General features: G+C 35.0%; 7 protein-coding genes and 1 long non-coding RNA gene across 13 annotated transcripts; 4 read left to right on the plus strand and 4 right to left on the minus strand.

Annotated features, from left to right (window-relative positions):
* Nucleotides 1–84662: 84662 nt before the first annotated feature.
* LOC149078994 (cell adhesion molecule Dscam1-like) lies at nt 84663–344686 on the minus strand. 2 transcript variants are annotated; one of them, XM_089241240.1, is made up of 25 exons: nt 344049–344686; nt 298679–299002; nt 289342–289506; nt 270769–270915; nt 252418–252714; nt 217665–217940; nt 209237–209653; nt 200719–200880; nt 195891–196169; nt 192731–192850; nt 192428–192601; nt 184162–184309; nt 182069–182217; nt 177586–177720; nt 151799–151966; nt 145109–145179; nt 144735–144990; nt 129207–129305; nt 106916–107110; nt 105176–105475; nt 101554–101742; nt 100283–100467; nt 98276–98357; nt 92350–92439; nt 84663–85342 (listed from the first exon to the last, which is right to left on the minus strand). In XM_089241240.1, exons 1-25 carry the CDS (start codon nt 344188–344190, stop codon nt 85296–85298), a joined length of 4617 nt encoding a protein of 1538 aa, XP_089097366.1. In that variant the 5' UTR covers nt 344191–344686; the 3' UTR covers nt 84663–85295. The 2 variants fall into 2 exon arrangements, with proteins under 2 accessions (XP_089097366.1, XP_089097365.1); XM_089241239.1 differs by having other exon boundaries at nt 84663–85345.
* On the plus strand, nt 124161–199858 carry LOC149078995 (uncharacterized). Of its 2 annotated transcripts, none has more exons than XR_016193872.1 (3): nt 124161–124254; nt 144379–144475; nt 199763–199858. It is a non-coding gene; the product is annotated as an uncharacterized LOC149078995 (long non-coding RNA). The 2 variants fall into 2 exon arrangements; XR_016193873.1 differs by lacking the exon at nt 199763–199858 and adding an exon at nt 192704–192784.
* A 52937-nt stretch (nt 344687–397623) lies between the features above and the next one.
* On the minus strand, nt 397624–422392 carry LOC149078996 (damage-control phosphatase 1-like). Of its 3 annotated transcripts, none has more exons than XM_089241243.1 (7): nt 422298–422392; nt 416640–416718; nt 416395–416560; nt 413610–413715; nt 407481–407716; nt 403627–403795; nt 397624–398509 (listed from the first exon to the last, which is right to left on the minus strand). In XM_089241243.1, exons 3-7 carry the CDS (start codon nt 416442–416444, stop codon nt 397745–397747), a joined length of 1326 nt encoding a protein of 441 aa, XP_089097369.1. In that variant the 5' UTR covers nt 416445–416560; nt 416640–416718; nt 422298–422392; the 3' UTR covers nt 397624–397744. The 3 variants fall into 3 exon arrangements, with proteins under 3 accessions (XP_089097369.1, XP_089097371.1, XP_089097370.1); XM_089241245.1 differs by having other exon boundaries at nt 416395–416509; nt 422298–422383; XM_089241244.1 differs by having other exon boundaries at nt 422315–422351.
* Nucleotides 422393–431323: 8931 nt separating this feature from the next.
* LOC149078997 (eukaryotic translation initiation factor 4E-1A-like) lies at nt 431324–451320 on the minus strand. Its single transcript, XM_089241246.1, has 7 exons — nt 451107–451320; nt 448133–448305; nt 444598–444661; nt 441759–441872; nt 439436–439575; nt 436642–436696; nt 431324–431544 (listed from the first exon to the last, which is right to left on the minus strand). Exons 1-7 carry the CDS (start codon nt 451134–451136, stop codon nt 431485–431487), a joined length of 636 nt encoding a protein of 211 aa, XP_089097372.1. The 5' UTR covers nt 451137–451320; the 3' UTR covers nt 431324–431484.
* Nucleotides 451321–451619: 299 nt separating this feature from the next.
* LOC149078998 (GTP-binding protein 10) lies at nt 451620–471620 on the plus strand. The gene is made up of 10 exons (XM_089241247.1): nt 451620–451663; nt 455191–455390; nt 457194–457285; nt 461575–461719; nt 463075–463148; nt 463264–463316; nt 465225–465410; nt 465709–465832; nt 468664–468818; nt 471434–471620. The coding sequence occupies exons 1-10, from the start codon at nt 451661–451663 to the stop codon at nt 471563–471565; spliced, it is 1164 nt and encodes a 387-aa protein (XP_089097373.1). The 5' UTR covers nt 451620–451660; the 3' UTR covers nt 471566–471620.
* LOC149078999 (2-amino-3-carboxymuconate-6-semialdehyde decarboxylase-like) lies at nt 468876–481984 on the minus strand. Its single transcript, XM_089241248.1, has 9 exons — nt 481788–481984; nt 480992–481148; nt 479308–479357; nt 478528–478764; nt 478054–478147; nt 474982–475124; nt 473529–473654; nt 472117–472215; nt 468876–469306 (listed from the first exon to the last, which is right to left on the minus strand). The coding sequence occupies exons 1-9, from the start codon at nt 481848–481850 to the stop codon at nt 469235–469237; spliced, it is 1041 nt and encodes a 346-aa protein (XP_089097374.1). The 5' UTR covers nt 481851–481984; the 3' UTR covers nt 468876–469234.
* Nucleotides 481985–490804: 8820 nt separating this feature from the next.
* On the plus strand, nt 490805–500265 carry mRpS18C (mitochondrial ribosomal protein S18C). Of its 2 annotated transcripts, none has more exons than XM_089241250.1 (5): nt 490805–490861; nt 494475–494554; nt 495580–495663; nt 497939–498065; nt 500107–500265. In XM_089241250.1, the coding sequence occupies exons 1-5, from the start codon at nt 490828–490830 to the stop codon at nt 500196–500198; spliced, it is 417 nt and encodes a 138-aa protein (XP_089097376.1). In that variant the 5' UTR covers nt 490805–490827; the 3' UTR covers nt 500199–500265. The 2 variants fall into 2 exon arrangements, with proteins under 2 accessions (XP_089097376.1, XP_089097375.1); XM_089241249.1 differs by lacking the exon at nt 490805–490861 and adding an exon at nt 491063–491197.
* Nucleotides 500266–502516: 2251 nt separating this feature from the next.
* LOC149079001 (nudC domain-containing protein 3) lies at nt 502517–511817 on the plus strand. The gene is made up of 8 exons (XM_089241251.1): nt 502517–502760; nt 504938–505022; nt 505125–505203; nt 505675–505801; nt 507341–507446; nt 509488–509661; nt 509750–509938; nt 511548–511817. Exons 1-8 carry the CDS (start codon nt 502657–502659, stop codon nt 511665–511667), a joined length of 984 nt encoding a protein of 327 aa, XP_089097377.1. The 5' UTR covers nt 502517–502656; the 3' UTR covers nt 511668–511817.
* Nucleotides 511818–519144: the final 7327 nt, after the last annotated feature.

The following is a 519144-nucleotide window of genomic DNA, read 5'->3' on the forward strand; positions in this document are numbered from 1 at the left end:
AAAAGAAAACAATTTGCCTTCGTTCATCCTTTCATCCTCTCCTATTTACCTCCTCGGTTAAATGTGTAAACGCCACACGCACACAATCTGGAAGTAAAAGTTGTATCGAGGTAAGGTGATGACGCCGCTCTCTGAGATACCGTTGGCACCAATGTTTACTTTTCTAACATCATCCCTCTCCTCATCCTGATCCCCCTCTTTTGTTTTCCTACATGCTGCTGATAATTTGGTAGCCTTTTATGGGTATACATTTTCAAACGTGCTGTTTTCACAGAACACATTTCCGGGCGGTTGTTAAAATACCGTCTGTTCACTTTATAGCTGTTAGTGGATACGGGACATTCTGTCTGGAAAGTATCTGATCAAAATTATAGATAAAAACGCACGGCTATCTTTATGTGTACAACTGAGACGTTTTACTGTGTCTAGAAAGTGCTATCTGGAAAGTAGCCGATAGAATAATAAATTTAAAAGCATAAGCGTGTGTTAACGTATATAACTAGCTGACATATATCTTTTTTATATTATACACGTAGCTTTGATAAACGCTTTAGTTTTGGCATATCCGTATCCGGACCACAATTTTACTCCTTTACTTTCTATGTTATCTTTAAGGCTGCAACTAATTTTTTTTTCCCACACCATTCAAGTATCAAGAAATGTTATGTAAAATGAAATCAAAAAATATCATGTAATTTTTGCTCCGATGAAATCGGTTCCCCCACAAGACTCATAGATTCAGGTTAAGAGTTGGATTTTGACACACAACTTATACTCTTTGAGCTTCATTCGCACGTTTCCAACACCTATGTACTGTTTTTAATGCTGATGTTGTTGTTTTTTTCGTCTTGGAAAAAAGCATCCTCAAAAATATCTTAAATTCGTGATTTCTTAAAGTCGACAAAATTGTGTCCATATTTTTATCATTTGTTCCTCTGAAAAAAAATAACCCTGGCTGATTTGATTCCGGTGACTGCAGAGATCACACTAAAAAAATTATTTAAAATTATAACACACTCATCCATAATAAAACTTGTAAGAGAGGAAAGGATCCGTGTTGTGAAGCCTGCCGTCGTAATTGTAACATTGTGCATGTGGATAAACGGTGCATTATTTTATTTTATTTTTCTATTGAGGGTGTATCTGCATTACGTGAAAAGTCAGATAATTTTATTATATTCAATTTTGTTAAATCTGCGATCTGATGGGACTTACAAGTGGTTGCTTTCATATATTTTTACCAAGAACAATGCGTGTCGGTGCTCCCTTGCAGAATAATATCCCCTCACTTTAAAATTTAAAACAATGTGAATTCTCAAATCACTTCAATTTATTCATATTTGATTGGGTTAAAAAAGGGACATCGAACCAAATATCATAAGATATTACTTATTATCGAAGTTAGATCTTAGCATTATTCGTTATGATTACCTACCATTAGAAAAGAATTGATTAAAATTGTGCTGTATATCAAGTATAAGATAACCAATCAAGTATATATATATATATCAGTGAATTACAAAGAAAAATAATTGTTGGAAACGCTTATTTATTCAGAAGTCCGGTGTCATATTATTTTTACAGCGAACATAAAGTTAGTTACCAGAATTTGAATAGAAAAGTTTCATTCTTTCAAACAAAAACCGTATACAGCACTTAACAATTATAATTTTTGATAACGGTCACAGTTTTGTGGTCCGGATGACAGACATGTTTTTACATTAGAGCTCTGTCCGAATGAATATGACTAATGTTTGTGAAAATGAATGTTTTTTAGCTTGGTCAATTTATTAAAAAAATTGATTTTTGTTTTATTTCAGATGACACTTCAAAGAACTTTTTAAAATAACTTAAGCCTCGGAGATAGTATAAGAAGTTGAATCTTATAAAAATTTCAGTGATGATATTTTCTTCACACTTGAAGTTTCGGAGATAATTTAGGTGTAAATATTCACAGCACGTTTACGGTTTGAAGTAACTCTAAGAGTAATAGTTTAAGAACTAACGCTACAATGAATTAACTCAACCATTCGTTGTAGAGGTATGATTTCAGTTTAAAAAATGTTCAAAATGTGTTCAGAAATCATTCTGTACTTGTTTCGACAGTGAAAAAAAAATTAGAGTGTCATAAAATTAAAAAATCTAAATTTTTCTACGTTTCCCTTATCCTCTAACTTTCGATTAGAAATTTTTTGCCCTGGCCAACAGAAACTCTATGTCTTTAAGTCCAATATTCACTGAGATATTTGAATTCAAAAATAGGAGAAAAGCTCGGTAAAAACAACCTAAATCAGGGAAAGAAGCGTTGTCCGTTAGTTTTTGATGCCCTTTCCAAACTTTTATATAAGATTTTCCAGGCTTTGCATGTCTTCAATAAGATCCTGCATAAGCAGTAGAATTCAAAATGGATTTCTTTAATGATTTTTTCCGGCTTTCTATACGTGTCATTAACTATGAGAAAAAATTATTAACTAGAAAGGCAAATTCACCCATTTAAAAGTTAAATTAAATAAAACTTCATAACAGAATAATGTTTATAAAAATTTCAAGTATATTATTTAAAAAAAATTCTCAGTTTAATAGTTTATTCCTGCAATAACGTTATCTATAAAATTATGATAAATAACTGAAGAATTTAATTATTTATCATTACCATAACTTAGCCAATGCATTATAAAATCATAACAGAAGTGAAAAGTCTTTTTAAACTTACATGCATGTGCAATGTATTAGTTTTATATTACATCGGACAACACAAAACATCCACCGAAAACACTGACTTTTTCTCCCCTCACTTTAGAGATAAAAAAATTGCCACCTCTCCCAATATTATACATATATTTTCTTTTATTCACATAGAAAGAAAAGTTTGTATTTTCCCCCATAAAATGAGCCATATTTTCCAAAGTCAAAATCGCAAATAAATGACAGGGTATTTTGTGTCTTATCTTTCCTCTTTCCTCTCTTGTGTCCACTCGAAAGAGGTCGAACGACTGAACTGTCACAAAATGCAGAACATTTGAAATCAGAATCACAAGAAGGGGAAAAATCGAAAAACAGAAGAAGGATTTATATATATATATATATATATATATATATATAAAAGAGGCAAATTGTGGAAACGGGGAAAGGGACGTAGACTGTATTCACGCATCGCCAGGTTTTCGGGAACTAAAAGTTTCATATTACATTATACGGAAGATTTTTCTTGATATCTCTCCAGGGGAAAACTGCTGGCGCTTTGTCAAGATTTATTCTTTCTCTCCAAGATAAATTCTTTTACCCTCTCTTGGACTATTTCGTTTACTTTTCATTTTTTCGTTTCTTACCCCGTTGTACGTTTTCTTTCCGAGAATTCCGATTTTACTCTCGCGTAAGTTAAATGTGCTAAGACATTGTTTGCACTTGCGTACAAGCATCCATCCGCAACCGAAACAAATAACACCGTGCATGTTTCGGTAAAAATAGAAAAATACCCTCCGTCAATGCCAAGGTATCATCGCAGTACCGAGGGAAAAAAATTCCCACTTTTTTTTTTTTTTACTTCAACAATTAAGTGCCCATAAAATTTACTGTATAGAAGCTGTTTTGAAAAAATAACATCGTTTTGGAAAGGATATTATAACAATATCTAGGATATCCTATTCCCCCGCATTAGCCGGCATTCCATACATATTGGGGGACACAAGCTCTTTGAACGTAGGAGTCTGGTCCGTTCCCGGCAAAATGGAGGTCAGTGAAGTTCACATGATGCATGCATTCAAAAGACGCATTATTAATCAAAATTGAATACTGAGTAAATAAACGGATGAGAATAAAAAAAAAGTTTTTGCTGTAGCCAACATGTTTTGTTCAGGAATTGATAATGAATACAAAAATCAGGCATTGAGTTATCGCTCTAACCAAATTATTGCCAGTTTTATATGAAATACAGGTTACTGATTTAAACTGATTTCTTTTTTTTGCCCTCTCAAAGAGTGAAGAAATATATTTTTCTCCAAGTATTATAATATCATGTTTGACGTGCAACTTTTTCCTTGTTCTTATTCTAATCTTAAATACGCGACCAAAGAATGTAAAAATACTTCACAGTCTACTAACTTTTATACTTAGCACATGTAATTAACGAGAACATGCGTAGCATCCGACATTTGCAATAAACCAAGATTTATGGTAGTAAAAGCAAATATAAAGTTAGAACTATTTTAACGCAGTTCGTAAAGCTCAAACGATCCTAAAATACAGAGAACAGACAAGCTTCAAATCAGCCAATTCAATGGATTCTTAGAGTCTAGATATTGAAAAATTATCCGAAATTTAAGACTCGAACTTTCCAGCATGACCGAAAATCCTGTATTCCTAGCTCGGTAGGTGAAGAACTTGTTTCTGATGGTCTTGCTCAGATTAGAACCCGACGACCTTGACGATAAAATTCACAGAGGAAGACTAGCATCTTATCACTGCACCATTAGGACTGGTCTAACTCAGTTTTCCGGCAAGCCGGTTAGTACGGTGTATAAAGTTTAGTATTAGATCAAAGATATACTTTCGACGTCAGTTTTAATTGTCATGCGTTATTGCAACTACTCAATTATAATGACGTGCACGATGAATCCCGAATTTTTTTCGTACCCATCACACTTAAGTCTTTTTATTCAGTATAATTTTTACAATTCAATATAATGCACGAAATCAGCTCTGCCTCCTCTCTTTTTTGCAAATAAATGTATGAAATTCGATTTTTTTTAATTGCTAAAATTCTTTGGCCTCGATCCTTGATGTTGGAGAACTCAGTGAAAAAAAGGGGGAGGTTCATGTAATCAATTAATAAAATTTTATTATTTTTTGACTTGTTGCATTTTACTGCAACTTCTTATATTGTAGCGAAATCAATGATGTGATATTTAATTCCGACTCGATGTGAAGACCCTAAAAAAGCTGTTTTTTCCAAACTTTCGATATAACGACATACTAATAAAATATTTTGTTTTCTATAGGAGAGAGTAGTTATAATTAACTAATAGTATAACATCTTTCATAAAGGAGAAGAATGGAAGAAGAAATGGAAATTGAATAAATTTCAAAGGTGAGGGTAAATATCTCCATAGAACTGTATAAAGGCTTTTTTTTCATGCTACCGAATACCAGTAATTCACGAAGCTGAAAATTGTACATATACTGTACAAAGCTGAACACATTTACCTGTATTTTTCATATTACAAAAGTCTAAGAAATTATTTGTGCTTTTCTTTTCGGTCGCTGAACTAGTGAGCATCTCTGAGTGCGCACTTATGTTTTGATATCCATATGTAAAAATTATTTAAATTTTCCTGGTTATGCGAAGCTTAAGAATTTTTCCTGTCGTTTCAATGAATGTGTCGTTTTACATAAATCCATGTCTATATAGATTCACCCTTTCAATTGGTCTCACACTGTCTGCTCTCAAAATATGAATTATATGGAAATATTTACATGAATATTTATTTGACAAAACTGTAAGCGTTATCGATATTAAATCATTAAAGAGGAAATTCTTTTTTTTTCTGCATTATTTTATCTTTGTAATTTTCTTTTATTGACGATGTAGCTCACTCTTTTTCACGACATTTATTAGAAGAAATAAAAAAAAACTACGCAATCCAATATACCGTAATAAAAAGCACACATACGTAAGGTTTGATTATCCCATAAAACTTCTAGTGTTTATCTGGAATTGTTGTTGACGAAAACAAATAACATCAACGGTAGAAAGCAAAAGAACAATCTGAGAAGAACAGCTTCAAACGTCATTTGAAAAGCGGTTTTTCTCTTTGAACAATCGAAATTGACAATAAAAATCGGGATTGGAATTCTTCTTGAAGATTCTTTTTCCTTTTTGTTTTGCTTTATATTTACGTTTCAGCAACTTTGAATCTTGTTAGATCTTCAAGTTATCTCAAAGCTATTCCATTGTATGTTATTTGCATATCACATTCAAGAGTGTGTGATTTCTTAAATCAAAGGTAGAATAACATATCACATGTAATCCCGGAGAAAGGTCGCTTGAAATTTGACTTGTTTCTACTCGGTGTTGTTATTTTCATGATTCGAATCCGAAAATAAATTTAACGAAACGCTATTTACATGTAATGGATGAACTGGAATGACACACTGTGGTCCTTTTTTCGGTGTTAACACGCTCATGAAAAGCTTAATCAAAACAAGTTTTCTGAACACAGTGCACACCGCTTAATGTGATGGCATTGGAACAGATAACATTAAACGATTTATAACTGTATCCGGAAGTTACCCAGAATCCAATATTATGACCTTACGTACTGTTTGGTTGAATGAGACGTACGAAAATGGTACAACAACATTTTTCTTTCCCACATAACTGATTGCAAAATATTCAATCCCGCCATCTTTTTTTTCATATTGCAAAATAAAGAAACGGGACCTTTCTTCTTTTTACGGAGCTGAAATCACACCTTTTTTTCTTTTACTTTACCATTCCAGTGAGTTCGAGTGCAACACTGTGAACACTGCGCCTAGTGTTTCACGAATTATATATAATATGTACTTTTTCTAAATATATGGTGCATTCCATAGATTCTTTTTTTTTTATAAAATGCCCCGTTTTTCCTCGTATTTCAAAGGAAGTTTACTTGAATTTTTGAAATCGAGAATCGGGAATATTCTCATTACTAATAATAATGCCTTTGTGACAATATTTTTGGCTGCAATTGGTAATTTTAGTTTCCTTTGACGATTCTTGGCTGGAGGTTTTATTTGCCATATACAAATTATGTGGCTGTTATTTATAAATTTACTCACCTTAGATGATTTTTAGGTCGATAAGATACTCCCCTAAAGTACCAAAGGATGTTCGTGAGTTCGATACCCTGTTCATCCTTGTCAGAATCTTTCCTGACACAACAGAAAACGAAACCACAGAAAAGGACTGCTACCGCGGGGAATCCAACACTGAGGGGTTAGCGCAACCTCTCGGTGAGTATGAAAAAAGGCAAAATTTCGAGCGCCGCCATTCAGAATCTACAATAAATTGTAGGTTCCGGTTTAGTTAGTCCTTCTGAGCAGAAACTTACCGTACTGATCAAATGATCAGTTTTTTTCTGTCTGTTATTTGTAAATTTACTTCCCTTAGACAACTTTTTGGCTGTAAACGGCAACTTTAGATCATTTTTGTGATCATTTACTGATACTTTACTTATTTTACAGATTTCCCGTATTTTTAATGAAGGAAATGTGGTCAGCCTAGGCTTTTATTGTGTTATGTGTATTGATACTCTTCTACCGGGTCACATTTCATGGGTCGGATGAAAAACCTTGACAGCCTTGGGTTCGAGGTTACGGGCCACTGCTGTAGGAAGTTTTTCGCAAAAGCGGCTCCAGACGTACTACTAGTACAACTACTAAACCACACATGTATCTCGTCCATATTCCTCTGTGGAATTTCTAACGAATTGGTACATGTTGGGATATGCGTGTCCGTGTTGTGAACCTAACTTGAAACTTTTTTCTGTGTAATGCTTGTATAGTGCTGCCATCTGCCACGTTTTTTTGAACTATGAGTGAAATGTAATGTTTGACGATTTTACCGTTGTAGTCCTGTTGCTCTCTGCGGCGAGACTTTTTATTGAGTAGCCGATCTCCTTATTTTTAATAACAATAATAATAATAATAGCCTTTCAACGGGAAAAAATATATAACATAAACCAAAGTCTTGATAAGTAAAACTAACTTTCCCCCGTCGTTATATTGGTTTGTTCCGTTCAAAAGTGATAACAATAAACGGATAATAAAGTTATCCATGATCCCAATAAGCGGCGTCTATGGTATCTCGTTGCGCAATTCATGTAGGTGCTCGAGAGATGTGAATGTTGCTAGAGATCCCATAAGGGCATTCAATTTAAACAGCTTGCGCGAAGAGTACATCACGTAAACGTTCCCCTCGATACATCAACCTATACAGTTTGACACGGTGTGATTACCCGATACTTCAAGTTGTCCTAGTAGATTGGCGTAGTCGATTCTGGCACTCACCTCTCTAATGAACAGTCATTCCAGCTATCCGTCGTTTGAACAGCGTATTTCGTGTGACGAGGGCTCTGCATAGCTATTAATTACGGTTCTATAAATGATAAACACTCGGACTGAAACTGTCATCTCATCATTTATGGAAAAAATAGAGTTGGAATCATTTAGCGAGATAGTCAATACTGATTATTCCAACAGGTAACATAGCATATTAAGTAGGACTCTTTCTATCACATACAACATGATTCGAATGCGAGTGAATACCTAGTCGGGAATATTTCACTTAGATAAGTATGTATAGTAATGTGTCTTTCCAGTTTATCTTCCAAGGTTAAGGAGACAACTGCCGGCCTTCGGATTACTTTTTTATAATAAAAGTTCATTTTGGATAAACCGAATATGGGTTTTGGTTTAGACATGGTATAACATTAATAAAATAAATGCGTTTGTTATTTCACGAGTATTTTGGCAAATAATAATAATATTGAAAATTTTCTATGTAAAATTAGCATATTTCCAGTACTTCTGGGGCCATAAAAATTCCCAGTACAAACTACTGCTTGTATCAACATGTTTCTCACATAGCTTATTGCTATGCTAGAAACTAAAAGTTTTAGAATAGTATGAAAACTTTGAGACACATGATTTTTTTACGTGAAAAATTCACATTTTTGAAAACAAAATACTTTATGATCATGTAAATTGAAAAGTTTCAAACTCATCGCTTGAATTTCAGTTCATTGGACAGCCAGGGCTGTTTAAAATACCTTGGGAAAGTTCAACATAGAGAGATATTAAGTAGTAATCAATAAAATATAATTATTCATTTATTTACAACAAGAACACATTCTCCGAGTTTGTGTCAAATGTCTCACTATGTATGGGCCTTATTAAATAAAATAATAAATATGTTAATAAATGTTCTCAAAAATATTAGTTTTTCAATATTTTTTCTCGAGAATATTTAACGACCACATTCGTTTGCATGGAGCGCAATAGCGAGCAGAAGCGGCTATCAGTATACGACTTCGGACTCAATGTCGCGCGGCTGTTGCCCCCTCGCGTTGCTTGCCGCATATTGTCGCTTCCAGTAGATGGCCCTTAACAGAATTTAAATGCACTTAAAAATGTGCATACAACGAACAAACGCCAGAGAACTCTGTCGCCAGACTTATCTCGTTGCCGAGATCTCTTCCAGCCCGGCCTCGACGCAGAATCTGGAGCAGAAACAAAAATGTATAAACAGTAGAACCTCTCGATAACGGATACCCATGGAAACAAAACTCTCGTCTGCTAACGGGGAGTGTCCGCTATTGGGGAGGTACGATATACAGTGAAACCTCGTTTGTACGACTTTCACATTTATACGACGCTTGGCTTCTGGTGCAATTAGTTCCAATGTATATGTTATTGTGTGTAAAAATTATATACGCCGGTGGTTATGCATAATCATCAATCGTCTCGATAAGGAAAGTTTGGTTAAATTTCACTACATTTATCACTCTTACCAGTGATTATGCATACTTCCGAAACAAAGTGTGATGAATATGGAAAAATTTATAAAAACATTTTTCCTCTTCGTAAAACGCATTAATTATTTTTACTCGCACATGGTACGTGCACTTCACACATTTTGCAATAGAAATTAAATTAAATTAAAGTAAGGTAAAGGAGAAATAAACGTCCATAACAACATTATCAGTTATATAATTATATAATTATATTGGCTTTCTCCACACGTATCAACAACTAAAACCACATTACCATTCGGAATCGGCATCCATAGTTATGTTCAGTTAATCAAGTAATTAATTGACGGAAAAAATATCATAATGTATTTACCACTACCAGCTGGGGATTATATATAATTACCCTGAGTATGATAAATTCTCGATATATGAACAAAAATTCACAAATTAGAGTTTGGAAAAATAATTAGTTAGTCTAATTTTACTGTCCGCTATCGAGAGTGTATGCTAACGGAGAGTGAAACACATTAAATCCCTATTCCACGTGGCCGGGGATCCGAAAAGTGTCCGTTAACATGAGGTATCCGCTAGCAGGGATTGACCGTTAAGGGAGGTTCTCTCTCTCTCCCTCTCTCTGTCTTTCTACTCTACAAAGATTTATTGGGAATTCACGGCCCACAATTCACAGACGGAAAATTCACTAACAAAAAAAATCACCAATGGGTGAAATCACCTGCAGTAGTTTGTCACCAATGTGTGAATGACCGTATGAGTGATAAAATGATTGGGTGAGGGACAATATGGATGATGAAATGATTGAGTGAGTGACCAAGTGCAAAAGCAATTTTTTTAGTGATCGAGCGAGTGGGTGAGTTACCAAATGAGCGAATACTTGGGGAAATAATCGCCCGTATAAGTGACCAAGTGATTGTTTAAGAGATTGATTGAGCAAGCTACTGACGGTGTGAGTGAGCGATTCACCGAGTCAGTGACCATATGAATTACCCTCTCACTCTCTTGCTTACCTGTATACTCACCAACTCCCTGACTCACTTGCTCACTTAATCCATTGCTCACTGACTCACTCACCTCCTCATCCACTCATTCACTCACTATGTCAGTTTGTTAATGATTTATTTTAGCGGTGAATTTTACTTTCGGCCAATTGCGTTGTTGTGAATTATAGTCAGTGAATATCCGGCAGGGTGAAAATCATTGTCGATGAGTTTTCCGCACACGACATACAATAAGTACACAAAAATAATAATTTATTTCATCCCAACCGTTTTTAACGAATCTTTCTTCAAGAAAATTTGAAATTTAAAAAATAAATTATTAAATTTTAAACACGAAAAACGTGGGAAAATAACATTTTTATTAATAGTGGAAAAGAAAGAAGTATGTGTCACAATCCTAATTAGTTTCTCGGATATATTTTCAAGCTTTAGGCAACTTTTACAAAGTCTTCTGTTAAAAACTTTTATTTATTTTGTTTAAAGTAATTAACTTCACAATAGAGGTTGATTTCAAAAAAATAACAATCATTATCCGAGACAATTTTCAATGAAACAGACAGAGAATGTTTACATATCGTAATTGGCTTATCCACGGTATTCAAGCTGTTAGAAAAGTGATTTATTTGTAATATTTTTATGAAATCCATTTAATGGAAGGTTTTCTAATAGTTAAATGCTTAAAAAATGCTTAAACTCTTCAAATAAATAAGTAAATCTCTTAATTATTATGACGATACAAAGAGAAGTTTCTCGTCTTCCTTTACAAAAACAGATTATGTTTTCTTCTTTTTGTTTTTTTTTAAAATCCATTTAAAAGCTTAACGTCGATTCGATTTTTCCCTAATCCTATACCGAGTTCAAGATTAATGTAGACGGATACAGACTATAGTGATTGAAAAACATTATATTGAGGTTATTGCATTACCCTAATCGAATATGAATTTGGTTGGGAAGAATAAATATAGAGGGTTTAAAATCATAGAGCATATGGTAATATTCGTTTTTGAATAGATTTATCTACGACGTCGATGCGAATTCTAATTAATTGGGGCTCAAAATACGTTAGATTTTTAAGTAACGCAGTTACTTCTTGCAACTCAAAAATATTTGTATAGAAAATTCATTGTTGAGAATTAAGTTAAATTAATGGAAATTTGAGCATTCCGTTAAACACACACACACATATTGTAAAACATGTGTTAAATACAGTAGCACACAGTTCGCAATATAGAGTCTGCATCGTAATTGGAAATTCATAATGAGCTGTTCGGAAGAAATCTAATATTCTAGACTGACTTTTTTCAATACATGATCTACAGGTAGATTTGCAAATTGAATTATAATTAAATGAGAATTATTTAGTTATTATATGCCATGAATATTGGTTTCATTCGTATGGGTTAAAATAAAACCGTTAACCTTTTTATGATCACGGGAATATAACGTGATTCTGGAAACCCCCAAGGCTAGCTCAACCACAATATTTGTGTAAAGTGTGAGGTATTATTGCTACAGATGCGTACGATCCAGATCGGGTAAAAAAAAAGTGGAAATTTGAAACCAAATTCAAACAGCTTCTTTGTGTTTTCTTTCCTCTCTCTTCAACATCGGGAAGCTTATAATAACCCTACCCACGGACGTTGCTCTTACTTTCCCTCCTTTTTCCTATACTCTGTTTTTTCCATGCGTATTATGTATCTTACTACTATATACATGCATCGGCAAAGAAAAAAAGTAGGGTACTACTTACCTAGTAGTCTACTAGGTAAGTAGAGTGAAAAGAGTACGTACTCAGAAACTCTCTTTTACCTACCTCATCTACTATACTTCTTATTTTATATTTTTCCTTTCCTTTCCTTGCGGTTTGGTTAGGAGAGTTATCCAGTAAGTAACGACCGCGTGCGTATTCCCGCTGCGCAGGTCACGCATCTTCGTCATTCAAGGTCGTCCAGTCTCCCCAACTATTTTCTTTAGTTTTCTGTGCATGTTGGTTTCAAAAGTTAATTTTTGCGGATTGCCACCCAATTAAAATAAACCGGTGAGTAAAAATGACTCCGTCAGTGAACTGTCAATTGGAACAGCAAAGCTTCTGTAACGAGTAATGGATGTCCGATACTACTGTAGAACCCGGATGTCCGATACTACTGATCTTGCAAATAAGTTCGTCATTTATACAACATTTTACCACCACCTTTTCACATTTCCTTCATCCATTATTGTATCGGTGTACACTTCTTTTAATCGACGATGAATTAACTCAGTGCACTTCACAGTCGGCGTGATTTTTGTTCAGGAAATTCGTTTTGAATTAGCTAAAGTCCGCAAAAATACACTTTTTGCGACAAATACTCCTCCATAAAGAGAATAGTTGGGATATTGTACGGACGACCTGGAATGACACAGTGCGCGCGACCTGCGTGATGGGAATACGCAATCGGTCGTTACTTTCTTGATAACCTATGTAAAAGATACCAATATATGTTTAATAATACATAATAATGGACATTTATTTATTTTACTGCAAAGAAAGCCATGACTTGTTTTACTCATTTGTTAGGGAACATTTTGTAGATGTAGTGTTTTACTGTATCGCATCTGTAGCGATAATACTTACCTCACACTTCACACAAATATAGTGGTTGGGCTAGCCTGGGTTTTCCAGAAACTGTACCTGATGCCAATGCAAAGCTGTGACGTTTCTACGAAAGATAATTTCTCTCCTCTGGTTATTTTTTATTATTTACGGAAAAATACGTAAATATTGTTTTATTTGCAAAAAGTTTAAATATTGAATTATTTATATCATTTATTTTGTCTTGAAATTATGCTGAAATAAACTCGGAAAGAAGAGTTTACGGGTCTCCTCCGGGAATTGAACCTAGGTCCTCTTGCAAAAACTGAACAAGCACGCTATCCGTATACACTACAGGAGAAATGACAATTCCTCTCTTGAAAAAATTCAAAATTATCTCGCTCTCATTACATATATGAATTACATATATATTACATACACATAAATTACATATATATTACATACACATGAATTACATATATATTACATACACATGAATTACATATATATTACATACACATGAATTACATATATATTACATACACATGAATTACATATATATTACATACACATGAATTACATATATATTACATACACATGAATTACATATATATTACATACACATGAATTACATATATATTACATACACATGAATTACATATATATTACATACACATGAATTACATATATTGCATACACTATGAAAATATATTTTGATAACAGTGAATAATGAATGTGTACTAGAGCCCCTTTTGAAGAGAAATTCAATGAAAAAATACAAAAGTACAGAACAGAAATGACCTTATGAATGTGTTATTTGCCATTGCTGACTATATTCTGTGAACATTTTCCATCACCATTATTCATCACGTTAGGTAAATTTTACTTTGTGTAATCTTCAACCTAACCATGAAATATCTTTGGAATACTAGGCGCACAGTACGTGTTTTTCTATTTATATACCCAATTTCACACACGCATGGAAATTTACCCTCTCGGAATATTTGAGACTATTCATTTTTCAAATCACGTTTTTCTACTTTCGGTTCCCTTTCTCGTCCCCTTTTTTTTTTCGTGCGGGCGAATTCTCATCACCCACGACCTCCTTTCGTGACAGCAAGACGAAGAAGAGAGAGAGGAAAACACACCATCTCTGAATGATGAGAAAAAAAAAAACTTAGAATGAATAGAAAAAATTGTGAATAGAAAAGCATCAAGAGAGAGAGCGAGAAAGAATTTCGAGAGTAAGGAATTGAGAACTTTTCTTTCGGAAAAGAGAAGTCGAGCACCAACCACTTACACTGCCTAAGACTTGGAAAGTTCGACCGAGCGGAACGACTTCGTGTCGTAATTGGTCGAGACTCGGACTCCTATCGGAACTTCCTAGAACGTCGTAAACCTCTTATCCTCCTCCCAACCCTTTATTTTCCTCTATAGAAACGCCGGCAGCAGCTGTTGACGGACTAGTAAACAGACATACGCGGCCATTCACCAGTGGTTTTCCTCCTCTTGGAATACAGAGTGAAATCGACCGATGTAGGAGTCACTGGACCAACTAACTAGGGCTCCTTTGCCAAGGAAATAGGTTCTGAGCTCCCCCATTCCGCCTCATTTGTTATCAAGGACAATGCTTCTCACCTTTTAAAGTATGCCAGGGACTTTCCAGCTTTATACGTAATTGATCCTTCCTGAAATTTTCGTATGGGAATTTTCTCTTAACGTGTGCCGGGTTAAGTCAAGCTGAAAGCGAAGTTAGTTGTCAAGAGACAATTTGTTCTGTTAATGAAGGGTTATCTGAAGCGTTTCATAGTAAACGATCAGCACCGGGGTGAAAAATCATCACTCCAATTTTAGTCTGAGTTCTTTCAGGAGAAACTGCTGTACCCTTAAACCTTGAAACTCTCGAAATATTTTTAATAGTATTGCGTTCTAGCCCATGCTTGCAAGAGATTAGAAATGTGTAGCCTCACAGCTGAATGTTGTTTCAGCTAGGTGTCTGTGACCTTGCCAATGATCTTGAAAGTAGGCACGTTTTAATAACAAAATTGTGAGCTTGTTTTCAATGTTTTTCTTCTCAACATTGCAAATCTAGTGAACTATACTCAGTACTATAAGCTATACAATGATGAACCATATCAAGATCTCGATCATACCACTGTGAATAAAGTTATTAATAGTTATTTAGACAAAAACTTTGTCAAATAATCTATAGGTTAGTTTGCTTCTTATTTGAGTGATAGAACAATCGTCGTTAGGCTGCCATCAGGAAATCTTTCTAAACCATATACAAGCACGTGTGGTGTTCCTCAGGTGGTCCGTTACTATTTCTAATTTAACGCGAAAATTGAATCCATTGCTTTACAACTTCACCGTAGATGCAACAGCTACAGAAAGAAAGAGCATGGTATTGGATTTAGGTGTAATTTTTAAGTGATTTGAACTTCAGCGTGCACGCGAGAAGTCTCCTGTCAAAGTTCAACAAGTCACTTGGCTTTACGGTTTAGTCATCTTGTCTATTCACCTCTGTTCCAGTGACGATACGGCTGTATTTCGCATATGTCTTATCCTGACTTGAGTATTTCTCATTAATATGGAGTCATATTCCTACAGCGATAGGCGAACGTATTGAACGAGTACAGAAAACATTTTCATGTCATTATTCCGGAAGGCTTTTGGTGGTACATTCCAGATGTATCTACTTCGGATCTTCACTCTTTTTTCAAGATTATATCTCTCGATAGCAGACATACAATGCGAGAACTATTATTTATACACAAAGTTTTTTTTACGTCAGAATTGATCACTCGTTTTTTACGAGTCTAATGAACATGTCCGTGCCATATCGCAAGTGATGGTCTCTAAGTTCCCGCAATGTTTTTCATTCAACTCGTGCATGCACGAACACTTTGAAAAAATCAGCTACTTTGCGACCATGTAAACATTATAATATATATATACGGGTGGATTTCCAGATATTTTTCATAAAGATTATTATTTCATAAGGAAATAATTAGATTTCCGACTGGAAGATTTTAATAAGGCTGAAAAATCGAAAGGCTTCCGGGTAAATCGAAAGCATTGGAACGTATGTAAGATATGTAAAACTTCACAGAAGGATAGGATTTCGTATACAATCAAGAACGTGTGTAAAAAATTTGAAATAAATGGATGTGTAAATAGTGCTGTTAATAATATTTCTATTAAACACTGTTTTTCACCATGTTAAAGGTATCAACTTCCCTTAAAGACATATAATTTCCCCACAAGAATTTTGTAGAATAATTATACATTTCATCTGCATAAATACGCTTCCACCTTCATTATTGTTAGTTTGTGTATTTCGAGTAAATTTGACCTATTCTGCGAAACAAAAAGGGGTAATAGAAGAGCCCAAGAGGATCATGGGAAACACACCCCCCCCCCGCAACCCTGTCCTATCTCGAACCGTTTTCGTGGTATGGTGGATGATCGGTTATGGAACAAAAACAAAATGTGTGAAGGCTTGAAATAAAGCCGGAGTTGTGAAGTTTCTGAGAAATCTAGACGAAAACTAAGCACATATTTGAAAAAAAACAAAAAAAAAACAGGAAAAGCACTATAAAGTGACATATCAATTTAATAGAAAAAATACCTGAATTTAGTGGTGAGCAGCAAACACCGAAAGATTGGCAAAGTTTAAAATCGTATTGTCGCCAAAATTTCGATTGTAGCAACACCCTTCTAACAACAATCGATGAAATTTACCAAAACCGTGTCCAATTCACAGCAAAAAAGTCCACAATAAACCATGTCGGTGATATGTGATCTAATTGAGGAGAAGTTCAGTCATTTGTTTGCAATATATCACTGGAATCCGTACCTTGGCGGTTACAGATTTTGGTAATGATTTGGTTTTGCAGAAAAAAATTCTATAAGGTGGCATTACCTCTATCTACAGGATATCGGTATTTAATGGCGAGCTTGAAGTGCTAAAGGATTTATTGGTCAAGTGAAAATTTGAATTGTCGTCACAAAACCTACTAAAACTACTTCGACGAACACAGATTTCAGTGATGTGTTGCAGCAAACGATTAAATTTCTCCTGAACTAGATTACCAATTTGGTTGATTCTAGTCTTTTTCAAAAGCTGGTGGAATGACCAAGTTTTTGGCAAATTTGATCGATTGTAGCTAGAAGGGTGTTTGTGAAATTGGCAATTAAACATTTTGGAAGATAATTCAATTTTGAAGTTCGCTAATCTTTGAGCTCCTGTAGCTCATCATTATATCCAGATATTCCAAAAGAAATTAGTGCGGCCTTATAGGACTTTCCCTTGCGCTTAATTTACGTGTAGGTTTCTCAGAAACTTCAAAAACCCGGATTTTTTCAGTCTTTACCCATTTTTTTCCCATAATCCATTATCCACCATAAGTCAAAAACGTTTCAAGATAGGAAAAGGTTGGTGGGGTGTTTCATGATTTACTTATCTATCTTTACTTATCATCTATCACTCCCTCTCATTTTCGTTTGGCAGAATATATTGAATTCACCCTGTACAGTCAAACCTCGTTAATGAGTCACTCTTGGGAGAGCAAAAATATGACTTGGTAGGTGGAGCGACTCGTTAAACGGAGTACGCCATAGCTGTGCCAATTCCTGCCTGAGGACAATTGGGACTTCAAAAAGTGATCCGGTAAGCGGAGTGACGTGTTAACCGGGTGACGCACTAACGAGGTTTGACTGTATATACAGGGTGCATTGCTAATAGCATGCACCGCATTTTACTGACGAAACGTTGATCCTAGAAGCATAATTCTAATTAGAAAGTGTCCAAGTGTCCACGGGTGTACTCAAATGCATTATTCATGTTGCAAGGTGTGGTATAGTTACAAAATAAAAATGAAAAAACCTTTTTATACTGACACCCTGTGATAAAAACCAATTAAAATGTCGTTGCGTTGTTTCCCCTGAAGAGAAAAACAAATTCGTGTTTCTTAGTGCAATATTCGCTAAGATATTTGAATTCAAACAACAGAGAAAAACAGGATACATGCGGCTGAAATACGTTTTACTGTACTACAGTATAAGTACTCTATACTATAGTTTATGGAGTACAATGTATCCTACACGTGTGTAACTTTATTTTTAATATGTGCATATTACTATGTGTGTAGTTTAAGAAATGAGAACATAATATTGATAGAAATGAATATAGCTTCAGTTTATAAAATGCAGCCTACATCCATGTATCAGAGTTAGTTTCAATCAAGAAGAACGTAAATAAGCGAAAATTAGAAAAATTAAAACTAAATTAAAACTTCAAAAACAGTAGAACTTAATTCAATTTTTATCGTGTAAATACTGTATATTTAGTTGAAACAGGCCATTGTTCATTTTTAAGATTATTTCGTCGAATAATACTGAATAAACTTTACCATTTACTTTTTTCGTTTTATTCTGCAATTCAATAAAGAGCTAGAATTTCATTATCTTTATAATGGTCTATTTTGACTTTAAAAAGAAATACTATCTCCAAATTGCAAAATTTATTCAGAAAATATATTAGAATATATACATATATTATCGGATAAATTTTAAAACTTATCTTTCAAAATGAATTTCTAAAATTATTCGTAATACTTCCAATACTAAAATTCCTTGAATTTGAGGAAAAAATCGTGCCAGTTAATTTTCTTCAACAAATTTCCATAAATTCAATAACGATATGCAATAATTGGATATCTCTTGTGCTCAATCTTCGAAAATTCTCGTAATATATTAAAAATATATATTTCTGTGAATGTGTTATTCTGGAATATATATTCTCATCTAATGAGCTTAATTATGTATTTTAAATGCTAATATACTAATGCATACAAAATGAAATGATAAAAATGTATTAGTAAGGGGATTTATACAGGGTGCATAGGTAACAGGGCGTATAGCATTTTACTGGCAAACCGTTGATCCCAGAAGCATACTTCCAATTAGAAAAAGTATCCAAATGGCGTATAAGACTAAGACATGTCATTCATGTTGCAAGCAAGGAGTTGTAGTTATGAAAATAAAGATGTTAACTGTTTATATGTACACCCTGTGCTCAAGAACCCAATCACAAAGCTGTTGCCCTGTCTCTTTTGATGCCAACATAAGAAACAAATTCCACGTTTCTAAGTGCAAAATTTACTGAGATTTTCGAATGCGAAAAACGGAGGAAGGTTGGGACGAAGCGGCGTTAAATGCGGGTGAAATGGTTTACCCGTTTATAAAGCTGTTTTTCATAACTCTGCAAATAGGTTGTGTAGCTATTAAAATAAAATTGTTAACTTTTTATACGACATCCTGTGCTCAAGAATCCAATTACAAAGTTTTTGCTCAGTCTTTCCCGACGCCAACAAAAAATCACGAGTCTAAGTGCAATATTCGCTGAGATATTTGAATTGAAAGTTAGAGAAAAGTTAGGCAGGAACATCATAAACTAACGGGAAAAAAACACTTTTTTTCCCTCATTTACGCTGTTTTTTTATAACTTTTCTTCGTTATTTGAATTTTAATGTCTCGAATATTGTACAGAAACGTGGGTTTCTTTTTCATTGGCATCAAGAGAGACGGGGCAACAACTTCGTAACTGGATTTTTGGGCACACGCGAACGGTATAAAACGTTATTTTCTTTTATTTCAATAACTATACAGTCCCTTGAAACATGCATGACGTACCTGAGGTTTACACGTTATTTAAGTAATTTTTCTAATTGAAGGTATACCTCTAGGATCAATGGTTCACCAGCAAAATGTCATACGCCCTCTTACCTATACACCATGCATAAAAAATAAAATATCACAGAAATTAACGAGTTTTTTTTTTCTTTAATATCTTTTTACAGCAAAGAAACAATTGCCAAAAACTGTGTGCGTGAACATTCTTCGTACTCTCATTTACTACTTCCTCAAATGAAATCTTATTATGTTTTAATAAAATAAAATGAAAACCGATTTCGTATTTGAAAAAAAAACGGATAAGACGACTATTTTCTAACCCAAATTGAATGTACAAGAAGGTGAATGTTCCTCTTTGGAATTCTTGTATCAAACAAAAGAGGGGAAAATTCAAATTTCACTTTGAGTCGAATCAATGTCTAGAAGGAGGGTAAACGTGAAGAAGCAGCCGGTGCTACTTCGCCGGGAATCAATTCCACGAAAAAATAAGAAAGTTTCTTTTACGCTATATTTTCATTCCTTTTTTTTTCCTTTACCTAGATTTTTTTTCCTTTACATTTAGTATAGTGAAAAATAGGAAAAAAAAAAATATCGGAACCGGAAAAAAGAAAAACTTCAAGACCAGCTATTCCCATCATTCGTGGCCAGAAATGAAAAGGAAAAGAGAAGAAAAAGCGACAATTTTTATTTGTCTTCTGGACGAAAACCCCGTCCAGAAATGGCAAAAAAAAGCAAAAATGTTTTTTTTTTCCTTTTCTGAAAGGGAAAAGGAAAGCTGATCGATTTCCAATTGAAACACCACGTCATTTGCATGCAAGTAACATTATGTCTTCCACGTTGAATGATGCGGTCCAGGAAAAAAAAAATATATAGAAAGAGAGCTTGGTTTTGAGGTTTTTTTTACCGGATTTCTTTCGCGTACTTCTCCTGCATTCGTAAGTTGGAACATGAAGCAACACGAGCCAATGCAAATAGCATCTCGGATCTTGGAATCACCAGCTTGCCACGGAGACAGCAGTGAGTGTGTGTGTGTGTGTATGCTGTATAAGATTTCACGGGCCAAGAATAGATGGTAGGCTTGAAGCACATGCATGCGTACAAAGTCTCCGAAATAGAAATTTTGGGGACTACATCTGAGGAACAATCAAGTTTCAAACATGTGATGAATACTGATAGAAATAATTCGTGAAATCTTACTTACCTGGATATTTTATACATGAATAAAGTTTGTATGAATATATTTGAAATATACAGGGTGATTCAGAAAAGATAGGAAAAAATTTCAACAAACGTTAAAATGACATTCCTATTGAAATTTATCGGGAGAAAAATAACACCATGCATGCAAATTTAACCTGGGAAGAAGAAACCGTATGAAAATCTGCATCAATAAAAGACGCAGACACCTGCTCTGCGAAGTTGTTCTAGCGTGCAACCGTTCTAACAGTTGTAAAGTACGCTTTCTGAAAAAGTAATTCTGAAAAAGCAGACATGCATTTCATTTACGGAACTGCAAACGGAAGTACCACAGAGACAGCACGAATGTACGGTGAGCGTTTTCCGCACAGGTGGTTGCCCAATCCGAAAACATGTTTACTCTGTTGAGCCCTTTGGCACGTTTGCATTTCATTTTAGACCATGCATTCCTCGATGACAATTGTTTGTATTGGTGTGTACTATCACCTCTTAATGTTTTTCCCATCTTTTCTGAATAACCCAGTATCATATCTACATTACTTGTTAGGTTGTACGTAAACTCTGTACTTTCAACGGATGATGAAACTCCGTAGAATGTTAGAAACAAATGTTGATCACTTTCGCCGAATGTGAAGCTAATTTCAAAAATGTATGTGCAATACAGATTAGTTTCTTAAATATGTATAAGTAGCAAAAAAACATGTTTATATGCATATCGTATATAGGGTGATCGAACTTAGAGGGTCTAGACTAGAGTTTCTTAAAATTCATAGAACGTGAATACACTTTCATACAAGTATGCAGTTTGCACGCCGCAATCGATGTTGTAAACGTGTGTGTGTTTATTTAGCAGCTCGGTACGGTTAGCCGCCATCATATAATGCAACTGGGCTGTTTTTGAAAACGAGAAAAACCTAACTTCCAGCGAAATATTACCCTGATGATATTCGTGGAAGAAGAGAAAATTCATGGAAAATAAAGGTATATAGTTTACATTCATATTTTTCCAAAGGATATGTCTGTTTTATACGTTATATAACGCATTCGGTCGGCTGAAAATGGTTTTCCGTGCTCTCCAAATTCAAGAGCGAATACGAGCTTATATCCCTGCTCAAAAGTCTCATCACAGAGAGCAACATGCCTACAACTGTATAAATATTCAATAATTGCGCTTCACTCACAATTTGAAATATACATTGCAGAGACTGAAAAATCAGACAAAACACTAGATATGCACTCAGACTGTTAGGAGAAAATACTCACACTCCTGCACCACACACTGTGTAGGAAATTGTCCATAGCGATAGGACCATAATTGTGCTCGGTTTCAAAGAAAGAATGTGTATAAAATGTACGAAAGGGGCGAAACTTCGGGGTGGTTACCTACGCATCGAACGCTAGCAAAACTGATATACGTTCTCAGAAATAATTTTGAACCGGCTCCGTCGGAGATCGTGGAGCGGTTCAAATTCAACTGTCGCTGTATGAAGGCGGGAGAATCTGTGCCAACCTTTATAGCCGAACTTCGAACTCTCGCCAGGTTTTGCAATTATGAGCATACCTTAGCGGAAATATTACGGGATCGGTCTTTTGATCGGGCGTCAGAGATCGCGATATCGATGGAAGCGGCCTCGAAAAACGTCTCTAACCTGCGTGGTGACAACGCGTCTCCACCGGAAGTGCTGTTTGTGAAGCAAAGCCAAACGAAGCAGCCACGGAAGAATTCCAGAGGTCATCCGTGTCCGAGCTGCACCGTATCACCCGCAGTCAAATGGGTTGGCTGAAAGAACGGTGCGCTCTATGAAGGATGCGTTGAGGAAAATTAAGGGCGGTTCTTTCCATGAAAGGCTTGATGGATTTGTGTTTCACTATCGAAGGATACCTGTCTCCGCACCTGGTCAAGTTCCTGGTACGGCGATGTTCCACAGAGTCATTAGAAGCAGGTTGGACCTGCTGAAACCAGGTCAACATCTGATGACGGATCCCGATCTCAAACCCAAGTTTGCACCTGAGGATAAGGTACGGTGCAGGAACTACGCAAGTGATCCAATGTGGATTCCAGGAACGGTGTCCACTTCAAGGGATAGGATCATGTCGGAAGTGCGTACTCCTTCAGGTCACGTGGTTCGGCATCGGGACAAATTGCGTCAACGGCTTTTGGTGTCACCTTCACGTTCAGCTGGTTCCGAGGTATCCCATGAGAGCAATAAATCAGAGGGGCCCGAACAGACTGAGCACGTCAGAAATGACCGACGAAGGCAAGTAATCCTCAAGCTGTTGATTCATCACCTCTTCATCTGAGGCGATCACAACGTCGCAGGCGACCACCTGAAAGACTAGGTGTGTAGTGGGTTGCTTAACTGAACTCGTGCATTTTAGTTTGCATCGACTTTCTTTTAGATGGAAAGGTGTTACATATATGTTATATCTATGCATGACTTGGCAACAGCGGAGAGCGCGAGCTTCAATACGCGCGCGCCGTTCGATTGCTGTGGGGATTCGAGTTCTGGCGGCCATGGTGGTCGGTTGTGTTTCTCCGTAGCTAATGTATTGCTGTTGTAATAAAGCTTGCTAATGTGTAATTTCAAATGCTCCTTCAGTCTGACTCTTATATATGTCTAGTGAGAGGCGTTTCAATTTTCATTTATGAGTTCCGAAAGAATTAAACTTCCATGCAATACGACAATACTTTGGTTTGCATAAACATGCGAGAAAATTGACGGAGTTTTAAAATTCGAAAAAGGTAATACTGTGTTTTGTGTTCTTCAAATGCGTAATTAAAAGAAAGCAAATGAACATTAATTAATCAAGAAAAATTCGAGTAATTCCTTTTTATGACAACTCGTTTGAATATCTGAAATTCGGCGTTTTCTGCTGCATGAATGCATCAATAGGGAGACTGGAATCAGATCGGCCACGAGTCACTCCGCTTACGAGGTCATATTTTTGGTCACTCAAGAGTAACTCATTAACGAAGTCTGACTGTGTACTTCCACCGGTCGGCAATTGCGAAAAGGTTGAAGAACACTGATTTAGAGAGAGAAATATAGACGAATTTACTCCTTGATTTCTATTTAGGAATTACAAATCACATGCAAACACGAAATGATGCCGTATAGAAAACTCATTTAAAAGAAACAAAAAATACCAGTAATAAATAATCACTCTATATTATACACAGACAGATAACATCATTTGATTCATAGGCCAATTCTATGAGTGAAAAAAAAATCCTATCCTTATTTCAGATTCAATAGGAAAGAATAAATCAGCACACGCGCGTACAAGGGAATCAGAACATAATAACATACGGCAAGTTTACGGTATATGTGTGTGCATTATTTTCCTTAAAGTTACGTAAGATAGAGATTTACGTTTAGCAGAATAAGAAAGAGAAGTAATATTCCAAGCATATATCTGTGAAATTTCCAACGTGGACTTTATTAGTTTTTGCAGTTATAACTCCCTTTTCCCGAAATCGCGTGTTTCGGTGTAATTCAACGAGTCTTTTTCTGGAATAAATGGAAGTTGGAGGGCACTAGGATATATATATAGAGGAGAAAAGAAATTAAATTACGGATGTGAATGATATTCTATTTTTCTTTTCTTGCTTCGTGTCTTATCCAGTTGCTAGCATACCGACTTCTTTTCGCAATATGGCGTAATATGATTCTCTGCTGAATCTTTTCATTTTCTGGTTTTTATACATTTTTTTTTCCTGTGTGTGTATATATATATATATAACAACTGAATTTTTCCGTAGTCACCATCTTTATTTTCTCTAGCTTCAGCTTATTTTTTTTTTCTTTCACTTTATTCCCGTTTTTTTCTCCTTACTTTTCCTTCAAGAAAAGTATAAGACGGAAGCTTCCTCCCAAGATATCTTTTTTTCGTCATTTAGATTCTATGAAGGAAGAGTTTAGTTTAGGAATAACGAAAAACAAAAAAAAAAGAAATATATGGGAAGATCCAATTTTGACAGTCCGCCGATCATCCGATAAAAATTCGATCCTTTCCCGATATCGATTTTATTTTCTTTTTCCGTTCAGCTTCACACATGTCAATCGAGCTGATACACTTTGTGAAGCTGTTGATGAAGGAATAGTATAGAATAAATTATGTTATGGGATCCTTTTTATATGTGAGATACGATGAAAAGATAGAATTTGATTGAATATGCAGAATAATCATGCCTTTTAAAATTCTATTTGATGTCTTATTTGTGAATTCTCAATTGTTAATACTCTTTGAAGTTTTATACATTAAAAATGTGAATAAATCATGCAAAACGTGTTTTTTTTTTTGTTTTTTTGTTTTGTATTTTTTCTTATGTGAATCAGTTTAAACTACTTTATGTACATAGTCAAACGCGGTTACAACGACATCGAAGTGTTATGGAGAATTGGAAAAATTAAAAAATTGCGAACATGTGAAGAGTATGTGGGTTGTTGAAAATGTAAAATATTGAAGTATTGGTTCAATATATATAGTGATAGTGATAGGAACCGAGAGACACTCAGGCTCTGTCACACTCAGTGGTATAAGCTCATTGTCAATGGGGACTCGGGTGCCTCCGGGGAAACCTAACCATTTATTGATCTTGAGAAAGATATATTACATACATGGGCATGTGCCATTACGCACCTCGCCAGTAAACAAGTATAAAATTTGTAATCGAAAAATGGTGATTCATGTAAATAAATCACAATTGTAAATCACAGGTTATAAATAACAAAATCATCGTAATAATCGTCATAATTGGGAATAGTTCTTGATAAAATTTGTGTGATCTGCTTCTCTTCTGGGATTTTCATTGGATCAGTAACTGTCACATCAATGAATAGGTACGCGTTGAAGAAAATTATTATTATTATTTATACGATACATTTACATACCACACACTAGATTTTCACATCAAAACATGTGCCCCAACACTAATGAACACTACACGTACCCAAAGTAAATATATTGGTGTGTTTTGTTGCAATACTACTGCAGTGATTATAGTAAATTCTTCCTGATAAATGCCTTTTTACTACGAAGTTCGTTTCATGCTGTATAGTAAACTTGCGGTAAAATTCATTTCCAATATATAACTAAAAAACAAAATTACTTTTTTGGCTCAGCTTCACCGTTATAGATTATTTTTATGAGCGAATATTTCACCGTGGTAGATGAATAAATGTGCTTGAATCGAATAGATATTTCAAGCATAAAAGGCTAAAATATGCTTTGTATGTAAAGATATTTTTTATAGAGAATTTCAGGTGTATCGATACATTTTGGTATTCTCTAGAGTGAACTTTTGGGATTTCGGTGGTCGCATGTGATAGTGACTATAAAATATTCGCGCGCGGATTAAGTGGATTTTTGAAACATGATAAATTTATGTAGAATAAAAACTTGGAAGTTATAGAAAAATTCAAATATACGTCTGAACAACCCGAAACCAAATGAATTATCGAAATTCCAGACTATAGTGATATTCACAAACCTCGCATACTTACATACACCGTGCTTCCAAAAGTTTGTGTCATTTTTAGAAATTAGCCATTTTCTCGAAATTCTAAAAAAATAGTGGGAGAATCGATCTGAAATTTTGGGTCATTGTTACTCACCGTTTCCGGTGAAAATTTTGGTAATGGAAACATTTAGAAGACCGCGAAAAAACTAAATAGGAAAAAAATTATTTTTATCCCTGTTGTATTCGAAAAAGATGCAGATGATTTGCAACTTTGAAAAAAAATATTGGACTAAATTTGCGCAATACTTTTGCGCATTTTCGTGAGGATAGCACGTATATTCATGGAAATATAAATGTTTCCGTGTTCCATTCTATAAAAATTCCAATTTTTATCGCATGATTTTTGCTTATAACATCAACCAATTTTCACGAAATCTAAAGAACACATGAAGTTATACATAGATCATAGTGTATAGAAATTTAAGATGTGACAAATTATTATTCAATGAGATATGGGTATTTTTAGGAAACCCTAGTCTACAAAATTATTCGAACGAAAAAAAATAGCTGTTCTTAGTTAATTTTTGGTTTTTTATTCCATATCTTATTTTAAAAAAATGACCATGACGCCTAGTTTTTTTTGTTATATGGTATTTAATCTGGAATATCTTTCAAAATTTACATATTTAGGCTATACGCGTGAAATGGTACTAGAAATCATATATTTCTATTTGGTGCCATCTAAAACATAGGGCATAGCAGCACTGAACTTATCTCTAACTGTAACCGAATTCTCCGTTTTTCTAATTGAAAGAGGAAACACTGGCTTTTTATGTTTATGCACAACCCTTTAGTCAAAAATGGAGCCAAATCAATGTTACGGATGCATTAATGCTCCGAATAAGTTTTGCTTTATATTTTGCTTCCACCACTTCACATTAAATTGGGGCTGATCAGAGGTGTACGCAGGGGGACATGGAGACTTGTCTCTCCAATTAAAAATATTTTTTTTAATATCTTTGTAAACAATAAAATATCGAAAGATTGCAATGCCTTTATCAGCTGTTTTAATCATTCTGTTAACTTAAATGTTTTTAAAGGTTAATAACTAAAAATTTATCTGAACAAAACACCTTGTGAACCACTCGCCCACCCCACTTTTGTTACCTTCCGGGACCCCTCCTAAGCCGTTCCTGGGTTCAAGTACGTTCCTGGGACTGATGGAAGACATTATGAAGGCTGTGTTCAAATCTGGCCCATGTTCCTCGCACCTAAATGAAATATTTTCCGAAATAAAATGGGACTAAACTAAAAGAAGACGTACTTGCAAGTCGTCAAATAAGAAAACTATCAAGTGATTTTTTTTATCATATAGAACTCGCTGCATGACAATCGTTCACGTCTGCAGTGAAGGGGGTTTTTAGGGAATCAAGGAAGCTGGGACTCTTTAACGATTACTGTTGGTTTTTGCAGAAAAAAGACAACACGATACATAAGAGAAAAATGAATAAACTTTATAAAATACTGGAAAAATAAGTATAAATTTCATTTTGTGTACATTCGTGTGCACTCTACATGTATGGGTATGAGGAGAAAAATTTTTATGGATATTTCATATATACCGATGTATGGATATAATGAAATAACTGTCGTAATAAATATATTATAATTTGTTATTAGGAAAGATCTTAGGAAAGATATGCCAAAGATCTCCATTTTCAGGATGAGTAAGTTTTCTATAGTGTGTGTGTATTTCGAAAAATGACCACATCATTCATGCAGAAAAAACTGTACGTGATGGAAATTTTTTACATCGAAAGAATTTAAATAATTCAATAATCCTTATTTGAACTCATCACCAAAAAAATTGGGCTAGAAAAACTTATTTCACTCATGTTATAAAAAAGTTAAAAATTATTGATCAATTGCACATGCGTAAGAAATATAAATTTCATTTTTCATAGTTTGGTTGCCATATATCGTACAACTCATATGAAAATTACAGTTGAAGTTCCTGAAAGTTCATATACACGATATTGTGAGTTGTAATTTCCAAACTTGCTTGTAAGTTGCAGAGTAACTGAAAAATAAGGAATTTCCTACAAATCGGTGTACGATAGTTGTCTCTTATTTGATTATTTCGAGACTAAGCCCACAGCATTATGTGAATGAGCTAAGACGCGTGTCTGATGCTATGCAAGAGAGGCGTTTTAGCATAGCACGCGTGATAATGTCAAAATAAACGAAATAAAGTCAAAAATGAAATAACAGAAAATGAAATTGATGCATAATAAGGGATTTATACGAAAATCCCTTATTATTCAGTTACTTTCAGCAAGGTCCGAAATTACAGCTCATCATATATATATTGCGTATATCTTTTTCAGTTTTCAATAACATTCAACTGGAATTTTCCTATAGCTGCAATATATATTTATTGGTAATCAAATTATGAAAAGTGAAATTTATATTTCTTGTGCACGCGCAACTAATAATGATTTACTAAAAATACTCATACTTCATTGAATAACCATTTGCCACATCTTAATTTTATGAACACTATGACTCATGTATAACTTCCTGTTTACCATGTTTTCCATAAATTTCGTAAAAATTGGTTGGACACTCGGCAACATGGGATAAAACTTGGAATTTTCATAGAAACCATGTATATTTTCTTGAATATACGTGCCATTCTCACGAAAATGCTCATAGGTATTACACTAAGTTAGTCCAATATTTTTTTTTTCAAATTTGTAAATCATCTGAGGTTTTTTCTGATACAGGATTGATCAAAAAGTTTGTTTCTCTTATTTGAATTTTTGCGGTCCCCTAAATGCACTCATTACTAAAGTTCGACTGGAAAACGAGTAACAATATAGAGTATCATGACCGAAATTTCATATGGTATTGCCCAGTATTTTTCTAGCAAATCGATAAAATGTCTAAACTTCAAAAAAGGACACAGACTTGTGGAAACACAGAGTAATTTCAATATATTATATTGATTTATTTTTATTATCAACTTATACTGTTATCCTACAGAATAGAATTGTTTTCTTATTCGGAAATGGTGACAGTTTGAGGTTATAAAGACAAGACTGAAACAAGCACATATTTCACGGTTGAAATCAACAACTATTCTGAAATATTTGAAACTGTTCGAAATGCAGCGAAAACCCGTGAGGTTTCTATAACGTATAGTGAATTAATTTATTCCACGCAATCTTTTACAGCACCATTATATAATGCTAATTTATGGCAGCCGCGGGTTTATAATTAATGCCGCAAGGGCTACGTTGTTCGTCGATGTAGACGAGATTAAATTTGCAACCAGCGATGAAGAGATGGCTATTCTGAGCAAACTTGAACACGCTTCGGAAATTAATGTCGAAATACGGTTGCTGAAGCTGTAGCTATGGTCTGGCCAATTTAAATTACTATGCGAAATACATAACCGAAAATATGAGCGATCACAACATATTTCTGGAAAGAAAAATTATTACTTCATCTTAGTGAGATTTATGATAAGGAACTACTGATTCTTTTACCGTCTTCTTTTTTTAATCTATTGAAGAGAACCCGGGTATTATAGCTAGTGTAAAATACCTTTTGAAATCAAGCAATGTTACTTTTCACTATTAGATATTACTTAAGATTTCAAAAACACTCCGTACATTTGTCGTGGTTTCGAATAAGGACTCCTATATCATTATATATACAGCCAAATCCCGTTATAACGAACTCCAAGAGACCGGAGAAATCACTTCGTTATAACGATATTTCGTTATAAAAGAATTCCAGGTTTTAGTATTGCTTTTATGTGAACTTATCTGGTGGATTAGAAAAGTGTTCGTTAAAGCGAGATTCGACTGTACGTATTTCATTCAAAAATATTTCCATCTCATTATATCATACTTTTATCGAATATGTCGCCATAAATTATTTTTAGTTGCAGTGATTATAGCATTGGGTTTTCAAGGAAATACCATTGACGAAAACGGAAATATTAATAACCATAGTCAGCTAGAAACCCAGAAACTTTGAGATGGTCTTTCGATGACATGATATCTTGTCGCTCTATGATGATCTTGTTCGATGAGATATCTTGGTTTATGAACCATATTATCACACATTTGTTCACATTCACGTTGGCGCTGTTGCATGCATTCTATCTTCCGGCATTTGTAATCAGCTCCTAGAGGTTACTTAGTGCCTTCAAGAGCTTCCTGTCGGTTGGAATTAATATAGCATCGTCAGCGTATATCCCCAAGATGCCATTCAGAACCACAGGATAATGATCCATGAAAATATTGTAGATCATCGGGCCTAAGTGTAACCTTCGTAATTACTGCGGTTATGCGTCTTTTTTCTGATAATGAGTCGTTTATCTTGACCTGAAATGTCCGAAAAGATAAGTATGAACTCAAAAATTTGATTATGATTCAGGAAAGCCCCTATTTATCATTTTCATTTTTTTTTGAAATAATAAAAAATCCCTATTTATCATTTTCGTAACTGATGATAAAATTTAAAAAATTGATTATTATTTATTATTATTATTATAATTGATTATTATTCTCTAAGTGAATGTTGATTAATCAGTTGTAATTTGTAATTTTTTTAAGGAGGGGGAAAGCGATCTCCTATTTTAAAAAGTCTCTCCGCAGAGAGCAGACAGACCTACAACACGGTACTGACGTAACATGAAAATTCAAGCATTTCCACCTTTACTTCAGTATATGGAAAACAGATGACAGAACGAACACGAAACAAGCGCAAAACTGCGACAATAATTCGTTAGGGCCACACAAACACTCAGAACACACATTTCGGCATGTGCCGATGCGTTAGAAATTCCGTAGATGAATGTGTACGAAGTGCATGTGCGGTTAAGTGGTAGTCATTTTACGGATCTGGGATAGATAATTGGCTAATTCGAACTTTTTTTCCAGCGACGTTGGACCTCGCAATCCAAGTTTGACCGTATTATATACCATATACATATTGTATATACAGAGAACAGGTAAGCTGTAAAAATAGAGTGCTTAGTTTATTAGCAAATTTTACGTAGTTTATGAAAAATAAAAACTCGTTCTCACACACACACATTTTTTTAGTTCTTTTAAAAGACAAGAAAATATGCATCGATTTCTGAAAGAGAAAGATTTCAAAATGACTCATCTAATACTCGTGTGAATATTTTGCAATGTATACAGCTGTGTGTATGTTCTCTTAGCCAATATATTTCATATAATTAAATTGCTCTTCTCAGAATAGAAATTAATTAAAATTCCTTTGAATTACTCATTATTGATTTTTGAGAAGTAATAATTCTCTTTTTTCGACGACGGAAGTTTCGGAAAAGAAATTTCAACAATTATGAGAATTCCTTAATTTTTTTTGCCTTGAAGTGCTTTATCGATGGATAATAATTTCTTTCAAAACATTTCGGTATTTTACTCGTATGAAAAAAGATATCTTATTTTTTTTTATATTCAAATATTCTCTTAGTTTTCGTTACAAGTAGATTTTTCCCCGTCATTCTTAAGTATTCAGTTCCATTCATATTCATTGATGATCTCATTTGATTCAAATTTTGCTTTTATTCATCCATTCATCGGTCAATTTGGATTCTTTTGAATTCCATCATCAGTCATCACGTCATTTTCGCCTATCGTTCTACTACTCACTTCTCATTATTCATTGCCTCTCGCGCTCATCGCATTTTTCCTCCGACTTCTTCTCTTTTGGCTCATTCATCACAAACTCATCTTTGCTTCATCGAATCCCTTTGCCGGAAATTACGCATCTCTTTCCCGAAAATCAGCGGTGCAGCCAGGAATGAAAGCCGGAAAAAAAAAAGCCTGGGCATTAGCTGTCGTTCTATGAGCAGCCGCCCATAACTAACTAGAACGGCTAGACTAGTGATAAGATGCAAAAAAAAGGCGCAGCGTAAGTACTTTTTGTACCATCTCTTTGTGCAAGCAATAAAGTTTTTAAATTTATCGGGCATTTCCGAAATTACTTATAAGAAAAGAATACGGTATTTTATCCGTGAGATTTCGTAATAAATCAGAGTCGATACATGACAAAAACAATAAAACTGCTACTTCGAAGTCATTGATGTGTGTGTGTGTGTCTCTCTCTTGTTTTTAGGGGAAAACGAATGGTTAATGAGAATCGATTATTATTAGACAGGGTCCGATATATTGCAACAGAATTTATTATGCCACCATTATCATTGGAAATATAGAGGTAATTTCTATAGATAGCCACTCATTTATTTCGCTCTACGCTTTATAAATTATAATTGTTTTCGAAAATAGTATCGGTTGCACTGTATCCATAATTACGAGCGAGGTATTTACGAACTATATTGTGTTTGAAATCGAATGAATATCAAATAATAGATAGAACATTAATAACATAAACATAACATTGATAATATGAATACAGTAAAACCTAAGTTAGAGAAGTGTCTAGGATGTAGAGGTACACTATAGTGTTCATTCTGTGTTTTGGATTGTAGTTGCTGCTCCATTCAAAACCATGTACGGAGGTGTCCAAACTGACAAGTTTTACTGCAATTGATATTATAACAAATCGATAGAACACGGCTATTTTTTTACCACAGAACACATGGTTGAATCGGAATATTAATAGCATTATATGACATTAAGAATGGTGTTACCTCAAAAGTCAATTCCATACCCTCCTTGTTGTATTTACTTTAGGATGTTCTACCAACCATTCGAAAACAGCTGCGATTCCAGCATAATAGAGCGTCAGTCATTAGCACCATAAAAGCTGGCCTAATTAGACCTTTATGAAGGGTGGACAAAAAGTCCGGTCAGTAGAAACTTTAAAAATGAATAAAACCCGGAAAAATAACCGAAATAAAAAGCGGATTGCATCACTAGGTCACGAGAATTTTTTTAAGACAGGCAAAAAATAACTCAAAAACAACAGATAGATGGCGCTGACGTACACAAGTCAAAGGAAAGATACGCAAATAACGAACAGAATGCCTCTAAATCGTTTATTGCAGCAGTGTGTGTTCCACATGTTTACCACCACAGGAAATTGTTTCCGGTGGAAACATAACAAATTCTCTTTCCGAAGATCTCCTTGTGTGGCGAGATAACCAGAAAATATCTTTCCTTGACTGACCATTTTTCTGAACAGATTATAAAGGTCTCTTAGAAAAACGTCAAGGTCACGTTATTTATTAACATGAATCCCAAAGAAATTCCTGAATATCTTATAACTGGTGCGATGTGTTGACAGTATCTATGATCTCAGTGTTATGAATTTTTAGTGTCCCAGAAGTGCTGCTATACATCTTTCGCAGTGTGTTCATGTTGATTATTATCTCCATATTCTACTATAAACAATTTCAGTTCTCTGCTTCCTGAAGGAACATTTCCAAGGTCTGTCTAGTTTTCGCTCAGGATCATGAACAAAAGAAATCTATATATATACCAAATATTTTATAACCAACACACACACACAACAACTTATCCACTCTGGCTATTGCCCCTTGGAATGCATTTTTAAACAGAAATTTCACATTATAAGGGAAATTCTTTAGGTTTTTTTTATAAATCACATGATTGTCAACGACTGGTACTCCTTTTCTTTTCCATCAAAATGTGTCTTTGTTTTCAATCAGGTATTATGCTAAGAGTGAAAAAGTATTGCAGATTATATATTATCAATTCTAAAGTTGAAGTTTGTATATGCTTATTGAAGATGACAGTTGTAACTTAAAAACTCATTATTGATGAGATTATAAATAAATTTGATTTTTTGCCCAACAGTGAAAAAAAAAAATTCTATGGATAAAACTTGCGCATCTCTCACAAGATACCGAATAAATTTCGTAAGATTTTCAAGAAAAATTCACTGACGAATCGATTGTCAAAATTTTGAATGCTGGCCTCTTTTTATTTTACTTATTTATTTGTACAATATGGTTGGCGCTAGGCCTAAACAGGACGATGCGGTGAATTGAATGAGACATACAGCGTAGTTCTTTTACGGTAGTCTTTGTAAGGTGGTATAAAAAGTTTAAGGACAACCAAAAAACTCCCGTATCTTAGAAACTTGTGCATGTAGGCGCATGAAAATTTTAAAAAACATTGAACACCGAATGACCGGGTGCACCCCACTTCGCATCTCAGAGTGATTTCAAAGCGTTTCCCAAGGGGATGTGTGTGTGTTCTTAAATTTCATTAAATAACAAAAGCAACATGGCAACAAACATATAAAATAATCAACATAAATGGCAATATTAAAATAAGTTAATTTAGGTGAAATTAATGTCTTGAATCTATATCGTCGATATGGAACAGGATAGAATAAAAATTTTATTTACAGGTTTCTGGTATATCACCCATCTCCGCTGTTTACAGATTAGATCACAGATTTCTTTTTTGTATGATCTGTGAATAATCGTCTCTTTCTGAGGAATGAAAAGAGAAAGAATATTTTCTTTTTCAAGCCATGACTCTCGGGACCTATTTATGAAACTATAAAACCCAACAGTCTTCAATCTTTTAATTCTTCTCACCATTTCTAGGTCAGGCATACCGTTTTCTCTGAGAAAAAGCTCTTCTTCCCTTCAATATCCAATGAATGTATTGTCATAGAAAAAAATATTTATATTACGATAGTTCGAAAATAATTCGTTATGTCTAGAATTCCATTCGTTAAATTGGGATTTGGAGCTTTATATTCGTCAGAATTTCAGAAAAAATCTTTAAATCGAGGGATTAGTTGAATCACATCAGGGCCCCCCACTGTACTTCCATTTGTAGTTTATCACTGTAATATATTCATACATCTATCAGCACAAGTTTTCAAGAAATGGTGGATTTTCGGATGTCCTTAAATTTTTTTCCACCAACTCTTCAGACGTAAAACCCCTGAAATGGCACACAAAATAAGACATATATAATCCTCTTATCGGTCGTGTTACCTTGTTCAAAATGAACAGGAGAAGTTTTATTTCTTTTGGACACTCTTCGTGAAAGAACTTGTATACCATTACAGCTAATCTGCTCCCATGCGAAATTCTCTAACTTAAGCAAGTTTCGTTCCAACTACTGAATTAATAAATTATTGCTCACCATGCATTTTGGAATCATATCACGTATATCTGACGATAACGTGGAGAAAATGAATGAAAGAATAAGTAAACCTTTAAATCGAAGTGACCAATCGATTTCGAAGAGAAATGTCGACGTTAACGTCCATATTACTCGGATAAGGAAAGATATCAGCTGTTATTGCGTGGATGACATAAAGGAGGGAGAGCAATGATTCCACTCGCTAACTTATTCTTCCAAGTCGGTGGTCTTATACTATTGGAGAAACTGTTTCCATTTTTGGCTAGCCCGTGGCAATGAAACGAAACGAAAAGCATTTCGCCGTAATCTCTCTTTCGCGGTGAAGACGAATGAAGATTTTCGAGCTCTCAGGAAATGAGTTCTGGATGCGTCTCTTTGACTGTGACTGCCGCTCATTCTCGAGTAATAAGATGTACACCAGTACACACGGACATTGAAAGAGACGACGAGAAACCCGCAAGGCGAAGACTTAACGCAATCCCGATACTCATTTCCGATTTCCAACGGCAGGCACAATAGAAATTTTCGAGAGTCTTGTATCCAGCGCGAATGATAACTCGCCTGTCTCTCAACCTACTCTTCAAACTCTCAGATATTCATATCCAAGATGATAATGTGTGGTTTCTTACCTGTTATCATATAACAGAAGTACAATGTTAAAGTGGTTCTCTGGATATTCATATCGCCTTTATATTTCTCTAAGTACAGCAGATACAGCTTATTATAATCACGATAATGTTGTCATTCGGATATTGTTATCACTTTCACAAAGTACGAAACGAGTCAATATAATTGCATTGGGAAAAATTCGTTTATAGTTACCAGAACTTCGGTTTATGTTTTCTAATCTTTTTTGGGGAGGCATTTTAAGGCTAAGATGAAAATAGATTCATTTTTCCGAACATAATCATCATCAACCTGCAAGTTTGTGTGGGAAGCCAGAATGTGTATCCTCTCCCTTGTTTACAAATATTTCCGTACTCAGTTCAGAATGTTCAAATCCTTCAGTGCTTGGTCAGGTTCTTTAAATTGGTCACATTTACAGTAAATCAGCCAAAGCACTTTCCTCAAGAGAGAATGTACTGTATATGGAATGTACCGTACATTTAAAAAAAAACTAAGGCCGCTATACAGGGTGCATAGCTACCAGCACGTACCGCATTTTGCATCCTACAACTAGACACATACTTCCAATCATAAAAAATATCCAAATAGCGTGTAGAACTCAGATGGATCATTTATGTTGCAAGAGTTGTATAGTTTTTAAAATTTGAGAAAAAAAATCACACGGACACCGCGTGCTTAAAACCCCCAATTAGAAAGTTGTTGCCCTGTCTTTCCTGAGAGCAACAAAAAATTTTACGTTTCTAATTGCTGTATCCACTGAGATATTTAAATTCAGAAAACGGAGAGAAGTTGGGAAAAAGCAGCATAAAAATGCGGGTAAATACCGTAGTCTACTATTTACTGTATTGGAATCAAATATTTATCGCGTATAAGGTACGTAAAAAATTTATTGTTTCCAAGCTGCATATAATATTTGTTTCCTAGGTGCGTATAATAGTTATTGTTTCCAAAGTATTTGTTTATTACCATTTCAGAGACACATACACATAATAAGACAAACGTACAAAGGAAGTGAACAAATGCAGTACAAATACAGTGAACGACATAATATGAAACAATGCAATATAAACAACACCATCAAGGGAAATAAGGAAAAGTAAAATATGATGTTGAATAATATTTATTGTTCATAAGGCACTCGTATAAAATTTAATTTTTTCCTAAGTGCGTATAATAGGCATTTTTTGTTATTATTTTACAGACATAATAAGAGAAAACTACAAAATACAATAAATGACTTGATATAAAACAATATATACAGCACAATCAAGAGGAAAAATAACACATTATGATATGTGAATTGTTCCCAAGGTACGTAAAATATTAGGTACTTCCAATTTGCGTACAATATTTTTTGTATTCGAAGTAAATTATCTATTATCCACAGTCGAATGTACATTCTATACAGAGTCAAATAATTATGTACGTAGAATCAAACATTATCTTCAGAGGGAAATGTCCATCGTATGTATATGCATCTAATCTAATATTTATTGTGTTTACAGGCTTTTTTGTAATTTCAGTCAATTTTTTGTTGTATTTTGAATGGAATATACTAAATTAAATATTTATTGCATTCCAACCCAATTTTATCATTACTAAATTCATTTGACGAAGATTTAGTGAATGTTCAATTCATTCCAGCCATGATTATAGGTTCCACCAGAGCCTGTAATACATATAAAATACCAAATATCTATTGCTTCAATTTTCCGTAAGCCTGAATAATTTTCCACGTGTCAGTACATTGAAAAATAAAAAAGAGTAGCAATTTGTTTTGACATTAATTTGAACGCATGTCATTTCTTTGAAAATAATTCATTCTGCAATGCAGTGAATAATTAAACTTCTAAATCAGTATCGTTTCGTAAAAATCCCCCCCCCCCTAATAACGTTGTATTCTATCCTCTGGGGATTGCAGCAAACGAAAGAGGAAAAAATACGTCTCTTGATTCTGAGAAGAGAAATAAAAATTTAATCGCACACATTTTTAATTCTCATCAGTGAATTCATGATTTGGTGAAAGCCGCAGAACTATTTCACGGCGTAATACGTCGAATTCCCTGCGATTAAGTACAGAAGCGTTCAGTAGTAAACCCTCTTATTGTAATCACGGATAATGTTATCATTCGGGTATTGTTATCACTTCTGCCAAATATGGAATTGAGACAAATATCATAACACATGGGAGAAAATTCTTTCATAATTTTTAGGACTTCGATTTATGTTATAATTTTTTTTTATCGAAATTTCTTTTTTAAAGCTAAGGGATCCTAAAAAATCATTTTAAAGCTAAGGGTTCAACTATACTCATATTTTTCGCTGGAAGTTATCGTTATCAACCTGCAAGACTGCGTAGTAGGTTTGAAGGTGTACTCCCCCCCCCCTATAGATAAACATTTCCGTACATGAATGAATGAACGTCAGGACTCTGGAACCAGACTCATTCCGTTGCCGAGATGTCTTCCAACCCAGCTTCGTGGGAGAGTCTGGAACAAAGTGCGCATGCGTGTAACTAACAGTCTGAGTGCGAATCTAGTGTTGTATGTGACTTTTCAGTGCCGCCACCTATATATCAAATTGTGAGTGAAGTGTAATGATTGAATGTTTGTACCGTCGCAGGACCGTTGATCTCTGTGGGTGAAACTTTTCAACGAGGCATTCGTGCCTCGAAGCACCACTGCGGCAACATTTCCGATCACTGTTCACAGTCTCCTAATCGAGCCATACTAGCGGCTATTATCCATGTACATGTGGGGCTGCTTTTTTCAATGGCCTTTCTGCAGTAAAGAAAAATAAATGTAAGATCAACATTGCATTGAATTTGGTCAGTGTTGTTGAGATCCATAGTTTCCACTGCAAAGACTTTCAGTGGATCTAAGAAACGTACAATGTGTGTTTGTGCATTAGAAAAAGTATATATCGTAATTCGTGAAACAATAGGCGATTACACTCAAACTAGGTTAAAACAACATTCAAAATTACTTGAGTTTTTGTCGTTATAACCGAGGTGTCGTTACAACTAAGGTTGCCACTTTCGAAATTTTTTTGAAAAATGTAACCACGTGGAATTAAATTCTGTGCAAAAACTGTTATTTGGTTTTTGCAAAGGTGAATATATTTGAACAAGAGGAAACGGTATATTGTAGTCATAAATACGTGATGTGATCGATTCTTTTCAAAAAACATTAACAACGGTCAGAGAAATTGATAAATATGGCTAACGAATAACCTTTGATGATAAGTGCAGTACTAGAAAATATGCAATGATTTAAAATGTATTTCACGTGGGAAAAAATTCAACTTGACAAATAAGTGAAATGAATATTTATAGTCATATTCATTTTTACATAATTTATAAAATATGCAAAATACCTCCATCTCTGATTCCAGTAAACATCAATAATTAAAATAAATTTCACCCAAAGTATCGGAAAAAACTGGGCATTTTTGTAATGAAAGAGGTCGAGGAGGTAGGAATTACGGGAAAATTACAATAATATCCCGTGTACGGAATATGTAAATTAGGATCACGTCAAACGCCAAACTTCAGAAAATCTTTTTTTTTTCATCGTTAGGTATCAAAAACTCCATAAAATATGTAGTGTAATTCTGTATGTTCTAAATGATCACAATAGCCGAATAAATAATGGGGATAAAAATGCAGGTTTTAAATCCCAGCATTTTTTTGCAAAAAGAAGAAAGGCATTCCCCTTTTTAGAACAATATAAAAAAAACAGACAGTATTGAATATTTTGCAACCAGTTATGTGGAAAATAAAAACGAAGTTGTCCCGTTTTTAAACGTCTCGTTCGACTAAACGGCACGTATGGTCATCATATCAGCTGTAGGATTTATTTCGGATATAGTTATCAGTCGGTTATTGGCATCAGAAGTCCAGAGTCCCGATCTGATCCTATCAAGTGGCGTGTTCCATAGCAACGTATGAACTATACTAAAACGTTAATAGCAGTCGCGAAAATGAAAATGACATTAAAAAAAAGATAATAATGGAGAGAGGGACACCGTTCTCTCTTCGCTCAAGTCCCAGGCTCATTTTCTGTTCCACATCACCTGGCTTAATACCCAGAAAAGACCGGAGGTGTTAAAACTAGTGCAATAGAATTGATGGCGTTTTCACTTCGTGAAGCTTCACATACGTGGTATGTCATCACTCGAAGCCCTACCGTCTTTTTTTTTGTTTTGTTTTGTTGCCTTGTATACCCCCCTGTCCTTCAACTGATAAATGACTGCGACAAAGTTTGGCTGCATCCACACAGTAGTGGGTAGTAGAGATCGTATTGCATTAACTGGGCTCGCCAAAGGCACCTTTTATTTATTCCATTGATTATGGGGAGACGTCAACCTTCTATTTTTTTTTCTCTCCACCTATCCATGCCTCCGACTCCCTCCAACACGACCACCTCACATACGCACACACACACGATGCAGCTGTCAAGCCAAGTTATCAGAGACCGGCTGGATGCCATTATATGAAGGTACGTGCATAACATTCTTTGCTCACAGAGAACTCCACTCCCCGCTGCCGACAATCTTCGCGAGATGAGAACGAGACGAGCAAAAAAAAGTAAATAAATAAATAAATAAAACGAGATGAGAGAGAATGGAGTTGATGAATTTTCTGCACACACATCCGAAGAGACTGAAGGGATGATTTATAAATTGCCGCGCTGAAATGATGGACGGTTTATAAATTCTGGTCCGGTGAATGTTGCGTATCGAAACCTTGTCGTGCTTTGATAGCTACTCTTAATTTATTACCCATACATATTATCAAGCTTTTGTTGGTACTTGGAAATAAAACTACAGTAGAACCTCCCATAACGGTCACCTCTGAGCAACGGCCGCATTTTCTTCGAACAGAACGCACTCCATTGGATCAGCATTAAGGTTAACCTCCGAGCGATTTCCGAACAACGGCCATTTTGAAATTAAAATCAAACAAAAGGATGTGTTTTTACATGAATATTTGCTTTAGAAGAGTTTCTCCTTCTTTGAGCCTCTATTTCAAGCATAAAAATAACTACGTATTCTTCCCTACGTCAGTAGTTTCTGAAATGTGGTCCGCGGACTCCGGAGGTTGCTCGTGTAGATTCTAACGGATGCATCTTCAATGCAAAAATATATGTCATGTGCTACAAAAACACAGCTTCTTCTTATTTATCTCATTAGATGTTCTCATTCTACAAGTAATCAAAAATTTAATATATGTTTCAGAAATACTCACCCTCTTAACAACGGTAACCTCGCAATAATGGCCACATTTGCTCGGTCCTTCCAGTGCCGTTGTTGGAAGGTTTCACTGTGTATTGCTGTTGCCACAACGTAAATGCAAAATCTATTACCCTGAATAGTATGGAAATACCCTGGAAATATGTTAATTAATAAAATTAAATTTTGGATGTTTTGTCCCTGTAAAATATTTTATTGCATTGCACTTTATATAGTGCAACGTGGTTTTTTTTTTTTGGTAGGGGCGTAGTCACTTCTTCAATGCTCAAATTACAAAGAAAACACGAGCAGCACCCAGCATTTCACTCCTCCTGAAATTATTTTTAACTGGTAGTTTTGTTAAAAAGAGGAGAACTTTTTTTGTGTTAATAACTTTAATGTAATTAAAGTAAATTAACTAAATGTAATTAACTTTATTAAAAAAATTCACCTACGATTTGAAGGGGTATTCTTACTTCTCAATGAAATTTGGACGAGTAAAATTAAATTGCGATGCGGGAATCACGCATCTAGATGCGTATTGGAAAACACTAATGACGAGGAGGCTATATATTTTGAAAATAATATAAACGACCAAAACTCATAATGGAAGAAAGACAACGATGCACGGGAATTAATGGAATCTAGATGATATAGTTCACACTATTTAGCAGTCTACGTACGACACCGTGAACACGCCAAATATACAGTCCGCGAACTTTTCTAGGCAAACGGTGTAGATGTAGACAAAATTTACTTCTTAGTATTTCAGCTGCTAATGGCATTAAACGATTTTATTTCCCGAAGACATAAATACCATAGACTAACTCAGCCCGTTTTCTTTAAAAACTAAGGCTTTTGCCTCTCTAAACTAAAATATGCATGATAATTCCTCTTGCGTGCATCGTTAAACCTGAAACCTCTCTTCTTTTTCTGTCTTCTTTTTTTTTTTTCATTGGATATTCTTGTGAACGAATAAAAAGCCCACGCGTCTTCAATTAAGTGCTCGACATGCAAAAATGCAAACCTCTTTTTAATTATTGCCCAGAGAAGTGTGTTTCAGACAAGAAAACTTTGAATCTCGAAAACCCGTAAAACTGTTTAGGAAATTCTCCCAATGAAATTTTTATTACCTTCACGCCCTGCGTTCACAGAACAACATTTTGAGATATCGTGGAACCTGTGCGAAAGTTCCACGCAACACCCCTAGCGCCCCGAGGTGTGAAAGTGTGAGCAGCGATAAAAGTGGCCCCAAATAATCGTTAGTCATTATGGGGAACTTCGGAACCGATAAACACCGCCATGAAGATTTAGGACAGAACGTTTAGGGCGGTGGAAGGAGCGTTGAATTCTCCAACGTCACCCGCTGCCCACCTTTTTTACCACCACGTCGTCGTCATCGTAGTCTTTTCACGGCTTTTCAACTACCGTTTCTCACCATCCTCGATCGATGACAACCTTTTCGATGAAGGCCGTTGTTTCCTCGAAAGGTTCACTTCTACCCGCTATCGCCAAACCACCGCTAACTAATAGAACAGGCCGTAGTCGTTTCCATGTGATAAGTTCGTTTTAATTTCCTGAATTCAGCCGTCACATTCACTAAACTACGAATAATACGATTTCTTGCCGGTACTGCACGATGGTATTTCTCATCGAACATTTTTTTGGTCCTGTTGCTCTCATTGCAAATATCTGCCCCATTTTCATCTTTTGCTCCCATCAGTATTTATGCATTCAAACTACAGTAAAACATTTTTTTTTAACAATCATCCCCCCGCAGATGCGGTCACCACTGTTTTACCGCTAAGTATAAATATCCCGGCAAAAAGCCTATTTAAATAATGTATTTCGAACCCCTGCTCAACGGTCGCCCTCATATACGGTCACAGAAGCCATTTTCATCATTCGTTCCATTGGACTAAAACCCCTGTACGGACACCAATAGCAATTTTGATTCAAACTATCGTCACTAGATTGCAGGCCATGTCCTAATATTTAATTTCCCTTTTTGGCTACCTTTCAATGAAATTTTGACTTGATGTTTGTTAATGTTTGTCAATTGTGATGTCAGTTTTCTGGTTGTGTTCTCGTACATATTACGTGACTTTACGCTGTTTAAAATGACCAGGCCTGGTAATCAGCGCTTGAGTGGCATGGTGGTAAGATGCTTTTCTGCCACCGTGAAGGTTGCTGTAACTGGCTCAAACTCCAATAAGATATTTTCCCTAACGAGCTTGAGACGACCACTGATAGATAGCGCTTTCGTTTCCAACCTATATCCTTAATGGCAGTAAATGGCAATATAGCGATATGGTCAGAGTTAGTGTTTGCTGAAGTGGCTCTAGTAATCGTCTCTCTATATCACTGAGAGAAGAGAGTTCTTAAAGAGAAAATTGATGTCATCGGATACAGTGAAAAACGTAAAATGGGAGTTCGTGCTTTTCCAAATGTCGGAAGGGCACGGATATGTTCCATTTTGAAGCGAAAGGAATATTCTCTATAATGTTGGCTGGTAAGCGGATATCAAGCTAGGAAAAATAAATTTCTGAAGACAGAAGAACCTGCCGTGGTTGAGTTTGTATGATTAGTTTATTTCAGCAAGAATTTAACTGTTTCCAACACGATTCTGCGAGAAAAGCTCGAGAAGCTGCAGAAGAACTCGGACTCATCAACTACAAAGCTTCAAATGCCCGGTTTGTGTTTCCGTGTGCGTCACAGGAAATTGTATTTAAAAAAAATCAAGCGGCGAATACGCTGATGTCAATGATGTACTGTGCAAAGAATGAAGAAAAAATCGTCTAAGATCGAGGGACTTTTAGCCAGTGATATATACGAGAAGGAGTAAATACAGCTGGCGTAAGGGCCACATACGGTCAATGTTTGAGAAGGAGGAGAAGTCGTTTGAATACTCGGAAAAATCCACGAAACACAGATTGATAATGTTTTGCTTGAAGATGTGAATTCAGTGTATAAACTTTGCATAACATGCAAGTATTTTATAATTTAAATTGTGCAAAGATCATACATTTTCATTATTTTAAACGCATCTCATATTGTAAGAATTTCCTTCATTTGCAAACAAAGAACCATTTCAGTTATTTTAATGTTGTATTTTATAATTTCAACAACCCTTCCCCTAATGCGGTCACCCATCTTTTACGGAAGTCAAGCGAGTGCCCGCAAAAGAGGATTTCACTGCATTTCCGATCACTCTCATACTACGACTACATTGGGCTATTTCGACTCTTGCAACACAAATGATTCAAGATTACAGACAGCAGTGGGCTAGACTGGAATACTCATGATCAAATAGACTGGCGCATACTTATAGAAGTGTTTCTCAAAGTGTGCGGTGGGCGTCGCGGCTCCTAAGAGTCACCTTTTGTCAGGAACGTTATGGTGAGCTCTCGTTATTTACGTGAGCCTATTCAGTGCTAATGAAGTATAGTTATTTTCTATATTATTTTAGAAAGCCTTTTATAAACAAATGGTGACTGAGGCAGGCCAGCCGAAGTGTGACGAAAGACTGAAAAAAATAGTAATACAGTGTGCTTTTTTAATATACAGCTATTCAATAGAAAAAAATCGCAATTTTTCATGAAAAAGTCGCATTTTATCAAATGGAAACCTTTCGAGTAGAACTAAAACGAATGGAAATGTATATATGATGGCAGGGTACAATTCAACAAGCAATGTTGCTCGCGTTCATTAGAAGTAGCCACCATACCATACAGGTCTGTGTCGAACTTCTTAAAGAGTAAGTGAATAAGAAGGACTGGTAGTTCTCCCATACAACCACACATTAGGTAAAATCTAAGAAGCCATCCAGAATAAAAAGTCCTGCACGCTTTCTTTCATGTGGCGCGATTTTATTAAACAGTGCTTTTTGCCATGCTGTGAACATTGCTCAAGGTGCTCTTGCAAGAAAAGGATGAGAGGTTCTTCATCCTATAACCTCGATGTGTCTCCCGTAAGGTTTCCCATTCGAACCTTTTTACCGTTTAACTGACATTGACGAGATATCTCGCTTCCTTAAATCCTCTTATTTCACCACTAACAAGCCCAGATGTTTTGTAACATATGTTTCTCAATAAAACTCTTCCTTCTTCCCCCTCATTTTGAGCCTGCTGAAAATCGGAAGAAAGCCTACTTCATTAAAAACGATATTGGAAGGACGTTTTGTGATTTTTTCTGTGTCGCTTAAATGGTTATACAAATACAAATACAAATACAAATACAACGCCACAACAGGCAAAATGCCCAACGAGGTGGCTGATAAAAAGATGCCCATAAAAATATGGTTGTCATATGTTTCAAAAATACAGCAACCCAATTAAAAATGCAATTAACACAAATTACAAAGCTATAGATAGAATAGAAATTAATAAGCTATAGAGTGTCATGACTAAGTATCATTATAACTATGTGTCATTTGGGTAATTAGCATGCCATAAATGAAATTCTGCTACACAAACTCCACTGTCTCGGGTATAACACTGGTTATACTCGTTTAAGCTGCTTCTTCAATGTGTCATCATCATAGCACATCCATAACCAACTTCCTTCACGGATCGTATTCACCTCATTCTGATGAAATTGGACGCATATCTGAATTCTTACGGTATCTTATTTCAACGAATAATAGAGTAGTCTGGTTCCCCTATTTCCCCTCCGGATGTATCCATTCTTTCATCCTAATAAATTCACTCTAACAGATATCATTTCGTCAACGTTAATATATATATATATTATATATATATATATATATATAACTATATATATATATATATATATTATAATGGTACAAGGATGATTTCCACTTTAGATGTATGAAGTTCCAGAAAGTCATCATAAAACTCTGTCGATTGAATTTCAACACAGTAAATATTTGGTTATCTACGTTATCGATGGATATAGGTGCTATGTCTCTCGGTACGTAGCATAATTGATATACAGGTATATACACCGAAATGGGCTTCAAGAAAATCAATATCTAGTCAATTTCATTTGCCCGAAAACGTCTATATTTGAAGAGTCCATTCAGTCGTATTTACATCAATTACAGTCCTATATATATAAATTTCATTTTATACATAGAAAGATGAAACTCCACGATAACATTTCTCACCCTGAAGTTAACCCAGAACCATTTCCGTTCTTGCGAAGCTCATTATAAATGAGATTGACTCTCAAACTCTCTCTCTCTGTATACGTTTCCTATCTCTTATTTTTTTCTATTACCGACGTATTTCCAATGGATATGCCATTAATCAAGGGAACTGTTCTTGTCAGACAAGAGGTGTTGTGATTCAGCCAGTAGAGGAAAGAGGAGGGTATATCTATATATTGATGAATGACATTGACTACAGAAAATAGCTACTTTTATTTAGTTATTTATTTTGATCCCCATTCGTAAAGGGAGCCAAAGTGATAGGTTCAAGCTTCCAGGGAAGTGATTACGAAAACGATTCGAGTTCGTGGATTTCTTTCAAGTTTTAGTTTATTCCAAAACAAAACATTTTTCTGTACATTTTTCAAACATTTTTTCTGATAAATATATTTTTCAACACGAACGATTTATGAAAATTACTTTTCAACGCCACATAAAACCTATAAGTCTGTATTATGATCGATTTTAGATTTTTTAGTGATAGATATACTAGTGAACTTGGTTAATTCAAACTTGGTTGATTCAAATTTTTGGATAATTTCAATTATAGGAATTCCCCTTGAGGTTTCAATTCAATTTAAGGGTGAAATTACCTATTTAATTCGATTTTTTTCCTGTTGGTTTGAATAACTCAAAATTTGCTTCCGCTAGGAAATTTGCAAATTTATCTCTGTTCTCAGAATTCCTGGCTAATTTTTATCGTTGTTTTCTTTAATCCATGGTTTACTGTTTTCCCCCTTAGCATAACACTTAACCTACAAAAAACATTTAAAAAAAGGTTACAATCAAAAACAGTTAAACCAGGGATTGGCAACCTTTTAGGGCTGCGGGTCGAAATCAGCCAAAATGTATGTCTTGAAGTCGTTTCGGGTATATAGGCAACGTTATATACCCGAATATATAATTATACTTTATTTTCGGAAACCAAGTGGGTCACTTGAAATGCTCGGTGGCCCACGGCCAACAGGTTGCCGAGGCCTGATCTCAACTCCTTTTTTTTTTTTTTTTTGCTTTCGTTACCAGTTTTACACATTGGATTTGCCTTCCTTCTGCAGCTCACGAGATCTTGGAAGATTTTATTAGCACCTGGCAATGCCTGCAAATGTAAATGCTACTATTCAGGATATATGAAAATTTGCGTGCGTTCATGTTCTAATCAGCCATTCCACAAACGGAATGTTTGAAAACTGGAGTGCTAAATGCTATGTTATTTTTCGTTTATTTTAGAGTATCAAATTCAAATCAGTAACATTTTTACCACGTCCAAACCAGGTCCATACACTTGTTCAACGGGAAAAAATTGTGATCAATTTATTGATGACTTGATGCGGATACTGGTAAAAAAGTATAGAAAGAATGAAGTTGCATTGAATCTTTTCATGAAGAGGATTTAAACGAATTTGAGAAAGCAGTTCTCCATCCCAACACTTACAGAGGCTACTGACGTGTTAGGGGAGAAAATAAGGCTGTTGAGACTCGAAAACCGCATCTTTCATTCATTAAAAATCAACTAAAAGATTTTGTGCAATTCAAGAACATCGGAATTAAAATGAATGGAAATAGCAAATGAAATGCGGAGTTTAATGTGATCGTTGATGTTGTGTAAATACAATGGTTTTCGTGATCGTTGCGTTTTTTACAATCACTAATTGCAGAAGCAAGGAAACTGATACATTAAGTTATGGCATTAAATAAAATTATTTTTAAAAATTATCAAAAATTTTCAATTTTTCGTGAATGTTAGTTCCAATGTTAACACAGTGGATAATTCGAACCCTATCAGTTTTCCCCTTGATCTTCGAATCACCAAGTTCGACTGTATCGTGTAAATTCAACGAGTGGTGATAGTTCTTTGTCAAATGATTGACATAGAAAATGCCTATGTTGATTCTCAGTATTCGATCATAAAGATATTCTAGATAGGTTTTCGTTAATGATACTCGTCTGATATTTTGCTCCGCAGCTTAATTACCGATGCATTCGTTCACGTGAATAACTCGAAACTTCGAGGAACCGTGAATACCTGTCATAGTTTCACCAAACGCATCAAAGATACTGAATGCCGACTTTGCTTTACAGTCATTGCCGTTTTCCTCCATTAGCATTACTCTCACTCTCCTTCTCTGTATCTGCTAATGCATGCGGAATGATTTGTTGTACTTGAAACGCTCTAATGAAGTGTGAAAACTTACTTGCACGGAAATATATGCACAAAGTATTTCCAGCAAACCTTTTAAACTGATGTTATATCTCAAAAGTTTCTAATTCCAATTATTTCTTAAGTTTCTGACACAAATATTCGGTATTCAAGCACAGATGCTTTTCAGATATTGTTAACTCAGAGAAAATTAAGCAGTCGTTCTTTTCAGAAAATTGCAAAATTTGTTAATTTTATTTACAAATTTAAAATAAAATTATTTTATATATGTATTTTTTTGTATTTTATGGTTTTAATATACAAACAAAAGTAAACTGGCATGACATGGGATGAGTTGTGAAATATTATGGGTTATAATTTTATTTTGCTAAAATTGGGAGGGCATCATTAATTTGACAGATCAAATCCATAACGCCAAAAAAATCATGAAACTTACATTAGATTTCAGAGCGAGATTATTTATCTGTTAATCTATTTACTATTTATTATCTATTTACACATGAAAAAATGCATTCTAAACATGTAAAATTTCATTGGCAGAAAAGCAGCCAAAAACAAACAAATTCACTATATATCACGAAAAAGTGGAAAATATTGAATAAATAAGCAAGTACAACAAGTAATAATGTTAATAAAAAAGAAAGAAATATATAAAAACAAGCAAAAAAATACCAAGTTAAATATATCAAAATAGATAAACAAGAAAAAATACTATAATAAATAAACAAGTGAAAATAATGAAACAAAAAAAAAATAAATGAACAAGTGGAAATACTAAAATAAACGCGTGAACAAGTTTAAATTCTAAATTTACTAAGATGAATTAACAAGTAAAGAAATTCAAAGAAAACTCCCACCCCCCCCCCCCCCCCCCGCCATAACGTAGTAAAAAATACAAAGTAGTGTAAGTAGAAAACATCAAAAAATACTTTTTAAAATTAATAGAAAATACATGCATAAAATTAAAAAAATAACAAAAAGATGATCAAATGAATAAAAATAATTTAAAAAGTTAAAAATAATAAAAAATAAAAAGTACTGAAAATTTAGTAAAAATTCGAAAAAAAAGTATGATAAACATATAAACATTAAAGAAGTTGAAGTGCTTCAAAATAAGAAAAACTGCTTGAGAATCTCGCGCGATATAAGTGAAACTTCTAGGTTTGGCATTCAAGAATTTTCGAAAAATTATAATTATTATAACTATGCCAATGACATCAAAGTTATTGAATAAAACTTTATTGAAAATAAAAAATTGCGTTATGTCGGCGCATCCAAGTAGGAGCTGGCACTGTGATGTCACAAAACTTGCGGTCGCGGGCGAAATATATTTTCGTGCGTTCAGGGGCGGAGGTTACGGCGTCATGGGGAGTAGAGGAAGGTAATAAACTGTTTTTGTCCCACACAAACCAACAAAACCACCCCCCTCCCCAACTTTATTTTCTTACACCGCCGAACTTGTTGATATCCCCCCACCAACACCACCACAATTCATAAGGTGCTTCTCGCACCTTAATCAGACAATCAACTCTAGGAAAAAGAAAGTTGGGTTTTGAGTAAAAAGAAAACGTTTTAGTGTTTTTGTGATGATTTTCCTTTCCCTTACAGAAATTCATTCTTAAATCGCAATAGAAGTATCACTTCAAAAACACCAGAAGTTTTATGAAAAATATGAAAAATAGTTGAAATATTCGGTTAATAGAGGAAGCACACACACACTCCACATACTTACGTAACTTCAAATACATTTCTTCCTAAAGTACTGCATAGTCTTAATTTGAATTTTTTTTAACCATTACTATCCTTCAAGACACAACACATTTGCATTTCTATTTATCATGTATACAGATTTTGGAATCAAGAACTGTGCCTAAAATTTTCTATCCATGTAATGCATTTATTTTCCGAAAATAAATACCGTTTCCTTTCGATATTTCCTTTTAGTTAGTTTTCCATTGGAATATGAAACGGATTCTTTATGTTTTCTTGTGTATATGAAGAGATTTTTGTTTTCTTTTGTATCTCTTGTCTCCGGAATATTTTGTGGGAAAATATCCCGTTTTTTTATTTTCTAGCTTCTCAGCATCAGTTTCAGTTTTTTCGTCTACATGCATCATAAATATATTTTTTTCATGTATGCTCTTTGATGCGTTGAGTTTAATGTTATGTAAAACAATTTTTTTCCCATGAATACAGATATTCTTTCTTTTGGTATACTTAGTAAAATTCTTATTCTTCCTCACTTATTCATTTTATATTTTTCTATCTGATAATACATGAATTATCCACATTTCTCTAAGAAATTATTTAATATCAATTGGCATAATTATTGATTCTTGAGATTTTTTCGACTCTAAAATGATTGTTTTTCTACTAATTTTTGGAGCTGATAAATGTTCATTAGAATTGAATTTAAAACGATTGCATAAATCTTGAGAAATATTAATCTCGTCTTTCTTCATCACTAACTCATTTTTTATATAACTATCTCTGCTTTCCATTGTTATCACGCTGAATTTCAGCATAACGATCACGCTTGTATTTTAATTTCCAGAAAATAGGAAAAGAAATATTTTAATTTCGAGAAAGTAGCAAAACCGTATTTTGAACATTCCATCAACTTTTCATGTCTCTGAGTAAAGAGCTTTATATAACACGCTTCTAATTTGCACGACAAAATTTTGATGCCTAGGCTTATAAAAGGGTAACAACATAGATCTGAAGTCTAATCCGGCACAGTGGAATCAAATTTCCCCTAGATCACCTTTCTAATTTACGGAATGCAAATTCTAATTGCAGATGCGGATGGGTGCAGCACTTATACTACCTAAGTCTTTTCCACGTAAAGACATCCCCGTCATTTAACACGGTGAGAATTTCATTTAGACAACGGTTTCAAATTAGCATCACTCAACTAAGCTCTTCCTCATTTGCACGACCGCTAGACATTTTAGGCTCAACAAATTTGCACTTTCTATGTATTTTCGAGCTACGTGTAGCGCAGAATGACATTCTAATGAATGTTTTCCCTTTTCTGGCTCTGATTTGAATAACGGGATCTCAGTTTTACATTATTTTATTTATTTCTGTTCTTCCGCCTAACGGTTTTACAAATGCATTTCTGTCATTTTAAAAGTTCCATTTTACCTTGTGTCATTGGTTGTTAGTTCGTACATTTGATTTATTGCCCGTAAAATAATTTCTGGTAAATCGAATCTAATATTTTTCTGTTCTAACATTAGAATAACCTATATTTCCTCTACTGAAAGCCTCATTTCGAAGAGATACAAACAGAATCACAACATCCCAAATTCTTTGCTTATTGTGTAAGATTTGTTTTTCATTTCAGTAAAATTATAAAAATAAAGGAAATAAAAATTCCATTAATTTTATATTTCAATTTTGCTGTTGAATTTTGTAATGAATCATAAGTACACATTTTGTCTGGAAATTATAACACACATGGTGCTTTTATTTTTGTGTCATAAATTCAGAAAACACAAGTTATGTATCAATAAAGAGAATGAGTATGGTTAATATAATTAACTTTTCTTTTCAAGTAAAGTTCATTGGGAAGCAACAAGTTTATCTGATATTAGGCCACCAAATTCAAAGGTATCCTTCCTTTATTATTGCAATGTCCACCGGAAAAAAAGAATTTGATATTTTGTATTCTATTTTTCTCTATTTTAAATACAAATGCAGTAGAACCCCACTAATATAAACTAATTGGGACCGAGACCTGTTCGGATTACGAACATGACTTTTAAACATGACATTCTTCAAAACTGTAACAATAGTGAGTATCCCGACGGGTGGGGAAAAAGTTGTAGACCGATAATCCGTTTTGCAATGATCAAAACAAGCAAGTGTTTTTTTACTTCAAGTAATGCACTATTGCTTCAGGCAATGAACCAAGGGGCGTTACAAAGCTGCTGGCGATAAAAATTCTCTGAAGAGTGGGCGATGGAACAAAAAGTTTGGGAAACTACGGGTTTAATCAATGTTTCTCCCAATTTACGTCGTTTCTCTTATAAACGGTCAATTTTTTTCAAGGATGTTGCGGTGAGCTGCGAACATTGATAATTGCCTATTCAGTGCTTTGGAATGGTTCGTTCTCAGACTATTCTAAGAATAAACGTTATGTTAGCAAGGGATTCATCGATTGCACAAGTTTGAGAACCACTGGGTTAGAAAATAATGCTCCATCACCAAACCACTCAAGGCTTTAGAAGCTATGGTAAATTCTGAAACTGCAATTCCATACGTTTAACAGAGTGATAATGCAACCCTTGCAGGCATGATTCTGAAACGATGACGATGTGTAAAGCATAACGTGTCACAATGCAGCATTTATGAGTGTCTGTTTTTTTCATGTGTTGATTCTTCAACTTTCTTTCGTTTTTTCTTTTTTTTTTCTCAACAGCCGTTTGGATTAGCAGGTTTCTACATATTTCGTATTTCTATATTAGATTTATAATGATGATTGTTTAGAAGCAAGTAATGACTCGCCAGGTAAAGTCGAACTCCAACAGGATAATGAAATGAAAATTTACTTACGTGATATCATACACATCAGTGACTTTCACTCATGTTGAGTATCATTTTCTTCTATCATTAACAGTTCAAATATATTACCGCTCGATTCCAAAATATTTATATCATGATAAAATTGATTTATTGATAGATCTTATTTTTTACTTTTTAACACTGAAAAAAAAAATTCAAATAAATAATATTGTTCTGAATTTCGGTAGCAGTATTTAATTAAAATTGAAAACGCACACAAGTTCAGATTTTTATATGCATTTACCATGTTTGTTTTTGAATGTAGAGAAAAGAGAAATTTAGATTTTTAATACAACACATTATAAACGACACCCTGAAAAAACGTTCTGAAAAATTTCCCAAGCTTAAGAAAATAGATGACAACACGTAAGATGCACTTTCCATAATATTGTCTAACTCTCTAATATTTCAAGCTTCAAGTTTCATTGATATTTATCTCGTCACGATAATGATTAATATCACAATGTAAGACAACATAAGTCAATGCCATTCATTACTTTCAATAACACTAATCGCTGATATATTAATGATCATTCTCCCACAGAATTTATAATCTCCCTCCTCAATAATATACGGGGTGTCCTGTAAGTTCTAAATCGACCTTTATTTCATCAACCGCACCACGTAGAGGTAAGGTTCGAGTTTAAAAATGCTCGAATTGTGTTCAGAAACCAATCAGTTCTAGTTTTGATAGTGAAAATACAGTGTGCCACAAAATAAAAATAAAATTATACGGTCCCTCTTTCCTCTATTTTATAATGATAATGTTGTTGCAATGTCTAAATCTGAGCCCAAAAAATTCATGCTTCTTGCTGCAATAATCGCTAAGATATTAGAATTCCAAAATCTAAGAAAAGTTAAGACAAAACAGCATAATTTAGGAAAAGAAGTGTTGGTCATCAGTTTATGCTGTTCCTTCCCAACTGTTCTGCGATTTTTGAATTCAAATATCTTTGTGAATATTTCACTTGGAAATGTGGAATTTTATTTTATTTATTTATTTATTTATTTGTGTTGGTTCAGAAGAGACAAAGCAACAACTATCTAAATTGAAAGTAAGAGGGCAGAGAGACAGTATAAAAATTTAGATTTTTTTTTTTATTTTGTGCCGATTTTTACTCAAAACTGATACAGGGTGACTTCTGAACATATATTTTGAGCATTTTTTTAAACTAAAACCATTCTTCTACAATGAACGATTGATGAGATAAAATCTCAATTAAGACTTACAGCAGCGTTTCTTAACTTTGTTTTGCCCGTGGCCCCCCTTTGAAACATATTTTTTTTCTCGTGGCTCCCCTGCCTTACCCAGAGTTCTCGACCCTCATCTAGAAGCAAGATCCTTTATACGTATTGAATTGATTTTTTTCAGTGAATTGATACTGAACGAAAATTTTGCAAATAAGATTGGCCTCCAGCCCACTGGCCTAGAATTTATTGATCTCCCCGCTAGTCCGAGTTCTGTTCAGATACTTAGCTGAAAATAAACAGCCTACATATTTCCTACTTATTTTCAAAATTTATTGTACTATACAAAGGTGGGGTGTGTACTATACACTTATGGACATGAGACCCCCGGGCATGACCTCTCACAAGAGTGGGACAGACAGAACTGCAGCCCAGGGACTGATACGGTTTTTCATCATTTTTTGTTTTTCACACTATAAATTAAATATAGAGGAGGGATCTGTGAAAAATGTAGCCGGGGGCCTGCGAGAAAACCCCATCCCAGGGAACCTGCTGTAAAATGTAGGCGGTGAGGTCCGGGTGGTCTCCATGCTCTAAGACGGCCCTGGGTTTAAGGATGGTTTTGTTGGATTCTGTATAAGTGTATAGTCACTAATATAAAAGCTTTATACATATATTTCTTCATACCTAAATTTATCTTCTCAGCTCTCTGCAGCCCACCAAACCACCTGCCATGGCCCCTTTCTCCATTTTCTTCCGTGGGCCCCTTGAAGTGTCCCAGTACCACTAGGGGGCCATATGGCCACAGGTTGAGAACTACTGACATACAGGCCACCCGATGTAAAACGCAATGCAACCAGAAAGTGTTTTATTCTGAGCCTCCACTTTATCCATAGGCATACGATACAGCTGTTTATAGGAAGAAATATAGACTTTTAAAATTTAGATTTTTTTCCTTCAGAAATTTAAGCTCCAAGTGATTATTCAATCAGATTATTTATAGCAGTTTTTTTTTATTTCCTTCATTATTATTTTTTTTCATAAAAATAAGGAAAAACACTCAATGAAAATGAGCATAATCGCTTTTGTTCTTTCTGAAAGCCAGATAAGGATAAGAAAAGAAATGCAGAAAGAAGATCGATGCTTAGCACAATGAAGAAATGTGTTTATCAAAAAGTGTTCTTTATATTCAACAACGAAAAGAATAATGATGATGATGTTGACGAAAAAAAGAAGACAATGACAAGAGAGAGGGGAAAAAAATGAAACAAAAATTTTATTATAACCCTGATGGTTTATTCATGCGGAATTAATGCATTTCTTCTGTTACGTTTAGACGACATAATTATGCTCTTGGAATTCGATGGGAAGTTGACTTCCGAAAATTTTCACTGATTTTCTAAATAACTTTATTTTTTATCCATCTCTTTTCATGTTTAATTAGTGCACAGTTTTTTGTTTTTTTTTAATTTGCAACTTGTTGTGAAAGGTCTTTTAATTTTATAATTAACTTTATTTTGAATTTACAGTTTAAGAAGAATGAGATTGAAAATATTCAATTAAAATATTTTAAACGCGTTTTTTTTTTTCATTTTCTTAATTAGTATAGTTATTTATAAATAAAATATTATGATAAAAAGTTTATTTATCGTAGAAAGATTTTTACCCGTGTATGCAGTACCGTAACGAGCCATCCCTGTGCCCTGTGCAAGAATTAGCATTTAGGCGCTTTCTGGTCCATTCTGCGTCCCCCTTCGAAGTAGGCCCCGTGCAGTTGCACATGTTTCACCTGATCCGTTACCGCACTGCTTGTATGCGTATTGATAAGTGCATCCGACGCTAGTTATAACGACCGTGCGTTAGAGCAACCCATTATAACGACAGTATACGATAGGTCCCGAATATCTCCCTAATAATGGCATGATATTTTTCATCCAATACAACGACCCACAAAGACCATTAAACCCAACGCAACGTCCCGAGAAAGCTCTACCTCGATATCAGTGATCAGTGGGCATGCAATTAATAACTAAAATTCCATAATTATATTTTCTCACCCGATGCATTTCCATTTCAACTGCTTACATTATCACAAAATTGATAATCTATTCTTTTTTTATTCTATCGAAATATGAAATTTGTCAGAAGAATTTTTTTTAACTTTCAATATTACGACCTCCCAATATTACGTCCATTTTCCGTGAAGCAATGGGGTCGTTATAATGAACGTCGACTGTGTATTATGATGCAAGTTTAATCTACAGATAGGAAATATTTATATCCATGTATGCGTATTTATACTTTTCCGAGAAGTAAGTTTCTGAAAAATGTTTAGCTATGGATGTTCTTTTATGGAGAAAGTTTCACGAAAAGTGTCCGGAGGGGGGAATAATAGTTCTACGGTCCATTTTAAATTCTAGGTAAGGTGGAATTCGCTAGCAACCACCGGCATGCCATAAAACATTAAAGTGCACCAGATTTTTGAATGTTGAGCCGAATTCTCGGTGATTAAAAAATCCTATACCGTATAATTTTTATTTATTTGAGTACGAAATTACCCAAGCCTCTCTTAAAGAAATGCGGTGATTGTCGTAAATTCTCGCAAAAATTAATAACTTTTACCAGCAATATAGGTTATCATGGAAATTTTCTTTAAATACAGTCGAATCCAGTTATAACGAACTCCAAGAGGAAATCACTTCATTATAACGAAATTTCGTTATAAAATAATTTCAAATTTTTACATTCTACCTATGCAAACTTATCTGGGGGGATTAGAAAAGGTTTTTTTTTAAAACGAGATGTTCGCTATAACGGTAGTCGTTGAAATGGGATTGAACTGTATTACGGTGGAAACATGTTTCAATAAGGTAATGAGGAACAAAAATCAATCTTACTTTTTGTCCAATACTGTAGCCTTGTCTGCATAAATTGTGAAACATTTGCTAAAAATTTATTTTAACAGAAACTACATAATAATGCTCTTTTAACGTAGCGTCGCCGTTCGTGTCATGCGTAAAAATTCTCATTTTTTATGGCACTAAAAGCTTATTCACAGGTAGTTCCGTGTTCTGTAAAAAATGTGTTAATACATTTCTACAGCTGCCTATCGATCTTTCTATTGGTCAGAAACATATGACATTTTTACATAACACGGAAACACGTATGAAGAAGAGTAAAAAAATTGAGTTTGACATAAAAATATTCACTGAGACATTCGAATTAAAAAAACTGAGGAAATTTGGGAAAGAAAGGCGTTAAATGCGGGTGAAACAGTTTTGCCGTGTTTTTAGAGCTGTTTTTTACCAACTTACTTCCGATTTTCGAATTCGAATATCTCAGTGAATATTGCACTTGACATGTTTTGTGTTGGCTTCAGAAGAGCCATGACAACAAATTTCTAACTGGGTTTCGGAGCACACGGGGACTGCATAAGTAGTTATTTTTAAAAATATATTAAGACTCGGCCATTATTTTATCGGACACTTTTCGTAAATGATGTAAAAACCCTGAATAATTGTTCCATTGTTCATTCATGTCTTTTTGTCTAGAAGTTATTTCCCAAAACTTCTACGTTTCTTCGAAATCTTCCCCCATCTTTGAGGAACATAGCGGATTAAGATAGGATCGTTGTGGAAATCCATCAGTAAATCAGTTTGTGAAGAAACCCATCTGATTCTCAATGATCCCGAATCTTTGAACAGAATCGAGAAGATATCAAAAAAATACGGTCTATCCTGAGGAGATATTTTGTTTTCTATGTGTGTGTTTGGGTGCAGGATATATATATACCAGAAGCAATATCCGTATGTTGGTGCATCGAAACAGTAAGCTGTTATTATATTTATATACAGTCAACCCTCGGTTTACGAACGGCTCTGTTTGCAAACGATTTGATTCACGAACAACACAAATTTATTCAGTTTACGAACAACGCAAAATTATTCGATTTACGGACAACACAAAAGAAATGTTTTGATTTACAAACTAGTCATGCGCAGTAACTCAGTTTAATAAGATATTCACTTAAAGTACCCAAGGATGGTCAGTGGTGTCGTGAGTTTGATACCCGGTTCGTCCTTGTCAGACACTTGCTATATCACCTTTGTCTTGACACATGGGTGCAACAGAAACAGCGACATGACTCCAAAAAAGATCGACAGGTTAGTGCACCAATCTTTCGGTGTGTATAAAAAAAGCTGCCGTCCGGAATCGGCAATCTAGTTCCTCTCCCGATCTAATCAGCCCTCCTGTGCAGGAAATGACCATGGTACGAAAAAAACGATCAGCGAACTAGTCTTTGTTTATGAACTCACAAGCCAGTAAAAATGAAGCCTTCCAAACATGTAAAGCAGACTAAGTTTCGAAAAAAGTGTATTTTAGACGTCTCGGACCCCATGTAGATTTTTTTTATTTTATTTTATAGAAGAGTTGGTTGAATAATTATTATTACTGTATCATATTATTTTCTAAAGTAAAGCCCCACCCAAAAATACGACTCCTATTCCATCCCATGGATCAGCAAGTCATTTCGAACATTGAAAAGCTCTTCACCAAAGATTTTCAAAGTTGTTTTGCAATTACATGTGATATAGAATTAACTAACGCTCATAAAGAATTCTGAAAGCATTATTTTAATACCCTTACACATTGCATAGTTTTTATTGGCAAATCTTGGGGCAGGAAGGATGTCTTAAAGAACCATGTAGTTGGCTGTCAGAGATTTTGAGGGCTTCGTCACTAAGATTATAGATGAATACGAACATAGGCCTGTCATAATTTTCATTTCTGCCATTTCATACGCATGGTTATTTTTGCAATAAAATTTTAATGATATTTATTGGTTTTAACGTCATGCACAGAAGCTGTTGTAAAAAAAATCACACTAGAAAAGTTTGGGGTCCCAGGAACAGATTAACTCAATTTACATTGATTCCCATCAGAGAATTTGTTTCGGTTCGTGAGGAATTTGCTTTAGCAACATACTTCAGAAATAATTCAGTTCATAACCTGAGGGTTGACTGAATAAAATAGTGCATGAACTCGTTATTTCTTTCTGATTCAGGGTACAGGCAGGTATTGTAATTATTATGAAAATGTCGTATCGTTCTTATTATTTTTTTAAATTTCTGGTACATGTATGTTTACATACATTACTTACAGTTTAATGTAATTTATTTAATTACGACTTATACATCTGTAGATAATAAAAAAATCTATCAACGAAAGAAAATCTTGAATTAAATGAATTACGATTGTTCTACGCCATGGGGGGTATTTTTTACTTTTCTGTAATAGTATGTTGAGCAATTTTGTATAATTCTCTCCCATATTATCCAATAATATTGTATTTACAGCCGGAAACTATAAACACAGGAAATGATGATCAAAAAATCTTTAGCTAAAAAACGAAAAAAAACTGTTGTTAGAATTGTGTTTACTTATTTGAGGAAGAAAAATTCTCGTTCAAGTAATATTTTTTGTAGCTAAAAACATTATATATAAGAAACTTTCAGACAAGATTTAGAAAGAAATGTGTAATTCTTTTTGTTTCCATTAGCTCGTTTGTTTTATTTTCCCCCGAGGTACCAATGTGAGTAAGTGTTAGTCATTCAATTTCTTTTCTCCTTTCTGCTGTTTGTAAAAAGATGGCGTGGAAAAAAAAATAGTATATGGAATTTGACCATTTTCTCCGGAAACATCAAAATTTTGCCAGGTTTCCTCAGAGACTTCTGGAAAAGTAAATTGCTGTCGCAAAAGTCTAATGCACCGTGAATTTCACACGTAAAATCATTACTGCCGTGTCATTTGGTTCCTGCGAGAAGAATTCATTTTGTCGTATTAGAAACAGCCCCCCACGCGCATAAAAATTTCTTTAGGCTCAAGTCTGAATTGACTCCATTTTATTTCGCACCATTCATCACTTAGCAAGAAAATGAGCTTCAACAGCTGCCGCATGCATTGCAACGTTCAATTAGCTTCATAATTTATCTGAACTGCCTTTATATTTATATTTGTTCTTTTAAACTTTTTTTTTCTAATGTTGTTCTCTCAGGAAAAATACGAGAAGAATAACTTTTGTAGAATAATTTTCAATTCCCCTTTCTCATCTTTACTGCTTAGATTTGTTATCATTTGAAGAATAGTATGTTTGCTCCTTCTCAATTCACCTTCGATTGGTAAATCTCTTTTCGGTTATATGGGTATCATTTCCATGCATTTAGATGGGAATGTGTTTCTTGAATACGGTAATTATGATGAATATCAGTAATATATGATAATATCATTATCTATTGGTAATACAGAGGGTGTAAATGAACTGGCACTACTCAGACATATGTAGCGCCCACTCGGATGTAGGCATTTTGAGAAATATTGGCATATAAGATAAGTGGGGAAAAGAAAGATTCAATTAAAAAATAGTTCGATTTTTTTACTAACAGGTGAAAAAAGTGGTGCTTTTTTCCTCCGTAATTATCTTTTTCCCATGGTCTAAATAACATAGCCAAGTTTCCAGTGAAATACGCCCACCACAAAGGTCGAAATAGTGTCAGTATAATTAAGCTGAGTAGTGTCAGTTGAATTATAATGACACTATTCCGAGCTATGTATAGCTACTGCGGTAAAAAAAAAAAACGTCACTTTTTAACTTGGTGGTTAAAAGAAAAATTTGTTATTTAATTTTCCGCCATGGTACATATATCCTATATGCCAAGTTTCGTCAAAATACCCACATCAGAATAGGCGCTAACATACATCTGAGTAGTGTCAGTTTATTTATAACTACCATGTATAACTACAGTATAATAATAATAGTAAATTAACTTATAGTAACTATATATTAGTAAACACAGTAAAACCTGTCTTCAACGGAATCGCGAGGACCAAGATTTTTTCCCGTATAAGACTATTTTTTCACAGGATAGGCAGCAATAAACAACAAACTCCGATCCAAAGGTGCCCCTCGAATGGCGAATAGCACATATAGCAGCAAATCCGTCAGAAAAATATGATATTTGGTTTTGGTGAAATGCTGTTGTGCACACTTTGAAAACACCCTCTACCGCTTTTGCTATTCGATCCGACCGCACATTATATGATCAAAAATGCGTGTTTAGGTGTCTTAGATTACCTCTTATAGTTTGTCCCATGAATTTAGAATCACTATGTATAATAAATTAAAGCGTCTGCCGTAAGTTAGGGTAAACTTTACGACAAGAATTGTATATTTTTGAATATACAATATACGTTATGATATATTTTTCATAAAATTTACAATATACGTTCGAATATACATAGTTTCTAATGGAAAATACAGCTACAACCCTCAGCTTAATATTTTAAATAATTTATAAAATAAATAGAGGATAGACATAATCCCGTTGTCCTAAAGTTACGCCGCTTTCCCCCATTCGTTTTTTCCCTCCCAGTTAAGCTGATTTAATTGTTTTTTAATTTAAAAGAACTAGAAATTTTATTTCCATACAGTTATCAGCAATTAAATCAAAAAGAGTTAATTAACCCGAACAAAACAATAATTATAACAAATGAAAATTCAAGCTTTTTTTCTTAAATATAGGTGATGGAAAATTGTAAAAGGTAGAAAATTATTCACTTGTTTACAATGTTTTATTGGAACAAAAAAAAATAGGTGAAAGTTGTACAAATATTAATTCATTGAGATCAAATTAAACCTATCCTTCCTGTCGACTAGAAATAGATCACCTTTACTTTTTTGGGGTACAGGAATTTCTTTTATCCAATAACTGAATTCTAATTACCAATTCTTTTAGCAGGATACCAAAGTTTGTCCTACTCGTTTGGCCACTTAATTTTCCTGTCATCTGCATACAAGTAACTTAAAGAACTCAAAGGTCAGAACAAATGAAAAAAAAATTATCTAAAGTGCTAAAATGTTTGGACAGCTATGACCTAATGTTACCCCCATCAAATGCAATTTGCTTGGATTGTATTAGTTGAAAAATTACACAATTAACATACAGAAACAATTCAAACATAAATCAATCATTATAATACTCTATGAATTAAATAATGACTTAATTTTTTGTGTTCACTTGACATGCGATTTTAACTAATCAAGGTTTTAAGATGTTTCACAAAGTTATGAGATTTACAAAATAGAAGAAACAGGATGCAAGCAATCACTAAGAATTTATTTAAGTACTTCGCATTCTACGGATTGTTGTGAACAATTCTATGTCAAGAACATGCCGATAGCACGAAAACTCAGCCCACAACATATTTTCAAATATGGAAGTAATGCTTGTGGTAAAGTTACCCCCGGTTAACGGTAATAGAAGTTTTAAAGAAAACAACAGGATATGAACCAATAACTTAAAACCAATTTCTTTGTGACGCGGAACAGACATTACAACTACTTAACCGTAAATGAACCCCGTGAATATTCCTATGGGGAACTTTTAACGAATTAATTACATACAGGAACGTGTTTTAATCGTGTATATGTTCAGTATTTGGCCCCAACGTATTTATGTTGTCAGACTTGTGCGTGTTTGGTTTCTAGTGGTGCTGCCATCTCTCTTCCATATATTTTGAAGTGAAAAATTATATATAGTATGTCTGGATTTCCGTGCTACGAGAGAAACACAGACACGGGCCTTTTTACACTACTCTTGTTTCGCTAATGTGGAGTAAAGTGTGTTAGAATTCTCTTAGGGAAAATTTTTGTCATTTTTGCAGAGTGTAAATAACCAGATCTACGCAAATACATTGAAAACTATGCCGCCAGATAAGCTAAAAGTTGACGCGCCAACGTCTGATTCATGGATCAGTGTTTGGACATGAATGCAGCCGCTTAGCACGTCCGAAGATGACTCCTAATTGTTGGGCTCGATGTAGCCGAATCACGATATTAATATAAAATAAGTAACTGTTATGGTTATATAAGATTAATGAAATAATTCGTATTTATGAATTTTACACACATTCTCTTCAAAATAAAGTTATGTTTTCACCCATATTCCATGGTTTACCGAGATACAAATCATTTGCTAATGCATTCATATATTAGCTTATTTACACATCAGCTCCTTATCTTTTTTGTATATATACTCAGAGAGAAATTAACAAATTTTAAAAATACCACTCAAAACATGCTATTTATTATTGATCAGTTCATTCGGAATGTTGTTCAATACATTTTTGGATTCATGATCGCTATGAATATATTCATAATTTGCCTCGAATATTCAAACGATGTTCCCTTACCCGAACGTATCTGTATACAGAATTAAATAAAATGGTTAATGCGAATGTGTGTGCAGGGGAAACGTTTCTTGTCAGAAAGAAATGATTTCAAGAACGAAGCTTTTCGAAGAGCGTTCTTGTTTTATAAGACTCTTGCTTCCTCATTTAATGTCCCATAGCGACTGACTTCCAGAAAATTCTCGCTCTCACATCACGGACTTTGACAGAGAGATTAAAATTTTTATCTCGCTTTTGTAATCACGATACGTGAATGAACACATCACCGACGTCATGTTCACTGAACCCCTTTTGTTCTCATGTTACGAGCGAAATGTTTTAGAAATCGGGCGAAAAGGTATTATTATTTTATTATCTTTGTTGTTATTTTCGTTTCGGAATGAATGACGTTCATGCCGTGCATAAGTTTTGTTTCTTTAGCTTCGGGCACCCTATATTATTGCTACTTCTTAGAGACACACGTCAGCGAGCAAGATCAGCATTTATTTGAATAGGAAAATCTTTTCTTCTCCTCTTTTCCCGTTTACTTTCAAAATTAGTTATCGAATTTCTATTCGTAGTTTCCATTGCTCTCTTTTTTTTTTATTTTCTACTCTTGTTTCCAAATATTTTTGAACCGGATTCAATGAATAATAAAAGGCATTCATACAGGAATAATGGAAAATAAATTTTCCCTTCTCTTTTCTCTCTCTCTCTCTTCTCTCTATATTAAATTTATTTTTATAAATAAAAAGTAACATGTAACAAAGTAACAAAGTAATAAAATAGACCAGTATTTTCGATATTATAACAAAAACTTCAATTATGTTTCAGTTACATGAAATAAAGAGAAAAAACTAGTGACGATTTTTAAAAGGCTTAAAACGTGTTTTTGTAATTAATTTACATTTATTTAGTGTTTTCGCATACATTCGTCATATGTTTACAATATTTACTCAACAGTCACTAACCAATAGTATTTTCCAAAAAAAAATGCATTTATAAAACCTATGGATGGCATCTAGTTACAATATTTTTAATTTTCATATGCATTCTAGAGAGTGGTTTATTAAATATTTGGACATTTTCAAACAGCTATCAATATTCGTTATATATTTTGTTTTTACTTTTCGCAACATTAATAAGAATAATGGCATTTAGAATTATGAATAAATTATGGCCATGTTAATGAATGTTGATATTTTGATTTATTTTAGTGTACTGGCGATACGAATTGGAGGTATGAAATTAGATAAAAAATATGCATAGCCTTATTGCAAAAAATTTGCTATGCAGTATTTGAAATTTTAGTAGAAAAAAGAGCGAGTTTGGAAAGTCCAAAAAAATTAAGTCTTTTATTCATTAGTAGATAGTTTTGACTAGTTTATGATAAACATTATTTTATTTTTAATGAGACTCATTTATATCTTGTAATTTTCAATTGGTTTTTTTTACACTTTTCGTATTCTTATAATTATTTTTATTCTTCTCACGATTCTGGCCTCGTTTTACGAACTTTTTCTGTAACCTTCGATTTGAATGTTATCAAATGAATAAATCATAAACTATGAAAATTGTGCTATTATATGTGAAGCATATATTATCAAATTACCAAAATTAATTAATTTCTGTAAGTTTTTCGCAAATTATTTAAAACTACTGTCACTCTATTTAATTTTCCATCTAATTTCCCAGTAAATCATGTGAATAATATTTTTCCCTTTTATTTTTAATTAATTCTACATTTACCTTAAAATCAAAATATAATATTGATTATTATACAATAACCAAACAAATGAATATTTATACTATGAACATATGTATGTCTTTAATATTTGAGGCATTTCGCAAAAAAATCCTTTTAGTTTTTACTGATATCAAGTTCATCACTATTTAAATAAAAGAAAATTAAAAGCGGGAATAAACGGTCTTTCATGTAAGTGTGGTTCTAATTTGTTCCGCCCTTTTTTTTTGTTATAAATATTCAATTTCCAGAAGAAAAGTTTATTCTCTTTTTTCCTTCCAAATATGATTCTCAACTTTCCGTTTTAAAATATCATTAATCTTTCCCTTTCACAAAGTAGGCACTGCAAACATATAAAAATAATTTAAATGAATGAATAACGAAAACTAATGTATCAGCTTTCGAAACGAATCATCATTATATTTCCCGATTTTATCTTTTAAAACTGGAATAACATGCAAATCGAGCGTTAACATTTCTGTTACCTGTTTTCATTTGAATGATTCATAATGTTGCCTTCATGGAGTACTTTACAAACATTAATTAATCAAAACATCGGTATTTGGTTTCTATTTCAAAAGGAATTTATGAGTAGTCAGTATTTATTTACTTTCTGTATCGAATGCCTCATTCAATCAATACATACACTAATTAAATATAAATCAATTTTAATGCTTCACTTATTTATAATTGAATTATTATCTAGTCAACATTTTAGCATAAATAATATAAAATATGGATGCTTGACTAATATATAGAATAGTTATTTTCCGTAACGAAAATTTGTTTAAAGGCCTACACATTTAGTGTGTGTGCTGAAACCAGCATATGTTGAAAATCTATTCAGAACAAAATTTTCTCGTCAACTTAGACTAGTGTAGCCCTAACACCATATACAAATAGTAAATTAAGTATCATAAATATGCACGCAATTAAAATGGAAAGTACAATACTTGTAAAATATTGCACTGCCAGGTTAATTCAGACAAATATACTTTACAAGTAACACAGTGTCATTTTTTATGAATATGCACCAAACAGTAGTAGTAATAGTTAGTAGTACTATAATAGTAACAGTTATTACTATTATAGATTATTGTATATTAATACAATAAATAAATTTTTACCAAATTTTCGTTAAATTTAAAAAATTTTAGATCTTAATTAAACTTTCATTCGGTCTCTATGACCAATTACGTGTCCGGAAAATTCACCGCCAGCAATTCACCGCTAGGAAAATTCACCGACCAACAATTCACCGCCATGAAATTCACCGCTAGGCAAATTCATCGACCGACAATTCACCGCCATGCAATTCGCCACTAGGAAAATTCACCGACAATAGTTTTAGTACGAGTCAGTCAGCGAGGGAGTGAGCAATTGAGTTACTGAGTGAGGGAGTGATTGAGCGAGTGACCGAGTGAGTAAGTGATTGAGCGGGTGAGTGAGTGACCCAGTAGTGACTGAGTGACCGAGTGAGTGATTGAGCGAGTGATCGAGTCAGATGCAAGAGTTAAATGAAAACTTGTCCCCAAAATCGTAACCGACTTCCGTAACACAAAAACGTAAGAGATTTCCATCACTCAAAAAACGTCACCGACTCCCGTAATAATAAAATCGTCACTAATTTCCGTTGCATAGGAAGTATATATATACGTATATAGTAAATATAGAGTACATATACTAGATACGCACTAAGGCGGGATTCCTGAAAGTTCATCACGTGAAATCGCGGGTAACAGCTAGTTCATCATTAAAAAAATCCATTGGTTACTGATGTTCAGCGATGTTTTTTACAATATCAAAGTGATAACAGGAGATGATTTTAAGCATTTTTAGGGGGTTGATTTATCGCGTATCCACTTACTTTATTATCTTTTAATTCTGTTATTATCCCTTTTAACATTTCATTAGAAGTTTCTGAGTAAAACAGAGTTAATGGAATTTTGTTGAATATACTATCTTGTATTGGGCAACAGCAATTTGTAATTTATACCAATACAAGGCCACAACAGGCAAAATGCCCAGCGAGGTGGCTGAGAAAAAGATGCCCACAGTAAATATGGATATCATATATTTCAAAAATACAGCAACCCAAATCCGTATCATCTGAATTTCTTCTCATAAAGCCATTATTTGAACTTTCCGCCATATCTTTAGGATATGGCACTTACTCACTCAATAGATCACTCACTCAATAGATCACTCACTCAATAGATCACTCACTCACTAGATCGCTCACTGACTTACGGACTGACTTACTCGCTTATTGAATCAGTAACCCACTCGCACACTGACTCACTGAATCACTTACTCACTGGGTCACTCACTCAGTAACTCAATCGCTCATTCCCTCGCTAACTGACTCGCATAGAACTATCGTTGGTGAATTTTCCGGCGGTGAATTGCATGGTGTTGAATTGTTGGTCGGTGAATGGCATGGCGGTGAATTGTTGGTCGGTGAATTTTCCTAGCGGTGAATTGTATGGTGGTGAATTTTCCTAGCGGTGAATTGTCGGTCGGTGAATTTCATCGCGGTGAATTGTTGGTCAGTGAATTTTCCTAGCGGTGAATTGCATCGCGGTGAATTGTTGGTCGGTGAATTTTCCTAGCGGTGAATTGCATGGCGGTGAATTTTTGTCGATGAATTTTCCGTAAACCAACCAATTATGCATATTACGAAATTTTTTTATAATAATGAGAATATAGTTATCTTTTTTAAACATAACCCATTACTATGGTTTTGCAATTTTCATCTGCATGAAAACAAATTTGGTGAAACACTAGCATATACAGCACATATTTCTCGTAAGTGTTACTTACAGTTTATTCCCAAAATAATTGTTGTTTGATATCTTGCATTACATTTCATTTAAACAAAAAATCTACGAGGAATTCCAGAACATTTTCCATGATATGTGGCTGCTTGCATTATGAATATCCCATTGGACCTTTTACGGAAATCAATATCTAGGATTATTTGGATATTACTGTCCTGCATTTCCTAAGAATAAGTTTAATTAAGTAACTTAATGGGGTGAACATATAAAGGGGATTTTATACTATACAGTATTTTATGACCAATTTTTCGGGTGGACAAATTTAGAAGGTTCTCTCTCGTGTTATTACACAAGCTATTTTTAGTTCCTTGAGAAAAATAGTCAAATAGTCCAACTTTATATCGATTGCGAAAGTCAATAATTCAAGAATAAATTATCTCAAACATTTCCTTTCAAATTTTCTGACAACTACAGTTTACTGGAAACAAACAACCCGCATGCTACTGGCGAACCGTTGATTCTAGAAACATGCATTCAATTATTAAAACAAATAACGTGTAGACCTCAGATACGTCATTAATAGTGTAAGGACTTGTGTAGTTATTGGAATTTAAAAGCAAAACTTTTTATACGGACACCCTATCCTAAAAACCCAACTGGAAAAAACCTCTACGTTTCCAAAGGTAATATTAGCTGAGATATTTGAATTCAAAAATTGGATAATTGAATTATTATAATTAAATTCAAAATATGGGATTAGAGCCGCATAAATGAGCGAAAGAAGCGTTGTCCGTCAATTTTGGTAGTTATATCTTAATTGTTCCCTGATTTTTGAATTCAAATATCGCAGTGAATATTACACTTAGAAACGTGGAGTTTTCTTCGTTGACCTCAGGTGTGACAAGATAATTACTTTTTGATTGGGTATTTGAGGACAAGGTGTCTGTATAAAAAGTTGGTTTCTGTATTTTTATACTTATACAATCCCTTGAAACATGAATTGCGTATCTGACCTCTGCACATTATTTGGAGACTTTTTCTAATTAAAAGTATGCCTCTAGGATCAATGGTTCGCCAGTAAAATGTGGCCTAGTGACTTTTCTTACTATCCTATATAGCGCTGTAAGATGTGAAAAGATGTATTATGCATACTTGAAATAACACTTATATAGCAATTGCAAGAGTAACTACTTAAAGAAATTCTGAATCATATTCCAAAACATTTTGAGTGAATAAGAAAACTCATCGGTACATCCTTTTCAATTACCCGCGACCATTCCACAATGCACAGCATATTCTTGTGATTGTTATGTAAAATCCGAACGAATAGGAAAAAAATGAATCCCATAACTATAAAGAATAACGAAGAGACACATATCAGTTGCATACATACATGCTCAAATACATATAACCCCCCCATCAAATATTGTTTCAATCTCCACGCTGAGATAATAGAAAGAACATGGAAAAGAAACACGATAACCAAGAATGAAAAATAACAAATTCTTGATTCTATGGTTTCTCCTTTGATAGTAAAGAAAGGACTACAAAAAAAAATGGATATTTATTCTTTCACCACGTATGAAAACCATTGTAGCGATAAAAGTAATGAATATGCAAGAATGAATGGATATGAGGGGAAACTATTTTGATCATGAGATGTTTTCCTTTCCCCCCCCCCCTTTTCTTATTCTTATTCCCGGCTGGAAGAGAAACAGGAATCTCACCAATACTCCACCCACCATCCTGTTCAAAGGAAAAAGCTGGCAGAGCGATGAGAACTCGACACTGAAATATCCTTTGTTCTTCCACATCAAGAGCAGAAAAGACGGGAAAAATCCAAGGAGAGCAGCCCAAGATATATGATAGGAAAAAAGTCTCCACACACCACCACCATCAGAGCAAGAAGAGATCTGTTTACGCAGAGCCTGACTCTTTATTCAACAGTAAGAGGAATAAGGATATAAGGAGGGGGAAAAAAAACCGTATGTGGAAATAGGAGGAAGCCATTATACCTGATGGTTTATTCATGCCGAATTAATGCATTTCTTCTGTTAGGCTTCACTCAGCTACATATGAAGCTACAGAATTTAATAATAAGAAAAGAATGAAGGAAAAAAACACAACTTTCGTTAGTTCAAAAGAAGGAAGAATATAAATTCTAATAATGGTTTTTCTTTCATTTCTTCTTTCATGGACGGAATTCTCCCAAGAGAGGTGATTGGTCCATTGTTCAAGTTAAATGAGTTGTTTAAATACCAAGACTCCATTTAGTACACGAGGATCATTTAAATCCGTCTCAATTACTCTTTTTCTATCTCTTTTAAATGTGTTAAAATTTGGTTTTAGGTACATTAACGGAAGCAATTTATTCAGTTATACGAAGAGATTTTCATTCGGCTATTTTAATAAAATCAGATAGGTATGTATTAATATAATTCATGTGTTTTTATTCATAAAAGAATTTCACAAATTATTCTGATCCCTTACGATGATTCCGGCATGATTTTGGGTTGGTATTCGAATGTTATTTTGCGGTAGAAATTTGTTTTAGTTGGGGGGGAGTGAGGGAAGACATTTCCTTTGTTTTACTGGTGCTAGGAACTGTAAAAGTTCATGCTAACACAATACTTCCAATCATGCATGTATCAGTTTTTTTTATAAATTCTTCAGAGGTTTGTTTACGGACTGCATATGCGGTCCAGTAACGGTAGGCATTTAAAAAATACTTTTATTAATATGGATACAATACAAGCCTCAAAGTCGGGGTCCCCATGCAAAAGTTTACAGGTTTCATTTCGGAGGGGCCCTGGATGAATCGCAATGATTTCTGTTGTTTAACATTGTAAAATTTGCAAAAGCGGAAGCCTCACGTAAATACAGTTTGGGGCCCACACTAAAAGTATGCGAAGTGGGTCCCGGTTTGGGGCCCCTGGATTTTATTCGTTGGTAAAATAAATATAAATGAAAATTTTCCTAGGTCGGCCCGCATAGAAAAGTTGACAGGTTTCATTTCGGGGGCTCCCGGATGAATCTCGTTGATTTTTGCTGTTTAACACAGTAAAATTTGCAACATCGGTAGCCGGAGATAAAGACAGTCTGGGCCTCCGCTAAAACTCTGCGAATTGGGTCCCGGGTCCTTCATTGGAAGTCCCTGGATATTATCTGTTGGTAAAATTAATACAATTGAAAATTTTTCGTGGTTCAACAGGGTTCCAGTCTGGGGAACCCCATGGGGAATTTTTTTGGGCGTACTTGATGAATCACATTCGTCTTTTGTTACTTCATTATAGTAAAATGTGAGTACGCTGGTGCTTTCACGTGTCACTTTTCATAGCACTCTGATTAAGTGGGACGAAATAAACAAGATATGTTGTGAAAGAAAGGGGGTGACGCCAAAGGCGGCAGGTGGCTCTACCTCCTCCCCCCTCCCCAATAGGTAATAAAACATTGTATGTGGTGCCCATTGACAGAATCCGAAAAAGTATTCATTAATGGGAGATTTTTACTAACGAGGAGTGTTAGTCCGTTATGTGAGGTTCTACTGTGTCATGAAAAATACCCATTTGTATACTCGTACATACTAGAAATCCATCTGGAATGAAGCATTCCATCATTCCTTGTCTGCCCCCAAAACAGTCAAGGTAAACCCACAGAGAAAAGGGCGCCCATTATTCCTAGACATGTCTTCTTTCATCTTCCTGAACTTTTCATCTTGAAGAAATATTCTAGCCCAACTCAGATGAGACTTATAGTAATCTATATAACCCAACAAACCATGTTTTTTTTAACATCTAACTGAGAAGAATTGCTAACTAAAGAGTGAGCACAACATAACAAAACGCAACACTTGTGAAATATATTAGGCTTGGTTCAAAATTATTGGGAACATTTCGAATAGTTAATAAACACTTCTGAAAGCTTGGCTGAGTAAATTTCTGAAGAAAAGAAAAAAACTACTCTTTTCTTATAGTAGGTGTGATGGTGATGACGACACTGACTTTAGAGCAGTGGTTCTCTCCTAGGGCCATATGCCCCTGTGATCCTAGGATATCTTGCAGGAAGGGGGGGGGGGGGTTACGAAAACAAAATAAATTGAGAAGAGACCAGTGGCAGAAAAAATGCGTGAGAATCTCACGCGATAGAAGTGAAACTTCTAGGTTTTACATGACGTGATTGATTCACGAATTTCCGGAAATTTATAATTATTATAAGTATGTCAATATAATATAAATTATATCAAATAAAGTTTACAAATGCATCGGAAACAGCTGATAAAATAACCCGACATCAATGTAATTGAATAAAAATTTATTCATAATAAAAGAAATTGCGTTATGACAACGCAGCCAATTAGGAGATGGCACTGTGAGGTCACAAAACTCGCGTTCGCGTGCGAAATATACTCTCGTGTTCCAGGGCGGGTGGCATCACGGGGAGCAGGGAAAGGTAATGAACTTTGTCCGACACGAGCCGTCCAAACCAACCTCCCCTTCCCCCAACTTTATTTTCTCACACCGCCGAACCCTTGACTCTGTTGGCATCTCCCCCACCACCACAAACCATCTGCTTTTCGGACATTCATCAATCAGTTCAGGGGGAAAAGAAAGTTTGGTTTTGAAGGAAAAGAAAGTGTTTCAGTTTCGTGATGGATTTTTTCTTTCCTTCATAGAAATTCGCTTTTATGCCGCTGCAGAAGTTTCACTTCAAAAAAACAAAAAAAGGAAGGGAGCTTCAAGTGGGAAAAGAACACGTCACTATTTTCAAAATACAACAGAACTCCCCCATTGAATCAAAACCATCTTAACGTGTAGACCCGATTCGGGCACAATCAGGGTGAAGGGTTTGCTCACGTCCATTAGAAGTCTTCCTTGATGAAATCTATAACTAAGATTTGAAGGATAAGTATGGAAATATGTTCGGTGTAATTTCAAACCAAGTATGGAGCCATGGAACATTACCTTCTCCTCAGGCCCATGCTATTAAAACCGCCCTGCATGAACCCTCTCCCTCCCTCCCCCAAGAGGTAAGCTCACTCAGTCCAGCGGTCTGGAGTTTATTCATTGAATTTTTGTTTTATGGAACCAATAAAATAACTGCAGAGGGTCTCACTCTCGCATGAGTAATCCCCCCGCTCCCCTAGATAAGACGGGGACCACGAGAAGAATATGTTTTCCAAAGGGTGGGGGGGGGGGGGTCACGGACTGAAAAGTGAAACTCTGCTCTTAATAAAAATGTTTACGGGGACATTTTGAGGTCATACCTGAAGGCGTAGATAACATGGTATTCGGCATTACCGGCTATTAAATGATTCCCTTACAGTATATACAGTATACAGTATATCCATACGTATATGATGCCCTAAGTCACAATACGCTTTAATAAATCAATATATACAAATAACTCATTCAAAATTCTTTAAACATCCATCAAAAAGCACATAATGTTGTTATAAACGTTCACCACTAATATTAGATACAAGTTGGTGGCATCTTGTATCATTTCAGTAATATTTTCTAGGTTTCGAGAAATTCGGAAACGTGATACGAACCGATGTGTACCGCAATATTTTTTTTTTTAAGTATGTGAAATGGTAAGAACATTTCTCATCCTAAAATATGGAACATATTTTGCAGGAAACTCTCCAAACAAATACTGCTACGGAAAAAAACAGTCATTATAGCTTTTTTTTCCCACATCGAATGTTTTCCATTCCTTTTTTTTTTTTCTTTTCCTGTGAAATCTGGAATCGGAAAGTAGTCTCCAGGTGATATTATGAATCCATTCCCCATCTATTGCACTTATTTCTTTTTTTTTTACCCACACACCATAACTTCCGCAATGTGTATGTTTAAAAAAAACTGTATATACGTATTCGCCCCGAAGAAAATCGATGCACAGGAAATTCTCGTTTATAGCTTCCTATTTTTTGAATTTTTTTTTAAATAAAATACAACAGATGTGCAGTATTTTTTGGGATGGAGGAGGGATGCAAATAGCTCTCTTCATTGCTGTCAAGGGAAATATTTTCCCCCTTTTTAAACGTCCCAAACTGAGTAATCATCAAAGTGAAACCTAACGATGTATTTACGTACACTTTAAAAGAAATAAATAAAGTATTTAAATTTTTATTTCCAGTTCCATATTTAAAATGTTCGTAAGTCTTGCATGATCAGTATTCAACCCAGAGCAAGAATACTGATATTTATAAGTTTATCTCTGAGTGGTTGATGCATTGACGTTTTTGTACGTGCGTGTTTCATAAATTAAGAAGAATGAGTTTTTTGTTTATTTGTTTGTTTTTGTGCGTGCGTGCGTGCGTTTCTCTCGTACGGGGTGTTTCAGGAAGAGTTTCTAAAACAAAATTTCTTGATTTAATAATTAAACTAAAATATATGAAAAGAATATCAGCAAAAAAGAGGGAAACCTTAACTCTAATAGTAGCAATTCCTCAAAATAATAATCGAGGGGAAATATAATTATCAAAATTATTGTACGGTTTAAAATCAGAAATTAGAAAAAAATAAAAGGCTATTTATTCGGCTTTTTATTGCACTGAAATAATTTTAGAACTTTTATAGTGTAATCCCGGCCTAAGGAAAAAATGGTGTCTTTGATTGTGAATACATGAACTTGTGCTATCCCCGTGGAAAGCGGGGATTTTTAGCGCTTTTTTAGCTAATCGAGTGACATGATGCAACAAATATATCATTATTATTTTTTCCCCTTATCTGTTATTAGTGAATATGTGTTGTGTTATGGGGCCATCAGCCAATCATGAGGAGAATACACCTAAAACCAATATATATATATATATATGAATATCTCTTGAATATCTCTTGTATATATATATATATACACACACAACGATTGTCCCAAACAAGGAAACACAATTTACGGAGCAGTTGAAACGACTGCGCCTGGCCGTTCTAGGTATTAAATGTCGATATCTCCCAAAAAAAAAACCTTCAATCTTAAAATTTTTGTATATCAAGAGATATTCCTATCTATTAGAGATTCTATACCTATATCATAGGTATAGAAATAATCGCAAGTCACATGAAAAACTGAGTGTGTACGTTGAATATCGTCGAGATTATAGAATTTTCAAAAATCCAAAACCGTCAAAATGACTGCTCTGACCATTCTAGTGTTACAGAATTTCACCTTCAAGAAAACAATTTCTAATCATCACAGGGAATGACCGAGCAAGACACTACGCTCATCATCTGTGGATGATAGGGGCCCTCTGAGGGTTAATCATGCATTTCACGTGAAATGGCTTGAAATCTGTCGGAAAAAGAAAGATAGGTTTATATCTACAAAGTGAGATCCCGAGGTGAAAAAGGATTAATCTCACTCGATTGGCATTGGACTCATTTCGATTGACGGGAAAACGTAACTCACGACGCGGCTATATTGTGTTAGCCCAAGCATTCATATCAACGAAAATGTTCGTTAGCTAATAGCCGTATTTTATACTGAGATAACACTAAAAATATGTATTTTCTAAATTACCAAAAAAATTGAAGAAATAAATGGGTATAATAGCTTTTTGTCGACCATTGGTCATGTATATTCAAATACATGAATACCTAGAGGGTTCAAATATCGATTTTTGTCACATTTTTTCTGCTATAAAAAACAGCTTTTTCCCATAATTTTTAAATGTTCGAGAATATGTTAAATATTAAGGTTAAGTAATTCAATCACGTAAATATGTTTGAAATAAACTTGAATTAATGATTCATTAAAAAGTCTAAAAAACATAATTAAGTCTTGTTAAACAAATGAACACAAATTTAGCATGAAATGGAAATATCATAGAAAACTAATACTCGAATGTCTCATGTTAATCTAATCCCCGATTAATCATCAAAAGAAATGAATTAAATATTCTTGTTTTATGTCTCGAAATTGATTCAGGATGGTTTTAAAATCAATAGCAATACATCATAGATTATTTTTCTTTATTCTATTTGTTTACCAAGTCGTTGTCTTGAATTTCAAACTGCAGGTTATTCATTCGAATAATTTGAAATACACGTGAGATCAGTGAGATCAGTTAGTGGGTATATATTCAATCTCTATTTATGAGCAGTGGGATAAAAATAATTGTCTTTTGTCATCAGAAATTGAAGCTTCAAAAAGCAATTCGGTGACATATAATTTCTTCACTAATTTATCTAAAGCTTGGAAGGAATTCGGTAAACTTTAGATTTTGTGTATGTGTGTGCGTGTGTGTGTGTGTGTTTTAAACTACTGAGAAAAAATAAAATTTATTGATAAAACACAAACTTTAAATTATTTACGAATAACGTTTCCTAACGAGAAATGTTTTATATTTGTGTATATATAATGTTTAATATATAATGTAAATATAATGTTTATATTTCTTATAATTTAAGTTTCTCCTGAATGCTAATGTATCATGATACTTTGCTATTACTAATGTGTAAGCAGCAATAATGTTCTTAAAAAAGTTGGATATTTTATTCATGATGCATTTGTACTTTAGAAAGTCACAATCTTCAATATAAACATTTCACTATTTTGAAAAAAAAAACTCCCTTTCCAAATCCAGAAGAAAAATGACAACTTAAAGACATTTTACTTTCATTCGACAAAATTAAGATCGACATTTTAACACGTTTCCGTTGACAGGATAAATACCTTTTGATAAATTTATAAATCATAGTTTCCAATTCGCATAGAACGTATTAAAAAGTAGAAAAATATATATTTAGACGTTATATCTATCATCGAAAATCCTATAAGATGAACAAGAAAATATATTGAGCGTATAAAAGATATAAAAAAAAACAAGTTATAAACGGACGGTAAAGAAAAAAAGAATTACGTTTGTTTTGTTACATTGGTCCTGTGTTTCGTTGTTGGATGGTTGATTCTTGCTTTTTCTTCCTTGTTATACTTTTTGGTTGATTTGCTGATAAATGAGCGAATACGGTCTACCGAACCTTTGACAGAAGTAGGTCAAGCGAGTGAAGAACTGTTCGGGATTTGGGAGAAAAAGAGAGAAATTGCTATTTGACATCCACGCTAAAGTTTGTATCTCGAGAGAGACTTTTCTTTTTTTTTATTACGATTTTTTTCCTACCTTTAAGAGACGGAGAAATACGCTGAACGGCTGTAAATTACTTTCTAGTCTTATCGGTAGAAGTTCCTATAAAAAGAAAAAATCGTTCTCTGAAGAGCGAATATTACCTATAGAAAAACCTTCACTAAAGCGTGAATATGCCTGGCTTACTTTAAAACAACTCTCAATCATTGTCTTCAATATTGCCTTTTAAAGTCCTGTCAAAAACTTATTTTGTACTTTTTTTTTTTGGATTTCTATCTGGTTTTAGTTCAGAAATGCTCTTCATGGTTATTATCTTTTGAGTTTGCATATTGAGGATAAATTTTTCAGAGCACAATAATAAATTTTGGAATCATTCAAATGAACATGGAAATTGTACTGGTAAATTCGAATATTGTCTAACGTCGACTTTAGATGCAAAACAATGTATCGGCTTCGAGTGACCTTTGTGTTTAAAACACGTTTCATTCAGATTCTCATATCTGTATGCTAATGAATAGTATGTATTTTATCCATTTTTAATTGCCTCGGCATGCTTGAAACTGTGGATGTGATACGGACTATTGAAACAGTCAAGGGAAATTATTTTCTCACACTTGCCAAGGGAATACAGCATTTATCTTCCGAGTTATAAGAGGTTCATATCCTCTATAATTATGGCACAAACAATTTCTTTTATTGAAGAGAAACTTCTTTAGGCTTGATAGTAAATTTTCAGATCCACGTTAGATAAAGTGAAATGGAGGAACGGAAATGACGTAAGCTTTAATTTTCCTTAAAAACGGTTGCCTGAACCATTTTGCGGTTTGTACCAAACAAAGACAGTTTTTTAACTTTCTCTACTTCCACCCCGTGACACCACTGGAAACGCAGATCCATTCCAGGGTAAATATAACTATTTTAGCTATTCCTTCGTTGTCTATCTTCGTACCTCTAGAGATTTTCTCTATATGTATATATATTATATTGTTATACAATATGTTTCATGTTCCCATCATTTTTTCCAAAAATATATATATACGGGAAATAAGAAATTTATCAGCAATAAGGATTCAAAGAATGGTTTGCCAATGTAAAGCTTTATTTTTCTTTCAAACCTGGGACAATTCAGGTCTATCGCCATCTATGGGCAATGTACTACCTAGTGAGTTGTGCCGAAAGAGTGTGTCTAAGTACTTAACAGTCTGAGTGCGTATATAGTGTTGTGTCTGATTTCTCAGTACTGCCATCTATATTTCAGAAGGGAAGTGTAATGATTGAATCACGATTGTACCTGTTTGTAGGTCTGTTGTTCTCTGTGGCGAGACTTTTTAGAGGGTCGATCGGCTCGCATTCACGCCTTGAAGTTAGAAACCACAGAAAAAGAACTTCAGCCGACCACCACTGTGGTGACGGTGGGGTTCGAACCCGGGACCTGGCGATGCGAGTCTGTCACTATGCCCACTCGACAATTACAGTGGCGTAAATGTAAAGCTACGCATTAAAGAGTCAAGTGATGAACAATAGAAAGTAATTTTCCAGTCCGAGTAAAACATTAGAAAATAACTTTTCCAGACAATGGCTCAACATCTCAAACGTTTTGTACTTCATGATTATAAGTGCTTCCTAATGACTTAATTATCAATTCACAATAATTAATAAAAGTTTCTGAGTCTAAACTAACCTGAAATATGCCAGCAATAACTAAGTATAATTGCATTGTAAGAATTTTTTGGCAATATTAAGCATCACTTCGGGAAATGATTGTTTTTGAAGTAGGATAAGATATCCTATTTTATATATATGATATCCTAGTGATTTAAATATAGAATCTTATAGGATTTCATTTCTGATTGTAGTTTTTGCATACAAATTTATTTTCTAGGAGGAAAATGTAATTTTCTTTTCTCTAACTCAAGACTGTTAAGCTGATTATCACTGAAACTTACTTCTGAGACTGTGAAACGTGCATCTTTGATTTGAAAACTATTGACACTTGGTAGAGATGGTCCCTATGTAGTATTTTCCTGTGTATTATTCATTGATTATACGTTAAAAAATAGCCTGCAATCTGAGTAAAAAAATTAATCTAGAAAAGAGTCATAGAAAAATGTGACTAAATATATTTGTACTAAAACATTGAGAACAACCAATTTTTATTTCTCAAGATTCCACTATTAATGAATAAAATTTTCGCATGAAAAGATTACGATATTTTCTTCTTTTTTTCCCCACAACAAGAGTGTTATTTGTGCTTCTGCAGATTATACGCAGGTAATTACGGTAAGTTATTCATATGAATGCTGTACGTCTAACTTTGATTTATAAGTACGAGTTTCAGAATAGTGCCAATTCATTATGATCTCAACTAGACCGACCCTTTAAGCGGCATTGATGAGATATCATAAAGCCCAGATATTTTGTAAAGTTTGTTGCTCAATGGAACACATTTCTCTACACCCCCTAGTTACCCCTGACTTTGCACCTGCTGATAATCGGAGTTCCTACTTCATCAAAAAGGATATGGGATTTAGGGGTGGGGGGAGTTAGCGATTTCGGTTGTGCTGCTCAAAGATCGAATCTTAGAGATAGCATAAGATTGGGATTTCGATTGAATGCGGAATTGGGAATGCCGATCACGTTTACAAAAAAATAAATTATCCGATTTTTATTTGTTTCAGTTTGGTTTCCGTTTTGAAGATTTACTGGCAGAGTTTGTCGAACTCTCTTGTATAAGGGAAAAAAGTAAAATGTTCTTTTCCCAAACTGCTGCTAATCAGCTAATTACTATCCCCTTGTAAAAATACTGACTTCGCCTTGAAGAACTCTCTCTCTCTCTCTCTCTCTCTGAATATGCACGCATCGTCACAGTGGCAAAAGCCTTAATGACTTCCGTATACTTACTTTCAAAGTATGACTATTTATAGCCATGGTCGAACAATTAAGCCTCGGGTAAATCTCCACGTTCATTTAACCCAAGTTGTTGCCCTGAGCGCGGCGAGAAAATAAGTGAAGATATCAGAAACTAATGAGTCGTATTAATTTCGACAGATTTCACAGCAAAACTTCGCGGTTCCTATAATCTCTTGTTGGAAACTTTATTGGTAGGAAGGCGATATTTATTGAAAAGTAGATTCCAAGGGAACGTCACACTGAACGTAATTACTTCCATCATCAATAAAAATGGCAATTATCCTACATATACAACTAATCTCTTTGAGGTTTTTCATTCGACAAGGAGAATGCAATCACGTTGATTTTCAAGTAAATTAGTGTAGTTTGGATATGGAAACATGAGAGAGAATTTAGTACTCTCAATAGAGTTTACCTTCAATGAAATATATACTCAAAATCTGATCGCCATTAATACATATAAATAGAATCCCAGAATTTCCCTGAAATAGTAAATCGATACCAATAAAATATAAATGCGATATTCACAAAAACATATTTCATATAGTGATATTCAACAACATATTTTCAAAGAAAACATTTTTTATTATTATTTCCAGTTCTCCATGAAACTCAATATGATTCCATATCTCATTTTGAGAACGCATACATGATAGTTCAGTCTTTTTTTTCTTAATATTCCTCATAATTTTCGTACATGTTTATATTCTTAAAACATTTCAAAATCTTTTTTTTTCCCTTAAAGGCAAATAGGAAGGCTAAAATTTTCAATGATCAGGAAAGGAATATGAGATAGAATAATCTCGAATGAGAGATATACACATTTGAAGTGTATTTAATTTTTTTGGATTTACATTTCGGTACATTTGATTTGTATATAAGAAAAAAGAAACAAAAAAGATCGAATAAATACCGCATCAAGAAGCAACATTTATCTACATTTTGTTGATTTTTTTTTCGTTTTGATAAAATACAATCACTAATATATTGGAAGAAAAAACTTTTTATATTTACAAAAATGGCTAAAAAACAGAGATCGGAATATATTATATATATATTTTTTTTTTTTTTTGTATATATATAATGTGAGTGTATGTGTATACTGTACATCAAAATGAAATGATGGAAGTTCATGTTTTGAAAGACGCATATCACACAAATGACTAGTCCTAACATATCACTTCATTGAAACAATCAATAGGAATTTTTTTTTTTCATATATGTACATAAAGAAACAAACATAACAAATTCAGAATCGATAATTATATCATAAAATGATATCTTTAGTAGAAAATAACTCATCGCAAGTAAATAGTAATAATTTAAAACACTTTTTTTTAGATTTTAATCACAGACGCAATTTTTTTCATATTTCTCTTTATTATGATACATTTTATACACGTAATTGCAAATACTGCGAGTAAATCCGTTTTCCCTTAACGTGGTTTTTTTATATAAATTATTTTTTAAATAATATATATTATGTTGATAATATATTAGATACATTTGATTCGAAATTCTGATCATTTCTTTTTGTTATTATTATTTTTTTCATGTTCGGTTGTTGGAAATTTTACTTTCTCCCCCAATTGATACCTAAGGTATGTTCTAACAGAGAAGTATGAATACACATGTTTGCAGAAGATCACATTTGTGCAGAATTTCTGGTAATAACTTCTGTTATCGGTATACTCTATGAATTACTGCGGTCATGTGTTTGGCAAAACTTATGTATAAACGTTACGTTACTCATATTATTAATGCACCTTCGTTTACTTATCATGAAGACATCATTGTGAATCTTCATTTAAATCAAGTATTCCTTCTTCTGTGGATATTTCCTTTTTTAGGTTCAAAATATATTGTGAAGTCCGATTTTGGGCATTTGCCTATGCTCCCACATGCGTCATTATACCATTAATAATTGTAAACAACAACAGGTAAATTTCCCAACAATGTGAATCCAGTTTTAGTTGTTGTCCAGTTAATCCAGTTGAGTTCTGAACGATGTTTCAGAAGTTTGTAATAGGTCGGTGAGTTCTAATAAATGTTTTGTTCCTTTTTATTGGTTTCTATTGATTAGATTGTGTATATATATATATATACCCTTCATTTCTTTTCCTCATATTTTCATTGCAGTGCATTATACTTAATTGTTATTATATAATATCAATATATCCATTATTTCATTATAGTTATTTATAATTTTATCAGCATTTCATTTTTGTGATTATGATTATCCACATGGAACTATCCAATATCTATGCATGATAAAAAAATACTTAAAATTATACCTCATTCGTGAACATTCCCAAGAATGATATTTAAAATACTTCAAAACATTCAATTGTGTTTCTCAAAAAAGTGTAAATGCTTGTAATTGGCAAAGTTTCATTTTATATATCTTGTATATCATCATTTCCTTTATTTTAGTTTCATGCATAGCAACCCATGAAACAAATTTCAAGGCATGATGAAGCTTTCACTAAATTAACAAATTAACACACAAGGAACTTTATTCGAACAAATACAGTGCACTCGAAATAGACTTTCACACTTTTTAATATCCTTCACACGAGAAAATCTTTAGTATAAGACACTGCTTACGTAAGAGAAAAATCAGTCCCACATTTCATCTAAAAAAACAAGAGAGAGTCACCCTCTATCATCTTCTAATTTTTAAAATTTCTCTCATGATTTCAGATACAACCCTGTAATTCGAAATTATTGTGATTATTATAATTATTTCATAACTGTACTTGCATTATGTATCACCATTGTTCACTAAGCAAATTTTTAAATATACAACTGTTTAATAACAAAAAAAGACAGTATTTCCTTGTTGGCAGTGTTTTACGTTTTCTCGAATAAAGTTATTTAATAAACTTCGGTGTTAAATCTTTTCGAAAAAAGAGTTAAGTCTTATGATAAACACACAATCTGATAATCTTCTCTTCATTATTGCAGGCACGATTTGGAAGGGAAAACATTTTTCCATTGATATTAATATTGATTTCCTTTATACTATTTGTAAATAAGGCATAATTCTCATACGTTAGCATAGTTAATACTTTCTAAGTCTGATTTCAAATTATATGATATGAATTATGATTCATGTGTTTCTGAAATTCTATAATCTCTTAGTTTTTACTCATTCATTTATAATAATGAGAATAGTGATAATAAAAAATGATATAATCAAATTTTTTTTCTAATTTTTTGAAGATTTGGATTACAATTGATTTTCCTTAAAAATAAATCCGAACTATTGAGGATTTAATTTTTCCTACTCATACCCATGCTCACGAGATTTACTTGAACCTACTTTGAGTTTTTCCAAGTTGGTCCCGGTTCCTATAAACTAGGATTATCTCGGGGCTGTTCCAGAAATATTTTAAATTTAATATGTAATCAGTGATATGAATTTCGAGCTCTTTAATTTCAAATTTTTCAATTAGTATAAATCTTCCTTGGAAAATCGAGTTTGATCTAAAATTTTCTGGTACTCTATATTTTTCTTGTTAGTAATACATGAGATATACTGGTTTATTAGCTGGTTCAAAAGCTGCTTAAATTTTCTTCTAGAAGTATGGATAACTTTAACGTATCTCACTAAGCTCTTAAAATACTGATTATAAATAATTGATACAATTTTTCTGTGTGATGCAAATGCATATCATCGAGTAAATCATCGGTTACCTGTTCACATCAGAGCTATCATGTACCTACTAAATAAACATTTCACTATAGCATGGATCACACACGTGATATCGCTTAGTATAAAAGCGGAAGAGAAAACAAATTATACTTCAATTCACTGTTGTAGAACACTGACAGACTTCATTACTGCGATTGATTTCTTTAAGTTTGTTAAATACACATGAGCAATAATAGCAATAAAATGGATTCCGCAATTTTATGCTTAATTATAAACTTATATCAATCACTTTTTTCCAAAATATTCTAAATAATTCTTACAGACAATACCCAAAACATTTTAAGAATTATTAAGTTAATAATTCTTACAATTTCACTTATCCCAATGCAAAGAAGGATAAATTGATCCATCAAAGTAATGCTCCATGTAGGTCAATAGCTGAGCGAATATATGTGTTCTAATCTCACAAATTATTTTCTTTTTTACGAGAAAAGTAGAAATTCATAAAGTATCAAGTTTATGACAGTTATTGAAAAATCAGTGAAGAAAACCTTATTGTTTTCATGAGGTTATGAGAAATTCACTATGATATAAATGTATATGAAGAGTTATTATTAAGGATATATTTTTAGTATACTAAATTCCAATTTCGAAAAAAAAATAAAATTAAGAACAGAAACAGAACAGAGAAACTACAACAGTTTCAGTGAAAAATTATATCTTGAATTCATGTACAGTTCTCTCTTCATAACATATTTTTTGTTGAATCCATGTAGGAATATTCAAATCGGAATTACAGTCGTGAAAATACTTCATGAACAAAATCAATATATCATTTTAGAAGTGAACAGGATATTTATATAAAATACCAAAAAAAAACAACATCTGTCAATAATAGTCTTAGCTACATCGATAACAGTAAATAATACCTGATAATTCTACCATGTCAAGTATTTGATAGCCTCTTTCTTTTCATGATCCAATGGGGGAAAAGTATTTCCCAATTAATGAAGTTGTCAATTTTCTCTTGATTAGAGGTGATGTCCTTTCCAATTTTTCCGATTACTTTCTCGGTATTCACGATCAGTGACGCACATCGTAGCAAAAATGTCCAACTACACAAATCATGTGTATTTACTTTCTTAGAATAAGCTGTCTTCTCTGAAGAAAGCACATTTCCATCTCCGAATAGAAAGTTAAGCTCAACGGAGTGTTCAGAGAATCAATCAGGTTCATGTGCTCAATGTTTTGGCACGTACAAAAAAAAGCAGCTTTAATGCACCATATAGCTCGTTTTATTTTTTCACTCCTCTGACTAGTATGATGGAAATATTTTATAAGTGGGGGGAAGGAATATATTAAAATTATGTATTTCTTGGTTGCCTCGTATCATCTGGCCTCTTGGAGCAATCTACTGGATAAAAAGAAAAACCTTCTTAGCTACCGATACAGAAAATTCGAAATACATCAAGCACAATATCATCAGATAGCAGGATAAGGAAATAAATACTACGTTCTTTTTAAAGAAATTTTATGTATTCATCGTCTTTCCATAGCACTGCCAAAACTTCTGTACATTATACAAATGATTTGCATACCAATAGTTATCTGCAGTCAAACTCCGTTAGCGCGTATCCCAGATAACACGTCACTCCGCGAAATGGGTTACTTTTTAAAATCCCGATCGTCTTTTATGGCATTATCATGTTATTAAACTCCTGATAATGCGTCTGCACACTTTGCTGAACGGGTTACTTTTGTGAAAGTACGTCCTCAAAAAAAAATCGTAAAACTAACGGTTTACCCACATTCGCATTGCGGTTTTTCTCCAACTCTGTTCCGTTTTTCGAATTAGAATGTCGCGGTGAACATTGTACTTAGAAACGTGGAATATTTTTTTTTTTTTTTTTTTTTTTGGCATCAGGAGAGACAAAACAACTTTTATTTGATTTTTGAGCATACGGGAACTGTATGAAAAGTTATTTTTTTTATTTCGATAACTATAAAACCCCTTTGCGACACGAATGTGATATCTGAATACTACACGTTATTTGGATACTTTTTCTAATTAATGCCTCTAGGATCGACGGTTCACCAGTAAAATGGTGTACGCCCTGCTAACCAAACACCCGTATAAAGAAAGCTGATGACCCTTCAGTCAGGGGGCCCGGCTCTAAAATAGAGAGCTGTGTTGCGACAAAGACCTCCAATTTTTATATTCAAGCATCCCCCTACTAAAATATAATTGCCGATCACTGATAATTTATAATACTGTAGACTGTTATTAATGTTTTTTTTCATTTTGTTGTCATTTATCGAGGAATGAGAAAAAAACCCATTGTTCGAGTAATTTAGCGACAATAACTGCGAAGTATCATGGGATGCACTTTAAATTAGTTTAACACGTTCCACTCGGAGGCCAAGCCTAATGATGTAGTAAACCTGGTATTCAATACTATCCAACTATTCCATAATCCCCGCACTGCCTATGTACATGTATATGAATATACTTTTATTTATCAGCATTGACTATATATATTTTTACTATTTCCATTGATAAAACCCAGGATTCACAAATGTTATGGCTTCTAAGAAGCATTAGATAAGAATACATTAGTTTAAAAATATATCAACAACCATTCATATTTATCTGTCATTTTCATGACCATTAATTACTAGGATAATAACTGCGAATTATCATGAATCACACAACAAAAAAATTTATTTGAATACAAAACATTGGCTCATTTTCTTTAAAACAAAGAAATGTCTATTGCGTACAGAACACACTGTATATGTATCTAAGATGACGCAAGGCAACGCGTTATTTAATGATAATTTCTGAAAAACCTTAGCACTTTATAAATATTATTTCTCTATATTCCTAACTAATTAATATTCGGTTAGCATTGCTAAGAGAAAAAATATAAGCTATGATTTTTGGTAGCAACGTCGATGCGAAGAAGATTATGTTAAAAGGGAGATTTTTCCCTCTTGTTTGTAGATGTAAGAGAATGAGTGCAGAATACCGTCGATTTTCTCAGAATGTTGAAATATCCTGAGTAGTTTACATAGAAAGAGAGAGGTGAGCGAGAAAGAGAAGAGTGGTGTTGCGGGGGTATCAAATCCACTGCAGCGGAATGCATGAATATTGATGAGGTAAAATCTTAATTACTTTCGCATCCAACTGCATTTACTTAACTTACTTACTGTTCCTTGAGAAGTTTACATTTAATTTAGGTTAACTTTACTGTATCTGGTGGTCGTAGACGATCGAAATATTGGCTCACCGACGGCTCTATTCATATTATACGTGTGTATATTGAGAATTTTCTTAATCCTTTTATGCGTTTATGAAAAGATGCATATCATTTTGTTTGAATTAATTTAAAGTTTCTCCCTTTACAGTGTCATCGATGTTTTCCTTCGAATAAGTTTGTTCTTTTCGAAATGGAATAAGTTATTTTGATACGGTATTTCATTCATAATATATAAATTTAGTTTAAATATGTTTTAATGGTCCATTTTTATTTTTCTTAAAGAAAGGCATAATAACAAACAGAAAAAGTCGTTGTAAACTATTACAGTAGGGTACAATATTCAAATGACGCTCACTGTCGAATATTGTTCATGTTTATGTAGAATAGGGATTCTTAAATATGCCCATGGAACCCTAGGAGGTCCTTGAAGACATTCCATTCAACTTGAGTGAGAAAACATTTTTTTTCATTATCATATGTTGAATACTGACTATTCTATAGAGTAGTGGTGTCATGGCTTTTATTTTCTTAGCACAAGAGGTCCACGTCCTTCATCTATTATATAACATAACAACACCACTTTAATCGTATCCCTCTGGATTGGACGGTTAACACAAACACGTGGTAATCGTGCGTACAGTCCTTTCATTTGGATCCTTTGGCTCACAATGCAGGCAGATATTGTCTTACCAAGAGACGCTGTAACCATGCAAGTAACAGTCGGTAGAGGCAACACCCCCTATAGATAAGATTATCTGGGGTACGATCTTATCTACTGGGGATGTTGGTGGAAATCGCTCGTTGATTCCTCCTGGTTGGTATATCTATATATCGATTATGAAAACAATTCGAAAGAAATCAAACAGTTGTCTGGAGACCTGTGCCTGATCCAATAAGGGTTACCCCACCTCAGTATATTGCTGTAGTAGCCAAGCGAAATCGACGAGCTACCTCCACAGCTGTTACATACATGTCTGCAGCATCACTGGGTATGACAATATCTGCCATTATTATGCGCCGAAGTCTCTACATGAAGTGAATGTACGCCCGAGTACAACATGTTTGTGTTTCACTAACCGTCCACTCTAGAGGGGCAAGATTCAAGTTATGTAAGCCGTCGCGTACTTAACTTTTGGAAGCCAGAGTATTTTAAGAGAATGTTGGATTTGAGTCGCATCGTATTGATCGAGCACATTGGTTTGCAGTTAGTTTGACGAGTTCATGGATTGTAAGACGTGACCGACAGTTATTTCCCCGCACACCCCGTTTATTAGTAAACCTAACTCACACTCAGTATAAGCTAATTTCAACGGATAACCGGGAAGATATCGTTGACTCCGTTTCCATCACAAATGTGGATGAAACGATTGATAATAAATAATGCCCATAGACGACAACTCTATCGTGCGGAATCTCCTAAGCTGATAATTAGCTCTTAAATGCGTAGCTTTGCATATGGGCAAAGAGTCCTTTAAACGTTCATTGCTGCAGCCAGTTTAATGATTCAGAAACGCCTTTGCACATAAGGTGAGGTCATATTCTTTGCATTTTATATTTTGACTGTTTTGGTAGGTGTCTCGATTTATAACAACTCTTTGTTTCTTGCGGAGCATGTGTGGCTTTTTTTTCCGCTAATAAGTTAGAATGTGGTTTTTTGCATTTCTTTCTTTTTTACCTAGGAGTTTGCAACCCGAATTTCTTTTTTACTATGTTTTGAATTACAAAGAAGGTAGTCATATATTTGGAAAGTAATATAACGTCAATACAATTTATTTTATATGTGATTTTACGTCCTCTTTGAGACTTTGTATAAACAGTAGAATTTGAAATAGATTTTTTTAATATTTTTCCCAAGTCTTTGTATATATTTGTCAGTAACTATGAAAAAATTATAAGCTGGAAAAAAAAATTGTGCATTCAATTTTGAAGTGTTCAATAAATTCAGAGAAAATAAATATTCACAGAAGTAATAAAATAATATTATATTAAACATAAGTATTACTTTATTACTTTTAAAATACTAGAATAAAAAGAATGTAATTTTTCCTTTCTATTGAATGTTCGCAAAATTTCTTGTTCAAACATGGATCTATTGATCTTATGTGTGCACATGCAACGTAGCATCTATCTCATGCTAATGTAGTCTCTAGATCTTACATTGCTATATATAAGCTAAACTCAATCAATTATAGTTCTTAGAGATAAAAGTTTCACAGAAATAGGGACTAACATTGAAAAGGATTTTGAGATAAATCGAAGATCGTTCGTGATCGAAATTAGTTGTCGATGTCCTATACGTATTGGAGTGAGTTATTTGAGTTCAATCGCATCCGTCAGTATTTCTAAATGAAGTACATGTATTCCCGACATATATTTTTGTATGTCTTTGCTTCTAAGAGAAAACTTTCAATTACAAATAGGAAATTCTCGATTCAAACTCTCTGAAAGCATTTTGATTGCGCGTGTTTGCTTAAGAATGTTCCCTCTCGCGCTAGAGAAAAGAGTTCTCAAAACTTCTGCAGTTCATTGTGAATAGCATTCACGAAGAATGAAAACAAGATGGAATACTAGTTCGTGAGTGAAGATCCAGGGTTCGCTGGTTTTACTTTAAATTCGATTTTCATTAAAGTGGGGTTTCTTAAAGGAGTAGAAAATCTGAATTAAATCAACCAAAAATTCCACGGTGCAAATATTCAAGGTGATCTATCAAGATACATATTGAAATACGAATAAACTAGTCAGAAAAATTTGCATAATTTTGATTTAATTCTGCAAACATCAGTAGAATACAAAATCTCTACTTTCAGCTTGTTCGTTAGAATTTGTATGTAAATAATGCATCGATTTTGACGCTTGTATTGGAGCAGTCCAAAAAATTGAATAACTAACTTAACTGAAATTTTTTTTCACAACCATTCCGGAAACACCTTTTCGTATTTTTTAAAGTCATTATAAGACATCGTCTCGTGTACACTAATCAACGGCTATTCTTCAATATCATCATAAACGACGATCATGAATGAAACGCCAGAACTGTGTTACCGGAATTATCTCGTTGCTAAGATCTCTTCCAGCCCAGCGTGATTGCAGTCTTAACAAAGTGTGTACGGTATACCTAACAGTTTGAGTGAGTATCTAGTGTTGTGTCTGATTTTGAAGTTGTTATAGCATTCGACTGCGTAAACGATGATTAGCGAAGTTATAAAGTAATACAGAAGTTTATATTTGGATCGATTTCTCTTAAATTATCGGTTTCATGTATTATTTTGAAATAAAAATATACGTTGCATAATGAAACATTCGTTATTGATCATTACAAAATCTTTATAAAGCTAGTTTTGAGAGGTAGGCCAGGTCTGTAATACCTTCGCTTAATACACCCAATATGCGTTCCGAGTCAAGATGAGTTCTACCCGCAACTAGTGTTGTCAAAATCTTACATAGTCTCGGGTATTACATCGATTTGAAGTTGAAAAATGGGGCTGAGACAAACGTACACATGTCTATAAAAATCTCTAAACCAGCAGGTTTAGCGCATCAGCCTCTCAGTGAAAGAGACGGGGTAAACAGGTAAAACGCAGCCTGGCTCTATCTTCGAATCGATCGTACAGACGTCCATCGCTAACCTTATTAATTGATACTGTGAACGAGGACATCCAACACACACATCGCTGAATGCACACATCAAATCAAAATCGCCACTTGCGACAAATCGCCAATTCCAAGGTATTGCCACGCTAAAAAAAGCAAAATTACAGCTTCTCGGTTTGCTTTATGTGTCATACTACGTTATAAAATTACGATAAAACTGATTTTTTTTTTTTTTTGGCTATAAATTGAAATCGATTTATATCGATATTTTAGAAAATGCAAACATTTCGGATATTTTATGAAAGAGAGGATAAAAACACAGACAGGACCAAAATACAAACTGTCCTCCATACTAAAATATGAATATCTGATAAATGGCATGTAACATCAAGTTTCAATTAGCTTGTCATCAATCAACAACTGTGAAAACGGAACATAAAATATCAACATGTTTATTTGATCGGAACCATTATCGATTTCCATTTACCATTCTTTTTACTTTTACTACGTGTTTTCAAATTCTTTCTCTTGCAGCTGGTGATTGAATTATGCATTTTTTCTCTTAAATCCATGGTCGATAAGTGCTACTAATCTATCCCGAATTTCCATTTTTAATCGTATAATCGGATACATAGGATATTTTTTTATTAATAATAGTTTTTCCATTAATACTTTCAGCAATTTCCTATTCATCGGAGACGAATGGATTTTTTTATCGATTTTTTTTTTATTCTGAATAGTGCATTAGAAAAATAATAATAAATATGTGTATTGAGTTCATTAGCATAATGTAATGACGGGAAAAAGAATGTTTTCATTTTCTCTACTCTGTAATTTAGGGTAGCATAACTTCCGTCCCGCGGGCCAGATGCGGTTCGCCAAGGTGTTCCATCCGACTCGCGAAAATTTTTTCGGTGGAAAAGTATCCATATGTACAACACGGTGAATATCTGGGCTCATTATATCTTCCTCGTAAAAACACGGGATATTGCCAGAAAAAAGTTGTCAAAGTAAAGTTGTAATGTACAGCCGATCAAATTGTGAAAGACAATTAGAGTTGCCATTTACAACCAAAAACATTGCGAAACAAGAGTAAAGTTGTAACTTACAGCTGAAGAAATTCGCCAAGGCAAGTAAAGTTGATATTTACCACCGAAACATTTGTCGAAGGTGAATAAAGTTATAATTTATATCCGAAAAAATTACAAAGGCAAGCAAAGCTGCCTCGATTACAGCCAAAAAATTGTCAAAGACGACTAAAGTTGTCAACTACAGCCACAAAAGTTGTCAAAGGAAAGTAAATTTGATATTTACAGCCAAAACACTTGTCAAAAGCAAGTAAAGCGCTGCAATTTACGTGTGTGTGTGTGGCCTGCAAGTGTCAGAAATACCACCCGTGCTTAAGTTATAATCGATGATATTGACACGTGTCTTAAGGACACCTGATAAATGAACTTTTCCAAATTATTTCATGCAATATGCAAAATATTTTCTGCTTGAACAATCTGTTAATTTTTTTTACAAAAACTCACGGATTTTCTACACCTGATTTATTAGTAATACATACCAGGAGATAGCAGTTCTGATTCTCCATCTTTCATCCTAACTATCATGGCTGACGATTTGGAATTTTGTTTTTGGGAATCAAGCATGAGACCTTCATGGGATAGAGTAAACAAATTAATAAAAAATATTTTGAATTTCAAAATATACAAAGCGTTTGTCCAATCTTAAATTCAATTTTTTTAATTCGTCTAGCATCGCAATGATTGTATAAGTTTAATACTGTATATATATATATATATGTTTGGTAAAAGTGATCCATATCGTTAATTATGCATGATCCTTGAGTGTTATGCATATTTACAACTCGTCTCGTTAAGTTAGATAAATTTCACAAAATTTACCACTTTTACCGGTGATTATGCAGAATTATAAAATGAAGTTGGAAAGTTTTATAATATGGGAGAAATCATTTGGAATCACTTTAAAAATTTATTAGTTTAATTTAACAACGTATATTTAGGTATTTCCATACCTGATACGCGCGCCACACGTACTTTTATTTAAAAGAAAGCAAAAAAACTACAAAATGTTAATAGTTTTGTCATGTTTTCTTTCTTCATATGAAACAACATAAAAAATCAAAGCCAACATTACTAGTTGAATTCTTCATATATAATGATATAAAAGTTCAATTAACAATATTTAATTGCATTTCATGCATTTACATATGAACTGCAAGTTCCATATTTGGAAAATGCAGGTGAGTGACTTTGTCGTGGTTGATCAGTGGTTAACCCGAAGTTTTATTCTAAAGTTAGAGATCGATCAAAATTATTTGTTAACTGAATTTTTATACGAATGACTTCGAGGATATTCCCTTGCAAATACCATACATACACATATGTATTTCTGAACCAATTCATCAAGAATGTTTTTCTTTCTGGTCAACTCCCAACCTCGTTCATCTCAACACAGCGCATTTCACTACCTTTCTTCAAAAAAGCTGTCTACTTTTCACTCTGCCTTGCTTAGAAGTTATCTTGGTGGTTTCTAAAGATTTTGTGAAAACTTCCCACAACTTGTTCATAGACTGAGCGAAAAAATGTCAGACAGAAATAAATTACAGACTTTCTCGACTGGTTTTGAAATCTTGCGCGCTCAAATAGATCACTAGTCACCCTCTTTTCTTTTAAGGTAAATACTGTTTCTACTGATTTTACCGCATTCAACTGAAATCGAATGTTTTCTTGAGTAATGTCGAAAGGGTATTAGTATAAAGTACATACGAAGTTCATACGTACAATTTTCTGTTGATTTCAGAGATATAATAATCAAACGACACTCGAGAATAATACATAAAAACAACTCCAACCACAAAACTTACGCGTCTGTCCATATGTAATGAAGATTCATTGAATGTACAAGCTCGAAAAATCTAGAGGCTAAGTTACTGCCTTCGCGTGAGGTTATTTATTTATTTCTAGGACAGCAAAAGTAATACACCCACGTCGAAAAGCCACTATACAAAAAAACTATTGTTAAAAAAACGTCAAGCACGTTTGATCCCCCATGAAGTTATCAAAATAGGATAAGCATAAATTGGGAAGATATTTTTATATAATCTTATAACCTTTAATTCAAACGTTATAATTACACAAAAGAAAGAATCCTCGCAAGAAAGTTGAGTTAAACAAATAATAAAGTTATTTATTCTTATAAATCATAATTTATTCTTCTATATCATAATTTATTCTTATAAATTCAACAGTAGATATTCTTTTTCATTTGTTTCAGAAATCAATATCAAATAAACTGGTATACACTTCGTGTGTAAAGCATCTATTATTAAATCATTATCATCAGTGATATTTTCTACATGCATATGGAAGAGCAAATGTCCATGAACGTAATTTTAAAATCACTTCCACTCCATGTAGTTTATTTAAGTGTTTAGTTTTATACAAGCTGTCCTAAATTGTTTTCACTAGAGATATCTCTGCAACCGTTGACTTTAGAAACACTTTCAACTACAAATAGTTTGCGAATGACGTGCAGTTACTTGAAACCTGAAAATTTGTTTGAGAGGTCGTGTACATAACAAATCAAGAAATTAACATTTTATATATGCCCCTTGTGCTAAAACTTGCATTTATTGAAATGTAAACTTCACTCTGGAAAGTCATTTGCAAAAAATTCTATTTTTAAATGTAATATTTATCGAGATATCAAATATATGAAACCACAATGTTTTAGCGATTTATCACTGGATCCAGGGCTGAGCAAATCTGTTGACCAACATGCCCGGGGTATATAAAAAGTTGAAGCGACGCAAGCATATAAAAAACAGAATATTTTTAAAACACATTCGTTTCTTAAATTTTAAAATTACTCCTGAACTTACATAAAAAAAACGTTGTCAGAATAATAAATTATGTTGTCTCGAACATTGATGAATGAGTTCGAATTCTATTCGCTTTCCCGTACCGATAAAAATTGTTGTATAGATAAGAGAATATTGCTTGAAATAAACTTTCCGTTATAATACTTGCTGCCAACTATTAAATAAAAATAAAATTATCTGGTATGATTCTGAAAATAAATTGATTGTTGATTTTAAACCAATTAATACTTTGGAAATGAACAGTACGAGGTACGAAACTGGTTTTTTTTTACTATACAAATACAAATACAACGCCACAACAGGCAAATTGTCCAACGAGGTGGCTGACTTAAGAACATCATGGATCCCGAGCCATTTTTTGGAGGCCCTACCTACTACTACTACACCACACATTCACCCCGCCCACACACCCCCCCCCCCCGCGGAACCCCCCAACGAATCGGTACATGCGGGAATATGCGTGTACGTGAAGTGAAACCTGACGTGAAGTTTTGTTGTTTCTCTGTAATGCTTGTTATGTGTAGTGCTGCCATCTGCCACACTTGAGGAAACACTTGTACTCTGCATTACTTGAGGAAATATTTCATAAAAATCCAAAAAATATCCAAACTACTATATTTTTTAGTTTTTCACGAAATCACTGTAAATGCCAAAATATATAGTAACCGGCATTTTTTTTCTTTGATGCATGAAAGTTATGCCGGTGCGCAGCATAAAAATAAAAAATATACTTTTGTACAATATATCGTATATATTGATGCAGCACATCAGTTTTCTATTTCAAGAACTATAACAGCTGGTTTTGTTTTTATTCGGTAGGTGACAGTAGGGGGATTTTAGCTTAATGCAACTTCTCGTATTGATAATAGAAAAGCTTAGATATATGAACTATTATAAGTCAGAAGGTTAGAAAATTTTCCTCCTAATTTTTCTCCCCGACAGTTCTCAAATTATTTCTCCCATTTATGCCGATTCACGAAAACTTTTTCTTAATTTCAGAAATCTGCAATCAGAAAAAAGTTTAAGTCTACTGAGCTGAACTGTACAAGCCGTAGGATTTAGTACCGATAAGTAATTTAATCTGTTCCCTAACAATTCGACAGTATAATGCCCTCTGAAAAAAAGACATTTAAAATGTTTCCCGGTTTTTACAAGTTAATTTGTGTTATGTCCTGTGCTTTATCAAGATTCAGCTCTCGCCAGCCCAAGTCCGGTTCCGTTCCGTAAATCGGCAATCGAGTTGTTACTTGGTAACTTATTTTCCGACTCTGACAGAGCGAAAAATTATAATAAGCGGTTTGATTAACTTTAGATTGTTAATTGGTAACCGCTTCCTTTTGAATTTAATTTTCTTATTTCTTTAAACACTTCGATTTGAAAAAGAAAATTTTTTACCCCCCTTCTCCGATATTTTTATGCAAATAAATCAATTTGTTTTCAATTTTTTAAGTAAGTGCATAACTGTGATAATATGTTTCGGGCATGTAAATTTGTGGAGATTTGTCAAGACTTGGACTGTACCCAGATTCAATGAAAACAATCGTTTTATTTTCTTAATCGCAATAAATAACAATCACATTTAGGCAATTATACAATTTTCACAACTTCGAATTTAATATGTGATCCACAACCTCAATCTTTTACGTTAAATGCTAAAATCTTCAAAGTAAAATATCTCCGATATTATTGCATTTAAAAATATGCAATTTTATAAGAAATGATTTCTTAGACTCGTGCTAACATTTCACGCGTTGCAAGTTTTAGCACATAGGGTCTACATAAAAAAACAATTTATACACTCACTGCCATAAAAATTTGCGCACCCAGAAGAAGTCGTCAAAATGAAACGAAATTTTACACATGTAAGTACTACGTTGATATAAGTAAGTGATTAGAAAATCCAAGAAAAAGGATCATTTATTGCAGAAAAAAGTACAGATGAACAAAAGTTTTAGTACTCTGTTGGACCCCCTCTAGCGCGAATGCACGATGCGATACGAGCGGGCATTGAGGCATACAAGTTCCGTATGATGTCCTGAGACATCTCGTTTCACAGTTGCTGTAAATGCGCCTCTAGTTCGACCAACCTCGTAGGGTGTCCAACTTGCCGTCCCAAATGATCCCAGATATGCTCGATTGGTGACAAATCTGGGGATAGAGCAGGCCAGGGAAGGGTGGTAATGTGGCGGAGGCAGTCTTGTGGCATCCTTGCTGTGTGTGGCCTAGCATTGTCTTGTTGAAACATGGCTCCTGGGAGCCCTGCTATGAGTGGCAACACATGTGGCTGAAGGATGTTATGGACGTACCGCTGGGCTGTCATTGTGCCATGGATCAATATTAGGGGTGGCCGTGTATCGTAAGCAATGGCACCCCATACCATGACACCAGCTGTGGGAGCGGTGTGTCGCTGTAAAGCGAAGGCAGGATTGAAGCGTTCACCACGGGGCCTCCACACACGAACACGATTGTCATCACTGCTCAAGTTGAATCTGGATTCGTCGCTGAAGACGACCTGGCTCCATTCCGTTGCAGTCCAATCCCGTCGTGCTAGACACCACTCCGTCTCTTCTGTCCACTGGTCCCAACACTTCCTCACAGTAAAATCAGAACGGCCTAGTTGACGAGCTGATCATCCAGCTTCCATCATCCCGATGATTCTTCCCCTATCGAACTCTGACAACTGCTCATATGGTCTTCGACGGCGGCGTAACGGCACGTCTACCTCAGCATTTCCTTTGCAAACGATTAAATACACTCCAGCAAGCTCTGCTTACCTGTTTTATACTCCAAGGAGAACGAAGTTCAACGCCCTCTAGTGGCATTACGCAATGCGCAATCACGCTGCATTTGTAATCATTTGCATATCTGCCCGACATGTATCTTCAGGCCAACTTTCGTTTCGATCCCACAATTATTTCTTGGTGCGCAAATTTTTATGGCAATGAGTGTATATATATTTTTTTAATGTTTGCGACTCCTTGAGAAATTTGAGACAATTTGAGCCTCACGTCATTTAAAAACTTTTTTGTAATTGAACGTATGTTTCTAAAGACAACGGTTGGAGAGATAACCTCTGTGCAAACAATTTTTATTTGAATTTAGAGGCTATTTACCCTGATTTATAGCTGGCAGGTAACAGTATCTTTATATAAGAGAATGTAAAATTCTCCATTTTCTGGAGATGAAATGCCCCCACGATATTTCTCTGATATATCTACTGATAAGAAAAGCTTCATTTTTCACGTCCAAGGATCTCGACGTTAAGGTTCAAGATTATTTGAAAGGAAAGCAACTAAATCCTTACTAATTGTGATAAATTGCTTCGTGTTTCTTCTTCTTTTAGTTCATTAATTTCGGAAATTAAAACTAAGCTGAAACGTGTCATTCCTAAATTTTTTTCTTCGTTTTACTCTGCTAGTACTTTGTACCCAAACAAGAAAATATTTCTATTTTCGAAAAAAAAGTAAGCTAGATATATGGATGATTTCTCACGTATAATTCGTTTTGTTTCCCTCGCGAAACCTCGTAAAAGTTGCACTTAGGTTGTACGTGTAAATATCGTATGATAGTGCTAAAATAACTTCACCTGGACAGTGGTAGATATGCCCGTCCGTCCTCGGCGGCCTGGGTGTTCTTTTCACAGTGGCATACAGCGGCTCTTCTTGAAGCTATAATCAAGATAAATATGAATCAATTTGCCTTTTCCCAAAATATAGGAAACTCATTTTATACAAATAAAAGGCCACAGCAGACAAAATGTCCAACGAGGTGGCTGAGAAAAAGGTTCTCATAAAAAATATGGAAGCTATATATTTCAAAAATACAGCAACCCAATTACAAATGCAATGAAAAAAATTAATAATATATGCGTTTTGAGTGTGAATTTGTGTTAAATTTATGAGTTTGATAATGAGGATTTTTGTTTTTGCCTACTTATATTTCTCTGCCAGTTAGTTTTCCCTGGACTACTCTCATGGGTGAGTTTTCACCCCTAGAAATCTTCAAAAGTATACCATTAGACAGCAGTGCAATGCTGGGGGTCATCATTCCAACTAATCTTCCTTAAAGTGGTGTACTCCTAGTTATCAAAAGGATAGGTCATTGGAAACACATGTGGTTTTTATTATTTGTGCACAGAAAATTTGCATAGGGTGAAAATCCCCCCCCCCATATTCACGAATTTCTTTTACTTAGTAGGAGTCTAGTTTGGGTTTTTGGATATTTTGCATTGTTTTCAAAGTCATAAATATTTATATGCAAATTACATGAGTAATAATAAATTAGACATAACAACAATAAACATTTATTGCAACCTCCTAAAGTGTTTTGAAGATATTAGAAGAAGGGTGAGCAAAGGGGGCGTTGGGCAAAGGGGGAAGAGTAATGAACTTTTCGAGGATTCTGTTGTTTACAGGTGACTGGTACAAATGAAAACGTTTAATATCACGAAAGCCTGAAGGCTCAATACAATTGCTTCAACTAATCGAACTAACAAGATTTGAATGCATATGAAGACACGGAAGGTATCTCAAAAAATGGCAAAATCGTGTCAAATTCATAAAGAGGAAAGAATATGTGTGTGTGGTGATCATGAAAAAAAATCATGCTGTTAGCCAATTGTAACTAGAGATGCTGTTGACAGAAAACATTATTTTTAGTTTACACGTTATAATAATTGCGCAATTTTTATTTGAATAAATATATATTTTTGTTCAGTTGTTTGCTAAAATTTGGCAGAGACATTATATGTATGTCCTTTATTTATACTTTTTCCAATGCTTTCTATATACTGGGTGTTTATAAATAAATTGACACTGCTCTGACATATGTATCACCCATTCTTATAGAGGTATTTTGATGACACTTACTATATAGGATATATAGACCATGGAGGAAAAGAAAGATTCAATAAAAATTAGTTCAATGCATGACCACTAGGTGAAAAAGTGGCGTTTCTTATGGCAGTTATATTTTTCTTATGGTTCAAATGACATAGCAAGGTTCAATAAAATACGTCCACTACAACGCGGGTGGGGGAAGGGGGGCTATAAAGGCTATAATAGTGTCAGTATAACTACTCAGCTTAGTTATGTCACGGTTCATACATCGTATATACAGTACCTACTTTCTTCAAAATACCTCTATCAGAATAGTAGATACTTACGTCTGAATAGTGTCAGTTTATTTATAAACACCCTGTGCTCATTTAGGACTTGAAAAAGCCTCTGAATAAATATATAAAATAAGTTAATTTTATTTCAAAATTGAAATTATTGTTAAAAAATTGTAGAGGTGAAAATTCACACACATGCTATATCAACTATACTATATGTGAATTTTTACACGAGGGGCCTACTAAGACATGTCGGGGTTAAAATGAATTTTTCCAAGATATTTTTCTGACCAAATTTTACGTCATCGAGTGCTCCCATAGAACCAACTCCCGAATAATACCGAATGGATGTGTGTCGGCAAGGTATTTTGCGTCTGTGGTAGCACTACTAGACTCTTGTATTTTGAATATGGTGACGTTTCCTCGTAACCGTGCGTTTGAAGGTAAAATTCCGATCATTGATAACGATAATTATCATACCTGATTGTAACCACTGTCTGCCAGGTCTTCCCGCCTTCTACGTCCGGCAGTTGAAGATGACGACAAGTTCGTTGTCGCATAGGGTTGAGGATAGGGGTTAGAGTTTCTTTTGCCATTCATGGACTTTTCAGTTCCTGACAGGTCCATCGTATCACTGCCCTTACGTTCCCCACATGGGCTAGCACCTACAATCAGAAATGAAAGTTTTTTGACGTTAATTATACGAGAAAATTGTCACAAAATTGCAAAGTTGTTCAACACGCATTATATGCGAAACATAAGTATAATTTGTATTATTTAATTATGGCATATATTCAACGTTTGTTACAATGACCTTACGTTACAGTGGCCATTTCATTAACGACCGATATGGTAAGTCCCAAATGTTTCCATATAATGATTATCTTATGTTTTTTCGTTTCGATATAACAACAAGGGTTGTACGCATAGACGGAGGAATAAGGAGCTCGCCTTCCCCCCCCCCTCCCGAAGCCACCAAATGTAGGGTTTTTGGGGATTTCTTTTCAAACATCTTTGTGAAAAAATTAAAATATTGAAAGGAAATACCTTTCAATATGTTTTTTTAATGTTAATTTTAATGCCTTTTGAAGGTTGGCAACTCAAAATTTCTCTATGCCCTCGATAACGACCACTCGATATAACGTTGGTTTCTGGCGGAATGATGTAGGCAGTGCGTCGAGACTTCATTTCCCATGTTATATACAGAGTGTCCTGTAAGTGTAAGTAATAATAAAGTATTTCCCTTTATCTCATCAACCGTCCGTGGTACGATTCCACTTTAAAAAATGCTCAATAGGCGTTCAAAAATTACCCTGTATCAGTTTTGAGAGTGAAAATAGTCTGTAACAAAATAAAAAAATCTTCATTTCCATACGGCCCCCTGTGCTCTAACTTCCAATTGCCTCTCGTCATCTCATGCTAACAAAATAAATTCCATGTTTCTAAGTGCAACATTCACAGGGATATTCGAATTCGACAAACGAAGTACATTTGGGAAAGAACATCGTTAAATGAGGATAAAACGGTTTTTACGCTATTCTTTCCCAAATTTCCTGTATTGCTTTAATTCGAATATCGCTATGAATATTGCACTTAGAAACATGGAATTTATTTTCTTCGCATGCATCTAGAGAGACAGGGCAGCAACTTTCTAACATGAAGTTATAGCACAGGAGGACCTATAAAAGTTTAGATTTTTCATTTCATTATAGCCCTGAGTAGTAGTAGAAAATAATTCAATGTTATATTACCGTAAAGAGAGCTCTCCGACGTATGCTTCTTCCTCACAACAAGACATACAGCAACGAGCACGATGACAATGACCACGAACGAAACGATAACCGGTAAGGCTATGGTCAAATCCAAGTAAGAAAAGATGTCGAAAGTTGATGTCGATTCCCGTGCTCTATTCACAATCGTTTTCGGAGGAACGATGACTTCTATTTAAAAACAAAGGCAATATAATACTTAAAAAATTTGAGTACATAATAAATTTTACCTAATAAGCAGAAAACGAACACAGGGTTATATATCAGGGTTTTTTTACCTTTTTCAGTCATGACCAAAATCAACGATATGATCAACTTCATCGGTCTATCTTTCAGTCAAAAATATTTTATCAAATATTTCTGATTAACAACATGGTCATTTCGCGAAATTTGTGAAACCAACGCATGGTATCTTGGGCCAACGCGTGGACCAACAGGTCGTGAGCCTAAAGCTCCGAATAAAACGATGGACTCCAAATTATGGAAAACTTCCACAAATTATGAAATTATTTCTTTCATAAATTTTCATGAATTTGAATTTTCTATTCATTCTGGAATTATTTCACTCACTAGTTTTAGAATAATTTTTCACTAGTTTTAGAATAATTTTTCACTAGTTTTAGAATAATTTTTCACAAATTTCAGAATAATTTTTCTCTCATAAACTTTAGAATAATTTTTCTCTCATAAACTTTAGAATAATTTTTCTCTCATAAACTTTAGAATAATTTTTCTCTCATAAACTTTAGAATAATTTTTCTCATTAGCTTTAAAATAAATTTTTTCAAGAATTTCAAAATAACTTTCACGCCAATTCCATAACCGATTTTTTTTTTCCTTTCATCAATTTCAAATGCTTGCCCAAAAATGCCTGGTTGCCAGTCCAGGCCGCTGAAACGTGCATCGTTAAAGACGCCCTTGAAACCAGTGGTGCAACAAATGAATTTATGACCTTATTGTACGAGGATTCGCATCGTCCCAAGTTTGGGTCGCAACCCATAGGTTCAGAACCCCTGTGCTAAATCATTGAACCATAGTTTTTTTTGTTGTTTTTTTAAAATTTTTCATGATAAACACTTTATAACAATTTCTTTTTCCGATTGGACGTCAAAATACATTCCTGAAGAACTATTCTTTCGGGTGGGAAACAAGGTATCAGTATTTTTGTCTTTAGGGCAGAAAAAAATACTCGAAGCACAAACAGAGTGAAAGTATGCAGTAAATGTTATTTTTCTCCGGAATATCGTGGAATATAAATCTAGAGGGTTAAAGAAACGCGGTTAGATGGTATTTTTTCGTCCCATGTGATCCTCAAAGGAGACAGAAAGAAAGCGGAATTTTCTTGATCAATGGCGACGTTATCCATTTGTTTGTTGACCCGAAGTGGCATCTCTCTGGACATTGGGAGAAATAAATGCACTCGTTTCCCTCACTATCTCTTAGCCAAATGCCGTCAAAGCTAGTCCCTTTCTTGTCTTAGCGCAACGGGGATTACATTTGACTTCAAAGGCTACTGCCCTTGATTGGGTTAATACTCGTACTTTTCTGCGTTGCATTATATTCCGTCTGTTGTTCCGGTGTACTCGTCGGAAATATTTCCTCTTCTCTTCGAGAATCTCGGTAAAGATCTTTGAATTGAAGTAAATATTTCTAGATAGCAGTCATTTTCTGTTGCTCATGTGAAAAGTTCTCGATCACATCGAATAAATATTTGAACGAGACTAATGTCAATTCTTTCAATAGTTATACATGTAGTAGAATGGAAATCTATCCGCAAGGAGTCTAGCCAGGAAAATCTCAAATATTTTTTTCAGAATCGCAAGATCATGCACCCAGAAGCAAGTCATAGTTTTGCCGCTGACGGATATACAAATTTTGTTTCATTTTTACCTATTCTAGACCGTCAAACCGAAAGATACCCAGGCCACATCGCCATATGACAATATCGGCTCATTGTCCTCACGGACTGGATACCTCTGGCAATTTATTAATAAAAAAGCATACATTAAAAAATATACATTACAATCATAATCTATGTATAAAATCATAATCTATGTATAAAATCATAATCTATGTATAAAATCATAATCTATGTATAAAATCATAATCTATGTATAAAATCATAATCTATGTATAAAATCATAATCTATGTATAAAATCATAATCTAAATGTAAAAACTGGCCTATTTTCTTAACCACCCATTCCTCCAAATTAGCTGCGCCAGTTTATAGTCCTCCAAGTTCCCTTCCCCTCACCGTAAATATTCCTCTCTGTTTATAATTCACTCTTTTGATCATTCACATTCAGAACACTGTTTTCTTCCCTTGCTCAGCGAGACAATCGTTTGGTCACTCACATGCTTGTGTATTGGTTTAATCCTTCACTTGTGGTGGCTCACTGATCTGGTCTTTCTTTTGGTCACTGACACGCTTCCACACTGTTTCGATTACTCACATGCTTGCACAATGTTTTGATTACTCGCTTGCACATTGGTTTGGTCACTCATATGCTTGCACAATCTATATTTGACTCTTTTGGTCGCTCACTGACCTATCTCCTTGCTTCTGCTAGCAGAGACGAATTTATGGTTTGTTTCCCTTCTCTAATTCTGCTTCAATTTTCTTGGTCACTCATTCTTTAAATTTGCCACCCTGGGCTAAAGCCCTCTCAGCTTCCCTGTAAATACGCCTCTGCACTCACGTTTACCACTTCGATTAAAGAGAGCCTAAACCACACAAAGGTGAATCGGTTGGGTTAACCCGCATATGGATGATTCTCAGTAACTACAAAAATAGAATTCATGAAGCAGGATGTAAAAGTTTTCCGCTTTTTGGTCCTAACACTGTTAACTCGGCCACTCAAGGCGAAAGCACTGCTTTGCTCTAGTACAGTGTTTCCCATGGTGGGCGATGGAATGGTCCAAGGGGCGATAGAACCTACTGATTTAACATGGGATCCTATGGGTTTACTTGAGTTGGGGGCGATGAGAGGAAAAAATTTCTAATGAAGGGGGTAATGGAACAAAAAATTTCTAATGAAGGGGGTGATGGAACAAAAAATTGATGGAACAAAAATCTAGTATGTCGAATCTGTATCCAGCTGTGTGGCATGCGGGGTTGTAACCAAAAAATGTCTGTGACATTGACCATGACATCGTTGTAAAATCCAGCGCTCATAACAGCCTCATTAATACTGTCAGGTTTTCTGATATACAGGGTTTTGATTTACAGGGCACCAGTGACTGAATTTCACGTAGCATGGGCCGAACAAAATTCTCATTTGCGACTCTAGGTTCTATCGCCAGAATTGTTCGTCTTTACTTACACTACCACACTCTGACCACTCTTATTTTGAGGGAAGATTGTGGGATTATTCACTTCCAGCGTGGCCCAGGTCTTCGACCACCTGCTAAAATCTCTTCATTGATACAGAGCGGCGGGCCGTGATCTGGTTAGAAGAAGGAGGGATCTCACTCAAACAACAAAACTTGTATGTGTACAATCCGCTCTTGATTATATTGTGACATTTATATAAGGATAAAGTTTATTTATATCAAAATTGTTCTTTTCATAAAATAAAAGAAGCAATAAACATCAGAGATACCTAAAGATGGTGCCAGAGCTGCAAACGTGTATTCGACTTCCGTACTCCCAGCGGCATTCGCCGCTGACATTTGCACTTGATACCAGGCTCCAGTGATGAGGCCATTGATTTCTAGACGACGAACGTCAGGCGGTGGAGGAGGCCCTTCAGTCAAAATTGTCCATTCTGGTTCCTTCTGTTCTTTGAATCGGACCAACATGTGCATCAAAGGGCACCCTCCGTCCTCCCACGAATGAACGTCGATGCTCGCAGCTGTCGCATTCGTGTGTAACAGTGTCTTCTTTCCAGGAGCCACGGGAGCTGCAAATAAACAGGACAGCATTAAATGAACGTGAATATGAGGGTTTGTTTTTATAGTAATGGCAACTACTTATTTGTACTCAACACTATGGGATTTTAATGTAGTCACTAGCATTTCGTAAATCATACTCCCATTGATGTGGAAGTTATCGGATGCTAGTGATACTCCCTATTGCAGAGAGAGCGGTCTGTTGCCTTTAGAATGCCTGTATTTGTTCCGAATTGATTATCCAATGGTATTTTCATCTTATGTCAAGTCTTCGAATTGAATGAGAACAGGAACGGGTAATTTCTTCATAGGTCAAAGTTCCAGGGACTTGAATCAAGGAAATGAAAGAGATGGTAGAGCATTTTCTGAACCTCATTTATTCATAAAGTCCACGACAGTGATCATTCTCGAGCATCCTCCGTTAAAGGATTTTACCAATCTCGCTACTGCTTTTTTTTAGGGTCTTAAGGATTCCCAGCGTATACATCTTGAAGTACCCCCACCTCGTCAGCATAACTTATAGTGTATATTTTGGTTTTCTGGTTCTGTTTTAAACGCAGTCTTACTTCATTACGTTTACTCCAGATGGTCTCTGCCCTCCTCATCATTGCTTAAGCACATGGAGTAGAAATGGACAATTCATAGCATCTGAGACAAACCATAAGACAGGGGGCAATGTAAGCAGCTAGAATTCCACATAAGAGCTATTAATTGGGGGTCCGTTTTATCCACGCCCTAATAGCAAGGATGGTACTGTTAAGAGATGACCTAGTTCCTGTTCATTTATATAAAATTATCCTAGGTTATCTATATCTATAAAATCGATTTTTGTATGTCTTCTTGTGTGTGCGTATGTCTCTATATAAAAATTCAATTTTGGACCGATTTTCGCAACTTTCCATATATTTCAAACAGCACCTGAGTTACAATAGGCTACTTCAAAAGGTCGTCAGGTTTTAAAAGATGCCAAAAATAGGCGAAAAACCAAGAAGACACAATACTTCATTGGCCTCGGTATAGAATTTTGAAATGTTTACTTTGGTTACCGTGGTTCCCAATGAATCTATTTCAACCATGATTATCTTTTTACAATGATTTTCACTTCAGTATATATAGAATACCCAATCAGCATTGCGAATTTTTCGCTATTTTGCTATAAAGTTGTATAAAATTCGTACCACGGAGTATCACAAGCAATGTCAACTGCATCGTTGTTATCAGTATATGTTGGCAATTTTCTGCCATTTTCGTTTAAATTAGGTTTACGTTGGAGCTAACGTAATATAAAAATCGACGGAAAATATATCAAATTTCAATAAATTCGGATTTGGCTATCAACTGGTTTCAAGTACACGCACCAGAAAATTCACCTTACTGTTCAATTTATAACTACGATATTTTTTTTGTAAACATGCCTTTCAACAAGACAGAGCATTTAATGAGGCACTTACTCGTGCCTTTGGTGCTAGCGGTGAGTGTATCGCTGGGCTCGCCATTCCCGGCGCCGTTGTAGGACGTGAGCTGAAATTCATACCGGGATCCACAGCGAAGACCACGTACATCAACCCATCCTTGTGATCCAGATACGTGACTCTCTTCTTCTTCCCAATCTATGCTCCCTTCAGGACGATATCTTAAAATGAAACCTACATTTTTGGAGACAATGAAAAGAAAAAAAAATACATAAATAAATTCCACAGACAATAAGATGTGTCGTACAATATCGATAGCATCTATAAAAGATGAAACATGTCATGTCGAAGGACCTTGCAGTCAACAATTTATTACACAATGTACTCAGACTCAATTTTTCGAAAACAAATAATTTTTTTGATTGTTTGTCTGATCCGTTGGGGTTTAGTCAAATCGTGAGGCGCGTTCCTTTAAAGAAGCAACGCGTTTTTTCCTGGGAGTTGAGAGGGAACTTGAATGTTTCAAAATGCATTCGTTTTTAAGTTGTGTGTGTGCTCAGCTAATTTAAAGTCCGCGCCACAGTGACTCTCCAGAGTTTCCAAAATGTCCCCGTCTCTTACATGCTCCATATCTGTGGAATCAGTTCTTAAAAGAGCTTTATACAAAACATTCTTAAGTTCCCAACCGTGTTCAAGAAAGCGCCCCTTACAGTTTGACAATCCTGTACCTGTTAAATATTCTTTTTCCTCATCTCATTTGAAACTGTAATGGAATTTTAATGTGCTCAAAACTTTTTTTCATTTAACATGATAGAATAATGAATCAAATTTATTTTCTTCAATCTAGTCTTCATAATACTTTCAATGTATTCTTCATGAATTCCGTGGATGTAGCCTACTTAATGTTATTAGTAGTTTAAACAATGTATGATTGTTCAATCATGAACTGACTTCAGAATATCGTTTGAAAATAAAGCCTATTATCTGTGAAAGGAAGTGAGGGGAATCCATCGATATCTTGACTGGAATTTTGTTTATTTTTAGGGCTGGCCCGATTAATCGGTTTGGATAACTGATCATCACAGTCAAAAAGTTTACTTGAGTAAATCCACTCGATCAATCCGATCAAAATTTGATTAAAATTATAAACAATTTATAATATCACTTGATTTGTTTGACTAAACCTATTTCATATCTTAAATTATGTTCTTACACATAACGTTTCAGATAATGGACAATATTTAAAAACACCCGAATCAATATTTTGATGAAATTTTTCCACATGAGGAAACACATTCGATTCAACGAAAACTAACGATTTCTAAAATTGCTGATTAAAAAAAACCAAGATCCAAGTTGAGTAATTCCAGGATATGACAAGCATGTTCAGCATATCGTCCCCCTTATGCCCGTCGCATATGAATGTGAAAATTTTCACTTTTGTGTTTATCAGCTGGTTGGACCACTTATTTTGTTAAGTTTTACTAGAAACGTGCGAATGTGTATCCTTTTATTGAAACACATTTTACAAAACATTTTAGGAGAACAACTTCCATTGAGTGACATGGATAGAGTAAACATTCAAAATCACCTCACGTGATAGATTCGAATCCATTCTCGTAGACGGATTATATTAATTTGAAACTTCTTACAAAATATAGGACTTATTGAAAATAATTAATTCCCAAAAAACGAACAGATAGATACAACTTTTTGCTTAATTACGCTACCCAACATGAATAATTTACTAAATGGTAATGCTTCACCGAAAAATGATTCTCAGCAGGCACTACATAGCTCAACATTGGATAGTTGAATATTTCATTGAAATTGATTTTTTTATACCACTGGATTGAATATTTCCCCATCTTCAACGCGAAGGCAAAAATCGGCATGAATCCGTCAAATAACCCGTTCGGCATATATATCCTGCTGATACTGCAAACATACAGTATATGTGAGAGAGAGAGATAGGGAGAAGGTTTTCCGTCCTCATCCTCCATCTTTCATTCATCAATGCTTACGTATCCATTGAACTGGCTCCGAAAACTTCAACAGAAGTCTCTCTCTCTTTCAATACATACTGTAAATAGAGAAGCTACACCACAAGGGAAGAAAGTCCTTTTTTTTTGTTCGAGTATCCTACATAGCACTGAAGGAAAAATTTCTGATGATGTCAGCTACTCCGTTTCCTCTTTCGCACATCTCGTATATACTCCTTGGCTTGATATAGATATATTTGCCTTTTTTGCCCTCTCTTCCTATATTTCTCGTCTCCTTCTCTGACTTCTCAAGATTTTCTTCAGGGGAAATCTCTTTTCTTTTATACATAACAAGAGGAAAGATTTCACTATATATTCCACTTTTCTTAAAAAGTGTTTTCGAAAATTATTTGTATTAAAACAGAAGGAAATTATATATTTAAACCATGCAAAATTAATTTTATTAAAATCTCCGTCTTTACGTATATGTCGCCATCTGGTGGCATTGGTATCATATGCGATCAATTAAATTATTACTGTTGCTGTCCATCGCAGGGCACCGTTCAGCATATACAGTATACCCTTCAACAGTGTAACTCGTGGGAAAAATTGGCCAAAATTTGTGAAAGTGGGAAATTTCTTATCATTTTTGTGAGAAATTTCGGGAGTTCATAAGACAAAAGAATTTTTTGAAAAAAAAAAATTAATTAATGCAGTGCAATACTTTTTTATTGTAAAATACTTGGTTACGTACTTTCCCCGCTAGATGGCAGCGCATTTTTCGTGGGAAGAATGCGTGGGAAAAATTTAATCCACAGGGAAATTTTTGAGGGAAATTTTACTGGAAGAGGTTACCATCACTGCCCTTGAAGGAGGTAACGTTCCATCTGTCTCTTTATCGTAGTGGAAATCCCACTGTTCTGGAGAAAAAAAATCAGCATCTCTACATATGGCCAGTTCTCTGTACATCTTTTGTCCTTTAGGTTCCATGCCAGGGCCCCAATTTCTTTTTTCTTTTTTTTTTGTTTTATACAGTCTCGTCTCGCACTTTTGTGTATATTAATACTAGTACATGTTACTTTATATCTCGTAAATTAAATGCCTATTGCCAAAGGGTCTTCTAGGTACCCAAAAATAGAGCCCCCCCCCCCCCGAACTGATTGTACTACCTGATTCTCTTTGTTATATGTTTGTCCTCGCACATGCTTTTCGTAATGGTAAGGAATGCACATAGGGGTCCTTTAGGTCCCATGATAGGGACCCCAATTATTTTTATTTTTCCCCCTTTGTAACTGATAATTTTCTCCAGCACGACCATGCCCTTCGTGACAATGAGATTATACCGCGTAAGCGACTGTGGATGCAAGTGTTGTGAAGCTAAAGTGAAGTTCATTTCTGTGTAATGCTGCGATTTGCCGATATATATACACTGGAATATCTTTAATCTATACACTGAAACAAAACGTTACTTATATGTCACTCTTATTCATATTTCTCTTTATATAAATGAACAGTATAAACAATCGTAATGTGTGCAGGAAGTAAAAAGTTCAGAAAAATATATCGATAATAAACTCGAGTTAAAATAATGTACGAAGTTTTTGTTTATTCCGACCGGTTTTAATTCATATAATCAAAGGTTCAAAGACTGTAAGATGTGATACACTGTTGTGCTACTAGGATGGATCGACTGGGGAGTCGTTCCAGGATCATTTATCAAGAACGTTCATGAAAACAAGGATACATTCGCGGAAGCGTGTCTCCATCCATGGTGTATGGTTGGTTACGTATACATGCATACTTACAAGCAATTTCTTCGAATATAAATGGAATGAAGATTATAAATTTTGAAAATGAAAGATTTGTTTCAAGTACACATGGAAGTGCGGTCAGAAAGAAGAAATGGGATGACAATGATTGAAGACTTTTCGTATTCTTTGAAGCGTTAAGATAGAAAAAAATTACATGTAAATAATTTTTAGGGAATTTTTAATGGGCAAAATAGTATATTTCACATTGATATCCACTGTTTAGTTTGATCATTTTAATAAAATGATGAAATGGCTACTTTAATAATATAATTTTAATGGGGGGAAAATCAAATGAAGTGGGCGTTAATTGAATAAAATTCAGAAAAATAAAATAGTGGTGAAACATTTTTCGGTCATTAATCGGTGTCAACGTTTGTGCTGCCATCTGTTGCTATTTACAGAAACATAACCTCCTTAGGCAGATATCGAAATATTCCGTGTTAATTTTTCCGATTGGTAACAGAGAAATATGTATCTCATACCGAAAACATTGATTTAATTTCTATAAACAATTGAAAATTTAATACGAATTATAATCTGATAATACAAAATCGTGTGCAGATAATTTTTTTTTACGTTATTTTAATTCAAGTTTACTTATTTAATTAATTAGTGGTGGCCTAAACATCCAATTGTCTGATTCTGATCAACCGGAATTTTTCCGGTCGCGCATATTTAAATTTTGGACGCTAGTACTTTCCCCAAATCACACACTCCCCAAAGTGATACAAAATATAAACAGTTTTGAGTTTAATATCAGTCTCTCTCTTTGATACTAGCACAATTTTTTCCATGAATGATCAATTATCCGAACACCCCCAGTCCCCAATTGTTTCGGATAATCGATGCTCTTCTGTAATTTCCGGAATGAAGATGTAATCTCAGCCACATTTAAAAATGTTTCGCCATCTTGGAGATGGTGTGAAATGACTCTTAAATTGTTACTATCCTTATTCTCTTATAACAACCATGACTTCAGCACTACAATTGGCAGAGTGATGATGAAAGGGGGAGGGGCGTATAAGCAGTTAAAGCCTGATCTACGACACCCCCGATATACGAGTGAAGGTTCAAGGTATTTAACCAGGCAAGTTAAATAGGCAGTCTGTAAATCGCTAAGCAGCGACGAGAAAAATTATATTCGGTCGGAAGTATTTAAGCAGATATATCCTGATATAACCACAAATTCCAACGGAGCAGTACCCGTAGGAGAGAACTTTTAGTTGAGTTTTTTTTCAGTCAGGCGTTTAATCTTTTAAGCACATTGACAAAATATTTCGTCTGAATATTAAAAAAAACTATTTTTTTTCAACCCTGAGAAGCAAAGATATTTCATATAAAGTTGATTTCTCAATATAAAAAAATTTCCCCTATGCCCGTTAGCTTGCACCTGCTGAAAATCGGAAGAAAGCCTGCTTCATTAATAAGATATGGCATATTGAAGGGAGGGGTTTAGTGATTTCTAATTTCCACTAAAAGGATTAATTTAGAAAAAATTAACTAGAAATATTGAACTTTTACCAAACGCATTCATAAATGTACAAGAGAACATCATCCATCCATTTGCTACACATAAACACCTTGGTGTGGTTTTCGATAAACGTCTTCCGTTCGCCCATCACTGTCCTCAAAATTTGCAGGCGTAATGATGCTTTTTCTATCAACAACAAACTCATTTTTCATAAATTGGTCAAACGATCTACACTACTTTACACAGTCCCTGCCTGGATGTATATGTTGGAAATCCTAATATTATTATTCTAGAACGTTTCCAAAAACGTAACACTCCAAAGTTTTACCAGGTTCCCCCTCCCCCCTGCTCCATTCGAAATGATCATATACGCAGAGATACCAAGATTTAAACAATCATGGATTATGCAAAAAGGCATTCTGGGAACTGATATGATTCTCTTCGCAACTCTGACTATGATTCTCTTCACAACTCTGACTATGATTCTCTTCACAACTCTGACTATGAACATCTTCGTAAAATCTCCAGTTATAATAGCACTGACAGTCTTTTGGACTTGAAATGCCTGAAGATTTTCTCGATATGTTCAGAACCAATGTTCCGGGACTTAGACATGTACTTGTATTTTATGCCTGATTTCTCATTTCTGGTAGTGTCAGAATTGATGCAAGTCAGCGTTTTAGGCTTAATACAAGCTGTTCCTTTCTGTTCCACTCGTTGTTTCTCAATTAATTTACTACTAAGAAGTTGCATAGTATCACGAAATCTTGCGTCAAATAATTTGTTGGGAAGCCACCTCCCAGTTTTCGTTTTTACCTTTGGTTCTGAACCGTTTTTCCATTCAGCACCTATAGGGCAATTCGATTTACTACCTCCACGCAACCTTTTGAACAACGTGTTGTCTATTTTTCAATTACTGGTTTGTGATTAAGTGTATTAATTGTTTTACAAAAATTCTAAACTTTTTAAAGATAATTTTAAAATGACTTTCGTGAGGAAAAATACACACAGGTGTATTAAATGAACGCAAAAAATACAAAATTACACGTTGGTTTTCAATGATTTCGTTTTTCATAATAGAGTTTTGAAATTCAGGGAGGTTTTTTCTTTCAAAAGGCTTATCATGACTTACATTACACAGCGATTATTATTTCTTTTTTTTAACCCCATTTCGCATGATTCTGTTTTTATAGCTCCTGATTTTTGTCAATTTTTTCTTAATTTTTTGTCTTATCCATTCAAACATTAGGGGGAACAAAATTACGAATTTTCTTCTTTTTTTTTACGTATTTATATGACAACAATTGTGTAATAACGAGCTTTGAATGATATTAGTATGTAACATTTTTTATTTATAATACTTCTTTTTCATTCAATTATTTTTTTTTAATAATCCGGGTTGAAATCCTGTAAGTATTTATGTAATACTTGTATGTATTTTTATACAATTATGTTGTGTTCCGTATATGGTGATTTAGATTTAGTTTTTGTGGATAATCCGTTTAGAAACCTTCAAGATTAATGTAATTCAATTACTGTTTGTATGTGTTTATATTAATCAATTTTTTTATATTACCTTTGTTACCAATCTTGAAATTATTTGTGCTGTATGTATTTTGATCGCGATTTAATTTTTGTTCATTTTTTCCAAAAAGCTTCACATGCGTGCGCCTTTAACCCCTTGACAGAGTAATTTATTTCAGACAAAGCACCAAAAATGGGTATATTTTTCTCTTTGTTGTTGTACATTATATCAATTAAAAAAAAATGAACGAACCTAATTCGGGCTTCACGAAAAAGAAAACACAATTTTTTTGTCACAAACGTAATCATCAAATCAAAATTATTAAAAAAATTTCTGTTGCCCGAACTGAACGCGGGTGTTACTTTCAAGGAGTTGAGTACAGGCCTATATGTGTGTGTAATTATGGTGGTTAATATTTCGAATACATATAAAGTAAAGGTGTGTTATAGCAAGTTTGGCTGATAACGACAATCTCGATATAACGAGTTGTTTGAAGAAAAAATATCCGCTTTTATATAGAAAATCCGTTATAACAATTTCTTCCGCGAGTGTGAACTAAGGTTTTAATGGACTTCTACTGTACATTCTCAGCATCTATAAATTTATATGTTTTTTCTATATTTTATTCTTATATTCAGGCTACATACCTTGTATGCATATTTTTTTTATTCATTTATTTACTTTGTTTTTGCTATTTTTCTCGCCCTGTACACCCAGGTTGGTACAAAAGGATGCAAAACAAATCAAGTCAAGAACCCATCTCGCAAAAGTAGGTGTAAGAGAATGATAGAAGTGTTTGCACAGCTGTCTTCGCTAGTTTTGAAAGTGGTTCAACTGAGCACACACCGGAATCGTCTTAAATGCGAATTTTGAAATTCCATTTCATACCTGCTGGTTTATATTTTAATAAGATCGCATCTTTTATTAAATTACCATCATTAATATTAAGACCGAAAAAAATGAATTTATTATCGCTAACAGGAAAAGAAACTCTTGCGAAAGATTTCGGTCTTTCAAATTTCTTCAAACTTGGATGACTTTTGCGTGACTCATTTCTGGGAACAAAAACCCAAAATAAAATGTGGTATCGAGTTTCGCATTTTTTAAAGAATTTAAAAATGTTTGATTTTTAAATCATTTCAATCTTCTGAAATAATTAATCTACGTTTAGTTTTTTGGGGTTTTTCTTTTTGCTATCTCGCATACCCCCGAAGAATACTTGGGCACTTCTAATTAAGGTATACCAGAGGTCCTCCTTTTTGATGTCATTTCCTTTACAGGTTTCTGGAATTGTTTTTCGTTCTTTCTGGGAATTTTTTTTTCCATGTTGAAACATGCATGTCTTTATTGACATGGTTTTTTTTTTAACATATTGGCCAACAGCTGTCGAAATTGCGAATTTTTTTTCCGTTTTTGCTTTTTTTAAGTGGTTAGTTGTGAAAAATTATTCTTGTGGCCGGTTTTATGGATGAAAATCGGGAAAAAAAAGTGTTGTTATTAAAGGTAAGCGCGCATGTGTCTTCCTTTCTCAGTTTTCGAGTCTGCTAGCCCATATATGTATAAGAATCACTCATATTTAACTTTATTTTTGTATTTCAATGGATGTGCTGCCATCTATTATTAGAATAAGTAGTGAGCAATATTTTTCGGCAGAGAATAAGTCAGTTTTGCGTTGCCATAGATACACACACACACGCAATAATCATATTTCGTCAAAAAAATACCGAAAATAGAGATCCCAAATGGCTAAAGAGAGATCCCAAAAATAGGGGAAATAAGTAGTGTGATCATATGGCCCGTATTTCTCAGGGCATTTCCTTATTTTCACGCAATTCTGAACATCCCGACTTTTTTATCATGATTAAAATTAATATCCCAACCCTCAAAATATATTACTAATTATATATACTTGATATTATAACTGTGTATATGAAAGTAAAAATTACAAATATGCGATAATAATAGTTTTTTTCGTAAAATTTTCATTTAGATCTAGTTCGATTTGTACTAGTACATTTCCGACAATTATATTTTGGCAATTTTGTTGAGAAGTGGTAACCTCGTTCATTTTTTACATTACTTTTTGGCAGCATTTGACAACTTCCCGTACTTGGGATCCCAATTTCCCATATTTTTCTCGAATAAATATGGTCAGTCTAGGAATAAGAAATATAGTTCCTTATTCATAAAAAAAGAATAGAAAACATTGCTATTAATGGCTATAAGTGCTACAAAAATTTCGAATAGGCGGGAAATTAAGGATTACCACAAATAGCAGTGAAATTATGCATTTTATGAAGGCAATGTTGAACACTTGACAAATACGTGAAATGTATATTTATAGTCATAACTATATCGTAATAAAATCGATAAATAATAAAAAAATCTCTTCGTCCACAATTTTAGACAAAATTATAAATTCAATTCGGCTTTATTAAAATTCCAGGAAAAACGGGTATTTTATTAAACGGTTACATATTACTTCATACATCAAGACGGGTGTGCCAACCTCCAGTCCTGCAACATGCGTCCTGCCAAACCCGTTCCAGTGGAAAGTATCAATACATACGACACGACAAATATCTAGACTGATCATATTTCTTTCATAAAAATGCGAGATATCGTCGAAGAAATTGTCAAATGCGAGTATAGTTGCACGTTACAGCAAGAAAAAAATGGCTAAGGCAAATAAAGTTGTCATTTGCAGCGGAAAAATGTTGTTAAAGACAAGTGAATTTGCCCCAATTCCATCCAAATAGATTTATCAAAGGTAAGCAAATTTGCCAATTACAAGAAAATCAAAAAAATTGTCAATACTACTACAGCCAAATGACAGTAAAGTTGTCAGATACATTAAAAAAAATTATCAAAAGCAAGTAAAGCTGCCAAATATCGTTAAAATTTCTGAAATATTACCGATCGCAGAAAATGGCGGGTAGAATAAAACATTTTTCCGGAACACTCACACTCGGTTATAAGGACGTTAAAGATTCCATGAAATTTTGTCGTCACATTCCACGTTGAAATTTTTAAGACGTGAATTGACGAAAAATACAATTAGATGCTATCAGATAGTATGGCATTGCTATTTCATCAAGATCAGAGTGACCAACCATATTGGGAGAGAAAAATGCTTGAAATTGGGGAACATAAATACGTGTCACAGATTCTTCATATAAAAATGTTGTCAATCGTCGGCGAAATTGCCAAATATTGCTTGAACTTTTGTCGAGGAATACAGTAATATAGCCAGTCTGTAAAAATGTATTTCACGGGACAAAATGAGCATGGCAAATATGTGAGATCAGTCTTCATTAAAACACAAAATTTACAAAATTATACAAATTACTTCCATCCCCGATTTTTGTAAAGATTCTGCATTAAAGTAAGCTTCGTTGAAAAACTGAGAAGGGGACATGTATATTTGTAAAAAAAAAAAGTAAGGTAGGGTAAGGTATAACGGGTATATACAAGGATGTCCCCTTTACGGGTCATGGCAAAATGATCGCGTCGAAGCATCAAATAAGTAATAAATCAATTTTAAAGCTAGGTATAAACAAAACAACAAAAATCGAATCAATGTGCTGATCTTTCCAATCAAGTCCATCATTTTCTCGGCAAATCGTTATAGAAACGGAAGCAGTACCAATAAAAAAATTATATCCGAGGTCGTTTTGGATTCCCATTAATGTCCATGGAGAATCGGCCCGCTCTACCAATTATTGATGTTACAGACGACTCTCACTGTACGTACTATGGATCACTGATAAGCATTAGCAATCACTCTTTTTTATCATTTATTTCCTTACACACACTTGTGACACACCAGACCAAAATAGAATGTAGAGCCGATTTCCATCCAAGCCAGGACGACTGTCGGCATACGAAATGTCCAGGAAGGAATATGAAGAGGGAAAGAAAAAGAAAGGGAATGAGGTAGGAAAAAAGAAGGAAGAGAGGAAACATGATCGAATTTCATGAGACAGGCTAAACAAAATTATGCCAGGGAATTATTCCCACCAAACCTACACATTCACGCCAGGTCCATGATTCGGGATCATCAGGGCGCACTATCAAAAAACACCACTTAGCCAATTCAGTTCTCAGGTGGAAAAAAGAGGAGAAAAAACACTGCTTGGGTGTCGCAGAGCATAAAACCTCACATACGGAAATGAAATTTATCCAGATATTTAGAAAAAACTTTCAGATCAAAACTGCTCAAAATATTGAGCACACACTGTGTGAAGATGTCACTTTTTTTTTCTTTTTTTGCCACAGAAACACAAATTCAAAGTATAATGTTAATTTCAGTGCTGTTGATCCAAGTTAAAGAACAATTATAAAACCCACGATAATAATATATCAGAAAAAAAAATTAATATAAATAAATGATTTCAATGCCTATCACCATATAAAGATTGAAGGACCTTAGTAGTTTCTTTGTTTGAAAATAGATGGCAGAAAACATTCTGTCTATGGTTTCAATTGCTTGCAGAAGTTTACTTGCGTGTCAAAAGATGGCAGCAGGAGACTCGGTTTTCTATCGTTATTTCGCTTCGCTATGGATATTAATGAAATTAAATATTTTTTGCCTTGAAAATAATTAACGTTTGCATAATTATTATTTTTAATTTTAAACTTGAAATTTGACGAATCAAATTGTAAAGCATAAAATTTAAATTCTGTGGATTCATATTGTGGGATTCATCGGTGTAAATACAGTGAAATACCTCTTAACGGTCATCCCGCAGATACCTTTACGACAAAATAATGATTTTTATTTCAAAGGCTTTTATATATATATATATTTAAAGACCATAAAACCTTTTTTATGGTCACCCCTCTTTTACGGACAAATTTTTTTTCTCCCGCAAGTGTTCGCAAAAGTAGAGTTTTGCTGTATATTTTCGAACCATATTTTCGTATTTTCCCCATAATTTTGGCATCCGAGACTCATAATTTTCCAATTTTATCACAAACCTTACATGAATTCGCAATGGTGACAAAATCAATTCCTCTGCCCCCTATGATATTTATTAATGTAATGTACTACTTCCAATATTATTCAGAATTGTGAAGAGAGCCAATTTTCTTTTAGAGTAACGCAGGGGGACAGTTCCTCAAGAAGGGCCAAAGACATGCTCCCCTGGAAAATTTTGTCATTAATTCAATTCTTCAAAGGGATTTCATACTAACTTAAAACAACTGAATCAATTTTGATCACAAAGGAATTTGATAAAATTACAAAATAAACTTTTTCGGAAACGTTGATTAAAAAAAATGTGTGTCGTGCAAAATACGGGTCACGTGGTCACCACATATTAAGAAAATACGGCACTTCGTGTTGGTCGGCAAACCACGTTGTGGTTCAAACCACGCCTTGATATAACCTTGGTTATCAGAAACATGATATAGTGAACAGGAGAAGGGAATGGATGTTACACAGATTATTATGCTTCGTCTCGTCACGCGAAAAAAAAATTGTCACTATAATACTGTCACCCATCTATACACTTTCTTTGGAATCTATTCCTTCTTTCAAATCAGAATGCGATGGATTTTGAAAATGTAATATACGTATTTATTTGTTATATATCTATGTAAATTAGAAAATATAACACATCTCTTAAGTTGGAAAGTATTGAAAAAGCATGAATTTTCACAGTTTGTAAAAAACGACTATCAATGGCAATTTCTGAACCTAAATGATGATCTTCAACGTTGTTAAGATATCGGTTAGGCTCACCGCACAAATTATTTACACTAATGTTGCGTTGATAGAGAATTATTATCATTGTACTGCATAGATGCTGGGATAATGCGAAAAAATATTAATAAACAAAAACCAGCAGATTACTCGTATTCAGCTGCAGATTTTGACTTCAGTCGGATCTGGGCAAAGCAGAAATTATGTCCCCCCCCTTCCCCGCCACCCTGCAACTTGTTTCAGAGATATTTGAATATATTGTTACGAAAATTATGTAGTCATCATTGATTATGTTTTATCATTTATGTCATTTATCACCCGTTGATAATGGGTAGCGATATTTCTGTTAGCCCCTCGAAATAAACGCCAAGTTAGCACGTTTAGTTTACTTGCGTGTCAAATAATATTAGTTTGAAAAAAATAAATAATAAATCTTATTTCTTAGAGTTATTTTTTAGCCAATGGGTGCCATCGTAACCATTGTGAACAATGTTCTGAACATTCCCCCTCCCACTCATATGTACATGACCTAAATCATGATTTTTTTTTATAATCTAAAGAATCAGCATGCTCATGTCGTGTGATCGCCATTTTCTCCTTTAAAATATTTAAACTTCTGAAATCGCATAGGTAGAATCATCCTCATTTTAGTCATAGGCAAACACACTTCTCTTTGCTTTCCTATTATGTCTTACTTACCACTTTTTCCATGTACATGATTGATATACATTTATTAGCATATACATACATATACACTTATTAGCCCTACCCATTGAAACATAAATTTAGATATCGTGTCGTTTCCATGATTCAATTAACCATTCAATTTACAGCGGTTTTTTTGTAACCGTAGAAGTATCTCCAAGTTACACTCACTTCTTTTGCGGCTTCGCGCGTGTAAGGATTCACGTATAAATAGTTCCCACGAGTGTTCATAATTCTTGAGCAGTGGAGGCCCCCTTCAAATATTAAAAAAGTAATTAAAGGCCATTTTGGCCTGACTCTGGCCGAAAGGGACGATGGTGACGAGCAGTTCCTTCGTAAGTCTTATTTTTGTGCGTGCGTGTGACATTCTAAGTGGATAATAATGTAATCTTTCCGTCCATTTTTGCAAAATATTCAAATATTGATGTTATTTAATATCGGCGCAAATCAACTGAATATTTCTTCAAAATGTTTGTTTATATATTTGACAATTTCATCGAAAGTACATTTGCGGTACAAACGTAATGTTCACATGTTTTTCAACGTGTAATGTACCATTTAATATATTTTAATTAATAAGTCTCGCGATCCGGACTCGCGACATTCAAGAATTATTATTTAATTGACAACGCGATCAGTATGATGATTTATTATGCAATCATTACACCGAAATCAATACACACGCTTATTACTTAATATATAAATTAATATTTTCAGTTGCTCATCAATATTTTAAATTTATTATTTCTAAAAATATGTTTTTAAATTTTTACAGGAATTGAATCAGGGGAAATCCCGGTATTAATGAAAAAAAGTGGCCGTGAAAAGAATGAGCCTGCGAAGGTGTCGCCATCTAGTGTGATTTGTTTAAAATTCAAACATATTTCCCTATATTTAATGTTTACAATTGCCGGATATGTAAGAGAATATGTTAAAATAAAAATTAGTTATGTATATATATAAATAACTTGTAGGACTATATATACACATTTCATGTAATCTATTATCGATGATGATTTTTTATGCTCATGCCAAGAATTTGTACGAGTCCTATTTTAATCTTTTTAGACTGGTCGACCTCCTCCTACGAAGGTTTTTAACTTCTGGCTAATGCGAAGATGAATTTGGAAAATAGAGAAAATTCAACTGCTGTTGAGGGGAATCGAACCCACGTCCTCTCACTAGATACGCCTCATCTTAACTAGATCATTGCCCGACGCTCTGTCTCAACGAAGAGATACTTGCGAACCAGTGAAATTGAATGAACAATTTCTCGCGGACCGGCATAAATCCTCCCCCACTCTCATAAGGGAGTTTTTTTTTTTGTTGGTGTATTTAAAATACCCATAAATTATGTTGCACATGTGCAATAACCACTCTTAGAGTCACCCCTCAGATGCGGACACTCCTATTTTACCGCCAAAAAAAATATCCCACCAAAAAGCCTATTTGAATAACGGATGTCGAACTCCTATTTATAACGGTCACGGACACCATTTCAATCATTCGTTCTATTGGACTAAAACCTTCATATAGACACAACTAATTGCAATTTTGATTCATATTATGCTCACTAGAAAGCAGCACATATCCTAATATTTGATCCACTTTTTGGCTAATTTTCAACGAAATTTTGAAATTTTCACTTGAAGTTTATTAATGTTTGGCAAAATTTTAAGGTGGTTGTGCTCGTATATATAACGTGATTTCACGCTGTTTAAAATTACCAGCTCTGGTAATCATCGCTTTCTATCACTAAGAGAAGAGATTCCGAAGAGTAAAGATTGATGTCATCAGATACGGTGGGAAAACGTAAAATAGGATTTCGTGTGCTTGTAAACGACTTCGATGTCGGGAAGACACAGATATGTTCTATTTCAGAGCAAAGGGAGTATTTTGGCAAGAAGAATGGCTGTAAAACCGAAATCAAGAAATTTTACTGTATTATTTATTTATCAATCTCCAGAACTAAAAGGGAGGGTTTTCCAGGAGCTGTAACAAAAAAAATAGTGCTGATAAATATAAGTAGTATCAGTATATTTATTAGCACTCAACCAATGCTGCTACACTAGGGTTTCTAAACTTTTCTCAGCTGTGACCCAAAATCCGGTGACATGAACAACTTCACGACCCATTTCTCTCGGTCTACTTTTAATTAAGAAATCCTTATTTAATATTTCCGTTTAACAAAATGTCAAGTTTTCGAAGTAAGTGAAATCAGTCCGTACCGTCTTAACAAGAGTACCAACAGGGCTTGAATCCAGAGACAAGAATCCGAAAAAGAATTCCCAAATTTTTGAAATCTGACTCTAATTCTGAAGTTATGTCTTTTATGTATAAATTCTGGAATTTTTTTCTTTCATTAATTTTTAAATAGTTTTATTAATTTTAGAATTATTCTTAATTAAGTTCAGAATTATTCTTAATTAAGTTCAGAATTATTCTTAATTAAGTTCAGAATTATTCTTAATTAAGTTCAGAATTATTCTTAATTAAGTTCAGAATTATTCTTAATTAAGTTGAGAATTATATTTAATCAATTATTTTTCATTTATTTTAGAATTATTTTTTGTTAGTTCTGTAATTATATGTTGTGTTCTCTCATTTCAAGTTCTGTGTCTAAATTTTCATTACTGATTGGTTAATGTGTGTCCCTAATTTACAGACTTTTTTTTCCTTTTAACAGATAATTTTTAGCATTCCTGTACATTCTATACTAATGACATGCTATGCTGGATGCCAAACTCCCCAATAACATACTTTACATAAAATCATGAGTTCAAAAGGGTCCCCAAAATGTCTGGAGTCTGAGCCCAGACCACCGAAATCGCAAAGATGTGTCTGAAACCAGTGGTGCAACAAATAGAGTTATAACCGAATCGTATTCGACCCATCTCAGGAGCCTTTGGGTCACAACCCATAGGTTAGGAACCCTTTTGCTACACAGTTCTTTACCATTATTACTATAATAATACTTGGCGAGTGAGCATCTCATTATCATAACTGTAAATTTAAATATCGGAACATGAGTGAACATTTTTAGAATGACAAATTATCGTGATTTACGCTCGTTATCTTTTGCATAAAACGGTCATTTTATTCCCGAATAAACGAAGATATGCATATGCATGAAAACCTCACTAGAAAGAGGTACAATCAAATGTATTTGTTTTTAGAAGATCTTCTCATTGAATATCATATTTTCTTCTAAACAACCCCCTTAGCGCAAAATATGCTTCCATTGTGTTTTAATGTCTCTAAAATCCATCCATGCCCGAAATGAATATCCGAACTCAGTACTCCATAAAAATCCTCATACCCACGTAATCTGCTCTTGATATGCTTATTATTTTTCTCCCGCTCATCATCAAGAATGAATGACATAAAGACTGTCAACCGCCCTGACAACGAGGGTATCTTTACTTCCCACATTATCTCGAAATGGGAGAATATTATTGAAAGATGCAAATTAAAAAAAAAAAAGGAAGATTCTGCCTTGGGCGTTAATCATTTGTGAGCGGTCGGTAATAGAATAAGCTGTATGTTTGAAGGTACAGGAGCGAGATGAGAACAAGACGTTCCGGCGAGACCACGTGTATAATGAAATTTAGTTCCCATTAGCGTCAATTTGGAACGTTCATGGAAGCAGTCGAAAGAATCTCTGACGGGTTCAGGTAAAAAAAAAAAAGAATATAAATTCATATACTTATCTTTGAGAAATGCACTTATCTTCTTAGCGTATCAGCGAGTTATTAGTAATTCAAAAAAAAGAAGAAAAATTCAAGTTCAGTATTAAAAGAAATAACTAAAGAGACGTCCATTCCTGTCAACTACACGAGAAAAAAAGTTAAGATATTCAATCTAATAACCGATCGTAAATAAGTCAGCTTTCTTTATTATAAAGTGATGCAAATCACTATAATCGAATCTATTTCAATTTGGAAAAAAAAGTTATAAATGTGATTAATGGACTGCAGGGTAAAGATCGATTTCTGATAAGTTACTGGTTAATGCACTTTCTTATCAGTCACGATATGATGCAAGGTATCGCCATATATCTCTCGGTATATGCGCTTCACGAGATGTCGTTCGCAATTTGGAAAAACGTATTTATGTTAATTTTGTAGAAATTTCTTAGATTCTATTACAATATTCATCCAAGTAAGCAAGACACAAAGTAAGTAATCAAGTAAGCTTAGAGTCTATTCATAAACTTTTGCGTAAGATCTAAAATTTGCTTGAATCCAGTTTTTCTGAAAAATATTTTTTTTTTTAGTTTCATGTACAGGATGATTCCATAATTCCCCTTCCCGCATTTCAATGACGAACCGTTGATACTAGAGAGGCATACTTATAATTAGAAAAATTATCCAAATAACATGTAGAACTCAAACATGTCAATCATGTTACAAGGGGTTGTATGGTTATTAAAATACGGAAACTAAATTTTTATGCGGACACCCAGTTCTGAAAAACCCAATTAGAAGGCTCTTCCTGAGATCAACAAAGAAATTCCACGTTTCTAAATGCAATATTAACAGAACATCACAAACGACTGGAAAAAGTGGTATCCGTTAGTATATGCTGTTCTTTTCCAGTTTTTCTTCATTTTTTGAATCCAAATATCTCAATACATATTACACTTACAAACATGGAATGTTTGCTTCAGGCGAGGCAGTGAAACAACTTTCTAATTCGGTTTTGAGGACAGGTTCTCCGAATAAAATTTGATATTTATGTTTTAATAAACATACAGTACCTTACATATATACAGGGTGATTATAACAAAACTATCCCGACATATGGACCCCTAACTATCATACCATTCACAGAAACTGAATGAAATTTTGGCATAAGGTATTTTGATGTATGCGCTCAAGAATGATATGGAAAACAACAGTGTCACTCTAACAGTTACGGTTACAGTGAGAAAATATGAAATGGCAACACCAAGTTTTTTGTATTGGAATGTGATCTCCATTGTGAAAAACCCTAAATAGCGTTCGAACGGCAACTGTAGCATGAAAATCACCGGCGGTAGATAGGCTAAAAGTGAGGACAACCAATAAGGACAGAGAAGCAGCATAAAATAAAGCATTTTATTGTATTTCACAAATTTTCCACATGACCTTGTGGAGGACTAATCAGGCTGGGATCTGAGCCGAAGAAACGGTGTGACGAATGAAACGAACATTAATGCTCTGGTGCACGGCAAAGTCCTTTTTACTTTTTCCTTGCCTAGCTCCGGGGATTTTCGTGCTACAGGTGCCATTCCAACGCTATTTAGTGTTTTTCAGTATGGAGATCGCATTCCAATACAAAAAACTTGGTGTTGCCATTTGATATTTTCGAAATTTTCTCACTGTAACCGTAACTATTAGAGTGACACTGTTGTTTTCCATATCATTCTTGAGCGCATACATCAAAATACCTTATGCCAAAATTTCATTCAGTTTCTGTGAATGGTATGATAGTTAGGGGCTCATATGTCAGGATAGTTTTTTTATAATCACCCCGTATATATATATATATATAACTTTGCTACGTATAATCCTAAGATGCAGATTTCACTGCTTCAAAAAAAATGTCATCGTATAATCCGCATATGCAAATTTCATTTCTTTGGTCACGTTTAGTAAAAAAAATTATCTACTCAAATTCGGACGCCATTCATGAATCTTTAAAAAATTATGTATTTTTAATCATAACGTGGGAAATTTAAAGTGATGTGTTTTTCCGTTGTTCTAAATTCCCTGAAAAATTATTCGACTCACGACATAAACCGATACGATTGAACATCTCTGTAAACTTCCCCGTGCTGCCACAAAAAAAAATATTTTAATGTGATAAAGACAAAACCAGGAGAAAATTATTACTGAGCCCATAAAATATTGCTCAGAACTTTCGGGACCACGTGGTGTGTATTACGCCCTGTCTTTAATATGTTGAAGCACTGCCATCTGCCTCTGGGGTATTCGGAAGAAACAATTCGTCAGTTTATTTTGCTTGTAGCACGTACTAAGCGTGAATTTGAAATGCTGCTGGCCTGATTGTTCTTTTTAGAAAGACATTTTAAAGGAAGATTGCATCTTGGAAAACCACAGAAAGCCGGCAACTGCTTCGAAAAGCGTCTCGACGGTGCCCATACACGGATTTAGCAGAATTTAGGAAAAATTGAACTAAGTTGTGTCCCAAAATGGTAGTCACCTGTATTTTTCGGTTGTCATAAATATACGTTTATCTTGATAAGAGCTGCTATAATAACACCATAACTAGCTTCAATGAATCTTTTTCAGAAAAAGTTTTCTTGAAATTTCGAAGCATCAAAATTTTATCGCATATTCTCTCTTAAAGAGTGATCTAAAATGACAGAGCTACTTGGGTTTATCGCACCGTCATGCAAATTTCGCCGTGTTTGCGCAGTGAGTTTTCGTTGCTAGACCTCGACCTTTGAAGACCGGCTACACCCCGTTTCCCATCTCAGAGAAATATCGAAGCGTCCCCGAAGGATGGGTGTATCCGGAAAGTTTTATTATAAACAACAAAATATCGTCGCCTCAAACGAAGGCAATAAGAAATAAAATATATATAAAACAATTAACAATTTGAAATCATATAACAGATAATTAAAATCTAAACAACATATGCCAATGATCAATCAAAATTATAAAGATTATAAGATGATGACATATAGTCCATCCCATAAAGAATCTAGCAATCGTCGATTAATCGAATGATTGTCGATATTGGAACATAAAATTTCGAATCACAATGAATCAACTAATCACAGTCATCAATGTTTTTATAGTATCCAGTTTCAGTTCGATTGACGCCATCGGGTCTTCAGCAGTCATAGGTCCGCCGTCGTCTAGGCCACAAGTTGTATATCCTCGCCTTTACTGCTGCACTCTCACGAGGGTGGGTATGTGACGTCAGTAACTCCTCTCAGTCTTTGTCGCAAGTCGTACACCCTCACCTGACTGTTGCACTGCCTCGATGGCACATACGTCGGGTCGGTGCTTCCTTTCGATTCGCGTGCTCCTCTGGTTTTGTCGTGCATTTGATGCAAGCTCTGATCCAGAAACCTGACAAGACCTACGAGGCGGCGGAAGTTCGTAGGACTACGAAGGGTCTTTATCTTCCAGGATAAGGTATAAGACTCTGGCATCTTACTGAAGTGGAACTGAGCCGTCATTGGACATCGCGTTGCATAGTGCGAGAGGGATCCAGAAGCTCCACAATTACAAGCAGAGTGAGTTGAGCGCTTAAACCGTTCTAAATAGACCGGAAATGAGCCGTGCTCTGTGACCACTATTATATTTTCTGGGCCAAACATGATGGTGCCACCGGACTCGTTGTTGGATTTTATAGGCATCTTTGGCCGCATTGGAATTCCAACTACATTGCCACGTCTTCAACAGATCCTTGCGCAATAAGCGTTGGCCAAAGCTCCTCGGCCATGGGTGTTTATCTGGAGTTTTGAAGATTGGTGGCTTCCTTAGAAAGTTAGTCAGCTCGTTGCCAGCTACTCCAGATTGCACCTTCAACCAGGCCAGCATATTCTCGAATTTCCACACATTAAATGAAAATTACTTTACGAAAAATCGAAATTGAACTACAAATAGATATAATCGAGTTTATCAAATGCCAAACCCAAATAAAACATTATATGAAAAGAGGTTTTCTTTCATTGCCCCTAAGATATTAAACATTTTTTACACTGAAAATCAATTTAATAATAATGAAAACATAAATAAATATTATTTTTGACTTTGTCAGACGCATAGATTACGAAACCATTTAGATGAAAGTATTGAAAAAGTATTTAAAAACAATATATTGAGCTGAGTAAAAGTAAAGGGTATAATAATAAAAAAGATAAATGATGAAATGATGTACGATAATTATATTATACTGAGCTTCACGATAAGCAACTTAGATATATACATAAATGAAAATACATTTGAATACATGTCTAATAAATATAATAATGCTGTTGCAAAAAGATCCTATAGCTTATTCCTTTAGTCCTGCTGGAAGGACTTTTCATTCCCTTCAGGCTACAAAGTGTTTTTTTGTAATACGTGTGCATGTATTTCTTGTGTATTACATGTTTGTATTCATGTAACACATGTCTGAATCTGTGTATTAAATGTTTGTATTTGTGAAGGAAAATAAATGGTTGCGGCGAATCTCTCTGACATTGTAATATGGTGAGCGTGGATTTTTTATTGCCCACAGACTTGATGCACTGTCTCAAAATATGAGCACTGGATGCTGTTTCATGCCGCTCATTTCTTTTGGATTATTTTACCACGGGTAGCCTGTACAATACAATTGGATTTATGTTCCACGTCATTTCCCCTAGTTCTGGATATAATCGTGTACAACTTTTTTCCAATATGAAATTTCCCTCAAACTGATGGCACATGGTGCAATATCCATAGCTCAATGTACTAGCTGTTTCTAAGATTACGTTATCTTTCAGCGTTGTATCCGAACATGGAAATTCATTGTATTTATTGAGATTTTGTTTTCAGAGAATCACAAATGAATGGTGGATATTACTTATTCAACACGAACAAATACGAGAAAGCTCTTATTCCGACACGTATGCGTATGTAAAACATCTCGAGCGTACGACGATCTGTGTAATTTTCGAAATTAATTTGCTCAGAATTGCTGGTTGTTGACACAAACTGTGTTATGTTATTTGAGGGAAAAAGAGCACACGCGCAAAGCAAATATTTCAGGCACTCACACGAGCGAAACATCGTGACAAGAACAAAAAAATTAGCATGAATATTTGCATGTACAATTTTTCTAGAACAAATGTTATTCGCTTCGTAAAAGTGCTATTGATAACAACTGCAATCATTACCTAATCAAAGAGCATCAATCTAATATCAAATTAATTAAAACGTCGTGATTCAAAGCCTTGATTGTTTACGTAAAAAGGTAAAACAAGGATATTATTCGTCCTTTTGAATATATTCGTAAATAAGGTCTGTGTAATGAGAGATATCGTTTATGAAAGCAAATAAATCACCGTAAACACATTTCAACGAGAGAAATAGAATAAATGTAAATTTGAAACTTCTGATAAAACAGTGAATGTACTATTAGTACCTGTTACTGGGTTCCTATTATCATAGTTGATTTCCCAAGCCAAGCGAATCGAGGATGGTGTTCTGTCAATAACGCTCAAAGGCGGTGTTATAGGAGGGTCTGAAAATAAAAAAAAGAACTATTCACGTAAGCAATGTTTAGCATACTATGAGATGAAAAACACTAAATTGATTCCGGAGAGAGAAAGAAAAACGTTGTTTACACGTTGTTTATGCAGGGTGCATATAGAAAAATGGAGGTATGGCATTTTATTGACGAGCAGTTGATTCTAGAGGCATACTTCCAGTTGGGAAAAGTTTCCAAACAACGCGTAGTACTCAGATATGTTATTCATGTTTCAAGGGGTTGTATAGTTATTAAAATGAGAAAATTAACTTTTTATACAGTCCCCGTGTGTCTGTCTCTCCTGATGCCAACAAAAAAAATTACACGCTTCCAAGTGCAATATTCACTGAGATATTCTCGAATTCGTAAAACGAAGGAAATTTGGGAAAAAACAGCTCTTAATGCAGAAAATTCGTTTTACTCCAATCTAAAAAAAACTGTTTTTCCACAAATTTCTAGTTTTTTCGAATTCGCGCATATCCCAAAGAATATTACACTTAGAAACGTGGAATTTTTTTTATTGGCATCAGTAGATACAGTGCGACAACTTTCCAACTGGGTTTTGGGGCATACGGGGACTGTATAAAAAGTTTTTTTTTTATTTTGATTACTAAACAACCCCTTGGAACATGAATGACATATGTCAGTGCTACACGTTAATTGAAAACTTTTTCCTAATTGGAAGTATACCTCTAGGATCAACTTCTCACCAGTAAAATGCTATACCTCCAGTTTACTTTGCACCCTGAATATAGTCTGTTCCACCATAATTGACCGAAACGAATTTAAATTCTATGGTTCATTTTAAAATTCAACTAAAACATGAAAAATGATCAGCAAAGACAACGCAATCTATTTGTGATAGTTGAACCCCCTCCAAAAAAAATCATTATTGGTGGAAATACAAAAATTAAAATTTGCATACGGCCCCATTCTGAAAAATGTCAATTAGTAGATTTTGTGCCTCCCTCTATGAAACTCAAAGGAATTTACCCGTAAAATTTGGATCAAAATTCATCGAGATAGTGATAGTCTAAACTCGCGATTTTTGGCAGTTTTCAAGGAAAATTTTTATATGGACTTCAAAGAACCAAATGGGGAACGTCAATAAATTATGTTTGTAAAAATGCTGGATTAGAATTCCAATGAAAAATTAATAAAATAATAGTGTTTTTTCGTCTTTTTTCAGCCATAATACAAGATGGAGTTTATGAGGAAAAGTATATTGCAAATGTTTTCATTATTATTCATTTATCTAAATGAAAGCACAAAATTCCGAATGACGAAACACCTTCAAACTTGGTATTATGCCTATTGAAAATTTCCATAAATCATTGAAAATGTTGAAGATGAAATTATTTAATAATTATATAATAATTATCTATCTTATAATTTTCGACATCAAAGAAACAATAATTAAAGTAATTACTCATAATTTATCCTGTCCATTCAGAAAAATTCAGTTTTTCCTTCAGTAATGTTTTCATGTAGGGTTCAGAACACGGACAAGCATATCCCCCAACATGCATCAATTCGTTTGAACTTCCGCGGAGGATTATGGATGAGGTACATGTGTGGTTTAGTAGTAGTAGTAGTCTTCCGTCCGTATCCCCGGATTTATGTTCCAGGAGTAACGGCGAGTACGTGAAAACCACGAATAATTCGAATAATTTTTCTTTAGGCATCTCATTTTTTACAGTATTTCTTTTATGTGGAAGAAGTAGAAGTGGAGGTGGGGAACCAGAGTGATTCAAGGTGATGCTTTCTGGAAAGAACAACGTGGTATCTGTTAGTAATTTCTTTTGAATTCCAGTCAATTTGTTGGAGCAGCAGTTCTCAACCGGAGCCCTTGGGCCTCCCTGTCAACATTCCAGGGTATCCGAGGCCACTCAGGGAAAATAAAATAAATCAGAAAATTTTACAAATACACACAAACTCGATTATAACGACATCGGATATTCCAGAAATTTTGTCGTTATAATCGAAGTATCGTTACAACCAAGGGATCGACGCTTTCAAGAGCTTTTAAGTGTGAAAAATCTTTTCAGATGCAGTCAAGTTGTATGTGAAGTTACTTTTTTATAATCAGAGTGACCATCTTTGATCAGGATAATCACGTAAATATAAAGATCACAATACAGGACATCGCCAATTCGTGCTAAAATGTTGCCAATAGTCACACAAATCGCCACTTCCTTAGAAATGCAGTGTTTGACCGGATCTTATTTTCACGAGGCCCTCAGAGTGTGCCTGGTGAGCTCATGTATTTAGACGGCATTGAACATTTCAAATATCTGAGGTTAATGATTATATTTATAGTCATAATTACCACACACACACACATATCGTATTTTAGGAAGGATTATGAATTAAAGTAAGCGTCGTTGAAAAGAAAGGACATTTTTAATTTAAAAAAACGTAGGGCAAAATTACGAAAAATTCCGTATACGTGTCGTATTATCACCCTAATTATGATAAAACGGAATAACGACAACAAGTGTCGTTATATCCGAAGTCGTTGCGTTTCAATTGACGTTACAAGCAAAGTTCGTTAGCATTATTCTCCATGGGGATTAGTCAGAACCGCCAATTAATGATGCTATAACCGAGTTATCGCTACAACCGAAGTCGTTATAATCGAGTTCAATGGTATATAAAAAAAGATGCCAACGGAGCTTCGCCGCAGAAATCGTGTACTAAAAGGGCTCCGAGTCAAAAAAAAGGTTGAGAACAGTTGCGTTATAAGAAGGCTTCTTTTACCAATTTTTCTACGTGTGAAAAACGTACCACAGATGGATCTATTTCATGGAGACAATCCATTGCCGATTTAATCTTACAAATGCTTTTTTATGTTGCTCATAATAAACTTGCCTTCAGAATTTGCAGATTAAATAATATAAGCGGATAGTGTGCAAGTTACGCAATACATAACTTGCATACCTTTTTGTCGCACCCATGGAAAAACAACTTTCCACGTGAGAGACATGTGGATCCAAGGCTATACAGTAGTATGTGCAGCTACAGCAACGACTGATCGAATTTTACGTTCTTATTTCCTGATATGCACTCATGCCCATAAATTAAGGATAATTCAGAATCACACCGAAATCGAAATCTAAAGTAAAAATTTCACCTGTAGAATTATCACACACATCTGCAAGAATGATATGCAGATTTTAGGAAACCACCAGATGATGCCGATGGTACGTCACAATGACGAGAGTGTAAGAGGGGGGGGGGGTATTTAAGGAATGGTGGCAAAGAAGTAAAATTGTTCACAAGAGTTCTATAAGGCGCTCAGTGCCATAAGCGAATAGTTATGACACAGAGGACGCATGTGGATGATTTTTTACGTGATAGAACTATCGGCCGCCTGGAATGTGGGCGTACTCAGATGGAAGTATCCGAGGAACTTGGAATTGCCCAAAGTGTCATCTCTAGGCTTTGGCAACGATTCCAAGATAACGGAAATGTCAGTAGACGTTACAGTATAGGTCTCCCCCAAGTTACAACTCCGAATGAAGACCGGTATTTGGCAGTAACTACCAGAAGAAGCAGACGGAGCACAGCATCCGACCTGTCTCGTCAGCTATCTGCAACCACGGGTACCACAGTTTCAAGGCAACCCGTGTACAGACGTTTGGGAGATATTGGTCTATATGCTCGCAGGCCTGTCAGATGTGTTCCGCTCACGGCAACTCACTGTCGGCAGCGATTAGCCTGGAGTAGAGAACATGCAATGTGGACATCGTCACAGTGGGCTTGTGTGATGTTTCCCGACGAGTCCAGGTTTAGCTTGCAGTCTGATTCACGTCGGACTTTCATATGGAGAACGCCAGGTACCCGTTACCATCAAGACAACATCATTGAACGACACCGTTACGGTGGTGCAGCATTGCTCGTTTGGGGTGGAATTAAACTGGGATCCAGAACAGATCTGCATGTTCAAACCGGAACCATGAAAGCCCAAATTTATCGGGACATCATTCTGGAACAACATGAACGTTTGTTTAGGGGTGCCATGGGCGCAGAATTTGTGTTTATGGATGACAACGCCCGTCCTCACCGAGCAAACATCGTAAACGAATGCCTTGAATCTGAGGATATAACCCGTATAGAATGACTAGCATTCTCACCTGACTTGAATCCGATAGAGCATGTGTGGGACATGCTTGGCCGACGAGTTGCAGCCCGTCAACCACCTCCTACATGTGTACCGGAACTTCGGAGAGCATTGCTTGCTGAGTGGAGTGATCTTCCCCAAGATCAGATCGATAATTTGATACTCAGCATGCCTAGGCGTTGTACGGACTGTATTTCATCGCATGGGAGACATAAAATGTATTAACCATCATACCAACCATGTAATAGTAAGTTTTTGTAACCATGTAATAGTAAGTTTTTGTAAAGGAGATATTTTTTACAATTGCTCCAGGGAGCAAAAATTGTAGTTTTTATGAATGGTATCATACATACACCATCGTTTTTGTTCTTTATCTTTTGTTTAATAAATGGGCTTTATGAATAAGTAACGTTTGTTTTGTTTCTGAACCTTTATTTGCTGGAGCTGTCATTACCCTTAATTTATGGACATGAGTGTATTTGACTGTATCCGTAATGGGAAACCTCTGCAACGAAGCCAACCTTTGTCAGTATTTCTAATTTTTCTTTGCAAGTTTTGACTTTTAGAAACGTTTAAACAACATTCTCTTATATAAATATTTTCAGAAGCACCAGAAAACCTTCAAGACGAATCGCTTAAACGTTTGCTTAACACGTTACAACTTACATTTTGTTCCGATACAAGAATTATTACCTCGGAAACTGTTTTCCAAAAAATCTGTGGAAAAGCGCCGCGAATACGAAAACCTGTATGTGAATATGAAAACCTCGGTATTCGCGGATATGAAATTCGCAAATATCAAGGGCCGTCTGTATTTTATTTATCTATTTGTTTTTATTTTTTTTTTGCGTGTTTCCCTTTTCATGTACTGGTTGCTCCCTCAAATACCTTTAAAGGAAGAAAATGAAATGTCTCGCAATTTGGATCCAAATTTTACAGGGTAAATATTTTTGAGTTTCATAGAGGAAGGAGCAAAATTTACGAATTAGCATTTTTTAGATTGAGAGAGAGACGGCAATATAAAAATATTTTAATATTTGCGTTTCTCTTCTCTCCCCCCCCCCCCAATATTGATTTTTGTTGGGGTTGAACTATTATAGATAAATTCCATTCTCTTTAGCAATCATTTTTCATAATTTTCTTGAATTCTAAAATGAATCATAGGATTTATATTCCTTTCAGTCGATTATGGTGGAACAGCCTGTATGTACTGCGTTGATTAATTTGAAAAGAAGTGAAAAGCATGGGCCGCAATTTTGGTAAAGGGTTTATTTCGTTACATAATGGCAAGGAAAGACAATTGCAGTACATTGTAAGGCTGAAATTCCAATTCGTAACTATCTACGGTTCGCCCCCTGAAAATGCATTTAAAAAGGTTTTTTTTTTCTTTTTAAAAAACAGATGTAAATATTGGTGCGGTTATTTAATTTTTAATTGAAACACTTCATCAACACAGCAATTTAACTTATATGAGTGGATTTGGATTTTTCTATAAGCTAAACCGGTTAATTAACCCATTACATATCAAAACTCTATTATTTCTTTTTTTTCAATAGAAAATATTACATTATATGATATCATAAATGAATGTTTTTAACTAAACGGAAAAAAATGTTTTAACTAAAATTACTACTCATCAATTTATTATCATTTTTAAACAATTTTTTTTTTGGAGTTTGTAATATTTATAGCAGTCAGTTCAAAATTTAAGTACAACAATCAAAACTAAAAATTACACTGCTTAGTTAGAAATAAAAAGAAACGAACGTCTCAAAAAAGATACGATGGTGAATAATGGGTTGAGGGGTAAAATATGCAGTTCGCCTTGATTATCATGTTATCTGTAAACATATACAATCTTGCTTACAAAAGTTAAAAGCGTTTTACCTAGAATTTCACTTTCGATCTCCTCAATTTGGTGAGATTTTATAAATCTCTGAGCAAGTAAAATTTTCAGCAGCTCTCTAAGAATGACACAAACAGGGAATCAACTTCTTTTAAAAAACAAGTTTTGTACTTATATAGCCGTATTGTGTACTGGAATGACACTGAAAAATTTGGCGTCTAAAAATACCAAAAAGAAAGGGCAAAGAAAATTGATATGATGTATTTTTTTGACCATGTATTTGCGATGTATATTCCAACACACACGAAGCAATAAAAAAGGTGAAGTGTTTGATTTTTGAAAGTTCGGTTATCTTGATGATCATGTTTCTTAAGGGCCAAAAATCTTCTGAAAAATAGTTACGAAAAAATGTTTAAACACACACATCAAATACTGTTTGAAAGTATCTTCGAGAGAGAGAAAAATCCCCGTTATTTAGCTTTCAAAATCTTGGAAATTAACAATTTTTGATGGAATGAGAATAAATGTTAAAATGAATCACGCGCGGCAACGCAACAATTCACATATCCTATTGTACTTTTTCCCTTGTGTTAATACTGTAGACTGCCGGCCGTGTGCTGGTCTGGCCCATCTAGAAAATGATTTGGCGTTTTTTTTTGGCGAGTTTTTTCCGGGCAATGGGAAGACAAAAACATATCAGTGCATGTCTTTGCTCAGAAGTTTATATTATTTAAATGAGTTTTTCAATTGACTCTCAGTAATCCGGCACACCTTCGTCTGATATGTTGCCGGATTAGTGAGAATCTACTGCAACTATAACATACAAAAAAATTAAATTGAGGGATAAAGTGGTTGCAACCAAGAATGGAAAGCTTCTACAATTCCAATGCTGTGACTGTTAGGTTTATGTCACAATTTAAATACTCACAGATTAAACTGTTTCACGACTCGTTGATATTAACATTTAACGTCTTCTATACCTGCTAGGCCTGGGCAAACCGAGCCATGTCCGTTTTAACGAATACCGTTATAACGAAAATCTTGTTTTAACAAACACTTTTCTAATCTTCCAGATAAGTTTGCGTTGGAACAATGCAAAAACCTGGAATTCCTTTATAACGAAGTGATTTCTCCGGAAACATTAACATCGTTATTTGCATATGTTTACATAGGAAGAGGTTCAAAACGTCTACCGCGCATTTCAGGTATGCATGCGCGCCGTGCATGTATTATATGTTTCCAATAAAGATTTTTTCCCCTTGCACCGGATATGACGTCATACTTTTCGTTAGAATTTTTCTCGAAAACTATGGGTCGTACAGGTACGTTTCTTTGAGTATTTTTATGTGTATTTGAAAGGTAATTATTTGAGAAAAAAAAATTAGCGCAAGATGGAATGTTATGAGACTGAAATAGCAGCTATGCAGTGGGTTGTCATCGGGGGAACCCCATGCATGGTTCGAAAAGCGTAGGCGTTCCTGAAGGGTGGCTATGCCTAATTGCATTAAAATGCCAACCCCTGTTCAGTCTGATAACAGAAGGGGAGAGAAAGGATGTTTTTCCTTTTCTTTCGAGATATATGTTTACAGCAGTGTGTGGCTCCCAACCTTTTTTCCTTCCCTCACCCCCACAGCAATTCGACTTACCTTCCTCACCCCCTTAGATAATATGTTTTTATCTGAGAAAATTCTGATTTTTTTCTGTAATTAATTACATAAATTATCCAATAATTAATTTCTATGAATTCTTTTGCGTATTCTTTAATGTCTTTTTGAGTATGGCTAATATTTAATTTTGACTTCATTTCTTTTGAAAATTAATTTTTCAAAATAGAAACTAAATAACTTACAATTTTTTAATAATTTTTTTGAGATTTATAAAAAAAATCATTGAAAAAACAGTTCTTCGCTTATTGATTCCAGCCGCAACAACTATAATAGGCATCTTCATCCTATTGCTCGTGAGCACCATAACGTTTCCTGAAGTACCCAGAGTGCTCGATGCTAGTGTCCAATTTCGTGCTCGCGAGCACTTGATCAACGTTCCAATTAAACACCATGGAGGAATTGCATTCAAGGATTCAAATCATCGTCATTTCATGCAGTCGTATGTTAAACTTGCCGTAAAAGGTGCTCTTCTTTTGATGATGGGTACAGGCAGTGCTAGCGACTGGAAAAGGGTTGAGGACCGCTGAACTATAAATTATTGTTTCTTTGCCACTTGACTGAATATTTTGACGTTTTTCCTGAGTCGTCTATACACGACGGTATCAAATCTAAGCACAACGTGCTAATAACACAAGGTACAAACCACGAAATAGTTTAGGTAAATAATGGTATTTTTTCTCAACGGAAATGGAAAACAAGTACGATCGCTAATCCAAAAAGAAACTTTTACGATGCAAATTATGCATGGCACATTTCTACGAGTAAAAGTTAGAACATGAGTCGTCAAAATATTGGTATGATTAATATTTATTTAGGAATCGAAAAATCCAATTTTCATCATCATTTTCATTTTCCTGAATAACCAGTCAACATTTTATAATTCTTTTTCCCGTCTCAAACCCACAAAACTTCCCGCCCGCAACCCCTGGGTTGCGCGCACCTCCGATTGGGAACCATTAGTTTACAGCATAAATAACAGAAAACAATTCTCCCCCCCCCCTCCTCGTTTTTATTCTTTTGTGTTCGGGAAAAGAATTTATCAGCTCACGCAATCAGAAAAAAATATTCTTGAAAATAAGTTGTAATTTCAAGAAGGTTTAGTGATTTCTACTGTGGCAGTTACAATACGGATTAGGAAAATTTTAAAAGCTGCTTGAAGAGTTAATTAATTTTTTTTCACCATGGATTTCTAGCAAACTTCACTCCTGATTATGTTTTATAGATAGATCAGCAGGTAAAGAAATGGCTCAAAGATTTCCTTTTATATTATTTGGTTGATATTTTCTGATAAATAATATTTAATTTATGTTTAAAACGTAAAAAAAATATTTTATTTTTTAAATAAATTTATTTACAAATTAAATAAATGTTAATTAAATACATTTTATTTTTCATTTATTTTTTTACAATTTCGAGAGAATGACTCAAATACAAACTTTATAGCCAATACGTATTATTATTATGTATACGATAAATATGATAAATGCGGTTGTTATACATGATAACTGGTTATTTTGCATACTTACTAAGTATTTTGGTAAGTTTGATGAATTTCCCTAAACTAATCAATTTCACCGGTGATTAGGCATAGTGCCCAAGCATCGTTGCTAAATTTGATAAATTTTCCTAAATTAGTTACTTTTACCGGAGATTATCCATAGTGCCCAAGTGTCGTTGATAAATTGAACAAAAAAAATTACCGCTTTTGCCGGTGATTACGAATAATACCCAAGCGTCGCGTCGTTGGCACACATGATAAATCGTTTTATGTGATGTACCCTACATAATAATTCATACACGTAGTCATTATATCGGAGTAGGATCATAAAATTTGTTATCATTATATCGTAGTCAGACTATATTCCTCACACATACTAGGGTTTTATGCATAATCACAGATAAAGGCGATAAATTTGAAGTATTTGTCAAATTTACCAACGACGCTTGGGTTTTATGCATATTCATCGGTAAAGTGATAAATTTAAATTTACCGGCTTAACTTGCTTTAATCAAACTTACCAAGACGATTGGTAAGTATGCATTATAGCCAGTTATTATGTACAATATCCGATTTATCATATTTACTGTAACACTATCGTTATCCCGTAGAACATAATGAATTATAAGCAATAGTAGATGCATAACATCTATTTCGGTATCCTCCAATAATACTGTCTCAGACTTTTCTCAACTCTCTAACCGACATAATTATACCGATCCCGATAAACAAATCCTTCTTCGTTTCATAGCATTTTTTGAATATATCATTACCAACTAAAAATTTCATCATCTGGCGAGATGTCATTATTTGATTCTTACTACTTAATCCCTTCTCGGGAAATGAATTTGGCGAAGTTGATTTCCTACAGGACATTTTCTCTTTTTCTTGTATGTATATATGTGTGTGTGTGTTTAGACAAACTCGAAATTGACGCAATTCCGTAAAACCTTTTCCACAATATTTGCTTTTTTTTTCCTAGTCCGATGGAGGAGAGATTTTGATGAAATAACTTTGTTTTCGTCCAAATAATGTTCGGCGCAGTTCTTTTTGAAATTCGTCGAATCAAGAATTCTCCTTGCACATCCCATTCCTCCTCTACTATATTAGATTACACGCATATAGAACATCCAATCTCTTGTTTCTTCCGGAAAGTTTATGCAGAATATACTTTTTTTTCTCTTTTTTTGCTTGAGAAGCTTTCCTCTGATTAAAAATGATAAAGATAAATGAAGATTAAAGCAACAGTAAAAAAAAGATGTTATCCTTTTCAATGAAATAAAAATGCGTCGCATCCATAATTGATTAATTCCCAAACTCCCATAATTACAAACCTTTAGTTCTCGGTGCCATTGTATCCATTGCCCTTCTCTTATAATTATCTCATCCCATTAATTTATTTCGATATAAATATTTCATGTTATTCCTTTTCTTCTTTAAGATTTTGGAATTCGTATTTGTTTTATTTCAAAATTTTTAATTAATTACGTTGCAACAAATTCTGATATTTTAACTATATAAAAGGAAATTTATTCATCTGAGTAAAGCTCTCTGGAGAATGGAATTTACAGTATATAATATTTTTGCGGTCTTGAATTTTACGTTGGTTATTTACCAGATACATTAGCTTTCCTTTTCCGATCGTCAATAGCTCCGGTCTTTCGATTTTGAGGCACTTTACTACCGCTTTTCTCTTCGATTCTAAGTTGCGACGACATATTTTGTTGAGGACGCTTTTGCGTCCAATGTTATGACATAATCGTTCAGTAGGTACCGTCATTAATTATTTAAATTTTCAGTGCGGGAACTGCATTTTTGGTAGATCTGCGTCTATGTGACGAAACGTTTTTAAATCTCAAGAACCCGTGTATATTTTAATATACATGGCAAATACATTTTCAAAAAACTTATTGCACTAACTTCTTTTCTGAATTTTCTTGGTATTTAAGAAAGCACATCTCTCGGTAATAAATAAGTGATCTCAGTACAAAAACCGCTTTATTAGTAGGATACCTTTTTATCTAGAAAGTTTTTATTCCTTGTTGGTGTCATTTTTTTTAGAGCTCGTGAAATTCAGTGAGTTCTAAGATTTGTAAAATCACCCCAAAGTAAGGGGAATAGGAAATAAAACTCAAGGTAAAAACTAATCAACTTTGTAAGTAAGACTGTATATCTGTTAATACATTTCAGGATATATTTATATTTAATTATGTGAAGAGAAGGTATTCCTATCGGGAACGACTACTTTCATTCTTGTAATAAATATTCAAAAATGAAATACATGAACTTGGAACTGAGTACCAACCACAGAAATGACATATCAGCTGCAGGCAATCCACGAAAACTACGTAACCCCTCATAAACATTCCTATGGGGAATTTCGAAAGAACTGGGACATACCAGAACATGTGCTTCATGTGTGTGCTAGAATTAAGTGTATTTTGTGTACTAGTGGTGGTGCCACCTATCTTCCATATTTTGAAGTGAAAATGCAGATGTTTGTTCGTGTTACGTAAGTACCGTGGGTGAAGGTCAGATATTCAATGTCTTCCTTACAGGAGTGCGCTAATTTCTGGTGTGGATGCGACTACTGTATGTATTCAAAGAACGAACTTGACGGGTTAACATCAATTTATTAAACGATTAAAAATCAAAAATGTAGTATTAGGATCAATTAATAAAATACAGTAAAAGTCCATCATATCAAGTTCGGCTTATAACAAAAATCTCGCTATTACGCGTAATTCTCAAAGAACTAATGTTAAAGATACAAAAAAATATTCTCTTTTTGCGCGTTATTTATGAATGAGGATTAAATACATTCGATATAACGATAACGGAAATTCTCAAAAAGTATGTTTTTCTTTCTCTCTCTTTAAGGATTATAAGTAAAACAGAGTAGAGTGACATTTTTTAATTTTTTAAATAAATCTCTTCACCCTATTCATAGGTGTTCATAAACGGGGCATGCCAGTACCTCCCTATAGATTAGAATAGCACATGCCACATATTTTTTTATCATCTTGTTATCTAAAAACACATCATAATATCTGTAGGTGTGTTGGTTGGACAGGTAGGCACGATCTCTGGTTTTGACACAGTTGTTATTTCTCTTGAAACTCCCCCTCTCCTTTTTTTGGAATCTTCCAAAACTAGGCACAGGGTAAACAGACCTAATCGTTTCTCTGCTTTATATGTTGAAAATTGCACAGTTTTTAGTGCAACGAATACTCAAGTTACAGAAATTGGTTCATTCCAAAACATGAAAAGTTTGTTATGCAAACAACATTGTGCAGGCATGAACTGTTAACTCTAGATGCACATTTCAGTAAAAGAACTTAAGAAAAAAAAATAATAATAAAGGTACGTTAATCTGGTTTGTTTTTTCCCCATTTATATGTTTTCACAGTTCAAAAACCTAAAATTCGTTTACGAAGAGAAGTCTACAAATTCATGATAGCAAACCAGGAAATATTTCTCTACTTTCAATGGCTCAAAATTTTTGTGCATCGTCCCTGTGGCAATTTAGGGCGTTTACCATGGTAAGAGGCAGAGTTCTATCATGATTATAAAAAGTTGAAAGTATAGACAAAAAATTCAAACTATATATGAGGACGGATATGTCAACATTTGTAAAGACACAGATTCCACAAGGAGTTTCTGATCATCTAAATAAAATCCAAATTGGTGAAATGAAGACACTGAATTCTTCCGTTATTCTAAACATCTTTCTTCACTTTACTGCTTTACTGCGTACCAAAATAATTGTAGTGAAAATATGTTTCGGTGTAAAACCATGGACGGAACATGAAAAAAAACTGTTTCTATGAATGTTTCGGTGTCATTTTTTAAATAAATTGAAACATCGCTAAAAACTATTTTTCTTAGTTTCAACGGGGGGGGGGGGAAATTAAGGTTCCGTCCAGTGAAAGACGTGTACATCCAGGAACGTCACTTTATAATTTAAAGAACGATTTCTAAGCAGTTCATTTGCTCGAGGCTGATTCCACCTGAAGTTTACGCTTTTATATCCTCTGACGATCTCGTGAGCATTAACATTAGTGTGGGAAAACCATAAAGTTTTCCTCTTTCTTCTTCTTCTTCTACCAAAGCTCCATAGCTTGGAGTTGTAATAAGTAGCTGGAAAAACGTTACCTTCTCCAGTTAATACTCACAAGAACGTGGAAAGAGCATTGAAAGACCGATACCTTCAGAAATCCCCTCGTCAAAGAAGGTTTTTGAAAGGACTGAAGTAATTACACTAGTATTGAAATAGAAGACGGCAAATATATATATATATATATATATATATATATATTTCACGATTTTTCTCCTGTTTTCTTCGGTTCTTCTTAGCAGCATATTTAAGGTGGTTTTTTTTTCTTTTCTGGTCGGAATTCCTTTACTCGTTTTTCCACCGAGCTAAGAAACGCATTTTTTTTTTGTCTTATTTTTTGTTCATGTATTTTTATTTCTTATTTAAGATGCTCGTATCCGCGTCTCATCTTATTCTTTAAAGGGGTTCGTCGTCGAGTCGGGCTTAATAAACTTTCAGCGTTGAAAAACGCCCCAAGTTTTAAATTGATTTGAATGCGGCTTGGTAAAAAAAAAAAAAGTAAACGAAATATGTTGGGTGTTGAAATGTACGAGACGGGGCCTCTCTAAGAGGCAAAAGAGAATGAAGAAACGAGGAGGTAATATATATATTTTGCGCCTTTTTTTTTTTCCGTGCGAAGAATGAAAGGCCAGCTTGGTAAATTGAGCAATAACTGCCACCTCTCCAAAGCAAATCGGTGGAACCTCTTGGTGAAACTGCGGTAGGCGAAGTCGTATTTGCGACGGAAAGGGGGATGCTGTAGAGACTTTACTCCAGCCAGAAAAAAAAAATACACAGAGAAAAAGAGCTCTAGAGAGCTGTCTCGTTTTGGATGGTGACATAATTGGACGCTTCTGGTATGTTCCGTACATATATACATATACTCACGCCCACCATCGGAAGTCTCTCGTGCCTTGTTTCCGTGCCCAACCTTCGCCAACATCCTGTGTGTGATGAGTCTCAAGGATCGTAACCCTCCATTTTTTCGTACTCTACCATTTCTCAATAAATATATATATAAAAAAAATTCAACGTCTAAAGTGTTGTGGAAGTTAGAGAGGTCTTTCAAGTCCATAGTAAAGACTCCGAGAATGTGACAGCTCCGAGGCTCTTGTCATAAACGGTTGAAATATTGTCTTCTCAATAATTTGATGGCTTTGGAATATTTTTCTTCCTCCATGTTTCTAAAAAGGAGAGGGAGAAATCCTCACATTCTACTTTTTCCCCCTCAATTTTTTTTCTATTTTTCTACGAGGAATGCCTCTCATCCTCCTCCTGCTCTTTCCATTTGTATTGTGAAACGGCGATTAGAAAAAGAGGAAGAGGATAGAACTTGAAGTGGTAGATGCTTGATGACGAAAAGTCCAGAGTGGTAGATGATGGGGAAATACTACAAGGAACTTGAAGTTTTCTGTGAGGCTGGATGATGAAGAATGAAGAATTGTCTTTTGTCGGAAAGAGGACTTCTCCGACACAACAACAAAAAAAATGTTCTTTTTTTTTTCTTCACCATCTGGGGAATGTCCTTCCGAAAAATGCCACTTTCAAAAACATTCTTACGCATCTTTGGGAATTGGTTTGTATGTGGGAGATATAGACACATCGATATCTACCTATTGGGAATTTTTATACATACCACGAGAGCGTCCACGAGGACAAGGACATATATGATTTTTCACGAGTGTTTGCCGCATTTTCTCTCTTATTCGTTTCTGCGAGTTTCTCGGGAATCGAATGTAAAGCAATAGAAATTCTTATGATATAGATAGATTGATAGATACTTTGCTCTTTCATGTTTCCGCTGGGGTTTTCGAGTAAGTTATGATATATTTTTCAGGATGTCTAAAGCTACAACTTCCCTGGTATGTGAGAGAAATGAATAAGCGGGTGTAGTGGCAATGGAATTTCGGAATTGGAAATTTCGTTTGAAGGATGTAAGTTAAGTATTTTCCTCATATATTCGAATTTTTAGTCCTTTTCTAGATTTTATTAATAAAATTCTTTCAGATACTATTGAGATTATTGGAACTACAAAAAGCATGTACGAAGTCTCAAAATTCAATTTCAAGAATTTTATGAGTGTGTAATATTTAGTAAAAATGCACAGAAAAGTACAAAACGCGTTTTTTATCTTACAAGTGATTAGAAATTAGAAATTTAAAAGTTAAAAAATAATTCAAGATTACCACTTACCATGCTCCAAAGTTTGAGCGTAGACTTCATCGGAAGGAGGTCCAGCTCCTTTTGCGTTATAAGCCTGCACAATAATACTGTACTGAGTGTTCCTACGAAGACCAGTTATGTGACATTCTTCTTTGTTCGGACTCTCAATTTCTTTTGTTCTATCGATTTCCAAGGTTTTATATATATAGGAATCACCAGAGCCCTTTGCTTTGTACCCGACATAATATCCTTTCAAAACTCCATTTTGCTGTTCTGCATTCGGAGCCTTTAATAAATATTTTTTTTCAATTAATAATAGTTCAGTTTGATATAAAATTCACAACCAATTAAAAAACTGAGAACTCATTATAAACAATCATTAAATATGGGGTGACAACACTTACCCTCCAAGTAACTTTGATCGACTGTGAACTCGCAGGTTGTACACGAACTTTCAGTGGAGCAGCAGAAGGTGCTGTCAAAGAATAAATTCATAGATAAATACTCTTAATCGCACGCTTTTGATTTTAGAGAAAAAATTTCCTACAGTGTAGAAGGTATTCTGATATACATTCGCATATCTCATTTCATGAGATATGAGCCCAGTGGTCGCCCATACGCATCTGAATACATGATTCAAATATCAAAATTGAATTTTGGTCCTTCAAATTGGTTATTGGTACAGGTAAAATAATCAATTAATTTAATATAGGGAAAAAAAATTATAATTTTTTCTATATTTATCAGACTTTCCAAATTTATCTGGGAAGTATGCATATTCGCCAGTAAAAGTGATAAATGTGGTTAAATTTAATCAAACTTTTTTATCAAGACTATTCATGATTATGCATAACCACCGGTGTATGGAATGAATATGAAAGTCGTATAAATGAGGTTTTACTGTATATCGAATCTCCCCAATAGCGGACACTCCCCGTTAGCGGACAAAAGATGTGCGTTATTGAGAGGTTCTACTGTATCTCAAATAATGATCAGGAACAATTTTCAGTACTCAAATAGAATTAGACTCCTTGAAAAATGAGAGTTTAATTTAGATTTTCATTTGAAAATTACAGACCAACAATCACAAAGAGAAATAAATTTTTATTTTACTTGGTGTCCCACAAATTCGATAACAGTTAAAAATTCGTGAAAATTAAAGGAACTGGTGTATTTGAATGCGGTTTGCGAAAACGTTATTCCAACGAAAAGGGGATTTTTATTTGGTATGGGAAAATAAATAGTCAAATGTTTGTCGATAGAGGGCACTGCAGGAAAGAAAATCACTTAATTCCATGGAGAACTATCTGTTCAAGCTCTTACGCATCCAAAACGTTCGTAAAGCTTCAGCCGGTGATTCGTGGCTGAGGTGAAGCAACTTTACCAATACTGTTTTATCTGCTAATGTTCAACATCACAATGAAAATCTTATTCAAGCGCTAGCAACAGGAAATTTCAGCAATGGGATAGTAATCGTACACCTAGTATTCCTGCATTTCATACCAATCTTGATTTTCATATTTCCAGACATTTGCGAACTAAATTTTTCTGTACGCAAAAAAAATTAATTAATTAATTTAATTTAATAAAATAAATAAATAAATCCCCTTTCGTGACAATAGTTTTTTCTGAAACCGCATTCAAATACATCAATTCTTTCATTGTTTATGAATTTTTAAACTAGCGTATTTTAACCGAAAAAATTCCTGATTTTTTAGTCAAAACTTTGGAAAAAGTTTAGTTTATTAGTTAAAATATAAAACAAAAGAAACCATTAAATTCCTCATCACTCTTATCTGATGCATTATAATCAGCTACCTCAGTTATCATCTACCTAGTTCGTTATGGTCAACCGTACTTTCGATCAACCGTACCATTCCCAATATATATAATACCATCCATATATAAGAAAACTTTCCTACTTTTGGTGCCCAATATTTGGCAAAAAAAAGGTTCCCTATACACGTTAAAATACGTCATTTATGAATTTATGGGAACCTAGTAAATTTTCTATTTCTATAATTTTAGAAGACATAACCCCACGAAGATCAAACAGGAAAAGAAAATCAAATTGTTTCTTCTTCAATCTTTGGAGATAAGTTACATTTCCTCTATTTAAAGTAATAAAACTCCAAGCGCACATGCGCAATACACGATATTTCCCATACGCGTGTCACATATGTTGCAAGAATTTTTCGAAATATATTTTATCGTAAGATAAAAAAAATAAAAAATAATTCTAAAGTTGAAAGGAATAGCTATATCGACATTTCCTTCCCAAATATAAATCCCAAGACATCCTTGTCCACTAAATGTACTTCAGCCCACACACACACAAGTATCCATCGTGAAGAACAGGCCTGTCATAAGAAGTATCAGAGAATATATATGATCAACTTGAAACAAACGGAAAAGCGTTTAACTTCGTAATGTTAAAACGCCAATGGACAAAATCTGTTGTCGGAGTGTCGAGAAGAGAAGAGCAAAACAAAACAAAAAAACATGAAACTTTTTAAGGGAAGAGACTTTGAAAGAAATATTTTATAAGCGCATATTTTCCGTCTAATATGCTCGTCGTATGTGACTCTTTCTCATCCTGTCCTCTCCCTTGAATAACCTCCTCTCTATATCCCATATGTAAGGGAAAGAGACGTGTATATATATATATATATAAAAAACGGGACATTAGAGATCGCGTTTTCCTGTCGGAGGCTAAGGCTCCTTTGGGAAACGGGATGGACGCAGGCTAAACATCAAATAGGCTATAAAAAAAATAGGAAATGAAACACAGAAGAGTTCTAGTATATGTTGGCTCAATGCCATCAGCAATGGAAAAAATAAATAAATAAATAAAGCAAAATAAAGTATATGTGCCAAAGTGAATAACAATACAACTCAAAACGATAAATAAGAACTCTTTGCCTCAGAAAACTGCAGATGGCGCATTCGAACAATACAATGGACGGTGAAATGGCGCTTTGGTGGAAAAATATATACAAAAAAAGCCAAGAAAATGGAAGCAAATACCAGAATAAAAACAAAAGGGAAAGAATCAGTATTTTACCCTAATGCGAATATGAGCAATGAGTTGTTTTTTTTTTCTTTTCTTTTTTTCTGCCTACGTTGAGACTGGCATCAGCACGAATGATATATTTGCCCTCAATGCAATAGGAATATAAAAAAACCCTCCTCTTCTTGTCATGAAATTTGAATTTCGCACGTGCAAACCATGGAAGAAACGACTGCTGTTTTTGTTTACTGCGATTTTTTGGGATTTTTTTTTTCCCTTTCTTAGAGAGTGTGTTATAGAAAACAATGCTGGAATAAACATTCGTTTTCCATTAGCTCATGAATAGTTAATTAGGAGGGGGAGGGAAACTCTATTTCTTTGGAAATTGCAAAAATAAGATAAGAGGTTAAGATTAAAATTGCTATGCTGTGTGTTCAGCATGTAATATTTCCGATTATGACACATATAAATATTTTTTGATGATTCTAAAATTGAAGTAATATTTTGAAAAATGAATGGGGCAAAAATATGGAAATTTAGCTCTGATAAAAACATTTCTATCAAGTGACCATTTGGGAAAATATAAAATTTGTATATCTATTGTATATATTTTATATTGTATATATTTTATTGTATATATTTGTATTTGTAAATCAAACATATCAATTGATAAGAATCGTTTCCTTCAATAATGAATCACATCCATACCGATCTATTCTATGTGGCAATTCTGTCGGCACCTAAATAAAAAAGATTCCTAGAATATCCTGTTACAAACGTAGGACGTGAAGTTGAAATACAGGAAGTCTATGCATGAACCATTTTAAAAATTAATTTAAAAAATCAACCAATTTGTATGAAAAAGAAATGCAATTCAATAAGGGCGGCTCACATATTTATCATGGCGAAGTAGATTCTTTTCTTACTTTTTTTTTTTTGGTGAAAAAAAAGTTCAAAATTCCTTTCACAGATGGTGCTGTATCAAGGAAAACGACATAACCTGTAACTAACCTTTAACACAAACAGTGTATAATTAATGTTTATTACGAGTTGCATTACATAGAACTACCACATTAAAATATGAACACCAATTAGCCCTTTTAAACGTGGTCCAAGCTAGAAAGTGTGTTCTCTCGTATATGTGTGTGTGGGGTGATTTTTTAGAAATCTAAGAAATCTATTACAACATATAACAGATTTTATAATTTTATGTGGTGATTGTGACACAAATCGTGATAAACATGTACTTTTTGTGTCCCTTTTTATGCATGTCGGGTTTTTTTTTTCGTCATGCAGCGCCATCGTTTAATGCAATTTTGAACTATTTTGATTACTATTTTAGTACAAACCGTACTTTTTCATGTCAATTGAATGATTTCTGATTCATTTTTGAAATGTGTCGTGCATTTCACCCACCTTACAAAATTAGGTAAACGGATATTTATTAAAACTTGAATAGTTGATTTTATCAGTGTTTTTCCTTTATATTCGAGGCCTTTGAAGTAATTCGGCTCTTTTTATCGTAAGAGAGGTGATTCAAATATGTACTTATATTTATTCGACTTACTTAGCACTTATTTACATATAATAGTAGAGAAATCCGACGTCTCCCATAGACGCTTCTACAGCCCAGAAACGCACATTTCACTACTACTTACTTCATGCAAGAATTCATTAATAAAAGAAAATGGTGATTAAATATACAAGTGAAAATAAATGAGAATGATGGAATTTCATGCCAATTTTCATAAGTTAAATTTTTTAATTTTGAAAAAAAATGCTTATACTTATATTGCAGTGAATAACAAAAGAAAATATTATTTATCAAAAATTAGTAAATTTATCAAAGTTGTTTTAACTGATAGTTTTACGTTTCAAATAAAAAGAATGGCTTTCAAAAGTATGTTATAGTATAGATGTACGACCTACCTTGAATGAGTTTATCGTTAATATCTTTGCCGATTGACTTCAATCGAAAGAAGTTTCGGTCATAAAACCGAAACGGTCCATCGGAAACCATATATCATAGGTACTTTTTATCTATTTTTCCTTATTTCAGCACAATGCAACTAAAAATGTCATAAATCATGTCTCTATCCGTAGGAAAAGGGGAAAAAAATAAATCGAAGGATTCTCCGATTCCTGTCTCCGCGGTGTCCATCTTGCGGAACATCTGATCGGAAAACATTATGGCGAAAAAAAATCTGTAGCAGAAATATCTCGTTTCCGTTGGAATATTATTTTTTCCTCTGGAGAAAAATCAATTTTATTAATTAAATATTGGTCACGAGAGACTTATCCATGAAAAGTTATATATACAGGATGAAAACAAAATAAGCATAAAGAAACAAAATTCGAATTAGAAAAAATATTTAAATAATTTGGTATCTTACAAGAAAATGGTCCCAAGGTGTCCTCCTCAAAAGTTATGGAAAACAATTAAGTACATTCTTCTCATCAAGAAACGTATAAAAACTAAAAAAATTAGTGGTGGAATGCAATTATTAAAGCCGCAAAAATTATTTAAAATAATAACAGCTGACTACTGATCGTCTCTCGCGCTTCTTGGCGATATGTGTAAAAAAAAACCTTTTTTTTGCTTCAATTTCTGTTTTAGAAACTAGTTATTTCTGTTTTTTCCCTTCTTATTTTTCTGTGCTGTACATGATCATATATGTACATATCATGGGGCCGGTTCTATAAGAATCACCCTGTAAATCAAATTTAAAGAGAATTTATCATACGGTACCATGTTATAAAACGTCTTATTCTGTTTTTTTTTTTAACTTCTGAAGAAACTCTTTCTAAAAAACAAATTCAACTCATTTCTTTTATTTTCTTCTGGAACAGCTCAATTTTAAGAAATGTCAAAGAAACCTCCGGTGAAATTTTAGACAATGATGGTGCGAATGCTGGAAAAAAACCTCATATCCTAAATATCTGAAGCTGACTTTTTCCACAAAACCTTACACGAAATACACCAATGTAACCTTACGCTACAAATGCCCATTTAAAAGATTTTAAAAAAGTTCTTCCGAACATTCTAAAAAAATATAATGTTGCTATTAGATTTTTTGTTTTAGTATCTTTCAAATGGGTAAATATAAAACAAAAGAATACTCGGTTTCAACTGCATTAGAAGTTGCAAGAACAAAGTTATTACGAAAGGCATTAAAGGAAAAGTATTTTTCCTTCGGTATTAGTTGTTTTTAAATGTAAAAACAGTACTTATTGTGAGATGGTCCAATCTCAACATTACACAGGGTGCACAGTCAAGTTTCTTATAATCTTCATCTTTCGAACCGTCGGTTATCAAAACATACTTTCAATTACAGAAAGTATCCAAATAATGTACGTATTTTGGATGAATCATTTATTTCTCTAGGGCTGTATATGTGCTAAGATAAAAAAATTTATATTGTAATTTTTTTAGTCGGCACATCTGTACTTTGATTTTGATAAAAAAAAGTTGTTGCTTAGTGTCTACTAACTCAAAAAAATTAATGTCTTAAATCTATGCTCTCCTTAACTTCCAATCAGGAGTATTTCGGTGAATATTGCACTTATAAACATGGAAATTACTTTGTTGGGCTTAGAGACAGGTAAATAACTTCTTCTTAGAAGTAGACGACAGGAAGAACGTATAAAAATAAAATTTTGTACCTCAGTTTATATACAGCTCCTAGTAAAATCAATGGCATATCTAAAATCTAGAATGGACATTATTTGAATAGTTTCTTAATAAAAAAAGTATGTTTCTCTATTACCAACGGTTCAAAAAATATGGTGTATAAGCAGTTAACCCTTTGAACGGCAATGATGAGACATTTCGCTTCTATAAAAGCCTCTTATTTTAGCATTAGCAAGCCCAGATATTTTGTAAGAATGATTTCTCAATGACAAACCTTTCTCTACATTTTTTAGTTTGCGCCTGCTGAAAATAGAAAGAAGTCCTTTGTTAATAAAAAATATATGAATTTTAAAGGGAGGTTTTAGATTGATTTCTAATTGCCGCTTAAAGAGTTAACTTCGTGTATAATTTAATATGCCTTCTTGATTTTGTTAATTTTTATTACATGCTTACCTTCTTCGTCCGTTCGTACTTCGATCGGCTTGGTTGGCTCGCTCCGGCCGATCCTGTTTTCGGCAATCGCTCTAAACAGATAAACCTTATACGGTCTCAAAGACGTCACTGTACCTTGCGTTTCGGAACCGGGAACTGTCACGTTGTTCATGCGACTGTGCCACTTCCCTGAAAAATAAAATGTTAATTTTCATACAATAGAAAAAAAACTAATGTCGTAAATAAAAGCAATATACACAACACAAAAGATTTCTGTATCATTCACTTTTCAAAGATTCCAGAATATTAAAAGATTCTATCTAGATTTTGTGAATATTGCATATAAATATCGGAATAGGCGATATTACGTTATGCCAAAAATTGAGAATTATATTTCTTCCCAATAACCATATAGGCTACAGCAGTTTCATTCAAAAGCTTTTGCTAGAGCCATTCCCATTTTCTAAGAATCTGTTTTTCCCTAACATTTCTGGCTTTGGCTAAAGGGCAAAACCCTTCAACTACATGCTTTCACAGATATTCAGCAGAACAATTTTTCTGTCTTCTAACAACGAAATATGCACTCGAATTGCTTGTAACAGGGTTAGTTATTCAATACTAGGAGCAACGGAATCAATAACACAAGAATCTGGCTCCTTTCTCGACATACGTTGTGGAATCCGTTAAGATATTCCACACACGCATTCCATGATTTATATGTAAAGTATAAACATATTTATGCTATCTACTTCTCGGTATTAACATACAGCATTGACAGAAACTGCAGAACCCAATCTCAAATTTAAATTTTTCAAGAAATTGTTCACAGAATGATTATTAGGATGCGTTTTCTTTTAATAAAAAAAATGCATTCACCGTCCGTCATTATATTGTACTAGCTATAATACCCGGCGCTACCCGAGTTTTCTCTTCAATGAGGCTTTTTTGATCACGTGATATCTCCCTTTTCCTTTGAGGGACATGCAAACTAAGTTAACCAATATGGCGACATCCAAATCCTGCGCGAATCATGAAATAAAGAAATCTAGATTCAAAGAAACATAGAAATTAATATTTTTCCTTTTTTAAAGGGTCGCTAGGTATTTCGATCCCCCCCCCCCCCGCGAACTTCAAGTTATGCATCTGCCTGTCTCTGCTTCAAAAAATGCTTAATTAAAGCTGTGGAATTTCTTTGATGTACTTTACGGACCCATAATTAATTTTAAAACATCCGTAACTATATGAATTTATGCAGTTGAATATTAAAAGACAATACGGAGACATTAATTTTCATGCTTGAGGAGATATAAATAAAAAGTTGAAATCAATGTCATTGCATGGATATCAAACTCAAAAGTATAGGTCCGGCTAATTACTTCATATTTAATCTCCTGGGCTTCGTATCTCTAAGCGAACTCAATATTTTAAAAAAATCAAGAATTCGATACAATTTTTAAAATTATTGATGGCAGGAAACCCCCACTAAATTCCCGCATTTCTACAGTAAAATTGGCAATTTTAACACTGATTTCCATGGGCATCATCCTTTGTCCCTCAAAGTGATGCTGATGATGATTCTGCGACTATTGAAAAAGTTACAAACCATTGTAAAGGCATATACACGTAACCAAAGTAAACGTTCCGAAAGTGATTGTTGAGGCCCAAAAAACCATTGTTGCCCGACAGTTTTTTTTGCCCATTTGGGACATTTGCCCTGCTCTGTGGCCTATCGTTCAAGTCGGGTCCCATTTGGTGTATATGCAAAATTTGGCGAAGATCGATATAAAATTGTAGATTTGTATAGAGAACACACACAGACAGACAGACAGACAGAAAATCAATTTTATGTATATACATATAGATAGATTTACTTACACTTAAATTAATCATTTTACACCCACACACACACATATATTCCGTAACATGATGTAAATGGGCTCAATATAATACAAAGGACACAACAAGCAAAATCTTAACGAAGTTGTTAAAGTAAAAATGCCTATAAAAATATTAATGTTAAATAAAAATTTAAAAATTCAGCAACCCGAAAAAAAATCAATTTTCATGTTATTCTTTAGAGATCATGTAATAAATATAGTTTACATAATATTTTGTTTCATGAATGAACCTGTTCTTTTATCGTTCTTTACTCTTTATTTAGCTCTTATTATTATGTAGCTCTTAAAAAATATAAGCTACAGGATTTTCTTATATTTTTCAAGTAAACAAGCTTGCATATTTTCAGCTCGTTTCGGCATTGGTGCTTCTAAACAACTCTTGAGCATTCCATGTTTTACTTTCGTGATAATTGTTTTAATTTGCGACCGAGTGGCGTGGTGCTAAGATGCTCGTCTGCCACCGTGAGGGTTGCCGTCAGGTCCCATGTTGAACCTGGGAAAAGAATATAGATAACAAGATATTTTCCGTTAGGAGCTTGAGGCGACCACCGATAGATGACACCTTCATTTCCAACCCATCGCGTTAACGTCAGTAAATTGGAGTACAGCGATATGGCCGAAGTTGGTGTGTGGTGAAGTAGTTGTAATACTTGTGAGCTGTTCATGAAGTCTCTATAATTACAAGCAGAGGGTCTCAAAATACACGTCTCCTATTTCTTGACAAGCCAAGCAAGAACGATTTTTGATCCTTGCATTTTAGAGCGAAATACTGTGTGGGTGTGGAGGAGACATTGCGGTTTATTCTTCAAAAATCATAGAAAAGGAAGTTGACAAAGATTGAGAATGACATCTTTATACCATTCAAATCCATGTAAGTCATATAAATACAATGTGTTCCCTGAAATGCAGCGCCACATATATATTTCTTAAATATTGGCAATAAATTTTTGTTGTCATGTAATAGCAATCAAGGGTACCCCCACCACGATCCTTCATTCGCATAATATAACCCCTCAAAAATTTTTCCCATTGATATTTCAATGCTTTGCCAATTAAAGGGTTAATGCATTCTTACTCATTTTCACTGAAAAATGTTTTTAGGTTTTCCACCATATATTGAACCATTGGCAAATTTCCCTACTATAAATTTATTTTATTTATTAAAAGTTTATTAACTATGATAGAATGTTACACGTTAACAAAAAAAATAATTCATCAAGAGATCAAATACGGTATCAAATCCCGATATTGCGGCCGTGGGATAGTCCGGCCCGTCAAGTAATCCGGCGTTTTTTTTTCTTCGAACGTAGAGGAGAAAAACAAAACATGTGATTGCATGCACAGCAGTTTATATAGGCTTTTTCAACCAACTTCCAATAATCCGGCATAAAAAAAAAAACTTTTAAACCCTGACCCGATACATGCCGGATTAGCGAGTGCAAAAAAAGAAAGTATAATAACCAAAAATACCATCCAATAAGGTATCCAGATTTTCACCTCGTGAAATATTGACACCGACTGTTCATAATTCTGAATTGCTTGTCATCACCCCGATCGAAACGAAATCTCTGCAAAGAAATGTTACTAGTTTCGGCCGAAAAATATGAGATTTATTACCTACGTAAAGGAAATTTACAAACTTTCTCGTTACTGCCGTACAATATCATTTAAATTGTCATCAATGTTTTTTTCTTTCTTTTTTTGAATACGAAATCAATCCGTGTACCACATATGTGTTTCTTACAAATACGTTTCACTTATTTGATACAAATTCGGTGTGGATGACGGAAAACCTTCAAAATACGAAAACCTTCCATACTACTCCCATATATACGTCTGGTAACCCATTCAGTATTGACTACTTAAAGATCATGCACACAGTGCGACGCAACTATGGCTGTCGGTTTTCGTCAGTTTTGATCAATCCGTAAAATAATTTGTTCAGTTTCTATATTTATCAATAATTCCGTCATTAGTCTCTACGGAATCGCATCCAAACCCAATCATTGATATAATTTTGGGGTGTATTTTTCCAATAAAAATAAGTCAGTCTGTTGCGTAACTTATTATTTAAATAATTTAATTAGAAGCGATAAAATTCGGATACTTACACGCGAGTTAGTTGAAACGGATCTGAAATCCCTAGTCATGAAAAAAAAAATACTTCTCTGAAAATGAGCTTTCACTACGAAAGATTATTTGAAGCTCTAAAAAAATGTTATGCTTAAATAAAGCTTGAAAAACAAAAAATAGCATTCGAGTCACCATTGGGAAACTTTAACAATCTTGGCGTAAGTTTAAATAACAAATCATGTTTTGTTTCCAGTAGGAAAAGGTTCGCGGAATCCAAGTAGAAAGTTTTGTTCGTGAGACTCGTAGCATCGGTTGCAGACAGGAAAGGAAATTGTTGGCGAAAGAGAGATTTGCAGACAGACCAAGAGAGAGAGAGAGATGGAACTAGCCCGAGGAAAGTTCAGTTTCTGCACTCGCAGCAGAAAACAGACATTAGAACTCGTTAGTGGACCTTATGATCCGTCATTAGTCTCAAAGGGATTGCTTCACTCTGTATGGGTAGTGGTTGTTCTCCTCTTCCTCTCAGGAAGAGATAAGAGATATGTGAGATGCGATGGGAAATGAGGAGGGGGGAGGAATTTACTTCAGACACGCAAAACACGACGTGTCGTACATCATGATACAAAAACCTGAAAATATCCATAATCCATCAATGAATATGTTCTACGTATTTCTTGGAATGTTACCAAGAAATTTCTTCATTACACACAAAAAAAACACCGAGTACCTAACGAACAAAAAGACAAAAAATTAAAGATCAAAGTTTCAAAAATATTTTAAAAATACCAACAAACTATACCAACAAAATTTGCAAAAATGTCTTATTGTTATGTTTAAGAAATTCAATAAAACGCTTCAACTTCTTGAACAACAATTTTTCTTTAAATTTCATTCCAAATTTTAAATTTTTATTCAAGTGTGTTTTAAAAAAAATTATTTTAAATTTCATTTTAATTTTTTAAACTTGTCTTAGTTTCATTTCAATTTTATTTCTATTTTTTAATTACATTTTAATTTTTATTTTTAAAATATTCATATTTTAGTAGAAAAAAGTTTTCAATTCTGATTCCAAATTCTTAAATTATATTTTATTACTTTTAATTCAATTTTTAATTTTATTTCCAATTATTTTAACTTAAACATTAACTTTTTTAATAGTTTAACAACTTCTACTCCACACAGAAATCTTTATTGAAGTATAAAAATTTTCATTAATGATTCATAATTTTCTTATCCATCCGAAGTGATTTTTCCGATGCGTAATTTATTAAAAATAACATGTTGAAATACCATCAATAATATGTGTGTATGTATAATATGGTGTTTGTGGCATTTTTTTAAATGCGTATAAAAAGAAACTAACATGCGTTATAAATGTTTCAGTAAGTTCTGATGTTTCAAATTTTCTTTTATGCGTTTATTTTTTTTATTCCAACAATTCTCAGCCTTTCATTTCGCAAGATCAAACGTTTCAGCGTGTTGTAAATATCAAGCCAAAGTGTGCCCAACTCACCCCCGGTTCACGTCCTTTTCCTCAGGCTGTGGTCAACGCTGTCTTATTAGCATAAATAAATCACCATGGACTGCCCTCCACCCCCCAAATTTTGAAGAAAAAAAAATTTAAATAAACAAATTTCCTAAAAATAATTTGTTACAGTTTATTTATCATTAACATATCGTAATATACTTTTTAATATTTCGACCGAACCAACACAACTCGTACAGTACGTTCCTATATTGATCAGAAAGCGTTCGTGAATCCTAATAACTATTCTGATCGCCTCTCACAAACTCATGGAATGGAGCCAAGAGGATCTTAGATAAAATTCGACAGCGCAAAGCTTCATGCAAATCTATAATGCCACAACCTGCACAGCCATCGAAGACCATCAGCAATTCCGTTCCATCGAGCTCTACAAATTAAGTTGATTTCGACACGTATAGTTAATAAAACCGAATCCAACACTGCTGTCCATCATATTTTCCAGATTCCATATTTTTCCAAACATACATAAAATAAATCAATATGTTCCATATACGCTACAAAAATTGTACCATATAATAAATTCCAATCACTTTTCTAGGACACAAATAAAATAGTAATATTGCCAAACAACATAATTCTAGAACAAAAAGAAAAATTGTTTGATTTTCGTAAAAACCATTTGCAAAAATGAATAAAAAAAAAATATTAGAATAAAAATGGAAGGAATTCAAAGAATAACGAAAATTCGGGAAACAATGGACGAAAAGATGCAGGAAAAAAAAAATTCAAATAGGAAAGTTGCCAAATTTGTCACTGAAATATGCATAAAACAAAAAGAAATCAAATCGCCAACGAAAACAGCTCTGGATTTCAGAGTAATGGCGTCTGCATGAATATCTGATGAAATAAAAAGAAAAAAACTAACGAACAAATTTCCCCAAGCACATAAAATCTTGATTGTATCATTTCTTTTTTTTTATGTATTTTTCTTTCTTCCACTTCTGCTATATTTTGTTTTTCTTTTCTGTGAATTGCATGATACTCAGAAATCACTGGAAATCTCTCTTGACGATCGCTTGTATATGTACAGATATTGCCATAGATAAATAACTTCCTGTCCTCAACATCCTTCAGTAGCAATACATTTCGCATCTCGTACGAAATACATTAAGATACGCACTTAAGAAACATCATGGCACGTATAAATACTCTTTGCTTATATATATGGTTATGGTTTTTTTTTTTACATTACTCCACGATAAATACATCATCTAAATGGCTTTCTTAACACCGACGCTGGAAATTATTCCAAAAATTGTAATTTTATCATAAGAATTACAAATTTATTCTTATAATCATTTTTGTATGTTTATTTTTGCTTAAATAACCCTTTAAGATCGGGAAATTTTTGAAAACGTGTGAAGTATTTGACCAGCATGAGCTCAGTCTTAAGGGGCCGTACTGGTATTACGTCATCATCGATGAGGGGAGGGGGTTTCCGAGTTGCTGACTTTTGATGACAAGGAGGGAGGGGGGTTTGGATAATGCTTACGTCATCAACCACCGTTTAAGAAAATATGAAATATTTTCAATGGCATCTTACACGGTGCGCCAAAAACGAGAAAAACCTTCCGGTAGCTTGTGGGCACTTTGAAGTAACATTCCGCTATCTCTATTGATAAGTACCCTATAGAGCCACTTTAGTGATCTCTAAATGTTTCACGGATCCAAGTGCTCTGGAAATGCGTAAATGCACTTAAGTGCTCTGGAACTGTGCCACACATCACTCAAGTGATCCGTAATTATATGCCGCGGGTCACTTAAATAAACTGAGAATGTTCCGCTGGTAACTTGAGTGATGTAGAACCGCACTGGGGTCCACTTAAGTGCTCTAAAATTACGTCACATGTCACTCAAGGGATCTCTAAATGTGTCACGGATCGCTCAAGTGTTCAGGAACTGTGTCCCGGGTCATTTAAGTAATCTGAAAATGTGCCACGGGTCGCTTAAATGTTCTGGAATTGACACTTGAGCGATCTGTAAATGTGCCGCTTAGTTCATTTTTACAAAATTAGATTTGAGGAGGGCAGGCCGCATCAGATAGCCCCAGGGCCATATTTGGTCCGCGGGCCAAGGGCCTTTATGCGATTTATCATTATATGGCTTAAAGGGTGGATCGCAATGAATTTATTAAAGATAAATTTTGAGTTCATAGCCTTCAAATAACATTGAAATATTAACAGAAATTGATTATAATAACCTATAAAAACTGGATCATTCATTGCGTTGTTTCAGCATAAATGCAATGCCATGAAAATATAATAAAATCGTTCGGGGAGCACCTTCCTCCGTTTATAAGAAAACCAAGCATCGGTGATGTGGTTTCTTTAATAGAGGCGCGGTGATGAATTCCGATTGAAAAAAATTGACTACGTAGGTTCCCTTACGTAGATATTATGAAGACGTTGAAGCATATTGACAGTCCAGTTCATAAAGGTAACAACTCAGAAAATGGCATTTTCGAGTCATGACGCCATGACAACCGAGAAAAATGCTTCCTCGCAAAACAGCAACAACTCCCAACTCTTTTTATACATTCTCCTATTGTAATTAAATCTGAGTTGATTCCCAACCTCAAAACATAGAATTTTCAGTTGTTGCGTTTTTAAACTGGGTCGTCTGATTGCAACATGTGCTCTTATTATTTTAGATGTGAGGATACAAACAAATTTTGCTATATTTAATGTTAGTTACGGTGCATGCAATGTCGCCTTGCTGAGAAAAACTCGCGGTTCATTATATGTGTGATTGGGCTCCCTTCCCATCAATATACACAACGAAATTTCCAAGATTTTTCCTAATCGCATTGTATTTAGGCTATTCCGTGTCAGCATGAAGGTTCGTATAATAGACTGCATTATACTGCACTATAAACCTCTATATTGCAATAATTTCGTATGTATAATCCGTGACAGTGTATAGTCTAGACATGAGACTCTTTTTAAGGACCACCTTATGTTTCACCCTATACAGCAAAACTTCTAAATGAGGGACACCCATGGGAGCCAGACTTTTTGTCCCTTATTGAGTGGTGAATGATTTCTTATTCGAAGGAACATGGATCAGGTCATCCGTCCTCTAACTAGAGGTGTCTCTTATTCGGAATGTCCCTTAAAGGTTTGACTGTATTCGGTGACGTATAATGCGCATGTATTAACACTTCTGGTTGCTACCTTTTATCATTTATAGTAGACTTTTAAAAGAATGGAAGGGTTGTTTGGTAAAGTTTTTTTGGAATAAGCTCCAATCCTCCCACTCGCATCTATAAAAATAAATTATTTTTATGAATTATTTCTATAATTATCTGTAGATTATGAGTAGATTATAAGCGGTGGCTTAAGATCCACGCTATAAATTCAGATTTTTTTTATGAAAAATTATCTTCAGATTATACAGAGAATATTGCAGTACAATAATAAAGACTTGACTACGTTACCTTTAACGTTTATTTTGGTAATGCATTATTCTACCTTCAACAAGCGTGCACCATTTCTAGTTATCATTAAACGGAATTATCAACAATTTACTAATGTTGCAATCATTTATATATGTAGGACATGTTTTTAATGTTATTTACTATGAACTGAAATAATGCGTGAATAGAAAATATGTATGATTATGCATGTATACGAGCGCCTACATTTTTAACTGAAAAGTATCGAGTAATACATAGCAGCTTATGTTTCTACACACACACAGCATCAAAAAAGCATCATTAAAGGAAATTGATTATGTATCAGTCAATGCAGTTTAACCATTGAAACATAACAGCAAAAGAAATGATCGATGATATTTTAATGATCTCCATGAAAAGGGAAAAAAGTTGTGACCAGTAACGATTCGAATTTTGAATCATATTTCTTCCCCGTTGATATAAAACGAAATATCTATCCATTTCTCATGTGAATAATTTAGCTTTGTTATTAGGATTTTTTCTCGTCTCATAAGGACTATAGCTCCGACGTAGTTTGTATCCCGACTCTTAGGCATTTAGTTTAAATAAATGCACTTGTAGCTCCATTCTTCTCCTTTGAGAGAAAAGATCAGAGGAAAAATCTGATGCATTCCAGATAATGCAACTTTCTCCGGGTGAAAAGAGTAATGTTCTGTTATGCTTTTCGGCATGTTTCTCTTAGCCTGGAGGAACGAACACGAGCAAAAACGTATTCTCGCGTATATTCCGATCGTACAGCTTTGCTTCAAATCACAAAAAAATAAATACGTAGCTAAAGCAGAGCCGCTTCAACGAATACAATATCCAGAAAACCCTTCGGAACAGAATTCGCCGAAGTTTTGTTGATGTAACCAAGTCTTTAAGAAGGGGAAAACCTTTTTATCATCTTGAAAAATGCAAGGTGCTTTTCTTTCGTTTTTCTATTCTTCTTTCTCCCTCTCAGCATATTTTTCTTAAGAAAATAAATAGGTGCCTAAAAAATTGGAGTAGAACCAAACGTTGAAGATCTGGAGAATAGCGGGGGGAGAAAAACAACAAAATTCAGAAAAAGGCCACGGGAGATTAGGAGAAAAAAAAAATATCCTATATTTTTTTTCCCTATCCCGGCTGATGATGATGATGATAGTGAGGTAATGCATCATCGATTTGTATTTTTTTCCCGAAAATTTAGGGTCAATTTTGCTTCTTCTAAAAAAAAATTCAGGCGTTCACCTTCCCCTATCATCACCCCCCCCCTCCATTTTTTTCTGAAGCACTAATTCAAAAACGGATTTTTCAACTCCGTCATTAGCGAGCAATATGGTTTTTTTTTCATTGTAAGTCTGTGTTTAAGAAGGGAATTCTAATAAACAAAAAACTTCCCTCTACTTAAATTGGAGTGTGTGTGTGGAGGCCATACACATAACAAACAAACCACCAATAAAGAAGAACCAAGGAACAAAAAAAATTATTCAGAATTTTAAAAGAGCCGATGTTCACAATAGCTTATGTAATCCTGTGAAAAGTTTCGAGAAAAAAAAAAGATTCTCGGAAAAATTGTGCAAATAAAAGATACGTGCCTCTAACAGCTGTATTTTTAAATATATAAGTTTTTATCAGGAAATTACAGTAATATACAACAATTTATGGTCGAAATTCTAATTTGCTTTGATTCAATCGATACATTATGATTTTATTATTGTAAAATACAGTGAAACCTGTCTAAGACGGCACTTTATGAGACGGAAACCTGTCTTAAACGGAATCAAAGTATAGTCTTTTCAATGATTAGTGCTTTTATTTGCACATTTCTAAAACGGAAATCTGTCTAAAACGGAATATTATTTCAATCTCTTGACGTTCCTTTTCGTACAGGTTTCACTGTGAATTGCTACGTCTATTTGCATCAATTTTGATCACATTCGGTGTGGATCAGTGATTTATCATTTGACTTTGGTTTTTTTTATGCAGCTTTCTCTAGAATCTCTCCACCACCTGATGTGATTTAGAGAGTGAATCATCGACCGCATAATCTTCTTATAATCATTTAGTCTGTATGATATTCGGTGAACCAGGGACGATGACCAGAGCTTTCGCACCGGGCCCAAGCAATGGATGTATGTCGAAAAATACATTTTAAAAGTCATCGAAACTCTTCACTAATTTAGATTTTCAACATCTTGATGCTTTGCCAGTCTCGATACATCCGACAACAGTCCTTTCAACTCATTCGTCATGCAGCCGTTGTCGGCTGAAAAGTTTTACGCTGAGATATAGTTGTTTGTTCAGTACATCACTGTCAGTAAACGTTAATAACTGTTGCTACCTCCTACTTCAAAAGTTTGCTCGTTTCATTGACATGCATGCGCAGTTTCGGTAAACCCAATAATTCTACAAACATTCGAAGTTAGGGTAACTACCTTCAAAGCGCACAAATATATTTCCCAATCTAGGTTCAGTTGTGGGTACATTCGTTAGTTAATTATTGTTCGAACTTCCAGGCTATAAATGTAGATCTCATCTTTCAAATGCAAATTTCTGAAGTGCAAATTCATCTGAATGCATAGAATAGTAGTATAGCGAGAAAATTATCAAATATATGAAAGCTGATATACTCAAATGAATGTTCAAAGCATTTTAAAAAGTGATTATTAAATACAAATTAATTCAAAATGAGTTATAAGAAAGGAAACATGTTTGTGACGGCTGTAATTTATTTATTTCACGCATATCAATCAAATACAAAAGGCCAACTCGGAAAGTTTGATTTAGCACTACTGTATAGCTGCTGTCTCCTGAATGTTCTCTAGAAACGCAGCTAGTTTTTCTACACCTATGCACAAGTATAGCTCCCTGAAATACCAGATTGATCCGGTGTTTGAATCGACCCCATTACTTATTCAATGCTTTAAGTGTTGAATGTTCTGTGAGTGACCTTTTTCACATATTACCAAAAACATTTTTTAAAATCAATCGCTGAAGTTTTTGCACATTCTAGCCCACGTTACCTCATTTTGAGTAGCAAGGCCTGTACTGAACATTCAGAAGATGAGGTTTTCAAAGTTGCCAAATGAAATTTTGAGAGTTGACCTTTCGCTGTATGACAATAATGTGTGAAATAAATTAATTTTAGTTGTGCGCGTTCTCTTTGCGTTCTCCTAAAGTCATTCTTCGCTTTTCCGAGTTTCAGTTCGTCCTACACTAGAGTATGTCTTTAGATTTTGGAGACCGTACCTACAGAGGGACATAGACGTGGTTGATGAGAGGCAGGAAAGAGCTACACCTGCTCTTCTTGACACACAAGGCTTGAGCTATAAAGAAATATTTAATTTCTTGAATATTTTTACATTTAAGGGACGTAGGTGTTGGACGGATATGATTGAAGTGTTCAAAATTTTCAATGGTATGGATAGAATGGACCGAGTTATTAATACACCGTCAATCAACTGCTTCCACAAGGAGATACCAGCTCCGTTTAGTAGTGTTCGAGTGGTGCAGGGGTAAGAAGTTCATCTTCCACCATGAAGATTATAGTCAAGGTCCACGGGTTCAAATCAGGAGAAGAGCATTAGAAACAAGTTCTTTACCTACCGAGCCTGGGACATTGACTGATAGATGGCGCATTCATTTTCCACCCAACTCCACCAGTTGGAAATGGCGATATATGACCGGAATTGGTGTGCGGTTTAGTAAGGAGTAATTCTAGGTTGTGGTATCGCAGGGAGATTTCCACTAACACACAGGTTTGTTAATAAAGAGCACAGCTTACTTCCGAAGGTCGTAAATTCAAAAACAACTGATACGTTTAAGAGAAAGAAGATAAGTATGGATAAATCAAGAAGCTACTTCATACTTAGATAAGACAACCATAATCTTTTTTATGGACAGTTTATTAGATATTATTACTTTTCTCCATTTTTTGGTGGTATTTGATTTGTTTTTACGGGCATAATTTTGCAGCCACTGCATTTGGCAATTTGCCTGTTGTGGCCTTTGTATTTGTACGCATCCAAGTTCGTATGAATTGGCACAATAATGATGCAAAATATTTAAAGTTAGAAAAAGCAAAAATTCATATTAATCGAGTTTATATTAACAAGAAAGTATTAAGAAATTTCGCGAGGAAAAACTTATGTACAACATTTTAAAATAACAGGTGAAAAATTTCAAGGAAAAATACTTTTCATTGTAGTCGAATTTTATTTTTCAACGCTTTTTAACCCATATTTTTGCCAAACATTGAAGAAAAAAATTTTCATGAAGTTTTCGATCTATAGACATTTAGGTCTTAAAACAAACATAGAATCGAAAAACTTATCAAAACTTTAATAGCTAATTGATTACAGACTGTCCTAAATATATAACGATGGTAAAATGCCCTATTTTATGTCTTCACCCAGATCCTACATGGAAGGGGGGCATTTTTTGCAAATTGTTGTAGGTTTTACATTGAAAATGCTCAATTGGCATAAGCGTAAACTTGTATTTGACCGATCCATGGGCTTGGCCTTCCCCCCCCCCCTTCTCCATTATACCCGAAAAAGTGGAGCTAAGCGGGTCCCTGGCTTTGAATTATCATAATCTGAAGACATACAATGACTTGAAGCTCCTTAATTTCTGCAGTAAGAAATTTTTTAAATGCTACATGTTTAAATTTTTTAAATACTACAAAAGCATACATAAGTTTCTCAGCCACCTCGTTGGGCATTTTGCCTGTTGTGGCGTTGTATTTGTATTTGATGCACCTTTTTCACACAAAACACAGAAAGCATGTATCAGATGCAAAACGCTTTTTTTTCTCCATGATAATACCAGCTAAAAGAGAAAAAACCGTAGTTCCTGGAAAAAGTCAGAAATCTCCACCCCCTCCCTTCACTGATAATAAGGATAATCTTCTGGGAACAAAAATTTTCAGAAGAAAATAGAAAGCGAGAAAGGTATTTAGATTCGGAAAACTGGCTGAACGAAATAAAGCAGGAAGGATAGCGAATTATAGAGGAAAAAGATGTAGCATCGTATTTTTTTCACTGCAGCTAGCAGAAAGCGCAGTGCATATTACCATTGCCCTATTTATAGGACAGTAAAAAAAATCTCTAAAATACGCCATCTCGAAGTATAATTTTTTTCACAGCTTTTTTTTCTATCTCATCAAATATAGTAAGTATCACCAACAGAAATGCATATAAAATTTTTTATTACATTAAAAATTATAGGTATAGTATATTGAATGAATTGAAAAGAAGTATATAAAATTTCACTAAATTATAAAACACACAAAAAATTCAGTTTTATTCAAATCACTCTAAGTAATGCTGCTGCAATAGTATATGTTTAGTCTTACTTTTGAAATATCAAAATAAGAGAAGTAAGTGTATGTAGTTGCGCTGTGACCATTTGAACCTGCTGTCCTATAGATTGGACGATGGTAAAATATCGGTTTTAAACCAATTTGCAGATTATAAGCGACATTCAAGCAATTCTGCAGATTATAAGCGGCATTCAAGCAATTATGCAGATTATAAGCGGCATTCAAGCAATTCTGCAGATTATAAGCGGCATTCAAGCAATTCTGCAGATTATAAGCGGCATTCAAGCAATTCTGCAGATTATATGCGGCATTCAAGCAATTCTGCTGATTATAAGCGGCATTCAAGCAATTCTGCAGATTATATGCGGCATTCAAGCAATTCTGCAGATTATAAGCGGCATTCAAGCAATTCTGCAGATTATATGCGGCATTCAAGCAATTCTGCAGATTATAAGCGGCATTCAAGCAATTCTGCAGATTATATGCGGCATTCAAGCAATTCTGCAGATTATAAGCGGCATTCAAGCAATTCTGCAGATTATATGCGGCATTCAAGCAATTCTGCAGATTATAAGTGGCATTCAAGCCACTCGACTCCACGAATAATCGGGAGTCCACTGTATGCTGTTCATTCAGCCATCATCAAACAATACAAAAAAAATTATTCAAAGTCGTATTTCAAAATAAATAAGATATTCCAGACAGATCTATCAGCCACATGACGAAACCCAAAGTAGGAATTTTTTTACGTTACCCCGGGAATTTCTTTCCTGTTTATTGCCTTTCCATGTCACTAATCATTTTGATATAGCGAAAATATCCCATTTTTCAAATTTTTTTCCCCCATTCCATGCCTGTCCCCTTGTAACGTGCAATGCTGCTGATCGATTTTATATTCAAATGTCTCCGGAGTCTAATTTTATGAAGCCGCTTTCTCTCCCGCTTTTCCCATGCACTCGCGGAATAGAAGCACGCAGGCACATACACACGGAAATTAAATACCGTCGATAATGGTATTGGTGCACTTGAGAAACACGGTTTGCCCATATCGGCAAATATGAGCCGAGAAAATATAAAGCCAAAAGAACCCGGTCGACATCAACGAGGATCGAAAGAGATGAAAATTCCATTATAATAAATCGATAATGCAACCAGGGAATTTGAAAGAGCCGCTTCCTCTCTTGTTTAGATTGTATCATGCATTGTGCCATATATATTTTTTTCTCATCTATCCCCCCCCCCTTTTTCATATTCCATGCCGTATACTTTAATCGCCATCTTTATTCTTTCATTCGATTCCTATACGAATATTCGATACTGTTTCGGGGATAAAAATGTATGGCTTGTTAATCCTACAATGACACCAAAAACAAAATATATGGCAACGTATTATTTTTAACTCATGAATGTGATGTTATGAGTAAGCATTTTTGGAATCGTGTCCATGTTTTGCTTGGTAAGGTTGTCGGGATTCAAAGCCCATTCAAGTGACTAAACGTTTTTGGATGCCACTGTCGAAGTACGGATAATATAAACTCATCGATACAAATGGTAAAGACGAATCATCTCAACACCCTCTCTTAAAATGTCAGGCGTCGTACGTATTGTGTCTTGATTGACAGAATACAGAATGAACCAAGCACGTCCAGGCTCTATCGCTATTGCAATTTAAGCACAGTGGTCATAAGACCGCGGACGCACCCGGAAAACCTACTGGTGTTTCAGCCAAGCGAAGCCACCTCAAGAAAATCCAACCCCCCAGGGCGCCCCTCACCAACTCTCTCGTCACCCTGCCTCCCTCACATTCCCAACCCAACAATAGCCCTGCATCTCCGCCCGGCACCACACCAGGACGTTTGCGCCCCCATTCCCAACTAAACATCCTCAGCCCCAACAGCCGCCACCCGACCACCCAATAACCCACATCACTCCCCACGGCCGAATTCTCCCGCCCCCAGAACCATCCCGTCCCTTCCGGAGCTGCATTGTAAGTCAAAACAATAAATAGTTACACACAAAACATATTGTCTTGATTGACAGCAATTTTGATGTTGCAATGGGTCCACGTTGAATAAAAGTTTATTTCTTGACTACACAATTGGAATAAACTGAATTTTCCCTAACACGATATAATAAATCTAATGCCAATGATCGAGGCAAGTATACAATGCTACGGTCCATGTTCGTAGACTAAACGTTTCGTGAAATGGCCAGAATTTTGTCGATCACTTCATGAAGTAACCGTTGTCTGAAAGTCTAGGTAAATTGTGAAGTAGCCTTCATTTTCATAAAGTAAGTAGCTCATTAGGTGACTATATGCTATTCCTAACCAAAAAGAGCGTTCCGGATGCGTAGCAAATAATAAACCAATCCCAGCATGTCAAGAGGTCTGAAGCAGTTGTGTATCCCCCTCCTAGCATTTCCATGATTCAGTCGGTCAAAGTGGGGAATAATACTTTTGATTCTTTATTTATTGATTGCGTTATGTTCGTCGCTGTCAGCTTCATCTAATACGGTGGTTCCCAACGTGGGGGCCCAAGCTTCACAAGGGGGGTGGACAATTCGGATTTTTAAGAGGGTCAATTTGAGAATGAGCTCATAAAGAAATTATCAGAATTCTCCCATCACTATATCAGTTCAAAAATTTTTTGTTAACAATTTCTTGATGACTTATTTCTTTCTTTTTTCTGTTTCAATGGTTCTCTTGGAAGGGGTTTGACCAAGGCTTCTAAACGCTTTGTGTTTCACGGATAATTTGTGCCAGTATGATGAAGTCCATGGAATCTCCCTTCCCCCGCCCCGTGCCAAAAAATGAAGGAAATTGACAAAATAATATTCTGTTTGTGGCAATGTAAAAACAATTAGTTACGAGTATCCATACTTTTCTGGCGTTCGATTCTTTTTCATATCAGTAGACATTTCGTCCACTACCGCGGTGGACATCATCGATACAAGTGACGGTAAGCAAGGAGTCGAAACGATCTCCTCTGAAGAGCGTGATCTACTGGCGCTTCGGCTGAAACACCATGAAGAAGCATCGTGCTGAACATTACAACGTGCTGAAGCATCGTTGCGACGTGGAAAAAGAGACGCTGGCCGTGAAATCCTACCTTCTCTGTTCAGTGAATTAATTTCTTTCTTATCCAAGGTCACCGACCTCTGAAGTCATTCCAAGGACCCCCCCTGGTTAAGAATCACTGCTTTTAACTAAGTAAATTACCTTTCATAGCTTCCTCGACGTGAGTAGGAGTTTACTTTTGAATTTTAAGAATTACAAGTAATAGAACTACTCTGAAAAGACAAATAATTAAGGTTCGGGGAGTTCCCAGGTTGCAAATTTAAAGGGATGCAAAGAATATATATATATATATATATACACACACAAATATGAAGTTTCACGGAAGATGGAGAGGGGAGGTCACCCCGCCCCCCCGACAAAAGTTCTATTTACGGAGGGGGGCATCAGAATTTCAGAGATGCTTTGGTGGGGCATGGTCTAAAAAAGGTTGGGAAACACTGATCTAATAGCTCCTGATGATGGTAACTGCAGGTGTTGGAAAGACGTTGAGTCTATATTGAAACTCACGACCGCCCCTCAGCCCAAAAAATATTTCTTGTCCATTGAATTTCGTGGAATGTCCAGACTTCGGACTGGAACCGCAACCATGCAATACACAGATCCTAACACATATTCACATTTGTTGGGGATCGTATCAAAATAAAGATAAAATCGTCTGGTTAGTAAAAAAAACGTTGTAAATGAAATGAAACATCTCCACCCGAATTTTAACGCTTGCTAATTAAAGCGTTAAAGATACACTCATGTCCATAAATTAAGGATAATTCAGAATCACACGGAAATCGAAATCGAAAGTAAAAATTTCACCTGTAGAATTATCACACACATCTGCAAGAATGATACGCAAATTTCAGGAAGCCACCAGATGATACCGATGGTACGTCACAATGACGAGAGTGTAAGAGGGGGGGGGGGGTATATAAGGAATGGTGGCAAAGAAGTAAAATTGTTCACAAGAGTTCTGTAAGGCACTCAGTGCCATAAGCGAATAGTTATGACACAGAGGACGCATGTGGATGATTTTTTACGTGGTAGAATTATCGGTCGCCTGGAATGTGGGCGTACTCAGATGGAAGTATCCGAGGAACTTGGAATTGCCCAAAGTGTCATCTCTAGGCTTTGGCAACGATTCAAAGATAACGGAAATGTCAGTAGACGTCACAGTACAGGTCGCCCCCGAGTTACAACGCCGAATGAAGACCGGTATTTGGCAGCAGCTGCCAAAAGATGCAGACGGAGCACAGCATCCGACCTGTCTCGTCAGGTATCTGCAGCCACGGGTAGTACAGTTTCAAGACAAACCGTGTACAGACGTTTGGGAGATATTGGTCTATATGCTCGCAGGCCTGTCAGATGTGATACGCTCACGGCAACTCACTGTCGGCAGCGATTAGGCTGGAGTAGAGAACATGCAATGTGGACATCGTCACAGTGGGCTTGGGTGATGTTTTCCGACGAGTCCAGGTTTAGCTTGCAGTCTGATTCACGTCGGACTTTCATATGGAGAACGCCAGGTACCCGTTACCACCAAGACAACATCATTGAACGACACCGTTACGGTGGTGCAGCATTGCTCGTTTGGGGTGGAATTAAACTGGGTTCCAGAACAGATCTGCATTTTCAAACCGGAACCGTGAAAGCCCAAATTTATCGGGACATCATTCTGGAACAACATGTACGTTTGTTTAGGAGTGCCATGGGCGCAGAATTTGTGTTTATGGATGACAACGCCCGTCCTCACCGAGCAAACATCGTAAACGAATGCCTTGAATCTGAGGATATAGCCCGTATGGAATGGTCAGCATTCTCACCTGACTTGAATCCGATAGAGCATGTGTGGGACATGCTTGGCCGACGAGTTGCAGCCCGTCAACCACCTCCTAAATGAGTACCGGAACTTCGGAGAGCATTGCTTGCTGAGTGGAGTGATCTTCCCTAAGATCAGATCGATAATATGATACTCAGATGCCTAGGCGTTGTACGGACTGTATTTTATCGCATGGGAGACATGCAATGTATTAACCATCATACCAACCATGTAATAGTAAGTTTTTGTAAAGGAGACATTTTTTACAATTGCTTTAGGGAGCAAAAATCGTAGTTTTTATGAATGGTATCATACATAGACCATCGTTTTTGTTCTTTATCTTTTGTTTAATAAATGGGCTTTATGAATAAGTAACGTTTGTTTTGTTTCTGAACCTTTATTTGCCGGAGCTGGCATTATCCTTAATTTAAGGACATGAGTGTAATTTCTTCAGGATTTCAAATCACACTCATCTTCATTTCATTGAGTGAATTTCTTCTTTTTACGAATCCGCTCATTTGCTTATATTTCGTCACATGTAGAAAATACATGCATTCTGGTCGTCACCAGTCCGTGTTTGTTAGTCTTTCTGTTCGGACACAATTTCCTCTCACGCGTGTTCTTTCACTCAATTCTTTGGCGAACGAGGGGACAGCGTCCATCTGAACCTAATAAATCTTTCCCGGATGAAAATCAATTGAAGGAAGCCTCGCAATTGCCAAGTAATTTTATAGTCTAATATGTTGCGTCCGAAACGTAACCATTAATGTTATCGCTCGAAGCCGAAACCATTCATTATGAATATTACCAGTAGTTACAATGTATTCCAACAATTCTCAGCCTTTCATTTCGCAAGAAGATGAAACGTTTCTGCGTGTTGTAAATATCAAGCCAAAGTGTGCCCAACCCATCCCCCGGTTTACGTCCTTTTCCTCCGGCCGTGGTCCACGCTGTCTTATTAGCATAAATAAATCACCCTGGACTGCCCCCTCCCCCCACCAACTCAAGCTCCTCGAGAGTGGAGATCGCGAATATTTGGGTGCGCTGACATTCGTAATATACGCTTCACGCCGTCGGTTATGTTATGTTGCTAAGGAATGATTAATAAAGCCGGGAGACCAAAACAGCTCTTGTATACATATTTCAATTTCTCGTAGTGTGTTTTACCAAAGTGGGCCATTCCCTCAAACTCAACTTCATAATGATGCGTTACGGTGATTCGCTTAATTTACACGCTTCTCTTACTCGCATATGGTACTTACGCTGTCTTCGATTCTCAAGATGCATTGCTCGATTGTCTAATGTTTCCGCAATTCTCGGAGGCACGAATAGCAAGGGAGGTTTTCGGCGGGGCCGGGTTCGAGTTTACGCAACTCAGGGCCGTAACTGGAGGACGGACGAAGGGGAGCAACTACCCCGGGCAGCAAACGGGTGGAAAATCTTAGGAATAAAAGTTGAAGGGGAAAAAACCCGTTTTACTTCAAAAAGTGCTTTTTTTTCCCCTGATTTCTACAACTGTAAAATAAAGTTCGCCTCTGTTGACATAAATTCCAGTTACGATCCTGCAATCACCCAAACATTTTTTTGAGTTCTGGGAGGGGGGTTGGAGTCAGTTCGATATAACAAAAATATTGTATAGGTATCAGTGACGTTTCCAATCGTTTGACAGCCACCGTCGGCCCGTCATTTAAGACACCACTGCTCTTCACCCGAAATTTCCTGACTATGTTTGTGCGACAACCCCACCGACCGAAGTCACCAACAATACAACAGTCAAGGGCAGCGTTTCTCTTATTTTTCACTCTCGCTGAACCCCATGGATTATATTTTTATGTATTTTATTTTTAAAATACCTTATAGGAAACACTTGAAGTAATATCAATGTTCCACAGAACCTTTTCGTTTACCTATATGTTCTAGTAGTCACCTGTAAAATTTCTATAGTCCAGAAAACGCTTGGAACACTGTAATAATATAGAAAAAGTCCTTTTTAAATAATATTCATATATTCTTCACAACATTGTACTACGTATAAATATTTGTAGTAATATAGTCATCACTTTTCGTCTCGAAACCTTTAGTGGTATCTCGGGTTTCGAGGGATCCATAGAACCTCGGTCGACCAAAGACATAGCAGGAAAGTGTAGGCCCCTAGACATAGGGGCCTATTAATGTTTGCCCCCCATGTTTGCGAATCGCAATGTTTGAAAGACTGTGATTTAGTCCATTAGTCAAAGTTGTAACTGATTTCACAAACCAACCTATTTGAAGTTCGAGGAATGCCAAATAAAAGTTCTCGGTTTTTTTTTTTCTCTTCTATCCTATCACTGTTTCCAAGTTATGTCATTTAAAAGGTTGAGAGTAGTTTCTGAAACACCCGGTATTAACATGTATCACATTTCGTGATTTTTGACTAGCATTTGTAATGCGCTTCAAATAACGCAGGACTTTTGGTAATTACAGTTTTGTGTGACGAAACTTTTCCAGTTATTACTAAATTTTAATACAATTTGAAGTCACTGAGTCAAGTATAAAACGTAGGTGTTCGAACGTATTCAAGCATTCTGGATCAATGATACGTAGTAGTGCAAAATCAACGGAATTAGAGCTTTCGGCTCCTCGTTCTTATATCGAATAACTCACCACACAATGTAAGGTATTACATTACAAGCTTCCCCCTGAAAACACATTTGCATGAGAAGAACATTAATCATTTTTTCTACGCCTGCTTCTTTGTGTACATACAGTATAAGCTTTGTATATCGCATACGCATTAGGGAATAGGTATGACTATGCTCACGATTCTATAAGTTACTCACCCAGACCACGAATATCTGGCAATAGAGCGGAGGTAAATTTGATAAACTGTGAGGGGGGGGGGGAATAGGAGGAGCTTCCGTTGTATATGTGTGTGCACGTCTTTAATGTGAATCCGCGTGATTCAATTTCCTGGCTATTCAAGCCGAAATATGACAGAGACGTAATTCAAGCTCGCGCTCCCGTACCACGAAATGGATCTCTCTTCTTATTTTAATTTTTGAATTTCTCTTTAAGGGTTGTGACTGGATATATTCAGTTTTACGCTTGAAAACCGTTTCATATTATGCATCTAAAGGTTCATACACAATTCAAGTACTACCTTTCATACCGTAATATGGGACTACTCTGCACCGTTTTTGAGAGCTTATTAGGAAAAACTCACGCTAAGCATAGCAAATATGCAAAATGAATTTTTGAAAACGATGTTGATATATTCTAAGATAATGTAAGAACAGGTTGCCGTAAAAGGCCATCACAATTTTTTTTTAAATTGGTGCGAAGTAACACATAGGAGCGGGTTACTTTGCACATCCTTATATATATTGGTTATTTCTAACAAAGACAGTTTCACTCAGAACATTTCCATCAAATTGCTATCGACCATATTATGATAAAAATAATAAGCAGTGAATGGCAACTTTGAAAGACATTTAGTTGCTAAATATAAAAAACAGCATTTACATTGTTATTAAGTAGTTGTTTGACAGCAAAAAATAAATTATTTTTTTTTCCCTGGTTAAATTTTTGGTGAAATCAAATAGCACAGATTGTATACCAAACGATATCCAGCATAGCACAAATACATGAGTTAATCTATAACGTTGTCTATATAGGTTAACTCATGTATTTGTGTTAGTGATACTTATCCTGCCAAGAAAAATCAAACCCGTTTGGAAATTTTCATTAGTTAGACGATAGGCAACGATGAATCAGGATTGCTGCAATCGGTGACTTTTGCAGGATTGGTGCAAAGTATCATCGGATTACCGTACGTGGTTTTCTCATACATTTTCTCCTCATAGTGAATTTCGACTAAACAAATCGGATTTTATAAGGGAATGCCTAATCGTAAATTTCACTTTTGGTTTAAAATATTTATCCCTCGAAGTTAGTTATAAAGAAACGTTCCCTTTATAACTAACTTAGAGAGAAAGAGAGCTACAAAACTCACGTTAATATGTCACAATCTACATTTGGACATTATGTAGCCGTTTCAGTGTGATAATAATTCAGTTCTTTAGCCAACATTTCATGATGTTTATTCAGTATACTCCGTGACTTTTTTTGATCACTAAAGTGATTGACGTTTCTATGTAGAATGTTCAGAAGATGTCAAACAAGGCTCTGCGCAACCCCCAAACATTGAAATCGTTTTAGCGAGATATCGCCTTGCTTTTTAGCTGGAACATTTCTCAAACAAATCTCACTCCATTACAGTGATTGCCATCCTAGTTAATGAAAATAGCTTCCGTTGGCTGTGCCATTTTTTTCCAGAATTCCTGTGAAAGGTCTATGTTTCCAGTTTCTGATGTCTATGCAAATCAGACGGATTTGATGTTTCTGCTATTGCCGAAACTTTCTTTTGGTCACTGCTAGAGGCCTTCCCACTAATGAAAAATATATTTCCCTTATCTTATTTTTGTCATACATAATATTATAAAATGGTCTTCGGAAAATTGTTCAACTGCGTCAAAGTTACTTAATCCTCCGTATAAGCACAAAAACGTGTCGTTTACCGTCCAGTCCGTATTATTTCGTGCATCGAAATTCGATGAACGAATTAAACAGGATATCATCAAGTAATTGGGGGAAGTTTGAAGATTTCATTTTCTGCATATTATTTGGTGTATAATCACAAAATTCTACAAGTGAATAGAAGCATTTTTTTTCTATTTGATTGTAAATTGAAATATTATTTCTTATTCATTATTTCTTTTTTTCCTTAATCGCATTACGAGGTGAAATTTGGGGAAACACGTAAACGATAACACAACAGTTTATTTTTATCATTCCAATTTCAGCGCTGAAAATCCATCCCTTTTGTGTCCTTAAGAACTCTTGTTAATTTTGGCATCAATCAATTTTTTAACATTTCCAGATACACAGCTCTCACAGCGCGCTAATCACAAAAAAAGGTTCTCACTGTTTGACGCCATCTTACCAACTACCACTTCTAAACACCATATGCACCTCGTAAACATTCCTCTGAGGAACTTCTAAGGAATTGGTGTATTTTGGAATGTGCTGTGTATGTGTTGTATGCCTAACATGAAGTTTATGTCCGAGAAATTTTTGTCATGTTTTAAAGAAATACTTTCATCCATACGAAGGTTTTTAACAGCTGGCTGATGCAAAGATATATTTAGGAAAGAGAGAGAAAATTCAACTGCCTTTGTGTTGAATTGAACCTACGTCCTTTCACTTTCTGGGTGAACGCACTATACTACAAAGGCCACGAAAAATATCACAATCGGAACGAATGTCTCAAAAAAAACCTTCGTACGGATAGCGGGGAGTGACATCATCCTCGGATACTGTCACTGCCTTCCAAATTCAGAGGTAAACAACTCAGCAGGGTATTTCGCATGTTGCATAGATCTGATTGATCTCTGCGGAAGGACGTTTTAAAATGGAAAACCAACTCTCATTCACGCCTTAGAAAACCATGTAAAACCAAGTGATGACCGCTATGCCGTTAGTCGTGTTCGAACCTGGGTCTTTGCGATGCGAGTCCTACACGACAGAATAGCTGCCATCTCACCGACAATGGAACAATCACTTTCCTATATTGTAGCCACAAGAGAAACCAAAAAAAAAAACCAATGAAATATTCCTCTTCTAACATGAAACTCTTGCAAAGAGTTTTTAGTCCCCACTATTTCAGAAATGAAAAATTCGTTAAACCACTTAAATCATTCTTAGGTATTCTGCACAGGATATTTGATTGATCCGGAGACTCTCAGATGTAAGATTAAGGATCTTATACGAGCTGGATCACTTAAAGAATGGTCGATCACGTTCACTCATAGTGAAACAGAGATTTTCTTAGTAGAATAAAAATAATTATGGCTCTCCCTGGGGTGTATTTAAAAAGTGTAAATCTGTAGAAATGTATGCTATATTTCAAATATATATGCTATATTTCAAATATATATGCTATATTTCAAATATATATGCTATATTTCAAATATATATGCTATATCGTTTTAACAAAGAGTTGTTCAAAGCTAACGGCATTCAAATTATAACTGGAGATATGTTTTAAAATATCCATAAACTCGCTTTAAAATCCTATAATAATTTTCCAAACTTCTCTACAACGTATTCAGTCATTAACTATCGATAATTACTTAATCGATACGTCACTGTTTTCGAGAAAAATATTAATAAGTTTTCTGAAATATTTTTTCTCACAAAAAGAAAGAGATGAAACTTATCATTTCTATCTGAATCCATTATCTCAATGACATGTTTTCTTCTCAATTCTTCAAACCTTTAAATGATCGAGAATTCACACTGAAGATGTTCCGTAGAAAAGCGTTTTTAATGATACTAAATTTTAAATTTTCCGTAAATCAGAATTTAGTCTCGACTAAGACATTTAATATTCTATAACTGCAAAATAATAGAAAAAGAACACGATATATAATGTTCGCATTTATTTTTAAATATGGTTATTTTATAATAATAAAAATCTCATGCTGTATGAAAGATTAAAAGCAACAAAAATATTTTTTAATTAGCAATAATGTAATGATGGAAATTATGCAAAAACACCTTCTCATTTATTATTAATATTGCTTTAATAATTCATAAAATTAGATAATATGTTTTATATAATTACCATTTTCGTCCTTATAATGGATCGTGTATTGTGTTATCGGACTGTTTCCGTTATAGGCGGGTGCGTTCCAGGACAGCTTGACGCTTCTACTCGTCGTTTCGACCATGCGGACTTCTTGAGGAGCCGATGGTGGCTCTAAAACAAACAATAGAATAAACACATGTGGTACATAAGCTAGATTTCTTATGTATATCATTTGTCTTGACGTGTAGATCGCCCCTAGAAGTATTTCGTTGGAGTCCCGGACCACCCTGTATATGAGAATATTGTGTATTTGGTGACATACATACATGCATATCCAATAGAAAATCAATTCGTAATTTGTGAATTTCGTGACTAGACGCTTTTCGACTTCAAACTCTAATGGAAACGCAAATCCTTATTCTCATAATGACAGGGGATTAAGTTTGTCAAAGAGGTAATGATTAGAAAATGTACTTAGCGATTTCAACACGAGATTACGTTAGCATATTGTAGTAATGAAATCCCGTTTTGGAAATGACCAAGTGCACAGCCGTATGGAGAAACTGTCAAAATTTTCTAGCATATTGCAAGCGTGGAAAAGGAGTTGTTTTAATGAGAATGCACAGATACTGTACTCGAAAATAGTGAATTTATACTCCAAAGCACATCATCAATCCACAACTCTCGTAAGTTCCTTAAGCGCCCATAATGAAAAAAAAAGCTAGCCATAATAACGCCGAACATATAATAAAAAGTTTCAATTAAACGAAAATTCTGCTTATAGTTATTCTGGAAATACATGATTGCTGCATGAATACAGCTGCTTGATTCGTTGTGTTAAATAATATTATCAAAAGAAGAATATCGAAGATAAATGGATATTTTTTTCCCGAACATCGACAAAAAAACAAAAGAAATGTAATCTCCTCAGTTGATTTAATACGAATAATTTTCTCTTTATTAAATTCATCCAAATTAATTGGAAGATAAACATGGGCACCAAAAAAGAAAGAATTCAAAAAAATTGTTTATTTTTACGCACGAGAACTTTGGAACATACCCTAGTCATCATTACAAGTAAATCGATTAAAAAATTTTACACGATGACATCCAGTTCATCTGCTTCTTTCTTATTCTTACTTCGATAAATTTCTGAAGAAACAACGTTTTTCTTCTTTTCTTCACCTCCTTATCTCCAATAAGGAAAAGATTGTTTTGACAGTGTGTTGTCAAGTTACAACATTCAGAGATGATGTCGACGGACACCAGACATCATGGCCAATATCTGCTTGGAATAAAAGCCGTTGCCGTAATTCTGGTTGTTTTTTTTTCTTTAAAAGAACCATGGTTTTTGTTTTTTCTTAACTCACTTGTGCCTGATGATTTCCAAAGTATAAGTTTTATATTATTGAACAGAAGAAATTGGAAAGTGAGAGATACATTGGTCATTGAGGGCGTTTTGCGATTAAAAATTAAAAAAAACCAGACCAAGAATAATAGCTTTTATTTTGGTAAGAAATTGAGCTCTTCTTATAATCATTAACACCAGGTAATTTGCAGCTTTCAACAGTTGCTCTTTGTGAGTAAAGTTCAGAAGTTAAGAATATGCCGGTGCAGATGAAGGAAATATAGTGCATTTTGTGTCACATTATCTTCTCACTGGTATTGAGCCACGTGAGGCGTTTGCGGATACGTCTCCTGTCCTTGAAAATAATTGTCCATATCGGTTCTTTATTTTCAGACGTTATAAGTAATTCCCGATAGAAAATTTTGCAACTGAGACCAATTTTCACCAGAATTGATTCATTTTCATCAGACTCTGCAAATTACGCCGTTGCTGGGGGGAACAACAGACATAGGGTTAAGCTGAAGGGTAAAGGACATTTGCTATACAAGCTGTTAGTGTTGTTGCATTACATGTGTATATGCCATTCTATTAGGTTACAGTCAAACTCGGTTAAAACGACCTCGGTTGTAACGACACCTTGGCTATATCGTCAATAATTGTTGGTGACGGCTGATTCCCATGGAAAATAATGTTAATGATATTTCCCTTTGTTAATGTTAATGATATTACCTTGCTTATAAGTTGATGAAAAAGCAGCGACTTCGGATATAACGACATATTTTTTTTACCTTTTGCTCCCGTTTTTATGACATTTTTTTTAAATAATTTCAAAAACCACAGCTTATCACTGACATTCGCTACATATTTGTCTGTTATTTTAGTGATAACTAACGATGAAAAAAAATATACAACGTATTACGTCCCTACGCTCTGACTTGTATATTGATATATATTGAAAATACATAAATATATATTTTTTTTTTCATAACCTCTTCGTTCCAGAAGTGCATGTATGTGTTATTACAGTTTTAACAGTTTTTAAATTTTTTAATGGTTTTTAAATAGTTTTAATGTTTATTTTTTTCAAGTTAAGACATAAGATATGCGTAAGGGTATCCAACAAAAATGGTAACAGTAAAGTAAACGACCCAAATTAATTAATTAATTTTTCACAATTTTTTTTTCCTTTTTAAAGTTTATTTGACATATAACAAACACAAATCAATCGAAAAAAAATTTAATGGTTAGTTTTGTCTCAGGTTTGAAGAGGATAAATACAGTTTCATTCAGTGAAGATATATGTACCGAAACTGTTTTATAAGCAATAACGAGCTATTTCGCTGTCATTTAGACGAGACGGCGATTTCAGTGCTTATGATCCTAATTTCCCGCATTTTTCTCCGTAAATTATGGTCACCCTAATCATGAAGAAATTTCGGGTGTATAATGTAATATTTGATTGCATCTTATTACATTTCTCATTATTGAAAGGTGTCTTGAAAACATCAACCTCAGTTATAACTCAAGTTACAACAACTCGGTTATAACGACAAAATTTTATAGAAACTTCGACGTCATTATAACCCCGTTTGACAGTATTTATGTGAGGAAAAACCTATCGCTATAGGTGTATAATCCGATCCCCAAATAGCAATAAGCGCATGAAGGAATCAAATGCTATCACAATTACTGAAGTTTTAAAATTGAATTCTAAAAATTTAGAATAGCATTGTGAAAAAGGAAAAAAATGTGGCCGATTCATATCTGAATTCTCACAAGAACACAAAATAAGGTATCGGTATTTGAAGACGAAACAGAGACAGTCGCAGTTGGATGCTCCAAATCTGTGAACAAGAGTGCAGTTGCTTCACCTTAAAGCCGGTCGACCACTGAAAGCTACTATGAGCAAAAACAAGTCGCATGAATGCGCAAGACTACTATAGCGCTCTCGCGCATATACGTGACTTGTTCCGAGACTTGTTTCAATCCTAGTGGCTTCTAGTGGAAGGCCGATCTAAGTGTGGTTTGATCACTTAGTCGCACCACGGTCATTTTCTGCACACGAGTGCTAATTAGATCGGGACCTACAATTTATTGTCGATTTCGAACGACAGCCATTTTTTTATATTCAAAAAGAAATTAGTGCGCTAACCCCTCGACAGGGGACTCCCTGCGATATGTCGGCGTTTCAGTTGTGACCCCGTGTCAGGAAAGTTTCTGCCAAGGACGAACTGAGTATCGAACTCACGACACCTCTAAACATCCTTTTGTACTTTAGGCGAGTATCTTATCGACCTGGGCTACCTCGTCCCCCCCCCCCCCGCAAGTGTTATTGAGCGAAGATGTATTCGAAACATAGTAGAAAGTTATAGAAAAATGATGTGCGATTTTTTAAATACACCATGATTTTTAAAATTCAAAAACTTTAATTAAAGTTGGGGCTCAACTCGTGGCAATTCTCCAGCTCACCTCACAAAACAAAAGAATAACAAGGGGAAATCAGATCTGAAGATATTGGGTCAGGAGATGTTTCTGTTTTGGACAATCTTCCGTGCTCAATACACGAAAATTTGTAGTAAAAAAATCACCCGATTTGTGTTTTGAATTTTCTTCCTATAGAAAGTCTTTTCACAGCTGCAAGCCATCTGGTGTTTATTATTATAACGAGCTGAAGTTCTCGAGATAAAACTATAATTCTCTCAGTTTCAAACTATCATTCTCGTCTTTTCTCGGGTCATAAACCTTACCTGAGAAATCCATCCATAATAAAGTATCTTCTTTCAAACTCCAGAAAAATCACCCAATATGGTGTTTTGGAATATGATATAAGATATTTTGGTCGTATTGGCTTATGTGAATATTACTTATGTGAATCTTATATAAGTTCATACTATCGATAAAATACCATATGGAATTTACAGCTAAAATCTGAAGTTTCAATAACGGCTCTGAAATAATTTTATTCAAGAAAAAATATATTTTTAGTAATCTCATAAGTTAATTTATTGGTTCTCAAAAATATCAATGAAATCGGTATCAAAACTATGCTTTGCATCATCTTTTGTAGTTTTAACTCTTTATAATTTGAATGAGGAAGCACATAACAATGGCATTGATTCATAGAAACAAACAACTATACCGACTCATTCAAGAAGAAAACGTGAAGCTAACCTTGGACAATGAGTTGAATGTTTGTGTCGTCTTTGCCGTAAGCATTGGATGCGATGCAGCTGAATAGAGCCGAATCTCTCCGGTCAGCTTCTCTGATTATAATCTCCGAAACGACTCCTTCTCGAGATTCTGTTTCCACCATCTCGTATCTGAATAGCAATGGAACAAAGGAAGTCAATAAGTTTTGGCTATTTGATTTACTTTAATTGTAATTCAATGTGAAGCTTCTGGGAACCATACACGTATGATCATTATTGGCTTGATAAATGATGTGGAAAGTGTGCAAATATTACGGAACGGTCGGGAGATATGGAATACTGGGTTTTCCCCGCCTTCAAATATTGTCGCCAAGTGGAACAGGGATGAACTACCTCCTAATATTCCCATGATGCTCTGCAGCAGTGTATCTTAATCCGTGGCCACCTGAAATATTTTAAGTGACCATGAAGGGAAATCAAGTTGAAGGAGAACAATAATAGGCGGCTGAGTAGAAAACAAAATTCGTGTGATCAATCATATATATTGCTGTCCTGCCCCTAGAGGCATACAGCTGGTCCTGAAGTTCAATATTTCAATCAATCCCTCTCAGCACAAAGAGGATAGTACCTTTTAAGGGAAATATGCTGGAAAGAGGTTCGACTAATTGCACAATCCTCAGCAGAACTGCCCATACAGTCGGGTTCATTTTTACGCCGGTGGCTAACCAGACACAACCCAGGAATCTCCACTACATGGGGGGACTAATTATAAAGAGATGTGCTATGTTCCTCGAGAATAAGTGCGTAAATTGGTAGGGAGGGTCTTCCACCGAGATAGGGAACCCTGGTGCTGTTAAGATGGTCCTCTATCTATTCAGGGTCATCTTACCCCATGAGCTCATCTGGGTATGGTCTGGGCCTAAATTTTGTTAGGGAGCCTACATGAGGAGATCTGGTACCATGATTTTTTCGAGCGCAAGTAAATATGTAAGTTGTTACTCCTAACTAAGCAAGGTACCCTCAGAACATCATTTTATCCGAGGTTCCATGACGTTGCGATGGTATCCTTATGTACAGAACCCCGGCCACTGTCACAGTCCCTTCTCCAGAACCATCACTAAATCAAAGGTCCTTATTTATTTTATTTTCATTTTAAATTTACTCAAAATACCAATTCAACGAGTAGGAAGGTTCTCGCTCCTGGATGAGGGTGGAATGGGCTCTGGATAAGATAAGAGAATAAAAAAAAGTATGGTCGGGGGGGAACGGGCTTAAAAATATTTAAGAAACAGTGCTCTACAGTCAGCGTCGCTCGGTCGTATAATTACATTTATAAAAGTTCTTTTATCCATTACTTGAATAGTTGTTAATAGTTTAAAACTAAGTACAATATACGTCACAAGTTTAGCATTTTATTGTGTTGCACTCATTTCTCGGATCGCGATTCTCTCCAGTTAGATGGGACGCTATTTTTTTTCAAAGATGCTAATATTTAATACCATGAATGTCATCTGTGAGTTGGATTAGAATATCTCTTCAAAATGGAAATTTGAGGAAGACAGAAGAGGAGAGGTGTCTGGGAACATTTTACTGGTTCTCTTTGGGTCCAAATGACTGTTCCGAGACAGAAAAAGAAGATTGCACCAGTGACTTTTTTGCAAATACACTGACACCACCATCATCAACAACTATGGTAAACTATGAAACTATCTTTCATTGTCATAAACTCACCAAATTTTTTTTATCGCTTTTAGTTAGTTTTCTTCACTTTGAACCATCTATTTCAGATCACTCTACTCTTTCATAGAGCACCATGCATATCATTTTTTAAAAATACCTTTTTTCGAGAGGGTATTTACTGTTAAAACACCATACATTTGTCAATGCAACGACAGGGATCCTTATTTATTCAGGTTTCAGACTCCTATCATCTTTTAAATTATAATCATCAAAAAAAATTAAAAGTAGTGTTTCATAATCACCAAATATATATTTCTCATATTTAAATATATATATCACTAAAAAATGTGAATGTTATTTATTTGTGCAGTCCGAATCTCTCTCTTTCGATACAACAATGTTATATGTTTAACAATGAAAACTGGGTTTGAGTACCTATGATTAGCTTGTGTCTTGATGGCAACCTTGTCTTTCATCCAAGCAACTGTTATTGGCTTGTCACCAAGAGCTTCGCATTTTAGACGGGTGTTGTGACCCTTTCTGACCATTTCTGCGGTGAATTTTGATCTGAAATGTGCGGCAACTGCAATATAAACAATCATATCATATAATTAATGTACTTCACGATGTTGTGACATTCAAAACGACTAACATTAGCTAGCATATCACAGCTTTCACTTATGGAAACACTGAGATAATTACGATTTTGGATTCAAATCACAAAAACATTATTAAACACTCGCAAAAATAATATATACAAGGTTGTAAGGAAAGTCGCTTTGGCCACATTTTACTGGCGGACTGTTGATCAAGGGGGTTGTAGGGTTATTAAAATACAAAGACTAACTTTTATACGGATACCCTTTCCTCAAAATCTCAGAAAGTTGTTGCCCTGTTTCTTCTGAGGCCAACTAAAAAAAATTCGACGTTTTAAGTGCAATATTCGCTGAGATATTTGAAATCAAATACCAGAGAAAAGTTGGTAAAAAAACAGCGTAAACTAACTGATCCACGCTTCTTTTCCTTATTTACGCTTTTCTTACCAAATATTTCTCCAATTTTTGAATTTGAATATCTCAGTGAATATTGCACTTACAAATGTGGAATGTTTTTATTGGCCTCAGGAGAGACAATGCAACAACTTTCTAATTTGGTTTTTGAGGACAGGGTGTCCGTATAAAAAGTTAGTTTTTGTATTTTAATAACCATACAACCCCTTGCAATGTTGACGTATCTGAGGTCTACACGTTATTTAGATAACATTTCTAATTGGAAGTATGCCTCTAGGATCAATGTTTTTCCAGTAAAATGTGGCCTAGGGACTTTCCTTACTGCCCTGTATATAAATATCACTCGCTGCTTATCTTGAACCGTGATAAGATGTGCCAAATGTCTACGATGCATCGTATGAAGCTGCGAGCCGTGTTTGCCGTTTTCGCGCAAGTTCAACCAGATGTCGCCTACGAAAAAGGGAGGAAGTGCATTGTCCGAGTCCGTTTCCTCGGTGAAGGATGAGAAATTCATTGCATCTGTGCCATCAAATATCAGGCGAACTACTCAAACTTTACTAAGACGCATTTCCTAATAAGGCATCAACGTGATAGATTCATCTGCATCGAAGGCAGATGACAGTACTGTCGCACCTTGCTTTACATGTGCCTTTTGCTTGACGCGTACACGGACCTTAAATTTATGCATACACTCCGCCTGTCAGATTTCGGGATGCTTGCCTGATTTTGTCACGATATGGTGAAAGATGAACTAATATGGATTGACGCTGTATCTATTCACTGTGTATAGTCTAGAAATCAAATCGGAATCATTAAGCACCTATACACGAACTGATATTAATAATCGGGGTAATTCTGAACTTACGCTACGTATGTTCTTAGAGTGGTAAGTCCTAAAACACCCATTTTTTTCCTACTATAGTTACAAGTGTGTTTTTAACAATTCTTATGCTAACAATTTTCACCTACAATAATGAAATTGTTACATCTTTTTCTTCTAGTCACAACACTAGAATGATATTCCAACCCTGTCGAAGAAAATTTCATTTCCATACAAAAAAAAATTCTACCTTTTTTTGTATTTCCTTTCCAATCAGCAGATAAGACACAGAAGAGAAATACTCTCTTACTGTATATACCGTACGTATATTGTTCACCAATAAAAATTAAACAAAGAGGAAAAAAAGGAAAAATTTTTTTAATTCCAACACTGTTCCTTCCCCCTCCGTTTTCAAAATGTGGCAAAAGATTCCACACTTGGCAACTCTCTGCAGCTGAGCAACGAGTTTTAAATTCCAGTCAGAAGAGGTGCGACTGAGATCATAGTGCCCTGCTTGTAGGGCCGGATCAACGCAGGGTCGACCGTTGGAGGAATCACAAAAATGTTCTTCTCGGAAAATTTTGAGAAGGATTTAAATTGACATAAATTCATTGAAATAGCATATAAAAGGTATTTTTTCTTCCGTTATTTCAAGTTTTTTTTCACCGGAATATTAAACTATCTTTTTTTGAAATTTTTGGTCGGCTTTGGGGCCATGGTCCTCTATGCCCCCTCCCTCAGTAAGCCTCTGCCCACTTGCGATGTGGTAACCTGTGGGTCACGACCCAAACTTGGTTCGAAGGGCTTCCGAGAAGCCGTACAAATCCAGTTACAGTCCTGTTAGAAATACAGGACCGGTGTGGGTTTCCCTAGTTTTGAAAACTAAACCCGTTAGTCGAGAAGTTGATCATTTTGTAGGTTTTGTGCCACAGATGAAAAAGTTTGAGTTGGTGAACTTTACTTGCTCATAATTCTTTCACCGGTAACGGGGACTGTTCGAGTTGCCATAATTAAAAATTACCGCTTCACTTTTTCAGAACTCATTAGAATGTCCGACATATGCAAAAACCCCAGCCACAAATTTATGACCAAAATTTCTAGGATCAATGTTGCAATTTACACAATTTTTTTTGGCATACCAGTAAGAAGATTTAAGAAATGTGCTTTAAAGAAAAATCACGTTACAGTTCGTGTGTTTAGTTATCATCTAGAAGTTTTCTAATCTAATAGTGCATCAGAAGGATTGCTAGAACCTAAAGCGTCATTTCAGTCTATGCATTTCTGTACAGAAGATGCGTTATGGTGTGCTCTCTCCTTAAAGTATCTGGGCTATATCGGTTCAAATCACCCCGTGTATGCACCGGCCATCGAATCGTTCAATGAAATATTTTTTATCTATTTCTTCTGGTCTGGCATTTCCGATAATACTGAATTCAGCTAGTGTTCATATTTTTTGTGGTGTCCCACTTTAATATTTGTTTTCTTTCGCATTCTATTAGAAACACCGCAGCCGTCTCTAGCTTGAGTTATTTTATTATAGTTGTCTCTCCCAACAATACACATATTTTTGCTCTTCACTTACGAGTCGAATGGTATTACTTTCCAGAATGCAAATACCTTTAGGATCACCGATTCCGAAATTCTCATTGACGAACGGCTTAGGTTTTCTGAAAATTGCCCATGTGGGTAAAAAAGACGAATAGAATGCTGGGTTTAATTCTCAAAAGGTGTTTCCGCGTTCTCTTAAAGTGATCCTTCCACTTTTCGAGGGGCTTAGTTCGCCCTGGACTGAGTATGTCGTAAGGTTTATTTTATCATAACCATTAGTTTATATTAGTTTTATTTTTGTGTGGATTTGTTTTCTCGTGATAACTGCTCTTATTTTGGGTTGTATTTTTGTTATGTATGATATTTTTATGTTTTGAGCATCTTTTTTTCCCTTTACTTCGTTGGGCATTTTGTCTGTTGTGGAATTTGTATTTGTATGTTCTTCACTCCCCCATTAGCTTTCGACGTATATTTTTACTTTATCTAATAAGTTTTTATTTTTATGTTTAAAAAAGGGTTCAGCTATTTATTTTACATACAGGCAGTCCACTTTTCTTCTAGTTATTTTATATAAAATCGGATAATACTTTTTTTTTCCTATTTTAAAGAACTTTGCTATAAAATACTTGTAAAGTGTCTGTACTATGTTTTATAAATGAAGTGAGAAATGTCGGCCCGAATAAGTCTGAGGGTATCTAAAAAGAAGCTTAATAGTGTCCTTTATCAAGTTTTATCACGACGTTTGGTAACTGTCACGAAGATTTATCTCGTCTGAAGATAAGGCTTAGTAGTTCTTTGAAAAGACGTGTCTTTTGCACAAAAAATCTCATTATTTTTTCCATTCTAATGAACCATATCTTGAAAAAAAAAAATTATCAATTAGAATTTTCTACATTGATTCTGAGGTATAAATGAGAACTGGTATTGAACTGATTGCACTGGTATCAATATTTATACAGACGTATATAAATTTATAGCCTCAAACTTCTCTCTCCGAAGTTGATCGGAACGATATAAATGACCATTAGGAGATATATCTCGTGAGGAAAATTCACGTAAAAAAACTAATTTTTTTAAAAGGTGTGAATTCTTCTCATCGAGAGAATCTTCTACTCAGTTTAAATACATCTAAAAAATTCTCGGGAAAACTATTTTTTTCCCCTTCTTCAAGGTCGCCGCTTTTATGGTATTTATAATGATACATTCAATTTAAAAAACGAAGTTTCGATCGACGGACCATAGAAATTCTCTTCTTCTCTCTAAAGAAAAAGCTGGGAAAAATGAGCTCCAAAGCATTACTCTCCCGATCACGAAACTGATAAAAGCGTTTTAGAGTATAAAAAGTGCGCCTGAGTAAACAATTTTTGGAAAATATTCGTTGTACACCAAGGTGTTGACCTTTAGTAGAGTGTGGGCACTTCATTGATTTGAAATCATGTGTCGTGGGTTACTTAATTAATTAAATGATCTTGACCAGCGCCAAAGGTCACTCAAGTGATCTGGAACTGTGCCTTGTGCCACTGAAGTGCTCTCTAAATATGCCGCATAGATCTGTAAATAGCGGAAGATCAAGCGATCTGGAACTGCGATGCGGGTCACTCAAATGATCTGGAACTGCGATGCGGGTCACTCAAATGATCTGGAACTGTGCCGAATGCCACTAAAGTGATATGGAACTGTGCCGCAGGTCCCTTAAGTGGTCTGTAAATGCGCTGGGGTCGCAAGTGATCTGAGATTGTGGTGCGTTCAACTTGAGCGATTTGGAACTGTGTCTTGGATCACACACTAAAAAGTTCTGTAATTATGCCTTGGATCACAAAGATGGTCTGAACTGTCCCTCAATTCACTAAAATAGTCTGGAACTGTCCCTCAATTCACTAAAATGGTCTGGAACTGCCCTCAAGTCACCTGGGAGTGTGCCACGGGCTACTTAAATAATTTGTGAATATGTCACGGGTCACTCGAGTTATGTGAAACTGCATGCACCGCGGGTCACTCGAGCGATCTGGAAATGCGCGGCTTAGTTCATATTTACAAAATTTTGTTTGAGGTCACGGGCCACATCAGATGACTCCGAGGGCCACATTTGGCCCGCTGGTCATGGGTTGAGCATGTATGTTGTAAAGGAATTAATCGTGGTGAGAATGTTTCAGTGCATATAAATTTATTGTCCCAAACTTCTAAAATTAAATAAATGACCATTAGGAGAAATCTCTCGTGAGAAAGTCCACGGGGGAAAAAAAACTCTTCTTAAAAGATGTGAATTCTTCTCATCGAGAAGGGAATCTTTCACTCACTTTAAGTACATCTAAAAAATTCCCAGAAAAACTACTATTTTATTTTATTTTTCCCCCTTCAAGGTCGCTTTTACGGTATTTAGAACGGATACATTGAATTTGAAGAACGAACTTTCGATCGACGGACCATAAGAATTCTCTTCTTCCCTCAAGAAAAAGCTGGAAAATGAGCTCCAAAGCGTTACTTTCTGGATCACGAGACTGGTATTCCAAAAGAAAGCAAGAACAAGACAAACACAAACCATTTCTTTTCTTTTATATGCCTTACATGCCTTTTCTTCTCAATCTACTCCTCCCTTTGTTTGCGCGTTATTGGAGAAGAGAGAGAGAGAGAGAGAGTTTTTCTTATTTTTCGGGATTTTTTTTTTTTCTCCTCTGGATACTATCTTCGCCGCCGTCTTGGGGAAAAGGCCTGTTACGACCGCGCATTGTTTTCCAAATGGTCCATCGCTAGCCCGTGGGTAATGATACGGATCAGTCTCTTTAAGAACATTCCCTTCCAGTATCCTCCAGATTCTTATTTTTTCTTGCTATTCCTATTTCCTTTTTTTTATACATATATATATATATATATATATGTTTTTGGAAGGACAACACACCATCCCCTAGCGTCACCCATACAGAGATGATTCTAGATGCACACCATGGGAAGCTTTTTTTTTTTATTCTTATTCTATCCCAAGGAGTAACTAGGCTTCTTTCCATATCCTTCTTCTTCACTCTCCTGTTTCTCTCGCTTCATTAACGGGACATTTACTTTTTCGTATCTAGATTTTATTATTTAAAACGAGCTAATGCGATGCTCTCTTTCGTCTCTTTTCTTTATTTTTCCTTTCTGAACTCCTTTTTTTTTGGTTTCTACCAAGGGAAAAAAAATCAAATAAAATACCCTTTTAGCATTTGAAATTCGTTTCCCTATGCTAATACGCAGCTTAGATATATATTTTTTTTCATTATTTCAGATTCATTATTCGAATTTTTTATCTTTCTTCCCTAGTGTTTTTCTCTGATATATTTTTTTTAATCATTATTCTACTCCTCATAGCATAGCATTAAAGATAAAAACATGTATTATAGCGATCCGCATGGAATGAGAAAAGATCCCGTAATGAATAGTAATTATTGTAATTAGTAAAAATTTCTTCTTCTTTTTTTCCAAAGATATTCGTAGGAAAAATTGTCACGTAAAGACGCGTACATTAATATAAAGTTTTTGGTTCTTTCCCCTGAATATATCCATTTATATTTTTTTGTCTATTTTACTCTCTAACAGAGATAATTACTAATAAAAGGTAATGAGTATACTTTACTAGTAGATTGGAATGAATAATTCTCGTTTTTTCTTGTATTGTATTACATTTGGATTAATGAACTGAATAGTGAGGATTAATTTCCTTTCTCGCAATATTATAACGGATTAATTAAGTAATGTGAATACTGTTTCAACTCGAATTTCCTTTTATCCTTTAACTATGGAAAAAAATAGTAATTGTCACTAAAAATATATCTCTCTGTATTTTGTAGTGCAGTCTGAACCATGGCTCGCTATTCAGAATAATCCTTGTATTATAAGGAATAAAACATCCACATATATGAGAAGCAAAAATATTTATATATATATATTAAATTATTCAAATATGTGTATTTGAAACCTAGATTCATTGAGTATTTTAAATTTTAAGTTCTCCAGCTAACACATATTTTCTTCATATTAAAATTAATGCATGAATTTCTCTGATAGAGGATTCTAAAGTTATAGATGCATAATGTTTTCAACTTAATGGCGTTTTACAATCGTGGAGTGATTTTAAATTTTGAGAAAAATTTTAAAGCCATGATAAAAATAATAAATTTTAGTTGCTTATCAATAATTCATAAACCTTTGAATCTTTAAAGATACAAAAACTATATTTGACAAAATATTTAAATCATTTTTTGCGTGTGTTTTAATTTTTGCTATTTCTCAAATGTGATATGATAGTAATCATCTTAGAGGAGGTACATAATATTATTTATTCTCTTTATTTCATTTTCATCCTTTATTCCTCCTCAAAGGTGCGTATTCTCTGAACTTTCTTGTTCAAGTTGTAATACCAAATTTTACAGCTTTGCTTCATTTTCTGAAAAACACCAGTTTTAAAACTAAGAAAATCAATATGAAAACGATAAAATATTGAGAAATTACCAAGCATTACGAATGATTTATCATTTTGCTCGTTTCAATATTGTGGATGTATCATTCTAATTTTTTTCCCCGAATCAAATTACATTATGAACCCATTTAATCCGAAACCACATGGCTTCAATACAGACGAAATTCAACAATATCCTAAAAATAAAGACTAATAGCTGCAAGCATTAACTAATATTGTCTGATAATAGGGCGTTTTTTTTTTCTCGCTGAATGTGGTTCATTTTCAGTAAATACGAGTGTGTCTGGAAATTCGATCGATGGAAGTGGGTTGTTACACATTAACGAAAAATATGATGATGATAGTAATATTGCAGGAAAAAATACTTTTTTTTTTCAATTAGTCCGTAAAATAAGAAACGAAATGCGTTCGAAAATAAATTAATCATCCGAAACTAAATTCACCAAACATTATTAATTTTTGACTGAATGGTTCCCACATACATAACATAATATATCAATTAAGTTTTTGTCAGAAAATTTGTCTCGGTGGTGGATATTCAACCACTGAAGATGTATTTTTCTATTTTATGTGGCCAAGTTGCTGCATGCGCCCGAATTTTCCGTATTATTTACTTACCTTACCTGTGGAATTTATTTCAAAAAAATGCACCAAAAATTGAAATCAGTTTTACCTGTTTAATGTGGCGCGTTATATCAAAAAATATGAACGAACTCAATTTGTTATTCATGAAAACAATTTGATCACAGATATTTTCGTACTATACTAATGTAGTACTTTTCTTTTGCCCAAACTGGGTTCGGGCGGCACAGATAATAAATTAAAAGCGGATAAAATTCAAGACATCGATTTGAAAACTGAGCTTATACGAACCGTTTACTTTGAGGTTCACAACTTTACTAAGTCCTTGACCGATCCCATTTGTCGCTTGACATAAATAATATCCAGCATCGCTCTCCCGAGCGTTGGCGATGGCCAGTGATCCGTTTTCAAAGACTTTTATGTGCGGGCTGCTGACGATGGACTTAAATTCCCTTGGACTTTTACCTGTAATATATATTTTTATTGACAGATTTTTCGTATAAATTTGTAAATCATTAAGATGTCAATTACATCAATCGACAGATTTTTTTTCATAATATTTTGTAGAGAAATTCGTAAGCACACAGAACTTGCCTTCAGCTTTCCTCCATCTCACCCGTGGTTGAGGAAATCCTTCAGTCTGACAATCGACGATTATAGTCTTCCCTCTGACTACAAACACATCCGATGGCTCAATTACCCAACGAGGAGGAACTATTGGATCGACATGAAGGACATTAATCATTCAGGTGTCAACAAAAACAAATTTAATCATGCATCGACGTAAAAATGACAAAATTACATAAATATATACTGTATATATTAAAGTTTTAAAGATTTAAAACATCAGAATGTCTCGGATATTTATTGAGTCGATGTTGGTACACACATTTCCATACTACCTTTGAATATACTTATAAATCTATGTTTCTTTCCAATAAATCTGCTCCATATAGTGAGCTCATTTATATTCGCAATAATTAATTTTTGTCAAAAATATAACCAATAACTGAAAATCTAGAGCAAATATAACTTGAGTGTTTTACTAAGAGGGTTTCGATTTCTAACGATCATATTTTAGTGAAACTTGGTACTTAGGCTGTAGAAAAGAAGTATTTAGACTATTCAGATCATCTAAAAAGATATATAAGCAGATATATTTTGTAGAATTCTACCAAAACTCGTTCTTTCTTATCGAAATGTATTTTGCAAACGATAAATGGCTTTTGTTCAGGCCTGCTTTGACACTATGCAAGTCTGAAACCAGAAAATTAGCATAAATTTAAGTTTTACCCTTTACTCGACTGTATTGCTCAAGCAACATAAGTTTTTTGTATTTTTCAAGTAACCATCGTTTATTTTGAGCTCGTTTTCGCCTTTATGCTTTTAAGCAACTCCTATGCATCCAATTTTCACTTGTACCTGTTTATAAAATTTCTACAGTCATCAGCAGAATGGCTCGAAATAAACGTCTCCTGTTTGTTGACAAGCTAAGCAATGACGATTGTTAACCTTTGCATTTTGGAATGAAATACCCTCATGTGGAGAAGAGATATTGCTATGCATTCTTTAACGATGATGGTATAGTTGGAAAACAATAAATGCCATTTCTAGCCTATTCTAATCTATGTGGATCAAATGAATACAATGTGTTCTCTGTATTCGAGAACGTCCTTACTTTTTTTTAATATTTACAACAATTTTTTTGTCATGTAATAGCATTCAGGGTACCTCATTTGCTTGATATATAACCTCAAAGAAATTTCCCCCATCGATATTTCAATGCTTACCATCTGGTGAGAAAAGTTTCAGATTTATGGCACTCTGAAATCTCTGAGTAGCCTAAATACCAAATTTCAGAGCTTCAGTCACTAAATTGCTTGCCAGAGGCCTACAAGTACAGAACCTATTTTAAAAACACCCTGTGCATAAGAGGAATAATCATTTTTCTCTTTATATATATATCGGCTTTTATTTCTTGACTTCGAAATGAATCCAAAAAGAAAATAACTCGAAAAAGTTTCACTTCTTTCCCCCAGAATTCTGTTGGTAGGATCATTCTGGAGATCTGTGATCACCAGATGGCACTGAACCCATTTGATGCATCCCTCTTGACAGTTGTATTTTTTCTAAAGTATTGCCTAAACATTTTTATCCCAGTCGGAAATTCCCTACTTTTCAGTTCCGTAACTTCTAAAGTCAATTGGTACTCATTTCTGAACTTTTTTATCGGCCACCAGACAGAATACTAGACTGGGGTAATTTGTGCCGATCCATAATACCTCAGTAACTCGAATGGAAAAGTCAATGTGTTTGGCTCGTTTGTGTTTATAACGCTTATACTGTTCATCAGGATATATCGGTATATCCTCATAGACAGGCATAGGGGGATGAAGAAGAAACTGCTCACCCTAAGAGGGCAATTGCATTGCAGCAGCAGTCGTCATTGCTGTCGATTTTTCTCCCTCCCACAGAAAATGGAATGCAGCCAATATCCGAAGTCTTTTCCTACTGGCAAGTTGCCCGTACTCCGGGAACTCTCTGTGTCTTTTCTTCACTCTAACCACTCTCACTCCGTCTTTGCCTGTTTTTTTTTTTCCATTTGCTTACGAGGGAACTGAACCTTTCTCAGGGTGAACAACTCTTCCCTCCATGCCCAACTCAGTCCCAAGAGCGGCCTCCTCATATACCCAGCGTTCGGGCTTTCTTCTAACTCCCAATTTCTTACCATTTTTCCTCTTCTTCTTTACTGGTGGTGGTGGTTCCCAGAAATGCGGGATTCGTGCCAAAACGCGTCGATCTGCCGCTTTCAAACAATGTGTTTCGTAGGAAAGTCCTGCTTTCCTTGAATTTTTTTTTTCTTTTTTTTTCAGTTCTGTTTTCTCTAACATTTCCCATATCCCTTTCTACCGAATATCACGCACTTTTTACCCCTCCGTAAAAAAAAAGCTTGGAAAGATGGAGAAATGAGCCGCGAAAGGTTTGTCCAGTATTTTATGGCACATAAGAAAAATATTACGAGTCCGAAGCCGGTCAAAGGAAAGATATATTTATATGTAGGTATGTCTATATGATTATTATAGGTAGAAATCGTCTAGAATAAAAGAACTTTCTTCATTCACAAGAAAGGGATACGCAACGTAACATAAATGATGTTGTTCTACGAGTATCTATCTATAGAGAGTATTAATTTATAAAAAAAATATGTCCAGAAAATTACTACTGTTACTAAAATGGACAGGGTAGTTATAATTAAACTGGCACTAAATAAAACTGACTATTCGGGTTTGGGTTCGAAGACTGCCGTATGTTTGAGTTTGTCTTCCGATAGCCTATTAAAAAAATTGGGGGAAAAATTAGGAAAGAAAAGCATGGGTAGTGGAAAGAAGCGTTGTTCGTTAGTTTTTGCTGCTTTTTCCCCCAATTTTTCTCCAATTTTCGAACTGAAATATCTCAGTGAATATCGCACTTATAAACGTGGAATTCTTTTTGTTGGCTTCAGAAGAGACAAAGTAACAACTTTCTAATTTAATTTTTGAGGACTGGGTGTCCGTAGAAGAAGTTGGTTTTTGTGTTTTAATTACTATACAATCCCTTGAAATATAAATGACGTATCTGAGGTCTACAAGTTATTTGGATTATGTTTCGAACTGGCAACATGGCTATAGGATCAACGGTCCTCTAGTAAAATATGGCCTAGGGTATTTTTCTTTACTACCCAGTATAATGTTTAATCAAACGTTTTTTTACGTACCGTGAATGACCATTGTGGCTGAATGACTAGTTGCCCCAGCCTCGTTAGTAGCTTCACAGCTGTAGTTTCCCTTATGACGCAGCTTGAGTGACTCGAACAGCAAAGTGCTGGAGTAATCGGCAACTTCACTGGAGCGTACGTCCGACGGAAGTTCGCGTCCGTCCTTCAGCCACCTGATCCTAATTGGCAGGTCACCGCTGCTGACCGTGCAAACTGCAGTGGCTCGCTGTCCCTCACGCAGCTGCTTAGGAAACGTGAAAGGCTCGATGACCGGCTTCACTAAACAAACAAGTTCAATAAAATCAATCAACATTTCGTTACATGTTTTTTTTCTTGAATCACATAAATTTTATACAAATAAACATTTAATATTAATGGTACTTATATTAGAATAAAACATAAAATATTTCTATGACAATATTAGAGCCGAAAGCTTAAAAAATGGAAAGATGATTCTTCTCAAATTCTCGGTTTCTACGACTTCGCAGATTCCGTGAAAGTTCATGTTTGCAGTCCTTTTTTGATTAAAAATACATCAGATGTGTGTGCTGTGCAAATACTTGAATGAAGTTATTTCATTATGATTAGGGTGACCATATTCGACCGATAAAAATACTGGAAACTGGGATCATAAGTACGGAACATCGCCGATTCTCGCCAAAAATGTTGCCAATTGTCAACGCAATTGCTACAATTGCCAAATATTGCTCATAAACCACCGTTGGCAAATCTGCAGTGATTTAAAATGTATTTCACGAGGGGGAAAAAGTCGGATGTGACAAATATGGGAGATATAAATATTTTGTCACCCTTTATTCTACAGTAAAGATTTTGAATTAAAGCTTTGTTGGGGGGAAAGGAACATTTTAATTTAAAAAAGAATGGGAAAAATCACTAGAAAGTATGTACGGAAATGTCCCGTATACGGGTTATTTCAATGAGCAAGTTGGAGCGTCACATACGTGATAAATCTTTTTAATGTTCGGTACCAACAACGGATAAACATTGCGTCAATGTGATAAGCTCTAATTCTAGGGGTTTCTAAAGTAAACGCCATAAAAATGGAAGAAAACTCGACGAAAAATGTATCATTATACCCTAGGTCGTTGCGTTTTTATCGCCATTATAAGCAAGGCTAATTAACATTGTTCTCTATGGGAACTAACTCGGACCACCGGTAATTGATGCAATAGCGGAAGTGTCGTTACAGCCAACGTCTTCATAACCGAGTTTGACTGTATAAATGGCGGAATCATTCAATTAGCTAAATACCCATACTTCGCTGCAATTTATTTTTTACAAGGCATCATACCCATTAATGTGAACAGTTGTGTGATTTGGTTTTGTAATTAGCAGAGTTATTTTTGTTCGGATACCATCAATCATGTGATTTCCATTCATACTACTTCAGTCGGAGCCAGACTTCATTAAGTGCAAAAGACGCCGTCGGACTGGGTAGTGGAGCATTCGAAGCCGTAAAACGGAATTAAAGTGACATGGACCAAGTATTTCATTTTGACTTTAATTGCTTAACACAAAGCTCCTGGTTTAAATTCGATTGATTAATTGATATTTTATAACCAAACTAAGTCTTACTAATTATCAACGAACACACGTAAATCAAATCCTTGACCAAGTTTTTGATGCAACGCCACTTTAAAAATCCAAGGAGCTTCTCAAGTGATTTCTCAGTAAATTTTCAATCAAAAAAAAAAATTTTTTTTAATCATATGCAACCATTTTCCAGTATTTAAATGTCATTTTCCCACTTATGGGCGTCATACATACAGAAAAGTAGAGCAGCACATCCTTTCACATTTTTCTTCTACTATACACTCCATAAACCTTATCCATCTCTACAATTTGCTATGAACTTTCGGAAATTCAAGCATAGACGAAGAATATTATAATTCATTTACCTTCGTAAATTTTTCTCATATTGTTGTGTTCGTATGATAATAATAATAAACTATTTGAATTTGAAAAAAGAAATAAAAAAATATCATTCTATAGTCCCAAGTGACCTGTATTGACACTAAAAGAAACCATCTTCAGGGCTTGTGAGGATGGAGATGTGTTTCGACAATATTTTGTACGCAAACAATGATTGCATTATGCTCACAATAATGGAAATTCAGCGTAGGAAATAGGATTTCACCATTATATTGAATAAAGTGTCGTGCATACCTTCTCAATTATATTTACAAACATTGCAATATATTTTATCAAAGTAATACAGGGCGAAAGGTCCTGGATATGTTTTTAATTATTAAAACATATAAAACTATTAACTTAAAACATTTAACTTAAGAATAGTAGGGTTTGCACTAAAATACATATCATGTCCTTTTTTTTTAACTTAAAATAAAATGTTATAATTCTACTCACAGAGGGAACGAAAAAATTCGGCATAACACATAAAATGCAACACAAACAGTGAATAAATGTTTATGATAATTTTCGTTGCATAAAACTGCACATTTCAACATGAGCACCCTTTCACCCGTTTAGATGTAGATCGAGTTTAAAAGGGCACTCATATTTAAATGTGATAGTTTTGTGTTACGCAATTTGTCATAAACATTAATTATGCGCTATTTGTGTTGCATTTTATGTTATGCCGACTTTTTGTTTATCGCGACACTTGTGAATTGAATTTAAACTCTTTTTGATATTTATACTAAAAAATCCATACGTATTTTAGCACAAACCGTATTTTTCTATGTCAAATGGTTGATTTGTTATTAATTTTTAAAATGTTTTCAGAATCTCTCGTCCACCCTATATTTCTCTTCGCTCGCTCGTCGCGAAATCTCCAAATCATGGTTTAAACAGCAACCACTCACCCAAATCCTGTATAATTCCATCCGATCTAGTTAGAATTACTTCAGGATAATCGCCTGACTTGGAGGAAGCATCTTCTCTTCTCCGTCAAGTTCGCATCACAACAATAATATGTAATAATAATTTTGTAGCGTTGGTCTCAACAAGCAATGCGCGCCCTTCGGCTGAGGACGCTTTTGAAATCTTGGCACCTACTTACAGAATGAAATTCCAGAGCCTGTGATCTGCACAATTATACGACTTCTCCCCAGAGGCAAGCAACAGAACTCTCTCTCGCTCTCTCTTCCTTTCTGATTCAAAATGAAGTTCGTAAATCATCTAGTATTTACGCGGGAGTTGGAATTTAGAGCTCATTTCGTCAAAGTAAATAATTTATATACCTTATATTGGCAATGAAATTCAGTTAAGGGCCTGTTCTGAATCCGTGAACAGGGAAATCCTCCATATTGGTATTGGAGTGAGGATATCAAAATGCAAGGCGGAAAATACGAAGAAATACGGTTTATGGTATTTTTGTTATACAATGGTTTTACTTTGATATTTGTCCTAATTGAGTAGTATTTAAAAGGAAATAAACTCAAAATAGTTATAAATGGCCACTCGTGGCCGTTTATAACTATGCAAGGTTATGGTGTCGCAGGGAATTTTTCTCTAATAGGGTTGTTAATAAATGGAATAGCTTACCCCCGGAGGTAGTAAATTGCAACACAATTGACACGTTTAAAAGAAATCGAGAAGCTATCCATTCTTAGAATAAGACAACCATAAGTATTCTTTATCGGCATTGTATAATATTTTATCATGTGTATATATTGTTTATAATTTGTGTTAATTGCATTTTTAATTGGGTTGCTGTTTTTTTTGGTTTGTTTTTTTTTCAAATATTTGGCATCCATATTTTTATGGGCATCTTTTTATCAGCCACCTCGTTGGGCATTTTGCCTGTTGTGGCGTTGTATTTGTATTTGTATTTTCAAATATTTGAGTGACCGAATATAAGAGTAGATTATGAGATGGTTTCTTTTCAGCTCGATACATCAAGAAAATAGACCTTTTCTGGATTTTACTGGATGAACCCGGAAAGAAAATGCCCCTGGTTTCCATCGGGAGTCCTCATGCAATCCGACCGGGCAAGTGATCTATCATATACACCACTAGTGATACGACTCTGACTCCCTCATTAAATGCACTGTAGCGTGAAGCGCTGAAGTAGAAGCATTAGTAGCCCCTCCCCAACCCTTAACTTCAGCAAATCGCTGGACATTAAAAGTGAAACTAGTTTACCGCACACCAACTCCGGTCATATATTCGGCAATTCGCAACAAGTAGAGTTGGTTAGTTAATGAAGGTGCCCTCTATCGGTGGTCGTCCCAGGTTCGGTAGGTGAAGAACTTGTTTCAGACGTTTCATGTCCGGATTCGAATCAGTGGACTTTGACGGTAACCAACCTTCATAGTAGAAGACGAGCATCTCACCACTGTGCCACTCGGGCAAAGAGTGAGACCACTTTTTAAGAAGTGTCTGCCGGACACCGTACAGATTGTCTGTTGATGTGAGTAATTTATGCTATCCGGAGACACAAATTGCCAATTTAGAACAGTGCAGAAACAGGGCAGTGTTGGCAGGCTATGTTTCACTGGACCAACGTGCTGTCGTGCTGCCATGCTGTCATCACACCAGTTATTCCTAAAAGTCGAAATCCACTATTAATAATTTTGGCAATCCAAACCATACTTCTAAGCTGACGACCTTGTGTTGTGCTCAACAGTTAGATGGGAATTTGATAATTGGCGTACGCAAAGGGTTGATTTGGGTTCTAACCCCTCCCCCCCAAGCCGAGATAATAGTGTTATTTTGCAGGAAAGAGCGTAAACCGCCCCCCCCCTCTTCAGAATAAAAAAAATTTAACCCCCCCCCCTTCAGAAAATTCTGCGTACGGATATGAATGCGATTATTATTGAAATGTGTGTAATCTTGGCCATACCTTGAACTCGAACAAACACAGTGGCTTGCGCACTTTGGCCCTCTTTGTTGCTGGCGACGCACGTGTAAGGTCCTTGATCAGTCGATCTTTCCACATGGTGTACCTCCAGAGTACCGTTATCGTGAGATTTCTGACGATGGTTATAAGGAAGACGGATGTTGGCTAGATCAAAAAAATAAAAAGAAATAAAATCGATGACAAAATTATCGAGCAATAAAATAGCAATTCAAAAAGGCAACAACTCAAAATTTTCTGTTTTGAGATGTCTGCATTTTAAGGATTCGCTCTGGCTGGAATAACATTGCGGGAGTCGGCTCAGATTTAATTGCAGTAGCGAGCATACAAGCAGAGTTTGGAGATGTTGCTGTTTTGCAATATGTAAAGGAAATTTCCATCGTTCTCATATCGTACATAAATCAAAAATGCAGTTTTCTGAGTTGTTGCCTTTTTGAAATGGGCTGTCGATATACAAACTCAGTGTTACATCAGTATGCGTGGCATTCAACGGCAAACACGGTAATCAAAAATTCACGTTTAATCACGCTGACTTTAGGTACCGATCGAGATTAAGCCGAAGGAATGGCATCAAGTCTATTGAAATCGCACTCTAAAGCAAAATAAAAAAGAAGGCTTACGATCTTGACGTGTACTAGAAATTCATAGGCTAAGATTAATCTTACAAGAGATATCGAACAATTTTGCTACAATTTGAAAAAATGTTTCAAATTTATCCTTTCATTCCTCAAAGAATATTGAGCAATTTACCGATTGTACGGGAAACACATTGAACGTTTCTTATGAAAAGCAATTCCAAGTGCCGTGGGAATATTAATATTCCCCGTTCTTTATAAAAGAAAAATATGAATATAATCCGCGCAATATTCACTTGGTTACACGCTGAATATTCTACAAATGGTGAATAGCAATATCAAAAAGAAAATACACAGTAACACGGTTATAACTAAAAAAAGAGAAAAAATAAGCAGAAATTAAGCGTAGGTCTCCGTATTATGTCACACAGAGACTGAGAAATTCAGTATATAAATACTCAGAGACACAGTGTAAGTGCGAGAGGGGAGGGGGTACTTGAATCTGCAACCCTGCGATAAAAAAATCCTTTGAAGTGCTCTGTTTGGCTGTTTATTGTTCGGTAAAATGTTTGGAAAAACTGTTCGGAAAATCCGCCTTTTATGTCCTCCTTTTCAGGTTTTCGCTCGGAAAATAAAATAAAAATATTCAAGATAACTTTTCGCTCCATAATACACACTGGTTGAAAAATGTCTTCCCCCCCCCCTTTTTTGCAGTCCTTTCTTAAAATAACCAACAAAAAAAAGGAGAGAGAAGTGTGAATGAAGAAACATGAAGGACTTCAGTGAAAACCTAATCTTAACAGATTTCTAAGAAAGAAAAATAAGTTTTTTAGAAGATCATGAAATATTATAAAACTCAGCCTAAGACGTTAGTTCTGAATGGAGTAATGTTCTCAGACAATACTACGGTTATAGCTTTATGTATTTTGCCCCATAGGATTTTCGGGTCATTTCAATGTTTATATGTAGTACTAAAAAATATGTGACCCAGTTTGGGACACTTATCACAAGTTTTCAAAGTTTCGACATAGAAAACTCGCAAGATATTAAACCTACCTACGAATATAGACTTTAAATATGGACATACTTATAAATTTTTTTATGTATTCAAAAACATTGGTTTAAAATTTTTATTACTGTTTTATCAAAATTGAATATAGAAATTTACATCGCCGTGCTAAATATTCACCCATAATCCATTTATAAAGTTTATGATTTTTTTTAATATTTGTACAGCCCATAGATTGCATTGAAGTAATTCCGCTACTTTTATTGAACCCATATCCCCCCCTTCCATTACCCCCCCCCTTCTTTGACAAAAAAACTGATTGAAACTTAATGAACTTTTTCGAACACCCATATAATATCTATCACCCATCATGAAAAAAAAATGAAATTCATTCATTTCTATATTTTTTCAATCTAGATATGTTTCCTTAATGAGCATCTGTAAAAACCGCCGCGTTGGTTACATTGGATTCGGTTTTTATGTCCCACAAACCCTTAGATGAAAGAGGAAAATATCACGTAATTCAAAAAGTCTCATAATATTGTAAAAAGAAATAAATAATTTAAGAGCAGTATTTTAACGAATCTTTCTCCTAGTGCTATGTCCCACGACTCGTGTCCCAAAGTCTTCATGAGAAGAGCTAAAGGCAAAGAAAAATGTATGGTACAATTGCATAGTAACTAGGGCCGCATCTAGTGGGGATCAGCCGGATCTGGTAAACCGAGCAACAGACCAAAGGGGGGCGCTAATTTCACCCTTGTACCACTTCTTCAACATTGAAGGTGGAAGGGGGGCACCAAAATGCGTGCTTATCCCGGCTGACCAAGCATCTGGTTACGGACCTGAGAGTAACCCATGCAAAAGATAAAGATATGAAAACATGAAAATGTTAGAATGATGTCAATTTGTGCGAAAGATTTCCATAAGACCAGTAATACGAATATCCTGGTCATTTCTATCATTATTTCGCCAATTCATAAGTCAAAGGTGTACTTATAGCTGAAAGAACAGTGAATCGACATTTTACGATTTACCAGAGAGATAATCGTTAGGATTCGAGAAAGTTACTGGTTGAAATGTCAGGGTTTGCGTCACCTCTAGGTTGTGCCCAAACCAGGAAAGTACGAGAATAATAATTTGCCAGACCAATGACTGATTGGTCTATGGTATAAAATAAAAACTGGCCGCTGTAAAAACTATTTTTGCAATACAGCTCTTTATAGTACTGGCAGTGACTGCAGGAAGAATTCAAGCCCAGCCTTGAAATGTGAAAAACTCATTTAGAGTTTTTCCGCAGAGAGCAGACAAACCTTCAACACGATACTTACGTAATACGAAAAAATTCAGACATCCTCCACTTCTTGAAGGCAGCCCCACGAGAACATAGAAACACAATTCTGATGACATACACGTTAAGGCTGGTTTCTATAGACACGCAAACGTTTCAGCGTGTACCGAATTGTTAGAAATTCTCCAGATAAAAGTTTTCTATGTGCATATACGGATTCTTAGTAATGGCTACAGGGATAAGGGGTTTCAAGAGTACTGGTCTGTACGCCAGATGTGCGACTATCACTCACAGAGATATCTGGAACATCACATTTTTCTATTTGTTCATTATGATTTTTAATATTCATACACCTTATTATAAACGTATATCACATCTTTGTCAATTCTGTCTAAGTATCTCGAATATAGAGATTCAAACTATAATAACGCTTAAATTTCATGTTAGACTGCGTAGTCAGGCATATATATACACATTTCTATATATTATTCTAAAAAACAGAGCTAATCGATTCCATAGCACATAATGCCATTCTATATACAAACGTGACTTTTTAGTGTTTATATAGTCAATTAGCTCAAGTTCACTGCGTTTGAAAGCAAACCTACAATTTTTCTTCCCTTAATCTTAAGAGTCTCTAAAGCTCCCAAAATGCTTAACCAATTTCTAAATCTTAATTTAAAAACGAATGAATTGATAAAAAAAAGGAAAAAGTTTAGATGCAAAATGAGATGTTCGTGCTCCGAAGAAATTGAATAATGCTCAAAATAAAGCGTTAAAAAATTTACAAGCAAAGAACACGTTGTCAGCATCTTCATAACACAACATTTACGGATACAAAATGGAAAAATTTAGTAAATACAGTACATACGCGTGTATTCAGAAAGAACTAAACATGTCACGCACATTCCTTTTTTTTTTCTTGAGAATCGAATACCAAGATAGGAAATTGCATATTTTAATCCTCCTTACGTGGGTTTTTAAAATAACCAAAAACACTAGCACAGAATCAGCAAAGACTAAGAGGATTATTGCAAATGGAAATTTGAGTGCTGGTGGTATCCATTCTACGCGCATGTATTATTTTCATTCCTTATTATCTTCCCTCTCAACGGTCTTTCTTCCATTCCATAAATCCAGAAGATCGCTATCTCAGTGTAAATTGCATCCAAAAAAAGATTCTAAGATAAGCTTCTTTCCTGCCTGTTAGAGCAACAAAAATACGAGAGAAAATTGACGATATTTTCCTGAATGCTACTATATCTTTCGTTTCCTTTGATAAAAAAAAAGTATATATATATACATATATATGCAGTCAATTTAATAGTTTAAGTTTATAGAAATAGGAAATGTGTGTTTATTTCATTTTTTTCTTAAGGACGACTTGACTTTTAGTTTAAGCTTACATAAACAAAATTTCCTTCCTTCATGCAAGCTTCCTTCGTTTTTCGAAACATCGTCTAATGGAAAAACGTTTGTCTTTTCAATTTGAAATATTGAACTTTATAATTCATGTATAAAATAATAATAGTAAAATTGGAATGAACGGATAATATAATGACATTAGGAGGGGGAGTTATTTTTTCTCGTGTAAATGCGTTTTAAAATCTTATGCTGGATATTTTATAAATACAGTGAAATCTCTTTTCTCACAACAGGATACTCGATACAACAATAAATCTATCCACAAGGAATATTTATTTTAAAACCTTGTTTGAAATTACCTATAGTCCTCCTTTCGATATTACGATATCCTTTACAACGACAAATTCCTTTATAACGATATTTTTCATATACAGTGGAATCTCCCTATAACAATGCTCGATATAACGATAAATCCATCTACAACGATGTTTTTCCAAATGTTTTTGTGGGATTGCCTATAGTTTAACGTTAAACTTCTCTCAATACAACGATATTCTTTACTACGCTATAATGATATTTTTTAGAAGTTAAAAGTGCCATAACGATATTCTTTCATATTTCGCTCGAAATACCCTTCAATATATTTTGAAACACGTCACGTATTTTATTTCTTTCTAAGACGTCTAATAATAACGGTATTTGGTACCACCGATCACTGAAAATGTTGATGAAGTTATCGATAGCTCTACTTTTTGTGTGATACACCAAAGTGTATTGTGATAAACCTAGAAGGAAAATATATCCAACTAAATCATGTCTATCAACTAATTAGTTTAAACCCTCTTTGTGGCGAATAAATACTCAAAAACAAAACGCATTTTTTGGTAGTACTAACAACGCCGACTCTTGGTAACATATATGAGTGTATGTAAATTTTAGGAAAATCAAGTGTATGGATATAGACAGGCCCTTTAACCTACAATAGTGCTTCATCCACCAATTTCAACATCGAAATGAAAACCTTCTGAAAGCGCCAGTGGTAGGAAAATAAGGAAATGAGCAGTCAATCGTACACCCTTCATTTTAAATGACTGATTTGCATTTTATTTTTTCAATGATTTGCTTCTTTGGAGTGTCATCTAAATTTAAAATCTTCCGTGAAAAGAAATTTCGCAAATCTCATTCACACACCGATTCTCTCAAATTTTATGAATTTTTAAACTACAGTATTTATAAATGCCGTGAGTAAAACGATAGGAGCCAAATTAGTTAGATATACAGTATATCCCAAATTTCGCACATTTACTAGAGAGATAGCATTCAACGTATTAATTGTAGCGAAGCTTTTTCGCGACAAAGCGTCGTCATCAACCTCCCTTTAAAACACTATCCATTACGATATTGCAAATTTGAAATGGACGTAACATCTCTCGAAATATCCTGTGGACCTGGCACGTCTCAACGGGAAAACGCACCGCAAGGTTTTCTCATTTACGGGAGAAACAGAGGTAGAGATGAATATGTATGGGTGCGAAAGTCAGGGGGGAACTCTTCTTCAACCCTCTACCTCATTCCCTTTAACTCCAATGCGCTTAATTAATGATCCTTTATAAACATTGCCTCACAAGCACTACATAAACGATCTTTCCCAACGCTTCTAGTTTTGGGCGGGTATGAAAAGCAACGACGGTTTAAAAGCGAAGAGCTCTCGAGTGCCCTGTGCCAACTGAACCACCTTACGCTGCCTCGCATCACCACCACCACCATACCATCATCATTGCGGGATGCCTCGTGGATATTTTCACTGCCAGTCATTTCGTTTGAAGTCAAAACAATGCCCAAATGAATAACAGTTTGGCTTTTATTTCGACTTCATTAGAGAAGAGAAAACGAGATGAAAAGCTCCGGTCGATCCATAAATGAGTGAGGAGGACGTATAAAGTATCTTTTAAATGGGATAAATGTTCCGAATCATACGAATTATTTCGAGACTTAACGAGAGCATTGGTTTTGAGCAAAACTCTTCTCCAGCACGTTTTTCTCGTCAAAATTGTTTCGAGAACGTGGGATCGAGTTGCATTATGATGATGAACGATTGGTTGCTGGAGGAAGTCGAGATCCACCACAATATAAAATACGATAGACGCAGATAATCTTTATTGCAAGAGCAGACAATTTATCAGTGAAATAAGCTGATAGAAAAAAAAGCTGCAAGTTAACTTATTTTCCATGTTTTTTTTTTGTTTTTTTTTCAATAGCAGCATTTCTAAACCGTGGAAAATGGCAATGCATGATAGTGCAAATAACTAAGCTGTGAGATTCTCTTCCAGTCCAGCTTCGTGGCAGATAAGCATAAGAAATACGTTAGAGACCCACACACTCAACTCACGTTTCCGCATGTGCAGATTCGTTAGAAATTTCACAATGTCTACAAGCTGCATGTACGATTAAGTAGTAGTAGTGATACCTGAACACAATACTGCGTTAATAAAATTTCGTAAATGAAAAGTTATGTTCACATTTATTAATCCTGGACATCTCTCTTCGGAATTAAAATTTTAGTGAATTGCCTCTGTGACGATAGAACCGGTTCTGTGTACGGCTAGTAAAGTAGTACACTAGAAGTACAAATAACTAGGTTATGCATGTTAACTGAATAACAAAATAGTAATGGATAGCGATGAAAGCGAGCAATGTTGCAGAAGATATGTAGTAGGGCCTATATGTTTCAGAATATAGGTTTCAAATTGATGTTTCGCAACCCTGGGTCAAAATCTGTAAAATATATTTTTATTGGTGTTGCAATAAAAATGCCTACAGAGTCCATGGCGTAGTAAAGTGGTTAGCAGTGAAATGCTTGTCGTATCCCAGACTTTATATTGGAGAGTTTAAAAAATATATAGTTTCAAGCCACACATAGATGGCATCGTAACTTTAATAAAGATGTGATGACCAGTCATACTTCTCTCATCTTTTTCTTCTCCTTTTAAACCAAGCACAAATCCTATTTATCACCATAACGAAATTTACTGAAGTTCTACATCCTTTCAATTGGGAGTTATGCTGAAAGCGTGTGTATACCTATCAGTGTGCGTGCGTATCTAGCGTTGTGCGCGAATTTGGTGCTGACATCTATATTTCAGATTAACAGTGAAGTATGTGGGGTCTGTTACTTTCTTTGGCGGGACTTCTTAATAGGTAGATCGGCCTGCATTCGTGCCTCGAAGTTGCAAAACACAGAAAATGACGTTCAACAGACACCAAAAAACAGCAAAGCTTTCAATGACTCTTATGAATATGAGTATTGTATTGTTGTATTGTTTCAAGGGTTCTCTCCAACATGGATATTCCTTCAAGGATTTGCTTAAAACGTGGGTATCATTTCAAAGATTCCATATGTACAAAATGGTGAAAAAAACACTGATTATAGAGTGTCAGATCTTGTAAGAGCTCAAATCCAATAAAACTCCAAAAAAAGCGAACAAATCCGGATAAATTCTTGTGGCATCTCTCTACCATCTTGAAAAGCAGCGTGATGGATATTCCCTTACCAGAGAAATTTCGTTGGTTAGGCAACATCATATATAAAAACATCCTCTTTGTGAGATCAGATAAGAACATGTCTAAGGGATCTGTTCCTTCTTGCCCTCACATCTCCAATAAGGAGATTGAAGCAATCAAGTGGAGAAATCTTCAGTTTAATTCCCTCGATTTGTATCTGTCACTATGAAGAGGAATCTGAAGGCGGGTTGTTTCGGCAAAGTATTGATCGAATACATATTAGGAAGGGGAAAAGGGAATAATTGCTGTGGTGGTAGCAATCACATTCCAAAGGCTATACGTGACCAGAAAGTTTAACCTGAGTGTTGATGATCGTCAAGAAGTATGGAGGAGGTTAGAGGCAGTGGTGGATAAGGTGACACAATGCATGAAACGCTCTCTGTTTATTGTGTCGTGATGTTTCCCTTGTTACGCCACTGAATGCGTGGGTATTTGGTTTCGCATCTTCCATACCAACGCAGTTGGGAACCAATGCGGTTGGTACGTATATGTTTGTGCATGAAAAATTAGTATGAGCCAGAACCATAACGATAATCCCCATCGGTTTTTCCCCATATTTTTCTCTGCCTATCAATCCGAGTCTTGTCACTCTGCGGAAATATTACCTGAAACTTTGTTCGATTTGTATTATCATAACTCTCAAATGATTTTGAATAGATATGGCATCAAAAATATCAACTGTATACAAGTTATGATGTAACTCACCTCTTTCCCAATAGATATTATCAAGTGGATACCCAGCTACAGGACATCGGAGAACCAGTACTTCTCCGGCAACGACTGTTACATTACTGCCGGTGCGTCTCCTGACCAAGACGGGTGGACCAGCAATATTGATCATAGCTTCATGTGCTACTTGACCGACACCATTGTCTGCCGCGCACTTATAATTCCCGCTGTCTTCGGTTCGTAAACGGCTCACGTTCACGAAACTGACAACGACTCCAGATTTGACGTAATCGCCGGTTCTTACTCGATGACCATCTTCAGGTACTGGTGATTCATCTAGGTACCACGCTATTTGAGGGAGAGGATTTCCGCCCGCTGTACATTTCAGTGACACTGAATCTCCTGGTTGTAGAGTTTGCTCCACGAAGCTCTCCATAAGCTCTGGTACTCCATCTATTATAAAATGTAGGATCTACATTAGTTTTTCATACAAAAAAATATATATACAATAACATTTTTTTTATATTTTGTAGACACAAAAATGCTGTAGAAATTTATGTGGTGGGGCAAGCAATGTTGTTTGCTTGAACCCCGGTCCGTAGAACATTTTTTCCAATTCATATAGCCGCTTATAACTTCAGATTTAACAAATAAAGTACCGTCTTTATATTTGCTTTCATTTGTCTTGGCTATTAATGGGTCTGCAAAAAATTTAATCTATTTCAGCCGGTCCGTGAAAAATTTCAACAGTCCGCAGGTGTGAAAAGGTTGAAGAACACTGGTTTGCAAGGTTGGGTGCATATCTACTCTGCCTCAGAGCAAATTTGCTTTCCCTTCGATTTCATGATTACTGAGCATGCGTAATAATGACAAGAACTAAGACTATTCGGAGCGAAACGTGTAACGTCACAAATTTTTTAAAAAGGCTCATAACAGGGGAACGCTATAACTCAGAAACCAGGTTCTTCCCATATCCGACATCTCCAGCTAGTCTTTGTGACAGTGACAGGGCCTGTAACATACAAAAAGGCGCAATGAAACTGAATAATGTGCAGGAACTGTGACTGGTTCTGTCAATCGCTGGGGTAGAGAAGTGCTACGTTAGATCGCTCCCTCATGCATATAAGTTATGATTAACTCTCTCAATTGATAGGATAGAGAAGTGCTACGTTAAGTCGATCGCTCATCCAAGACAAGTTGTGACTAACTCTCTCAATAAATATTGCTGGGGTAGAAAAGTGCTACGTTAGATCGCTCACTCATGTGACACAAGCTGAGATTAACTCTTTCAATTGCTAGGATGAAGTGCTACGTTAGATTACAATTGTCTTTGTTCTTATCTTTATTTCTCATGGGAATAAGAAGGGGAAATTATACGCTAAGGCAGGGTGGCCAAACTAACCTACGGTATAGACGGCATTGGATGTATCCTCAATACATGGCATTTTAAAATGCCAACACGTCGAAAAAAGAACTCTTATATATACTAGTTCGTCAAAATTCAAATCCCCAACAGTTCAGGAGCAGATTTCAAAGGTTTTACAAATTAAAGTTGAATAATTGATCAAAGAAAAGAATAAGCATTATATAAGAAGTTTAGTCCTGTTCCATTCCCCATTGTCAAAATACAATTTCCTCGTAGTAAAAACCACATGGATGTATTCAAACTGGAAATATTTCTATTTCATACTAAGTAACCCACGTGATTTCTCGCTCCCCCCATAAGTACCCGTTTAAAACTCTGCTTACTCGTAGTTCCAGTTATTGTGACGGGTAAACGAACCGATGAAATAAGTATGTATCGCTATCACTGTGTTTTATATGCGAGCAGCTCCTAATTATCGCATATCGCTTTCACGGAAAATAAGTAGGCGGAAATACTACCAAGACCTTCCTCTTCGGGTTATCAGCAACATCGTGTTTATTACTCTCCGAGTTCCGAGACAGTTATTATAGTGATTTGTGTTATCCCGTCCCCCTCCAGCCTTACTTCCTACACCTACGCAAGGACAATGCAGCAAGGCCAGCAAATCGAATAAATTGCCTTTTCAGAGGAAGGAGTGAGAGAGTTTTCTTGGCACTGAAATACGACGAAAACATTTTCTTCAAAGAGAGGGAGTTACACTTCTTAGAATTATCATTCTAAAATCATATATACAGTAATTTTCGAGATAAAAGGGAAAACATAAGGAATTTGAGTTCAATGAGTGTCAAGAAATTTCAATGATCTGTTTGGAAAAAATAAAATCGTGATTCCAGTATGCACTGTAAAAACAAATATCCCCGAAAAAACAAAAAAAATAGAATTTGGACGCTCTTTTTCCGAATAATAATAGCGGTTATGTAATACAAGAAACACAGATTCCGATAAGACATTTTTATTTGCGCCATCTGTTATCAATTTATGCAGAATTTAGTTTCGTTTTGTCAAATATATCTTGAACACTCATTTATGTACAAACTATTACATTACCTACTTCAATTTTTTTAAGAATCAATAAATTAAAGTAAAATGCGTAGATGCAATTCGGCTTTTCGACCAAATGCAAAACTTTTATCGAATAGTAGAAAGTAAGTCTAAAATGTAACATAATTAGAGTCCTAATTTTGAATAAAAAAGTTTAGGAAACATTGATATCAGTTATTCTGAAAAACTAGTGATGAAAACTAAAATTCCGATGTACAGCAGTGTTCAGATTAAATTGGAAATCGCTGTGTTTCAAATTTTTAAATAGTTCAGAAAAATGCTACTTTAAATTTTGATATTCGATTATGCGAAACAGAGAAATTTTCTTGGTTCGAAAAAATATGTATACTTTCGTGTTTCCTTGTATTTTCTGATTAATTTGATAGGCGCTGTTCTTCTTTTAAGTGAGAAATAAGCGTTCCTCACCGAGGAAAGTATGTGATTAATTCCACCAAAAAATGACAGCTACAAATATGTATCTGGTCAATTTTCATGTCCATGGTTTAAACAGACTTTCATACGGACATAATCATCATTTCACAATACCCGAAGCCGTATGAAAACTGTCATCAAGTATCTGAAATCCATATATTTTCTGTTCCAGGAAAGAAAGCACGTCGATCACATGAGACTGTAGGTTTATAAGGGGTAAGCTTTCCTCTCTATTAAGTATTCAATTGGTGATCAATCTTGTTTCGTGACTGATATCTGCATCGAAGTCATTGTGACTCTGCGCACCATCAATTCTCCTCTCGCCGGAAACGAAAAAAAAAAAAGTTCTATGGAATTTTCGGATCACTTTTGACAAATGCACGAGAGACTTTGTAAATATTGGCCGAACATGGACGGAATATGTAATGTGTATTTCACCTAAAAAAAAGGAGGCGAAAAGAAATATATCTTCTGAAAAGCTAAAAGATTTCTTTCACTTATATAGTGTCCATACGAAAAATAGGTGTATCAACACAGATGCGTATAGTGCAAGATAAAATATCGAATTTCGCTGTCCGGTGTGTACCAGGCCAAACATTTCCAAACTTTTTAGCTAATGTGAATTAAAAGTGGGTTTAGTGCCGTATTTTATCGGGTATAATCTCCGTATTAAACGATAAAAAATTATCTGCACTGTACCTTATCTGAATCAACTGCTAATGCAAATTATATCTGCCGGATTATTTATTTTGAGTGATTTGAATAGAGATTTTTTTTTAATTTATTCATGGATGATGTTTTGACGAGTGTGGGAAAATCGGCATCTTTTTCTACCTAAACGTGACAAACAAGCTTGTCCATTCGTTAAGTTTTTATTATTGGTGAATGGAATTTCCCTATGCGGACTATACGATATTTTTAAGTAGAGATATTTTTATGTCTGTGGATTATACGCTATCGCGTACCATGGGCAAAAAAAATTATGAATGTATAGGAAATTAAATTAATAAAAACATAGTTTAATCTATACGGGGTGAAACAAAATTCATTAGATATTGAAATAATCACGAAGATTTAAAAAATATCATAGTTTGAGAAATAAGGTTTTCACCAAAATCCGTGTCTCAAATTTTATTTATTTTCACAAAAAAGAACACAAATTATTCCATAATTTTACTTATGACTCTCGCTCGGCTTCTTATTCTTCTGGTGGAATTTTACTTTGTATCTCTGGACAAAAATTTCGTAAAATTAAAACTGCTGTTTAACGTCCAGGTATAAAAAAAAAATTAATAACAATGTTTAATCAACCAAACCCAACTTATACCAGAACTTCTTCCACAATATAAATCGAAACAAAAAACTTTCGAACACTTCTCGCCTCGAGAGCGGATCTCGGCGCCACCTACATTCACGAAGACGGACGGTCTTAACCGTCGTCACAAGGTTATGTGGATGGAAGCAGTTTCGCACAAAGTGATTTCATCTGCACATCCATACTCCTACTGGAGAAACACGTGTCTGAGGTGAAATTTTGAACGAATTCTTGTTTTTAGTGAAAAATAAATCTAAGGCCATGAGAGAGAGAGACATAAATGAGACTACGTAATATAGCCTATATGTTACTGAAAAGCCGAAATTGTCCAATTCGTGACGAGGCCGGCAACATGGTGTTTATGTGTTCACTTTCGTTAAATATTGATCCAGCCAATGTTTGAAATTCTGATATTGGCCGGCTAGTTCGCGAAGTGGCCGGTGATTCCTGGACGTGGTTCGATTACAAAAGACATGATTCGGGATCATCGTGAAGTTGGCGTATTATTTCGTGATGATTATGTCCACGTTATAGCTATGGCAACCCATCAAATCGCAGTCTCGATGCGGTAATCATTTTTCCTCTAAAATTTGGCAGAAAACACCATATATTTATATAGTTATTTTTATGTAGTTTTTTTCTCCTCCAATTCCATTTTTTTTCTCTCTTCACATGAAGTTAATCCAATACAACCGCTATGTATAGACATGTATCACGCGTTGGCGATTAAAAAAATGGATTTGGTCCTAACCGGACCATTTTACATCAGCACATCGAGCTTTGGCCAGGTATTTCCTGCCGCTTCGCGAAATTGCGGCCAAAGTCCGAATTATTTCTGCAATTCAGACTTTGACCAAAACTCTTGGCCAATTCACGAAATGCCCGGCCCCGTCACGAATTGTCCGGGCTTTGGAAGTAATGTATATATACTTCCAACAAATTGTTTAATTTTTGAAACTGTAGAAAACTTTAGTTTACCCTGTAAATAAATCGACACACGTTTCTGGATTTCAATGAGGCACTTATTAAATAAATTAATCGCTTTTTACTAGGAAATTATGTTGTTAAAAAAATTACAATGTTATATAAATTTATTAAATCTATTTTTAATTTGTAACTCAAAAATATGGTTATCGAGCCTGCATATTAAGTAAATAATAAAAATTTAATACTTGAGATCAGGGAATTTCGAATATTGCAAAACATTTTCTCGTTCTATGTGATAGCTTACATTTTGCCGGTGACACAGAGGGCAAAGAAAAACAGTATTAAACCCTATTGGAATTCACCGAACATGAAAGATTTTCCTCCTGAAAGCAAGAGTTTCCGTGAGCTTAAGGAAAATTCAAGTCCTGAAATGGAGGAAAGGACTGTGCTTCGAGCTTTTCACGACACCTGTGATTTTCCATTGATTTTCACATGGCGTGTCATCCGCTTTTCCATAGTGCAATACTTTTATCCCCTATTGCCACTCTCTTTTCCTTTTTTCCCGCTATACGTCGAAATGCAAATATTCACTGACACAGGCATCACGAATTCTTCGAAGTCTGAACTCACTGAAATTGCAGTATATTCTGTTATAGAAACTTGAAATTTAGCAGTGATAGTAAAAGTTGAAATCAACTATTTTAATAAATAAGATCCATATTATATCATAGGATATTTACGATTAAATTTTAACGATTATTTTCATTATTTTTGTTTTATTAAAAATTTAATAAAAGGGAATCGGATTTCAGGAAGATTTTACCTAAGAAAACTTTATCGTTTTCTTCAATATTTATGAACGGCAAATATTTTTTCACACCTTTAGCAATTAGTCAATCATAGAGAATACAACATGTAGAATAATATTCCTATAAACCAATCAGTGGGTAAAACTGTCGTATTATTTAAATCAGCAATTTCAGTCATTCGTTTAAACGAGGAGTTGCATTCAATTTCATGAATGCAATTCATTTGAAAGTACTTCGATGATGTATACAAATTATTTTTGGAATCTTCTGATGTTCTCTCTTGATAGTTTGAACCAGTAACTCTAGATAGATCAGTGATTAATAAGTGATAACTTAGTGATAATCCCTGTATATATATAAAACTAACTACTAAACACATTCAAACTTCGCCAAACTAAAAGTTAGGTCTGCCAAAAATAACCTAGATCGAGAATGAGTCTTGAGCATTCAATATTCATAGGTTCTTGAAAATATATTGATCAACTTCAAAAATTTTTCTCCAGGATTTCTTTAGAAGAAACAAAACAATCTGGACCTAATAAAAATAGAACGAGATTGTTTCTGTGGTGGGGGGATTCATAAAGCCCGAGATCGATGAGCAACATTTTTTGCTTCATAATACGCAAGAAATCACAAAATAAGGAAAATTGTGAATTTTTAAATTTTTTTTTAAACTTATGGTCACAACGTAGAAACACTTCAAGGAGGCTGGTATACCATCTTGGTTTCCTATGGGAAAAATCTCTTTTCTTTAAGGAACATTTAAAAATTATCTATCCACTTAACGCACTCAATTTCTTTTTAAAAAAATACTATGAATATTTTTATACAATTTAACGAAAGCATATAGGATTCTAATTGTTGGTTTTTTTTGCTTGAATTTTAACTTTAACAAAAAATATTCCTTATTTGACAAAAAACTCAGTTTTGTGAAAAATAGCATTTTAATGGGAAACATTAGCATACACCGGGTGTCCTGTAAGTTCTAATACGGCCTTTATCTCGTCACCCGTCCGTCATAGAGGCATGATTTCAATTTAAAAAGTATGCTCAAAAGGCATTCAAAAATTACCCTGCACCAGTTTTGAAAGTGAAAATACCGTGTGTCACAAAATAAAAAAATCCAAATTTTTTAACTGTCCGCTTGTCCGCTAACTTCCAATTTGAAAGTTATGCCCAGTATCTCCTGAGGGCAACAGAAAAAAATCCATGTTTCTTAGTGCAATGTTCCTTAAGATATTTGAATTCAAACATCGGAGAAAAGTTATGAAAAAAGATAAACTAACGGACAACGCTTCTTTCCCTCATTCACGCTGTTCTTTCCCAATTTTCTACGATATGTGAACTCGAATATCTCAGTGAATAATGAACTTAAAAACTTGAAATTGTTTCTTCTGCCTCAGGAAAAACAGGGCGAAACCTTTTTGATTGGAAGTTAAAGGACGGTTGACGATTTAGAAATTTTCATTTCTAATCGTCATATGGCAATCGTCATTTTATGGGCATCTTTTTCTCAGCCACCTCGTTGGGCATTTTGCCTGTTGTGGCGTTGTATTTGTATTTGTATTTAATTTTTTTACTTTTGTTACACACTGTATTTTCACTCTCAAAACTGGTACAGGGTAATTTTTGGTTGCCTTTTGAGAGTTTTTTTAATTAAAACTATACCTCTACGATGAACAGTTGATGAAATAAAGGTCACGTTAGCATTTACAGGACACCCTGTATAATCCCTGCGAGCGGTTTATATCAAAATATGTTACTAGTAGAAAATATACTTCTAGTGCTGTGTGGTAGAACAAAAACTCGAACACAGTTAGACGCAGGAAATTTCAGTGTTTGCAAATTGAAAAATTCAAAACTACGTTTGTTTTTTGTAAAATTTGCGAGCACCAATCCCTTAACCCTTTGGCTGCTCAAACAGTCAGAGATAAGCTTCTCCCTCTGCGAAAACGCAAAAACCTTTCAGTTTTCTTTCGTGAAATATAGATGACAAACAAACTCAAACGTAGCATTGTATCAGTTGAATCGAAGAAAAGGGGTCAACCACAGCACAAACAATTTTTTTGGAGAATAGGGAAATTCATATTTCGAATGAAAAAAATATTAGGAAAACTTAAATTTCATTAAGCGTTTTAATTCGAAAAAATATTATATTCCTACATTCATAGACATGACGTACGAACGTATATATATATATTCGTACGCCATTATAAAAATGCATCTCTAAAAAGCAATCCAAAGCATCTGATGAATGAGCAGCCATCATCTAAATGCGATGGGAGCAATTTAAGGGATGAAATAAGGGGTGCAGAGAAAAGACTTTCCAAGAAGAAGTACGGCGAGAAAAATAAGTTTGAATGGAAGACTGGTTCAAGTACTTATAACGGCATCAAGTCTATAAATATCATGAAAGATATTTAAATAAGGCGTGTATAAGAAGCTTTTGCAGTTATTCTGTTTTGCTTTCGAGAACGTGTCTACGTATAGAGTAGGGGAAAAAAAGGGGGTTACCTTCTAGCAAGAGTTCTGCAGAAGCTTGGGTTGATTCCTTGTCATTGAATACGAAGCATTGATACATTCCTCTATCCTCTCTTCCGACGGAATGTATTCGTAGGATATCTCTTCCAACAATTTCGATTCTATCGGACGAAGGTGAATCGATGGGAACAGCATCTTTCCACCAGACGATTCCATGAATTGGAAATCCGGAAACGGTGCAGTTCACTGACCAGCTACGTCCTATGTGAGCTCGTTGCACCGATGGTGAAATCGACGCCGATAGAGACGCTATAGCATGGGTAAAAAAATATATAAATAAATATAACTAAAATAAGATGAAATAAATCGCAAATGTGAAAATAAAAAAAAAAATTTCGAGACGTTTCAAACCAATGCGGTAGAAGTTTTTGAAATATTCATGTAATGTTTTCGCATGAGATATACGAGAGCCACATTATAGTGTTTCGAAAACTAGCTCATAAATTTAGAGAGTTGGCTAATATATAGAAATAGCAATTCGTACATAACATGTTTCCGCTAAAACTGATAATATGTATCTATTCCAAGAAGTAGCATGTTCTTCGCAATCGGTTATTCGAAACTTTATCTTCGCCTTGCTTTGGAATATTCGTTATGAATATGGGAGTGGTGAACACATTTTTTATTATTTTTTTTTAGAACGGTTTTTGTTTATCGTGCTTAGAAGTGAAAATCATGTCCGTTGAAATCTCCTGCTGCTTCCTTTTTAAAAAAATTCCCCATGTATCTAATATTCAAAAAAGAACCGGCTTTCAAACATTCTTTCTTCAACGATTCATTACTTTTAGTGTTGGGAATTATCGGCAAGATACATGCATATTATCGAACGGCAAAATATAATCTTTGAAGTACAAAATTTTTAGTACTCGAATCCACTCTTCACAAACGTTATAAAAAATAAATGAAGGGGGCACACAAATGTACTTTTATGTAGAAAAAGATTTCCTCTTCACTTGTTAACACAAGATACATGGAAAACAGACTATTTATACAGATGCTGATTTTTTTTTTTTTTGGATGAAAAATTGAACTCTGCCTACACTGGGACTCGAACTCACACTCACTCTCTCTCTTATGGTGAGTGCTGGTGAGCGCTTTACCACTAGTCTATAGAAACAGATTGCACACACACACACACACACGCATATTTCTTTCCTAAAACGTACATGTGCTAAAAAAATCAGCATTATATTTAGCCGTTTTCGGTATATCCTGTATTAAGAAGTGAAGAGGGTATCTTTCGCTACTTATATGTCGTCATCTGGTGGCCTTAATCTCATTTACGAGCCATTAGCTGATTGTTGCCACTGTTCATTGCGCGATGCCGTTCAGCAATATACGCTCGAAGGTAGAAATACAGTACTCGCCGCTTAATGTGATTAAATCGGGACTTGGTGTTTCTGATGACAATAACCGACTGATAAATATATCCGGAAAAAAGTCACAGTTGTAAGTACGATGACTATATGGGAACAGGACAATGCCATTTTTCTCTCCCAAATAACAGTTTTCAAAATTTTAGATCATGAATTTTTTTTCATTTTCTTTTAAATTATTCTAAAATACGGTTTTTCCCCTTTAAGATAATTTTTTTTATTCAGAAATTGTGATGGTTTAGAATAGAACTATCTAATGTGTATTACGAATCACACACACATGATGTTTTTATAATGTAGCATACCATAGATTCCCTAATAAAAATCTTTCCGCTGAGAAACTGATGATATGGTCAGTTGAAAAACACTGCCCATGAATTGAAGAAAGCCTTTTTTTTTTTTTACCTTAAACATGCTTTTAGTATAGGAAAGAAATTACAAAAGCACCGTATATGGATCATAGCTGCTATTACGGACCGATTAGGACATTGTGAACGCAGTACGGAAATTTTTGTCAATAAGGCGCCCTCTGATCACCTACATAGTCTTGCAGATGGATTACAATAACTTGCGGGGGAAAGATTATGAACCTTAGCTTCAAAAATGCAAAAAGGTGAAACTCTCAACGAAAAAAATTGGTAACATAAATCGAAGTCCTGATGACAAAAAAGAGACTTTTTCCTACGTTATAGTATTGGTCCGTTCCGTACTTTGTGAAGTTATCATAATACCCAAATGATGGCAATATCCATGATTCTAATATAAATGGCGTCTACTGTATTCTATCTGCTTCTCTACCTTAGTGGTAGGTGGTAGAGAGTTTCGTCTGGCATAGAAAACAGCATGGGATATCAATTCCCCGTGGAGGTAAAGAAGAATTTTTCCTTTCAAAAAAAATGAACTTAGTATCTCTACGTATAGCCAGTCCGAATATCTTGTATTAAGTAATTTTATGATACAATAGTACTCTATTTCTTACAACATTATTCATATTTACGACTGAAAAGATTCCGTTATGTATCTTTTCTAAATGGGTTCTTATAATGGAAATGCAAGCATGTGGAGACCTCGAAAAAAAGAAATAGAGAGAAGCGTATAACTTAAATGATGCCAAGAGAACTCAGTCAGGATGTATGGAAGAAAACCAACCGAAACAAGGTGTCAAAAAAACATTATTTTTTTTTCCAGTATTTACAAAACTGAAAGGAAGTCAAGAGGTTTTGACATCAAAGACCGAACACATACGTTTATAGAAGAGGGAGAGAGGAAAAAAATAGAATCGATTCGAAATGGGTGAAAGAAACTTTTGAAAGAAAGAAATATATACGAGTTTCACTTTATGACGATAAAAACTACTCTTCTATATTCAATCAATTGAAAGGACAAACTTAAGGTTCGAGAAATCCTTAAACTTCGCTTGAGAAACTAAATAAAGCGACATGAAGTCTTTCGTGAATAAAATAAATCAGTTGAATTTGTATCACAAGGAATGCACTCATCCATTTAGTTCTTCATTATATTTTTCGTTTCATACCAGTTTCTTTAATAAACGATAGTTATGATTAAGGTTCGGATTTTTTATTGCACGTCATATTTGTTTATGGCAAATCATATTTTGGGAATTTTCGAGCCGTTGGTTATATTTTAAGCATTTTTGAGCGATCGGTCATATTTTGGCAATTTTCAGGCAATAGTCCTTTTTTTTTTTTTTTTGGTCATTTTACAACAAAAAATTTTAATCTGCAGGCGTTTTCTTGAGAGGTACAGTATGCATTAAATATAATGAATTTTTGTGTTTTTCTTTTCTCTTTATTTTTTTTGGAAAAAACGCTTGTATTTCCAACAACGACTTTTCCGTTCTCGGAGGATCCTTTTGTTATTTTTCATAAGGGAAGGAAACTCTGAATGGTACGTCAAGCAACGCGTGAAAGATCTTGTTTATTTGGACGCTCGAAATCTCCGCGTTCAATGCATTTTCATCAAGCCTAAACGCAAAAAAATTTAACACTGTCGGCCGGGGCCAGCACCCATAATGGTGCCTTCCCGTAATTTTGAACGAACAAAAATCCAACTTTGTGGCTTTCCTGGTCGAGCTCATGGGGAACCGGACTCCCACACTACTCTGTCCCCTGCTTGTAGCCCTGCCTACAACTGTACAAATATGGTGGGCACATTCTCTTTTATTTCACCTGCATAGACCCATTGTTTCGCTGCTCATAAAATTTCGATATTTGGGACAAAATTATACAATAAAGATTTTTCTCTGCTCTGGAAAAAACTCCGTGTACAGGAAAGCATTTCCAGCCTCTATTCAAGCATTGCACTTCACTTCCAATTTGAAATACAGATGACAGCACTAACTCCACACACACACACCACGCTGTATACGCTTGCAGACAGTTAGGTATAAACGTACATACACACTTTTCTGGTTACAAATCACTTATTTTCGAAACGTGGCAGAATGGTAGTAAATTTACCAATTACTGTTGATCGGAATTGTGAGCAGTTTAAAAGAAGAACGACCGATGGTACCACTTTATCGTAATTTGTTAAACATGTAAGAATTCCCAGCACAAAAGTGATTCAATGTGCAACAACATTGCGATTCAGCTTTCAGATGCAATCAAATGCAATAAAGAGATTGCAGAAACCAGACGTCTGCTTTATGAAAATTCTTCTCCAGCTCTAAACTCAAGAGTTTTACCAAATTTTGAAAAAAAAAAACCCTTTAACAAGAAGTTTCTTTAAATATTTCTTAGAAGAAACTGAATAATGACAGTCTTTTTTTTTTTAATATTCGGAACTTCATTTCGTAGAATTCAGTGTGATCCTAGAACGGTTTTTGACTGAACAACAGCTATTGAGCATAAGGTAGGCGTGGCTGCACGTTTTCTGGATTTTTAGGTGAGAAATATCCGATCCCTAGTTACAATAAATTGTTTTGGCAATTGTTTTATCTTTCTTGCCAAACCATTATTTTATTTATGTATTTTAGAATGTATAACGGCAGTTTGTGTTTATTTAATTGATAATAAGGGATTTTTTATCAATACATTTAAATTACCGTATTTTTGCAGTAAGCACTACAGTCGAAAAGCACCATAAAAAAAATTGTCTGACTTAAGCGCCGCATCTTTCCATAATAAAATTTAACGTCCATCCATTAGGCATTGTAGCTTGTTTTATTAAATTCTACATATATTCGTTTATAGAAAAACGCTTGCTTAACGCTTAGTGCCAATTATGAATAGTTGAAATGCAACCAAAAGTTATTTAATATGTGGTTATTAGAACATAGCATTCGAAGTCAATTTATTTAAAACTTCTTTCCACGGCAAGCCCCCAGAGAATTATACTTTAAAACTATAAGTATCGTAATGGATAGACAGAGTATATTGTAATCCAATTTCTCTATTTTTTTTCTCACCTTACTCATCACTCCATCGTAAGAAGATCGACATTTCAGTCGTAAATTTTATTTGAAATTGTTTTAAATTTTTGAAAATTGAATAAATTTGAATCAGATATGAAGAAACATGTCATCAAAGAAAAAATTATGTTTCCCAATCGATATTTATGAATCGATTATTTTCTTATATTTTTAATAATTATCAAAGCATAGAGAATATAATACGTAGAATGGCATCTCTCTAAAACAAAGAGAAATTCAACGATTATATCTCCTATAATAAAAATTTAAATTGGTCATTTAACCATTCGATTAAATTAATGAATTCTATCTGTATGAAATTACTTTCAAATGATGATCTTTGATGTCTATGTATTGTTTATAATATCTTCAATCTCTTGATAACTTAAATCACAGATTCTTGGTAGTTAAGTCACTAAACACATTCAGACTTCACCAAAAACTTTAGGTCCATCAGAACTAATCTAGATTATATATTGTCAATCTAGCAGTTTGTTTAAAGGAACAAAATATTTGCATATAATAAAAGTCAGTCAATAATATCTTGATTTTGCCATTTTTTTGTGATAAGGGTTTAGAATGCCCGATTATAAAGAATATATAATCGCAAGAAATAACTGAATAGAGTGGACTTCGCAGCTTGTTCAGAACTAATATAAATGGTATAACATTCATATTTTTAATTAAATTATTCGTGATAGAAGCTAAGAATTTTATATCGAGGATTTTCTACCTATTGTTAATGTTTTGTGACTTACGCGTCACCCCTAAACTTTGAAGAATCGGAAAACTTTTTCCTATCTTTCGCCTCATGACATGGAATTAGCAGCTCCATTATGAAAGTAAAGAGGAAAATCTGTTTCACAGGAACTATCTAGAAAGTTGCTCCTGCCAGAGAATATTCGTATTCTACTCACTCATTTTAACTTTAGCTTGAACATTTTCAAGTTTTAATTAAGTAACAGAATTGCTAAGTCTGAAAGCTTTCCCGGTATTAGGAATTTTATTGGCTCTTACTTCAAGGAGGGGGGGGGGGGTGTTTATCTGAATCTATCATTTCACGCGATAAGGATCTAAAAATCGATAGAACGTTGATCGATAAACACAAAACCATTCGTGCATTCTTATACTGAGCCCTACAAATATATTATAATTTTTCTATGCTATTTTTTTTTCTCATATGTACGTAGAAAAATGGTATTTAATGAGGTGGTTGGAATTTTATCGATATTATACTCGTCAATAGATATATCTCGTCAATATATACTACAAATAGTAGTATACAATTATTTTAAATTGTCGTGTTAATCATGGGAAAATTTTTCACTTCTGTAATGCCGCACTGTACCGTAGTATACCGTGATGCTGTCCGGAAGATTTTCGAAATTGATTGACAAGAATAATATATTGCGAGAACTTCTCGGAATTTTTCCCTCTTACAACAAATAGCCCTATAGTTGACAAAATGTCAATCTACTATTACTGAAAAAGAATCGGAAAAATTGCACAAGTTAAACATTTTTTTTTTATTTATAAAAAACTTATACAATCACGTTTTTCCATAAAAGTAAAACATGCATTGATATTGAAGTATCGGTGTAATAGTTTATAGCTTTCGTGGCTCTTGCATTACGCATGGAAGATGACAGGGCGCTCATCATTAATGAGAGCAACAAATCAGGGTAATTAAGTAATGATTATTATTTGAGCTCGTGTTTAACGGCGTAAATGAATATCGGTAAACAATAATGCATCTCTTTGGTTAATGACATTCCAAAAAATTCCATTCGTATACGAGTAGGGCAACAGGAAAGGATCAAAACTGACAGGGATCTATATCAGCTTTCTATGGTGCTAAATATGTCATTGGGTATAACGTACTTCATCGTTGATAACAAAGAAGTCTATAGTAACATTAATGATAAAATCACTTCTTGTGTGTATTTAAATTGCAATAATTTTTCTCAGAATATTTTTGAATGTTCTTCCTTAGAAGAAAGCGTCTCAAATTCACATTTTCTTTTTTGCTGGAATCATTTTTAAAGAATCGTGTCATCTTTCGAATGGCATATATTGTAGTTACACCAACTCATCCTTGAATTCAAAGACTATTGATTGAGAACGAATTTTTAAATTGCTAAAATGGTTAATTAAGAGTAAAATATGTAATTTGCCTTGATTTCAATGTTATCTATAACCAGGTGAAATATTGCTTGACAAAATTCAATAGTTTACACCTTGTATTTTATTTCTAATCCTCTCTATTTGGTGAGATTTCATAAAACTCTGAAGGCATAAACATTCAGCTGTTCTCAAAAAACTATTGATATAATGGGTTTTTGACCATATATTTACCATGTATATTCAAATATATACAGGGCTATAGAGGTTTAAATGAAATAACCACACGTTTGCAACGTATCTGTAATTTTCATTAAAACTATATAATGGTTGCCAAGAAAAAAATTTAAGAAAAATATATTATTTTCCAATTTGTATGATGCGATGTTATCGAACAGAAATATATATATATCCATATCTTGATAAACATATGACACCATAGAAGACTCAAACGCCACATATCTTCCTCTGCGTAAACACAGCGGATGGATGAATACGGAAAATATAATGTAATGACAACTTCATGATACAAAGACATCACATGTCTTCTGTCATATGTAGACATACACACACATTTCTTCACTTACATTCTATATTGATCCGGACAAAAGAAAAGCGCGTATTCACGAGATCCCGAAAATCCCAGTAAATAAACGTATCGTGACATTGAACATACATCCGAAACATGTCCTCTTTAGAGATTAGCCAAAGAAGCGAATCGAAGACAGACAGACACAGAACAATGGGTATTTTCATTTCGTCGAAAGTATGTGAACTTGGAGCGTTAACTTTTTGGAACATGGTGGAAAGGCAAGTAGTACACCGATTCTTATCGAAGGCACGCAGCTGCTTTCGAAAAGATCAACAAAACTTGTCTATATGCAGAAGACAGGCACCCCCAACATGTAAGACACAAGATAGAGAGAGAGAGAGAGAGAGATAGAGACAGCAACGGCATCTCACATCACAAGGGATGAACAACAACAACAGCAAGAAGAAGGTCGAATCTTTACTGGAGTGTAAGGAAAAGAGAGAGAGGATGGATGGATGAATGGGATGTTGAGATGGAGATTTCACTCCGTGAGAATATCGCACCCCGTTTCCAATCCGACCAGAAATCCGTCCATGAAAGCATATATAACATGGAGTATATAGAAGCAGCAGCAGCAGCAAGTAAGAATCGAGCATGGTACGAGCGGGGGAGGCAAAATGTTGGAAGAGCGTGTGTGCGCGTGTGGATGAGAAAAAGCGGAGTGAAATTGACTTCACTTCGATTGTTTCGGAGCTCTATTCCAAGAGCAGCCGGAGGAACCTATAGGAGAAAAGATTCGGTCGGAGACCCTACGAAGCGAAAGAAATGTAAAACAGTGCGCTTCTTCTACTTCGAACGAACGGCGGCACTTCCATTTCGATATTTCGAAAACAATTTATGTGGAAGCTGACTGAGTTCAACAGAAATGCACACAAGGAAAAAAAAAATAGAAAAAGACAAAAAGATCGCCCTCTTTTATACAGATATACACCATAAAAGACAAAAAAATGCATTTCGTTTTTCTTTTGTCTTTTGGTTCTAGATTATTTTTTTTCTTCTTTTATCTAGGATAAGACATTTCTTTCCTTACTTCTATACGCTTTTTTTCCCCTTGAAAAAAGAATGTGTTTGCCTATGTTCTAGTTATATTCGAATTCATATTTTTGCCAATATGTTCTCCATATTCTTTTAACCTTAGAATAATGGTTCTGGAAATGAATTTTATTACATTCTCTTTTTTTTCGGAATGGTATGTGATTTGTTTGAAAAATATATATATATCAGCGAGTATTGAAAATTTTAGTTCACATATCGTATGAGAAAAATTCATATTTGAATGTATTTTAAATTTTTTGAAAATAGTTTCTTATGGATACTTCCTAATTTAATTTATTTTAATATTGAATTTTAAATTATTTCTGTGTGAAATTTCGTGTTATTGTATAATTGTTTCGTTTTTGAATACATATAGGGTGACCAATAAGTTTGTAAGTATTGTGAAAACTGATTAAAAAATTGAAGAACTGATATATTTAAATAAGGTTTTTGTGAAAAATTTATTCTCACGAAGTATTTATTTCGATGAGAAAAAATAATTTTTTTTTTGTCTTACATGGAAGGAAATAAGTGAATTTGGACTTGAACCTTTCTGTAATATCTTCTGTGTCCGAAACGTTCGTAAAGCTTCAGCCAGTGATAAGCAGAAGAAAACAACTTCACAAATAGTGCTTTATCCACCAATGTCAGCGTGACAATGAAAACCTTATGTACGCGCCAGTAACAGGAAAGTTCAGGAATGAGCTGTAAATCGTAACCTTGCTTTTTATAGAACTTTGATTTGCATATTTCCAGTTATTTGCTTCTGTGCAGTGCCCCCCTATCGACAAAATCTGAACTAATTTTTTTTTCTCATACAATCACTCATTTTACTGGGGATTTCAGCCTGATTGGTACAAGTCCGAATGAACAAATTGAAAATTTTTGTTTTTTCTGACCAGTTTCAACTTTTATTAGGCAATTTTTCGCAAGAGCGACATTTACAGAAATCCGGTGTTTCTTACAAAAATTACGATAACTTAATATAATTAAAATCATAATTGACGCTACAAGATATTGTGCCAGAGACTCAAACTAAGTACCTGCGTGTCACCCTGGATGAAAGACAACTTCAATAGCCATACCCAAAACAAAATCAAAAAGGCTCAGTTCCTGTTGGAGAATCTATTGAGATTCTGCTATCCGAAGTTGAAACTCAATTTGAGGAACAAAGTTTCGATGTACGAACAAATCATTCGGCCAGTGTTTACACATGGTACCCCAGCTTGGGCTTTCGCTTCTAAGAGCAACATTTACAAATTGCACTACTTCGAAAAACAAGAAATGTCGCGTCATCAACAACTGAGAGAGATCTCCAATTATGATGTTCGCGAGTTTCTGAAAAATCTAAGGGCTAAAAACGTACTGCATACAAAATATGTGTCTGAATTTTGAAAAATGTGTGTGTGCTTGTGTACATATACATGCATATATATTTGCAAATATTCAAACATTCATTAGTTCATCTTTCATGACAATTTTTAAGACAGTCTCACGAACAAAGACATCAAATGTGTAACGGACTGATGGATAAGTCAATTTTCTGCAACAAAATATTTTTTCTTTTCTCATTTTTCCCTTCAAATATTATCCTTACATGTCCTATTTTATCAACGTAATATTGTGTTACTCCAAGATGAAGGAGAATACGGCTCTGTATAACGGTCACTGTCATATGGGTCCCTAAGATCTGCAGAGTGTGCTTTGTTTTTGTTCTATTGTCTTTATTTTGTATTTCATTTGTATTCGTATATGTGTGTGTGTGTTGTTTTGCAATTTAAAAAAAAATCGAAGTATATTATAGATGAATCTCGAAAGAGATATGCAGGGCAAAATATTCCGCTGAGTAAGATGGGACACCAATTTTTACTTTATACAATTATACTTTAATACTGAAAGATTAAGAAGAACGAAATCCAAATCGCATTTGTAAATAATGGCGAAGGTCGGCCAAATAAAACATTTTCATTTGCCTTTGCTCAATGTAAAACGATATATGTATAATTTCTAAATTACATAAAATTTATGATCACCTTTGGGAAAGCAATAAATATGTGTATACATATACACGAGTATTTGCGCGTTTATTTATAACGCGATGTAATTTATTGTAATCGCCGCATTTCGCTTCATAAAATATTCTGTTTGGTGAGAGTGTTTTATTGTTTTTGTTTTCTCTTACTGCGCTAATCCACTTTGGTTAGCTTCCTTGTACGCCATTGTTCTGATTCCATGATCTGAAAGAAATATTCATCTTAACGGTCGTAAAATTTTATTGAGCGTTCTCGGAATTCTCCTCGTTGTTGTTCTTTCCTCTGGGGAGTTTTCTATTCGAGATGGAAGTACATCGGAATCATTCGGTAAAACCCTTCTACATTGACCCGTACGTGACTGCAGACAGATAGCACCAATAACACACACACACACACATATCAAGAGCAATAAACATCGCGAGTTGATTACTTAATGCACTTGTAACGTCGATTTTTAGAGGCTTGTCTTTCTGATCTTCAATCGATGATTTACAGAACGGAAAGATGAAATATGTTTAGATCTAATACAGGGTGGGCAAAAAGTCCGTAGAAACTTTAAAAATGAATAAAAACCGGAAAATAACCGAAATAAAAAACGGTTTGCAGGGTTAGCATCGCTAGGTCACGGGAATTTTTTTAAGACATGAAAAAAATAACTAAAAAACAGCCTATAGGTGGCGCTGGTACGAGCGACTTCAGTGGAAATATGCAAATGAGATGGTTATAAGAATTTGCTTTCCTAATCCACATGATGAACGAATTTGTCCACACCGCCTATAAACGGGCTTGAACCTTGAATCTTCACTCGTATATCAGGGTACCGTAGATGAGACTATAACAGCTCATACCCCCCATCGTAACATAAATTAAGTTCAGTAATGCATTGAAGCCATGCTTGGTATAAGACAATAGGGATGAGTTGCGATGGCAATTTAAGAGGCATCTCACACTATTTCTAAGCTGGCAAAAATTTTAGAAAATAAATGTGGCAAGATGTACATCTTTACCCCGGGAGTTACAGTCACATCCACAAGAACTAATGGATATTATATATTGATGATAAGTGATGCTAATTAATTGTGATTGATTGTCTAAATGATTGTGATCGATTGACTAAATGATTGTGATCGATTGACTAAATGATTGTGATTGATTGACTAAATGATTGTGATAATATGATGATATGAATAAATAGTGATAAAGGGAACAGCTTTAGTATAAGGGACACGCCAACTTGGCACCGACGCACTGTGTTGTTCGGCGCTGTTGTTTCCGACAGCAGGTTTATTAAATGATACATCAGTTTTCATCAATCCATTTACATATGATCCTCTATGAGTGCTACGGAAAGTCTCAATTTTTTTCTGAGAAGCAAGAGATGGCGCTTCAAACTGAAAAAATAAAATACGTTTCTGGGTTTACAAATTGCTATTAAGACTACTTTGCCACACATCGACTCCGGTCCTATCGCCATACAGAAATTTTCACAATGAGTTGGAAATGAAAGTGCCATCTATAGATGGTCACCTCAGGCTCCTTAACGAAACGAACTTTGTGTTCTTCCCCAAGATCGAACATATGCTGACATGACGGCAGTCTTCATGGTAGTAAACGAACATCTTGCCACTGCACTACTCGGGCACAAATTTGGAACTTGTCAGAAGTAGGATTCGAATAGTACTAAAGATTAGATATTATGCGGATGAAGTTGAGAAAGAAAATTCTCGTCTCCTGCGGGGAATCGAACCTCCGTTCCCTCGCAGTCCGGACGAGTGCTCTATCATTAAGCAGCTACAGAGGACTGAAGCAGGGCTTCACACTCCCCGCAGAAGCACGGGATTTTATTTTCGAACCTCATCTTACCTTACCGCTTGGTGTAGTCTTTTTTTTTTTTTTTTTCGTTATTTTTCCCCCCCATCGTTTAACTCTTTTTACTTAAGTCCACATTCGCAGGAATAACATTTCACTCCACAGAACGAATTTCCCGGAAACCGATGCAAACGTCTCGGCTGTGTAACTTAAACTTTCCTTCTTTCACTTTTATGGAAGATATTCTTAATTGTTTTGAAAATTGTTTTAAAAACAAAGTTGATCATATTTTACTTGTCAAAACGAATATGTCTACGCAATCGACTTTTTCAACTATGTTGAATTATACTCACGATTTTTTCACAGTCAAAAATATAAAACACTTTTTTATCGTTTACTTACAAACAGAGCACCCACCAAAGATTATTTACATGGAATAAATCAGATTTCATCTCCGATCTGTGACCATTGTTCAGATCCTGAGACTTCACTACATTTCATGTTCATTTGTAAACATTGGATTGAACAACGCCGTCAATTTGCTATTAGCCTCTCGATTCCCAATGTCAATCGTTTGTCTTGGATGAATTTATTAAAAGCGAATGCTGAAAAATTTGTTCATGCTTTTGAAAAATATCTTTATGCATGTAACAGATTTTAATTTGCGTTTAACTTTGATTTTTTTCTGTTTCTGTATTCACGTCAGATGTGAAATGAGATATTTCCTATGTTATATATACCGCAGTTATTTATTTTTTAGAATGTGAGAAACATTTGAATGGAAAAGAAAATTCGTAATTCTTGTTTGTGTGTGGGTGTTTTTTTTTTTTTTTTTTAATCTCTCTGAAATTTTATATTTTGTTTTCTCTATGTGTATTTTGGTTAGAATTTCCAAGTGTGATTTTCCCCCATCCCGATCATGTAAGGTTTGTGCAAATTCTACTATCTTTAATGTAAATTTTGCATTAATGTATTCACATTATGTATATGTACTCACATATTTACATGTATATTACATAGTGTAAATTTTTGTTTTAAAGCGGTCCTAAATCCCTTGTAGGTATAAAGGACGTAAAATGAAATGTCATGTCATGTCATGCCATGTCTCGGCTGCGACCGTCTGAAGTCGAGGGCGTTTGGAATTGTTTGACGTCATCGGTTGGCAAGCATTGTAACTAATTTTTAAATTCTGTCTGAATTCAATTGAAGCCATCCCAACTGAGACGTTTGTGTTTCTGCAAATACTGTTCCGGGACGACGTAATATTGTTGGTACGAATGTTGGGCATTTTAAAAATATCGTATTCTACTTCTTACACACTGCAGCGCAATCTGTTGCCGAACTTTAGAGCTAAATTAGAAGATCTGTCTGACAAAATTTATTCACTTCACAAGCAAAATACATTGTTATCTTTTCGTTTTCTTATTCAAATTTCGAATTGGTTATTCAGTTATAGGAAACCTTTCATGTGCTCAGAATAAATGTTACTGCTATGCATTTATGTTATATAATTATTGTTTAAGAAGTTCAAAACGTTTCCATACCTATTTCAGAATGTATAGTTTTTATCAAAATTTTCTATCGACTTGGTATCCATCACGCTTCAAGATCCATAAATTCTTTATCGGTCTCGAAGCAGACAAATATTTATTTTCAAATCCTTAAAAACCATTAAAAATCCTTTCACGCGAGTGTCTCGAGCTTTCAACTTCACTATGGCACGTAATTATGAGCGACGAGTTCTCCGATCATAACGACCATATTTAATTATCATCAAGAGCATAATCTAATAACCCACCGCCCCTTCAACGCAAATATGATTCCAAGTTTCTCCCGAAAATGGAAAGGTAGTTATTATTATCGCTGACGGGATTTCTCCTGGAACTCTTACGAATCAATCAGTATATATATATATATATGATGCATTATTGAAATAAGTATGTGTGTGTCCATAAATACATACAGAAAATAGATTTCTTAATGAGGGGGAAAAAATATGTCCAAAAACTAGCAATTTATTGAAACGCGGGGGGCAGAGAAAATTCTATTTGTGCAAAGTGTGTATAAATCCAATTAAAAACTGAATAGACGATAATATTTAATTTCTCCGGGCGACACAGCGCCAAAATGCATTTATTAAATCTAGAAGAGAGAGAAAGGGACCTCTTCAAGTGTGTGTGTGTAGGATGGACGGAGATAGCTGACTGCAGCCAAAAATTTGTTTTTTTTAATGCACTTTTTCCATATTTTTTACTCCATTACACTCATTATTAGAGAAGATGGGCGATATGATGATAAATTATGCATGGAGAGAATGAAAAATTGATTCCTCGAGATTATTATGGGCAGATTTACTTCTCTCTCTCTTACCCACAACCTCTTGAATTTTCCTATATCTAACAAAATTGGATGGAGGAAGCCCTAGAAAATTACCCTCGGTACCGAGGAAAACTTCTTATTTCATTTTATCCTTCAAGATATGCAATCAACGCTCACTAACCGCTGACTTATAAACGCTGTCGGTTAATATTCTTCAGTTTACTCGAAAACTTACTATGTATAAGCGGTAGTAGTGGTGGATGTGGAAAGGCCTTCTTGGTCGTCGTTCGGACGTGTATATACGTTCATAGTTACAAACGATCATGAGCGAGAGAAAGATAGAGGGAGAGAAGTTGAATGGTGGTAGAGAAGAGGTGGATTGCAAACACTACTAAAGAGGCTGTGGATATTTTGGGTACATGCCAAGACCCTGGAAGTTTTCTTCCACCCCCGAAAAAGGGCACAAATTCCTGCTGCGGCAGGAAAATAATTGTTTCTCGGTGGCACTGGCCTGCGTCCAAGCTTCTTGCTGTTGGAGGAGTCGGGTGGGAATAAGGTTTTGACAACGATCATGGAGCTATCAGAAAGCGGATTTGACTGCAACTCCATCGACCCATTGAAGAAGCCGAAGACATGGTGATGAAAAAAAAAATGTAAGAAGGAGATAAGCATTCCTTATACGTATCTTTTTTTTTTACTCCGTTGCATCTTATCGTAATCGTTCACGCGTCTCTATATGTTTGTTTTTTGCCCGGGATCGATCCTTTTTTTTTGCAAACTGGAAAAAATCGAAGTTATTGCTGCGTACGTGGCCTTATAATATCTTCCACCGAGCAGCAGATAGTGTAAAAAAGATAGTCTTAAAATATATATATACAGTACTATACATCTTTATCTCAACAGAACATTGCCTGGAAAGGTGTATACATAGAAAAAAAAAAATTGGAGCATCTTTTTGCAATATAGTATTTTCCCTTCGAACATCTGATTTGAATTTTTTTTTTCCCCTTGAAGAAAGTGGAAGTCTAATATTTTTCTTCGGTCCCTCTTGCGGTTGATATTAGGTTTTGTGTGAGCGCTTTCTATGGGCGTTATCGCTTTCGATTCGGTGTATGTATTTTATTTTTTTTATACTCCTTATTTTTTTAAGCCCCCCTCCCCCCGTCATCCACTGCCAACCGCTGAAACATCCCGTTGTTCTTTGTGGATGTCATGCCAACCCGAATTTTCTGGAATCATTCCAGGATCGAAGAATGGGAAAAAAGAAGTGTATTCCCATTCACTTGAAGACGACATTTTTCCCTCATGTGAAGCGCATGAAACGAAAAAAAAAAATAAAACTAGTCATGTATTTTGTTGTTAAGCTGTAGATATACTCGTAATATGTATGTATGACAGATGTTATAAGCGATTTCCTCTATTTCCTAAGCGACTAAAATACCATCCCGAAACAATCTTTGATTCATAAATGATATTGGAGTGAGAAATAGGATTGTATTTTGCGCCTTCGGTGTGTCTTTTTATCGGTATATATGATAGCTTTATCGGTTTGCGATAAATTGATTATTACTCCGAAAATCTATCGAAAATTTGAAGTCTACAATTTAATATTAAATTAAATCTTATTATGTATCTGATTGAAATTTTTCAATTAATGTTCATTAGGATATAAAAAAGTATCTGAAATTTTCTGAATATTCCCAGTTGAATGGAATTTTTTGGGTCATTTTTCTCATTTTTTTTTACTCGAGAGATATACATATGTGTTTTTAAAATGAAAACCATTTAGAATATGCCTCCGAATTACGCGCGTTCGTGATTTTACGCATGCGCGTTATTTTCGAAATTCCCTGCGTTCAAATAGACGATTTGTTCGATTATATTGACATTGGAAATGTTTAACCCTTTTTTTTTCTAACAGTACTTTAAAGCACCACTGACTGTTAATCCCCGCAACATCCCTTACATACGTTGTTGGGAATTAGGATTTGGAATTATATGAAAGCTGTATAACTACTTCACAATTACCAGATAAAATAAAAAGTGTGGAACAATTAGTTTATCAAATATGACAGATTTATGAATAAAAATTCACTTTCGCTGTCATCATTGTAAGAAGTTATAGTTGCAACTTTGCAGAGGCGTAATATTAAGGAAATACTTGAGGGGTGAATACATATTTTTTTTCTCACTCATTATTGATCCATATTTCGGTTCATGTCACAATTTTTATAAAATAATACATATGTTATACCAACCCAATTTGTGACTGGTAATAAAAGTACCGTTAGTACGTGAGGTGTAGATTGTATGTAAACAATGGTGTGAACTCAAAAATAATTCAATTATAATTTCAATGTGCTGTTTTTTGGGGTTTTTTAAAAAATTAATAAATGAAATTTCGGTATAAACATACTCTGCGGACCAAAATAAAATCCTGAAAAAATTCTGTAATAGAGGATATTGTTGTATCGAGAGGTATACCGTATCATCATAGTGAACAGTTTTATACTACTCTTCATATATTTTTCAAATCCAAAAAAGTTGTTAGTACCACCGTTGGTATTTATTTGGGAGAAAAAATTACAATTGATATATTAATTAATAAAGTTCACTTGGATGTTTCACCTTTGTTAAGTGTTTACTGCATTACACTTTTGTTTACTACACCCCAACAAAGCGTTCCCTTACAAATGTAATGCAACAAATTGTGATATTCTTCGAGGTGAAATGAATGGATATTTTCTTACAACTGTATTATTCAACGTATATGAATTTCTATTTTTTATTTTTATTGTAACCGTAGAGTGCTGACGGTATTTTAAAGTACCACACATCAATCAATTCGCTTTATACTAACTAATTTCTAGGAAAATAATTATATATTTTTTATTTCTATAGAAATATAACTAAAACGACCTACAAAAAAATTCACACGATAATTATTTCATTTTTTTTTTCTTAATGTGGTACTGAACGGGTCAAAAAAATCAAGCTGCCTGTGAGATAAAGTTCGTTGTTTTCTTCCTGATCTCAAGAGATAACTTGACTACAGCAGAGATTCATTGTCAAATCTGAGACATGGTGCCAACAGCATATAGATATGTTCGTAACTGAGACAGACTGATGACGGGAGGTCGGCAGAACGCGTGCACGGTATACACGTTTGGAAGGCTTGCTGTAAGCGAGGAGGATATGTATAATATATTTTAATATTTGATATTGAAAGTCATAATTAAATCAACTATTATCAAAAATCAAAATGTTGGTAGTTGAAGGTAATCAATCGCCAAAAACGAACTCGACGTACTGGTCATCTATAATCACCGATGCTTTTCCGTATGCATCAAACACGACTGCTACTTCTACTTAGCCGCACATGCACCTCGTAATTTCAAATCGGTACATGTCGGAACGTGTTATGCTAGTGTATGTATTATATACATGACACTAACGCATTGCTGTTGGCAATTGCGCGTTTCGCGTTCTTGCGGATGCTGCCTTGCATGTTTTAAAGTGAAGATGTTAAATGCTTGAATTTTCTTGTTATTTAAGTATCATGTTGAAGGTCTGCCTACTCTCTGCGCTGTGATCAGACACTATGATTCACTTGTTCCCCTATGTTTGCATGTCTTACGGTCAGGAACAGCATTTGAAAATACGCATATAGCTACTTGATTCGGCATCAAAATTTGATTTTACTCTTCTGAATTTCATTCAAGAGTGAACACACTCCTTCAAATTTTAGATTGCTCTTTCAGAAAAGTTATTTCTCTGTTTTTCTTTAAAAAAGTGTCCCTTTTACAAAACTATATCTTAAAGTTTTAGATAAGAGTGAAAATACTCTTCAAAATTACTTTATCGGATATCACTGAGTACACAGTATTATATAATTTATAAGAAACATGATTGAACTAGATGCTTCTGCTGGTATCTATCATATAAGAAACACGGCTGTTATAATTCTGTGATTAAAATTGTGATGACTGGTTTCTGATTGATGTGCTGCACAAACAAAACATAGTGTGATATTATTAAATATTTTATAAGCAATACAAGTTAACTTTGATCATAAGTTTGCTTTGAAATATTAGCAGTTGCCGTTTGTGTGTTGTAATATAACTTTAGTAAACTAAAATTTGAAGGAGCTTAACCCATTGGTTATGAACAAGTAACTAAGAAACGCATCATTTTTCATGGTGAATAAGTTTACAAAATATAGACACTTTATAGTCAGAGAATGACTAAGGATGCTTCCATGTACACAGAATTTTTTGCTGCGTAGAAAAACATTCCCTATATTAAATAAGGTAGCATGTTATTTGTCATTCCGCACAGATAACGAAATTCTGTTTGGAGCGGAACAACAGATCTGTGCAGGTGAAATAAAAGAGAATGTCCCTTATCTGGGGGAAAAAGGAGGCCCCCCTCTTAGCATATGAAGCAAATAATATACATTATAGTTATATGAAGCAAATAATATACATTATAGTTATATGAAGCAAATAATATACATTATAGTTATATGAAGCAAATAATATACATTATAGTTATATGGAGCAAATAATATACATTATAGTTATATGAAGCAAATAATATACATTATAGTTATATGAAGCAAATAATATACATTATAGTTATATGAAGCAAATAATATACATTATAGTTATATGAAGCAAATAATATACATTATAGTTATATGAAGCAAATAATATTACATTATAGTTATATGAAGCAAATAATATACATTATAGTTATATGAAGCAAATAATATACATTATAGTTAAAAGGAGCAAATAATATACATATATAGTAGTTCTAATTACACTGACCACATCAGCATCTAGCTTTTCTCTACCCACAACACTAATAAACAAACACAAACACTGCGAACGTGATTCCAAAGGCCGTCTGTCTGATTGCAGGAAGACTTCGCATATACAAACAAAATTACGAACGCATGCTTATATTCAAAGATATACTGCCCGATATTCACACACACATTACAATAAAAAAATATCCCCCACCCCACTAATTCCAGTGTTACAATTTCTGTTCAATTCTGATTTGTTCCATTATTCAAGTACGTATTGACGTGATCCCGCATGGTAATGGTAATTTATTGTTGTGTGACAGTGTTACTTTATTTTGTGTGGATGACGTAGAGGGTGCAAATATGTGGGAGGGCTGAATTCTCCCTGCCTAGGTTGGTGTAATCGTAATGAGCTACTTAATTTCCGGAAAATAATTTCTTCACGGATATCCTTACAGGAAATAGCCCATATGAGTCAAATGGAATGAAAATCAGACTAGCGTGTTATTCAGTAGCTTATTAGATGGTCGCGCGAGGCAATCCAGAGCTCTAATGCACTCGGGCTTGGTGTGATTCTATATCACGTAATCGCTCTCCATAGAGCACTGAGCTTTAAATACCATCCTACACATTCATTTGCGCATGAGACATTGACTTTTTGAATACGTATATATTCAAAATTTATTTTTAAATAATTTTTTTTATATCCATTTGATTTTTCTGGTCGATGTGCCAGTTAACGTCAATTCTTTGTTGTTGTATATGTGGCTGTGATTTCGCTAATTTGTTATAATGTTTTGTTGGCATTTTTTTACCTTGAAATTTCAATGAGAATATCTTTCTTACTATAGTGTGAATCACAAAGGTGGTCATATACAGGGTGGGCAAAAAGCTCACAGGAACTTTGAAAATTCATAAAACCCGGAAAAATAACCGAAACAAAAAACGGTTTGCAGAGTTAGCATCGCTAGGTCACAGAGATTTTTTTTTAAGACAAGAAAAAAAACCTCAAAAAACAGACAGGTGGTGCTGGTATGAGTGACTTCGGTGGAAATATGAAAATGAGACGGTTATAAGAACTTCCGCTCCTAATCCACAACCACTTCACCGTTGTAAACCGTGTATGTGGACCTGCTGCACTCTGCCGTTGCTGGATTTGTGGCTCGCCTGCAATGTGTTATCCCCTGTGTGGTAGTGGTCACGTGGAACATATACTGCTGTAATAAACGATTTGAAGGCATTCTGTTCGTTTTTTGTGTATCTGTTTTTTGACTTGTGTATGTCAGCACCACCTATTGGCTGTTTTGAGGGGTTTTTTCTTGTCATAAAAACTCCTGTGACGTAGCGATGCTAAAAATCGTTGCCCTACAAACCGTTTTTCATTTCGGTTATTTTTCCGGTTTTTATGAATTTTTAAAGTTTTTACGGACTTTTTGCCCACCCTGTGCTTAGAATGTAATATCACATCAATAAACTTATTTTATGTGCGATTTTTGTGCCTCTGCAGGTCTCCAATAAGGCCTTGAAGTAGTATGATTTAAAATAGATTTTTTGAATGATTTTTCCAGCATTTCTACGAATACGTGTAATCCATACGTGTAATTAACTATGAAAAAATTATCAACTTGAAAAAACAAATTTAGCATTAAAGATTGATAGTTTCACTTGTTTTCTTTAGTGCATAGCATAGTGCCCCCCCCCCAACTCTACATATCATTTCTGTAGTTGGTATGATGTAAATAATAACTAAATAAATAATTTAGTTAAATTTAACAACTAGGTGATTAGAATGAATAAACAAAATATTATATAGCTATCAATACTAATTTCCTGGACAGAGAGCATACGGATATCGGAAATTCCTTGAGAAAATCACGTTATTTAAAATAATTTTGAAAAAACTACGTCGGTTGTAAATGTTTATCTAAAAATACCCGATTGAAAATTTAATTTACTTAAAAAATTTCAATTAATCAGTTGCAATATTTTATAGCATCCTACGAGTGTTTCCCAGATCGTAAAAAAAAAAGTGCGTGCTTGAAACTCAAAAACTGTTAGGCAATGAAAACATTCGCAATCAATTGTTGAGTGATTTGTACAGTGTTGTTTGAGCGGTTTGAACTGAACCCACCTGGAATCGGTTTTTTCGATGAACCCAAAGAATAGACGACGAATGCAAAGAAAGTTTATGTTCCCATGAATGGATTAGAACCGCTTCAGAGGGTCGTACGTTGCAAGATCGGCACGCTAATGTACACGCACCTTAATTGATCATTAATACATTTTGAGTATCTTATAACTTCACCGTGTGCGACAGCATATATATGTCAAAATTCTTTTCATATCAAGTATTTTCGATTTTTATTCATTTATTTTTTTCAATTTTTTATACCCATTTGATGTAGTGTCTATTTTACTCATTTTTAACCCGTGAATGCGTATATACGCTACAACCAGTCGTTTACCCCAAGTTCCTGTCTTCTATCCCTCACAACTGCATGGCAGTTCGATCCTAAAGATGGAAATGTGTGGGAGAGAGAGACGCTCGAGTTGGCTTTCATTTTGACATCGCTTTTCCGATATATCCACGACCGGGAAAAATAGGGAATGTCTGACATTCGGGGAGGAGGAATGAAAAAGTGAAACCAGGGAGAAGATGAAGAAGCGATGGGAGGTCCAATGGTTCGGAGGAAACGAGAAGAATTTGACGTAGTAGAGTTGTCTGCCTCTGACATCCAAAGTGAGGAGTTGAGTCACTAACGAGCCAAAGGGAAGCACCGATGCTAAGTGGATTAATCCTCCAGTTTGGGATTAAGGCCCAATGTGTTGTGTTGTGTTGTGCTGTATGCGAACCACCAGAGATGTTTTTGCTTCCCTCCTTCCTAACTTGTTCAGCCCTTGCGAATCGAATTTTTGCTGTTTTCCTTTCGACCCTCTTTTTTTTGTCTATTCCCCGTTCTTTTTTGCATCTCCTATTGCCGTGGAAATTGAAAGATAGTCTCTGGTATCCACCATGAATAACTCGGATAGGCAATAGGGAGTATCGAGAAGACGTGTGCGATCCGAAATTGTCGGAGGGTTTCGTGGGATCGAGTCGGTAGCAGCGGTGGCGAGTGACAAATCGGAACTGGAAGGAGGGGAGGGGGGCATACACCAAATGCATCGAGCTAAAGTAGGAATAGTTCTTTCCTATCTTCTGACATTCTTTTATTATCTTGAATTTTTTCACGTTTTGTGACGCAGCGGGATGTCTTCTTTTTACAACCATCTCTCTCTCCCTATCCTCTGCTACCATACATTTTTCTTCGACCAGACCTAGTGTGTGGTATACCAAATTTCTTTTCTACTTCTTCCAATAGAGGAGGGAGGGAAAAAAATAAAGCTTTTAAGGGTGAAGCTTACATTTTTATCGGTACTTTTTTATGCTCTCCATTCAAAATGAAAAAATATGATAAAATAGAACTGGATCAATAGATGATTCTGTTGATTTTCATGCATCGTGGAGCTTGGGTGGGTTTTACAAAAAAATGTTGGGAAAAGAAAATGTATGTATTTATGGGTATACAAACGCACGCGTACAAAGAGCTATGTATTCCAGTTCAGCGCCAAAATCTGAGAGAGAAAAATGGGAAAAGAAAAGTATAAATAAGAAATCGGTTGTGTGAGATAAACATATTTATTTTAAAAACGAACTTCCATTCGGGTCGATGCCACTTGGGCTTTTTTCCATGCTTGTGTAAATGTATATGAGGAATGTATTTTTCCAACACACACAAGAACGCGAGTCATTCATATAGTGATGAAACAAACTCTTTTTAGATTACTCAATAAATATCTGATTTTCAGACAATAAAATGCTGATACAACGAGTACCGTTCATAACAAGAATCTCGCTGCTATGATTGATTTGCAATGCATCGTTATTAATCGAATGCTAAATCTTGCTACCGCGTATAACGGGAATTTTCCGTTACAACGAAAATTTTTCCAGATTGTACAAGCTTTCGTTCAAGTAAAATTAATGGAAGGACTGGAAACAACCCGTGAGTATCTTGGAGTAAGTAAATTGAATGGAATTTGGTTTACATTTTGAATGCACATTTTGCGAGGGCAAAAAAACAAACACGCAGAAAACTAGAAATGAAGCTATTATTTCCCATAGACAACCATGATTTTTTCAACAATAAAAACCAAAATCGTAAAATAACTAGCAAACGGATGTTGATGCGGTAAGTTTTGAAATATTTTCTGCAATTCCCGCTGCTTTAAAAAAAACAATTCGTTATTTTCATGATTTGAACGTCCCGTATCTCCTTAACAGTGAAAGACGAATGAAGACATAAAAAGTATTTGAAAAACGCTCACACGTCATTAAAAGGTTATGCTGCGTTATTTAGAAGTAAGAAATACTTTCCAGATTCGCCAGTTACGATGTGTATTTGATACAATCCCAGGGTCGCTCTAACAAGTTGGAGAGACACACAAGAGAGCTCAAGAATTTTTGCCCCCCCCCCCACACCTCTGATTTCAGATTTCATATGCTTTTGGAAGGAAATCTCGGCATCCAAAAAAAGGGCGTGTACATTTAGGGATTTGACAGAAATACCGAACTACACCTTAAAAAGAGACTTTTTTGAAAGAAATAATTTCATATTTGGTGGAAATTCATAATTAATAGAAGAAAAATGTTCTAGAATAACTGAAAGAAATAATATCGACATTAATGAAAATTTATATTTCGGAAGAAAAATGATTTCATATATTTTAGAATTAATTGTGATTCATATTTAATGAAAAAAATAATTTCGGAAGAGTCTGAATACACAGTCATACACAAATCTTCAATAATTTAGGGCCTAGTGTAACTCTGAGCCCGTTAGCCTCCCCGTTAAGAAGTCACTGTAGATGGCATCACGTCCTTGTGAAAAATTATAAATTTAGGGATGCCCCGTTACAATGACGCTCGATATAACTATAAATCTCTCTCTACAACGATATTTTTCCAGTCTTGTTTGGAATTGCCCATTCTCTAGTGTTAAACTTTTCTCGATGCAACGATATCCTTTACTACGAAAAATCTCTCTATAACGATATTTTTTAGGGCATTTTGAAACCGCTAAAATTATATATTTTTTTTTTTTTACATTTCTTTCAAAATCATCATCGACATAACTTAAAATTTCTCGCCAGTGTTTGCTCTTCGAGGGTATTTTGCACCATCTGCCCTCTGAAAATATTAATGGTTACCGTGAAGCTTATTTCTGTGTGTAACACAATAGTGTTGTGTGCGAGAAACCCCTTGTGTGAAAAAACAAGGGGTGTGTGCGGGAACAGTGTGAAAAAACTAAATGAATTTCATTAATAAATTAATCGATTAAAATTTTTATTTGCGAATAAATGATTTCGAATGCATTTTATGGTTTCACTAAAAACGTCAAATCAGAAGAGATGCCAACAACAGCATAAATTTGGTGGCACGTAAATTATTCTAGCTCTCCATGTAACGATAACCACCTCCACAACGATATTTTTGTCAGTCCGCAGAGGTTTCACTGTACATACTTCAGTCTGAGTTGTTGGCCCTTTTCTTTACGCAAAGCTTTTATTTGGCCCGCAACGTCTGATGTTTTGAAGATCACTGATTTAGGTTATCGGTACATCCTGAATGCATCTCACCATGGTGCTCATCAGCAACAAAGATACCTGAATGTGGTATCTTTGTATCTGAATGTGGTTATATTGGTTCATAATTTTTGCGTGTCCTTCCCAAATTTACAATACTCTGCATCTCTTGCACGAACAAAAATATCCAATTAAAATAAAGTAAAAATCAGTTCTTAGTACCCGAAAGAATAAAAACACTTAACTAATAGCTAAATTGTTTGGTTATGAGAGTACAGCCAATGCCAATATTGTACCCCATATATCCACCTTCATCGAACTTATTCAGTTCTAAACATAAACACAAATTCATGTATTTCTTGATGAAATATGAGGAATTTCTCGCTGTTCCTAAACGCTATCACAGAAAAAACAATCATCGTTTACACAGGCTTAGATTTATTTATATAAGTTCGGGAACTATTTCGTTGAAATTAAACATAAGAATCGCTCATGAAATTTTGATATGTAGTTTTCAACGCGGAAATTTATTTATCGCTTGATGCGTTTCATTTTCATTTTATTTTATTTTTTTCGTTTGAGGCAAATGTCCTTATTTCGAAAAATAGAATGGAGAAGAAATATTTATTTTACCAAAAATCATGCGGGGCATGTAGTAAGTCTGGCCCCTGCGGAGTAAACATCATGAGCTTAGGCACTAACATTAGAATAACAAATCCCATTGTACGCGGTATTTGAGTACGAACTCGTTGTTGGAATTTTTCCTCTCTTCAATTACTAGGAATTTTTCTTTGGAGAAATGCGTAATATTATTCGCCTGATCACATTGCACGGGAATTCTTGGGAAAACGACTGCGAAACGGAAAATTGATTTTTATGCCGACTTAATTACCTCTTCCCTATGAGCATTCTTTTTAAAAACTCGAAAGAATTCCTATTTTCACTTTTGGGAATTATTAAAAGGCGTTCCTGTCTCTCTCATCTGCATTAGGAGCCCTTTTCCTACTGCAAAACCTTAATTCCAAGAACGAGATAAAAAATTATTTCTTTTAAATATTCATTTCTTTTCAAAAATCCGTAATTTTTTTGTCCATGAATTTTCCTGATTAACAGTGAAGCAGCATTTATCCTATGGAAAATGTGATGTTATTTATATTCGAATATACAATAACAGATATTTTGGATATGAAGGCGTTTTTAAATTTTAATTCGTGGAATAGATATTTTAAGTAGACAGTTATTTATTAGGGCGAATGGAAAGTTTCGTGAGAGAATTTATTAATGAATGGCTATGCTCTAGGTTACATTAATAAATTTTAAAAGAGCCATCCTGACTTTTTCATAAAAATGTAACGTTTATATGGCTCATTTTCAACGAGGCTTACATGAATTTTTATTCTTTCTAAAATCACGAACTAAGATTATTTTCATGATTTATAAATTATATTAGAATAATTATGACTCTATAATAATTAATTAATTACATATAGCCTTATTAATATATTCGGCTCACGCATTTGCGAAACATGCGGTTTTGTATTTTGGTGAATTACATTTTTACCCATTTAACCATTGCGACTTGCAGTAGCCCTCTAATCCACACGATTAGCAATTTTTCAGCAATTTAAGCGACAGTTTGCAAAGCAACTTCACTTGTCTTTGACAATTGTTTTGGTTGTAATTGGAAACATTCTTTGCATTTTCAAATCTTTTGCTGATGATCCGCGATATCTCATATGAATCCCGATTTCCTGTATCTTCATGAAGGAAATATGATCAACTTAGGTATTTGTTGTGTTGTGTGAAGTGATGCTTTTCTATCGGAACACCTCTATCGTAGAACAGAGTGAAACACATTCAGCCCACGGTCCAAATGTGGGCCATTAAGAGGTTCTATCTGGCCCACGATAGCTGTTCTCGTAGGAAAGTTTCGATAGTAACGGTAAGTTTCGGTTTTTTTTTTCAAAAGGCTGATCATTTTTTCTTCATAGAAATACAGGAAGTTGGAATCCGTCCTGGACACCACTATCCCCAAAAACAAAAAATTGTCAAAGGTAAGCAGAGTTGCATATTCTGGCCAAAAAAAAGTTTTCGAATTTAATTAAAGTTGCCAACTGACGCTGGAATTGCTGAAAAATCAGCAATGGCATGAAACAGAGTCGCATTGGATCATAAAGTTATTCATAAAAAAAAAGTGCATATCTTTGACAAATATGTGTGAGATGACCATATGACACGTATTTCCCGGGACATTCCCGTATTTTGCTTAATTTTGACCGTCCCGTCTTTTTTGCAAAAATGCATCGTTTTTTTCAACAAACTTGAATATTCATTCTTTACTGAAATCAAGGATTAAAATTATGAATTTTAAGAAAACTTTTCAATACTTATAAATTATATAATAATAACTATCACTACATGAATATGAATATTCCTTTCACATATTTATTATGTTGAAAAGTTTTATTTATTGCATTCATTTTAATCCACTGCGATTTACAATAGTGGTCCATTTTCCTATGAAAATTTTAGAATTATTTTAGCAATAATTGGCACCTTTGATTGCTGCGATTGGCGCGATTTACCTTATTTTTCCAAGAGAAATATTTATAGTCTATAAGGTTTTCGCGGCCATCATTTAATAAAAATTGTTTTTTCGATAATTTTTGGAGATAACTCCACATCTCTCGACCAATCAGGTTCTACCAGCATAACAACTGTTTATAATACGCTGCCAGCCATAGAATCAACTGACCAATCGCAAAACAATAGTGTAGTTCAAGCCACTTATGTCCATAAATACAACCTGAGACTCCGGAAAACTTGACTTTGATCCAGTTTATCAATTCTCCTGATGATGCCAACCACTAGTGTTGGGGAAACGTTGAGAACAAACTCAAACGGACGACGGTCTTCGAACCCGAAAAAACAATTTTTAAGAAATATTTATGTTCAGCGAATACATATGAATGTGTGTAAAAAAGTTGGGATGGCCAAAATCTCGCGAATGTCTCGGGCCATACAATGATATAGCCAACCTTTATGTATACCAGTTTCTGGCCCACAAGCGGCAGAAATGGCGCTTATCTGTCCCGCGGACGGAAGGGTTTGTGCACTCCTGATGTACATTATTTAAAATACACAATTTAATAGGTATAATATGTAAATTGGTACGAGCTTTATGACTTAAAAAACTAATGCATGGGTTTATTTACAATACTTTTCATATTTCTATACATAGAGATATTAACAAATATAAATTCCTATTTTAAATAGAATTTGACTTTAAAACATTATGGCAAATATAGAAAATGGTCAGTAACAAATACTAAACTTTAGCTGTAATAGTGTCATTCCGTAAAATTGTTATATTGAAGGAAAATTTTCAAAAATCTGAATTTGTATACAGGGTGTCCTGTGAGTCCTAATCCATCCTTTATCTCATCAAACATCCATCATAGAGGTACGGTTCTAATTTTAAAAAATGCTCAAAATGTGTTCATGAATCACTTTAAGAGTGAAAGTACAGTGTGTCGAAAAAGTCATCAGTTCCGAGATTGAAAATGCAGTGTCTCACGAAATGAAAGGTGTGTGATGGTACACCTGTCAATTTTGATACACCTGTCCCCCCGTCCTCTAAGTTCAATTTAAAAAGTAGGTACCCTGTCTCTCCTGCGCCAAACAAAAAAAATATATTTCATGTTTGAGTGTCAGTGAATTCGCTGACATATTTAAATTACAAAACGGGGTTGGAAAGAACAGTATAAATGAGGGACTGATTTTTAATTCAAATATCGCAGCGATTATTATACGTGGGAAAGTATTTCCTTTTTTTTTCCCCTGTTTTAAAAAAGACAGGGCTGCAACTTTTTTAATTGGGTTTTCAAGGACATAGAGTCCATATAAATATTTAGTTTTTTATTTTGTGGTGTAATCCGAAGCACATTTTGAGGTTTTTTTGTAAATTGGAACTGTACCTCTACGATGAACAGTTGATGAGACAAAGGGCGAATTATTATATACAGGACACTCTGTATAAAAATATACATTTGGCCGTTGTGGTGGTCGAGTGGTTATAGTGACGGACTCGCGATGCGAGGATCCGGGTTCGAACCCCACAGTGGTGGTCGGCTGAAGTTGGTTTTCTGTGGTTCCCAACTTCAAGGCGCAAATGCGAGCCGATCTCCCCGTTAAAAAGTCTCGCCACAGAGAGCAACAGTCCTACAACAATAAATCATTCAATCATAACACTTCACTCATAGTTAGAAAAACTGGTGGCAGATGGCAGCACTACACATAACAAGCATTACAGAGAAACAAAAAACTTCTCGTCAGGTTTCACTACACGCACATTCCCGCATGTACCGATTCGTTGGGGGTTCCGCGGGGGGGGAGTGCATGTGTGTTGTAGCAGTAGTAGGTAGGGCCTCCAAAAAATGGCTCGGGGATCCATGATGTTCTTAAGTCAGCCACCTCGTTGGGCAATTTGCCTGTTGTGGCGTGGTATTTGTACTTGTAAAATTTTTACCTCTTGTAAAAAAAATCGAAAAAAATTCTTTGTAATATTTTGAAGGAAAATTTGCCGCATAGATTGAAGTTTTTCGATCCGGCAGAAGTGGAAGCAACGTTCACCCCAATTTGCATTATTTTATTAGGTAAATAACGAAAATTTTAATTTTTGTCTTTCCTACACAATAATAATTTTAGTAGGAGTGGCGCTATTAGAGCTTCATCTTTTTTCTGGTCATTTAATTTTTTTAATGATAAATTTATTTAACTTATTTAAAGAGATCAAAATATAACCTAACATTCAGAACAATCTAATTTTATATGTAATATTCCACTGTCTTCGATATAAGAAGAAATAAGAACACTTTTACAATACAATTTCGCTTATATTCGAACTTGATCCTATTTCTATTTTCTGTCAATTATATTATCTCGTATTTTGAATTCAAATAAAGAAATGCCGTAACATGCATCTAAAAAAATTGAAAACAAAATCTTAAATATGATTCCTGCTCATTGAAGGAAGGACAGAAAAAGATTTATAAATTGAATATATTCAAATAGAAATTTTAATAATAATTTTCCGTAAAGTAAAATTCATGGAAGCAGTTTCGCTTTTTACGTTATGTGCCAAATATTTATGTGTCAAATAAGTTGATTGTATAAACACAGGCTATACAGGGTGCCCTGTAAGTCAATTCGGCCTTTACCGCTTCAACCGTTCCTCGTAAAAATGGGGTTCTTATTTCATAAAATGCTCATAATGTGTTCAGTATGTCACTCTGTACCAGTTTCGAAAGTGAGAATAGTGTTTCACAGAATAAAAAAAATCTGAACTTTTCTACGGTCCTCCTGTCCTCTAACTTCCAATTTAAAAATTGCTGCCCTGTCTCTCCCGAAGCCGACAAAAAAAGTTTTCAAGTGCACTATTCGCTGAGATATTTCGATTCAAAAATCTGAGAAAAGTTAGGAAAGAAGAGCACAAATGAGGGGAAGAATCGTTTTCCGTTAGTTTGTGCTCTTTTCTGCCAGCAGTTCCCCAATTTTTTAATTCAAAAACATCTCACTGAATTATTGCACTTAAAAACGTGGAATGTGTTTTTTTTTTGTTTTTTTTTTTTACCTCAGAAACGCAACAACTTTCTACTTGAAAGTTAGAGGACAAGGAACCGTATAAAATTTAGTTTTCTTATTTTATGACACTATTTTCACTCTCAAAATTATTATATTGTGATTCTTGATTGATTTTTGAGCATTTTTTTAAATTAGAACCATGGCCCTAGCACAAACGGTCGATGAGACAGATGCTGCATTAGGACTTACAGGACACCCTGTATGTCCCAAATCGTATGCGCAGAGGATATTTCTGCCCAACCGTCGACTTTATATATAGAAACATACTTTCAATTATAAAATTTTCTCACATGACGTGACTCAAATGACGTTCTCAAATGAAAAACTTAAAATTCCTTAATTTTCCCAAGAGGTCTTTCAACGTAAAAAAAATACAAAAATTCTGTTATCGTCAAAATGTCAAAAATTTCAATAGTTATTCATTGTGAAGAAAAAAAAACCATATTTTTGATTTCATTCAATTGTGTACGGTCCTTAAAAGTTTTTACGGTCCTTAAACTTTTGAGCCAATGAAAACTTGCAAGAATAATGATTTCATACACTTGATATCCCTATTAATATTGCATTTAAAAATACGAAATTTTTTTGCAAATAACTTTTCAAAGCACGATTTTTATTTTAATAATTGTAAATTTTATCACAACTTTTTACAGGCATTGTATAAAAAGTTAATTTCCTTACTTTTTTTATGTGTCCGTTCCTGAAACAAATTTTCAGATTTTAAGTAACTACACGCCATTTGAAAGCTTCTTTAACTAAAAGAATATTTCTTAAGTCAGCGATTGATTTGACATCTGCTGTGCAAACAATTTTTGACTGCCTGTATTGATATAAGATAAAAGTTTCTTAACATTCGCTAACGAGCGGAGTTTACTGCATGTATACTATTAACTTAATTATACAAAATATCAATTATTCATAATAAATAACAGCCACTGTTTCAAATTCAATTCTTTTTTTTTAATCAAGATTCAATTGTTCGCTTTCGGGTAAAAATATTTTCTGGAAAATTATGAAGATGAAGCAAAAAAACAATATATAATACACTTTACTTTATTACAGATTTTGAGCTTTCGTTGCCTTTGTAGGTTCGAATTAAGGCTGGATTGTGTATCGCTTGATATTTTTTTTTTCTCTCTCTCTCTCTCTGGTCTTGGAGAACCGCCACCACTGGGAAAAATGCTTTGCCGAACCGCGATTAATCTTCTCGTAACTCCTGGTAATCCGCTTATCGCCTGCCTCTCCTCTTATTTTTTTTTTTTCTTTTCCCAATTTTGCTGGTTTTTTTCTTTGTTTTTTTTTTTTGTGTTTCTTCTTAGTATTCCGGGAAAGAAATACCGGAAAGAACAGAAAGTGAAAGAAAGAGAGAGAGAGAGATAGAAAGAAAGAAAAAAAAAGAATGACCAGGATGTGAAACACTGACACCAGCCATCGGTGGCCACTGCAACTGCAATGCGACACGGAAGTGATAGACTTCCTAGATCTAATTTTTCAATGGTGGCTTTGGCCGGCTCATCGCGGTAGAACGTGTACGACTTCATACTCACTAGATTATCCGGCTCAATACTGTCTTAACTGGCCCCGAAATAGCACGAGATTTACTCAACTACTTCGGAGCTACTAAAGTTATTATCGACTAGGCTATTGCATTATATACGAGTATATCTGCAGTTGACAGGATCTTAGACTCATTTGCAGTATTACGATGGTTCAATCCAGCTATCCGGTATATTAATTTGGGGTTGGAATCCTAAAAGTGCAAAATCTGTTTCAAATTTTATTTCCTTGCAAAAATATATTAGGATCAACTTAACGTCACGGGATGGTATGGTCAAAATAATATAATGAATTCTTTTTTAATCCAAAGAACACTATCGTTATGTTTCTCCTCTTTTAAGAGTTGAACTGTTGGTTACATTTTAAAAATTCTGGTAATTTGTTTGAGTTTTCTTACAGAAATTCATTGCTGTATAATGAGTCACACCATCTGGTCAACGAATTAATTCTAATATGAAAAGAGATGTTTTTCCTAGTCTTATAATACATCTAGGAAAAAGTCTGTCCGGGTATTATTCCGAGACACACTTTAGACTGAAAACTTCGTCGCCTCCTTTGCAAATCGAGAACCCCGTTGTCTTGCAATCCGGACAAGCTTGCTACCAAATACACCATGAAAAAACTTTTCTTCTTCCCTTATAGCACACATATTTGCGTGATGCGTTAAAGTAGAGACATTGCAGCCTCCCTTAATTTCGGTAGTAGGCGTCCCAGATGGCAATGATATGAGAAAGCGATGTTTTGTATTTCTCTCAGCTTACATTTTGGAAAGGCTTACTGGATATTATGCCAGGAAAGAGGAATAATAAGTTAAAAAAAGTTGTGTCTTTATGATGTATTGGTTATAGCAGACTTGTCCAAACTTGATTTTGTCTCAGAGGAGACAACTAACTTTTTTTTCTATGTTTTTGCCGCAGCAAAATATTCAGGAAGTCTCTTTTTCAAATTCCATTTTTTTTTCACAATGAAATTAATTTTGAAACTGATTTGGAATTATATCGAGATTTTAGTTTGTTTGGATTATTACATTTTACAGAGGTACGTAGCATACTGAATTCATCAATAACCCATGAAGATTATTGATGAAATGAAGTTCAAGATCTGCTTTTTTATTATTCAGAAATATTTTATAAAAGATGAAAAAATAATTAGATAGTCTAAGGTTATTAAAAAGGTTTCAATCTTATTCTGACGCATGCACATAAATAAAATATCCCGAACATTAAATTATTTTAAAAATTTGCAATTAAAAAGTTTAGAAAAAACAACAAATATTAAGCTAAAAAATTTTTAAAAAAAATTCACATGAATTCAAGAAAAAATTCTTTAACTTAAAAAGTCTTTGTTAGTACCAGTTAATTTTCTAATCCACATTTTCCAGTGCTAGTAGTTGGCATCTGACTAGCAAGTTAAATGCAAGTTTTTAACTGGCAAATTTCTTTTTATGGGGGTAGGATACATGCAAGAACTTAATTTGTTATGTTTCCATTTATAAATCATTTTTAGAAGATTCCAACCATGAAAGCAAAAATCTCCTTTTTGCTGATAATTTATTATAGTGAATTTTAAAATAAACCGTTGAATTTAATTCCTTTTCAGCAATTTTGTTGAAATACCTTGTACAACACGTACTTCCAAATCATTTCGGGTTATGAAATTTATATCATTCCATCATTAGAGATCAGACAACTATCAGTAGCTGTCGTAGACGACATTCGAGCCATCTGAATTTTTCTATATAAGTCAGATCGTACGTCTGATTACCAAAGTTTTAAAATAACAAGCTGAGAACTCGCTTCAAAGAACGCCATAGATAAACAGAGTAAATTCTTTCAAACAAATCCAATTGATAACTTATGCACCCTGTCAAGCATCGCTTCTATCGGCGATATTCTAACAAATGATGATCATGTTTATGTATTCCCCCATATTGCTATAACAATAACTGGAATTAATTGACGAGCAGGAAAACTATACGAAAAACGTGCTTAAAAAGGCTGTAGATCGAAATCGTGCCCGTCATTGCTCGAACCAGATCATTCAGATCGCCAATAACTATTTACAACGATGATTTGCCGACAGTAGTGAATTCGATTGGTGAGTGTAGATAACACTTTAAAGCAGTCCCGAATATTCATAGCAAGCTCTGTAAATAACAGACTTCAAGCATGTTGAATTTAAGGTACAACCTACACTCAAATCCTTATTCGGTACATGTTTAAGAGGAAAACTGGAAATGGGATGTTGAAATATTCTTTGCATGCCGCATATTGAACTTCCGTGTGGAATTTACATAAATATTCGCGATCATATCAAATAATGTACATTTGGTGAAATATAAATCATCGGAATTTTTGAAACCTCGGTACTCACAGGTCAACATCAGGTGCACGTGAGCTCGATCTTCGCCCATAGTGCTGTTCGCCACGCAAACATAATGGCCGGTGTCTTCGGCTACTGCATCTCGGATGACTAGATTCCCTTCTAAGAAAGTATACCTCGGACCACGGACTGGATTGAAAGCTCCGTCTTTGGTCCTTTCGTGAAGCCAGCTGTATTCTGGTAATGGCAAACCCTGTGCAACGCAGGGTAAAGCTACAGTCGTACCTATACGAGCTCTGACGAGGGGCTTCGAATCCGTTATTCTTGGTGGGGATTCGGCTCTTGGCTCTGTACGGGGGAGACAAAAATAATGAAAAATTTATGGAAAATATATACATACATTTTAGTAACTAATTAAGTAGATAACCACAACTAATAAAGTGGGCATAAGCTAGGTTAATGTTAAGTTTAAAGGCTAATGTTAAGTTTGAAGGCACCACATTTCTGACGAAATGTTATATTTTTTGGCTCCGCGGTTATGTTTTTCTTCCCGCATAAAATTTCTGGTGTATAAGTTCAGTGTTATTCTCGGACGGCAATATCAATAAACTTCACAAGTAACCTATCCCAAATGAAAGTTGACTTGATGTCATATACCCTCTTGCTCATCTCAAATAAGCACCGGAATCTTATATATAAATGTGAAAGTATGTATGTATGTCTGTTTGTTCTTCATACGAATCGACAATTTTAGACAGATTGTCGGCAAATTTCGCATATATACCAAACAGGACCAGGATTTAACCATAGGCTACTTTAAAAGCTCGTCAGAGTAGGGCAAATGCCCGAAATGGGCAAAAACCCGTAGGGCAGCAATGGTTCCTGGGCCTCAACAGTCACATTCGGAATGTTTACTTCAGTTGTCGTGGTTCTCAAACAATGTATTTCAGACATGCATATGCCTTTGCAATGGTTTGCCTCTTCTTTAATGCTTCCAGTATAACAGTTTATTCCTTTATAATGGATTGTCACTTTTTCAATCCTCCCAGTAATTGAAGAAAACCCGGGAATTGCCGGGTATTATGGCTAGTATGAAAATAAAATGGACCAACGCTAACATTGGTTTGAGTTTTTTTGCGATGCAAAAGTTCAATTGCTGCTTATAATTGCAATGAATTGATGTAGATACGCTTATGAAAACCAATAGGTAATACATAAATTAAATAATGGTTATTTTTGATAAGGAAATAATCAAAATATATTTCCTGAAAACACAGTCCTCATCAAATGACGGAAAGTATTAAAGCGAACTTGTTATTACTTTAGCTTTGAATTTTTAGCACTCACATTTTAACTTTGAATTTTTAGCACTCACTTTTTAACTTTGAATTTTTAGCACTCACTTTTTAACTTTGAATAATTATAGTCGCTCTCAGACACAAATGACTGTTATTCGAGAGCCGAGTAGATGAGTTAACCTGCTTCGAGCCCCGCGTAACAATTATTTTATCAGATGAAAACTGTAGATGATAATCATATTTTTCATGGTGTCAATATGAAAGTGCGACACTTTCATAATTTGAAGCTTTTAAGTGAAAATTTTATTAAAGTGTACCAGTAATATAGAGACGGTTTCTGGCGTAATTATTTGCCACACCAATTTTCTTCCTCAGAGGTCTTCAACACGAGACCCGCGGGAGCTTTTTGCCGTAACCCGTGACCATTCCCAGAAAATATCTATTTAACAGTGAAAGACGATTCAATAAAAAAGAAATTTATTCGTTGAAATCCGCAGGCCACTGAGATATTAGTTATACTGCGAAGTTGAGAATTATAAAATGTCTTCTAGATTCATCAACTCCGATGTGTACACCTGTGGCCCAAACATTTTTTGGTGGGCCCGATAAATGATGTATAATATATCTTTTTGGATACCAATTCCCGCCCCCCCCCCCGGAAATCATTATTTCCAGATGGAAGGGGAGTCGGCATACAAAAAAGATATATACAGTGGAACGTCGGTTAACGAGTAATTCGCATAACGAGCAAAAAATGTTGACTCGGTTAACGAGCGATGATTCACATTACGAGAAAAAATTTCGCGCTTTATTTATTTGCACGTTATCGAAACTGAGATGACGATTTTTTGCTTTCGCCTACACACGTGTTATGAAATTGTGGGTAATATTCTCCCCCAAAGTCTTCGTTTCGCGTGCCTCACTGGAAAAATGAACACACGTGCGAGTGAATACTTTTACGATACAAAACTAGATGTAGCATTGTAGACATGCGTATGTGCGCTTGCTTTTATTTTTAAAAATCTGCTTGGAGAAAACTGTGGGCTGATTGCTTTATTGAACGCGGGCATCTTTTTCCTCAGCCATCTCTTAGGACATTTTGCCTGTTGTGGCCTTGTATTTGTATTTGTGACTTTGACGGTCTAACTCATGAAAATCAGCCACTACTTGTCGAAGAGATTGTGTGGTCGGGGAAAACCATGGACTGTAGGTGCATGAGGATGACATTCAAGAACTAGTGGTGAAAAGTGTTTATAAGAATTGACGGTAGATGAAGGGATGGATCTTTTTTGCACACACTAGAAAGAGTGTGTGACGGTATCTCATCTGAGGAAGAGAGAAGTCCCTCACATAAAATGAAATTAGAAAGATGTGTAGAATGTGGGAGAATCTCTGTGCATGCAAATCTCTGTAGGAAAAACTACCCAAATTAAGCTGCAGCAGTGTGCGAGCAATGGATCTGTCCAACGAACACTTCCATTTCCCATTTCCCAGAAATCCAAAAAAATTGGGCGAAAGCAAGCGGGATTTGATAAGGTTCTTTTTGAAAGTCACGCAAAAACAGAATTAGTTTGCAAACAAAAGTGAGTCCAAAACGGTAGTCCTCCTCTCTCTCGTCGTTTAGAGTAAGTTCATTTGTAAACATTAGCGTATTGATGTTTATTTATGACGTTATATGTATTATTGTGTTTACTTATTGATTGAATGCCGTTTTTATTAGTCATTTTTATGTGTATTGTGGAGCGAATTATCAGAGTTTCCATTATTCCCTATTAGGAAGTTCTATTCGAATAAGGAGCAATTAGTATAACGAGCACGTTGGTGGAACGAATTAAGCTAACTCAAAGATTTTGCCGAAATACTGAAAAACACTTTAATGAAAGAAATAATTTCTGGTTTTATTGCATCTTTTTTATTTCAGAATATGAATTGGAAGTCGTCAGAACATATTTTGTTGAGTCGTTTCGTCAGATCAGTTTAATTCAACACATTTGTCAATCCTATGCTCATGGATTTTATTTAAATAGGATTCCTTATGGTTTTAGTTTTGAAAGTATGAAAAGGCAGGAATTCTATCCCTAACTGCCAATACAGTCAAGCTCGGTTATACAGTCGAATCCCGTTTTAACGAATACCGTTATAACAAAAATCTCGTTTTAATGAACACTTTTCTAGTCCCTCAAATAAATATACATAAGAACAATGCAAACAACTCGAAATTCCTTTATAACGAAGTGGTTTCTCCGGTCTCTTGGAGTTCGTTATAACGGGATCCGACTGTAACAACCATGGATATTTTTTTTATTGGACTGAACACAACACATAAATCATACAATCAAAACAACCGAGAAAGACAAAAAAATTATATTAAAATAACACAATAATACAGACACTCTGTGATCCCAAGGGACTACAAGTCCAACGACAAGTATAACGACAAGTTTGCTATAACGTCAATAATTAGCGATCTGACGTGATTTTCATAAAAAATAATGTTAATGAACTTTGCTTATAACATCGATGGAAACCAATCACCTTGGACATAACGACACATTTTTCGCCACTTACGTTCTAATGCCATTTTGTCGAAGAAAAGAAACTCCGAACATTAGAGCTGATCACATCCAGGGAATGTTTGTCTGTTTTCATATTTATACCTAACGTTAATAAACAAAAATGTTTCATGTTTTACGTTCCGACTTGCTCATTGAGACATGACCACTGTACGATACATTTCCTTATTTTGCACTTCTCGGTTATTTAAAAAAAGTCTCGTTTTTTCCAAACGAAGCTTTATTCATATACGGATTCAAATAGCTTCTATATTTTTTTAATTTTATTCTGTATTCAACCTTAGAACATTACTATTATAAATATTTCGTCTCATATATTTTCCACAAGTTCATTTTTTCCCGTGAAATGCATTTCAGCACACCGGCTATAAGCTTTTCTTTCCAAAAGTTATTTTTAAACAGTTTTTGGTAATTTCATCGACATTTGGCAGCATGTTTTTCGAGAATCGGCGTATAGGTCCAAAATTAGTTATCTCAATTTTCTGTTATTTCTCCCGAACCATTCGGTTACCCTAATCATAACTCTTCATAACATAATTTGATTGCCTCTGATTATATCTTTCGTCAAAAGTAGGTCTTGAAAACGTCAACCTCGGTAGTAACGACGCTTCAGTTATAACGAAAAAATTTCGCGTAATCTACTATGACGTTATAATAAAGTTTGACTGTACACCGATCTATAATAAAAAGTCACTAATGAATCATTCAAAAAGAAGTTCCAGAAATACTGTTTCAAGTGACAAAACAACTATTATTCTTCTCATGTCGTAAAGAATTTCCGTATATGATACTTGGAATTTTCTATTGTACGTGTCCGTAACCAAAAAAAACCGAATTATCTGATACCTAGAACCATATTACTCCTCACAACTCCCGATACTACAACAGAAATTGCTAGTTTGGATAATGTAAGTAGTACTTATGACCTGACATCTGTGTTCATCCAATATTTCTCTGTCAGTTAATGCTGTTGTCCAATAAATCAATAGCAGAGAATAAGAATAGTTAGCACGTGAGAAAAGAAAGAAAATATTTGATAAAAAGAAGAAATCAAAAGCGAACGAAATAGAAAATACAGAATTATGGGAAAAAAAAGCTATTTAAATGAATATATTCACTCACAGCAAATGGTAGACACTCGTATGAGGCATCTAACATAGAACTCACATGATATAATTAGTATTCATAATCCAGTTGCCATCTTAATAGAATTGAACGGTGCTCGAGAATGTAAGTAAATGAATGAGTATCTAAATATGTATATATATGCATGTCTATATTAATGACATCCTGATTAATCCCATTATGCTATCTCGTGTCGCGGAAAAAAACTATATCATACGAACTGACGTAAATAAATGTGATCGTTCTTATTACTACAGTATGTTCGCCTCAGTCATAAAAATGATCGTAACTTTACCGAGAAAAAACAAACAATATTTATCGTCTTCTAGTGTATATGTATATACAGTATACATAAATGTATGTATTGATAGATCATTTGCATAACTTTATGCATCGTATTTTAATCAAAAGTATGAGTAAGGTATTTGTTTTTAGCTATTTTCCAACCCAAGTTATTTAGAGTCACAACCCTGATCAGCTGTAAATATTCCACAAATGTGAAACTAAACAAACAATTATTAGTTTAGTTTCATATTTATGTGAACTAATTTGGACAACATGATCTATTCATGTTGTCCAAATTCATTGGACAGCGAATTCAGCGTTATTTCATTTTAGTGGACATATCAGTAGCTAAAATTACTTTACAAAGAACCCTAATTGCCCAAGTCTTCTTCTTTGAGTCTTGACAATGAAATTTGAGGACATGGTGTCCTTATAAAAAGTTTTTTTTTAATTTAATAATTACGCAACCCTTTGCAACATGACTGACGTATTTGAGTTTTACACGTTATTTGGATACTTTTTCTGATTGTAAGTATGCCTCTGAGATTAACGGTTCGGCAGTAACATGTGTAGTAAGCACCTTGTGTAAGACTAGACATTCGTTTCTCGAACGGGATTCCGCGGAAGCCTAAGATTTATTTCCCCGAACGTTTGAGATTCCGCGTATAAAATAGCAATGAATAACATTCCGCTAATATTTTTAACGTTCTATTAATTTTTTCTCTCATCTAGCGGTTTCCTAGAACTCGAATACTATTTCTGGTGTTCTAAAGGGGTGAAGATATTAAAAATATTTTGTTTTTTTACGTAAATTTTCCTCTTCTATGTCGACATAAAAAATTTATACTCGAATAGGATTGGCTAATCTCATAAAAATTCAGTCTTTTAACAAGTTTATCATCTGTGAATAAATCTAATTTTATATCTAAGGGGTAAAATGTGGTTGGTTGAATACGTTCAGTGCTTTTAAACAGATATTATAACATGCGATCTCCATACAACAAACTTCTTTTTTTACGAATTTTTCTACGCAATTTAATTTTTACCGGAAAATTCGGTATTTTCGTGAATTTACTGTAGATTGAGAATTATTTCTCCATTAGAATAATTTTCTTTTGTGAATTTTACAATAAAGCAATGACATCGTTATGTGGAGCCCTCAAATGTATACCTCTCTATAAGAATTCCTATAATTCACTAATTATTATTTGTAGTCCTGTTACGTTGGCTTCATTCTATAGCCTTATCCAATTACAATATTCACATTGTAACAATATTTAATTGAATAAGAAAAATAACGGAAATGTTTTTTCGTTTACTGTTTCCCGAGTTCGAGCAGGTTCTCACTTAGCCTCCAATGTCCCTCAATGAGGTGCTATAGTGCCGCCTATCGATTCCAAATAATTATCCATCTCAGCCACGTATGGTGAATTACGTGGGTTTTCATTGCGTTAACAATTCGCACAGCTGGCTATTGGTTAATACAGGATTCGAGGGAGTACTGTATATAGTTGTATATGCTTTTGTAGTGACTCTCACACAATTCCTCTTCTCACAAGGTTGATCATTCCAGGTGAATTGAGATCGTGTATTAATAATCCCGTTCATAATTCATGTGGCTTATTCCATGCATCCATTTAACATCATTCTCCATAAGACTGGATAGATTCCTGAACAATGAATAAGTTCGGACGGGTCATGAGTCGCAGCGCTGGTCTTGAATAATTTGAATCAATATTTCCTGTCCTCCAAGTGATGAAAATGAAGTGCGTTCAATTTCAAATCGTGTGATGAATACATAACTGAATCCTGTGGATTTTTTGCTGTTTTTTCTTTGGAATGGTAAACCGATGGATTTTAGATCATGTGGGTTTTTCTTTTTTCATAAAATTCAGCATCATTTCATTGTAGTGGGCATGTCGGTAGCTGACATTACCGGACAAATAACCCTAATTGCCTAAGACTTCTTTGTTGATTCCTCTCTGCATTTTAACCCGTGACAGTGGAATTTATTACAGAATAATATGCTCCAAAAATGGAAATATTTTTTTTCATTGCTTGTTGTTTTGCATTACAGAGTCGGAACTAGAGGGGGCAGCGGGTAACTGCCTCCGGGTGTGCAAAATTTAGGGACGACAATTTTAGATGGGAATAAAAAAACCGGTATAAAATTATCGAATTTTAAAGTTGTGGGGCGGCAAAATTATGTTTGCCCCGGGTGGCAAAAATCTAAGTTACGTCCCTGGTGCATTATATCAATAAAAAAACTAAATAAATAAACGGATTCATTCAATGGAAAAGAAAACAATACGTTTCTTTTTTGGAAAGAATTTTTTTTTTGTAAAATAGTGTTTAAAATATAATCATCTAATCCCAAAAATATAAATGTTTCTGTTGCCCGAACTGGACTCGGGCGTCACAGTCAAACTACGATACTCTGTTTTTAGGCCTAAATTCACTGCCGAAGCCTACCAAGATACCACTAATACTACTAAACCACACATGCACCTCGTCCATATTCCTCTGGGGAACCTCTAACGAATTGGTACATGCGGGAATGTGCGTGTACGCGTAGTGAAACCTGAGTGAAGTTTGTTTCTTTGCCTACCAAGATACTATCAGTCTTCTTTAAAGAGGATTAACCTGACTGCTCAGTACAGCAAGACAATATGGCCTATTGAGCTATCAAATTCCACCATGGCGGTACAGCAGGGACTTTTTGACGGCAAATCAATCTCCGAAGCAGTTTAGCCACCAAAATCTCCAAACCTTGCTAGTCGGGACTAGTCGGACGGCTGACAACAACTCCAACATATCACCTTGAGAAAATTTACTGCCTGCTACCCCCCCCCCCTCCCTTACAAGTAGGTTGAATCAGAATAAAGGATACAGAAAAACAAAACTATACACAAATATAAACAGTTTTTCCCGCCTTTATGATCTATGTTTTTATATGAAGTCTAAGTCTGAGTTACCATCTCTTTGGGATTCTCCCTCTTCACCAGAAAACTCCTATGGCACGATAATTTCAGCTACTCGAGGGCCACTAATTTTGCTGTTGTGGTTGCTGATCGGAAAACTCTGGTGCTAGGCTCTATAATACAACGTTCATAAAAATCAGGCATACATGCTGTGTCAACAAATGCTATGTGTGATTTTTCCGAACCGTCCTCCGGATATGAAGTTGGCATGTGTGTGTTAGGAAGATACTTTGCACTGGGGCTCGGGACAATTGCCATCATCATAATTTTTTTGTGGTTATAAATTCACTGAAAAGTCTGGCTTGGGTGCCTGCAAAAGATTCCAGCTTAGGGGACCCATATAGACACCATAATGATTCATTAGGTCACGGGGAACATGGTGAAACTTATGGACAAACGTATAAATATCCAGGGGGAAATTGTTACCTCACACTTATTTTAGCGAAGGTATGCATTTTTCTACATGCAGTACCCCAATGATGCTCTTCTGGTCGATGCAATTTTTTACTGAACATCTATACTTACAAATGAAAAGAATAAAATCCAAGAGAAGCAAAAATCCAGAAAATAACTCTCTTATGTATAAACCTCTTATTAAAACTTTTTTTTTTCAATATTGCAATCAATTGAAGTTGAAATCGCTGAAGCATCATAGACACCACACACTGCCATGTATTTATTTGACATTGTCACTCTGACAAAACATATCCATCGCCATAGATATGGTCAATGCAAGACTATTCTCTCTTTCTGTTCTTTTTTCTGATGATGACGATAACGATTAGTTGGTTTTTTTTTCCTTCACCTCGTCAAGTGGATGGCCATAATGGAAAAAGATTTATACACTGAAGATATTTTTGATGAACTTGCAGAATCAAAGTCGTTTACGTTGCAATAAACGAAGAGATTTTCCAACAGGAAATCGCATCGAGACGTTCTCTTTCTATTTTTATTATTATTATCATTATTTCTTTGTATCAAGGGATAACACGTGTGAAAGACAACTCCATGAGCAAGGGAACGAGAGGAGGCATCGTAGAAGATTGAACAAGAAGGGACTAAGACTGAGGAAAAGTGTATAAGGCGAGAGAGAGTGAGTAAGTATGAGCAGTAGAAATGCGCCTTTTGTCCTTCAGGTCAATCCATCATCGGACCGAGGAGGTGGCCCGTGAAACTGCGATAGGCGCCCGTTCGTTTCTCCTCAAACTAAACGAAGGGTAGGTTGTGCGATACGGACGCTGGCAGCGAAGATTTGACCTCAAATGGAGTCTTCAGCTGATATACTTCGAAACACATACGGAGAAGGCGTCGGAAAGAGTGAAGAGATACCCACTTCCCATCCTTCAAATTGATCAACGACCGAAGATACGGATGCAACCCTAAGGACTTTTTAGCTCCTATGCCCGTGAGGACGCGATAACAAACCAAACCAACCAACAACGTAAGAACAGACTTTTATTCGATGGGGGGGGAGAGGCCTTTCCTCTTTTATTTCTTGTATAATCGTGTACAAACAATTCAACCGTTAATAAGGACTTAGTTCTCTTGGCGCTTTGTATATGTAAGCCTATTATTCTGCTAGACATATCACAGAACTCCATTCGCTGTTCAACATGTGCCGTACATAAAACCTGGGAGGAAAAAAACAATTTTCCTGAAGAAAGTAATTCCGATTATATTCTGTGCTTTTTTATATCAATACTTATAAGTAATATTTCAAACTAAATTCAGACTGTCTGTTTGATTCCTATGGGTATGCATACCAAGTTGGTGTTTCCAGACTAATTTTCTTCTTGTTCTAATATTGGAAATTAAAAAATATACATTTCTTATATAAACTATAACAAAATAATTAAATATTTCATTTCACCATGTCCTTTTTACTAATAAACTCACTCGCTTAATTTTTAAAAGTTTGTGTCCGGAAATATATTCTCTGGTGAGTAGTCATTAATAATTAAAATCATATTTTGATTAGATTCTGAAGATATGATAATAAAAATCTTACATAATTATGTTCATCTTAATTTTATTTTTTGAAATAATATTTTTTTTTGAGAAAATAACATTCGTCCTTAAGGGAAATAAGAATCCAGACTCGATGTTTAAAGAGAAATATTTTAAGAAATGTTAAAAAAATAGTCTTTCGCGAGTTTCACTCGATGTTTATTTTTGTTTGTTAAATTAAAAATAATGATCATTAAAATAATGAAATGAAACATAAGAAGTTTCCATAAAAAAAACTTTTTTTAGGCATCTTCTATTTATGTTTTTGTAAACTTGGAATTGAATTTTATGTTGGACGAAATTCAATTGGCATCATTATCGTACAGTGTATGATTGATTGCGATAACAGTGGCAACAAACTTTGACTATAGATGGGTTTTTCTCAACCCAAGATATCAGGGAAACAGATATTTTCTAGATATTATGCTGAGGGGAACTCGGAAGGCAAGATCATGTCTCCAGTGGTGTAGATGATAGCATGCTTGCCCGGTAAGCAAGAGGGGCTGGGTTCGAGTCCCGATGGAGACAAGGTGACTTTTCTTTCCTAGTTCACCTCAGCATAATATCCAGAAAATATGTTTCCTTGAAACTTTGACAATTTTTCTGCGTCCTGAATAAAAGTACTCATTTCCTATGTAATTTGGTGAGCTGAATATGAATGTAACCATATAAAAGCTGGATTGTCTCCGGTTTTCTTTGTAATTGCATATTTAATGCATATGTAGTAGCACTGTATAATACAAATGCATTGAAACACTATAGAAAAACATTAAGTATGCGAAGAAATAACATAAATGAAAAGAAATCTTTCAAATATAGAGAAACGCGATATCAATAGATATAAAAGCACAACAAAATTACATATAAATACAACAAAAATGCATAGAAACACAAATGAATTACAGCGATAAAAGGTTCATTCATTCCCATAGTAATATCTCTCTGATTAAAAAACCAATAGAACTTTTTCACCGTAATATAGTAGGTTAAAATCATTCAGAATTGTATATTTTCAAGTTAGGCAAATTCATTGTTGTCCATTGTAATTATTACAAAACTGGTAGGCAATGCACTGATAATGTTAAGACCATACGCCAGGATATAATGAGATATTTCTCTACTGAAAAATGCGTAAAAGATGTTTCAATTTTTTTGTCGCTAATTATACATAATCACCAGCCATTTTGTTAACTTTCATAAGTTTTGTGATTTTTACAATTTTACAATCAGTTTCACAATTACCTGTATCTTATTACCTGTGTCTTATCCCCAGCTCGTACTGGTGAATATGCAAATCGTTAATAAATTCCTTGAATTCATCGAATATTTTGCTCAAACTTCAGCCTAGCATTATAAATTTTACAGGTACCGTAATAGATTTGTTTGCACATGTTGATATAGCGGCTGGACAAATCTATTGCTTGACATGCCCGGGATATGTAAATACTTTGGGTTGGTATGCATTTTCTTCGATCACATTCCCAAGTCGGGCATATTAGAAAAAAATGTGATCTTCGTTTTTTTTCCATGATGAAAGTGTTGCTAAACACATGCCTGAAATTTCACAGAAATGTTTTCGTTGACAGCCAAGATGCACACGTGTAGACCCCGTATTTTTATCTATTTTCAATGTGCAATTTAATCTATCCATTGCCTTATAATTCGAGGCTACAATGCCTTCTGATATTTTTTTTTAAGATGTCCCGGTTGTTGTTTTTATCGTCATCAGCGAATTTGCAGTTGCTGTTTCTCAGTCACATGATCTGGCATCCCTATCTCAGGCCTGTCGTTCGAACCCGAACGGTAAATCGGATGCAAAAAGCGAGATGAATTGTGACTTGGCGACTTTTATTCCGACGCCAAAAGTGCGGGAAAAAATTAACAGTTTGACTGATTTGAGATTTTCAATTGGTGACCATATTCCTTTTGAATTTTCATATTTCTTTTAAAATTTGATTTTAACAAAAACAAGAAGTTTTAGCATTTTTTGATATTTTTTATGCAAACAAATAAATTTGTTTTCAAAATTTAAAACATTACAAAGACTGAAAATTTAAAAAAAAAATTGTTTCTACTATTTGCAGTTTTTTGAATTAAAACTGATTTTTATGGCAAATAAAGTGTTGTGCACCCATCACGTACGAGACAAACTGATATACTTAAATACGAAAAAACCAATATTCTTTAATTTTATAAATTAGTTTTTGTTTTCAATTGGATTAAGTTTTTATGAATATTTTCAGAATTTGAATTAGATTTATTGTTATTTCTTACTAATTTGCAATTTTTTTCAAGTTGACATTAATAAAACTTTAGTTATGATCACCCTGTATATGTATAACGTATTGTGTTGTAGAATTAATTTGACTATTACAAATGAACAACATTTACTCGTTACTGTGCATTTCGGGTGAATGTTGTAGTTGCGAGAAACTAACTTGTCATTGGAGAAAATAATGTGTGATTCTACTAATACAAATACCATAAGGGAAAGATTTAAAAAAGTAACTACTTAAAATGCCTTGACTAGAATAATCTGCAATAAAAATTTGAAGGGGTATTTTTTTTTCCTTCTTCTTTTAACATTTAATGAAAGAAAGAGCGAAGTCATAGAATGATTGCTTATAGTATAGAAAGCAATCTTTTTAAATTAACCGATCATGATAAATTAATTGACAGACTTTCTCTATTTAAATGAAAACCATTACCTATTTATTCATCGCGGGTAACGCTCATAAATAATGACGAGTTTTCCGCAAGCGAGGAATTGAAATAACTTGCATTTTGCTTTACTAGAAGTATTTGAAATATCGCACTTTATGCAATGAAGATTTTAATAAATCATTGATATTTACGTAACTGTGCCACTGGCAATAAATTGTATTAATTAGGTGATTAATTTCGTCTAATTTTATTCGAGTTTCGAGAGGTATGAATAAATTTACATTATTCTGATTAGAGTTTTACGGGCTGCTGTTGGAAGGGTTTCTTCTTTACACGTAGCTAATTTGAATGAAGTTTTTTTTTTCAAAAAATAAAATGATGACGAGTATTATTTCAAAAGAATACTGTGGTAAGTCGTGGTTCTGCTTACATATTTATCAACTTCCATTTCTCTCCTTTTCTCCTTTCAAAATGTTCAGTATGGCATCATATATATATATATATATATATATATATATATACATGTGTGTGTGCTAATCTTTCTCCTTCTTCTTTTACCAAGATAACTTATAATCGTATGAATAAAATATATAAAATTCACATTTGATGTGTTACATTTGAACATCGGTTCTCAACCTTTTTTGACTCGACTCGTGGAGCCCTTTTGGTCTATAATCTCTATGGCGAATCCCCACAGGCCTATTTTTTATTTATTCATCAAAGTTACTGATTTATATATTTATGCTATTTACATGTTTTTTTCAAATCTACTGGTTTTTTTTTACTTCCCTCGAGCGGCCACGGAGCCCCGGTTGAGAAATGCTGTATGTAGAAAATATTAACAATTTCAAATAAAAGTTGAGAAACAAATTTTCTCGTTTTAAGTGAATATTTTTGTGGTGTTTGGTCAGAACATTATATCTCCAAAAAATGGCTTTTTGATCTAGTAGTAAGTCTTGCTAATTATAACTAATTAGAAGTGAGATAAATGCACAAATATGTGCGTACAGCTAAACGACATGCTGACGTATGATATGACATTTGCATTTGTATATATGCTTTATTTCTGATTTTTAAATGACAATGAAATTGCTTATATCTCAAAAATGTGATTGTGGAGTTATCATGCTCTGACCAAACACCACAGATTTGTGCCTAAACTTTAAAAATTTGCATCCTTTGGTTTTTATTTTTTCATTTCTACAATCACTTCATACTTGAAATATATCCAATTATATGTTTTTTTCACATCCGTAATAAATAATCTGTAACAGATACGAAGTGCGGGCAGTATGGAATACCATTTGTTTTTAGTTTTTTTCAGTATAGAAGGTGATAGGAGAAACTTAAACTTGTATTTTTATAAACTTTTTATTTTCCGATTCTGGTCGTTATATTGACAAATATAAAGTATTGAAAAATAAGTATCATGTCTGGGAAAAAAGTATTTACACAAAATTATATACTGCGGAGGCGGATTAATATGGAATACAGGGTTCATCATGAAGAAACCAATTCAAATTTATCAAAAACTAGATTTAATGAGTATATGACAGTGGAAAATCACAATTTCGTCATTTGTTCTTGTAGTTGATAGTTGATTTTCGAAAGTCACAGATGGAATCTCTGTCCCAGACCAGTCGAAGTGAACCGACATAGAGTAAGGCACGAATTATTCTCAGGCCTCTCTTGTTCTATTCTGCTCAAACTTTTGACTTGAATATATATTCTAGCCAAACTCAGGTGTCACTTAAAATGTTACATATAACTCGACACACCGCCTTTGAAAAAATAGACCCTCATCTAACCTGAAAGAATCACTAGCTAAGAGATGAGCAGAGCAGAATAAAATGTAGCACTTGTCATGTACATTGCGCTTATATGCGGAAAGACGCCACTCTCACCTGTTAATACAACAGATAGGGAAGACTAGCTCAATGAAGAGACATCGGTGTTACAGGGCAGAGATGAATTTTCCTTCCCTGTAATACCGATTTCTCTTCATTGAGCCAGTTTTCCGTATCTGTTGTATCAACAGGAGAGAGTGACGTCTTTCTGCATGTACGCCGCCATCTGGTGGCCCTGATTTCATTTGCGAGCTATTGGCAGAATGTTACAGCCGTCCATTGCACGGAGCCATTCAGCATATACATACGCTCCAGGGGGGGGGGGGGAGAAGAATTCTATTTGTCTTCATAGCTTAGTTGGTGGAGCACTCGTCCGGCAAACGAGAGAATGGGTTTCGTGTCCTCGTGATAGCAGAGATGAATTTTCCTTCCTTGTAACACAGATACCTCATCATTGAGCCAGTCTTCCGTGTCTGCTGTGCATTGCGCTTAATTTCAAATTATTGGGTACATTTCCAAAATGAATAAAAGAAATTGACTCAAAATTTAAATATTTATAAAAAATTGTAACCCTATGATATTGTTCTTACCGCAACTGCCACTGTCAAATTTATGCAAATTCTTTTTTGTTTCCTCCTCCCCTTTCATTTATTGCAATCATTATTATTATATTTTATAATCGGTATTCAATTTCTACCAATATATACTCTACAATGTTGTGATTGCAAGTAGAAGGGAGTTTGCCTCTTTGCAATTTTCCCCCTTTTCTTGTGTACTATTTTGTTCCCCTAATGAATAAAAATATGTTGTGTATGTGTGAGATTGATAATAAGCAATTTAGAAAACTTGCTTGAGTAAGTTTGTGGAAGAGGAAAAACAAATACACTAAAACCTCTCTTTTGCGGACACCGGTGGAACAAAAAAAAGAGATATAACCGTTAATCAGGGGTTTAAAATGCATACTTTTATTATACAAGGGGGAAATTATCATTTGGCCGTAAAAGAGGTTGGTCCGTTAAGGGGGGTTTTTACTATATTCTCTTACATCAGCAGTGATGATGATGAAAACCGAGTGACACTGAGTCTATAGTATCATAGGGACATTTTGAAACAGTTTATCACTCTTCTACTTGGGGGTCATACCTGAAGGCGGAGAAAACCCAATATATCATATTACCCGACTATCCCATAATCCCCGCATATCCTATACAAAATATTATGTCAATATACAATAACTGTTTGACTGTGGAACAACAAATAACTATGCATTGTGATATGCTAGGTATTTCATTTACCGTATATTTGTTGTTTCTCCTCCCCGTATCCATAAGCATGCCATATCTTCTCTGTAACCTTTAATAATGATAAAGAATTCCCATATGTGATTTATATGAACCTTTGTTATCCTGGATTCTCCTGCAAATCATTTCGGAAATTCCAATTTATACATTGAAACATATAACATGCTTGTTCTTGATGGTTCATTCCACCAAGTGTGGAGTGAACCATCGCCGCATTTTCTTCCAGCACGTACGAATCCATTGATTTTCTCAATGTGGAAGCTCTTCGCCGAGACTCATTAAAATATGTTGATCATCAAATGAGATACTCTTCAACTGCCATGTTGATTTGAAGTCTTCCACATCACTCTCTTCAGAAGTCCCATTCATTTGACATACTGTTCCGATTGCGTACAGCCGTAGCCTTTATATTATTTCGTGGCATTGCACTCCTACTCTATACTGCCCGTTTTCCTTCTAATTAAATTTCCTGTATGGTTTTTGTCTGGACGAGTTCTCTTGTCCCGTTGCTTTACCTCCGTTTCGCTACTTATCCTCGATTCCATTCCGTAAAGTATCAGGTTCTACTTTATTGCGCTACAATATTCCTACACGAAACGGGGGGGGGGGGGGGAACATATTCTAGTAGAAACAATTTCACGATCCGCGGATAAAATAGCGAAATTGCGTTAACTCCGTACGCAATAGAGGAGTGTCTGTGGGTAAGCCATACAATGTCGTACAACTCGCTGCTATAGTACTTTCTAAACGGGAGTTGCATGTTGTATGAGAACTAGGAGCTCATTATTTATTCAGAATGAAACTGGGCTTTTGTGTCTGGCTTTTGTTCGCTATTCCGTGAAAACTACAGGAGATTAAATATTCATGCGGGAAAAACGACTACACTTATTTATATAATGGTCATCGCAAATTGGGCTTTTTTCGAGAACACCGAATAAAAATGTCCACCTATAAAACTCATATTTGAATAAAACATACTAACCAGAGGGAGAATGAGCACTTGGGGAAAATAATTCATATGAATTTATCAATTTATAAAACAACGTGTTTTCGATATTATACTTAAGGAGAGAATTAATAACAATTTACATGATTAGTTACAATACACAAGCTATTCACAGCATGTCATAGCTTGGTTTCTTTTCCTATGTAGCATGAAGAGAACTTAAAATCTCATAATTAAGAATTCACTAAATGGAAAAAATAATTAATTACGCAGTCAAAATGATGAAAGTTATATATAAGTTATTAATAGTACATAGAAACATTTCAGGCTAAACAGTCGTCATCAAAAAGTTTTATTTTTAAACGATTCATCTGAATTCACGGTAGATATCATCAGTTTACGGATTTAGAGTCAATTTTCTTGTACCATCTTGGCTGGCCAAAATGATAACTGTGGCCGGGAGTGAAATGAATTTTAAATATCACTGAATCTTGTCACAGTAGGTTTATTTTGGCAGCCCAAAACTGGTAGAAATTTTTTCATATTGTAGAAATCTATTTCATTCAATGAAAATTTTTCGAGTGCTCTTTTGATGCATTTGCAGGAATCAAAAAGACTTTCTCCTGTATTTTTTTTCTCCTTTCAAAACAATCGCTGAAACCTCAAACAGAAATACTGATATATGTTTACAAAGTTTCGGAAGTATTCATATAACCTTAAATATTATACATATGACCATATGACTCTCCCATGGAGATGAAATTTTTGTTTGTTATTTGTTCTATGAATTCCCGGAAACGGGAATCTAGCTTATGTTACGACTCTTGAATCAGAAATCAATTTTCGGAAATGAATAATATGCTCGCCTTAAGGCATGTACATGATGTGATATGTATGTGATGGAGAGAGATTTTGGAGAAGGAGGAAAGGCTCATGCATGAGACCATTGAGATTCCGTTCTAAACATAATCGATATAGGCGTAAAACTCCATGAGAAGCAGATGTTATACATTGTTTTTCAATTCCGGTCCGAAATCTAATTCCCATGAACAATATCAATGATTTTGGTAATACTGTGTTTTGCGGGAAAAAAAGGGAAAGTACATCCTGCCTGTAAGGAATTCTTTGGGTGAGGAAACAGCTGAAATCCATAAAACATTCTTCATTCTTCAAAATATTCGTAAAAATACTATAAATTCTGCTCAGAAAAAATTTATAGCGACAGCGGTATTTGTTTTGTTTTCATTTCTGATTGATGTCATCCATATGCATGGGAATATTATCTTCGTTGATATAGTCAAAATGTATATCTTGAAATAACGTTCAAAGAATGATAAAATCAAGTTCCGTGTCTAAATTAATATACAGATAATACCTGTAACAACTAGTCGTCCAGCTGAACTCTCAGCTACTTCACCGGTCAATCTGTTCCTAGTTTGGCACTTGTAACTCCGATATGAATATTCCACTCCAACATTCCGGATATGAAGGGTCAACCAAGGGAAGGTCAAGTAGCGTCCACCTAAATAACAATTATAACAATGATATTACTGTGTGTTAATATAAATGTAAAATATTACGTGAAAAGGTTCTTTATAAAAATTGTATTCACGAGACTTTACTTTCTACCGCAATGAATGAACACCAGGACACTTCTTACTAGGAAGTGTACTTCCTTAACAGGGAGATCGGCTCACTTTCTCTCCTCAAAGTTGGGAGCCACAGAAAAGCTATTTCAGCTAACCAGCACCGTAGCGCCGGTGGGGTTCGAACCCGGGTTCTCGCGATGCGAGTCCGTCGCTATGACCACTCAACCACTATAGCGGCTACGTCGCCTCTTCAAACTGTGAGTAAATATTTCACCTTTTACTTCCTTTGCGGAAGATAGATGGCGCATGAACAAAGACACACTAATCTTGAAGTCCTACTATAGCTAAACTTTCACTTGAGAGACACGAGAAATATATCATGAGATGTAATGAATTCTGATTCAAACTATTTCGAAAAATATTGATGACCTTTCACCACTTGGGAGCAACATTTTAAAATTCGAATTAACAATATTTTCGAAACAAAAAGACTCAGAAAAAAGGGGGAAAAAAAACCTCCCATTCGAATGGATTTTCTAAATCTATATAAAAATAAAATTAAAACACCCTTTTTCTTCATGTGAAGAAATATAAAAATAGAAGAAAATACAATCTTTTAATTCCCATTTTAAAACAAAACAACCCATTCAAACGAATTAAAATGCTATTAGAAGAACAAGAGAAAAAAAATTAAATAAATAAACAACTGAATACATCAATGTCATTGTGAATCGACCTAATGCTAATAAATCTTTTCGGTTCGATGAATAGAAGGGACAAAAAAAATACATTTGCATATTTATTTCTTCTTTACTCCTTATTCTTCTTGTCATGTCGCTATTGAATAAAAGAGCGTTTTTCTCTCCCAGAACTAGATTGCGACATTTCGATTGTCGTGGTGACAATCGCATCCATTCAACTGTAATGGCTTGGCTTTGCCTCGATCGTTTTCAAGTCAAAAAAGAAAAAGAATTGAATGAAATAGAATAATAATTTTTTTTTTTTTCTGCTGTACCCGTTCTCTAATCGGGACTTGGTTCTTCTACCAATGCAAATCGTTTTCTACTGAAAAACAGCTCGTCTTTTTATTTTATTTTCTGTTCATTTTCCGCAATTTTAGGAATTGAATTTATGTGAGTGATTTCATGTTTTTTCATTGTACATTAGGCCCTCCCAGTTATGGACACCTATGGGACCAGAAAGTTTGTCCGCTAACAAGGAGTGTCAGCTAATGGGGAGGTACTATGTACTGTGGACGACTTGCATACTTATACGACGTTTGGCTTCGGTCAGAATTGAGGACGTGGATGCAAGAACCAGACAGCTCCACTTTTTTCCGATTTTTTAACCCCTTTTCACTTTTTTTTAAATTCCTATAAAAGGAAAAATCCTCTGTCAATTGGTGCAAGAACGATACAGCTCTTTTGTGTTGCATCAGTCAGTCGTTGGCGTCCAGTGATGGTGATGATAATGATGATTTCTGAGCATATTTTCACGTGAGTCAATGAACAGGGTAGACCTAATAATAACTGTTGCTTTTTGGGAATTTTGGTAAAGTACTTTTTAGAAAACGGTGAAAATTTCATGATTATTTTAAAATCTTTCTCTAGATTTTTTCTATAAACTTATTGCAAGTTAGTTCTTCTAACCATACGTATTTAATGTGCTAATAAATAGTTTCTGGTTGTCTACTAAGATTTTATTGTTAGGCCTGGCCACAAAATCCCAGTGTTGGGTGGAAAAAAACACGACAGCTCCATTCCTTCTTTCTCAATAAAAAAAAACAGGAAAAATTGTGAAAAAATAAAACCAGTCTGCGATAGAGAAGGTATTAGTAATGTGCTACCAGAAATCGATAAATTTGCAAAACATTGTTTTAAGTGTTTCTTTCTTTGTCTTCCCTAAATTTAGAAAACTGGAGCTGTCTGTTCCTTGCACCCACGTCTCCAATTGGTTCCTATAAATTTTAATATATGTTATACATTTTGCATATATTATCCACTGTAAAAGTGAACACTGGTGAGGCGGTTATGCATAACCACCGATATAAAGAAAGTTTGATTAAATTTCACTATATTTATCACTTTTATCGGTGATTATGCATATTTCTCAAATAAAAATTGAAAGTTTAATAAATATGAGAAAAGTATAACTTTTCGAATTAATTATTTTTGCCCATACGTAAAAATTTAATAAAAAAAATAAAAATTTAATTAAATTAAAATGTGTGTGGAAGATAAAAACCATAGTCTTGTAATGTTGGCTTTCTGTGCAGACAAAACCAACATCACCATTCAGGATCACCATCCTCGATCATACTTATGTTCAGTCAATCACTTAATTAATCGACTGATCGTCATATTTACCAATACGAACTTGACATAATCACGATTGAATATAATAAATTCTCGATATACGAACAAAAATTATTAAATTATAGTTTGCCTAATTTTGATTTTGTTGTCTGCTAATGGGGAGTGAAATACATTGAAATTCTATCCCACACAACCGGGAATCAGAAAAGTGTCCGTTAATGGGAAGTATCCATTATTGGAGTTTGCACTGTATGTATGTACTACTGGACCACGATGGAATTTCGTCCGACATGAAAATGTACAATTCCGAATGATTTTGACCTGCTAAACACTAATATCACCATGAAAACTTTTTATTAGCTCTCGCTTCGGAGTCATTACCATGTTAAATGTTAAAAAAAAGTGCATTACGAGCGGTATCATTGGGCAAGAACGAAACTTTCTCTCCGACATGAAAAATATACAATTCCGAATAATATTGGCCTGCTGAGCACGAATATCACGATGAAAAGTATATTTTCTCTTGTTTTTGAGATATCACCATGTTTCCAGTTAATGGTGAAAACATGGTAAAGGCCATAGTTACCAGGGAAAATGGTCAACTTTGATGCTGGCTGATTACTGTTGGAGATTGCTCCTTGTGTCCAGCACAAGCGCAATACACAACAGAGTATGAGTCAAATACCAATAAATGCACTATTACGCTGCAATACATTTGTGTTTCTATATATTTGAGTTGTATTTTATGTATATTAATGTTGTTCCTCCATACAGAGTGTCTTATAAGTCTTTGTTTATCCGGCGTTTATCTCATCAACCATTAGTTGTAGAGGAATGGTTCGAATTTACAAAATGCTCATATGTGTTCGGATTTCACCCTGAGGATGAAAATACAATGTACCAAAACATGGAAATTCACAATTCTTGTATGGAAACTCTATTTTAAAAACAAAAATAGAAATTTGTTTCTGCACTGTCTCTCCTGAAGACAACAAAGAAATTTCCTTTTTTTTAAGTGCGATATTCGCTGATATTTTAATTCAAAAATCGAGGAAAATGGGGGACAAAAAATTTAAAGAACCACCATTCACCATTTAAAGAATTTCCCACATAAATGAAGGAAAGAATTATTGTACGTTGGTTTATGCGGTTCTTTCCCAAATTGTTCTTCGATTTCTTTAATTCAAATGGCGCAACAAATATTGCAGTTAAAAACTTGGTTGGCGTGTGTGTTGTTGTTTTTTTTTTTTTTTTTGCGCGCGCGCTCAGAGAAACAATTTTCTAGTGCTAAGTTAGAGAACAGCGGAGGCCGTATAAAGATTTCGATTTTTTTATTTTGTGACACACTGTATTTTCGCTCCAAAAACTAGTAAAGTGTGATTTCTGAACACATTTGAGTATTTTTTCAATTGATATCATACCTCTACGACGAATGGTTGATGAGATAAAGGCCGATTTATGACTTATAGGGCACATCTCCACCGCTTCAATTTTTGTCCCCGTGAAGTACATACTGTAGCTTTGTATTTCCTCGCCAAGGGTTATTTGTAAAAGAATATTTGGCGTTCTCACCGAAAACTAGAAGCATGTTTGGTGAGAATCGGTGATTTCACGAATTCATTATCCAATTCTCCAACTCAGTCGAATACACCATGATGGAATAAAAACTTCCTGCACAGTATTTCATTTCATCTGATTATATTTTGCTCCAAAGAAGTCTTGAAAGCGTCAACCTCGGTTGTAACGACAGCTTGGTTACAACGACAAAACTTCAAGGAATTTTCGATGTCCTTATAACCGAGTGTAACTGTAATCGGTTTTCAACACAATTCGTTTTTTGTTATTTTATATAATTTTTTGCTATTTTCGACCCTTTTTTCCTTTTTCAGGACATTTTTTAAGGTTTTTTAGCTTAACAACATCCGAGCTGTGCTGATATATATAAGTATAATGAGTAATCTCTGGAAAGAGTTACAAACACTGGCGCTGTAATGACGGCGCTGTAAGACAGAAATATGTGTATACATGTTCTTTTCATGAGATCTCTTTAAAGAAGGCATACACGAAACTAATATATATGACGATGCAAATTCTCGAGAAAGCTGAATCGACGAAAAATATCTCTTTTAGACTAAGAAAATGAGATAATCGATATTTTAACGGTAGAATTAATATTCCGATAACTTCAGGATATTCTGACAGACAATGGAGAAGCGTGGCGTGGCGCCTTACAGACTGAAGATCTTCCACACAACGACGTGTCATGTTAACTGTCGAGTGTTTTACTCATGCGCTGAAATTAACACGTCTTCGAATTGAGGCCTCGCAAAAAGAGGCGAAAGGTCAATTAGCAGTCCTTGTTGTTTTGTAGCCGTCGTGAATGTGTTGAGAGTTGAAACACATTCGTCCTTCTACGTGTGTGTGTGTGTGTCGAGAATAATGAATTCAATAAGTGAATGAGAGCATCAAGCGCGATACTCTAAATTCGTCTTCTCAAATTGTTTGACGTTCTGTGAGACTTCAATAAAAACGACATCATTTTGCAAGGAAGTGTATTTTCTTGTTTAGTATAATGCTATTTCAATTCCAAACAGACACCACTGGTTGAAATCCAGTGAATCGAATTGTATTTACCACGGTCTTTTTCCAGTTAGTTTATCATAAAAATAGTCGTTTGTGTTGAAAGGGAAGATAGTGATACAATTAGTTCATCTAACTTAAATTGAACCCATGAAAATAAAAATGTACGGAATGTTGATATGTTAAAGAAAAATCATATTATATCAATCATAATATATCAATCATATTATATCAATCATATTATATCAATCATATTATATCAATCATATTATATCAATCATATTATATCAATCATATTATATCAATCATATTATATCAATCATATTATATCAATCATATTATATCAATCATATTATATCAATCATATTATATCAATCATATTATATCAATCATATTATATCAATCATATTATATCAATCATATTATATCAATCATATTATATCAATCATATTATATCAATATTTATATCAATGAAATGCAGAATTATTCTACATTATACTTTTAGAAAGGGAAATTAAATGTTTTTAAATCTTTAATTCTGTCAGTTCCTTTGATGCTACGTGACTGCATTACAAATAAAATATCCGTGATGTCAACTTTGCTATATCTGGCATTGGTATGCAATGAAATATCTTCTCACCTCCCCTTGTAAGGAAATTAACTTCGTAAATGTTTTTGTTGGACGCGTCCCACACTGTGTAAACTTCCATGTTTGTTTTTTCTAACAAATTTCACCAGGAGATGATTAGATGTGGAAGGAAGAGGAAAAATAGGGGGAAGGGGGGTATCTGAAGTTTTTGTGGGAAATAAATGTAAATTTTATTTAAAAGCAAAAGAAAAAGTATTAAAAATCAGTGTAGGTTCAGTATTCCAAGGTAAACTAGGAAAATTTTAAATTTTATACTGTATTTTATTGCAAGTTTTATTTCCAAAGCACACTAACTTTTTTTTTTCAAGGTACACGATGTTCCACCATTTGTTCAAAATATTAATAACTTTATTTATAGCGCTTGGTATGATTAAACACTTGATATGGTTCGTTATAGGTGACTACATAGATTGTAATTGCTACATACAGTTCACTAAACTCGCAATGCTGAGAAGAAACACGGCAAAAACTAGAACGATTTTGTAACTGAAATGTGCCTACCTACAAATTTCTGTCAAGGTCACAGACAAAGAGCTGAAACAACACTTAGTTGTAAGGATGTGTATTTCTAATTTCTAACATTAAAAATCATCAGCTAGAATACAATACTGTTAAAACTATTTCACCAGTGTTTCAGGGTTTTCTATGCTCAAGGTACAACATTCTCCCCAACATATGTTTATTTTAAAAAAGTGCTCCTGTAATTCCCACAGATTATCAGATTAGTATGAATTAAATTGTACTGAAATTTTATTCTAAAATTTTACAAACATCTAGACAAAGTTTCGACTACCAAAAAAAAATTTCTTAGAATATTTTTTTTTTTTAGATCGAACTAAAAATAAATTATAATTCGAACCTTTTCAGTCATTGAGAAATTTCATAATTTTCGATCCGTTGGTTGTTGTAGGAAAAATTAAATACCAACAATAACACACTTATCACGACGAATTTTTCATATTATATCTCATCTACCAAAAAAAGTCATAAAAGCCAAGCTTTGAAAACAATCTTGATCTAAAGAACTAATTTCGAAAATACCTATAAAAGTTTGAAGAGAAAAAAAAAATCAGAGCTCATAATGCCATTCACTCGTGATTTTTCTCTTTGAAAGCATAAGTGAGTCAAATCTACTTCATCGAACATGTCACAGGATTTCTTGCCGAAAGGAAGACAGAAATGACAAAAGAGAATAAGAAGAAAAAAAAATGAAGTGATAAACTTTTCGTGTGAAGAAGAATGTACTTAAAAGAAAACGTAGTACGTGATGAAGAGCCCTCTGTCAATGTTCTCCTTGTCACGTGCACCTGAGATGACAATTCACCTGTATTTGAAGGACAAGATGATCCTGGCTTAAAGAAAAAAAGATCCTGAAGCCCACAATGAAACGCGGAAGAAATAATAATAATATTGGTTTTATTTCCAAATAGAAAAATTGATATAGAAAACGAAGTAAAATCATTTTCAATTATTATGCAATGTGATGGAATGAGATTTTTTTATTAAAATTATACTGTGTAAGAGTTTTCGACTTCGATTAATTCTAATCAACCAACACCAAAGGACTGAACATTTCAATGCACCACAAAACAAATACCATATTTTCCTGCGTTCAAACCACAGATGTCAATTTCTCTACTTTGATAAGAAATATCATAGTATAGTCCGCAGCGTATAATCCTCATGTCAAAATTTCATTCATCAATAAAGAAATCTTAAAGCATGGAAGGGGTTTTCTGTCACGTTTTCCTAGAAAAACGCCAATTTTTATATTTACATCTACCAAAGAAACGCCATCTATAAATCATTTCTAAATAGATTTTTTTTTCACAAATAAATTTCAAGATATTTTTGTCTATTTCAACCTTGCAGAAAAAATCGAGAGATTAGACGCAGTGGCATATCATCAACACTAAAAAATTTCAATGTTTTTGTAACAAAAAATCCACGGATCAGACACAGGAAAAAAAGGTATTTTAAAGAATGTTATTTTGTAGTGCAGACAATAGTAGACGTTACTTTCTCTAAAATGTTATTGTTTTTTGATTTTTTTTTTTTGTTACAAAAAACACGTTTTAGGATCCTCTGAATATCTCATATCTGAGTTGAATCTTTCTTTGAAAATATTCGAAAAATCTAACTGATAAATTTCTACAATTCATGATTTACATCATGGCTTCCAATGTTCAGAAAAACCTTTTTTTTTCCATTTATAATAGTATTCGTATCGTATTACTAGGAAAATAAATTTATTTTTTTAAGATTTTACTTCGATAAAATAAAAATATTTTAATATTTAAAACATACACAGTGATCTCTGTAATGTCGGATGCAAAGTCATGTATCTAAAATCTCTTCGTTTGCCTTATTTTAAACTATATTATATTGAAAATTCATGAAATATATTTACATTGAGTTTTTATCAAAGGATGATGTCACTCGAATCCACTTCCTTTCACTTGCCGGGTGACCGTACTATACCACTAGACTACAATGGTAATGAACTTCAATGTTTCCTTAGATCTCGGGTCCACTGAACGGGACCGCACGTGGACAGTCGTGCCTAACCAACACCATCTATAGCAGAAGGCCTCCACACGAAACTCGTGACGTCACTGAAAGAGGCTATCTAACCTACAGCTATTTTATATACCAGGCCGACGCAAGTACCACCTTTACCCTTTTCTGTAGTACAGTCGAATCCCGTTTTAACGAATACCGATATAGGGAAAATCCCGTTTCAACGAACACTTCTATAATCCGCCAGATAAGCTTGCATAGGAACAATACATAAACCTGGAATTCCTTTAAAACGAAATTTCGTTATAGCGAAGTTATTTCTCCGGTCACTTGGAGTTCGTTATAACAGGATTCGACTATATATTCAATAGCTACAGGTGAGATTATCTTCTTCAGTAACACCACACGCTTCGTGTAGAGGCCTTTTTCTATAGGTGGTGTTGACCCAACTCAGGCCAAGCTCCCAATCTGTTGCTGACGCTGCCACCAAGGGCGGTTGAATTTTCTTTCAAATTCATCTTCGTATCAGCCAGATGTTAAAAATCTTGGTATAGAGTTTTTATTTTAGATAGTATTCGATTGGAGATATTTTAAAATATTAGCAACAATTATCCTCTTGGACTATGGACAGGAATTGTTCAATACCATCGGAGTTGCGGTAATTCAGCATGGCATAAGTCATAGTCCGAAAATGACTCATAGACTTCAAGTAGTTTCAACTCAATTACTTAAACATCAAAATTAGTTCTTTCCCTCGGTGTGTGAAGAATTATTCTTATGTCAAAAGGAATTAAAATTTTTCTTATCACTTCCAAGTATTTCTTGCAGAGAAAAAAAATTTTATATCAGAATTATAATTTATGAGGAAAAGAAAATTTTCCATGTTTAAATATTAATCACCGTTTTGGCATATAAGTATGCTTGTCATGTTCAAGAACACAAAATAATCTTACTGAGTTACAATTAAAGAAATTAAAATCAAAAACCATTCACGTTTCAAATTTTACAAACTTTATCAACATTGTTTTTTAACAACTTCGAATTTCAATAGAATAACTTAAAAAAAATTACCTCTTGATATACAATCCATAAGATACGGTAAAAGTGATAAATCGGTTATTATACATACTAACTTGTTATTATGTATATTTACCAATCTCCTTGGTAAGTTTGATAAATTTATCACTTTTACCAGCGATTATGCATAATAACCAAGTGTCATTGGTAAATTCATAAATGCTTGAAATTTATCACCTTCATCTGTGATTATGCATAATACCTAGTGTAATTGGTGAATTTGATAAGCCTGAAAAATTTCCACATGAGTATAGTATGTGTGACATGAATATAGTTGGACACCCAATATAACGATAACAGATTTTGCGGTAGTATCCCGATAAAATACATACAATACATGTATGAATTATCGTCTACGGAATGCCATATAGTACGATTTACCATGTTTACCAACGACGCGACGCTTGGGTATTATGCATATTCACCAATAAAAGTGATTAATTTAGAGAAATTTGTCAAGTTCACTATTAACGCTTGGGTATTATGCATATTCACCGGTAAAAGAGATAAATTTAGAGAAATTTATCAAACTTAACAAAATGCTTGGCAATTATACAGGTTAATAACAGGTTATTATGAATAGTAACCGGATTAAAATAACACCTACAATGTATTTTTCGAAATCATATTCTCATTGATATTTAAAAAATATCTAGCAGAAAAATCCCGGATGAAGTTAGAATCTATCTATACATACCTATATTTTTTTTTTCGAAAAATAGAAATTTTAATTCTTTTATAGTGTTATTTTAACTGCATTTAAATATTTAGGTTCAGTTTGAAGCATCAACCATGTACATAACTCTCTTTGACTCTGCTAAGCTTAGTCGATGGCCATATGAGGTTTTGTCTCTGATCTGCAATTCAAATTCAGTTGCAAACCTACTTTTACATTATTTTTTAGCCTACGTTATGTTTATTCGAAATACTCATAAATTTAAAACAAGTCATTTAAATCTAACTGAATATCCATGTAAATTGAGAGATAAAAAAAATCATCAGAAATAATTTTAAAAATATCTCTAACCATGAATACGCATAATTAACTTAAACGCATAACAAAACTAAATTTACAAAATTATATAAAAAGATACACAAAACGAGGAGAAAGGAAAAAAATTGAACTGATTGAAACCCATCATTGAAATTAAATTTAGGAAAAAAAATTGTAATTTTTTAGAGAATAAATCAAAATTCCATTTCAAAATTGAATAAAAGAGAAAACTTGTTTGTACACTCCATTTTTTTCAACCTTTTGTACAGACTAAAATCTAATTACTTTCAATATCACGAAATAACAGGAGCAAAAACTTCGCGTTTTTTTCTCCAAAATAGTTCAAAATTACTCCAATTTTATCATTTCTTTCTTTTTTAGCAATAATAATAGTATTAAAAAAAAATTCTTGGAATTCTTTGTTTCATTAATCGAGTAAAAAGTCCCACGACGGTAACTTCGATCTAGGGCCACCACGTAAGGCGCACGAGAAAGAAATCACCGCGAGAATAAAAGGAATAAAATGGGAAAAACGAGCGTTTCTTCGGGAAAAAAGAAAAATGGAAAAAAAATAAATAAAATTTATATTTCTTTCCTCTCTTTTGGGACGACATTTCGATTGTTTTTTCCCTCGGAATAATATGAGAGACTAGAAAATTCCGAGATCTTCCAATACTGCAAGTCACCCATCAGAAAGCCATAATGGCAACGAGAAAGACTAGGAAGAAGAGTAAATCTCGATCCCGGGATCAAAATAAAAGTAAAAATTTACTTCAGCTATATACATGTATATGTATATATATATATATATATATATATATATATATTGCATACCAAGGATTCATTTATTCAAAAAATTTTGGACAAGAAGTAAAATCCTGTTTTTTGGCGTTTCCTACTTTCTCTAAAATATTTTTCGAGAATTCACTGTTTTTATAAGAATATAGAAGATATAGAATAATATAGAAGAATGTTCCAGACTCTGCCACGAAGCTGGGCTGGAAGAGATCTCGGTAACGGGATAAGTCCAGTGGCAAAGTTCTGGCGTTCATTCATTCATTGTTTTTAGAAGAAAATTTCATTTTCTCACATCGTGTTCTAACATATTAATTCAGTCAATTGTCAATTTTTGTTTTAGACTGAGCATTTTCACGTGCAATAAATTTTTATTTGATATAAAAGGGAAGAAACAGGCTGTCATATTATATTTACGTGAAAAAATTGTAGTTTTCTAAAAAATGTAAAAAAATGTATACACGTAATTTAAATATGCATGAACACGGAAATAAAAATTATATTTCCCTTAAAATTTGTGAATTTAATAAATTTTTCAAGAGGATTCTTTCTTCATGTATTTTGTTTTAATTTGGTTGAGTTTTTGAATGTTTTATGATTTGGTATCTTGAGTGTTTGAATGCCGGGGTAGTTTTAAATGGTTTCTTCTTTTCCTTTTTGGATTTTTTCCTTAGAAAGTAATTTCAGTAAAAACAAATTTCTGATGAATAATTTACTTGTTTACTTGTATGTACTGGCGTAAGCATAAATACGATGAATATTTTTACAGTCTTCTACAAACAACGCTTTTGAATAAACACGGTAATTAATAAATTTATGCGTAGATTTAAAAAAAAAAAATTGTTATACAGAGTGCTTTACGAAAAGTGTCCGGAAAAAAGGAATAGAATTTTATGGCTTATTTGTAAAATAAAGTTAAAAGGAAAAAATTAAATGTATTCGTTGTTGGGGGAACTATACAAATTTAAATAGTCACGTGGTACTGAATCAAAAACTGTGAATTAGTGAAACTCGCATGTATGGGGCCATTAGTACGAAAAAAGATCGAACGCAAAACATCTGGGGAATATTCCGCCGAGGTATTGAAAATATAAATTTTTGATTTTTTTTACCATTTCACGACACATTTCCGTATTCTTTTTGATACTCGGTCATTAAAAACACTAAAGATGTGTCACAAATGAAGAAATTGTTTCAAATATCCATATTTCTGAAAATTTTCATACGTATGTTACCAAATAAATTTCTTCTGGTATATCACACTTTACTGACTGAGGGTCATATGAAAATTTCAATTTATATATTTCTCCGAATTATTAATTCACTGTAATGAAACTACCACAGCTCAGTTTTTCCAATTATATATATTTTAATATATTTTACTTTAATTTTAGCATCTTTATACATTTCTGACACTTTTCATGAAACACCATGTATATCATTCTTACATCTGGAGAAAAACTTCTCACCAAGTAATTCAAGCACAGATCGCATCTTGTACTAAATACCCTCAAATATATTTCTCATTGATGTTAAATGTTCCGATTCTCAGGCCAATCAAACTGTTTTGGTCGAGAGTATGGGAAAATACCGAAACCTTTTTGGGAAATTGAAGTCTTTTACTTAATTAAGTTCATTCAGGCTGAATCAGTTTAATGGAATTTTTTTTCCCTCAAGAGAAACTTTTTGTAGAAAAATATATCACAAGCACCATACCGTTTCAATAGCAAATGGTTCAGTAGGATACGCCCAGAAAACACTTTTTTCTTTAATAAATTTAGTTATACCCTTGAGAATATACTACTTTAATTATATATTCATATTCCTTAAACATTCACTACAAATCAAACCACCGTATGATTTAGGTTTAAGTCAGTCAGCACAGTTTTGATAACTTATTGAAAACATTGAATGGGTTTTTGAATAATTTTCTGTCTATTTATATTCATTTTTCGCCTATTTATGATCATTTTTGACTATTTATATTCATTTTTAGTCTATTTATATTCATTTTTAGTCTATTTATATTCATTTTTAGTCTATTTATATTAATTTTTTTTTCTATTTATATTCATTTTTTGCCTATTTATATTGATTTTTTGCCTATTTATATTGATTTTTTGCCTATTTATATTAATTTTTTGTCTATTTATATTAATTTTTCGTCTATTTATATTCATTTTTTTGCCTATTTCTCTTTCTTTATGGTCAAATTTTTGACGAAAAAGTGATATCAGAAATGTATGTATATATAGTATATTAGCATTTCTCAACCTTTCTGATTTTCAAAAGGACCAATAAAAAGTCATATGAATAAATTCCAGCATGAAAAGTGTGATTTTGAATCCCATATTTTACAGGGCATTCTTGTATTTTTGTCCGTTCCGTCATTTTTTTTACGATTATCTCATCATTTTTTCAACGAAGCTGTCTTGAATTTGTAACTTAGAAGTTATATAATGCTGGTTATAGGTAGTTTATTCATCTCACATATTTGTCATGTTCAATTGTTCTTTTGGTGAATTACATTTTCCTATTCATTGTGAATTCCAATAGTTCTTTGTTTTCCGCTAATTGATTTTTCAACTATACCGGTGAAAAATCCACGATTTTGCTGACTTATGGTCGCATTTTTGATGACAACTGGCGATGTTACCATATTTTGCTGTGTTTCATATCAGTTTCTCATATTTCTTTGCAAAGAAGTCAGTCCACCCTGGTCAGGATCAACATATTTTTTCGTGAAATGCTTATTTATTCACCGCTATTCATACAAAATCACTTTAATATCCCAACCCTCGTCGATTTTTGAAATGATCGGAAATTGTGCCGAAAAATACATTTTTGGTGGCATTTGTTGATATATCTCGTGTTTTTGAATCGTTATTTCCCGTAATTTTTCCCGTATTGAATTTGGCCACAATAAGTATGAAAATTTGAAGAAATAAGAATATTACTTCATAAGTAACATATGCAATGGAGTAGTTTTTCATTGAATTGAAATAAAATTATCGAGTCTGCCTGCAGAACACCAGTATCATCTTCGTGGACCACATCCATTACCGCAATTGAGGGGGGTTGCGGTCGTACACTGGGCTTTGTGTTCTGGGGGAGGGACTTTGAACTTACGGTGGTAATTTCTTCAGAAAATATAATTTTTCAATTTATTTTTTTTTTAATTTAAAATATTTTCAACCATTCTGGAATTCTGAATCAATCAAATTCGAAATCCATCAACTCTGAAAATCTGAATTTTCATCTAGAAAGAAGTAATTTTAGACTTCTGTATTTTCATCCAAAACAAAACGATTCTTTTCCTTTCATAAATTATGAATATCCTCCAAAATTCTGGATTTTTTTCCTTTAATAAATTCTGAATTTCCATCAATTCTAGAAATATTTCCGTCATTTATTCTGAACTTTCATGAATGTGCTGCAAGAATTATTTCTTTCATATATTATGAATATTCATGGTGCTGAAATTATCTTAAGTTTACTTATTTTCAAAGATCATCGATTCTGAATTTTCATTAGTTCTCTTTACAATTTCTTTCATTAGGTCCTAATTTAATTGGTTTTCGAAATGTTTCTTCCATCAATTTAAAAAAATTACTCAAAATTCGAAAATTAAAAAAAATATATTAATTTATATTCAATTTTTTCTTTATTTTTTGCATGGATATTTCTCGACATTCCTGTTCCTTTTGATTGATGTGCATTATAATGATATGCATTTTTCGATGCCGATTCCACTCTCCCGCAGAATATATAAAATCGGAGCTAATAGGCCTCGAAGTTATTAGAACGCTTCTGGTCCCACTATCATTTTCGCAACGGGCCCCGCATCTGGAACGGGCGGCACTGACCACATCTGGTCCGTGGATTAAGCATCGCTACAGTACAAAGTTCTATATTCCATAAAAAAAAAAGACCAACATTTTCTATATAATTCCTCCCAGCAATTTATTCATACCAGGCACGTACTTCGTTTTTCATATGATCTCTTTCTCCAACTCTCCGTCTCCGTTCCACGTATAAAAATATCTTTATACGTACTTTAGATACTGAAAAGTACTTTACTGAACGGATGTAACTTTTTTTTCTCTTTTAACCCTCTCTGCCTAACATATGAACAACGCTTGTGAAATACATATTCGAGAAAAGCTTGAAAACCCGAGGATTGAAGAGAAAAGGAGCGGAAGGAGCTACACAGAAACTAATTTTGCTTCAGAAAGTGGAGTATGTCTTGTGTTTGAACAACGCGTTCGTAACAGTAGGCGGTACAAGGCGTGAAAAGCGAGTACCGAAGCGTAACACGTCCAAAGAATGTTCACTGTTATATGTATATAGGTACATGGGGAAGGACACAAGACTTCGGTGCATCTTATTACGCATGCAAATCAACATAACAGTCTGCTTATTTTTAGTTCTCGCACGTTTTATTTGTTTATTTATTTTTTATCCTATCCTTTGTCTATATGCAAATATTCGACATTTTCTGCAATCTTTTGCCAACACATACATAACGCTTGATTTTTTTTTCCCCATCCTTAGTTAGTCTTTTTCCCTATATATATCTTTAGTATATATCACACTGAAATCTCTCGCCTACGGATTTCCGCTAGATCAACTTCTTTTTTGAGAGTTCAAATAGCCGTACCAAGATTTTTTTGTTGTTGAAGAAAAGAGATTTTTTTGTTTCTTATAGAGAGAGAGAGAATACTCTCCATTATTAAATTCTTTATCAAAATGACTCCACACACATACGCTTATACTCAAACTAAGTCTTCATTCTGCATACTTATATTCACTTTTTTTTTTGCGTACATATTATACGAAGTTTTGCTGAACTATTTTTTTTTCCATAATAATTTTCCCCCGCATTCTTTTCTCAACGTTTACCGGTTCAGTGAGAAACTATAGACACTTTATTATAGACATGGAAAGAAATTTGAATATTTTTTTGGCTAGGAAAATTCTTTGAATTTTTAGATTTTTTTCTGGTACGTAATGAAGTAGAGATCGTAATAATATATTGGTTATACGGTCAACGCTCCGTATAACGGCCATGCGTTACCGCAACCGTTCGATTATAACGACCATTAAGATATCCCAAATGTTTTCCTGTATTCTCTCATCCCATATCATTTTCATTGATTGCGTGCTGCCAATGAATTACGCTGTTATTCACTTAATATCTAATTTTTATTTAAGATATTTAACTAAATTGGTCTTTGTGAATTTTGAGGAACACAACTTCCATCGAAATATTTTTTTCGCAGAAATGCGAGATAAATGGGGAAAAAAGCATATCTGCACTTGTTTTATGATGTATTCAATGTTTAGTGAATGCTTATATTTAATGAATATGTATTTATAATTGTATTTCCCTTGCCTTTCGAAGCTATAATCATAAACACATTTAGGTGTTCATATTTTTCTCATCCAGGAAATTATTTCCTGACAGGCCTTTACAACGGATTATTAGGACAAATTTTGTACTGGCGGCAAGTATAACAACGTTATCACATCACGTTTTTTTAACCTCGCGAAAACGTTCTCGCCATTGCCAAAAAAAGGAGAAAAAATGTAATTCTCTTGATGAAACCCGTGTTATTTCTTCAACGTTCGTGCGTAACCGGAATATTTCACATGCATACAGTACGTGTTGGAAATTCCCACATGACGCCGCCACATCGGCACGTGACGTCACGTTTACATTTAATTCTATACATAAAATTCTGATTCGCAACGTGTCAAGAACAGATGTAGGATAAATTAATCTACATTTCCTCTTCAATAAGACAGCCATATAATTAATAAGCTAATATGGGTGGTTAAAAAACTATTATTATATTTATCTGAGTTATAATTACGATTATATAGTCCATAGGCTGGAATTACACTCTACTTTGTACAATGGGATTTGTTCGATAAAAGATATTTTACAAAACGCGACAAAATAAACAATAAGCCTCGAATGTAACCGATACGCTTATTGGTTGCATTTTTAAAGTTTTATAAAAGGCCACTCATGAAACGTTTATAGTGTAATCCCGGTCATAGTTGAGGTCAGAGTTGATAATCCAGGGTGCATAGTTGAATCCCCTTGCCGCAAATTACTGGCGAACCTTTGATCTTAGAGACATGCTTCAAATTTTTTTTTCCAATTTTTCCCATGAGTTACCATCACCGACACCGATTGAGATGATTAATGTATTTGCAGCCACACACTAGTGTCTTTGAAGGGCTAGTATTTTTATGCTCTAACAATTCAATTTCGTTGCTGATTAGTTGAAAAAGCTGAACTTCAGGATTTTTTACCAATAAGCAACGACGTTCAATTTTTAGTGCATAAAAGTCCTAGCCCTAAGAGCTCCTCCTCAGAGGCGACAATTAGTCTAAAGCGAGATTGGAATAGAGAGGAAAAAAATTGTTTTTATCAAAAATCATGAAATATGCAAAATATGCCTTAAAATTTTGAAAATATGCTCTATCACGAAAGAATAGTGAAGTATGCAAAAACATGAATCCGAGTCCTAGTTATCAAGATGAAAAAAAGTGATTTTTTTTTTATACGGGTAGTTGTCCGAAAAGTAACTTTAAATTTATTGCCGGGTCTCTCCTGAAGCTAACAAAAGAAGTTCCTTGTTTCTAAGTTCAATATTCGCCGAGATATTTTTGAATTCAAATATCGGAAAAAAGTTGGGGAAGAACAATACAAACTTACGGGCAATGTTTTTTTTTCCCCTCGCTTATGCTGTTTTTCCCTAATTTTTCTCCGATTTTTTAATTCAAATATCTCAGCGAATATTGCACTTGGAAACACGGGGATTTTTTTTGTTCGTTTCAGGAAAGACAAAACAACAACTTTCTAATCGGAAATTTGAGAACAGGGGAACGATATAATAAGTTAATGTTTTCTTGAAAAAAGAAAGCAGGCTGTCACGGCCGGGTGTTTATAATAAAATTGCATACCTTTCGGGCTGTTGTTCCGTTTGCCCAGCCCGAAATGTATAAACTTTGTTTGCTGTTTTTATTTTGATAACCATCCACCTCGCCTTGCAATATAAATGGCGTATCTTAAATTTGCACGCTTTATTTGGATTTTTTTTGTAATTGGAAGTACTACTCTAGGATCAACGTTTCACCGGTAATTTTCGGGAAGAGGAAGATAGTTGTGAACCCTTTATATGATTGTATTATGATCATACCATTCTCTCGGTTACATTGACAGATAATACTGAAAAATGATTTGTTATGGATGGCTCTTAAAGTTTCTTATATTCTGAAATTTATGATCCATCAATTTCTTTTATCATCTCCTTAGAAAGAAAGAAAACGGCAATATTATACGAAAAATGTGCGTAAAAATGACAGATTTCTATGAAATACACATTCTGTGGTGTATATCCATCATGGCGCTTACCTAGAGTGGCTGATGGCTGAATATGCCTTCCCGTTGGCTCCTCTTTCCATGCCGTCAAGGTGATAAAGTCTTCCATGTCGGAAGGGACATGGCACCGCATTACGGCGGTTGAACCTTCAACTATGAATTCATCATATACTTGGACTTGATATGGGTTTTCTACAACTGGAATATACGAAAATCGAATTTTAATGTGATAACTGCAACAACGAAATTTAAAACAAAATGTTCCCGTCATGCACAGTCTGCTTCATATAAGTTTAGTCACAATAAGGAAATAGTAAGAAACAAAGAAGTCTGCGTTGTGTGCAGCAAAAGAATCTCTCGAGATTTATTCACACGCACACAAGACCACATATACATAGTATCAAGTTTCCAAAATATAAATAAATATAATGCAGGTCTCAATATGAAAAACAAGTGTTTCAATAATTTAGGCACAAATCGAAGAAACGTTTTTCCAAGTTTTCAGATCGCACACAAAAGTATTTTACATACACAGGGTGGTTATAAATAAACTGACACTACTAAGATGTATGTAGCTGATGGAGGTATTTTGATTAAACTTGGTATTTATATAGGATATGTGAAGTATGCAAGAAGAAAGATTCAATAAAATAAAGTTCAATTTTTGACCGCCAGTTGAAAAAGTGGCGTTTTTTATCGAAGTGACCTTTTCCCCCATGGTCCAAATAACGTACGAACAGTTTCAATGAAATATGTCTACCACAACGGGTGCTATGTAGGTCTGAATATATAGTATCAGTATAATTAAGCTGAGTAATGTCACTTTACTTTACATAATACTTTACTTAATACTGTCGCTACCCCGACCAATGTAGCGCCCATGTGGTGGACGTATTTCATGGAAACTTCATGTATACGTCATTTGGACCATAAGAAAAATATAACTTCGATGGAAAAAAGCGCCATTTTTTCACCTGGTGCTCGGAAATTGAACTATATTTTATTAAATCTTTTATTCCGCCCCCCGCCCCCCCCCCCATCAGCCGTATATCCTATATATACGTACCTCGTCCTAACCAGGACTTTTCCCACCGCTCTGTCTCATTGAAGAGATAGATATAAGCAAATATATATAACTACCAAGTTTTATCAAAATGCCTCCATTGAGTTAGTTACCTTAGCATTAGATGAAATATTCAATGGACAGAACAGAATTTTGTATACTTTTTGAACACAAAGAGCACCATGATGCCTTCATGGCTACTTTCAGTTTCACAACAGTTTGGCAATCCTTCCCATCGTTGGTCACTAATTGTAATAAGATTGCCTCAAACATTCTCTATTACAGTGGTTCCCAAAGTGTGAGGTCATGATCCTTTAGGGAGGGGGTCGCAAGAGAGAAGTTCTCAAAAATGAAAACGACCGGAAGGGAAATACGTATATTTTTATTTTTCGCAACGCATGCAAAACTATGTCAAAACTAAAAAATTCCTCAACTTTGCTGAGCAACTACTCACAAAGCATGTATCAGACAAATGTAATTTTGTCAAATTCTATCGGAGCAATAATCAATAGATCAAGTTCGTATAGGCGGATTCAGAAAGAATCATGCGATTTTAAAAAAATATTTAGGTACTATTAAAAATCAAATGCCCAGAAAAAGGAGTAATATGTAAGTGTATAAGAGAGGGAAAATGCCTAAATTTTACATTATGAACAATCAATAACGCTAGTGTGTCGCTTAGATAAAGCGTTTATGAAGCTCTCTTGAAAAGAAGTGAAATTATTGAAAATATTCGGAGGTTCAAAAATATCGGGAAGAAAGAGGAGGTGCGAAGTTGATAATATCGTGGGGAGTAGGCCTACACCAGAAACTCGCTATAATAGAATAGTACTGTAATTTGGAAAATAGTTTTGTATACTGAAGCAAGGATGGCTTGAGCGACAACCATAAAAATATTCAAAATAATGTAACAAATAGATGTAGAAATTTTTCTTCCCTACAAAAAAACTCAAGAATATTTTCGCCCTCTGCCCTCCGTAATGGTGACCCTAAGTTTAGTTGTCAAGTTATTCACTCTACACCATTATGGTTTGCAAGATACGCATCCCGTTATAGTTTGTGGCTGTGTTGATGACACCGTTCGCAGGATCAAAAACTAAAACCACAAATTGGTTGTCTGAGATTTCATAATAAAATAGCTTTGCCAACTTAATGTTGAAAAATTATTTGATTGTATTCATCATCAATTACGGGAATTAATGCACATTTATTGACAAAAAAACAGGAATGCCCCGGAAATCGGGACATCTCGTGATCCTTGAGGGAGGAGTGGGGGGTGTCGAAGATAAAATTTTTGTCAAAAGGAGGTCGTTGCTTCAAAAAGATTGGAAACCACTGCTCTATTGGATGGGACGGATCTTGACACATTTTTGTGAACAAGGCCATTTTTTATCCGACACAAAGACATTTTCTGAAATGGGATTGCAAGAATGACATATTCAGAATGACATTTTACTGTAGCCGTAGTCGTACGTGGCATTCCACATCGTGATTTTGGTACATAATGGCTAGCATAGGGTAAATTCGTTTTAACACACATGCCTTCCATTGTACCTTCCACAATTTATAAACCTCTGTCTTGATTCTTCGATAACTTAGACATTTTGATTTAATGATGAAATCGGTATTTCTGCTTTCTTATCACCCGTCTGACACGTACTCTTGATCGTTTAATTACACACTGGCAGTAATTTGCATAAAATGACGTTTGTGCCTAAACTATTGAAAGTGTACTTGTTTTTCATACTTTCAAACATCCCTTGGTCAACGTTCGTTATAACGATCCTCTTCATTCCACGGAAAAAACGGGCGTTACATTGCGAGGTTGTTATATCGAACGGTTGAAAAAATGCTTTTCCAAACAGTGGATCTTAACCATGGGTTTCACGGACACCATGGAGAGGTTTCAGGGATCCATGAGATTGAAGGAGAAAAAAAATTAACTCATTGTTTTTACATTAGTATGTGTTGAATATGCTGCCTTCATCTTATCACCACAAAAAGCCCTGCCACCTCCAACTTATTGGTACCAAGAGTCATTAGATCACAAAACATTGAGAACCCCTGTTTTCATAAAATTCATACTTAGACGGAATAAAAAATTATATTATTCATTTAGTTATAGTGGAAGCAGTCGCAGAGAAAATTCATCAAATTAGAAAATAATAAAATTTTATAATAATTCATTACACGCACACACCTATGCATTGAATTTTCCAATATCAAGGGACAAGGTTAGAAACAATTTTGACAAAAACACGGGATTTTGTATGTTTCTTTCGAAAAAAAAAATAAGTAAGGCTGAACTGAGTTCATACGTTATATTGGATTAAAACGATTATGCGATCAACATAGGAAAATATGGGACTTATCGTACTCGTCGTTATAATGGAACGGCCGCAAAAACGCATGGTCGTAAAAACAAGCGTCGACTTTATTTATTTACATTTTCTAAATTTGATACCATGTATATGTAGCCTTGTGTGTGTATAAATAAAATCTCAAGAGATTTTTTTTCTTACGTCATGTAGTTTATTGTTTGCTGCAATTCCCTTACTGTGATTAAACAAACTGTACATGGTCAGTTATTAATGTGTATAAGTGTGAAATGTAATTGCAGCAACACCGCTTTTGTATAATTTCGGGGCTGAAATACTCTGCTATCATATACAAGAACTTTTCTGGATTGCAGTCATAAATTGTACGTCAGAGAGGAAAAAATTGTTATTATTTAATTAGTGTCATCTCGGATATTTCTAATTACTATGTCGGCTTTCCTCGCTTGATGTAAGTTCACAGACAGTGACTCCTCAGTCTCTATATTCCGACTAACAAGATGCTGGCGAAGTATTTTCATATGAATTTTCATCTTTTCAAAAAGGTTTTTCTGCTCGCTCTCACTAATTACGTCTAAAATAGTTGTGAGTGAATTAAGAGGCTGAGATGTTTTACTCTTGTTTATTAAAAAATACATGCACCGTGTCTTTAACAAAAGTGAATTGTTATTTTCCATATTATATTAAATTCAAACTATATCAAAGCACTCGCTACTCTCATGCGCATAGCAAAAGTTCTAATTATTCACCCCCGAAGCTACTTGAAATTCCTTTTCATTAACATGGAATCTAATTCTCGATGAATATTTATTTTGATATGATTGAGGGGGGGGGGGGGGGGGGGGTCCGTTGTTAATTATTATTTGATTTCGTTTGTCCCCCCCCCCCACGCAGAGTTTGATTAATTATTTGATTCGGTTTTCAATAGTTTACTCAAAAGGAACTTTCTATAGTTCGTACTTTTTGCGAAACAAAATAGCACACAAAGAACATATATAGACATAATATTTCTAAAGGTAAATGTACCTGAAAAGCAAATATGGTTTTGTATGGTAATATTCTCTGAATCGCTTGCGTTTGTTCTCAATTTCTATAATATATCGTGCAATAATGTTTTGCAAAGTCCATTGAGTGACTCTTTTTTTTTTGTTTATTTCGCTTTGGAATAGTGTACGAAAATTTGTGTATTCAAATTGATTCTTTATGAATATCGATATCATTTTGTGATACATTATCTTCATATCCATTTCTACCAATGTATAGAGTAGGAGAGAGATTGGCGGTTTAGGAATATAGAATAAAGTTTATGGTTGAATTCATTCGAAGTGGAAAACAGCATCCTCAGATCCCGGTGCTCTATAGAGGTCTCTCACGCAACTCCTGAGATATGGCAATAGTGCAAATGATAGTATTTTCAAGTCATTGGATTTGAAATCGTAGCACAGCGTTACTTCACAACTCCCTGGGTGAAAATACCAGCCCGAGTGGTGTGGTGGCAAGATGCTCGTCTACCACCGTGAAGGTTGCTGTCACGGACCTAGGTTCACACCCGAGAGAGGATATAGATAAGATATTTTCTCTAACGAGCTTGAGGTGACCACCGATAAGCATCACCTTTGTTTCCAACCCATCTCGTTAATGGCAGTAAATTGCAATATGGCCAGATTAAGTGTAGTAGGGTGGAAATACCAGGCTGACTCATCCGCCATCTTTGAGCAGAAGTGTGACGTCAGTATTATCGGTATAGCCAGTTACTTTTCTCTATCATGCTCTTTTCTTTCAACGAATACACGCCACTTGGAGCGCAAGCCAGTTTTTCATTCAATGATGCAGAATCATATGAACCAGTTCCTTTTTATCATCGGCTTAGTTCGATGAAATGATACCTGTCCGTGCCGTGCGACGTGCGCAATTTAAGGGTAACGTCATATGTTATTTACGGTAGTACATCAAACACAAGCACAATTCTGTTTCAACTCCACCCATCCATTAGCAACCACATCTAAATCTACCGAAAGCACCGACATGGTTCTACGTGAGACAAAGAACCTTTTTTTAATCAGATATCGTTTCCCCCCTTCCTTATGACAGAAACATGAATATGAAAATTCTTGGGAAAAAAATAACTTGAGAAATGGCGTTTGAATATTTACTCTACCTATGTTAGCCTACCTACCCGCCACTGAAAGGATTTAGGCCTTCTCATCATCCACCATTACTGCGCACTGTGCTGTGGCATCAGTATTATTAATAAAGCCAGTAGTTGCCCTCTATGCCTTTTTTTTAATGATTAGACATAATTTTTACGTCACATTGAATAGAAAACTGGTTTTCCTGCCTTCGCTGAGTCCGGTAGGGTTTCAAGGTGTCTAAACCCACACACATGTTACTCTATGAAAGTTATTTTCTTGAAATGTTTTGTAACAGGTTTTTCAATAGGGATACAACACATTCACGTTTCTGGCAAAACTTGTATTAAAAAATGAGGGATCGAATCAGAGCTGACAAAAAAAAGTGAAAATTTGCACATTCATGTTTCTGACATAAGGGGGGACGATATTTTTATGTGCCAAAAATTTACAAACAAAACTAACAACACACTATAAAGGAATATCTCGATGATAGATATCTGTGGAACTAAAATTTTGTATCCTTTAAGCGGCTCAGCAGAAATCACTAAACCCATATAAAACGCCAAATCTTTCTTAATTATACACTCTTTTACCCAATTTTCAGCAGGTGGAAACCAAGGGGTATCTGGAAAAGTTTTCCATTTAAAATTCAATTTTGTGTAACAAGAGACCCTTTAATAAGGCGAGATATCTCGTATATCTCGTCAATGCCACTTGAAGGATTCATCTATACTGAAATACATTGGAGACCCTGTTCCATCGGCTTTAAAAGTTTCTGTTAACATGAGGTGTTCACTAACATAATATTGTCCGTTATATAAGTTCCGCTATTTTTATCTTGAAAAAAAAGTTATTTCCTACATGTTCAAATATGATGTTTCAATAGAGCCAGAGTTAATATCTAAAACTGTCTCAGAAACTTGTGAACATGTAACGTATTTTCAAGAGTCCTCTGATGAATTATAACTCATTCTACAAAGTGGAGGGGATGTAATATATATATAATACGTGAAGACCATCTTTTTATTCTCGGTAGCCTTGGCCGGTTTTGATAAATTTCGACGAACTGCAACAATAAGACGAACGAGAAGTTGCTGCGGTGGAGAGGTGAGGGCTTCCGGGCAAAAGCAGCCCGCAAACACGTCACGTGGCCTGCTTGACATGTTTACCCTCGGGAAAGATCGGAATCATTATTTATCTATAGCTAGAAGCTCTGGAGCCTGTTTGACAGATTGCACGTCTAAGTGGATGCTGAATGATGATGCATCCTCTTGTTGGCTCAGTTTGAGTTGTGGGAGGAAATTCCACTGAGATGATGGAGGAAAGCGGGAGAAACGGACTTCCGCATCCTCTTCCTTGAAGGCATCTCAACTCCCTCTCTCACGCACGCACACACACACACACACATGAGCATTCATACGCATGGCGAAGGTTTGTAATCATTCCCGCCGACCGGCTTAATCAATAAAGCATATGTACATTGTGGCGTGTTACTGAGCACGAAAGATGATCCAAATGAAGCTGAGCAGGACCTCTCGTGTGTGTATGTATCTCTCTGTTTATACCTATAACGGCCGTATCTCACCCTCTTTTTCCATCTGTTTCATTAGCAATCAATAGATATTGTCCCTTGGAGGCTCCCGGTGATCAAAGTTTGATCAGTGTTGTTTGTCGCGTGACGAAGAAATGATAAACAAATCTGACAATATCTTTTTGACAGAGTATCAAAAGAATGGTGCTCAAGAGAACACTATAAAAGTGTAGAGAAAAGGTTTAGGGAAAAAAAAAATTTAAGTTTTGAAGAAAAGAAATACAGTAGATTCTCGACCATCCGGTTTCCGTACTGTTCGGTCTAGTTAAAAATCAATATATAGTGATTCTCAGTGATTCCAAGCTGCAAAAAAACCGGTTTTGGGTTTTGGCCTCGCAAAATCGACCATCGAATTCACCCGTACCAAATAGCCACATTTCAAAACATTTCAAACCTGGACAGGTTTTTGTGTAGGTTAGAGCGTAAGTACACGGACATTGCGGCTGAGGCCGGTCGTCCATAGGAAGCTACTGCAAGCGAAATCAAGTCGAATGTATGTGCAAGACCACTATAACGGTCTTGCTTATACATGTGACTTGTTTTCGCTCGTGGTAGCTTCCAGTGGACGGCCAGTCTATAAAACGGTAGAAGCCTTCAGTCATCTACATCAAGGAATTTCAAAAGAACTTGAAACTGTGATCTTTGACTGTTTCATCTTAGATCTACCTCTACACACGTGTTATCCATTTATCAATGAAGAGTGAGTGAAATAATTTGAAATAGCTTTTTTAAGTATGAAACTTACGTTTTACGTTAATGCTTCGTTTATTTTAAAAGTGTAATGGTGTGGGTTAATTTTTTTTATTGAAATCCATTCATATCTTCCTGTGCCCCAAGCGCCCCAAAAATTGATAAAAATTGACATTTTGATGAAAATTTATAAAAAAATATTTTTTTCGAAATTACTCATGACGGGAGGGGGGGGAAAGTTGTGTCTTGGATATATATATATATATATATATATGTTGCATAATTGCATAATTTTTTTATTGAAATCCATTCATATCTTCTGGTGGCCAAGTGCCCCAAAACTAGTTAAAAATTGGCATTTTCATGGAAATTTATTTAAAAAGTTTTTGAAATTACTTTCGACGTGGGGTGAGAAAGTTCTGTCTTGGGCATATTAAATGTAAACTTCGGGTGGCCCCAGCACCCGAAAAGTAGTTAAAAATTCACACTTTTATGAAAATGTATTGAAAATTGTAAATTAATAAAAATTTATTATAAATTTTGCAGAGTATTCAGATATATTAACGTATAAACTTATAAATAATAATTTTATAATAATACATGAAGTATAAATTTAAAAATCAAAACAATACATCATAAAACTTATATAATGGTTGTTTTAATTTTATTAATTTGAAGATTTACATATTGTTGTAATGCTTTATGGTATTAAAATGTTAGATATGGCTTTTCGATTTTATCCTATTCAATATGAAGCCGTGTCTCTTCTCCACAGACACTTTCCGACGCCTCAGACACTAGGCGAATGCATATTTCAACTGCTTAGGTACGGCATGAATATTTTCACCATTCCTTCCAACTTTTACTATACTAAATAATTTTGTACATTTAATAATAAACAATAAATTATTTTTCGTTCTCTGCCTGTACCATTTTTCCTGTGAAATCGATTATTTAACTCTTTTTTTTTTTAATTCAAATTTTGCATAAAAATCGATTTTTGGGAAATATTTAAGTGTCTTGTGGCACCGGAAGAAATTAATTCAAGTTGAAGAAATTTTGCATTTATGCTAGAATGCTTAAAAGACAACTTTTGCACCCCAAGCCGATTCTTTTATCCACATTTCGATTTTTCTATCCGCCCTACTGTACAGTGCGCATGCTTTTTGTTTCCTGCAATCAAGAGATAGGCATAAACGAATATATCCTAAAACCTAAAATATGACCAATATTTTTATTCTTGGGCCATTAGTTCTGTAATAACTGTTTGTCATGTATAGATCAGTACATGACAAATATTTATCAAGTGCACGCCTGTTCTAAGAGGTCAGAAAATATGAATAGGAGCAAATTTTGATATAAAAAGGGTGCTTTTAATGGTAAATAGTTGGAGGTAGGAAGTGAGCATTTACGAGTATAGAACACCGGCCTATCCAGCTTTTCTGGTTATCCGCCCGCCCTTTCTCCACATTCAACTGGATAGTCCATAAGTCCATATTGTATAGAGTATTCTACTGTACGTAAATTTTCAAGTAGTCAGATGCAGATTATTACTCACGGGCATGTAAGTGGACTTCACGACTGGCGACGGACCCAACAGCGTTTGAGGCAAGGCATCTGTAAACGGTGGAATGGACATCGGAACGATGAAGCTCCGCTCGGAAAGGAGGGAACACAAGGGAACCATCTGCCCTGTGGTGCCTAATACCAGGCACGTCCGTAGCCGGCCTACCGTCGGCAGCTAGTACCCAGGTGATAGAAGGTGTTGGAAAGCCGTCAGCGGAACATGGCACGACTGTCCCAGTAGAATTGGAAAAATCCATTCTGTTTGGAGGGTCATAAGTGAATACCGGACCTCGCCGGCGGAAAGCATCTGGTAGACCTGGGAAGGAGAAAAAAAACATCATTTAATTCAAGTTCAAATTAATCACGTAATAAAAACACAGGGTAAGTACACAAAAAAGTTATTTCTTTAGAAATGAGTACAGGATGAATCAAAAATTACTGGACTTTTTAAAAAACAAATTCATGAAAATTGAACGAACTTTTGTAAAAGTGTGATGTTTTCACCAAAATTCATGAGATGGATTGGATGGATTAAAATTTCAATCTCTTAATGATCAGGGACGAGATATCTTGTCCCAATGCAAATAAAAAAAATTCATTCTAGCACTCCTTATTATCTTTACCTCTCTCTCTCACCTCCTCCTAATCGCGGAGCTTCGTGGTAACCCTATGTAAGTTATTCTTTTTCCTCCCCGTTCACCTCAAAAAAATTTTCTTCTTTTATCGTCTTTTTTAGTGTAGCAGTGTAAATATTTATTCTTCCCGCATGACGAATTTTCCCCGAAGAAACTTAAAACGGAGAAAAGTCTACTGCACTCATCCTTTTTCCTACTCTTATTTCTAACATGTGAACAAGGAAACCAGTTTTTGAGATTTATTTACGATACTTCAAATACAAATCGTTCAAATTTGTTGCTAAAAGCCTGTACGTGAAGGGTTTAATTAATGGCAGAGACGTCAAATTTTTAAAACTTCACCGACATTTGGCTCGGTCTTTGTCATCCAATCATTCAGCTGTTACTTGGCGATTGGAAACTGGCATAAATGTGTAAAATGTGTCTATCACAAGAGGAAGTCGCATTCTGAACCAGGAAACCTTCGAAGATCCTTGGGAACGTTTCAGAGAGTTCGTGAGCTTGGATGAGAAAAAAATTGACTCATTGTGTATTTACATTGCTATTTCTAAGTATATTATTTTGCAAAGGGGTCCATAGCCACCATTTTATTTACACGGGGGGGGGGGGGGTCAGTGAAGTTCATGTTATTAGTACATACAAAGGGTCAAAAGCCCCTGTTACAAACTGATGCTCACCTTAAAATTCTCCAAACGTCGCTAAAAGAAATAGAATTGGCTGTTTCAAAAACAGCCGTTTTTTGTTCTATACTTTCTAAATCTATACTCTTTACGGAGGTGCACTACCAATCTGATTAAATTTAAATGAATTATTTTTTATTGCCGGGTAAAGCCCGATTGACGGTATTACCTTTCGCTACAAGACACATGTGCGGCAAGTTTTCAACCATTTATGAATTTTTGAAAAGTCTAATGGCTTTTGATTCACCTTGTACATAGTTATAGGGCCAGTTACAGGTACAGTCGAATCCCGTTATAACGAAATCCAAGAGACCGGATAAATCACTTCGTTATAACGAAATTTCGTTATAAAGGAATTCCGGATGTTTGCATTCTTCCTATGTAAACTTATCTGAGGGAAAACAAGATTTTCGCTATAACGGTATTCGTTAAAACGGGATTCGACTGTATATCACTCTTTCTTCGTTTCATGATTTTTCCTTTCCCTCTTGCCTGGATTTTCCCGAATTTGCTGAAAATTTTCCGGGATGCTTCGGATCTAATATTCCAATGAGAAATTATCCACGAGAAAAAATCTTTATCGTAATATTATATAAATTCACCATACACACAAATATATAATTAATTTCACACACTAACATGCGTGTGTATGCGGTATATCATCCATCTTATTAAGACTGGTATCGCTCATATATTCTGTGTGGGTGCGTTCAGTGGCTCTTGAAACGTGAATGTTACTCGATGCACTTCTCCTGGCGCTTTTCCGCGATCTTAATCTTCCAAGACGCAGCTGTGATGGATCGCAAATTAAAAGCATCAACCATCGTTCATGGATGTTGTTTCGTCCGTCCCCCTCTCACACAAAGCGTATCTCGTAAATCGATAGGTATTGCGAGACCGCAAATATTAAATTCTTATACAAACGAGATCAAATTTATCGAATTATGGATGCAAAATTTACGTTTTCCCAAACGTGGTTTCCTAAGTCTTTGTAAGATAATTCGGTAAAATATATGAGACGACGTAAAAATTGTAACGCTTATGTCAAACATCAGAAAGACATATTCCATTATATTTTCATCTCTGTCAAATTAAGAATAAACCGAATTACTTGCAGTTTCTGATTTTAACCCTTTTACTTTCAAGCTATTGGCAAGAAATTTGGGTGATCGCTATTTGATGAATCGGTGATAAATATGGTAACCTTGTTCTAACCTAAACACACGTTAGAAAAGGGGAGAAAAAGAAGAAGAAAAAAAACAAATGAAAAATAACAGTACAATAGAAAAGCGCCCGAGTGGCGTGGTGATAAGATGCTCGTCTACCACCGTGAAGGTTGCTGTCATGGTCCTGGGTTCGAACGCGAGGGAGGATATAGATATTGTTTCTAATGAACTTGAGGCGACCACCGATAGACAGCGCCTTCATTTACAACCCATCTCATTAACGACGGCCAATTGCAATATAGCGATATGGCCAGAGTTGGTGTTTGGTAAAGTAGTATAAATAGATAAATACAGAAAGGAGAGAGGATGAAAATAATAGAATAGGTATATATATATATAAAAAGTAGATTTCTCTTTTCATCCTACCTGTTTACTTTCGCTTTTATATGTGGAAAAAGTCACGGATAAGAATATTGAAATAAACGGAAGGTAAAAAGGACAACTTCATATATATTTTTACAACAAAGCCTCGGGATGATGAGAGAGAAAAGAAAACAAAGAGAACTTGTTTGAATTTATTCCACTGGCGTTTAGACGCAATATTACGTCCTTGATCGTAAAGTGGTTAAATGGTCATGATGCAAAATTATCTTTTTTTATCTTTTTTTGAAGTGAAATTTTTATAGCGACATAAGAGTGAATTTCTGTGAGGGAGAGAAAATCTCAAAAAGTGAAACTCTTCATCAAAACCCGTTCCATAAATAACTGATTGTGTGATGAAGTAATACAAATACAAATACAAATACAACGCCACAACAGGCAAATTGCCCAACGAGGTGGCTGACTTAAGAACATCAGGTGGCTGACTTAAGAACATCAGTTCGTTACACAAGTAGATAGGTTGTAGTGGGGATGATGTCAATGCACATACATATTTGGTCATGTACGAAAATAAAGTTGGGGATGTTGCGGCTATGAATCGAGATACGGAGCAATGAATATCCTAAAGCGCATGCGCGAAGCAAGCTAATCTTTCTCGTGATCTATTGACGCTGTATTAGTATATTTCACACGTCATTACAAGTTTTCTGACGTCACAGTGATAGCTCCTAATTGGCTGCGCTGTCATAACGCTGTACATCAAGAGCACTTCATTTAAAAAAAAAATTTACTTACTTTTCACACTCCTGAAATAGCCTTTAGTCCCAATCAAAAGCCCCCCCCCCCCTCTAATTTAGAGCCAACCATGCTTATCGCCAGAAATTTTTTGTGGAAAAAATCTGCCACACATGGCATTTACACAGCAGGTCCAATTATCAATCCATATCCACACCGAACTTGTTAGAATAGACGGATGGTGACTTGGGGTATAAGGGGTCAATTATATCAAGTGCGTCAAGTTTTAGGGAGGGGGTTTAGGAAAAATACGGGGTCAACAAGATCAAGCTTATTTAAAATTCAATGTTTTAAATAATTAAAATTGAATTTAATTGAGGTGAATCTAGTCATGTGTCAAACCTAGAATTTTCACTTCTAGCCGCGAGATTCTCAAGCAGAGATTTCTTTCTTTTAATTCATGGTCGTGCATTGATTTAAATTTCTTCACATTACACTGTACAGGGTTTTTTAACAAATAGTGTCCAAAATACAAAACGTCCAAGATTCAAAAATTAAAGTGAAATATAAAATATGATCAGCAGAAAAAAAGAGAAACTGAAGAGTGATAATTTCACTTTGCAGTGAAATAATAATAATAGTAATTGGGGCGAAATGTACAATTTGAAAAATTCACGCAGCTTTTATCACAAGGTGCCAATAAGCAAAACTTGCGAGAATTACACCGTAAAAAAAATCGCCTTTGAACTACCTTTGAAAACCGGACACACCCGGCTTCCCATCTCAGAGAGATATCGAAGCGTTCCCGAAGAATGGCAAAAATCACCACAAAACCTTTTTTTTTACCACATTTCATGACTATCTCCGCAGTATTCTTCAGGTCTGATCATTTCACCACATAAAAAAAAATCAAAAGTTAAACATTTCAATCATCGTTACCTCGGCGAATTTTCATTCGAATGGTATTGGATGCAATCCATCATAGAGAGTCGCACATGGATGGTCGATTGAAGTGGGTTCACCGAGATTTTTCAACTTCGAGGAACGAATGCTAACCGGTCCCCCATTTGAGAACGTTTCATATTGAAATTTATTTAACACAAACATATCTCAGTTGAGACAAATAAAAAACACAAATTACATTCTAAGTATTGCACACAAGGGATCACACGATCTATCCAGGGTTCCATGATTTGTATAGACTTGGCAACAAACCATTTTTTTACATTTGACATTTTTCAAGTTATAATCGTAAAATATACACACAATGAATTCGATTTTTTCTACTCAAAAGATTTGGTTGATGTAATTAATCAATAGTCGTTTAATTAATTTCATCAACGTTCTCCGCAAAGATTGGACGGACCTTCAACACAACACTTGCATGACAAGAAAATTCAGGCGTTTTTCATTTTCATTCCGAAATGTGGAAGCCAGATGGCAGCAGGAGTACACCACGAAGAAAGCATAACTCCTTACAATACAAATACGTTACGGTCACGTATACACACACAAAACATATTCCTGCATGTGTCAATTCATTAGAAATTACGTACGAGAATGTCTACGAGGTGCATATACAGTTAAAAAACTATAATAGAGACGGAAAAATCTCCCTCTACTGATACATAATTATTTTTTCTCGTACCAAAAAATTTTGGTACCAATTTCTACCAATCTTTATACTTCATTATTATATACCTGGATTATCATTTTACGTTAATGCAGCATTACAGCTCAAGTTCCCTTTTTTGTGATATCATTTTATTATTTTACGTTTCAGATTTCGCTATGGAATTCCCATTGCTTTTGGACACTCCTAGTGAGACACCCTACATCTTTCGGTCTGATTCTCCTATTTAAGTACTAAAAATACAAAATTTGACTCAAGTTAACAGTAGTAAAATACTTATTTATTGAACTGAAGTGGTCACATACCACTTAACATGGGAAAAAGTTAAAATATCATATATATATTAAAATACTATTTTTAACCAATTATTTATTTAAAAAATTTTCACATATTTTTGATTAAATGTGCCACTTTATATATGCTGGTATAAAATTTTACACATCTCTAATACTTAATTTTTTTAAAAATTTCAAAAAAAATACATTAAATGCAACCATACACTATTGAAATTAAAATAAAGAAAATAGTTCATTCCACACACACACACACATAAAAAGAACTAAAATATTTCAGATCCATTCTTAAATACTTGATTTATAAAACAAATACATCAATGGTTAAATAGCATTTTTAGTTATATTTTAACTTTTCCCCATGTGAAGAGGTATGTGACTCCTTAACCCTTTCCGGTCCAAAGGTTTTTCGGTTCATCGTTGTTACTGCTCATTCTTTATATCGCCTTCTCCCCAACGTAAAAGGCCCCTATTGCGTTGCTCATGAGTTTTGGATTTGGCATCCGCCGCTGTGGTGGTCAAGTGGTCATAGTGACAGACTAGCGTCGTAAGGTCCCGGACTCGAACTCCGCTGTCGCCACTGTGGTGGTCTGCTGAGGTTGGTTTTCTGTGGCTCCCAACTTCAAGGCGTGAATGCGAGTCGACCTCCCCTTTAAAAAGTCTCGCCACAGAGAGCAACGGACCTACAAATGTAATTCAATCATAACAAATCACTCACTTCACTTCTGAAATATAGATGGCAGCACTGAAGAATCAAACACAACACTATATACGCACTCAGACTGTTGGGTACACACAGTTACACTTCCGGCACAACTCACTAGGTAAATAAATCACCTATAGAGGGTGATAGACCGAGTTGTGCTCGGCTTGAAAGAAAGAAAGTATGCCAAATCCAGGGGGTCCTTTCCGTGATCGTAAGGGATGTTGTAACAATGAAGTTTCCATGTTTCCTGATGTCGATTGCACCTCGACATAAGACCGCAAAAGATTAAGGTATCCGACTACGTTTAAAACCTCATTTTAGATATCAAATATCTTCTTTATTCTTCTTTTTCTGATAGCCTAATTTTTTTAAATTCCAATGCAGACTTTTCTTTTGTTTATGTAACGCTAGAGCCGAAGTCACATACACTTTAGTGTCATGTTTTACATACAAGTAATCCATGAATAAAAACATTAAACGTGTATTAAGAAGAATGCCATTTTTGACATTTTACTTGACTTTGAAACATGATTCTAAAAATCTATTGATTGTATCATTGTGAAATTTTGATATGATATTTTGCCACAATTATAATTTTTAGGGTTTTGTACCAAAATCTAAGCTCTATCATACATATTTGTATAATCGGAGTATTTTATACACGATATGTGCGATGAAATTTGAATGAAATTTGAAAAAATTTACACGTACATCAACATATTTGGATGTATCTTTTTTTTATGAACATATCATACATTCCTCTAGATATTGGTGCCAAACCTTCATCATTACTAGATAAACGACTCTCTTATCTACCTATCTTTTATACTGTTTTTCCCCTTTTCTATTTTTCTCTTCCTCTCCTTATATTTTTGGCTTTTCGCTTCTTCCTTTTCTAACATGCGGTTAGGTAAGGACAAGGTTACTAGATTTATCGCTGATATGTCAAACAGAGATCATTCAAATTTGTTGCCAAGAGCCTGAAAGAATTAAAGTTTGACATAAAAATTTCTTTTTCATGTAAAAAGACACAGGTAGTCCAAAATTTATTATTTTTTCAATATTCTGAGTCACTTTTTTATCAAAAAATGTTATTAAGGTTCACTCCAGGGCCATTTTATAGGAAAGTGGCAAGTTAGGTAGTCAGATACCTTAACACTTCGATGCTAAGGTGATTTTATCCAAAAACAAATATCTATCGGGTTAGCATGGACTTGCAGAAACGCTGTTCATGTCGTAGAAAAGTAGCAACAAAAGTGGAAATTTCGAAATACTCGTAACAGAGTTTAAAAAGCAAATATATACAGCAGCAAATATTCGATGCATTTTTCTCTTTCTTCATCGTTTGGAATGAAATTCTTTCGTTTTCCGTTCGTTTTTATACTTCAGCGGGAGCATTAAATGTATTAGAGAGAGTGCGAGAGAGAGAAAGAAACAGTATGAGCTCCAGCTGTTGTGAATCGGTTTGAATCGCAGTTCCTTCGCAGATTATAACAGTATTCACAAGAAAAGAAAATAGCCAATCTCTCGTGAAAGTTTCAGAAACCAAGATCATGATTTCTTCAGCTTCGCTGAACAAACACGTTTCAAATTATTATTACTCTCGTTGGTGTATTTACCGGGGTCAATAAATGGAATTATAGCAATACGTTACACAGGGTTTGTTTTAAAAAACAAAAAATTAACTTCTTTATTGAGAGGACTAGGCATGATTACTTATAAATTTTATTTGCATTGATTATCACTTTCAACTGATCACGCAAATTATCAGCTATTGCTGTTACGCTTCGACCCCAACATGTCTCATTACAAAAATATCATGAAATGCTTGCACGTATGTTAAGAAAGATATTTTCAGCAGCATTTATCACCCATTCCCGAACCAAGGAACCGCCTATGAATGGCTTGGATTGTTTCACCAATATGTAGTTGATTCCGTATATGTAGAGCCTGTCATTGCTTCTTTTTTTTTAAACGAATTCTTCGAACTTTTTAATAAAAAAATGTATTTTTGTTTTTGTTTTGTTTTTTAAACTAAGAAAAAAAACAGTATTTTTTTAATCTTGTTGGAACGCCGCGAGTTTGTCATCCCCTGCTCTAGACCCATAATCAAAATGTCTATTTCCCAAAAGTAAATTCGTTTTAATGAATAGCAGACATATCTGTTGTTTGTGTCCAATGAAATAGAAAGCTCTATCTGCCTGCTTGCCCTTTCTGAGAAAAATGGCTGCCAAAAAATGGCCAAACTCGGATTTTTTGTATATGCTCTTGAGCTGACTATGCTCTAATATGCTTTGTAATCGAAAAATATTTATTTATATATTTATTTCCCAAAAGTAAATTCGTTTTTTTATAAATAGCCGACATATCAGTAGTTGCGAAATGTGCGTTTCTGGGCAAATTTCACTACTAGTCATATGTGTTGTTTGTGTCCAATGAAATAGAAAGCTCTACCTATCTGCGTGCCCTTTCTGAGAGAAATTACTGCCAAAATGGCCGAAATTTGATTTTCTGCTCAAAGCGCGGCTTTTGAGCTAATATTTCCAAAAAAATATCACCACACAAAGAAATTGAGTTAACAGAAAGTTTCACCGAATACCATTGTTACAACAGTGAAATTTGAAAACCCTAGTTTTCCAAGCCTTTTAGTTGAAAATAATGGCAGACTTTCGATAAAATCAGAAATTTCAAAAATTAGAAGCTCAAGTTCAAAGTGTGATGATTCTCCCACTTTCTACTCTGATGTTTTACAATATTTTTATTCTGAATATACAGAAAATACTTTTTTTTCTTAAATACCTCATACCACTCATATATTGCTTGAGTCATTGGCGTACGCAAAGGGGGGGTTTTCGGGTCCTAAACCCCCCCCCCTCAAGCCGAGATTATAGTGCTATTTTGCAGGGAAAAACGTAAACCCCCCCCCCCCTCTGAGAAGAAAAAAAATCGAACACCCCCCCCCCCCCGAGAAAATGCTGCGTACGCCTATGGTTTCAGTACAGCTGCTGTACAAAAAAAAAGAGCAAAACCCTTCTCTCGGTTTTTATTAATGGTTCCACAATATTCGAATTAATGTAGCTTCATAAATAAGCGGAGCAGGTCGCTGTAAATTTGGGTATTCTCATATCTCGGAACTACCCGTACGTGTGCCGAATTTGAAAAAGTCCGAGTCGGTCTTGCAATTCTCTTTGGTTGAGTTGCTGCGGATGCAATTGCATTCGGTGGCTAATTTTTTTTGTTTTCACATGTTGCTGGGTAAGATGTATATACTTAATTTTTTTCATAATTTTGTGAGGACACCTTGGGACCCTTTCGTTGTTAAAAACTTGGATTTTTTTTTGGGGGGGGAGGCTCAGGAGAGACAGGTCAGCCACATCTTAATTGCGTTTTTCGAGGGTAGGCTGACCAATTATATTATTACATTATTTTCATTTCAATAACTACTCAACCCTTTTCCATATGGATAGCGTTGAGGTCTATACATTTTCTGGATACTTTTTCCATTTGGAAATATACCTCAATCATCAACGGCTCGCGAGTACTTCCAAGATAAAAAGACTTTCCTATGCATTCCCGTAAAGTGATCGAGTTTTACGTTACAAGACTAGTATAAAAGACTGGCCCTTATAATTAACAGGATGGCATCAAACTGTGAGGAAGTGATTTTTTTTTTTACCAAGAACAGACCACTATACCACTCACACGTATCTAGGGATACTGGAAAACCAGATATGGCCCATGCTCTGTCCCGTAGGGATGGAAGCACTCTATCTTCCCTTCCCCCACCCCAAAGGGAAGGGTTGGGCCAAGCTATGTCTAGGGATACTGGAAAATTGACTCGTGTCACGATTGTATACCGATAGTGAGGATTTCAACCATCAACATGATGGAGTTGAGGTCATTTCCAATACGATTTAAGTGAAATCTTGAACGCCAGATTGCGAAATAGAGGGATAGGTTATCTGAGGATTTTGATGATCACCAACTGCTGTTATGGCCTCCAAACCTCTTATCGATTTAATATTTCTGTTTCTTTTCTTCTTCCTTTTTTTTAGTGAGGTGTTACGGACTTCGTGCTTGTGTCTCATTTTCCAACTCTTTCAACCAGAAGTGTGAACTCTCACAATGCGTTTCATCAAATCTGACAAGTACATGGTACATTGCGTGTAGGAGAAATTTGATAAGAAAGTTTAAAAAAATTGAAGTTTCGAGAATCGAAGAACACCAATATGAATTTAATTCGCAGAGCAATCATTAAATTTGTGTGCATTAATATAAATCCGCAGATTAAAAATTTCCCAGCATCAAATATGAATCCTCATTAATTCTAAAATTATATTTTTATTAAATATGAATCTTCATTAATTCTAAAATTATATTTTTATTAAATATGAATCTTCATTAATTCTGAAAATATTTCTTTCACTAATTCGAGAAAAATATTACGCGAGAGCATTATTACTACTTTTTAAGAATTGTGAAATACTTTTTCCCACTTATTATGAGCTTAGTTCTTTTAATAATAATGAAATCATTCTCATTAAATCTGAAATTATTTCTCTCATTTGATTCTGAAATTATTTCTCTCATTTGATTCTGAAATTATTTCTCTCATTTGATTCTGAAATTATTTCTCTCATTTGATTCTGAAATTATTTCTCTCATTTGATTCTGAAATTATTTCTCTCATTATTCATGAAATTATTTCTCTCATTATTCATGAAATTATTTGTCTTTAATTCTGATTTCTTTCTCTCGTTAATTCTGATATTATTTATCTAATTAGTTCAGAAATGTTTTATAAAAATTAATTCGAAAAATCATTGAATTCTACAAAATACATTTTTTTCAATGATGTTTTTTTTTCCATCGTTTCTATAAATATAACTATGTAAGTCTTTTCCTCGGCAGGCCACGTGTGGCCCTTTATATGCGTTGAAGTCACCTGATCTTTAGACACTGTGCAAATGTCAAGAACCACTCGACTAACGGATCTTACCGTACACAAAAATCGATAAAAATCGCATTTCCGCAAAATCGCATTACAACATTATACATTTTAAAACGAAATAATGTTTTATAATTTTTTCTCTATTCGTAGAAAGTCATTTAAATTACTGATTAATTTAAATTAAAGTTATTAATAATGAGCAAAAGAATTTTCATCGTTCTTTAAAATGAATCGCATTCCTTCGATCTAAAAATTAAACACTCTAAAGAAAAAAAAAATTTTTTTTCCTTAAATCTTTTACCAATGAACGGAAATACGTGCATTTACATGAATAAATATATGCATATCAATATAAAAATCATGAATTAACTAGCGGAATGTTTTCGATTCATCAGAATTTCGACTCGAAATGAATAATTGAATGAGTTTTTTTCTCTATCTCATGAATTTAGTACTGAAATTTCATATGGATTCTCATTAACTCTCAGAGATTCCGAAGCTTAATTTTGCAGATCTTAATTAACTTTGAATTTCGAGTGTTCTTATTTGTTAATTCATCCGTTATGATAATTAATTTCCTTACCGACTAGAACATCTATTCTCTTTAGCTAATTACGGTTTATTTACCCCCCCCCCCCGGTTCTGAGGAAATCAGATTTAATTTTTTTCTATAATCGTCCATCACTTACATCAATTATGTATGGGAAAACTGATTTACGCCTGAAATTTCATAGTATAGTAAGTCCCGCTTAAACGGACAAAATCTTCTGGAACCAAAACTTCTCCCACACACACAATGTCAAAGTTCCTCGCTTAATAGAATAATTCTAATTTTTCGCGCACAATCGAATATTGGAATTCTCACGACAACTATAATTATACAGTGAACACCTCTGTAAGTCATCGCCCTAATAAGTCGTTAGTCCTGTTAAGTCGTCATTTTTCTTGGACGCTAACTTTTTTTGTGACGTAAAAATCGCAACCGATTAAAAGCCATGGCTTCATCTGATCTCTTGAAATGAGAAAAAATGAACACGAAAAAGAGAGATAGAGAGGATAGGATTTGAGCTTGTGCAACAAATTAAAAGTTTTGGATGCAGTAAAAGACCAAAAATGCTGAAATTTAAATTCCCAAAGAGTATGGAATTTCCCAAATTCAGATGTAAAGCATTAAGAAAAATTTGAATGAAATTGATAAAGATATATTGGCGAAAGTGCGCAAGCTTGTTCTTGAACTTCAAACTGGATGAAAAGAGAACATCTAAATTTTGATGGTGTTCACTAATTAGTATTGCAATTGTTTAATGTTAAAAGAGCCAAAAATGTGTTAATCAACGATACCGGCGGCATGATTAGACAAAAAGCACTGGGAAGTCTGTAAAGATTTTCAAAACTGAGGAAATGTTTCAGCTGCTTCAGAAGGATGGTTACACAAATAGCACCAAAGAAACAAATCGATGTTTGAGACATATTGTAAACTATATAAGACATTTTACAAACTATATGGATATAAAATCGGATATCATGCATTGGAAACGCTGATATCAGTTTAAGCGGGGCCGACTGTAATTCCGAAATTCACCCACACTATTTGATTTCTCACATACAGAAGAATATCTTGCTTGGTTGGGCGTTTGCCTGTTTTGGTTCTTTTGTTCTCGCACTTGTATTTGTATACAGGGTTTAAAGTTTTATATACGTACTTATACACACTTTTTCTTTTGAACCGTTGATGATAGGAACATACACTTAATTAGAAAAAACATTTAAATAACGAGTCCATTTTAGATACAAGTACAAAGACCACAAACGAGGTGCCTGAAAAAAACCCATAAAAATATAGTTGTCGAATATGTGCCTGAACTATATACAGCCAACCCAATAAGAGCAATAAAAAAACCAATAAGTATGATAAAATGTAAATATAGGCCTACTGCCCATAAAAGAGATAATGGTTGTCTTAATCTTAATTCTAAGTTTGAATAGTTTTTCGATTTTTATCCCAAGTTTATCGTATTTCTTTTTAAACATGTCAATTGTGTTAGAATTTACGACCCCCAGAGGTAAGCTATTCCATTTAATCATAACGCTATTGGAGGAAAAACGCCCTGCGACACATCATAACCTGGAAATGTCATTTACTAAACGATACTGGTGTCCCTTTGTCAATGCAGTCGATTAACGGCGTATTAATAACTCATGGTCCCTTTTATCCATCCCGTTGAAACTTATAAACATTTCAATCATATTCCGACACTTGTGCTCTTCCAATGTAAACATTTTCAAAAAGTCAAGTCTCTTTTTATAGTTTAAGCCCCTTGTGTCATCAAGAGCACGAGTGGCCTTTTCTCTGCAACCCCTCGACCGGTTGTGTCATTAAATTTTCTAGGGGGCCGCATATGTACCAAGATAATGTTACAAAGTATAATTTCTATGCGGTCGTCCCTATCTCAAATTTTCACTTAGAAAATAATTGTTGCGTTGCCTTCACTAAACCTAGCAAAAAATTTCATGCTTGTGAGTGCAAGATTCACTGAGATATTGGTGATTGAAAGTTTAGGAAATATCTCAGATTTAGTTCCAGTAAAGTGCACAACTGCAAAGAATTTTTCGAACTTTTCTCGAGTGTGTATCGTTAATATGTGCTGTTCTTTCCCTCGTTTTTAATGATTTTTGAAGTCAATTGTCTCTGCTAGGGTAAAACTTATTTGGAAGTTGGTAGACAGGGGGATCGTATAAAAATTAATTTTTTCCTCGATACATACACTGCCTCTAGTAGAAGAAATTGCATATCTAAAAAATTGACGCATTGTTTGAGCATTTTTTCTAGTTAAAAGTAGGTTTCCATAAACAGTTCAAAAAAATAAAGGATGTAAAGTGTAATGATAATGATGTAACACTTTACATACTATAAATCGAGGGTGCTCAACCTTTTGGGAAGTGCAAGCCACTACGTGGGTTTGAAAACGTATCGCGAGCCACTTAAACGATTGGTAATTGTGGTGCGGGTCACTGAAGTGATCTGAAAATGTGCCGAGGGTTGCTTTAATGATCTGGAGCTGTGCCGCGGATCACTGATATCATTTGTAAATTGGTCACGGACTGCTGAAGTGATCTGGAAATATGGCGCGGACCACTTCATTGAAATGTGCCGCGTATCACTTGAGTCATCTGGTGCAACACAAGTCATTTTAAGCAATCTGGGAATGTGCCGCGAACCACTTAATCTAGGTTAGAATATGCACCTTGAGTGATCTGGAACAGCGCTCAAGATCACTGAAGTGATCTATGTATGTGTCGTGGGTCACTGAAGTGATATGGGGATACGCCGTGGGTCACTTAATTAATCTGGTAATGTACCACTTAGTACATTTGGAAATAAGGTTTTATGTTTCAGGCCACATCAGATGACTCCGAGGGCCACATTTGTTCCACGGGCCATGGGTTGAACATGTATGCTGTAAAGAAATCATATATCTTCATGTTGCAACTCGGTATTCATATTTAAAAGCATCTTTTGTACATGAGTTCCGCAAGTTCCCGTCATCAATCTCATCACAGTATGGAATGACCCAGGGATACTACGATTAATTCAACAATATTCGTACAAATTCTCACGTTTGTGTTTCTATCACGCAGATGATTTGTGGAAAATGAAACTCTTTATGATCAATCTTGAAGCGAATTCTCGTACCGGATGTATTTACGTTCGTAAGAAAATCAACGGCTGACAAACACAATGTAATAGACACACATGGTGAATGAGACACTTGGAGCAGTGGCAGTATTATTAGTAATAGATGGAGCATGAAGTATTTATGATAGCATATATGTGTTCGCTTTCGAACGAGATGTACTCGTTACTCACGGTAATGTGACGAACTTCACTCACTCGAATGGGAGGTCCATGTAAAAGCTTTCTCCCTCTCTCTCTCTCTCTCGCTCGCTCGCTCGCCCTTAAGAGCATCCACCCGTAGTTTATAGACCTACAAGTGGAGAGTGAATGAGAAATGTTTCCAAGACACCCTCACACGGCGCACCATGCAAAGCCAGAAGCAATTAAAGAGAGTGTTAGCGTACAATCGATAACAAGGGAGTTTGTACCTCAGCACAAAGTACCGTATGATACTAACCTCCCAGCTACTACTTCCCTTTATGACCAATACTAACATACTGGACTTCCCGCGCCCCGGCACTCTTAATGAAAGAAGGGTGATCAATATTATAGTAAACGGGTTCCTGTCTCTTCCTCTAACTCGATCTCGGCTCATTTCTAAGATGGATCATCATCATGGAACTGCAAGGGAGACCGAAAAAACTACCCACAAAAGAAATACTGAACAGAGAGAGAGAGAGAAAGAGTCGTGTTTACGACTGTCGGAAATAATAATGTGTTGTTTATCTGGCCTCGTATGAGAGTTGGTGTGCTTCTTAACTGGCCTCTTTCCTCCAGAAAACTAGCTCAGTTCATTTTCCGCTTGGCTTGTCCGTCTTGATGCAGAAAACGTTCTTTTCTTATCCATAATATCCTGGGTAAAAGATTCTTGCTGTTTTCCGTGGGGGAGGGGGGGGGGCGTAAAAGAATGAGAAAGCGAGTCCGTGGCATAAATTTCTTTTAATTAGTTTGTCTGTCCCATGCCACAGAAGGGTTATATATAATTCCTTTATTTCTACAGCTCCGCGTGACAGCAAAATGTCTTGTTTACCGCACTAAAGAGGAGTGGTGGGAAAAATAGTGTTGATGCCTTTTGAAAAGAGGGCATTTCTCTCTTTTTGTGTATACTTTGAGAGCTTTCACCATATGCATACTCTCACGAATATGTACCGAGTATTATGTCCCGCGGAATAAGGTTACTTACTGCGGTAAAGTTACACAAAGCAAAACACTGAAACTCTCTTACTATATGACGCATATTGTTTCGTGGTGAAACTCCCGGTGCTTTGAATTATTTTAAATTAAAAGAAAGATTGCATTTCAAATGCTAATTAGTTGCATAATAATTTCGCTGACTTTTAAATTAAAATGAACAACCGGTTATGTGTTCAACAAATTGCATTCACGAATAATTCTATGAATGGGTGGATCTTGCCAGAATGTCTGAAAAGTAGTTACGAATAATTACTATTCCTCTCCAAAAATAATTAAGTATGAAGCTTTTATTATGTAATAAATCCTCATTGCATTAAATATTCTTAGTGATAGGGCAATTTATCTGAAGAGCTCTATCTATTGTGTGGTGGGACATGTGGAATGTGAACATGGGATATGTTGTAGGTTTATTGTTCCTTGGGACATAGTTGAGAATAATTTGTTTCAAAGGACATTGTTGATAATAAATTGTTTCAAAAGACATTGTTGAAAACATGTTCTTGCAAGGAACAGACACTGTTGGGAATGTATTGATAAGGGTAGCATTGTTGAGAATTGGTATTCTCAAAAATTGGTATTTTGAATTTTACTCTCAAAGGACACTAGTCTAGAATCCATACTACAACAATAATTAGATCATAAAACAACACAAATAAAATAATTCATTCTAAAACCTTCAAAACTATAATCCTTTCTGTTAATCAACTGAAAATGACATGTGATTATTATGATTGCACGTGAATTCTGAGTATGTCAGCTGAGTAATTTTATATGTTTGTATTTAAATATATATATATATGTATGGGTTTTTTTGTTTAGTTTAAAAAATCTAAAAATATGTATATGAATTTATAAAATATTAACCAATTAGTGCTTTAACAAGGTTGTTGCATAATCCAATTCCCTTTAATCTAATTAATATTGACCCACTAGAAGGACTTTTAGTCCTTTGGAGTCACAGAGTGTCTATGTCATCGTAATATCATTTTTATGTGGGTTTTTATGATTTTCTCAGTCGTTTTGATTGTATTTTATGTGTTAAGTCCAATAAAAAAAATCTTGGCATTGAGTATTGGTTCAACAGATAATATTGCTTTCCTTAATATTTTCACCAATGAACGTAAATGAGTGCATTTACATGAATAAATATATGCATTTTGATATAAGAATCGTGAAATAACAAGCGGAATGTTCTCCATTCATCAGAATTTCTACTCAAGATGAATAGTCGAATAAGTTTTTTTTTTTCTCTTCTCATGCATTTAGTGCTAAATTTTCATACGGATTGTCATTAGCTCTCAGAGATTTCGAAGCTTATAATTCTGCAGATCTTAATTAGCTTTGAATTCCGATTCTTCTTATTCGTTAATTCATCCGTTATGGTAATTCATTTGCACACCGACTAGAACATCTATTCTTTAAGACTTATTACGGTTTATCCTCCGGTTTCTTATGAAATCAGAGTTAATTTTTGTCTATAATCGTTAGTCATTTACATCATTACGTACGTGCATGCTGATGTATGCCTGAAATTTTAGAGTAATTCTGAAGTACACACGCAATATTTGGTTACACCAGGCACAAAGAATATCCTCTTGTTTTTTCATTAATCCTTTATGTTATCTTATTATCCTCTCCCAATTTTATGAATGGGTGGATCTTATTAAAAAATGTCTGAAAGATATATAGTTACGAATAATTTATTTTTCCTCTTCAAAAATAATGAACTATGAAGTTTTTATATTGTAATCAATCGTCAGAATATAGAATATTTATAGCGATGGAGCAAAATATCCGTACGGCGCTATCTGTTCTGTGGGGGACATCGCTTGAATACACATTTTGTAGGTAGTATAATTTTCTAATGGATATGGTTGAGAATACATTGTTTCAAAGGACTTTATAAAGAATATAGTTTACTGCAAGAGACAGACACTGTTGGAAATGTAGTAATAAGGGAAACACATTACGTTGAGAGCGAATATAGTGAGTTCAAGGGATATTATTGGATTATATTAATTTATTTTAAGAAAATATATATTTTATTAGTATAATTATCTACAAAAGTAAAATTGATTATCTGTCTGTGTATGTTCCCTATACGAATCTACAGTTTTAGACCAATCGTCACTTAATTTTGCATATATATCAAACGGGACTCGGCTTGGACGTTAGGTTGCTTTAAAAGTTCATCAGAGCTTTGCAAATGCCCTGATGAAATGGCCAAAAAAAATATCGGGCAACAATGATTCTCGGCCCTCAACAATGACTTTTGGAATGTTTGCTTTCATTTCTGTGGTTCCTTAGCAATGCTTTTAAAGCATGTATATGCCTTTATAATAGTTTGTCATTTCTTTAATGCTACTATTATACTGATAAAACCCAGGCAGCGCCGAAAGTTATTCATTGCTTTTACATATGATTATATAAATAGAATAAAATTAAAAAATATATATTTCTTTTATACGAAAATTATTTATAAATTGATCTCAAATCCTTTTTTGTCATTTTATGAAGAAAACCTTTTTTGTTGAAGTTTTCTTTATTTTGAATTTTTTTTATTGTATTGATGTCCCGCCACTTATCATGCACGCAAGTTGTTGATAGTGAATTTTTCAAAAAATTCGCAGAAAAATAAGTAATGAAGTAATAAAACGTTATATTAACATAGCACAGCGTGTACAATCAAAAATATGAGTACCGAATTTGAAATAAATCAATGGTTAGATAATATTTTTAAGATGTTTCTCCTAGAGCATAGCTTTCACCATATATTAAAATATAATAAACCCCTTAAACAAATTACTACAGTTAATTTGAAAAACAAATGGTAACATTGTAGTCCTTAATCCCAGGATTGCCGAGACGATGTTTTCTCGTGTCTCATTCTTGATATACAGCATATACGTATATACAGTCTAATTCCTTTTTCTTTTTCTTTTTTTTGTATAATTTTTATTTTTATTATTTTCTTATACTACGAACTTTCAACAGGTTCGTCCTCAAAGACAAATGCTTCCCCTGTGCCGGTGTTTCTTAATTAGTAAGAAGTGGCGAAGAATGAAGAAGTTTAAGGAGAAAGAAACAAGAAGGAAGAAAGAAAAAGGTTTTTTTTTTGTGTGTTTCGGATTAAGAAATTTCCTACTCCGCTCAGCCCCATTCAAGGGCGATCGATTAGTTTGAATCCTTGAAGGCTTGTTTTACAAGACACAAGAGATCGGCTGCCGCTCTTTTCTTCGCTAATGAGATAGGATACGAGGAAAACAACAACAAAAAATCCAACAAAAAAAAAAGAAAACGTTCGAAAGAGAATAAATATAAGAGGATTTTTCCTGCGATCGGGAAAGGGCAAATAGAGAACGGTAGAACTATTTTGAGTAAAGCAATAGAACGATCCTTACGACTGGTAATTTAATGTCTCGACATGAACTTAATTATTATTCGTAATAGAAAAGATTGTCGGTGATATAATTAGTTTTTTTTCCTCTTCTTTAAATGAATTGTGATATCTATTTCCTTCGTATATACAGGTTGTCCCGTAAGTGGCTTCTATCTCATCAACCGACTGTAGTAGAGGTGTTATTGATAATTTAAAAGATGCTCAAAAGGCGTTCAAAAATTACTCTCTACCACAGGCCCGTCATTTGGGGGGGGGGGGGTCAGGGAGGGGAGCGTTTGCCCCCCACCTCCGGCTTTTGAAAATACACTAAAAATGGTATATACACAGTTGAATCCCGTTTTAACGAATACCGTTATAGCGAAAATCTCGTTTTAATGAACGCTTTTCTAATCCCTCAGATAAGTTTACATAGGGACATTTTTAAATAACCAGGAATTCCTTTATAACGAAATTTCGTTATAACGAAGTGATTTCTACGGTCTCTTGGAGTTCATTATAACGGGATTCGACTGTATATACAAATATATATATATATATATATACACATACATTGTGAGTGCATGTTCTTTGCCTTCCCCCAAAAAAGTTGAAATTACGTCCCTGCTGTACCAGTTTTCAGAGTGAGAATACAGTGTGTCACAAAATAAAAAAATATAAATTTTTATGCGGTCCCCTTGTCGTCTAACTTCCGATTAAAAAAATGTTGCCCTGTCTTTTCTGAGCTCAACGAAAAAAATCCCGTGTTGAACTGGAATATTCACTAGCATATATTATCTCAAAAATCGAAGAAAGGTTGGGAAATAACAGCAAAAACTAACAGACAGCGCTTTTTTTCCTCATTCGTGCTGTTCCCAACTTTTCTCCGATTTTTGAATTCGAATATCTCTGCGAATATTGCAGTTAAAAACATAGGATCTATTTTTTTTTTTTACACTCAAAAAAATTCAGGGCAACAACTTTCTAATGGGAAATCGGAGGGCTTTGAAAGCCAGAGGTGCCTAAACGTTAATACCCCTCGGGAACTTCTAATGTATAGGACGCGCGCTGGAAGTTAGAGGATAGGAAGCCGTATTAAAAATTAGTTTTTGTTTTATTTTGCGATATGCTGTATTTTCACTCTTAAAACTGGATGGGAGTAATTTCTGAACATTTTTCAAATTGAAACCATACCTCTACGACAAACGGTTGATGAGATAAAAGCCACATTAGAGTACTTACAAGACACTCTGTATAACTGCAAGTTACTATTTTTAATTTGTATAATTTGGAAAGGGTGGTAGCTTTGATGAAAATTGTTGTATTTGTAATCACCTTTCGAAATAACTAAATCAATATTGAAAAATCGTTCACAAAATATGAACCAACAATTTTTATTGGCAAACCAGATAAATTTTCTTTTCAAATACAATAGCCATACAAACGGCCATTGTTCGCATACATAAAAAACTTAGAAAAATTACCATATTATGTAGACCCTGTGTGCTAAAATTTCCAATTGGTGAAATGCAAATAGGGCTCTGAAAAGTAATTTACAAAAAGTCAATATTTTGATGGGGATATCTGATTTTGAAGTTTTTCCATTGTTCGCCAATGATTGAGAATGTGGGTCTTAAACTGTACAACGTAAATTAAATTCAAAGTTGTGAAAATTCCGTAATTGTCAAAATAACAGTAAAAATGTAATTTTTATTCATTGTGAATAAAAAATGGTTGATTTTATTCCATTTGTGTAGGGTCCCTAAAAATTGCAACTTTTGAGAAAATGAAAACACTGATAAGTTGCCAAAACAGTGATTTTATTTATCCAATATCTCAATGAATAATTGTAATTAAAAATATGAATTTGTTTGCATTCTTTGTTTTTTCGTTTCATTTATACGACCCCTCAAACAAATTTTGTGCAATAAGTAACTGCAAGTCGTTTTAAAACGTTTCATAACTGAAAGTATGTTTTTAAACTCAACGATTGCGGATATATCTGTTGTGAAAACAGTTTAGGACATTATGTATAAACATGTAAAATTTGCATGCGACTACGTAAATTAGTGGTTTAAATGGAGTACCAATAATATAAAAAAAATCCCAGATCTCAACGATTCACCGTAAAACTCCAAAACAGACTAATAGTAAATTAGAAATGAAATGAACTTAACTTTAGATTGGCTTATGTTTCAGTGTAAAATTCAACCAGTGAAATTTAAATCCCCGAAAAGAGTTTCGTAAGACATCTTTAAATTCTGCAATACATTTTCTCACCAGATATTTTGCTTAAAACAATATATATTGAAAATCGGTAAGAAATACACATGAGAAATCAAAAGAAAATTTGCATTAAATTGAAATAAACAGCAAAATTTTCAGGTAAAATATTTTCAGCATTACTCCCTACTTCAGCAAGTTTCCCTGAAAATTTATGGAAAACTGTACCTACTTTTCTCAAGGGAGCCACCAATTTGTCGTTCATAGACATGAATTTCTGTTTATTTCATACATTGAAATAACCAAGTATACGAATGGAGTAGAATCTTAAATCTACGTACACACTAAAAGCACGAAATAAGCTGCTTATATTTTGGAAGCTCCTGAATTCTCTTAAAGCTTTGAGGTTTTCAAAATATTTTAAAACATGTTTGTTCTTATTTTCAGAAAATATATAAAAAAATTAATAATCTTCTCATAAAAAACTTTGAATAGATTTTGGAAATGAAATCTCTTTTTTGAGAGCTTCAGCATAAAAATTAATATATGGTTGCTTTAGTAATTTTCCTCTGGTTTAAAAGTGATAAATAGTTTTACGAAAGGCAGGAAATTTCTAATCATGAACTGCTACTCTTGTTGGAGCATTGGGAAAGAACGTGGCCTCCACATCTAGCAGCAGGTTCCTCTAGGCTGGGATCTTCAACGCCCCACCCCCTAGACCAGACTTTTCACGGGCCCCTCTATGGTGAATATGTGGGAGAAAAAAGCGAAAAATTGTAAGAATCGTCCCAGGAACTCCGGGCCGGATCCTCGGCACCCCCCTCTGGGGTCATTTAAGGACTGTAGTTCATGAAACGGTCATCTCAGGAAAAGGTCATCATAAAGGAAATTATCTAGTTCTCACTGGAATTGCTTTTTTTTTTTTTTTGAGATATACACTGACCATATTTACCAACAACACTCGGGCTTAACGAAAACTGAATGGAGCGTTCATACAGGCTGTGCCAAATTGTTTGCGCGGGAGATATCTCTGCAGCCATTGACTTTAGAATCATATATTTGCAATTGCAAAAAAAATTTGAAGCGACGTGGTTGCTTGAAATCTTGAAATTTATTATTTGTCGGGTCATGTATGTAAAAGAATACACGAATTATTTTTTTTTATATAATCCTCCGAGTGCCACAACTTCCAATAATTTAAATATAGATTCCCCCCCCCCCGTTAAGTCACATTTGCAAAGAATTTCATATTATTTGTGAACGTCATAGTTATCGAGATATTAAATATATACAATCACCATATTTTATTGCTCAAAAATAGCAATTGTTTGGGACTGTTAACAAATATAATAAGCTCAAGCGCACACATTTTATTTTTTTATCTTATATATAAATGTGAAAGTATGTATGTATGTATGTTTGATCTTTATACAAATCTACAATTTTAGATCGATCGTCACCAAATTTTGTATGTATACCAAATTATTATAATGGTTAGTCGTTTTTTCAATTCTCCCAGTAATTGAAGAAAACCCGGGAAGCACCGGGTGTTTTTGCTATTTCACAATAAATAGCAAGTACATTTTTCGTTACTTACTTAGAATTTTACAGCTCTGAATTTAATTTAGGTTTCGCTATTTGTGAACCACACTTTCAATCATTGGCGATAAATGCTGAAAACTTCTAAGTAAAATTTTCTCCGTAAATATTAAAACATGATTCTTTTTGTAAATGACTCGCAGCGGCATTTTTTTTACATTTCATTAATTGGAAGTTTTAGCACACACACACGATCTGCAAAAAAAGTATTTTTTTCATATACAAATCCTTCGCAAATTTAAGACATTTTCAGTAATCGTACGTCATTTTAAAACTTTCTGTAATTAAAAGAGCTTATTATATTTTACTGTACTGCTATACTACTTGTTATAACTATATGTATCTAAAATCATCTGTCGCAAAAATATCCGCAACGCAAACAATTTGGGACAGCCTGTAGAAATACAAAAACGCGTCTTTCAAGCATTTATGGCAGGATCTTAAAAAAAATTTCAAGTTGAGTTTTATCTACGCACTTCATTACCAAATGTTAGTTTCTTTTCACATTCAAGTATGCAAACCCATATAATTTTATACTCTTCAACTGAACTTGAATATCTCAGTTTAATTGGACTGACTATCAAAACTTCGCAAGCACAAAAAATTGGCCATAATCATCGAGTACGTTTGAGTGCTTCGATGAGCAACCACTCAAAAGATAAAGATTCCTGCTTTAAAAAAACGAGCATCAGATAAATCATGTTAAATTACATCCCATTCCAAACCACTCATTGAATTAATTTATTCCGGATATTCAGGCATTATTTATGTTCAGAATTTAAATATGAAGAGAAATAATTGCACAAAAAAAATTATATATTTTAATGAAATATCTGTCGTTCTCTCTCTCCCTCTACGAGAACTTTTCTCTACTCTCAGAAACGGGAACAACTAGCAAACAGTGTTTTGCTTATAACGTAAGCGGTGATGGCTGCTTTCACATACATTTTTCGTATTCATATACAGGGTTTACGGTTTCATAATTCCCTTTCCCTCATTTTACTAGCGAACTATTCATCCTAGAGGCGCACTTCCAATTAGGAAAAAGTATCCAAATAGCGTGTAAACTACAGATACGTCATTTATAGAGGCAAGGCGTTGTGTGGTGAGTAAAATACAAAAACTAACTTTTTACGTGGATGGACACCCTGTCCTCAAAAACCTAATAAAAGGGTTGTGGCCCTGTTTCTTCTGAGGCCAAAAAATTCCACGTGTCCAAGGGCAATATTCGCTGAAATATATGATTCCAAAGATCAGAGAGAGAAGATTAAAAAAGAACAGCATACACACGCGCGCGAGAGAAAGAACCGCTCTCCATTAGTTTATGCTGTTCTTTCCCAACTTTCCTCCGATTTTCAATTCAAATATATCAGTAAATATTCCACTTAGAAACGTGGAGGTTTTTTATTGGCTTCAGGACAGATAGGGCAAAAACTTTCTAATTGGGTTTCTGTGGACGGGGTGTCCGTATAAAAAGTTCATTTTTATATTTTGATAACTATACAACCCTTTACAATATGAATGATTTATCTGAGTTCCACATGTAATTCGAAAAATTTTTCTTATTGGAAGTATGCCTCTAGGGTCAACAATTTGCTAGTAGAATGCAGCGAGGAGGAATTATGGAATCTTGTATATATCGAGTAAATATATAAGTATATTTATTTTTATGCGCATAATATATCTACTTCTTCTCCAAAAGACTATCCCTAAGTACGGTGTTTTGTTTGCCATTCCTTTGCTATTTTTGTCCTCTTTCTCTAATATTTTAATCTCATTCCTAAATAAATAGATTCATTTATTCATCAGCGAGGTGGCTGATGCTCATCCACCTCGCTGGGCATTTTGCCTGTTGTGGTGTTGTATTTGTATTTGTATTTAATGAATTCGTTTAAGTGATTATTTTTATTTGCTATCGGCCGAATATTTATGAGCTCATAAAATTGATAATATTCGTTTCCTATAACATGAGGTCATAAATATTCTTGTGTTCCTGAAAACTTTAAAATATTAATTTTTTCGAAGTTCCTGTTGAATGGTGTGTTAAACAGCAACACATTATTGGACACCGTGTGACAAAGTTTTGAACTGGTTTTTATCTAAATATATTCACACTAATTCGCAAAATTGATGGACTTGTCAATTGGATTGACTCGTTAATCATTATAGATCTATGACGTGTATTAGTGATATGGATGGTTCTGATGTACTGTCATGATGTATCTGTCACTTTATGCGCATGAAGTCTAATTCCACCGGAGATTTTCAGTCAATGCCGGACGACTTTCTCTTTTATATGTTTCAGCATTAATTGGTGTTCCCTAGAATGGAGAAATTTTTGAAAGTAGCCATAAGTTTGTTCAGATGTATAAATGCCATCGCTTTCCGTAGAGTGGAAATAATACCTATGGTCACACACACAGCGAAAAATTCGGAAGCAGAAGCTTGTGAATTCATAAAACTTCGAAACCTCCTTTAGTGCATTGAGTGGTCGTCTTATCTACATAAGATTCAGCCTTTTATTACAAGCCTTTCCTCAAATCATGCTCTCCTCATCATTAATTAACATAAATGAGAACTAAAATAACTGACATAGAACTTGATACAATATCTACTCCCGTAATACTCATACAATCTTTTAAATTAAGTCATTGTTGTCATTAACTCTTTTCTCACGATTTTGATTAAACAGAGGATATCCTGATTAGGGGCCTTTGATTATAGTTTCTACAGGGAATGTCATTAGGCCTGTGATGAACATGGCATCAAAATTCAATAGACACATGGAAAGTAATGACCGCATTTCTGTTTAAAACTTTCATTACGTTATCCGAAATTGAGAAATTATGAATCATTTTATTTTATTCTGATTCATGAAAGATGATCAAACTTGAGTGAGTGAATTAGTGAGTGATTTATTCTTTACAAAAGATCTAAAGATACTACTCTTCCAGAGACGTTAGACGGATAACCAGAATCTGATAGTATAGTATAGTATAGAACCGAGCACGCCCAGGCTCTGTCGCTTTTGCGATATAAGCTCATTGATTGGAAGATCGTGGGCGTGCCGGAAAAAAACTCAAACCGACAAGCCGGCCGGGAAAGTACACCCGGCCGGGACCAACATCCCGCCAACCCCCAAGCAGCACAACCACACCCCCACACCCAAACCCCCAATCCCAGGGCACATCACCGCTCGATAAGACAGGACAGCACCACGGCCGCAATCCCCCCCTCAGCCCCGTCGGCGCGGCCCACAAGGCCCCAACACGCCCCGCGAAGGGAGACCGCCGACCATCCCCACGAACCTCCACCGCGGACACGAGAGAAGAACCCGCCACAGGACGGGGACACGACCCCCACCAGAATCTGATGTTTCCTGTTATATTCCAGAAAATTTTTACTACTTCACCACACACCAACTCTGGTCATATCGCTGCTCCAAATTTACAGCCGTTAACGAGTTGAGTTAGAAATGAGGGAGCTAATCTATCGGTGGTCACCTCAAGCTCGTTAGAAAAGTAACTTTTCTATATTCTTCACCCGGTTCGAACCTGGTACCTGACAGCAATATCCACGGTGTTAAACGAGTATCTGACCACCACACCTCTCGGGCATAAACCGAAATACTACTAGGTCTTGTCCAATTAATCGATTAATTTTGTCTATTAATCGACTAATCTGGCCTACTAATCGATAAATCTGGTCTATTAATCGATCAACTGTTAATCGCATCAAAAAGTATTAGTTAAGCCAATCGACTCGATAAATCCGATTAAAATTCGAATAAAATTTTTATTGAAACTTTTGACGAAACATGATTTATTCAACGAAACCGGTCAGACGTCTTAAATTATGTTTCTGTATATGATATTTTAGATAAGTGGTCATATTTAAATATTCTGGAATCAATAATTTCATCAAATTTTTCTCGATTCAATAAAAACTGGTGAGGATAGAACTCCGGTACAATTTGGGAGCAAACCCCCCCCCCCCCCAGACAGATCCTACAGTATCTAAGGGATACATTCAACATTATGAATCCGAAAGTGGTTTCGAAATCAGTTGTTAAACATGAAGTTTTATCTATTTTCGGAAAAAAGTAACGACATGATTCGAGTTAAGAAATTTCAGAATATGACAAGTATATGTTCAGAATATTTAATTGCTTCATGAGTTCGGCCAGGAATTATATATTCCTATATTTGTTTACTTCTAGAGAATATGCGTATGAAATGAATGAAATATATTTTTTTAGATTTCTTTTGAAGAAAGGGACTTCGGGAACCCCATATGGTAAATCATCAGGCCGGGGTTAAGTATCTCATATTTTCATAGCACAATTAATGTTGCATAGTTTTAAACACTACGTTTGTTATGAATGATTAGTCTTCAAAAGTATTCGATTGAAATTTGATTAATCATTCCTATAATTGATTAAATAATTTTGATTAACCAGTTAAAAGTTTTAATCGACTCCCAGAACCTAATTACCACATAAGAATTTCTATGAGCTTAACTGACGGATATATCAATTCTGCATCTTCGATACATCGTATATTTTAATACCAAACTCAGTCTCTCTGTAGGAAACTTTAAGAAATTAGATACTTCAGAATTTTTATTAAAATACAAAATTTTCACCTCGTCGTTCCCAAAATCGATTTCAACATAAAAAATGACTTTTTTTTAGTATTATAATGATTCTTTTCGTAAAATATTAATAGTTAGACCGTTTATTGAAAACGGTATATTATATGTATCCGGCTTTAATGTGGTATATTTCAAATAATAAATGGTCGTATATAAGAACTTAATCTCACTGGTACTCTATATAAGAGCATTTTCGACATCGTTCTCATTTCGCCAAGTTTCCGGTAATCACACGTAAAGGGGGGAGAAAAATAAGTGAGATCAGGGAAAAAAATATATATATAAGAAAAAGAAATCATTTCATTTTTTTTTTCTTCAGTTTAGTTCAGTGACGTAACGACTCGGAGAACAAATCGGACATTACTCATTTAATCTTCATCCTTCATTCGTTTTGTCCATTTCCAGAGGACTATAAATTTCCCTTAAAGCTTCCAGAAAGTTCCCAGTAACTTTATCTTCGAGTACGTAGACAGAAGAAAAAAAAACATGGAAGTGAAAGTGCGTACAGCTATTTTTTTTTCTGCCCATGCCTAGGATGTTTTCGGCAAAATAAAAAAATATAAACATATATATACAGTATATAGTTCAGTTATACTGACCCGAGGCAGTATCACGCAACGACAAAAGGCACAAGAAAACTCTCTATAGATTGGCTGGATGAAAGCCTGCGGGAATCCTTTTGCTTTCTAGAAATCTTTTTCTTTTTACGTACATTGTATGTATTTCTAAGTTACAGAATATTTTCTTATAAATTCTTTTAATCTTAAATTCAGGTTTATTTACATGTTAAGCTCGCGTTATATATATTGAGTCAAAATTCTTGTCAGCATGAAAGAATAGATACGAAAATGAAAAATTTACGAAACGTTCTCATTGAGATTTGAATTCTACGAAAAAAATTGAAAATTCAGTTTTAATTTAAGTTTTTATTGTTGTACTATTGTTTTTAGAATATTTTTGAATTTTTTTCCGAATGTTAGTGAGTTTAATCCTTAGATATATATGCTTAGATAAATTTAATTTGAGAAATATATTGTTTGATACAGAGTAGTTCCATTTTATCAATTTTGATAAAATCTCTTCTACTATGATCAAATTTAAAGAAAATTTCAAACTCAACTAAATTAAAAAAATTTTAAAAATATTTCTACAGTATAGGATAAAATTTTTAAACTCGAGAACTATTTCGTTTTAGTTAGAAATTGATATCTAAGGTGATATATACAAAAAATATGAATTACATATCTTAGAAAAAGCTAATGCTAATATTTTAGATCCAATATACTTGGAACAAATATTTCTTGCCTATATAAAATCAGCGAATTATACGTTAATAAACGTAGAAATTTCTCGGTGGTGCGTATTATATGCAGCTGCGTCTTATCTGTTGCTTTTTTCCGAGATATTGAAAAACAAATATATATATTATGAAGAGTAATTTGTAAAAAATTATTTTTAAAAGATTTATAGATGGCGTATATAGATGCCAGTAGAAAAATCGTCAATTTTTCTGCAGAAACTCTTCTATTTTTCAAGTTTCGTTACTGATGAATAAAATTTTCACACAAATGCGGTTACATTCATTAAAAAAATGACGATATTTGTTTATATAGATTACTTATATAATACCTTGAAACTCAGATCGTTCTAACTTACAGCACCGTAAAGCCGGGTTTTCCTAGTAATAAAACTTTTGCGCTGTATGCAGCGTGAAAATGCTGATTGGTTGAAAACCTGAAATTCAGGTTTTTTGACCAATCACAGTTTTCACGCTGGACACGCAGGAGAAAGCCTGCTCCTAGGAAAACCCGGCAAGTCATACGTTCGTCATACGGTGCGCTTAAAGAAACCGCCACGAACAATAAGCTTGTATAGACAGTATGACGACATGCTTTTTGCTAACGATTTAATTTAAAAAAAAAAAGATAGGGAGGATTTTATATAAAACGAAATTTATGATGAGAGTGACTCTAACGATGATAATGAACCAGATTACGTAGCTGATTGTGATGTATCTCAGATGAGGAATTTAATGGAAAGCATTTTTTACAATGTGAATAAAACATATCTTTTTTAGAATACAGTGAAATCCCTCTTAACTGACACGCCTCAGATGCGATCACCCCTCTTTTATGGCCAAACAATAGTTTTCCTTTGTATAATAAAAGTATGCATTTCAAATCCCCTTATTAACGGCCATCCCTCTTTTACGGACGAATTTTTTTGTCCTACCGGTGACCGCAAAATAGAGGTTTTACTGTATCTCAAAATAAAAACATCTTCGATGAAAAATTTTTTCCAGATTTAAAAGATCAAAAGATCAAAAAGTCGGGGGTAAATTTATTTTAGATGCAAAAATTTTTTTTTAACTAAAATATCAAGAAAGAAAACATCTTTATATTTTGTTATAATCAATTTATGTTAATTTCAGTGATATTTTAAGGTTAATAATTCCAAATTTTCTTCTAAGAAATTCATTGTACTTCACCACTCCCCCCCCCCCTTTAAGTCTTTTGTGCCTCCTCCAAAGGTCGATCCTGTACTCCCCTGATTGGGGATATTATATTACCCTTCGCGCAGACTCACACCACTGTCTGACACTCTGTTGTGAACTTTCCTATGAATACACAGGAATCATTTTTCACATGATAATAAACTGAACAGTAAACACGCTATATTTTTAGTTTACGTTTTAACTTTTGAGCATTAATTAATGGAGTGGTATAGATTGTCGTTTCTAGTTGGCGTGAATTACGGAGTATTGACCTCTCGTCTTCATCGTGGTTTCTCTAATTTCCAGAGATGGTAATCAGTCAATGTCAAGATGGTTGCTTAAAAACAACCATTTGAGTAATTTGAGGATAATTCCTTCCTATATAGATATCGATGAAATTCCATGAAATCATTGCGGATGTGTCTGGTCTTCACTATAGCGAAAGGTGGGCCAACACCACGCATGGTCAAGTTTTTCAGAGGAATAGTAAATGAATGCACACAAAAATACATAAATTAAAGATATCATTAAGAGTATTTCATATTTTCATAAAGGTTGGTTGATGGCGTAATCATCATTCAACCTCCCTCCCCGTCATCAAAAGTCAGCAAATTCGTAATCTCTGCACCCCCCCCCCCCCACGATGCTGACATAATATTTGAATGACTAATACTTTAAAGTGAAGTCAAAATTATATTATGTGTATAATATCAAATAATATAAACGCCAGTCGAATTAGCCCTCGCGTTTATTGGTATGGGTAATTCACATAGTTGTTCGAACACCGCTAAGCTTTCATTAAATACATGTTTTTACAGCTATTTTTTTTTTTTTTTTTTTTTTTTTTTGAAGTGTAAAAACTACCCACAGGTTCTTTAGCTATCACCTACAAACCCCCCCTCCCTAAATGCATCCAACTGTCAGCATAAAAACCAAAATTTCATTCCAAAGAAATAATAGTACGTATATATAATAATATTTTTTTCCGGTATGAAATACATTTTCCAATCAATTGAGAAGCATACGCTCATAATGAAGTAGCCGGGGAAGAAAAATAGATTAACTCAAAAAAAAATCTAAAGTATAGAGATCAGTTAAAAAAGCTTTGAATGAAACATCATCGATGAAAGTAAAAACAACCAAATAGAAAAATAAAACACATGAATAACATTTTGGTTAGTTATTCTGTTTCAAAAAGTTCATCTGAGAACAGTAAATTGACTGCTGCTGCAGCTTCTCTACTATTGGAATATTGCTTTAGCAATCAAGGAAAAGTAGAGGGCAAAAAAAAAAAGGACCAATTAGGAAAAAGTATCACAAATGGGAATTTTTCCCCCCTTCTCTGTTTTTATTATTATTTTTTTTTAATTTTTCTCTTTCTTTTTCCCCAGATCGATACGATTCCCTCCTTTTTTTAACACAATTTTATTTTATTTTCCAACAAAACGCCACCATATGTTGTTTTCTCTCAACTGGCAATTAAAGTTTTTCCTCCTCCCTTGTTTGCCGCTCGTGTTATTTTCTTTCTGGGAATATCCAAATTCACGATTGTTTCACAATAAAACTTTGGAACATTCATTCTTCTCTTTCTTGTTTTTTTATTCAGAAACAATTATTAATACAACAAAACAAATCGAAAAGTTAATCTCCAATGTAATACAGTATTAATTTACTGATTAAGTTATAATAAAAATTTTCCATCCTAAATATTTATATTCTATCCTAATTATTTGATATTTTTTTTATTCCAAATGAAAAATTTATATCATTATTTCTAGTATTTTCAATACAATAAGTTTGATTCTAGAATATACGATGCATATGTTTGCATTGAGCTTATCCATTAAACGTTAGACTGTGATCTAGCATTATGAATGATGCAAATACAAATACAACGCCACTACAGGCAAAATGCCAAACGAGGTGGCTGAGAATTTAATTACCACACGGGTACATAAAACAGCAGATACAAACTTTTCGCTACACGCAGCTAACGATACTAAAATTTATACGTAGGATTGGAAATCTTTAGCAGTGAATTGAGGATTGCGCAGACTGTTTAGATCAGTATTTCTCAAACCGCCAATCGTTCGTTTTTCCATCTATTTATTTCCCATTATTTGTATGTATGGCCGGGCCTTCCAATCACAAAAAAGAAATCAACCGGGCAGCGGGCTTACAAAGGTTCAGAACCACTGGTTCTGATGGTAATTGATTATAGCTGATGTTTACTGACCCGTATCAGGTGCTGATTTTTTAAAACATTATGGTCTATTAGTTAAGGTAAAAAATTCTCGTTTGATTGAGTTTCACTTCACTTTCAGTCAAGTGCAACAATGCCAGTGTTGCACTACGTTAGGCTTGAGCACTATTTGCGATGATTCGCCTTACTTGAAAATTTCATCGAAATTTCCTAATCTCACGAATCCATCTATGCTTGGAGGCTTCTTCTAAAAAACACTGCGTTGCACACTGCATTACTACTAAAGGTTCTGTCTTTACCAAATCATATAGGTTTTCACCAGAGAAATTCGCGATTGCAAATCGTCAAGTTCAAGCGCTAATGGATCAAGGCATACATAGACCTTCAAAAAGTCCTTTGGCAAGCCCGATACACATTTTTCTAAGCGTAATGGAGAATACCAATGCAGTCACTATATGTTCAAAAAATTCCTCATAATATAAATAAATTTACCCCATAAATATCTTCATTTTACTCTTTTGTAAACTTTCTTTTTCAGTTCTAGAAATCAGAATTTTATTATAATATTCGAGAAAATATTATTACAAAGATATCCCGATCTTTCGTTAATTCTCATAAAACTTTTCATTGAACGGTAAAATCATGGTTTGTTTTGCTACTATTCGTATTTCATATCGCCTCTCCCGCAATGAGGAAGGCCTTGGATGCTAGCTATTACAAGTTTTTGTATAGCTTACGAGTTCTGCTAAAAAGTCAAATTCACGGGGGCCTTCCTGTGACCGCGAGGAGTTGTAACAATGAAGTATCGTTTATTTTCCTGATGTTGATTCCACCTTGGCATAGGACCGCAAAAGTTTAAAATTCATACGTCTCTTTCTCTATGCTATACTTTTAACCGAGACAATGCTTAGGAAATGAGTTCATCACTGATTATTTTTGAAAATTTAGAAGTTCTTTGGTCTCCCATAAATTTTCAGTGATTCCTTGGGGAGACGACCCTCAGTCTGAAAATTCTGTTTCATAGAAAATAGTAAAAAAGCATGCTTATAAAGGGATAATTATGTTTTGATTACATAAATTACTATTAATGTAATACTGCATTTAAATTGCTGCTCTCAACATGACTTAGAGAATAAAAATGAATTTGTCTATTCCAATGTATTCTAGCTATCAAATCGCTTTCATTATATTTTACTTCAACTTAACAAGTAGAATCTGTGATTATCCGCCCACAGAATTTGCACACATGAGCGTTATCACGAAAAAGTCCCCGAGTTTTACGTCATGCCAGCTAATGCGGGGAATAGGGAAGCAAGAAATCAATTTAACTTATCCAAGAATGGATTCCCTATTTTTTGAATAGCGCAAGACTTGGAAACGGAAAAAAATACTAGACAGGTAGAACAAGTGGTACGTTTGATGGGCAGGACTAGAACTTTAAATAAGCCGGTTTTCAAAATTAATCACTATTTATATTAATAGATGGCACCAAAATCTTTTGTTTCATGACCTTCCTGTTGGGTCATTTGAAGGTATTGTTTACAGCAATGGTCTTCCAGTGCCGTATCTTTTTGAACAGTGTATCTGTCAGTCGTACGTATTTATTGCAGTAGAGACATTGCAGGAAAATGTGACTAAACCAGGACCGTAACTAGGAGTTTTGCCGAAAGGGGCAAACATGATTTTGCCGCCCCACAACTTCAAAATTCGATAATTTTATAACAGTGTTCTTTGTTCTCACCTAATTTTGCCGGACGGGGCAGTTGCCCCCCCCTCCGCCTTCTCTAGTTCCGGCCCTGCTTTAAACCTAAACCCCACTCTTTGGTTTTGTCATGATATTTTTTTTGTCATGTCCTTGATAAGTAGGGTAGCAATTTCAAATCCATCCTTATGTTATTTAGCAAATGTTTGCAAAATAAAATGTCACCTGTTATTTAACAAACTGTGTTGTCATTTGGCCATTGATTAGCCAGTTGTAATTAATTCCACAGCGTTTTTAAAATTCCAGGTCTACTCATTAAACCAACTATTTGTTTCAGGGGCCAACGGTCCCCTTACATCCATTCATTATTGGCATATTTGAAAAATGATTCTTGATCAGAGCGAATATTGTTGGCCAACCTAGATTCAACTTCCTTTTTTACTATCCTTTATCACACTTTTCAACGCGCTTCTTTTTTTCAGCAAATGGTGACTGGCCATCTTTTCCACTTTTATACACTTTCTGAATGCCCTTTTCTCTCTTTTGAAGATAAATATTACGCATGAACCAGAGAGAGTGAGATGACCAAACACGCTTTTTACGAACAAAGAGAATGACGTCATTTAAACATCGTTCATCCTTAGGGGAAATGCTTCGATATTTTATAAAAGGTGTGAGGCGATGTGAATCTGGTCGTGTCATGTCATGTCATGTCTCCAACCGAATGTGTTCAATAAAATAAGCTTCTCGGAAATTGTAAGAATCAGATCCAAACTAGAAGTTCCGTTCCCATCTTCCTATACTTGCTGATACAAAAAATTTTCGAACACCAACTGAACTCTTTATTTGGGAATGTTGGCATCACATGGTTTTCTTATATTTTTAAAGCAAAGGCCTCTTTATACTCTGAGTTCTTTTGGGCATTGATGCCTTCTAACACCATTGGAAGTGTACCACTACCTTCTAAACATTGGATTTTTACTTGTGAGCATTTTACATGAAGTTTGTATAATTACCAGCAGAATGGCTCAAAGGTACACACGTCCCGTGGTTCTTGACAAGGCAATCAAGAAGGATTTTTGACCCTTGCATTTTGGAGGGATATACCGTGTGAAAGAGACATATTGCCGTACATTCTTCAACAATGATAGAAAAAATAAATTTTCAATCAATAAAATGACATTTTAAATCTATGCAATAAATACAGCGTGTTCCCTGACGCGTGCGACATCCCGTATTTTTTTAAATATTGACAATAATGTTTTGTTCCTTTTTGCCTTGTAATAGCATTAAAGGTACCGCATATTTGCTTAATATAAACCATCAAAATTTGTCTCCTCTAGATATTTCATTGCTTGCCAATTAAAAGGTGAAGCGAGACACACATGAAATTCCATCGAGCAAATTCTCTGAATATTTAGTGTCATCGTGTAAATATTCGAAACCAAGAGGCTATGAAATCTTGAAACTACAAAGAATCTTCAAGAAATCATGTTCCCTCATCTAGAACGAGATGATCTTACTCGTACAAAGCGCCACTTCACTCGAGTTGCCTCATCCTCTACGAACGCGGGATGCTCACGGTTCATCACTGTTTTTTCCAATCAGTAAAGTGTATTGCTAGCCAATGAAATCTACTCCTGATGATCCTCGTGTATATCGAGAGAGAGAAGAAAAAAAAACGTAAGCGGGAAAGAGACGTTTGCGTCATAAATAACCAGTGTATAAATATGGGTACTCGAATCCAATGCTCAGAAGAACATTATATCCGCATCCGGTATCGGGGTATCCTTTTCACGCTGACTATCATTACGTGCTCTCATCTTTATGTATCTCTCGACCGGACTGATGATGATCTCTTTTATAATTCGTCTTGTCGCAAAAGCGGTTAACGGAGAAGAAGGAAGCGGAAGAAAATAAATGCATCGCGCGCAAAAAAAGAAAAAATCATGATAATAATAAAATAAAAATGAAAAAAAAAAAAGCCTCCGGCATCCGAAATGAAAGCAGCAATGAAAAGCGTTGCGACGCTTCTTCTCTTCTTGTTTGCGCCCACGAGCAGCTTAACGTGTATGTGTTTTGTGTACGAGGGCCGAGTTCGTATAAGGCAAGAGTGTATTAGTGGGAGTTATAGAGCGAATGAAGTTATGGGGCTGGAAAGAGAGAGAAGCGAAGGAGGGCACTGGAAATTCTAATGAAGTCAATTTGCATCGCGGATGGGTTTTCACCCATATCATTACGAGTTCAAAAGGGAAACGGAGCGCAAGGACTGAGTCTGATGCATTAGGCTTTAATGAGATCGGTTGGACGTCGAAGCCACTCTTCTCTCTCTCTTTCTCTCGCTCTCTCTGACTGCACTGCCGATTTGAATAATGGGCCAGCGACTCTCCAAACAGTGTGGCGTTGCGCGCAAAACGCCAACCTCTTTCGAGTCTAGAAACTTGTCTGCAATGGTATGCCGGGTAAAAGATGACGTAACCGTTAAGATAATGAAATTAAAAGGTTTTTTTTTTTTAATTTTCTTTTCAGGTGCAATGTTATTGGAAGCATTTACGATTTTTGAATTTTAAAGCGGAAAGCAGTAGGCGATTGTGTTTTCATTCTTATCGAAATACCCAGTCCCCTCCCCCCCCCCCCCCACGATACTTGCATAACATTTAAAATATAAATATAAAAAATATTCTAGTGCTTGTCATTTTAACTTCAAAGTATGGAACACACAGATGGCAGCACCAGCAATAATACGGGACAATCACAATTTTGGCAACATAAATATGTACGTTAGGAGCCATACATATACAGTGATACATCGGCTTACGAATTTATCAGCTAACGAATATTTATTTCGTGATATTTCTGCACCGGCAAACGGATTTCAATAATGAACATTTCCGTTGATATGGATGCACATGATGACCTAATATAGCCACATTTTAAGCAAAATTTCAGCGCTAATCATTATCAGAATTATTGTCAATTGCGCCCGATTAACTCATGTCCACACTTTGAAATCTTTTCCCAGATGTATACCGCCTCTCTTTCTGAAACTTTTTGAACCATTTCTTGTAAAATAAAAGATTGGGCTAATAGAAAAAAAGTAGCCTATGTATTCAGAATACGCGTTCTTTCAGTGCAAGACTCTTAGCATCAAACTGACAACAGTCTGAGCATTCTAGAAGATTATCTTTTCCATCCACATATACGAAATACGAAAATGATCTGACCAAATCATAAATGGATGGGGACACCTATGAACTCGACTGGGTCGTGTCCGTTTGTGTAAGAGGATAAGTGTAAAATGAAATGATCTAGACACCGTATATATTTCAATAAATTCTCATTCATCCAATTTTGAAGCTGTTCATTTTAGTCTTTGGTCAGTTTTTGTCTTTTTTTTATAGCGCTCCGTGGTGTTTTAGAAAACTTATCTTCAAATTTCGGGCAGCATCTGGAACGAATTTAAAGATTTTGCCTATAGAAACATGAGAAATCACGTTTCGGCTAACGAACGTTATTCCTGAACGAATTATCTTCTCGTTAGCCGAGGTATTACTGTACTCAGAACACACATTCCCGTCATGTCCCGATTCGTTGGGAATTCCGCAGACGAGACGCATGTACACACACTTGCCGAGTGGTAGTCAAAGATTTCAGCATGACCCTGCTGAACATTGTTTTCCCAGGTCTTCTTCGAGATCACCTTTCTTCCTCATCTGTTAGTGTGAGCATCTTTTCCTTGAGACACAGCGGCGGGCCATGATCTAATTGGAAGGAAGAGGAGGAGCAGAGATCTAAACCAAGTTGAAGAAATACTTGAACGTTAACCGACGTAGAGGTTATAAAAAAGATGTTTGAATATGAAAACTTTTGATTCGACACGGCTGTGTCCCAATCTCAGCTTTAGTATGGATGCTTTTTAGCTTCGCATCACAACTGCAGATGATATTCTAATCGTTCTTTACAAGCATAAAATAAGGTTAGTTCAAAAGAAAAATGATATATAAGGATTAAATCATTCTCTTGATACACGTTCGCATTTCATTTATCAGTGTAATATACACATATTGGAAAAAAAATTAATTAACTATGATGGGAATGAAACCTAACTGCAGATTTCTCTCGAGCTAATGATTTATTTAAATTCCGATCTAATTCTAACTCATTCCCCCGATCTTTCGGGATTCGTACTGATTCAAACCATATGCAGAGGCAGAGATAGACTTGAAAGCCTGGAGGAGGAGGAGGGGACTTATGGAAAACAATGATAACAACTGTGTCTCTCAATGAATGTGATTAGTCAGAGAAAGTCAGTTTTGATTTAAAAACAAAAAACTTTTAATTTCATTTCTCTGCGCTGTGCAATTAACCTTGGTGTTTTAGAACTTGGTCAGCGCTCTTTTTTTCCTGATCCATCTACTTGAATTTCCGAACATTCCGAAAACGACTATTAATGGAGCAAATACAAGCTGCAAACGGATCAGAACGTTCCAAGTATTGTGCATATGTAAGCAAGTGTTGAAAAGGATAGAACACGGAACACCAGTACGAATACATGCTCTGCAGAGAATATGGAATCAAAAAATCTACCGTTTACCATCTACAGAAATAAAAAAAAATTTCATGGTTTTTCATTGATCCGAGCAATGACTACAAAAAATTTTGAACAAATAATAAATTTTTCTTCTATGTAACTAGTTATGTTATGTAAATTAAATAATATGGTTTAAAATTTAATTATCCATTATTACATGCATATACAAGGTGCATAGCTTCCAGCACGCACCTCATTTTACTGGTAAACCGTTGATCCTGGGAACATACTTCCAATTAGCAAAAGTATTTAAATAAATCATTTAAATATTTTAAAAAAAAAATAAATAAATAAAAATACATCATATTTATTGCAAGGGGTTGTATAGTTATTAAATTAAAGAAATTAACTGTTTATTTGGTCACCTTGTCCTAAGAAACTCCATTGGAAAATGTTTTGCCCTGTCTCCCCTGAGGCTAACAAATAAATTTCACGATTCTAAAGGCAATATTCTCGGAGATATTTGACTTAAAATGACGGAAAAAAGTTGGGGGAAAATGTAAATTCAAATATATAAACACAAAGGCCACAACAGGCAAATTGCCCAACTGAAAAAAGATGCCCATAAACAATTTGGAAGTCAAATGTAACTAAAACACAGCAACCCAATATAAAAACATATATCACGATAAAAACTGATAATTAATCAAACATAATTGAAAAAACAAGTTAAATGGGATATATAACACTTTTTTTTCCAAATTTATGCTTTTTTCTCCAACTTTTCTCCATTTTTCGGAATTTAAATATCTTAGTGTTTATTGCACTTGGAGACGTGGAAGGTTTTTCTCGTTTTCCTCAGGAGAGACTGGACAACAACTTTCTCACAGGGTGTCCGTATAAAAAGTTCATATTTTTATTTTAATTACTATATAACCCCTTCCAACCTGAATGATGCATCTAAGTCCTACACGTCATTTGTCTACTTTTCTAATTGGAAGTATGCTTCTAGGATCAACGGTTCACCAGTAAAACTCGGTTCATGCTAGCAATGCGATGCACCCTGTATACTGTTTTTTTTAATAAAACAGTAATCGAAATGCTCAAAGAAGGAAAATATGAACCGAAATGCTCAAAGAAGTATATTACTGTTTTAATAATATGAAAATCTGGGAAATAAGCAAATCTGTATCCATCATCCTGAAAAGATTCTATAATCCTGAATCAGAATCCTAGATCCCAAGGAGTCCATATTTGAAAGGTCTTACTAGATATGCATGTACATAAGATCAGTTGGCTCCGTCGTTGAAACTGGGCGCGCGCCCGCGCCCCCCCCCCCCCCTTCTCCTTCCGTGTCTCCGCCCATGATGAAAAGGTTCCTTAACTTTCATTATGATGAAATTAAGAAAATTGTTCTGGAAAAATCTAGAATAATGAAATGTTCACACACATAAATATGCGTTGCAGAACATGTATTATGTTGCGAGAATTAACGTGGGATGAAAAAAAGATTTTCTTTATCGCTATGACATTCCCATCCTGCCATAATTTTTTTCTGTGTATATCTGTGTAATGCATTAAGGAACGATATAAAAACGCGTATAATTAGTAGAAGAGATGATAATGTCTAAACTAATTAATGACCCGTCCCCAAAGAGAAAGAGATTCCCGTTCATTAAAATAAAAAAACTTGAAAATAATCAGAACTTTGTCAGCATGTATGACAATTCACAGAATAAATACATTTATATAACAGCCTGAAACAAGTTTCCCGTAAGTAAACTGATGAATACGTATACATTTAATATAAAATTTTTGAGAAATTCTTTTCGCAGGAATACAAAAAATTGCGCTCTGTTAATTTTATTTTTATGTTCCTTTCAACGTTTAATTAATTCTTAAAAAATTACTTTCAACTAACAAATTAATATTATTATAATTTGAAAAGATTTTTTTTAAACTAAGTTCGTTCTAGTTTCAGCTCTAGTAGAGAATATCTATACTGGGTATATAACAGCACGCACGTCATGTTACTGGCGAACCGTTGATCCTAGAGGCATACTTACAGTTAAAAAAGAATTTGAATAACGGATAGAACTCAAATACAGTACATATATATATATATATATATACACACACACACACACACACATATATATATATACACACAGAGTGTTTCAAAAAGAATCATCCGATTTAAAAAAAATCGTAACTATTCGGCTTTTAATCCGTTTTGATCGAATAGTGTATAGGTAGAAAGAGAGAAATCTCGAGTTTCACGCAGTTGCCGACAGGTAGCGCTAACGCTCTTCCTTCTGCCGCCACTCTAGTGTTTGTCAAGACTGGCTTTTCCCAAATTTAGAAACCGATTCGGGTGACCATTTTCCAGCAGGGCGGGGCACCACCACACTGGAACTTGAACGTTCGAGAATTTTTGATCAATCACGTTCCTAAACGATGGATCGGTCGTACGGGACCTGACGATTCACTAGCCTCCAAGATCACCGGATCTCACAGTGTGCGATTATCTTCTTATAGGTGTTTATGAAAAATTACGTTTATGTGCTTCCCCTTCTAGCTACATTAGCCGAACTGAAGATACGCGGAACAGTAGTCGTGGAAGCACATGCTCACAAAAGTTAGGGATGAATTTGACTGCCGTATAGACATATGTCATGCATCTCAAGATGAACATATTAAGCACCTAATTTGGTTTGTAAAAACCTTTATGATTAGCCATGTGATATTAAATTAATCTTAAGTGTCTACGTTCATATTTTTCGTAATATACGCATTTCAAATCGGTAATTCTTTCTGAAACACCCTGTATATATGCGATTCATATTGCAAGGGGTTGTATAGTTATTAAAATAAAAAAATAATTTTTTTATACGGGCACCCTGTGGGCAAAAACCCAGTGAGAAAATTGTTGCCGTCTCTAGGATCTAACAAAAACAAATCCACGTTTCTGAGTGCAATATTCGCTGAGCCATTCGAATTCGAAAAACGGTGGAAAGTTGGGGGGAAAAACAGCATTATATAAATGCGGGAAAAACGGTTTACCAGCACTTAATGCTGTTTTTTTGAATGGGAGACCGGCTGACATTCGCACCTCGAATTCGGAAAACCGCATAAAATGAAGATCGAACTAGGTACCGATGTACTAGCAATCAACAGTGTAACGACAGAATACAGAATGAACCGAGCACGTCCAGGCTCTATCGCTATTGCAATTTAAGCACAGTGGTCATAAGACCGCGGACGCACCGGGAAACCCAAGTCTAACGACTAAAAGCAGTCTAACGACAGCTTTATTTTACGAAATACGATTTTAGGCCATAATTACACTATAAAAGTTTCATAAAAGGTATTTTACAAAACTTGAAAAAAACAACCAATAAGTTTATTGATTACATTCACTCGAATATAACCGCTACTCTTACTGGTTGCATTTTTCAAGTTTTATAAAAGAACTTTTCCAAAACTTTTATAGTGCAATCCTGGCCTAACGCAATTTTCAGAAGGAACCACTCGTTCTTTCCATAAAAGAAATGAACCTTCAAAAAATAAAATCAATTATTGAAAATATAATACATTTCTAATTTTAAAATATTTACCAAAGGAGAAATGAATTTCTTATTATCAGTATTTCTAAACTTTTTCATCTCAAAATATCTTTGAAAAATCAATTTTTACGAAAGAAAATATCATCACTTTAAAAAATGCAATGTTTTAATGCTTGTAAATATGACATTGATGTACGTCTTCTTTTCCTTTTTTTTCTTTGAAGTCTGGTTATGAAATATTTCGGGATGGAAAGTCATTGGACGGAAAAGAAGATGGAATAAAAATAAATGTATGGGGATTCACCATGGTGAGTCAGCTTTGAGATAGAGAAGATGGGGGAGAGATGCATGATGATGATGAATATAGTAAGCCAAGAGCTTTCCCGAATCTCTCTCATCCAGAGATTGCTCAGTAAGTGGAAAGTAGGAGAAATTTCATTTATAACGACCATACTTTTAGATGAGAGGAATATCGATTTTCTTGTTTCCCCTCAATCTAAAAGAATATCCGTCAATCCAGTTGTGTGTATACATATTTTTTTTTTGTTGTTGTTGAAAACAAAAAATAACCACAAAAAATGCATATTTTGAAATTCATCTTGCTTTCATTTTCTCTTTATCCTTTCCATTACTTTTGCGAAACTTTCAGATTAAAATACTTATTTAATTCAAAATTTTCTGCAAAGATTTTATCAATGCTGTGTGTGTATTTGAATGTACAAGTGATTCTGGTTGGAAGATTCTCCTGTGATCAACAGTAGTAAATTTTCATTGATGGAATTTCTTTTCCTATCTGTCTCGCTTTGCTTGCATCAATTTTTTTCTCTAAAGAAAATTTCCAAGAATATGGCTATGAAAATTATTTTAGAAGGGGTTAGTGACGCAATTTGTAAAAAAAAAAACCATATTTTTCAATTTTTCTGTTTTTAAATCGTATAAAATTTTCTGCGTCCAACTCCATTTGAGTTTTAGTTCTACTTGCACTTGAAGCATTTTTAAAAATATTTTAAAATAAACTGCTGAGAGGCATTATATGTACTAATGTTTTCCATTAAAAATTTTCTTTTCTCAAAACTTTTTTTTGTCGGGCAAGGAGCATTTTTTCCAACAACACTTGTTAAAATGTCTTGACATTTTGTATGTATTTCGGTACTCAGATGTTACATTATTTAACGAGAGCATTTCTCATTAGAATGATTTTTTTTTAAATATATGGCACAAAATATGGGTAAATTTTTGTGATTTTTGAAAAAATTTTCATGTTGTTGAAGTTAAAATTCGAGGGGAAAAAATAACCAGTAACAAAGTCCTCACGACTTTCGTTAAAATGTATAAAAACATCCACAGAATTTCAGGGGGAAAACAAAGCGCCTATAAAGTGGATAGAAAATTTTTAAATGTTCCTTAAATGCAGGGGATTTTTCTCATAAAAGAGAAAAAGTCAAAATGGAACGCCAAGATCGTGCACCAAACCCCTTGAAACATTAATGAACTAATTAAATATCATTCCAACTTCTTCAGAACTAGTTCCGAGCATTTAAGCATTTCCTAACAGTTATTTATTTGTGGAATGTAAGCAAGCAATAATTACATGGAAGTTAAATTAAATTCTGAAGAAGTTCGGCGCTTGTTTTGCCTTTTTTTTAGATGTTTTTTCGACTGCGGTGCTTACGCCATGAAATGCGTGAATTTTACCAATATTCAAAAAATCTACCCTGTAAATCGTATTCGTAATCAGTGCCATCATGGCGAGTCGGAATCTGGTCTCGAGTTGAAAAAGTGGTCAGAATTAATACGGGTAAGATGAAGATGGCGGCGGTTTCATAAAGATAAAAAAATTAGAAAAGACTAATTATTCAATTTTATGAATAAATCTCCTGAATTAAGCAACATGAATGAAATAAGCTAATTCTTTTTCTTCTGTCTTCACCACTTCTCATTCTAATAAATGTGGATACTTTCTTTCCTGAAGAGTCTAGTAAATAGGCTGATCTATATTTTTAATGAAACAGTAGACATTCGGCTGCCAAGAAGTACATTCTTCGTCTCTTTATCAACACTTTAATAGCAAAGTTAGAGAATTCCAAATATTCCTCGCAAAATATAAAAATTCTAATTTCACTGAAACATCTTTGTTTCAATTAAATTTCTCGTGCCATTATCAATATGTTACCAAATATTATTCATCAGAGATGTCTAGTAATTTGTATTGGAGGATTTCTCTCATATTTGTCTCAGCTACGTCATCAAATCCAACGGATTTTGTCATCAAATGATTTAACTATGTCATATCTTCCATATGCAAGCGCATTCCCCGGGTAAAAGTTAAACCTCAGGCCGAATTTTGCCGGTTGCAATTTCTGAATTTAACGTTTATTAACGTTATCAACGTTTATTTAATTTCGAAATTGCGTTATAATGAAACTGCGTAAAGTGAGGGATACCTATACTGTATATTCTACGTACAACCATATGGTCACTGCTGAGATAGAGTTATACACGTCTTGATAGCGATTTATAATCATAAAATTTCATGATGAGTGAGTTATGCGAATACAATTCCGAAATTATATTTTCGGAAATTTCATTAGATCACATATTTCGATTAATGATATTTATTGTCTTCAGGGAGGGAAAAAATAAGACTGCAAGACTTGTACGGAAGTAATACTGTTATAAGAGTGCAAGGTATTATTTTGATGAGGTTATTAGCTGCATTTCTTTAGGCTTTAATGAATTATCTTACCATCAGTAGGATTACTTTTCGAAGAATTTCCTGCAGACTATAAATCTATCGAGCTAAAAACGGCAGTAGAAAATTATAAGTTGGTACATTAACCCCCAATCCGTAAATCATTAGTTTCATCGAGACATTGTTAATCAATACAGTTAATGAAGGTAAACGTAAAGGGAAAAATGGAGAGAGAAGCATTAGTAAGTATTAAAAACAAATAGTTAACCTCACCTTCAACAGTTACCGAGCAGTCAGTTAGGAAGATGAGTAGTAGTGCTAGTATTAATAATAAGTGAGTTAATAGTTTGATAATACAAGCAGATTCGCACTTTTTATACGAAACTTTCGGTAAAGATGCCGTCGAACGATGCATATCCAGTATGTGTGTGTGGCAGGTAATAATAATCCTTCAGTGAGATAATCCTTTTTTTTTTTTTCCTCTCAATGATAGTACGTCCACTAAATTTCCGCACTCGATTTCTCTTAAAGTTGAATGGAGGAGAAATTTAATTTTAAAAAATTAAAACAATAAAAGCTCTGGAGGAAAAGAAAAATGAAAGGCCGTAAAAGAAACTCGGAAAGTTTTACGGCGCGGGGCGGCCGATCATGACATGTCTGCGCATGGGTCCCGCGCCAAACTATCCAAAAAAGGCACAGGAGTAAATTCTTTTCAACAGGTGAACCGGTCGATGCGATCGCTTTTCCAGGTGCTGCCGGTAAATTTTCGCGAAACGACTGACGGTGCGGCAGGAACCGAACACACACCACACACACACGCAGACAGAGCAGCGAGCGAAACCGAACACACAAACTACGAGCCCGTCTGAGACGGATCTCCCGCTCCAAATGAATGAAGAGTTTTTGGTGGCCGTGCCTCTTTCTCAGTGGTGGTGGTGATGGCAGTGGCGGAATCGCGTCGTCAGAGCGGCGTCGTTGCGCAAAGGAACATGCGCTGCCCGCTCGGGGAACGCGCTTGTTTTCTTCTGGAATCGGAAAAACGCGTGAATATACGGAGAAATAGAGAGAGAGAGAGAGAGAGAGAGAGAGAGAGAGGATGACGCCTCTTTTGAATTCGACGCCAAAAGTCTCTATTCATCTTTCGTTCTCCGTCATCTCTATACTCGCTTGAAATATTTTGGATTTTTCACTCGATAGAGAGGCAATTGAGCACCGCGTAGAGAAATAAATATTCTTATTGAATAAGCTTTTATTGTCTGGATGAACTGACATTTTTGGGTCTTTGTGTATTGCTCGGAAATGTCACATTTCTTTGGGAAGAAATGGTAATAAATAAACCATATCTTTTTGTATGTTCCGAGTAAATGAGCCATTTGGTCTCTTCAGCTACGTTTCTTGACCTCAAGATTGAATTCCGAATCTGTGTGCATGTTTCTTGTTTACTAAGCAGTCTTGAATTGATTGTTTACGAAGACGTCTTCAAAGATTGTTTACGAAGACGTCTTCAACGATTGTTTACGAAGTTATCTAAGATTTTTTAAAGCAGTTTAAGAAGTATAAAAAATTTAGCTTTCTTATTTTGTGGCACACTGTATTTTCACTCTCAAAACTTGAGCAGGATAATTTTTGAACAATTTTGAACAATAATTTTTGATTAGCAGGACACCCAGTATATTTTTCCACGACAGAATCTGAACAACTCAAATGTGACTGTTGTAACCCGGTAGTAAAATGAGTCTCAGAATCTGAAGAATTAGCGTTGCGATGTAACTTAATTATGCATACAAAGACCACAACAGGCAAAATGCCCAGAGGTGACTGAAAAAAAAAGATGAGCGTTAAAATATAGAATGTCAAATATAACTGAAATACAGCACCCCAAGATAAGAGCAATTATCATGAAAAGACCATTGCACGTTGAAATGAAACTAATAATTATGATAAAATACAATATACTGCCCATACAGAAATTATGGTTGTTTTTTCTAAGTATATATATAGATAGCTTTTTGATTTGTCCCAATATATTTATTGTATTACTTTTTAAACGTTTTAATTCTGTGGAGTTTGGTCAGAACATGATAACTCTAAAATCACATTTTTGAGATAAAAGCATTTTCATTGAAATTTAAAAATCAAAAACAAAGCATGGACATAAATGTATATACGAATGAAAATATCATAAATAAGAATGTTGTTTAGCCGTACGCACTTATTTGTGCATTTAGTTAGTTATAATTAGCAAGACTTACTTTTAGATACTTGGAGATATCATGTTCTGACCAAACACCACAGAATTGTGGTAGAATTCACAACCCCCGGAGGTAAGCTATTCGATTTATTGTCAATCCTATTAGAAGGAAAAACTCCCTGCAACACCACAATCTGTAATTATCCCTTACTAAACGATACTGGTGTCCCCTTTTCGAGGGGCAGTAGATTGACGGTTTGAAATAATATACACAGGTGTATTAATATAACTCCTGGTTCATCCTATCCATCCTGTTGAAAATTTTAAACATTTTGATCACATTGACACCTGCGTTCTTCTAATGTAAACATATTCAAAAATCAAGTCTATCTTCATAGCTCAAGCACCAATGCGAGCACGCGTAGCTCTTCTCTGCACCCGCACCCAAGTCTATGTCCCTGTGTAGGTATGGTGTCCAAAACCTACGGCATACTCCAGTCCAGGACGAACTAAACCTCGAAAATGCGGAGGAATAACTTTAGGAGAACGCGAACTCACACACTTTTTTAAGAATGAGATCAAGCACTGTGTTCGCTTTTATTACCAGAAACTTGCTAATAAAGATAATTAAACATAAACCTGCTATTTAGTTATCTAATGTGATTCGGCGAATAATCAAAACTCGTATGAAATTCTTGAGGAAAAAATAACAAGATAATTACGCTGAAAAGACGATCTTTCCATCGATATAATACGAGATATTAACATTGATGGAATAAAGTCCATTGAATGCAGACATTCCGGTGAAAAATTGCGTTTATTCGTGACGGAGTGTGAATGTAAATCGAAATCTTCTTTGATACAAACAATACACCCTCCCCTTTATAAAGTATTTAGAAGCATTATTTCAAACTAAATTATCGCATTGTTTCCTTGTGATTATCATGCGACGGCTATAGTTCGTTTCACCGCAAGACACAGATGCGCTCACTAGTCAAAGGCGTCGATTTCGCGATTCGTTAACAAAAGGGCGCGGAGTCATTCATTCATTCGATGCCGTTTTCAGAATCGCAACGATTTCAATAGAGACGTTAAAATTTCGCGCATAAATCGCTAATAATTTTCCCGTCGACGGTAAACCATACTCGCAATAGAAACCTTAAACCATTCAAGCATCCTCGGACTGTTTTAAAACGGCTGCTGCTGCGTCTGATTGCTATAATTGACTGAGAACGTCTTGAAAAGCGTTCGCCTCAGAATTGAGTAATTGGGAAACTGACTCTAATCCTTTAGATTTTGTGACTCCGAACTCCTTTCATGAATATTTTATTATATTCCGCCCGCTGAAGTCTCGTTCTTGCTCTCTCTCTCTCTTTCTCTCTCTTAAGACTGTATTCTTATTAATATTGAAGGAGTGACTAATTCTGATATTTCACTGTGACGACCGACACGGACTCTCGAATTCGATGACGCGTAAGACTCTGTTTATGCATAGTCGAGAGGAATTCCTTATGCAAAAGGAATATATGGCCTATAATATTCATTAGAAAGAACGGTGCATATCGTTGCATTTACTAGACTACACAATAACGCCTTTGGGAAGAATTAATGCCGAAAGGCAACTTACAGCATAAAATTCCACGCCTTCTGCAAAACTAATAGCGTTTGTTCGTCTTTCAACCAGCGATATGCAAATTATTCATTCAAAACATAATTTTGAAAGCCAATAGGGTAAATATATGTGAAATTTGTGTCAACGTAGGTAGGATTCAAAATAGCTTGAATAAGTTGCAGTAACGAGAAACTCGACTTGCATAGCCTATGCATCAAATACAATCGAACATGGTAAAGTCGATGTCCAAAGTCAACTGGAAAAAAAGTTCGAATTATCCAATTAATATGTTATTTGTAATTACGAAACGTTTCCCAAAAAACTTCCTAACTGATGGAAGTTGGAAAATAAATATCCTTCTATAGCAGCCGTGATGATGGTGACAATCGAGCGACACTGACTCTATAGCTTCGTGGAGGCATTTTGAAGTTGTTTCTCACTGTTGTACTTGGAGGCCATACCTGAAAGGGAAAACCCAGTATTCTATATCGCCCGACGATGCCATAAACCCGCACTTCCTATATAATAATCTTTATATTCATTAACATTATTCTCTATTGAAAACAGTCCGGACCGCCAATTATTATTGACGTGGTAGCCGAGCTCGTTGTAATCGACTTTGAATTACTTACAAATTTCAAAAACATTTTTTATCATTACTATAAAACTTTTTCCTAATAATTCGCGATATCACAAATCTTTTTTTTTATATGAATGCCCAGTATTTAATTAATATACAAAAGTAGTGACAAGAAAAATTTTCCATTTCACTATCATCACAATCATGTAATGATTAATACCTATGTAATATTCATGCATGTACATTTAATTCATGCTGGTTATGTATGAACGAGGGGGTTGAAATCTTCATAGATAATATTCTTCACTTCAATTTTCTATATTCTGCTTATACAGGGTGTTCTGTTAATGGGCCGACAAACCTAAAGGGTTGTTAGTAGACATCAAGAGGAATAAAAATTGCAATGGAACATGGTGCCGCAAACCACATTGAGAAGGTGGAAATCGCGAAAAACGCATGCAGGTTTCGACGTCACGCTGGAACGACAAAAAGTACAATAATAACTACAAAAAGATTTATTTGATTAAACAAGAGTTGTTGCAAGTGGCGGCGGCTGACATTATTGCATAACGACGGAAAAACGATCCCCGGACGCACTCGAAGATACCAGGTATGCTTTTGATGTATGCCGCAGCGACGACAATCCATACTATGAGATTCTTAGGTGTGTCCACAGGCGTCACGTAAACGAGTGATTCAAGGTGACCCCATAGGAAAAAGTCACAAGGATTGAGATCCGGCGAACGTGGAAGCAAAGCAACGGGTCCCGCGCGTCCAATCCACGTCCTTGGGTATGTAACATCGAGGTGATTACGTACCTCGCGGATATTGCCGTTGGTACATCCGCTGTGCTAAGCGCCCATTGCCATCTGTTCGACCGTAAATCAGATGCATATCAGCGTATTCCTCGTTCGTGCTGTCAGCCATCACGATACTCATTGAAACAGACAACTAACTACTATACGTGCTTACTACCGTAGTAGCCTTAATTTACTTTGTCCGCACCGCGTGATCCTACCCCAGCGCATGCGTTTCGCGACGCTGCTTACGTCAGATATGGTGAGTGAAACGCATTCAGCGATTAACTGACATCCACCTTTCGTCTCCTCCGGACTCAGAGCCTGCATGCGTTTTTCGCGATTTTCACCCTCTCAACGTGGTTTCCGACACCATGTTCAATTGCAATTTTTGTTCCTCTTGATGCCTGCTATCAACCCTTTGAGTTTGTTGGTCCATTAACAGAACACCCTGTATAACAAGTGGAGAACACTATAAATGCCAAAAGTGAAAATTCTGAGTAATAGCAAAAAATTGTTTTTGCAGCCCGTAGAGAAGTTCATGTTTGCGTTCTTTTTACACGCTCTTTTGAACCATTTGGAAGACTACCAGGCACTTTTCACGGTGACAGCATTATAAAGCATTGCTCGTTTCACACTTTATCGTGAAAAACTGTTTTTGAATATATAAAGTTTATGTGTGTGTATGTATATATATATATATATATATATATATATAATTTTTTTTTTCTTCTCTTAGAGCGTTTACCATTTCTACCCTTCATTTCTGTTTAACAACTTGGTCGCGAAAAGCAAAGTCTAACTTCTTGTAGAATTTTTCCGACCTGAATACGCTCAAACACAAAAAAAATCATAATTCTTTCCCTACAACTTCGAATTATCCAAAACATCCAAAAAAATTTCAATTAAATAAGAAATTTTAACATTAAATCAAATAGAAAACTGAAGGAGAGTTCGCAAAAGTTTGAATTATAAAAAATTCGTAAACCACATTCTGCTACGAAGGTTTTTTAACAACTGGCTGTTGCGAATATATATTTTGGAAAGAGAGAAAATTCAACTGCCCCTGCGGGGAATCGAACCCACGTTCTTTCACTTCCGGAAAGATTAAGAGATTCGGTGCCTCTGTAGTCTAGTGCGTTCACCCGGAAAGTGAAAGGACGTGGGTTCGATTCCCCGCAGGGGTAGTTGAATTTTCTCTCTTCCCAAAACATATATTCGCAACAGCCAGTTGTTAAAAATCCTTCGTATGGTAGCGGAGAGTGACGTCATCCTTGTACACATTCTACTATATATCTAGAATTTGCTTTAATCATTTTTGTCGTACTATAGCCATTTTCTGCGCACGAGGGCTAATTAGACAGGGACCTACAATTTATTGCTGATTTCAAATGGCAGCGTTCGGCATATTGTCTTGACAGTAAAGATCGTGCACCTTGGAACAGTATAAAACTTGAAATTTAGAAAGTGTTAAATCAAGCAACATCATGCCTCTCGAATCAGAAACATGATCTTTTGATACTATGATTTCATAAATATGCAAGTTGGGATCATGAGAAATCGAAATGTTTTCACTACACATCCAACTCTAGCATTGAAATCACCAGCAAAAGTCCTGAATCATATGAAATTAAAAAATCAGAAATAAAATTTAAAATCTAAGAAAATACAGCATCACACACACTCATATTCAGACTTAACAGCCAGTTATCAAGCAATTTTCGCAATATTTAAAATCCACTCTAGCTATAATAACAAAACCTCTATTTTTAATTGAAATTCAAACATGTTGGTGCTTTAGCTTATTGAAAACCAGGGGCCAAAAATTCCCCCTACTCCCTCTTCCAATTTCATGGTCTCTGTATGCTTCACTCTATTCAAATTCAAAATTAGGGAATATATCAGAAAAATAAAAATTTGTCGAGAGACATGTTTCAATCAATATCAAAACATCTTTCGATCGCAGGAAATTTAAGAAATCGGGGAAAATGAACTTATAAACATTAAGTTCATTATAAAAAAAATATTATAATTATAAAACATTATAATTATAAAAAAAAACCGAAAAAATATATAAAAGCATAGAGTAAGTATTCATAAGAGTTCGCAAGGGGTTCCTCGTTGCTTGGCCTGCACCGCACTGATGCCTCAAAATGTCAGATGGAATTGTTGTCCAGGGTAGGGCGTAGGACAACTTTCTTTGAAACGAAGTCATACATACACCAAATATTATCAATTAAAAGTCTGTCCGTTCGCAGATCAATTTTTATCGCTGGCGATTGCCCTTTCATCATTTTCATCAAGAAGGATCTTTCACGCCTTGTTTTATAACTGAAATCCTCACTTACCGTGATTGCTTCATTGCGGAAATTAGCACTCTCGGACACTTTCCTGTCGCAATATGCCCTCAATATTTGATCACATATTTCACGTAATACAAATTTAACGATCGATCACTGGCACATTATTAGAATTGCCTCGACCACGCCTTGAAGGCAGAGGATGAATTTTATCCACCAGCATATCTCGGGCAGCAGGAGCTTTCAGCTCGTTGATCACATATTCTCTTAGCCTGCTATCACATTCGGCTGATGTAGTGTTAGTCGTCAATTGAATGGCATACAATATGAGATTATTACGTTGGTAATAGTTTTCGGAATTTTCCATCCTCTCGTTCGCATCGCCACTTCTGTTCCCAGTCTACTACTTCACCAATCCTGACCATATCGCTGTATTACAATTTACTTCCATTAATGAGATGGGTTGGAAATGTAGACGCTGTCTATCGGTGGTCGTCTTAAGTTCGTTAGGGAAAATATCTTTTCTACTATCCTCCCTCAAGTTTGATCCCGGGACCGTGACAGCAACCTTCACGGTGGTATACGAGCATGTTACCATCACGTCACTTAGGCGCTCCGGTTCCTGCGCTGTTTCTCAGACCATTTTGTTCAAGGATCTGTTTGAATGTCGCGGATATAGAATCGTGGTCATTTTTCAGAGACAAAATTACTTTCGAGTCTGGCAAATCGATCGACTAGTTGATCAGTATTCAATATATCTGTTTTTAAGAGTTCTTTGATTTCGGATATATCGCTCGTCAAGCCAACACCTTCACCCCAACTGCCGACTGAACCAGAGCATCACCATTCTTCGTCGTGCATCGTTACCTTTACGAAAATTTAGAAATTCCGTAGCAGGAGGAGATCTTAGCAAGGCATTCGTAAGACGAAATATATCAATTTTTCTAAGAGTTCCGTACCGGGATTAGATTCTATACCACTCTTAAGTAGGAATTCAGATGCTGTAACACTGTCGATAATAAGCAATATGGCGAGTCTGAGATTGCTCTTTAATTTTTACATAGGTGTTTGTTGATATGAGGATAGCATTACATCGGTAGCTTCCATGTAATCGGCCAATTGAATATCACCAGCTAACATCCGTGAATTTCATCTATTTTTACTGGAAAAATATATAAATTTACAAATAGTAATTTGTCCCGCAGCCAGAAGCAGAATAAAAATATTAAAAATGTACACAAATATATATAAAGCTTTAAAACTTCAGTATAACTTTTAGGAAGGTCGTGAAAAAAGCGTGACCACCATCTACGAGTACGCTTTGCCATTTTTCCCCCAGTTCACTTTGTGTGTGTGGGTGAAATGCTCAACTTACACTAATTTAAACTCGAAACTACACTAACTCTTTTTCTTTTGCATTTAAATGCAATTTATATTTTAAATTTTGATACAAAACTTCTATCCTACGAAAACTTCAGCTACCCCTACTTCTCTTCCATTCAAATTTGGTTATGTCTGGTCAAATTTGTTAGAAAAGAGACAAAGTTTATGCGCGTCCAACACAAACTTTTACCAAGTGAATTTCCTCCGGAGCAGAGGTGAGAAAATATTTTATTGTTAATCTGTGGTTACAGATATAGCAAATGTCGACACCACGGATGTTGTTTGCCTAATAAAATCACCTAGTATCAAGGGAACTGACAGAACTAGATTTAAAAACATCTAATTTTCCTTTCTACAAGTTGATGTAGAATAATTATGCATTTTATTTACATGAATACGTTCCTTCCTCCATTATTATTATTATTTTCGTGTACATATGCAGGGTGATTGTAATTAAAGTTCCTGTAAAGTTTTTTTCTCAAAAACTGCTCATCCGAATGGAGGCCAATTTCTAGGATATCTCAATGAGACCATGAGAGAGATTTATGAAATAAAGAAAAATAGTTCAATTTTTTACCACCAGGTGAAAAAGTGACGCTTTTCTATCGAATTTTTTCTTTCCCAATGAACCATATAACGTATATACCAAGTTCCAATAGAATGCGTCCTCCAGAACCGGTTCTACTACATGGGTACTACTCATACCTACGCTATATGGACCATGGAAAAGTGGAAAATGCAATAAAAAAAAGCGCCACTTTTAAACCTGGTGATCAGAAATTGAAGTATTATAAAACTTCATAAATCTCTCTTTCGTGTCTCATTAATATATACTAAAAATTTGATTGTAATCGGATGAGTAGTTTTTCAGAAAAACGATTACTTTTTTAAAAAATATATGAATTTTTTCATTTTAATGCGTATGATTTATATACAGTATTTTTAAAAAGTACTCATTATATTATTTTTCCAGTAATATTTGTATTTTTTTGTCTTTGTAATTTTACCGTTTCAAGATATAACAATACAGGTTTCAAGGTACAAGACCAATGTTGTGCCTTGGAACATTTAAAACTCTTCATCCATATCTTAATCCCACTCTTAAATCCATATCTTATGGGTATAGTAGAACAGAAAGGTGATTTAATAATCACCCGATGTTCTCATACTGTATACAGATGCTAAAAATAAATTTAGTGAAATTTTACGGTAAAAACTGACTTGAAAAAGAAAAGTTCGAAAAATAATGTTCCAATTTAACACTTTCTTCCCTATATGTATTCGAGTAAAAACCATCGAAAAACATTTTTTCCCCTTTGAATTTCGCGACCATCAAACGTCGGCACTTTGCAACTTGGCTTAATGGTATTATGAGGGGGGGGGGAATTCCGGAGGCATTCCATTTGGTGTCTTGTCTTCTTCGTCTTCTCCTCAACGTACCCTTCCTTCACCAGATTACTCTGGAGACATTCAGACGGGATCGATAAATAAATGCTGAGCAGTGCGACGAACTTGTCTTTCTTGTATTGCCTCAAATGAAAGCGTCAAATTTGGAGGAAGCGTGAAACAGTTCGAAAACCCCCGATGTGATGATGGTGATGCGGCAACCACTTCCAAAAGAGAGTTGTTTCTAAAAATAAAACACAATAGAGGCGTGCGTTCCGTTGAACTTGCAGGTTTCAGATTAACCGCACTCTCTTAGTAGGAACATCTACCCATTCAGTTGTGGCAGCAGTTACGTAGATCATCTCAATTCTTCACAAAATGTATGGTAAGGGTTGAAAGGATTAAGGAGATTAACTCCGTTAATGATAATTATAAACAAATAGGTATCCAGTATCCGAGGCGTTCGAAACCATATATATCTCATGAAGCCGCGGGCGGAAATATACAATATTTCCCTGGAGAGTTCGATAGTTCAATTATCCATGGTGTTTTGAAAAGAATTCTGCTATACTTTGTTACGAAGAGTGGAGATCGATCGGTCGATTAGCAAAGTCGATGTAAAATCTGTTGTTTCTCAGAAAAGCTCTTCTTAGATAATGGAAGATTGGATGGAGATGCATTGGTAGCCGATTTTCGTCAACACTGTGCTCACCATCGGTGGCGAGCTGTTCTTCTAAAAATAACTCACGTGGTTAGTGGCGATTATTTTGTTAAGAAATCCAGGACGTTTTTCCTCTCGTTGAAGAAATTGCATGTAAAAAGCGCAGTCATTTTGCACTACTACTATTTAACCGTACATGCCACTCATGCACATCCGTTTGCGGAATTTCTAACGAATCGGTATAGGTGGGAATGACCCACCTATAGATCAATAGGTATGTTCTGAGTATGTCTGGCCCTTAACATATTTATGTTGTCACAATTGTGTTTGTTTTGTGTACTTGCTGGTGCCGCCATCTGACTTTCATATTTTGAAGTGAATATGGTAAATGCCTGAATTTACATCTTATGTAAGTACAACAAGAACTCTTTGCCGACCATCACTGTACAACCAACGGGGTTCGAAACTGGATTGCAAAACATACACCACTACTCAACCGTGTGTGTGTGTGTGTATGTACATGAGTGTGCCCCCCCCCCAATATATTTATGTTGCCATAATTGTGCTTTTTTCAGGTTCATCCTGGTGGTGCCATCTGTCTTCCGTACTTTGAAGTGAAGATGGTGAATGGTTTAATTTTCATGTTATGTAAGTATCGTGCGGTGGGTCTGCCAGTTGCCGCTGTGAGGTCGTGTGGGTTTGGTACTAGACTCTCATCGTGTACGAACCCCGTTGACGCAGAGTTCTTGTTGGTTGCAGTTGGTTTTCTGCGGTTTCCCAACTTCAAACCGTGAATGCGAACTGGTTTTCCTGTTTAAATAGTCTCCCCGCATCGAGTAGGCAGACCTTCAACATGATAGTTACAGAACATGGAAATTTAAGCATTTACCATCTCCACCTTAAAATATGGAAGACAGATGTCAGCACCAGCAGGAACGCGGAATAAACACAATTCTGACAACATAAATCCGTTAGGGCCACACATACACTTGGAACACACATTCCGGCATGTTTCGATTCGCCAGAAATGCCATAGAGGAATGTACGAGGTGCATGAACGGTCAAATAGTAAAATGCGTGCCTTCTCTCTGAGGAGAGACTTTTTCAAATGGGAGACCGATCATCACCTCCTAGAGATAGAAGGCCTCTGCAGTATTTGCCATAAACGTCATTCAGACTACCTAGCAAGTTTGCCACATAGCATCGTATTTCGTTTCTTCTTATTTTGGCGTCGAATCTTCCTGATTGCCTCACAAAAGCCGCATAGTGATTGGATGTGGGGCATAGCAATCACCAATTCTGAGCTCGATCATTTCTTTTTCTCACAACATTGATACTGGCACGAGCAGGGAATTTTTTTCCCTGAATATTCTGAGGGAAAATAGACTACTTACTGACGTCACAAGCAGAGTGTGGAGGCCTTCTATCTCTAGGAGGTGATGGACCGATTCGCATTGTAAGAACCTGGAAAACACAGAAAACAAACTTCAGCCGACCACCACTGTGCCACAACCGCACTTCGCAACGTGGATTGAAAAAAATATACAGAACTACTAATCGCACATGTACCTCGTAAACATTCCTCTACTGAGGAATTTCTAATGAATCGGTACATGATGGAACGTGGCACGTGCGTGCGTGCGTGTATCTGCGTGGCCCTTAGCCTTAGGTATAGGTAATTTTCCGATGGTTACAATTTTTGCAGCTCCCGACCCCTAATTATGTTTCAATAAAAAAAGGGATCTGTACAAAATTGCAGCTCAATCGCACAACCACGAGGTGACCCTGAAACGCCTTAAAGTTAGGACAGAGTACATGCAACGATAAATTCCATTCAGAAGCGTTTATACTTGTTACGGTAAATGTGATAAATACTTTTATTATGGTGTTATGTTATTATGCGTACTTACCAAGTGTTTTGGTAAGTTTGATAAATTTTCCTAAGTTAAATAACATAATCCTATCACTTTTACCGTTGATTATGCATAATATCCAAGCGTCGTTGGTAAACATGATAAGTCGTTCGAAATTTATTACTTTTAACGGCTATTATACAGAATCGCCATTTCGTATTGGTAAATATGATAAATCGATCCCATTGCCATGTTAAGATATAGATGACCGTACCGTACTAATGAGCCGAAGTCTGAAACGGATATAATGAACTCTGATTTAACGAATTTTTCCGAATCCCCGAAGTAACTCCTACTGCTGATAATAGTGATCTCTCATTCAATAAATTTTACGATCTTACTCCTATATACTGTACTGTCATTCGACAAATTTCACTATCACACCCCGATATAATGAACTCTTATTTGACAAATTCTGTTATTCGACGATTATTTGCAAGTTCATGTGCATATACGACCAGACCTCAATATAACAAACTCCTATTTGACGAATTTTATATTCGAACCTCGATGTAACGGATATCAAATTCACCAATTACACTTGTGTAATATGCATGATAACCGGTGAAAGTAATAAATTTCAAGTATTTATCAAATTTTCCTTCGGTAGTACACATATATAATCGAGAAATAATGTGGTGTCATATATAATCGCCGGTGAAAGGGATCATTTTTTTACCACTTATCGTTTTCAAAATTTATCAAATTTAACAACGATGCTTGTGTGGATATTATGCATAATCTCCGGTGAAAGTGATAAATTTGTCAAATTTACCAAGACTATTGGTAAGCAACACATTTATCGTGACATGAATATACTCTTCCCTATCTCTATGAGGGCACATTCACGCAACCCCAGCAATTGTTCAAAAGCATTCTGAATCAAATTTCCCAAAGATCAATTCGAAAAATATCCGAAATATCATGAAATTTTCAAGAATTATTAGATTTCTTTAATAACTCAAACAACTTCTATGACAGAAATACATTTTCATCTACAGCAATAATTTCTACAGAATCAAAATATAATGGGGATGAACGAGCATAGCACATTATTTTTTTCCCGAGAGAGGATTTTGTAGCAGTTTAGTATTCTTTACGTCTTACATGCTCAACCCATGGCCCATGGGCCAATTGTGTAATCTGACATTTCTTGGACTAATCTGACGTGGCCCGTGACCCCCATCACTGATTTTATATAGAAATCAACTAAGTGGCACATTTCTAGATCATTTACAGAGCGACTCGAAGAGCAGTTCCACATAGTTTAAATTATCAACAGCACATTTCTAAATCAATCAAGTGAGCCACGGGAAATTCACTGATCACTTGAGTAACCCGCGACACAGTTCAAGCTCGCTCAAGTTGCCCGGGTCACATTTACAGATCAGTTTAGTGACCTTGGAGCACTTAAGTCGCCCATGGTGCCGTTTCCCATCACTCAAGCTACCAGCTGCACATTTTCAGGTCACTCAAGTTAGTGTTATGAAAACTACTGCCCGTCGCTCATTTCAAAATAATAATATAGAAATTTCAAACTTCAGAGTGTTTTAAAAAAATTCATTCAAGGGGGTGTTCCTTTTTTTTTGCATAAGAAAAATACAGCTGTGATAATTTAAATGAATTTATTGGGTTTAAAAAAACTTTTGCATATGCAAAAAAATGGAACACATAATGCATTAAGGTGGCTGCGTTATTTGTTCCATTTAATCAAGTGGGTTTGAAAATGAATCTGCAAAAAACTAAATTTGTGTTCAACTTCTTTGCTTTGAGAAGAAGATGTTGTTCAACAACACTGAGATAGAAGGAGTAGAAATCTCTGTATGACTGGGACATGGACAACAGGATCATTAATGAGATAAACAAAGAATCAGAATCGGATGGAGCACTTTTGGCAAAAACTGTGTAATTCTAAAGAGACGCATGCCATTATACCTGAAAAGAAAAGTATTTAACCAGTGTGTACTACCAGCACTGACTTATGGAGCTGAAACATGGACACTCACAAGCAAGACGATACAAAGGCTACAGACAACACAAAGGAGCATGGATCAATTAAATAAGAAGCCACATAAAGGTATATATTATAGCATGGAAAGATAAACGTTTAAAAACGTTTAAATCATCAGAGAAATGGGGCTGAACATATAGCAAGAAGACGCCACAACAGATGGATCACAAGTATTCTGGATTGGTACTCCCGTGGTGTTAAACGTCCGAGAAGACGTCCCCAAACAAGATGGATCAACGAGATTCGAAAAGTGACTGGAGTCAATTGGATAGCAAAAGCGTCAGACAGAGTGAAATGGAAATTTTTTTAAAGAAAACATTCATCCAGCAGTGGATTGAAAATAGTTGATGATGGTGGTGGTGATGACTGCAATAAATATGCATAAAATTATTAAAATATGTATATTATTTTTCACATTTTTGAAGGATAAACTATTGTCTATCATTTGCAAGGAAACCGTGACAGTCTCCAAAGCGTACAATACATCCCACCACTTAATTGCTAGGCACAAAACTTCCTATCATGAATCGATGTCCGAATATGTCCGGCCCGTCAAATTTTTTTCTTTTTGTTTTTTGGCCCGCTTGTAAAAAAAATTTTCCCATCACTGACTTAATTGATCCGCGGCACATTTAAAGTTCACTCAAATAATCCGTGGCACACTTATCGATCACTTAAGAAACCTGCGGTGCTGTTCCGGATCACTTAAGTAGCCCATGACACGTTTGCAACCTATGAGGTGGCCCGCGCTCTCCTAATCGTCGAGCACCCTAGCTTTATTACGGTTTCCGTCAACGATCTGTGAAACAAACTGTTTTTCTCAGTTTCATCTTTTCGGAGAATGTTATTGCAATCCTGAATAAGTTTGACATTTCTTTCTGCATGATCATTCACAACAACTGTGTTTTCCCAATTTTTTCAAATCCACTTTTGTAGCCAGGATCATTCTTTCATGTTGAAGGGTCTTTCTCAAAGAAATCGGTACTGATAGAAAATCTCGTCAAGAATGTTTTTGCACTAAAAGAAGAAAACGGAATAAAGTTTTTTAAAGCGAAAGAACATTTTTAAAGGAATAAAAATCATTTTTTGTGCAGAAAATGTATTTTTTCAGTTGATTTTTTTTCTCTTCTTCTTCTTCACCTTTGTTTGCTTTCAGCATAACTTGAGCCATATTTATTTTTACTGCTGGTGGAACACTGTTATCAAATAAATGATAGAGCCATAGTTGCGGGAACTAAGTGCCAGAGATGGTTGGGAATTTTTTTCGCAACAACCTCACTGATTTCTGGATCAATATCCTGATAATTTATCAGTTGATTCATGAATAGTAAATCATAAGGTGCGCTTTAATTCAAATTCTCTCATTCAGTATTACAATAACATTCTCGCAAAGGATGAAACTGTAAACAATATGTTTTACGCACTGTTGCCGGAGACCGTAAAATAATACCCAACTGCCAAAAAATCTTTTTTTGAAAGCTATTTTGGTTTGTGTGGATATAGGATTATGTATATATATATGTGTTCGTTCGCACACACAGAAAGAAAGAGAGGGAGTTGCTTATTGAGTCAAACACGTTCGGATCCACGGTTTGGCTCCACTGCTTCAACTCTCTAAATCACTAAACCTCCTTTAAAATGTCATATATTTTTAATGAAGTGGGCTATCTTCCGATTTTGAGCAAGTGCAAACTAAGGGAGAAAATGGAGAAAGTGTTCCACTGTGAAATCAATTTTACAAAATATCTGGGATACTCAATGCTAAAATAAGGGAGTAAGGGGGCTTTAAAGAAAGCGAAATATCTCGTCGATGTCATTTAAAGTGTTAAGAAAAGTTTTACTTTAAAAATTTCAGGCAACCAGTCATTTCTCAGCATTCCTATGTCTCATACTTGAGCAAACGTATACTCAAAAATATTGTTATTTTCTGTACGCACCCTTATAGTTTTTTTTTAATCACTTTCATGCTACTTATGCAAGACATTATTTTTAACACGCAAGCGCTTCTTCCGCTTTCAATTCTCACGTCAAAGCTTCATTACTTCTTTAATTGTTTCTCACAATGCTTCGTACATAAGACATTTCTTCCACATTTCTCATGGTCACGAAAAATATGTGTAGTAGTAAGCCTATAGACCATTCACTCTTTTACACGAAATTATGGTTCAACGGTCCTTTAACTATCATGAAACAAAATATAAATCTCAAGAAAACTATACAAATAAGTTAGAGAGCCTTTTCCCAGAAAAGCTTGAAGCTTTTAATACGAAACGCTTTTAAACAATGAAACGAAGTTCTTTTTTGATATTAGTTAATGTGCGTTTGTGTTGGGAAAACAGGATTGAAATGGAGGCCGCTCGAGTTTATGTTGACACTAAACTTTCTGGAGCTACTCCCATTTGCTTCTTTCTCATCAATCAAAGTATTCAATGAACGGGGATTTTTTTTTTTTTCATTATTATTTCGTCCTTTCTTGTGACGGCCTCTCACGTTAACTCAATGACCCCAAAACCGTCTAGATTCAGAACGTTGAGCCTCTGGACCGCCCTCTCCGTGAAAACTATTCATTCATCTCTTTTCAAGTATCTCTCGAAATGAGAATGCACTTTGAGCTCTTAATCCATCAGAGAATGTCAACACTTGCTTATTCGCAAACACACTTTGGCACGGGAGTACCCTCGACGAACTTATCACTCAAAAAGCTCGCCTGAATGCAACTTAAACTTCTCGTGTAACAATAGTTTTGATACTAAAATATTTTCTTATCTTCTATCCATTGGTTAATGAATCGGAAATATGTGCAGTGGCGTAAAAATACTGTAACCTCTCTCTCTCTTTTATAGTTTATTCTCAGTTATAAGATTACTTTCTGGCCCCTTAGCCAAAGGTATGGGAAAAAATGTCATTTCTTTTTCACTTATACAGTGCACGCCGTTAATTAGGATGCATATACAGTCCATGCCATTTCCATTACATAATGGAAATAAGTATGCTTTTATGCCTGTAGGCATTAGTTCATTTAAAAGAGTACTATTAAAATCTTTAATTTCTCAGCATTGAGATTTCATTGCTGAAGATATTTCAGAGATTTTAGGGAGACTAATTTAAAGAAGCATACAAATCACATTGAAACTGTGCGTTATAAATGAATATAGTAAATCATATCCAAAGATATTTCAGTCATTTTTTGAGCGTATTATTATAATCACAAAACTAAGATATAAATGTAAATGTTTGCGAGGAAAGAAGAGAAACGTGGTGTTATTCATTTTTTAGTGGCAGAAAAAATTGAAGTTCAAGAATCGCATCGGTGAACAAAGGCAGTGCACAGAGAGCACGCGCTGTCATTGAATAGTATGCAGGACTGATACACGCGTTTCCCACTCTGCACTCGCTTTCTTGTAGTGGACTTTCTCTGTAACGATGGCATGAACGGAACAGAAGCACACTCCCACTTTCTTGCTGATGTCTATCACTCTGCGTTGTCTGTTTGGGTTGATTATCTAGTCGCCTTCTTTCACCGAAACATCCGTAATGACGAGGTATCTTTAACCAGGTCAAGTTTCATCATTCACAGATTGTCGTCCCTCGCGAAAACGCTTGTGTCAGTCCTGTGCACGAGTCAATGACAGCGCGTGTTCACCGTACACTGCCTTCGCCGATGCAATTCGCGAACTCCTTCTACCACTAAAAAACGAGTACCACAACGTTGCTCTTCTTTACTCGCAAACATCCCGCAGACGCAGATGAAAAATCAACCGATTGCCTGTTCGACGATATTATTGGGTGATTGCCAGCACATATCACATGATTACGCACAACTACCTAGGGTCCATTCTGCAGTAGGGGTTGCCTTCCTTACCTCCCGCTCTACCTCTCCACAAAGTTTCACCACATCCATAAAAAAAAGTAAAGCAAACTATAACAACTGTTCCGTTTTCACTTGATCCGTCCATTTATGAGATAATAAAATCAAAACATCAGAATATTTTGATTTACCAAAAATTAAATAGTCTTGTGAAAAAACCTCACGTGAAAGAAAAAAATTGGTTTTATTCTTGGAATCAGCACTGAAATTAACATAAAATATTCACTTATCAAAACTAACACTACTTTCAAAAGTATTTTTTGTAACCCGGGAAGTTATTTTAGTTTCGAGCTTTCTAATAACAGTAACAGATACAGAGACGAGAAATTTATAATTTCTTGGACGTAATACCCGGAAATTCTTCGCACTGTGAGTTTATTTCCGGTAGTTTAGAGGAATCGGATGTATAAATTCTGCTTAGCAACACTTCACAGTGACTAATTCGAGAGAAACTCTTCGCAATATCTTCGTTGTTATAAGTATATGCATGATGAATTCGCGCATTACTACGCAAAAGCGTGATGTGGACGTGTCTTAATTAAGAGCTGCCAACCAAATATTCAATTTTGGATCCACCCATGCGTGTGTGTGTGCGAGAGAAAGAGAGAGAGGGAGGCTAAAACCTCACTTTCTACCCCTCTTTTACTAAAAATTTGTTTGTCCGTGATCTGTTCTCATCGTCCCAATCTTTTCCCTCTGGACGTATTTTTACTATGTAGTATACAGTACAGTATGTGTCAGAGTTTCTCACTTTGCCCTCCTCTTTCTGACCGCCTTGCCCAAAAGTTGGCAAGTGCACCTTATCATTAATTTCCCGTTGTTCGCTTTTGCCGCATCTTCTTGTAATGTCTGAAGAAATTATTACTGTCCCGATGAACAAAAGGGAGGCGGAAAGAAGAAAGTAACGAAGAAAATTATAATTTACTTTCCAGCAATTCTCAAGAAAAGCAAGGAAAGTCAAATGCATATAAAGAGTATATGTAGCTCTTGCGGTACGTGCCAAGAACGAGTGTACCGAAGACCAAGATGCCGTAAATTAGTTAATTTTGGAGTTGTTAATTATTATTATTATTCTAAACCCGGTATCTATTCCTGTTATTACTTGAATATGTTACGGTGAATGTGATTGATCCGGCTGTTATGCATAGCAACCGTTCATTTTGGTAAGTTTGAAAAATTTTCCTAAATTTATCACTTTTACCGTTGATTATGCATAATACCCAAGCGTCGTTGGTAATCGTTCATAATTCATCATATTTGCCGGTTATTATGCATATCCCAACTTCAAATTTACCAATGCCGCTTGGGTATTATGTATTATGCATAATAGCAAAAAGTGATAATTTTTTTAGTATTTATCGAATTTACCAACGGCTCTTGGATATTATACATAATCGCTGCTAAAAGTGATAAATTTTATGTATTTACCGAGAGGATTAACAATTATGCATATTAGCCGATTTATCAAATTTACCGAACAAATACAGTAAAAGGTTTTTACGAAAACATCCGGCTTGCTCATTCAACCGTTTATTTACTGCCGGTACTTTGAAGAAGCACTTTCTTTTTAAGTCCGTAACATCCCTAGCATAAGTTGTTAGGTGTTAATACTCTGAAATATAAAGGTATGTAACAGCTTTTTTACAATCAACTAGATGACAGCTCACACAAGTGTGGGATAACATGTTTTTTGAATAAGACGAAGATTTAATATGTATAAAAATTCCTTGGTCGCCAGTTGTTGTTGCAGCTTTACAGAGACGTAATACAATAAAACCCCCAATACTAATGAAATTGTGAATACAATTTTTCCCCCTTATTCTTAAATCTTTGTAGAGATCTTTTATCAAACTTTTATAGTGTCATTCCGACTTGAAAAAAAATTTTGAACTATCTAAAACTTATTTTGGGGATCTCAGTATTTATTGTTTGTTATTTTTTACACACCATAACATTAAACAAAAACTTTCATAAAAGCGAGATTTTTTTGTAAAAAATCCTTTAAAATTTATTCGTACACCTACTAAAAAAAATCGTATCTTCAAAATAAAGCTCTACAAAATATTCTTGTTCTGAGAACAAAAAATTCGATAATATATGCATAGGAAGGGGGAACGGGGTTCTGATGCGTGAGTCTTACTGGGCGTGTATTTCCAAAGCCTCCTAGATAGTAGTATCTAGGAGGTTTTGGTATTCCCGATTTTCCTCCTCTAACTGCACATATAATACTATCTCTACCATTATCAGCTCCATCCAATAATTAATTTAAAATCAACTAGCCTTCGCCCTCACTTAATTGATATGATTATCTCACTGGAAACTGCAAACAAAAAAAGATAGAATTGTCTTTGCAAAGTGCCGATAAAAGAACAGGGAGCAATAACAAAATGAATTATGGAAGATATGAACCGATCAATCAATTTCCCGTCATGAGTTGTTATCAACTCCGGTCTCTTCCCCGTCTGATCATAAATGAAATTTTTAAGTGACAATTTAAAGGGTGAAAAAATGATGAAGGAAAGTGACACAAGAGGAGGCTTCTTAAACATGAGTTCGCGAAAACTTTGCCGAAGAAACATCCCAGAACATGAAATTTTGTGCTTTTAAACACGAGACATTACAACAGAGAACACACATCTTTATATTTTATTATTGTTTCACCCAATTTTAAGGTGCGGCAGAGTATATCAACAAGCATCTAAATTCACTCAATAAAAGCTATTAAAAACATTTGAAGTTTTAGTTTTTTTTTAACCGTGGCATTTACGAGATATCTCGCCTAACTTGTGTATTTAGACAGTTGTGAGAGAGATATCTCGCCACCGTAAAACCCTTATTTTGGCAAAGCCGAGCCCAGATGATTGTAACCTTTGCTTCTCCTAAGACACGGGTTCTTAACTTTTTTCGGCCGCGACCCCGAATCAACAATAAGATCAGCTTCGCGATCCACGAGACTGGGTTTTTTCGATATTAGTGAAACCAGTGACGTAATAAGTGCATTTTTAACGGAACTGTAAGTTCATTTGTACGACGTATCTAAGAAGCCGCTTCAAATCAAGTTTGTGTCATGAACCATAGCTCAAGAATCCCTGGCTGTTGGTGGAGTTGCATGATCCATCTCAAAAGCTTCAGCGAATCAATTTTGCTTCGGGACTCATAGCTCAAGAATCTTTAACGGTAAGTGAATATGCACGACTCGTGTCAGAATCCTTTGTGAATGAAGTTTTGACAAGGTTTGTTCATAATAAGAAAAATTCACACACACAGGTATTGTATAAATATAAATCTGCAATAAGTTGGCATATTCAGGTCATTCTGCAGCTTTAATTAATAGTCATATTGGTAGAAGAGAATGTCCAAATATATGGGCTAGCTAGTCAATGAGCTAGTAGAAGGTTCTGCAACTCGATGACGAGAGCATAAAAGTATCACATAGTGGTAAGGAGGAAGGTTTTGGACTGTTTTCTAATCACCGTTGTCCACTTGGGGAAGCAGACGCGATTTTTTTTTTTATAAATTAAACACGTAATTTCACACCTCAAAACTTTGTCAGGTTTAGTTAATGTGATTCTCTGTACATTTTAGTCATTAATTATTGCATGTTTCATTATTACCATATCACTGATAGGATACTGAGCTACATTTTGATAACCTAAACCAGTGGTTTCTGAACTGTGCTCCATAAGGTATTGGTACTTGAATGTCAATACTTTTTTTTTAACCTCAATACGTTCGAATGAAGTACAAACAGAGGCGGATTTAACTGCGGGTGCACCGGGCGCACGCCCGGGGCCCCGACTTCTGAAGAGCCCCGAAAAACCCAAACTTTACTATTTTCTAATTCAAGGGTCCCAATATTTTCTTTTTGCGCCCGGGGCCTCAACTGACTTTAATCCGCCCCTGAGTACAAGACAAATACGAAATAGATTTATCACAACGTAAAACACTTCATGGTGCTTTTCCGAACATGGACTACCTTTAATTTCTTCTCTTTTAGTTTTTGTGTATGTATTCAGAGAAACTTCACATTTGTTTAAAGCATTTTACCTTAGTAGCATCAATGCACTTTTGCATTTTTTTTCCAATCACTTCCTGCAAGCTTTTTGGAGCTCTTCAACTGATATACTCTTCAAAATGTCGTTTATTACATGGACCGCTGCTTTTGCGTCTCCAAATCCCTTGCCATGTGAAAGTCCCTCTTGATCTGGCAAATAAAGTAAAACGTTTTTAGGGGATAGTGGCGCCTGCTTTTGTCACAATGCAAAAAAAATATAGAACTGGTAAGCTGGCTTGGTGGGGGAATCGCCATACGTATATATAATATGCAATCATTTGCTTTGAAGCTTTCAAAATTTTTTTCTTTTTTGGTTGGAGATTTTTTATTTTCACGGACGTTTCTCTATGCAGAGAGCAGTCAGACCTCCAAAATGATACTGCACTTAAGTAACGGCAACTTACAAAGGCCTTATAACTCATGAATAATCAGCAAAATAACGGACAGTGTTCTCGCATGATTTAGGTAGTTTAATTTTTTTCAATGTCTTTAAATAGATCAAAGTTTCCCGAATACTTTTAGTCGTGGAACCCCCACAAATCTTGGTGTCTGCCATCGACCTCATCGTCTGACACCTCCATCCCAATATGTTGCAGCAGAAAGTACAGCCATCTATCGACGAGAATCTTCATGAAAAATGAAGGACATTCTATCCAGTACTAGTAAATGGGATGCGATAGCAATGCCATCAACTGGAATGCAAAGGTACTAAGTCAACGTTTCATATTCCCGTCGAGAGCTGTTGCCACAAGTACATAACAATATTACTACTGCAGTCTACCAACGTTGCAGTGGTGCTTTTGGCTTTTGCGCGTTAATATAATTTTGGAACGTTTCTTTCAAGTTTTTTGTTTCACCTCTCGGCATTATTTTTTTTTTACAATTCTACGATTGGGATGTGGACACCCCCCCCCCCCCCCAGTAAAAAGGTCATGGACCTCTGGAGGTCCAGGCAACTCCAGTTGAGAACCCACTAATATAGATTCTGCATAACCAAGTATTTTTGTAATTATGCCTTTGCAAAATGTCTTTCTACGGCTGGGATTACACTATAAAAGTTTCATAAAAGACCTCTTACGAAACTTGATAACTTGTATTCACCAAGTTTTATAAAGAATTATTATAAAACTTTTATAGTGTAATTCCGACCTGCGACCTGGTTGTTGAATTTTTTTTATTTTGCTTTTTTTATTTCAAGATGGCACATAAAGTTCCAAAATTCTCCACCAGGAAGAGTTTTAACTTTCCTTATCATTTGAAAAATACTCTTATTGCCATACCATTACGCTACTTTCATTATGGCAAGGGATCCTCGTGTATATGACTATCACAAGGAAAATGCAGGTAAATGAGAGACAGAGAGCAAGGGTATATATATATCTCTCGCTTACAATAGTGAGAAGGACTAGAAGGCTGCAGTGGACATAAGTCCGTAGCTGTTGACCTTGCCGTTTCGAAATATTTACTCTGCTTATCATGCCATAGTTCCCAAATAATTCTTCCGACAACGGCACCCGAGTGGCGTGTTGGTAAGATGCCCGTCTACCACCGTAAACGTTGCTGTCACGGTCATGGGTTCGAACCCGAGGGAGGATAGATATAAGGAATTTTCCCTAGCACACAAACTTGAGGCAACCACCATGGGACATCGCCTTCATCTCATTAATGACAGTGAATTGCAATATAGCTAAAGTGTGGTCGGTGAAGTGGTTCTTCCTTCAACGATGAGCAGCGACAACCCTTTATAATGCATAACTTCCTTATTGCTCGTACACAGAAAACATGTGCAGTGTTTACCTTAATAAAACCAATGTATTTCATAACTCCGAGTAATAACGTCGATGGAATCCGAATCTATAGGCCGCCACTGATGGTCGTGATTCTCTCACAATCTCCTTGTTTTTCGAGTTACTAAATCTCAAGTCTGATATCGATTTTTTAAATAAGTATCTCAAAAAAAGAAATGTTGAATTATATATGAAGTCACACACGAATAAATACTCATTCATTCAGAAATGAATGAGTCCGAACTCCTTTCACACACATCTTTTATATCAGTTTTTAAACAATCAACTTTTTTAAACAATTTCTTCAATCTTTTTTTTTTGTTTTTCTCTTTCAATGGAAGGGGTTTGATTAAGGGTTCTTAATGCTTTGCGTCCCACAAAAATTTGTGCCAGTAAGATAAGGTCCACGGAACCCCTGCGAGGAACCCTGATTATGAGAAAGAGCGAGAGAACCACGGCTTTTGACTAAGTAAAAGTAGACAGAAATGGAAAGGGGCAAAGAATCCAAATTTTAAAATATAAGGAGGCGAAGCAAAAACTAATGGTTCTACATTAAAAAAAATAAAAAAAATAATAAAAAACTTTGTTATGAAACTATGAAATTTCACCGGGGTGGGGGGGTTACCCCTCGAAAAATTCCTGGGGGGGGGAGACCTCTTGTCTTTCTGATAAGCTTTGGTGGGGGCATGATAGTCTCAAGAAGGTTGAGAAACACTGACCTATATAGACCAAGGAATGTCGTTAACTTATAATGGCTGCGTCCCAGTAAAAGTTTAACATACTACCGGTCTAAATACTGGCTAACAAAAATGGTTAAAAATTTAAAGACGAGCTAGCCCATAATCAGACGATTTTTCTACTCGTCACATATATTATTTTATAATTTTTGCCTTCTTTATTTACATCTAAAAGTATTTTTTTAATTATATTTTATTGACTACAAAAAAAAAACTTTGTTTGCTATTTGGCTCTCATTTTCTTTGAACCTAACTCCATATTATTTCTTGGTTCGGAGTCTACAGCATTTTCACGCTGCATGACATGAATGACTAAGCGCCCCGTTAAAATGAAATAACATTTATATAAATAAATGTTATTGTCGCACACAGGACTATGAAGAAAAACTTGATTTCTTGAATATGTTTACACTGGGAAGACGCAAGTATCGGGGAGGATATGATCGAAGTGTTTTAAAATTACAACGGGATAGATAGGATGGACCACGAGTTATACACCTTCAATCAACTGTTTCGACAAGGTATAGTACCGTTTTAGTTATAGTATAGTTACAGTATCGTTTATAGTAGGTATCGTTAGTAGTTACAGTGGCGTACTAAAGTCAGTTGAGGTCCCGGGTGCAAAAGAATATGGTGAAATATGGTGAAAGAAAAAAAATGCATAAAAATGTAAAGTTTGGGTCTTCAGAAGTCAGGGCTCCGGGGCGCCCACCGTTAAACCCGCCTCTGAGTAGTTATCAGTATCGTTTAGTAGGCATCGTTAGTAGTTATCAGTATCGTTTAATAGGTATCGTTAATAGTTACCAGTATCGTTTAGTAGGGGAACAATTCTCCAGGTTGTGGTGTCGCAGAAAGTTTTTCTTACTCTCATATCAGATCATACCTTGTATTCAATTTGTGTTGTAGTGTGTTTCTGTTATGCCATTGCATATATTTTATTCATACAAGTAAAAGCCTTTTCTTTCAAAAAAATAAGAAATAAAATAAATAAATCGAATAGCTAACCTCTGGGAGTCGTGAATTATAACACAATTGACACGTTTAAAAAAGAAGTACCATAAACATAGTGGGATAAATCGAGAAGCTATCCATACATAGAAAAACCACCATAATCTTTTTTATGGGCAGTGTATTTATATAGTATTACTTATTATTTTTCCTCTCGTGATATAACCTTTTTATATTGGGTTGCCATATTTAACATCCATATTTTTATGGACATCTTTTTCCAGCCACCATTTGGGAAATTTGCCTGTTGTGACCTTTGTTTTTGTGTTTGTATAAGACTTACTTCTCATCAGTAAAACAGTCACCGCTTAAATTAATCGAAAAATATGTATGAAAGAGAACATACATCTTGCTCTTTGTGTTTGAACAGTCAAAGTGTAAATCAATACAGATGATAACCAGAGCTTCAATATTCGCAGTACTTGAATCGAGATCGAATAACCTCAACCCCGTAGCACTGAAATCACCTGGAAACTTAATTAGAGATGAATCGATGACTTCATATACTGTGTGTGTATGTTATTTCTTTTCAATTATTTTTTTTTAATGAATGTATCCATGATGAGAGATATAAGCCAGGACAAAGGGTAAAAAATCAAATTCAGAAGTTAATGAGACATGTCGAAAGCAGCGAGAAAGATTAAATGAGAAAAGAAAGAAGAAAAAAAAGAGAAGTTACAATTTGCTCTGAGTTAATAATTACCTAATGTAAATCATGAAACTAAATTTATTAAATCTTGACGATGCATCGGTAGAAGCCAGGCAGGGGAAAAAAACCTTTCGTTATCTAATACGAAATTATTGTGTAATTACGCTCCAGTCTAATACCATTGTGAATGCGAGCGAAAACAGCGTTAAAGATGTAGCCTCGTCGGTAAACATCTTTCTTATTATTATTAATTTCTAGTAATAACAATAATTATTATTATCGTCTGTTAATTTTCGGTCGGAGCATCTGCTCTAGCCATGAATTTATTCATGCGATCATGGCTTTATTATGCAGGCTAATCGTTAATTTCATTGCCCTTTTTTACTTCTCATTATTATTATTATTTCGCTCCGTTGAATACATTAAAGGAGAGTTTGGAAGTGATCCCAAAGGCTGCATAAACATTTTCCTACGGATTAAAACAGTGAACACGAATTCTATTTTTTAGTATTATTATTATTATTCTCTGTTGTATCAATTTTAATTGTGATGGGTGAATATTCTGAAAATTGGATAATGACTACGTAGGTGTATGGTGAATATTTGTATCTGTCTATAACTATGTGAGTTTCATCGGATAATCTTCACAGAGCCGAAAATTTTCCGCCGAGTGGTTCGCGGAAAACTTATCGACAACGTTTCGTTTCTTCAGAACAAATTGGAACAGATGAACCATCTCTGGGAGGATTAAATGCAATACGTTGAACGCACACGTTTCCTGAGTTTCCGCGGACGGATATCATGTATACTTTTTCAGCCATAAACGTATGGATCTCTTTTCATGTGCAAAATTAATCAGTGAATAATTTCTATTTGAAATAACTAACAATGATACTAATAATCAATTAAAATTCACTAGAAAATCAATGTAGGAAGCACGGTAAAAGTCCTTGCTGAGCCTCAGTAAAAACAGCCGCTGAGAAAGGTCCTGCTATATGTAATGCCAGGCACGACAGTAACCTTTTTAACTACTCAACCCGTCCAGTGTTTCAGGCGTAATATTACGTCGGAAGTTCTATGGGAGAAAAACAAACACCATTCTTTCGTTTGTCAAGTGTGTTCGTGTCAATTTGAGATAAGAATGTAACCTGGAGTATTTTGAGTAGATAAAAACACGTTTTTTCACTCGAAATCTTCTTTTCTCTTTTTCTATGCTTGGCTTTGCTTGAGGGGGTCGGTACAATTACAATATTTTCGTAGAGAGAGAATTTAAATTTAAAACTGAGAGAGACTAGTGTGCGTTGTCAAATTAGAAATGATATCAAGTACAATATGCAAAGGCGTGAAGTTATTGGGAAATATATTAAAATATTGGGAGGGCTCAAAATTATTTTGAGGTGGGAGGGGGAACCTAATATTTATGTATGTATTGTCGAGATGGAAAGGGCAATATTATGTGGACTTGGGCTCATGGACCGGTTACAAATTTACGCGTGTAATAATTCGGCATTATATAGTTCGCTAGCAGTTTATTAGGTTATTAGGCATCAAATGTTCCATACGAAGTCGTTCATTTATGCATGTTGTTAGAATATAAATGTTTTAACGGAGATTAAATTCAAGGACGTCGGAGGATTAGACCCGTGGTGCTCGGCTTGAGTTCCATGTACAAATTCTGACTTTTGAATAAGTTCTAGTGTTCCCGAACGCATGCCAAAAACTACTGTGGGTGCTCGAGCACTCATGGCTCCAACGCAAAAGTTTTACCTAATAAGTTAACATAAACAGTCCCTAATGCAGGAAGTTTCAAAATCTACCGTTCAATAAAAAAAGAGGGTTGTTTCAAAAGGAGGGAAACAAATGAGGTATCATTTGTTTATTTCATTATCGATACCTCGAGGATTGCAGCATGGGCAAATGAATGGAGCATGACGTTTAGCGTTGACAAGTGCATGGTCGCTCATTTTGGTTCGAACAACCCACGGTTCTCTTACGAGTTGAATGGTGTCACTATCCCGGATGCAACTAGGGTCACCGATTTGGGAATTCTTATTGACGAGCGGCTTAGGTTTTCTGAACATTATTCAGCGGTGGTCAAAAAATCGAATAGAATGCTTGGTCTCATTTTCAAAAAAGTATCTTCGCGTTCTCCTATAGTCATTCTTTCGCTTTTTCGAGGCTTAGTTCGTCCTGGACTGGAGTATGCTGTAAGGTTTTGGAGACCATACCTACAGAGGGACATAGACTTGGTTGAAGGGGTGCAGAGAAGAGCTACGCGTGTCCTTATTGGCACACAGGGCTTGAGTTATGAAGAGAGACTTAATTTTTTGAATATGTTTACATTGGATGAACGCAAGTGTCGAGGAGATATGATCGAAGTGTTCAAAATTTTCAATGGGATGGATAGGATGGACCATGAACTTTTAGTACACCGCCAATCGACTGCTTTTACAAGGGGACACCAGTATCGATTGGTGAGGGACAATGCAAGGTTATGGTGTCGCAGGAAATTTTTCTCTAATAGGGTTGTTAATAAATGGAATAGCTTACCCCCGGAGGTAGTAAATTGTAACACAATTAACACGTTTAAAAAGAAATACGATAAACATGTTGGGGTAAATCGAGAAGCTATCCATACTTAGAATAAGACAACCATAAGTATTCTTTATGGGCATTGCGTAATATTTTATCATGTGTATATATCGTTTATAATTTTTGTTAATTACATTTTCAATTGGGTTGCTGTATTTTTGAAACATATGACAACCATATTTTTATGGGCATCTTTTTCTCAGCCACCTCGTTGGGCATTTTGCCTGTTGTGGTGTTGTATTTGTATTTGTATAAATACTTGTTCCTCGGAAGAAAACGCTAACTACTCCAATGACGAATATTTACTCATATAGACATTCCCAATCTCCATACATAGTACGAAATCGTTATCCAATCGCTAAAACCTGTTTGCACAAATAATCTAACTAAAATAATACAATCCCTTTTTCTCTTGTTTCTCAAAACCGCAGGGTGGATCCTTCTATGGGGAGGAAAAAATACATTTCACTGAAAGGAACGAGAACAAAAACATTGGAAAGGTTAAGTCTTCCTCTCGTGAACGGTAATAAATGTTTCCCAATCCCACAACTGTAGAATCCGGTGATTTTATAACTCCTACGATTTTCCGTCTCTTAAAGTATGTCATAAATTGGCGATGACTATCATCATTAAGGAACCCATGACCATGACCTTTGTTTTCTTGCCAGAGAAAATCATGGCATTCGATCCAGAGGCGATGGAGCCGGGGGTACTGTGGGTGTTCGAGCACCTCCCGCAGTATTTTATACCACACGACAGAGCACCCCCTCCCCCACAAGTATATGGCTATTAGGGGCCAAAATAGTAATAAAAAGAATAATTAGTAAAAGTTGAAGGAACCAGGGCCGTTACTACAATTTTTGTGGGAGAAGACACGATTTTACAATCCCACAACTTAGAATTCTGTGATTCTATAACTCCTATACAAAATTTTTTCATCCCTTAAAGTTTGTTGCCAGCAGCAATTGACCCCTTTGGTTCTTCCTTCAACGATGAGCAGCGACAACCCTTTACAATGTATAACTTCCTTATTGGTCGTACACAGAAAACACGTGAAGTGCAGTGTTTACCCTAATAAAACCAATACATTTCATAACTCCGAGTAATAACGTCGATGGAATCCGAATCTATAGGTCGCTACTGATGGTCGCGATTCCCTCACAATCTCCTTGTTTTTCGAGTTACTAAATCTCAAGTCTGATATCGATTTTTTAAATAAGTATCTCAAAAAAAGAAATGTTGAATTATATATGAAGTCACACACGAATAAATACTCATTCATTCAGAAATTCAAATAAAAAAAAAAGCTATGATTTATGAAGAGAACGGAAAGGAGAAATGATCAACTTCTTTAGAATTTAAATCCATTTCTCATGCGTTTTCCCGTAATCAGAGCAAATTTTGGTTCCCATCCAAGAAAATTTTTACACACTCGTTATTCGGAAGCGAAAAAGCACTACAAAAGGAAGCACTTTATACAGTAAAACATCTTTAATGAACATCACATTACCATTAACGACTCGCAATGACTTTAGTAAGCCATTATTTCCCCATAATTCAAGACAAACAAAAATATATCATCAGAAGCCGTTAGTTCAGCGATACGAGAAGGAAACATATTTGCATATTAATATGTTGAATTTTGTTTTTAATCCTTCCGTTCAACTATAGTGAATTATAATTTTAAATTATCATTATAATAGAGAAATAGATCACTTCTCTTACTTATCTATACTTGCTTATCATTAGCATATGATTTCAATTTTATTTTATTTTTTCCATGTCGTAATCAACTAATATGACTTTATGGAATATATTATTTTTAAGAAAGGTAAAGCATATGGGTCTAAGATAATCAACGTCTCTTCAGTACTAATGAAATCAGAAACTTGAAGATCGTAAAATTTTCTCAAAACCCCTTAAAAAGATTTTAAAAAAATAGAAGAGAAAAAATTCTTCATTTTGAATCTCTTTGAAATATAATTTGCATTTTAAAGTAAATAAAAGCTTCATAATCAAGAGTTTTTCCTTCACACGCAAAGTACTAAAAAGAAAGACATTTATGTGTATTCGTGTTTTCAATGAGATACGTAAAGAGCATCAAGGCGTTATACGAGAGAAATAAACGCAACGCGATGAAATTACCATGGCAGATAATTTGCATATATGATAAAAGATATATGTACATATGTGAGTGCATATACTAAATCACTGCACACGAATAACTTTGAAGTTTTGATGGTTCTTTGTTATTTTTCGCTATTCGTGAAGAGAATCATTAGCGCAGTATATACCTATATATCTTCTTCATCTAAGTACTTTATGATGTCTGGAAAAAAAAAATTAATATATTTTTTCCGTTTTCGATTTATCTTTACAGAAATAAATGTGTGATTACTGTTGCATGCATTCGCCTCAAAGGAGAATGTGCCAAATTCTGCGACGTACGTCGCAGAACAATCTGGAAGAATTTTAAGAAAAGTGTAGTGAAGAAACACTATTATGGCATTTTCTGCAGCAGAACATTTCTCAGTCAGCCGAGGACTCGTTGCAGAACAATACAAAACATTCTGCTTTGGAGAATTCAATCGTTAGTGTCTTCAATTCTGTGAAATTTCTATTATTTAAAACTTCATTCTCAGCATGGAATGGATTTTTTTTCGTAATTTTTGTGTTAAAAGCTCATGTATTCTTGTTGAGATGAAAAGCTGAATATAGAGTTTTTATTCACACTAGCTTTTTTAAATTTCTCTCAAACTAGTATTTTCCGGTATTTAAACATCTTTTTTTGTCAGTCTAGAACAGTGATTCTTAACCTTTTCCCCAACCAGCTCCAACAGTGCAATACGCTTTACCTTCTTGCACCCTCCCCCTCCTCCTGAAGAATCTATTTGCTGTGGCATTTATTTTTTTGTAATTAATTACATTAATTATCCATTAATTAATAATTGATTTTTATAATTTCTTATAAACATTTTTAATTCTTTTTTTGGCCTATAGTTAATAATTACAGTTCTGGCTTTACTTGAAAATAAAATCGAAATCCAAACTAAAAATTATTTTCACATCTTGACATTTATCGAAATTCGAGAGGAATAAATTCAATGAAGTGTTCTTCACTTATGATTCCAGCCGAATTATAAACGTTTTTTTAGTGCTTGATAAATTTTTCGATGTTTTTCCTGAGTCATGCTCACGACAGTATCAAATGTAAGCACAACATGCTAATAGCATGAGGTACGAATGTAAACAAACGGGGAAATATTTTTGGGTGAAAAAAAACTTTTACAACAGGAATTTCGAATGATACATTTTTGAAGAAGGGAAAGTTCAAGTGTTAAAATATATCAGTATGATTCATATTTTTTCAAAAAAATTCAAAATGTCAATTCAGTTCTTCTCATTTCAATTTTCCTGAAAAACCAGTCACACACAACATGTTACAATTTTTTATTCCCATCTCTCACCCCCCAAAACCTTCGGTTAAGAATCACGAACATGAATCTCGCATGCACGTTTGTTTCACAACAATACAATGCCCCAGAAACTCTTGAGCGCAATTTATTAAATACTCAGATTTGAAAGCCCAAATTCACAGTATTATACAAGTTTTTTTGAACATATGATGGTAAAACATTTACGTTATATTAATTAAATTCCTCTCAAAATGTCAAAAAAATTCTTTTCTGTTTAAAAAAACTAGAACAACCGAATAAAAATAGATTATTACGTGAATATTTTCATACAAATGGACATCAGCTTGTTAGAAGTGTTGTAAGTCTTCCCTGGTTAACTACTGTAAACGTAAAATTTAAGTATTATAACACAAAGGTTACGAAAAGGAGGGCATTTCTGCAAACGTAATACAACGTGTGCATTTGCTTCCATAGTATGATCAAACGCGTGCTGATATCGTGAAAATACATTATACTATGGCCACACACACACACATTTTTTTACTTTTATATTAGATTTCACGCATCAAAGCATTGAATCGATGTCTCCGTCATGTATGTGGATTGAACTTATATAATAGATCCCACACATTTTCGCAGTTGTGAAGTATTAATATTCGTCTTGCATTTGTATAGCTTATTTTGCTAGTATAAAACAACAACCTCGAAGAACGACTAACATCGAATACCATCATCAAATAACGCGAAACCACCGAAGTAGCGATGAAGTTTCGAGGGCATGGTCGAATTATTGATGAAAACTTCATATCCATCTTCAAACAGAATCTTCAGCTGCTAGAACCAGAAAATATTGATCTGCACGATTTATGCTAATAATGCAGTCAAACTATATGTTATAACGACATCGAAGATTTCGCGGCATTTTGGCGTTACAACCGAGGTTGACGTTTTCACAAGACATTTTTTGATGAAAAATTTAATCAGAGACAATCAAATACTGTACATGTAATTTTTCTTCTTTATGATTAAGGTGACCATATATTTGATGGGGGAAAAAGACATAATATTGGAAAAACTAATATGGAACATCACCGATTCCTACAAAACATACTGCAAAATAGCGGCGAAATTGCCAAATATTACTTGTGTGAATAATAATTTAGGCACAATTTCTTATGAACAATAATATAGTTCAGCGTTAAACAGAGTGACTTTCTGATTTTAAGTATGATATTCTGTCTGTAGCATTGATATAAAAGGTACGAAAGGAAAACGTACTTCCATGTTTTCATTGATTCACCGTTACAGAATGAACACGTTTCACCACTGTTAACCGCAAAATATATATTTTTAATGTTTACCTGATTTGGACATGCCTTCAATTGAGCTAAAATACTTTTAACTGAAATATGGGTATAAGATAGTAAGAGTAAGCCATAACTAGAGAATTATTTGACGGATTAGTGTAGAAAGAAAATTTCACTGCTGTTCAAACGTGCAGCCTCCAAGTATTTTTTGGTCGTTGTGTATGCAGTCAGAATTCTACCAAGGTAGTTACGTACCAAAGACGAATTTTGCATATCCCAGACAAATTTATATCCGGCATCACACGTATATAGTTAAACTTCAGTTTCATTAAAATTATTCTCTATTCAAAACAGTCCGGACAGGCAATTATTAACGTTACAACCGAGGTCGTTGTAATCAAGTTTGACTGCATTCAAAAATTCCAAAAAAATTTCTTATCATTACAAAAACTTTTTCCTAATGATTTGCAATATCACAAACTTTTTTTTGTTATGTCCAGTATTTAATTAACCCTAAGGCTGCCGGAAGAATCGGAAAAATGCTTCTCTCACAACGGCACAGGATAAAAGAAAAAATTTTCTTTTTCTTCTTTGACGAAATCAAAAAATGGTCCCTTCATTGATTAATGTTTTATGTGCACCTTTTTTTAAAACGGAAGCCTATCTAAAATGAAATATTATTTCGGTCTCTTGACGTTCCGGCAACATGGTTCACTGCATAATACTATCGAGAGAAAAAATGTGTGATACAGACAGAGAATCTGAATTCGAACCCACAATCACTGACAAAATAGTGATTGGGGGCAGATACACCCTCTACCGCAAAGTTGGTTCAAGAAAAATCAACGAGAGAATCTCGCGATAGAGAAGTGAAACTTCTGGTTGGACATGACTAGATTCACCTCAATTAAACTTTATTTTAATTATTTAAAATTGAATATAAATAGATGAATTTTTTGCTTAGAAATTTTGAATTTAATTACAAATAAGATTGATCTCGTTGACCCCTCATCTCTCGTTCTTAAACCTTCCCCCTTTAAACTTGGCTCACTTCATCTAGTTGACCTCTTAAACCCAAGACATCGTCCACTCGTAGAATTCTAACGAGTTTGCCGTCATATGAATCATAATTCAACCCACTGTAAATCTCATGTGTGGAAGATTTGTTCACTAAAAATTTCGAACGATAATCGGGGTTGCTCTAAATAAAAGGAGGAGCGGGTGCTTTAGTGAATCGCTCTAGGTGTATTCTGCGTTATGACAGCTAACTAGGAGCTGGCACTGTGATGTCACAAAGCAGAAAAAGCGTACTTCCGACGTCTTTGTGGCCACATGTCAATTTATCTTATTTTACAGAAGAGGTGGAGCTCGCACACTCCAAATATGACTCTGTTGTCCATCCCATGGATCAGCAGGTCATTTTAAACTTTGAAAATCTCTACACAAGAATTTTTTCATCCTAAGAATTATATTTCAATTATATACAGTATATGGTATGACCTAACACTCAAAGAATACTAAAAGCATGATGTTATCATCCTACATTGAATAGTTCTTTTGACCGCTTGGCAGCAAATGTCTTACTGAACCATTAATTAATCCGACAGAGATTTTGAGAGTTTCACCCAGCACTCATACAGATAGAAGGCCTCTGTACTGTTTGCCATAAACGTCATTCAGACTACCTAGAAAGCTTGCCACATTTTAAAACACAGCATCTTATTTCGTTTCTTCTTATTTTGACGTAGAATCTTCTGATTGGCTCACAAATACCGTATAGTGATTGGATGTGAGCCATAGAAATCACCCATTCTGAGGCCGATAATTTATTTTCCTGACAACGATGATACTGGAACGAGCAGGGAATTATTTTTCCCTGAATATTCTGAGGAAAAATGGACTACTTACTGACGTCACAAACAGACTGCGGAGGCCTTCTATCTCTAGGAGGTGCTGCTCTTCACTACTAATAAGATTATAAATTACGTCATATAATAAGGTCGTCATAGTTTTCATTTCATCTCTTTCATATGAATGGTTATCTTTTCAGTATTAGTTCAATGATTTTCATTGGTTCAACATTATGCACAGGGGCTGTAGTTACAATTAACGTTATAGTTTTCAGGTTCCTAGGAACGGGTTAATTAATTTTACATTAATCCCTATAGGAGAAAATGTTTCGGTTTGCGAACTATTCGTTTCACAAACGGACTTAAAGAACGAATTAAATTCGTAAACCAAGGGAAAGGGTTGACTGTACGGCTGCGCCATCTATACGTCATTCTAAGAACTCCATGTTAAAAATTAAAGAAATTCATATCATCACAGAATGATTGAGCAGGTTATTCGGCTCATCATCCGTAGATGATGGGAGCACTTTGGGGGGTTAATATGTGCATAAAAATAAAACATGTCAAGAAAAATTTTTGATTCACTATTATCACAATGGTGTAATGATTATTGCGTAATACTCATTCGTGTACCCTCAATTCCATGTTGGTTATGTACGAGAGAGTAGGTTTGAAATCTCTGATAGCACCAAGATAATATTCTCCACTTTAACATCTATTTTTTTTACAATTGTCCATATGTAGCTTATATATAAAGTTTCTTTAGAGAAAGGAAGAAATATATATATATATAAGAGCATCATAATATATTATATATATATATCTCAGAAAAAAGCTTATTCCTCTAAAGCTTGATCTTTTCTCCAAACTCAGATCACGTTGTCAAAGATTTACGCAGCATACAAAATTTTTGGCAGCTTCATGAAGTTTTGAGTCAAAATATAAAGAAGAAGAAAAAATACATGGTGAATGCTCCATAACTTGTTCACTTCCGTATACATTTTTCAAAGGAGAGGTGTAGAGTCTTTTTCTGAGATAGCAGAGCAAAAAGAAATTGTTGATGAATTCATGAATTCCCGAAGATTACATAACGTATGCATGGCTAACCCAAGTTATGAGAGTATGCCAATATTTCCCGAGAACGTGAAGGCACAGAGTAATTTAATATCCTGTTTTTTGATGTAAAGCAAGAATGCTCAACCTTGGAGAGAGTGCGGGCCACTTCATTGGTTTGAAAAGCGAGTCACTCAAATCATCATTTGATCATTTTTGTCGCATCACGGTCATTTTCTGCACACGAAGGCTAATTAGACCGGGACCCACAATTTATTGCCGACTCCAAACGGCAGCCTTTTTTATACTCACCGGGAGGTGAGAGGTTGGTGCTTTAATCCCCTCTGTGTGGGATTCCCTGAGGTAGCAATATTTTTCTGTGGTCATGTCTTCGTTTCTGATGTACCCCTGCGTCAAGAAAGTTTCTGACATGGACGAATCAGGTATCGAACTCGTGACACCTCTACACATCCTTTGGTACTTAAGGCGAGTAACTTATCGACCTGGGCTACCGCACCCTATCACTCGAATGATCTGTTAATGCGCCACAGTGTAAATATGCCGCAGATCACTCGAGTGGTCTCTGTAAATATACCATGGGTCACTCAAGTGGTCTGTAGATGTGCCACTTAGTTCATTTTTAAAAAATTAGGTTTGAGGTCACGTGCCTCATCAGATTAGTGCGAGGGCCGAGGGCCACATCTGAACAGCGGGACATGGGTTGAGCATGTGTGGTGTAAAGCAGTGTTTCCAAAACTTTTTTGTTCTATCAACTCCTTTTTCCTGAATTTTTTTTCTCTCATCGCCCCCAACTCAAGTCACCCCATAGGATCTTATGTTATTCCCGTAGCTTCTAAATCGCCCTCCTGGACCATTCCTTCGTTTCCCAGGGAAGGATATTGCCTACTTTAAGAAATATCAGCGGTTTAAAATATACTTCATGATAAGATTGATTTTCTTATTTTTCTGAAGAGAGAGGAAAAGAATCCATGTTTTTAGCTGATTCGAATGAGAACCACTTTCGTGGTTTTTTTTTCAATAAGTATTTAATAGGAGGTCGAATGCCCAATATTGTCAAGTAACTTTGTATTCTGGCTTTAAAATGATGAATGTTATTTTATATCCATGATTTTTTTATGCACTTGTATTGAAATAGCTTCGGGAATTGTCATTGGGATTTATTATTTTTAAAAATTGATCTGATTATGCATGGCTCTCTGCCAATCTCACTCGTGTCACTTCCGAAGATTTGCGATACATTAATGACGAACCATTCCGTAGAAATGTTATCTTGGTTTTAACATTCATACCCGCTGATCGATGTAAGGTGGGGCCACGTTTCACGCAATTTCTCTTGATCCGATTGGATCCAAGTCATTATTCTGCTACGAGCGAGCAGATCTCGAATGATAACTATCCGTAACCAAGTTACGAGGGTTTTACCCGATAAGGCTTCGATTCTGCGCCTGGTTTAATAACTTTGCGGGTCTTCAGATGGGTATTCCTAAGTGCTTTTTGTTTCGCAGTTGGCACAATAGACTCATACGTATTATCAAGGCCCGATTTTGATGGGGGCACTGGGCAAAAACGGTATGAAAATTATTGCAATTCGTCTGAAAAAGTGTTTGCAAGACCAGATGTATAAAGTTTTGCATTGCAAATATACAGAATCTTCGTGAAGATTTAAAGATTTCATGTTGAGATCAAAACATGCAAACTCTATTGTCATCGTTTCATTAATCATTTTAATTTCAAGAAAGATGTGCAATAAAGGAACTGAACAAAAGACTGTGACGCATTGAGATATATTTTTTTCGTGGAGTTAATATCGCAATAGGTGAGTTATTGCACGACCTCCTGAATTACACAGGTTATCTAGGTGGTCGTGGTTATACATGCTGTGTAAAGTCTGACTAGTACTGATTGGTATAATATTAAAATTGATATTTAATAGAGTTTGCTAATAATGGGCACTTTGGAAATAGTATGATGTGATTTAAAGAAAATTCTTTGATTTTCAAAAAAAAACTTCACCAAATAAAATTTACAAAAATTTGAGTAAAATAAAAACTATTATAATTTTGGCGGCATCCCTTAAAACATGGGGCCCTGGGCAAATGCCCATGTTGCCCATGCGGAAATCGAACCCTGCGTATTCTATAAATTTCTGAAATAGTTCCATAAATTTCTCTAAAAGTTCAAAATTAAAGAACTCTTACAGTAAGGCCACCGTATCTGTAGTTTCAGTTATCCGCGGCTAGGAAAATGAAGCGTATGCGCACGTTTCAGACACGTAGTACATGAGCGCCGGCCTAAAAACTTGCCATGTAATGAGTTTCCAAGTTGCTCAAATCAATATCGACTGCTACATTGTATATTCTGACTGTAGATAATGAATAAACTATTTATGTATATACAACACTATGACTTTTTTTTTAGTTGTGTGCAGTGTGTGATAACCTCTTCTGTGCTTTATTTTCCCTGCATCTTATCCATCAAATAATGAATATATAGAAATTCTAAGAACTTCTTAGGTACCAACCACGAAAGTAAAAGCAAAAATGCTGAAAAACCATGTCGTTGTACAGGGTATCTAATTCAGATATTCCTACTTTTGAGAAGTTCCTATATTTCACAAGCAGCTGTAAAGGATAAGAAAATTGTATAAATATAGAAAGCAAATCAGTTTTGGAAAAAAAATTAATGCGCTTCTACATGTGCTGCTGTTATTGGCCGCATGGCAAATGGGATAATGACAATAATCACGTGAAATCGGACACCACGTATTAGTTTCGGGACTGTTTAGTTTCCACTTAAAAAATTTCATGCGGATTTTCTGAGCCCTAAATTCGGCATTTGTGCTTATTCGCCCCCATTGTACAAATGAGGGGGTTAAAGTCCAAATGTTGCAAATCACATTTTCAAAAATTCTGACTTGAGTGCAGAAATGCAATCTAGAAGTGTTAAACTATTGAAAAAAAAATGAAACAAGTCTCAACTTCAATAATTCGCCAATGCATTGTGAAATTAATAAAATTTTTAACATGAATCTTTATGAAAAAAATTCTAGTGAAACCTTTTTTGCGGCAAGAAAGAATTGGATGAAAGTTAATCAATTTAAAAGAATTGATTAACTTTCATCACTCTGACTTAACCTCAAATCGAATATTGCTTCGTCTGAAAAAGTGATCCTGGAGAGGAAATTAGATTTATCGCCAGTGAGAACATCTCTACACAACGAATTGCACCTTCTCTTATGATAACTTCATTTTTTTTCTTTGTTTGCTTCTAACGATGACAGCGTACGTAATGGCGCTTGTAAGTGCTAAAAATTAATTTTAAAAATATGTAAGAAACAGCTTTATATTACGGAAAGTTAAGGTAATTAATAGTTAGCTGTATTAGCAATTATTATCATAGTAAGAAAAGAGAACTATATAAGGAGAACATATAACCCGGATGCTGATGAAATTTGCATTTGCAATTTTTCAGTTTTCCACGATTTTTCACTTTTGAAGCATTTTTTAGTTTTAGGACATTTTTTCAGTTTTTAATTTTTTTTCAGAATACAAAAAAGTTAAAAAAAATTATAGGTACGCTAATTACATGGAATAAATACGAAAAATTAGGCCAGAATTTTTTCTAGACTGAAAAGATGCATTGCTTTTGTCACTTTTATTTGTACCTTTTTTAATAGATATCGTATAATCCTGGCCTTAGCCCGATATCAAGCCGGAATTACACTGTGAAAGTTTTATAAAAAGTTATTTTATAAGACTTCAAAAATTCAACCACTAATCTTATCGGTTACATTCAAGTGAATGCATTGTATTGTCAATGAGCTTATTTTTCCTATTTGTCAAGGATGTTCAAATAAAATTATTTTATAAAATTTTATATTGTAATACCGGCTTTAGGCCGGGATATTAATAGCAAAAACTAAAAAAATTAAATTAACTAATTTTACAGATTAATTAGCAAAACTAAAAAAATTAGTTTTGCTATTTTAATAGCATTTTTCGTCACTTTTAAGGCATTTTTTATGGTCATTCTTAACATTTTTAGGTCATCAACATCGGGCTTTAGTTATAAGAGTGAGATATCCAAGATAATATCCCTCCCTCATTTCTTAAGTCGTTTAATAAAATTTGTTCCCGTACCGATCCGATGGAAAACAATACGTATTCCCTACTTCAAAATTCGATACAAAAAAACTGAGTGCATCTCAACAAAAATATCGAGATTGGAACAAACTGTTTCGAAATAGTAATCAATACATTTTATTTTTTGCTACTGAACATTAATGCAGCAGCGGGATAATAACCATGTGGAAGGAAATAATAATAACCAAAAAAATGGGATGGAAATGAAGCTAATATCTTCTCTTTTTTTTTTTAGATCTTCTCTTCCTTCGTTCTTTCCTCTCATTTCTATTCAGTTCAACTAATTTTTCCATTCTGACGGTCGTTTTTAATCTCTCTCCATTCATTTCCGTTACTTTTGTTATTATTATATGTTTTTTTGTGTATTGTTTGGAACATATTTGTTCATCTTGCCCAATTTAGTTCTTTCTTTCAATTTTAGAATTCATCGGCCACCACCATATTTTTTTTTCTTTTTTTTTACTAAACGTATAAAAGGTATTATTATCATTATAATGGCAACATTAAAAGAAAGAATCCTCATCCGAAGTGGACTGGGATCGAAAGAACATCCGTGCGGTAACAATTCGACGGTCATGACGACAGCAAAAACCGGACCAAAAAATAATAATAATAGGGCGAAGGAAATTTCGGGAATGTGCAATCTACCATATTAAATTACTAATTTTTTTCACCAATGATACATTCAATTGTTCAATCCACCTATAATTTGTACGTCAATTTATTAAAATCCGATGTCGTAAGCGCGAAAAAATACGTTAAAGAAAAGGTTTTATTTGAGAGTAGTTGCTTATTTTTTTACAAGTAGTGTATACTGTGTATGTGTGTGAATCTCGCTTTCTTATTACATTTTTTTTTTTCTTCAATATTGCTAGAAAAATTATACTGGGTGATTATTTAATTCCCCTTGCCGTATTTTACTGGCGAACCGTTGAACCTAGAGGCATGCTTCCGATTAGGAAACGTATCCAAATGTTTAGAACTCAGATACGTCATTCATGTTGCAAGGGGTTGTACAGTTATTAAAATAAAAAAATTAACTTTTCAAAAAAACTCGATTAGAAAGTTGTTGCGCCTGTCCTTCCTGAGGCCAACAAAAAACATTCCACGTCTCTAAGGGCAATATTCGCAGAGATATTGGAATTCAAAATTCGAAGGAAAGTTGGGAAAGAACAGCATAAATAAGGAAAACAAGCGTTGTCCGTTATTTTTTTTGCTGTTCGCTCCCAATTTTCTACAATATTCAAAATCAAATATCTTAGTAAATATTTCACTTGGAAACGTGGAAATTTTTTTTGTTGGCCTCAGAAAAGACAGAAGCAACAACTTTCTAATTTGGTTTTTCAGCACAAGGTTTCCGTATAAAAAGTTATTTTTTTTTTTGTTTTAAATAACTATATACCGCCTCTTGTAGCATGAATGGTGTATCTGAGTTCTTCACGTTATTTGGATAATTTTCCTAATCTGAAGTATGCCTCTAGAATCAACGGTTGGCCATTAAAATGCGGCAAGGGAAATTGACTAATCACTCCGCCTACGTGAGCATGTACCATTCAGGCACATCGCCAATAAACAAGTGCAAAAATTGATGATCGCAAAAATGATGATACAGGTAAATAAATCCGTTATAAATCACATAAATCTTCATAATTGGGAATAGCTCTTGATAATCGATATAATTTGATCAGCTTCTTTTCAGGAAAAAAAATTCAAGAGGCCAAATAGGGCTAATTCAATCCATCCCGACGAAATTTTCCCTTCTTTCTCGTGCTTTTTTTTCGTGATTTCCAAAATTCTACTACAAATTTCTGAAAAATGGGAAATGATAAATTCACGTGAGTTGTGAAAATGACATCACTACACCATTTTCATCGTTTATCGACAATATTTCGGTAGATATTATTGGGGGGGGGGGGCTATAACCAGTACCGTCTTAACGCATGGGCCCCACAAGAGCACAGCAAGGGGGCCTCAAGAGAATGGGGGCATCACAAAAATTAGAACCAGTTAAAATTTTCGAGAATTTGCCTGGTGGGACCTCAGAAAAATCACTTGGTCCGGTGGCCCTGCCTAAGACGGCCCTGCCTATAACGCTTTTATCATTAAAGACAACGGAACCTCTGGATTGTAAAAGTAATCACACTTCTGCCCACTGCATTTGACTTAAATATTTTGTTACTCAACTTCGAAAAATTTTTTTAAAAGCTCTCTGTGGGCCCCAGATTGAGAACCACTTTGCAAATCCATATCATATTCCAAGAAGCACGTACAAGCTTTTTCTTGCAGCAGCATGAATCGTTTCAAAATAACTGGATATTAAACGTTAAGCAGTTAAAAGATCCGTTCGGTACGAAACTTTTAAAATCAACTTCAAGTCAAAAATTAGTGTATGAAATAGTTTTTGTAGACATATTCGATCAATATGTATGTTGCGGTAAATGTGTGGATGATAAACCCGCCAAGCATTAATAAGTATGATACATCTCCCTAAATTTATCACTTTTACCGGTGATTATGCATAGTATCCACACAAGCATCGTTGGTAAATTTAATAAATTCTAGAGAAATTATCACTTTTACCAACGATTATGCGACCCAAGTGTCACGTCATTGGTTAATAAATCGTACTATATAATATACAAATACAAATACAACGCCACAACAGGCAAAATGCCCAACGAGGTGGCTGATAAAAAGATGCCCATAAAAATATGGTTGTCATATGTTTCAAAAATACAGCAACCCAATTAAAAATGCAATTAACACAAATTACAAACAATATATACACATGATAAAATATTATACAATGCCCATAAAGAATACTTATGGTTGTCTTATTCTAAGAATGGATAGCTTCTCGATTTACCCCAACATGTTTATCGTATTTCTTTTTAAACGTGTCAATTGTGTTACAATTTACTATCTCCGGGGGTAAGCTATTCCATTTATTAACAACCCTATTGGAGAAAAATTCCCTGCGACACCATAACCTTGCATTGTCCCTCACCAATCGATACTGGTGTCCCCTTGTAAAAGCAGTCGATTGGCGGTGTACTAAAAGTTCATGGTCCATCCTATCCATCCCATTGAAAATTTTGAACACTTCGATCATATCTCCTCGACACCTGCGTTCATCCAATGTAAACATATTCAAAAAATGAAGTCTTTCTTCATAACTCAAGCCCTGTGTGCCAATAAGGACACGCGTAGCTCTTCTCTGCACCCCTTCAACCAAGTCTATGTCCCTCTGTAGGTATGGTCTCCAAAACCTTACAGCATACTCCATTCCAGGACGAACTAAGCCTCGAAAAAGCGGAAGAATGACTTTAGGAGAACGCGAAGAGACCTTTTTGAAAATGAGACCAAGCATTCTATTCGCTTTTTTGACAACCGCTGAACAATGTTCAGAAAACTTAAGTCGCTCGTCAATGAGAATTCCCAAATCGGTGACTCTAGTTGCATCCGGGATAGTGACACCATTCAACTCGTAAGAGAACCGTGGGTTGTTCGAACCAAAATGAGCGACCATGCACTTATCTACGCTAAACGTCATGCTCCATTCATTTGCCCATGCTGCAATCTTGTTTAAGTTGGTCTGGAGCAACTCCCTATCGCTTTCATTTCCGATTACCCCCATTAGCTTCACATCATCTGCGAATTTGCTAGTAATTCCATCGATACCCTGATCGAGTTTGTCGATAAAAAGCGAAAAAAGTATGGGGCCAAGGACACTTCCCTGAGGAACTCCACTTGTGACGTCTGTCCAACCAGAGAATTCCCCGTTCACCATAACTCGTTGCGACCTATCTCTTAACCACGATTCTATCCAATTCAGCAAGTTGCCCCCTATTCCAATCTCGTGTAAACGCTTCAAGAGTTTGCCATGTTGGACACGATCGAATGCCTTCTGGAAATCAAGGTAAACAACGTCGACATTTTTGCTCTTACCCAAAGCCTTAGTCACGTAATCATAGAAGCAAAGGAGGTTAGTTACACATGACTTCCCCTTCCTGAACCCATGCTGATTATCCGACAATACATTATTCTCGTCTATCCACTTAACAAACTGCCTTTTGATGATAATTTCCAAAATTTTCGAGAGGGAGCTCGTCAAACTCACTGGACGATAATTAGACACCACTTCTCTACTACCCTTCTTAAATATCGGAACAACGTTAGCCAGTTTCCAATCTCTCGGGACGATACCCTCAGCAACACTACTCCTGTATATCTGTGCGACTGGCCCCAACAATTCATTAGCACCTTCCCTGAGAACCCTGGGATAGATATCATCTGGTCCTGGTGCTTTGCTTGCACATACATTTCTTAGAAGATTTAGGACCTCCACGTCTTCCACTTGAATATCGTTGAGCGTTTTATTACCCCATGCAACACCCGTATATCGAATATCATTATCTCCATTAAAAACCGACGCGAAAAAGTCATTGAAAGCACTACACATGCCTACATTTCTCTCTACTTTTGAGCCTCCTATCGAGAGGGGGCCAACTGTCCCCTTACATCCATTATTGACGTATCGAAAAAATGATTTTGGGTCAGAGCCAATGTTATCTGCCAACCTAGATTCAACTTGCTTTTTACTATCCCTTATCGCTTTCTTCAACAGTCTTCTTTTATCAGTAAACAATGATAGGTCACCTCGTCCACTTTTATACTCTCTGAATGCTCTTTTCTTTTCAAGATAAAGGTTCCGCACGCTATCCGTGAACCATAGAGGGTGTGATGTACAAACACGCTTTTTTCGAACAAAGGGTATGACGTCGTGCAAAACAGAGGACAGCTTCGTACTAAATTCTTCCCATTGACTTACCACCCCTACTGATTCCAACCGGTCTTTGAAAACTTCCGCTAACCTTCTTCGCAAAACATCAAAGTTAGTTCTCCGAAAACAAGGAACCAGTCTTTTGTTATCAACCTCACCCGAGGAAAAGTTACAGAGAAATCTGACGATACGATGATCACTGGAAGAAAACTCTTCCCCCACCGAAACTTGTTCAACTAGATCCTCAGAACTAGTAAGAACTAAATCCAAAATAGCAGTACCCCTAGTGGCTTCTGATACATGCTGATACAAAAAATTTTCGAGCACCAACTTAAGAAAGTCTCTTTCATACTGATTTCCAGATGAAAGGTTCTCCCAATCAATACCCGGGTAATTGAAATCCCCTAGTATGAGAACCCTCTTTCGCTTACACATGTAGGAAATTTCATCGTGCATTTTGGCGATGTAGTTTTGATCCCTATTCGGTGGATTGTAACAAACCCCAACAATAAGCTTATGACGTCTTCTGTTCTCAAGTTCAACCCATATGGTTACACTCTCTAGCCTTCAAACATGATTTCACGTATATCAACACTCCACCCCCTTTCCTATCAGATCTATTTCTCAAAAAAGTATCGTATCCTGAGATGTGTAAGAAAGATTCATCCCCATCGTTTGCCCAAGATTCTGTAATGGCTATAAGATCCAAGTCCTCCACAACTATCATAGTTTCTAAAAAATCTTTCTTGTTACCCTGTACATGATATACAGGCACAATATACTGACACACACAATATACTGTACATGATAATTCATACATGTATCGTATCATTATATCGGGGTCCGACTATATTCATCACAACTAAATTCATTTGGAATTTTTTCATATATATGAAATTCACCAATTACACTAGGGGGTATTAAGAATAATTACAAGTAATGGCGATAAATTTAAAGTATTTATCAAATTTACCAACGAGGCTTGGGTATCATGCATATTCACCGATAAATTTACCAAACATACCAAGACGATTAGTAAGCATGCATAAAAACTGACTTATCACATTAATCGTAACATATATATTTATTCGAAATTCTTGGTTTTCTGCCAATACCATGAAGCATAATCCAGCAGTTTTATAACTCTGATATTCTTAGACGATTTCTAATGAGAACATTTATTACAACATAAGTAATGACGTGAAATGACATCGTATATATATTTTTCGCTCCTGAATTTTTTATTCCTTGTCTCATGAAAAGTATCGTGATTAAGTTGGTAAAACGTTTTCCTACCCCCTCATTCTTGGAGATTTCCGAATTTCAAAAGTAATGAAATAAAAATAGATTAATCGAAACAATTTCAGATCTTTGTGTTCCAAGTCCTGGAGGGCGCTGTAGTCCAGGTCGATAAGATATTCGTCTAAAGCACCAAAGGATGTTTTTAGAGGTGTCACGAGTTCGATACCCGGTTTGCCCTTGTCAGAAACTTTCCAGACGCCAGGGTACAACAGAAATGTCCCTGAAAAATCCACTCCGAGGGGTTAGCGCACCAACATTTCACTGAGTATAAAAAGGTTGTCGTTCGAAATTGGCTATAAAATGTAGGTCCCAGCCTAATTAGCCCTCGTGTGCAAAAAATGACCGTGGTGCAACAAAAATGATCAAGCCAAGTCCTGAACATTGTATGAAAAATATATAGTGTCCGGATCAAAGGTCCCTATTTTTAATCGATTTCTACACTTTACAATAAGTAAAATGATCTGGAAAAACAATCTAAAAAATGAACAAAAAATTTTCAATTATTTGAAAGCCCATTTGAACATTGGCTCACCTATTCAGATGCACCGTTTGACCAATTTTTATTATGGCTCTATAAATAAAACTTCTTAAATCTGATGCGCTTTACTCGCATTCAGTTAGTATCACCATGCACAGATAACAACACTAACTTGCGACATATGGCGAGAAAAAAAAAGAGTGAAACTACATTGTTTGAACTTGCTTGAATCGCTGTAGTTTTATCCTTGGCTGAAGTTGCTTCTGTGCTGTTTTCAAACTTCGAAGATCGAATGCGTGCCGTCATCTTCGGGTAAATCGAATTGTTGAGAAACCTATTTTTTTTTTTTCATAGGAATTAATGCAAAATTAATCAATTCGTTCCAAGGACTCCGAAAATTTTTAGTGTAAACTTTCACAGTAAAGCTTTGCGCTCAAGTGCATAATGTAAAACGGATTGAAATCATTAGACTAACACTGAAAACGTTTTTCCTTAGAAGAAACAATCCCCCAACCTTACGAGATAACGAACTTATATATATCCCATATCGGAGCAATGGCGGGGCTGTGTCTGGTTTCTTTAATATCATCTACAATCTTAGTGTCAAAGCCCTCGAATTGTCTGCCTGCATAGCAATCAGGCCACAATTCCTCCAAAATTGAATTCATATTTCTGTAAGTCACTTGCTGCCACACATAGTCAGCATAATAAATATAATCAATAAATATACTGCCACATCAATAAGAATTATCAGCAATGTAGTCTGTGAATATGGTTACTGCCAAAGCTCGAAGTTGACCGATTCGCGACGGGGCCAGCCAGTTGACCCGGCCAATGTCCGAAATTTGGGCTTTCGCCGGCTCCTGTATATCGATCTCTGTACATCCCTATATATGGATCACTAAGATATCGATATTTAGATTCTTTTGATCGTTAGGGTTGCCATAGCTAACCATAATCATTATGGTTAACCATAGCTAATTATAAATGGTCATAACTATCACACACAAAAAATACGCCAACGCGGCGATGATCCCGAATCATAGGAATCGTTGTATAGGAGCCGGTAAAAGCCCGAATTTCTGACATTGGCCGGGTCAACTGGGCTGGACCCATCGCGAATTGGCCAACTTCGGGTTTTGGCAGTAACATATACAATTGCCTCCCTGTAATTCCGACCCTGGTGGTGACATCATCGATTTTTAATAAGTAATGTTTTTACTAACATCCACGTTTTTCAAGTTTCCACTCAATGCATTGCCAAATTTTGCAGCAGTGAACACAGACAACCATCTTGTTTTTTTTATGCAACGGTAATTAAAATAATTCGATATCCATGAACTCACAAAATTCTTTCAGGCCTTCCGTTTACACTCTATGTGGAAAAAAATTATAGTTCAATCATTATACTTTCAACGTCAACACTCAAAACATCGGTAGCCGTCTTTGCGGAATTATGAGTGAGACGCCCAACTCCAAGAATTAATTTAATTAATTTATTTCTAAACGGAGCCACAATGGAAAAAATGCCGAGCAGGTTTATATTCACCAATTCAAACCCTAAAATATTCCAAATGTAAACGGGGCTACAATGGTTCAAAATAAGTTTGGCGCCCTTTGGTTACATAAAATATCAAAGTGGCAAAAATGTAACAGTAAAACAATAAATTCCTAGCATAATATCTAACGTAGCTCAAAGTTAGAATTACTTTCGATATTTTTCCATTTTATTTCATTGCGCAAGCAAAAACCGGGGCAAACAGGCGTCCCGAAAATCTTTTTTCGAGACGGCGAAAAATAGCGAAAAAAAACCGGGACACATGGCTACACTACTTACATAACATGAAAATTCAAGCATTCACCTTCTTTAATTAAAAACATGGAAGACAGACGGCAGTACCAGCAAGAACACAATTCTGGCAACATAATTACGTTAGGAGCCACGCATGCACTCAGATATCCACATTCCGACGTATGCCGGTTCGTTAGAAAGAAGTCCAAACAATATACAGTCGAATCCCATTATAACGAACTGCAAGAGACCGGAGAAATTACTTCGTTATAACGAAATTTATAACGAAATTTAAAAAGTAATTCCAGGTTTTTGTATTGTTCCTATGTAAAATTATCTGGGAGATCAGAAAAGTGTTCGTTAAAACCAGATTTTCGCTATAACGGTATTCATTAAAACGGGATTCCACTGTAATACAAAATACGTGATGGCACAAAATCTTCAACGCAATGAGCCATTAAATGTACCCAATATTTAATTAATCATCCTGTTACTTGCACGTGCAGCACATTAAATGGTAACATAACTAGAAAACCATTTATCTGTTATATAGAAGCCACATCGGATACCTTAATAGCAAAAGTGAATGTGAAGTTTCAAGTTCGTAGTCATTAAATAAGTTAACTGAAGGAACGGGTAAAAATAGTCGAGTTCATAGTTCACTTTGGAACAGCACTTGTAAGACAAATGAAGTGAACAACCCTATGGCGTATGGATGAACGAGAAGACATTTCAAAGGTCAAGTTCGAAAGCATTAGTCTTGTTTGGGGAGGGGGAAGAAATGAGTACCAAACGAACAGTGGCAGTAATTACTTCAAGAACAAGTAGTGCGAGAGAGAGAGATTTCTGAAAAGCATCAAGAACTCCGTAGCACATATTTCAAGCGGTCGAAGATCAATGGATTGAGAAGGTAGGGCTGAGCATCTGATTAAATGAATGAATGCTAAATACTTGGTGGGATAGCTCAATTAATATTGTGCCTCGAATTGATTAACAATCTCTTTATGAAAAATATGCAGACACTACTTCTCTCTTCAGAGCCGCTTTTACGAGTGCGTTGCAGGTGCGATCTCATTAAGCACAGCGGTTTATCAGAGCTTTAACTGATTTGATACTGGAATTTTCATTCTGGAATTATTTCATTAAATCTGAATTTTCTGTCAATTCTGGAATTTTATCCCTCATTAATTCGTAATTTTCACCAATTTTCTCTCCTGAAATTTTTTTCCTCATTTATTCTCAATTTTCATTAATTCTGGGATTTTTTTCTCTCGTTAATACTGAATTTTCGTCAATTCTGAATTTTTTTCTTTCATCAATTCTGAGATTATTTTCTTTGATTGATTCTGAATTTTCATTGGTGAGTAGATATTTTTCTGCATTCCGATAGATTCTGTGATAATTCATGAATCTTTAGATGCCCCCCCCCCCATTCCTTTCCTCTACAAAATATATAGGTTGCATAGATAACGGGGAGCATGACATTTTAATGGCAAAACGTTGATCCGAGAGGCATACTTTCAGTTAGAAAAAGTTTCCAAATAACGTGTAGAACAGTACTCAGATTTCATGTTCTAAACGGTTGTATAGTTATTGAAATTAAAAAAAATTAACTTTTTATACGGACACCCTGTGCTTAAAACACAATTACGAAGTTTTAGTCTTGGTTGGCCCCATCTCTCCTAATGCCAACCAAAAAATTTCACGTTTCTAAGTGAAATATTGGCTGAGATACTAGAATTAGAAACACGAAGGGAAGTTGGGAAAAAAAAAAGCGTCTTAAGAATGAGTAGAATGGTATACTCACTTTTTTTTTTTATAATGCCGTTTTCTTTCTTTTTTTTTCCAACTTTCCTCGTTTTTCCAATTCGAATATCTTAGTGAATATTGCACTTAAAAACGTGGGGGTTTTTTACATCTGGGGAGTCAGGGTAACAACTTTTTTTAATCGGGTTTTTGGGCACAGGATATCCATATAAAAAAGGTTTTTTTATTGTAACTACGCAATCCTCTTCGAACAATGGATGACATATCAGAGTAATGCACGTTATTTATACTTTTCCTAACTGGAAGTATACCTGTAGGATCATCGGTTCACCAGTAAAATACCATGCGCCCTGTTACCTATGCACCCTGTATAAAATAGTTGCTAAAGAGTCCCTGAAAGTATTTCCGCATGGCTCCATGGTATTTACTCAACGGGCCCCGCTTCTGATAAGGGTGGCCCTGTCTTTCTCCCTCTCTTTTTAAAGAGAATGCCTGGCAGCAAAAGGGACGTCAAACTGGCAGTCCGCGACTTCCCAACAAATTTCGAAAAATAAATTATTTTCATTCAAAAAAAATTAAATATTTTCTTAACAAAAAATATGAAAAATTCACGCCGAAAAAATGTGAAACACACTGAATCGACAGTGATGTCTATTCAGTTATATTTATGAAATAAGCTACTTTCAGTCAAACTCAGATTAAACGACATCGAAGATCCCACGAAATTTTGTTGAGGTTGACGTTTCTGAGACCAGGCAGAAAATGCATGTCTCAAAAATGTGCAAGCATTTTGTGATATTTTTCAATTGAGAAATACTTTAATCGAAAGAAAACGGCAACAGCTGGCAATCTGCATGACCAGTTGAAAGGAACATCAATTTTATTGTACTTGATGAAAGCTCGAATATCCACACACATACGTGGCTCAAATTACTGTTTCTTTTGGCCTTGCGATGAAATACAAACATTACTGAAAGGTTCTAGGAAACGTTTTCTATCCATGCAACCACAACAGGGAAACATTTTTTGCCGCCGTGGTAATATGTATCAAAATATTCTCTTCAGAAAAATTCCAAGCAATTCAAAAAATTCTAATTCATCTTCTTATGAACAAACTCGTAAACAATGCGAAAGGATGGTACACCAGCACAAGTGGCTGAAAAAAATATAAATTTTGTTCAAGGACTTTCAGCGAAATTGCTGAAAATGTATCCAGACATTCTTAAACTTTCTTTCAAACGAGCGCAACTCCGGTCTATCGCCACAGGCACTTTACTACCGATTGAGTTGTGCTGGATGTATAAGTGTGTGTATTTAACAGTCTTGAGTACGTATATAGATGGGATTCGACTGTATATCAACAGGTCATAATATTGAAAGGAAAACATATATGACAGTCCTTATATGAAAACATGTGAGACTTATCCTACCAGCCATTGTAATGGAATGGTTCTTATAACTTGGGGATCATTGCAATGCGCATCGGCTGAATTTATTTTTTTTTTGTCCATCTTGTATAACAGAAAAATACAAATTTTGGCTACAACAAAATTGTTTATTCTACTCATCACTTGGCAAAAGGAAGGATTTGGAAAGAGCAAAAAAAAATGCTTAACTTTGAACAGTATTTAATTGCCAAACTTTTACTATTCTTAAAAAAATCTTTTGCACAAAGACGTTAAAATCATCACCTGCTGAGTATAATCAAAGAGTACAATGGGATTAACCTACCAGAATTGGTATTATTCAAATCACTCACATACAGTTTAATATGTGTTTTATGATTGCAAGCCATAAGAGTTGGTTACAAGCAAAATGACTAATTTTGAAAAGCATTTAAGTGTCTGTTAAGATGTTTTTCAATCGTCAATGACACATAAATTTTAGTTTTACTCATTGCTCTCTCGCCAAAAAATGACTTAATCATTTGAAAAGTCTTGAGGAAGAATTTTCCTAGTGGGACCCAAAAATCAACACTTGAAATCTGCTATTCAAAGTTCCACAACTTTTTGTTTAGAACAGAAAACCTTGAAATAATGAATTAAGAATGTATGTTCTGCATGTTTGATCTCAATGAAACTGGTTTTTGTTGGTTGGCCAAATTGTACAACCGGAACTAGATATTTGGTCAGCCAGGGCAAGCAGAAATTTTGGCATCCCCCCCTCTCCCCATGTAATACTGAAGGAACGGTCAAAGGGTGAGCTTGTCTCTCTCTTTCTCATTCTGATTCAGAGCCAAGGGCACCAGACCTGCCTGCTTCCCCTCCCTAATTGCAACACTAGTTACACATGATACTCTTTCCTTACTCAACAGGGAATGATGTAACTATAACAGTCTGCAAATCACTTTTTGAATATGTGAATAAATATTTACCGTACACCATTACAATCAAAATTGTATACATATAAAAATTTTATATATTTTATTATAACAGGAAGTGAGTAATAGCAAGTAACAGGGATACCAAGAATCAAGGAAATAAAAATTTTAATTAAATAACATTCCTCAATATTCAGAACTAAACACTACTAACTTCCATCTATTGCACATTGAATAACAGCATACTTTCCAGTGGTCATCCAGCTCAAACTGATTTCATCTAAACGCTCTTTGATGCCTGGCTCCAAGCCACTAACAACATCTGCTTTCACTGTCCTGATTGAGCATAATGGTGCAGGTAGAAAGCCACGAAGTGAAGTTATAAATGGGATAGTTACTTTCCACTTACGATCAGATGTCAGTTTCCTATAATTCAAATCACCCTTAAAAATTATCAGATTACTTTCACTCAGTTTATCGTACAGATGTGGATCAACGATTTTCATCTCACTATAATCGTGGGGCAATGTCCAGAAATGTTCCTGCTCGATTACCCATTTGCCACTCGTGAAATTATCTTGCCATTTCTTGGCATAATTAACAGTTAAATCATCCTGCTGACTTTTGAGAGTTTCTAACAGAAAATCGATATCAAACTTCAAAGTATCAGAAACAAACCAGGGTATCATTTTCACATACAGATGAACTTCGCCAATCATTTTCAAAGAATCCAAGAATTCTAAAAGGCACAAGTCAGTATACAATTCATATCCAGCATTATCTAGAACAATATCTAAGCGAACTCGACCATGAGTTTTACTCGCAGCACTTTGCAGTATTTTCCATACATCTTGTGTTTGGTTTGATATTATATAATCCCTAAGAGCACTAAGCTCAAGCAAACCTGTGCTGTTATGTCTTGCATTGCTTCCAGCAGCTATGGATAGATCAAAACGGTTGCCCCACAGACTTATCTGCAATTATAAAATGAAGTCAATCACAAGTTATTTAGAGATTTTAAAAATCAATTAATAAAGCATTGATTCCATCATTCTATATAATTTCATAATAAATAAAAATACCGATTTTAAAAAATGAAGATTTAATAAAATGATTCTTGTAAAGGGGAAAAAACACTATTAATTTGTGTTAGAATAAAATCTGTATATATATATAAAACCGATTTCTTCATCCCTAAAAAATCTAACCAGAACTTAACCTTATTTTGCTTTCTTTGTTAACACTTTGTTAACCAATCCATGAACATCTGATGCAAATAAAATCACCAACAGTTATAATCATTAATGAGAAATTTATATCATGAAATAATTCTTAAATATTCAAAAATGATGATTTGTACTTCTGAGAACAATGTGAAACCACTGAATCCTCTTAAATGCATTCTCATTTGGAAATGCCCATAGCCTAATGTGAAACTCTGCTGCCTCTGGATATAATGATAATCCTCTACAACAATATTTTTTCTTCATCCACAGAATATTATTATATTGAGACTTCATTGTTATATTTAGACTTCACTGTATTGATTTGAGAAATGCAAAAAACCATGATTGTATAAGTCTTCAAAGCAGAATATTTTGTAGCGTTCTGCGATGAGTCTTTATTTGATTGAAAATGTATTGCAGTAAAAATTACCATATTAGTGTTTTCTACACAGAAGAGTTCTTTTTCATTCTCTTATTAAAATTATTCCTGAGATTTTTCTGCAGCAGCGGTGATTGTTCTACGATGCATGTCACAGTTTTTGTTATATTCTGCTTTCAGGAATGAGGAGTCTGCATGTTCATTGACATCAGATTGTACTACTATTAAATGTATTAAATGTCATCTATCAATGCGAACATGGCAGACAAATTTTTGTATGAAGTGTATTGTTGAGCTACTACTACTGTGTTGCTGGGCTGCCAGCTCTTCGTGGAGAGCTGGCAGAATGTCAAGGACGTTGCAGGTGCGTGTAGTGCCGACGGTTCGAAGACGTTGGTTGCTGGTGAACAGATTTGGTCCAGAGACATCTATCTCGGACATACGTAGCATACTGCAGAACACACAACTCGAGTACGAATGCGTTAAGCTGAACACAAGGAACTCAAACAACTATGTATCTTTTGTACTAACAACTGTCAATAGTGATTGGGATTCATTGAGTGATCCATTACACTGGTTATCTGGTATACACATCAGAGAGTTTTTTGGTATTCCCAGATATCTTCTGGAGGATCCAGCTGGAGATTGTACTATAACGGAAGCATTGGCCGGTCATAGGGACCATGGCCCCCACAAGGGGTGGGCTGACAAGGCTCCAGCCCTGGGGCCCGGGACAATTTTCACAATTTTTTGCTTTTTCGCGTTGTAAATTCATTATGAAGGGGCCCCGTGAAAGTCTGGTCGCAGACCCGCAACCAATCCCAGTCTAGGGGCCCTGATAAGGACACCTCTAATCAACAATGACTGTATGGACAAGATTCATCGTCAATTTCTCCAACAAATGAACATTCATCCAATTTTAAATCAAGGGTTACAGGCATATTCATGAACCCCAGAAGTATTGTGAATAAAATTTGTCGATTTCTATTACTGCATTCAGTCATACGAGGTCGACATTCTGTGTATAGCAGAGACGTGGTTACATTAGTCAGTCCCATCTTCCTGGATATGTCTACCAGGATACGATACGACCGAGAAACTACTGCGGGAGGAGGTGTATGCATTATTATTTGAAGCAGCCTGAAACCTAAACTGGTAAACATGCATAATTGAAATCAAGATGTTGAGATAATATCGGTGGATATAAAAAGCGGAAATAGGAAGTGCAGGCTTATTACGGCATACGTTCCACCAAATAAAGCATGTAATTTAGATCATTTGTATGAGTTTTGGAGAGAACTAAGGCATTACTGCTCTGCATGCTTTCCAGTGATTTTGGTTGGGGACTTCAGCATGCAGGAAATTGATTGGATAAACGGGAGATTCTAGTCTGAATTGGAGTCACAGTTCATGTCAATATCAGAACTAGGCCTTGTTCAGTTGGTTGATTTTCCCAGGAAAGGGAAAACTTCTTAGATCTTCTGTTTACTACCGATCCTTCAGTGGTCTATGACATATTTATAATGTGTTAATTGCATTTTTAATTGGGTTGCTGTCTTTTTGAAATATGTGACATCCATATTTTTATGGGCATCTTTTTCTCAGCCACCTCGTTGGGCATTTTGCCTGTTGTGGCGTTGTATTTGTATTTGTATTGTATATATGCACTTCCATCCTTCTGCAACAGCGATAATCCACTGCACTTGCCGATACACTTCTTATTGCATATTACAACAGGATTAGATTGTCAATCAACACTAAACTATTACAGCGCAGATTATCCACGATTACCAACTATTGTAAAAGATCTGCAGAACCAAGTACTAGCTGGAAATATCTCAGCTGCGGACGCTTTGCCAGCTCTATTTCTGCTGTCTCTTGAACATGTTCCCCGTCAAATGAGATTTAGAAAAAAAGACAAGGTTTTACGAATGCTAAACAATAGAAAATTGCATGCTTGGCATCAATATACACTGCTGGCCACCGTAAATGCAACACCCTGAAGGAAGCATGCAAATAATATGAAATTTACAACATGCATTAGGGGAGGTGAGATATGCAAATGATTAGAATTTCAGCGCAGACGCACATCACGCGCGCCTGTGGCGCCACTTCAAAGCGCTATTCAAGGCTTGGAGATTTCGACGATTTGAAGTACGGCAATTGTGTTTTTCATGTGTTTTTTTCAAAAAAACGATCAATTATGCCTCGTAGAAAACAGCGATCATCTTTTGATCAAGTATCCGAGTTCGACAGAGGAAGGATAGTGGCCTACCGAGATTGTGGATTATCTTTCAGGGAAATCGGTAGTCGTGTTGGACGAAACCAAACAACTGTAATGCGGATATGTGATCGTTGGATGCAGGAGGGTACGACGGACCGACGTGTTCGATCGCATCCACCTCCGTGCACCACTTCACGTGATGACAGGCGTATTGTGCGTATGGCAGTGACGGATCGCTCAGCCACATCACGAACCATAGCACAGCACATTCAGTCTGTACCGCATCATCCAGTGTCTGCGCGTACCATTCGACGCCGTTTACAGCAGAGTGGTCTCTCCGCAAGACGTCCATTGCTTCGGCTACCCTTGACGCAGAACCACAGACGTCTCCGCCGCCAATGGTGCGATGAAAGAAGGATGTGGACGGCACAATGGAATGAAATTGTCTTTACTGACGAGTCACGCTTCTGTCTGCAACACCACGATGGTCGGATTCGAGTCTGGAGACACCGTGGAGAGAGGATGCTGAACAGCTGCGTTATGCACCGCCACACTGGTCCTGCACCGGGTATTATGGTATGGGGCGGTATTTGATATCACTCCCGCACTCCTCTAGTACGCATTGCCGGTACTTTAAAAAGCCAGCGCTGCATCTCCGAGATGTTGGAGCCAGTTGTCCTTCCTTACCTTCAGGGCTTGCCCACAGCCATATTTGAACAGGATAATGCGCGACCACACGTGGCACGCATTGTCCAAAGGTTCTTCGTCAATCGCCAGATTGAATTGCTTCCCTGGCCAGCTCGCTCTCCGGATCTTTCGCCGATAGAAAACATGTGGTCCATGGTTGCTCAACGATTGACCCAGATTACATCCCCAGCTGCCACACCAGATCAACTTTGGCAACGCGTGGAAGCTGCTTGGTCTGCTGTATCCCAAGAACACATCCAAAGTCTCTTTGAATCAATGCCGAGGCGTGTGGCAGCGGTGATCTCTAACAATGGCGGCTACTTTGGCTACTAATTTTGGCAGGAACCACACTTCACAGAAGTCTATAAATTTAATCATTTGATGCTTGGTCAACATGTTATCTACAAAATAAATATTGTTGCAATATCTCTTGTCTTTCTTGGTGTTGCAATTTGGGTGGCCAGCAGTGTAGATCAATACCTAGTCAAACCACTAAAGAACAATACGAGGTCATGGCTAGAAACTATGAAAATTACATCCAAGAGAAAGAGAGTTTACATCTCTTCAACCTCTATAAAAACCAATATCATAACTTTTTCCACAGAGATGCCCGCACCAGACTTAAAGTATCCCGGGGCATACCAAATCAAGGACATAAAGCTCCTCGAAAAGCCACAGAGGTAGTTCACTAAACAAATACCAAGCATGAGCGGTCTATCTTATTGCCAGAGACTTCAATTTCTGGGTTTACGCTCGCTGGAATGGTGTAGAATCGCTGCAGATCTGAATATGTGCTACAAACTAGTCCACCAAATTGTTTATCTACCATCGAGAGAACCTTTCTTTGAGATCATAGACAGGCGAGTTAACCTACATAGGCATCGCTTCCAAATAAGAACACCAACGGCCAGAAGAGATTGCTTTTTCCACAGATATAGATGCTGTGTGGCGAAAATATGAAACAGTCTTCCATCAGAACTTGTATGCGCCTCCTACACAAGATTTGCTTCCGCTATTGAGGATTTTGACTTGACTCCATATGCGAAGTGCTTCCCTTTCTGACTTATTTTTTCCCTTCCAGTATAAGTACATTTCATGCCTTCTGGGGTTATTGTAAATAAATATTTTGTAGCAAAAGAACAGCTTCCCCAAATTCAATTCAGAAATCATATCGAGAAAAGCTTCCACAAGTTCAAAACGATTCAGAAGCAATTGAACCACAGCCTTGGGAGGGGAAAGATATAAGGCCATCATTGATGCTCAAACAATCACACAGCCATAATTAGATTGTACTGGCTAATTCAGATTAATTATATTACAGAGTTCACAGCAAAATCTGATTGATCATTTCTGACCAAAACTCAGGAAGAAAGAATTATAATTCAAAATCTTAACCTTCTAAATTTCCTATTTTTGGTTTTATATAGAGTTGGCTCTTTTTTTTCATTCACAGAACTTCTTTCTGACTTTCTCTGACCATTTTAAATTTCCCGGACTGTTCAGGTGGCTGAGAACCCTGTACTATGTGCAGTGTATGAGATTATGCAATGTAACGTTATTACAAGATTATATTACCTCAAAAAATTTTCTCAATTCTTCAAAAACTATTTTATCATCTTCAGCAGTACTTGCCACAGCCACTGATTCATGCAGAACAGCTGCTAGAGCGATTATTTCTGGGAGCAAAGGAATCAGTGAATCTTTCTTTTCATGACAGAAGGGATCATAACTTTGAAGTGAGGAGCTGGAAAAAAACACTGAATAAATATTCCAAACTTCAAACACAATTTCAAAAGTAATTTGAATTTCAAGAAGAAATTCTTGAAGTTTCTAATATCGTATCAAATATGTATTGCGAGTCACATGAATATAGCGACTTTTTTTTAGAAAATATGAATGAAAGCAACATATATAAAAGTTTTAACAAAAAATTATAAAACTAACAAATACTTGTGGAATAATTTTGGCATGTAAAAAATACATAACAAAATTCTCAATCTGATTACAAAAAAAAAACCTCATAAATATAAAGACAAACTGAATGCGTAAGGTCTTATGAAGGAATAAGTGTTTTGTAAATTTCTAGAGAAATAAATACAAGTAATTAAGGGCAAATAAGTGTGTTATTTACAAAGTTTTTTAAAAAAAAAAAAAATGGTGGAAAGAAAAAACAACTGGACATTCAAGAAAATTAACAGAAAGAGGTAACCGTGCTATTCTTTAATGCAACAAAAATTTGTAGCATCAGTATAATTTTGGTTTTAAATTGAAATAATTGATTGATTATTGTTTGATCTTAACTGAGATTGATTGGGGCAATTTTTCTTCAAATGTGGGTATGACAGGTAATTTAAGATTTCGCATATTTTGTCAGGATCGAATTGACACTGAATGCTCTGCTTTTATCTCCAAGAAGTATTATTTATGGTTAGTGGCAGGCAGTACTTTGTTAGTTGAAAATCTAGTATCCCTAATTCTTTGAGCAAGTGGAACAATATTAAATTTTTTTTGTTTTGAATGTTTCACTTTTGTGCTTTTATGAATGACTCTTGTCGCCATGATAAATTATTAAAAATTAATTTGTTTCCAATATCAATCACCCACATAATGTTCTCAAATTACAGCAGCAGCACTCAAATTCTATAATGCTTGTAGCATCAGTTCATTTGCATGCACTACACTGACTTTGGCATGTGAAGCAGAAATTATATATTTTTATGGCAACTGCAGCTATGAGCTTCCACTGCCTAATCTTTGTTTTTTGGAATAGTTTAACCAAGCACACAAGCAATTAATTCTTATGTTGTACAAATTTATGGTAGAGTAATAAAGACTACATATTAAAACTGTAAAATGTAAGAAATATTTAGTGCATTTTTTCAAGGAGGCAATTAAGGTTTTAAGGAAGTGAAGCCCAAGGGACAAATGATTTTAGTATTTGAAAACAGTTAATAAGTGTGTGGAACCGCGTTCAGTAAGTTTTGACAACATGCAAAAAATAATTTTCTTTTAGTACAGACCAAAGAGAACAACAGATATGAAAAATTAAACAATTAAAATTTTAACAAAGATAAATCCTCTGAAATCCACTAGGTAAGAAAACAGAGGAATTCAAGTCGAAACATGGACTAATTGTGAGTGTGTGTCACTTGTAAAACATCACCCAAATATGACAGAGTTATTTAATTGTCAGCCAAGCAAACAACTATTTGTTAGTGCAAGAATTATTAAGTTATAGAACATCTACTGTTAAACGCGAAGGCATTAGTGTTATGGTATGGGGATGTTTCCTTTGCTTATGGTGTTGGTCCTTATATCTTCTGAAAAACACCAGGGACTGGTTCAAAAATTGTCACCATCTTCAATAACCACATGTTGTCATTTACTATATGACACATGCCACTATGATCAATATTCAAGAACATCAATGACTTCAAATATAGCTCAAAAGTTGTTGGGCATTGCTTGAAAAGCAATGTGAGAGTTTTAGGGTGTGATCAAGTCTGAGAACTGATTTGAATCCTATCAAGAATTCATGAATTGAGTTTGATAGACAAATCCGAGCCAGAAATTATCAGAATTCAATAGGTTTTTTTTTTTTTCAATTGCATGAAAAAAGAATGCAAAAGAACAAGAAAAAGTACTCACTGACCAGGAGTCAAGCAAGCTTATTGAGTTCATCTCAAAAACGTGGAAAGCACTTTTTCAATCCAAATTATTTCCAACAAAGTATTGACTTATTCAATTTCAATTATGGTGTCTATTGCATGACTGATTATTGCATGACTGCAATATTTGATTATTGAGTAATTTTTTTGCTTTTTGTTTGTTTGTGTCAAGACTTTTCATTCAACACAAAAGTAAAATAAAATTATCTAAATTTTTTAAAATAAAAAAGTATTAATTCTTTATTCATAATAGTATGTAATGAGATTACTGTTGTGTTCTTACTGTGTGTGTTTCATATGGTAGATTTCATTAAAAAATTAAAATATGAATTTTGTAGACAAATTTATTGTTGTCAAAATACTTCATCTCTCTCTCTCTCCCTTGTAACTGAAAAAATACCTATCATTATATATTAGCGCTACTGAATACTTATTATTATACAGGGTGATCCGAAAGTCACGCAATCTATTAAAAAATAATTTTTTCCTCACATTCGACTGAATGTAAATGGAAAATTGTTTCATAGATGGCAGCACTATACTTTTCCAGATGGAAAGATATTTCGTTTTCTCAATGTGCACTGATACTCTCAGTGTCTCTTTGTTTGTTGTATGATCAAGATGATTTTTTGCCAGCAAAGAATTTTCATAATTGAACAATATTTTTCAACTCATTCATTTGAAGCCATTATTGAGGCATTCAAAATGAATTCTCAAATGTTTCTGTCCCCAATAATACAGCAATCTTCCGATTGCTGCCCTCATTTTCAAGAAACTGGAAACGTTGAAGCCTGCAGTCGAAGTGGCCATCTGTCTTTACTGAGCCAGCATGAAATGCATGAAATAAAGGACAAAATGGTGAAATCACCTTCAAATATTGTGAGAAAGTTGGCATCACAGATGAATACGTTGTATGCTACTGTTCACAGAGACTTAAAGAAATTGGAGTTTGACACCTATCGCATTCGGTTTGTTCAGGAGTTAAAGCTCCTGATCAGATCAAATGTTTGCATTATTGTCAATAGCTCAGATCCTTCATTGATGAAAATGGTATTGATAATCTTGATTCTATGTTTGTTACAGATGAAGCCTGGTTTCATCTAAAAGGTTATGTTAACAGCCAAAACAGCAGAATATGGTGGTGAAAATCTGCACGTCTATCATGAAAAACCTCTGCATTCAACAAAAATTGTGTGTGGTGTGAAATTTCACGACGTAGGATAGTGGGTCCAATTTTTTTTTAAGAAACAGTGGATAGCAAATTGTACAAGAATATTATATTCCAATTCATCACACTCTTAGAAACAAATGAAGAGAATTTTTCAAAAACCACCTCCTTTCAAAAGGATTGTGGGCATAAATATCACCACACATGTCACCCCCGATTTTTTCCTGTGGGGACACCTGCCCCATGTATACAAGAGAATAATCGCCATTCCATTGATGAACCGAAAAAAAACCCATTCAATTGGAGATTGAAAAGGTAAGTGCGCTTACACTGAGAAAAGTGGCCAGAAACATGGCAGAAAAATATGTGCTTGTATTCATGCAAAAGGCCATGCATTTTAAACACTTGTTGTGACATTTTCAAATAATCTTTGTTGTTGCATTCATAAATGTTGTTTCACTTGAAGCAATAGCTTTTTGATTTATTTTTTAATAGCATTTTAAAAATAAAATATTTTAAAGCAGGTTGCATGACTTTTGGATAACCCTGTATATTATAGCGCTACTGTATATCTATTCCTTCCCTTGAATTACCTCAATTCAAAAGCCTCTCTTATCCTCCTGTACATATAGCATTCAGAGTACAGCCATGGAGAATCGAACCATGCAGGCTTGAAACCATACAAATGCTGCTGCTGTTCCAAATATGAATTCCACAAGCACACATCAGGTCCATTACTTTTCAGTGGTCGTATTGGCTTGTTTGTAATCATCTCACTTCGAAGTTCCGACAGCCTCCCAATGATGCTTTTAGTTTCTTCTCCAGCATCCTGTTCATAAAAATTATAATTGTAACTACATAGTTTTAAAGTAAAACTGAAAGAAACCTGAATGCAAAAAGAATACAAGGAAATGGTAAAAAATAATAGCTGGATGCTTATATTTTTAACACTCCATTAGTCACACATGTATCTAGGACATACATGTACGTGAAAGTCGTAAATTGCTTCCCCCACCCCATCCATTACAACGAACAGAATGTTAAAAGAATAATAACATAGAGCTTACAAAATCTTACTCAAGACATCTGAGACACGAGATATAAAGCACAAAAACTCATTGAACTAAAAATGTGCTGCAGCAAATGAAAAACATTCAAAAAAATTTTACTGTGTATATATAAACAGGCATTACCGAGTTAACACACTAACTGTTATACAGCTCGTTCATGGACAACCAACCAAGAACTCATCCAACATGTGAAACGACACTGTACAAAAACTGTGCAAACTGTTCTGCATTGTGGTTTTGGTGTTGATCCTCAAATGTGAGAGTGTCAAATTATACAAGAGTAAATACGGTATATATTTTGTCAAGCACTCTGCAAACACTGCATTTATTGAGTTAAACAAGATATAGTGATACCTTGGCTAACAAAGATTTTTCACACAATATTTATACCTCGGCTTACGCGAATACGGATTCAACTAACAAGCATTTTGGTTGATACAAACCAACACAGCGACGTTGTGAGCAGAATTTTCACGCCATTCGTCACCAGAATTATTATCATGTAAACCTAATTGATTCATTCCCATCTCAGAATATTTTTCCATATGTAACCCATTTCTTCGAGAAAAGATTTGAATCATTTCACGTAAAATGAAAGATTGAGTTAACAGAAACTGAACTGAAAAAATAGAATGGCCTATACTTGGATGCTTTCAGAGCACACATCCTTTCAATGCACAAGAATATTAGCATCAAACCTGATATTTCAGAAGATAATTTTTTCCCTCGGCACGTATTGGATACCGAAATGAGCAGATAAAATTACAAATGTATAGGGAGACCTCTATGAACTCGACTAAGCTATACATAATATACACTGCTGGCCACCGTAAATGCAACACCCTGAAGGAAGCATGCAAATAATATGAAATTTACAACATGCATTGGCGGAGGTGAGATATGCAAATGATTAGAATTTCAGAGCAGACGCACATCACGCGCGCCTGTGGCGCCACTTCAAAGCGCTATTTAAGGCTTGGAGATTTCGACGATTTGAAGTACGGCAATTGTGTTTTTCTCGTGGTTTTTTCAAAAAAGCGATCAATTATGCCTCGTAGAAAACAGCGATCATCTTTTGATCAAGTATCCGAGTTCGACAGAGGAAGGATAGTAGCCTACCGAGATTGTGGATTATCTTTCAGGGAAATCGGTAGTCGTGTTGGACGAAACCAAACAACTGTAATGCGGATATGTGATCGTTGGATGCAGGAGGATACGACGGACCGACGTGTTCGATCGCATCCACCTCAGTGCACCACTTCACATGATGACAGGCGTATTGTGCGTATGGCAGTGACGGATCGCTCAGCCACATCACGAACCATAGCACAGCACATTCAGTCTGTACCGCATCATCCAGTGTCAGCGCGTACCATTCGACGCCATTTACAGCAGAGTGGTCTGTCCGCAAGACGTCCATTGCTTTGTCTACCCTTGACGCAGAACCACAGACGTCTCCGCTGCCAATGGTGCGATGAAAGAAGGATGTGGACGGCACAATGGAATGAAATTGTCTTTACTGACAAGTCACGCTTCTGTCTGCAACACCACGATGGTCGGATTCGAGTCTGGAGACACCGTGGAGAGAGGATGCTGAACAGCTGCGTTATGCACCGCCACACTGGTCCTGCACCGGGTATTATGGTATGGGGCAGTATTGATATCACTCTCGCACTCCTCTAGTACGCATTGCCGGTACTTTAAAAAGCCAGCGCTACATCTCCGAGGTGTTGGAGCCAGTTGTCCTTCCTTACCTTCAGGGCTTGCCCACAGCCATATTTCAACAGGATAATGCGCGACCACACGTGGCACGCATTGTCCAAAGGTTCTTCGTCAATCGCCAGATTGAATTGCTTCCCTGGCCAGCTCGCTCTCCGGATCTTTCGCCGATAGAAAACATGTGGTCCATGGTTGCTCAACGATTGACCCAGATTACATCCCCAGCTGCCACACCAGATCAACTTTGGCAACGCGTGGAAGCTGCTTGGTCTGCTGTACCCCAAGAACACATCCAAAGTCTCTTTGAATCAATGCCGAGGCATGTGGCAGCGGTGATCTCCAACAATGGCGGCTACTCTGGCTACTGATTTTGGCAGGAACCACACTTCACAGAAGTCTATAAATTTAATCATTTGATGCTTGGTCAACATTTTATCTAAAAAATAAATATTGTTGCGATATCTCTTGTCTTTCTTGGTGTTGCAATTTGGGTGGCCAGCAGTGTAAAATAAAAAGATCTTCAGTATCTCATCTTCTTGCAAATTCTCATTTATCCAATTTTGAAAGTTGTACCCTTTAGCCTTTGGTCATTTTGTCTTTTTAATAGCGCTTCTTGGTGTTTTAAAAACTAATCTTTAAATTTTTGACATTACTCGGAACCATTTTAGAGAAGAAAACATATTGGAAATTGCATTTCGACTGATGAATGTAGTTCCGGGAAGAATTCACTTACTTAGATGAGGTATCACTTCATAGTAACTGAATCTGTTTGACAGAAAAATAAATTTCAATTGAGACATAATGATTCCTTAATAAATATGTATTAGGGCCTTTTTATTCTTAATTAAAAAAAATAATGAGACTTAATGAAATAGTGAATAATAATGAAAAAATAAAGATGGAATTCTTTATGGAATGTAAAGGGTTAAATATTCCTTACTGACAAAATTTTTGCTTTTTTAGAACTGATGAAATCAGTGGTATAAGAAGTATATTTTTTAGAAAATAGTAAATGAATTTGTATGGCGCATCTCAAAAACTCCTGCGACTCATAGTTTAAAATCTAAAGACAGCTTATTGAAGGATAGATAATTTGTAATATAGTGAAATGTCTTTAAAATGGTACTCAAGGAGTATTGAAGAGAAACACGTTGTTGCTAAGATGTTATCAATGGAATATGAAGTAAAACCTGTCTTTAACAAAATCGCAAGGGACCAAGATTATTTTCATTGAACTCAGGTTTATGCTCAACAAAGGTTAAGTTGACATAATATGTACAATTATGTAGCAATCTTGTATGTAATTAAAATAAACCAAAAATTAATTAGTTGAAAATAAATAAACTAAATAATTGAAAAATAAAGTAATGTACATAATTTACTCAATAATTACAAGATATTTATAACTCAATATATATATGATACATTATTAATTAAAAAATACATACATACTTACTTTAACATTAGAAGTATTCAACAGTACATTACATACATTAACTATTTGAATCACTGAATAGTGAGTAAAAAATTGAAAACAGTACTATAAATAAATAACTATTCATTTTTTCCAGTAGTCGATAGGGAAGTCAAATCTTCCCGTTAAAAAGTTTCGACACTGAGAGCAACAGGCCTACAATGGTACAATTATTCAATCATCACACTTCATTCATAGAAGAATTCAGGGCAGATGGCATCAACTACACATAAAAGCATTACATAAAAACAATCTTCACGTTAGGTTCACAACACATGCACACACATTCCAGCATGTTCCAGTTCGTGAATAGTAGCAGTACCAGCGCATGCATAGGTAAGCAGTAGTAGTAGTAGAGCCATATTTATAGTTTTGCCACCCTTTTCCCATTTTAGTCTAATTTTCTTCACTACTCTTTTCCGGAATTTGCCACCCTGTGCTATAACCCGCTTGGCTTCCCTCCACTCCTACAAGTACATTTGTGTTTCTGAGTCACTTTTTTGATCACTCCTATGCTTACAAACTCTTTAATTCACTCTTTTAGTCATATGCTTGCACACGCTCTAGGCCACTCTTTTGTTTGCTTGCTAATGGTTCCTTGCCAGGTCACTCTTTTATGTTAGTTTATGTTTCTTTTAGTTCATTTACACATACACTAGGTTATTCACATGCTTTCACGCACTCTAGGTCATTCTTTTGGTCATTTACATGCTTTCACGCACTCTAGGTCATTCTTTTGGTCATTTACATGCTTTCAATCACTCTAGGTTGCTCTTTTGTTCATTCATATGCTTGCATGTACTCTAGGTCACTCACTGACCAGGTCCCCTGCTCTGTAGGTCATTCACATGTTTGTATGCACTCTAGGTCACTCCTTTTTCATTCACATGTTTGTATGCACTCTAGGTGACTGTTTTGGTCATTCACATGATTGCTCAAGCTGTAAGTCACTCTTTTGCTCACTCACGTGCTTGCAAACTCTACATATGGCGTACCAAAATCACACATCAAGTATGGCAATAGAGTTTTTGCTAATATACGGGTGGATGGTAGAACCCTCTACTCTATGTAGTCACATTGGCGAGCAGAGATTGCACAAAAAAATTTTGGTAGATCACTTCAACATTTTGTATGATCCCTATGTCTATTGGTCCCGAAACACTCGTAGTGTTTGTGTGAAATTTTCCATTAAGAGGGTACAATTTTCTTTTCCATGTTAGACAGGTTCTGTTTAATCCAGGTTTTTTAAATATGCATTTAGGAATTGAAATCACTGGATCAAGATTTTTTTCTGTTAAAGACAGGTTTGTGCTTAATAGAAGTCCATTAAAGACATGGTTCACCATATTAACACTATAAAAAAGTGCATTGGGACCAAAGAGTAATATTATGCAGGCAATTATTGACATAGGGCATATAGGTATCAAGGTGTTTCAAAAAAAAAATCACCAAAATGAAAGGGCAATTCAGGCATATGCTAACAATCCAAAATCACATAGGAACATGGGTGCACAAATGCCATCAATAGTCACTACAGGGAGTTGTTGCATCACATGCTTGTGAAGCAATCGAAACTCACGCAGGTGCATGTGCCCAGCAACAAACATAGGAAAACACACATGCTAAATTCTATGTCTTTTTAAAAAGAGTCGAGTCCTTTTAAAAGCATTCGTGTACAAACACCAGTTTCGTCCCCAGAAGAATTGATAGGAAGAATCATTGAAGTAGCAGGATGTGCTTGAGATACACCAGATATTTTTGAGAAGGTTTCGCAGTCCATACAGCGTTGATGCAATGCATCTGGCAAAAACTTTGAGCATCTACTGTAGTAGTACTGTGTTCCTAAATAAATTATTGTAGGATTCTTCTTCATTCTTGTATTGCATATTATTTTGAATGACATCTGCTGCTTCCAGATGGCGTTTGCACACCTACCTATGTTTCTATGAGATTCGCTACATCAAAATGTGATCTTATCAACACTTTTCATTCTTTTTTTTTTCTTTTTTTTTTTCTAAAAAAAAAAAAAAAAAAAACACTCTTTATGAAGAGTGTTTTTTTCATCTGTGTGTTTTTTTTCATCAAAGTGTTTCATTCATCTTATGAATGAAACACTTTTCATTCATAAGATTTCATTGATGGTGATACAAATCCCTATCAGAATATTAACCTATGATCGATAGTAAATCTCGTCTTTGCTTTGTATGTGGCCGAGTTTTTTTTAGTTCATGAACTAAAGCATACACTTTACGATATCGTGTTCATGGGTGTTCCTGCAGATTATGGGACTTTTATCTGCAAATCTCAAATCAGCAAAATCTATTATAGTTGTGAATGGCACACTGGGGTTGATTATGTATAAGAGAATTTTTATCCATCGAAATAGCAAAATTTTCATGGATAGATCAAAATTTTCCATTCCATATACAAATAACTCAAATATAATACATATTTCTTACTTCACCAAAATCTTTAGCAATAGTTAGGTGCTCTCTATGCAGGTGGTCGATGACTTTAATCAAAATTATGGGTAACCGATCTTTGATGGTCATATAAGCAAAGCTTCTGCAAGGAAATTTGAAAATGCAAAAAAAAATTAATTGCATCTCACAAACAGAAAAACTTTCTAAGTTAATTAACAGGATTAAAACTAAAGAAAATTTCTATATATTTTTACAGTGGGTCCTGCTAATAACATTTTTCAAAAAATTGTCATGAAAAATATTGTAAGCAGAGAAAACGCTTCAAAGGTAGAAATTTTGATGAGTGTTAGGAAGAGTTGGGACCACAAAAATAAGTCATACAGTAAAGCCTGTCTTCAATGGCATTTCAAGGCACCAAGATTTTTCCCGTTGAACACAGGTTTCCGCTTAATAAAGGTCCAATTGATATAACGCGTAAAATTGTGTAACGATCTCATGTGTGAAATAAAATGAAAATAAATTAATCAAAGATAAAGTAAATAATTTAAATATATATAAAATTAATAATTAGTCTATAATTACTAAATGCTGTATTTAGATTGTGACAACATCTGTATAAAATTCCAACCTACACTGTTAATTTTGTCATCAGGGCAGTTGCCCTTTGCTCCTCTCCAATTAATTCCGGCCCTGTTCAGCCTTGCGATCACGGAATGTGATACAATTTTGTAAGTCTTGCATATCATTTGGAAATTCAACCCTTACACTGATTTTTTCCGTGGAAAAGCCTGCTTTACCGAAAAAATTTGTTACAATTTCAGGAAGTAACTGCTTATCAAAAGCACAGTATCCAGTTAGCACCTCCTAGAAATAGAAGGCCTCTGCACTGTTTGCCAAAAACCTCATTCAGACTACCTAGCAAGTTTGCCACATTATGAAACACAGCATCTTATTTTGTTTCTTTTTATTTTGGCATAGAATCTTCATGATTGGCTCGCAAATACCGCATAATGATTGGATGTGGGACATAGAAATCTCCAATTCTGAGCCTGATCATTTCTTTTCCTCACAACGATGATACTAACGAGCAGAGAATTATTTTTTCCTGAATATTTTGAGGGAAAATGGACCACTTACTGACGTCACAAGCAGACCGCAGAGGCCATCTATCTCTAGGAGGTGCTAATCCAGTACAGAGACGAACTCACATTTGCAAGAATAAATCATTTTTGTGTACTACTTTATAGAATTTTGTATGATCCTTTGGTCTAATGGTTGTCAAAAACAGTGTTTGAGTGAAAATTTCCGTTAAAGGGTACAATTTTTCTTTCCATTTCTGTGTTAGATAGGTTTTTTAATGTGTATTTTTGCATTAAAATCACGGGACCACAATTCCTTTCCTGTGAAGACAGGTTTAACTGTACTAAGTGAGGAAAACGTTATAAGAGGGATCCACTGCACATCCTTCAATACCGAACAAGATTGCAAAGACAAATTATATAATAATGTTCATCGATTTTTATAGGCTAATTCTTTGAGCAATTTAATCGGACGTTTCATAAAATTATTATGCCCAATATAAACAGACTTCAAAATTTAAATTTGTTCATTTATTAATTAATTTTTTCTTCTCTTCTTATTCCACTCACCACAACTCAGTTTCGACTGCAGTGCCACACAGCCTTCACTATACAAAATCAGAGAGGAGTAACACGAGTCCCTTTGATTTGCCGACGGGTTCTCCTAAGTCTGACATTCATCTAATGTACGTCACTTGGCTAGCCATGAAATATTATGTGACAGTCGCACATAATGATGGGAAATCTCTGCAATCCAATCAAAGACATTGCATAGCATGTGTTTAGGACCATGTTTCGAACGTCACATAAACTCTAAATGTGTTCCTTGTGAAAATGAGGGGAACAGCTTTGGTATAAGGGACACACCAAGTTGGCAGCTTTTTTCCGACAATAAGTTGCCAGCGCCGCCACACTGGATTGTAGTTCTAGAATGTTCTTTCTATACAAAAAGCTGTTCCGAAAACTTGAGCCAGGTGGTGCTAGTTGTTGTTTGTAAGCAGCTGAGTGACACAGTGGTAAGATGCTCGTCTTCCACTATGAAGGTTGCCATCAAGGTCCATGGGTTCGAATCCAGCCAAAAGAACATCACACACACCGATAAAGTGCTTTACCTATCACACCTGGGACGACCACCGATAAAGTGCTTTACCTATCACACCTGGGACGACCACCGATAAAGTGCTTTACCTATCACACCTGGGACGACCACCGATAGATGGTGCCTTCATTTCCCACCCAAAATAATAAATATATCAGAAAAATACAACCTGATGGAAACATAATCCCAGTGAGCCAAGACAACGACACATTTAGACAACGGAAAACGAAATGTCGCTACTACAAATACTATTACCCAAAAGAACACACCATTTGAATCTCCCGCGTTACTAGCGCCACCTGGAATGTAAAATCTAAAAAAAATCACACCACAGTCTAAAACCTGGCACCATTTTGCCTGCCTTGGCGACTTCCGGTGCCCTTGGCGATCTGGATTATACTGCATCTGTACAAGCTTTTTTTTTTCTTTGTTTCCCAAACGTTATCCAACTTGACACCCACTGGAATAACTCTGAACTCCGTTTTCCCGGCACTTTTTTTCTTCGGCAGGAAAGACGTCCGAAAGTATGACTGTTCCACACTTAGCACGTCATCCTTTAGGACATTTTTCTCGCCAAACAAAAAAAACGCCAATACATTGCCAAGAAAGGATTATACTATAGCTGTTTCAATAATTCACTTACTTTTCAAATTTCCCCGATAGCGGTTCGGGAAGATCCACTTCGGTAGACATCACGAATCGATATGGGTCGACCTTCGCCACCAGAGGAAAGGGCTGTTGCGGACCGACCGGGGCACCTGGGAAATGAGTTACTTCAGAGAGAGATCGCTCAAAAATTGGCGGAGAATCTGAGAAATGAAAGTTGGCGTCAAAAAATAGAGGTTTAACTACCGAAATATCCCAAACTGAAACTAGGATAAATGTTACCTATATAAATACGACTGGTCTTGACTTGGTCTTGGTCTTGGTCTTATTATTCAGGGCTCTATGCTGCCAAGGCTAATCCCTGAAGTGAAAGGGGGGAGAGAGGGAGAAAAGAAAAGAAAAAAAAAAAAAAAAAAAAAACCACAGGTAAGGCATATGAAAAATACAAAGTAATACAACCATCAAGGAAACACAAAAATTTGACAAAAAAAAAAAAAAAAACACGAAAATGGTGATGAGCGGGAAGGAGAGTATGATTTCTTCAAACCAAGGGGACGATCTTGGTTACAAACAAAATGCTAATGATATGTAGTCCCTTGATGAGTGTGTGTAGAGAAAAAATGGAACCCAAAAAACCGAAAAAACAAAATTACCAGCGATTACATAGAGTAAGGAATTCTTCTAACCTCTGAATCGCAACTTTAGGAGAAGTAGAAAGAAATTTATTCCAATTGTTTATTTGAGGATGGCAAATATTAAGTGTCTGATTCCGAATATGAGAGAACTTAGAACAGTGAAAAAGAAAATGCTCAGAAGTTTCCAACTCACCACAGTGTGAACAGTTTGGACTATCCAGTTCGTGTATAAAATGTAAATAAGTGTTAAGAGGAGCCCTATTAACAATGAGTTTGAAAAACAAAATTTCCAACTTCCGAGAAGAAAAGAGATGGGAATACTTTTCACAGGACTTATAGAAGCCAGAAAATTCTGGAAGTAAACTTCTCTGAGAGACTGAATTTGAGTTTTTAAATTTCTGGTGAAAAATTGCACGAAGGTCCTCAGGGTATATGTGCGTAGGAGAAGGAGCCTGTACAGAAGAAGCCATAAGACGAACACTTCTATCTATTATTTCATTTAAAATGATGCCTGAATGACTAGGAACCCAGATAAGTGAAATATGTTCTGAGAAAGAACTGGCCCAGTTTAAATGTGAATGAAGAAGATGAATGACAGTGTGAGAACGGAAAGAGAATGATTTCAATGCCAACAAAACTGATTTGCTATCCGAAAAGATCATCATACATTGTTTGTTATTAGGAAGAAATGTTTTTAAACACATTGAAATGGCCAAGGCTTCCCCTGAGAAAATTGAAGAGTCAGGATGAGCAAACCAAGTTCTAATAGTATTTTGTGCAGGATAGTAAGCACCACAAGAAACATATTGTTTCTTTGAAGCATCTGTTGCTAGTATTATTGTATTTGGATCAATAGAATCCAGAAAACTTTGAAAGAGATGTTGAACACCTGGAATTTTGGGGAATTGTTGAAATAAAATTGAATCTGTGATAATAGAGATATTGTCAGGCCGCCAAGGCTCATTTGGAAATACTGGTTGAATAACAGGCAGTGGAAAGAACTGACAGTGTGCCAAAAATTGGTCCATTTTGTTTGACAAAGGAGGAGCAAGTTTGTTAAAACCAGTATTCAAAAGGTTGGATGGACCCTGAGTAGGAGAAGCAGTTGAGTTAATGCAAAAATTGGTGATCCTTAAGAGTAAGAGATCCTGAAATTTAGGAAAATCAAGAATCATTTTCATTTTGTTGATTCTAGTGGACCTTGGCAGGCAGAGAATTGAGCGCATGACTGAATTATAAATTGTGTTAAGTTTAAGAAGAGAAGACTCAGCTGCATTGAGCCAAATGACTGATCCATACCCAAGAATACCTGTAATAATGTTTCTGAACACCGGTTTGATAAAACTACATGGAATATTCCTCGAGGCATGATTAATGGATTTGCAAATGTTTAGACTATAGGTACCCTTAGAATGAAGATGATGAATGTGTTTTTTCCAACGTAAAGTGCGCTCGAAGTAAATACCTAAAATTTTAATAAAAGGGTCATAAGGAATGGGAATATTGTCAATGACAAAAGAAGGAAAGTGAACATTTCGTTTTCTCGAGAAGATGGAGAATTTGGATTTCGTTACTGAGATATCTAAAGAGCTATTTCTGGCCCAACAAAGAGTTTGCGAAATGGATTCTTTCATATTTAATTCTGCTGTAGTACCATCATCTGAACTCGTATAAAGGAAAATATCATCAGCAAAAATAAAAATACTTGTATGATTTGGAATATATGTGACTATGTCAAGTGTAAAAAGAGCAAAAAGGATGGGAGATAATGAGGAGCCCTGTAATAGACCACAGGACGGAGAAAATATTTGGGATTTATCTCCTCTCCAATCAATGTAATGAGATCTATGAGTCAAGTATTCATAGAGCCAATCAAGTATGAGACCTTGGAAACCCATCCTGGCCAGTTTGTGAATTAACAAATTGTGCTTTACAGAATCGTATGCAGAACGAATATCCAATGCCAACAAATAACTGGTTTCCTTCCTTTGAAAAGACTTATGAATGTTAAATACAATGTCTCTGAGACAAGCTTCTGACCCTGTTTTAATTCTGAACCCATAAAAACATGGAGGAAAAATATTGAATTTCAATGAGATCCAATTTAGTCTGAAAAGAATTATTCTTTCAAAGATTTTGTTAATTGTATTAATAAGTGTCAAAGGACGAAAGGATTTCGGCTCAGATGGTGATTTACCAGATTTGTGTATAAAAATGATTCTGCCCTCTTTGAATGAGTGAGGACAAGTTGAAGTTTGCCATAAATTATTAAAGGGTAATAAAAGTTCCAGTCCCTTTTTGGGGAGATGATTGAAAGTTTTAAGAGGAATGCCATCTGGACCTGGTGTATTTGATCTGCCAGACTTGATAGCTTTCATGAGTTCACCTTCAGTGAAGGAACTATTAGTGGTGTCACAAAATGATCGAGGTGGGCCAATAAACAAGGAACAAGGAACATCATTGAATGTTGGAAAATGATGAGATTTTAGAAGAGCTATTTGGTCTGAAGGAGTTACCACATTATTCTGAGCAGTAGAAAAAATATGGTTGGAATTATCCCATGACTTAGAAGCCACATATTTATGTTTACGAAGAACTGAATAAATTTGTGAAGGGGAAGAAAGTGGCATTATCTCTGAAACAAAATTTTTGAACCGAAGGATTCTAAGATGACGCCTGAAAATGGCAGCATGCTGTTTGTAATTGATTAAGTTTTGAATGGAAGGAATTCTACGATAAGTACGGAACAGACATTTCTTTCTCTTAAGTAATTGACGTCCATCCTGATCAAGTCTTAATTTGTAAGAGAATGTTTTTTGTTTTTTCCTATAGGATGAATGAACTGCTTGTTTGATCTGGTCATAAAGATTATTATAAATTGATTCCATGTTGATCTCTTTTAGATGAGCGACAACAGTAGGCCAGTGAATGGAATGTTTTATATTGATGGCAGCAAGACGGTATGAGGGTAAAGAAATCCGAATTGGAATATGATCACTATTGTAAAGAGAAGCAGTTGTAGACCAGATCAAATGACGATTTAAGTTGGGAGAGCTGAAACACAAGTCAATATAAGATGCTGTAGAACCTCTATAAAAGGTTGGGCATTTGGGAGGAGAAAGGCAAATGTTATTTTGGAGGATCCAGTTGTATAATTGATTGCCCGCACTAGAGTCGTGATTACTACCCCATGCTTTATTATGACAGTTCATATCAGCAAGTAATAAAAAATCACCAGAAACATGTGAAATAGCCTGGTCTAAAGGACCTGATGAAAAGGGAGAAGGAGGTCTATATATGTTGATTAGGAAAAAGGATTTATTGTTGATAAAAACTAGCGTGATAAGAATTTCCATTGAGGGATCACAGAAGGACCACACCAATTTAGAGGATATTGAAGAGCGAATGGCTGTAATGATACCACCACCTGAGGAGTAATTCCTGTCAAGACGATAAATATGGAAACCAGGAAGAAAGAATTTTTTGGACGGAGAGAGCCATGTTTCCTGGAAAACCAGAATATCAAATTTATCTATAAACTGCTTAAGAATTGTAATTTTTGAAGAGATGCTATTGACATTCCATTGAAGGATATTGAAATTTCTAAAATTAGGCATAAAAAACTCAGTGTTAAAAAAATTACTGCACCATGCTTACTACTGGGAAATTAACTTCATTTCCACAAAACATAAAAACATTAAGATAACCTTATATGACGTCGACTTGACATGAAAATCAAAAAAAAAGGAGCTGATTAAGCTCTTCAAAAGAAAAGTAGTTGGCAAAAAAAGGGGGGGAAAAAAAAACAAACAAAACCATGATTTCATTCACTTTCCACTGCTCTGCGATGGAGATCCCAGTTCACGAGGTAATTTAGATTTACCTCCTCGAACAGGGTTAAACTGAATTGCATCAGATATTAAGTTCTCCGGTGAGCTAGGCCTCTTTCGAACATTTCTCGGATCCATCAAATTAGGTTGAACACCCTCCATCAGGGACTTCAACATGTCGGGAATAACCTCTTTTATTGCTTGTGTGATTGCTTCCACAATAGACTGCTTTGTTTCTTCAACAAGTGCCTCCCTGAATTTTTTTAGTTCGGAAGAAACTGCATTCATTATGTCCAATTTAAAAGACTGAAAACTATCCGAAGAAATTGATGAAGCTGTTACTCCTGCATATGAACTGCTGGATGTTCTGCATGCCTGTCTAGCAACATGGATCGGGACATTTTTAGTTAACTTGTAATTCAATACTCTCACTTCGTTTTGATACTTAGGACAAAGCTTATCAGTGGGTAGATGATTTTCAGAGTTACAATTTTTACATCTTTTCACACCTTTACAGTCCTTGGCAAGGTGATTTTCACCACAATAAAGACAAAGGGGGGATGATAACCGGCAGAACTTTGTTCTGTGAGAAAACTGAAAACAACGTAGACAAAGTTGGGGACGTTCAATGAATAGATCAGGTCTGAATAATTGGTACCAAAGTTTAAGTTCAGCAGGCATTGAAGAGCCCAATGACGTCACTATAATTGAAGTTGTAGGTTGTTTATTACGAAGAATTCTACGGATATTAAGTGGAGTAAGATCATTATGTTCCAGCTCCTGGGCCACCTCAGAAAGCTCTACTGATGTAGGAATACCTCTGACGATGTATCGTGAGGACAGCGAGTCTGTTAGCACACAAGTCACAACTGGGATATCACCAAAAGATGTAATTTTCAGAGCCTCTAACGCAATATCGGTTGACGATGTTGAAATCAGAAGGTCTCCAGCACGAGAAAATCTTACTTCTTTAATTCGATTGGTATCCGAAATTTTATTAGCTATAAAGTCTCGAACCTTTTTCGGGTTTGAATCAGGTATAGGGGTCGAGCCATGAAGTTTGATTGTGATATCTTTGTCAAAATCGGAAGCCAGCTCAAGTATGGTCTCTCCAGAAAGATTAGAGCTCCAAAATGGGGCGTTGTTGAAAACCGAATCCGTGTATTGTTGTCCATTTTCATTAGTTTCCATACTGTTCGTCATGACTAAGTACTCTTGATAATTATCCTTCAGTGTAACATACTAAGGTCACCGTGAGGAAAAGGTGAAAATTAGTATTGGACGTCAACTGGACCAAAAGCCAACAATGTGGCTTACCAAGCCTCAAAAAATGTACTTATTGAAGTAGGCCTAAAAATACTCTTGACGCTACTATTATCAATAAATTACTTAAATATATATTTTTCAAAACCACAAAATACAATATAGAGATAACCCTAAACACTAAAATAACCAAGCAAAGTTAATTTTCAAACCAGCTCCAGCTATCAACCTCACACAGGTCACCTGATCTTGACTAAATCAGTTTGCTTCGAGAGCCGTACGTCTTTGACCTACGCAGTTCCATAGTGGGGTGGGAGGAAAAATATAATATTTCATTCTTTGAAGTATTCATTGCCATCTATTTTTCAAAGATTATACTAGTTCTATTTCACTTTTTTTCATTAGATGGCAGCAGATGTCCTATATTTAATTGAATCACATTTTTTAGGGTTACGATGAAGTGACCATACATCCCGTATTTCCCGGGACAGTCCCGGTATTTTATATATTTTTGGCCGTCCCGACTTTTTGGCAAAAGTATCCCGGTTTTTCCCATATTTTACACGAAGCCTACTTGAATTTTCGTTCTTTATTGAAGTCACAGATTAAAATGTTTTTTAAACTCATAAATTATATTATGATAATTACTATTATATATCAGAATATTAATCTCCCACATTTGTCTTGATGAGCGTTGTTTTTCGTGGAATTCATTTTAATCCACTGCAATTTGCACTAATGCTTCATTTTCCGCCATTGTGATGTTTCCGTAATTTTAACAATATTTGGCAACTTTGTTCGGTTTTGACGTCATTTTTGGCGATAATTGTGATGTCTCGTATTTTTCCGTATTTGGAATTCCAATTTCCCGTTTTTCCCAATTTCTCTCTAGGAAATATGTCAGCTCAGGTTACCAGGTTCAAAAATGAGAGAACGCACTGTGCCACGACCACCTAGATTATATAGGAGGTCGTGACTGTGCGCTCTTGATAATTTCACCTTTCCCAAATCTTACAACAGGTGACGGTTCTACATTGAATGAAAAACACCAGGCACTACAATATTTTTTTACAACTAAAACGATAAAAGAAAAAAGAACAAATATATGCGATCCGTCTCCTTCTTCCCTTATAAATGGTTCCCATTTTCTGCTCAGTTTTATTGCTATGCAGTATTTGCCTGGAGTCTAGTTTCCCAAATTTTTTGTTTCATTCACCCCCCTCCTTCAAAATTTGTTTTCTATAATCGCCCCCGGACTGAAGCAAACCCATAGGATCCTATGTTATACTGTGTCTATTACCCGCTTGGATTATTCCATTGCCCACAAGAGGGGGGCAATATTGCTCACATTCGGAAACACTGGTCTAGAGCATGGCGTGGCGGAGTTTTCTTTGGCCAAGAGACCTATCTTGTGCGTTCCCTACCCTCAACCCTTACACAGGCAATCCCGAGATATCTCGTCAAACTTGATGTCTGCTTCATTTCGCTCGGTTACCCTCAATGTCAATGTGGCAGTTATGTTTTGATCAGAAATATTTTAAAAACCGCTTAAAGGGTTGATTGGCACATTCATGGTCTTTCTTACGCACTATACACTCAGGTTTCTTTTTCTTTCCTTCTTGAGTGTTGCTTTTTTTGCCAGGGGTGATTTGCCTCCTCAAATTAGCGTTGAGCGTTGTTCACACCATATTTTATTTATTTATGAATGGAAAAAATATATAACTAATTCACTTCCTCTCCACGGCATGTGCTGTTGATAAGCAAACAATGGCATGGATGAGAGTAAATAATCCTTCCCTTGATAATCACAAAACAAGAGCAACAGAAAAAATCAACTGAGTGTACAGAGAAATACAAATATGATATTCCCGGTCAGCATTGAATAGCAGTTAGATTCATCTTCTGAAGACGGCACCCATAGTGTCGAAAAGCATTTGGAATCGCGTATTTTTTGGTGTATTTGGTCTTTTTCATTGTGCTTGTTGTGTGAAGCAATGTTATTCTCAAAATGAATGTTGCGGCTTTCTTCTTCAAGAATTTTTTCAGACTCTTTTTTTTTTTTTTTTTTTTGCCGCTGTGGAAATAGAGTGGTCATGGTGACGGAATCACATCATGAGGACCCAAATTCAGACCACACCGTTGTCAATTGTGGTCGGTTGAAGTTGGTTCTCAACTTCAATGTGGAATGCAAGCCAATCTCCATTCAAAAAGTCTCGCCACATAGAGCAACAGGTCTACAACGATGCAATTATTCAATCATTACATTATTATTGACATCAAAAAGTTAATGGTATATGGCAGCACTATAACAAGCATTACACAGAAACAAACTTCACGTCAAATCAGGTGATTCTTTTTGAAACCCTGTATAAGCAGGTCTTCTTCGACCACCTGCTTATACAGGGTTTCAAAAAGAATCACCTGATTTGAAATACGCATATTACGAAAAATATTGAACATAGACACAAGATTATAATTAGAGCCATGTAATATAAAATTAAAGTTTTTTTACAAACCAAATTATAGATGCTCAATGTCCACCTTGGGATGCACTGCATGTCTATACGGTAGTCAAATTCATCCCAAACTTTAGTGAGAATGTTTACATCCACTGAGAGTGGATTTCTGTGGACTGCGTGTTAAACTATCAAATGCTCTTCACATTTTCATCTGACATGCGGGGATGGCCATGGGATTTCCCTTCACACAGACAACCCGTATATCGGAATTGTTTATACCAGCGGTTCTCAACCTTTTTTGAATTCTATGGCAGAGCCCCGTAGGCCAATTTTTTTTTATTATTTACCAAAGTTACAACGATGTAATGCAGCCTGGCAGGCGAGTGGTTAGGGAACTAGCTTCTCACTGTGCAGGTCTGGGTTCGAATCCCGGTTCGGGCATGGATGTTTACTAACACTAACAAATTCCCTGGACGGATCATGCTGATCCCTTGGGAATATGTGAGGATTACGTTACGTTATGTATTTATAATTATTTTTAATTTTACTGTTTTTTTAATTTTCCTCTAGTGGCCGCGGAGAGTGCACAAGGAGCCCCAACTGACTCACTTCGTGAAACTGAGAACAGAAAACGATTTCTGTTGTGCAATCACCATCTTGACAAACACTGAAGTGGTGGCCGAAGAAAGAGCGTTAGCTGTACCTGTCAGCAACTGCGTGAGAGAAACTCGAGATTTCCTTTTCTACCTATACATTATTCAATCAAAATGAATTAAAAGCTGAATAGTTACCTTTTTTAAATCGAATGATTCTTTTTGAAACACCCTGTATATCTCTTCATTGAGACAGTGGCAGGTCATGATGTGGTTAGGAGGAGGAGGACTGTCTTTTTCATATTATCCTGAGGCATCTGCTGTTTGGAAACAACTTTATATACAGAGGTACCGAATGAAAAATCGATGAACATTATTATATAATTTGTCTTTGCAATCTTCTTCGGTATTGAAGGATGTACAGTGGATCCCTCTTATAACGTTTTCCTCACTTAGTACAGTTAAACCTGTCTTCACAGGAAAAGAATTGTGGTCCCGTGATTTTAATGCCAAAATACACATTAAAAAACCTATCTAACACGGAAATGGAAAGAAAAATTTTACCCTTTAACGGAAAATTTCACTCAAACACTGTTTTTGACAACCATTAGACCAAAGGATCATACAAAATGCTATAAAGTAGTACACAAAAATTATTTATTCTTGCAAATGCGAGTTCGTCTCTGTACTGGATCAGCACCTCCCTCAGAATACAACTCCTGTATTCTGAGAATTTTGACGGTGATTCCTCAAAAGTGTAAATGCATGAAAAAAACTTTAATGTCAATGATATGTTTCAGAGTGAAAAAATAATTTCCCCAAAAAAAAATAATTTAAGAACCAGAAAAAGACGACAAAAGGGTGAATTTTCCCAACCGCAGAAGGATGCTTGAAATGACATTAAAAATTAGAACATCCTGCTAACCCTACATTTTTCCTATGATATTTCCCAATCTGTCGATAAATTGCAGCAAAGGTTCCAATGTGTAAACCTTAAATTACGACAAAAGACGAAATACTGGGTATGAAGCGGAAATGAACTCCAGAAAGAAAATTCATGTGCCTCTGTGGGATATCGAACCAACCAACCTCTTCACAATATGGGTGAGTACTCTATCATTAAGCTACATGAATGAAAACCAGACGCACCTTCACGTTAACATTCCATAGGAAATCCAACATTAAGCTACAGAGGACCGCAGTCCCATGCAGTGCACATATATACTCCAAGGGAAGAAAATGCTGGTCCTATGTAGCTTAATGGCACAGCACTCAACCAGATTATGAAAGGTTGGTGATTCTATTCCTCAGAGAGATGTGAATTTTCTTTTCCAATTTCATCCATCTCTGCTTGGTATATCCAATCGCTGTAGGTGAGATGACCTTCAGTAACGTCACCAGTTTTGCGCGGAGGCCTGCAATAGATGGTGTTGACTAACCACACATCAGATACTATGTCTATGGGTGGGGGGGAAGAGTCTCGTGTGCTTTCGTATGCAAGAAAGGTTGCCATAAGCCTTGAAAGCCGACACACTTGTGTCAAGCCGGGTCCATAAATTATCTTCCTCAACCTTTTTAAGTAAAAGATTTTCAATTTTTTTGTACGCTTTCATTATAACCACACCACACATTTTCGACACAAAATTGGCGTATCCTGACTTATTCTTACCCCACACCTTGTTTCAAAAATATAAATTTATGGACATTAAACTGAAAATGCTCAAACCTAAACCGTAGGCATAAATTTGAAAAAAAAAAGTGTCAGGACAAAAGTGGCATGGTTATATAACGGAAGAATACATGCTTTTCCCCCCGATACATTCCATGCCTTTTTTGGCCATTAATATTTAATAGGTTTTCCCATTATTCCTTTTTGGCATGGACAAATAGATACGAGAGGGGAGAACGAGAAGGCAATGTTCCCCCCAACAGCTTCTAGTCTGCATTGACGAGATATCTTATAGGCATTGACAAGCCCACATATTTTGTAAAGTTGTTTTTCAATAAGACACTTTTCCTTATACCACTATCTTTGCACTTACCAAAAATCGGAAGTCTACTCCATTTAAAAAAGATGGCATTTTGAAGGGGAGTTTCACCTTTGATGTTAAGATTGTTGTGAATGCAGAATGTGAAGCCTTTTTTCAATGGCAAATCTTGTTTCAAAAAACTTACTCAACGAAATGTTTTTTTTAAATAAAAAGTTCAAAGTGCTTACTTTTAACTAAAACTGTAGTTGTGATCCCTAGTTGCAGCACAAGTTCAAATATCTTGGGCTATTTTTGATGATTTTGGCTGGAAAATTTTAAAGTGACTGGAAAAACTGCCCCACCCCCTCCTAGGGTGGGACCAACAGGGCTCTAGCAGAACGTCTCCACGCAAAACTCATGACGTCACTGAAGTAGGCAATTTCACCTGTAGCCATTGGATATACAATACATACAATAGCAGGCTGACGCATGCAATATCTTTTTTTATATATATATATATATTCAATGACTATAGGCGAAATGACCTACTTCAGTGACCTCACGAGTTTCATGCGGTAGCCTTCTGCTATAGATGGTGGAACCAGGACGATTCTAATCAATTTTAGTTTTTTTCATGGTATAAATTCACTATGGAGGGACCCTTGTGCTCCAGGATGTGAGGGACGACTCCACCCAACATCAAAATGTGACTTATACATGTGTATATGTAACCTCCATTTACATAAGAAATGAATCTGGTTTCCTTCACTCCACCATAGAGAAAAATCGCTAAGGATTATAGGAGTGTCCACCAGAAAAATTTTCAGAGAACATGGTGTAAATATTTCCTCTCTATAAAGGAAAAGGGTTGACAAGCCGGGTGCCAGAACTCCCAATGCTACAGCAATATTGCACATGCAAACATATTGTCATCATGCCCCCTTCCCACCAAGACCCTTTTCCTTGAAGTCCATTTTCACCTACGCTATTGCCATTCGTGTTTAACAAGGTTACCAGCGATGGTAACTCGTGGGAAAAATTGGCCAAAATTTGTCCAAGTAGGAAATTTCTTAACATTTGTGGGAAGTATTGAAAGTTCATCAAACAAGAATTTTTTTGAAAAAATTAATGCAGTGCAATACTTTTCTATTGTAAAATACTTGATTATGTATTTTCCCCACTAAATAGCAACACATTTTCCGGAATGCATGGAAAAAATTTAATCAAAAGAGAAATTTTTGAGGGAAATTTGGCTGGAAGAGGTTACCATTAGATTTATAAATTATAATTTGTTTAGGAACCAAGACTGTGCAGTATGTTCCGACAGGAAAACTCTAGGAAAAAGATGAGAAGCACGCACGTACTGTGATACCCGTACTGGGAAGCCAGAACTTCATAACCAGAACACTTCGGTAATTGTTTTGCAAAATATCACACTTTGAAAAATTACAGAAATTAAAAATTCATGTTTTTATGTATTATAAGTACTATTAAACACAACAAATTCTGTGTTTCTTAGTATCCATATATCGGCTTTAAATCACTTAGAGAGAAATAAATTGGAAAAGCTAAATTTGCTCCAACTGGCTGGTACTCCCATCAGAGAAATTTGCCGATCTCAAAGGGTTAATCTTCAATTAAAACAGTTCTCAATTATACATGATCAAATAAATTAAACTACATTTGTTTAGCATTACAACCAGGGTTGTTTGGTTTAAACCACGTTGGTTTAAACCTTGGTTTTAACCAACTGGTTTTTTTCAAAAAACCACTTTGGTTTTTTTCAAAAAATCAGATAAAAGTTGCCTAAATATCATTTTTTTTCCCCTGAAAAATATCATATTTGTTCATTATTAGCCAAAATGTTTCATTTTTACCTCATTTTATATCCTTGGGGTACATTCTGACGGTATATCTTTAAATGACATAAGATTTTATAAGTGGTTTTTTCAAAAAGTCTCATAAAAGTGGCCAGAATATATATATATTTTTCATATGAAGTATCTTAGTCATTTAAAGTTATATATAAAAGCCAAAACTTCTCATTCTTACAACATTTTCTAACCTTTGGCTACATTCTGATGCTCTATCTTTAGCAAATTCATGAATAAGGATTGCATCACACATCTAAATGTAGTGGTGTATTACATATCTCACAGGGTTTCTTTTTCCCTTCACAAAGAAGCAGCTACAGTAGTGACACCATCATGCTAGGGGCAGATGGTCCTATAATCCAATAAAGACACCAGCTGTCCTTAAAGGACAAAGACTAGTGTACTAGTTGTTACATTACCTCACATACATTTTCATTCCCATAAGAAGTAGCACATCTCCTACTGTATATCTCCCAGTCTTAATATTCAATAGTTGTTTTTTTATACTTTCACACACACACACACTGTTAAGCCCAGTTAATCAAGGTTCTACTGTATAGTAGTAACAGATTTATAAAAAATAATCAGCTATATACAGGGTGATTATAATTTAAGTTTTGATTCCAAAACTATACAATAAGTACTGATCGGAATGACCTGAAAATTTGCATGGATACTCCTGAAGCAATGGACGTTTCTTTCGCAAAAGAAAAAAGCGCAAAATGTGCAAGTAGATGATGCTGTACTTGGCTAGCAGTATAATCTTATTTTGTGCAACCACATCATTTCGGCACTTCCACAGCATCAGTGTGTGGATAGAACTTCTATCAAGATGCACATTGCAATACCAGCAAAGCAGCTGCTGAAGACCCATTTTGACAGGATGCACCTTAACCCTTGCAACTACTGGCTGTGGGGGTACCTCAAAATGTTATAAACAGTGATCAGATTGCAAACTTTGATGAATTGTAATCTCCAGCACATTCCCTATATGTTAGAAGTTCCTCATTCCTCAGGAATATGAACGGGGGAAAAGGGGAGCGTTTGGTTTAATAAAGCTGAATTGCAAGCACATCCACATTATGACCATGGCATATTCCGATTCTGCTGTTGAACAAGAATTTTTGTGCTTTCAACCTCATAGCCGGAACACGCGGTGGACAACATATTTAACATTTTTTGAGTAAGTTGTAGTTATTTGTTCAATTACTTCATTTTTTTTATGATGTTTCCGTGAATTATGGACTTGTGCAATGCTATAATTAAGTTATAATTTTGCCTTGACTGGCTATCGTTTCCATTCTGCGAGCAAATTTCCCACATGTTGGATGATGTCATTAATTTTACATTTTTAAGTATTTTTTCCCCTTTATCAAATAAAATTGAATTTTTTCAGGAATATTCATGTCAATTTTCAAGTCATTCTGACAATCGCTCTTTTTTTAGTGTTTTGAAATCAGAACCTTAGTTATAATCACCCTGTATATCTTAAATCATCGTTAATTAATCTGCATTATTTATGCATCATTAAATGCATTATATTCACCTAATTTTTATTACTTTTTGCAAAATAGCTTCCTAATTAAGCATACTGAAAGTAACTGGAGAAAAACCTTTATATATTATATGATTAATAATAACATTAAAAGAATTTTCAAACACACAGTAATCCATTGAGTTAAGCAAAAAATAATTAAATGGCAAAAGTTGGTTTTTGTTAAAATTTAATAAATATTTATTGATTAATTAGCATGGGAATAGTGTTAATTACATTAATAAACATTTTATTTTTGTTAATTATTGGAAGTTTGAATGATTTTTCAGAAATTTCATTGTTTTTAATGTTAATACTATTTAAAACAAAAAAACCGGTTTAAACCAAAAAAACCTGGTTTAAACCAAAAAAACCCGGTTTTTTGGGTTTTTTTCAAAAAAACCGTTTTTTTTACCAACCCTGATTACAACACAGGGCAAGGTATGCACACAGCACAATAAGAATCAATGGAATTGCCTTGTTAAAAAAAACTGGCTGAGAGAAGCTTTAAATTAAAAAGTCAATTATATATTTCATATAATTCCAGCATTGAATACTACCTGAAAAATTATCAAGAAACATTACGTTTTAAAAAAAATTATGAGCTTACAGGAATTTCAAAATTGAACAAAAAAATTATGAGCTTACAGGAATTGCAAAATTGAACAAAAAAATCAAATTTTTCAGGTGTATTTCATGAAAATTCTAGGTAATTAATCAGAATTCAAATAACCATGCAAGTTTTCTGGGTGTGAAACTGCAAGGCAAAACCAGTCTATTTTTATATACCTGAGAAAACTCTTGGTAATGAAATGATCCATAAGTAAGCCTTTAATGTGCTACACAATACACACAAATTTATTCAAATAGCAAAATACTGCCAGGCAACAGCTGACCATCACAAATGTAATTTAATGTTATCTTTCATTCGTACAAATCATGAGCTCAATATCCTTTTGTTTTTAAAAATCATACTTGAAATATACATTTTGCAGCAGATCCCATTTTTACTTGCGTGTCTGAATGGGCCTGCAAAGAAAATAATTAAATGATGAATGAGGAAATTTTTTAATCTGATTGATACATTTTAAATATACAGTAGAACTTCTCAAATCCAGACACTACAGAGAACTTTAACATTTGTTTCTTCACCCAAATTCTGTTTTTGCTTTTTTCTATTAAATAAGAAATTTCATATCTTTTTTTGTACTACATTTTCAAAATGTATAGTGGGTGTCTACTACTATTATTTAACCACACATGCAGAGCTCGTACACATTCCTCTAAGAAACTTCTAATGAATCAGTACATGCCACAATGTATTGTGAGCATTGTTTTGTGTTCTTGCTTGTGTTTCCATCTGTCTTCCATATTGTGAAGATGGTAAATTGGGCTCGGATTTCATGTTATGTATCATGTTGTCCTTGATCCTCACTATATCAGGGTTCGCATGGTGTTTAAAAAGTCATTAATTTTCATTTCCTTTTTAAGGACTCTTAAAAACTCCTTAAAATCCTTCCAGCTGTTTCTAAAAAAAAGTCGACTTTCCCCCCCTTCTTGATTTTGTCCCCGAAAACCGGATTGTGGTAACTGCAGCTCCTTATTCAAATTATCGGCCCCCCTCATCAGGCTTTTCATCGTGAAACCCAGATTATATCCTTGATTGTACAGCTGAAGATTGTTTACTGCAGTCCAGTGTTTCTCAACAACCGACCGCGGTTTCAGTTTTAAAAAAAAAAGGGAAAAAAAGTCGGTCTACAAGCAGCAGAAATTACTATGGTCGATCGTCATTGCGTCAAATCCCGATGCAGACGTGCCAACTTTAGAAATCCAGAAATTCTCCTAAGGGGGAGAACCCCCCCCCCCCCGACACTCATAGACTCTAATAAAAAAAAAAAACTCGTAAAAAAAAAATTCGAAATTTTTTTTTTTTTAATAAATTAAGAAAAAGTTACACCCCCCCCCCAAGGCAGGTTCTGCATTGCCCCTGAGCAGAATATAATTCCATGTCAGTCCTTCCATGCAGCATAGAGAAATCACATCTACATATACTGTTTATAAAACATAAGTGTTTTCTTTCATGGATGCTATCAGTGATTGATAACCTTGGATATATGAACTCTTAAAAGTTTTATATTTTTTTTCTGAAGATGTTTAAACGGAAGAAACAATTAAAAAAAAATCAAATTACAAAGCTGCCGACGGAAAAACGTGTTTACCGCACGGCTGTTAATGGAAAACAATAACGATTACACAGGAATTTCGGCAACTAAGGTCATACCCCTGATAAATGATTGCCGAAAACGAAGTTGCGTCTTTGACAGTTGCTTAAATGCGGTCACAGAGACTTTTTTAAGGCTGCTCGATGGAAATGAGTACGGCTGTCCTCTATGGGTGTTTTCCCTAACGACGGTAATTATTGACGCCACGACAACGTGAAAGCTTGGGTAAAATCTAATTTTCTGCCAAAATCCGGAGATATTCTAACAAATCCGGAGAGCGGGAGGAAAGATGAAAAATCGGGAGAGTTGGCAGGTCTGCCGATGTTTCGTGGGGGAAAAAAATTCATTTCATAAATAAGAGCTAGTCTGCCGAATTATGAGAGTCAATTTATAAATTTCGCTAAATAACGTGTTAAATCACCAATGTCGCAAAATAATGAGTGCTAAATCGCTAAACATCGTGTTGAATGTCCTGAAATTTGCTCTCATTTTACAACAATTTCTTTCTGAGTATAACTGAAAAACAAGAAGGAAAATTGAAAAACTTAATTTTAAAGAATTTGTGTATGTGTTGATCCACTTTGAGCAAGTGATAAATAAAGAGTTGCTGCAAATATATAATTTTGTAAGAAAAATCTGTCAGCAGTGGATTTTTATTTTTAATAAATTGGGGAGGGGGAATGAATATCATTTTTATAATTTATGTGATGCTGTTATGAGTTATATTTTTGACCGAAACTTTACAGTTTTAGAATACTTTGGTGACAACAGAAAAAGTATGTATGTAGATTGATTATTTTATGAATTCTTATAATGCTGGGTAACAAATCAAAAGTTGTAATTTCTGAACCACTTCTACATCTATATTTTTGAGAAGAGGGAAAATTTGTTTGGCAAAATAAAAATAAATTTGCATATGTACCCCGCTCCCTTTTTTTTGCTGTAAAACTTATGAAGTTATAAGAAAAAGTTATGAAGTTTGCCGTGACTCCTTAAAAACTGCTTGAAACTCCTTAAAAAGTCCTTAATTTTTATGTAATTTTGTATGAACCCTGTATATGGATGTCCACTACTACTACTAAACCATGTATGCACCTTGACCATATTCCTCAGTGGAGCGTCTAATAAATATGAACTGTACATGTTGAAATGTGAGTGTACTTATTGAGAACCTAACGTGTTTGTTCCTGTGTAATGCTTGTAATAGTGCTGCTATGTGTTATCTATAAGTGAAGTGTAATGATTGAATATTTGTACCATTATAGGCCTATTGCTTTCCGTGGAAAGACTGTGTCCACTGCATTTTTTGGAAAACAATGATGGCACCCGCATGTTCCAATGAATGTGATTAGTCAGAAAGTCAGATTTGATCAACAGAACTCCTTTCATTTCATTCCTGCGAACTGAATAGTTAACCTTAGTGTTTTAAAACTTTTGTCCAGTGCTTTATTATTTTCCATGATTATCTAAATGAATTTCAAAGCATGCCGAAAATGTCAAGTGATGTGGCAGGTATGGCAACATAACACTTTGAGTATACTTAACAGAGTTGAACTTTGAAAAAGCTAGAACATAGATCACAGGTACAAATGTGTGAAAAATATAAGGTCAGAAAATCTACCTTTGACAATTTTCAGGGAAAAAAACTTTTTTTTTGCCTTATACAAAATATGTTTAGAGAATAAGCAGGGCTCCCACTCAAAAACTAGAAAAAGTAGGATGAGGGGAGGGTATCCTCCTTAGACAACAATCATAACACAATAAAATCCCTAAAAAAAAAATTCAATTTTTTCACCCACAGCACTGTTTAGTTCCTATAAGATTGACTCGAGCCAAAGCAAAATGACAGAAATGACTTTTTTGCCAAAACAGGGTGCTAGCAACCAGACAATTCTTTTCTCACAATATAAATTACATTCTTTTTTGGAGTCATCCACGGTCCAGTCTGTAAACTCTCTTCCATAATGCACAGCAAATTATGAAGGCATGCAAGTTTAAGAATGATGCTATTTTGAGACCACTCCCAAAATCACAGCATAAATTACGCAGTCCGATGTAAATAAGTCAAGGTGAACTGGATGGTTTAACTGTGTTGTCCATCCTTTTTTACAATAGGATTTGTTTGCATTTTACTGTTCAATGCCAGCAGTATAATCATTTTTGACAAATAAAGCACTTTCATTTCTAGCTTTTTGCTGAGCATTGTGCATATTGTTTATGTCTCTGCATGCCCTAAAAATACAGAAGACAATTGAATGCTACAAACCTAGAAAAGGTCTGTATCCAACTGCTTTGTAATGCAAACTGTGTTTCACCTATACACAAAATGTGGACCAAAATTTTGAATGATGAATCTTAGTTAATGTCCAAGACTATGAAGTAGTAAATACAAAATTATTTTTTCCATTCAGAAGTTTAAATGAAGTTTTAATGACTTCTCTACTTGCTGAACCCTCAAACTAAGCAAATTAAAAATTAATAAACCAAATGAATTAAAGTAATTTATTTTAAAGGAAAATATGAATCAAAATGCTCATAGGCACATTACTGCTTTAAATTTAAAAACTTGGGAAATAAACAAATCGCGAGTCATAGTACTGAATCATCTAGGTCTCAAAGAGTCTGAATTCAAGAGGTTCTACTATACAATAAAACAGGGCTTGACAAATCTCAGGTGCTAAGATCACCACTGCATAGCTGCCAACTTTTGAAAATGAAAATTCGGGAGATTTTCGCGCAAACACGTATTTTATGCTAAAACCACTCCCTAATAAATACAATAGGGATTTTTTCAAATAAAATAGAGATTTTTCAAACATAAAAGTTAAACCCTTGGGAATAAAATTCCTACGCAAAAAACAAGTGAAATTGGAGGCCAAAACTTCAATGATGTAAAAATAAATATTGTGTTCAATCAGAAACGCTGTGAACAAACATTCTGCACGAATGACCCCAAAATCATTGGAAGATGAAGGAAAACACTGTCAATTTTTGAAGAACACTGGCTTTTTGTGACACTTGAAGTGTCACAAAAAGTGTCACAGTGTGTGTGTTGTTGTTTTTTTTTCATTTCACGAGTGATGATGGCAGTCTTTCCATGACCGATGTTTATGTCCGTAACACAACTTGTACAAAAAGGAAAAGTCGGCCCTCTTCTGGAACGTTTGATGAAAGGAAATTCATCAGAATAAGTATCTTTAAAATTGATTAAATATGTTTTTGCTTATCAGTATTCATGCTTTGTTATATTGCACGTACGTAACTTCAACAAAAGAAATTTTGACCATATGCGTGTCACTATAATCTTCAATTATTATCCAGGACTATTGGCTGCTAAGCCATTCCCCTGCACGATAAGACAAACAACTTTCTTGTTACCATCAGAGGGTTTGTAAAACTTCCTTAAAAAGGGAATTTCCCCATTTACGACGTGTAACGTCATTTCGAAAGGGGAAAAAAAGAGGCTTCATGCCCCACAAGAAATTTCTTAGGGATTGTTTTCATAAGCGGGGATTTTTTTAATGAAGTAGGAAATTTTTAGGGGCAATTAGAGATTTCTGTGATTTTTGTAAAAATTCGGGAGATTTAAGAACTTTTTGGGAGGTCGAGCGATGAAGCTAAAATTCGGGAGATTCCTGAAAAATTTGAGAGACTTGGCAGCTATGCCACTGGAACTAAAAAATTGATACTATGGATTACAATTTTCTATGTGTGATTACTAGCCGTTGAAAAAAAAATGCACTTGGGTTGGTACATATTTGGTTGGCACCTAGATTTTTGTACAATTTGTCAAGCTCTGCAATAAAAGGAAATCATGTGCATTTAAAAGATTATCAAGAGCTAATGGTTTGAGAAAAACATTTATCGATATTTAATAAAACTGAAAACACAAATTAAAACTTACTTCATATCCTAAGAGAACTTTTGGGTGGATGTGGAGTCTTTCTTTCATCGTTCTTCTGCAGAAAAAATAAAAATTATAGAAAAGGAATTTTAATATCTTGTCCAAAACTAAATTCAATCTGAACCTCCATACACTGAAGTTGATTTGTTCTATTGAAAAAACTATTATAAAAAATCCTTTTAATTATTGAGTAAATTAATGAAAATTAGAACATTCTGGTCAATGAGATTTCATATAAATTTTTTGAATAAAAATTTAACATTAAAAATAGAGTAGATAATAAATAGTAATTAAAAATAGAGTAGAAACAGATTAACAAAATTTTTTTTAAGTGTCATTAATATAAAATGTGCAGGCCACATATCTGAAAACAATTTCATTTGACCACACAAAGCTATATGACTACATGCTATAGTGCATGCACTAAAATACATATTTTGACAAACAGTTGAGAAGTGATAACTTACAATCATTAAATTAATTTTCTCTAAATTAATTTTATAATGAACTATCATGATTAGCAGATAAGCTATACCCATGAAAATGGTCAAAGAAATTTCTGCAGTTTGAATAAAATTGATTTGCAAATACTAAGCCAATGACAACATGCAATCAATGTAATTCAATAAAACATGCAAATTTCCCATGGCTGATCATTTTCATGCATTGTGATAACAAAATGATGCATTTTGTTGGTAAATAAAAGATTAAACTTGTTGACATTACCAAACTGAGTATAAATCTAGTTTAACTTGCCTCGCGCTTGGCTATAATTTTTCCAAAATCAGTATAACCAATGGAAAACCAAAATTAATCCGTGTTCTTGCTCCTTTAAATAATACATTATGCTAAACACTACTGGCAGTGCCCAGATTATTGATGTCGTTGAAGAAAAATGCTAATACTACATTACACTATATAGGATGAACACTTAAGTCTCTCATCATCAAATTACTGATGAACTGTGGATCCCAGAGGCACACTTCCAGTTTAAAAAATACCCAAATAACGTGTAGACCTCAGTTGGGTTTTTTTCTTCAGAAATATAACAGCCATTCCTCCCTCAATAATGACCACATTTTAACAGACTCGTTACTGGCCATTGTTGGGAGGCTTTACTCTATGTCTTTAGGGTCAATGGTTCATCAGTAATTTGCAGCCAGGGGACTTAAGTAATTGCCCTGTATGTACACCTTGGTAATTTTCCTCCGGGAAACATGAAGAATTAAGAGAATGCTGGGAGATGTTAAGTGTTTCTAAACATATATATGATAGTTTGAGATGTTCTTGTGCCTTCAAAGCATTGCCATCTACGGTAGAATCTTGTTTATTCAACATTCCATATTATCTGACGTCCCACCACAAAAAACACAAAAATGCATCAAACGGCAACAAGAACTGCAACTTAAGAGCATGAGCGTAGTCTATTTTTTTGTTGCTCCTGACTCTACTGCTGTCAATTAGTTACCCCGACTGTACAGTGGCGCTGCCATCTACACTATGACTATAATAATCAGTATGAAATAACTGATGAAGAAATTGCCACTATTGTCAATTGCGATGACAACGAAATTGAAGAGCAAGGTCAAGAACCAACTGTTTAGCCTCTCTGAATTTGACACAACAACTAAGGCTCTAGAAACTGTGATTAAATACATTGAGCAACAAGAAGCTACAGGAATCAACATAATAATGCTTCAAAGATGGCAAGACTTAGCAGCAAAGAAACAGCATTCGTCAGGCAAGCAGACTACAATCAAAAATTTCCTTAAATCATTACAGGATTGGACTTTTAGGTATACTGTATTTAACTTCAGAAAATTCTGTAACTTAATTTTCTGTAATCAATTTTTTCTGTTTTTTAGTTGTAAAACATGATTATTAGGTTCATAATGTGTAAAATTTTAACATAGTTCGACGTTAATAGGGTTTTTCTTAACACCTCCCTATTATCCGATATCTTCGCTTATCCAATGTTCTGCCTTCTCGTTCATGTCAGATAAGCGAAACTAATGTATGTTCAACTTATGAAATGTGAAATAGCAGCATTAAAGTGTTTATACTGTTTGTATATTTATAAGTACTGTAATATATGTGTACGATGATAGATAATACCATATTGTTTACTGTTAGTGGTTGTGTATCTACTCTGTGTGGGGGAGACTTTTTTGGGAGAGGGAAATTTGTTTTTCCCCTTTTCACACGAAACAATTCTTTGAACTGGTGAAAGATTTAAAATCACAGGTGATTCACATACAGAAACAGGAAAGCTTAGGTTAGTTCATTGCACCTATATATCAAGATCTGGTACAGAAAGAGCAGTGCAATAGCTATCATTGTTTTGTAAGAGAATGGAAGTGCATCCTTCTGAATCACGTATCTAAAGATCTGCTTCAGAACAGATTGTTGTTCCACATGGCATGAGCCTCTCGAAAAGCCACATGGTAGTCTGTCGCATTTATATGCCACTAGTTCTGATCAATGCATATGCTCACTCTTCCAAAACATTTACCAATGCATTAATATTGCAAGTATTTATACATATACAAATTTGGTAACTAATCACATGCAAAGAAAATAACCCATCTGACCTTCAATGAAGCAATTTTTTTCTAATGGACAGACGTATTTATCCAGCACAATAAAAAAATGTGTGGAAAAAGCTCATCAAAAAGCTATATGTAATCATCTTGATGTTATGTAAAAAACTTTAAAACATGAAATGTTATCAAATACGATCAGTTCATTTCATAGTTTAGGTTGCTGCAAGAATAAAGAGAAAAACTCAGATTACCCTATTTTCAAAATATTTTGTGAATGCCTCACATCTGCTGTCCATAAGCCTAATTTGTCTCCTTTCGACCTAATCTGCACAACAGCCCCACAAATGTCTTCACTGCATTCCTCAAAAGCCTCTCCAATCATGCATAAAAGCTTGAAGAAAAACACAAGAATGAATCATAGTTGTAAAAATAAAACACAGTAATAAATAAAAGAAAAAAAGTTAACACAAAGAAAATTTCTTTATGTACAGTTGCAAATCCTATTTGAATTTTTGATATTTTTTATTTCGTTCTTGGAGCAGCTGGCATATGATTGGCAAACTATGGCCCGCTAGAGGTTACATCCAGCCTGCCAGAGATTTAAAAATAGTATAAAAATTTCAATTTTAGTTTTTAAAAAAATTCATTCAAGGGAGTGCCCTTTTTTGTATATGGAAAATATAGTGGCGAGAATTTAAATTGAAATGATTTAAAAACTTTTATATGTCCAAAAGATTGGAAGGTGTATGCAATATACATGAAAAGTTTTTATACAAATACAACACAACAACAGGCAAAATGCCCAACGAGGTGGCTAAAAAAAAGTTGCCCATAAAAAATATGGATATCTTAAATTTAAAAAAAAATATAGCAACCCAATTAAAAATGCAATTAACAAAAATTATAATCAATATATACACATGATAAAATACTATACAATGCCCATAAAGAATACTTATGGTTGTCTTATACTAAGTATGGATAGCTTCTCGATTTATCCCAACGTGTTTATCGTATTTCTTTTTAAACGTGTCAATTGTATCACAGTTTTTAAATTATATTTATTTAATGTTTTTTCACAGTTCTAAAGAATAAACCATTGCCTCTCATTTGTAATGAAACCATGACAGTCTTTAAAGTATACAACACATCCCACGACTTCATTTCTAAGCATAAAAATTCCAATTATGAATCACTGTCAGAATGTCTGGCCCGCTTCTAAAAATATTTGCCCATCACTGTCATAGATGATACAACCTAGTGTCTATTCACATTGTCATCTCTAGCAACAAGGGTTGGCAGGCTTTTGACATATAGCAGTTTTTGACAGTTTAAACAGTGGTTTAAAACACATCAAAAATCTTATCGATTTTAATATGAAAATTCCCATTGAAACTACACACTGATTGCATGTAATGTTTAAAGTCACTGTGTTATACAAAGAACAAATACTTAATGATTGTAAAATAATTTTCTGCTCTACAGAATTACTTTGGACAATACATGTGTATTTTTCATATAAAATATACAATTTTAATAGAGCATAACATAAAAGCTGAAGGAAAAACTATGGAACTATTTGATATTCCGTAATTAAAGATGAGATTCTTGATCTTCAAAAATTTCTTCAACTACTTATATATATATGTGTATTGATATGAACCATCTGCTTTACCCTTGGCATAACAGATATGTGTTTAAAAAGTTCTTTTATGCCAAAAATGTAATGTTGATTTCTGTTATTATTAAATTATCTAAATAATCACTGACACTAAAAATGATATCCTTATTATGCATGACATTAAAATATAGCTAGCAATCAAAATACTAAATTGTAGGACTATCACTTCCTTTAATTTAGCAGTGCTGATTGCATATATATATATATATATATATATATATATATATATATATATATATATATATATATATATATATATATATATATATATATATATATATATATATATATATATATATATATATATATATATATATAATGTTTAAGAGAGAAAAGTTCCTATAACTTATTCTAAGTGAAAAAGTAAGAATGACACCATTAACAATAAGTTTTTGACTGTTTTAATACCAAGTATGTTTCTGAGGTCAAAAACCTAACCCTGTGATCCCCTATCACACATACTGTGAATAAACTCTATTTCGCTTCATAAATTGAACACAGGTGATAAGAAGTTTCGATAAAATGGACAGAAAATTATATATTATCTGCTCTAGACTGCCGAAAAATACAAAATTGCCAGTTATAATTAATATTTCATTATAATTATTGTAATAAATTAGAGTTTAAAAATAAACCGTAATAGACAAAAAAGTAAGTTACTCACCATGTTATCAACCTATTGTGTTCAAAGTATTATCTAAAAGCATCTGTTTAGGTTTTTGATGGTTTAAACTTGTTTTTGATGGTTTAAACCTGTTTTAGATGGTTTAAACCTGTTTTTGATGATTTAAACCAGTTTAACGCTTTGGTTTTCAACGCCCCCTACTAGCAACAGTCTAATGGATTCATGCATGACTATAGACAAATTGTTTAATCTTAAATAATAAAATTACCATTTCTAACCAATAATTGTTTAGGTCGGTAGTCCTTTGCTGTTTCATAATATTCATTAACCACCTGCCACCTTGCTTATTCCTGTTGTCTTCCCACATAGGTTTAATCCCTTGCTATAAATACACAAGAACAATAATTAAAGTGACATCAATTATGGAAATAAAAGACAAAAACATGATAATTATACCTGTAAGAAAAATAAATGTGTTTACCCCCAGAATTTTTTTGTATCACCATGGAAGTTGGGTGCAAATCATCAAAATGATGAAATACACTGCATTTCATCAGGTGAAAGTGAATCATCTACACTGACACTATTCATGATCAGTGATGATATGATTCACTAGATGATGTCCACTGCTGCTCTGAAAAAAGCATTAGATTGTATCCCTATCCCTAGATTTGGCATCTTCCAGCAGTTCACAAGCACTACACATTGCTCACCACTAAACCATGCATGTACCTGAAATTCCTCTATAGAATTTTCAACAAATGAGCACAAGTTGGAATGTGCATGCATGTGTTGTGAAACCAACACGAAGTTTATTTCTTAGGAACACTTGTTATACGTTCAAGTAGTGCTGCCACCTGTCTTTCAAATTCGGAAGCAGACAACACGGCAGATCAAGTTTTGCTTGTTGTGACTCGAATGAATTTTAAAATGTTGTAGGCCTGATCGCTTTCTTACCTTTCTTTTTATTATGTTGACTTGAGTTCAGGCATATATAAGTTTTCACATGGGTGTCTTTCTTCTGATTATTACTGACACTAACAGTGCTCGTGCTCGTAGCTGAGTGGTATGGGGGACTGGAGGCCCCTGCTTTAGATCTGAGAGAAAATTCAAAAGAACGTGCTACTAATTCATACTGGGAAAAAGCATGTTCAATCCTTAACCTGCTCCCATCATCTATGGATGAGTCCAGTAGCCTGCTCAATCGCTTTCTGATGATTTACAACACAAGTATAAAAAGTAAAATATTTTTTTGCACAAGCAGAGTCATAATTCCAAATATTTGGGCAGAAAAAGGATTAACATTAGATGACTCTGTGATATGTTTTGCACGATGCTTTGTGATATTCAATTTTTAAAAAAAACTAAACAGTTGAAGGAAAACTTATTCAAATTTATATTTACATCATAAAAAAAATCTTTGCTTCTCCCACAAAATAAATTTACAAAAATAGATGAAGATTCAATTACACAAAAATAGAAGTATGGTTATTCTCATAAAAATTGTTTTTATTTCAGATGTTATCATTGATGCTTATGTTGTTCGCCTACCAGAAAAAATGTAATTCTGAATATATGACAGTGTGAACTACACATTTTTTATTTTAAAAACTACAAAATTATTCCACTGAGAGTTTCATGCAAAAGTAAAAATACAATAACCTCAATAATTTGACATGTGGATTATGGTGGATCGAAAAATCAAAATGTGGATAAAAGAATCGGCTTAGGGTGCAAAAGTTGTCTTTTAAGCATACTAGCATAAATACAAAATTTTTTCAACTTCAATTAATTTCTTCCAGTGCCTCAAGACACTTAAATATTTGCCAAAAATAAATTTTTATGCAAATTTTGAATAAAAAATAAAAAATGAGTTAACTAATCGATTTCACGAGGAAAATAGAAAAGGCAGAGAATGAATAATAAGAATCGTTGATTGCTTATTATTAAATGTATAAAAGTATTTAATATAGTAAAAATTGGAAGAAATGGTAAAAATATTCATGCCGTACCCAAACAGTTAAAAGATGCATTCGCCTAGTGTCTGAGGTGTCGGAACGTGTGTGTGGAGAAGAGACACGGTTTCATATTGAATAGGACAAAATCAAGCCATATCTAACATTTTAATACCAAAAAGCATTACAACATTTAGAAATATGTAAATCTTCAAATTAACAGAATTGAAAAAGCTATTATATAAGTACAATTTTTATAAGTTTTATAATTGATTGCTTTGATTTTTAAATTTATACTTCATGTATTATTATCAAATTACTATTATTTATGAGTTTATATTTTAATACCTAAATACTCTGCAAAATTTATAAACATTTTTCATTAATTTACAATTTTTAATACATTTTCATAAAAGTGTGAATTTTTAACAATTTTGGGACACTGGAAGATGTGAATGGATTTCAATTTAAAAAAATTGCGCAAACTAATATACCCAAGACACAGCTTTCCCACCCCATGCCTAAAGTAATTTCAAATTTTTTTTTAATAAAAATTTCAATTTTTAACTATTTTTGGGGTGCTTGAGGCACCAGAAGATATGAATGGATTTCAATAAAAAAAATTATGAGAACTTTCTACACCCAAGAGACAACTTTCCCACCCCAAGCCAAAAGTAATTTCGAAAAAAAAAAAATTTCCTATACTTTTCGATCCACCCTAATGTGAATAACTTTACCTTTATGACTTAATATTTGTCATTCTCATGGTTGAAAGTCAGAACTAATACAGAAATAGCCATGCGCTGGCCAGATCCATAAATTTTCACAATATTGCTCTCCTGCACTTGTAAATTTCTTTTTTCATTTTTGTTGTATTTTTAAAAAAAAATTCTCCTCCACACCTTAGGATATAGTCACTTCCCACTTTTTTAAACCAGGAAACTCAACCTGTGAACTACACAGTCAACATGTTAATTGACACTCTTCATGTGTAGAAATTTCCTGTAGCAAACAACTCCTCTGACATCTCAGTGTCATTTTGATTGTTATTTAACATGAGCTTCAACAGAATTGTAATATTTTTTACGAGTAAAAAAAAGTTTTTAAAAAAGTGATTTATAAAACAGTGAATAGTGTATTTAGAGCACTTACTTTAAATAGAGCATAATCACATCCACATGGAATTTTGCTTACAACTTCTATGTGGTTGTACAGCCTTAAATAACAAAAAAAAGAAAAAAAATTATTCGTAACCATTGAATAAGAATTGCATCAGAAAACAGCTCACATGAAATAAGTTGCTCAAACTTAGGATTATTTGTAAAAAGCTGTTCACATGTAAGGTTATATGGGGTAATAAAACGCTCAACGATATTCAAGTGGAAGACGTGGAGGTCCTAAATCTTCTAAGAAATGTATGTGCAAGCAAAGCACCAGGACCAGATGATATCTATCCCAGGGTTCTCAGGGAAGGTGCTAATGAATTGTTGGGGCCAGTCGCACAGATATACAGGAGTAGTGTTGCTGAGGGTATCGTCCCGAGAGATTGGAAACTGGCTAACGTTGTTCCGATATTTAAGAAGGGTAGTAGAGAAGTGGTGTCTAATTATCGTCCAGTGAGTTTGACGAGCTCCCTCTCGAAAATTTTGGAAATTATCATCAAAAGGCAGTTTGTGAAGTGGATAGACGAGAATAATGTATTGTCGGATAATCAGCATGGGTTCAGGAAGGGGAAGTCATGTGTAACTAACCTCCTTTGCTTCTATGATTACGTGACTAAGGCTTTGGGTAAGAGCAAAAATGTCGACGTTGTTTACCTTGATTTCCAGAAGGCATTCGATCGGGTCCAACATGGCAAACTCTTGAAGCGTTTACACGAGATTGGAATAGGGGGCAACTTGCTGAATTGGATAGAATCGTGGTTAAGAGATAGGTCGCAACGAGTTATGGTGAACGGGGAATTCTCTGGTTGGACAGACGTCACAAGTGGAGTTCCTCAGGGAAGTGTCCTTGGCCCCATACTTTTTTCACTTTTTATCGACAAACTCGATCAGGGTATCGATGGAATTACTAGCAAATTCGCAGATGATGTGAAGCTAATGGGGGTAATCGGGAATGAAAGCGATAGGGAGTTGCTCCAGACCAACTTAAACAAGATTGCAGCATGGGCAAATGAATGGAGCATGACGTTTAGCGTAGATAAGTGCATGGTCGCTCATTTTGGTTCGAACAACCAACGGTTCTCTTACGAGTTGAATGGTGTCACTATCCCGGATGCAACTAGAGTCACCGATTTGGGAATTCTCATTGACGAGCGACTTAGGTTTTCTGAACATTGTTCAGCGGTTGTCAAAAAATCGAATAGAATGCTTGGTCTCATTTTCAAAAAGGTCTCTTCGCGTTCTCCTAAAGTCATTCTTCCTCTTTTTCGAGGCTTAGTTCGTCCTGGACTGGAGTATGCTGTAAGGTTTTGGAGACCATACCTACAGAGGGACATAGACTTGGTTGAAGGGGTGCAGAGAAGAGCTACGCGTGTCCTTATTGGCACACAGGGCTTGAGTTATGAAGAAAGACTTCATTTTTTGAATATGTTTACATTGGATGAACGCAGGTGTCGAGGAGATATGATCGAAGTGTTCAAAATTTTCAATGGGATGGATAGGATGGACCATGAACTTTTAGTACACCGCCAATCGACTGCTTTTACAAGGGGACACCAGTATCGATTGGTGAGGGACAATGCAAGGTTATGGTGTCGCAGGGAATTTTTCTCCAATAGGGTTGTTAATAAATGGAATAGCTTACCCCCGGAGGTAGTAAATTGTAACACAATTGACACGTTTAAAAAGAAATACGATAAACATGTTGGGGTAAATCGAGAAGCTATCCATTCTTAGAATAAGACAACCATAAGTAATCTTTATGGGCATCGTATAATATTTTATCATGTGTATATATTGTTTGTAATTTGTGTTAATTGCATTTTTAATTGGGTTGCTGTATTTTTGAAACATATGACAACCATATTTTTATGGGCATCTTTTTATCAGCCACCTCGTTGGGCATTTTGCCTGTTGTGGCGTTGTATTTGTATTTGTATTTACAGTCGGACTTCGTCAATTCGAAGTCCAAAGTCATTAGGGAAAAAAGTTTGAATTATCCAATTAATCTATCATGGATCCATAAAATAAATATCAATTGCACAACTTAAGCACCAATATTCACATAGGGTAACAATTATCGGAACAGATGCAGTATAATTCAGATTTCCCATGGTGACTTTTTTTCAGCACCAAACATGTCTGACAGTCTGACAAAAGGCTGCCAAGGCCGTGACTGACTACGGACACCGAAAAAAAATCACCAGTGTAGAAAACATAACAAAAGCAGAAACCAACAATATTATAAAAATAATAGTAAAAATAAATATTCTCAGTATGAACAAAATAAAAAAAATCCAGACTCTCTTCAAAATAATAAATCGATCCAGGCACAAGTCCCTTTGGGTATCCAGCAGGGTTGGTAAAGTTACTAAGTTTTTTTTTCAAAAAAAAAAAAAACAGGGTTTTTAATTTCTGAAATATTATTCAAACTTTTAATAATTAAAAAAATTGTGTGTAATTAAAAAGATGTTTTCTCTAGTTACATTGAATAAGCTTAATTAGGAAGCTATTTTGTAAGAACTATGATGAAAACTAGGCAAATATGCAATGTGTTTAATGAAGCATAATTAATGCAGATTAATTAGCAATGATTTACGATATACAGGGCGATTAAAACTCAAGTTCAGATTTCAAAACACTGTAAAATAAAAAAATGACGGAAATTTTTATGAAAGTTCCAGAGGCGAAGGGGAAAAATACTTAAAAATATAAAATAGACAATGCTGTACTCATCGAGCACATGGGAAATTTGCTCGCAGAATGAATATGATAGCCAGTCAAGGCAAAATGATAATGCAATTAGTATGGCATGATTCCATAATTCATGAAAACATCACAAAAATGAAGTCACTTAAACAACTTACACAAGAAATGTTAAACATGTCCACAGTGTTCTGGCTGTGAGGTGGAAGCGCAAAAATTCTTGTTTAACAATAGATCAGAGTATGTCATAGTAATGATGTGGATTTGCTTTCAATTCACCAAAGTTTACAATCTGGCCACTGCCCATAACATTTTAGGGTATCGTAAAAATACATAAATATATCGTAAAAATACAACCTGACGGAAAAATAATCCTAGTGAGACGAGAAAACGATACCTTCAGACTATGGAAAACGAAATGACGCTATTTCAAATAGCGCCATTTCGTTATATTACACAAAGGGAGAAGCTATTTGAATAGCCCGCGTTGCTAGCGCCACCTGAAGTGGAAAGATCTAAAAAATTATACTAACCTGGCACCATTATACCTGCCTTGGGGATTTGGATTACACTGCATCTGTACCCAATTGGCATTATTTAAATTTGAAGATTTACGAAACTGTTTCCTGAGTACCCAAGCTTTTTTTTGTAAGCTGAAAATATTTTAAACATGCAGGTCAAGGTACCACTGTGTTTTTTAAGAAACAATGGAAAGTCACTAAAGTTAGTACCCATTTCCTGTTTTACCAAAAATACTGTGAATAACTCTACTTAAATGAGTAAGTTTATTACACCGCATACAACAAATTAAAATTACTCACGCCCAAAAATCTTCAACTGTGTCAAACGAAGTTATTTCCATTAAGTTCTCTTCCCAAGATTTGCTTCTGTCATTTTTGTAAAACCAGAGACTCCAAACATTCTGTAACGGGTGTTTCACCAGAAGGTCTTGGGAAATATCTTCAGCTGGTGCAGATGGTACAACTTGCTTTTCCTGCAAGAATAATGCCATGTTCACAAAAGCATAAATATAATTTCAAAGATACTAAATATATATGCTTAGCACATAAGTACTTTAATAAAATGTAAATTTTAGACTGAAACACTACACTGATGTGACATGATAATCATTTTTAAGAAGCATGCGTATTCACAGTATTAATATCTATTCAGTCACTGTTGGAGAACGGGTCTGTACCATCTCCAGTAAAGCACTGATGGCACACTATATTTGCATATGAATTGCACCATATTTTAAAAAATGTGATGAGTTTGGGTGCAATGAGCTTCTCTGAACAAAACTAACAGCTTTCCATAGTGAAGGTCAAGGAAAAACTAAGTGGGAAGGATGCATAGAGCACATCAAAACAGAAAGCTACTGGGAGCACCTAGTGGTGGAACGAGGTGAAAAAATCGGCAGGCTGTGCCTGTCAGATCAAATGCGCCCAACGGTGGGTTAAATCAAGAATGGAAATCATTTTAATGACTTCATGCCCAGGATAATTTTTTTGGCTGTAAATTGATACTTTTCTTGCCTTTGACTTTTTTTTGTCTGTAACTGGCAGCTTTATTTGCCTCTGAAAAAAAAAATTTGGTTATAATTGCGAACTTTACTTGCACTTTCACAACTTCTTTTTTACAATAACTGGTGATATCCCATATGGATCCCAATTTCCTCGTATTTTTATGAAGGACATGCCACTGAAGCACATCAAATAACCTGAATGTCAGAAAAGAACACATAAAAATTTGATTCACTCGTTCCCCGGGAACACGTTCTTTCTTGGTTCCAAGAATGGAAAAAAATTAAAAAACCTCGAACTCTTTTTCCCTTTTTTTTCTTCTCCTTTCTACCATCTATCATGATCGTGCAGCCTTGAAAAAGCTGTTTTACTACTTTGAAGCATTTTATTGTACCATATTGTATTGATATACACGAGGGTTGAAGAATAAGATGGATACGTGATTGCATCCTTGAATGAGGGGCCATATACAAAATTTTCAAAAAAAAAAAAAATTTCAGTGTTTCTATACCCCTGTGGGTTTTCTCCCATCCAGTTACATACCAGAAATTAGTGTTTTAACGGGTATCTACCAGCATTCATAGACGTCTGTATGATGTAAATCTGCCTTGTTCCAAGATTGTGAATGCACATTTTTTTAAAAATCTTATAGGATTGAACTGGCTGTTCGAATTGTAAAAATTTTCCAAGATCAGAGGGAAAAAACCAAATCTGTAAAAACTCTACCTTGAATATCCAGTTTTGTCATCCAGTTGCTAGTTACTGTTTCACATCTCGAAAATCACAGGTGTGTATGCAGAATCAGCTTTCGGAAGGGCACAAGCGTACATGCTTTGAGTCCTATATATACAGGACAGTTCTATATACAGGATGACCGGCAACTTTCACCCCCCCCCCCAATATTTTCTTCATGTCAGCGCACAGTATGAGAACCCCTGGTATATAGGATATATGGACCAAATGAAAAATAAAGATTCAATTTAAAAAACTATAATTACAAGGTGAAAAATATTTATTTAATACAATAATCTTTTTCGCATAGTCCAAACAATGTATATACCAAGTTTCAATGAAATACATTCACCACAACAGGTGCCAGGGTTCACGCTGCCAATCGTCATTATGGCAAATCGCGACAAAATATTTAATTTTGCGAATAAATGAAAGAATTCGCAAGTGTCCATTTGGCCTCTTTATGGTCGAATCAGCCATTTAACATAGTTGTTTTAGAATTCACATTTTACGACACATCAGTTTGGCCGAGGTTCTATATCTTTTGGCAACAATCTTTTCCATCTGATTAGCCAAATCGCTTAAATTGATAAAAAGTCAGGGGAAACCCTGATAGGTGCCACGCAGGTCAGAATAGGTTCGGTATAATTAAGCTGAGTGGTGTCAGTTTAATTATTTTGCCACCATTATGGATGGATGCATTTCATTGAAACTTTTTTTTTTCATTATTTGGATCATGAGAAATAGATGACTGCAATAGAAAAAAACATCACTTTTTCACATGGTAGTAAAAAACTTTTTTTTTTATCACCATTTTCATTTTCCCATGTAGCTCACATACCCTCCTACCAAGTTTCATCAAAATACCTCCATCAGAATGGGCGCTACATACATCTGTGAGTACAGCGTTAAATCATTTATAACCATCCCGTACAAGCTTAATGCATGTTGTCAATACCCATCGTGCCGCCATGAACACTTGGTTCTAATAGTAGCAATACAAGCGTGTATCAGTACATTGAAACTTTCCAAACATTACACCTTGAAAGAAAAGTATTAACATAAAAATGCCTCAATATAATTAAAAAAATACTGTCACTTCTTAAGAATCGTTCAAAAACATCGCGATTTCATCGGGCATAACTTCCTCGCGCTATTCCACGGAAAATCCCTCTCTCGCGTGTGACTGACACGCGCTATTCCACGGGAGAATCCCTCTCTCGCGTATGACTGACACGCGCTCGAGATAGACGATTGTGCAATCAACAACACAATACTTCCGTGCTTTTTTTTTAAAGGTTCAATCACACGAAAATTAAACATCGTATCACATCTTGTTACAAGCCCAGGGTGAATTCGTTTACGGTAATTGAGAAGCCGATTACAATACTTTATATAATGAATCGAGTCTTATATTAATTATATTCAGTTTTAAACTAAACGCCTTCCCCCACGTTTAGCCTAGACTAGATGCTTTCATACGAAACTAAAACAAAAATAGTTACGTCACGGATTTCCGCGGAGATACACGAATTCATACCTTGTTCTGTTCAGTCTCATCGCCGGACATATCAAAAGATTTTTATGAATTGTAAATGAGAAACGAAAGAAAAAAAAGTTTATATGCTGGGGTTTGTGATTGGAGACCCGCTTTATAAAAACTCTTCCCGAATCTCGACTTGAAACTAAATAAACCACAAGAGATTAATTTGAAACGTTGACTCCAACAAAATAATCGCCTACAATATGGGGAAGAGAAAAAAAAATATATATATATATATATAAATTTCACAATCGCCCACTGTTGCCACACAGGTTCCGCAAAAAAATCAAAAATAATAATGTTTGACAAATGTATGCGAACATTTAGGTTCTTCACCATGAAAGTGACCAACATCACTTCAATCATGCAGATTCTTCAATTTTTCATACGTCTGAAACCAATAAAAAGTGGTTTCGTCCAAAATTTATAGTATATAATGTCTAATAGTCACATGAAATGAAAATCAATAAAAAATAATTTGGAGGTTACTTTTTAAAAATCGTTCTAAGTCAAAGTCGTCTATATTTACATTTTGGCCAAAACCGTAAACAATGGTAAAATTTTTTCAAGCATTTGAAATTGATCTTCTATTTCACTTTTCATACTTTAAGATAAGTTTTGAAATGAAATAAAATATACAATATGTTGCTCCTGTTGTTTTAAGAGTTTTACATTTTTAAAATTCGTTCACTCAAATAAATGCTTTTGAATAAATGAAAGATATTTAACGAAAAATCAAAATAGAACTACAAATAGATATTGTCAAGTTAATAAAGTGCTGAAATCTAGTAAAACATTATATAAAAAGACCTACATTGCCCCTAGAAATTAAACATTTTTCGCACTAAAAATAAACTTAATGATAATAAAAACAAAAATTCTATAATAATTAAATTCGGTAGAAGCATAGATTACGAAATCCATTACCATTGATGGATGTATTGCAAGAGTAAATAAAAACAGTGTTAAACAGAATACAGTAATAAAAAATATAAATGATGTATATATTGTATTGAGCTTCATGATAAGTAATTCAATTCTGAAGGTTTATTGAAACATATACGAAGGGAAACATTGAAACATATTTAATAAGTAAAATAATGCTAAAAAATATTATACAAAGTAATTCCTTTAAGTATACTGGAAGGACTTTTCAGTCCCTTGAGACTACAAAGTGTTGTTACAGTGAAACCTGTGTATAACAATGCTGTCTGTAATAATAAACCTGCCTACAACAATATTTTCTTCTGTCCCAGCGGAATTCGTATTCGATAAGAAATAACGCAAATGCTTAACGTGTCTATAATGATAGCCTGTCTATAACAATATTTTTTAATATATCAGTATCATTATACACAGGTTTTACTGTATTATGTGTGTATGTAGGGCTATTTGAATTTTATAGAGGGTGATCCAAAAATCATGCAACTCAGCCATTTCCCAATATACGGTATAACGTTTTGTTGACAAATTTTCGTATGTGCAAAAGCAGCGATATGTTGCCATTATTCATCCAGGATCTAAAACATAGATGTTGTCAATGCACCAAATTTTTTTTCCAGCTTATTGTTGCCATTTTGTTTTGCTGATCCACTTTGCTGAAAGCTGGTTTTGCTTTTTCCTGTGCTGTTTTTTCATGATATTTCCTTTTTTTTCAGCGTTATGGCTGATCTCATAGATTTAAACAGTCAAGTGGTTACAACAGCAATTGTCGTTGCTGCCATACTTAATGGTGGTGTCTATGATGGCATTTGCAGACACACAGACTTTTCTGTCTTTTTCACATAGATATGACAAAATAATTTGTCATACATGTGCTCTCATCTGTACAGCCATCCTTCTACTTTATTATCTCATCACTAGATGGAGTTGAACAATTATATTTCAAGGTCTAAAATTATTATTACTATTATCTTTGTCATGTTTTGCAAAGCTGCATCCCATCACTTCTTTCTTCTTCGATTTTCGATTCCCTTGCGAAGATGCATCTGTTTTATTACTCATATATCTTTTAGCAAAGGTTCAACTGCTATGGCTCCACATAAATCCATCAACTGCATTTCTTTTAGACCTGGACATGACCTCCCCCCGCCACTTTTTGGGTGTCATATTACGTCTCGACACATTTGAGCTATAAAAAAACATGATATTTACCATGTAACCCATTCTAAAATATTTTATTTTTAAAATTCTATCTAGAATTAAAAAATCTATATAATTTGAATAAGACAACATTTGTGATTACAAAAACAAAGTTTGTTTCAAAATTTTACAACGCATTCAAATTGTTAACTTTTTGTGTAAATGCAAGTCTGCATTCTTTTTGCCTGATTTCTGGCCACTTTTCTCAGGGCATTCACTTTTTCAATCTTTGATTGAATGTTTTTTTAGTTAATCAGTGAAATGGGGATTATTTATGTGCATTTGTCTTCAGGTGTCCCCACAGGAAAAAATCAGGGGATGACAGGTCAGGTGATCTTAGTGACCACAATCCTTTTAAAATGAGGTAGTCATCGAAAAATGTGTGGAGAAATCCATTGTCTCATTAGATGTATGGCAGATTGCAAAAAGCAAAAAAGTTCATTTTCATCCAACAGTGAGATGAATTACAAGATAATATCCCTATGCAGTTTCCCATCCACCGTTTCTTTAAAAAAAAAACCAAACTTTCAATATATACACACAATTTCACTTCGGTGTGAGATTGAGCACCACACACCGATTTTGATAAAATGCAAAGGCTTTTCATGATAGACGTGTGGATTTTTGGTGCACCAAATTCTGAAATTCTGACATTTTGTCTGATCTGGAGTTTTCAATTCTGGAACAATCCAAACACAACAGACATTAAACTCCAATTTCTTCAGTGCTCTGTGAACAGTATTTCAACATTTTCCCTTTCGTTCATGCATTCTATGCTGGCTCAGTAGAGGCCTGTGGTCTTGAACATTTCCTGTTTCAAGTGTGCAAATGTTTTCGTATTGGACAACCGCCTGTGGGGAAAATGCTCACTGTACATTGCTGCCTCTGTGGTACTTCCATTTGCAGCTCCGTAAATGAAATGCATGTCTGCTTTTTCATTATTACTAAAGTGCGCCATTATCCTGTATGTTACAACTGTTAGAACGGTTGCACGCTAGAATAACTTTACAGGGCTGGCGTCCGCGCATTTTATTCACTGTGATGCAGATTTGCATGGTTTTTCCCCAGGTTATATTTGCATGCATGGTGTTCTTTTTCTCCTGATAAATTTCAACAGGAATGCATTTTAAGGTTTGCGAAACGAGCTTGCACATTTTCGTTTCATGTTATACCCACGCATTCTTTGATGACAATTGTTTGTATTGGTGTCTATTATCACCTCTTAAAGTTTTTCCCATCTTTTCTGAATCACCCTGTATTTGAATTCTTTAATTAAAGGAATGATCATTAATATTATTTAGCTTACTCAATTACACATGGTCTGTAGAAACTTTAAAAATTCATAAAAACTGGAAAAATAACCAAAATAAAAAAAAGTTTGCCGGGTTAGCATAGCTAAGTCACAGGACTTTTTTTAAGACAGGAAAAAAATAACTCAAAAACAGCCGATAGGTGGCGCTGACATACAATTTTTGTCAAAGAAAAGATATGCAAATAACAAACATAATGCCTCCAAATTGTTTATTACAGCAGTATGTGTTCCACATGACCACCACCGCCGGGAATAACACATTGCAGACGAGTTACAAACCCAGCAACGGCAGAGTGAGCTGGTCCACACACTTGGTTTACAACGGCGAACTGTTTGTGGATTAGGAGCGCAATTTCTTATAACCATCTCATTTCATATTTCCACCGAAGTCACTCGTACCAGGGTCACCTGTCTGTTTTTTGAGGGTTTTTTTTCTTGTCTTAAATTCCTGTGACCTAGCAATGCTAACTCTGCAAACCGTGTTTTATTTCGGTAATTTTTCCGGTTTAATGAATTTTTAAATTTTCTACTGACTTTTTGCCCACCCTGTATATCTTAGTTTTCATTTTGTCGGTTGATTATTTTTCAAGTTACTTAAGGATTGATGTATTTAATATTTCATTGTAGAAAATACAAAGAACATTTCTAGACTCCATTAGAATATATTGCAAAGGTGGAAGAGGTGGAAATGGCCTACCGAGATATGGAGGAGTTGGCGGTAAAGGTGGTGATGTATATGTTAAAGCCAGTAACAAATGCACCTTGAAAAAATTGAAACTGAAGTTTCCATCAAAGAGGTTTATTGCTGGCCAAGGAGATAATAGTTGGTATGAATAAATATAATGATTAATGTTGCTTGAAATTTTTTCTTTTGGTTTTTATGAAATTCAATAACAAAAAAAAGTTGACCTATGAAGCCATTCTAATTATCAGTCCACTGTACACATTCTTAGAGAATAATTTAATTAATAAATATTCCGGACTCTGCTTTTTTCTTCTCCCACACTTTGGTTGGAACATCATCTCGCCACATCTTTCTGCCATACAGGTGTGGATACTGATGGAAGCAAATGTCCTTTCCAAGAGCCAAATAATTTGGGGAAAATTTGTCTGTCGTGTAAACTATGCGATGATCCAACAAACCTACACAATGTTTCATGCCTACTGCTGTATGAGACTCTGGGATGTGGGCGAGTCTCTAATGCAACAATGTGAAATGGGTCCTCATGAGTTGTCGTTCTGTTGCATGTCTTGTAAATCATAACCTGTTTCGCAAATACCTATTTTGCTGTGGGCTTGCCTGCTTTCTGTGGAGAGACTTTTTTTAAATGAAAAACCTGCTCACATTCTTGCCTTGAAGTTCTATAACCCACAAAAAGTAAACTTTGGTTGACTGGGTATCTCACTTAGATTGGTTATCAAGCCAAAAACCATTCAAAAGAAAAAAACTTGCCCACCAACCTCTGCCCTTGGAAGCACCTCGTGGCAGGAAAACATGAATTATATTTTACTGTATAATATTTTAAATATAATTTCAAAATAAATGTGGGTCAGACTAGCCACACAGAGAGAGACATAGCCGTACATTCCTACTTTAAATGTTCCAGCTAAGAGGTGTGACACTCCTAGACATAGCCAGAGATTGACTTGGAAGTCTGGGGGGGCAAGGTCGTTATTGCTGGGGGGCACGATGATGATGTCAGCTCATATATACATTAGATCAGTCGACTCCACCTTTGACGCTGGGGGGGGGGGGAATGCCACCCCACACCCTGTATCTCCGCCCATGCTCCTAGATTATGAGCATTTTGTCTGAGACACTATTTTGTGATCTGTCAAATGGATTATATGACAACTGGTCCAAGTGTGTGGAAATATTTTGTGAAGTGCCAATGCACTAGAATTATTGTAATGGGGAGAAACCAAGAAATACAAAAGCATTTGTGACATTTCGAAACTTCAAAAGTCAAGGATAAGAAACAAAATAGGCTTTAGATTGACAAAATTGAGCAAAGGAAAAATGGATTATACAATTCTGTGAGTAATTTACCCTTTAAACAGCACAGCAAAAATCACTAAACCTCCTCTAAACTGCTTTTTTTTTTCATAAAGTAGGCTTTCTTCCTGTTTTCAGCAGGTGCAAAGAAGTTTTTTGGGAAAATGTAACTTTGAGAAATCATTTTTACAAAATATCTATGCCTGTCAATGTTAAAGTAAGAGGATCTTAAGGAGGCAAGATATCTCATCAATGCCACTTAAAGGGTTAAAAGAAATTTTAAATATTAAAAATACTAAGAAAAAAATTAGCCTATTCATGACATGATCATATTTTTAAAGTTTTTGGTACTTGTCGAATATCGAGATGACCATTGACATACTTTTTCAAATGAGTGTAATTTGAAACACTTTTGATGGCAGCCTGGAACTTCTATGTGTGTTTGTGGTTCAAGCAGTGACATGTGTTTTCAAGCTTGAAACGGAAGGCTCGGCTGGTTCATTCATTGCCAGTTTCTTTTTGTTGTTGTTTTTTTTTTGTGCAGTTGTCTCAATAACCGACTAGTACTAAATTTTCCTATGCTTTTTAGATTTAAATTTTTAATTTACTTTATGTGTTTCTTTTGTATATGTAGTAGGCATAGAGTTTTAGGAAATCCTGGTAGTGATTTGACAGTTGAATGTCCGATCGGAGTATCTCTTGTAACAGACTCTAGAAGAGTGCTAGGTATTGTTAGTTTCATTTGGAAATTTTTATGGCTATAGATTGTTTTTGATAATTACTTTAAAAAGTGTAGATATGATAAAATGTTAAGGCATGACATTTTCATTTATTTCCATACTATCCATAATTTTAATTAGAGATGGGACAAATATTCGTCGGCTATTCAGTATTTGGCCCTTTTGCCGAATATTTGGTTTGGCAGAATATCTGTCCAACTCTATGTACTCTAAACTATTACTCTAAACTAATTTAAAAAAATTATATCAACAGTAGCGGATTAAAGTCGGCCGAGGCCCGGGCGCAAAGAAAATATTGGGCCCCTTAAATTAAAAAAAGTGGAGTTTTAATTTTCGGGGCCCTTTAGAAGGCAGGGCCCTGGGCGTGCGCCCGCCGTTAAATCTGCCTCTGTATATCAGTTATAATTTTTCCCGTGAATCAAAAATTTACTGATTATATTTTATTGTGTGGTGTATGTCCTTCTCTGCGAAAGAGGTTATGTCAAGGTGAATTTCTAGCATAAGGAAAACATGGAACTGAAAGTAGAATCCTACTGCAATAAGATGAAAGTGAGCATGAATTGTACACAAGTTCACTAACTGGAGGCTGTATCTAGACAAGATACGTATTGAGCTACAGAGAGAGAGGGGCAAAGGGAGCAAAAACATCTGAAGAGGAAAATAAGTCGTAAATTTTATGATGCATTACTAGTTAGGAGTAAATAATGGTTGAGACTTTTTCTGAATTTGATTTAAAATTGGTAACAAGTGTTGAAAAAAATTTATTCTGTAAGTAATATTAAAATATAATATACAGTCCATGCCCATGATAACGTCCAATATAATGTCCTGTCAAAAATGGACATTATATTGGAAGGTCATTACATTGAATGGAAAAACATGTGGGTTATTCATTATATGAAAACATTTGGGATTTATCCTACTGGTCGTTATAATAAAATTGTTGCTATAGCATGGGGTCGTTATAACTAGTGTTAACTGGATCATGGTTAAATTTGATTGTCAGTATCATGTCAATAAAAATCTTTCAATTATCAGTTTTTTAATACTTAAATAATTAATTGCATAATTAAAATTAAGTATCAATCAGTTAAATTTTTCAATATTTTCATTTTCAATTAAAAAAATCAATTTCATTTGTAATTGTGATGAAGTTTAAGGAAATTGATATAAAGCCACCAAATATTTGATATTTGGTCAAAACGTTAGCTGAATATTTGGTTATTTGGCCAAATCACTATTTGTCTCATCCCTAATTTAATTTATTAATTATGATGTGGCCACAATAATAAAACCTCTATACAGTGATACCTTTACTTTGTATCTCGGTTAACGAACACCTCTGCTTACGAATGTTTCGGCCAACAAAGATTTTTTCCTCGGCTAACGAATATGAATTCACCTAACTAACATTTTCATTGATTTGAATGCACGTGCTACCATAAAACGGATGCTTCGAGAGCTGAATTTTAGCACAAATCACCGTCCGAACTACTGTCACTTCAACCCAATCAATCGGAATCGTTTTCCGGATGTACCCTCACTTCTCTTTTTAAAAAATTTTGAATCATTTCATTTCATTTGAAAGATTCTGCTAACGAATCTGGAATGAATTATCTTAGCCAAGGTATCAATATATAATCTCACAATAGCTCTTTATGTCTGTTTTTATTCTTGTTTTTTTTAAATAGATTTCAACTGTTCCTCATTCCTTAGGATTTTTTAACGGTCCTTCAAGTTGTCAAGTTACAATGTAAACTTTCTATAGCTCGAATTGAATTTGAAAATTTGAGTAGGTCATTCTTTTTTAGGAGTGCAGCACATATTGTATCTGCTATATTGACATTGAAAATAAGATAACAAATACAATTGAGTGTCCGTATTATAAATTCACTTCATTCAATCTAGAAATTTGTTGCACGCAAATTTTGCTTAAAAGAAATCATTTTCAATGTCGAGAAAACTTGACAATATCCTGACCATTTCAGAGAAAATTATAGTATACAGACAACTTTATTGTTATAAACGTTTGTTATACATACCATATTTTAAAGACTCTGCTGAATATTGCTCAGTTTTTCTTCTAACTGCTCAATGCCTGTAATAAGTGTTTCATTCCCTAAATATGCTATAGATGTTGAGATGATTTTGCACTTAATCGATGTCACAAAACTATCAAATTTTCATCCAACTGGAAATGTCTCTCAGGCGGGGTAGCCCAGGTCTGATAAGATACTTCCCTAAACTACCAAAGGATACCTGGTTTATCCTTGTCAGAAACTTTCCTGAAATCTTTTCATTTTTTAAGGTGGTATATACTATCTTAATCAGAAACTTTTCTCTGAGACAAGTTTGATACCTGGTTCGTCCTTGTCAGAAACTTTCCTCACACTAGGGTACAACAGAAATGCTGACATGACCACAAAAAAAATTGCTGCCACAGAGAGTCCCACATCAAGGGGTTAGTGCACCAACCTCTCAATGAGTATAAAAAAAAATTGCCGTTCAGAATTGACAGTAAATTGTAAGTCCCAGTGTGATTAGCTTTCGCATGCAGAAAATTCAGGGGGACAAAAAAAAAGATTTGAATAAAAGGAAATGTCCCTTATTTTCTACACTCATGTCCATAAATTAAGGATAATTCAGAATCACACGGAAATCGAAATCTAAAGTAAAAATTTCACCTGTAGAATTATCACACACATCTGCAAGAATGCCGATAGTATGTCACAATGACGAGAGTGTAAGAGGGGTATATAAGGAAAGGTGGCAAAGAAGTAAAATTGTTCACAAGAGTTCTGTAAGTCGCTCAGTGCCATAAGCGAATAGTTATGACACAGAGGACTCATGTGGATGATTTTTTACGTGATCGGCCACCTGGAATGTAGGCATACTCAGATGGAAGTATCCGAGGAACTTGGAATTGCCCAAAGTGTCATCTCTAGGCTTTGGCAACGATTCCAAGATAACGGAAATGTCAGTAGATGTTACAGTACAGGTCGCCCCCCGAGTTACAACGCCGAATGAAGACCGGTATTTGGCAGTAACTGCCAAAAGAAGCAGACGGAGCACAGCATCTGACCTGTCTCGTCAGCTATCTGCAGCCACGGGTACCACAGTTTCAAGGCAAACCGTGTACAGACGTTTGGGAGATATTGGTCTATATGCTCGCAGGCCTGTCAGATGTGTTCCGCTCATGGCAACTCACTGTCGGCAGCGATTAGCCTGGAGTAGAGAACATGCAATGTGGACATCATCACAGTGGGCTTGTGTGATGTTTTCCAATGAGTCCAGGTTTAGCTTGCAGTCTGATTCATGTCGGACTTTCATATGGAGAATGCCAGGTACCCGTTACAATCAAGACAACATCATTGAACGACACCGTTACGGTGGTGCAACATTGCTCGTTTGTGGGGTTCCAGAACAGATCTGCATGTTCAAACCGGAACCATGAAAGCCCAAATTTATCGGGACATCATTCTGGAACAACATGTACGTTTGTTTAGGGGTGCCATGGGCGCAGAATTTGTGTTTATGGATGACAACGCCCGTCCTCACCGAGCAAACATCTTAAACGAATGCCTTGAATCTGAGGATATAACCCGTATGGAATGGCCAGCATTCTCACCTGACTTGAATACGATAGAGCATGTGTGGGACATGCTTGGCAGACGAGTTGCAGCCCGTCCACCACCTACTACATGTGTACAGGAACTTTGGAGAGCATTCCTTGCTGAGTGGAGTGATCTTCCCCAAGATCAGATCGATAATTTGATACTCAGCATGCCTAGGCGTTGTACGGACTGTATTTCATCGCATGGGAGACATACAATGTATTAACCATCATACCAACCATGTAATAGTAAGTTTTTGTAAAGGAGATATTTTTTACAATTGCTCCAGGGAGCGAAAATCGTAGTTTTTATGAATGGTATCATACATACACCATCGTTTTTGCTCTTTATCTTTTGTTTAATAAATGGGCTTTATGAATAAGTAACATTTGTTTTGTTTCTGAACCTTTATTTGCCGGAGCTGGCATTATCCTTAATTTATGGACATGAGTGTAGTTGGCTGCGTTAAAAAAAATCATGGTAATCTTTTCATTTTTTAAGGTGGCATTTACTATTTTAATTGGAAATGACCTAAAAAGTTGTTTCCTATATATATAGTCTATACCACAATGATTTGTTAAATGCAACATCAATATATCATATATTCTTTTGTGATTTCAAATATTTATATTAATTCTTATATATATTGTTGTTGTTTAAGGTGATCTTAACCTGCCTGGAGATCGGGTTCTTGTTGCTAGAGGGGGATGTGGCGGGGGTCCAATGAATGATTATATAGGCCAGAAAGGACAGTCTGTATCTGTCACGTTGGATCTGAAGTTAATAGCTGACATAGGTCTGATTGGGTGAGTATTTTTTTTTTAATTTGAAGTACGCAAAGTTGAATTTTCATATATGAATGATAAGGCAAGACGAGATCTGCTGCCAAATTCTTGTCATTTCAGAGAAAACTTACATTAATTTGTTTATAAGTATTCCTAAAGCAGTGGTTCCTAAAGTGTGGGTCGAGATGTGACCCCAGGGTCGCATCAGTGAACTGGGAGGGTGCGAGAGAATTTTTCAAATAGATTTTCCAAAATAGAAATGTCCAAAAAGAAGTTCATTTTTGTTTTAAAAATATGTCAAAACTAAAAAATGCCTATACTAAGCTGAGATAATTAGCATGTATCATACAATGTAATTTTATAAAACTCCACTTGTAACAATAACCAATATATCAAGGTAATACTTATACAGGGTGACTCAAAGAGAATCATTTGATTTCAAAATTGTACATTTCTTAAAAATAAAAAACACGGAATAAGTAATATATGTGAATGTAAGTGGGAAAATGTCTATGTTTTATGAACAGTTTTTGTTAATGGTCGATTTCAGGTGTAGAACCATTTTGAAATCAGATGATTCTTTTTTAATCACCCTGTGTACAAAAATCAAGGACCATGCACCTTGCTACACTTCCATCTTCCATAAGCAACACTAATAAAATCAAAAAACTAAATATTTTATATAATATTTTAAAAAATTGAATATTGTTAAAGGTTAATATCGTCTTGAGATTAAAACCAAAACAATATTTCCAAAAAGTTCGTTCAGGGCAGCACATTTACTGGCAAAAAAAAGTCTTGAAAAACCAAGACATGGTCAGCATATGTAAGGGGATCATGATAACATTTTTGATCAAAAGAGGGTGGCACTTCAAAACGTTTGGGAACCACTGTCCTAAAACATTGGAAATTATTTATAAAATTATTTCCGTGGTTGAGGTCAAGGTTCCTAATCAATTCCACTAGAGATATCCACCCCAGATTTAAATAAAAATGTTTAGCAGTAATAATTCTTCTTTAGCCCAAAACCTATCAACTTGTTGAGAATTACTGATCTAATTTCCCAGAATATGAGTATTTATGCATGAGTATATGTATTTCAATTGTTATTTAGTAGCTTAGTAGCTTGTGTTGTCACAAATTGTTATAACTATTTCCTATCACAGTCTGTGATATAACCAAATTTGTGGAGATTAAATATTTTTATTTGATGGCTCCCCCTTTGAGTTCATTATAATTGAGAGAGTCCAACTGTATTAATAATTTATTTTTAATGAATGTAAAATGATTCGTGAACCCTTTTCCTGTAATTATTTTGTAACAGAATAGAGTTACGGCACATACACACATTAAACATTCTTTTTCTTTTCTTCAAGATTTCCGAATGCTGGCAAATCTACACTGCTGAAAGCTGTTTCAAAAGCCTCTCCTAAAATTGCCAGTTATCCTTGTATGTATATATTTTGTAAATGTATCATAAATTCCTTGATTTTATAGAAACTACACTTATATAGTCATATTTTCAATATACATACTAGTAATCAAATTGTTGATTGCCTTTGCAGTTACTACTATAAAGCCAAATATTGGAGTAATGGCATATGATGACTTCAGATTAGTAAGTAGATATTTAACTTTTCTTTTGTATCAATTCATAGTTCCAGAGAAGAATATAATGAACATGCATAATTTGTTGTGCATTTTTTTCAAACAGTAACGTTGAACATTTCTGATCAATTTTACTATAAATGGTAAATGTGACATTATTACAACTTAATTTTGTGAAAATAATCCTTAGCAAATGAGGTTTTCAGTTTGATCATTTCTGTCACACCACTGTCATTTTTCTGCTCACAAGGGCTAATTAGACCGGGACCTACAATTTATTGCCGATTCCGAACGGCAGGCTTGTATTTTATACTCATTGAAAGGTTGGTGCGCTAATCCCTCGATGGGGGACTCCCTGCGACAGCAATTTCATCTGCGGTCATGTCGCCATTTCTGTTGTACCCCTGTGTCAGGAAAGTTTTCTGACAAGGACGAACCGGGTATTGATCTTGCGACACCTCTAAACATCCTTTGGTACTTCAGGCGAGTATCTTATCGACCTGGGCTACCGCGCCAGAGGTTTTCAGACGTAAAATTTGGCTCCTGTCTTTTATACAAAGGTGTTACATGCAATAACTTTTTGTCAGTGGTTTTCTCTCCAAAACAATCTGATCGTGCATATAATATAGATTTCTTTCAACTCAATGAGTATCAATCAATGCAAGTGACCAAAACAAAATAATTAATACCTCCAACAGTACTAAAACAGAAAACTTACATGAATGCCTTAATGAACTACAAATTTAGAGCTAGCTAGATATAAGCAGATTATATATTCAAGTATAAATTCATAGTATCAACCATATTTGTCTCTTGTAATCAATATTAACTTATACAAATACCAAGAATGAAATCAATCTAGTATATATCTCAATTTGTAATCTTGCATGTTAACCCTTTGACTATTAATGTGGTATGCTTTAAAGAAACCACTTTCTTTTTGATCCCATAACATCCCTTACATACGTTGTTGGGTTTGATATTCTGAAGTATGAATGCTACGAAACTACTTCACGATTACCAGATGACAGCAGAAGAGTAGGACAACTAGTTTTTTAAATATCTTAATAAAATTCAGTTTGGGTGTCTACATAGGCTTTGCTCACTCTGACCTCTGTTCGCCTGGCTCTTTCTCTCCCTATTTTTTCTTCCCCTTCATGCACAACCAGTTCCGATAACAGCCTTGACTATATATGCACAATCAAAAAGACACAATTCTAGCTTCTTTCCCCTGAATCCAACGTCAGCGAAGCCTTCCAAGTTTGTCGTTCATCTAGTATGTGTTGCTTATTCTTGTGACAGCCGTTTTCATGGATGGATTTTCATGCAACTGTATATTATTCAACATATTTGAATTGTATTTTTTATTGTAAGCATATAGTGCTGATGATACTTGAAAGTACCAGGTTAATTTATTTTGTACTAATTAATTTTTTTTAAAGATTTTTTTTTGTCTTTAATTAGAACTAAAATGACCTACCAAAAAATTTGCATGATAGTTATTTCATTTTTTTATAATGTGGTAGAAAAAAGGGTTAAGCCAGAGAACAGAATTTCTGTGTTGACCGAGCATTACCTTGTACCATAAAAAAGGTGAAATCCAATCTACATGATAAGAAAAGTGTGATATGATTATTTTTTTAGATGACACTTGAGTTTATACAAAGATATAAATTATTAGGAAATATATATATTTTTCAAAGAATATTCACTGACTAGGCATATTAAATATGTGTGAAGTGACTAGTGTTAAAGACAGTTTCTGACTGAGTTTTCACTCTGCTGAAATTTCATTGTTTCTTGTAAATCTGAAAGTACTATAACTAAATAATAACTGAAATTTAATAGTGTTTTGTGAGGAATATATTATGCATTCAGATTCTTTTATCAATCATGTTCATTAGAATTTATTTCCTAGATCAGTGTGGCTGATCTACCAGGCTTGATTGAAGGAGCTCATTTAAATTATGGAATGGGGCACAAGTTTTTGAAACACAGCATTCGTACCAAGATGCTTCTTTTTGTCATTGATATTGATGGATTTCGACTCAAACCAGAGGATTCATTTCGAAGTGCTTTTGAAACAATTATGCTGCTGAATAAAGTAAATTGCTTGATTTTATTTTATGTATTTGTTATTGCCAAAGCCTGAAATTGACCAATTCACGATTGGGGCCAGCCACTTAGTGAATTGGCTAATTTTGTTAAACATAGGCCTGGCCAATGGCAGAGATTCGAACATTGGCACTCTATAATGATAATCACTTATACAACAATATTACTCTCTGATCCTGTAACTCCTTTATATATATGTTTCTCCAGTCTCTCAAGTATTACTATATAGGTGTTTCACTACATTATTTCACTTCTATTTTGTCATTCAATTTTATTGTCCTTGGTAGGAATTAGAACTATATGATGTTGAGCTTTGTGCGAAACCTGCAGTGTTAGCAATCAACAAGATAGACCTTGATGAACCGTCTACCAAACTGGAAAGCTTGTTGAGCATGTTAAGTTCTCCGAAAGGTATATTTAAGTTTGTGCATATATTTTTTTTTATTCTGAATTTAATTTATATGTGTGTGTGTGTATATATATATACATATATGTATATATATTTTTTTTTTTAATTTCGAAGTTTTCATGTTTATTTTTTTTATTTTACATCTCCAACTGGGTGGTTATTCAGAAATTTACAATTTCAAAAAAATAAATATTTGTACTTCGTTTTCTATTCTTGTTATGTTGATTTTCTTATAATGGAGATCATAATAACACTGTTCCATACTGACACCATATACCCTATGAAAAATGTCAGAGTGAAATCACACTATGCATGTGGTGCATCGTATTGTTTTTTCTCCAACATTTAGACCAATTTATACACGGACACACATAATGTGGACCTGCTTATAGAGAGAGAAGCTTGAGTACTTACTATTTCTTTCTGAATCTTCATAGGATCTTGATGGAGCAAATCTGACTAAAAAATTGGTGTTGAGATATTGAAGGATCACAAAATTAGAAATTTATGACTGTGTATCTTATATTGTCCATAGAACTGTGATCTTCATAATTTAAGGACGCCGGTCATATAAGAAATATACAAAAGAAAATACTGTGAAAGTCTGTTATAACAAGTACAAGTATAACTAAAACCTCACTATAGCAAGTGGTTATCAAATTATTAATGTTAAAGAGATAGAAAAATATTTTGTTATGTCAAGTTAAAAAATATGAATCTTTTGCTATAAAATTGAAAAAAAAAATCTCCAAAAAGGTCAGATTTACTCACTTATCACATATACTCCTTGTAAACATTACTCAGGCAGTGTTAGCCGAAAATATAATTTTGAAGAGTAATTTTTTACTCCTCTCCGATATTTTAGAGAGGTATTTTATTTTATCTCCTAGAAATAATGCTATTAAAAAAATTGTCTAGAATTTGGAGGAGTAAAATTGAATTTTGATGCATGAATCACATCTAGATGCATATTGGTGAACAGTGCTCTGAGGCACTTCCGAAGGATGGACTCAGAAAAGTGACATTTCTATTTCCTTTGCGTATTGTTGGGCTTTATTACTGTACACATTGGATATGTGAAGATTTAATTCGACTTTTGTTTCTCCCAGTAAGTTAGGGACCTCTACCAGGCTTTATTTAACAGTAACCTGTAGTTATAAGTTGTTTTCAAATGACTGGACAAATCGTGCTAAAAAGAGCTTTCCAGTTAGCAGAAAAATGTCAAGTCAATGAAGCCTGCAGTGAGAATTTAAATTTTTTAAGTTGGGGTTAGCTGAATCATTTTGAGAATACAAAATTATTTCCAAAAACATCTTAGAGAATCAATTGCTGTGAGAACAAAAATCAAGTTCCTGATGAGAGCTCTGTTCATGGTATAATATTAGAACAAAGTGATCTAAAAGAGAATTATAATCTATATATATAAAATTGATTTTCTGTGTGTGTGTGTGTGTGTGTATGTTCTCTATACAAATTTACAATTTTAGATAGATCGTCGACAAATTTTTCATGTATAGCGAACAGGACCCAGATTGAATGATAAACCTATTTTAAAAGTTCGTCAAAGCAGGACAAATGTCCGAAATGGGCAAAAAACTGTCGGGATACAATGGTTCCTGGGCTTCAACAGACACTTTCAGAATGTTTACTTTGGTTACCATGGTTCCCTAGAAATGCGTTTAAGACATGCATATGCCTTTAGAATGGTTTGTCATTTCTTTAATGCTGCTGGTATGAGGCTTTTTGAATCATGGGATATTTCCCTCTTTCTTGAGGGACATACAAGGTAACCAATATGGCGACTTCCTGCTCGACTCATGAAAGAAACAAATCTAAATTGAAGGAACGTAAAAATTAATCTTTTTTTTTTTTTTGATGGGCTCTAGGTATTTTGAAAATTTTCTCGAAGTTCAAGTTATTGATATGCCTGTTTTTGCTTCAAAACATGCTTGAATAAAGAAGCGGAATTTCTTCAATGTTATTTATGGGCCCATAATTAATTTCAAAACATCCTAAACTATATGTATTGTATATTATAAGACAATACAGAGACATTAATTTTCATTTTCGCACTTGAAGAGATATAAATAAAAAGTTGAAATCAATGTTATTGCATGAATATCCAACTCAAAAGTAGGTCTGGCTAAATATTTTACACTTAATTTTCTGGGCTCCTTATCTCTAAGCAAACTCAATATTTCGAAAATGCAGAATTCAATTCAGTTTTTAAAATCATTGATGTGGCAAAAAACCTTACAAAATTTCCACATTTCTACGGTAAAATTGGCAATTTGAATATGGATTTTTATGGGGATCTTCCTGTGCTTGTCCCTCAAAGTGATGCTGATGATGATTGTGACGTGTATCCGAAAAGCCTCATAATGCATAATAGTTTAGATATTCTTTTATGATGGTTTGTCACTTTTTCAATGCAGCCAGTAATTGAAGAAACCCTGGGCAGTGCCAAGTATTATAACTAGTGCAAATATAACAGGAATTTTCTATTATTTATAACCTGGCAAAACAAAAAATTCAAATTCGCTTGAACAAGAAGTCAGTTATAACAGCAATTTTCTTGTGACTGTGAGCTCTCATTGTAACAGACATTGACTGTATATTCACTGATGATAATGAGCTGAGGAAATGCGTAATTCAATGGGTCAACCAATTTTTTTGCGAGTTTTTCCTTAATGAAAGTTCTAATTCATACTAAATTTTTCTAGGGACTATACATTTTTTACTTTCTCAAGTCTGATAATTTAGAATCTTATAAATGTTAATTAATTTTTTCTCTTTTGTTTCATTTTCACCAACAAGTATTTTTACATTTCAGAGCATATTTCCAATCTCCCAAGTCAAATGAGGCCAGAAAATTTAATAAAGTTTGATGCAGTGATTCCAATTTCTGCAAAATTCAGGAAGAATATTACAAAATTGCAAGAAAAACTACGGAAAATTATTGATATTCATCATGAGAAAAGTTTTATGGTTAGTAATAATTCAAATCATGCAAGTGACTCAAAAGAAGAATCAGTTCTGTATATATGAGATTCATTTGGTAAAACAAAAAGTTTATTTACTCAATTATATTATTCATTTGCTATTTATACAACATTCACAGAAAACAGCATTTAGTGCTGTGTCAGTTCTTTTTCCCTTTGAATTGGAACAGCTCCAGATATCTGACAGATAGGTTATATACTCCCCTGTTACAGGGCTTGACAACGTCCAGGAGCCGAGCTGCCATGGTGATCAAAAAATTGTTATTGGTGCGTCACCATATCACAGAAATGTCATTATTTTGGACCATTTTCCCCTCAAAAATGCCAAATCTTGCTTGGCTATTGATTTTTTCTGATTTGTCAATCCCTGCCCTACTAATAATCATGTCTGCATATCACTTTTCATGTTGAGTATATGAAATTTTCTATCTTCATGTCTAAAAATTCCAATGCATTTCTCCCTAGTAGTTTTTCCTAAAGAAAAATAATTTGTTATTACACACAGCTGTATAGTATTTAAGATGATAATAATCAATATTTATTATGACTGGTGCATATACTAATCAAGTTGTCAGTTTATTTGTTCAAACTGTTTGATTTAATGCACTTTATACTGGAAAGTATCTTGCTTACGAATCAATACTTTGGTCTTTTGTGAAAATGTAAGTAAATATATAAATAACATAATATATAAATACATAAGTATAGTTCATTAAATGAGCTAGATGATTTAATGTCCTCAGTCGATGGGAATGATGTGTGGATATCAAGATGGCTGTGTTCAATCTCTGCTGGTGGTTGGCTGGAGTTTGTTTTCTGTGGTTTTCTAACTTCTGGATGTGAATGCTATCTTTATTTCTGAAGAAAGACGTCACTCTCCCTTGTTAATACGACTGGTATGAAAAACTGGGTGAGTGAGGAGATACCGATGTTTCAGGAAAAGAAATTCATCCTGAGTGCTCTACCAACTAAGATATGAAGACAGATGGAATTTCCTCTCCTTGGAACATCGATATCTCCTCACTCAGCCAGTTTTCCGTATCTGTCATATTAACAAGAGAGAGTGACGTCTTTCATCATATACCGCCATCTGGTGGCCCTGATGTCATCTGCGAGCTATTAGCAGAATGTTACCACCATCCATTGTACGAAGCCATCCAGCATATACATATGCTTCAAGGAGAGGAAATTCTGTCTTCATAGCTTAGTTGGTAGAACACTCATCCAGCAATGAGAGAGACCAGGATTTGATTCCCCGTGAGGGCAATGATGAATTTCCTTTTCCTGAAATATTGATATCTCCTCACTCAGCCAGTTTTCCGTATCTGTTGTGTCTTTATTTCCCTCTTCAAAAAACTTCTTTCCACAGCAAGCAATGCATCTTACAACATTCAAATTACAGTATATGCTGAAGAACTGGTTGTCCAATGCAGTTTCTCATTTCTGATTTCAAAGGTATATAGAAGCACCTGTACACAAAACATGCTTACAAAGGGTGCCTGAGCTGAAGTATCCAAAAGTAAGGGCTTATAGTCAGAGAACCCATCCATGATTAGTTATAAATTTTAGTTGCATTAAAGAGGGCAACTCCTCAAGTTTATTTTCAGGTTAAGAAAGTTCAGTCTGCACACCCCTTAGTGGCTGTGCAGAGTTTCAAACTGTATTTGATATCTTGTAAATTGTTTAGTAGCATTTGAAGTGTTATTAAATCAACTACTGCCGAGATACTCTGTTGACGTGGATGTAGGAGGGTCTGCATTCCACTTTGTTCATACATAGTATTTCACACAAATCACTGATGAAAATTCAGTTAACCAAAGCATATACTGAACCTCATATTGTGACACTTTCATACTGACTACTTATTCCTCTAGAGCAGCGATTCTCAACCTTTTTTGGCTGGCGAAGCCCTTTATGGTCTACAAATTCTATGGCAGAGCCCACTAGGCCTATTTTTTTTATTTATTCATCAAAGTTACTGATTTATTTATGTTATTTAAAATATTTATAACTTTTTTCAAATTTATTGTTTTTTAAAAATTTTCCCTTGAGTGGCCACAAAGCCCCGGTTGAGAACCGCTGCTCTAGGTAATTACTAATAAATTTGTCTATGCTGGAATATGTTATGTGTGTGCACATGCATGGCCCTAATGTATTTATGTTACCAAAGTTATGCTTGTTTAGTGTTATACTGGTGCTGCTACCTGTCTTCCATCTTTCAAAGTGAAAATGCTGCATGCCTCAACTTTACATGCAATCTACTACTAAACCATACATACACCTTTTCCATGTTCTTCTGAGGAACTCCTAACGAATTAGTAAATGTTAGAACGTGCATGTATGTGTTGTTAACCTTATGTGAAGTTTGTTTCTTAGGAATGCTCATTATGTGTGCAAATACATGCTGGCCACTAAACTACACGTATACCTCGTCTATATTCCTCTGCAAATATATATAATGAATTGGTACATGGTCTAAAGTGCTTGTCTGTGTTGTGAACCTAATGTGAAGTTTGTTTCTGTGTAATGCTTGTCATAGTGATGTCATCTATTTTCCGAACTGTGAGTGAAGTACAATGATTGAAGATTTTACTGTTGTAGGCCTGTTGCTTTCTTTGGAGAGACATTTTAACGGGGAGATCTGCTTGCATTTGCGTCTCAAAGTTGGGAAACACGGGTAGTCATTGTGCAACTGATGTGAAAATGGATTCAAATGGGCACAAAATGATGTGAAAACTACTGTCAACTGTGCATATTCTCATTCTTGGATAAAAAAAAACTTTGCCCAATGCCCTGTAGACTGTGCAGCACTTTCATAATATATGTTCACCATATCATTCCCCCTCAATGCCAGAAACATGAATGCGTGAATTTCAGAAACCTTGATAAAGGACATTTGAATGTTTACTCTACCGATATTGTTCTATGGATGTCATTTTCCTAAATTTTGTAAAATGTTTTTTTAGAGTGGATACATATACACATTTCTGGAAAAACTTAGATAGCTAAATAAGTTATCTGACCAGCTGATAAACCTAAAAAGTGGAAAAATTTGCACATGACTGTTTCTGGCATAAGGGAAGATGATATGTGGTTCTCTCAGTATAAGCTATTACTTTTGGATACCTTTAGCCCATGGCATCCAATATGGGTGCACAAGTTGGGTTACATATTAGGAAATGCTGGCACAACCGCTTCAGAGCTAAAATGGTAGTGAATTACGTCTATGGCGATATGGAATGGAAATTAATAAGCTGAGTTTAATTTAAAATTATGTTTATCACCTTTTCTGTCATGGTCAGATCTTGTACTTCTTGTATCAGCTTTCCTGGAGAATTCTCTCCCAACGGAAACGGGTAGTCACTTCCCATTAAAATATTATCCTAATTTTAAAAATAATAGCAATATTATACCACATACATGTATAATTAGTAGAACAAATGGGTATATGATTGAGATGAGTTAGTCACAACTGTACTACCTATAAAGTATTGTTTAGCATGATATAGCAAATACAGTCGAATACCGTTATAGCGAAAATCTCATTTTAACGAACTACTTTCTAATCCTCCCAGATATGTTTACATAGGAACAATGCAAAAACCTGGAAGAATTCCTTTATAACAAAATTTCGTTATAACGATGTGATTTCTCCTGTCTCTTGGTCTTTGTTATAACGGGATTCGAGGGTATGTATGCAATATCGAAATAATAGGATGTAATTTTGTCAAATTATATTCTTTATGCATTATTGTATATTGGTTTAAGAACACACCTAATAATCTTTTAAGAACAGAGAAATTATGTACATTTAATGGGAGTCATATTTTCTGGTGTCTAAAATGTTTTTGGAAAATAACATTTAAGAAGGTTTTTTTCTTCTTTAAACATACATGCATATATACATATATACACATGGTGTTATAAAATTGGACAGACAAACTCAGAGGGTTGTTATAGTGGGCATCAAGAGGAACAAAAATTGCAATGGAACACGGTGTTGCAAACCACGTTTAGAGGGTGAAAATTGTGTGTGTGTGTGTGTGTGTGTGTGTGCAAAAAAACGCATGCAGGTTTCGATGTCATGCTGTAACAGCAAAAAGTATAATAATAACGATTCATTTGATTAATTATTACAAGAGTTGTTGGAAGTGGCGATCGCTGACGTCATTGCGCAGTCTACAACAACTTAAAAACTATTCCTGAACGCACTCGAAGATACCAGGTATGCTTTTATACAGGCAATACTCATTGCTACAAACAACTAACTGCTACTCAAGTATCGTCTGTATAATATGAGTTTTTTGTGATTTTCACCCTCTCAACATGATTTGGGACACCATGTTCCATTGCAATTTTTGTTTCTTTTGATGCCTACTAACAACCCTCTGAGTTTGTCTGTCCATTAACAGAGCACCTTATATATGCATATATATATTATAAAAGTTATAAATATGTTATATTTTGGCTTTGATAGATGACTAATATGTTTGCTTTTTTTTCTGAATCTAAATCTCTAAAATTTTCTTGATAATTAAGAGGAAAGAAACTTGAAAAATATTCAAACCAAAAATCAAAAAATATTCATATTATTTGGATTATAAAAAATCATTTTTTGATTGAACTAAATAGATTTCAATTGTCACAAGAAGTTCATATGGAAATGCTAAGCTTTATTTTCTTTTTTTGGACTTACCTCACCCATAACTTTTAGCAAAAGCTGTAGAGCATCTTGGTTATGCACCAGAGAATCTGAATAGATTTTACCAAGATATCCAGATGGGGGAATAACATTGTCTGTTGCACATAAATCTGGTCTTGCCTACAGAACAAGGTTTTAAAAAAAACTTATTGGAAAAAAGAACAAACAAAATTTTTATAAGAGCTCTGAAAATTTGAATTGCAAATCCCTTTTATGGATGGGGAGGGAAGGCGTCATCATCTCCCCCCCCCGCCATTTAACTAATTTCCCAACCCCACCCATTAATGATAGAAGATTACTGATTTATGTTCTTTTTTGTCCCCCCCCCCCCTCCAGTGGCAGCTCTAGCTCACCTGCCGCCCAGGTGCAAAACCTCATACGCTGCCGCATGAGACAACCTTGGTGTGAAGCTGAAAGAATTTTATCTAAGCGGACTCTGAGATAAACCTGAACTTTTAACCAACAAAAAATGTTCTTGATTGTACAATCCACTTTTAAAGAAACTGCCCTGTTTTTTTCTGGTCCAGAATTATTTCACCGTTTTTAATTGTGGCAGATAACTTTCACACATTACAGCTTGTACTGATGAGCCACCATATTTTCCTTCCTTTTAGAATTGAACTTTTTAATTAATCTAAAATTTTTTAATGCATTTGAACCTTGTTAACACCAATATACTTAGTCCAAGGTTCCTGTGGCAGAAACTAGAAGAGTGAGGGAGTTTCTGGTTCTCTAGGCCATGGACAAGTGGGAACCCAAATTCTTTCTTTGCCTTCATTTGACCACTCCCAAAAATTTGCTGGGTGGGGAACAAAAATGTCCTGTCCGTGACCACCTAGATTTAGGAAGTCATGTCCCGTATGATATAGTCCATTCTTGTTGCGGGTACAGGGTCCCAGGCTGACACAATCTGTAGCAGTAGGCCTTCGCGGGAATCTCGTGACGTTATTGAAGAAGGTCATCTCACCTATACCTATTAAATATAGCAGGTCGATGCATGTGCCATCTTTAACCTTTTTTGTAGTATATCCAATATAGGTAAGATTCCTTCTTCAGTGACATCACGAGCTTCACACAGAGGCCTTTTGCTACAGATTGTGTTGCGCAGGCCCTGTCTGTCCTCTCAATATTTTCGTTGTCAAGGTATGACTAAAAAAAAAAAGTGGCAGGGTGATGTCGTGTGAATTTTTTTATTCCAAAATTTAAGAATTTATGTGTCTACATAAAAATGTAAGCTGCTGCCTCTCGCGACTTTCCGCCCGAGTGACTGCACCCTCTCTTAAGCCCCCCCCCCCCAGTTATTTCAAGTCTATCTCTGCTTATGGTCCTTTTTCTGTACAGAAGTAAATTTTAGTCATGTCTGCATTTATTTTTCAAAACTTGTGGATGGTGAATAATGACATAATTTGATTTTATTCACTCATTAAATGAAATTTATAAGACTTACAGCATGTCCATGTTGAATTCTGCCAAGTAAATAAGGAAAAGCACCAGCTCCATGAGCGAAACAAAATTTCAATGTAGGAAATCTTTCCAGTACTCCGCCAAAAAGGACACTACAAATTGCTGCTGTTGTTTCCAGTGGCATTCCTGTTAAGAAATACTTTATATGTCAGGTGTTTCACAAATCAGAAAGAGATAAAAATTTTAAGGTTGGTTCAGCATTAAAGTAGAACATGGAAAAATATATTTAAAAAAAGGAAAAGTTTTGAGCTGTGATAGAGTTTCTCTCTCTTAATCTTTTTATCCCATGTTATGAAAACTAGAATAAAAAGAATGATTATAAATAAAAATATAAATATAATGATAGTAATAGGCATCCATATGTTAATTTATTTGGTAGGTCATTTTTTAGTTCAAATTAAAGAAATAAAATTTTTTTTTCAAATAATTAGTTGCATAACAAATTATCTTACTGGTGCGTAGATTTAAAATGATAACTGGATAAAGGTAAAAATTAAAACTTTCATACAGACTAATAAAGAAAATGCCAATTACTGAAATTTATATCTTTCTTTGTTAACAAAAGAAATTTATTGAACAAAAATTCTTTGAGATACTGATGAAATTGGGGAGGCTCAAAAGAACTAAATGGCAATGTTCCCTCTAATCCTCTAAAAAAATTATAGGGGAACGTTGCTAAATAGTATATTTTTTCTCAAGTAATGTTGAACCAGAAGAAAATACAAATACAAGGCCACAACAGGCAAAATGTCCAATGAGGTGGCTGAGAAAAAGATGCCCGTAACAAATACCATATTTCAAAAATACAGCAACCCAATTAAAAATGAAATTACAAACAATATATATACACACACATACAATGTATGGGTGTCTTATTCTAAGTATAGATAGCTTCTCGACTTACTCCAACACGTGATTAACATATTTCTTCTTAAACGTGTCGATTGTGTTAGAATTTACAATTAGTAAGCTATTCCATTTATTAACAAACCTATTAGAGAAAAATTCCTTGCGACACCATAACCAAGAATTGTCCCTTACCAATCGATACTACTACTTCACCAAACACCAACTCTGGCCATATCGCTATTTTGCAATTTACGGCCATTAGTGAGATGGGCTGGTAGCGAAGGCGCTGTCTATTGGTGGTCACCTCGAGTTCGTTAGGGAAAATATCTTATCGATATCCTCCCTTGGATTCGAACCCGGGACCCTGACAACAACCTTCACGATGGTAGACGAACACCTTACCACCATGCCACTCGGGCACACCAATCGATACTGGTGTCCCTTTGTAAAAGTAGTCGATTGACAGTGTACTAATAATTCATGGTCAGTTCTAACCATCCCGTTGAAAATTTTTGAAAACTGATCATATCCATGGCCCCCACATAAGGGGGGCTGACACGGCTGTAGCCCTGGAGCCCCGGGACGATTATCATTATTTTTCTGCTTTTTCACGCTATAAATTAGCTACAGAAGGGGGCCCGTTAAAAGTCTGACCGAGGGGCCCGCAAAAGATCCAGCCTAGGGGCTCCGCTACAGGATGTGGAGGCCATGATCATATCTCAATGACACCTGCGTTCATCCAATGAAAACCTGTTCAAAAAATGAAGTCTCTCTTCATAGCTCAAGCCTTGTGTGCCATTCTAAAATAAAACAAACAAGTTATAGCACTTCTCAATCAGTACAGTGGAGTCTCGATAATACGAAGCGAATGGGACTGAGATCACATCAAACTACTGAAAATTCAGATTATCATTCCTTTAAAACAATATTTCCCAAAGTGGGCAATATCGCCCCGGGAACAATGGAAGTGTTTGGGTAAAAGCTCTGTATAGGATCCTATGGGTTGGCTTGAATTGGAGGGCGATGAAACAAAAACAAATTTGAAAAAGGAGGTGAGGGAACAGAAAGTTTGAGAAACTGTGTTTCAAAACAAAAGCAAATGCTGCATAGAAAAAAAAATGCTTTACTTGGAAAAAAAAGACCATTTTGGGGAGCCTCCATGATGTAAGATACAAATAGGGAACTTATTCTTATTTGATGAGTTAAATGTTCAAAACTTTTGACCTTTCTAGTCAATCTTATCAGTTTTGTTCCTAATTCAATTTCATTATGTATTGATGCTAAAAAGCACCACCTCTTAAAGAAGAAATGTTTTGCCAATAGTCCCTTTTGCACTCAAATTATTTGCATTCATGAGCAAAATATATAAAAAAAATTGCATTCTTCGATTTAGGATCTTGAGAAAGAACTTCTAGAAATTTAGCATTTCGAATTATATACGGCAGTGTCCTTCAGCCGCAGGTACGCTGCTATTTTTTCCGTCCCAAAATTATTTCTCCTATTTACGGAATTTAGTATCTATTCATTTATTTTGTTTTTTGCTAGTCCGCAAGTTTTTTTTCCCATTCATTTTGTGCCGATCCGCAAATTATTTCGCCCATTCACCACATGATATTGTTCAACTGTTTCCACAGGTCCGTAATTGTAAAAAGGTTGGAAAACATTAATGTACGGAATCTGGACATACTAAAATAAGAAAAAAAAATATTTAAAAACGAATCATTCGGGAAAATAACAAAAGACTTTTTTTTCTGATTAAAACAACAGGGAATTATGTCACCACGGAGCTGAGAATATTATTATTGCGCTTACAGTTTCCGATCAGTAAGAATTATTAAATGAAAAATGCGAAGTACAAGTATTAAAAGAAAGTATACACACGGTAAAGGGGGCGCCAAAATGCGAGCTTGCCCCGACCGCCAGTGATGTCTTAAGGCATGGACCCACCCGGGCACGGCCAGGGGGCCTCAAGCGAAGAGGGGCCTCAGAAAAATGAGATCTGGTTGAAAGTTTCGAGAAGTTGTTTGGTAGGGCCTCAGAAAAATCAATTGGCCCGGGGGGCCCATGATACTCTTAAGACGGCCTTGCCGACCGCTGACCAAGCAACTAGTTTCGGCCTTGGATGAAGATAACTTAGAAAATAGATAAAGAATCCTTGAACCACATTACCATTTTTACAACCGATCTGCATATTGATAACACTTACCCACCAACCACGGTAACCAATATTTCCGCATTCTTCCTGATGTGTTCATATCCCAAGGGTGGACGAATATCGGGCATCTTAGTTCTTCTGCAGCCTAAAAAAAAAAGAAAAATACTCAGTTACTGTATATTACAAAGCTAATTCGCCAAATATTTATGCATTTTTTTTCTTTTATTCGACTAGTCTCTAAAATGTATTTATTCATGACACGTAATAAAAAAAAAATTTAAAAACTTAAGTTTAAACGTTAAGTTTGCTTTGAGAACCACTGACTAGGCTAAACTTAGTCAATGGTTCTCAAAGCAAACTACAAGCTGGGGCTTTCAGGAATGTCACCAAACTGTCAAGGATATTGGCCCATTTCTAGGATGTAAATTTGTTCTTACTCCGCGAAACTGAATAATTTGAGAAATATCACGAAATTTCAATGAAAACTCTTGTGTATATGCAGTATGTATACTTTGAATCACGAACCTTATAAAAAGGATCAAGTGCTTTTTCGTCGAGACTCCATGCGTTGATGTGGGACCCTATTTCAACGCACCGCAGACCAAGATCAAGGACACATCTTTTCAATTCTTCGGCTGCTAGAACTGGATCTTGCATGGGCAGCGTCGCGGCTCCCACGAATCTATGCGGATGTTTGCGAACTGTTGACGTTAAATCGTCATTCAGAAAACGGCACAAGTCAGCACTATCAGCAGGTTTAGCCTAACAAGAAAAAACGTAAATATTGATACAGAGACTTTTCATAACGAGAGAGAGCGCGGTAACTTAGGCGAGTATCTTATCGATAAGATACTCGCTTAAAGTACCAAAGAATGTTTAGAGGTGTCGTGAGTTCGATACCCGTTTCGTCCTTGTCAGAAAACTTTCCTAACACAGGGGTACACCGGAAATGGCGACATGACCGCAACAAAAATGCTACCGCAGGGAGTCCCCCACCGAGGGATTAGCGCACCAACCTCTCGATGAGTATAAAAACAAGCCTGTCGTTCGTAATCGGCAATAAATTGTATGTTCCGGTCTAATTAGCCCTCGTATGCAGAAAATGACCATGGTGCGACAAAAATGATCATAACGAGAGAAAAGTAGCGAGAGTAAATATGTTTGACTGCATAAAAGTAATGAACATTCATCGATTTCCTCTTCACAATGGTGCGTTTTGCTGAAATGTGGTTAAAAATCTCTACCGAAATTGCAAAAACATTGTAAAATTAAAAATATTTCATAAAGAAACCTTCATGTACCTACCCAGTAATTGAACATCACAGGAACAGTGGATAGCAGTTGAACTTGGACGCCTAAAAAAAAAGTTAATCGATGTTTAAATACACGTAATATTTCGATTATTATTTGGTATATTAACTATTGTAAGACTGGGATTTTTACCTTTAATGCGCCTTTGGCTCTTTTTGAGAATGAGATGAAAGCCAAGGATTCCCTGCGTGCGCATAAGTAATGCAGGCGACGCTCGTTTTTACGAACCCGTACGGACATGAAAAATTAGTTGATAAAATTGGAAGTTCGTAAATGGGAAAGACGTTTAAAGGAATGGTATATTGTAAAAAATGATATTTAACAGCTGGCTGATGCGAAGATATACTCAGGAAAGAGAAAATTCAACAGCCCCTGCGGGGAATCGAACCCATGTCCTTTCAATTTCCGAGTAAGCGCACTAGACTACAAAGACAACGAATATATCTTTCCTTGGAGCTCGTGTGCACTGACTATGAATATGAATACCTTCGTATGGATAGCGGAGATTGACATCATCCTCGGATATATTGTATAGGACTAGAAAATTAGTTCATAAAAACAGGACCACCTTTTCCAAACACGGGGACCGGTGCGAAAATATTAGCGGGACTAGAAGCTTTTTAATAATTTCGTTGCTCTTTAACCCCGATTTTTTATATGCAACTTATATATTATGTGAGAAAGGGGAATCGGCATCTAAAAATTTATGCATTATTGAAAAATATACAGGAATGCTGAAAAATATCTATACAAAAAAAACAGGACAGTTAAATGAAAATTAACAAAAAAAAATTAATGAAAATTTCGAACTGAAGAAGTTTTTGAATTAACGAAAGAAATGATTCCGAAGCCAATTAAAATTGGTTCCAAATGAAAGAAATTGTCTGAGAACTAATGAATATTCAGAATCGATGAATAAAAATGTGAAAAATATTTGACAGATAATTCCAGCACCTATATAATTCAGAATATTCGAAAGAAATAGTTCCAAAATTGATGAAAATCCAGAATAAATGAAAGAAATAGTTCCAAAATTGATGAAAATCCAGAATAAATGAAAGAAATAATTCCTCAGAACAAATGAAAGAAATAATTCCTCAGAACAAATTAAAGAAATAATTCCTCAGAACAAATTAAAGAAATAATTCCAGAATAAATGAAATTCGAAATTCCAAAAAAAATGAAGAAAGTTCACAATTGGTGGAAACTCAGAATTTATGAAAGAAACTATTATTACCGTAAGTGCAGGGCCGCCAAAAACGCGAGGTCTAGTGTGACCGCACCTGTCGCACACCCCAAACGGTGGCTCTGCGTAAAATCGTGCGATTCGAAACTGGAGGTTCGTAAAATCGAGCGTCGACTGTATTCAGTATATAACAATTATAATGAGTTGATCGTTTTCTCACCCAAGCTCACAGACTCCTTGAAACCTCTTCAAGGCAGGGCCGTCATAAGAGTATCGTGAGACTCGGGGCAAATTGGCTTTTCTGAGACCCCCTCCCTCCACCAGCTGACTAGAGGAAGTGATTTTGCTTTCCAATTTACATGCTCAGTCTCAAAAATATTAATGAGATTGCATTATCAAGAAGCCCGGGTGAGCCTATGCGTAAAGACGACACTGCTTCAAGGACCACCTGTTGAGAACCCCTAATTCAAGTGTATATCCAGGCAAGCTTACCACGAGCATCCATGTCTTTGATCCTCTCTTCAGCTGACCAGCAATTCTTTTGCACCGCTCGGAAGAACTGTCCATTGTCTCTCAACATCTTACATTTGTGAAAATTTTCTGTACAGTTATCATGGTTCATCTGTATCCATCCTCCGTACCCATAAAGCTGAAAACAAAACCAGAATTTAGATCATTTGCGAAATCGCTGACTTTAGAGAGCAATTTCCGATCTTTTCGAAAACAGCTGTGACGTCACCAGACTTTTGCGTTCAGTATTTGATTAATTGTAAATATTTCTGCAATTTTTATTTAATTCTGCAGGGTTATACAGCGCTTTAAACCTGTGTGTGCTTGACTTGGTCATAATGTAGAAGATTTTGCTTTCTTAATCGACTTTGGGGGTGCTCGAATCTTGATTAAAAATTACCGTGGGTACTCGAGCACCCATAGTATTTTGTAACTAACAGTCGCGCTAGACCGGTCTTAAGAGCATCACTTGGGCCGCCGGGTCAAGTGATTGATCTGAGGCTTTACCAAGCGAATTCTCGAAAATTTCAACCAGATCTCATTTTTATGAGACCTTTTCTCCTCTTGAAGCCCCGGGCTGGGTGGACCCATTCCTTAAGATGACACTGAGTCTCGCATCCTCGAAATCTCGAGCTCCAACACAGCTGGAATTATGCTAATCTATAGTGATGGGTCAACAATATTTTTGAAGATTAATGAATTTTAAAGGCCATTATATTCAAGATGATGAACTAATTTTATATAGGTTGTAACTCCGTGAAATTATTAAACATACTACCTTTTTCAAATCTGGCCAATTTTCTGGTAATATATGGCTGTGAATGTCAAACACAAAATCCATTTCTGCAATAGACTTGATATCGTGATTTCTCTGTGAAACCTTACAAATTTGAATACTCTTCCAACATCATTTCTGTTTTCCGATATAATCTGTTTTGAAAAAAAATATCTAGGAAGAGAAATATAAGAAATCATTTATCTCTTCCACTTTATCTGTAGATATGAACTGATGATATCGGAAGGAAAAGGGAGAGGAAACATTTTTCGGGGTTATGCAATTCGTCGATTTTGCAAACAAATTAACGAAGACGTTATTTTAAAGGGAAGAACAAAAAATAAAAAGTACATACACGCACAGCCTTCGCATCTTATAAAAGCTGTAAACATTTGCTCTCCACACACTTCCAGAATTTTCTGGAATAGATTGGTTATCGCTGACGTATATAATAGATCAATATTTATTGTTTTGTTTTTCCTCGATTTCTTTATGAACCATGAACCATATTTGGATTGTGCGACGAAGCATCCCAGTTATATTCGAGGGTTCTATACGTTTTAAATTGTTTTTCTTTTGGGGGGTGGGGTGGGGTTGGGTTGCAGGAAATAAACCTTTACTTTTGGTCTTCGAAACATCCTTAATAGTTTTTTCCCACAACCATCTCATACCCATCCATGTCCTACTATATAGGTTATATAGGAGGTCGTGCCCCAGCTCTCGCAGGGTCACAACTAGGAGGGTCTGGTGCACCGGACCAGAGAGGACACAAATTTCACCCTTAAACCTCTCTTTCAACATTATAAGGGGCGTCAAAATGCGTGCTCTTGCTCCAGCTTACGAAACATCCAGTTGCGACTAGGGCACTCTTAAGAGTGCCGTGATCCCCCGGGCAAAGTGATTTTTCTGAGGCCCTACATGGCAAATTTTCGAAAATTTTAATCAGATCTAATTTTTGTGAGACCCCTTCTTCTCTTAAGACCCCGGGCTATTACCAGGTGTGCCCATACGTAAAGATGGCACTGGTTGTGACTCTGAGCCCACACGTGATGTTCTGGATCTGAATAGGTTGAAAGTGATCCATAATAAACTGCTCTCTTACGTGAGCGGAATTACAAATGATCAAAATTCTGCCTGCATTGAAAACTTGTATTTCGGCAATTACGAGATGATATCTCGCCTCCTTAAAACCCTCTTTTTTCGGCAATAGTAAGCCCAACTATCTCTTTAAGGCAGGCTTTGTTCGTAAACATGTTTTCAACCCGAACTTGTCAGATCAACTGTCAGTGAGCGGAGTTCACTTTCGCTCAATGTTTGATAACATAAGGAAAGAGGTGGCGGTTTTCCCTCAAAAACGTTTGGGGTAGTATAGGAATATGCTTACAATAAATAATAGGAAAGGCCAGAGTATTTCTCTTCCTCGTTTTTTTATATTATTATTATTCTCGGAATTGAGAGAAAAGCACCATCACTGGCACAAAATCGGAAAAAAATATTCTGCCTGAAAAAAAGATGTGACACTTTATTTGACAAGGTTGACATTTTAATTTCCACTATGGCAGTTATAATGCGAATTACTGAAATTTTGAAAACCACTTAAGCTGCTCTTTGGGGACACTTTCGAAATTTTTGTGGGAATCAAATGAATTTGGCGGTAAACATACTACCCGCACACACACACGAGCCAGAAAATATTGAGAACCGCTGCCTTAGACGTTCATCACTGCAGCCAGTTTGGGAATAATTCAGATTTGCCTTTGCGTATAAGCAGGGCCATTGGCGTACGCAGGGGAGGGGGGGGGGGTTGGGATTCTAATCCTCCCTTAGCCAAGATTGCAGTGTTATTTTGCAGGAAAAAAGGTGCGTATAAGGTGAAGTCATTTCTTTCCATTTTATATTTTGAATTTGCTGGTAGGTGTCCCATTTAATGACAACAACTCTTGCAAAGTTACAAGTTTGTAATCGAATTTTTTTTCTCACTATAGTTTCAAAGATGGTTCATGGTGTTTTTACAATCCCAAGGAAGGTAGTACTAAAAAATCTTGCATAAAAATTAATGTATTGAAGTAACATCATTTCCCAAACATACAGGGCGATTACTCAATTCCTCCCTTGCCTAATTTTATTGGCGAACCGTTGATCCCAGAGGTATAATTCTAATTAGAAAAGTATCCAAATAATGTGTAGACCTCAGTTACGTCATTCGTATTGCAAGGGGTTGAATAATAATTAAAATAAAATTAACTTTTTATACGGACACCCTGTGCCAGGGCCGTCTTAACATCATCATGGGCTCCCGGCCGAGTTGTTTTTCTGAGGCCCTACCTGGTAAATTCTAGAAAACTTCAAACATATCTCATTTTTGTGAGGCCACCACTCTTCTCTTGAGGCCCCCGTGACATGCCTAGGTAGGCCCATGCGTTAAGAAGGTACTGCGTCTGTGCTAAAAAGCTCAATGAGAAAGTTGTTGTACGGTTCACCAGTAAAATGCGGCAGTGGGAAATATGTGATACGCCTGTGCAATTGAAACGTGATTCTCTAAGTGTTTAATATTTACTTTAATTTTTGTGCACGATATTTGAGGCTTTTGTACGTCTTCAATGATGAGGCCCTACAATTCGAAATGGATTTTTTGAATGATTTTTCTGGTTTTCAATAGGTGTCATTAACTTTGAAAAAATTATCATCTTTGAAAAAAATTGAGTATTGTTGGGTATAAGCAACACCCCCTATAGACAAAATCTTATCTATAGGGGTGTTGGTATAAACATATTTAATTTTAGAGTAGCCTTTTTAAGCGTATCATCCAATTGAAAAATCTAATCTTATTAATGAAATTGATGTTTTGATGTATTGTTTCAATTAAAAATGTGTAATACACACTAATTTACATCCGTATTTCGTAAAACAAAATCTTTTACGCTGTTTCATAATTTTTTTCGATGACGATGAATCATGAACTTGGCGCGTTTATTTTCCTCGAACTAGAACTTGTGCTGCCATCTATGGACTTATTAATGATTTAAATACAATTCATTCGTGATTTTAATGTCCTGACAGGTCACTAGGTAACAGCAGAGGCTCCATGTTTCGTTTTTGAATTTGATACTTTTGCACGGACACCGCCATAGCTTATGTTGTGGGTGTTAGCAGCGTGGTTGGTGTTACGCCCCTCTCGCTCTGCGTTTGTGCCTTACCCTTTATTTAATTTTTTACTAGTGTTTCCCTCTTTAAGTACAGTTTTCTTCATTTATTATATTCGAAGGAGTAATTTTATTTAATTTCCTGAAGTGAAGGATCAAGGCTCTTGGTTAGGGCTCCGCCCGTGTCCGGGGTCTAGTTTGACTCCTTCAAATGTGCAGCTATGGCTGTTCAAATAGATACATAGCCAGCGGGCAGTGCAGATAAAGTCTCGTCTACAAGTCATAATTGGAATACGCCACTAACTGATGAAGACATCTTGGACGGTTTTGGTGAGTCCCCTCGTATTTTGCTAACTTTCAAGTTTTCGGGTGCAGAAATTATTCCCAGATCCAGGCCTTTGTGCCTGAAAAAGGATATCTGCTCAAAAATCTCTGATCCTAAACACATCTCGGAGATTCGATTCACACGCTCAAGTGAGCTGTTAATCTCTACGGAAAATATTCACACTGCGAAAGAGATAAAAAAAATAGAAAGGATCTTGAGCATTCCCGTTAAATCGGTCCTTTTGAAGGATTCGATTACCTCCAAATTTTTGCTAAATATTCCGTGTGATATTGCAGTAGTGGAAATTGCGGAAGAACTGCAATCGGAGGGGTTACAGGTCATCGGTATTCGAAGATTTATAAAAGAAAGAATTCCCTTACAAACTGTTCTGGTTACGATTCTTGGTAGGAACATTCCGCCGGAAATAAAGTTATGGTTCTTGATATTTCGACCACGTAAATTTATTGAGCGTCCTAATCAATGCCTTCGCTGCTGGAGCTACTTTCACCACTCAAAGTTTTGTAGAGTATCATCTCAGATCTGCAAACGATGCGGCCAAAATCATAACCATGAAACCTGCCAAAACCCTATCTCCTGCATTAACTGTAAGGCTTCCACTCATCTTGCCTCTGACCGTCAGTGCCCTGCTTATGTCTTGGAGTCAAAAGCATATCACTATAAAGCCGAACATCATGTTCCAATAAACATCGCTCGAGAAAGATGTAAAATGAATTCCTCTTCATATGCTGCTCGGACCAGCATTTCCATGTCATCTGACTTCAGTGCTCTCAAGGCTGAGATCAGTTCCCTGGTCCAAGCGGAAGTATCGGCCATCAAAGATATTGTGCTTAAAGATCTGAAAATAAGTCTTCAGGAATCGCTGAATGACTCTATTAGAGCGCTTATTCCCGAAATAGTCAATTCGGTTAACCTAGCTGTTCATAAGGTGAATATAATACCGCCACTTAATTCGAATGTAAATATGGACACTTCTGGTCCTTCGTCTGCTATCTTCAATCAGCCTTTGCCCCCTGAGCATAATGACGATAGTGACTTTTCTCAAGATCCTGAATCGAATATTTTTTATACTTCTCCTGCGGAAAGGGTTAAACAAAGATGATTAGCTAAGAGACTGAAAAATGACTCGGCCTCAAATGTTGGAACCTAGTTTTCACTTAATTTCGTTTTTTCTCCCCTCCCCCACTTTTTCCCCCTCTCGCTTAAAGTTTGTTCCTCGCTTGATCTTTTTTCCTTTCTCTCTGTTATCGAGTTTGATAATGGTTTTTCTTCACCTCATTTAGAGCTGACAAGAGTTCAGTATTCTAATTTTTGTGATCAAATCGAGTTTGGTTTGGTTTTTTTTCCCCTCCCTTTCCTATTGTGTTTTTCTCGCTTGATATTTCCTTTTTCTTTCTCAAAAAATAAGTGTTTTTTTTTATTTTTCTGTGAATTTGATGCTTTTTCCCTCTCTTCAGTTCAATATATTTTTCTAGATAATCCTTTCCAAAAAAAAAAAACTATGAATAATATGAATTTTAGAATTCTTCAATGGAATGTCCGAGGCATCAAGTCCAAATCAACCTTTATCAGAAATTTTTGTTTAAACTATGATATGTTATGTTTACAGGAGACTTTTCTGGAACCGAAGGACCATTTTTTTCTTGCTGGTTTTCAGATTTTTAGAAATGATCGACTTCTCCCAGGTGGTGGTTTAGTGACCGCGGTGAATTCATCTCTTTCCTCATCTTTGATATGGAAAATTTCGGCCCCTTTTTTTGAAATTATGATTGTTCAAGTTTTTCTAAATAATTTTTCTATGTATGTTGTTAATTTTTATCGTCCTCCAGGTGTTTTCAATATCGCTGCTATTGACAATATTTTCTCATACATCTCTGGGAATTTCATCATAATCGGAGATTCCAACAGTCATCATCCAAACTGGGGAGGACATATTGTATCTCCTGCAGGTACTATGTTATTTAATTGGTATCTTAATCATAACCTTTGTCTAGTTCCTCCATTTTGCCCCACCTTTTATAGCAAGGACTCACAATCTTATATCGACTTATGTTTCTGTAGTCCAGGTCTTTATAGATATATTATCTGGACTCCCTGTGAATCCTTATTCAATAGTGATCATTTGCCAATTAAAATTTCCGTCTCTTTGAATACACAATTCATATCTCAGGAATTCCGTTACATTAAATGGTCAGCGGTAATGGCAGGTCTCTCTGTCATCCCCGCTACTAACGATTTCGACAATATTTACAATCATGTTGTTTCCATTGTTAACTCAGCTAGGTACTCTGTGTACCGGAAGAAACAACCTTGGCTTAAGTTGGATAAAGAAGGGCGTATTGCTCTTATCGAAAAAAAACGGGCTTTCCGCTTATTTCGCCGTGTGCCCTTTCAGGCCAACTGGATTAAATATAAAAAATTAGCTTCTGTTTTTCGTCGCCACCTTCGCATTCTACGATTGAAGACTCTGGCTCAAGAACTTCATCCTTTTACTCAGCCCTCAGTTCTTTTTTCTGTCTTGCGTAGACACCGTTATATCGTGGCGAAAACTTGGGATGATTCCCGGCATATTTTCAAGATTGCTAATAATACTTATGTCGATCCTCTCGTACAGATCCAACTTTTAAAATTTAACCACTTCTCTTCACCTGGCCGATCTCACACCGTTACTTTTTATGGTCCTCCTCGTGAGTTCCAGGCTCAGATGGATGCACCGTTCACTCCCACGGAAATTCGTAGAGCCATTTGTTCTGGTCGTTCAACGACCCCTGGTCCAGATGGTGTTCCATTGAAGGTGTACAAACTCCTTCCAAATAAGGGGATTGAATTTCTGAATGCTTTTAATACCCTTTGGTCTTCATCGCTGGTGCCGCCGTCTTTTAAAGAAGGACGTATTATTTTTATTCCCAAGTCAGGAAAACCAACAACTGATCCGAAGAACTTTCGTCCTCTGACCCTTATAAACACTATTAGCAAAATCTTTGAGAGAATCATTCTTTTTAGGATCACCTGGATTGCATTACGATTTGAGCTCTTTCCAAAAAACTTTTATGGTTTTCGACCAAAAACTGGTGCTGAGGTTTGCATGAAAGATATGGTGTTCTCCATTTCATATGCCCTCCAAAGGGGCTATACTAGCTACATTATTGCTCTAGATTTGAGAGCTGCTTATGATTCTGTGAGGCATGATTTGCTCATTGCCAAATTAGCCCGCTTGGGCTTTCATGGTAAATTTTTAACTTGGCTCTTTAATTATCTCTCGAACCGTAAACATGTCATTCATTGGAGGAGTTCCATATCTGGTGCTTTTGCTCCCAACTGCGGTCTTTTACAGGGTTCTACCCTCTCCCCCGTACTTTTCACTCTGTTCACATTAGATATAACCTCATATATTAATTCTGACATTAATTTTTTTATGTATGCTGATGATATTTTTCTTCAGATGAATGCGTTAGATGGGAAGTATGCTGAGTTCAGATTGATGAACACCTTGCCTAACATTCTCAGATGGGCTGAAAATAGTGGCTTGTGCATCTCTCTATCCAAATCTCGTTTTTCTATTTTTTCACGGAGACGACCTCCATACTTTCCTTCTTTCAACATTAATGGTGAATCCATTCCGTTTGATCCGTACTTGAAAGTTCTAGGTGTTCATCTGGACTGTACTCTCACCTGGAAAAAACAATTATCATCTCTGCGTTCTAAGGGCACTGTATCTTTAAACATTTGTCGCTCCATCTCTCACTCCTCAAGAAATATTCCTTGCAAGTTCCTCAAACCTGTGCTAATGAGCATCATTGGAGGTACAATTGGTTACGGAGCTGTGGCCTGGTTTAATGCAGCCAAATCTTCTCTCACCAAGATAAACACAATCTATAACTCCTCGATGAGATCTATCTTAGGCCTCCCTACGTCAACTCGCATAGATAAACTCAAAACCATTCTCGCCCTTCCCTCCTTTCAGGATTCTATTCTCTTCAGAATTGGGTTATCTTGTATTTCTGCCACAGCCTCTCCCACGCAGGGTCACTCTAACCATATGGATTCTGGTTTTTGTCGCCTCTCTCCATCTTTGGCTAGGAAAATATCACAGTTCAATAATACCATTGGTTTTTCCCATAGGTCCATGTTGCGTCCAATTTATTCTTTTTGGCCGTGGATACCCTCAAATATCTATTTCATATCGGAGGGTCTTAATTTTCAAAAAACTAAGTCTACCATCCCTTATCAAACAATATTCCAAGAGTACATTGAGTCTCTGCCACTGAATGCTCATGCAATTGCTACGCATGCGTCTAAATCATCTCAAGTGGTTTGTGGAGCTTTCTGTTTGGTTACTAAAGTTATCAAGTCTTGGTTCATTAATAAAGACTCCTCAGTTTTCACTGCGGAGGCCCTTGCTATTACTTTAGGTCTCAGATCCTTCATTCAATCGTCTAATTCTTCAATATTCATATTTACGGATTCCAAATCAGTCATCATGGCTCTCGACAATTTCTCTATTCATTCATCTACGGTGACTCATCTACTGTATGCTCAATTGGTTAACAGCATATCACTAATTTGGGTCCCAAGTCATTCGGGCATTGCCATTAATGAAACTATTGACAATCATGTTCGTACTGTAGCTTCTTCTACTGTTGATCTTCTACCTTCTAGCCTTTATGTGGAGGACATTCGTTCTCTTTACTATCGCTACTTCAAGGAAAATATTCGCAATGCTCTTTTCTTATCTATTCCTGAGTTTAGCTCCTTCTATAACTGCTGCCAGAACTTCTCCCCTTTGTTTTCGAATAGAAGGTTGGAATGTTTATTTTACAAACTCATTTGCAATAGAGCTCCCTTGAACGAATACCTACATCGTATTAGGAAAATGGCTAACCCTCTCTGTCTACAATGCAAGATTCCTGAAACTTCCTCTCATTTTTTGTTTTCTTGTGTTAGGTTCTCCCAGGTTCGGTTCTCAACTTTTAATTCTTTTTCTCCACCGGTTAGGTGTTGGTCCGAGTTCTGTTCAGGCAGACCTGAGAACATTATCTGTAGCTTTGAGAGGTTTGTTACCCTTAGTCAACGGTTTTCTTGAGTTTTTATTTCTTTTTTTTTTCTCTCCCCCTCTTTCTTTCTCTCGTTTGGTTTTTTGTCCTTTTCTACCTTGGTTGTTTGGTTCCATTTTTTGTTACCACACACTCATCCAGGGACTCCATGTCATCATATCATTTTAAAGTGGCTTAGCATCGTCCCCTAAGCCTGAAGACTTCTTCTCCATCTCATATAACATCTCCATCTGCGTTTGTTTCGTCTGGTTTTGTGTTTTTTTTGTTTGTTTTTTTTTCATCATACCCTTCTGAAGAAGAGGGAAGAATGGAAATTGCTGGAATTCCTATGTGTTCTGTAATTGATGACAACTCTTCCGTTAGTATATTTTTATAACATATTCTATGCTCTTGTGGATTATTCTTTCTCTAACAGGGGATGGCCCAAAGGCATAAAGCCCTGTATAATTGAAGAAGAAGATACTTTTGCACGTGCTACAATATTTTCCAATTTTTATCAACAGATGTCAGTAAAACACAAAAAACGCATGAGTCAAGGTAATCATAATTCCCAGACACAAATTCAGGACATTTTCTCGGGAACCAGTCGTGGTCCAAATATTTGGGAGATCACAGAAACCTTTTTCATAAAGGTCTCTGAAAATGAAGATGTATGGAAAGTGAACTTTATGTATTACATCTGCGAAGGCCGGTGCTCTCAACTAAAAGACTAATTATACAGGGCTTTTGACTACTATGGATGCTCCCAACTTTCCCTCCCGCTGTGTATACAATAGGTCAAGGCCGTCCGAAACTGATGTAAACAAATAGCCATGATACGCTTGCTGTTCAGGATAAACACATTTTCTCGGATTCGCCCCCTTCTTCGAGCAGGTTGAACATGTTGTAGCGAATTATTTTTCATGAATTTCATTTTTTTCTTTATTCGGTTCACAAAGCGAGTCGATGAGAGTATGAATAAGTGCTTCAGTGAACAAGTGATTAGGGCGAGTGACCGATTGAGCGAGCTAGTGATCGAATGACGGAGTAAGTGGGTGAATGAGCCGGTAAATGGATGAGTGACCGTTTGAGCTAGCTAGTGAGTGACGGAATGACCGGGTAAGTGGGTGAGTTACCGAGTGAGTGAGACCGTGTGAGTGACTCACTCGGGAACTGCAATAGGTGTGTTGGCCATTTTTTTCTGTTGTTAAAGTATGGCCGAAAGCATGGCGTGAAGTGACCAAGTGTGAAACAGAGTCATACTTTCGGAAGTCTTTCTTGCCAAAAAAGAAAAAATTGCCTAAACATCGTCAAAAGGGGACAATACTATGGCTGTTTGAATGAAAAATGAGCTGCAAAAATGATAACAAATGTAACATTTTTGGACTAAATAATGGCTCAAGATCAAGTAACAACTGTAGCGTAATCTCCAAGTCTAACTAAGTCGCCAAGGCTGTAACTGATGCTATGTGCATAGGCGGATCAAGGACGGAGCAAATTTTATAAGTTCATTTGATTATCCCATTTTACGAGACAGGCAAATTTTCCCATATTATTCTGCACTTATGAGGGGCAGTCTTTCCCATTGCCCCCCTCCAGATCTGCACCTGGGCATATTCAGACATCTTCAGCTAGATGTCTGCCTTTGCCCAAAATGGAGGGGAGGCAGGCATCTTCAGCTGAGAATGAAGCTGAGACAGCTTCAGCTGCACGTGTGAACCATAGGCAGGCATCTTCAGTCGCAAATGGACCTGAAGCAGACATCTTAAAATTCCAATGAAGCGAAGGTAGCCATCTTCAGCTGTGAATGGTGTGAACATACATTCTGCACTGGACCCATACTACAAGTGATGCTACCTGCAACTTGACACGGATTAGTTGAAAAACTGAATTTCAGGTTTTTTAAAACCAATCTGTGCCAAGTTGTATCGCTTACAGTATTGCTCCATTATGCACCCTGTTTTTTTTGTGGTAATACATCAAATCATCCCGTATTTTATGTGACAGACAAATTTTCTCCATTCCTCTTGCTCTTGGAAGAGGTGATTGTTTTCCTTTGGATTCGCGCTCGGCTGTGTATGCCGGAAAAAATCTCTAGCATAGAAATCTTAATAACAATAACAGAAACCAAAAATCATAGTTATAATAAGAAAATATCACTTTTAAGCATGGGCATACCCAATGAGGGGCAGTGCCCCCCTCCAGAAGAGAAATTAAAGTGTAGTAACTGAGTAACTGACACACATCACAGACGTATTAGTATCAGTGAGTTGCCCCCCCCTCTAGTTCAGGTCCTGGGTATGCCCTTGCTTTCAAGACTAAACCCAGGAAAAAACAACAGTGTAAATACAGTGAAACCAGTCTAAGATAGATCCTCCACCATAAGAGCTTTAGTATAAGGGTTTTGGGCATTTATTTTTGAGGTTACATGCTCAACTGGGCATGTGCATTTTTTGAAATTTTCCCAGCCCAGATATATATCCATCTCAGGCCAGGGGCGTAGCCAGAAATTTCGTTCGGGGGGGGGGACCAAAGTGACAGAACAATGGATTTGGCCATCTTTTTCCCTTTTTTCGGTCATTTTCTCACATTTCGGGGGGGGGCAGACCCCCCAAGTTCCCCCCCCCTGCCCCCGCTACGCCCTTGTCTCAGGCAAAGATGAGAGAGGAAAAGAGATTTCGAAGGAAAAATTTGTTTTTTCACTCACTCAAAAGGTTCATAGGGTTACTTTGTTTTCTCACATTTGTGAGAAAGTGCTGTCACCTGTTGGAAAAATAGTTGACAGCATGAGCATTACAAAGAAAAGAAAACAAATTTACGTTAAGTTCATACCACGGTAGCGCACATTCCAACATGTACCAATTTGTTAGAAGTTCCGCAAAGGAATATGGACGGCGTGCGTGCTTTAGTAGTAGTAAATGAGATGTATACTGTATGAGACGTAAACCTGTCTCAAACGAAATCAAAATATAGTCTGTTTAATGATTAGTGCTTTTATTTACACCTTTATAAAATGGAAATCTGTCTAAAATAGAATATTATTCCAGTGTATTGATGTTCTGTTTCATACAGGTTTCATTGTATAAATAAGCTCTAGATTGTAAATAATTCCAGATTAAAAAATAAATATTTACACATATGTAAACGAAACAGTGCCGTCTTAGTGCATGGGCCCACCCGAGCATGGCACAGAGGCCTCAGAAAAATGAGATCTCATTGAAATTTTTGAGAATTTGTCATATAGGGCCTCAGAAAAATCACTTGGCCTGGAGCCCGGGATGCTCTTAAGACGGCCCTGATAGAAACAGTGATCGGTTCTTAGAGAACACATCCTGGTATTTTTCAACTACACTAAACACAGAAGACATGGTAAAGAAGAGCATTATAGCCTGACCTGACGATGATGGAAAAGGGTAAACCACGGCTACTCCCGCTGAAAGGGAACAAAGAAATGGGAGACTGTGTCAAAAGATTCTCGGATAACAAAAAAGGGTCAAGGTTATCGCCCCCTCCCCTGTAGTCTGCTTGACCAATTGGTCAAGCCCTAAAGCTTGGTGAGACAAAGGAAAATCTGTTTGCAAACCACATGGTTATGGCAGGAGTACTCAAACTAGTGCCACCTGCATCACAGATGGAAGGAAAGAAAGTTCTAGAAGGGAAAAAGAGGAAAGTGTAACCCACTGCCAATAGAGGACCAAAGAAAAAAAAAGCTCCAGCCTTCCCAAATTCCTTGGAATTGTCAAGGGAATCTAGGAATTTTATATACTCTAGCTGTTTCAAGATTTAAAATATAATATCCTAGACCAGATACAGGATTGAAAATAGTAAACACCAGAGCTTTTTTAAATAGTACAACAGGACTGTGATTTAAACGTTTTCTGGGGGCTTGCAAAAAAAAACATATACGTACCATTTCTAGAGTATTTTCTAAAGCCACTGTTCCCCCCCCTTCCCCCACCCAAATGGTTGGTTTGTAATGCAATGATCAGAGCACAAAAACAGGCAGGAATGCTGCGGTGAGAGACATTTAAAATTCCCAAAGTCGTCTTCAATGTAAAGCATTTGAGAATCTGTGATGTAGGTTTTGATTTGGATGTTTGTTGTTCCAAGACACTTAGCACTTCTACCATATTTAGTGTGTGGCTAAGATTTTTTTCTTTTTAATCCATAGATAATAAACTGTTTGCAACTGTTGCTGATGCATCGCCAATCTCGGATAAGATTACGTCAGAAGAAGATAATCCAAACAAGGTAATTTTATTGTGCAGTTCATTTGAAATGATTATAAGTTGAATCAAATTTAACTGTTGAAAAATTTTAAATAAATGCTTAATTTACATTAAGAGAGGCGGTTTTTTAAAAACTTTTCTCCATTTTTCGAATTTGAATATTTCAGTGAACATTGCACTTAGAAACTTGGAATTTTTTTATTTGGCGTCAGGAGAGACAGGGCAACACCTTTCTAATTGGGTTTTGGGACACACAAGGACTGTATAAAAAGTTAATTTTTGTATTTTAATAACTATAAAACCCCCCTTGTAACATGAATGACATATCTGAGTACTACATGTTGTTTGGAAACTTTTTCTAATTGGAAGTATGCCTATAGGATCAACGGTTCGCCAGTAAAATACCATACGACCTGTTTGCTATGCACCCTGTAGACCTAGGCTATATACCTATAGATATTAATTAATATTTTACCCAATTTCTCAAGAAATTAGTCTACACATTTTTAAAATAAGGTTCTTGTGGCTTTCACTATAATAGATAGCTTTTCACCTTTTCCCATCTTTACAAATCGATCGCAGCAGAAAACAGCCACACAGAATTATTCGATAAGCTCCCTATAGAAATTATGTCTAGCTATAAAGATATGCAAATACGTTGAGTGATGTGAAGTTTTTCCACAACCAACACTATGAATCAAAAAAATGTGAAAAATATTGCCAATTTTTGAATGAATTTCTGAAGTATTGTGTTTCATCATCTGTGAAAATGGTTTTGAAAAACTCTTAACTTGTACTTTTGTTTTAATCACCATTTTTCATCTGTCCTTTGTAGTTTTTTCCACTACTAAATGAGAAAGAGAAAATAAAATGTGACTTATATATAACTGTGTATTTACATCGTGAATCCAGAAAGGAATTTCTAAACTAATGTTTTGTAATAATATAATTTATAAATTAAAACCAGGCAAAGTTCTAATTTTTGTGAGAATGTTTTTCACTTACTATCACATGTTGTTCATTTATTTTTTGTTTATATTTTTGCAGCCTGTCTTCTATGAGAAAAATCCATTTGAGAAAAGCAACAGGGAATGCCTTCTGTGCAAACACAAAATACTTGTAGATTACAAGGTTAGTTGATACATAAAATACATTGAGCCATTCTCTAATATAAATTTTTCATAGTCTTGAGCTGGCTCAAGCTTCAAAAGCCCACCGGAATACTTTAAAACTTTGTGAATATCTTAACGAAGGGATAAGATTTAAAAAAAAATCAGTTTAAAAATTCCCCGCCAGTGGTTGTGTTTTATTGAAATTGTAATGCACATACCAATGTTTCCAATCATTAGACCAAAATCAATGTGTGTCAAAAGACCTTTGACAGATTCATTTCTATTCTCATTCATTCACTACTACTAAACTAGACATGCATCTCGTCCATATTCCTCTGCGGAACTTCTAACGAATTGGCACATTTTGGAATGTGTGTGTATATATAGTGAACCTTTCTTGAAGTTTTTTTCTGTGTAGTACTTGTTATGTGTAGTGCTGCCATCTGCAATCAATTTTTTTAACTGAGTTTTTTCTCAACTCTTAGTGATTGAAGTGTAATGAATGAATAATTATACCGTTCTCATTCATTCACCAAAGAACATTGAATTTAAAGTATGTGCTTTACTGGTAAAACACTTTTGAGAAGACTACTAAACCGTACATGCACTTTGTAAACATTCCTCAGGAGAATTTCTAACAAATTGGTTATATGCATGAACGTGCTGTGTGTGCGTGCGTGTTTGTATATATGTGTGGCCCCCCAATATATTTATGTTGTGGGAGTTATGCTTGTTTGTGTTGTACCATTGTCACCATCTGTCTTCCATATTTTGAAACAAAATGGATGAAATGCATAAATTTTCATGTTATGTAAGTATCTTGAAGGTCTGCCTGCTTTCTGCAGAGAGACTTTTTCAAATAATACACCGACAAGCATTCATGCCTCAAAGTTGGAAAACTATAAAATTTTGCAAAGACTGTGATTCTGCTCCAATAACTATGCCAAGATCTATTAAAGTGGTTACGAAAAAATTCTCCCTCCCCCATCATTTAATTTAAATATTCCAAAATTGTCATGATTTTCTCATTAGTAGATGGGGCTGTACACAGTTTAGAACACACCAACTTTAATTATTGACACCCTAATGTATATGAAGGTTCTTGGAAAATGAAAAGAAAATCCACGTAGAGAGAGAGAGCCCAGGCATGGATCCAGAGCGATAAATACGGTAGAAAATGATGGCTGCTCCTATAAAATAGTGGTGCTCAAACTTTTGTCATCTGCAGCTCTCTAGTATAGTCTAACAAAGAATCACTTCAAAGCACTGAACAGGAACGCACAAGTATTGGCAGCTCACCACGACATCCCTGACCAAGGTTGGCGATGCCTCTAGGAGCTGTGATGCAGACTTTGAGAAACACTGCTATAAAATATGGTATGTGTATATTCACCGTACACCCTTTACTCTCAACAATTTGAGCTTCCCAACATATACTCCTGGATTCATGCCTGATAAAGCCTGTAGATAGTTTGTAGTCCAATGTAAATATGCCATGTATAAGCTTTGACTCCAGTGGCGTAATTCACCACAAGTATGTACCACATTGTACAAACATCACCAAGGAGTACTGTCAGGAATATGCTGTGAGATGCAAACGGCCAGACCTATGGGCTGCAGACAATTGGCAGCTCCATCATAATAATGCATCCCTCCATTTTTCACATTTGGTTCACGTTTTCAAGCCAAACAACACATGCCTGGGCTTCATCAGGCTTCCTACTCCCCCAACATGGGTCTGTGTGACTTCTGGCTCTTCCTCGAGCTGAAAATGCTCCTAAAAGGGATCAGATTTCCATTAAACAAAAATCAGACATCACTCGCTTACATTTCCTCAATCATCTGTGATCTACCGGCGACTGGCAGCTTCTGCAGGCAGAGAAAAATTTGAACATGTACATTAGGATCACCTACATACGTGCACCAAAACATGCCTTCCTAGCCTCATTGGTTTGCGCATGAAAAATTATGAACAAACACTTTTTAACGAAACTCATATATTTAAAAGCATTACCTATATTAAGTCGCTGAGAGGGATCTCACAATAAATGAGACTAGTTTTTGAAATTTTAACCATTTAACTGATTAACTAGCTACCTTGTACACCTATAAAATCATTTAGTGACTGTTTCCTCGTTACTAAAATACCTCAGACTTCAAGAAAATTGTTTGACTTAAATTAGAAAATAAAAACATAAAAAAACAGGAAAGGGGAGGATTGGTATGACAAATTTAAAAAGCAATTAAAATTTATCTTTTTCGTAATTGTAGATTTATGTTTTTCTTTTTTCTAGAATGTCAAACTTCTCAGTCAGTTTGTTTCACCATACACGGGTAAAATTTATGACAAACATATCACTGGACTGTGTGATGCTCAGCAAAAGAGAATAGTCAAGATGATAAAAATTAGTCAAAGTTTTGGTATGTATTATTTTCTTCCAGTATAAGTGCATTTCATGCCTTCTGGGGTTATTGTAAATAAATAAATAAATAAATTATCATACACTATATATGTTTTTAATATGTGTAACATTCATTCATGTTCAGAAGAGTTACAACAAGTGTCAAGCATTATACACCAATAGTGGCTCATTTTCATTTTTTTTTTTTTTGAATTCATAGTGAGCATAAAACAATGGGTCAATTCTTATGTTAAGTTTCCAGGATAATTTATTGTAACCATAATTTTCTTCCTATAATCCGTACATGAAAATTTCATTGCTTTGGGGAGGAAAAAAAGGTCATCCTGTAACCCACAGAAAAATGGAGAAGAAAAAGAAAGGGCCTGACTAAATTCGGAAGTGATATGGGGGGAATGTTGGAAGAATGCTGAAAAATGTTAAGAGAAGATGGATCGTCTAATTTTGGGCTAAGAAAATTCCGAAATTTTGTGAGATTTGTTTTGAGATAGTGAGACAAGGAGTTACTTAGGTAATTGGATTTTTTGGTGAAAAATTAGATTTTTATATACTTATATATAAGGTTATGTGTGGAGACTGAGATTTTGTTTCTGAAAGAGAGAAGGGGAATTATTGAATTTGAGTATATGCAGACATTACAGTGGATTTATTTTTCAGATTGACAATATCTTGGTGGTTGAAGATGTATTTTTTAGAGGAACACCGGATGGCTTTACATTTATTGATTTACAGCTTTGAATTTACTCCATACTAAACGAATATTATTAGAGGAAGATGAAGAGAGACGAAATCAGGGAAAATGAGCATGAAGGATATTTTGCATAAGGGGTAGTTGGCCCTGTTAAAATTGAGTTTTGTAGTGAGTTTAAAGGAAGGGATGGTGGAAGAAATTTATAAAATTTTGTGGTCAGAACAGCCACTAAAAACAGGGAAAGCTGAGACCAGGATTACATTGGAATAGCTATTGGATCTAATATAAAGCTAGAGTGGTTAGAGATTCTAGTTCTAAAATGGTTTGGACATGATCAAACCTTAACTAGCATTGCAAAAGTTCTGTACATAACTTGCATTGCTGTACCATTTTAATTCCAGCAAGTATACAGTAATGCTATCCTTGTATCAAGAGGTAGCATGATCATCAGTCACCACCAAATCTATGCTGTTATTGGCATCTCTTTTGAATTGGCAATGTTAGTTATCAGGATAAAATGCATTTTGAATTTTTGTAACTTTCATTTACACACCAAAAAATTAACAAAAGTAAAATTCTTCCCCAGCAGAGGGTTGTAGGCTTTTTGAAAATGAACTAAAATATTTAATCCCATTAGAAGCCAAGTCCAATCATCATCTTTCAAGATTTTTCCTCTGTGAAGAGTAATGTTATAATCTTGTAATTAATTATGCAATAATCTTGCCCTCCATATTGGCAAATTTATCACCAGATTTCTAAAATGTTAGCCAAATGAGATCTATTCGAAAAACTGTTTTCCCAAAATCAAAACTTCACTTTGTTGCCAAAATGGTGATATTCTCTCCTTCACTATCAAGTCAAATTTTTGGGAAAAAAGTGCATATGTGTTTATTGCGTGATCATTTTTTTTTTATGCTGTCGTTTTAGTCAGATTACATGGGGATCAATGAAACCGTAATATTTTTAAAGCAATTTTTAAAATTTCATTGAAACTGTTGCACGTAAAAAGCTTCAATGAAGACTGCAAGGCGTTTTAGACACGTTTGTAGCTTGACAAACGTGACCGGTGGAAACAGTAAAATAATAATTCAATCAAGCTTTTAATCGAACAAATTATTTTATGTGAATTATATATTTTATTTATTATTACAGTATCATTGTAGCGAGATTTCACTCTTATTTTCTTATAATATGACCTCCTTTACCAAATAATTAATCTTTTATTCATTTTCAGTTGTTTATTTATTATTATTTTTGGGTGTGATTGAAGTTTTCAATAATGTGAGGTGGGCTCGACCCCATTCGTCTTAGATTTTCAAGATGCTAATGTACTTTTGTTTTAATTTTTCAGGCTATATGCCATATGTTATGAAAAATCCAAAGTATCTGAAAGATGTGAAACTCTTTGATCCATTCAAACCAACAAGACCACATCCTTATTAGTGTTATATGGCTTTGTAGAATCATGTGTAGAATATTTCATTTGAATAAATAATATTTGCTGTATACATATTGTTGAAGATATTGTAAAAAATATTTTACCTTCATTCACACAAATTTCCTTTATATGGACCACTTTATTTATATAATTTTGCTTTGTCTTTTGTGAGAAGATTCAGGAAAAAATTACCACTTATCCTTTTCAGACCCGAGCACTCATTCTTTGGAATTCAAAAAATGCATTAAAAACATAAATGTCGCCAAATCTTTATTTCTTCAAAATTAGAATTTTTTTCTTGTGAAAACATAATTCACTTCGCTCAATTTTTTTTTCAGCCTAGATAATGTAGGGCCTATTCATCTTCACATACAATTTTTCCAGAATATTATTGTTAAATTTTATGTAATAACTCAGACTTTTAACAGAGGCATTTTCTCCTGGAAGCCATCTTGAATAAACCCTTGAACATTAAAATTTTAGTGCTGCCCTCTGATGAAAGGCCCCAAAGTTCATATTCACCATATTTCTAACTCAAAACACAATCCTTTAAGTGAGCGGGGTCTGATAGGGTTATACAGTGCAACCTCACAATAGCTCAACATGCGAACCAAACTTTTGTCAAAAATAAATAAAAAATCACTAGTGATTTTGAATTTAAATAGAGTGTAGCCCAAAGTCAAGTTTTTACAAAGGGACACCAGTATTGATTGGTAAGACACAATTCTAGGTTATGGTGTCATAGGGGACTTTTCTCTAATAGGTTTGTTAATAAATGGAATAGCTTACCCATTGTAATTGTAAATTCTAACACAATTGACACGTTTAAAAAGAAATATGTTAATCACATGTTGGGGTAGGTCGAGAAGCTATCCATGTTTAGAATAAGACAACCATTAGTATTCTTTATGGGCATTGTATAATATTTTATCATATATATATATATATTATTTGTAGTTGCATTTTTAATTGGGTTGCTGTATTTTTGAAATATATAAAAATCCATATTTGTTATGGGCATCTTTTTCTCAGCCACCTCATTCGATATTTTGCCTGTTGTGGCCTTGTATTTGTATTTCTCTTCCTATAGCACATCTGGCACAGAGATTTCCTGGATATTATTCTGAGGAAAACTTCTATAAAAAAAGTTAGTTGCCCCCACCAGGAATCAAATACTGCCGGTCCTCATGCGATCCAGGGCAAGTGTAGAAGAGGGAGTAATAAGTAAAATTCAAAGCATAATATATGATCAGAAAATTCATCGTATAGAGGTGAAAATATTCTAAATAATTTAGGGAGCGGTCTGACTCTGAGCCCTGTGTATAGACACTCCTTTGAAGCTTATTAAGGAAAAACTTCCTAGTGCAAAGGAAACGTGAGATCAGGGCCGGACACATGGGCAGGTGCGAAGGGTGCGGACGCACCAGGCCGCTAAATTTTTGGGGCCGCAAAAGGGAATAAAAATGTTTTGATTGCATTTTGACTTCAACAAAGCAATAGATTAAAATTCAGTCCAAGATAGAGAACCTCTAAGGTCGAGGGCCTGGGTAGATAATCGGTTTTCTAGCCCTGAGAGCCCCAAATCTTCAAGTGCCTGGGGCGCACTTTTTCACTGGGAAGCGGACACTTTTGTCCATATTTATTGCCAAATTGGCATTTTTTTTATGACCACGGAATTTTACAGTCATCCTCGAGCACCGGAGTACCCATGGGTTATTGAAAAACCCCTGTTCAAAAGGGCCGCAATTTTTTTTTTTTTTTTTTGCACCGGGCCGCAAAATACTTAAGCCCGTCCCTGCATGAGATACCCCCCCCCCCCACCCTAAAAAATAGGGTTCAACATATTTGCTTAGTCACCCTTGAATATATGTTGTTTGAATTTAAATTTGAGGTCACTAAATTAGGGGGTCCTGCACCAATTTTTTTTTGCTTTGAAAATTTATTTAAAGCATTTTGTACTTGTCGTTCATCTGGAGAATCATTGGCGCGTTTTTTTTTTCTCCAACTGGCGCTTCTTAGGGAGTTTATTGTATCGATGTTTACGTGTTCCAGCAATATCATCAGGAATATAACACCAGTGCCAGGCTGCAAATTCAACGCGTAGACCGCCATGCTTGTTAATAGATGAAAATTTCGGACGACTTTGACCAGTGATTGAAAGAAATGTCCTAAATCATGAATATGCTGCTATCTATGGTTTAAAATAGTACTAGTAAACAATATTTTTTCGTTTGCTTTGTAAATGATAGATAGCAGCATAAGTTCTGTTTGTGACCAATTTCACTAAAATCGGTGGTTTTAGAGATTATTATTAGCGCCATCTACGTACAGTCCGTCTCCCACGAGCTTTTAGTCAAAGTCGTCCATTCTTGTTGTTTATTTCGTTTTTTCCATTTTCGTTTCGAGGGCTGAAAGCAGTTTCATTAGCGGCGGACGCGTCATGTAGGCGAGATATTTTTGACGATGGACCCGAGTAAGAATTACGACAATTTACTTTTCCCGATCTTGAACAATGAAGGCAAGATCGAAGGATTCCTGGACGCAGTCTTCGAATTTCTTTACCGAAGGTAAGTTCAGCTACTACATCTATCGTCATCAATAATTGTGAATTACTGGAGGGTTCTTAACTGTGTGGACCCTTTGTGACAATGACAAAGTTCGCGAACCCCTTTCTTGTGCGGAAGTTTATGACGGAACAATAGGGGTTCGTTATAACGAGCGTCGACTGTGTTTTGTAAAGGAGTCCTCCGTCATAAGGGGGAAACAGCTTAGATATTGGTCACCACTTGGTGATTTTGTGACGCCAAACACGTCCGTCGAAAAGTCGCCAAGGCCGTAGGCCCAGGAAGCCAGCATCAGGGCTCCCACTCGTCCTACTTTTTGGTAAAATGTCCTACTTTCTAGTTTTTGTCCTACTTTTTTGCCAAATCCTATCGACAAAATTTGTGTAATTGATTTTAAGACTGACCTAGTATACAAACAAGACAGTAAAATCCAGTGGGAGCAGGCAAGCACACGGAGAAAGTTTCAAGCATAATGCAGGTGCCATATTTATCGACTTTCTGAAGAGTATCTTGACTCCATGCCATGCCAACTATAGTATAATCCCCTTTGACGAGCAATGCAATGTCCAAAAGCATGACGACAAGTCGCCATGAGTGGAACAGGGTTATGCTTTGGAACGTCTTTTTTTGTGCCAAAAAAGGGGATAATACTATGGCTGTTAAAAACGGGGCGGGGGAATGCTGATAAAAATTGAATGACAAAAACAATAATATTCTCAGACTCAATAAGGGTTCGAGATAAAAAATATAACATCCTGGACCAAGATAAGCAATTGAAAACAATAAAAACTGGGACTTTCTTTGAAATAATACAACCATCCTCCTGATACGTAAATGCTCTGGAATATTAATAAATAATACAACGGTCAGGGCCAAAAAAAGGAAAGCTCTCTGTGTTCAATAGAAACATGATTGAAGAATTAAAATAGCTAGTATCCAGAAAGAAATAAAAATGGATATATGAAATGTACAATCTGTTAAAACAAATCCGAGATGACATATTCCAACAGGAAAAACAATGTAACATACTGGGAAAACGATACATGTATAAACAAGCAAACAAAGCTGAAATGCGGTGGTCGATACTAAAACCTATTACTACTAGACCAGACATGCACCTCGTCCATATTCCTCTGCGGAACTTCTAACAAATTGGTACATGTTGGAATGTGTGTGCAGTGAACCTTCCATGAAGTTTGTTTCTGTGTGATGCTTGTTATGTGCGGTGCTGCCATCAATTTGCTAACTGTGCATGAAGTGTAATGATTGAATAGCCTATTATTACTAGCAACCTCTACAGGGGGGGGGGGGACATCACCTTCAGACGATAACCAACAGAAGGAGAAAAAATAGCAACCCAGAAGCCTAAGGAAATAATAAGGACAGAAGAAAATGACTGATCATCACCTACCAGGAAGAAAGGCAGCATAATGTAATAGAAAGAAAATCGCCAAAGAAAATGAAGATTATAGTATAGCTGTCAGATGCTTGTCATCCCTGTATCTCTGAACTTTTGTGCGATCCAATAGCAGCCCAAGTTTGATGAAGAGTCCCTCTCCTATCTCAGAGACTAGTGAACATTGAACAGCACCATCTATCACTTTCTGATGACATTTTATGTCATGTTTTATATGAAACAAGTCTAATTTAGATGTTCTCTATCACCCCTGGAAGTTTGTAGGTGTAGTTTTGACATTCTGTATAAAAGCATTCACAAAGCAATGGTCCCCCCCCCCTCTCAGTATTTATGTATTACGTCGTTGACCACTTCAGAGCTTGACTACCATATTCCGCCAAGCAATTAACTTACACGCTTAACAGCAATGGCTCGTAGAGAATTCGTCAGGGTTACCATAAGATCAAAGCAAAAGTTTTTGAATTTATTGTAAATGACACTCCCATCCATTATTGGTACTAAATCACACCGTTCTGAGATGCTGAAAATGGTAGACAGCATAATACATAAGTACCGTTTTGTTGTTATTTTCAGACACCCTGTATAAAAGCAATTGTGAGCTCTTGTTTTTGTTCTTATAGGCCTACGGGCTTTACTGTGTAACAAATACATCTCTACACATGCAAACTACCGGGAAGTGTAAATTGTATAAGTTCATTTTATCATTACAAATGTGGCTGTTACATAGACAGCAACGTGAATAATCTTCCCATCATCTTCTCAGAACTGATTTCTTCAATGTTTGGAGAGCAGGAGATGACACAGCTATGGGATTCCCTCCTGGTTGTGCAGAAAAGCTTGTGAAAGCGGTAAGTTGCATCATTTTTCGTGTGGCTACACTGCTTGTGGTAGTGTTGTAAAACAAAAATTATGTTCAGGTATCATTTTGCATTACTTTCATACCAATCTAGGCATTTGTGAGGTACATGAAGAAATCGTTACCAGATGTTGTTGAGGTTTTGCCACCTTATGATGAAGACGTGCCACTGGGTAAGTGCATCTGCAGCAGTTCTGTAATAGATATAGTCGATTTTTGATACAGATTTTTACGCTTTTTGAATAAATACTCAAACTTGAGTAGTTGGATGCAGTGATGTCACTCTATTACAAGTCTCTGGAACTATTTCAGGACCCTGGAAGCCAGGTTGCCAAAGAACCTGGGCCATTAACGAGTAAAAGTATTTCATAGGATTGGTGAATTAAATTATTGTTTTTTTAATTTCCACAGTATTTGATGCGCAATAGTGTATCATAAAACATATTTGATATTATTTCACAACCAATGAAGTGAAATAACAAGCATTAATTACGTGTACTTCAACTAAATGGTAATTAATACATTTTTTCAGTTTCTACCACTGTCCCAGAAGAAACCCGACCCTGCCTTCCCCTATTTTATTTATTTTTTCTGTGTTGCTGTCTCTTTCTTGTAACTATTAACTATAACTTGATTTTACCCAGATTGCATCGCAGAAGAAGTTGAAGTGTCTGAAGTTGATTCTACTGATAATGATGACGGGAAGCAAGATGAATCTACAGCCATGTCAAATGATGCCGATGATAGCAGCCAGTTGGCAAATCAAGAAAGGTAACTCATCTTGTAATATAAAACCTTCTTTTCTAAACATATATGGGGGGGGGGGGGGAAAGGTTGAAGTTTTTGAAACAGCTGTTGTTAAAATAGCATTAACGTCAAGAAAATGAAATACAGTAAAACCTTCCATAATGGACACTTTTTAAATTACGTCAACAGTCTTTGGTGTATTCTACTACACCTATCTTTTCGTGGACAGTTACTTTTTGGGGATCAAATTTTTGGTTTCAAGTGTGCCCATTATCAAGATGTTCCACTGAATTCTTATGTAATCATCAGGACTTGACAAATCCCAGGCGCCAGTTCACAATAGTGACTAAAAAATTGATATTGACAAAACTTGGAATTACACACACTTAAAATTTTCTGTGTGTGATTACCAGCCCAGGTAAAAGAAATATTTTGGGCTCCTAAAATATTTGGTTTTTGCCTAGATTTTTTTTCTATTATTTGTCAAGCCCTGGTATTCACCGACTTGTATAATGGGAATGGTGCTTGAAGCAATTGCTTTAGAAATTTTGGATTTTGGGCACTGTTTGGCATCCAAGGGTGTTTGCACCTCTGAAACTCTAAAATTTGATCCAATCCTTGAAATAAAAATTGGCTTTCCTGCTTGAAGGTCATCATTTGCTAGAGTTTTTTACTCAATATTTCTTCAACAGTGGTGGTTAGGATCATCAGGAGTAGACGGTCATAGCTTTCATCTAACAATAGGGCATAAAAACCGTATCAGCTACACACCATCCTTGAAAGTTTTAGAATGCAAAAGACTACAATTTAGAAAAAAAAGGAAGAAAACTATGATGTTTATTAATATTTATACCTTTGAGTATATATAAAATATGTAGGGGGGAAAGCGCAGCCCACACAGGTGTATATACTATACCATAGGCGGAGATAGACTTGGAAGTCTGGGGGGGGGAGGGCATGGTCATTATTGCTAAGGGGCATGATGATAATGATGTCAATTCATATATAGACATATGCATTAGATCAATTGACTCCACCTTTGATGCTGTTGGGGGGGGGGGGGCGTATCTCTGCCCACAGTCTGAAAGTTGTTTACCACACTTGTTTTCTGTAAAAAATTATGTTCAGAGTAGGAGCAGATCAGAACGATGTGTCTGGAGGGACAATTAATTGTGTTGGTTCGTAGGATCGCCCCCATATTTCTGCATATTTCGTACTCTGGGTTCAATACCTTTTCAATCCTTGTCAGAATCTGACTCAGAGATAAGACAGAAAAGGTGACTTCAAAAAGTCGTTTTCCCCACCAAGGATTTAACTCATCAAAATTTCAGTGAGACATGGAGGGAAAAATAAGTTGTTGAGTTCTGTTATTCAGAACCAACAATAAAAACGAATTACTGAATGAATTCTGTATAACTTTTATTTTATTCAATGCTTGATGACAACTTCATATTTATAAATAAACGCTATGCCACATGTTATATATTCGGTGATCCATATTAATTGGTATTGATATGGAAATGAGCCAACCAACTTAATTTTTTTTTCATTCTCAAATCATAGTAACGTAGACAAAGTCTACACAAGCGATTGCGAAAGCTATAATGGAGCTTCTTATGACAAGTACAGCTGGTCGCAGAATTTGAAAGATGCCGATCTCCTTGTTAAAGTAAGTACTTCAGTTATAAACAAAGAAGCAACACATTTTTATATCTTTGGATATTTTTCAGTGTTCCTGTATATTCTGTGATAATGCATGAATATTTAAATGCTGATATTCCTTCCTTGTCCACAAAAAATTTAAAATCAAGGCTAAGGAGCCCTGAAAATGTTTTTTTTTGCACTGTATCCGTGTCTGATAAGGACAGCCCTGGAATGTGCTAGAAAGACCAGTTCAATTTATATGAATTCTCAGGCCCTTCTCACACAGGGATACTCAACTGGATCTCAAGTCTACTTGAGACCAAGAGATTGGTCAACTCGAGTTGCCCATTTTCTCTTGCACAATGCTACTAGAAAAATTTCAAAATAAAAGATTGTGGATAAATGGCATTGGTTTCATTTAGCTCCTTACCTTTATGGGACCACAAGAATATTTGCCAATACTGTGCAGTTAAAAGATAGTCACGTTTTTAATAAATATTCTATTTATTAGCATTAAATTGTCAAAGGCACAATGAGACATTTTGACACAAGAACGGTAAATAGTCAATCAACTAAAAAAAGTGAGCAGTTTCATATGTTAAGTATGCCTGTTTATATGTTAGATAGTAGCACTCTACACAAATACAGTCAACCTCAGTTATAATGGCATCGAAAATTCCTCACAATTTTGTAGTTATAACTGAGGTGTCATTACAATTGAGGGTGATGGTTTCAAGACTTTTTTAGATTTTGCTATGCATGAAGCCTCTACACCATTTAATATGCTAAGCATTCTTGATTATGATAAATAAACAATAAAAAAGTAAATGAAAGAAGCTTTGTTTGGGTAAAATGATTGTCTCATGTCCACTTGGATGAAAATATTCAACTTTATGTGATTCTTAAAAATAAACTGCACACACTCTCTCAATTGATTATATTAATTCATTATTGCATTTATGATTGTCAAAGAAAAGAAAAATCCATCAACCCCCCCCCCTTCCTCCCCTCTACTAGGTTCAGTCACGACGTTTTGATGCAAAGCACACTTTCAGAACACACCATTCAGGAAAACACTCCAGATAGATAGGAACAAGCAATTTGTTGGAGCACTTGGGGCAAAATAGCCTCTGCCATATTCATTGAAGTAATTTTTGCACATCCCTTGTAATGCAAAGCTAGGTAGAAGTAAAGAATACAGAGATAAGAGATTCTGATCCGTGGGAAGACACCATAATTTGCTACAAGTACTAGAAATAAAAGCAACATGAATAGAGACCCCCCCCCCCCCCAATAGCTTCTAGGAACACTACTAAATACAGTCAAACTCTGATTTAACACCACCATTTATTTCGTAGAATTTTGGTGCTATAATGAGTTTGGCATTATATCAAATCATGTTTTTACAGATGTGAGGCCTAGAAATAGATTTGCTTATTTAAAATTTATGGCGCTGAGCAGGTTTGGCATGACATTGGGAGGGGGGCATCAAAATGAGATTCTATGTATTCGTATGTAGAATGCATGGAGACTAAACAATGAGTACGTCCAGTGTTAAGCATGTAAATAAATGTTTTTTCATCATTTTGAATCAGTAAAGCAATGGACAAACATTTCTTTCATGTCCTAGACATTTCTTGGGGAAAATAAAGCCATAAATGAAACAAAAATGGCAAAAAATGTGTCCTTATTTCCTAGGTCATTGCATTTTCGATGATGTTATGAGCAAGGTTCAGAATCAGTTGCAGCCACCACTTAATGCCATTATAGCCAAAGGTTACAACTGAGAACATTATAACAGTTTGAATGTAGCAAGTCTCTTTACTACAATCAAAGAGACTTGCATGCAAAGGTGCCTGTCAATCAGTGGCATAGCCATTCTAATCTCCAATAGTCCAATATCCTTGCTTAAGTGTTAGAAATGCATTAGTATTCTCCTGTAAAGAAGGGCCTGAGGAAGTCCTGAAAAAAAAAAGTTTTTAAATTTCTTTTGATTATCAGCAGGTGCACTTATGTCCCTGGTGTTTTTACCTGTCATTTTTAGAGGATTTTTTTTTAAATCTCAGATTCCACCAAATGTAATTACTGGTCAACAGGTGGATGTTTCCATTACCTCGAATCACATAAAAGTTAGAGTTCTGGATGATGGCGAGTGGCTGGAAGTTGTTGATGGTGACTTCACCAACAGAATCAACATAGAAGAATCTGTGTGGACTTTGGTGCCACGAGAGCACATTCACGTAAGTGAAATAGATCGTCTACTATAATTACTTACCATTTTCAAATTTGGTTTAATTAAATATTGACTCAAATGCTCATCTTCCCTAGGTTTGTCTTCATAAAGCAAAAGAGAAGTGGTGGGATGCCTGCTTTGTAGATGAACCAAAGATTGATGTCCGCTCTATAGATGCGAGCCAGCCATTTGAAGAACTAGACGAAGAATCTCAAGCCAAAATTCAAGAGCTTATGTACAAGGAGCACATGAAGCGACTCGGGAAGCCTGTAGTGCAGCATTCTGTAAGTCATTCAGTCTGTGTGACTAAAGTTATTCTTCAGAATATTGTTTTCTTTCAATCACATCAAGAATATGAAGATCATAGCTCCTTATATTTTTTAATCTAATAAATCACACTTTACTTTAATGTGACTTTGTGGTTGTAAAGTGATGAAAAAACACCCGTAAAACAAACTGAATCAAATCAGAGCATGATATGTAACCCATTTGCATCCTACCTGGTCTGCATCGTCACAGATTGATAGAAATAAGTTATTATATACTATACAAGGAGGATTATTTCATTCTCACTGGTAGGGGACATTCACCATCCCACAAATTATTTTGCCTAGTTAAGCAAATTGGATGGATGAATAAATAAAATGAAATGCAGGATGTTACTTGAATGCAATGCTCATCTTTTTCTTCTAAGACAACTTGTCATCTTGGGTCTTTGTTAGAAATCAACAACAATTAAAGTGTGAATTTTTTGCTGCTTAAAACCAAGAAGTGTGTTAGATAGTATAGTAAAGCAATACCATCTTCATCATATTATCATCTCCACCATTATATTGTTGGATCCACCTTAGGTGTCTGTGCCATATATTAGAGTCAATCTTGGTTGCAAAAAAGCTAGGAAGTATCTTGCTGCAGGGAGTGGCTTAAGCGAGGGTGCAAGAGGATGCATTGCACCTGGGTAACAGGATGCAAGGAGGTGGCAGCCTAGACTTCAAAATTTTTAAAAGTTCCCAACATAATTTGTAAGGACAATTCACATGAAATCACACTTTTGACCCACACTACAATGATAGAGATGTTGAGAAAACAAACAGAGCCTGGAACTGTAATACCAGAAACAAGAACGCAATTTGTTAAGGACGGGCTTGAGAGAGTCTCGACCCTTGCAGAACATATTTTTTGCACCTCCTGCCAACCCTATCCCTCACAATTTATCGTAACAAGGAAAAAAACCTTTCCCCCCTTTTAGCTCGGATTCAGTGTACCTCCAAAGCGGACAAAAATCATTTTTGACTTTTTAGGTCAACGAAATTTTTTTCACCCACTCACTACAGATTTAATGCCCCTCTTGAGCTGCACCTCATGCGACGATCGCACTACCCAATGGCCACCCCGTGTTCTATCACAAGGGACAAGTGTGCATGTTGGTGCCCAACTCACTGATAAGTGCTGTTTTGAGGATTATGTTCACTGGCATTATCAAGAATGCTGAAGTTCAGGACCAAAATGCATCAAATTTCCTTTAAACGTGGGACATATGGGCGCAAACATTTTGTTTTGTAAACAATGATGTGTGTGCTGCTTTGTTCTAAACCAGTGTTTCCCCAAGTGGGCGACCATTACATCGCCCCCCCCCCCGGTGGGCGATGTAATGGTCCAGGAGGGCGATAGAAGCTCTGCAAGTATAACGTAGGATCCTATGAGTTCTCTTGAGTCGGGGGGGGGGGGGGAGAGCGATGAGAGAAAAAAAATTCTGAGGAACAGGGCAATGGAACAAAAAGTTTGGGAAACTATGTTCTAAACAAATCAGGTTTACCAAAAAAAATCTTATGTATAAATCATGTCCTCAAACTATTGTATCATACACATTGCTTTTCCTAATTTTCCAAACAGAAAATGAACAAGATTTTACGTGAGGCATGGAACAAGGAAAATTCACCATTCCGAGGCCAACCTTTCGATCCCAGCCTGATCAACTTTGCCAACAATGAAGACATTCCTGAAACTCAGTGAGGTAACACAAAATATATGAATTGAACTCATACTTTTGAAGCTTTCATCATTTCGCTATACATAATTTCAAGAGAGCCAGAGAATTGTAAATACGTATTGAAACTGACTTTTGTTTTCGAAGTTTATTAAACTTTTTACACATGTTTTTTATATTGTTAGTCTGGACAATTTTTTTTTTTTGTCTAAGACAATTATTCATGCTTTCGCTGCCATTAATGAGTTAAAGCAGGGGTTTGTAACATTTTCCAGTCGTGACCTAAAATCAACATCAGCTTTGCAACCCTTGAAATTTTTTTTTTAATTTTTGACACCAGTGATGCAATAAGTGCATCTGTAACAGAACTGTGGACTTGAACGACTCATCTCTGAAGCTCTTGCAACCCATAGATTAAGAACCCCTGGATTAAAGAACACAATTCTTTTTCAGGCAAAATGGTCACAATGAATTGTTGCTGGGAAATTTTGCAACACAGAATTATTAAATATTTAAATGGTCTCCACATGACTATAACATAGCTGAATGAAAATTAGTGAGATTTTCAATCAGATCCAAATTTACAAAAACATGTGAAAAGGGGATTTTTGAAAAACAAAACTTTGTGCTAGCCACTGCCAATTAGCGCCGAACAATAGATCAGATTTCCTGTCATCACTATCCTCAAATCAAATCATACTAACAAAAACATATTCATCAGGCCTTAAAACAAAGACGTGCAGTTTTAATGGAACATATGGTCATACTAGATACAAGTCATTTTGTGATTGTCCAGAGACGGAACTAATATTAGTTGTTTGGTCAATTTTATATATTTTCCTTGCCAAAACGAAACATTGATGCGACTCAATGGTGACAATTTCATCGATTTTGTTGCACCACACCTATTTTCTGTGCACAAGGGCTAATTAGACCGGGACCGACAATGTTTAACATTTCTGGTTGTTTTTACTCATTGAGAGGTTGATTCGCTAACCTCTCTGGGTGAGAATCTGCACAGTAACAATCTTTTTCTCTGTTTCTGTTGTCCACCTGCATCAGGAAAGTTCTGAAAAATGTGAATAAGTTATTGAACACTCATGACACCTCTAAACATTCTTTTGTACTTTAGGCAAGTATCTTATTGACCTGGGCTACTCCACAGAGGGTGATAATTTACATTATGCTTGTGATATAATTTTTTGGGGGAAAACAAAAGCAACAGGTTTTTTTTTCGGAATTCTTTGGGAATAATTTTTCCCTCTAAAAGTAGGGATTTTTTGCAATTGTTGACAGAATTTGGGAGGTATATCTATTTCTTGGAAGTCCAGAAGATAACTGTAAAGTCTCTCACATTTTTTCCCTATCCTATAATCAATTCATCTTTTACAGCAGCCTGCTGACAAAAAAAAACTTCAATGAGACAAAGTATCACACGGGACAGAAATAATTTCAAAATTTCTGTACTTTTGGGAAAAAAATTTCGGAATTAATGAGAGAATTAAATACTATAATTTCAGAATTGAAAGGAAAAAAATTCCAAGTTCATTAAAATTCATAATTAATGCAAAATATTTCCAGGAATTTATGAAAAATATTTCCAGAGAAGATATATTTTTGGAATTAAAATTCATATATTTAATTGCAGAATAAACAAAATTCTTCAATATTATAGGGTTCCATTAAGGCGCTTCTAGGTGCCGTAGTATTATTAGGCCCTCAGGCTTCACGGAATATTATAATTTAGCTCGCAGTGTCCAAAAGGTTGAAGACCCTTGCTCTAAACTGTGCGCAGCTATGCATTCTAAATAATATGTTGACAGTTTCTCACTCTAAAAGTAATAGTGTTGAACATTTAAATAAATATCACCATGTAAGTGCGAAATGCTGGTTTTTTTTAATAGAGCTTGATCCAGATTTTTTGCAGAGAAGGACACGTAGAATGAATTTGTAAAGCAGTGCAACAAATCAGAAGCAATCGCATAAACTTTAGTTTACATTTTATTATTATATTATCTACAAGTAAACAGTCACATCGCAAATGAAGAGAATACTGTACAATTCTATCGTAATGCGAAACCAATGGGTGCACATGCATACACACACACACAAATAAAGGGGGGGGGGGAAGGGATACGATTATTCGCTTCTGTTGAGCAAAATATTAGAGATGACTACATATTCCATATACAGATCGAATTAAGACTCAAATGTTATCGTAGCATTATACACAGAAAATACTATGCAAAATTTTCCAAGTCTTTTGAATGAGTAAGAAATTACAGATTAATGAATTTATTGTTAAAGATATAAAGTGATCTGGCTGATTTCCATTGATGCATACAAAATTTTTTGCAGTTCTGAGAGCTATGATGGGTATTAATTTTCTCAACAGTAAGTCTGAAAGTTGTTGATTGCAAAGTCAAGATCACAAACTAATGCAAATGTGTTTTGATAGCTTGCAAATTTATGTCAATGACCTTGATATTGAGTTAATATGAAATGTTTGTGACGGTGAAACTCAAGATATTCTGAATACAATTGTCAATATGGATAATGGTTTTTTTTTTGTTTCTCAAGCGAGATTGTAAATGCAGTGAGAGACATGGTTTTTTCCACCAGCGTTATAATACAATCTTACCATAACCAGGTACACAGGCTGACTTAATTGTTTACACCATAGATGTCTTAACCATTGACTTTAGCAACATACTTTCAATTACAAAAAATTTTCAAATGATGGCGCAGTTACTTGAAATTTCAAAATTTGTTTGAGGGGTGTATACGTGAAGAAATGAATGTTTTATACAGTCGCAGTGTGCTAAAACTTCCAGTTATTCAAATGTAGATCAGTCTTTGAAAAGTCCTTTGCATTTTTTTAAAATGCAATGTTTATCAACATTTTAAATATACACTATCACTTTTGACAACTTATCACTGTGTTGGCAAGTTTTCATTGGCTCAAAAGTTGATTTTCGTAGTCTCCCAAAAATGGCATTTTATATTTGCAATAAATAGCAGGCACATTTTTTTACCATATTTTGACAATCACCAAATTTTTACAACTTTGAGTTTAATTTACATTTTACAATTTGTGAACCACACTCTTATTCATCGGCAACAAATGCTAAAAACTTTGGTCAAATAACTCAGTCAATATTGCATTTAGAAATATGGAATTTTTTTGTGAATGACTTCTCAGAGCGGTATTTACATTTCACTATAATTAGAAGTTTTAGCACACAGAGGACTATGTTTCTAAAGTCAACTGTTGCAGAAATATCTGCAGTGCAAACACTTTGGGACAGCCTGTATAAGAATAGTTATTTTATCACTTTCAATGGCAATGATGGTCTGTACAATGCGTGGTGCATCAATTTCTTAATATACAGTCAACAATGTGTCAAGATTATCACACCTGCAGGAGAAATGCCTGTTTCCTCTGAATATAACATCTAATTCAAGTCTGTGTGAAAATGAGACAGACGATTATTCATAGCAATAAAATAAATCCTAAGCAGCCAAGCGCTAACAAATTAATACTGTTTAACCAAAACATTTCATGACTAAAAATTTGCTATTTAAATCACAAACATATTGACTTAAGATATTCATCCTGTTTAATATTAATTCCTTTGGTTGTTTAGTAGCCAAAATGAACAGTTTGGGTAGAGTAATTTAGTCGTTAAAGTGTTTTAACAACCTTTTCAGAAGACAGAATGTGAGACAAATGAGGGGGCAAAAAATGATGTAGATACTCTCAAGGAGAAATTTTTTTTCTCGCTCATTACTAATGGCCTACACAGGATCAAATCCTTTGTGGGAAAGAATTTCTTTGAGAAATTTTTGTCACCAACCCCTTCAAAAAACATTTAAATTAACAGAAGTTGGTTGAAATGAAAATATAAACAGTTTTCTCTTCACATCTTTTAATTTTTAAAGAAAATATTAAAAAAAAAAAATTCAATTTTTGGTCATTCAGGCTGATCTTCCCCTGCCCCTTCCCATACACGTTTCTGCTCATTAACTTCTTCCACACCAGGGACGTACATGTGTCTTGGTTCGCACTGTTTACAGTTATATAATGGTTTGCTTGGTGCGGAAAAGGAAGGGGTTAGCTAAATATTTAAAGTAAACTTCTGATGGCTAAAATATGGGATAATTAAATTTTTTTATGGGCCTCTCTTATGACTTCAATTCGTTTGATTTGCTAATTTAACCCATTGTTATATGTAGCATTCAATCTCCGATGTCATCAGATTCCTTTTCAAATGGAATAGAGAGGGGGGGGGGCATTGCATGGAATGTAAATTTATCACAGCAATTCAATGCATACATCAACTCACTATTTCACGCATAATTATTACATGTACAATACACTCCATTCATTCTTCCAATGGCAGTTTCATAAACTTCTTTTGTATCGTTATAATACTCAACTGAAATATAAATACAATCAATATATATGTATGTACACACAAAAAGTAAAATCCTCTTCCTTTACAAGGTAACACAAAAAGAAGTAAACATTGAACAACCTTAACAGCATAATATAAGAAATCAACATAACAACCATTTTTTTATTTTTAGTTCACTTGTGGGAAAGAAAGCAATCTGCAAGAAAAGATAACTAAGCTTTTGATTCAGAACTTTACCTTGGGCATTTTCTTCAGGTTTTTGACAAAGCCTTTTTTAAAAACATTAACTGGTGAGGTTTTGGGCTCACCATCAAAGAGAAAAAATGTTCACTCGTGGGCTATGACCAATGACAATTTTTTTTGGCAATCATTTTGACTCCTGTCATACTGTTGGACGCCCTTTCTTCAAAGCGGCCCACCAGTTTGAATATATTGTAAAATGGTCCGATTTTTGAAAATAAAATTTTACAATCCTTTCCTCTCCCCCATGCAACGTGGGAACTCAATCAGAGAGAATAATTCCAGAGTAACTTCAGTTAATAGAGGCAATGGTCACATTTGGTTGTAGGTACACTGCTCTTGCATATTCTGATACACGTCCTCCGTTTTGTCCTGAACAGTGAGCAACGTCCACTATATGAAGTTTTTGCCTTTTTTTTTTTTACTATCCTTCAATTTTTCTTAGCTACTGAATAAAGAACTTGATATAGTTCCGAAACATGTCTAGAGCTGTTATTCTCTTCATATTTTGAGTTTATTTACGTTGTATCTCTCATGCATATTATCTCACCCAAAAGGTAAATTATTTCAAGTAGTTGATTCCCATTCCATTTAAAGAAGTCAAATTAGCTTACTACCAGGAAACGAAATTGTGCTGCGCTACCTATTGGAGATAGATTCAACTTATTACTTTCTTGTGTCAGAAAAAAAAATCAGACTATTTAACAAGTCTAAGAGCACAAACCGCCCTCAGTTTATCCGAATTTATGTTAATTTCTACACCAGAATATCTGCACCCATATGTTATAATGCAAAATTTCACCCAAAGATAGTAAGCACATTTTAAATTTCACATAAAAATGTGTTTTCATGTAATTTAGAATTATAGTGAAAGAGTTTTTTTTTTTTAAGAAAATTTTTCATGATGAGTAAAACTACTCCTTAATTATATGCACATGACACAGGCAGTTTTCTGCAAACAAATTTTGCTCGTACCAACAAATGAAATCTAGCAAAAAAAATTTCAGAGAAATTTCGAATAATTTTACCAAAATATGACAAATAAAGACAAAAACAAGTAAAAATACATAATACATAAAAAATAAAAATATACACAACACCGTCAAGTTAATAAAAATATTTTTGTCAAACTTTAGAAAATAATAATATATATTCCATGCTTCGGAACAAACATGGCACACAGAGAATGACTGAAGATCATCGTAACCAATGGTTATGGGGGGAGAAACAAAAGTAGCTACCGATAAAAAAACCTAATATATATAAATATATCCAACAGCACTAAATATTTCTCTGTAACAAATATCACGAATAACATCGACTTTTTTTTTGATAAAGATGAAAAATCAACAAAACGTAACAAATTTCACATAAAGAATAACACCGAAAATTCAGCTGCTGTCAACAACACGTCAATATACCTAACCCATCGTTATTATCTGACCTATGACCTTTCCCAGTATGTTTTTTTGGTAACATACAATTTAGTCGATTAAATGTTGTTACTTATCTCGTAACAGTACACACATGTATACATGGGGGATGGGATGAGGAAATAATAAATATATTCAAAGTCTATTTACATTATTGTATTTGGGATATTTACAAAGCTTTTTCTTTTTTTTTGTGAAATCGGATGGGAAGTCAAGCAGTATATATCTGCATGTCACACTCGAGAGGATTATTTTTCTTTTGGCTTTTTGAACATAAAAAGTTGTATTTTCGATGGTGACGAAAATGTCAAAATAAGAACAAAAACAGCATTGAAAAAAGTAATAAAACTTTACAGGTCTCTCTATGTAGCCCAGCAGTACTCAATCTTTTGCCATCCGCAGCCCTCTTATCTTAGTCATCATTTATTCGCCGCTCCCCAGGATAGTCTCAAAAAGAACCACTTCACGGCATTGAATGAGCCAGAGGTGGCCAACTTCTCACTGTGCAATGGCTGACATAATGGTCAGCTGCAGCAACACTGCTGTGTATAAGCTGCTATGGTAAAATTACCAGAAAGTTCAGATTTGTCTATGCCATAAGTAATATGGAGAAATATTGCCAATTAATTTAGACATCAAGATTCTACCCTGGGCTCCACTCTTCTTTATAAATTAATATATATTAATTGTTCATCTCGTTGTGTTTCCAGCTATCAGATGTAATCAAAAATTAGTTTCTTCTGCAAATTATTCCATCCAATGCATACATAGTTCTTAGTTTTAAGGAAAAACTTGTTTTTTTCACATTTTTCTGCAATTATTATTTTCCTTGCCCCTGTTTTGACACCCCTCCTATAGCCTCGTAATAAGCTGCACAAGGAATCGATTCATGCAGCAGTAGACTTTGAGGGGCGTTTTACTACAGGGATAAAAAGCCAGTATACATAGATTATATTTACCATCCCATCTGAGGACACATGGAATAGTGCCAAGATGAGATGCATTCATAATATTGCCCGATGCTCCTGTATGTCCATAAAATCATGAGGAACCAGATTTGCGATACACATATTCTTATTGTGTGAGATGCAACCTGCTGTTCACCACCCCTGAAATAGGGAATAATCAATATGGACAACTCACCACGACGTCCCTGGGAGCTGGATTGCACACTTGCACAGACTTCAAGAAGCATTGATATTTCTCATTACGCACATATGCTGCCCCTATTGATCATAACCATCCTCAAAGTAAAACATTTTGCATTGTTCTGCAATGAACCCTCAGCTGACTAAAAATATTCTGTGGTGAATATTCCTTTATAATGTCTTCTATGCAAAGAAGAGGTCTTTTCTTAAAATTCTTCCTGACATTGTTCTACGACGTATGTCATAGTTTTTGGCATATTCTGC

The sequence above is a fragment of the Pholcus phalangioides genome, unplaced genomic scaffold, assembly GCF_987345545.1.
Source record: "Pholcus phalangioides strain wild (caught in Gottingen) unplaced genomic scaffold, Ppha-v1.0 ptg000013l_1, whole genome shotgun sequence".
Taxonomy (NCBI): Eukaryota; Metazoa; Arthropoda; class Arachnida; order Araneae; family Pholcidae; genus Pholcus; species Pholcus phalangioides.

Excerpts from the sequence above, each read along its gene's own strand:
- LOC149078994 (XM_089241239.1), bottom strand. The coding sequence starts at position 344,190 with ATGCATCGTTCGACGGCATCTTTACCGAAAGTTTCGTATAAAAAGTGC. Across the intron at positions 252,715-270,768 it reads TGGACGACTAGTTGTTACAG|AGCCAAGAGCCGAATCCCCA; the intron begins GTATTATCTGTA and ends TCCCCCGTACAG. Across the intron at positions 217,941-252,417 it reads CGTGCACCTGATGTTGACCT|CGTCTCTATCGGCGTCGATT; the intron begins GTGAGTACCGAG and ends CCCATGCTATAG.
- LOC149078996 (XM_089241243.1), bottom strand. The coding sequence starts at position 416,444 with ATGTCTACCGAAGTGGATCTTCCCGAACCGCTATCGGGGAAATTTGAA. Across the intron at positions 407,717-413,609 it reads TTGCTAAAGATTTTGGTGAA|GATGCTGGAGAAGAAACTAA; the intron begins GTAAGAAATATG and ends TTTTATGAACAG. Across the intron at positions 403,796-407,480 it reads AGAGAGGCTTTTGAATTGAG|CTCCTCACTTCAAAGTTATG; the intron begins GTAATTCAAGGG and ends GTTTTTTTCCAG.
- LOC149078997 (XM_089241246.1), bottom strand. The coding sequence starts at position 451,136 with ATGTCCGGCGATGAGACTGAACAGAACAAG. Across the intron at positions 444,662-448,132 it reads ACAGTTGAAGATTTTTGGGC|GCTGTACAACCACATAGAAG; the intron begins GTGAGTAATTTT and ends TTGTTATTTAAG. Across the intron at positions 439,576-441,758 it reads ACAATTATTGGTTAGAAATG|CTTTTATGCATGATTGGAGA; the intron begins GTAATTTTATTA and ends TTTTTCTTCAAG.
- LOC149078998 (XM_089241247.1), top strand. Across the intron at positions 455,391-457,193 it reads GGCCAAGGAGATAATAGTTG|TAGGCATAGAGTTTTAGGAA; the intron begins GTATGAATAAAT and ends TTGTATATGTAG. Across the intron at positions 468,819-471,433 it reads ATCATGAGAAAAGTTTTATG|GCCTGTTGCTTTCTTTGGAG; the intron begins GTTAGTAATAAT and ends TTACTGTTGTAG.
- LOC149078999 (XM_089241248.1), bottom strand. The coding sequence starts at position 481,850 with ATGGATTTTGTGTTTGACATTCACAGCCATATATTACCAGAAAATTGG. Across the intron at positions 478,765-479,307 it reads CTGTGATGTTCAATTACTGG|GCTAAACCTGCTGATAGTGC; the intron begins GTAGGTACATGA and ends TTTTCTTGTTAG. Across the intron at positions 469,307-472,116 it reads ATCTGACCATGACAGAAAAG|GAAAAACTACTAGGGAGAAA; the intron begins GTGATAAACATA and ends ATTTTTCTTTAG.
- mRpS18C (XM_089241249.1), top strand. The coding sequence starts at position 491,137 with ATGATACGCTTGCTGTTCAGGATAAACACATTTTCTCGGATTCGCCCC. Across the intron at positions 494,555-495,579 it reads AAGAAGATAATCCAAACAAG|CCTGTCTTCTATGAGAAAAA; the intron begins GTAATTTTATTG and ends ATATTTTTGCAG. Across the intron at positions 495,664-497,938 it reads AAATACTTGTAGATTACAAG|AATGTCAAACTTCTCAGTCA; the intron begins GTTAGTTGATAC and ends TCTTTTTTCTAG.
- LOC149079001 (XM_089241251.1), top strand. The coding sequence starts at position 502,657 with ATGGACCCGAGTAAGAATTACGACAATTTACTTTTCCCGATCTTGAAC. Across the intron at positions 505,204-505,674 it reads TGATGAAGACGTGCCACTGG|ATTGCATCGCAGAAGAAGTT; the intron begins GTAAGTGCATCT and ends GATTTTACCCAG. Across the intron at positions 509,939-511,547 it reads AGCCTGTAGTGCAGCATTCT|AAAATGAACAAGATTTTACG; the intron begins GTAAGTCATTCA and ends TTTTCCAAACAG.